Genomic DNA, 486,420 nt, shown 5'->3' with positions numbered 1-486,420 from the left:
ACTGCTCATCACAGTAATATCGAAAAACTGCCTGGTTACCTTATGCAATGCCTTTCTGATCCATTCTCAAAGGCAGTACCGCACATTTAAATACAATGTCCTCATTTTAACAGTTGATTAGTTTCACGCAAATAACCTAATTTTCAATGTCATTGTTAAACACAGTAGGTCAACTGATTTTCACAGATCAAGACATGAATCAGACAAGTAACCAGTGAATTTGTTTTTTGCGATTTTGATTGAGGGATAAATATTGGCCAGACCAGTGAGGAGAATTCCCAGACTCTCCCTTGAAATAGTCCCTTGGGATCATTTACATTCATCAGATGACAGATGTGTCGTATGCCTTGATTCAGCATACCATCTGACGGACAACATCTCAAACGATGCTGCAATCTAGATTATACCAAATCCCTGAAGTGGGGAATGAATGCACAACCTTCTATTTAAGAAGTGAATGCTGCCAATGGAATAAGGAGGAAAGGTGGCTCAAAACAGCCAATCGCTATTTTATGGTTTATAAACACAAACATTTCTAGGTTAGATACAGGGAAAGTACACTGAACAAATTACTTGACCACAGCATTTCTTTCCCTGCATGTGTCAAGAATAAAACTCAGAAGATTAAATTCTACTATTGGCTGAAGATTTTTTTTAGATTAGATTACATTAGTGTGGAAACAGGCCCTTCAGCCCAACAAGTCCACACCGACCCGCCGAAGCGCAACCCACCCATAACCCTATATTTACCCCTTACCTAACACTACGGGCAATTTAGCATGGTCAATTCACCTGACCTGCACATCTTTGGACTGTGGGAGGAAACCGGAGCACCCGGAGGAAACCCACGCAGACACAGGGAGAACATGCAAACTCCACACAGTCAGTCGCCTGAGGCGGGAATTGAACCCGGGTCTCTGGCGCTGAGGCAACAGTGCTAACTACTATGCCACCGTGCCGCCCACAAAATAAAAAACAGAAACTCAGGAAATTGTGGCTACTTCAAGCCAAGGCCATTCGTTACACTGTATACTGGGGACATTAGGGTTTAATCGAAATATCAGTGTCCAGACTGGCTGGTTATCAAAGATCATTCCCTGAAGATCCCTTCCCAATCTCTTCTCAAGAGGCAGCACCACACAATTAAATGCAATGTCCTCATTTCAACCCTTGACAAATATCATGCAAATAACCCAGTTTTCAATGTCATTGTTTATTTTTAAAAATCAGTGGGTCAACATACTGTACATGGAGTTAGATTAATGATTATAATAACCACAGGTAAATGTGCAATCTCATGCATTTACACACCCAAAATTACTTTGGAAAGGAAGTCACAACATTAAACCTTTATTAGTGTCCAAACAAAACGCAGGGTGGATTTCAGAACAGTACTTTGAAAGGAAAAAAGGAGATGGTTAATAAATTACTTGTTCAAGCTTGCATAGGACACTACCATGCAATGACTGTGCTAGAATGTAACACTAAGAATAGGGCTCATGAAATGGCAGTGGAAGAGAGTTATATATTTTAGCCTTAATTTCTATCAAATCAGTGCAATAGGATTATACATCATTGCTTTATATGCTTCTGATTTGCCGAACACTAATATTTGCAATATATACAAATTCAAATCAAATGTCATGTGAGTGACAGTTATTTAGCAAGTGTTCGGTACAGAATGAAAGGAATCATGGAGTTAGGGAGCACCACATGATGAATAATGTATGAATGAACACACAGGAAATAATAAACACTGCATGCATCCACATAAACAGAATCGCAGGAAGTGAAAGGAGTGGTGAAGGGGGTGGGGGAAGACATTCAAGCATCAATAAATAGCATATCAAGCGCCCAAAGTACACTATCAATTTGAAATAATCAGAAATAAGTTTGCAAAGCAATCTTCTTAATACTTTATTCTTCAGAAGAGATTGAATAAGGCAAAACATGCTTCACACAGCCATCTTATTCCTGCTGAGACAGCGGGAAGATCGAAACCCATCCATTCAGACCAACAATCTCCAGAGTCCTTGACTGACAGCCATGCTATTTGATAATGACCTTCAGAAATTCAAAGTTCTGTAAAAATGCATAAATAAACCAATTACTCCTTTGAATGCTCACCACACAATGACTTTATGCACAAAAACTTACTGGTTTAAGATATTTAAAACCTCAAAGTAATTGACAGCATAAGTAAGCAGTCTCATCAGGGCAAGACTGACCTTAAGCCATTAACTGCCTTGTCTGACCAGCAGCAATACTTTGTAAATTTAAGAACTGGCAGTGGTGGAGTAACAGCACAGTTTACAGGAAACACTACTGTAATAAGTAGCACTTAGGGCAGGTGATAAGGCTTGGTGCAAAAACTGATGACCTTACGTTTCAATTGTGACTGCTGATTCCTGAAGGGACTACTCAGATTTAATAATTAACTGTCCAAATAAGGTACAAACAGAGACGAACATTGCTGCAAGAACCGCTCTTCTGTTAATGTTGTATTGTATCACGAAGCAATGGTCTCAAGAATGCTGTATTTCAGAAAGAAATGTAAGCAGCGGGGCAGAAAGCACTCACCCCCAAGAGGCAAATACAGATTCCTTTTACCACCAGCCGTATTTAGCAATGCAATAAATATGGGCATTCACATTCATATTAACAGTCAAAAAACTAAAATAGGCACTGTTTTGATCAGTGATAAAAAAAAATCAGGGTTCAGATAACTACTGTAAAGTGATGCTTAGTAAAGGCATTGCCTCCAACACATATCTTGATAATTTCAATGTTCATAACCCACCAGTACCTTTGTACAGAAGTACAACTGGCAGTTGTGATCTCACTCCTTTTAATTCAATAAACTCTACTTTATAAACTTACAGAAAAGCCCCAAAACCAGAAAAGCATGGTTATTGATTAAATCAATGGTTTGGGTTATGCCTCTGTCCAAAGGGAGAGCAACAGAGGCTCAAAGAAATTAGACAGGTTATTCAGGAAGGATCATGATGCAGCGAGGAATCTTGCAGACAGGAATCAATATGAAGATATCAAAGAATAATACCCTGGAAATTAGAATTCAATAGACGACAGATTGGCAAACAGTTCTCATGGCAAAGGTACACACAGCAATCAGTCATCAAAATTGTTCACCCTTAAGTAATTTGATCTACTAAGTCCAACTGAATAACAGCTTTAAAAATTCACAATGATGCAATTCTGTGTCACAAACAAAACATTATCTGTGGATTTCAAGTGGCTACAGTAAAATTACGAAATGAGTTCATTATGAAATCAACCAATTCTGAAAGAGGTCAAGAGAAATTGAGGTTTAGAGTCTTGGACCTCATGATGTAATCAGAAGTACAAGAGAAATCTGTAGCTTGTGAAAACCTCTCACTGTCACTTTTCAATTAAGAGTCTGTTCTCATTCCATGCTTTCAAGTCCGGAATTCTGAAATATTGATTTGCCCCTTCTTTCATTTTCCATGTGCTCCCATGGTTGCCTCACCAGTCAAAACAGTTCTACACAGTGGAATGTAAAGATTTAAAATAGTCATGTAGTAAGCTGCAGAAATTGCTAAGGCAGCTCAGCAGGTCTCACAGCATCTATGAACAGATAACACACTGAGTCTAGTGACCTTTCTAGAAACATTAACTTCCTGCTCCAGAGAGAGTTAATCCTTTTTTTAAAAAAAGGTGACTGGAAAGCAAAGATAAAATGTACGATTTGCTCTCTGAAATATTAAACCCAACAAATGTCAAATAATGTCAGATACAACATCAAAGAAAAATTCACGTGACAGAAGCAGCATACCTGATAACCAAGGATTAGTTGGTGTTTCTCTGACGCAGGTTCTTGTCTTTATGATTGTTTGTAGAATTGGTTTTCCTGTTTGAAATTACATAAGAGTTAACAGCTATGTTCTGTACTCATTATATTTAGCACAGATTACAGTCTTTGCTGGAGATGATGCAATGTAGGGAGACGGCAAGTTAGTGGTAAAGTTGCTAATCCAGAATTCCAGGCAAATATTCTGGGGTGATAAGATTTTAATTCATTAAAAATTTAAAATAAACTAAAGCTGGCCTAATGACAACCATCTAGCCACTTTTGTTTTACGGCAATAAACAATCTGGTTTACTAATATCTGGCAACTGCTATCCTTACCTGGTCTGGCCTACATGGCACTTAAGATCCACAGCAATGTGGTTGACTCTAGCCCTCTGAATAATTAGGAATGGACAATAAATGATCATGAGTCAGTGACACCCACATCCATGAATGATATTTAAAAAGCTATTTTTAAATTCAAAGACTTGTTTACTTTCAGATCTTTAAGTCCGTTGTTCAAAACTCAAATGTTCTTGCACATTTTGAGGGGGGAAAAAAAAAAATCAGCTGCAAGTACAGATGGGAATGAAGATGAAGCAAGGACATTTTATTGTTACTGGATGATTGGATTTGGACAAGTCTGCATTCAACCACTCTTCCACACATCAGGAGGTCAGAGTTACAATAAGTTACTAGATGCACCAAACTTATGTTACCTGTAATCAAAATTTGCAATAGTGAAATTTTCTTTTTTAAAAGAAGTGCCAATCACTTGCCGTGTCCAGGTAATGCTTTCTTAAAACTAATAACAGTAACTTGTAAATCTGAAATTGGTTTAGATTTTGTGATGAAATTTAAAAATTGATTCAGTTTCACTTATTGCACTTGAACAAAGACAGTGTGTGAAGCGATTGTTTGTGGATTTGACAGCTCGGGTTTATTTTTAAAGAAGCTGAACAAAAGCTTGTGGCTTTAGCCTGGACTTCCTATGCTGTGCGTTTATGAAGGGACACATCGGCTGGTTGGACTGCTGGTTTTGCAATGCAGAGTGATGTCAGCAGCGTGGGTTCAGTTCCTATATGAGTTAAAGTCACCATGAAGGTGGCACCTTCTTGATCTCACCTACCACCTAGGTTGTGGAAACACACAGGGTTAACTGACACCAGTTCTCGCTGACGAGACAGCAGCTGGACTATGGTGACTTTCACCCTGCTATGTTTTGACCCACAAATGCCCAGTTGCTTCTCTCCTATCAACCCCTCAAAAAGAGAGGAGCACCTCATTTTTAGTCCAGAATAAAAAAAGTAGCCCCCCAATCAGCATTCTTGATTAGCAACTTCACCTCTTCCACAAGCATCGTGGATAGCAAAATATTTCATGATATAAGTTAGTAACCATTTAAAAATTAACAGCCTAAATTCCAACATTTTCATATTCAATAATTTCAGGTGATGGATGATCAAGTATTGCTGAACTTTGAACCGATCAGTTTATGCTATTGATCAGCATAAGATTTACTATTTTCCCTCCACACCTGAAGTAGTGGACAATCTGTGGCCAGGTTGTTATTGCTCGGATTGCTGCAGCCCAGGGAAAACCTGGGCTCAAATCTTCCACCTACCTTGTTCCACCATCAGTTTAATGCTTGGCCTCACTCCACATCTTACTAGTGCAGTTTCTTAAGATCTAGCCTACGTTTTTTTTAAAAATAATGAATTCAAGAACAGACTTTAAAGAACATTAGATTGGTTTCAACAACATAAAGCTAATCCAACAATCCTTCCCAATATAGAGTGACCAAAACTGCTTACTAACAACTTATCGTGTAAAAGTATGGTGGTTGACTGGAGTGACCAATAAGAAACAAAGAATTACAATGACGTACTGACTAGACTACAGCAGTGCTTCAAGTGCATTGTCAGGTTTTGATGAAGAGCTACTGAACGCAATGCTAACAGAGTTTATTTTTCAATTTATACACAAAGTGGAGAACAGACCAGGCTTGGAATGTGTTTTTATTGTTTAAGACATTTTAAAAAAAAAAATCACAATTCTAGTAAGAAACATTTGTTTGCCTATTTGCTGATTAGACATTCAGCAATTTTCTAGAAAAAGGAAGTCCTACGAACGTACAAGGCCAGTCATGTTAATAGAAAACTTTTATAGAATAATGCAAGACTGAACCAGCGTATACCATAAAGATAACATCTAAAGCATGCTGCAGAAAAACGTGAAGATTGAAAGAGCTTAGACAAAGATGCACATGACAAAAACAGTGACAGCAAATCATTTCTCAAACTATTTTTCAATAGCAGCAAATACAAAACTGAAGAAATATGGTATGCATGTTCTATTATAAAATCCGTAAAATCTGGGGATCATGTGAATGTTGATCAAAGTTTTGCGGAGGCCAGCACAAACAGTCAAGATGATAGGCTTACAAACTCCTGAACGAGTCCCCATTGTGCAAGTTACTTGGTAATCTGCATCGCATGCCTTGCATCTAAGTGGTTGGGTTTTTAAATATAATTGACATGAGAATGAGTTAGCCAGGCATCTTTAGCCTTTTTGTTTGATTTTGCTTGAGAGTTGGGGGTGGGGTTGGTTGGGGAGGATGTCTGTTACTTCAGTTGGCTGGTTTGCGATAGTGTGATCCAACAGGGTTGGTTCCAACTCCTGCACAGGCTCAGCTTATTTTGAAGCCCTCTTCTTCTCAATCTTTTCCCTCACTGGACAGGTGGTGACTCTCAGGTTAAACAACCAATCATCTCTCTACACCGAGAGGTCAGCCCTATGGTACGAAGGACCAGGATGACTTTACTAGAGTTAAAAAGAAAACGACAGTTTCACAAGTTCTCTTACTGATCATGTGAAAACGTGCAATAAACCAACTACAAAAGCAAGAAGTGTGATAAAAGCACAGCTCAAGCATAATCTTGGCCAGGCAGCTTGGGTTTAAATTCCAACTCAGACTGAAGTGAACAACGTAGCATCCTTTGGGAAAGAAAGGCAAGAAATCTCAACGAGGTGCCTAATGGGCACAATACAAGTGCTCCCAATAAAACCAGTGAGCTGGCATCCTCACTTGCTGAAAAGTGAGGTGCACTGATGAGACAAGATGGAGGAAGGTTTGTTCAACTTGTAACCCACATTGAACCTGACCCAAGCATGCCCATTGAAGCTGGTGCTTGACAGCAATGTCACTTTCTAAAAAATACCATATTTAAATAATTTAATAAATGTTATACTCACATTGGTCCAGAAACTGGCTCATCATCTGCCTCAGTCAGATAGTCAGGACACAGATGACGGGGAAGGTAAAGAAAAAGGAAAAAAAAAAAAAGAGCTATTAGAGATTAGCACAAAACCATCTGTAAACTGCTAGCACCAGTTGGCTTGACTTTGTCAGCTCAGATAAACTTCAACGATGTAATTGTTCATGGAGTTAGTCTCTAAATCATTACATTCAATGGCAAAAAAATGTTATTACATGGTTGGTTAACACTTTGAGGCTTGTCATGAAATACTGCAACTATAGTGGACAGATTGTGTAAGGTACATGTTCATCTTGTCCCCAAGTTCCAGTGGTTCACTCTCATAGACCAATGAGAAGACGTAAACCAACAACTGATTGTGAAATCCTGTTCAATACTTTTTTTTCCTCTAGGTTTTGTTGACCTGAACAAAAATGTGTTTTATTTATAGGGTGTAAAGATTGAGAGAGAGTACAAGGGCTTTGCAATGAGACCAAATCAAGACTCGGTACCTAGTTGCCACTAAACTAAAAATGACGTCAAATTTAAACAATGACTGGGTGGGGAAACTATTCGCATAGCTGAAGGAAGCTCAATGTTTTAAAAAGCAATGACAGAGTTTGCATCTGTGTGCATTACCACTCTACAAGGGCAAAAACGGAACGGGATGCATGGATCAAATACATCCTAGCTTGGAGCATGTTTTGATCACCAATTCTACTAAACTGTCCAAACAGATATAGGACAAAAAGCGGTTTGAAGTACAAGTACAGAATGGAGGATCAAAACATTTCAGATCATAAGATTACAATCTATCATTTTAAGGTAAGCTAAAAGGGTTTTAAATACATACTGCAGGATTGAGGGCTCACACTATTAAAGGTACTACAATCCTCTGGACAGTGTATGGCATTAGCAAAGATAGAGTTAAATAGTCTTCTCCAGAGCAAGGGACACATTAGTTAAGTGGGCCAAAAGATAAGTGTTTCCCCTTTAATAGAGGGCTGAAGAAACAAGAAATTTCAAGCTGCGTCTGTATTGAGCAGTAGTGCGTTAATTTGATCATTTGCATTTATGCTAATATAATAATGAATTTTGACAAGGCACTAGAACCAAATGACTGAGATGAGATTCCTTTGGCTCAGGTAATCCAAAGTTACTCAAATCTTTGATGCATTGATTTAATATACAATAAGTGTAGAAATCAAGGGTAGGATAAGACATACATGAGTGAACCATGAGATGTTATACTTGTACTGGAATCAGAATGATGCATTGCATTGGGACACATTCTGGATTGAAAAGGTATGATGTTGCAATAAAAACCTGAAAACACACACACACACACACACACACACACACACACACACACACACACACACACAGTGGATCATGTGGTACTGTATCGCAAAGATCTGATTCATACATGGTTACAACTGCATGCATGTGCTCCCTGATGTTTAAAAGTAATAAGGCAGGTTAGAAGAAAAAAAACAATTCAATATCCTAGAACTTGGTATTTGAATGCACCACAACACTTAGACAAGTTTTATTGATTATTTTTTTAAAAAGTGGCAGGTCGTGTAGTGTTAGCTATTTTGCTAAAATCAGAAAAATAAAAATGAAATTTGTTTATATCAGATGGGTAATGCAATAAGGTCTTTATTTTTCTTCCCAATCTCTTATCTAACCAACTTATGGGAGCAATTGTATTCTTTAAAAATATGATCTTGCATTTTTTTCAAACTTACTGAGGGAGGAGAAAGAATTTGATTTTATCCTTCAAAAATTCTGGCTTTAATAACTTCAAAGAAAATTTGAAATGGCAAAAAAAAAGGTTTTTGTTTTGGAAGGAAAGGTCGGACATTTAACAAAGGGCCTTTGACAATGGGTGTTTCAAGTTTCTTGGGTTCAAAGAAATTACGTGGCATAGACTTGGTTAGGCAACAAAGTCCTACAAAATGTTTTTTTGCTGGACAAGCCCTGTGTTATGTCCACTAGGTTAAGCAGGATTCCACAAGGTGTCTGGTATACATGAAGCAAGTATGGAAATTTATCGCAACGCAGCCACCTGACAGCACGCACCAGGAGTAATGGCAACATTTCCAGGGCTACGAAAGTGCCATTACTCCATCTGTACCTTGAGGCACGGAGAGAAGCCACCGCCAGCGCACAAGTGACTGGGAAGACCAAAAAAAGTCAAATCACAAACCAACAGCTCACAGCCGCGAAACACCAGCAACACACCAGTGACCACAGGTCTCAGTCACTGGCAAGGACGTATTTATAAAACAGTGTACAAAGAAAACTAAGACCAGTCAGACAACCAGACGTCAGTGCCGCAGAGAATACTGAAATTATATACACTGTTTATGTATATCAAGAGATGCATCAGGAATTGAAACAAGTACACAGACTATATAGTTAGTTTCTCCCCTCTACCACCTGTTTCTTAAACCCAGAGTTTATAAGTAGATTCTAAATTAACAAAGAACTGTATGACTTTTGATAGGACAAGGCAATTTTCTGTATCAGAAGATTTTCATAGCAAATTAAAAAGCTGCTTTATCACTCAGGAAAACCGACTTCATGATAGACTTCAACAATCAATCAGTGAAATTGTGAGAGATTTTAAGCTCTGAGGGAGGGAGTCAAGGTATATATATTACGATACTTAAGCAAAAAGTAGTAAGTGAGGTAATTATGTTTACAAATTTGGTTATTTCCAATCCAAGTTGAGGGCTTGTATAAGCATTGCCACCAATCTAAGCTCCCAATAAATGCACAGTTGCAATGTGGATCTTAAAAAGATAGCATATTTTTAAGGGAAACTACTAAATCACAAGTGCCCCCAATTCTTACAATGGGAAACCTCCAGCACTTTGCTTAGATGATCAGATTGTGCTGTGGCAGATCTAAGCTCATCCACTGAGACATTCCATTAAAATCAATTAAATGTTGGTAAGGATACTATTAATATGGGCAAATCTACATCTATCCAAATTAAACCAAAATATCATTTCCCATCTCAAGAAAGGGCAACTGTATTAATAAATAGAAAAACATACACACTCATTAATATACACTACATAAAAAATATCTGAACATTATACTTTCACTAAACCCCAACACCTTGCTTTGAACTAAGGGTTCCTGCTGTGGCCGACAAATAACTTTAGGACTTTTTGAATGAATCCACTTCAAGAATGGATGCTAATTTAACAGGCTTATATAGGGAGTTCCATTATGAGAGCTATTTTGAATGACATGCAACATAGTTTTTTTATACAAGGCAATTTGCACAAAAGGAACTTGTCACATTTGAGAGATCACCATCAGGCATTCCAATTTTCAAAATTGGAATGATAAGTAAACAGAATTGTATTCATTCTTTCTCTTCTCTCCTCGCCCCCCCCCCCCCCCCCCCCCCCCTCCCACAATAGAGGAAATAAACATGCATGCATGAAACATCAGGAAAAGATCATTTTGGGGTTTGAAGCAATTCTTAAAATTGGGATCTACGCTAATGAGAATTAAAAACTGTGGGAAGACCAGAGAAAAGAACATTCATTTCAATAATGCATCGATTAGAATGGTTTCCTCCATGTACCATTTCTGTTGACTTTGCTACTAGTTCAGTATTTACAACAGCCATCTGCCATGGGACATGAGATCCATCAATAACCCTGATACAGACTAACGTAGCAAGTGTCCTCATCATAAGTCATATAGTTGCAGAAAGGAGAACTAGTTCAAACCTAAAGAGAAATCAGTTTGCCGGCCGTGAGTTCTGGCCAACTCCTACAACAACCCAAGTAGAGAAACAGAACAGACTAAACCCAAAAAACGCAGATTTTGAAAACAAAACAACTACAAATCCAGAAACGGCAGCAGGAAAAACTGAATGGAAGATACGAAAAAAGTTGCGAACGTGGATGAGGACTTGGAAAAAAGTTTTAACATCATGAACTGATGCACTTCAGACTTGAAGCTGAGAAAAACAAACTCAAGCATGCAATTCTCTCACTTACCACCAGTTTTAGGGTATGATGCAATTGAGAGGGAAAGAAAAGAAGTCACAATAACCGACAAATATCAATATTAACCATAGTTCTAACCTAGCAAGTTAGTTTGAAGTGGGTCTATGTGGAGACCATCCAACCCTGTAGAAACAGTTACTGGGAAAATTGCCTGTACATCTGAATGAGATCACCATGTAATTTGGAGTAGAAGTGATTGGATATAGCCTGTATATAACAAGGCTTCTCTTCGAAAAGTGTATGCATAAAAGTTTAAAATCCTTGCTTTATTTCCTACAATACATAGAACTATGCAGGTTTATTTGAGAGAATATATTTTAAAAGCATACTTTTTGTGTTTCAACTTAATTGGTAAGCCTATGGCTTTGAACTTTGAATTAGAAATCAAAACAATCTGGTCAAAAAAAATTGTCTTCATAAGTGTGCCTGTCCTGCCCAAATAGAAGAATAAATATAAAATTGTGAATTCTTCTATAATGTATTAAGTGTAAATCCTAACCAAAGTGTGCATTTGCAACTCTTCACAGTTACAATCCACTCCCAAGAAATCCACCTCGATGCCAAAATATTATATACTGAAACTCGGGAAGTTAAAATGGTAATTTAATAGTCATCATTCACTTGGAATTTGATGAGCCTCAAACCAAGTCTGAAAAATATTAAACTATGCCATGTGGCTGCAGTGAAATAGAAAAAACTAGTAATACTTAGCAGGTCTAACAGTATCCATGGAAAGAGGAGGTAAAGTTAATAGTTCATCAGAAAGAATTCTGGAAGGGCAGAGACCTGAAATGTTTAACCTGTTTCTCTGTACACAGATACTGTCAGACCTTCCCACTATTTCCAGCATGTTCTGTTTTTATTACAGACTACCATCAGTCACAATATCTTGCTTTTGCTTCTTCTGCAATCTCCTTTGTAAAAGCAAAATAATGTGGATGCTGGGAACCTGAAATAAAAGTCAAAAATGCTGAAAAGTGCTCAACTGCTTAGAGAGCATCAGCGGAGAGAAACAGGTCATTGAGCCAAAAAGTGTTAATTTTTTTTTTAGATTAGATTAGAGAGTGTGGAAAACAGGCCCTTCGGCCCAACAAGTCCACACCGACCCGCCGAAGCGCAACCCACCCATACCCCTTACCTAACACTACAGGCAATTTAGCATGGCCAATTCACCTGACCTGCACATCTTTGGACTGTGGGAGGAAACCGGAGCACCCGGAGGAAACCCACGCAGACACAGGAAGAATGTGCAAACTCCACACAGTCAGTTGCCTGAGGCGGGAATTGAACCCAGGTCTCTGGCGCTGTGAGGCAGCAGTGCTAACCACTGTGTCACCATGCCGCCCCTAACAATTGTTAGTGTTACCACTCTGACCTTGAAGGAGTCATGAGTTAATAATTCAGCCACAGTTGCAAACACGAATGCACATATTTTAAACGTTCTGCTATTAGTGTGCTTTCAATCCCTCGAGATGTCCTGCATTAGTTCTGCCACAAAGCAGAAGGCCCTTAAATTAAATTTTACTGAATTATTGCAAATAAAGTTCTCCAGATTTTTCCATTTCAGCTTTAAATGCTTGGCATGAATTATTGGCTATTTTTAAAAACAATAGTCAATTCATATTTTATATATATTGTCAAAAAGGACATTTAATGCCCAGGATTGCAATCTGCTACTGCATGAAGAATAGCACAGAACTTTTAATAAATTGAATCAAGCAAGTGTAGATGAGTAACTCATTATATTCAAATCCAGAAAAACAGGATTTAAAAATTACTCTAAGTAATGTTTGAGAGCAAACCTGGATCTACAACTCCTAAATTAGTTACCTTGAAATAATGAAGTGGCAGGACAGAGGGGAAATGGTCTCGATGTTTCTGAAAATGGTTTATGGGAACACAGGACTCTGGAGTAGGTCAGTGTGCCCTTTCACTGCGCTCTGCCATTCACGAAGATCACAGCTGATTGGATTGCAATTTCAACTTCACTTTGCTGTCCTCTCCCCCTGCAGTTTTATATGACAATTATTCCCTTGCCCACTAACAATCGAAGCAACTCAGTTTTGAACAAATTCAATAACCCAGCTCCTGCTGCTTTCTCAAGACGACAATTTCACAGACTAAATGATTCTCAGAGAAAGGCAGCTTCTCATCTCATTCTTAAAAGGGTTTAATCTTGAGATCACCAAATTCCTTAATTCTAATCCCTTCCACAAAAATAAATATCCACCTGGTATTCCCCTGATCAAGTTCCCTCGGATATTATGTTTCAATAAGACTACCTTTCATTCTTCTATACTCCAATGGGTACAGGCTCAATCCTTTTCTTCATAAGAATTGCTTATCTAGGAGTTGAATGAACTACAGGAAACATTTCTCCCCCCCAAAAATAGATTAAATCTATACACAACATGCCAGATGACGTCTCATCAAATATCCTTTAAGGTGCAACAAAATTCCCTACTTTTACAACGCCTTCCTCTTGAAATGAGGAAGATTCTATTTGCCTTCCTAATCACTTGCTGTACCAGCATGCAAATATTTTGCATATACCAGAACACCCAGATGCCTTTGGAAAGCCAAGCTTGACAATCTCCTTTTGAATAACAAAGTGGCATTACATTCTTCCTCCCAAAGTGGACAAATGTGCATTTGCCCACATATAGCCTTTCATTGTTTTGCACACCCACTTAACCAAATCCCTTGTATACCCTCTTCCTCCTCTTACTTACTTTCATACCTATCATGAGATCATTAGCACCTTTAGCTATTACATTCATTTATATATCTCATTGATATAGATCGCAAACTGTTAAGGCCCAGTACCGACTCCTGTGGTGCTGCACTGGTTATAGTTTGCCAGTCCAAAAAATTCACTTATCCCTATTCTATTCCTCATTAGTTAATAATCCTTTATCCATGTGAATATGTTTCCTCTTGCACTATGTGATCTGATGTAGTACTAATTAAATGCCTTTTGGAAGTCCCAGCAAACATCTACAAGCTCCCACGATCCACCTTGCTTGTTACTTCATCAAACAAAATCTGAAATTAGTTAAACATAATTTCACTTGGAGTTTCCTTGATAACATCAGGATTTTTGAAGTGTCCATCCATAATGTCCTTAAATTATGAATCCTAGAAACTTTGTGATAAATATTACAAGGTGAAAAGATATCACATTGTGCAGTTCGCAAAGAAACCTCACTTTTAAGCAAGGTGACAGCATCCAGGCTCTATCCAGATTGGTTAAAGAAAATGCAGGCTTTACTGGGTCGGATGGGAAAACTGATGGCTTCAAGTTCAAGTGCTCTATCTGTATAATAGGCTGTGCTTTCTGTAATGATAAGTCTGGAGTCATTTTGATTACAGTGTTTGGATAATGGTACAAAATAAAAAAAGTATTTGGCTGTAGGATTTTGAAACATGAATTGATTCGCTCCAAAATAAAAAAGCTTTCCAGAAGATTAATAAAAAAATTGATGAGATTTTGTGAAATAATGCTAAAAATGGTCCTTCTTGCCCTAATTTCTTCAAGACTACTTTCCTGAATTTTGATAATTTAGAACTTTTAGTATAAATTTTAAATTTAATTTCAAAATTTATATTCTATAATTCCTTCAATAATTAAAATGACTTTTTCATTTATCTTGTTTTTTGGTGTTTGAAATTGATCTAGTTACAATATCTTTCAGTGTTGAGTGTATCCCAGAGAAGTCAACATCACTACCACAGTGTTCTTGCATAGTGGAATGTGACCTTTTCCACACTTGAACTTAAAAGTTACCAAGATGAGTATATTATTTTAATATCCTCTTAGTTCCCTTTAAATTCAGCTCCTCTGTAACCATTTTGATAGGGTCACTGTGAAAATTCTGAGGGAAAGGAATCAGTTTTCTGAATATAATCCAGTCTAGAATAACTAGATGAAACAACTCAAAAAAGATAACATTCTAGCTGAAGAAAATGAACAAGCTTTCAGATGAAAATAGAAATATTTCGTCACTATCAGATCATCATATTCCAAAACATAAAAATTCAAAGTAACAATATTAATAAGTGTTCAAAATATTCTATGAATGCACTATAATCTTTGGCCAAATCTCTTATTTATAAGCCAACCTATTTTGGTTTTGTTGCAATAATGTAAAATCCATCAAAATTGCACAACCTGGAACATAACATCAAGCCTATATTATCTCAATATAAAATTTTGTTCAAAGAGCAAATAAAGCAATTTGCACCCATTAAAAAGGGTATGAATTAAATTTCTTATTCCACATTCTCTTACGATGGCCATCCAAGATTTCTGAGAAATGGAAGCAGGAAGTCCAGAGATCTGTGCTGTTCACATAAAAGTTGGTTAATGCAATGTCAGGAAATATCAAGAGTACAAGCACGGAAGCTCACGTTTTTCCACACAAGATTTTAAACTAGAGAATAAACTAGCTTTAATAACATAGGGTGTGGAGTAGGCATTCAGCTGCTCAAGCTTGTGATGTCCTTCAGATGGATTAAGGCTGATTTATAACGGAGCCTCATTTACTTGCATTGGTTGTTAGACCATGGCCTAACAAAAAAAAAATGTAATTAATCTCAGTTTTAATTTTTCAATTAAGCCTGCCTCAACAGCTTGCTTTTTTGAGGAGAGAGATGTTTCAAGATTTACATTCCCTCTTATATGAAAAAGTGCTTCATGCTTTCACTTTTGAATTACCTAGTTTTAATCTTAAAATTATGTTCCCTTGCCCTGGACTTCAACACAGAAGTGCTTCCTGACCTTTTTCTCACTGACACTTCCATTCACTGCCTGAAAATTGTCACAACTCCTTGGAAAGCAGTTGGGTTAGGTTTTCGGTTTACTTCGGGGTGGCTGTGGCAGTGGAGGAGAGAGAAAGAGACAAAGAGAGACAAATATAGAGACAAACACACAGAGGGCTGAGAGGATTGAGGAGAGATTAGAGAAAAAGACAGTTTGGTGGTTGGGGGGGGGAGGGGGGGGGGCGGGGAAAGAGGCACTGCAGCCTCAGAACACATGATGCTATTTAGGGTCCCACATTGGTATCTTGTAAATCATAGATAGTGAATCATAGAATCCATACAGTGTGAAAACAGGCCCTATGGCCCAACAAGTCCACATGATGTTAGTTTTGCTGGTAGTACCTAATGGATCTATTAGGTTCATTAGTTGCTGTTTAAGTGTGTTGTATGTGGGCTACCATGATGCTAACGGGTCTGAGTAGTTTCTGATATGTCTTTGATGTAAGGTAATGTGACTATAGTTTTTGGTTGCATTGTCTGCTTGTTTGGGTTTGTTTCTGAGAAATCAGCAGATTGTGTTCATTGGGTACCTGTTTTTCTTGATATTTTTCTTCTGCTTCTAGTTCTTGGGTGCTGCAGTATGATGTAGCTCCTTCAAATGTCGTCTTGATACAGGTCAGTTTGAGGGTGTTGGGATGATTGCTTCTGAAGTTAAGTATTTGGTCGGTGTTTGTTGGTTTTTCTGTAGATGCTGGTTTGAAGCTCTCCATTAACTGTACATTCAAACAGTCACATAAGGAATGGAAGTCTGTTGTCATTCTTCTCCTCTTGTGTAAATTTTACGCCTGTCAGGATATTGTTATGGTATTGCATATTTCCTCTAATTTGTTCCATTTTGTGATGACAAAGGTGTCATCTACGTATGGACCCAAAGTTTGGGTTAGATAGATTGGAGGGCAGCTTGTTGAAGTCCCTGCATTACAGCTTCCATGAACAGCACTGCATCAATACATTATTTCAGTGAGTTACATCATGCTGCAGGACTCAAAAACTACAAAAAGCAAAAAGAAAAATATCTATACAGCATTTTCAAGAAAAACAGGTACCCAGTAAACACAATCCACCGATTTCTCAAACAAAATCAAGCAGACAATGCAACCAAAACCTATGGCCACATTACCTTACATCAAAAGACATATCAGAAATGACTTCCAGACTACTCAGACCCCTTGGCATCATGGTAGCCCACAAACCTACCGACACACTTATACAGTGACTAATGAACCTAATGGATCCATTAATACTACCAGCAAAACTAACGTCATTTACAAGATACCATGAAAGAACTGTAAAAAACACTAACATCGGACAAATTAGCAGGAAACTGGCCACGAGGATACATGAACACCAACTGGCCACCAAAAGACATGACGCACTAGTTTCCCTACATACAGACAAAGAAGGGCACCACTTTGACTGGGACAACACACATATCCTAGGACAGGTGAAACAAAGACATGCTTGAGAATTCTGAGAGACATGTCATTCTAACCAAAACTCCATCAATGAACACATTTAGATCCCATCTACGTTCCCTTGGAAAAAAAACAGAAATGACATCACCCACCTTAAGAAACCAAGACCTATAAATAGAGAGAGACATACCACCAGCGCTTCACCAGAGACTCTCAGTGACATTATCTAGTGGATGGAGGTCTGCTTACTGAGCTAATTTTCAGATGTTCATCACCATTCTAGGTAATATCAGTGAACCTCTGGATGAAGCACTGGTGGTATGGCTCACTTTGTGTTTGGATTTCCTTGGGTTGGTGATGTCATTTCCTGTTCTTTTTCTCAGGGGGTGGTAAATGGGATCCAAGTCAACGTATTTGTTGAGAGTGTCCCAGTTGGAATGCCATGCACCTAGGAATTCTCGTGTGTATCTCCATTTGGCTTGTCCTTTCTCATTGGTACATAAGGACACTAGCGATAGTGCATCATGTCGTTTTGTGGCTAGTTCACGTTCATGTAACCTGGTGGCTAGTTTTCTGCCTGTTTGTCCCATGTAGTATTTGTTACAGTTCTTGCAAGGTATTTTGTAAATGACATTAGTTTTGCTTGTTGTCTGTATAGGGTCTTTTAAGTTCATTAGCCGCTGTTTTAGTGGGTTTGTGGGTTACCACAATGCGAAGAGGTTAGAGTAGTCTGGCAATCACTTCTGAGATGCCTTTGACGTAGTGGAGTGTGGCTAGGATTTCTAGACGTATTTTGTCTGTTTGGGTTTGTTGCTGTGAAATCAGCGGACTGTGTTCATTGGGTACCCGTTCCTTTTGAATACGTTGTGTGGGTGATTTTCCTCTGCTCTTCATAGTTCCTCTGTGCTACAGTGTGTGATGGCCCGTTGAAATAATGTTCAAATGCAGCTTCATTTGTGGATGTTGGGCTGATTGCTTCTGTAGTTCAGTATATGGTTGGTATCTGTTGTTTTCCTGTAGATGCTGGTTTGAAGTTTCTTATTAGCTGTTTTCTCGACTGTGATGTCTAGGAATGGCAGTTTGTCATTGTTTTCCTCTTCAGTGAATTTTATGCCAGTAAAGGTATTATGAGACCATGAGACATAGGAGTGGAAGAAAGACCATTCAGCCCATCGAGTTCACTCTGCCATTCAATCATGGCTGATGGGCATTTCAACGTCACTTACCTGCACTCTCCCCATATCCCTCAATTCCTTGCGAGATTAAGAATTTATCAATCTCTGCCTTGAAGGCATTTAACATCCCAACCTCCACTGCACTCCATGCAGTGAATTCCACAGGCCTACCACACTGACTAAAGAAATGTCTCCTAATTTCCATTCTAAAGTGACCCCCTCTAATTCTAAGGCTGTGCCCACAGGTCCTAGTATCCCCACTTGACAGAAACAATTTCCCAGCATCCACTCTTTCTAGACCATGCATTATCTTGTAAGTTTCTATTAGATTCCCCCTCAACCTTCTGAACTCGAAACAATCCCAGGATCCTCAGCCATTCATATGTTAGACCTACCATTTCAGGGATCATCGTGAATCCCCACTGGACACACTCCAGGGCCAGTATGTCCTTCCTGAGGTATGGGGCCCAAAACTGGATACTATTCCAAATGGGGCCTAACTAGAGCTTCATAAAGTCTTAGAAGCACCTCACTGCTTTTATATTCCAATCCTCTTGAAATAAATGACAACATTAACCACAGACTCAACCTGTAAGCCAACCTTTCGAGAATCCCGTACTAGCACTCCCAGATCCCTTTGTACTTTGGTTTTATGAATTTTCTCACCGTTTAGAAAATAGTCCTTGCCTGTATTTTTTTTTCCCAAAGCGCAAGGCCTCGCATTTGCTCATATCGGATTTCCCCAGCCATTTCTTGGACTATTCTCCTAAACTGTCTAAATCTCATATATTGATGGCTTTGAAGGTATCATTGATGGTCTTGAAGGTTTCCTCTAATTTTTTTTAATTTTGTGATGACAAAAGGTGTCATCCACACAGCTGAACTAAAGTTTGGGTTGGATGGTTGGCAGAGCTTTTTGTTCAACTCTCTGCATTACTGCCTCTGCTAAGAACCCTGATATTGGAGATCCCATGTGTGTCCTATTGGTTTTTCCTGTAGATCTTGTTGTTGAAGGTGAAGTGGATGGTAAGGCTCCATTGGCTTGACGATATTGTCCTTGCTGATGAACTTGGTGGTATATTTGGTGTATCCTTACATTTAGATAAGGAAGGACACCACTTTGGCTGGGACAACACATCCATCCTAGGATGAGCCAAACAAAGACGAACACGAGAATTCCTAGAAGTATGGCATTCCACGTTAATATGTTTGTTGATGGCATTCCAACTGGAATGCCATCAACAAACATTAACATGGATCACATTTACTACCTCCTGAGAAAACGAAAAAGGATATCACCACAGGAAATGACATCACCAATCCAAGGAAACACAAACAAAACAGAAAGCGGGCCATACCACCAGCGCATCATCCGGAGGCTCACTGATGTTACCTAGTATGGTAATGAAAACGTCTGAAAATGAACCTTCCAGCTCAGTGAGCAAACCTGCATCCAGAACCTCAACCTGAGCTACAAATCTTCTCAAACATCGCTAGCTCAATAGTTTGCTACCTTCTGCAAACTGTATCGTTAACTCCTCTACAAAAACAATGCATCGTCCAAATTTTCCCCCACTAGCATTAAGTCCTGTACTTAGGAAATAAAAAATATTCTATCCAGTTGTGTGAACATGTTTCAGGATGCATGTGTTGGTTAATATGAAAATAAAGAATATGTACATTCTTTAAAAAACTCTGATCAGAACTAACAGATTTGTTCATGACAATGAAGAAGTTTCATGAATGAATTCATGGTGAAAGGAAAAAGGCAGATGTCATTTAGATATCCAATTACTGCATGTTATTTCAGTGACAATTTAGAAAAACAATGACCAACCAAATGGACAGCAACTAACAAACCACTGATCTTCATTTTCTTAGAAAAATAGAATAGATGATGAAAGCAGGGTTGAATATAAATTTGCTTTCATGAATTTGGTTAATAACTACAAAATATCTTTTTCTCCAAACCCATTTACATAAAATTGCAATGATCTATATTGGATGTTTAAAATTATTTCCCATCTATCTACTCCACACCCATGTCCGACCTATCACCTACTCCCTCACCATCTACCTAGCGCATGCTCAGCTACGCTCCCTACATGCAGGTCCTTGGCCTCCTCCATCGCCAGACCATGGCAACATGACGCCTGGAGGAAGAGCAATTCATCTTCCGCCTAGGAACCCTCCAACCACAAGGGATGAATGCAGATTTCTCCAGCTTCCTCATTTCCCCTCCCCCCACCTTATCTCAGTCCTAACTCTCAGACTCAGCACCGCCTTCTTGACCTGCGATCTTCTTCCCGACCTCTCCACCCCCACTCCGTCTCCGGCCTATCATCCTCACCTTAACCTCCTTCCACCTATCGCATTCCCAATGCTCTTCCCCCAAGTCCCTCCTCCCTACCTTTTATCTTAGCCTGCTTGGCACACCCTCCTCATTCCTGAGGAAGGGCTTTTGCCCGAAACGTCGATTCTCCTTCTCCTTTGATGCTGCCTGACCTGCTGCGCTTTTCCAGTGACACATTTTTAAACTCTGATCCCCAGCATCTGCAGTCCTCACTTTCTCCGACCTTCCCTGCAACCCCACATCCCTCCCATTTACCTCTCCAGGCCCACAAGCCTCATTCCTGATGAAGGGCTTAGGCCAGACAACCTCTATACTCCTTCTCATTGGATGCTGCCTGACCTGCTGTGCTTTTCCAGCACCACACTCTTGGCTCTCATCTCTAGCATCTGCAGTCCTCACTTTCTCCCTGTTTAAATTCTTGATACAATTTGCAAAGCAAATTTATACAAATGGTTCAGTTAAAGTGATCAAATACTGCATTTTATGGTCTGACAAAGTTAACATTACTATTGCGCCTGAACAACTTTTGATCAGTGTATTGTAACTATTGTAAACAGTTGTTAAGCATTTTCTCTCAGATGCAGAGACTTTAAGGGAGACATTCTAAAATGTAACAAATCAATCCACTCAAGGCTCTTAAATAACTAGGATGTGTAAATAGACAGAAACATAATAAAACCACGCAAGTTTCTCCAGTTGGCAAAAAGGTGTAAAGTGAACATTTAATCTCATAACCTTCAATCCAAGTGAATCACTATTTAACAGCTAGATTTCAAATGTGTTTTCTAAATTGAGGACTTTCCGAATAACATTAGACAATGGAATAAGACCAGTTTTGTTATCTGAATAATATTAATTTTTGTGCCTGATATATTTGGATCTTCAGAATGTAACATGATAAACCTTCCAATGTAATCATTAGTTTATCAAAGAAATTTGCTAGTATTTCTAATATTGTAGGAAGTTTCGGAGTTTGCCGATCATTCAACAAGCTTCACTTGAGCTTCCAATACCAAACTATGACTAATTACATCTGTAGATTTGCAAGGACTGTAACAGCTTTGCCCCAGTATTAAAATCTGAGTGAACGTCAGATTATACGAAAACTTTTCAATCAAACAAGTTACTTTAAAAATGAACTATGCAAAACTCAAAACCTGGAGTCAGGGAGGGTGCCAGAGGACTGGAAAATGGCTAACGTGACATGCTGTTTAAAAAGGAGGGAGTCAAAAGACAGGAAGCTATAGGCTGGTTAGCCTGACCTCAGCTCTTGGTAAGATTTGAGAGTCCATTTTTAAGGATGAGATTACAAGTACTTGGAAGAGCATGGTAAAACAGGGCTGAGTCAACACTGCTGCGCCAAGGGGAGGTCATGTCTGACAAAATCTGTTGGAATTTTTTGTGGTGGTGATAAGAAAGCTGGACAAAAAAGAGAGCTAGTGGATATAATCTATTTGGATTTTCAGAAGGCTTTTGAAAAGGTGCCACACAGGAGGCTGCTAAATAAGATAAATGCTCATGGTGTTAAACATCAAGGTACTGGCATGGATAGAGGATTGGATGACTGGCAGAAAACAGTGTAGGGATAAAGGTATCTTCAGGATGGCAGCCTATGACTAGTATGGTTCTGTAAGGGTCCATTAAATATGGATCAAGGAACTAAAGCCATCGTTGCCAAGTTTACAAATGATACAAAAATAGATGGAGGGACAAGCAGTGTTAAGGAAGTGGTAAGGCTGTAGAAGGGTATCCATTGGCTAGGAGAGTAGGCAAAGTAGTGACAGATGGAATACTATGTGGGAAAGAGAGATTATGCAGTTTGATAGGAATAGTATGTAGACTATTTTCTAAACAGGGAAAGGTTTCAGAATCAGAAGCACAAAGGGACTTGGGAGTCCTAATTCAGTATTCTCTTAATGTTAACACAGGTTCAGATGGCAGTTAGGAAGGCAAGTGCAATACTAGCATTCATTTTAGGACGGTGAGAATACAAGAGCAGAGATGTACTGCTGAGGCTGTAAAAGGCTCTGGTCAGAACACATTTGAAATATTGTGAACAGCTTTGGGTCCTGTATCAAAGGAAGGATGTTCTTGTATTGGAGGGGGTCCAGAGGAAGTTTACAAGAATGATCCTGAGGATGAAGAGTTTGTGATATGAGGAGTGGTTGAGGACTCTGTACTTGGAGTTTAGAAGGAATGGTGGGGGTGGGGGTGGGGGGGGGGGGGGCGCGAGTGTTCACATAGGAGAGATTAGAAACTAAGGGCACACTCAGAATGAAAGGACAACCTTTAGAACTGAGAGGAGGAGGAATTGCTTCAACCAGAGGGTGGTTAATCTGTGGAACACATTATGGCAGGGGGCTGAGGTGGCCAAGTTATTGACTGTATTTAAGACAGAGATAAAGAGGGTTCTTGATTGGCAAAGGGATCAAGGGTTATGGGCAGAAAGCAAGAGAATGGTTTGAGAAACAAATTAACAATGATTGAATGATAGAGTCTGCGCTATGAGCTGAATGGCCGAATTCGGCTTCTGTATCTTAGTCTTATTCAGTCCCAGAATAAATTATTCAATCCTAAATTTCACTTCTTTCATTCCCATCTTTCTATATTCAAAAGCTTGAACCAACTTGTCTCCTCCTGCCACATATTTTTACTGTACTTGATCCTCTTCCAAGTCTGCCACCAATTTCCTTTATTCACAAATTGTTAAACCTAAAGCTCTTAAAATGGACATCCAAAAAGGGTTCATTCATTTTTTAGTTCAATTAATACTAATTTGTTTTTCACAGTAATGCAGTTTGTTTTACCATAATCACAAAGCGACACAAAACAGTGAGACTGCACACAAACTTTTGTCCAATTTGTCTTTTGTCCAATTAACTGAACACTTCATTATTTTATCCAAACATTGCAAAATATCCCCAACTATAGATTTCTCTAAAATTGAAGAGATTATGCAAGTAAATTCTCAAGATGCAAAACTTTATATTACATTATTAAAGCAAAAAATGAACTGATATATAAAATAGGTCCGACAATGATTTGAAATGCTCTGTGAATTTAGACAGACCTCCTACACCTTTCAAATTAACCCACTTGTTTATACAAAGTCGAGATTCAAATTCTGTTGGATAGTATTTCCTTGAACAAAATTAAAATACTTTCCAAGGGATTAATATTTGATGCTACAAAGTATCAGCTTTAACCAAACACCGAGGAGGTATGGTTTGCAAGTGTGCAGATGACACCAAAATTGGAAATGTAGTAGACAGTGAAGGTCACCTCAGAGTATAAAAGGATCTTGATGAGATGGGCCAAGGATTGGCAGATAGAGTTCAGTTTAGATAAATGCAAAGTCCTGCATTTTGGAAAGACTACTGAGGTCAGGACTTATACACTTAAATGGTAAGGTCCTGTGGAATGCTGCTGAACAAAAAGACCTTGGAGTGCAGGTTCATAGTTCCTTGAAAGGGAGATACAGCTACATAGGATAGTGGAGGTGAAGTTTGGTATGCTTTCTTTTATTGGACAAAGCATTGAGTATAGAAGTTGGCTGGTCATATTGTGGCTGTATAGGACATTAGTTAGGTCCAATTGAACTTTTTGAGTTCAATTGGTATTCAGTTCTGGTTTCCCCGCTATAGATGTTGTGAAACTTGAGTGGGTTCAGAGAAGATTTACAAGGACGTTGCCAGGGTTGGAGCTGTCGGGAGAGGCTGAATAGGCTGGGGATATTTTCTCTGGAGCATTGGAGGCTGAGACTTGACCTTATAGAGGTTTATAAAATCTGAGGGGCATGGATAGGATGAATAGACAAGGTCTGTTCTGTGGGGTGGGGAAAACTAGGAGGGATTAAGTTTAAGGTGAGAGGGGAAAGATTTAAAAAGTGACTAAGTAGCAACTTTGTCACACAGAGGGAGGGGCGTGTATGGAATAAGCTGCCAGAGGAAGTGGTGGAAGCTGGTACAATTGAAAGGTACAAAATTTAAAAGGCAGCTGGATGGCTATATGAATAGGAAGTGTTTGGAGGAATATGGGAAAAAATGCTGACAAATGGGACTAGACTAACTTAGGACATCTGGTCAGCATGGACGAGTTGGACTGAAAGGTCCGTTTCCATGCCTTCTCTGTGATTCTATGACCTAACAAGAGAAAACAACCAACCCAAGTAGAGCACATAACTAAAATATCGTATGGTTTCGTTCATTAGCTGCACAAGTAATTTTTAAATCAAATCTTTTAATTTAATTGCCCCAAGGTAGATTTTCTATTTTTCTCCATGTCTTCACACTGCCTTTTTATAGCAGGTCTCTTCAACGATTTCACTAATTACTACATTTAGCCTTTACTTTTGAGATTGTACCTTCATGGAGACGCATCCAAATTGCAAGCCAGACCAATATCCTGTGTTGACAGGAACAAAATAACAACCCATAATGACAATATTCACTTCAATGTCATGTTTTGCATTATTCACACAGTTGAACGAGACAATGAGCAATGCTGCCTTCTATTCTGTATGTTTCGCTACTTAGCCATGCAAAGTATTATCAGACAGCATTCTTGGTGCAACAATACACCTGGTGCAATGCTCAAGAGTGTAATGTTCCAAGTGAGATTTACAGTATTAATTAGCAAAATAGTCTGAATATTCCATGAAACAAAGCAATCAAATGTATTTGCCTCAATGAAAGCTTCAATTTTTGCTATCTTAAGTACATTGCAATAATGACAGACACCTTAATAAAAAAAAGTGGTGAAAAGAGCTTTTAGAAGCATACAGGTGGATCAGCCACATAAGTCAAAGTATTTATATAGTGTCGATAACTTGGAAAAACATCCCAACATGCTTTACAAGATCAAACAGAGGGAGAAGGCATAACAGGCAGAAAAGGAAGTGGGTCTTAAATAACAAACCTAAACTCAGAAGCAAAACAAAAGCATCAAATTTCATCTAGTATGACCATATTTTCAAAACAACCTTGAAAACTGCCCTGTGAAATACTTGGATCAATTTTTCAAATTAGTCGAGACTGACTAGTGATCAGGTTGCTTCATTTGAAAATCCAGTATTCCAGACTGCAATACTTAATGGAATATAACTCTCAATCCATTCATATAAACAAATACATTGTGACAGTACATAGAATCTTCTTTGTACTAAAGACTCATTTCTGAAAAAGGTTCAGAAAACTTAGTGTCCATTTTGTTTCCTGTTGAAAATCTAAAAATTATTGGTTAGTGAAATGACCCAAATTTGAATAGACATTGGGTAAAATTCAAAAAGGTAAAGTTAACTATAGCATACTCACTAAATTGAAAATAAAATCTCAAGAAAGGAAGAACCTTTAAAAATTGTAAATGGATTATGTACTTTTGTCCTCTAATTAACCCATTTAATACTAGAGACAGCAATGAAAAGTATTTAAAGCACACTAGATTATGTTAGTATCAAATGGGTTAAGTGCGCAAAAATAAAGCAAAACCGTATTTGAAGAAAGGGACTTACCATCAGGGACTTCGTCTGGTCGCTTTCGTTTCTCATATATGACAATGATGATGACCAGAATTAAGATTTCTGCAACAACCCCTAGGAAGGGCCACAGTGGTGCCAGATGGCTACGAACTCGCAAAATAGTGACAACAAAAGAGTGTCCAATGTAATTAGAAGCGTTACACAAGTATTCGCCTGGATCATCCTGAATGTGCAGGTTCTCAATGATCAGCTCTGAGTAGTTGCCTTTGTTGGTGATGAAATAGCGACCAGTAGCATTATTCAATTCCTACAAGGGAGGATGAGAAATGAAATTAAAGTTGACTAAATCGCTCTGTTTTTTTTACTTGGAGTTTTGCATTTTAAAGAATATCAGTTTCAGTAAATTGCAGAAAGAATTGATTCTCATGTGCGTGGCTTGCAAACAATTCAGTACCACTGTGTGCTAGGAAAGCTCACCAACATTTATTACAATTAACTTATTGAAAAAGATGTGAAATGGAGGAGAAGAGTAGAAGAATAAAGGGAGGCCACATGTGTTTATCCAACAGGCAAAAAGGCCTCCTAGCCAATCACAATTGCTGGCTGCAGATCTTGAACCAATGCTTTCCAGCCTCTGCCATAAAGAACGTTTGCCTCTGTGAATCCTGAATTCTGGTTGGTTACGTGGCTGCACGCATCACCTATATACCATCACTGATAAATGCCCATGTATATAAACTCAAAGGGTTGAATGACTTCCTTCTGTGCCATAACACCTTCATGATTCTCTTAGAGATACCAAAGACCATTGGTCCCTTGTTTATCCCATCTTAAAATGTTTTCACGCTGGTTTTCTGTAAAATTAAAAATCATTTGCCTGTTTTCAATTATTTGCTTATCCCTACATTGAGGCATCATGGTGGCACAAGATTGCAATCTGCTGCCTCAGTGCCAGGGACCTGGATTCGATTCTAGCCTCAGGTGACCGTGTGTGGAGTTTGCAGGTTAGGTCGATTGGTCATGCTAAATTGCCCGTAGTGTCCAGACATGTGCAGGCTAGGTGTGGATTATCTATAGAAAAGACAGGTTATGGGGTAGGGTTGGAGCCTGGGTGCAATGGTCTTCAGAGAATCAATGTGGACTGGATGGGCCAAATGGCCTGCTTCCACACACTATGGATTCTATAATTCTATGATCTTTGTTATTGAGCTCACCATCTGAATGTTAAGTGGTATGCACACAAAATTAAAGCACATGTTCTGAGTCATCCAACTAAACCCAAAGAGGACCTGTGACTGTTTCTATCCTTAGTCTATGTACGACTTAACAAGATGCAGCAGTTTCTCCCCCACATACTGCAAAAAGCATTCACTTTTACACATGCAATTACTGCCTTCTCCCTCACTTTCTCAATACCTAACAGCACAGTATTCAACTTAAAAGTTTTATTATGACTTCTCTTAAAGAGAAATACAAGTAGTCTGATTACATTATCATTATCCAGTGAAGGCTTTGAATTCAAGAAAAAAAAACCCAGTAAAAACACTAACCTTAGTGAAATTCAACATAGTGAGCTTACCACAATTTCATTGTCCACTTTCTTGTGCCAGGTCCAGACAGGATATGGATATCCTACAGACTTGCAATACATGAGAGCACTTTGACCCTCATTCTTATTTTCACTCCTCTTATGACCAACAATTTCAGGAAGTGCTGGAACAGAAACCAGCAATAATTAGGACATTTTTAACGGAAGAGTTTAGCATTAAAGGGAAACTTAGAGAAGGGAAGGAAACCAAGTAGAAGAAAAACTTTGCACCAACTAATGGTGCAATTTCACTGCCAACTTCTCACCACTCCCCTTAAAAAACATCAGTTTGCAATCTTGTCACATTGTAAATTAAACATACATTTCAGTTGTTTATGTAACTCAATCTCAGAAATATGACTTTTGCCTCCCAACTGGCCATCAGACTATGCAAGTTAAGCCAAGAGGCAATAGAAAATGGTTGAACACAACTTCGAATATGCCACTCAGTAGGTAGCAAGAGAAATGTTATTTTCCATCTTTGGAAAACTGAATACAGCACCTTGTGAGCTTAACATCAGCTTACGTCTCCATCTTGATATACGGTACCTTTATTTCTCAGTTTTTCTAATGGTCCTCCATGGTCTGTTGCAGTGCTCCCTTCTACCCATCAGTAAAATTCCTTGTTACAAGAACAAAATTTCTGATCAATGAATGATGAGCATCTTCCAGGTCAAGCACAGATCTGAACAGGACAGAATCACTTGCGATGCCAAGACATACAAGGCTATGGGCCAAATGCAGGGATTAGAATAATTAGATGGTTGTTTTTGACCAGCACAAATGTGATGGACCAATGAGCCTTATCCTGTATAGATCTCCATGATTCTATGATTAATTTGAAGTGGCATAATTTAAATTATGTTAATTCAATTTGGTGTAGTTTTCCTTCAACTGCTTAATTTACCAATTGTTTTTCTTTCCTTCCCATAAGGGATAAGACAAGCATTAACAGTAGGACACTATTTTAAAAGTCAACAATTAAATGCTACTGTCATGGTTCAGCTTTCTTTCTTGCACTAAATGTTCTCAGAACCATTGTCAGCAACATTTAATTATGGTTTCTTCAATATTCCTCAAACAGCCAAGGGGATATCAATAGATTATGCGCTAAAATTCCTTGTGTGTTATTTACAACCTACAGCACAGCAAGACAGAATACAACATTGCTTGTTTCTTGGGAGAGCTTACAGTTGCAAGTTTGTAAATAAGACAAATCTCAACTGATATCAGATTTCCTGCCAGATTGTGAGAAATCCCTAATACCCAGTCTAAAAGCCTCAAATCATAGGTATGAAACATCCAAGCATAAAGACACATTCATGTGAACTGCAACATAATACAGAATTGTTTAGAGCATGGACTCCCACACAGTCTGGTTTCTGAGGACCTGTTACTACCATAACTATTGTTTAATTAGTACAGAGAACAACATACTGCTTAGTCTGCCTCAATACAATTTTACGTCAAGGTTGGAGACATACACTTGTCGGTCCTTCCCTCCCACCCCTTCAAAAATCATTCTTCATACTTCCATGACCTGACAAATTTCTCAAAGGTTGCAAAAGCTTTTTCTCTCCATCAGCTCATCAAAAGCTATCGACCCCATTTTCATTTACATAAACATTAAATAATCAGGCTGCATGCTGCATATTCTGTCACGTCCCACCTAGTACCCTTTTTTTAATTTCATATGTCTATTTGATTTCCTAATGAAATGTACTATTCTACCAGACATTCTGGCGATGAAATTACACCTGGAGGTCCATATTGGATTTATGAATGACTTTCATGTTTATGGCTCCTAGTTTCAGACTCCCGAGTACATACAAGGTTAATTGTGTCTTATTTGCATCTACCCTCTCAATACTGAATGCAATCTTTAAGATTCAACTCCCATATTGTTATCACCCAGTCCTCAAATACCTTGCAGACTAGCATGTTCTCTTCACCATTCTCCAAACTGGTTTTAAAATCTCTTTACGCCTTTTCCCCCACTCGACATTTGTGTCATCCTCCAGCCTTGCACCCCAGCCATCAATGACAAATCCAACTATTGATTTGTTATCGCTCATGACCTCTGTTCCTGGGATGGCAGCCACGTCAATCAACAATGAAATCCTGAGTTTTGCTACACACGTACTGCTTTCAGGACTTCAAATAATGTTTTCAAACTTTTAACAGAAAAACCAAACTGCAACATTTCATCATAATTTATTACTAGCACAAACATGCATGAAGTTCCCAATTTTAAATAAATGCTACTCAATTATCGTTACTAAAGTATCTTTGTGAATTTTATCTATTTTAGCAGTATTTGCACCACTGGGGGGAACAGCACCATATTGTATAAGCAATAAAGTGGATGGGCAACTGGAGAGAAAAAATGGAGAAGGAGGAACGAAAGCAAATAACGATATAGCTTGTAGTATAGAAGCCAGAAGAATAATAATGCAGCATTACTACAGAGAAAGGCCACATGATCCTTTGCTGCTTTAATGTAAAAATAATCTCACTGTCTCAACTTTCCCAGAGAGACCTACATCTGTGTCTGTCAATCATCTCGAAGATAAAACTATCTCTTGCCTCAAATCAAATCACTGTTGAAGACTAATATGCTCCATGAGCCACAAATAAAGAAATTTCTCTTAACATCTGAGGAACAATGTTTAACAAGTAACGTTGTCACTGACTCGCTAATTTACTGCAGCATTCAATGGCGGAGGTAAGCACAACTCCAGGTAACGATTTTTAAAATGACTGCTTTTGGGATGTGTATAACACTGGAATATAATGGTCATTAATCAGAGTTAATTTAATCAATGGAGTCGAACGTGACTAGTTATCTTCCCTGAAGAGCATTAGCAAACTTATCCAATAGCTTTCACAGCCTCTTTTCTCCCCCAGTATTGGCCCATATTCAATGAGCTGAGTTACGAACAGCTGTGATGGGATCTGAACACAATCACTGGATTACTCGCACAATAATGATTAGACTGCAGTTATATCAGTTAATACATGGTGACATTAAATCAATGTTTGAGGGTTACTACATTTATGGAGGAAGAGGATACCACTAAAATTATGAAGCAGTCATGAGCTAACATTTAACAAAAGCCACCAAATTAAAGATGCAATTTTTAAAGTGATATAATAATCACTAGATATGCAACTACAAACAGCAAAGTTAACGTAAACCAGCATGAAATATTCTTGAATTGATGGAACACCTCACATTTGTTAAGCTAAAATCACAAAAATCGCTAGTTTTTAAATATTAAAAATAACCAAGCAGTGAACATGTCCTGTTTATCTATACATTGGCCCCACTTACAGACAGCCCTTGTCCCAATTAATATTTTCTTACCCAGTGGTTTTGCTTGACAGAAAGGAGCATAGAAAATGTGCGTCTCCCATCCTCCAGTCAAGGAGGGAGTATTTCAGAATCTGCAAGCCAGATGCGGCCCTTGCAAGCCTCTATTGCAGCTTTTAAATGATTGAATACATTTTTGTGCTTTGCATTTCACTTTGCTTAAAAGACAAGAATAGAAACCTGTGTTTCACAATTTGACACAGTAGTGAATTACTTAAAGTAACACCAAAGGATTAAAATGGCATGTGCTATGTTCCTCATTCGTGCACGTCAGAAAGCGGATTCAACAGCTTAGCTATCCACATCATTATGCAATGGCCATCTGTCACTGAAGGCTTCCAAATACAAGCAACAAGCAAAGAATTCAAAGAGCATTCAAAAGTCGGTCTGGGCATGCTTGTTTCAAAGCTAAATTGCTGCAGTTTTTAAACCCATGCATAGAAGAGTATCAATTTCTTGCTATCAATGATGATGCCAATCAGTTTAGGTTTTATAAATTTTAAAAAATATTACTTCAATGATCTCTCTCCCCGCGCCCCCCTTACAGCAAGAACTGTCTCACAAAATACCTATCATTAAATGTGCAGAAGCAGGCCATTTGACCTTCCTGGTCAATGTCCGTATTTATGCTCCAAATGAGGCTACTTTCACATTAATAAGTTCAGGTGAAGTAATGTAATCTTCAAGTCTTTCCACTCAGATGGATCGAGCTTCCTTTGTAAATAGGAGGAAAATTCCAACTTACTTTGGAGGCACTGAATTAATGCAAGATTTAGATATATACGTTATTATAAATCATTAGTGATTGATTTGCCATCAATATCTTGCTTCATATTATTCATCTATTTCCTTGGCTCTCATCCATGTAAATGTAGATAGCTAAAGCAGAATTCACAGTAACTTGCCAAAAGCAAGCCCAGTCACACTGCAGTATGCAAATGACCAACCAAGCAGCATAAAGAAACCCGTTTGCTGAAAACCTGCGAGCTGTAAACATTTATTACACAAGATCACTTCCCAAAAATCACTAAATAATTATTTGAGTACACAAGTCAAGTTTTGGGGGGGGGGGGGGGGGAAATGAAATCCTTGAAATATTTTTGATAAAGTTCTTGCTTCACATTCAATTTCATAAAGTTAAAACATTGCTTCCAAATAGATGAAGGGATGAAAAAGGAAGGTGTGGAGGTAAGTTAAGCTTCACCCATAGATCAAATTTAAATTAGGTCCAACATTTACAGAAATTCCAAATGAGGGGTATAAACAGTGGAAATCAATCATGCATTTTAATATAGACAGATGCAACACGATCGACCTGGGTTTAATGTACAATATGTAAGATTCTGTTCTCAAGAAAGTTGAACAAAAGAAAAACAAAGAACTGCGGATGCTGTAAATCAAACAAAACATGAAGTTGTTGGAAAAGCTCAGCAGGTCTGGCAACATCGGTGAACAGGGATCAGAATTAAGGTTCTGGGTGCGATGACCCTTCCTCACTTCTCAGCTTTTCCAGCAACTTCTGTTTTTGTTTTGTGCATGGGAAATAATGTCTCACTAACTTGATTGAGGTTTTTGAAGTAGTAACAAAGAGGAATGAGAAGGGCAAAGCAGTGGATGTGATCTGTACGGACTTCAGTGATGCGTTCAACAAAGTTCCTCATGGTAAGTTGGTTAGCAAGGTTAGAGCACATGGAATACAGGGAGAACTAGCTCGAAGAGACATGACAGAGGGTGGTGATGGAGGGTTGCCTTTCAGACTGGAGGCCTGTGACCAGCGGTTTGCCACAATGATCGGTGCTGGGTCCACTGCTTTTCACCACTTATATAAAATGATTTGGATGTGAATATAGGAGGTATAGTAAGTTTGCAGATGACAAAAAAAAATTAGAGATGCATTGGACAGCGAAGAAGATTACCTCAGAGTACAATGGAATCTTGATCTGGCTGAGGAGTGGCAGATGGAATTTAATTTAGATAAATGTGAAGTGCACATTTTGGAAAGGCAAATCAGAGCAGGACTTGTACACTTAACATTAAAAGGTCCTAGGGAGTGTTGCTGAAAAATAAAAAGAGACCTTGGAGTACAGATTCATAGTTCCTGGAAAGTGGAGTCACAGGTACGTAAGATAGCGAATGCGGCATTTGGTACGGCTTTCTTTCATTGGTCAGAGAATAGAGTACAGGAGCTGAAAGATCATGTTGCAGCTGTACAGGACATTGGTTAGGATACTTTTGGAATACAGTGTGAAATTCTGGTCTCCCTCCTACTGGAAGGATGTTGTGAAACTTGAAAGGGTTCAGCAAAGATTTACAAAGATGTTGCCAGGTTGGAGGATTTGAGCTGTAGGGAGAGGGTGAATAGGCTGGGATTGTTTTCTGAGAAGTCAAGGGGTGACCTTATAGAGGTGTATAAGATCATGAGGGGCATGGATAGGGCAAATAAACAAGGTCTTTTCCCTGTGATGGGGGAGTCCAAAACTAGAGACCCTGGGTTTGGGGTGAAGGGGGAAAAATTTAAAAGGGACCTGAGGGGCAACTTTTTCATGCAGAAGGTGGTGTATGTATGGAAAGAGCTGCCAGAGGAAGTAGTGGTGGAGGCTAGTACAATTACAACATTTAAAAGGCACCTGTATGGGTATAGGAATAGAAAAGGTTTAAAGAGTACCGGCAAATGGAACTAGATTTAGGATATCTCGTCAGCATAGACGAGCTGGACCTAAGGGTCTGATCCCGAGCTGTACAGCTCTATGACTCTAGGAGTTGTAGGAGAGGGAGAGATCGGGGAGAACAAGGCCACAAAAGGAACTTGATAGCAAGGATGTGAATATACAACTAAGACATTGGTGGACTGGAAGCCAGTGGATTGTTAATTAGTGCAGAGATAATGTGAGAGCATGTAGTGTTTCCTACAAGATTACATGGCTTACCTTTGATTTCAATGGAGGCATTGGCTGAAGGCGAGTTTTCAAACATGAAGAGGCAGTGATACTCTCCAGAACTTTCAGTTTTAGGTTTGTTTATCCTGAATTTCAAAACCAAGAAAAAGATAAAAAGAAAGCTGAATTCTTTTTGTACAGATACTGTAATGGCATTCAAATTACATATTTCAATCATGGTAAACAAAACGCTGAAAATTTGCAAAATCTCGTAAAACATATTTAGCATGTGAATAAATATATCATAGTTATTAGCAATGCTATTTTATTTTAAAACTCTCAAATATAAGATTGTGCAAAATTATAAACCACATCAGAATATGGCTCATGTTGAAAAACATTAAGCGCTGTTCCTATTTTAAAATCAAAACTGTTAACGAGGCCACTCGTCTGCTCAGTAGTAGTCCCGAAATAGATGCACTGAAGACCCAACAAATTTCCAATTTTAGTTTAACCCATAAAGGATTTTTTTTTTGAGGTTTGATGAGCGTCACGTGAGATTTTCTAGATTTGAGCAGTTACAGGGTTGGATCTTTCGTCTTACAATGGAGTTGACAGTCAACTTTCAAGACCGCAAAAATTGTTCCGACTGCAAGAAAAAACCCACCAAATTATCTGCTACCTTCTTAAAACCTGCCCATTTTATGCAGTCTTTCCAGAGATTTTGAAGGTCTTAGCTGCAAACCACATCCACAGAGAAGTTCTGAAGTCAAGGATCATTGGAAAATTGTATTTCCTTCCGCACAATATGTATGGGGACACTTATGGAGTTTGGAAGCTCAAAAAAAATAAAAACATGTTCATTTATGAGAAGTCCATGAGCATTGTGCTGGGTCTATTGAGAAGTGAAGATCATTGCAACAGGGAGGTGCAAAATGGTTTGACACCTCCAAGCATCTTTACCAGATGCTGCACTCTAACACAGAGGAGCTTTTACTGCAATCATTCATAACAGGGTTCTGTTCTGCAAAGATAAGTTGATCACTGCATTGACCAGAATTGTCTAAATGGTGATGATGGATTACATTACCTTTTCCATTGGAGTAACTGCCATAATGCATTCCAAATGATCAAAAAAGTGTTGGGAAATCCTATATTTGGTACTGTGAATTAAATATGCAAAGTACTCTGACACTGGAAAGCAAATTACCCGATTGTTGGATTTTAAATTACCTGACCCCTATATTAACTGACGATCCGTTAAAAAATGGAAACCCAAGTTTTTGTTCATTCAGTTTCAGGTTCTTACTGTTGCAAACCAATATCTTGACCACCATGGATATTATAAGTGATTGCCAAAAACCATTTCAAGAGGTGGTCAATAAGTGTTCTATTGACACAGCTGCTCAAGGGAATGATAGACAGTTTTACAATGTTATAATAACAATCAGCCTTTGACATGATTTGATTAAATGGATATTTGTGTATACAACTTAAAAGCCACTTGTGGAATTAAATTTTATTTCTGTGGGCAAGCAGTATTTTTTTTAAATTGAACTAAAAAGTTATTTGATTGTCACAGGTTTACTTTTTCACTTGCATTAAAATAATTTCTATTATCATTGCACAATTCCAAAGGAAAGTACACTGTGCTGACTGGGCGAGCGACACGAGGTTATGTGGGCTATGGAGGGATTGTTAAGGGTTCAATGGTGTTCCGGGGTATACTTTTTAAAATTTCACCTGTGGGATATGGGCATCGCTGGTTGGCCAGCATTTATTGCCCATCCCTAGTTATCCTTGAACCACTGCAGTCCACATGCTGTAGGTTGACCCACAAAAGGTCTTCAGGAGGGAATTTTGACCATGAAGGAATGGCAAAACATTTCCAAGTCAAGATGTGGAGTTGCTTGGAGGGGAACGTATAGGTGGTCGTGTTCCTATGTAGCCGCTGCCCTTGTCCATCTAGATGGAAGTGGCCATGGGCTTGAAAGGAGCTGGCCAAGAATCTTTGATGAATTTCTGCAGTGCATTTTGTATATAGTACACACTGCTGGTGGAGGGAGTGAATGTTTGTGAATCCGGTGCCAATCAAAAGGGCTGCTTTGTCCTGAATGGTGTCAAGCTTCGAGGGCTGTTGGAGATGCATCCATCTTGGCAAGTAGGGAGTATTCCATCACACTGTTGACTTGTCCCTTGTAGACTGTGAACAGCTTTTGGGGAGTCAGGTGGTGAATTATTCACTGCAGTGTTCCCAGCCTCTGATTTGCTCTTATAGCTAGTGTGGTTATATTCAACTAAGAGAAAGTGAGGACTGCAGATCAGAGTCAAGAGTGGGGTGCTGGAAATACTCAGCAGGTCAGGCAGCATTCGAACAGGAGAATCGACGTTTTGGGCAAGAGCCCTTCATCATTCCTGACCTTTTTCAGCACCCCACTCTCAACTAGTATGGTTATATGGCAAGTCCAATAGAGTTTATGGTCAATGGTAACCCCTAGGATGTTAATAATGGGTGATTCAGTAATGGTAACACCAACGAATGTCAAGGGGTAGTGGTTAGGCATAGCAAAAACAATAGGAGCTAAGCTGCTGTCTAAGAACTGGGATGAATCTACTAGCCTCCACCCTCCCCTCTTGAACTCCTGAAATCTACTGCTGCTCCAAAATGCATCACAAATCTAAATCCTGTGTGGAAGAATAAAAATCCAGGCAAACTCAGTCATATGTGAGGTGAGTGTTTTGGAAGTTCGTAAAATGCCCAATTTACGTTGCATTCAATCGATACAAAACTCCAGCCCCGTGTATGAAAATACCAGAAATGATCCTAAATGATCAGACAGTAACAATTCTGTGGTAAAATGTCACATGCCCAAAAGGCCACATTTTACATCCTATCCTTGTTACTTCTGAGGAAAGGTCACCAGACCTGAAACGGTAACGAATTTCTCTTCACAAATGGTACCAGACTTGCCGAACTTTTCCAGCAATTTGTTTCTCTACCTTTGTAATAAAATGCTCAATGGCAGCGCAACCACTAAAACTGAACTACAGACTTTGGGGAGAGGATGTTGGACAGGTGGGGGCATCACTCCCTCTGAAGTATGCATGGCAGCAAGAACGACTTTGCTTTGGGGCTGTGCATGTGCGTGGGGTTTGGAAGAAGGCTACAAAAAGCTATTGGGTTTCAGAATCACGACTGTTAGGCATTGACCTTCAACTAGATAGCAAGGAAGCATGATTTAGCTATGGGAGCAATCATTTTAAACACCCCTATGTCCAGGGAAAAGAAAAGCATATATTCTCTCTCTCTGAATATTGAAATTCAGACACTGTAGAAAGGAATCAGAACAGAATATTTTCCAAACTGCAAACCTAAGAACATCAAAATTGACTATTTAACTACCAATTTCAAAACTACCAGTGCCAACTGTTTTTGGTGAATAGTTCAACAGACCAATTCACCTTTTGATAAACCTTTTATCTTGGACTCTCCTCATTTCTATTGTGTTGTTTTACTGTTACTGCTCCAGCTTAGTAATTAAACACACTTTTTGCTAATTTGAGAAATAGTGATTATATTAACTCCTTTAAAACAAATACATTTAGCTCATGGAGAAATGTAAGCAAAGGGAATGTTTAAAAATTAACTTGTGATCAAAGGGGGGCAGGTGAAAAACAAAGAGCCAGTTCATCCCTTCTCAGCCAGGAGCTTTACAATTTGGGGTATCCCGCCTGAATTATATCATTTTGGGGAACCTCTCGAGGTCTGGTCATAATACCAAACATGGTTGAAGAGTATTGTTGAAAGAACATTTAGTGGAAGCACTTATTAGGACAATTCACAATACCACCAATGAAAAGGGAAAAAAACCCCAATATTTATACCATACGAGAAAAGAACATGAATTGGTTGGACTCTGATCAGTAGACACATTAACTGCTACAGTCTCCATGGCAATGCTGATCAGCTGTAAACTGCCAAGCTTACACGTGACAACAAATCAAATCAAATCAATTCAGGAATGTTTCCATCGATTGGTCAGGTCATCACCCCGAGAAATAAAGCAGTCGATGACCATTACCTGCTTTGCTGAATTGAATCAGGCATTGTACAAGTTTATTCTGTCTGCAAAGAAAGCTTTTGTAACCTGAAGCAGTCCATGCACAATGCAGCAAGATCTGGAACACATTCAGGCTTGGCTCTTAGTTACATTTGTGTTAGGGAATGACTACTGTCAACAAGAGATACAGTAAAATAGTAAAATTATGTTGATATTCTAGGGCATGTCAATATCAAGGAAGAGATAGTGTTGGGTGTCTTGAACATTAAGGTAACTAGATTCCCGGATCCAATAAGATATGACCCAAAATTCTGAGGGAGGCAAGTGAGGACAGTGCTGGTGCCTTGACAGAGTTCTTTGTATCCACTTTAGCCTCAAGTGAGGTCCCAGAAGACTAGAGTGTAACCAATGATGTTCCTTTATTTAAGGAGGGCAACATGGATAATCCTGAAAATTAAAAATTGTTGAGCCTTATAGTAGTGGTAGGGAAATTATTGGAAACGATACTTAGAAATAGGGTTCTCACTTTTGAAAAGAATGGACTTATTAGGGACAGCCAGCATGGTTTTGTGCATGGGAGGTCTCACCTCACAAACTTGATTGAGTTTCTTAAGACAGACAAAGATGATTGAGAGGGTAGGTCAGTGGATGTTGTTTTCACAGATTTTACTAAAACATTTGATAAGGTACTACATGGTAAGCTGGTCATATATGACTAAGTCATTGAGATCCAGAGTGAGTTGGTAAATTGGCTACAAAGCTGCCTGGTCATAGAAGACAGCATAGTTTTGGATTGGAGGTCTGCGACCATTGTTGTCCTGCAAAGGATCAGTGCAGAGATATGTGTTTTCGGAGAAAATGATTTAGGGATGAATAAGTTGGTGAACTAAGTCTGCACACAACAAGAAAATTGATGGACTTGTTTATAGTGAGGAAGGTTGTCAAAGGATACAGCAGGATATACATCAGTTGGATAGAGAAATGGCAGATAGAATTTAATCTGACAGGTAAAGCATTTTAGGACATCAAATGCAAAAGGAAAGTATATAGTAAATGACTGGGCCCTTAGTTTTGATATTCAAAGGGATCTCAGGATTCATGTCCATAGCTCATTGAAAGTGGCAACACAACTGGATAAGGAGGCATACAGCATGCTCGTTTTGGTCAGAGCACTAAGTATAAAAAGTTGGCAAGTCATGTTGCAGCTTTAGAATGCTGAAGTTAGGATATATTTGGAGCACTGTGTACAATTCTGGTCACCACACTACAGGAAAGATATAGAGGCTTTGGAGAGGACGTTGCAGGATTGGAGTGTATTGATTACAAGGAAAGGTTGGACAAATTTGGACTGCATTTGTGAAAGTGTCAGAGGCTGAATGTGAGCTGGCAAAAGTATATGAAATTACCAGACATGGATGGGGTGCATAGTCGGAGTTTCTTTCCCAGGGTAGAAAGATCAACTACCAGGGGCCATCAATTTTTTTTGGGGCAGGGGACACGTTTAGAGATGTCCAAGGAAAGCTTTCTTTGAAAACCCACAGATGGCAGTGGGTGCATGGAATGTGCTGCCAGGGGAGATGGTAGAAGCAGAGATGATAGCAATGTTTCAGAGGCATTTACAGAGACACATGAACAGGCAGGGAATCAAGTGAAACAGACCATATGCCTGCAGATGGGTTCAATTTAGAATGGGGTAGTGGCGGGTGGAGACAGGCCAAGGGGCCTGTTCTTATGCTATACTGTTTTATGTTCTAATTTTCAACAGCATAGTCATCACTGAAGGTTCCATCTTTATGACCCTAGGGATTACCATTGTGACAAGTTGCTGCAATGCATCTTGTTGATGGAACAGGCTGTGCTGTTGTTGACTAAGTCAAAATTTAATGTAATGGAGGGTGCTAAATAAGTTGATTGCTTTGATCCACATGGTGTTGAATTTATTGAGTTGGATTTGCATCAGCCAAGCAAGACGAGTATTCCATAACGCTCCTGGCTTGTCTTCTAAATGTTGCACAGGCTTTGGGAAGTGGGAAGCAAAGGCCCTCACCACAGAGTTTGCAGTCGGAGTTGCTTTTGTAACCTCCTTATTCCTGAAGAAGGGCTCATGCCCGAAACGTAGATTTTCCTGCTTCTTGGATGCTGCCTGACCTGCTGCGCTTTTCCAGCAACACATTTTCAGCTCTGATCTCCAGCATCTGCAGTCCTCACTTTCTCCTAGCAGAAATTAAGTTGGCCTAACCATGTAAATACTGTGGTTACAAAAGCAACTCAGACTGCAAACTCTGTGGTGAGGGCCTTTGCTTCCCACTTCCCAAAGCCTGTGCAACATTTAGAAGACAAGCCAGGAGCGTTATGGAATACTCGTCTTGCTTGGCTGATGCAAATCCAACTCAATAAATTCAACACCATGTGGATCAAAGCAATCAACTTATTTAGCACCCTCCATTACATTAAATTTTGACTTAGTCAACAACAGCACAGCCTGTTCCATCAACAAGATGCATTGCAGCAACTTGTCAACCTCCTCTGACAACAACCTCCAAACCAAGGCCTTTTACCAGTTAGATGGGCAAGGAGATTGCCCTTGATGTAACACACCATCCACGGACAGATAACAATGCAGACCTAGCCAGTGATGCCCACATCCCTGGAACTTAAAAAAGCTCGCATTCAAGTCCATTCTCTCACAGACTCTACAAAACACATCCTTACCAAAGAATCTACTACATCTTTAGTTATTGCATCAGAATTTATCCCCAACTTCTCTTTGATTTAGAGATATGAAAAAATGTTTAGTTATTTATTCATGCCTTAGTTTCAAAATTCCAACACAACTGTTTACATAAACCTGAAGTCTTAATCCTCACTTGTACTCTGTGCTGTTTGCACCGGAAGAATTCCTGGTCCCAGCAATCTCTTCTCCATCTTTTATCCAATAACTGCCATTGCTGGGAATTGGTGCGAAGGTCAGGTTACAATATAGGATGATAGGTGAACTTGTGGGTTTTAAAACAACGTCTTCAGATGGTGTGATCTTTGGCTCTAAAATACAGAGCGAAATAAAAGCTGTTAGTGAACATAAAATTGGTGTCAGGCAGACAACAAATACAACCAACTCCAGCCACTTGAAAACACAACATTCTTTAAATGGACTGCATTATTTGTTTCTTACATAACCATTATGAAGGTTTTATCTGTCAGTCAGTCAATCAGTTGATAAATAACCATGACGAGAGTCGGAAATGTACAGCATGGAAACAGACCGTTCAGTCCAACTTGTCCATGCCAACCAGTTACCCTAAATTAATCTAGACCCATTTGCAATCATTTGGCCCATATCCCTCTAAATCCTTCTTGTTCATATTGCCAGCCAGATGACTTTTAAAATGTTCTAAGTGTACCAGACTCCAAGCTAAATTTTTTGCTGCATAAACGAACTATTCAATATTAAGTGCAGTGTTGGCTAGAGCTCAATGTAACGAAGTGTTTGCAAACAGTTAAGGTCAGGACAGATTTGCTGCTCGCAGTTAGGGTGAGACTGAGAAACCTGACACTTCAGGGCTACTTTCTATCTACGAAACTAGAAGAAAAATTGTTACCAAAAACAAACCATGGTGAAAACCAGAAACAGCACATCATTCATGTCACACTGGCTTTCCTGAAAGTAAAGTCTTCACTTACTAATAATGAAATGTGATTGCAAAAAACAACCAGATGGGAACAGACTATTGATGGATTTTAATACCACTCGGGCCAACAATGAATTAATCCCCGAGCGGAGAATGAGCAATTTCATAATGAAAAAAATATATATAAATAAGATTTGCAGTCTCTTTGTAGCATAGAGATTTTTTAAAAACTTTTAATTTGCCCATTCCAATATAGTTGCAAAGTCCCTCTGTTCCCAAAAGGGTTAAATGAAATTTTAAACAAAATTTGTCTGGTATTGATTGGGAACTTTGAAGTGGATTTCATAGAGTATTGTTCAAGGAACTGGCTTACAAAACAAAGTCGATGAAGTTTTAATTGTAATAGCAGTTACGATGCTAACAGTTTTAAAAAGAGGAATATGGATAGAATGTGCGTTCAAATGACCACTACCTCATCAGCAATTTGTATTCAACAAAGCAGGCAAATAGTATCAAAATCTTATTTATAAAATTAGGAATTGCCTGCAAACAATCTACAAGAATGGTCCTCAGCTCCAGCTGCAGTGCAATCAGGAAGGATAAGCAAGCAGATTCATCCAGCTTAAGTGTAAAAAAAGGGTTTTCCCAAGTCTGACCATCAGGGCTGCTCATGGGATGATCTGGGGTCTGCAGTAGATTTTTGTTGCTAAGCTGACATGCTCCTGCAGGTGTAGCTGTTAGAATATACCTTCCCTTTAAAGTCAAGTACTCATTGCAAATTAAATTCTTCAGGTGAAAGTTCCAAAAAGTAGTGAATTGGTCTTAAACTTTAGCTGTTCCCACCTTCAAAAGATACTGTCAGACCAGTTAAGCTTTCCTAACAAATTCTGTTTCCATTTCAGATTTTCAGCTTCCAGAGTTGTTTATTTTTATCTTCAGTTATGGGTTAGTCAATTTTACGATCTAGGTCAGTAACTAGCTTACCAAACTAAATTTATCTTTTAAGAAAAGTGATGGGAATGAACCAAGTTCTAGACATTTTACATATAATAGTGAAACTCCCATGCAATTTAAATAGTCAATGGCAAGACGCATAAACCATTAAATGTGCATTATTCTTCCGAATCGAGGCTGAGAGACTAAAATAAATTGTTACTAACAGTTACGATTGAAAGCTCAGCTGGAAACAAATAAGAGTGCAATCCTATACCCACTGTGGTGACCATCCACTTGTGCAAATTAGGAGTAGGAATAGATCATTCACCCCTCAAGCATATTCCACTATTTAGAAAGATCACAGTTGAATGAATTGCTGAACTGTTTCTCTTTACCCCCAAAACCTTTGACTGCCTTATCAATCAAGGATCTATTCATCTCTTCCTCATAGGACGATCTGGGGTTTGCTGTAGGTTTTAGTTGCTAACCTGACATGCTCCTGCAGGTATAGCTGTTAGAATATACCTCCCGTCACATAGTCTAACTTCCCCCACCATTTAAGTTAAAGCCCTTGTGTTATGACTGATCAGAACATAGTGCTATCACAGTTTAAGTGTAGATTGTCATAACAGTACAAATCCCACCTTTTCCCTGTACCAGTGTCAATGTTCCATGAATTGAAATCCATTTCTCATGCACCAAATTTTGAGACACATGTTCACCTCCACACCCATAAGAAATAGGAACAGGAGCAGGCAGTCCCCAACACTCCTCACACCCACTTTCCTATCCTTACACCCCACCCCCCCAAATTCATAGATTCTTCATCAGTCAGGAAATCAATTTCTGCATTAAATATACACAAGGACTTCGTCCCCACAGTTCTGAGGCAAGGTAATCCAAAGATTCTCAAGACTGAGAAATTTCAGAGGGTTAAGTTGGTGCCTTCCAAGACTGTATAATGATCAGACCTGCTGCGCCAAAACAGCTGCCTTTTTTTCATCCCAATCACCCTTCACTTGATTGATTGATATTGGCTCCTAATTTCCCCAATATGACATTTTTGAAGTTCTCACTATAAAGTTTAAATTACTCCTCTAACTTTTACAACACTATTAAACACTCCCAATCTCAACCTTTCTATGCCTACCCTCTGAAATCATAGTTCCTCCATCTCTGCCTCCTCTTGACCTTGCTCTCTGCAAGGGAGTCTTTCCTGCATAAATCTCTCTACCATCTTCTTTTTGTCCTTACTGCTCTTCACAGACCCATTTCCCTGCTCGAGCACAGTCAGTCTACAAATGTATTTCCTTTAAGTGCCCATCCAATTTCTTTTTCAAAAAAATTGCTTTCATTTCTGTCAACGTCATGGGCAGCGGGCTCCAAGTCATTACTTGTTGCATTTTAAAAAACATTCTTCTCACCCCATCCGCACAGTTTTTGACCAAAACCTTGCCTGAGAACCCACAGTTTTTGCACCATCACCTTTTATTGATGTTATTGAAACCAGTCACACTTTGTTATAAGTGGGTTTTCCCTTTAAATTGCCCAGAATCTTAAGTAACAGACTCCAGAAATAAATATGCTTTATGTCTCATTACCAAGAAAATTCAATTTATTCACACAAATACAAGTTCTGCACCCTGTTCTGTTGTCATGATCAATATTTGTTTCTAAACTTTTTTTATATTGGTTTCTGACATGATTAGCAATTTCTTATGATTGAATTGCATAATCAATAAAATATAGTTCATCATTATGCTAAGAAAATCACTCAGTTTATCAGTGGAAGTTATCCTTTTATATTAGCCATTTGTATACTTGATCTCTCAATATAGTTGCAACCTCAAGAGTTGCACTGTAGAGAGAGATCGCTGATGAACACGCTAAAAGGCAGAATCTCATCATAATTTCAGTAGCTAAACCCTGAGTACATTAGTTTTACGTTGGACCCAACTAATTTCAATCCAATTTCACTCTCTGCCCGACCCATCACGATTCTTGCCTTTTAAATTGAAGTGTATATCAAGTCTTCATCCAATTTCTTCCTAATATCAATAGTTTGTATTTTTAAATTCTCTTGTGCGAAGTGGGCATCACTGGTTGACCAGCATTTATCACTCGGCCCTAGCGATATTGGTAACGCATTTTAAATGTTCAGGAGCCTCTGAGAGAAAATATTTTGAAGTGCATTCCCATTTACTTCATAGAAAGTTTCTAATTGTTTTTCAGAAATATAAAACAAAGTGGTAGTCTTCTTTAAAAAAAAATCAGTAAATTAAACATTGAATTTGATGCATCTGGACAGAAGAAAATTGGATGGACAAAATTCTGAAAACACCAACAGCTCAAAACTTTGAGCAATGACATCACTACAGTTAACCAAATGATTTGGTTATTTCTTTCCTGAAAACCGACATGAAATGCTTAAAATTAAACATGTTTAAACTTATGCAAAATAATTTCCAAGTAATTTTAACAGCTTTATAATTTACTTCATTTTTTTTCATATATTGGATCACATGACAGGCATCATAACAGACTGCAAAGTAGAGGGAACCACACGTTCCAATTCTGACCATTTATTTTACAGACAAACAACATCTGTTTTTGATCTCAATAAGCTGAACTTTGAATGGATGGAAGGTAAACCACTTATTTATTTGTTTGGCCTTTACGGGGGTCTTCAAAAGTTAGGTCAACTTTGCAAACATCATAGTTCAAAATATTTTGCCTTTCCACTGAGCTTTTAAAAAGTTTCCAATGCAACCCAAAGTAGAATGGACAGTACAGGATCATAATCTCACTCATGCCCATATTATGTCAAGAAATGTCTTTATCAGTTGCAGAACTGTATGCTTTTTGATATTTGTCGACTTATTAAAAAAATGATTTAGCATTCTTTTAAAAACACAGGAGAAATGTCAATATTTGAACTGGAACCTCACACTGAATAATTCACATATTTGCCACTGTGGTATTTCTTAATTTAAAAAGCTTCAATTTCTGGCGGGTCAGCAGAAATTAACCTTTTCTGGATTTCTGAATCTCAGCCACAATGGAGTGAAAGGGGATACTGCATGCGTTTCAAGAACTATTTTTAAAAATCAAAAAAAAATTATGGACATTGTAAAGAAGTGATCCTTTAAAATTCAGGGGAGAAACACTGACACTAAACGTGATACTAGTGCAGAAAACAAATCTAAAAAGAGTGATTATTTGGAATACAAGAGATGAATGGATGTGGTCAGTACACATTCTAATCGTTAGGATAGGAAAGCAAGTGAAAACAGAGGTGGAGTTGTGGTGGTGTGTCCGTTATAGGAGAAACAAAAGAATGGGAAAAAGAGGACAGGAAGGAGAATTTTCAATTGGATCATTACTTTCAATGCCTACTCACCATTCCGAATGACTGTTTTCCTCACTATTTTTGAAAGCATTAATTTATCAATACTACTGAAAAATGAAAAATTAATGCAAGCTGCAAACATATAATGCAATTAATTTGAAATATATAACCTTTGCTTAAAGGTCCAAAATCATAATTGGCAATATTAGCAGATAAGTATTTAATGGATTTCTATGACATCTGTCTGTTCATCATTTTAAATGCAGGTATTAATCTGTAATTTTTCCATGTTGAAAAGTACAAAACGTGTAGTGAAACAGCCCAATTCTGTGCTTTTAAAGGCAAATTAAGCTCAATGGTCTACAGCACAGAAGTTTGACATTGCCTATAATTAAAACTCCAATAATTTTCTAAACTAGTATTCTTATCTACTTCCAAAATGCTCTGTTCAGAGAAGTGAATTTTTAAAGTCTTATTACAGTTAAAACTGTATGAGGAGTGAATGGAAACAGTTCAACTCTTAGATATCTCACTTTACAGTACCTAATCGCTTGGCTCAGGCTTGCACTTTTGCATTAGTGTGCATTCCAAAGAGCTGCATATCAACATGAAAGTGGTGAACAATTCGAAAAATGAAAAATTCTGAAAAGGGCTTCTTGGTCCAACTCCAATCATTTTCATGGAATTACTCAAGACATTTGAATGCTGAACCCAATCACTAATATAAATATGCTACCAGGTTATGAAGAGACCAGACTACAGCTGCTATAAGCTAAAGCAGAATACATATCAGCTCTCTTAGAAACCTCAGCACGATAAATAACGAGTAGCACTTTAGTTTTACAAATAAGTAATCAGCAGCCCTTATTTTTCCTTGAAGTACAAGAATATCTATACCCTTGGTTAACATCAACATGAAGTTTCATTGGTAATATTATGAGGAGTTACTGTGGCTATTAGCTTAAAAGGACTTATAAAGTTAGTTATCCCCAATGTTATTAATTCAGAAACAATGCATGTTGGCTTTTAATTCCTAGCCCCCTCCACCCCAGGAACCAGGATGAAGTCCTCTGCATTCACTTTAACAAAATGACATTAAATATAAAAAGGTGGGAGAACATGATTCTCCCTAAAATTTATTTCTGTAAGAAAGTCAAAAAGTCAAGTCAAAACAACAGCAATTTTAAAAGGGAGAAGAACACAAAGGAAGCACATGGTGTGGTCAGTGGAGGAAAAGGGGGGGTGGGGGGAGGAAGAGGGAGGAAGCGAGGGGGGGGGGGGGGGGGGAGGGGGGAAAAGAGGGGGTGGGGAGAACCTGCAGAGTTACTGCCTTTGCTGTTTGAATTCATATAAACGCTGGACATTGGAGTGCATCTGGGAAAATTAACAAACAGTGAAATTCACAACTGATCTTGGAGGAACTGTTTGGGCAAAGTTCACAGCACAGAAGCAGATAAGTGTATAGTTTTTAAGTGGGGCCTACAGAAAGTCTGCAGGAGTGAGTAGAGTGGGTGCTTTCTGAGATATGTCTCTTGATTAAACTTAAATATAAGCCATAATTATTTAACCTGGGACAGTGTTTTATAGAGGAGTAGGTGTTATTTTGCAGAGGTGTTACGTTCTGGGTCTGTAGATTGTGAAAGAGCAAAAATGGCCTTTAGTAGAATGAGATGTGCTTCTTGTCAGATGTGGGAGTTTAAAGAGAGTTTAAGGGTTACTGTGGATTATATCTGCCATAAATGCTGATGGTTGCGAATCTCATCAGATTGAGTGGATCGGTTGGAGAGACAGTTAGAAGCAATGAGGAATTTGCAACAACAATAGTATGTGATGGATGGCAGTTATAGGAAGGTGTTTTGTGGTGGTGGTGGGGGGAGGGGGATGGAGTCTCCAGGAAAGGCAAGAGGTAGGCAGCTAGTGCAGGAGCCTTCTGTGGCTATACCCATTTCAAACAGGTATGCTGTTTTGGAAAACGTAGGTGGTGATGGATTCTCAAGGGAACGTAGCACGGACAGCCAAGTTTCTAGTATTGAGACTGGCTCTAATGCAATGAGGAGTACGTTGAGATCAATTGTGTGAGGGGACTCTCTAGTCAGAGGTACAGACAGACATTTCTGAGGACAGCAGCAAAAAATCAGAATGGTGTATGCTTCCCTGGTGCCAGGATCAAGGATGTCTCAGCGGGTGAAGAATGTTCTCACGGGGCAAGAGGGGCCAGGAAGAGGTCATTGTCCAAACTGGAAACAAGATATAGGAAGGGAAAAAGTTGAGATTCTAGAGAGAGATTAGAGAGTGTGAGGCAGGAATTTAAAAAGGAGGTCCTCGAGAGTAGTAATATCTGGATTACTCCCAGAGCTGCAAGCTAGTGAGGACAGGAATAGAAGGATAGAGCAGATGAATGCATGGCTAAGGAGCTAGTGTATGGAAGAAGGATTCACATTTTTGGACCAATGGAATCTCTTCTGGGGTAGAAGAAACTTGTACAAGGAGGATGGTTTGCACCTAAATTGGAAGGGGAATAATATACTGGCAGGGAAATTTGCTAGAGCTGTTCGGGAGGATTTAAACTAGCAAGGTGGGGAGGGGTAGTATCCAGGGAGATAGTGAGGAAAGAGATCAATCCGAGACGGGTGACAGACAGACAAACCAAACAAACATCAAAGCAGGCAGGGACAAGGTAGGACTAATATATTAAACTGCATTTGTTTCAATGCAAGGGGCCTAACAGGGAAGGCAAATGAACTGAGGACATGGTTAGGAACATGGGACTGGGATATCATAGCAATTACGGAAACATGACCCAAGGATGGGCAGAACTGGCCGCTTAATGTTCCAGGATATACAAATGCTACAGGAAGGATAGAAAGGGAGGCAAGAGAGGAGGGGGAGTGACATTTTTGATAAGAGATAGCAGTACAGCTGTGCTGAGGGAGGATATTCCTGGAAATACATGCAGGCAAGTTATTTGGGTGAAATCGAGAAATAAGAAATGGATGATCACTTATTGGGATTGTACTGAAGACCAGCTAATAGTTAGCGGGAAATTAAGAAACAAACTTGTAAGGAGATCTCAGCTATCTGTAAAAATAATAAGGTGGTTATGGTAGGGGATTTTAACTTTCCGAACATCGACTGGGACTGCCATAGTGTTAAAGATTTAGATGGAGAGGAATTTCTTAAGTGTGTACAAGACAATTTCTGATTCAATATGTGGATGTACCTACTAGGGAAGGTGCAAAACTTGACCTACTCTTGGGAAATAAGGCAGGACAGGTGACTGAGGTGTCAGTGGGGGAGCACTTTGGGGCCAGAGACCATAATTATATTCATTTTAAAATAATGATGGAAAAGGATAGATCAGATCTAAAAGTTGAAGTTCTAAATTGGAAAAAGGCCAATTTTGACGGTAATAGGCAAGAAATTTCAAAAGCTGATTGGAGGCAGATGTTCGCAGGTAAAGGGACGGCTGGAAAATGGGAAGCCTTCAGAAATGCGATAATGAGAATCCAGAGAAATATTCCTGTGAAAGGAAAGACTGGTAGGTATACGGAATGCTGGATGACTAAAGAAATTGAGGGTTTGGTTAAGAAAAAGAGGGAAGCATGTGTCAGGTATAGACAGGATAGATCGAGTGAATCCTTAGAAGAGTATAAAGGAAGTAGGAATGTACTTAAGAGGGAAATCAGGAGGGCAAAAAGGGGACATGAAATAGCTTTGGCAAATAGAATTAAGGAGAATCCAAAGGGTTCTTACAAATACATTAAAAGCAAGTAGGTAACGCGGGAGAGAATAGGGCCCCTCAAAGGTCAGCAAGGCAGCCTTTGTGTGGCGCTGCAGAAAATGGGAGAGATACTAAACGAGTATTTTGAATCAGTATTTACTGTGGAAAAGGATATTGAAGATATAGAAAGTAGCGAAAAAGATGGTGGCACCTTGCAAAATGTCCATATTACAGAGGAGGAAGTGCTGGATGTCTTGAAACGCACAAAGGTGGATAAATCCCCAGGGCCTGATCAGGTGTACCTGAGAACTCTGTGGGAAGCTAAAGAAGCAATTGCTGGGCCTCTTGCTGAGATATTTGTACCATCAATAGTCACAGGTGAGGTCCAGAAGACTGGAGATTGGCCAACGTGGTGCCACTGTTTAAGAAGGGTAGTAAGGACAAGCCAACGAACTATAGGCCATGAGCCTGACGTCGGTGGTGGGCAAGTTGTTGGAGGGAATCCTGAGGGACAGGATGTACATGTATTTGGAAAGGCAAAGACTGATTAGGGATAGTCAACATGGCTTTGTGTGTGGGAAATCACGTCTCACAAACTTATTTGAGTTTTTTGAAGAAGTAACAGAGGATGGATGAGGGAAGAGCAGTGGATGTGATCTGTACGAACTTCAGTAAGGCTTTCGACAAGGTTCCCCATGGGAAACTGGTTAGCAAGGTTAGGTTTCACAGAATAAAGGAAGAACCAGCCATTTGGATACAGAACTGGCTCAAAGGTAGAAGACAGAGGGTGGTGGTGGAGGGTTGTTTTTCAGACTGGAGGCCTGTGACCAGTGGAGTGCCACAAGGATCGGTGCTGGGTCCTCTACTTTTTGTCATTTACATAAGTGATTTGGATGTGAGCATAAGAGGTACAGTTAGTAAGTTTGCAGACGACACCAAAATTGGAGGTGTAGTGGACAGCAAAGAAGGTTACCTCAGATTACAACAGGATCTGGACCAGATGGGCCAATGGGCTGAGAATTGGCAGATGGAATTTAATTCAGATAAATGTGAGGTGCTGCATTTTGGGAAAGCAAATCTTAGCAGGACTTGTACACTTAATGGTAAGGTCTGAGGGAGTGTTGCTGAACAGAGAGACCTTGGAGTGCAGGTTCATAGCTCCTTGAAAGTGGAGTCACAGGTAGATAGGATAGTGAAGATGGTGTTTGGTATGCTTTCCTTTATTGGTCAGAGTATTGAGTACAGGAGTTGGGAGGTCATGTTGTGGCTGTACAGGACATTGGTTAGGCCACTGTTGGAATACTGCGTGCAATTCTTGTCTCCTTCCTGCCGGAAAGATGTTGTGAATTTTGAAAGGGTTCAGAAAAGATTTACAAGGATGTTGTCAAGGTTCAAGGATCTGAGCTATAGGGAGAGGCTGAACAGGCAGGGGCTGTTTTCCCTGGAGTGTCGGAGGTTGAGGGGTGACCTTATAGAAGTCTACAAAAGTATGAGGGGCATGGATAGGATAAATAGGCAAAGTCATTTCCCTGGGGTCAGGGAGTCCAGAACTAGAGGGCATAGGTTTAGGGTGAGAGGGGAAAGATATAAGAGACCTAAGGGGCAACTTTTAACGCAGAGGGTGGTACGTGTATGGAATGAGCTGCCAGAAGATGTGGTGAAGGTTGGTACAATTGCAACATTTAAGAGGCATTTGGACGGGTATATGAATAGGTAAGGTTTGGAGGGATATGGGCCAGGTGCTGGCAGGTATGACTAGATCAGGTTGGGATATCTGGTCGGCATGGACGGGTTGGACCGAAGGGTCTGTTTCCATGCTTACGTCTCTATGACTCTATATTGAGATGCACCCTCGACAGGAAGCCAGCAGTTTTGAATCCATTCAGTTGTGCACAAATTGTCAGCCAGTTCAGCAAATATGCAAATTTACTTGTCCTTCTTTCCAAAAGCTATACTGACATGACATTAAAGCAGCACTTTACATGGCAGATTAGTTGGAAGCTTTCAACGAATAAATCAAAAGTAAACAACCTACTGCTTTTAGCACATTAAATATACACTAGCCAAAATACTACTTTCTATAATGTAGAATCAAACTTTTCAGCACAAACTCTTTTTAAATAGAGATATCAGAATTTGCTGGTTAGACCAGTCAGACATTAAAAATAGTTCAACCTCAAACACTTTCTGACGTCTTATGCATTCTGCCCTCAGAAGGTAGAAAAAAAAAGAGCAGATCAAATTTAAGAATTCATGAAGCTAATTTTATTGACAGTATCACTGTTGAGCCTATTAGAATATTAAATACTTTACATTTAGTTTATAACTTGGATTAAATATGAAAGGTCCGATAAGTTCAGTTCCTTAGTCACCTTTAGGATGGTTTTCAGGATTGTGTCACTGCATCATTTTTTCCTACCCATGCAGCCACAGAAACCATTTAGCATTCAGAGCACCTCCCTTTGCAGTTCGTTGTGTCGTCTGTCCCACATCCAACACATTATGTAAGAATAAAGCGCGCACACACACACACACACACACACACACACACACACACACTGTGTCTCATGGCTGGCCATGGCTGCTTTGAAAGAAAACCAATCTGATTAGGTTTGCATCTCAAGCACACTCAAAGACTCATTACAAAGACTGATGATAACAAAACTGCTCAAGCTATTGTTCATGGGCAAGTGGGAAGGTGGAATATTAAGCAGGTAAGGAATTTGTGGGACAAACACATTACAATGGTTAACGTAGGCAGAGTAAAGTGACTTGAATACTGGGATTTTTTGAACAGTAAAGTTACACAACTAGAGGCATCATGAGGAAAGGCAAGACAAAGTGCATTATCCAAGGCATTTCTAGACTACTAAAGGGGAGTGCAGGTCTACAACATCATAAATGGACAAGGTGGTGGGAAAAATCTTTTAAAAAAAAAACGACAACAGGAAAGGAGCAAGGTCTTGTTGACCAGCAGGAACTGCTATGGTACCACTATATGTAGTACTCACTTGGTAGGATGACAACAGTGGCCTGGGCTCGTATCCAGGTAATGGCTGGATTTTGTCGGAGATCGTTCCGCCTGGGGTCGTTGCTGGCCCTGCACTCGTAAGTCCCCGTATCTTCCAGGGCCAACCTAGTGACACGCAGGACACTCACTCCATTGCTGCCGTAAGCTGTGTTTATTGAAACCCTCCGTTTCCGAGCACCATCCCACAGTTGTATGAACGAGTCGCCCCTGTTGACCTCAGCATACCACCACTGGATCTCTGGTGTGGGGTTCCCTACCACATCACAGTACAGCTCAATGGTGTCGCCTGTCAGCTTAGTTTCTGACAAGGGTGACTTGACAAACCCAGCTGGAGGGATGGCAGTAGAAATGTAGTGATAGAGCAATCAAAGAAACCCTAAACTCTGAAAATATTCTTAACTCTAGACAACTTCAAACAAAAATTGTTTAATTCTAAATTAGCTTAGAGAACAAAAGAAGAAAACAGCATATAGTTTAACGAGAACAAGTCACAATGTTAGGTACAAAAATGGATAAAGGGTACATAAGAAATGTGGAGTATGAAAGTAGTAATTAGTTTTATAGTTAAGGCTTCCTTGGTGAAAGAATAATTGTTGGCACTCAGAAGGAAGAATATCCAACAGATTAAATAGGACAAAATATCACCAAACAGAAAAGAGGATAATACCTTTTTGGAAATTTGTGAAGTGCACAGGTTCAAGTATAAAAGAAACCAGGACAATGGTGCTTGTGGTTTTTGTAACTAGCCACATGAAGACATTTTGAATTTGTAGTTTAAATGACCAGCAGCTGACATGGTTCTTTACTAATCACTACATGTAAAGGTTAGCTTTTGAGGGTGAATTACCTTAAGTAGACTGGAAAAGTATCCCGAGCAGAAAAATTCAGCAACTTCCCCAACAGTGTTCTTTTTAACTCCACGAAATATACCCAACTCCATTATACCTCAACATCAAGAACAGACATAAATAAACCACTTGATTCATTTTATTGCACTGGGAAATCTAACTAGAGGTATCCCATCTCCTTCCTGAGTATCGAAGAAGAATTGGGAAACAACGAGGTAATGAAAGCTTTTTGGAGAAGCAAATTCAGATATTCTACACAATTGTTAATCTGACCAATTATATTTCTACACATACTGTATTGCTTGCAACATTCACTGTACTGGAGTGTGCAAAGCACAGTCACAAGTAAGTAAAGAGAAACCAAAGAAAGGTTTTACAAAATCAAAATTACTGATTACAAATAACTTTGTCAATAAATTATAGTATTGTGCATACAGTCTGACTATGCCCAGTTTCTGATCAGTTTTTGGTGCACATTCTAATGGAAATCTAAGCTACAATAAATAAAAATGATGTGTAGGCTCTGGCCAATAGATGGTAGAATAGAGTAAGTTCCTAAATTCTGGTCTGTGACCCTTGGTACCTACTCTTACACAGAAAAAAAAACTATGAACTGAAATTAATTTACTAGCCTGAAGATATTTTCAGAGTTATGGTGTAGATGGAGGCCATTTCACCTGTGCCTGTATCAGCTTTGTTTTTTAAAAAAAAAATTCCTGCCTTTCTCCCATAATCCTACATAGTTTAATAAATGATCCAAATATCCTCTTGAATGGCTACACTGAACCTGCCTCAATCATGCTCACAAGCAGAGTATTCTACACCTTAAGAGAAAATGTTTCTCAACTCAGATTTGCTGCTTTTGCAAAAAAAACAAAACTATGTTCAATAGTTCCCAATCCTTTTGAGTGAAGACAGTTTCTTTCCATCTATTTTGCTCAATTTTTAAAATGTCAATCAAATCTGCTTCTATTCTTCTCTCCAAGAGAAACAGTCCCAACTTCTCCAGTTTTTTTCATAATGGAAGTCCTTCATTCCTAGAACTATTCTCATAAAGCTCCTCTGTACTCTACCTAATGCATTCACATCTTTTGTAGATCATGATGATTATAATAGTATGCAGAACTCTAGCTGAGATCTAATCACTGTACTATAAAAATTTCAGCATAATCTTCTTGCTCTGGTCCTTTATGCCTCATTAATGAAATCTACAAAATTATATACTTTATTAATAGCTCTCTCTACGTATCCTGCCACCTTTAATGGCTTATCCACATTTACAACTAGGTCTTTCTGCTCCTGTACACAATTCAAAACAGTAAGGACAAAAAAGTTTCTCAAGGCTAAGATCACATTTTGAGGTGACACTAGTCAACACAATTGTCGTATTTCCATTCCTAATAAGTCACCAATTTTTGTACTACAAGCCTGGTTCTTGGTCATTTTCATAACATCTGAAAAGTTAAAACTAAAGAACTTCAGTGTTCAGCTACACTTGCATTTTCTACTTTAAAGTCTTTATATTCAAGTGCTCAAATGACAAGGGTTAGATTGGGGCTGAGTTCAGCAGCATTGGAATTTTAATTTTTTTTCTTCTCATGTTACTAGACAAGTTGATGAGGGTCAAGTGGTGGATGTTATGTATATGGACTTCAGTAAGGCATTTGATAAGGTTCCCCATAGTAGACTCGTTCAGAAGGTCAGGAGGATTGGGATACAGGGAAATTTAGCTGTCTGGATACAGAATTGGCGGGTTGATAGAAGACAGCGAGTGGTCGTGGTAGGAAAATATTCTGTCTGGAAGTTAGTGGTAAGTGGTGTTCCACAGGGCTCTGTTCTTGGGCCTTTACTCTTTGTAATTTTTATTAATGACTTGGATGAGGAGATTGAAGGATGGGTTAGCAAGTTTGTAGACGACATAAAGGTTGGAGGTGTCGTTGACAGTATAGAGGACTGTTGTAGGCTGCAGCGTGACTGACAGGATGCAGAGATGGGCTGAGAGGTGACAGATGGAGTTCGACCTGGATAAATGTGAGGTGATGCATTTTGGAAGGTCAAATTTGAAAGTGGAGTGCAGGATTAAAGACAGGATTCTTCGCAGTATGGAGGAACAGCAGGATCTTGGTGTGCAGGTACATAGATCCCTTAAAATGCCACGCAGGTGGCTAGGGTTGTTAAGAAAGCATATGGTGTTTTGGCTTTCATTAACGGGGGACCGAGTTTAAGAGCTGTGAGATCTTATTGCAGCTCTATAAAAACCTTTGGTTAGACCATACTTGGAATACTGCAACCAGTTCTGGTCACCCTATTATAGGAAAGATGTGGATGCTTTGGAGCGGGTTCAGAGGAGGTTTACCAGGATGCTGCCTGGAATAGAGGGCTTATCTTATGAAGAGAGGTTGACTGCGCTCAGACTTTTTCCATTGGAAAAAAAGGAGGAAGAGAGGGAACCTAATTGAGGTGTACAAGATAATGAGAGGCATAGATAGAGTTGATAGCCAGAAATTTTTTCCCAGGACAGAAATTTTTAACACGAGGGGGGGGGGTCATAGCTTTAAGCTGTTTGGCGGAAAGTATAAGGGGATGTCAGAGGCAGGTTCTTTACACAAAGTTGAGAGAGCATGGAATGTGTTGCCAGCAGCAGTTCTGGAAGAGAAGTCATTGGGGATATTTAAGAGACTGCTGGACATGCATATGGTCACAGAAATTTGAGAGTTCGTACATTAGGTTTACCTCACATGAGGATCAATGGTCGCCACAACATAGTCGGCTGAAGGGCCTGTTGTGTGCTGCACTGTTCTACGTTCAAATCTGTTCAAAGACTAATTTCTCCCATCTCTAACCTCCCCAGACCCACAATCTTCAGTGGTTTTAGTGCTCCTCCAACTCTGGGCATCTTTGCTTCTTTCATTTTAATTAATATCTGGATAACAACAACTAAACCAGCATTTTTAGTCAACAAAATATCTGGAAAACATCAAGATGAATAGTTATACACTCAAACCTGGTTGGATGTAAACTCAAGATTCAACCTCTGTTTAAACTTCCAATGCACCCGTGAAAAATTTGCTCTTTAACGTAATTACAAAGTCAGTCCGAAAAGGAGGGACTGTTTTGTCAAAATCTCAATATGAAGACAAAAACATAAGACGATGGCAAAGCATCACCTCAAATAACTGATTTACTAGGAGGGAATAAACAGGTGCCATTAATCTCCTTTATGCCTGTCATGCCCTATTGCTACAAATAGCTATGAAGGATAAGGTAGAGGTCATCCAATGGTAGTGTAGGCTTCACATTCAATTTGTTTCCCTTAATTGCTGATGCTAATACAGAAAAACTGCAAAAAATTGCAATAAAAAAGATACACAGGGTGACATTTTTGAAATCCTATTCTAACAAATGGATTTAATATTCCATTCCTTCGAATCCAGAATATAGGATCTAAGGATCCCATATCCAAATCCTGTAATTGCTTGGCATGAATCTGCAATACAATATTGTCCTCAACAAGGCATTAGTTAGCAAAGTAATTCCAACTATGGTGGCAACGGGTAGAAAGAAAACAGCACCTGAGTGCAATGCACTGAATGCTCATATGAGACTAGGCGGAATGGAGGACTTTCATCTGCAGTTTGATAGGTTTGGAGCTACTTTTAAAATAGCAATAAACTGAATTCCAGTTGGTTAACAAAATGAAAATGATGGGCTGGAGTAACAGATTCAAACTTCACAGAACACCAACTGGGCTTGCTTAGCTGGAAGATACTCATCTGCTCAGTCATGTAATTATTTATGGGAAGGAGCATGATGTTTGAAACTGAAAACATGGATAGAAAACAGAGACAGGTTCCTTCAAACAAGAATCCATCCAAGCAAGGGACCTATTTGGAGCGATCAATAGATTGTCCAGAGGGTATGTACCAACCATGGTCAACATGCAACTGAAGATACCTGGCCTCAGATCCGTTAGAAAAGTGCACATACCTTGTGACTGGCTATACTTCAGAAAACTGACTTCTTCAGAATGCTAGCTGGATTGAAAGGAACAACTTTGCAGTGAATAAATTCATTAAGCAATGGGCTGAAGGGGCTGCTTCCACACTGTAGGGAATTCTATAATTCTAATATATGGTCCAAAGTTCATTATGTTGCTTTAAACTGATCTTACTCGTACACTTTTCCTATCCATTATAACATTGCTTTCAACCCATTTCTTGGTTACTGTTTTATGGAAATCTGAAAACTTATCACTTCAAGTGCAAAACTTTGCTTTCTACACAACCCAGTGATGTCAGTGTCATTATGCAACAGCTAGAATGGAGCAGATTGAAACCACCATATTATATCTCTACAAAATAAATCAGTTGCCTTGTCTCTGCCTTTTCTTGTCAACTCTAACATCAGTGCATGGATTAAAAATTTAAAACAAACAAGTAAACCAAACAAACCAGGTCTATAAAACCTTTGCTGGGTTCAACACAAAGATGGGAGAAATACTAAATGAATACTTTGCATCAGTTTTTACTGCGGAGAAAGAAATGAAGACTGGAGAATAAACTTTGATGTTTTAAAAACAGTGCACATTCCAGATGTCACAGCTCAGAAGGTCTCAGAGAATATAAAAGGGTGGATAAATCTCCAGGACCTCATCTAAATGTATCTAATGGGTAGAGAAGGAAGGAAGAAGATTCCCCTTGCAGAAATATTTGCATCATCTATAACTATTGGTGAGTTGCTTGATGACTGGAGGATGTCTAATGCTGATTTTTTGTTTCAGAAAGGTTATAAAGGAGAAACCGGGGACCACAAAGTGGACAGTCTGACTTTGGTTGTGGGTAAATTGTTGCAGGTGATTATACAAGACAGGATTTATGATCATTTAGATAGGAAAAAATTAATTAGGGGTAGACAGCATGGTTTAGTGCAAGGAAAATCATGTCTCTCAAACTTGATTAAGTTTGAGGAAGTTATCAAAAATGTTGATGATGACAGAGCAGTAGGCATCGTTCGTTTGAATTTTATTAAAGTCTTTGACAAGATTCCTCATGATAGACTAATTACCAAAGTTAGGTCATATGGGATTCAGAGTCAGCTTGCCCATTAGATACATATTGGCTTACGTAGGAGACAGAGTAATGGTGGAGTATTGCTTTTCAGAATGGAGGCCTGTGACCAGCAGTGCTCCACAAGGATGGATTCTGGATCCTCTTTTGTTTGTCATTTATATAAATGATTTGAATGAGAATAGAAGGCATAGTTAGTAAGTTTGCAAACGACACCAAAATTGGTGGCATAGTATACAGCAAAGGTTTAAGATTACAAAGTGATCTTGATCAAATGGGTCAATGGGCTGAAAAAAATAGCAGATGGAGTTCAATCTGAATGAATACGAGGTATTGCATTTTGATGCAACAAACAAGGATAGGCCTTGTGCAATTAACAGTTGGGCCTTGGGTAGTGTTGTACATCAGAAAGTGGAGGTGCATAATTCTTTAAAGTTTGTGTCACATCTAGACAGGGTGGATAAAAAGGCATTTGGCACACTTGCCTTCATTGCTCAGTCCTTTGCGTATCAGAGTTGGGACATTATATTGAGGTTGTACAGGTCATTGGTGAGGCCTCTTCTGGAATACAGTATCCAGTTCTAGTGGCCCAGTTATAGGAAGGATAGTATCAAGTTGGAGAGGGTTCAGAAGAGATTTAGCAGGATCTTGCCAGGTATGGAAGGTTTGAGTTGTAAAGAAAGGCTGGGACATTTTTCCACTGGAGTGTAAGAGATTGACAGGTGACCTCAAAAGTTTATAAAATAATGAGAGGTATTGACAGTTGATGGTAGTTGTTTTTCCCTCAGATGGGGAATTTCAAGATGAGGGGGTACATTTTTAAGGTGAGAAAACAGATTTAGAAAAGGTATAAGAAGCTTTTTTCTAAAAAAAAGACGGTGATTTGAGTGTAGAATGAACCTCCTGAGGAAGTGGTAGAATTACAACATTTAAAAGACATTTGGATGAATACATGAATAGGAAAGCTTTGGAGGGAAATGGGCCTGGAGCAGGCAGGTGGGACTAGTTTAGTTTGGGATAACATTTGGCATGGACTGGTTGGACCGAACAGTCTGTTTCCATGCTGTATGACTCCATGATTCGATAACTATGACTCTACAACCTGATCGGTAACTATTCACACAGTAGGTGGTGCATGTATGGAACGAGCAGCCAGAGGAAGCGGTGAAGGTAGCTACAATTACATATTAAAAGCATCTGGATAGGTACATGCTGGCAAATGGAATTCGGTCAGGTTGGTATGTCTGGTCGCAAATGAACTGGACCAAAGGGCCTGTTTCTGTGCTGTATGACCCTATGACTCAAACTCTAGGGATGCAAGCAATTATGATGAGACTCAGAGGAGAAAAACTTCAGACAAGATGGAATGACAGAGTGATGAGAGACAATAATTAGATTCCCTGTTGGAGATAATCACTGCCTGTTAGTTGTGGTACAACTGTGACTTGCCACTTGGCAGCCAAACTCTGAATTATTGTTCAGGTGTTGCTGCAATTGAACATTGACTGCTTCAGTATTAGAATTGAAACTGATCTTCATCATAGTGGCCATGAAGCCATTGTCAAATTGTTGCAAAAGCCCATCTGATTCACTAATATCCTTTAGAAAAGAAAATCTGCCATCATTACTTGGTCTGGCCAACATGAGACTCCAGACTCTCAGCAATGCATCTGGCTCTCCACTTCCCTCTGAAGCCAATCATAATATTTTATTATTCCTTTTAAAAATGCATCCTCTCATGATCTGGACATTAGTTCTGAAGTCAATATTTATTACGCAGCCCTAATCATCAGTGGACCATGCAAAATAAAAAAACGTTAGTAAAGACAGCCAGTGAGAGTCATTGCCAGAGTAACTGAACAAGGACTGACTCTTCAATCAGATGCACATTTACTTCCTGATAAGAATTTGGTCCAAGTAAATATGCATTATAAAAATATACATTAAAAAAAACGACTTGGGTAACATGCCAAAAACTAAACTTCAGTAATGATACATCTTACCCAAAATTATACCAATTTGTACTGAATTTGCATTTTTATTCTGTTATTTCCTATCAATATTGTTACTTATTCTTCACAACTCTGTTGGTACTCTATCAGAGAGTAATGACAGCACACATGACACTGAGGTTCTTTCCAACTGTACGGAATAATCAATAGGCAAAAAAAAACTTTGTTTCTGCAAATCAGGTTTCAAGTGATCTGAAATTACAGCTCAAAACTCCTTTTAAATTTGACTCAAATGGAATGGAGGAAAAAATATTCCACAAGGTTTTTGTTCCCTCAATTTCTCTCCGATTCTTTCTAACAGGCTACAATTCCTCACAGATGCTGGTCTGTTTGTAGAACTTCTCTTGAAAGTATGTTGCATGCATGGACTTAGAGTGTGTGTTAGTAATATTAGTGATTCCACCTGCAGGAGTACAGAGGTACAATTTCAGAATGGATCACATTAGGATTTTGAAACTAAATCACAGGTCTCTCGCCACTAAATTACTTTGATTTCGGTCCTAATCGATGGCTTCCATGGAATGTTCAGAAATTGCTTCCATGGAAAAATTATTCACTAGTTTACACTCAAAGTATGTCGCAAATGAAGATTTAACCCCTACATTCCTGACTGTTCTGAGCAGAGAAGTGGCTAAACAATTCCCCTCCAATACACTAACCACCTTGACTTCGAAATGTTCCTTCAGTACTGCTGGGTCAGAATCCTGGATGCTCTTCCTGTCTGGATTGTGAATTTACTATAGCACATGGACTGCAGCAGTTCTAGGCGGTAGCTCACCACCTTCTCAATGGGAATTAGGGACAGGCAACAAATACTGATCCAGTCAGCAAACCCCATGTCCCATGAGTGAATTTTAAAAAGTCAATCTGTAATATTTCCAATCAGGCTAGGTGCAAATAAAGAAAGGACTACCCACATGAGCAGCCTTTAATAGCTCAAGATCAGATATAAAAGAACAAGGACAGGAAAAAGGGCTAGTCACAAAATCAGAAATTGCTGGAAAAACTCAGCAGATCTAGCAGCATCTGTGGAGAAAGCAGAGTTAATTCTTCAGTAAACGTGACCCTTCTTCAGAACTTCAGAAAGGGTTAGTCATCTCTGATCAAGGAAACCTAAATATTGCTGAGATAGTCACCCAAATCAGAGTTGCCCATATATAGTATGTTTCATGGTCTTAAAACATCAGTGTTCTTTGCAGCCAATTAAGTGTTTTTATTAAATGAAGTCTCCAGCGCAATTTAGGAGACATGACAGCTAATACGTGCACAACAAATTCCCACAAACAAATGTGAAACCGATCAGATAAAATGTTTCTGCTTACTGTTCCAAGTGAAAAATATTAGCTAGAACACAACTGGACTTGTGGCATATTATCTTACACATATCTGAGAGAACGGACAAGTTTGAGTTTGATGGCTCATCCAAAACGCAGCAACAATAACGCATACACTCTCAGCACTGCACTGAATTGTCAGTCTAGACTTGTGCGCTCAAATCTCTGCAAGGACATGAAACCACAAGCTTCTTGTAATGATATATGGTTAGAAATATAGGTTTGATAAAGAAGTGTAATTAATAAGGTATGGCACACATTAATGTTAACAATATTTAAAGATACAAAGACGTTAAACATTAAGAACCCCATCGCACTTAGCAGGAAAAGCATATAGTTAAAAAGTGGGCTTGGAGGCAAAAACATGTACTGGATGCTATTAATTAAATGTTCAGCACAGACAATAAAACAATACAAACAAACAATAGTCTAATCACTAAACTTGAAAATTGAAAAGACTTGGCAATATCACACCAGTGATAAAATAAAATGCTAATTTCAGAAGGAACACAGCAACCATTCAACTGATAAAATGATAAAAGGTTTCATCACATTACAATACCTTTCGGAAATGGATAGATTACACAGAAAAAAAAAATCCATACTGATAAATTAGATAAAATTTTGCTTTAAAGTAAAATTTTGCTTTAAATATGATGGGTATTCTATCCTTAAGTGTTGCTAGACTCTTATTGTTACTTATTCTTTGACACTCCCAGACATTTTCAGATATTCTTGAATAGTTATAAATAGGGAACGTTCAGGTGAATCTCACTTTTGTTCAGTATACTGTTCTTGAATTTTGATAATACTTCTGTGTAACATTTGTTACCTAGTACATTAACAAAATAGGATGCTAAGAAAGGCTCCTCAATCAATTAACACTCTCGAAATGCCATTCTTCCTCAAAAAAAAATCTTTGCAAATGAACTCCACTTAACCCCAGCTTTTGTTTTTGATTCCAAGATTGAAATAAGGGCAAGAGGAAAGGAATATACAGATACAAAAATGAAACATTTTTGCTGATAAACATTTAATGATGATTCTTCAAAAATTGAACGAATAAGAGAGATAAAGCAATATAAAAATGAAGTAGATGAATGCTCAAATTCATAAAGCAATCTTCACCAAATAATTAAGAAATAATACATCACATGAAAATGGCAGGATGCATTACAGAGCTGACATCCACATTTGAAAAGCAGGAGGAATAAAATTATTATAAAAACAAGTCTCTTCACTGAAATTTCAAAAGCATTAGCTTCTCAAAATAAATTTTCTCCCATTTTATTTAGAACTTTTAGATAAAATGTTGCTTGAACATAAAACTTTGCTTTAAACATTATTGGTATTCTATCCTTAAATATTGCTAGACTTTTATTGTCACTTATTCTTTGATATTCCCAGACGTTTTCAGATATTCTTGAATAGTTATAAATTAAACCAAACTAGAATCTATTATATTGTATTACAACTGAGTTTGACACAGCAGCTCACCTGTTCACTTAAAAATGGATCACTTGTCAAGTTCTGTAATAACTCAGACAATGCTAATTTTAATTTTTTCCTTTTACACACTTTTCTGCTTGAAGTGTATCTTCTGAAAAAATCTCATACCCTTAAAATATCTAGGGCATGCGTAGCACAGCTAAGGCTTCTTAAAATTAAACAGGCTATTGGAGGAGGATGATTATATTCTGCTGAAGCTTTTTCTCCTGAGGGATAATGGTGTTAACCTTGCAAGCCCGAAACTCTATACATTTGTGAAACTGACTAGTTTCAAACTCAGGAGACGTATGTTATCAAGGAAAAATGCCTAATTTAAGTTAGAAGTTAAAAACTATAACTCTGTACATCCTGATTCAAAAAGTGCTACCAGGGGATCCATAGCCACAATTAGCTGAGTCTGTTATTCAAAAAAAACACTGCCACAAAACGTTTGTTACCTAGTACAGTAACAAAACAGGAGCTGCGGGAGGCATCTCAATCAATTAACACACTCTAAGTGCTGTTCCTCCTCAAATAAAAATGAACTCCACTTAACCCCAGGTTTTGTTTTCAGCATATATTAAATATCACTGCCCATTTATGGTAGCTTGAGGTAGCAACACACTGCCTGAAGTTCTGAAGCATGAGGCAGATCTGAAGTGACAAATACCAGGTTTAGCACAGTAAAATTAGCTTAATATCAGTTTCAGCAACAAATGTACAAGTCTTCCAAGCATCTTTGATAGTTTTTTTAAAATCCAGATATATTTAACTATTCTCAAATTGTCGAAAAAAAAATCAAAGGTCTTTCCTTCCTATTGTACATTGATTCTTAAAGATTTTATAGTACTTTAACCAAAACTTGTGAAACGAGCACAGTTACAATTGCGAACTTTTGTGCTGAAATTAGTTTGAATATCCAGATACTGAATAATTTCTTCCTCCCAAACTATCAGTTCAAATAACTGCATTGATGTACATCATTATAGCACAGCTTGACTGAAGAGAAATCTGGATAAACACGAGAGAAAGAAAGAAAGGAAGTCATGATAGGATTAAAATAAAGATGGGAGGAGGGTCGACGTGCTGCATAAACACAGGTGTGGACTGAAAGCAAAATTTAAAGATTTAGGGGTCTGGACCAAGTAGTATTTCAAGAATTTCTACTTTTATTTCATGTTTCCAACAACTTCAGGTTTTCCTTTAGTTTTATGCCTATATTTAACAAATGAATCCCCTCCCATCTCTTAATTTAATCCTATTAACACAACTTATTGATTACGAGCATGGACTAGGTGGGATGAACGTCCTGTTTCTGCGTTATATACACACGTAGCTTCTTATTTAAGAGAAACTAAATTGGTACAATCAGCTATCTGAGTTCAAATATGTCGCTATCTGGCAAGGTGAAAATTTTGTGATCACTTACAATGGAAAAACATTAGGAAGATTTTAGGGTGATTAAGATGATCAGAAAACTAGCCCATTCAGCCCTCGTAGTATTTCAATCAATTTTTAAAATAAATTGCAGTCCAAAATCCCTTATTATGTGTCCAAAGTTTACTGCCTCTTGTTTATTGTTATCGTCAGAGTCATAGAGATGTACAGCATGGAAACAGACCCTTCAGTCCAACCCGTCCATACCGACCAGATATCCCAACCCAATCTAGTCCCACGTACCAGCACCCGACCCACATTCCTCCAAACCCTTCCTATTCATATACCCGTCCAAGTGCCTCTTAAATGTTGCAATTGTACCAACCTTCACCACATCTTCTGGCAGCTCATTCCACACACGTACCACCCTCTGCGTAAAAAGTTGCCCCTTAGGTCTCTTATATCTTTTCTCCTTTCACCCTAAACCTATGCCCTCTCGTTCTGGACTCCCTGACCCCAGGGAAATGACTTTGCCCATTTATCCTATCCATGCCCTTCATGATTTTGTAAACCTCTATGAGGTCGCCCCTCAGCCTCCGACACTCCAGGGAAAACAGCCCCAGCCTGTTCAGCCTCTCCCTGTAGCTCAGATCCTCCAACCCTGGCAGCATCCTTGTAAATCTTTTCTGAACCCTTTCAAGTTTCACAATGAGACCAGAATTGCATGCAATATCCCAACAGTGGCCTAACCAATGTCCCGTGCAGCCGCAAAATGACCTCCCAACTCCTGTACTCAATACTCTGACCAATAAAGGAAAGCATACCAAACACCACCTTCACTATCCTATCTACCTGCGACTCCACTTTCAAGGAGCTATGAACCTACACTCCAAGGTCTCTTTGTTCAGCAACACTCCCTCAGACCTTACCATTAAGTGTACAAGTCCTGCTAAGATTTGCTTTCCCAAAATGCAGCACCTCACATTTATCTGAATTAAATTCCATCTGCCAATTCTCAGCCCATTGGCCCACCTGATCAAGATCCTGTTGTAATCAGAGGTAACCCTCTTCACTGTCCACTACACCTCCAATTTTGGTGTCATCTGAAAACTTATTAATTGTACCTCTTGTGCTCGCATCCAAATCATATTTATAAATGACAAATAGTAGAGGACCCAGCACCTGGAGTCACAGGTAGATAGGATTGTGAAGGTGGTGTTTGGTATGCTTTCCTTGTGGGACTCCACTGGTCCCAGGCCTCCAGTCTGAAAAACAACCCTACACCACCCCCCTCTGTATTCTACCTTTGAGCCAGTTCTATATCTAAATGGCTCGTTCTCCCTGTATTCCGTGAGATCTAACCTTGCTAATCAGTTTCCCACAGGGAACCTTGTCGAACGCCTTACTGAAGTCTATATAGATCACATCTACTGCTCTCCCCTCAATCCTCTCTGTTACTTCAAAAAACTCAATCAAGTGTGCGAGACATTATTTCCCACACAAAGCCACGTTAACTATCCCTGATCAGTCCTTGCCTTTCCAAATACATGTACATCCTGTCCCTCAGGATTCCCGCCAACAAATTGCCCACCACCGAGGTCAGGCTCACCAGTCTATAGTTCCCTGGCTGGTCCTTACCACTCTTTTTAAACAGTGGCACAACATTAGCTAGCCTCCAGTCTACCGACACCTCACCTGTGACTATCGATGATACAAATATCTCAGCAAGAGGCCCAGCAATCTCTTCTCTAGCTTTCCAGAGTTCTAGGGTACACCTGATCAGGTCCTGGGGATTTATCCACTTTTAACCATTTCAAGACATCCAGCACTTCCTCCTCTGTAATCTGGACATTTTGCAATATGTCACCATCTATTTCCGTACAGTCTATATCTTCCATATTCTTTTCCACAGTAAGTACTGATGCAAAATACTCATTTAGTATCTCCCCACCCCATTTTCTGCAGCTCCACACAAAGGCCACCTTGCTGATCTTGGAGGGGCCCTTAATGTATTTGTAAAAACTCACTGGATTCTCCTTAATTCTATTTGCCAAAGCTATTTCATGCCCCCTTTTTGCCTTCTTAAGTATACTCCTACTGCCTTTCTACACTCAGAATTCACTCAATCTACTCTGTCTATAACCTTACATATGCTTCTGTCTTTTTCTTAACCAAACCCTCAACTTCTTTAACCATCCAGCATTCCCTATACCTACCAGCCTTCCCTTTCACCCTAACAGGAATATCCTATCTCTGGATTCTCATTATCTCATTCCTGAAGACTTCCCATTTTCCACCCATCCCTTCATTTGCGAATATCTGCCCCCAATCAGCTATCGAATGTTCTTGCCTAATACCATCAAAATTGGCCTTTCTACAATTTAGAACTTCAACTTTTAGATCTGGTCTAGCCTTTTCCATTATTATTTTAAATCTAATAGAATTATGTTCACTGGCCCCAAAGTGCTCCCTCACTGACACCTCAGTCACCTTCCCTGCCTTAGTTCCCAAGAGTAGGTCAGGTTTTGCACCTTCTCTAGTAAGTACATCCACATACTGAATCAGAAAAATTCTCTTGTACACACTTTAATTCCTCTCCATCTAAACCCTTAATATTATGGCAGTCCCAGTCTATGTTTGGAAAGTTAAAATCCCCTACCATAACTACCCTATTATTCATACAGATAGCCAAGATCTCCTTACAAATTTGTTTCTCAATTTCCCTCTGACTATTGGGGGGGGGGGGGGGGGGGGCGGTCTATAATACAATCCCAATAAGGTGATCACCCCTTTCTTATTTCTCAGTTCCACCCAAATAACTGCCTTGGATGTATTTCCAGGAATATCCTCCCTCAGCACAGCTGTAATGCTACCTCTTATCAAAATGCCACCCCCCTCCTCTCTTGCCTCCCATTCTATCCTCTCTGTAGTATTTGTATCCTGGAACATTAAGCTGCCAGTCCTGCCTATCCCTGATTATGGACCAGACCGAATGCCCTCAAAATATATTAAGATAGTCTCAACCCTAACTTTTTCTTATTTTAAAAGGTAAGCTAAGATAGTGTTCCAGGTGAAATTTGATTGATTAAACTACCCAGCATTAAGCAAAACATTATTTTTATACTTGTTAAAATACAGACAAAACGAAAATAAAAGAATTGGCTTAAATGGTAGCTCTATATATATATTAAAATGTTTCAATATAGTAGCACTCCATAAACACACTCTGGGCAAAGGTAAATTCAGAAAAAGAGGTTGTCTCACATGCAATTCTACGGTCCAGTATGGATTAAAAAAACAAAACAGTAGCAGGGAGAGGCCACTGCAGCTTCCAAACACAGCTTCAAGATCCCAACAACTGCTACTTAAAAACTAAAACTAAAACTAAAACTCCTGGTTCTATGGGAGCTTGACCCCACCCATGATTAAAAAATAAAGCAAAGGAGCAGCAATGTACTGCCAAGTAAGGATGGTGTATCACTTGGAGTGAAACTTACAGGTGGTGGTCTTTCCATCAGCTGCTGTCTTTGGCCTTTAGTTTCGGAGTCTTCGGGATAGGAAAGTGCCTTGGAGAGCCGTCATGCATTTTATAGATGATACGTATTGCTGTCATTGTGGTCAGTGGAGACAGTGAACATTAAAGGTGAGAGATGGGTTCATAAATAGAAGCATGGAACAAAAAAGCTGGGAAGAATGCTGATTTTTTAAAGCTGGTTAGATTCTAAACAGCTCCAGTTCTGGTTAAAATACGTTAAGGTCCTTAGAGAAACAGGAGATTTATCAGAAAGGCTCAGTGGAAAGAGATTTAGTTTTAAATTAAGTTGGAAAGTCTGAATTGTTCTCCTTGAAGGAAAGGATATTTGAGGGAAGATTTGACCAATGAACAAGATCATTTATGAACAGATTTGGCCAAGAAAATGAAGGAATGCTTACCATTAGTTAATACATCTGTGACATCTAGTACTTGCACTGAGGTTTTGGATAAGAAAGGCAGGAGTGAAAGGAATGTTTTTGCAGAGTTCAGTAATGATCTGAATCTCACTGTCTGAGAGATGGTGGAAGCAAAAGATCAATGACATGAAAATTACTTTAGATGGGTGCAAGAAAGAATAAATCATGAGGGCTAAGAATAAGCAGAAAAAGTGACTTGATCAGAGCACGCTGTGGAGAGCTGACATGAATCTGTTGGGCAAAGTAGCCTCCTCCTGCTGCCCATATCTGTCAAGGACAGAAACCCTCATTTCTACTATTCAGTTCAGTTCTTTTGATAACATTTAGACAATGGATGTAACAAGGTCAAGAGCCAGTTGGCCTGATGGAACCCAAACAGAGCATCAGTGAGTTGGCTATTGCTGAGTAATTGCTCTTGATTGCACCGTCAAGAAGACCTTCCATTATTTTGCAAATGATTAAGGGTAGACTGATGGGACAATAATTGGTCAGATTGGATTTGGATTTACAGAGGTTAAAGCATGGAGAAAAGAAAGTTAGAAGATGGTTTGTTCATAGTAGTAAAAGGTAAAACATTATTGGGGTTCACAACTCAGCCTCACACAGGGATTAGATTAGGTTCCCTATTGTACGGAAACAGGCCCTTCGGCCCAACAAGTCCACACCAACCCTCTGAAGAGTAACCCATCAAGACCCATTTCCCTCTGACTAATGCACCTAACACTATGGGCAATTTAGCATGACCAATTCACCTGACCTGCATATCTTTCGATTGTGGGAGGAGACCCACACAGACAAGGGGAGAATGTGCAAACTTCACACAGAAAGACAGTCACCCAGAGGCAGGAATTGAACCCAGGTCCCTGGCACTATGAGGTTTTCGGTTCTTAGCTAGATTGCTTATTAATGCTGAACTAATTCACTACTGTTTTAAGGCCAGGTGAAAAGATGAATGACATGCAGGACTAACATTAAACTGAGATATTCGTGTCAATAGCTGTTATAACAAAATCAACAGCATTCAATCCTGTATCACTTCAAATAATAACTGTGGGGGTGGTAATGATGACTTTCAAACAAATAAAGTATTATAAGTCTAAACAGTTGTGTATTTTTAAAAACCTGCACAGGATTAACCAAAAGCACGAAGCTGCCATAAAACAATACAAAAAAAGTCAAGCTCAACATTGCTATACAATTAATTTCCATTTAGCTGCTTACTTTGCTTGCTTGCTCAGAATCCTGCAGTTTCATGTTACTGAAAAGACATTTTCTAATCAGTCAGTAATTGCTTTGTGAGCACAGAAGGAAAACTAAGAAACTGAATAAATATTTCATGTGATATTGGAGCTCAGCAGAGGCTCTCTCCACATTTCTCCTCTGAATCATTTTATTTTGTTGGTGCTTTTCCCGATGGCTCGTGTAGCACTCAGTATAATTCAATTTGCTAAAATTACAAACTGCCAATAAACAGGCATTTATAAAAATTTCTCAGAGAAATATTTTCCACAGAAGATAGAAAGCCAGCATAATTTTTCAATACAGGATCAATGTTTTTAATTACTTGGAGTTAAAACCACTATGTGTTAATTGGTATTTTTAGAATTTCACTCAAGCTGTTCTCCCAGATGCTCAAATGCACCCTGGACAGAATCAAATGAATGGAGGACATGAAGATTTTTTTTGCATCAAAAGGATTTCTTTAAACTGCAAGGGGAAAATATTGGATGTGACATTGATTAATGAGGGTTAACCCCACAAAAATGAGGACGAATAATAAAAGCTTAAAGTGGGTTAAGTACATTAGAAAGCAATAGGGAATCTAGTTAATAAATAACATTTATGGAACCAATTCATTTATTCCGATTCAAGAAAGCTAGTTGGTTACAGGAAACTATTAACACAGAGGCAAGGTTGAAATGCTGGTGAGGTGAACTCAATCCTGCAAAAGGTGTGACACAATTAGACTAGCAATAACCTTTGAGTGTTTTTTCTAAAGCAGAAGTGTTAATGTCCTTGTATCATGTCAGGTAAAGTACCACCAGAGAAAGCTCTAGGGATCTCAAGGCTGTGAAATTAGTGCAGGCTCGAGAAAGGAGGTCAGTGAGTTTCTGTGAAGATGGACAAAGGGATAAGACAAGGGATGTTAGACACTTCTGCCATTTTGGAACATGTAAAACGATGTATTTGACTAAAAAGACCATTTTAGAAGTGGAGTAATGTACTGGCCATGCAGTGTACAATGGACCAATATCTGAGATTTCTTGCTGAGGACAAAGCTCTTTGAAGTCCTCTCTGGGGTGGCGGTCTTCCAAAGTATTGGCGAAATAAATGATCTTAAACTTGCGCCTGAGACTCCTGAGATCATAACGATCTACCTCAACAAAATCAATTCAATGAATTAAATATTTCAAATACCGCACCAGTATGTTCCCTAGCACCCAGCCTCTAGAATACTCTCTATTCCTTGCTGCTCCTTTAGACACTCTTTAAAATCTACCGCTTGACCAATAACTATGCTCATGTGAAGCATCCTATGCAATTTATTCCATTAAACCCATTACATAAAGTAAAATCAGAAATGAAAGCAGTATGAATAAATGAAATCATGCTAATACTTTCTCTGCTTGAAACCTCAGTAAAATGCAAGTTAACCCCTTACTAAAAAAGATTTTTTTGAAATAAAAATGACTAAATTGTATTGGGGCAGATAGAAAATGAAACTGCCTCCACTTGCAGGAGACATTTTACAGGAATTTACAGAATTAAGCAAGAAAGACAGATGAATACATGAATAAATTCCTCTCTGCAATGATCCAAGGCCTGGAGCATGGTTTCTGCCATTTACAGCACTGAATGGGAATCTATACTAAATGCAATCAATTAAAATGTTAAATGATTGTTCAATATAAACTTAGATAAATCCAGCACATTGAAAATCTACATTTTCAAACAAAGCAAACGCCAACCCGTGTAGATTATGTTTGCACACCGTATGTTACCTCAGACTTCAAACATGTAAAAAAAATGAAAGACAGAGGTCAAACACTTGCAAGATTTCAAAGCAGTCAAGATAATACAAAGGCAGACCTAAAATGCAAGTATATTTGCTCATTATGTGTCAGAATACTCTTGGCTGTTGGGGCTCAGAGGACAATATAGAATTTCCAATGTTTCTCCCACTCTGCAAACTGACATATCAAATTAAAGTTGAAGCTGCAATTTCTAAAGTAAACTAATTTCTAAACTATTTGCCTTATCCAGTTTAATCACAAAATTGAAGTTGAGGTTTATTCTTTAAGTAAACACTACTTTCTGTACCCCAAGAAGTGATTTAAAAGCCATTCTGAGCCATAAGAGATACATATTCTGTTTCAAAAATGTTATAGTTAAAGATAATACACAAAAAGGTCCTGATTTTTTGAAAACAATATTTTAAGAATGATAAGTTGCTAACTGAGCACAAAAGCAGCCAGAAGGTGGTAGAAGAAATACCTTGTGAATTACGAATCGCCACAAGCTGTGGCGATTTCAACGTCTCCGCCGATAACATCACAAAAAGACCATCTCTTTCTTAACCTCCCCTCGAGTTTCATTACATTGCTATTAAGTTTACCACAAAGTTAAGTCTAGTAATTATCAGTACATCACCGTTGTTAATAACTGGTAAACAACCTCTTGTCCAGTAAATAAGCAATAAGTGTATTTTATCCTTACAGGTTGCAAAATTGTTTTGTTTTGAAAAACTTTTTTTCCCCCAAATTCTTAGTTTTCCCACTCTCACTTTCCGCATGTGATGTGACATTAAATTAAAATTGGCAAATTCACCCTTCTCTTTAACCTTTTTGGTTAAGGTCATATACTGGTTGCCCCAATGTTCGCCTACATTGCCAACAATCTAGTAGCAGGCACTTGCAGAAATTCATGAACAAAAATTTTTGAAACCCGAATTTGCAATGGTCAGTCTAACAGGGAACATACCCATTCACCAATTAAAATCTAATCCTTGATGGCGAACTGTGCGCAGAACCATTCAGTATATAATACTTTAATCAAGTTTGGGTGTAAGAAATACTCGAGTCAAAAAAGTATCAACAATAGGCTTATTCGGCAATGTGGAAGCAATGGAAAGAAACAAAAGTGGCAATAAGTCAGTCAATCGCCAGAATATTACTCCTGTGGTTGGGAGTTCAAAACTTATGTTAGTCTACATTTGAGAACAAAAGCTAGAACTGCACTGCAAGGAGTTTCATTTTAGCTCAAATAGGAACAAGGCAAAACTTCACATCCACACTATTTCACTCTGCAGAAATGTTAATAAGACTATTACAGTATTTCATTACCTAGAAGTACAAACAACTATGCTGGAACTGTTGGTTGCAAAACATCAGTGTCAATGAATGCTTGTTCTTGGTCACTTCTGCAGAACTCGAGGACAACTAGATGAAACACTGCTTCAATACTTAAGGATTAGTGCTGTATTAAAACAAAACTCCATCACTTTTGGAATCTAATAGATTCCCCACTCCACCCACACACCTAAGAAACATTTTCAAATTTGATCAGTTATAGGTTGTTCCATCATTGGGGAAGAGATTGAATTTTGCCATAAAGTATAGTTGGTTACTCCTGAAGCATGCCAACTATAACTTTTATTAAAATCACCCACCAATTCTAGCCAGTGCTGTATTTTGCAAAATTAAAAAGGCAACATTTACTAAAAGCTGTAAATGAAAATAAACTAAATATAACTACAGTATGTGAAAGCCATAGCTATTACTAGGGAATAAGGCAAAATACTGCAATAAATTTAAAATGAATCAAGTTGCACTTTAGATAATACTGTACCTGTTTACTTATCCTCAAAATAGATTCACCACAAAATGCAAAGATTAAAACAAAAATCATTTTTATGAAACTATATAACTGTTACATAACAATGACCACAGTGGTTCGGAAACATTGCACTGATCGATTCTACAATATAACAAAGCACCAGTGAAATATTTCACAATATTGCTGGACAGATAGAATGTTAACATTTAAGTGCAAACATTTCACTGTTTCTTTTCAAAATAACTGCCATAGCATTGCGTGCTGTGTTTACATGGTACCCAATGCAATTTTACACTTCAAAATTACAAACTATGAATTAGTGACTCCACAAATTGGCATGCTCCAAACAGCCAGATTCAAACCCCTTGCTGTTTTTTGCTCTCACTGTATCACCCAGCTCCGACACTACACTATTTTGATTCATCAAAACACACAAAATCTAGTTCTGCTGCTTTGCTACCAGCACAACATACCTTTGGCTCATCAGCGAGACCAAATGGAGTGCAATCAAAACAAAAATACCTCCAATATATTAAATTAGCTTCCATCAGCATAAGTGCAATGAAACTTCAAGTCTGTACTACCAACAGCACAGTCAGCAATTATTTTTAATTATAAGTTACTGTTAAATTAAAGAGTCTTTTTTCTAAAAAAAATTTGGATGCTAAATGCACCATAATTTAGCTGGCACAAACACCGAATTAAACCAGCAGCGATTCTGGTTACAGGGAGAGAAGATGAAAGGACTATACGAAAATGGACATGTTACAGAAAATGTTGAATTGTGAAAATTCACTCATTCATCTTCCAATCTTTTGAAAACCACAGGCTCCAGCTGGCTTATCATTAGATGCAAAATCCACAACCATTTGTGGGATTCAACTGGCCATTTCTCTCACACCGGTCTGCCTAGCAAGAGTCTGGAATGCATAACTTTGAAACTTAATTTGGTTTTCAGTGTCTGTACACATAAATGATTCAAAAGTAAGGCAGCATATCCATCGTAAGCAAGATTTCTGGCTGATATTTTGCACCTGTCTGGCAGAAGACAGTGCTGCATTTAACTGCTCCCCCAGGTGAGGTTTACTGCTGGAGAATTTGAGCTTTGATGGACTGTATGGTTCAATACGTCAGATGCAATGAGAACAGAAAAGGAGCCATTCAGGACTTTTAGTTAAACATGTTCTCAAACCCCCTCCACCCCACTATCTCAAGTGATTGCCTACTTAGCAGCCACAAGCAGTGCTATTGTTACCCTGTCGTCCCTTTAAGGAGAGCAAAAAGCCTGAAGTGATTCAAATTGCCACTCTTAAACATAAACATAATTTTGCAGCTTTGATACAGTTTGTGCCAATTCTGATCAAAACCCCCTCTCTCGCAGGCTGTGCAGCCAACATTTGAAGGCCAAACTAGACTTTTTGAGAGAAGGTACCACATAAACAGAGCAAAAACATTCAGCCTTCATCTCAAAAATGCAAACTTCAAATGAGTCATGATCCCGTTGCTGGAAAGATAAGATATAAAACTAAGAAAGAAAACAAGCATTGTAAATCCTCCCCCAATGAGACAGACGAAAGGCCGGACCATTGGGTGCTGCAGTCCTGAATCATACATGCAAAGCAGTGACCAGGAGGACCAGAATTTTATTCAGGGAGGGAAATAGTTGGGTGCTCCAACTGCACAATGTCCAGCATTAGATGAAATTATTAGCAAGAGTCCATCTATATATGGACATAAGGGAAAGACAGACAAGGTTTGGTTTTAAAGTCTCTCATAACCACCTTGTAAACATTCTTCATTCAACACCATCCATCAATTGTAAGCTGCTGGAGAAATGTATTACATATGAAGGGATGCACACACATAAGCATTATTACAATTATGATAGAAAAGGCCAAAAGCAAAATAATTAGTGAAACAATACTTCTGTTGAAGTACCAGGAATTGTAGCAAATATATTTGTGCATTTTTCAAACCTCTAAATATGAACTAAAAACTGAATATGTGCAACTATTTGACGTGCAGTAAATTAGGTGAATGGTTAATGTTTGCCTGAAATGGCCAAATTACATTGGTATTATTATGGTAATAATACCAAAGAATTAGGGTGAGGGGTTTAGCGCCTTAAAGGAATTGCTGCATTGCTATGCAGGTGGTGAATATCTTTGAACCACAAGACTAGATTTCAAAGTCATCATTCCAGATAGAAATCATCACCAAAATAATTTTTAAAAAATGGCATTACAATGCCGATCAGTGTTCAGATGAACAACTTGGCTTGGAATGAGAGATGGAACGGATTAGTAAATCTGCTTTTAAAAAGTGTTTAAAAACTCTAAAAATTTCCTCGAGTGTTAACTGAATAACTATCCAGCATATTTTATACCAACATCCAATCACAGCTTCAAACATGAGCTATATACTTAGAGAATACCAAGCTTGTTTTTCCCTTTGTAGAAAATCTCATCCATGAAAAAATTAACTGGCTTGGAAAGTGAATAAAATACTTGTTCCTTTGGAAATAATTTGCCTCCGTTGAAGTAGCAAGTATGAACAGCTGTAGCTACCCAGACAACTTGACTGTCAGAATGGAGTATAATGACAGAGCTCTTCTGTGCAATTGGCCGAAATACTCTAAAATCCCAAACTTACAGAGGTATGCACAACTGTGTAGCAGCCCCACAAAGGAACAGAAATTTTTTTTAAAAAAGTGTATTCAAAGGACTGTGCACATTAATTGGTCTGACTATTTCAGCCTTTACAGCTATTGGCTGGGTTTTTAATTCACTCTTGGGACATGGATTTCACTGACTGAGTAAACATTTATTACCAGATCCTAGTTACCCTCAACATGGTGGTGGTGGTGGTGGTGAGCTGCCTTCTTGACGCTCTCCAGTCCAAGTGCTCTAAATTGACACAGGGAGGGAATATCAAGATATGGTGAGGTGACTGGATGTGGTGCTCAATGAGCTGATTTGACCTGGATGATGTCAAGCTTCAACTGCTGTGAACTACACCCATCCAGGCAACTGAGGATTATTCAGCACACTCCTGTCATGTGCTCTGGAGATGATGGGCAGGCTTTAGGAAGTCAGGAGGTGAGTTACTTGCTGCAGGATTGACCTGCTCTTGTAGCCACTGTCTTAATGATGTGGCGAATCCAATTCAGTTTCTGGTCAATGGTCACTCTCAGGATGTTGTTAGTAAGGAATTCAGTGACGATAACACTATTCAATGTCATGGGGCTCTGGTTAGATTCCCTCTTACTGGAGGTGGTCATTTCCAATGAAAAAACAATCTAACCATTTTAGCTCATTGAATATTTCTTCTGTTTTTTAAAATCTAATTTAGTTTGTGCTGTTTCCAGTACATTGGTTAAAAAAACCCACCAAATTCTACAAAAGAAACAATGGACATCACATTTCATAGAGAATCCCTAGTGTGGAAACAGGTCATTTGGCCCAACAAATCCACACTATCCCTGCAAAGAGTATCCTACCCAGACACTTTCCACTCCCCTATTACTCTACATTTACATTGACTAATGCATTTAGGCTACAGATCCCTGAACACTATGGGTAATTTAGCATGGCCAATTTACCTAAACTGCACATCTTTGGATTGTGGGAGGAAAGTGGAGAACCTGGAGAAAACCCATGCAGACATAGGGAGAATGTGCAAACCCCACACAGACAGACAGTTGCCAGAGGCTGGAATTGAACCTGGATCCCTGGTGCTGTGAGGCTGTAGTGCTAACCTAGCTGTCCTGTAAAATATCATTTACAATGACATTTTTAATTAACCAAAAATGGCAATAAATATTCTAAAGTTTGCAACATTATAGAGAACATTAAAAGTCTCATGGGTTAAAACATTGAGATTATTTCCTTAATCCTGTTGAAACTGACAAAATAAACTTATTTTTGTGAACCTTCCCTAACACAAACAATTCAGTCATGTAACAAAATGAAAAGTCGACAGTTTTCATGATATCCTCAAAATAGGTTTACATGGGAAATTAAGAATTAATTTTGCTAAGTTTAAAAGATTTGGCTTTTCAACTCAGATGATTTCCTTTCCATTCTAACAAATACGATGGGAAAAATATCATACTGAATTAGTATTTTCACATTTTTAAATTCATCTCTGCAATCTCTAGATCCAACCATAATTTTGCTGAAATGGTTATCATCAGACAACATTAACATGCTCTCATCTTTCTTTGTCATAAGCAAAGGAACAGGAGAAACAAAGTATGTGACCTTCTGCTTTTCAAAATCATGGTTTACCTTCTACCTAAAGTTCAGTTTCCCAACCTCTGACCGTATCCCGAAGTGCCTAAAAACCAATCTCAGCCTTGAATATACTCAAGGACTGAACATCCATCGTCCTCTTAAAATTGAAAATTCCTATAATTCTCAATTTCCCTTGAAGAACTCACCCCTCATCTCAATTCTAAATGATCAACCCTTAGCTTGTGCAAAGCTCATTGATTCAAATCAGAAAAGAGAGATCACACCCTGAGAGCGAGACAAGGCCCAAGTGAGTGTATAGTTTGGAGAATTTCAAAACAATGTGGGAATTCTGAGGGGAGGTGCTTGTTTTCTTTCCAGCTCATAGCTTTGTAAGTTTTTTTTTAAGAAAGAGCAGGACAAATTGAAGCCCAGGATCTGGAGCCCAGCACAAGAGCGACATCACAGGTAAAACATAAATTCACTGGCTGTTGAAGCTACTAATTTGACTATTACAGAGGCTACTTTCAGACTGAACATAAATAGGAAAAATATTTATAGTTTAGAAATGAAAAGACCAGTATGAAAAATCAAATCAAGAACTAGGTAATTAAAAGAGAGATGCCAGGTCAGGCGATGCATTGTAGCCTCACAATGTGGGAGTTAGTGGACCCCATTTTGATTCAGAGAGACCAAACCTGTCACAAGTGTTGGTTACTTGAGAAACCTTGGCGCAGAGTGGATGGAGTATAATCGTTGAATTGTACAACACATCAGGATGGGAGAGTTACCTGGATGCTGTATTTCACAAGGCAGTCATACCCCTTAGATTAACTACCTTGAAATCGGTCAGGGACTGGAGGGTGTGACTAGCAGCAAGGCAGGTAGATGATCCAGGAGTAAATGCTGAAGGGAATCTCAGCTTTTGAGCTTGTCTAACAGCTTTGAGATTCCTGCTCCCTGGTGAGAGTGGCACTGAAGGGAGGACAAGTTAACTGACCATAGCACCGTGGCATAGATAGCCATTAAGGGGGGGGTGAAAAAAAAAGAGAAATGTAGTTGTAATTAGGGATAGTTTAAATCGGTGAAATGGGCAGGACAGAGTCCTGAAGGCTGTATTACTTGTTTAGCTTCAGGATATGTCAATGGAGCTGCAGAGGCTCTTGAGAGTGGAAGGGATAAGAACTAGTTGTTGCAGTCCATGGAGGTACCAACATAGGTCGAAAGAGATACTGCTGAGCAGCTAGGGATTAAACTAAAAAGCAGAACCAAAAAGGATAATAATCCTGGATTACTACCAGAGTCATGAGCAAATTGGCGCACAGAGTCCGTAAGATGAAAGAGGTATACATGTGGCACAAAGATCGGAGTGGGACAAATAGGTTTGAGTTCAATGGACATTGCCAACAGGACAGTGGAAGGAGGGAGTTGGTCCTGGCGAATTGCATAACTCGGGTTGGAAGCAGTTTTCAGTTGCATGGAAAACTATGGAAACAGTTCCAGGATGGAGGGAGGGCTCAGAGGTTATTAAAGTTTCCAGAACAAATAATAGAACATAAAGTATAGAAAGGGTCAGAATTCTAATTTCAGACACAGCAGATAAAGGGACAAAGTTGAGGATGTTGTAATTAAAAGCATGTAGCATATGAAATGGGGGTTGGGGGTGTGTATGTGCGCGCATCTGTGTGCGCATGTGGGGGACGGGTCCACATGATGCAACCAAGGATGACAAGACAGGTCAAGGACAGCATAAAACCATACAATGTCGAGATGATGAGTGAGAAGCCAGAGGATTGGGACACCTTTAAAAACTAGCAGAGGATAACTAATAAAAGAATGGCAGGGTGGAGGGAGGAAAACAAAGAAGTAAGCCAGCTAGCAGTATGAAAGAAGAGTTTTTTTCTAAGCCAGCTAAAGTGTTAGAGCGAGGCAAGAGTTGAAGAGTGGACATTAGAATGCTAGAAAACGTGGCTGACGAAGTAGTAAAGGGAAAGAGAAATGGTAGAGGAATTGAACAGATACTTTGCATCAGTTTTCAATGGAAGACATCAGCAAGGTACCAAGACTTCAACAGGGTTGGGGTCAGAGGTGAGTGTAGTGGCAAACACTAAGTAGATGGTGCTGGGGAAGCCAAAAAGTCTGATGGTGGGTAATTTACCTGGATCAAATGGACTATACCCCAGTGTTCTGAAGGAGATAGCAGAGGAGTTTGGTGGAATTACTACAGTAAGGGAAGATGCCAGAGGACTGGAAAATGACTAATGTAACCCCCACTATTTAAGAAGGGAGACATGCAGAAAGCCAAAGGCTGGTTAGCCTAATCCTCAAATCATTGTTAAGGTTTAGAGTGAATTAATAAGGATAAGACTGCAGAAGTGCATGGAAAATAAGGCAAAGTCAGCACAACTTCTTCAAAAAGGAGATCACGCCTGACAAAACTAGTAAATTCTTCGGGGCTGTAACAAGCAAGTTGGACAAAGGAGAGCTACTGGACATTATCTATTTGGATTTCCAGATAACGTATTTAGTACCTTATCAAACGTTAAGAGCCCATGGTGTTAGGGGCAAGGTACTAGTATGGATAGAAGATTGGTTGACTGGCAAAAGGCAGATATTAGGGATAAAGGAGTCTTTTTCAGAATGGCAGCCAGTGACTAGTGGCATTCTACAAGGGTTCATGTTTGGACTACAACTGTTCACGATATGCATTAGTATCCGGACGAAGAAACTGTGGGAATTGTCGCTGTGTTTTGAGATGACACAAAGATAGGTGGAGGGCAGGCAATGTTGAAGTAGTGAGGAAGCTGCAGGATTGGGAGAGGCTAGGAGAAAGGCAAAAGAAGTGACAGATGTGGGACAAGTGAGGTCGTGCACTTTGGCAAGAAGAATAGAGTTGTAGACTATTTTCTAAATGGGTACGGTTTTGGAAATCTGAAGCACAGAGTTTGGAGTCCAGGATTCTCTTAAGGTTGTCATGCAGGTTCAGTTGGCAGTTAGGAAAGCAAATACAACATTAGTATTCATTTCAAGAGGGCTTGAGTACAAGGGCAGAGATATACTCTGAAGCTATGAGGGACTCTGCTCAAACTTGATTTGAAATATTGTGAGCAGTTTTGGATCTCTATCAAAGGAATGATGTGATGGCATTGAAGAGAGTCCAGAGGATATTTACTAGAATGATCCCAAGGATGAACATGAGAGCAGAGGACTTTCGGTCTGTTTTGGGAGTTCAGAAGGACGAGGGGGGAGATCTGATAGTATTCTGTAATTTTCAAAGAGACCTTGATGGAGTTGACATGGAGACGATGTTTCAACTCGCAGGAGAAAGCTAGAACCTGAGGACACAGTGGGAAGGATTGACCATTTAAAATGAGGAGGAATTTCTACCGCCAGAAGGTGGTTAATCTGTGAAACTCATTGCTGCAGAGTGGAGGCCAAGTCATTGAGTATTTAAGACAGATTGATAGGCTCTTGATTGGTAAGGGGATCAAGGATTATGGGAAAAGACAGGAAGATGGCATTGAGAAAAGCATCAGCCATGACAGAATGGCAGATCAGCGCCAATGGGCCAAACGACCTAATAATGCTTCTGCATCTTATGGTCTTAGCCTGCAAATATACCAGTCTAGAGAAACAGCCTCATGTACCCAATCGGGCCTCATGGAATCTCATTAATTTCAATTAGATTAATTTTCATTGTTCTATGTTAAGACTGGAAACCCCCAAATTGTGCTATGCTAATCTCTATGCCATATGCACAACAGGAGTTTAAAGGATCAGCTCACCACCACCTTGAGCAACAAATCTTTGCTGTGCAAGAATCTAGGCATTCCAAGAATTTACTTTTTAAAAAATTATATTAAAACATTACTACAAGGTGTTTCTTAATTTTAAAATAAAAATTTACTGCATAACTCCTTTAAATACAAAAAAAGTTTGCTATCAATTTATAACTAGGCATAATGATTCATGTGAACTGTCAAATTTTGTTTTTATTCCAGGAGATGAAATGATTTTCAATGTTCCACGATACCTTTCTTTTCACCCAGAAAGACTGTATATAAATAGCTTTGGTGACATCTCTAAGACATACAGGCTTAACATCCCCTGATCAAAACATCCTTGCTAGTTTTCAGGATCACTTTGACCTTGCAATGCCTCCACTGTCTTCCTGAAGAAGATGCTGAATTACATGAATTAACATCCCCTTCAAGCCCAAGAGACAATACTGACAAGATAGAGGAAGGTAGTGGAAACGAATGAATCCGTCGTGCTTCTTAAAAAAAAGCACTCAGTGTCAGCCTATAGAATTTCCTCAATTTACATACTACATTTGAGATGATTAAACTGGGAATCTGCACCATGATTTAAAGGATAATGTATTTGCAGGACAAATATCTAGTAAATCCTTTACAGTTAGTTTCTTATAATTTCTACTAGTACCATTCAATTACTTCCAGTGTATTTGCTACATTTCCTTAAGTTGCATAAAAAGCAGTAAATTGTTGACTTGATATAACTTTATTGGTATCTCAAGCATTTTAAAAAGAAATTTCCTTCATTCCATGTCCCCAAATTTTGTTCAATTGCGGCAATGAACAAATGTCAAAAGGGAAATTATGAGAGCCTTTGTTCCCTTTAGTAATGTAGTGCATTCACCACTTACAACTCAGGCACTGCATTCTGCAAGACAAGCTCAAAATGGAAAACAAACAGCAAAATAAAAAAAAAGTTAAAAAGAAACACCATGTTATTACAAACTGTCCCCTTCAGAAACACCTGGTACTGAAGCATAATTTAAAAATAAAACAGCTGGGTCATTAAAGATGGGGGTGGAAAGGAAGGATTTTAGAGCAAATACAGCACTGAGTTGGCATTTATTTGAGCTGGTAAACATAAATAATATTAAACATGTATTAACAGTTAACAGATAGTCACTGCAAAAATAAAGAGCAATTTGTAATAATTTAGAATGATTTGCAACGTAATTAACTTGAGCATTCCCAGTTAGAAAACTTAAGCAAAGCAGTTCAAAATGCAGTTGAATTGAATGTACTTAAACAGTGACCAACGGTATACCTTAATCCTTTGCTTCTATGACCACCCCTCATTTTCCCCCATGGAAACTGGCTTTGACTGTTAAAGTTGTTAGACTCTATTCTTCCTCTCCTCACTTCCTTCCTCCAAGGAAGGGAGAACAGATATTGCTCTTACCAACTCCATCCCCAGAAAAAAAACAAGTCAGGCCCAGCCCTTACAGCAGGGAGGAAGAGGGTCAGAGATTCTGCTCTTACACCCTTGGGAGCAGGGACACTGGAACTGTCCTCGCCCGAAGAACGCCATCTTTACTCCCATCCTGTGCTAGAGGGCATCTGCTCTTTCTTTACACCCACAGGAGAGGGGTACAAATCCCCCTCAAACATCCTGGGGAGAGGTAACACTAGCACAGTTCTATGAAGGGCAGCCACCCCATGTGTCAGGGCACTGGCCAACATATACCCTCGGAAAAAAAGGCAGACATGGGCCCCTACAATCTCCCCCACACCCTCAAATTCTGAGGATGGGGCACTGGATCTGCACTTATCCCTTGAAGAGATGGGGCACAGAATCTGTTATTACTTGCTGGGGGCAGCACAGTGACTCAGCAGTTAGCACTGTTGCCTCAGAATCAGGGACCCAGATTCAATTCTAACCCAATGCAACTGTCTTATGTAGAGTCTACACATTCTCCCTGTGTCTGGGTGGGTTTCCTCCAGGTGCCCCAACTTCCTCCCCAAGTCCAAAGATGTGCAGGTTAGGTGGTTTGGCCATGCTAAATTGCCCACAGTGTCCAGGGACATGTAGATGAGCCATGGGAAATGTGGGGATGGGGGATGCAGGTCTGGGTGGGATGCTAGGGTCAATGTGAACTCGATAGCCTGCTTCCACACAGTAGGGATTCTATAATTACTGTCCAGGGAAGGTCCTGCTCACATACCATGGGGATAGGGAACACTGGCCCTGCTCCTACCAGGGCAGAGGGGGCACAGGAGCCCCTTTTATTCCCCAGGAGGGGAGAGGAGAGGAGACAGGGTACAGTGCCCCCTCTTACCCCCAGGAGGGGAGGGGAGGGGAGACAGTGTACAGTGCACCCTCTTACCCCCAGGAGGGGAGGAGAGGGGAGACAGGGTACAGTGCCCCCTCTTACCCCCAGGAGGGGAGGAGAGGGGAGACAGGGTACAGTGCCCCCTCTTACCCCCAGGAGGGGAGGAGAGGGGAGAGAGGGTACAGTGCCCCCTCTTACCCCCAGGAGGGGAGGGGAGGGGAGGGGAGACAGGGTACAGTGCCCCCTCTTACCCCCAGGAGGGGAGGGGAGGGGAGACAGGGTACAGTGCCCCCTCTTACCCCCAGGAGGGGAGGGGAGGGGAGACAGGGTACAGTGCCCCCTCTTACCCCCAGGAGGGGAGGAGAGGGGAGACAGGGTACAGTGCCCCCTCTTACCCCCAGGAGGGGAGGAGAGGGGAGACAGGGTACAGTGCCCCCTCTTACCCCCAGGAGGGGAGGAGAGGGGAGACAGGGTACAGTGCCCCCTCTTACCCCCAGGAGGGGAGGAGAGGGGAGACAGGGTACAGTGCTCCCTCTTTCCCCCAGGAGGGGAGACAGGGTACAGTGCCCCCTCTTACCCCCAGGAGGGGAGGGGAGACAGGGTACAGTGCTCCCTCTTTCCCCCAGGAGGGGAGGGGAGACAGGGTACAGTGCCCCCTCTTACCCCCAGGAGGGGAGGGGAGGGGAGAGAGGGTACAGTGCCCCCTCTTACCCCCAGGAGGGGAGGGGAGGGGAGACAGGGTACAGTGCCCCCTCTTACCCCCAGGAGGGGAGGAGAGGGGAGACAGGGTACAGGGCCCCCTCTTACCCCCAGGAGGGGAGGGGAGGGGAGACAGGGTACAGGGCCCCCTCTTACCCCCAGGAGGGGAGGGGAGGGGAGACAGGGTACAGGGCCCCCTCTTACCCCCAGGAGGGGAGGGGAGAGGGTACAGTGCCCCCTCTTACCCCCAGGAGGAGAGGGGAGACAGGGTACAGTGCCCCCTCTTACCCCCAGGAGGGGAGGGGAGGGGAGGGGAGACAGGGTACAGTGCCCCCTCTTACCCCCAGGAGGGGAGGGGAGAGGAGACAGGGTACAGTGCCCCCTCTTACCCCCAGGAGGGGAGGGGAGAGGAGACAGGGTACAGTGCCCCCTCTTACCCCCAGGAGGGGAGAGGAGAGGAGACAGGGTACAGTGCACCCTCTTACCCCCAGGAGGGGAGGGGAGAGGAGACAGGGTACAGTGCACCCTCTTACCCCCAGGAGGGGAGGGGAGGGGAGACAGGGTACAGTGCCCCCTCTTACCCCCAGGAGGGGAGGGGAGGGGAGACAGGGTACAGTGCCCCCTCTTACCCCCAGGAGGGGAGGGGAGAGGAGACAGGGTACAGTGCCCCCTCTTACCCCCAGGAGGGGAGGGGAGGGGAGACAGGGTACAGTGCCCCCTCTTACCCCCAGGAGGGGAGAGGAGAGAGAGGGTACAGTGCCCCCTCTTACCCCCAGGAGGGGAGGGGAGGGGAGGGGAGACAGGGTACAGTGCCCCCTCTTACCCCCAGGAGGGGAGAGGAGACAGGGTACAGGGCCCCCTCTTACCCCCAGGAGGGGAGGGGAGGGGAGGGGAGACAGGGTACAGTGCCCCCTCTTACCCCCAGGAGGGGAGAGGAGACAGGGTACAGGGCCCCCTCTTACCCCCAGGAGGGGAGGGGAGGGGAGGGGAGACAGGGTACAGTGCACCCTCTTACCCCCAGGAGGGGAGGGGAGGGGAGACAGGGTACAGTGCTCCCTCTTACCCCCAGGAGGGGAGGGGAGGGGAGAGGAGACAGGGTACAGTGCCCCCTCTTACCCCCAGGAGGGGAGGGGAGGGGAGGGGAGACAGGGTACAGGGCCCCCTCTTACCCCCAGGAGGGGAGAGGAGACAGGGTACAGGGCCCCCTCTTACCCCCAGGAGGGGAGGGGAGGGGAGGGGAGACAGGGTACAGGGCCCCCTCTTACCCCCAGGAGGGGAGAGGAGACAGGGTACAGGGCCCCCTCTTACCCCCAGGAGGGGAGGGGAGGGGAGGGGAGACAGGGTACAGTGCCCCCTCTCACCCCCAGGAGGGGAGGGGAGGGGAGACAGGGTACAGTGCACCCTCTCACCCCCAGGAGGGGAGGGGAGAGGAGACAGGGTACAGTGCCCCCTCTTACCCCCAGGAGGGGAGGGGAGAGGAGACAGGGTACAGTGCCCCCTCTTACCCCCAGGAGGGGAGGGGAGGGGAGACAGGGTACAGTGCACCCTCTTACCCCCAGGAGGGGAGGGGAGGGGAGACAGGGTACAGTGCCCCCTCTCACCCCCAGGAGGGGAGGGGAGGGGAGACAGGGTACAGTGCACCCTCTTACCCCCAGGAGGGGAGGGGAGGGGAGACAGGGTACAGGACCCCCTCTTACCCCCAGGAGGGGAGGGGAGGGGAGGGGAGACAGGGTACAGTGCACCCTCTTACCCCCAGGAGGGGAGGGGAGGGGAGACAGGGTACAGTGCCCCCTCTCACCCCCAGGAGGGGAGGGGAGGGGAGACAGGGTACAGTGCCCCCTCTTACCCCCAGGAGGGGAGGGGAGGGGAGACAGGGTACAGTGCCCCCTCTTACCCCCAGGAGGGGAGGAGAGGGGAGACAGGGTACAGTGCCCCCTCTCACCCCCAGGAGGGGAGGGGAGGGGAGGGGAGACAGGGTACAGTGCACCCTCTTACCCCCAGGAGGGGAGGAGAGGGGAGAGGAGAGAGAGGGTACAGTGGCCTCCTTCCCCCCATCATTCCACCCCGGGCCCGGACACTCACCGTTCTGTCCGCGGGCGGGTGTCAAGCTGAGGCTAAGCCAGAGCAGGGCGGACACAGCGGCTCCGAGCCAGACTGGGCCCCGGGCCGTTGCCATGGTAATGCTGCTCGCCGTTCACTCCGCGGGCACCCTTCTCCCTACTCGGTCCGCACCGACTGCGTTTCCCCCTCCCCCACCCGCTGACTCTAGGTGAACCTGCTCTCGCGAGAGTCAGCGCGAGAGTGCGCGCGCAGCCAGCGAGCCACCGACTGCGACGTTTGAATGAGGAGCGGGTCTTAGACCCGGCCATTGGAGGCGCTGCGGAGCAGGTTTCCACACCCAGCCGCAAGAAGGTGCAGCGGAGCAGGTACCATTCACGGCCACAGGAGGCGCTGTAAAGCACATCCCAAACCCACCCACAAGAGGCGCAGTGGAGCTGCTTCCACACATGGCCATAGGAGGCGCAGTGGAGCTGCTTCCACACATGGCCATAGGAGGCTCAGTGGAGCAGGTCACAGGACCTAGCCTCAGGAGATACACTGGAGCACATCCCAGACTCAGCCACATGAGGCGCACTGTCGCCAGACCCAGAGACAAGAGACACTGTGGAGCAGGTTCCAGACCCTGCCACAGGAGGCACAGTGAGCAGAGCTATACCCAAGAGCTTTTGCCTGGAACATCGATTTTCCTGCTCATCGGATGCTGCCTGACCTGCTGTGCTTTTCCAGCACATTCTAATCTTGACTCTGATCTCCAGCATCTGCAGTCCTCACTTTCGCCTTATACCCGAAACGTTGACTTCTCCACCTCTTGATGCTGCCTGGCTTGCTGTGTTCTTCCAGCCTCCGGTTTTTCTGCTTTGGATTCCAGCATCTGTAGTTTGTTTTTGTCTCTAACTAGGTTCCAGATCCAGCCACAGGTCCCAGACCCAGCCACAGGTGGCGCTGCAGGCAGTTTTCAGACCCAGCCTCAGGAGGCACTGTGGACAACATCACATATCTAGCCACTTGAGGTGCTGTGGAGCAGTTTACAGACCTGCCATGGAACCAAGTAGAGCCGGTTCCACATGTGGGCAAAGGAGGTACAGTGGTGAGCATCACAGACACGGTCACAAGGAGGCGCCATGAAGAAGGATCCAGACATAGCCATAGCAGGCGCTGTAGTGTAAGTCCCAAATCCGCACTCAGCAGGCGTTGTTCCTCGACCCAGCCACTGCCACAGGAGACTTAGTGGAACAGGTTCCAGGCCTGGCCACTGGAGACACTATAGAGCAGGTTCTAGACCCTGTCACAGGAAGCACTGTAGAGCAGGTTCTAGATCCTGTCACAGGAGGCACTGTCAAGCAGTTCTGGATCCAGCCACAGGGGGCACTTTGGTAGAGCTGAAGATTTTGCCACATGGGGTGTTACTCACCATCCTGACTTGGAAACATATCGCTGTTACTTCACTGATACTGGGTCACAATCCTGGAATCCTGTAATGACATTGTGGGTGACCTACATCAATGGACTGCAGCAGTTGAAGAAAGCAGCTTATCTTCACCTTTTCAAGGGCAGTTCAGGATGGACAATAAACCCTTGTCCAGTCAACATCACCCACATCTTGTGAAATAATTTTTTAAAAATTGGTTTCCCCTTGGGGCGCCATTATTGTCCACATGATAGTGACTGCTTTTGATCTGAATATGATGTGTCGAATCACACTAACTGGAACACTTTCCTTGGGCAGCAATCTCCTGCCTTCACAGCTGATGGGATAGACAGTCTTTCTTTGCTTGTCCTGCTGTTTTGAGAACACACATTGTCACCTGAGGTGGTGTTACCAGGAACATAAAGCACCTGACAGCATTACAAGCAGCCCCTTTGTGGCAAATGGCTTAAAGTCAATTTGTACACAAGTTGGATCACAATGCAGGACAGGGTAAAATAGTGGTTTAAAAGTATAGGAAGTGTTCCTATGTGGTAGACCTTTTTAAAGACCTCCAGTATGGGATTGCGTTTTGAAATGCAAGAGTTCGTAACTCAGACATTCATAGATCGAGTTCCCCACAGTCAAGACTGTCAGAAAAGATAAACTTTGTACTACATTATGGTGATGAACTGCAATGAGATGGCCACCATTCCATGCCTGCTGCACGAGCCTCTGGTGCTGTTCCACATTCTACTACAGGATGTTCTATGGTACTGTTCCTTCCATCTGAGTTTTCCTCAATACCACTCATCAATACAGTTTTCACTGGACACTTGTTAAAAATATTTGAAACCATACCTGCCGTAGGAAATTAAGTCAAAACAGAAAATTCAGGCAAGACAATGAGTGGTGACAGACTGAAGCATTAACTTTGTTAGAGCAAACTATTGCTCTGCAAATAAAGCATGTTGGAAATCACAGCGGGTCAAAAAGCATCTGTGGAGAGTGGGCAAGCTAATGCTTCGAATCTCGCTGACTTATGTTTCAGGAATGAGATGAAGGGCTCCTGCCCAAAACATTGATTTTCCTGCTCCTTGGATGCTGCCTGACCTGCTGTGCTTTTCCAGCACCACTCTGATCTTGACTCTAATCTCCAGCATCTGCAGTCCTCACTTTCATCTAGCTACTTATGTCAGGTTGAATGTAGTCTTCAGGACTCAACATTAGCTTGCTCTCTCTCTCTACAGATGCTGCCTGACCTGCTGTGATTTCCAGCATTTTCTTTTTCAGCACATGAACTTTGTTTCTTCTTTTACTGTACTGCTCTGAACTAATGAGTGTTTCTAGCACTTCTTTTTATTTCAGATTCCCAGTATCAGAACTATTTTGCTTCTGGTAAGAAATTAAACTTCAGTGATTAAAAGATTAATCTACATATATATTGTGAAAATTTCATCTTATACACCTACTGTCATATTCCTAATTATAAATTCCCAGGTCTGTGTTCCAATAGAAACTGCCCTTGTAGCATGGTGGTTAATATACTCTTAGTGCCATGCATATCACTCCACTACTGATAGATGGATACAATTGTAGCAGCACCTGTTGAAAGGTGCAGTTATCCTTAAAATATAGAATTGAGAATTTGTAGTCAATGCATCAAAAATAAACTCAGGATAAATGACTTCAAAATTGAGATTGAATGCTGTCGCTCAGTGATTCTGCTGGTCTGTATTCTTGTGTTATTTTATGCTTAAATGAGTCCTGAAAACATGTATGGTGACATTACGAAAATTGGCTTATCTACGTATATACACTTTTCTGATGAACATATAACTTTACCCAACAGAGCAGCAGAAGAATCTTTGAAAGAAATTTCTTAATGGTGGTGGGGGGTGGTTTCTCACAGAGAGAGCTATTAAATTCTAACAGGACTAGACAAGGTAGATGCAGGGAGGATGTTCCCGAAGGTGGGTGCGTCTGAGGATTCGGGGGTGGACCATTTACGATGGAGATGAGGAGACATTTCTACACCCAAAGAGTGGTAAGCCTGTGTAATTCAGTTCCACAGCAAGCAGTTGATGCCAAAGCATTTAATGTATTCAAGAGGTGGCTAATTATAACACTAGGGGTGAATGGTATCAAAGATTATGGGGAGAAAGCAGGATTAGGCTATAGAGGTTGATGATCAGCCATGATGATGATGAATGGTGGAACAGCCTCGAAGGGGTGAATGGCCTCCTCCTACTCCTATCTTCCATGTTTCTATGTATAGACAGGGAATAATGATATTCCTGAGAAGCTAGTAGATGGAATGCAACTATCCTGCAATTTTATAAGTAATTTCCAAGTATTCCACATTGTAGCATGTAATTTATAATGTGACACATTCTATATGATAATATATAATCTCTATTTTATGATGAACACGTAAGCTAAATTTAACATGTATTCTGAAATGCAGTAACATATTTCTCCATCATGATAGACATCTTGTTGTTTAAAACCAAACTTTAAGTGATTCCTTTGTCTTCTATGAATCCTTTCAAGGAGTTTGATGTGATATCAGCATTGATGTCCACAGAACTGACAATTCATATCGTCATTGTTGGTACTTTAGGAATGAAGTGAAACAATTTTAACTATAATACACTAATAATGTTATCTCTAAGTTTCTAAGCTTGATAGGACATTAAACCAATTTTACGGGGAACTACCTAAGAATGAAAGTGAAAGTTTGTAAAACTGAAGAGCCTTCACAAGGCTGCATGATAATGCAAAGGCATTAAGGGAGCAGACTGTAATGATGATGTATGGGAGGAGGTGGTATTTAACGACAATTTTAAATGCTCAGATGGTAGTTGAGAGTCAACCACATTGCTGTGAGTCTGGAGGCACATATAGGCCAAATCAGGTAAGTTCAGATTTCCTTCCCTGAGGGACATTCGTGAGCAGAGATTGGTTTGACCAATAATCACAGAAGTTTCATGGTCATCATTAGACTCTTCACTGAAGTGTGCTATACGCACAGTATTTTCAGGCTATTTAGAAGTTGAAAAGGATATTTGCAGAGGTTTGTTGTCCTATTTGTGATGAGGATCTGCAATACAGGGACTGAAATAGTCAATGACAAGTGAACTGTAAAATCATTGTGATGAAATGTGGTAATTAAGCTTATAAGTTTTCATGCCAACTAATATCGGAGAGAGGCCATCGTAGACTTTCACCAAGTTTGCCTGCTAGTTAATGTTTGTAACATTAGGTCTGTAATTGTGGTACCTCAAAATGACTGTTTTATTTCCATGGTAGGGAGCTATAACAGCTGTTACTACTTGCTTTCCTCTGGGTAAGTTGGATTTTGTCAGATTCTTCTTGAAACGTGGCTGAACCAAGTTTCATTTCCTATCTCCATACGGACTGGAAACTGCAATGTTTCCCCCGAAGAGGTGGTCTGCACTCCAGAGATTTGTAAGGCTATTTTTCTAGGGAATCCCTGTATTGATTTGTCTTGATTTGGAGATGCCAGTGTTGGACTGGGATGTACAAAGTTAAAAATCACACAACACCAGATTATAGTCCAACAGGTTTAATTGGAAGCACACTAGCTTTCGGAGCGATGCTCCTTCATCAGGTGATTCATCAGGTAATCACCTGATGAAGGAGCATCGCTCCGAAAGCTAGTGTGCTTCCAATTAAACCTGTTGGATTATAACCGGGTGTTGTGTGATTTTTAACTTTGGTTAGTCCTGACTACCTCAACATTTTCTACCCTGAGAGAGTTCCTCACGGAGGCTTGTTTGGGAATTCTATAGTCATCCATGCAGAAGGTATAGACAGCCCATCAAAGCTGAATTTTCTAAAGGGTGGTTTCCAGCTTCTGAGATATAATGAAGGACCTGGTTATTTTGTCCTACTATCAAATTCTCATGATAGATCTTTGGTGTGTTTTGTGGAAGCATTCCATAGTATGAATTCTTTGACGTAACATGTATTCTCTAATGTGACATGTATATCGTAATGTTACATGTCTTCTATAATTAAAATGGATTTTAGAATATGGCAAATTCTACATGTGACATTTAGATTCGATTCCCTACAGTGTGGGAACAGGCCCTTCGGCCCAACAAATCCACACCGACCCTCCGAAGAGCATCGCACCCAGACCTGTTCCCCCACATTTACCCCTGACTAATGCACCTAACACTTTGGCAATTTAGCATGGCCAATTCACCTAACCTGCACATCTTTGGACTGTGGGAGGAAACTCACGCAGACACAGGGAGAATGTGCAAACTCCACACAGACAGTTGCCCAAGATGGGAATTGAACCTGGGTCTCTGGCACTGTGAGGCAGCAGTGCTAACCACCGAGATACCATGCCACCCCATTATTCCATGGCCGTTTGTAATCCATGATATATCATGTAATAAGCAATGCAACATATGCAGTCAGTTCTTCTATACATGATGGTTCCGTTCTTGTGCAACCTCACGTTGTACAAAAATTGCACTTTAGAAACAGTGTCTTCAATTCGTCAATCGCCTTACAGCAAATTCGCATAGACACAACACTTATTACAACAGAATGACCTGTATGCTGTAATGCAATCTGTAAGATATCATATAATGTGTAATACAAATGTAATCTGTAATGCAATAAAAATGCTGTAATGTCGTTTTAATCTGTAATGTAATGGGTAATCTATAATGCAACACCTATTTTATAATTTAGTGAATATTCTTTTATTTGCTTCTTCTATACTTTATCTTTACATTTAAGAATCATATTTTTGTATTTATTTTGAGTAGGAGCCCCAAACTCTTTGCAAAGCTAACCACTCATACAAGTAATCAATGGTATACAGTTGATGAATTTGTTCCTGTGGCTTGTGATTCTCTCTGTCTTGACATTCACCACTGTGCATTAAGGTTTCCTAAGAAAATGATCAATTTTGCAGGAAGCTGCTAAATGTACAGTAAACGTGTTAATGAAGTGGAATCTCTGAGTTTTGGCAGCTTGCAAATGATTTCCCTCAGCTTAATGTGCTGAGGCCTGCCAAGAGAGTGATGCCATGAGTAAATAATGCTGCTCTGGCAGAAGTCTGACCACAGACACCCTGCTCCGCCTAGTACTTAGCCCTCAGTCTGTTTATGATAGTCATTATCACATCTGCGAAATGAGTAAAAACATTCTAATGCAGCCTGACAGGGATTTTTGTTTAAATTCTGTTCAAAACTGTCTATAATGAGCTATTTTTATTTTATAAGCTGTTGATGCATGAGGAACATAAGCAATAACAGAGTACTACATTGCTGCCTTGCAACCCATGGGAGTCACATGTTTTCATTTACAGGTCTTTGCCATAATTTGTAAATCATCCAACATCAACTTACATTTGGAAAAGGGTCAATAGGGTGGAACCATAATAGTCGAGAGTGTGGTGCTGGAAAAGCACAGCAGGTCAGGTAGCATCCGATGAGCAGGAGGGTTGATGTTTCAGTCATTATCCCTTCATCAAAAAAGGGTGAATTGATGAAGGGATATCAGCCTTCATGGAGTCAATTCAAACAAAACTTGGGATTATCCCATATCTGTCATCATAACTGATGTTAGTGATCACTTTTATGATTTGTCAACAGATTTGTAACCTGCCTAGATATGAATGCTGGAAACATATGAACATACAAATTAATAGCAGGAATTGGCCATTCAGCCCCTTCAAACCTGCTCCACCATTCAACAAAATCATTGTTGATCTGATTCTAACCTCAGATCCAGATTCTTTCCTAGCTCTGATAATATTTAGCCTTAAATCTTTAATCCCTTGCTTAACAAAAATCATTTTCCCTGTGTGGGGGAGTCCAGAACTAGGGTTTAGGGTGAGAGGGGAAAGATATAAAAGGGACCTAAGGGGAAACCTTTTCATGCAAATGTAGTGCGTGTATGGAATGAGCTGCCAGAAGAGGCTGGTACGATTACAACATTTAACAGGCATCTGGATGGGTACATGAATAGGAAGGGTTTAGAGGGACATGGGCCAAGTGCTGGCAAATGGAATGAGATTAATTTAGGATATCTGGTCAGCATGAATGGGGTTGGACCATGAGAAGGGTCTGTTTCCATGCTGTACAGCTCTATGACTCTGTGACTCTGCCTTAATACTATTCAAGGACTCTGCTTCCACCACCTTATCTGGAAGAGCGCTTCTAAGACTCAGACCCTCTGAAAACAAGAAGAAATTTATCTGATCTCAGTCTTAAATGGGCAATCCCTGATGTTTAAACACTGTCACGTAGTTCTTGCTTCTAAAAGTGGAAGAATCATATCTACATTTACTCTGTCCTCAACCTTCATGATTTTATATGTTATAAGCTAGTCACCCTTTTTTTTAAAACTCCATCAAATACAAGCCTGACATTTCCTCATAAGACAACCTGTCCATTCCAGGTATTAATCTGGTATTTTATTATTCCTTAAATGAGATGATCTTTCCTCTGCACAATACTTCAGGTGAAGTCTCACTCATATTCTGTAGAAATAAAACACAACATCCCTACTTTTGACCTCAATATTCGTTGAAAAACAAATAGGGTTCACCCTGAACTGATTTAGAGATTTAATGACTCCGTGCCCTTGGTGCCTGGATGTTTATATTTATTTTATTCAGTTATCTCTTCTCCTCCATGGAACATTTCCTTACTTAGTCATTCGTGAAATGCAGGACTAACTTTTCAGAAACTATTAACTTTCGGCACCCGTTTATTTTTCCACACATATATGCTTATTTTGTCATCATTTCATTGTTTTCATGAAAAATGGTTGTGCATTATATAACAGTTTTACATTATTCTTTCATGGGACGTGGGCATCAATGATATGCCAGCATTAATTACCCATCCAAAGTTGTCCTTATGAAAGTTGTGGTAAGCTGCCTTCTTGAATTGCTGCAGTCCATGTATTGTAGGTAGCCCTACTATATGGTCAGGAAGGAAGTTCCAGGTCTGAGACCCAGTGATACTGAAGGAATGGCAATGTATTTCCAAGTCAAAAAGCGTGACACTGGAAAAGCACAGTAGGTCAGGCAGCATCTGAGGAGCAGGAGAGTAGATGTTTCAGGCATAAGCCCTTCATCAAGAATGTGAGGGTCAGGGAAGGAACCTGAGAGATAAATAGGGTGAGGCTGGGGAGAAGGTACCTGGTAGATGCAAGTGGGGGTGATGATGATAGGTCGGAACTGAGGGTGAATTTCTGCAGTACCTTGTAAGCTGTGTTTGCATGGCAGGCACAATAAGGTGATATCTTACTTGGTATCAAGATAACTTTGAAAGCACAAACCAACCCTGCAACCTCTACCAGCCAAAACGGTAAGAGCAGAAGGCAAGTAGGAACACCACTACCTCCAAGCTCCCCTCTACGTCACACTGCATCATGAACCTATATACCTCCCCCCCAGCCCCACCCCCTCCTATTTATCTCTCCACGTCCTTGGCTCACAAGCCTCTTTCCTGACAAAAGGCTTTTGCCCGAAACGTTGAGCCTCCTGCTCCTCAGATGCTGCCTGACTTGCTGGGTTTTCCCAGCACCACACTCTCGAATCTGATCTCCAGCATTTGCAGTCCTCACTTTCTCCTTATATCCTTCATTGTCAACTGGGTTCAAATCCTGGAATTCCTTCACTGACCATACTGTGGCAGCACCTTCACAACATTGAGTGCAGAGATTCAAGTTGACAGCTCATCACAATATTCCAATGGACAATCAAGAGGGTCCAACTAATTTTTAATGGTCCCAACATTCCAATAACAGCAGGTGTTTGTTAGCTGAGTCGTCTGTAAACTGGTTTTGTAATTTGGCATGATACTAACATATATACTTCTATGTTGATTGAGGTCACCGTAAAGACCTTGTTTTCTCAACCATATCTCTCTCTGAGGCATGATGGCTCTTAGATGACTCATTCCCAAGTCATGCACATTTTCAGTGTGTCTGCGTCGGTTTCCTCTGGGTGCTCTGGTTTCCTCCCACAGTCCAAAGATGTGCAGGTCAGGTGAATTGGCCACGCTAAATTGCCCATTGTGTTAGGTGCATTAGTCAGAGGGAAATGGGTCTGGGTGGGTTACAGAGACAGAGTTGGAGAGAGATAAATGAAGAAAGAGTAAGGAAGGCAGAAGAAAAGACAGTGAAGGAAAACTTTGAGGTAGAGAGAGAGAGAGAGACAAAAAGAGACACAACTAAAGGAATGAACTGGCTCAAAGGTAGAAGACAGGGATGATGGTGAAGTGTTGCTTTTCAGACTAGAGGCCTGTGACCAGTGGTGTGCCAGAAAGATCAGTGCTGGGTCCGCACTTTTTGTCATTTATATAAATGATTTGAATGTGAAGTTAAGAGATATGGTTAGTAAGTTTGCAGATGGCATCAACATTGGAGTGTAGAGGACAGTGAAGAAGGTTACTTCAGGTATAATTGGGCCTTGATCAGATGGGCCAATGGGCTGAGGAGTGGCAGATAGAGTTTAACTTAAATAAATGTGAGGTGCTGCATTTTGGAAAGGCAAATCAGGGCAGGACTTATACACTTAATGGTATTGTCCTGTGGAGTAATGCTGAACAAAAAGACCTTGGAGTGCAAGTTTATAGTTCCGTGAAAGTGGAGTCACAGGTAGATAAGATAGTGAAGACGGAATTTGGTTTAGAGTCATAGAGGCCTGTCACAAAGCTGGTTCATTTTTTCTAAAAGCTTTTCTCAAGATAATTGTGTCCTTGGTTTTTTTCAGAGGGGTAATACACTGCTCAGTTCCAATTAAACAGGTTTGGTACAGAGATTAAAGGGTATTGAGAGATCGTTTTGTTTATAGGTAAACAGATGAGACTTCAGGCCAAAGTGGTCATGTTTTAGAAGTGACCTGTATAATGAAGGGGGAGTGGTCAGCTCTAGCTGACTGAGCAGTTTATTTCAGTTCAGAACTAGTTGAGCGTTCAACAGTGAGCTGTGTGGAAGCTCTCTCTCTCTCCTTCTGCTCTTCTAACTTTAACCTGTTCCATTTTTTCATACTGTTTTTCAAGAGGATTTGTTTATTGGGACTGTTGTGAATATTTGGAACAGCATAATTAAGTCTAGTTTGGATAGACAGAGTTCTGGAGGGGTTCTTGTAATAAGTTTTTGTCTGTTTTAAAACCTGGTAGTCAACCTAGCTACCTCACTCTGTGTAATTTTCACTGTACACTTACCAAAACAAATTGCAAAGTTATGGTCTGGGCTGCCTGCTTAAAAGTGTTCTGAGTGACCTGGCCTAGTCTATTACAGATTGGAGGCTCTTTGCGTGATTTTAAACAGTGAGTGGTGGGTGTTAGTGTCTTTAGTTTGGGGTGTTGGTTTGGTTGGGCGGACAAAGCTTGGGATAGCAATGGCTCTTTCAGTCGCCAAAAGTTTTCTGGAAGTGGATGCAGTGACTTAAAAAGGAAAGTCAGCTTAAAAGGCTGGAGATAAAGGCTGAGGGTAGGCTCAGTGAGGAAGTAGTGCAAGCTCATGTGGAAGAGCAGAGAGGCAAAATGGCAAGGTTAGCACCTGAAGTGGCTGATGATTATGAGCTGGTCCATAACACTCAGTTTGGCTTCCAGAATCAATTTCAGTCCATGAAGGATAGAAATTGGGACGTAGAGAAATCCTCATGTAGAAAGGGAAAGGTAGATCTCTGTGAAGATCATAAGGATATCTTACCACAAGTCCCTTTGAGGGGGACAAAGAAGTTAAAAATCTCTAGTGTTTTCATTGTAACAAAGTGGGCCACATGAAATCACAGTATTGGGGGGTTAAGAGAAATCCAGATGTAGGAAAACCAGACAAGCCTGGAATTTCTGTTGGACTAGGAACAAAAAGCACAAGGGAAGTTAGACAACTGCCTCAGGGTCCACAAGATGATCAGAGGATTAAGGAGGAAATGTCAGATCTCATTAAAAAATATACATGCAATAATAAAGTTTATTCACACAGGCCGGGAGTAGCAGGTAAAGAGGATACAATATTAAGGGACACAGGATCCTCTCAGTCTGTAATACTGAAGGATGAGGAGATATGCACTCCTGAGAGACTATTGCCAGAAAAGGTGCTGGTAACAGGAATTCATGGTGAGACAAAAAGTGCTCAATTATGTAAAGTAAGGCTAGAGAGTCCAGAGAAGAGCGGAGAATTTGCTGTAGGAGTACTGGACAAACTCTCAGCTCCAGGAATACAATTTGTCCTTGTAAATGATATAACTGATTCATCAGCAGGCATGCTGCCCACGCTAGTTGAAAATCCAATGGAGCCGCAGGCAAGTGAAGACATGAAGGATGTTTCTCCAGAACTTTTCCCTGATTGTGTGTTCACAAGATCACAGAGGCACATGCTGAAGCGGGAGAGATCAAAAGGCACAGAGAAGGAAGCTGACGTAGCTTTATCAGAAACTTACTTTGATCAGATAAGTGGAACAGAGAAGGAGCACATAGGTAAACATGCAAGTATCTTTAGCTCTTCTAAGCTGATTGAATTACAGCAGAAAGATAAGAATTTAAAACAGTCATATCAAAAGACGTTTACAGAGAAGGAGCGTGAATGCCTTCCTGTGTGTTATTACTTTAAAAAATGATGTCTTAATGAGGAAATAGAGACCATCATGTATCAAGTAGATGAGAATTGGCAGAGATTCATCAAATTGCTTTGCCAGTAGGGTATAGAAAGGAGGTGCTGCGAGTGGCATATAAGCTATCATTTACAAGTTCATTTACAAATGAACTATATCAGTTCAAAGTCATGTTGTTTGATATGAAAAATTCTCCAGCCACATTTCAGAGACTGACTAATAAGGTCATTGCAGGATTTCCCAAATGCGTGGTATATATTAATGACCTGGTGACTTTTGATCATTCATGGAAGGAACATTTACAGCATTTATCGCACTTGTTCGATGGACTTCGGAAGGCAGGCTTGGTGGTAAACCTAGCTAAGAGTGAATTTGCCAAAGCCCAAGTCACTTTCCTGGTCTATGTTACTGGACATGGACAAATGGCCCCAAGGGACGCGAAAATGAAAGTAATTGGAGAATTTGCCACACCATCGATGAAAAGAGCAGTATTATGATTCCTGGGATTGAGTGGATTTTACTGAATGTTTGTGCTGAACTGTAGCAGTGAGGCTGCTCCACTCAGTTTCAGTGGACAGTGGACTGTCAAATGGCATTTGACAGCCTAAAAACTGTGTTAACCACTGCCTCAGCCACACTGGATTACACAAAGCCTTTCAAAGTGGCTATCGATGCCAATGATGTGGGTGTCAGTGCGGTGCTCCTGCAGGAGGATGACGAGGGAATAGAAAGATCTGTTGGGTATTTTTCCAGGAAGTGAACATTCATCAACAGAAATATTCAACGGTGGAGAAAGAGACTTTGAGCTTGGTGTTGGCATTACAACATTTCAGTGTTTACATTACCAGCAATACATCTGAGACAATTGTATACACTGATCAAAACTCATTGACATTTGTGGAAAAATTTAAGGACAAATATGCCTGACTGTTTCGATGGAGCTTGTTGTTGCATCCATTCAGTTTGACAATTGTGCATGGGTCAGGTCATGAAAACATGATTGCCGATGCGTTATCGAGACTCGAGTGGGATACAGAGGCATTCGGTGGCAGGTGTGCCACGGCCTGAATTCACATGTAGTTTAAATGTTTGCATATTTATATTAGTATAGTGGATATGTGTGTTTTGACTACTAACTGGGGTTTTGAAGTGTTTTAAAAATAAAGCTATCTTTTGGTAGTGATGATGCATTGTGTTTAAGGGGGGTGGTGTCACAAAGCTGGTTTATTTTTTCTAAAGGCTGTTCCTTTTCTGAAGGAAAGGCCACTTTTAGAATACTGCATGCAATTCTAGTCTGCTTGCTATAGGAAGGATTTGCCTGAGTTGGAGGGTTTGAGCTATAGGGAGAGGCTGAATAGACTGGGGCTATTTTCTCTGGAGTGTTGGAGGCTGAGGGGTGACCTCCAAAGAGGTTTATAAGATCATGCAAGGCATGGATAGGTGAACATCCAAGGTCTTTTCCCTGGGGTGGAGGAGTCCAAAACTACTGGGCATAGGTCTACGGTGAGAGGGGAATGTCTAAAAGGCCTAAGGGGCAACTTTTTCACACAGAAGGTAGTGCATGTATGGAATGAGCTGCCAGCGGGAGTGGTGGAAGCTGGTACAATTACAACATTTAAAAGGAAACATGGGTGTATGAATGGGAATGGTTGAAAGGGATATAGGCCAAATGCTGGCAAATGGGACTGGATTACTTTAACATATCTGATCGGCATAGGTGAGTTAGACTGAAGGTTCTGTTTCCTTGCTGTACATCTCTATGACTCTAATAAAGGGGCAGTGAGAAGGAAGCAGAAAGAGAGATAAGAAACATTGCTGATTATAAGCCAATAGAAGGAGCTGTTTCACAAAAAAGGTTAATGAAAATATTAATTTTCAAGAGGATATGTGTAGGTTGATCTGCAATGTAACTGCAATGGTTATTCTGGCACAGCTTTACAGAGTGAGTGGCCAACCCACAGCCTGACTCAGCTAACACGAAACAGACAGAGGTGGGAGTCAGTGAAAGGACATCCTGCCCTCAACCCGTCAAATTATGTTAACCAGGAAAGTGAGGACCTGGAGGAAATGAAGCAATCCCTCCAGCTCACTCAGTCAGCCATATCTGCAGTATCATGAGATCCATGCCAGTTGTGAAGATATAACTGATTACATGTCTCTGACATAAGTAAAAGATGATACCAGACACATGGAGAGGTCATAGATATTACACTAGAGAGCTGTGTTTGAGAACCTACTGCACACAGATGTCAATAAAGAGTGCTACAGTACATTAGGAGTTGGAGAGCCTCAACTAGTGATAAGGAGCCAGTAGCCTCAGGAACAGTGTATGAGCAGACATCTACAGCCTAGACCAGTACCTCAATAAGCAGATAGTGGTATTGGATTAAAGCACAAGATAAAGTAATTTAGTCACAGGTAATAATCAAGAACAGCAGCGTTCAGGCAGACCCTTTTAAAACAAATTCAAGGGTGCACATTTGCAAGGTGACCAGGCATAGGATTGGATGATTTCTTTTGTCTTCACCAATATTGTTGGTGTAAACCTAGTGCATAATGCATTCACTATTCTTAAACATGGAGACATTCATTTATGTCTGTACAAGCTTCGCAGTCCCACAGGATTGAGGCTGTCTGGCATCTTCTCCACTTTAATGTGTTCTGAGATGGCAGAGAAATCCAATGCATGATCCATAAATTCATCCTCAGGCGAGAAAGGGATAATTAGAGCATTGGGGTAAGTGTGAGGTCAGGAGGTTTGTGTAGTCTCTTGAATCCTTGACTCTCACTTCTGGGTGTCGTCAATGAAGTCTCTCAAAATGTTTGGGACCTTTCCAAACAAACGGTCTCCATTTTGGCCAACATGTACTGCTTTGTTGGGCAGGACATTTCATTTACTTTGACACTTCAAAGTGCTTCCAATCCAATGAGTTCTAATTTGAAGCAAGGCCAACATTACCCTGTAGGCCCGTGAACAAGGGCAAAGCCTTCCGTGGGTGTGTTTTTTTACAAAGACTGGAAAAAAAACGTGTGCTGTCATGAACTTAAGTTGGCGCACACATCTGGAGACAGAGCCAGGCAAATAGATAAAAAAAGTCTCCAGGTGTTTCCACAAGCCAAATGTTAATTGCAGTTATTTTGAAGTTATGGGGCTAGTCATCCTGTATGTGGGTGTGACAGGTCTTTGGGGAGGGATGCATCATTTTTTGGTAATGTGTCAGAATTGTACTTTCCATGGCGGATTAATTTTATAAGAGAAAGCGAGGACTGCAGATGCTGCATTAATTGTATACAGAGTAAAGAATAAATGGATGGAAGATACTCATTATTTGAGCATATGAAAGGGAAAATTTCATCCCTTAGAGACTCTAGCCCCACAATTTGAGCTGTCTGGTTGAAATTCTCTCTGAGCTATTCTAGTCCGTATGGAGGAGGTTACCATATGGACTGCTGCTGCTTCCTGTCTTCACCAACCATCTGGACACATCAGGGCAGTTCATCCTGCTGCCTGGAGGTGGCGTCGATCACCAATGGCAGGATCTCAATGTAGAAGACCGCCCTTGTGCCGTCAGAGGTTTGGCAAAGAAGGAACAAAATAGTAATCCAACAACCAAAAGATCAAGATGACTGACAGACTCACACAGCACTTGCATTTGCTGTAACCTTGAGGAGTCCATATCCCATTTTTTTGAAATTTATTCATGTGTAATGAGCATCACTGCTGGGTCAGCACACATAACCCATCTCTAATTGCCCAGAGGGAAGTTATGTGTTGACCACATTGCTATGAGTCTGGAGTCACATATACACCAGACCAGGTAAAGAAAGCAGAATTCCCTCCCGAATCATTGGTGGTCCCTTGCTGACAATGATGGCTCTCTTCCACTCTCAGGGCGAGTCGTAGGTGGCTGTACAGATTGAAGCAGCTACCTCATGCTCTGTTACACTTGGGCAGGTGGTGGTCATAGGATAGTATGGATGGGCATTGGTGTGGCAGCGCGCTCCTTACACTGATTCTCCCGGCTTCCGCTTTTTTCCCGATGGCAAGTCTCGAGGAGCTCAATGCCTTCCTGGATGCTTTTCCCCCACTTTGGATGGTCTTGGGCCAGTGATTCCCAAGTGTCTATGGGAATGCTGCACTTCCCCAGTGAGGCCCTGAGGCCCTTCCTCTGTCCCACCTGGGGCTGGCCTGCTTTTCCGGAGCTGGGAGGAGAGCAGCTACTCGGGGAGCCTCGTGTCGGTCATGGGGACGACGTGGCCAGCCCATCGCAGCTGATCGAGGGCGGGGGTCAGTGCCTCGATGGTGGGGATGTTGGCCTGGTCTAGGACGCTGGTATTGGTATGTCTGTCTTCCCAGTGGATTGGAAAGATCTTGCTCAGGCAGCATTGGTGGGACTGCTCCAGAACCTTGAGGTATCTGCTGTAGACAGTCCACGTCTCAGAGCCATACAGGAGGCTGGGAACAATGTGCAATGACAAAGCTAACTGTCACTCCCAGGCAGATTTTCCATGAATGCAAAAGCTCACCTCCTAACAATCAAATTAACTGATATTACCTTATATGTCGAAACAGATAGGGATAGAGGAAAATAGTTCTGCTGTATGGGGAATCTAGAATTGGAGGATGTAGTTGAAATACCCTTTCTGAAGTGAAATTTGGAGAAACATACAAAGGATGGTGAAAGATAAGACATTTCATGTCTTTTATTCTTGGAATGTAGGTGTTACTGATAAGGCCAACATTGATTTCCCATTCTTAGTTGCTCTTGAGAAGGTGGCAGTGATGCAGCAGCTGAAGATGGTTGGGCCTAGGATACTACACTGAGGAACTCCTCCAGAGATGTCCCAAGGCTAAGATGATTGACCTCCAACAATCACAAACTATCTTCCAATGTGCCATGTACATCTGCAACAAGTGTAACTTTCTCCCCTCCAATTCCCATTGCCTCCCGTTTTGCTCGGTTTCCTCGGTGTCACACTCAGTTGGAAGCAATCCTGATGTTAACGGCAGTTGCTCTCAACTCACCTCTGAATGGAGCTCTTTTGTTCACACTTGGAACAAGATGCATTGAGTTCAGGAGCTCAGTGCAGAGCCGAAACTAAGCGTTAGTGAGCTGTATGTGCCATTTGGTGGCACTAACAAACATCTTCCATTGCTTTCCTGATCGTCAAAAGTAAACTAATGGGATGCTAATTGACTAGATTAAGACCATAAGACATAGAAACAGGAGTAGGTCATTTGGCCCCTCGCCATTCAATAGGATCATGGCTGATCTGACATTCCTCATATTCATTTTGCTGCTCTTTCCCCATAAACCTCGAATCTCTGACTGATCAAGAATCTATCTATCTCAACCTTAAATATCCAGACTCTGCGACACTGGATTCTTCCGGAAGAGATGGAGACAGATGACCCCCTCATTTTTTTAGGAAGATCAATGCAAAATAACGAGAGCTCAGACTGTGGGCTCTAAATAATATTGTCCTGTTGGCATGTTCCTGATCGATAATGTTCTGCAAATAAAGACAATCGTGTCATAGAGTATAAGAGCAAGAAGGTAATGTTGAAGTTTTATGGACCATTGGTCTGCCCACAGCTCCAGGGAAGGATGTTATAGCACTGGAGTGGGTACAGAGGAGCTTCATCAGGATGTTGCCTAGGGGTGGAAAAATTGACCTCTCAGGAGAGACAAGATAGACTTTCTTTACAGCATAAATGATTGAGGTGTAGAAGATTATGAGGGCTATAGTTCTAGGGCAAGGAGCAGGAGATTCAGAGGGGATTTTGTGAAAAAAAACATTTTGCACTCAGTGGGTGGTGAGATTGGAATCACCTTCATCCCCACCTCCATCCACCTATTGCACTCTTAGCTACCTTCTCCCCGTCCCACCCCGCCCCCCCCGCCCTCACATTTATCTCTCCACCACCCCCCACTCCCCCCAGGCGCCAAGCCTCACTCCTGATGGCGATTCTCCTGCTCCTCGGATGCTGCCTGACCTACTGTGCTTTTCCAGCACCACTCTAATCTTGACTCTGATCTCCAGCATCTGCAGTCCTCACTTTCGCCTAGAATCTGGAATGCACTGCCTGGGAAGGTAGTGGATTCTGCAAACCTTACAACCTTCAAAAAATATTTGGATGAAGAATATCATTAAAATTCAGGGATGTGGGACAAATGCAGGAAATTGGGATTAGCGCATTTTCAATGGTAATTCTGCAGGTGAGGACTCGATGGGCCGAAGGACCATTTCTGCGCTGTATGAATCAATGTCCTGAGGGGGGTCAGCCACACAGGCGCCTGAAATAGGACTATTGAAGGCACGGGAGTGAGTGCTTATATTTAAAATGTAATCTTTCTGACAAGAAGCAGTCACTATGACCATCGCTGGCAAGTTCAGCTGGACGGCAGAATCTTTTTTAAAATTGTGAATTCATGCCCCGTACAGAATGAGAGAGGTGAATGATAGAACTCACATTCCCCCCCCCAATAATCCGGACGGAGTTTAGAATTGAAATCCCACCAGTTACAAAAACTAGGCTCCCACCCGCCTTCCTCTGCTGTAAACCAGCGTTCAGGACACAAGTTGTCTTTCTGGAAGAGGTATTCAGTTACATAAAGGAAGCTCAGATGAAATGTGTTGGCTCAAAGTGTAGGCGGAGTCAGAAAGAGGGAGTGTGACCCAGAGAATCCCACCCACTTCTGCAGGAGAGGGAAACTCCTTCAAGCTGTGATTTTTTTTTCAGCAACCAATGAAGGGCAACTCAGTCCAGTGTGGTGACATCACCGGGCTGAAGAGGGTCTATTCGACTTCCTGCAAGGCTGTGACTGGTTCAGGTCGATTGCAATAAATCTCAATTCCTTGTCCCTCACCCCCCCCTGTCTCCCCTTGTGGTCTGTCTGTCTGTGTGTCGACCGGAACATACGCCCGGGTGCAGCTGACCCCCGTGTGTTTCACAAGCTCTCAGTTTCGGCGAGTCAGCAGCTAACTCTTCTGCAAAAAGTTGGAAGTCTCGGTTTGCCTTTTCTCCCGAGCATAGCCAGGGGCTTGCAGGGTGAGTGAGACCCCTCCTTTCGCCTCAATGGAAAGAGACAAGGGCTGAAGATAATTGGGATGTGGTTCTGGGAGGGGAAATAGCGGCAAATACAATTGAACAGGCAGAGCAACTGCTGCATGGAAGTCGAGTCAAAAACATTCTTGTGTATATTTATGAAGTCTTAAAGCAACGTGACTTTTTCTTCCCCTGCAGTCGTGATTGTTAGCATCCTTTCTGTCAATTTGTTCTAACATTCCCCTCCCTCCTCTTCTTGCTAGATTTCAATAAATTCTAAATACATTTAGATATTACTTTTATATTTTATTCACGGCAGCATATGCCAGTTACCTAATAGGGGTTGGAATGTTTCATGAAGAGTGGGCAGTAGCCAAGTATTAACTTTGTTCTAATTCAACAGGTGTGAAACAAGAACAGAAATTGCTGGAGAAGCTCAGCAGGTCTGGCAGCATCTGTGGAGAGGATGAGTGACCCTTCCTCTGAACCTTTTTTTTCCCCCTAGATGCCATCAGTTCAACCTGAAACATTAACACTGCTTTCACTCCAAAGATGCTGCCAGACCTGCTGAGTCTTTCCAGCAATTTCAGTTCTTGTTTCACGTCTGCTGGATTAGAACAAAGTTAGTACTTAGGTCGGCTGTCTCTTCCTCAAGAAAAATTCCAACCCCCTATTAAATAGGTGACTGGCATATGCTGTCATGAATGAAAAATAAGTAATATCTAAATATATTTGGAATTATTGAAATCCAACAAGAACAGGAGAACTTTTCTTCTATCTGCCATCAGTTCTGAGGGTCATTTGCCCTGAAATGTAACTCTGATTTCATTCCAAAGATGCTGCAAGACCTGCTGAACATTTCCAGCAATTTCTGTTTTTGTTTCTGATTTACAGAATCTGCAATTCTTTTGGTTTCCTTTCTCAGCAAGTATGATACTGTTGCCACAATCATGCCAGGTTTTGTACAGATGCCCAGACTGATTGATCGCTTTTCTGAGTTCACTGGCTGGCTTTTCTTCAGTTGTTGCCTCGTGTAAGATTCACTGAGCAGACAGTGGGAATGACATTTATCTAATTGAGTCAAATACTCTTTCCAGCAATGGGACTGGAGATGTCCCTTGTGGTCCTTCACTGTCTCCCAGCCCCTACCTGTTAGTTATGAAGTACTTTCAGACAACCTGAGGTGATGAAATGAAACACCTGATTGAAGAACCATCACAGATAGACGGTGTTAGATTGCAGTTTAATCATTAGAATTAGGTTTTTTTGTCACATCTACTCAAGCACAGGAATACAGTGTATAGTTTACAATGTTGCTGTTCATAGCACCATCTTAGGTACAAGATACCTAGGTACAAAATAATAGGTAAAAGGTAGACAAGTAAAGAAATAAGTTAAAAGATTAGCATTTCAGATCTGATCAGTATAAAGTATTAAATAAGAAATAAAACGAGAAATTCCAAAATGCAGTCCTTCTTTGGATATGGGCCCGCAGTCACTCCATGCTGCATTTTCCCTATGAGGGCTTGGTCACTCTGTCACTCTGTCACTCTGTCACTCTGTCACTCTGTCACTCTGTCACTCTGTCACTCTGTCACTCTGTCACTCTCCAATCCCCACGCCTCCGTCTCGCCAACCATCTGAACCCCCAAATGTTTCCATGATTCTGCTGACTGCCAGAGTTCTGTCCGAGCACACCAGTCTCATGATCGAATGGAATGGTACGTCAGGTTTGAGGGGCAGAATGGCCTACAGTATCGAAAACAAAATCTTCCCTTTTTATATTTCTGATCACTTCCTCCTCCATGATTTTGACTTGTTTGTACTGTGTATACTCAAGTCTTGCTGGCAACTTGAGTCTAATTATGGATTGCCCCTGTTGTTGGATCCAAGAATATTGTTGCAAAGCTGGTATGTGCAGGCACCCCAAGACATTGCAGACCTATCTCTCAGCAACCGATGTGTACTGCTTATAATTGTATCATAGACATGGGGCATATAGTGATGGTACTACAAAGGGCAAAGATATTTGGGTTGCTGTTGTTAGTATTTTTGACACCCTGATATTATAAAATGGTCATTCTTATTAAGACAGAGGACTATCCAGGAACATCAATACCAGAATATACACCAGGTATGTGACTGTTACCATATTGCAAGACTAAATTTTTATGACCTTTTAACGAGTTGTTAAATACTGCAATGGAACAGACAAAGGTACTCAGAACATAGGTGAAACAGATTGCTAATATTGCTTGTCTTAATGGGAGAGCCCACAGATAAGGGAGCAGGGACGCCATGGAAAGATTGTTTACAAAGATTAAGGTAGTTAAATTCACTCAAACATTCCCCAAGACTGGTTATGATTTGATTCCTGAAAGAATTATTACACCATACCATATGATTTCTACCAAAGTCTTTGCCTGTTTAGTTTGTTTCTTCAAGTGGAATATCATTGTAAAACTTTTATTACAACTGTTCTTGTCAAGCTAACCAAGGGGGAAAAAGTTAAAATTCAGCAATCATTCTATTTTAAAACTATGATCCCTTGGTTTGGAATGTTGACTTTGTTGAGTCAGTGCAAGCCTGGGCGGACTGTGCACAAAACACGCCCACCATCTGTAGTTTTCTTGTATGGTCTTAGAACCCATGACTGCCTGGTTGGACAGTTCACTAGTATATAATGGGCACTGTCACTATTTGGATGCCAGATCTCAATCTTCAGTGTGACCAAACAATTGGTTCTTGGGATGGAAGATCCAAGTCCCTGCTGATTTTTGCCAGGTTGTGAGTGGCCAATGGCTTAATGTTGTGCCATCCCAATTACCTTTGCATAAGACACAAGCCACAATCTTTCACAAGACCTTTTCAATATTAATAAGACTAAATTTTTTAATGGCTTGGACTGGAATGTTCAAGGTACAGATAAACATGTCAAAGTTGGTATTTTGAATGTGCAATGGTTGTGGAGATTGGTCATCATAGTTGATATTTCTTTAACAAAAACAGAAATTGCTGGAAAAACCCCGTCAGTCTGGCAGCATCTGTGGAGAGAAATCGGAGTTAATTCGGGTCCAGTGACTCTTCCTTAGCATTTGCAGCAGTTTCTATTTTGGTTCTGATTTCCAACATCTGGAGCTCTTTTGTTTTTTATTTGTTCTTTCCAAACTCTGATTCATAAGTTGCTTCCGGGTCTTCAGTGTTGTTTAGACCCAATCCTGTTCCGGGATGATCAATTAGGCCAGTGGTTCATCTAGGAATGTAACATCGTGTTACAAAATGACCAACACCATATAAATGCAGGAGTTGTGTATAATGGGTGATTGTGAAGGTAGGTCAAGAGGTCTGCCTTTGAAACAAAGGCACCTGTAGAGTGTTTTGACCTTTACTGGAGTCCATACATAACTATTCACATGTACCTTTAGCTTTATCAGGAGACCGGAGTCTGTTATTGTCACTAATGCAGCAATCCCTCAGTTAGTTCACCCAGAATTAAAATGTGATAACTGACTCTGAACAACCAGCTTACATTTCAGTGATTGCCATGTTGTCTTGCAAAGATGATCAATTAGGCCAGTGGTTCATCTAGGAAAATTAAAACTGACTTCCAGATTAAGATTTTTTTTTCTAATCAACCTGTTCAATGATGTTATTATAGATCTCCGGAACAGGTGGAGATTTGAACTCTGGCCTTAAGTGGTGTCAATTTAAGAATTAATTTGTTTTAACTAATTCCAGTGTTTCACATGTCACTGTAAGGATAATGTTATGCATTTTTGGTGAGCATCTCGATATGATCCTTTTTTGCTTTCAAGAGTAAGAATATCTTGGCAGTGTGGAAAGTTATATCTAGTAAGTTAGCAAAATACTCATTTTCTGAAGGTAGTATCCCTTTGTAAGGTTGGGTGCTCAACTTAATTGGTGAGGGCTTTTGATATCTGAGGCAAAAGTGAGGACTGCAGATGCTGTAAATCAGAATCTAGATTAGAGTGGTGCTGGAAAACCACAGCGGTTAGGGGCTTTTGCCCAAAACGTCTTTTTTTTTCTTTTTCTTTCTATTCCTCAGATGCTGCCTGACCTGCTGTGCTTTTCCAGCACCACCCTAATCTAGACTCTGTTGATAGCCGAGCCATTGTCTACGAAAGAGTTTGACTTACAATTTGTACGGAGCGCTTTCGCCTCAGATGTGGAGTACTCAGCATGCTGAAGTTCAGGAGGGGAATATTGACAAACACTGAAAGTCTCTCCAAATCTCCCCATCAACTACTGATGGTAAATATGCAGGAAGGTAGAGTCTGGCTCAACTTGAAATGGTGATATTGAAGTGTTCTTTTATTTTTCTCCCCAAGCAAACACTTGAGGGCAAGAGCTTTTCGATGCCAATGATTGTCTTCAATGGCTGGGAACCTTTTGAGCAAGCAGCCTTCATCTTGGGGTACCTACAGCCAATGGGTGAGTCCCATTGGTGGCAGCTAGTCAGAAAATCAGCCCATCGCTGCTTGTTTTGATTTGTGATGAGTGTCTTACTTTGGGGCAGGATACTGGAGGATGCACGTTGAACTAAATCTACACTTGTCCCTGTCCGTGTGCTCTCAAATTCCATAAAAGATCCCAAAAGAAGAGAAACAGTGTTTTCCCTGGTATGATGGCCAATATTTATTTTTCAAATATAATCAAAATAGAAGATAGTTTGGGAATTTTTCTGGTTGCAAACTGGCTGAAGTATTTCCTACATTGCAACAATGACCAGGTTTCAAAAGTATTTTGATTTGCTCTAAAGTGTCCTGGGGCTTCCTGAGGCTATGAACATGAAAGAAAACCTGTCTCAATACAGCATTATCTCTGCATTGCCAGCTCTTAATGCCTTTCCTGTGTCAGGTAAACAGAGTTTTAACCTGAAGTAACTGCAGCAATTGCTTGCTGATAATCTGGGAGCTGTGTCTGTCTGATGTTGCTGTTTGGATGAACACTCATTCTGCAGTGTCTTTGCTGCAGCATTTCAGTTAACAATATGGCTTTCCACTTCTGATCATTATACAGTAACCTCCTTTCGAAAAGCATCATTGAAGATGTCAGCTAGCAACTTGTCCTTAATGAATTGCAGATAGTGGTCTGTACAATGACATTTGAAACCTCCAAAAGTAGTTGCCGACTTCTGCATTGAGTATAAGATGTGAACAACTGGTGTGGGTAGTTACTTTGAAACAAAAATGACCAGAATTTCACAATAACTTAATGTGGTACATGTTATTGCATACATTCATTATATTAAATACCTTCTAACCACAATTAAAGCATTTATGAAGTTATTAAATTATTTGGTATTTGATGCAAAGTATTAATCAAACTCATTTTTGAGTCAATTTGTCTATGACAATTGTAAGGTGTCGCTAGATCAGATTTGACACTTTAGCTTTCAGATTCGTCCCTCCAAATCAAATTATCTTCCTGTCCTTTGATTTGAATATTCTGCATGTTTTATGGACAAACTCTGGACAGCAGGTACATTTATACTCTCTTTTTAAAAGCATATTCTCTTTCAACCATCCACCCAGTCCATTTGATGCAAACAAGATTCCTGAATGACTTGGTGAGGAATTCATTCAAAGTATATCGGCAATGAACCTTCTGTTATTACAATAATGTGTGTATGTTTCTACATTGGTGCCTTTTGATCTCATCAGTTTTTTGAGATGTGAAAATGTTGACCTATATATTTTGAGTAGGCCACTATGACAACTATTCTACACACTTTTGATCTATAACTTCAATCACGTTTTTCTCATTCAAAAGATATACTTTAAAAAGCATCTCTTGGTGAACATTTGATTTTTTTAGGTTTATTGTTTGGAAAAATGCTATAGGCTCTAATTTCATTCAGTTGGACATGCAGGTTAGCTAAATGAGTGTTAAATGTTTGGGGTCTTCTCATTCTGTGGCTTTTACTGGGACTTTGTTTTGAGCCTGTCCATTCCACAGTTTGGTTGTTGGGCAAATTGAAATTAATGAATGCATGAGTGCTTCATCCATATTGTTGATGTGGTGTAATTGGTGCTTGTTTTTTTTCTGTTTGATAATGAATTGGTGGAAACTTGTTGTTTGGGCTCTGGATCTTTTGCTAATGTCAGAGAGATCTTCTGCTGCAACTTCAGGCAATTTTATTTCTTCAGTGGAACTTAGTTTCCCATATATTTAGTCTCCTCTGCAAATTTGGTTGTAGGACCTTTTATCTGTGTATCCAAGCCATTTACTATGGACTGTAGATAATGGGGCACAAGAACTGAATACTGTGCAACACAAATTATTACATTTTGTCGACCAGAAAAAATCCTCTACCCCGATCCTCTGCTTTTTATTGGTTAGCCAATCTTTCATCCGAGCTAACAAATTACTTCTAACCCCATGTGATCAAACCTTTTTGTGCTGCTCCTTATCAAATGCTGACTAGAAGTCTAGTTATACTGCATGCACAAGATCCCTGTTGTCTGCTTTGCTTGTCATCTCTTTTTAAAGAGTTCCAGTGAATTAGTTAAGATTAGATTACCTACACTATGGAAACAGGCCCTTCGGCCCACCAAGTCCATCTATTTCTTTCCCCTCCCCCGCCGACCCATTTCCCTCTTACTAATGCACCTAACACTATGGGCAATTTAGCACAGCCAATCCACCTTAACCTGCACATCTTTGGACTGTGGGAGGAAACCCACACAGACACAGTGAGAACATGCAAACTCCACACAGACAGTCACCCGAGGCTGGAATTGAACCAGGGGCCCTGGTGCTGTGAGGCAGCAGTGCTAACCATTGAGCCACTGTGCTGCCGAATCATGTTTTGCCTTGAGAGTTGTGGAGTCCTACAGAATGGAGACAGGCCCTTTGGCTCAAGCTGGTCCATGCTGACCAAAATGTCCATGCAAGCTAGTCCCATTTCCCTGCACTTGGCCTATATGCTTCTAAACCTTTCCTATCCATGTTTCACAAAGTGGCTCACCCACTAGTTGTTCCTTTGACCATCTTTGCTGTACTTGGGATTGATTTGCCTCACACAGTAAACCTACATTGCATTTCTGGTTACAACGGTCCATTGATGATTTTTAGGATCTGATACATGTTTCTCAAGGAGAGACCATTGGCCCTACTCATGTGATCGTAGAAGGCACACCTCTGTCTGCATCATTGGTGCTGAGGTGGGGAGATGGTCAATAGCATCAAGTTCCTGGGAGTGAGGCTCACCAACAATCTGTTGTGGTCCACCCACATCAACATGATGGTCGAGAAAGCACAATGATGCCTCTACTTGCTCTAAGAGGCTAATGACATTTGGCATGTTCATAAAACTCTTAATGATTCTTAGGTTGCTTTCTAGAACATGCATCTATATCTGGATGTGTTGCGGAAAGGTATGGCAACTAGTCTTCCCAAAGCCACCAGAAGCTGCAGAGAGTCGTGAACACAGCCCAGTCCGTCATGCAAGCCAACATGGGGACAGCAAACACGAGGGGACACAACTTTAAAGTGAGGGGAGATAGGTATAAGACAGATGTCAGAGGTAGTTTCTTTACTCGGAGTAGTAAGGGTATGGAATGCTTTGCCTGTAACGCTAGTAGATTTGCCAAGTTGAAGTGCATTTAAGTCGTCATTGGACAGGCATATGGATGTACATGGAATAGTGTAGGTGGGATGGGCTTCAGATTAGTATGACAGGGCGGTGCAACATCGAGGGCCAAAGAACATTACAGTGCAGTACAGGTCCTATGTTCTATTCCATCCATTGACTCCATCCATACTTCCTGCTGCCTCGGGAAAGCAACCAACATGATCAAAGACTCCTCCCACCCCAGTTATACTCTTTGTGCAGAAGATATAAAAGTTTGAATGCACATATGAACAGATTCGAGAACTGCTTCTTCCCTGCTGTTATCAGACCTTTTAACGGACCCCTCAAATGTTAATGTTGATCTCTGCCTCCTCACCTTCTCTGCAGCTGTAACATGGTATTCTGCACTGTAATCTGCTACCCTGATACACTTTGTGTGGAATGATCGGAAAAGCAACACTTGTTTCTGTGTCTCCGTATACATGACGACAATAAATCAAACTCAAAGGTTTGGTCTTGGGCACCTTTCTTCAAGTTGGTTCCTTCTTTAATATCACATTTCCTTGTAGCAAGGATATTTAACAAGTTGACCACTATTAAGGCTGTTAGTTTGAAACCAGTTTCACGCTTCATTTGTCTTGTTGGAGGACACCTTTCTGTGTGGGATTGGTATGTGGGATCTGTTCTGATTAAGGTGTACCTTTTTACACTTGCAGAAGGCTGTGTACCCTCTCAATACAGGAGAAAGTGAGGACTGCAGATCAGATTCAAATAGTGTGGTGCTGGAAAAGCACAGCAGGTCAGGCAGCATCCGAGGAGCAGGATGAAGGGCTTATGCCTGAAATGCTGACTCTCCTGCTTTTCAGATGCTGCCTGACCTGCTGTGCTTTTCCAGCACAACACGTTTTGACTGTTGTCTCATCACAGCCAGTGTTGCCTGCTTCATGCTGACTACCCAATTATAAGGTGTTTGTAAGTGAAATATCTGTTGAGGCTGATTACAGATACGAACGTAGAACTTCATGGCTGAAAAGTGGTTTGTCAAACTATATATCCGGTGTCTCCAAAATCAGATCTTGGAGGCTTGGAAAAATGAAGGCCTTTTATGCTTGATGTCTCAACTGTGCTGTATGAGTAAGATATTCGAGGGCACTTGCAGAAGCATTGTTCTTGAATTTTCAACACTAACCCCTATCCTAACCATTTTAAGGATGCACTGGGACCAAACATTTGTAATTTTGAAATACTGTCTTAAAGGTTGAAAAAACAAGAAGGAAAGCAGTTTAGAGATGACTTGGCAGAGTTTAATACTGAGGTAGCAAAAGATTTAGCCAATGATGGGGGCAAATGAAATTGGGAGTGCACAAGAGGCCAGAATTGAAGAAATACAGAGAGTTCTTGGTAGATTCCAGATTGGTTGAAACTACACAGAAAGGCAAAGATTTGAAATTAATTTGATTTTTATTTCATATGAGATATTGCATAAAAGTTAAGAGATAACTGGCATTCTAGTACTGTTGAACTATAGTGCAGTTTCAAAAGCAACAATCTAAGAGCTTCTCATTTCCACTGTGTGAAGTAGGCTTGAGCAGCTAATGTCCTGTTCATCGTTTCTGGATATGCTGAGCATCAATTATTGTGCAAAACTTCATTCCTGATGAAGGGCTTTTGCCCGAAACGTCGATTTCGCTGCTCCTTGGATGCTGCCTGAACTGCTGTGCTCTTCCAGCACCACTAATCCAGTATTTGGTTTTCAGCATCTGCAGTCATTGTTTTTACCACAATTCAATCATGTCTGGTCAGCTGGGGCTCAGCTGAAGGAAGTGACTTCAAGAGATTATTTAAAGATGGTATCTGAAAATGTGTATGACTCATTCTCAGCTGCAGGTGCCTGAAGATCCCATACATAAATGATCTAACTTTGCGCACTACACATTGAATGTGTTACCTTTAAGTCAGAGACCTACAGTTTTGTTTGGCTTATTGAGTCCATGCTGGTCAAAAACCACCAATTGTTATCCCATTTCTTGGCGCTTGGCCCAAGAGACACCTATGCATTTATAGGCCACATCAGCGACCTGTGGTAACTTTAGATCACCTAAAGATGCGCCCTGCCTTTTTGTTTTTGTCTTTTTTGATTTTGTGAATGTGTTTTGTCTTTAGCCTCCAGTGTGCAGCAGTCTTTATAATGAAACTTCATATTTTGCTAGGATTGGCAGAGAGAGAATAATTCTGTACCCAGAGATGAATGAATTGTTATGCAACAGCTGCGCTCTCTCTCAATTCATCCGACCTTAATTCTGCTCCATGTTTGGAACGAGAAACTAGACGAGGGTTTTCAAGCTATGAATCTTGACTTCCAGTGGAGTCACGATGAGATTTTAAGGCTATTATCTCTGAAACAGCAGTGGCTGCCGTGAAGTTAGGACTGATAGTTGAGCGACCTCTTTTAAATGTTTGTGTTTTTTATCAAAAAGGCAGTTATTGCCCTAATGGAGTGTTTTCTGAGTCCTGGGTGCTGCTGCCAAAAAATCTTGGAAAAAACCTGGCTGGCATGGTGGCTCAGTGGTTAGCACTGTTGCCTCACAGTGTGAGGGAACCAGGTTCGATTCCAGTCTCTGGTGACTGTGTGCAAACACTCCGCAGACATTCTTTTGTGTGTCTGTGTGGGTTTCTTAGGTTCTTTGGTTTTTTTTCCCCACAGTCCACAGATGTGCAGATTAGATTGATTGATTGAAAATGCTGAATTGCCCATAGTGTCCAGGTGGATTAGCCATGGTGGGGTTACAGAAAGCAGGTAGAGGGCTGGGTTTGTTTGGGATGCCTTGGGGAGGGTCAGTGCAAACTCAGTGGTCAGAATGGTGTCTCTGTTTTTTTTTTCCCCCACACCGAAGGGATTCTATGAAAAGGTAGGTGTCTTTCTTTAGGGCAAAACATTATCTTTTTCATCCAAGTCCAAATTTGACTGTTGGTTTCCTTTTCAACTCCAGTTGAAGAGCAAAACCTCTGAATATTCTGAATGATGTTTATGGTATATTTCATTGCAATTATTCATAAAGCAAATTTAAAAATTGTGTAGTTTTAAGGAAGAGGTAGATTGAGCAAGAGGTGAAAGGTTATTAGGAGTGGGCAAGAATGTGGTGGTGTTGAGGTTCCCATCAAATCAGCCATGATCTTACTGAATGGTGGAGCAGGTGCAAGGAGCTTCTTAAAAATGTAATCGTGGGATGTGAATATCATTGGCTGGACCTAGTTGTCCTTGAACTGAGTGACTTGCCTGGCCATTTTCAGAGGGGCATTGCATGTCCACCACTTTGCTGTGGGCTTCGAGTCACGTGTAAGCCAGACAATAAGAATGGCAAAGTTCCTTTCCTGAAGGACATTAATGAAGCAGTTTGAGATTTTATGACCGTTGACAATGGACATCATTGGACCTTTAGTTCCAGATTTTTATTGGACTCATGATGGGATTTGAACCCAAGTACCTCGAGCACTTTCTGCATTGCCACGTGAACGAATGTCTGAATTGATTGTTGTTGTTGATTATTATTATTATTATTATTAATTATTATTCCATCACCTCCCCTCGAATTGCCAACTGCTGCTCTTGATTCATAGGGTCTATTTCTTTGCTGTATGTCTCTTCGGTTCAACCAGTCCATGCCAACCAAATTTCCCAAACTAAACTAGTCCCACATGCCTGCACTTGGCCCATATTCCTCCCAACATTTCTTATTCCTGTACTTATCCAAATGTCTTTTAAATGTTGTTAGTGTACCTGCATCTGCCATTTCACCTGGCAGTTCTTTCCACATACTAAACACCCTCTGTGTGGAAAACGTTGACCCTCTGGTCCTTTTTTAAATAGACAATAGGTGCAGGAGTAGGCCATTCTGCCCTTCGAGCTTGCACCACCATTCAATATGATCATAGCTGATCATCCTTAACCAGTATCCTGTTCCTGCCTTATCTCCATAACCCTTGATTCCACTATCCTTGAGAGCTCTATCCAACTCTTTTTCTTAAATGAATCCAGAGACTGGGCCTCCACTGCCCTCTGGGGCAGAGCATTCCACACAGCCACCACTCTCTCTGGACGAAGAAGTTTCTCCTCATCTCTGTCCTAAATGGTCTATCCCGTATTTTTAAGCTGTGTCCTATGGTTCGGCACTCACCCTTCAGCGGAAACATGTTTCCTGCCTCCAGAGTGTCCAATCCTTTAATAATCTTATATGTCTCAATCAGATCCCCTCTCAGTCTTCTAAACTCAAGGGTATACAAGCCCAGACACTCCAGTCTTTCAGCGTAAGGTAATCCCGCCATTCCAGGAATTGACCTCGTGAACCTACGCTGTACTCCCTCAATAGCCAGAATGTCTTTCCTCAAATTTGGAGACCAGAACTGCACACAGTACTCCAGGTGTGGTCTCACCAGGGCCCTGTACAGCTGCAGAAGAACCTCTTTGCTTCTATACTCAATCCCTGTTGTTATGAAGGCCAGCATGCTATTAGCCTTCTTCACTACCTGCTGTACCTGCATGCTTACCTTCATTGACTGTACAAGAACTGCCCCTTTACCTAAATGGATTCCATTGAGGTAGTAATCTGCCTTCCTGTTCTTGCCACCAAAGTGGATAACTATACACTTATCCACATTAAACTGCAAATGCCATGCATCTGACCACTCATCTAACTTGCCCAAGTCACCCTGTAATCTCCTAACATCCTCATCACATTTCACCCTGCCACCCAGCTTTGTATCATCAGCAAATTTGCCAATGTTATTGCTAATACCATCTTCTATATCATTAACATATATTGTAAAATGCTGCGGTCCCAGTACTGATCCCTGAGGTACCCCACTGGTCACTGCCTGCCATTCCGAAATGGAGCCGTTTATCACTACTCTTTGTTTCCTATCAGCCAACCAACTTTCAATCCAAGTTAGTACTTTGCCCCCAATACCATGCGCCCTAATTTTGCTGACTAACCTCCTATGTGGGACTTCATCAAAAGCTTTCTTATGGTGGTTTATAAAATCATGAAGAGCATAGATAAGATGAATAGCAAAAGTCTTTTCTCTAAGGTGGGGGAAGTTCAAAACTAGGAGGCAAATTTTAAGGTGAGGGGAGAAAGAAGGAAATTTGAAGGGAAAGTTAGAACAAGAGAAGTCAAGAAAGACAACTGTATCAATGAGGCAGAAAACTCAGAAAGGGGTCATGCTGTAAGGTTGAGTGAAATAGGAGTTGATGGAAGGGTGAGGGCAGTAACAAATTAAAAATACTATAAATAAATGCACGAAGCATTAGAAATAAGATGGAGGAACTGGGGGCTACATCCACTGGATCTCCCTCGTCCATCTTCAGAGTTACATCCTCAAAAAATTCCAGAAGATTAGTCAAGCGTGATTTCCCCTTCATAAATCCATGCTGACTCTGACCTATCCTGTTACTACTATCCAGATGTGTCATAATTTTATCCTTTATAATAAACTCCAGTATCTTTCCCACCACTAAGGTCAGGCTAACTGGTTTATAACTTCCTGCTTTCTCTCTCCCACCTTTCTTAAAAAGTGGTACAACATTAGCCACCCTCCAATTTGCAGGAACTGATCACGAGTCTATCGAATTCTGGAAAACGATCACCAATGCATCCACGATTTCTCGAGCCACCTCCTTCAGTACCCTGGGATGTAGACCATCAGGCCCCGGGGACTTATCAATACCATCCTGATTCTCCCAGTCTACCTGCATGTTGAAATCCCCCATAACAACTGTAGTAACATCTTTGCAACAGGCCAATTTCAGCTCCTGATTCAACTTACATCTGACATCCAGACTACTGTTTGGGGGCTTGTAGATAACTCCCAAGAGGGTCTTTTTACCCTTAGTATTTCTCAGCTCTATCCACACTGACTCTACATCCCCTGATTCTAGGTCCCTGCACACAAGGGACTGAATATCATCCCTTACCAACATGGCCACCCCACTCCCTCTGCCTGTCAGTCTGTCCTTACGATAGCACGTGTAGCCTTGAATATTCATTTCCCAGGCCCTGTCCACTTGAAGCCACGTCTCAGTTATCCCCACAATATTGTATCTGCCAATTTCCAAAAGAGCCTCCAGCTCCTTCATCTTATTTCTAATGCTTTTTATCTTCACCTACACTTAACGCTAGAATTGGGAATAAACTTTGCATAAACGTTGCCTCTGATCTGGCACAATTTTCAGAGGCCAAGCAGAGATTGTGGACAACAGCTTAGAACACACCAAGCCAGTACACTGACAGGCTAGAAAACCTGGTCCATCAACACCACAATTAGTTGCTGTATTAGTTTTGACTATGTCTGACATGTGTTTAGGTTTGCTACACCACATTCTCAAATAGGTTTGCAGTGCACTGCGCACATGAATGTGGAATGTTAAGAATATTTGTGCACCTCACCCAAAATATAAACTATTGCAACAGTTAGTGTTCTGTTTTTGGGATGTTCAGGACTGCTTGAGATTTATAACTCAGTTTTGAGGGAAGGTCAGAACTGTTTTTACAGACTGGACCCACAAAAATCTGAGCGTTCACTTCCAGCTTTCATTCCAATGGTTCTCTTAATTTTCTCTTCATTTTAGAAGAGATATTTGTGAAGTTGGGTGTTCAGTTACGGTACCCATTTTCATTGGCGCTGTGTTTTATTCCGTTTTTCTTATTGTTGGTGAGAGTTGGCCAGGAAATCTTGCTGCTCTTCTTCAAATAATGCTGTGCGATCATTTTGGTTTTTTTTTTGAATGGCGAGTAGGAGACTAATGGCTCATCCAAAAGCCATGTAACAATCCCTGAGCCCTGTACTGTCACTTCAAATTGAGAAGTGATCATGTACCCGACTTAGATTTTGATGAGTAAATGTGCCATCAGCTACATTTTTCTTTTTGCCACACTTTCCGTGCGTTAAGAGAATAATTCCAATGTTGAATTCATAAAATAAGGATATGGAGGAGGATTGTTTATTGTGCACGTAGGATTCTTATGAATTGCAGCTAAAATTAAAATCAATTGAAATCTTTGTTCTCCCAGAAGCAACCAAATAACTTCTCTGCCAGCTTTGGAAAGGGTTCAGCAGAGGGTTACTAGGATATTGCCTGAGGAAAGGCTGAGGGACTTGAGGCTGTTTTCATTCGAGAGAAGAAGGTTGAGAGGTGACTTGAGAGGTGACATGGTTGATTTGTGAAGTATTATGTGCTTCTTGGAGTGCAACATCAAGTGCATGTTACATATACATGCAGGCGTCTTCAGTTTATGGGCTACTCACTTTTCTGAATGCCAATAGCCAAATATACACTTACATTCGAATAGTCTGCCCAACTGAGTTGGCTCATGAAAGACTTTGGGTTTTGTTTATTTGAGGTTTGAGTGGATACACAAACCACTTTTCAGTTGGGAAAAGAGCAGTTTGTGCCCAGAATGCTGATCCCACCACGAATAGAAGTTGTACCTCATTGTCATTAATACTGGCATTTCTTAAATAAGCTTAATGTCCATGAATTGCACTCAAACTTTAGTGTTGGCAGGATCTGGAACTGGGTGGAATGCATCAGAATGCAGTAACAGAGGCCCAGGGCTCGGTGGGGGGGATTGATTTGCTTAGTTCAGGCCAGGAGTAGCTCAAGGGCCTGAGAGTTTTGTTCTTGCCCTTGATTGCTGTGGCCTATGTTAGGAGTACACTTGTGAAAAATTGGATATAATTCTGCCATTTGTCTGTTTCGAAAAGGAAGAATCTTGGTCACATTCTATATTGATACTGTCTGTGCAAAGTTTAAAAAGTTGAAACTTGCTGAGTTCATCCTTTATTTTGTTTTGGAAGAATTTCCTCAACATGGAATTGTTACAACACCAGAGAAGGGTATTCAACCCATTGTATGTGCGCCAGCTTTTAGAATGAGAAATTAATTTTGTTCCACACACCTGCCTTGTCCCTGTAACCCTGCACATTGGTCTGTAACAGATGGCAATTGAATTACATTTTGAATGCTTCGGTGGAGTAAATCTCCATCACACACTCAGGGCTTTTCAACCTTGGACTACTTGCTTTGTGAGAGAATTTTTATCTCATAGTTTTTATTTTACTCACCAATAACTTGAAATCAATGCTATCACCTTCTTATTTTTGCTAATTTGTCTGAACAGTTCCTCCCTATCTGTGCGGTTCAGACCGCTAATAGAGACCCAGAAAAGAAGTGCAGGAGTAGGGCATTTGACCCTAAGACTATGCACTACCGTTCATGGCTGAACATGCAATCTCAGTATCCCACTCCCACCTTCTCTCCATATCCCTTGCTCCCTTTAGGCACAAGGTCCACATCCAACTCCCTCTTGAATATATCTCCGGTTATAGTCCAACACGTTTATTTGGAAGCATGAGCTTTCGGAGCGCCGCTCCTCCTTCACCACCTGATGAAGGAGCAGTGCTCCGAAAGCTAGTGCTTCCAAATAGACCTGTGAGACTATGATCTGGTGTTGTGTGATTTTTTTTTTTTAACTTTGTCCACCCCAGTCCAACACCGGCACCTCCAAGTCTTGCATATATCTAATGAACTGGCCCCAACAGCTTCCTGTGGTAGAAAATTCCACAGGCTCACAACTCTGAGTAAAGAAATTCTTCCTCCTCTCAGTCCCAAGTGGCTTACTACTACTTCTGAGACTATTGATTTTTGAACATCTCAATCAAAGTTTCTATCAGCCATTTTTACTGCATGAAACAGCCCTAACTTCTGTGCTCTATCTATGTCACTGATGTTTCCCCTCCTTGGTACAATTTTCACAAGCCTCGCTAAATACATCTGTTTTGCAGGCTTTTCTTTGTTTTGGGTTCACCTTTCCAAAAACTAAGCTTGGCCATTTTAAGATAATTGTCAGGAAACATCTTTTCACATAAGTAATGGTCAAATCCTGTAATTCGCCTTCTCATCAAAAAGCTGATAATGCTGTGCGACAATTGAAAGCCTCAAGCCTGTGTGTTGTAGTAATTGTGATAAGATCAGCCAGGTGGACTGAATATCGAATATGAGTCCCCTGATTGGACCAGATTAACAGCCTCCATAAGGGAGCCCTGGCTGACAGAGATAAACAGGAGTGACAGAGGTTCTGTTCACTCTGAGAGCTGGCTCTGAGGAAGCCAGACCAGTGTCAAGCACCGTGCACGTGTGAATAAAGAGTGACTTGGTGAGGGGATACCAGCCTCTCTGGAGTTATTTCATGCGAGACCAATTTTTGTTGGACATTTTGACAAAACCTGAGTCCATGAATGAAGTTACAGATAATTTACAGTCGAATTGAATGGTGGAATTGATTTGAAGGGGTTCAGTGGCGATTTTATCCTGTTGCTATGTCCTCAAAGGAACATGAGAACAGGAGTTGGCCATTCACCCTCTCGCGCCTGCTTTGCTGCCCAGTTGGAACACAGCTCATTACCTGTGGCAATCCCATTTACCTGCAATATCCCATCTTCCTTGATATGATTACTTTACAGAAATCTATTGTTTTCTGTCTTGAACCTGCTCAATGGTTCAGGTTCAGACTATTGGTGGCTCAGTGGTTAGCACTGCTGCCTCACAGTGCCAGGGACCCATGTTAGATTCCACCCTTGGGTGTCTGTCTGTGTGGGTTTCCTCTGGGTGCTCTGGTTTCCTCCCAAAATCCTAAAGTGTGATGGTTCGGTGGATTAACCATGCTAAATTGCTCCATAGTGTCCAGTTTGGTGGAGTTAGCTTTGGGTAAAATGATACGTGGAGTTATGGGGATAGGGTTTTTATATTCTTCGGCGGGTTGGTGCCGACTCGATGGGCTGAACGGCCTCTTTTTTGGGATTCTGTGATTCTCTTTCAGCCAAGAAGCAAAGGCAAGTGCAGTCTCTCGTGTACTACTGCTTATCTTGGAGTTTATTTCTGTTATGGAGATTTTGGTCCTTTTTCAGTATTTATACCCTGGCTGGCCTCAACTCTGACCACCATCCAGTCTCTGAGCTTGCAAGTGATCCGAACATTTTTCAATGAAAGCAAACAAGTTTGAGTGTCTTTTGGAAGTCTGTTTAACCTGGTGAAGTTGCAGAGCAGGAGTTTTATGTTAATAATTACCACAGAAAGAATTCAAAAAGGAACTCTCTATCAGAAAATCTATTTCCGTATCTCAAAGGAACATTGATTTGTGATCTAGCTTTGATGAGAAGATTAGCTGAGGCTTCTTGAAGAGTGGAAATTGCTGTTGTTGGGAAGTTGTTTATTCAATGAGCTTCAGTAAGCAAATTTATGTCTAAGGCTGCATTAATGCTGTGAATTGAAGCCTTATATTAGCAGTTCAATGACTGTACTTATTTGGGACACTGAAATGCTATTTGATGTTGAAAATTATTTTGAACCATGTATAAGGTAGCCATGTATCTATGCAGGTACACAGGAGATACATGAGCAGGAAAGGTTTAGAGGGGTATGGGCCAAACACGGACAAAAGGGACGAGTTCAGTTTAGAAAACTTGGTTGGAATGGACGAGTTGGGCCAAAGAGCTTATTTCGATGCTCTGACTCTATCCGTTCTATTTATGATAGTAAGTGAAGTTTCTACTTCAGTTCTGTCATGGAAAACCCTGTCAGGTTCAGTCATGACAGTGTAGCAAACATTGAACCTGAAGGAGTACAGTGAGAAATATTTTGATTTCTTTTGCACAAGTCTGTGAAATCTGCAGTTGTTTATAAAGATGTCTGAAAGGACTTTTAAAAATTTGGAGCAAGTTGAAGGGGATCGATCATAATTTTCATGGATAACAAAACTGGCATGTATGCTGGGCAGCACGGTAGCTCAGTGGTTAGCACTGCTGCCTCACAGCGCCAGAGACCCGGGTTCAATTCCCGCCTCAGGCACATGTTTGTGTGGAGTTTGCACATTCTCCCCGTGTCTGTGTGGGTTTCCTCTGGGTGCTCCAGTTTCCTCCCACAGTCCAAAAATGTGCAGGTTAGGTGAATTGGCCATGATAAATTGCCTGTACTGTTAGGTGAAGGGGTAAATGTAGGGGAATGGGTCTGGGTGGGTTGCTCTTTGGAGGATCGGTGTGGACTTGTTGGGCCAAAGGGCCTGTTTCCATACTAAGTAATCTAATCTAATATGTCCTGCTGAACTTTGACTGGAAACAATATCAATGGAAAAGAAATAGAAAAAGATGGTATGTGGCTGGCAAGTACAAAAGGAGAACGACAGACACAGAGGGGTGCTTCAAGCAGAAGAGTTGGAGGGTGAAGCTGATTAGTACAGACACAAATGTAAAGAGAAAGCAGGCAACAGAGTCCATTTCTGGTCACCCAATTATAGGAAGGGTATTATTAAGCTGGAGAGGGCTCAGAAGAGATTTACCAGAATGTTGCTGGAAGGTTTGAGGTATAAAGAAAGGCTGGGACTTATTTCCCTGGAGCATAGGAGGTTGAGGTTGAGGTTGAGAGGTGACCTTATGGAGGTTTATAAAATAATGACAGGTATAGATAGAGTTGGTGGTAGTTGTTTTCTCCCTAGGATTGGGAATCTCAAGACAAGTGGGCATTTCTCTAAGGTGAGAGGAGCAAGATTTTAAAAAAGGCAAGAGGGCCAAATTGTTTGCACGGAGGGTGGTTTGTGTGTGGAATGAACTTCCTGAGGAAGTGGTGGAGGTGGGTACAATTACAGTGTCTAAAAGACATTTGTATAGGTGCATGAGTAGGAAAGGCTTGGAGGGATGTGGGCCAGGATCAGGCAGGTGGGACTAGTTTAGTTTGGGATTATGCTTGGCATTGGCTGGTTGGACTGAAGGGTCTGTTTCCGTGCTGTTTAACATTGTAATACTGAGAAATATTGTGCGGCAGAAGGCAAATTGCTCTCAGGAGGTCAGATTTTCTGTTTGGCAGGAAGAGAATTAGGAGGGATTGGGGATTGAGGTATTACGCAAACTGGCTAAATAGGCCCAAATCTGGAAATCTGTGTGAACAGCTTGATGCTAAGTGGATGTTTCCTAGAAATGGCCAACCTGTGAACCAGTGTGTTATTTATTGGTTGGTTATAATGGAACCCTGGAGTGTTACACCATCAAAACTGACATGACCCAAACAGGCGAGGTTTCATAGAAGTCTGAAAATTGTACTTGTGAAACTCGATGTGAAAGCTGTTGGCCAGGCAGACTCTTGACCCTCTCTGAAAGGACAACACATTGTTGAACTGTGTACATGGAGCCACATCTGAGTGGATTGCTGACTCCTTGGAGTTGCGTAAGACCTGTATTGTGATGATGACTTCAAGTTAAATTTACCATTTTGTAATTTGAAATGTTGCTTGTTAGAATGTAATTTGCATTGAATTCATGCTAAATGTATGGGGTGGCACGGGTGGCTCAGTGGTTAGCGTTGCTGCCTCTCGGCGCCCGGGATCCAGGTTCAATTCCAACCTCCAGTGACTGTCTGTCTGTGTGGAGTTTGCATGTTCTCCCTGTGTCTGTGTGGGTTTTTGCCAGGTGCTCCAATTTCCTCCCACAATCCAAAGATGTGCAGGTTAGGGTGATTTGGCCATGCTAAATTGCTCAGAGTGTTCAGGGATGTGTAGGCTTGGTGCATTAGCCACAGGAAATGCAGGGAGAGGGGATGGGTGTGTGTGGTGTGCTCTTCAGAGGATTGGTGTGGACTTGTTGGGCTGAAAGGTCAGTTTCCACACTGTCGGGATTCTTTTCTATGAAATGTGGAATCATTGTTGATAATTACTTAATTGGAGGGCATAACCTTTATATTGGTTTGCAGTTCCTCTGTAGGTATTTAATGGATTTACAATCCATTAGTCAGTGCTTTCCAAATGATTTTGCAAATTAACCTCATTTTAAGATTTGAAAATTTATCTGACCCAAGATACCAACAGAAATGAACAGTAGTAAAGCTGTGTGAAATGATTAAATTTGATGTGTTGTAGATCCAGACACAATTGTGTGTAATAAAGTATATTGACAAAAACAACCTTTTTTATATACTTGTGTAGGTTTCAGTCATGCTCTCCATATTGCCCAGGGGCAGACAACTCAGGGAAGTTCCTCTCCCTACAGCAATCATACTCTCTTCCAGCCCTGCCCTGATGTCCCCTCTCTTGTCTCCTCCTTTACCTAACCTTCCATTTTGTTCATGAAGAAACATAGATCAAAGCTTTTCCATCACAGTTTGAGGGATTTACTAGCTGTTGAGCGAAGTTAACAAGTTGCTTAGTTATAGAGTCATAGAGATATACAGCATGGAAACAGATCCTTCGGTCCATCTCGTCCATGCCGACCAGATATCCTAACCTAATCTAGTCCCATTTGCCAGCACTTGGCCCATATCCTTCTAAACCCTTCATAATCATAAAATACCCATCCAAATGCCTTTTAAATGTAAGAATTGTACTTGCCTCCATCACTTCCTCTGGCAGCTCATTCCATACACTCACCACCCTCTGCATGAAAAAGTTGTCCCAGAGGTCCCTTTTATATCTTTCCCCTCTCACCCTGAACCTATTCCCTCTAGTTCTGGACTCCCCACCCCAGGGAAAAGACTTTGTCTGTTTATCCTATCCATGCCCCTCATGATTTTGTAAACCTCTATAAGGTCACCCCTTAGCCTCTGACACTCCAGGGAAAACAGCCCCAGCCCATCCAACCTCTCCCTGTAGCTCAAATCCTCCAACCCTGGCAACATCCTTGTAAATCTTTTCTGAACCCTTTCAAGTTTCATAACATCCTTCTGACAGGAAGGAGACCAGAATTGCATGCAATATTCCAAAAGTGGCCTAATCAATGTCCTGTACAGCCGCAACGTGACCTCTCAACTCCATGCTCTGACCAGTAAAGGAAAGCATACCAAATGCTGCCTTCACTATCCTATCTACCTTTCCAAGAAATATGAACCTGCACTCCAAGATCTCTTTGTTAAGCAGGACTTAAGTGTGTAAGTCCTGCTCTGATTTGATTTTCCAAAATACAGCACCTCACATTCCAAGATGGCAATTGGGGGAAAAAATGCGGCTGTGAAAGCAGCTCCTTTTTTTAATTATTATTGAGGTATTTTAGGTGTTGGACGTCAATTCCTTTAATTCCAGGAGGAGCAATTACATATTTTGTATGCTGTTGCATTGTTTTGGAACTTTGAGGGGGGGGGGGGGGAAAAGTCAGAAGAAAGGCACTTTTAAAAGGAAAAAAGACAAACAGACAAAAGGAAAAAAGGCAGAGAGCACTTGGTTAGTAAGGGGGGGAGAGAAAGTTTTTCACTTAACCACTGAGCCACCGTGCTACCCAGTCATCCCAAAAAGTTTTAGTAAAACTTTGAAAAGACCATAATCCTAAGTAACTGTGGAGCTTTATCAAATTTAAAACCCTCAAGTGTCAAAGAGAAAGACATTCTTATGCAAGCAGTGTCAGAAGGACATCACCACCTTGTTACTTCCTGTGGGGCATCGGAGTTTGGCTGCCTGACACCCTTTGTATTATGTTTTCAATGTGATCCACGCCGTCGAATGCTTTTGAAATATTTTAATGTGGTGAGGCAAGATGTAACTCTGCGTGTTGTTATTTGTCGTAACCATAACAACAGGAGGCTGGAGGAGCCAACTAGGTGCTATGATTCAGAACCAAATGAAATCCTTCTGTGCTGTAGACGTCAATGGTTAGAGGTGGTGGGATCACTTGATACTTTTTGACACTGTAAAGCACTGGTTTTTTAGGTGCAGTTTTTCTTGTTCATTTTTACCAATTTTGTGAAATAAACAAAGCAATATGTTCGTATATGAATAACCGCGAGGAAGTTTACAATTGGTCAGAGCGTGTACATTTGGTGTGCACACAAGTACAGATTCCGTTTTCACATGTAAGGTGGGTTGAAATCCCTCTCAATCTGTTTACTAATCAGAAACAAATGCCGGAAGTGGTTTTGATTTTTCTTTTAAAATCTTGATTGACTTCAAAGATATGCTGCTGGGTTTTACTGCAGTCCTCTTCTGTGATATTGCACTGTTCTGAATTTATGGTTTGCTATTAATCCTGAATCAATACTTGTACCTGTCCAGCTTCCCCCTTACTCAGCATGTTTTGTCAAGAGTGCAGTTCAAAAGTATTACATTTTCTAACTGCTGTTCAGGAAGCCAGCAGGAGGAGAGCATTAAATTGGATTGTTTGGTGTCGAGTGAGGTGCTCATTCACTCTGCCTTTACAGTGATCATTCCAATAGAAGTAGCCACTTTGGGAGCAATCGGGTATAATGTTTTGCCTCCAGCAAGGTGTTTTGCCTGATGTGGCAGTCTTGTGTTAGCTCCTGTAATATAAGCTTGGCATGGGTGTTGTGATATCCAAAAGCTGTTTTTTTTTTACGGTTGACTAATATACAAAAATTTACACTCATGGGCACGTAAATGTCCGGGCTAACGTTTAGCTTATTGATTACGATAAAGCAGCATTGAAGAGCTCACTTCCAATAGTGTGCCATGCTTCAAGTGATTCCTGAGCAAGATGGAATCTGACACCTTGATTTCCTCTGGTGACATATGGCGATAATATAATGAGCAAGTCTCTTGAAGGGACATTGACATACTGACCATGAGACCATAACACAAGACAACCCTGCTTAACATTTCACTGAGGATGCTAACTTCTTTATCTAAGCCAACTGAGATATTCTAATTCACCTAGCTGTTCCTGTCTTAAAGAAGGGTTGTGAGAGGAGTTTCTTGGAAGTGTTGCAGGAACAAGCCACTGTGCTAGTTGATGTTTGTTGCAAATTTTCTGAACACATCTATAACTCGTGGGCCACTTCTCATTTGGAACAATACAAAGGTTGATTTCAAGGTCTTCACAAATCACAGGGACCTGTTCAGTGAAAGGTAGGAAAAAGTACAAAAAAAAAATCAGCCTCGGTCTGTCTTCGAGCTAATAAAGCCAGAGAGAAAATTTTGAAAGAGAAAAGAATGATGTGCATTCATTCAAGACCTTGCATGATCGCAACATCTCAAAATTCCTCTGAAAAGCAACAACTTGTATTTAAATAGCACCTTTTTTTTAATGTAAGGACATGACTGGTGCTTCACAAGCATATCATAAAGCAAAAAGTATGACAGTAAGCCATACTTGAAATATGTGAGGCGCTGGAAAAGCACAGCCAGTCAGGCAGCATCTGAGGAGCAGGAGAGTTAATGTTTTGGGCATAAGCCCTCTGTCAAAGAGTGGTTTTACAGTGTGCCTTGTAAAGGAGGAAAGGGAAGCAGAGAAGCAGCTGAGATGCAGTGGTTATGGGAGTGTACATCAGGTCAGGGTTAGAAGAGGCCAAATATTTTGGAGGGTGGAAAGTCTGGTGGAGATTGCAGTGAAAACCTGGAGGCCAAGACAAAGTGGGTAGTTGTTGTGGTTCTGTTCGCTGAGCTGGGAATTTGTGTTGCAGACGTTTCTTCCCCTGTCTAGGTGACATCCTCAGTGCTTGGGAGCCTCCTGTGAAGCGCTTCTGTGATGTTTCCTCCTGCATTTGTAGTGATTTTTACCTGCCGCTTCTGGTTGTCAGTTCCAGCTGTCCGCTACAGTGACCGTTATATTGGGTCCAGTACAATGTGCTTATTGATTGAATCTGTGGATGAGTGCCATGCCTCTAGGAATTCCCTGGCTTGTCCTATAATAGTAGTGTTGTCCCAGTCGAACTCATGTTGCTTGTCATCTGAGTGTGTGGCTACTAAGGATAGCTGGTCATGTTGTTTCGTGGCTAGTTCGTGTTCATGGATGCGGATCATTAGCTGTCTTCCTGTTTGTCCTATGTCTTGTTTTGTGCAGTCCTTGCATGGGATTTTGTACACTACATTGGTTTTGCTCAAAACCACACCGGATCATCAACGCCACCCTCACAGGAATCTGATTCACGAGAGGGGGAAAAAAAGGACAACCAATCCCCATTCCTAGACGTGATGGTACAGACAACACCGAACGGAAAATTCACCACAATGGTATACAGGAAAGCAACACACACAGACCAAGTCCTGAACTACGAAAGCAACCACCCCAACACACACAAAAGAAGTTGCATCAAGACCCTGTTCAAAAGGGCCACAACACACTGCAGTACACCAGAACTGCAAAAAGAGGAAGAAGAATACCTATACAATGTATTCGCCAAAAACTGATACCCGCACAATTTCATCAACAGATGCCTAAGGGAAAGACAACGGAACAAGGACATGCTGCAACCCAAAGGACTAGCCACACTACCATACATCAAGAGCATTTCCGAACTGACAGCCAGACTACTGTGACCACTAGGACTCATAACCGCACACAAACCAACAGCCACTCTCAGACAACAACTCACCTGGATGAAGGACCCGATACCCAGCATGAGCCAAACCAAACTTTGAAAGTGGGTAGTCAGTAACTTAGTGGGAAGATGATCAAGAGACCATCAGATTGGCCTTGTAGACAATGAAGTCTGAGAAGACTTGACTGAGGACAGGAGCGAAACTGGAGAAAGATGGAAATTCCCAGCTAGTGAAGTTAAAGAACGTGATGTGGTGCTAACTCCACTGTACGATATTGATGCACAGACCTCAGCTAATGCTCTGGGGATATGGGTTCAAATCCTATCATTGTATCTATTGGAGGTTTAATTCAGCTAATTAATACATCTGAAATGTTGAGTAGTGTCAGTAATGGTAACCTAGAAATTAACATCAATGGTCATAAAACCCATCTAATTCACTAATGTCCTTTTGTAATTGGAGGAAATCAACTGTCCTTACCTGGTCTGGCCTGCATATGCTCCCAGACCCACAAGAATGGGGTTAACTCTCATATGCCATGGCCTAGTGGTATATTGCTGGACTGATGTCCCCAGAACTTTATCTGGATGTCTGGGTTCTGGGTCCAATTCCCCCCTTGGCAGTTGGTGCAATTTGAATTCAATAAATACCTGGAAGTAAAAATCTAATGATGCCAATTGTCATAAAAAAATCATCTGGTTCACTAATGTCCTTGAAGGAAAAAAATCTCCCATCCTTACCTGGTCTGGCCTACATATGACTCCAAACCCACACCAATGTGGTTGATTCTCAAATGCCCTTTGGGAGATTAGGAATGGGCAGCAAATGCTGCCTAGCCAGTGGTGCCCTCATCTTGTGACTGAATAAAGAAAAAAAAGGCCTTAACAAGCCACACAGTTCCATGGTAGCTAGGGATGTGCACAAACATGGACCTTGTTCATGACACCCATTTCCCAGTGGGAAGGGGGAGGTAGCAGATGATGTCACCTTGATTGTAGTGGCCAAGAGAGCCCATTGCCCTCCACCCTTTCCTCCACCAAGCAATGCGGTCATTGCCTTGTCTGCCTTGATTTTTATTTTGTTGCAATCTCTGGAGTGAGGGTTGAACCTCCAAGCTTCGGACTCTGAGACTGGAGACCTCCCATCGAGCCTGTGGTGTGCAGAACGGTCTTTTTTAACTTTTTTTTTCTTGCTCTGTGTGGCGGGAGCACTGTTATTCTGAAATTTTTATTTCCTTTTATTTTTCTAATTTATTGCTATGATTTTGTACTTTTGAATTTCTGAAATGCTGGACTTTTATTTTGCTAATTTTTCTTTCAGAATCTGTACCCTTTTTTTATACATAAAACGCCGCCATAAGTGGTGACTTGTAAAATTTTTACTATACTCATGTGAGCACATGTGACAGTAAAGCTAATTTAATTGAATTCAAGAATGTACAGAATCCTAAACAACAAGTCCAAGTATACAATCTACAGAATGAATGAATAAACATATTTTAAGAGCTAGGATGAAATGTGTAAAATATACTCTCAAAATCACAACCACAATGGAGACCACTATACACATAGAATAGTGTACATCATGGCACTGTTAGAATAAATTTTATTTCACATTATCTTTTCAGTGTTGCGCTCTGCTTTCAGTCATTCCATCTGTAGTTTAAGACATCTTTGATTTGAATTTCAAGATTGGAATTTTCCAGATTCAAGCCAGCGATTTGCTGCTCTTATATGGTGGGGAGCAGATTTGATCTAGATGTTTGTGGGGGGAATGCAAGTTTTTGGGTCTTTCAAGGGAGAAATGACCACATTATGTTAGTTTGCTGGAGACAAGTATGTACCATCGAGAAAAATCACTGCAGCAGCTTGACAACATTCCTATGACAACATTTTTCAAACGTATAATCTCTATCTTCCAGAACTGCATTCAATTGTGGGCTCTTTGCTATTGGACAGATGTTGTTAAACTTGAAAAAGTTCAGAAAAGGTTGACAGGAATGTTGCCAGCGTTGAAGGGTGTGAGCAATAGGGAGAACTGATTAACCTGGGACTATTTTCAGTGAACTTGAACCTTGCTATGAAGACGCCCATATCCTATCAGTGAATAATCCAGAATCTTCTCATCAGTTTGAACACCACTAAGCATCAGTCCCAGAAGGAAGCATATGCAACTGTATTGTATCAAATCCCAGGTACTGACTGCAGTGATTGTAATGAGGTCAGCCAGGTCGACATCATAGAATATGAGTTCCATGATTCCAGATTAACAGCCCCAATCAAGGGGCCCTGGCTGACAGATAAAAAACAGGGGTGTTCGACATCATGGCACTTTTGAGAGCTGACTCTGAGAAAGCTGACTCTTCATTTGTAAATAAAGGGTGATTCAAAGATGGGTTACCTCTGGAATTATTTCAAAATGCTGCTGAAGAAATTTGTTTGCAACAGTTTTCTTTGATTTGGGGTAAGTATATCTGGCATCATGCCATTATTTGGGAAGCTTAACCCATACGAACCTTCCATCAAAGATTGGGCCCAGAATGTGGAAAGGATGCATTACCTTGCTCTGGGTGGATGAAAAGCAATGAGTATTTCTCGTGACAGCTTGGGGACCTGCAACGTTTTTGGTCATTAGGAGACCCATTTACCCTGAGGCAAAACATACAAAAGCCTTTCAAGAGTTGACGGATTTAGTTAAGGAGTATTATGACTCCAAGCCTCCTCCAATCCTGAGATGCTATCGGTTTTACTCAGCAATTTGAGAACCAAAGGAATCTGCACCGGGATTTTTGATGTTAAGATAACTGCAGAGGGATGCGACTTTGGTTTAACCCTTAATGAGATGCTGAGAGACCGTTAATGATGTAACAAAACACAGAAGTGCCTGTTTGCTGAAGCCCAACTGGACTTCAAACAGCCACTGCAACTGGCTTTGTCGCTGGAAAATACAGCAAGTGGAGCATATGAGTTATGGGATGTTCCAATGGAAGTGGACACCCTCGCCAATCCGACTGAGCTTGAGGAATACCACTCAATTGAAGGCAATTGCATTGCCTCAGTCAGGACATATCCTGAACAGAAGGACTCTAGATCAGCCCACAGCAAAACCTTAAAACAAAGCCAGGGCTGGCAAGCCATTGCAATTGCTGCTGGTCGATGGACTTGAGACCGCGAAAGAGTCCCACTAGACCTAAATGGAATAAGAGAACTCATAGGCGAGTATATAACAGTCAAATTGCTCAGCAACATCCAAATCGGAACAAATGTTTGGTTCAATGGTCCCCTGGTTCTAATGGAGTTCAGTATTGGTGTGGCTGTTTCAGTGATCACAGAACCAGTCTTCAAAGTTCACTCTGGACTCCAATCGTTAAGTTTGCACACGACCTCAGTTAGACTGAGAACCTATACCAGGGAACCTTTACAGAATAAGGGTATAATTTTGGTTCCGGTCTTGTATGAGAAGCAGCTGTTTCAATTACCACTGATTCAAGCTTGATGAGGAAAAATTCATTTCAATTGGCTCAAAATTTTTTGATTGGAAAATGGCTGTCTGAGTGAACTCCAAATTAAACACTTCGTCCCTCGACCTCCCTGAAAAACTTCTATCAAGGAAGCCGTGGCCACGTTCCATGTTGACCAGGTAGCAATTCCGTTACTCTGCAAGGCCCGACCAATGCTGTTTGCATTGTGTGCAAAAGCAGAGGCAGAAATCAGGAGGCTGGATAGCAAAGGAGTCATGAAGCCAGTAAAGTTTGTGGAATAGGCAGCACTGGTCTTAACAGTTGTGAAGCCCGAGGGGTCAGTTTCTTTTATTGGGGACTTTAAACAAATGGTAAACAGCTTCTCACCGCTAGATAAATATTCAATCTATTATGCTGAGGATTGATGCGCACACACAAAGCTGAGGGGAGCTGTCCTTCATGAAGCTGGACATGAGTTATACTTACCTGAAATTATGGTTTGAGGATTCCCAGAAATTAATTACTGCAATTTAATACTCAAGGCTTTGCACCAATATATGAGACTGCCATTTTGGGTATTGTCAGCCTGCGCCATCTTTCAGCCTATGATGGCAAACATTTGACGAGGTCTACCTCGGGTCACCATTTATTTAGATGACATGTTAAAGCAGGGAAGATCAATAAGAAGTACTAAGAGAACATGGACATAGTCCTTAGATATTTCTCCCAGGTGGGCGTATACCATGGAAGGGAATAATGTGTGTTCCAACTGACCTACTTGGGCTACAGAGTCGACAAGACTGGGTCACAACTCGTTGGAAGACAAAGTGAGGTCGATCAGAGGTGCCCCGGTTCCCACATCTGTACCAAGCTCAGGTCTTTCCTTGGGCTGGTGAATTATTACGGAAAGCTCATACATAACCCTGGCCTCCATCCTTGCAGCTTTTGCATCAATTCCTCAAGAAGGGTCAGCCTTGGAATTGGTTGTGTCACCAAGCTATCACTTTCAGTGAAGTGAAGAAACAGCTATCATCCTCTAAGGTGTTGGCATACTGTTATCCCAAGTGAGATCTGATATTGTCATGCAATGCCTCTCCATAGGGCACTAGGATAATATTAGCTCAGGTGGCCCAGTGGAGAGGGACACCCCACAGTGAATGCATCCAGGACTTTGGCTAATGCACAGTGTAAATACACCCAGTTAGAGAAAGAAGGTTTGGTGGTCATATTTAGTGTCAGGAGGTTCCACCAATACTTTTGTATGGATGCAAATTTGTAACAATAATGGACCACAAACCCTGACTAGATCTTAAAGAGGACAAGTAGGAACATCGTCTGGGAGGCCGAATAGCAAACATGGCTGCGTTGAGCTGCCTCCCACTGGTAGATACACCACCAGTGGTACCGCCACTGGAAGAGTCTGTCTTGGTTTTAAGTATTCTGGATACACACTCCCAGTCACAGCTGACGATGTCAGATATTGGACACAGAAAAACTTTGGTCCTGGCAAACCTGAAATAACTGATGGTGATAGGGGAATCCCAAGGGCCATCACATCCAGAATTGGAACCTTTTTGGACCTGGACAGACAAGATCACAGTAGAGGATGGAATATTATTATGTGGGGCAAGAGTGATTGTCCTGAGCAAAGGTCACTGTCAGCTACTGGCTGAACTCCAGGGTCATCCAGGAGTTTTTAAAATGAAAGAGGTTACGTCTGGTGGCCAGGATTGGATGCAGACATAGCTGTGGAAATGGTGCCACTACCCAGAGGGCAAATAAGAAGAAAAATTACCATCAGTAGCTCCCCCCACATTCATGGAAATGGCTGGGTAAACCTTGGATTCGGTTTCATATTGACTCCGCAGGCCCTTTCAATGGGTTCAATGTTAATAGTCATTATGTCCAGTCAGAGTGGCTAGACGTACATAGTCAGTCCTGTATTTGATAAATGAACTCTATCAAAAAGCCGTGCACCTGCTTTGCAATACACAACTCCTGGAAGTGTGCTTCTCGCGCTCTGTGTTAAGCATTGAAGATACCTTTGGAGTCTGAGAATGTCGCTGTTTTGATGTCTTTGCAGTCTGAAGAGAATCAATTTCTTCCGAGATGCTCCGAGTGCAAGAAGTGAGCTACTGTGCTTTATCTGTTGTCTGTATCCAAGGCAGGTTTGGAGGAACCTGACCAGGTGCTAAAACATCTGAGAAAGAGCTTTTAAAAAAAAAAGTCTTGGTTCTTAGAGAAAGTGAGTTCCCTGGCTGGGGCTGTTTTTTCAGGCTGATAGATTAAAAAAGGAGTGTGTCAGAGGTTCTGTTCTCTCTGAGAGCTGGATCAGTGTTAAGGATTCACCACATGTGAAGGACCCATCATTTTGTGACGGGATACTTCCTCTGTGCAGTCATTTCATTGACCTTGTTCATATCCAACTTTTGTCTGTTTAAACACTGTTCCCTGGTAATGATGTGTCTGCAGAATGTTTTGATCAACAACCAACAAGCAACTAACTTGCAGGTTGGTCCTCTCAAATAAACTAAGCTTCTTTATTCCATTTTCCAACTGATCCCCACAGTCCAAAAGTCATCAATAGCTTATGGTTCCCAGTTCACAGCTTCAAACCAAAATTGATTTAAAAAAAAAGAATAAATTCCAGTGAGGGTTCTAACTTCAATTAGGATGGCCACATCTTACCAGAGCTTCCCTTGAGAGAGAGAGAGAGAGTGTGTGGACAAACTTCACAGAATAATATAACCGCAAAACAAAAAAGACCATTTAGCTCATCTTTGTTTGAGCTATTGTATCATTCCCTGCTCTTTTCTTTATAACCCTTCAAATTTCCATCCTTTTTTTTGTTGTTGTCATACTGCGTGCAGCTCTGATCACCCCACTACAGAAAGAATATAGTTAAACTGGAAAGAGTGCAGAAAAGATTCACCTGGACTGGAAGGTTCAATAAGGAGAGGCTAGATAGGCTGGCTGGGACTTTTTTTCCCTGGAGCATAGGAGACCTGAGGGGTGGCCTTATAGCGGTCTATAATATCATGAGAGATATAGTTAAGGAAGATAGCCAACAGCTTTTCCTTGGAGTAGGGGTGCCCAAAATTAGAGGGCATTGGTTTAAGGTGAGAGGGGAGAGACACAAGGGTCCTGTGGGACAGTTTTTTCAGAGGGTGGTGAAGTCTGGAACAGGCTGCTGGATGAAGTGGTGGAGGCAAGTACAATTTTGTTATTTAAGAAACATTTTGGTTAGGTACGTGGATGGGATAGGTATGGAGGGATATGGAGCAAATGCAGGCCGATGAGACAAGTTTAATTGTGAAAACCGAGCAATGTGGACAAGTTTGGGCTGAAGGCCTGTTTCCATGTTGTAAATCTGATTTTTTGACTTCAGTTAGTTTTGGATACAAAAAGAGGATAAGAAAAGATCAAACACTTTTTCTGAGAGAGATGCTGTCACTGTTTTGCCTGGACTTACTGTTTAAAATCTGAACAAGAAGGTGATATTTGAACAGGGCAGCTTGATCCTAGTCTAATAAGAATGTGAATTAACAAGAATGAGATGCCTGAAGTGTATTGTTCTTGACATAACTGGAATAACAATGGTCTTCGCTGTCAGTTCTGTATCTCTGAGTGCAGTGCCATAACACTGGAGTCTCTGCCAGGTCAGAGAACATCACTAAACACATGACACAGAATTGTTTATCATCAGAAGTGAATTTTTGATATATTACAACCGGATGAGGACTAATTTTATATTCAAAAACATTAAATGTTAACCTCATTGGAAGAGTTTTGTATAATTTCAGTCCTGCAATATAAATTAGTTCCAGCTGTGGCTAGATTAAACCTCCTTGGCTATCAGGCTATTGGGAAGAACACTTGGCGTTCCATCATAATAGCCCTATTATTCCATTATTTCACTCTCTTGGGTTGATGACAGCTGCTATTGTTTCATGAAGTGATGTCAATTTCAAATATAGTGCACAGCTTTGTTCACAGTGCAGGTTTTCGCATTGATTTTGATGACAAAGACCAGAATACAAGTGTTTTTTCAATTTCTTTTTGCTGTGAATTTGGCACTTTTCATTGTGAACGATGTCATTGATGTAGGAACTCTGGGTGATAAAATAGAGTTGGGTGTCAAGCTCCCTCCTAGCAGATACAGCAGTGGCTGGTTACAAGAGTGAATAATTGAATCATGGTGTTTGAGCAGGTTCCTGTTCTGTAATACTTAGTCATAGCGAGTTTTGAGAAAATTTGTAACTCAGGTTAAGGTTTTGAATGTCGGTTTGCTCACTGAGCTGAAAAGGTTCATTTCCAGACGTTTCGTTCTAGGTAACATCTTCAGTGGACCTCACGCGAAACAATGCTGAAAATTCCTGCTTTCATATTTATGTCTTTGGGTTTCTTTGGGTTGGTGATGTCATTTCCTGTGGTGATGTCACTTCCTCTTCCTTTTCTCAGGGGGTGGTAGATAGAGTCTAACTTGATGATGTGTTTGCGGCTAGAGTTCTGGTTGGAATGCCATGCTTCTAGGGATTCTCGTGCGTGTCTTTGTTTGTATTGTCCCAGTCGAAGTGGTATCTTTCCTTATCCATATGCAAGGACAATAGTGAGAGAGGGTCATGTCTTTTTGTGGTTAGTTGGTGTTCATGTATCCTGATGGCTATTTTTCTGCCTGTTTGTCCAATGTAGTGTTTGTTTCAGTCCTTGCATGGTATTTTGTAAATGACGTTAGTTTTGCTCATTTTTTGTATAGGGTCTTTCAAGTTCATTTAGCTGCTGTTTTAGTGTGTTGGTGGGTTTGTGGGCTACCATGATGCCAAGGGGTCTGAGTAGTCTGGCAGTCATTTCCGAGATATCTTTGATGTAGGGGAGAGTGGGTAGGGTCTCTGGATGTGTTTTGTCTGCTGGTTTGCAAAACCCAAGCATATAAATAGAAAGCAGGAATTTTCAGCATTGCTTTGCATGAGGTCCACCTAGATGTTACCTAGTAAGGGAACAAAATGTCTGGAAATGAACCTTTTCAGCTCAACGAGCAAACCTACATCCAATACTTAGTCATGTCAGCTTGGGTGACAATAGTAGCCTTTTGGTGACATAAGAGCATTAGAAATAGGAGCAGGAGTAGGCAATCTAGCCCTTTGAGCCCACTCAACTATTCAATAAGATCATGGTTGATCTTCTCTTGGCTTCAGTTCCACTTATCCACCCTCTCACCATAACCCTTAATTCCTTTACTGTCCAAAAAATTATAGTCTTAGCTTTAAAAACATTCAATGAGGTAGCCTCAACTACTTCACTGGGCAAGGGATTCCACAGATTCACAACCCTTTGCTCAATTCCATCTTATCTATTCCTTTCATAATTTTATATGTTTCCGTAAGATTCACCCCCCCCCCACCCCCCACCCCACCATTCTCCTAAATTCCAATGAATGTAATCCCAGTCTGCTCAGTCTGTCCTCATATGCCAACCCCCTCGACTCTGGAATCCATCTAGTGAACCACCTCTGTACCCCCGCATGTGCCAGTCCATCCTTTCTCAAGTAAGGAGACCTAAACTGTACGCTGTACTCCAAATGTGACTTCAGCAGCAGCCTATACAGCTGCAGCAAAAGCTCCCTGCTTTTAAACTGAATCCTTTAGCAATGAAGGTCAAAATTCTCTTTGCCTTTTTAATTACCTATTGCACCTGCAGACCAACCTTCTGTGATTCATGCAAAAGGTCACTCCGATCCCTCTGCATGCTGCAATCTTTTTTACCATTCAAATAATAGTCCTATTTTACTGTTCTTCCTTCCAAAATGAATGACTTCACATTTATTAATATTATACTCCATCTGTCAGACCTATGCCCACTCACTTGAAGTATCTATGTCCCTTGGCAAAGTTTCAGAGTTCTTTGTACACTTTGCTCTGTCAGTCATCTTAGTGTCATCCGTAAACTTTGGTAAATTACACATGGTCTCCAACTCCAAGTCCCCGGTGTAAATTATGATTAGTTACAGTCCCAACACTGGTCCCTGAGGCACACCACTAGTCATTGATTGCCAACCAGAAAAACACTCATTTATTCCCCCTCTTTGCTTTCTGTTATTTAACCAATCCTCTATCCATGCTAATACTTTGCCTACAACACCTTGCATTTTTATCTTATGCAGCAACCTTTTGTACAGCACTTTGTTGAATGCCTTTTGGAAATCTAGATGCACCACGTCTACTGGGTTCCCTTTGTCTACCATGCTCATAATATCTTTACAGAATTCCAGTAGATAAGCATGATTTGCCCATCATGAACGTATGCTGTGTCTGCCCAATGGGACAATTTCTATCTAGATGTCTTGATATTTCTTCCTTGATAACAGATTCAAGCAATTTCCCCACTACAGAAGTTAAGCTAACCAATGTATAATTCTCCATCTTTTGCCTACCTCCTTTTTTTTTAAACAGTAGCATCACATTTGCTGATTTCCAATCTGCTAATACCTGATTCCACAACCTTGGGAAAAAGACTGCGTGCATTCACCATATCCATGCCTCTCATGATCTTATAGAAGTGTATAAGATCCCTTTTTTTTTAAACAAGTGCTGATAATTTCTTGAATTTATTGTTTTTGAGGAGCTACAGTTAGGGAACCTGTAAATCACTTCAATCACTTTCTATTTTCGCTTAACTATCTCTTATCTTCACTCGGTGATTTCTACATTTTGATCTTCTGGACAAGAATAATTTCTCAGTACTATATTTCCTTTATCCTTTTTTAATAGAGCTACCCAGCAATCTCCTTTCTAGCCTTTTGAAAGTGTCAAATATCCTTGAATATTCAGTTGTTAGCTTTGGTCACCTTGTAACCATGTATCTGTATTGGTGATCATGTCTTCGCCATTTATTTCTATTTGTGCTATCAGTTTACTGACCTTGACATAAAGTGCTTTGTGCTTTAATTCTGGCCTCCTTACCACGTTTTGATTCTTTGAGTGCATTTGCTGGTGCACTCTTGTGTTTTTATGCGCTATCCTGCCATACTTGGATTATTATTAACTGGATTGGCACCCTGTACCATTGCCTTAGATTTGTCCTTTCTCTTTAACATGCCAAATCTTTGTGCACTATTTAAAGTCTTCTCTACAAACCTAGCTATTTGGTTTTCAGGTGCATTAGTCTCAGTGTGGTTCAAATGAGGGCAGTCCCAATGGAATAGATCCCTCTTTCCCAAGTACTGGTACCAATGCTCCATGATTTGAAATCCACTTCTCCCCACACCAACCTTTTGAGCCACGCATTCAAATGTCTCTGATTTTATTTACCTTCCGCCAATGTACTTGTGACTTGGGAGTAATGCAGAGATTTATACTTGCCGTGGTTCTGCCTTTTAATTCTGCTCTTCTCTGCTCTTGCTCTCAGTAGCTCCTTGTTCGTAGTTCTACTGATACTGTTAGTGTCTACATGGGCCATAACAATTGGATCCTTTCCTTCCCACTCCAAGTTGCTCCACAGTTCTGAGGATTTGTCCTTTAACCTTGGCATCGGGAGGCAACACAGAGCTCTGAAGCTGTGATCCATGATGTATATTGCTCTTTTATGCAACTACATTGCTTCCAAGCTCCCCACACTAAATAGCCCCATAATCCTGGTGCTGCGGTCCCTTTGTTCATCCTCCGTTCAGTCTCTGTTCCTGTCCACAGAGACCAGAAGAACCTTGAACCTGTTGGAGAACTGCAAAGGCTGAGACTCTCTTGGGGCTAAGCCCCAAGAATGAATGATTATTTGTTGTCACTTGGACTTTACAGTGACCAACACAGTGAAAACCTCCAACTGTTGCTACAAACTGACGCCATGTTGAATGGTTTAAGAATAAAAAGGTAAAGCTGAATGAGATTCCATCTTTGTTCTGCCGCCTCTGCCATATGTCCTGAGCAACGACACCCCTCTGCTGCCTGCACCAGACCCACCAATTTTGGAGTCGCTATTCTTCCATCTCTTTGGGCCCACCTTGCTGGTGGGTTGGTGATGCTCTGTTGAACCTAAACTCTCCCTGTAACCAGGAACCCCTGGCTCCACTGCCGCCACCTCAACAATAACGAGGAGTCCCAGGCTCCAGGCCTACCACAAGAAAGATCCACTTCCTCACTGATAATCAGGAGTCCCCACTCTGGACCTACCGTAAACAGGAGTCACCGCCTCACCATTAACCAGGTGTTCCAGACTCCAGGTCTACCACAACCAGGAGCCCCTGCTCCAGGTCAACCGGAATCAGGAGTTACCGCCTCACTGATCAGCAGAAATCTTCAGTTCCGGGCCTACTGCTACCAGGATCCACTTCCTCACCGATCACCAGGAGTCTCTGCTCCGGACCTGACGCAGCCAGGAGTCCTTGGCTTTCCTGATGCCACTGCCTTGACAATGCCTGGAGTCCCTCCTCTGGGCTGACTGCAACCAGGAGTCCCTGGCTTTGCTGCCAGGTCAGGCTGCAGCCTTGTCACGTGTGTCACTCTAGTTTGCCTCCTCTGCAATGTCACCTTCCTTCTCTGCCACCTTGAAGAAAAAAGGATCAGGAAAGAAGGGAGGAAGTAGCCATTCTGGAGTGGACGGGCTTAGGACCCCATAGGCTGCTAACTTTGCCGGTGCCGCCATCTTGGTCCCTGTACATAGACCAGATCTGAAGTACCTAACTGTGGGTGGTGTGACTGCCTCCTGTATCTGGGTAACTTTCTTCCTCCCTGATGTATCGGTGTCCAAAGTTCTGCAAGTGTTATGAATGCATGTTTTCTGCATTTAAGTGAAATTTGCTCCTGCCATATTTGAAGACGTCCACTATCTATTCAAATAATATGTTAAATAATGTCCATTAAAATCTGCAAATATGTTTCATACAAATGTGAAAAGTATGTATCTAACTAATTTCACACAACACTTCAAGGCTCTTGAGAGGAGTAATGTTCATGGGGTTTTGGATCAAAGCAAGTTTACTTGTTCTTTGTTGATGATTTTATTATAATTATAATAATAATAATAATAAGTATATGGGTGATTTCAGACACCAATATTTATAGAGTTAACTGTTAATGAATTGGGGATACAATAGTGTAAGTCAATGGGAAGCTGTCTCACCTTTGAATCAGAAAGTTCTGACTTCAAGTCCCACTCCAGGTAAGTCGAGAGTGACACTGAGGGGTGCTATACCCTTGGGGGGGGGGGAGGAGGTATCATCTTTCCAATGAGATGTTAAACTGAGGCTTGATCTGCGCTCTCAGGTGGACAAAAAGCTTTCTCTTGTGATAAAGGACAGTGGTGTTGTCCCTGCTGACTTGGTCAATATTTACCTCTCTATCCACGTTACTAAAGCAGACATTATGACATTTTCTGTTTATGGTAGCTTGCTATTCACACAGGCAGCTGTATTTCCTAATTACTGCAGTCATTGCATTTCATTGAACTGAATGTTGGGATACCCTTTAATTATGAAAGGTGCTTGGTAGGTGCAAGAACTTCCCCTCTATCCACCTGGGGCTATTAGTTTCAGCAAAGCGAACACACTGATTTTGCAGTTGATTCTTTAAAGAATGATCAAACTGCTGCACTTGTTTTCCAGTTTCATTCCTCACTGATTATCAGGAATTCCATTCTGTTGCATGTAATAAAATTCCACTGCTTTATATCTGCATTAGTTCAGTATTTTGTTTTCTCTGCACTCAGTCCTCCCACCATTCATGAACAGACAGAGGAGGAACTGCTGCATGAGGGGAAAGCCAACTGTAGAATTGCAAGAATAGTGGTTGGGTGAGTGTGGGGAAAGCGGAGGGTTGAGGTGGCTCCTTAGATTTTAGAAATGGAGCCCAAATGCTGATTTATTGCTGAGTGCATCAAACAGTTTCTGGTCTCTGACCAGGAGCTGAGGTGGTTTCAGGTCCGTTCAGAATCCTGGCAGAATTCCCATGTCTGGCGTGCTTAATGTTCCAGTGTTGACACTGGATTCAAGAAAGTGTGCAAAAACGATAAGTACTTGGGAAGTCACATGGACTATTATGTGTGATAGCTCCTGCCGACGTGGCTGGTATTCTTATTGGATAGATATGCAACTCTGGTCAAATACTTAGAGTTCTCATATCAAGGCTTTGTAAAGGTAATCAAAATAAGCGTTCATTCTGGGTGGAATTTCCGTACAATTTGAAACCACCTTCTCCAGTATACAGTCGCAGAATGTCACCAGAGACAGCATTCAGATTTTATGGTGGAATGGGCCTTTTGGAGGTGGTGTTACCAATTTGGTATCGGAGAAGCTGAAGAATTCAACCTCCACCCCAGACTGTCCTAGAGTGTAGGAATTTGAATAGGGTCTCCAAGTAGTCATTTAAAATTTTTAATGTCTGACATTTCTCTCTCGCTCTCCCTGTGTGTCGCTCTCCCTGTGTGTCGCTCCTTTTTTTTTCCCTCCCGTCTCATCCTTTCCCCTGGCCTCCAATCCATAGCAGACTGCCCTGCAGACCTTGCGATAACCCGCTGAGTATGCTGGGGTGTCGCACTGCTGAAGACTTCTCCTTACTTTTGTATTTTGCTTTGATTTTTTTTATCGCACCCATTAATGACTTATATTAAAGGAAATCAGTAACATGTGCTGATTTTAAGGGGAAGCTTTAAGTAATTGCTACGGAATTGGTGGATATTGGCATGTGAGCAACTATTTTCTTGAATCAAATGTTCCTAACTATAAAAGCAGGAATGAATATGGCACTAAACCGAGACTTTGTCTGCTACAGTAAATTAAAGAGCTTTGAAACTCTCCACAACACTATTTGGTAGCGAGCAGGAACAACATTCCTTGCCGTCAGTCTGTTTATCTGGTGCTAGTTGAGAAAGCAATATGGCTGCTCCCTGCTCCTACTTGGATAAATACTTTGCCATTGCTGTACTTCCTGAGTGGCGGCCCAGGCGATAGGGTTGTGCCTTCAATCTCGGCTCTGAGAGAACTAATCACTGAGGCAGGCTGAAATATTATCCTTACAAAGTCAGATGCACTGGTGGCTCAGTGGTTGGAACTGCTGCCTCACAGTGCCAGGGACCTGGGTTCAATTCCAGCCTCAGATGATCGTGTGGAGTTTGCATGTTCTCCCAGCGTCTGCATGGCTTTTCACTGAGTGCTCCGGTTTCCTCCCACAGTACAAAAATGTGCAGGTTAGGTGGACTGGCCATGGGAAGTGCAGGGTGACAGTGTTAGGTGGTGCAATGCTCTTTGGAGGGGTGGTGTGGACTCGATGGGCCGAATGGCCTCCCTCCACACTGTAGGGGTTACTAGATTCTCTGAAAGTCATTAATAAAGTTACTAGGTCCTAGCAATCCAGTGCCTGAAACTGAGGCAATTTCTTTGTAGTTGACATGTTGTTTTGTGGGTGGGGTGGTGGTGCAGTGGTCATGTCACTGCCTGGTATTCTAATGCTTTGAGGAGCATGAGTTCAGATCCCAACTTGAGAAGCTGGTGGGATTGAAGTTGAAACCCAAAGTTATGACGGCTGGTATTAGTGGTGACAATAAGGCTATGATTGAATGATGTGAAGACCCCATCTGGTTCATTGTTCTCCTTTTTCAGGATGGGAAAGGGCCATTGGTACCTGGCGTGGAGTCTTCAAACCTAAGATAGCTCCTCTTTGAAATGGTCCAGTGAGGGCAATTAAAGATGGCCAAGTAAGGTGGACTGCAACAGTTCAAGAAGGCAGCTCACCACCACCTTCTCAAGGGCAGCTAGGGACAGGCAATAAATTCTGATCAACCAGTGAGTGCCAACATCACAAAAATGAATTTTCAAAAACCGCTAACTTTGCGAGTGACACCTGTGAAAGAACAAAGGCAAAAATATTGGATAGTTACTTGAAAGTTCTGGTTTGAGATTGGGGAAGAAAAAAATGTCATAATTGCACGCTGCTTGGGGGAGGTGTGGGAAGAATCGTAGAATCAACGTGGAGGCAGGCCATTCAGCCCATCAAATCCACGGTCATCCTCCAAAGAGTGTGCCACCCAGGTCAACCCCACCAACCCTACCCTGAAACCCTCCATGTCCCATGGCTAATCCACCTAGCCTGCACACCCCTGGGCACTTATGGGGCAATTTAGCACAGCCAATCCACCTAACCCGCACATCTTTGGACTGAGAGGAAATCCATGCAGACACAGGGAAAATGTGCAAACTCCACACAGACAATAGCCCGAGGGTGGAATTGAACCCTGGTGCCGTGAGGCAGCAATGCTAACCATGAGGCACTGTGCTGTTGAAACAAAATTGCCATGGGTAACATCACTTCATAAAAGTTGAAATAAATGTGTTTTAAAAAATCTGCAAAAGCATACATGGTTTATAAAATTGCATTCTGTAAGCAAGGAGCTTTTTGCTAATAACATGTAGCAGGACAGGAAAAGCCCAATTAGAGTGTAATTTTGATCAAAATATAACTGATCAATTAATATTCCTATCTTGCTGGGCAGATGGAATGGAATTACTATATTCCTAAATTTACACAAACAATTAATATTGGTCTCAATGCTGACTTCCATGGAGAGTAAAATTGGCAGTACTTGTAAAATCAGTGTTCAGTCCAACCTCCCCTTCAACAGATAGGTAAGGCTAAAATTCCCACTGAAGCTATGCTGCGAAAATGGTTTAAAATTTGCACTCTCAATGTACCCTATTTTGATGTATCCATCTCAGAGAGCTGCACCATCTTCTTGGAAAGGCAAAACAGAATCTGTGGAAAACCCTTCTTGCCGATGACTTGGAAATTCTTTTCTGAACCCTGTGGGTGGCCATGTTTGCTGTCAATTGGAGAATGAGCATCAAGCACAGAGAATACTGGAGAAACTCCCTGTAGGTCTAGCAGTATCTGGAGGAAGGAACAGAGTTAATGTGTAGAGTCCAGTAACCCTTTAACAGAATTCAGTTAATATTGGTCTCGCTTGAATTTCAGTGGAGAGTGAAATGGATATAACCTGCGAAATCAGCATTCAGTCCAGTTTCTCCTTCAACAGATAGATTAGGCTCAGGTCTGAAGACATAATATCAGACTCTGTACTCCGTCTCTTCCTCTCTCTGTACAGATGCTGCCAGACTTGCTGAGTTTCTCCACCATTCTTTGTTTTGTTTCAGATTTCCAGCATCTGTGGTATTTTATTTTTTATTAGATTAGATTCCCTCCAGTGTAGAAACTAGCCCTTCGGCCCAACCAGTCCACACCGACCCTCCGAAGAGTAACTCTCTGACTAATGCACCTAACCCTACGGGTAATTTAGCATGGCCAATTCATCTGACCTGCACATCTTTTACTGTGGGAGGAAACCGGAGCACCCGGAGGAAACCCATGCAGACACGGGGAGAATGTGCTAACTCCACACAGACAGTCACCCAAGGCTGGAATTGAACCTGGGACCCTGAGGCTGATGTGCTAACCGCTGAGCCACTGTGCCATCCTATCTTTTATCTTTTATATGGGAGGCAATGGCGTAGTAGTATTATCACTGGACTGTTGATTCAAAGACCCAGATAACATTCTGAGGACCTGGGTTGACCACAGCAATGTCGTTGACTCTTAACTGCCCTCTGGGCAATTAGGGATGGGCAATAAATGCTGCCTAACCAGCGATACCCTCATCCCCTGAATATATACTTAAAAAAAAGAGAAAGCGCACTACTTGGTGACATACTCCACTTCTCCTTTTGTGTTTGGAGATCTGCTCACTCACAAGAACTTGACCAGCTTCTGTCAGTGAAGAAAATTCCTAACCCCTGCAGCTGTCAGTGACTTATCTCAAACGCTGAGAGCTAACTGAGGTAAGCATTCTTCCGAGGTTTAATCTTGTTTGGTGTGTCAAATGCCGTTCTGCCTCCTGGCCTTCCCTAGCCATCAACTGAAACCAATTGCTACCAAGTCCAATTCATTGACCTTTGAGCTGTCAGTGCTACTTTGTTTTGCTCTTTACTTTCTCCAAGTAACATGCCCTGGCTCCCCTATCCTGGTAAGCAAGGGCCCTGAAACTCCCCTGTTAGTTCAGTGACCCACTTCAGAACCTTTTCCAGAGCTGATATCTTCCTGATGAGATCAACCTCGACTTGGTCTGACAACGGCCTTGTACAAATAATTGCTTCATGTTTAATCATCCTGGCAATCAATCTGTTTACTTTTGCAACAGAACCGTGGCATTGAGGATGGACTTTCGATGACTCATACACGAGAATGCTGAGGCCCTTTTCTTGTCCTGTTGTGCATCGTATACACTTAACACTTGCTGTGTCATACTATACTTGAAGAGAAATGCAGCATTAATTTCCACCAATCGTGTCTTTTCCTGTAGATATTCTGTCAATGTTACAGTGAATGATTCAAAAGCTTTGTCCCATTAAGGTTGTATATTTTTTTAATGTAACTGAGTGAAATAGCCTCTTGTTCAAGATCTTAATAACAATGTGTTTCTTTAGCTGAATATTTCCAACCTTTTAGTGTGAAATCTGAACTGACACTCCAAATGCGGTAATGAGGGTCCACTGCAGAGTTTAAGATGCCATCTTTTCAGATAAGATATTAAGTTTTGACTCCACTTTCGGTGCCCAGAATTCAAAACCCACCTTGTTTCAGTAATGTCAATTCGGAGAGGCTGCCGTGTGGTTTGGCCTTAATGAGACTCAACTCTCAGCAATCTGGCTGGGTATTAGCTGCCCTCTGAGATGGCCTGGTCAGGCCAATCCATTGTATTCAAGGACAGGTTTGAATCCAGGTAATGGAAATCTTGGACAATTGGTTAGAGTCTTCTGTAGCCTCCTTTTTTGAAGAAGGCCTGCTGTATAAGATTCAAGTCAGGCACTAAAGCTAATGTGTGCCTTGTCCATGGTCGAGTACACCGGGGGGCAGAAAGTCCCATTCCCCCAATGACCTGCAATCCTGTCAGAGGATGGAAGTAAGTGATTGCTGTTAGCGCCCCCATTGGTGGTGACAGAGGCCTAGGTGGTGGCGTTGGTTGTTCTGGGAGGGGTGCAATGTTGGAAAGGCTGGAAGAAAGTGCTCTCTGCGAACTGAATCAACTGCTGAAGGATGGTGTGTCTTTCAGTGAGGGCTCCACCCCTAACCACTTGGAGCCCACAAACAAGCACGACAGGGTTTGCTTCCACAGCTTCCAGCAGGAGTGGAACGAGAACTTTTAAAGGTCCCCGACGGTGATGGTCAGGGAATATCCTCCATGAGTCTTCTTGCCAAACCTCATCACAGCAGAAGTAAGGTGGCATCGGATTCGCCTATGTACATCCTCCTCACCAAATAAATGTCCTCCACCTCCCAACTCGCTTTGGGAGAGAGAGAGTACTGAATTCTACCATACCACGGCAGCTTGCTGCTGTCTTCACAAAGGCAGCATGTCCTCAACGAAATCGGAAATATTGACGAGCGCTGAATGATTCTGTGTCCAGAACTTCAGTTCGCAGAATCATGGAATTGTTCGGTGGCAGAAGGAGGCTGTTGACCCATTGTACCTACACCAATTTTAATCCTGATCTCCTGCCTTTTCCTTGGGTCCTTGCACACCATTTCTATCCAAATAATCGTCCAGTGCCTCAATCGAACTTGCCTCAACCAACTTTCCAGGCAAGTGCATTCTATACCCTAACTACTTTCTATGAGAAAGAGATTTTTCTTTTTCCTCAGCTTTGCTTCTTTTTCATATCACTTTCAATCTGTGCCTTTTCAATCTTTTTCCTTATTTGACAAGTGAGAACAGCTTCTCCTTAGTTACTCCATCCAACCCACTAATGGTTTTGAAAATCACTCTCATTAGTTTGTCCAATGTGTGCAGGAGAGTTTCCTGACACAATATGTAGATAAGCCAACAAGAGGTGAGGCCATACTGGATTTGGTTCTGGGTAACGAACCAGGCCAGGTATTAGAACTAGAGGTAGGTGAGCACTTTGGGGACAGTGACCACAATTCGGTGATTTTTACTCTAGTGATGGAGAGGGATAAGTGTGTACTCCAGGGCAAGAGTTATAGCTGGGGGCAGGGAAATTATGATGCGGTGAGGCACAACTTAGGATGTGTGGATTGGAAAAGTAGATTCCAAGGCAAGAGCGTAATTGATATGTGGAACTTGTTCAAGGAGCAACTATTGAGTGCCCTTGATAAGTACGTACCTATCAGGCAAGGAGGAAAGGGTCGTGTGAGGGAGCCGTGGTTTAATAAGGAATTGGAATCCTTGTTAAATGGAAGAGGGCAGCCTTTGTAAAGATAAGGCGTGAAGGTTCATTAGGGGCGATTGAGAGTTATAAGGTAGCCCGGAAGGACCTGAAGAGAGAGCTAAGAGCAGCAAGGAGGGGACATGAAAGGTCCTTAGTTGGTAGGATTAGGGAAAACCCTAAGGCTTTCTATAGGTATGTTAGGAATAAAAGAATGACTAGGGTAGGAATAGGTCCAATCAAGGACAGTAATGGGAAGTTGCGTGTGGAGGCTGAAGAGATTGGGGAGGCACTGAATGAATACTTTTCGTCAGTATTCACTCAGGAACAGGACATTGTTGTCGATATGAATACTGAGGCACGAATAAGTAGAATGGATGGCTTTGAGATATGTAGGGAAGAGGTGTTGGAAATTCTGGCAAGGGTGAATATAGGTAAGTCCCCTGGGCCTGATGGCATTTATCCTAGGATTCTCTGGGAAGCAAGGGAGGAGATTGCAGAGCCATTGGCCTTGATTTTTGTGTCCTCTTTGTCTACAGGAGTAGTGCCGGAGGACTGGAGGCTAGCAAACGTGGTTCCCTTGTTCAAGAAAGGGAGTAGGGATAATCCTAGTAACTATAGGCCAGTGAGTCTCACTTCTGTTGTGGGCAAAGTCTTAGAGAGAATTGTAAGGGATAGGATTTATGCACATCTGGATAAGAATAATGTGATCAAGGATAGTCAGCATGGTTTTGTGAAGGGCAGGTCGTGCCTCACAAACCTTATTGAATTCTTTGAGAAGGTGACTAAGGAGGTAGATGAGGGGAAAGCGGTAGATGTGGTATATATGGATTTTAGTAAGGCGTTTGATAAGGTCCCCCATGGTAGGCTACTGCAGAAAATACAGAGATAGGGTGAGTTGGAGGTTTGGATTAGGAATTGGCTGGCTGGAAGAAGACAGAGGGTAGTAGTTGAGGGCAAAGGTTCATCTTGGAGTGCCGTCACTAGCGGTGTTCCGCAAGGAACTGTTGTGGGACCATTGCTGTTTGTCATTTTTATAAATGACCTGGAGGAAGGGTTAGAAGGTTGGGTGAGCAAGTTTGCGGATGATACGAAAGTCGGAGGAGTTGTAGACAGTGAGGAAGGGTGTGGCAGGTTACAGCGGGATATAGAGAAGCTGCAGAGCTGGGCAGAAAGGTGGCAAATGGAGTTCAATGTAGCTAAGTGTGAGGTGATTCACTTTGGTAAGAGTAACAAAAAGATGGGGTACTGGGCTAATGGTCGGATACTTGGTAGTGTGGAAGAGCAGAGGGATCTTGGTGTCCATGTACACAGATCTCTGAAAGTTGCCACCCAGGTAAATAGTGCAGTGAAGAAGGCATATGGCATACCGGCTTTTATTGGTAGAGATATTGAGTTCCGGAGTCCTGAGGTCATGCTGCAGTTGTATAAGACTCTGGTGCGGCCGCATCTGGAATATTGTGTGCAGTTTTGGTCGCCATACTATAGGAAGGATGTGGAGGCACTGGAACGGGTGCAGAGGAAGTTTACCAGGATGTTGCCTGGTATGGTAGGAAGATCCCATGAGGAAAGGCTGAGGCACTTGGGGTTGTTTTCATTGGAGAAAAGAAGGTTTAGGGGTGACTTGATAGAGGTGTACAAGATGATTAGGGGGTTAGATAGGGTTGACAGTGAGAACCTTTTTCCACGTATGGAGTCAGCTATTACGAGGGGGCATAGCTTTAAATTAAGGGGGGGTAGATATAGAACTGATGTTACGGGTAGGTTCTTCACTCAGCGAGTCGTAAGTTCATGGATTGCCCTGCCAGTAGCAGTGGTGGACTCTCCCTCTTTATGGGTATTTAAGCAGGCATTGGATAGGTATATGGAGGATAGTGGGTTAGTGTAGGTTAGGTGGGCTTTGATCGGCGCAACATCGAGGGCCGAAGGGCCTGTACTGCGCTGTATTCTTCTATGTTCTATGTATCTTCATGAGACCTGTTCACGATATCATCGCTATGACCTGAAAGTTTTAAAATAAAAGGTGTCCATCTCCATGTTAACTCGGGTCACTTGAAGCATGACATGTTGATGGAAGCCACTCTTGGTGCTACTCATTTGTAACTGAATAGCTAAATGCTAGCCTGGACATTGAAGTACCTGTCAATCTATGTTTAAATATAACAGCCAGCTGGAATAAATGTTCTTTTTGAATCTTTCAATACCATGTCACCCATGTCTATTTCACATGTTACGGGAGTGAACAGAAATATTGCATTAGGGTTAGGGATGATCCTAATCCAAACCTAACTCTGCTGGAGGCTAAGTACATATTTTGACAAAACTGACCCTGTAAAAAGGCTATTTTGTCCTGGGTTTTATTGAGAGAGGTCATAAAGGCAGAGGTGCTGAACTGGCTACTGAAAATGGCTTAAGTAAATAACTTAAGAGGTCTTTAGGTCTTTATAAAACAGTTGTAACAATGGAAAGGGCGTGGCCAGCTATCTCAGAACAGGCTTTCATTTTTTTAGTAAACTGCAACAGTAAGGAGCTGTTTGAGTCCCAGAAGAGGTGGAAGCTTCAGTAAATGAGTCCTATCTGCTACACTCTCTTGATGTTATTTCCTCCTGGATTGGAGAATGGCATGCAAGAATCAGTGTCTGAATTTGCGTTTTTGCCAAGGAGTGTGTTTTATGGGATGTTACTGGACTGGAACTGTTAATTAGTAATAGGTACTCTCTCTGTTATTCAGTTAAGTTTTCCAGTGGTTAAGTTATCCTAAATTCCTCTTTCTTTTGTTTTGTATTTTAACTGTAGTGTTTATATAAATTGTGTTTTGCTTAATGTCGAGTAATTTGACCAGTCACACCACATTTAGAACACAGCACTCCATATCTATCTTTGAAATAAGAAGAAGTTAGGGTCTTGGCTGCCTTAAAATATTTTGAGGGGGCCTGGTCTGGTTCATGACCGTATCAGTTGAAAACTGGCAAAGTAGCAGCAAGATTTAAGGCTGATATCTTTTATGGCTCTTTATAGATAGTTGGATCTCCTTTTGAAATTTAGCCATTTCGGGTCCAGTTCTAGACTTCTTGAGATGGGCTGAAATTCTGGAATATACTCCTCTTCAGATGCATCATGATAGAAGCACGAATGAAGAAGATTTGGCCATAACTCACTGTAAAACATGTTCCTATATAATCATTGTTTTCTACATGGTATGCGGTATTTACAGATCAACCACAGAAAAGTATTGTTCCACACAGTGGCTTTTATAGGATTCACCAGGCAACAGCTACTTTCCGGCGCAGTGGGTCTTTTTTTTTAACGAGTGATCGGTACGTTTTGAAGTTTTGTGCTGTGATTGTTCAGGAGTGCTTTTCCAGTTTGAGGATCTGGTTGTGATTCATTGAGTATAAATAGCCTTTGATTGAATGAGAACATCAGCCATTACAGTAACGCAGCAAGATGACGGGCAGGAAATGATTGATTCAGCTTGGTCCCCCACAGTTCTGGCATCCTCTGCATGAGATTTCTTGGCGCGACTCTTGGCAACTGGGTCTTTATCTTTCCGGACTTTGAAAATCTGTCCTTGCCTTTCTCCCCTCAGATCTCTCGTCAGGGGGCTTTATGCCGGATTATGTTTTGATGCTCCCTCTCTGAATCACCTTGTGATGCTTCACTGTGTTAATGGCGCTATGCAGAATCAAGTTGTTGCTCTTATGCCTCTCAGTGGGACAAGCTTGAACAGCCTACTCCTTCTCCTATATTCCTGTTGCTCCAGTCACTGCTGTTCTCTTTTAACTGAGTTGAATCAGTGTCTGTTTACAGCTAGACTCCGTGAACCTAAAGGCACAGGCCATGGATTAATCTGTCCGAGGTCACAGCATGACATGTTGTTCTCCGAAATGCATTGATCTTTTGTGCACTGGTTGAAGGATGCTGCAGGCATTATGCTTAGATGTCAGACAAGAAAGGCCATAAGAATGTGAAGGATAGAAGGAAGGGGTTTCTGTATTATTATTCCTGAAAGTCTGTGATATTATAGCCTATCTGAATCCTTTTGTTCAGTGTGTCTGTACTTGGTGTCTGAAGTCATCATACCGCATGAGCTTTATAAAGTAAAAGGCTCTGTATATTCATTCCTATCTGTGATGAGCCAACTACAGGGAGAGGGAAAAGAGAGGGTGGTGGGGGGGGGAAGGTTCTGTGCGCATAATGTGTGTGTGTGTATGTGTATCTCTATTTCAATGTGTTGTACCCACATTTATGCGGGATCTGTGGATCCCAATGGAATTCTTTGAGACCACACCTATAGCAAGCGTTGGTGGTTTGAGGAACTCTGAGTTGATGAGCTCAAAGCTGAGCTTCAAGCACTGCCACGATAGGGAAGCTAGAGTTACCTGATGCTGTGTTTCAGGAGGCAATTGCACCCCTTAGATCAACTAACTCTAAATTGATCAGTGGTCAGGGACTGGAGGGTATGACAACCAGTGAGGTACAGTGAGGAATCCAGGAGTAAGTGTCGAAGGAGCCTCAGCCATTGAGCTTTGAGATTCTTAGTTCCCAGTGTAGATGAGAGTGGGGGCTATAGGGAGGCTGAGCAAACTAACCATAGTACCATGGTATAGGGAACCTTCAAGAAGGGGAGGAAAAAAGGAATGTGGTAGTAATTGGGGATAGGTACTGTTCTCAGTGGATAGGATCATGAATGCTGAAGGCGGTGGTGCCTGCCTGGTTCCCAGGTTCACAATATCTCATCCAGGCTGCAGAGGAACTTGGAGTGAGAAGGGAAAAAGTCCAGTTGGTCATGGTCCACATAGATACCATCGATTATAGGTGGAAAGAGGTTCTGCTGAGGGAATGTGAGCAGCCAGGGCTAAATTTAAAAAGCAGAACCAAAAAGGTAATATCTCAGGCCTGCTACCTGAGACACAAGCAAATTGGCACAGGATTGACCGAATTAAAAAGGTTTGTGTGGGGGAAACTGGTTCAAGTTCATGAGACATTGGCATCAGTACTGGGGAGGGAGGGAGCTGTTCAGATGGGACAGGCTTCACCTGAATCATGCTGGGACCAGAGTCTTGGCAAATCGTATAACTAGGGCAATGGATAGGACTTTACAATTAATTTACAGGGTGGCTCAGTGGTTCATACTGCTGCCTCACAGCGCCAGAGACCCGGGTTCAATTCCCACCTCTGGCAACTGTCTGTGTGGAGTTTGCACATTCTCCCTGTGTTTGCATGAATTTCCTCTGGGTGGTCCAGTTTCCTCCCCCAAGTCCAAAGATGTGCAGGTTAGGTGAATTAGCAATGCTAAATTGCCCATAGTGTTAGGTGCATTAGTCGGGGGTAAATATAGGGGAATGGATCTGGGTGGGTTGCTCTTCGTAGGGTTGGTGCGGACCTGTTGGGCCGAAGGGCCTGTTTCCACACTGTAGGGAATCTAATCTAATTGGTGGGGTGGAGGGGGAATCAGTTACATGGCAAAAGATAAGAGGGTTGGGCTCAGTTTCCAGAACAAGTAATAGGGCAGAGAGAATGGCAAGGGTTGGGAATTAAACTTCAGGCAAGCAGATGAGGGGACATCTATGAGAAGGGGCACAGTCAATGCAGGACTGAGGGTGTCGTACCTTTATGCTCACAGTATACGAAACAATACATATAAATGAGCTTGTAGCTGAGATTGACATTGGCAGGTAGGATGTTGTGAGTGTCACAGAGACATGGCTGCAAAGGGGATCAGGGCTGTGAACTAAACATCCAAAGGATACACATCGTATCAAAAGGACAGCATGGTCGCTGAATGGTTAGCATTGTTTCCTCATGGTGCTGGGGACACAGGTTCAATTCCAGCCTCAGATGACTGTGTGCAGTTTGCATATTCTCCCCGTGTCTGCATGGGTTTCCTCCCACAGTCCAAAGATGTGCAGGTCAGGTGAATTGGCCATGGTAAATTGCCCATAGTGTCCAGGGATGTGTTGGTTAGGTGCATCAGTCATAGAAAATGTAGGATTGTAGGGCAGGGGAATGGGTCTGGGTGGGATACTCTTCAGAGAGTTGGTGTGGACTTGGTGGGCCAAATGTCCTGTTTTTGTACTGTAGGAATTCTGTGGTTCTGTGCTCAGGCAGATGGGACAGGGTTGCCTTGCTAGTAAGAACTGAAAGAGTCAGAAGTCATAGAATCTGTAGGGGATAGAGTTGAAGAACTGCAAAGGCAAAAATACCCTGATGGGAGTTAGTTCTCCTTGCAGTAGTAACGATGCGGGGAAGAAAATAAATCAGGACATAGAAAAGGCACTATTCTAATAATCAGGGGCACTTCAATATGCAGGTGGACTGGGAAAATCAGGTTGGCAGGAGGTCTCAACGAAAGGAATTTATGGAATACCTATAATGATATTTCGGAGCAGCAATTATGGTTTTGGTGATGTGTAATGAGGCAGACTTGACAAGGGACCTTAAAAGTGTAGGAGCCCTGAGGGAGCAGTGACCATAATAATATGTACAATTCACCCTGCAATTTGAAAGGGAGAAGTTTGGAATCAGATGTACAATTACTGCACTTGAGTAAGGGTAACTATAAAGACGTGAGGGAGGAGCTGGTCAGCATTGACCAGAAAAGGGAGCCTGGCAAGGAAGACAGTGAAGCAACAAAGGCAGGAGTTTCTGGGGGTAATTTGAGAGGCACAGAGAAATTCATCCCAGTGGAGAAGAATCTTACTCGGGAGGGCAAAGCTGCTCTGGCTGACAAAGGAAGTCTGGGACAGCATGAAAGTTAATGAAAAGGTATACAGTTTGGTGAAGATTAGTGGCAAACCAGAGAATTAGAAAGCCTTTAAAAACCAGCAGAGGATAAGTTTTTAAAAAAAATCAATAAGAGGGGAGAATTTGAAATATCAGGGTAAGTATTGGTAATTTAAAAGAAGATTGTAAAAGTATCTTTAGATGTATAAAAGCCAAGAGAAAGATTAGAGTGGATACTTGGAATGCTGGAAAATGAGGCTGGAGATGTAGTAATGGGGAACCAAGAAATTGTGGAGGAACGAAGTAGGTACTTGCACCAGTTTTCACCAGTAGACATTGGATATGATCTGCATAGATGGCTATAAGACTTTTTGACAAGCCTTCTGAGCAGCGTATGAGAAACTATGCCATGTTCTTTGTAGCCGGCAACACATTATCAATGAGAGTGAGCACCTTGCCAAGACCTACCCCGCGCTTCTACTTTTTGCCTTTCAATGACCACTAAACCTTTAAACAGACCATTGTTCGCAGCAAACTGCCCAGACTTCAGGAGAACATTGACCATGGCAACCACTGCAAGACATGTCAGAGTGCCGACATGCATACTGCCATTACACGTGAGGATACCACCCACCATCTAAGTGACAGGTAGACATGTGACTTGGCCAATGTTGTCTACCTTATACGCTGCAGGCAAGGATGCCCCAAGGCATGTACATTGGTGAGACCAAGCAGACGCTACAACAACGGATGAATGGACGTCGCACAACAATTGCCAGACACTGGTGTTCCCTCCCAGTCGGGGAACACTTTAGCGGTCAGGGACATTTGGCCTCGAATCTTCGGGTGACCATCCTCCAAGGCAGGCATAGGGATATGCAACAATGCAGAGTGGCCAATAAAGACAGATAACCAAGCTTGGTATGCATAACGAATCGCTCGCTCTCTCGCTCGCACTCTCAGACATGCACACATACATTCCTCACACTCACTCTCATTCACTCTCCCTCTCACAGGCTTATACACCGTCACATTCCTGCACACGTGCAAACACACACACACACTCATGTGCACGCACATACGTATTAGTCTATGGGATGTATTTGCAGATACATTCTATTTTGCTCAAAAAGCACACAATCTACAGGCAGTCAATCCATCTGACATTTTATAAATTCCTACTTTGGAAATAGAACCAGTCTGACTCAACCTCAGACAGACTCTAACCTCACACCTTTTAATACATTGTCTGAGCTGAGATGTCATGCTCCATGTATTAGAACCTTAAGTATCTTGAGAAGGTGACTAAAAGGAAGTTCTGGGATTTATATATTAATGAACTGAAACTGCAACCCCATTCTAAAAGATGAAAGACATGACCGCAATCTAGGCAGATGAAGGGCTTATCAATTTTCCTGCTTCTCGGATGCTGCCTGACCTGCTGTGCTTTTCCAGCACCACTCTAATCTTAACAGCAATCTAGGTTTGTTCAATATATCATTTGTTGCATGACACTGTAATCTTTTTACTATAAATTGTGTCTTATGATCTTGTACTCCACAACCACCTGATGAAGGAGCAGTGCGCTGAAAGCTAGTACTTCCAAATAAACCTTTTGGACTATAACCTCATTTTGTGATTTTTAACTTAATTAATCTTATGACTAATTAATTATCAAGTGTTCCAAAATGGTGGTAGCTTCATTAATATGCTGCACAGCCTCCTAGCTCATCCACCCGTTGAATTGTCTGACCTTTGTCTTCTGTCCTGATCCTTGTCTGAGTGGCTGTGGTCCAGGTGTCAGCTCCAGTGAAGATTTTGCCAACATTCGGTTGGGGCTGGGGGAACAGCACCAGAGCTAACTCAAATCCTGCCCTTGGCCAATCTTCACCTGCTTCCTTTCCTGCTGGGCCACTGGGATAGTAAACAGGTGTGAGGAACCTGGCTGAGAGTAGCTTCTCATAAAACTGCCTTCCTTCCTCCATCCCCAGCCACTAATAACTCATTTACTCTCCTTCCTCTCCCTTTCCCTGTTCAGTCAGTTGACCGATTACAGATGGAATTATGGCTTATAAAACTTGCAATGTAAAGACATCAGGAAACTGAAGACTGGACTTTGAAGAGTAAAACTGAGGTAGGCATCTGCTTTAATAAAATGAACTTAAAAGTGCAGATGTGACAAAATCTTCACATCCATTCCCTAAAATCCCATGTTATTCTCTTCTTCTGAATGCTTGCAGACTTGATGAATGTTTATATTTTAAAGACAAAATTTGCCACAAGTTGCAACAGTGAAGTATTGATATTTTTTCTGCATTTTAAACGTTGGCTTGAACCCAACACTGGATGTTCAAATGCCATTAAAGAGATGTAGTCTTCTGACTGGGGAATTACAGACTGGGTGTGGTTAACAGTTGACCACTTGACATCTCTGCTGGCTGACTACAGTGCTTTTGCAATTTGCTTTTTTCTTCTTACATATGAAGTTTTTAAATGCTATTTACAATGACACTGTCACTAATAGTTCTCCTCCTTCACACATGCTAAACCTTTTCAAACCCTCGACCAGAACTGGAGCACATATCTGTTATTTCTAATCTAATGGTCTCGATCTTTGCTTGCAATTTCAAAGGTTGCAGATGACACAACACTTGGAAGCATTGTAAACTGGGAGGATTAGATTCTCTACAGTGTGGAAACAGGCCATTTGGCACAACAAGTCCACACCGACCCTCTGAAGAGTAACCCGCACCCCTACATTTACCCCTGACGAATGCACCTCACATTATGGGGCAATTTAGCATGGCCACTTTACCTGACCTTAGGATTGTGGGAGGAAACCGGAGCACCCGGAGCAAACCCATGCTGACACAAGGAGAATGTGCAAACTTTACACGGATGGAGTCACCCGAGGCTGGGTCCCTGGTGCTGTGAGGCAGCAGTGCTAACCACTGAGCCACAGTGCAGCCCCAACATTGTGGAGTTCTGAAAGGACATTGACAACAGGCAGATTGGTGGTAGATGAAATTCAATGTGGAGAAGTGTAAAGTGATGCTTTTTTGTATGTAGAATGTTGAAAGACAATATAAAATATGGTGTGCAAGTCTAAAACTTTCGCATATATAGCTCCAGATTCCTCTGCCTATGCACAGATCATTGCAAGTGGCAGGACCAGTGGAGAGAGTTGTTAATAAAACATACAGTTTCCTAGATTTTATTAATAATTGTATAGCATATAATTGATGTATGAACTTGTGTCTGACGTTTGTTAGACCTCACCTGCACTATTTTGCACAGTTTTGAACACCACATTACGGGAAAGATCTCTGATAGTACAGAAGGGATTTGCAAGAATAGAGTTTCTCAATCCTGGAACCAGTGAGAGTTATGTGAAGAGATTGGGATTATTGTTTTGTTTTTTGGAGCTCTGGAGGTTTACATAGTTGTAAGTGGACTGGATAGAATAGATATGGAGAAACTGTTCCCGATCGTAAAAGGAACAAGAACAAGAGGATGTAGATTTGCAAAAGGAGGAAATGTGATGCGGAGGACTAAAACACTTCGCACAGTGAGTAGTTTGGGTCTGGAATGCAGTTCATATAAATGTGATGGGGGCAGGTTAATTTGAGACATTCAAGAGGGCATTGGTCAGAATTAATGTGTAAGGAAATGGGGGACAAAGCAGGAGATTAGCATGAGGCAATGATGTTCCTGTGAAGGGTCAGTGGGCTGAATGGTCTCCTTCTGCACCATAACATTTCTGTAATTCTGCACAATGAGCTTTCCAAAGTGGGGGGTCAGGGCACCATGTGGGGTCATGAGCGAAAATGTTGGTGTCACAAGATCCGAGACAGTGATGGCTACAGTGGGCCTCCAATGAAATCCCAACAGCTGTACTCCCTTTCCAATTGGCTGCTGTGATCTCAGGTCTTATTGAGGATTTGGGCCTATGATCAACTCTCTCAGGGTGGAGAAGATAGTTCGGGAAGTGCAGCTCTATCCAGCGAGTAAATTGGGATAACAAGCTCCCCCATGAAGGAAGTTATGCTGAACTTTGGAAGCACTTGTGAGGACTCACTTGGAATATTGGGTTTAATTCCAGAGCCACAATTTGGGGAGGAATTTTAAAGCCTTGGCGAGAGTGTGGAGGAGATTTATTTGGATAGTACCAGAGATGAAGGGCTCCAGCCACGCGGAGAGGCTAAGAGAAAAACTGAAATTGTTGGAGAGACTCAGCAGGTCTGGCAGAGTATGTCAAGACAGAAACCGAGTTAATGTTTTGAGCCAGGTGATTCTTCATCATGTGGAGAGGCTGGGATTCTTCTCCATCCGATTGGGCAAGTACTCGAAAGGAAATTCTTCACAATGAGAAAGGGAAATTAGCGAATTAAGTAGCTCAAGCAAACAGTCAAAAAACTGCATGGAGCCAAGTAGTCTCCATTTGTGCTGTATCTTTTATTCTGTTCTCAAAAAGGTACTTGCACTGTTCATTGCTCAGTGTAATTACCTGTAATGGACTTAGTTTGTATAGAATCCCTACAGCGTGGAAACAGGCCCTTTTGGCCCGACAATTCCACACTGACCCTCCGAAAAGTATCCCACCCAAACCCATTCCCCTACATTATCCCTAACCTACACATCCCTGAAAACTATGAGCAATTTAGCATAGCCAATTCAGCTAACCTGCACATCTTTGGATTGTGGGAGGAAACCCACGGAGACACAGGGAGAATGTGCAAACTTCACACACAGTCATCTGAGGCTGGAATTGAACCTGGGTCCCTGGCACTGAGGCAGCAGTGCTAGCCACTAAGCCACCTCATCACTATATCTACCATTTAAAGTCACAGCTTCATCGTGGATTGAGGCATGTGGGGAGATTCTAGTGTGCGGTGCTGGAAAAGTGCAGCAGGTCAGGCAGCATCCGAGGAGCAGGAGAATCAACGTTTCAGGCATAAGCCCTGAAACATTGACTCTCCTGCTCCTCAGATGCTGGCTGACCTGCTGTGCTTTTCCAATGCCATGCTCTTGACTCTGATCTCCAGCATCTGCAGTCCTCACTTTGTACTAGCAGATGGTGAGATTCCTCTTTGAGAAGCTAACCATGGGTTGGTCATCCTAACACAGCAACGTTGGGATAATCACCTTTAAAATGCCACTCTGTCTCTTGCCTGGAAAACCAGTACTTTGTTTTTGTACTAATAACAATTAGTGACATAACCCCTGTCCTCACATGCTTTTTAACAAAGGCAAGAGATGTACAAAAGTTCAATCTTTTTATATTCTTGAAAAAGTGTAGCTTGCATAAAATTACTGCAGAAATGCAAACCTTGTTTGCAAAGTTAAATAGATTTGGCAACTTGTGAAACCAGCAACACAGTGTATCTGGAAGTATATGCTATGTCCCAGTGTTATGATACCTGCTGTGAAAAGACTATGGTTCGGTTTAACTACTGTGGTGCTGTAGTGAAGGCAAGCATTATGTATTTATAGTACGCCAAGAATAACCAGAAAATGGTACCCTTGCAATATTTTTTGGGATGGATCATCAATTATGTTGTAATTCTGTAATGAGGAACAGTACTCAATTCTGCAAAACACGTGTGCTCCTTGGGTGGTTCAGCAAGCTTAGCCAGTGAGTTGCTCAGCCTTGTGGACCGATGTCTAGCCTGTATTGTACAGCTAATCACAACCCGATGACAATTTGAAGCACCAGAGTTGGCTTCAGGATTTAAGGTGAGGGAGGGAAACGTGGGGAAAATGTCAGCTGCTCACTCTCTCCTGATTGGAAGCCTTCATGTTAATGACAAGGAAAGGTGGTGCTGTGTGTTTATTCATTCCTTTCCTGAACCTACTTTCATCACTCTTTTTTGCCAGTCCCCTCTATTTTAATATACAGCATGGAAACAGACCCTATCATCCAACCAGTCCGTGTCAACCGTAATCCTGAACTGAACCTGCCTGCACTTGGCCCATATCCCTCCAAACCTTTCCTATTCATGAACTTGGAGAAAGTGAGGATTGCAGATGCTGGAGACCAGAGTTGAAAAATGTGGTGCTGGAAAAACACAGCAGGCCAGGCAGCATCCGAGGAGCAGGAGAATCGACGTTTTGGGCATAAGCCCTTCTTCAGGAATTCATGAACTTGCCTAAATGTCTTTTAAGCATTGTAACTGTGCTCACATGCACCACTTCCTTTGGAAGTACATTCCACACACTCTGTTTAAAAAAAAAACAAATTACCGTTCATGCCTTTTTTAAAATCTTTCTCTTGTCACCTTTAAAAAATGCCCCCTAGTCTTGAAATGCCTCCTCCTAGGGAAAAGACCTGCCATTCTGAGCAGTCTTTCCTCTCCAGCAAGACTTTTGGGGCCAGCTCGATGGTTGAGTATGTTCGAGACTGCAATTAATTAGGTTAAAACTTCAAGGGATGCTGGGATAGGTGGTGGTGAAGAAGAACAGCTTCCATGAGCACACTGAATGGTGGAATGGGCTCGAAAGGCTGAATGGCCTCCTTCCTGTTTCTGAGACTCGTGTGTGCGATGTTTTTCTCCATTTGAGACCGTAACCGCAAGTGAGTAAAGTAATTGAAAGCTGGATGTACTCAGCGGTTGCAGGAACATTTATGAAGACAGAAACAAGAGTTCATGTTTCAGGTCGGTGACCTGTTGTCCAACATGGAGTCTGGCCTCTTGTGGTGTGGTGGTAATGTCCCTACCTCAGGTCTTAGCTGTTCCAGAGATGGTCCCTGAATAGAAACGTTGAGAATTGTGATGTGTTTTAAGCAAGCCAGGGAAAGGCAAGGCTGAGAACAAAGGGAAAGCTGGGGATAGATGAAAAGCAAGAGAGATTAAATGTTGAAGAGATGACTTGTACAAGGCAGCTTGAGATTAGAAAAGTAAGAAAAGATATTCAGGAAGCAAAACAGGAAACATAGGATCTTACCAACAGCTGCATTGCAAAAAATAAACACCTGAGCTCATGGACTGAAGTTGTTGAACTCTATACTGAGATTGTAAAACTCTGAAAGGCTGAGATAACAGGTGAGATGTTCTTCCTTAACTTCCATTGAAACGGTGTGGGAGACTGAAGATGGAGGGATCTCAGAGCGAGCACAGCATTAAAATGCCTGATTTGGACCTTTGGGTCACTGATGTGGCTGATGAAGGTGTCTTTGTTTGGTGCCCATAATGCTTGATGGTTGGGGCAGCACGGTGGCTCAGTGGTTAGCACTGCTGCCTCACGGTGCCAGGTTCGATTCCAGCCTCGGGTGACTATCTGTGTGGAGTTTGCACATTCTCGCTGTGTCTGTGTGGGTTTCTTCCGGGTGCTCTGGTTTCTTCCCACAGTCGAAAGATTGCAGGTCAGGTGAATTGGCCTTGCTAATTTGCCCGTAGTGTTCAGTGGTGTGTAGGTTAGCTGCATTAGTCAGGAGTAAATGTACAGCAATACAGTCTGGGTGGATTACTCTTTGGAGGGTCGGTGTGGACTTGTTGGGCCGAAGGGCCTGTTTCCACAGTGGGAATTCTATAATGTAGATAAGACTGTACCACCAACAACTAAATGGAAAGGAGTGCAAGGGAAAACGGTGACTGCTGATGGGATAACTGTGAATTTTGAGAATGATATAAAACATGAGGATACAGAAAGTAGGGAGCAGGATAGTAGCAGACTTCATGGGGCCATTGACAGATAAATTGGGCAGTGGGTGTCCAGTGCCATGAAGTGATGTGCTTTGAGAGGTTTAACAGACCAATAGTGTCATCTAAATGATTGTGAAGAGGGTGCGAAAGTTTGGAGGAACCTTGGGATGAAGGGGGCTTTACGTTCTCCGGGATTCAGAAGAATTTGGCAGGTTATGAGGTAATATCTGGACTGCAGGACTGAATGGGGAATCTGTTTCCAAAAGCAGACACCGAGTGAGCCAGGCCATTACCCTCCTGTTCTGAATGGGTCGGTGTTAAACGAGACATAAAGCAGTCAGATTCAGAAGGCTGGATAAGAGTGAGAACAGAATGGCTGTTTGCTCTCTCCAACATGTGTTTTGAATCACCTTCCTGATAACAATCTGCTTCCTGCTGAATCCCACTCAGTTAGGTTGCTTTGCTTGACAGGTTAGCAATCTGCCCGGATGCAGTGCCAGAGGCTCCAGATGCAGTGTAGAGTTTACTATCTTGCTTCTATTGTCGGAGCTCTATCTGTTTTTCCCAGTTTTCTTTCCTGTGGTCCTGAATTGGCCCTCTGCCATTTTGGAATCTACACTGTTAGCTTGATTGCGACTCACCAACCTTGTACACCCTGTCTAATCTGGAGAGGCACAGTGCAGCCAACAGAGAGTGGGGTTTAGATCTGCTGGGCATAAACCACCCTGTGACTGTGTTTCTTCCCCCTCAGAGCTGTCAACAAATTGGGACAATATCTCACTTTTTATATGGGGTATGAGGTCCAGGATTTGCAGTGGGAAAGGCAACTAAGTTGTAGTGCACTCAAACTGGGTCTCTACCCACTGCGATAGTCACGATGAATTTCTGCTCCATTGAAGGTCACTTTTGGGAAGCATGGATTTTAGTCAAAGAGTTGTCTCGCTCCTGCTGACAGATAAAGGATGCACAGTGATGCAAAACCTACAGCACCATTCCTAATGAATCCCTTGTAGCAAAGGTTCCCATTTTATGAAGAGAACATTAGCTCCTGCCCTCTTCGGAGGGGGGGGGGGGGGTCCCGGTCCCGGTCCCTGTCCCTGTCCCTGTCCCTTGACATCTTCTCCATAATCACACAGTTTCTGAAGGTAGGAACATAGTCATACAGCACAGAAACAGGCTCTTCGGCCCAACTTGGTGAAAATGTGTACTCCAGGATGCTGGAGATCAGAGTCAAGATTAGTGATGCTGGAAAAGCACAGCAGGTCAGGCAGCATCTGAGGAGCAGGAAAATCAGGATTCCTGGTGAAGGGCTTTTGCCCGAAATGTCGTTTTTTTTTTTTTTTTTTTTTTTTCCTGCTCTTTGGCCCAACTTGTCCGTGCTATCTAGATTTCCTAAACTGAACTAAATCCCACTTGCCAGCATTTGGCCAATATCCCTCTGAACCCTTCCTGTACCTGTCCGAATTCCTTTTAAATGTTATAATTGTACGTACCTCTGCTAACTCCTCTGGCAGCTCATTCCATACACACACTACCCTCTGCGTGAAAAAATTGCCTCTTAGGTCTCTTTTAAATCTTTCCCTTCTTACCTTTAAACCTATGTGCTCTAGGTTTGGACTCCCTACTCTGGAGGGAAAAGTCCTTGTCTATTCAACCTATCCATGCCCCTCATGATTTTATAAAACCTCCATGAGGTCACTCCTTAGCCTCCAACGGTTCAGGGGAAACAGCCCCAGCCTATTCAGACTTTCCCTATGAGTCAAACCCTCCAATTCCAACAACATCCTTGTAAATCTTTTTCTGAACCCTTTCACAACATCCTTTCTCGAGGAGGGAGACCAGAATTGCACACAATATTCCAAAAGTGGCCTAACAATCAATGCACTGACCAACAAAGGCAAGCATACCAAATGCTTTCTTCACTACCCTGTCTACCTGTGACTCCACTTCCAAGGAACTATGATGCATAAGCTTCTTTGCCATTTGAAGTCAACGTGACCAGTTTCATCGTTGGTAGGATTCCAATGGGTGTGCAGTTGATCACTAAGACAGATTTGTGTCCAGGGGGTTCTGTAGTTGGATAATGGAGACACTTGAGTGGTTCTGTGGGGATGGTTCCTTGTTCTCATTTGGACTGAAAGAGTTCAATGACCAGGCATTGACCTCCAGCCTTAAAGACCCATGTGAAGATAGCATTTGCTCTTGGAGATGATGCATTATACAGAAAGGGTATGGAGAGAGTACACAGATGTGGAGGGATTGATGGATCTAGGAAAGCATGCAAATAGATTTCTGAAGGTTTCTGGGACTTATTGAGGGAATACAACAAATTTAAAGATGGGATCTTGGGCTTCTTTTTAAATTATTGAGTACTATAGAGTACTAAAGCAGGAAAGTCACCCTGAACCTTTATAAAGCTCTATGAGGCCACAACAATTTATATTGCATCCAGCTCTGGTCACCACGCTTTAAAAAGGATGGCCATAGTCTTCAGAATATTTCCACGGATGAGGGATTTTAGCTGCAAGGTTATGATGGAAAAGCTGGGGATTGTCTCCTTGGAGCAAGGCAAATGTTTGGGAAGAGCTTTACAATTTGAGAGATGGATAAGAAAGGCAAATAGAAACTGTTCTCTTTTAACTGACTGAACCATGGCTAGAAGTAAGGCAGAGATTTAATGCTTTGGTTAAGAAATGTAAGACCGATGTGACAAAGAACATTTTTACGTAGTGAGAGCTCAGAGCTAGAACCTGCTGCTTATCGGGGTGGTTGGAGCAGAAACGATTAGAAGGAAATTTGATCAGTCGTCAAGGAAAATAAAATTAGAGGGGTTAGAATAGGTGAATGGGATTGATTGGATTGCTCTGCAGTGAGGTTGAATGGGCCTAAAGGGCTGGATGGCCTCCTATTGCGCTGTAAAGATATTGATTCTTGGACTTTAGATCCTCCAACTGTGTGATGATATTTAAAATCCTGATCTCTGGATGATAAATCTGAATTTTTAAGCTTGCCGTATACACAGGCTCCAATATAGCTTCTCTCACAGCAGCAGCGCAGTTCCAATACCGTGTAATAGCTTAGATGGATGACTTTGTGGATTGCAATTGAGTCTGTGAGATCTGCTGCAGACACAGCCGCTTCATTTAGTGCACAATGTGATAATAAATCATATCACCAGACGACACTGCATTCTTTTATCACAACAGGAAATAAGTTGGATGGAAATTGATTTAAAAACTGATTAAGGTGAGCAAGAAAAACTATTCAGAATGGTTCCAAATGTTGATGCTGTTTCTGTCCCTAATGAATAAATTAATGTATTTGCTCTGCTTTAGGTATTGCTTTAAATTTATTACATGTGCTGTGTTTCTTGTGTTACGTTGCATAATAAAATGAAGCAAAACAAGTGGTGTCTTTCCCGTGTAGAGAGAGAGAGACTTTCCTATTGAAAAACAGCATTCACTTCAGTCCCCAGTCATTAAGAAAGTGAAAAATTATGGCGTAATTCTGTCTCCAATTTCCTCAAGCCATTTTCCCCACCCTGAACCTGTTCATGTATCTGTCGTAAAGATTGCAAATGCGCAGCAGCTCAGGCTGCCTTTGGGAGAGAGGAACTGAGTAAGTGTTTTGTGTCAATGAACTATCTGTTGCATCTGTATCCATCACATTCTGCATTCTAGTTTATTCTGTACTTTTCAAGTTAGTAATATAAAAAGCTGTTGCATCATTACTTTGATCAGCTTCAATGCACGTTTGGAATTGGATTTCTCTAGGTATGACTCCAATGTGGGCAACCCTGAGTTCAAGAACTGACATTGAGGTAACTTGCTGTTTCTCGTGTCATAGCTTCCATCTTGGATTTCTTTGGATTCCCCCAGCTGGTGTGGATCGAATCTGGACACTGAATAGAACTGAAGGGCTCACTGGGCAACGATTATCGTTGCAATCAACCCTAACTTGTACACAGTTATCCACAGTAGCCTATCAAGCCAGCCTGATCCTTGATAGATATTTGACTTGCCTGATGATAATGATACGAAGGCATCACAATTGGCATATAACTTTTGAAGTACCTAGGCTGAAACCCTCATTGCACGACTGAGGGAATGCTACCCTGTCAGAGGTGCCATTATTTAAAGGTTATATTACACCCTGTCGGCCACTTGGGGCAGATGTGAAATAAGATTCTAGATTAGTGTGGTGCTGGAAAAGCACAGCAGTTCAGGCAGCATCTGAGGAGCAGTAAAATCTATGTTTTGGGCAAACTCCCTTCATCAGGAATATCCCATGGGATTACATCAAAGCGAAGTCAGAGTGACTAGCTTCTTGGATATTTTGAGAGGAATTAACCATTGCATATGACTTAAAGAAGAGAGGGCCGGTTAGCTCAGTTGATTGGACAGGTATTTGCGATACATTGTAACACCAATAATAAGGGTTCAGTTCCTGAACTGGCTGAGGTTACCATGAAGGTCCAAGGCTTGGTAACCCTCAAGTCAAACTAGCACTAGCTGTCTCTCTCTCTCTTTCTCTAATGAGAGTAACCCAATGTTTAGCTACTTTAAGAAGTTTTTCACGGTCATGAGTTCAAATTGTTACATGAGGTTGTTAAATCTGCTTGATTTATTGCAAATGCCAAAATATAAAGTGGCATTGCTGCTAGTGCAAGTGTTATTCTTGCTCTCAACCTCCCACTACAGTATGTCAGTTGGACATTTAGCTCTATTGAGAAACTCGGAGATTTCTATTCATCATTTGGACTTCCCTGGACAATAATCAACTTGTGGAAGAGGTGGCTTGTGTTTCCCATCCTGCCTGTTCCTTCCTGACAGGATCTACCACAAGGGTGAGCAAGTAAAGAAGGATGCTGCTTTTAAATTCCGAAACTCTGGGTGGTCTAGAGGGGATTGTTAAGCTGCAGATAAGGTCACTGGAGTCGTGGCTTCTAATGTGTTTCTGGTCAGTATGCTGGCAAAACTTCCTGTCCTTATTGTCGTGATAGAGTATAAGCACTAACAGATGTTGCTTGATTTCAGCCTCTAGTGTAGCTTTAGCTTGACGGTGCCTTAATGGCCATTACCAGTGAATCTCTCCCTTGGAAATAACCATCACCAACTAAACTTGGAGAAGTCAGCAAATTTTAGCTTTTTAACGTAGATGAACCTCTGATTTGCAAATTAATAACCGGAAGAATCCTGAATACAGCCTGGAAGTGAAACAACTACTCTATCGTGTTCTCCCCCTTTCTCAATTGTGTTAACTAAACAACGTATGCCTTATTTTGTTTTAAATCTAAGATTACCGTGTTATGTGGCATATAGAACAATTGTTGCAAATCTAACCTCTGCATTTATTACAAAACCGTGGGAGACTGGTTAATGTTGGTCATAAAATGGTTTTTGATACTAATTAATTACCATATTTGGCCTGCAGCTGTGCTGATCCAGCAATACGTTGTTTCATTACAAACATCCATGTCTACAGGAGGCCTCGCTCTATCCCCAATGCTAATGCAAGATTCCTGATGGAGGGCTTTTGCCCGAAACGTTGATTTTCCTGCTCCTCGGATGCTGTCTGACCTGCTGTGCTTTTCCAGCACCACTTTAATCCAGACTCTGATCTCCAGCATCTGCAGTCCTCACTATTGTCCAATGCAAGTGTCAACCTGTTCATTATGAATAATTGCCTCCATCAAATTGTGGACAATTTAAACCATAGCAAAATACAAGGTCTTTGCTAGTAATTGCAATTAAATGCTACAATCTTTTGAATGCAACATTTGACAAAAGTAAATGATTAGATTAGATTAGATTAGATTACTTACAGTGTGGAAACAGGCCCTTTGGCCCAACAAGTCCACACCGACCCTCCGAAGAGCAACCCAACCAGACCTATTCCCCTGCATTTACCCCTTTCACCTAACACGGGTAATTTAGCATGGCCAATTCACCTAACCTGCACATCTTTGGACTGTGGGAGGAAAACCGGAGCACCCGGAGGGAACCCACGCAAACATGGGAAGAATGTGCAATCTCCACACAGTCATTTGCCCGAGACAGGAATTGAACCTGGGTCTCTGGCGCTGTTATTCAGAAGAACTAATGGAGTATTTGCATTTAACTACAAGTGCAGGGCCACTGAGTGGCAAAATCTGTGCAAGTCTATGAATCTAAATTAGAAGAAAAACGTTGCATTAATTACCACATTGTAATATCTTCAGGACGTCTCGAAGTGTTTTCCAATCAATTAAATACTCTCAAAGTGCAGTCACTGTTTCCCTCTAAACAAATGTTAATGGACAATGTATGCCTGAGGTCTGTCAGTGAGACGAATGATCAATTCTTGATGGCATCAATTAAAGTAAGGTTCTTGGCAAGTCATCAAAGACATTTCTTGCTCTTTCTACAGTGTCATGGGATGTTTTATGTATGAAATGAATAAGCCAGTGGGACCCGAGTTTTATCTGAATGCTCCAGTATTGCTGCAGTTCCTTTGTACTGAAATGAAGTCTTAATCGAGGTTGTCTGCTCAAGTCTTCAAGTCCACTCTATTTATGGGCCACTATCACCAATGCTTGATGTTTTATATCTTCAAGTCATTTCCGATTACCACTTTCTGGAAAACTATTAATGTTAGATTTACTTCCAAAATGTAGACTTATAGCTTGAGGGAGAATTGCTATATTTAAGGATTCAGATGCACACAACTTGACTGACTTAATTAAATCATTTGAACCTCTGACGATTGTCGTGGCTAGTGAATGCTACAGTCCAATGTATCGCAGTCAAAAGCAGATTAGATTAGATTACTTAGTGTGGAAACAGGCCCTTCGGCCCAACAAGTCCACACTGACCCTCCGAAGAGCAACCCAACCAGACCCATTCCCCTTCACTTAACACTACGGACAATTTAAGCATGGCCAATTTACCTGACCTGCACACTTTTGGACTGTGGGAGGAAACTGGAGCACCCGGAGGAAACCCACGCAGACATGGGGAGAATGTGCAAACTCCACACAGACCGTTGCCTGAGGCTGGAATTGAACCCAGGTCTCTGGCACTGTGAGGCAGCAACACTAACCACTGTGCCACCCAGATTAGGCATTGCTTTTAAATTTGATACTGGGAATTGTGTGCATCAAGTTGGCATCTGAACTTTGAGAGAAAATCGCAAACAGTTTGAGAAAAAGTGAGCTCAGTGCTGAAAATGTCTTTTAACCTTTTTCTGCCTATCGTTTTGATCAGCAATGTGGCTTATGTTTGCCATCCTTATAATTTGCGCTGTTAGTTTAAAAAGTATCATTGCGTCCAATTCTGGTCGCCACATTACAGGAAGGATGTCGAGGTTTTGGAGGTGGGCGCACAAGAGGTTTACCAGGATACTGTCTAGAGGGTATGAGGTGAGGCTCGAAAAACTCGGGTTGTTTACTCTGGAGCAGCGGAGGCTGAGGAGAGACTTGATAGAAATTTATAAAATTATGAGATGCATGGATAGGGTTGACGGTCAGAATGGTTTTTTTTCCCCCAGAATTGAAATGTCTAATATTCAGGGATGGGGTGGTTGGAGGTCATGCATTTAAGGTGAGGGGAGGAAAGCTCAAAGGTGATGTGAGGGGCAGAGAGTGGTAGGAGTCTGGAGTACACTGCTGGGGAGGTGGTGGAGGCAGATGTGATAGGGCTGTTTAAAGGATTTTTCGATAAGCACGTGAATATTGCAAGGAATGGTGGGATATTGACCAAGGGCAGGCAGGAGGGATTAGTTTAATTTGATGTCACGTTTGGAACGGCATTGTGGGCCGAACTGTTCTATGTTCTATGGCTTGCTTTTGTCTGTTTCCATTGCTCTTCAAAGCAGCATGTAGAAAGTGCAACGATATTCATCCAGGCCCTCGTTCTGCTGTTGAAATGATTTCTTCTGTATCCTTGTTACTAGCACACAATGTCACTTCAAGGCTTTGGCCACCTGTATAAAGAGGGGAAGATTTGCATTTCTAGAGCACTTCTCAAAGCCAACTGACACCTCAAATGTGCTTCATAATCGGTGAACTATGTTTGAAATGTAGTCAACGTCGTAAGATAGGAAAAAATTCAGCTGTCGACTGTAGAATTTAATCTATCACTGACTTTAAGAGGAGTCCCCTCTTTCTGTATGTGGTGATTAGATTAGATTGCCTACAGTGTGGAGACAGGCATGTCCTTACATTTTACCCCTGACTAATCCACCTAACACTATGGGTAATTTAGCATGGCCAATTTAGATTAGATTTTTGTTAGATTAGATTATATTACTTACAGTGTGGAAACAGGCCCTTCGGCCCAACAATATGTGAACCCACCCATACCCCTACATTTACCCCTTACCTTACACTACGGCAATTTAACATGGCCAATTCACCTGGCCTGCACATCTTTGGACTGTGGGAGGAAACCGGAGCACCCGGAGGAAACCCACACAGACACGGGGAGAACATGCAAACTCCACACAGTCGGTCACCTGAGGCGGGAATTGAACCCGGGTCTCTGGCGCTGCGAGGCAGCAGTGCTAACCACTGTGCCACCGTGCCGCCCACAAATTTACCTGACCTGCACATTTTTGGACTGTGGGAGGAAACCGGAGCACCCGGAGGAAACCCACGCAGACACAGGGAGAATGTGCAAACTCCATACAGACAGTTGCCTGAGGTTGGAATCGAATCCGGGTCCCTGGTGCTGTGAGGCAGCAGTGCTAAGCACTGAGCGACAGTGCGCCCGTGATGTAGGGAATGTGAAGCATGAGCCAAATATAAAAGTCCTTTGGAAAGAGTGGGTAGGTTTCTGAAAAGTCAGTGACCACACCGACAGAGACAAACTTTGACCCATTTTTTTTCCCATGACAAGAGCACGACAGACAAAGTTGTGAATAATGACACTCTGTGACAGTGATGCAGAAAGGAGCGCATGTGGAAGGTAACTGTGTGACTCATGATCAGCTTCCTGGACCCTTACAATTCCTTATGGACAGCTTTGCTGACTGGTATACCCAGTTATCCTGGTTCACTATGGTTTGATGGTACTCTCGTTCCATGGAGGAGTTTGATGGTGTTGAAGTGGAATTGTGGGAAGCAATGCCTTCACTTTGAGTTGAACAACAACAAAATAACAGTTGAGGTCAACAGCATAAGAAGTAGGTCTTAGTTTGATAATTACAATTTTGGAGGTTTTAATTCTACTAGATTAGACTGCACTCATTGATAATAATTATGTAAGCATTAATGCCATTTGTTGGACTTGACCTCCCACGTCAAGAAGGCACAACAATGCCTCTTCTTCCTCAGGCAGCTCAGGAAATTTGGCATTTCCATAAGGGCCCTCACCTTTTCCACTCTGTCCAGGTACCTAACAGCCTGGTATGGCAACTGCTTTGCCCAGTACTGTAAGAAACCACAGATGGCCGTGTGCACAGCCCAGACCATCACGGAAGCTTACCTTCCATCCTTGGACTCGAGTTGCAATTCTTTTTGCTGTGGAAAGGTTGCCGACGTCATCAAAGACCCCTCCCACCCCTGTAATGCTCTGTTCCAACCTCTTCAGTTAGGCAGAAAATTGAATAGATGCACTAACAGGTTAAAAACAGCTTCTTCACTGCTGTTATTAGACTACTGAATGGATCTCCCTAACTTCACATAATGTTGATCTTGCTAATGTTGACCTTCTGTACACCACCTGTGTAGCCGTAACCTTCTATGCCTCACTCGGTCTAAGCATCCTGTGATCTTTATATCCATGTTTGCTTTGATCTGCCTGTACTGTTTGAAAAACAAAACTTTTCACTGTAAAAGTCGAGTTGCAGGTAGATAGGATAGTGAAGAGGGTGTATGTTATGCTTGCCTTTATTGGTCAGTGCATTGAGTTGGGCGGTAATGTTGTGGCTGTATAGGACATTGGTTAGGCCACTTTTGGAATACTGCGTGCAATTCTGGCCTCCCTGCTATGGGAAGGATGTTATGAAACTTGAAAGGGTTCAAAAAAGATTTACATGGATGTTGCCAAGGTTGGAGGGGTTTGAGCTCCAGGGAGAGGACGAATAGGCTGGGGCTGTTTTCCCTGGAGTGTCAGAGGCTGAGGGGTGACCTTATAGAGGCTTATAAAATCATGATGGACATGGATAAGGTAAATAGATAAAGTCTTTTCCCAGGGTGGGAAAATTAGAGGGCATAGGTTTAGGGTGAGAGGGGAAAGATTTAAAAAAGGCCTTAAGGGACAGTGTTTTCATGCAGAGGGTGTTGTGTGTATGGAATGAGCTGCCAGAGGAAGTGGTGGAGGCTGGTACAATTACAGCATTTAAAAGACATTTGGATGGGTATATGAATAGCAAGGGTTTAGAGGGATATGGGCCAAAAGCTGGCAAATGAGACGAGATTAATTTAGGACATCTGGTCGGTATAGGTGAGTCGGACCAAAGGGTCTTGTTTCCATGCTGTACATCTCTATGACTTAGGTACATGTGATGACAATAAATCAGATCAAATCAAATAAGTAGACGTTTCTAAAATATTTGCAACTTTATTAACCCAGTCACTCTCTGCAGTTCACTGAAATGCTAATAGACAGAACGTATAGCATTTTACACCTAATGTTGGTAATGAACGGTCCCTTGGTTTGGTACAACCATACTTACAACACAGCTGCTTCTAAACTGCTTCAATAATGTGGTTTCACCGCAACTTCAGATGACCAGTTTCTGCCATTCCAGTGTCCTCTCCGGGCAAGGGTGACGAATGTATGTCAAACATTGACCACTTCTGTGTTTCAAGTCAGGCAGCTACAAAAAACTGGATTGAAGCTCTTCCGTTGTGACATATGTGTTCGGGTTCAAAATAGACTGGTCGAGGAGAAGGCAATGTCAAGAGTTGTCTTCCAACTTTGGCATCTTCAGAACTTTGTTTACTGCATGTTAACACTGAATACTACTTTACATGGTAACCTGAGATTTCCACGGCTCTAATCTTTATTCCAGTTATTGCTAGGAAGGACTGTAATGTTAACTTTTAACTTTATTTTTCTACTTATGTTAAGAATGATGGTAATGCTTTACTTTAAACTTTTTGTTTCTCTGTTACTACTTGCATTGAGGTACCTATGTTGGTGCCATATATGGTGGTATTGTACACTTTTCACTCTACTCCTATACTTGAGGACATGTGACAATGAAACTGAAATCAACTATTCTCTGAACTCCTCTATCTTCTGTCTTCTTTCTGTTTATTTGACTCTGTCCTCGCTGTACTATATTTAAGTCTAGGGGGTGCAGCTTTGTGATATCGCCATTGGGTCCTCACCAGACATTACTCATACATTTTCTTTGTCACCCTCCTATCTGATGTGAACAGGAAGTTTCCGCTTTGTCAGTCAATGATGGATTTAAGTCTCGGTTCCACGTACAAAGGAAGCATGTGATAACCTTCTGTAGTATTTCTAAGCAACAGTATTGTGAATGCACAGCTAATTAAGGTGTCATTAGGTGATAATGACATTATGCCTGAAGATTGTTTGTTTTTTTAGGATCGTTCTCCGTTCGTTGTCCCATTTCTTGTCAGCGGCTTCGTTTCTACTCTTGAGACAGAAAAGCACTTTCATTTATATAGCGCCTTAGAATGTCTCAAATTTCATCGCTAATTGAGTACTTTTTGAACTGTAGTCACCATCGCAAAATAGGGAAATACGGCAGCCAATTCTTGTGCAGTAAGCTGCCATAAACAGCCTGAAATTAAATGAACAGATGATCTGTTCTAGTGATGTGGATGAAGATTAATATTCTTAGGAAAATAGAAGAATTCCCTTCACTTTCTCAAATTGCCATATGATCTTTTTATGTCCTTGTCATCTGTCCAACCCTATTCTAAAAATGAAATTTGTTACCACTTATGCTAGTCAATATATCAAAGACTCACTACTGTAAGACCACATCACGCACTTGTAATTCCAACTGTTAAAATACTTACAGACAGCATCACTCTTTTTTGGATATAAGTGCCCAAGGTCTGTATGATTTTTAAAGCATTGCTTATTCACTGAAATATGTGCGTTAGCCCCAGTGGGAATGCAAGTGTTCTTTGAAACAAGATCCAGGCAGTCAGAGTTGAAAAACTATTATGGCTCAGAAGCAGAAGAGAAAGTAATAGTCTTTAATGCAGGGAGCCCATAAAACGGGTAAATCTTTGCCACGCTTGTTTTGAAGTCAAAGGCTTATCTTATTGTTCAGAAAAAGAATTGTGTCAGACTTGAAGAGCTAACTGTGTTCCAGTGTTAATTGTTTTCCCCATTCCCTGGATGCTGCCAGACCTGCTGAGTTCCCTTTTGCTTTTTTGCAATCCCAGATAAATTTATTTCGGTCTTTCAGCTCAGATTACCAGCCTTCATAGGGCTTTGCTTTTATTTATGACTCTATCTGTATTGCACTAGTTATATAAAGAAATGACCCCGGATGATCCATGGCGTATGATTCAAATTCTGGCTCATTTCCCAAGATGTGGGATGTGTTTCCATTGAGCATCTGGCTGACCAGCACTACATTTCTCTCCAGCTATGAGGGTGCTGTGCTGGAAATTCTCCCCTCCCCTGTTCCCTGTTTTTAGCAGAATGTGGATTGTCATATGTCACTTATTTGTCGAAAGGTTTAAATGGTGGCACGGTGTCTCAGTAGTTAGTGCTGCTGCCTCACGACACCAGGGACCTGGGTTCGATTCCAACCTCTGGCGCCTGTCTGTGTGGAGTACACCTGTTCTTCCTGAGTCTGTGTGAGTTTCCTCCCACAGCCCAAAGATGTGCAGGTTTGGTGGTTTGGCCATGATAAATTGCCCCATCGTGTCCAGGAATGTGCAGACTAGGTTGATTGGCCATTCTAAAGGTGGGATGATGGAGATAGGGTTAGGGTCTGCGTATTAGTGAGATGCCCTTTTGGATGGTCAGTGCCTACCCGATGGGCCAAATGGCCTTTTTCTACACTGTGTAGGGATTCTGTGATTCAGCTGATCTGGAAATGGGTGAGTAGGGCTCTCAATGATAGGCATCAGGGCAGGATTTTCTGATCCGATGCCTGAGTTTAATGATCAAGTTGGTGCCATGAGGTCAGGCTAGGAAGGTTATGATATTTTACAGGAGTTTGAAGGAGTTTCCTTTGCCCTGTGGATGAGGAATCTGTATATGGACTGTCTCCGGATGTTCTGCTATTCGCTGTGCCCATTTGGTTAATGTACCCACTGGGAGCAATGGGGATGTCCATCTTGCTTGCTTCTGAGCTATTCCAGTGTTGGACTGTGTTTCACGTTTTCAGTGTCTGTCTGAGTTGGCTACCATCAGGAATGGCAACTACAGTGCTGCTATGAGCCAGAGAACGAAAGAAAGAAAATCTTGCCTTTATATAGCACCTTCACAACCCAAGGTGATTCCAAAGCCAGTTGAGAACTTTGGAAGTGGGGTTGTTGTTAGAATGTATGAAATGCAGTTAGGGAGGCGATGGCCTAGTTGGTATTATTTTGGAATGTTAACCGAGAGATCCAGGTATTGTTCCTGGGGATGGATTAGTGGTGCTGGAAGAGCACAGCAGTTCAGGCAGCATCCAAGGAGCAGCGATATCGACGTTTCGGGCAAAAGCCCTTCATCAGGAATAAAGGCAGAGAGCCTGAAGCGTGGAGAGATAAGCTAGAGGAGGGTGGGGGTGGGGAGAAAGTAGCATAGAGTACAATAGGTGAGTGGGGGAGGGGATGAAGGTGATAGGTCAGGGAGGAGAGGGTGGAGTGGATAGGTGGAAAAGGAGATAGGCAGGTAGGACAAGTCCGGACAAGTCATGGGGACAGTGCTGAGCTGGAAGTTTGGAACTAGTTTGAGGTGGGGGAAGGGGAAATGAGGAAGCTGTTGAAGTCCACATTGATGCCCTGGGGTTGAAGTGTTCCGAGGCGGAAGATGAGGCGTTCTTCCTCCAGGCGTCTGGTGGTGAGGGAGCGGCGGTGAAGGAGGCCCAGGACCTCCATGTCCTTGGCAGAGTGGGGGGCGGAGTTGAAATGTTGGGCCACGGGGCAGTGTGGTTGATTGGTGCGGGTGTCCCAGAGATGTTCCCTAAAATGCTCTGCTAGGAGGCGCCCAGTCTCCCCAATGTAGAGGAGACCGCATCGGGAGTAACGGATACAATAAATGATATTAGTGGATGTGCAGGTAAAACTTTGGATGTGGAAGTCTCCTTTAGGGCCTTGGATAGAGGTGAGGGAGCAGGTGTGGGCGCAGGTTTTACAGTTCCTGCGGTAGCAGGGGAAGGTGCCAGGATGGGAGGGTGGGTTGTAGGGGGGCCTGGACCTGACCAGGTAGTCACGGAGGGAACGGTCTTTGCGGAAGTCAGAAAGGGGTGGGGAAGGAAATATATCCCTGGTGGTGGGGTCTGTTTGGAGGTGGCGGAAATGTCGTCGGATGATGCATAATAATGTAAAGATTAATATGAAATTGATTCACTCCAAATGATATTGAGAAATAGTGAAAGATATTGGATATTATAAAGGTTCCTGGGGACCTGGGTTCAAATCCTGCCACAGCAGGTGGTGGAATTTAAATTCAATTAAAAATCTAGAATTAGGAGTCTAATATTAACCATGAATCCATTGCCGATTGCTGGGAAAACCGTGTGTTTCGCTAATGCCCTTTTAGGGAAGGAAACTGCCATCCTTACCTCGTCTCCATGTGACAGCAATGTGGTTGACTCTTGACAGCATTCTGGGCAATTGGGGTTGGGCAATAGATGCTAGCCCAGCCAGCAATGCCCACTTCCCATGAATGGTAAAAAAAAGTGAATTTGTGTAGAGCTAACTGACACAAATAACTGTGCCCATAATAACATGATCTTGTTTTGATGGGATATTGGATAATCCCCTTGAATGGCAAAGCAAACTTGAGGGCTAAACAACATACTCCTATTCCTATTTCTTAAGTTCTTATGGATATATATTTGAGAATAATAAGTATTTCCTGAGAGAGAACTTCTATTCTCTTCTTTGCCATGAGATCTTTGATACTTACCTGAGAAAGCAGGTTTGGTTTAACGGAGACATTTTTTGCACATCTTTCTGCCCTAGGAATTATCCCCTTCTGATTTAGACACTGGAATTCTACCATCTCAGCCACTGCTGGCACAGAGTATTATCCTGTGTACAGCACTGGACTCAAGACTTTGACCCTTGCTTGTAAACTCCTGTATGAAGCACAACCTCATGTGACCAAATTGTCATGAGTGCTGTTCCTTGTAGAACCATACTCCAGTGCAACATGGAGAGCATCGGGTGAAAAGAGTTTTTGTTTGTTAAAAGGATAGGAAGAAAAAGGTGGATTAAGTTACAGGTCAGCCATGATCTTATTGAAAGTTGGAATAGTCTCAGTGGTCTTCGTGACTGACACAGGAATTAGAGTCAATCTTATTGTGAAATATTTCCACGGCCTAAATTCTGCCAACTTTGTAGTGTGGACATTGTTGCTACAACATCAGTTTATTTGTCTTGCCCACAGGCATGAAGCTGACTTTTATGGGAAGTTCCTGACTGCAGGACTGTGATTGAACAAAAGTGAATAATCTGAAGCCAGTCTCCTCGCTTTTTGTGTCTGATATAACACTTGACCCAAAGATGTACAATGCCATCTTGTCTGTGTGCCTCGTGATGTATTTGCTGCTGGGAAGCTGTAGAGGTAAGACCTTAATTTCACACTGTAGTAGCATGTTGACACTCTCGGACCCTGCTCCATACGCAGCGATGGTAAATGCAATGTAAGTACATTGAGATTTTGGGTGGATGCAACCGAACGACAAAGATTAAAAAGTTGGACCTTATAACCTGGCAAAGTGGATTACTCACATCTTAGAATGTTTCTATCGGTCTGAAACTGTGCAATATACATTAAATAAAAGTGTAATGCAGTTGCAAAAACATTGCCTTTGGTTGTTGCATCTGTTAGGAGAAAGTGAGGACTGCAGATGCTGGAGACGAGAGTTGAAAAGTGTGGTGCTGGAAAAGCGCAGCAGGCCAGGCAGCATTCGAGGAGCAGGAGAATCTACATTTTGGGCATAAGCCCTTCCTCCTGAAGAAGGGCTTATGCTTGAAACGTCGATTCTCCTGCTCCTCGGATGCTGCCTGGCCTGCTGCGCTTTTCCAGCACCACACTTTTTAACGTTGTTGCATCTGTACCATACTACAGGTGACAATCCTTTATCCGAAATGCTTGGGACCAGCTGGTTTTCGGAATTCAGAATTTTTCGAATTTCAGAGTAAGTGGCAGTTTGATGGTGGAATTTTAAGAAAACCTTTCCAAAGAATAGACTTACTGTGCATAAAACGGTCCCTGAAACCAAATTGAGGCTTGCCAGTGCTGCACCACACTTCTACCCCCGGCCAGGTCGCATCTGAGTGACACGCTTCGAGTGGGTGTCGACTTGGGTTAACTGTTTGCATGCCAAACAGCCTTGTTAATGAGAAGAAAACCTTCAGACTTTGGAGCTTTTCGGATAAAGGCTTGTCTATCTGTACAGCGCACATTAATGACCCTTTTGTATAAAGAAAGACTTGATGCATAATAATGTAAAGACTGATATGAATTTGATTCACTCCGAATGACATTGAGAAATAGTGAAAGATATTGGCTATTGTAAAGGGTCCAGGCCTGACAATACTCCAGAAACATCCATTAGCTCTACCTCCGACACTGTGTGTACCATTTGCAAAGTGCACTGCAGAATTTCATCAAGACTCCTGAAGACTGTACCATCTGGAAGGACAAGGGCAGCAAATAAATGGGAACAACTCCACATGCAAGTTACTTCCCATCCCAACTTGGAAATATAAAGCCGTTCTTCACTGTGGCTGGGTCAAAAATCCGGGAATTCACTCCTTAACAGCATTGCAGATCTACCCTCCCCAAACAGGCCACGGTTGTTCGAGCAGACAGCTCACCACCACCTAGGTCCAACTAGGAACAAGCAATAAATACTGGACCAGTGAGTGAAGCTCTTGAACATATGAGCAAAAACCAATGAATGTATTGACACAGACTTGGTATATGAGTACATTCATGTGGTGGTTATAGATGCATACAATACGACATTCAAGAAAAAGCTAAGTAAAACAGATAAGGAAACTGGGACCAGAAGGAGATGTTGATTGGAGTTATGTGAAAAATATGTGAAAAGTTTTGTGTGGAGTTTAAACACCAACATTGACTTGCTGGGTCAGGTTAACATACTTCAAAATATATAAAGTTGGATTAATGTATATTATCTAGACTCTTCCTATTTCCCAACTGATGTAGAGATTCACCAACAGGTTTGTTTTTTTAATGGTATGGCTTCCATCATGAACCTTAGAAAATCTTAATAAGGGAAAGTTGTCCATTTGTGCTGTCTCTTTTAGTTGTAATTTCTGATGCATCATAAACCAAGCATCCCTAGAAGCAGGTTATTCAGCCCGTCAAATCCACACTGACCGTCCAGAGAGCATTCTACTCAGACCCACCCCAACTCTATCCTTGCATTTCCTGTAACTAACCTACATAAATATGGGGGCGGCTCAGTGGTTAGCACTGTTGCCTTGCAGGGCCAGCCTTGGGCGACTGTCTGTGTGGAGTATGCACATTCTCCCTGTGTCTGTGTGGGTTTGCTCCGGTTTCCTCCCATAGTCCAAAGATGTGCAGGTTAGGTGAATTGCCCATAGTGATAGGTGCATTAGTAGGGAGTAGGTGAAAAGGTGGGTTACTCTTCAGAGGGTCGGTGTGGACTTGTTGGGCCGAAGGGCCTGTTTCCACACTACGAAATGCGATGTAAAAACTAACCTGCACATCCCTCCAAACTTTGGGCAATTTCCCATGGTCAATCCACCTAACCTACACATCTTTCGAATGTGGGGAAAAAACTGGAGCACCAGGTGGAAACCTCCCCAGGCACAGGGAGAATGTGCAAACTCCAAACGAGCAGTCATCTGAGGGTGGAATCGAACCTGGGTCCTTGGCGCTATGAGGCAGCAGTGCTAGCCACTGAACCACCCCTTAACTAAAAAAAGATCCTGGGAGAGGGGTACAAAGGACACTAAGTAAGTCTAAGGCTTATGAACTGGAAAATTCCTCTCTCTTCGCTCAGGGCACTTGAAGCCAAACCAGGAGATCACGAAGGCCATTAACTTCTCTAGATTGACCATTTACCAATCGCCTCTATGGAACGATTTTCTTCCCATTACAACATTGTTCAGCGCTCATTACAGTATTCCATGGATTTATATTCACCACACAAGCCAGCAATTTGATTAGTAGGCCTACTTTTCTTTGGGAAAAGACTTCTCTTAACATCCAATACATCAAATATAATTTATACACATCGCACTCTGGAAACCAATATTGCAGTTTCCTTGCTGTATAAGCCTTAGTCAAAATGCTCCTGTGTCTATGTTTTTAAAGTTGAGTGTCTTGCTGGACACCAATGGTCCAAACTTCCTCTGAACCTTATTTTCTAAAGCTTCATTATCATCCATTGCATGAATCTTTACAGGCAGCCAAGATAATTTGTGCTTTATTAGATTGGAATGTTCATTGCAAGTTTTCTTTCTGAAAATCCCCGAAGAGAATAAAGTTGGTTCGCATTCAGAAACTTGAAGTTGATAGGTGTCGTTTCTTCTCTGCTATGATTTAGTAAACAACGATCAGCTGTATAAGAGAGTTTCAGGGCTATACTGTTGAGAGAAGACTTTCAGTAAGCACAGTGTGTACAGTGATAGCCCTGGCTCCATAGCGTTCTCTTTGTTTCTGTCAATCTTGGGGAGGGTTGTGTAGAAATCCTATGCACTACACACAGTTGCAAATTCATACTTCCTATTGGTTAATCTCCGTATATGAGATTCCTCTTAAATGCAGGAGAGATAGCCACTTCTCATACTGAAGGAGCAACCTATTATCAGTTTTGGGAAGAGTTCATGGTTTTGGGTTGTATTACTCTACAAGAGAGTTTAAGGACTTATGATAATCTTTCTTTCAACTACCAAAGTTGTAATAACAACTTTAATTGTTATCGGACCTGATAAGTGCTGAGCCAGTTCCACTGAATTTCGCAAAAAGAAAGAGGTAAGGATTCAGATAAACAAGGCATTGAAGGAAAGGTTACAAGGAATGACCAGAGGTTTGCTGGATGAGTTTCTTTAATGAGAAGGGAGCGAATCACAGTGAGATGGTGTTAGAGGGAGTGGGTCCATAAAGTTGACATATCAAACACCATTGAAGGTTGTGGTGTTGAGAAACCTTTTCTTATTGAACTGAAGGATGATAAAATTGGCAATATCATTATCAGTTGCTCAAAGGAATACTGAAGGTATGAGTAAAGTTACCTCACTGCAGTTGTATAGAGCTTTGAGTGGTCTGTACAGTTTTGGTCCCTCTATCTAAAGATAGATAAATAGATAGATAGATGTATTTGCCACAAAGGAGCGTAATAGAGGTTGACCAGTCTAATCTCTTGGATAGCAGGGTTTGTCTGATGAGGAAAGATGGAGGAAACTGGTCCATATTCTTTTGAGTTTTGAAGAATGAAAGGTGATCTCATTGAAACTTATGAAGTTCTTCTATGATATGACAAAGTGACTATAAATAAGATGTTTCCCTTGGTCAGCATAGAACTAGGATGCATACTCTCAGGATTAGGGTAGCCAGTTTGAAAATAAGATGAAGACTAACTTCTTCACTGAGAGGGTCATGAATTTTTGGAATTCTCCACCGCAAGAGGCTGTGGAAACTTCATCGTTGAACACATTCAAAAGAGATCAGTTGATCCCTGGAGGCTGATAGCATGAAGGGATAGAGTACAGGAAAATGGCATTCAGGTAGATGATCAGCCATTGTTTAATTGATTACTGCAACAGGCCTGATGGGCTGAATGGTCTACTCCTATTCCAATGTTCTCATTCTACTCTGTTTATATTTTGCTGGTTTGAAATGATTTTTGGGAAAAATAGGCACTAGAGCTGCAGAGTCCGGTTCAGATCCGAATCTGAACACAATAAAATCAAGCGATGACTACACCCTTCGGACATCCATCTCACCATGTGGGGTGAGACTCACAAGTTTGGCATCCTGGGTGTGTTACTGGAGCAGGTGTGTTTCCGCTTTGGGAAAAGTGAACTGTCCCGCTTGCTTTCCCGTAACTAGTTCCAGAAATGTCGAGCTGTGTGCATGTGCTTATGTGTGACTTAATGTGGAGCATGCTCACTTCCAACTGAAAACAATTTGAAAGGCCCCATTAAAGGCATTTTCCAAACCTACAACAACTGCCATCTAGACAGACAATAGCACCTTCCCAATCCATCAGCTCGAAAGGACAAGGGTAGCAGATACATGGGAACACCACCCCTTGCAAGTTCCTCTCCAAGCCACTCATCATCCTGACTTGGAAATATATCATTGTTCCACCGCTGGGTCAAAATCCTGGAACTCCCGCCTGAAGGACATTGTGGGTCAACCCGCAGTGTGTGGACTGTAGCAGTTTAAAAATGCAGCTGAACGCCACCTTCACAAGGGCAATTAAAGAATCGGCAATAAATGCCGGTCTAGTCAGTGATGCTCACATCACATGAAGGAAAGTATAATATAATGCAGGTCTCGCTGATTTATCAGACAGCAATTTCATCTGTCCTCCTCTGTCATAGCCCAGCAGCTGCCAAAAGTAAGAATGATGCTGTAATCTCAATGGTTTTGTGATGTTTTTCAAATTTGAAATAATCCTTTTTGCTGTTATTACAGTTTGCTATAAATCATCAGATTGAACTATCAGCAGTTATCACATCTTACCAGTGTTGATTCTCAGCTTTCAACCCCTGGTGTCTTTGCTTTCCTGACCTTTAGAATATTTCCAGTTTTCTTTTAAAAGTATAGCGTGTGTTTATAAAATTAAACATAATGGAGGGTAAAGGCTGAGTGGAAGACTATAATTCCAATGGATTTACTCATAAATCAGTCAAACTTCTTTTCTGCGACTCTCAATTAAATAAACCCATTAATGTTTATGTTGGTTGTCTATAATCACAGTACTTATGCCAAGGGTATATTTTCTTCTGTATACTTAGGTTGGGCTTTTTAAAAAAAAGTGTTAGAGTTAGTTGACTTTCTTCATGCTTCATAGCAAATGGAGATGAATAATTTTCGAATAATTCCGCTCGCTTGATTTTCCCCACAATGGATTCAATGGCATTGTTTGAAGCTCTTTCTAAATGTGGCGATGGGGATCAGCTAAAGGACACAGATTGAAGACAATTAGTAGATATCCAGGGTTAAAAATGAGGACAACCTGTTTTAACTGGTGAGATATGCAGGAGGATGGCAGAACAAGATTCAACTGTAACATCTGAAAGAGAAATGAATAATAAGTTGGAAAGGAGAAATTTTCAAGGCTGTGGAGAAAATAGGGAACGGAGCTAATTAGATGAGTCTTTCACAGGACCAGCATGGACTCAATGGGATGAATGGCTTCACTGATTTATCTGAGGAAAGGGAAAGCGTCAACACACAACAAAAAAATACAGGGCTGGAATTTCTCCTCCTGTCTTTTAATTCCGGTTACCTAACTTGCCAATTCCAGATATCGGTTATAGAGTCAAGCAGCACGGAAACAGACCCTTTGGTCCAACATGTCCATGTCGACCACGTTCCCAACTAAACTAGTCTCACCTGCCTGCGCTTGGCCCATATGTCTCTCAACCTTTCCTATCCATGAAGTTATCAAAATGTCTTTTCAATGTTGTAATTGTACCTACATCCACCATTTCCTCTGGCAGTTCACTTCACACACGAACCATACTCTACAAAAGTTATCCATCATGTCCTTTTTAAATCTTTCGCCTCTTACCTTAAAAATATGCCCTCTAGCTTTGACCACCTCCTCCCTAGGGAAAAGACTCTGGTCATTCACCTTATCTCTGCCTTTCAAGATTTTATAAACCTCAACAAGGTCACCCCTCAACCTCCTATGCTCCAGTGAAAAATGTCCGAACCTTTCCAGTATAATCCTGGCAACAGCCTGGTAAATCTTCTCTGAACCCTTCCAGCTTAATAATATCCTTCCTATAACAGGACAATGAGAACTGCACACAGTACTCCAGAAGAGACCTCACCAACGTCCTGTACAACCTCAACATGACATTCCACCCCCTTGCCTACTGAGAAAAGGTTGCACAGATTGGGCTTGTACTTGGAATTTGGAAGAATGGGAGGTGATTTTAATTAAAACCAATAAGATCTTGAGGGGACTTGAGAGGTTGCATGCTGAGACAATCTTTCCTTTACAAGGTGTGGATCAGAAGTGGGGAGGGGGGGGCACAGATTAAAAAAAAAACTGTGCTTCCATTTAAGATAGGGGTGAGGCAGATTATTTTTCTTAGAGTTGGAAGTCTCTGTGGATCCCCTCTCTAGAAGGTGGTGAAGATGAAGTTGTGGAATATTTCTAAGTCAGAAGTAGAGAATAAGAGAGTCAATGGTCATTGGAGATCGACATGAATATGAATTTAAATATAGAACATAGAACGTTACAGCGTAGTACAGGCCCTTCGTCCCTTGATGTTGCACCGACCTGTGAAACCAATCTGAAGCCCATGTATCCTACACTATCCCATTATCATCCATATGGTTATCCAATGACCATTTAAATGCCTAAAGTTGTCGAGTCTACTATTGTTGCAGGCAGTTCGTTCCACACCCTTACGACTCTGAGTAAAGAATGTACCTCTGACATCTGCCCTATATCTATCACCCTTCAATTTATAGCTATGTCCCCTTGTGCTGGCCATCACCATCTGACAATAGAAGCTATTGCTGTCCACCCTATATAATCCTCTGATTATATGTGAGGACATGATAGGTTCTGCCCTGATCCTGTTTAATCGTACAGCAGTCTCAAGTGGCCAAATGGCTTACTCTGGCTTCTATTATGTATATTCCTATATTTTCTTTCAAAAGCAATAGAATTGAATAACTTGTAAATAACCCAGAAGACCATCTTTCAGTTTGCAAAAAGCAGTAAGAAATCAACCTTGGGAACTGTCTGTGTTCTCGGTTCTATCTGTCCGACTGCAATTATTGGTTGCAGAGGTGCATGGAGCTATCTTAGCAGAAGTTCAATCGCCTAATGAAGGCCAACAAACCTTTTTAATTTTCTGATTGCTCACTGCATCCGCATGCTAGCTACCAACAAATGACCTAATGACCTCTATTATGATAATACCTCTCTTGGAATATCTTTGCGACTGATGTGTTTCGGCAACGAATCTGTGCTTGTCCCAGGAGAACTGTGGCTGTCACTTGTCACAAATTCGTTCTTAATTCTTTGCTCTTTTTTCATATCATTGCTTATTTGAGTTAGATTATTCTCTCTCTTCCCCTTTCTGATGAAGAGCTTATGCTCAATGTTGACTCTCCTGCTCCTCGGATGCTGCCTGACCGGCTGTCCTTTTCCAGCACCACACTTTTTGACTCTGATCTCCAGCATCTGCAGCCCTCACTTTTTCCTTTCTACAAAAATCCCCACATTCCTGTGTCGAAGGTTGAATTGAGGGTGCAGGTCTATAGGCATTTTCTACTGTCTTACTGATATCCATTCCACATCTGAGAGTTGTCACATCAGTTTGCCACTTTATAATATGGGTATCACAATATAATGATACAATATTTCTTCTAAAGTGAGAGACATCGAGTGTCTTTGTCCAAAACATGTTGGTAGCTAGCATGCGGATGCAGAAAGTTAAAAGGTATGTTGGCCTTCATTGTTAGAGGATTTGTGTACTCCTGGAGTGTGTTTGCCTTATTGCGGTTGTATAGAGTTTTGAGTGAAATGCATACTTTTGAACTTTTTGTCTAAAGAAGCATATATTTGCCACAGAGTAGTGTAACAGGTTCACCACGTAAATCCCTCGGATGGTAGGGTTTGGCTTGTCAGGAAGAACTTTTCCAGGAGCGCATTATTTCTAGTTGTCCACGAGAAGATGGGGGTGAGCTGCCTTCTTGAAATCGTGCAGTCCCTTTGTGGTAGATACACCCATGATGCCATTGGAAGGGAATTCCAGGATCTGACCCAGCAACAGTAAAGAAACAGCGATATGTTTCCAAGTCAGGATGATGAGTGGCTTGGACGGCAACTTGCAGGTAGTGGTGTTCCCATGTATCTGTTGCCCTTGTCCTTTTAGGTGTTAGAGATCATGGGTTGGCAAGGTACTGTTGGAAGAGCATTGATGAGTCACTGCAGTGCATCTTGTAGATGGTACACGCTGCTGCCACTGTGTATCAGGGGAGGGGATGAAGGTTGAAGGTAGTGGATGGATGTCAATCAAATGAGTTGCTTTAACCTGGATGGTGTCAAACCACTTGGGTGTTGTTGAAGCTACATACATCCAGGCAATTGGGGAATATTCCTTTATATTCCCGACTTGTGACTTGTAAATGGTGGACAGGTTTTGGGAGACCAGAGGTGAATTACTCACTGAAGAATCTCTAGCATCTGGTCTTCTCTGGTAGTCACAGTATTTAAAGCTAGGCCAGTTCAGCTATTGAACCTCCCTATGGACTTGTAAACCACCGATCTCCCATTCTGCTTGTAAAATAAAAGTGACTACCAAAGGTGGTATTGGATCCAACACTTGTACAAATTCACCTCTAATTTTAAGTGGAGGCATTGACCAATTATCTAAGAATCTCATGCTCAAACTCCTGCATAGTCTTACTCCTACTTCTCTTTTTCTAACTTGCTGTAGCCCTACAAAACTCTGAGACCTTTGGGGTTCCAGAGTTCTGGCAGCTTGTCCATTTTCTACTTATCTGTTCCATTATATACTTGGTTTCAGCTGGCTAGGTTTGAACTTGGAATTTTCCTCTCCCTCTCTCTTCTTTAAGCCTCAAAGCCTGTTCCCCTTTACACTAAGATTTTGGTTATTACTAGTGCTCCGTTCTCAGACTCTTTTGGTGTCAGTTTTTGTCTGATTTGTGTTTCACTTTCTTGAAAACACTAATTGTAGCTGTCTCAAAATGGCAGAGCAAGGAATTTGATGGAGGTTTTTTTCCAGTTTTTATATTTTAGTATTGGCAGCAGTACTAGCTGTTCATTCAAGGCATCTAAATTTAAGCACAAGACACACTGCGCCCTTGTTTATGGTAAAATGGGTGATATGTAGTTTTACCTTAAACATGCTATGAGTTATCACGTTGCTTAGGCAATGCGGTGTTTCAGCTAAACTACTCCTTTTAAAACTGCAGTGTCTAATTTCGATAAATGAATGTGGTTGGAGTTCAGAATCTGCTGTGGGAGATGTGCAATTGGAATGTTCTCATGCTTTCCTGGGCTCTGAGTTGAACAGAGGGAACGCAGCAGGCAATAATCAGTGTTCTTTATCTTTGTAGCTTTTCCATTTGGCCCATCAATTCCACACTGACCCTCTGAACAGCATCCCACCCAAACCTGTCCCACCTTACCCTCTGAAAAAGAGTCATCTAGACTAGAAACGTTAGCTTGCTCTCTCTCCAGGAATACTGCATGATCTGCTGTGATCTCCAGCACTTTTTGTTTTCAGTACAGATTCCAGAATCTGCAGCAACTTGCTCCCACCTGATAACTAGGAGTTGTTTATTTACAAATGGCTACTGATGAACCCAGAATTGATCTGACCTCCTGATTTGTAGTAGACACTGTGGTGATTTTATTATTACCTTCTGCAGGGTATTTGTACCTGATGAATTGCCAATGTTATGGAAGCTAACAAAAATAAGAAAGACATGGCTAATGCAGCACTGAAGGATTTGATACAGGTTTCTTATAACTTCTAGTATCTACATGTATTGCAGTCACAGGCACTGCTGTGACTGGGCTAGGACTAAGCACTTGGGTTACAAAATGCACATGCTTCCCTTGGCGTGTCATGCTACACGTGGTCCCAGTAAGATGGAGACTGAGACCTTTATGCTCTCTGGTCACATGCCATGATACAGTGATAGTTTATGTTTAATGATACCATGTGTTACCTATTTCTATTCATCTCTATTTTGTAATAGTTCTAATGAAACAAAAATCAAATATGTCATCTCCACCAGGACTTTAGATCATTAAATGCAATGGAAATCTCATTTTGACCAACATGCAGCTTTGCTTTAGTCTGACTTGGCAGGGATTTCTACTGTTGGACTGAGTTGCATTTTGTTAAACTGTGTTGACATACATGCCTCTAGATACACAGCCAGTTGCTCCTGACACTGCAGGTAGCACCAGGGGAGTAGTTTGTTTTATCAGTGACCAGTGACAGCTTGGTATGCAATAACGACGGTCAACAAAGTCATACCACAGTGCTGCTTAAACTTGGAATATTTTAGTCACGATAGCTGCTGTATTAAATTTTCTGCAAAATAGTCCTCATGATGACCCACTTTAGCAGGTGCTGGGAGTGTTTCCTATTAGCTAATGGCCTGCTGTACAGCTGTTAATCAGTGGATTCCTATAATTTATTTAAAGACGTGTCAAATTTGAAGGATTGAAGGCATCAGTGACCCAGAGGGAGAAATGTTGACTGTCTTTCGTTGGACTTAATTGTAGCCCTTTGTGAAGAAGCAGGGAGTTAATTTTGTAGAGAAGATCCGAGTCACTTTACACTCTCCCTCCTCCGGAATGATTTATATTATAGATTGAATCTCCTCTTGTAAATTAGTTCTTAAGTTTTTTAGAATTGTTGGGAAAGGTCGGTCTATTTTGTTGACTTGGCAGCACAGAAATGTTATCTATTTATAACCTGGTCAGTCTCTGAGTAAGTTTTCTGTGAAAGTGGACAAGAAAGGAGTTCAGGCCGAAATGAGATCAGCCGTGATCGTGTGAAAGATCAGAGTTGAGGGGCTGAATGGCCGACTCCAGTGCTCTTGAGGCATTTTCCATGTGAAGCCAGATGTGAGTGCAAGCAGTTATTGATGTGAAAATTTTCCAGCAGCATCCCACCACATGTCATTTCCCAAGAAGCGAGATGAGGAGTGATAGGAAGGTCAACCCACATGGAGTCATTAAAGAAAATTACAGCTAATTAAAGGCCATGTTGGGCTGCTTGTCAAATATCGGGAATTTCCCACACAGACACTAGGCCAGTTGTCTGGAGAGGTGGCCTCCCAGTGGAAGCAGAAGGTCCCAGCACTCCAGGTTGGATTTGAAGCCCTCAGGAATCTCTCTCTCTCTCTCTCTCTCTCTCTCTCTCTCTCTCTCTCTCTCTCTCTCTCTCGGTCTTGGCTGACTCATGCCAGGGTAGCAGAGACATTACTGGACTGGTACACTGATTTAACGAGGCAACCAGAGCAACAGTTTAATAATCTGATGCAGTCATTGCAAGTAATAACCAGACATTAAGTACAAAAGCTGGGAGGCAGGTCAAAGGAGGTTTAATAGATTGATGGTGGACAGGAAGATTGATTCAATAGCTTGGAATGAGCGGGTTGTTAAGAGAGTGAATAACAGGCTGGGCTTGTTTTGCACTCAAGAGTTGGGGTGATGTGATAGAATTTTATGATACTGAGTGATCTCCACAGGATGGAAATGGATGTTTGCTCTTGTGGGTAAGTGCAGAATAAGGTTTAAAGTTAGGACAGACATAAGGGGAATATTGTTGTTCTCTCTAAGAGTATTACAACTTTGGAACTCTCTGCCTTAGAAAGGGACAGAGGCAGGGTTGTTGGATCCACCTAAAGCAGAGATGGATGGCTTGTTAGCCAGGGGAACTGAGGGTTATCGGTCCACATGGAAATGTGGAATTCAGAACACGTCCTGGTCAGCCATTATAGTATTGAATAGTGGAGCAGGCTTGATGGACTGAATGGCCTACTCCTGATCCTAATTCATATGTAAGATGGTTGTTACCTCCCCAGTCCATTGGTGAGTTGGTGGTCATAAGTGTATCGCCCTGTTTTGTAGCTATTCCCCTCTTCACTTCCTCTTAGAGTCAGACAGCACAGAAACAGGCCCTTTGGTCCAACCAGAGTCAAAAGGTGTGGTACTGGAAAAGCACAACCAGTCAGGCAGCTCTTCAAAGAGCTTATGCTTGAAATGTCGACTCTCCAGCTCCTCGGATGCTGCCTGACTGGCTGTACTTTTCCAGCACTACACTTTTTGACTCTGATCTCCAGAATCTGCAGTCCTCACTTCCTCCTTTTTGGTCCAAGCTGACCATGTTCCCAAACTAAACTAGTGCCACCTGTCTGTGCTTGGCCCATATCCCTCCAAACATTTCCGATTCATGAACTTATACAAATGTCTTTTTAACTTTGTAGATGTACCTGCATCCACCACTTCCACTGGCAGTTCATTCCACACGTGAACCACACATCATGTCAAAAGAAGTTGTCTCTTATGTGCTTTTTAAACCTTTCTCCCCTCACCTTAGGAATATGCCCCCTAGTTTTGAACTCCCCCATCCCTGGGGGGAAAACCCTTGTCATTCACCTTATCTACGTGCCTCGTGGTTTTATAAACCTCAATAAGGTCACCCCTCAACCTCCTACACTCTAGTGAAAAAAAAAGGTCCCATCCTATGCAGCCTAGTTTTATAAATCAAACCCTCAGCTCTGGGCAACATCCTGGTAAATCTCTTCTGAACCCTCTCTAGTTTCTTCTTCTTCTTCCTATAACAGGGCAACCAGAACTGTACAAGGTTGTAATTTATTACCTGTCCTTAATTTCCCTAGAGGTACAAGAATGTTGCCAGGACTCTAGTGCCTGAGTTATAGGGGAAGGTTAGACAAGCCAGGACTTCTTTCTTTCGAATATAGGGGGAATCTTATAGAAGTATATATGATCCTGAGAGGCATGGATAGGGTGAATGCACTGAGTCTTTTTCCCAGCATTGGGAAATCGAGAACTAGGAGGCATCAGTTTAAGGTGAGAGGGGAAAGAGTAAAGGGGAACCTGAGGGACAACCTTTTTTACACAGAAGGTGGTACACCTATGGAATAAGCTGCCTGCTGGAGTGATTGAGGCGGGTGCATTAACATCATTTAAAAGGCATTTGGACAAATAGACGGATAGGAAAGGTTTAGAAGGATATGGGCAAGTGTAGGGAAATGGAGTTGGCATGGATGGACGTTTTGGCCAGTATGACCATCTGGGTCATAGGGCCTGTCTCTGTGTTGTAGAATTCAACACAGTACTGAAGAAAAGGTCCCCCCAATGTCCTGTACAACTGCAACATGATGTCCGAACCCCGAGACTCGAAGGTCTGAGCAATGAAGGCAAGCATGCTGTCTTCCTTCTAAGACATTTCTTTACACACCTCTAATTCTACAAGGCTTGCATCTGACCATGACCTGATCTTGGGCGTGAGGTATCCCCTATTGCCCATGTTTCCATTTGGCTCCTCCATGATTTCTTTACAGCATTTTTCAGTAGATACGATTTCAGGCAATTTGGACTACACTTAATGGCAGAATACTATTTTTGGATGAATGATTAAGATGAGGTCCCATCATCTTGTTGGAAGGGTGTGATGGGGAAAATGGCATTCTGGATGGGAAGAATGAGACTCTGTTCACTCAAAGCCAACCGTTTTGGAAGGGAAGGAATTTTTAATCAACCGATACTTGCTTCAGACTTCAATGTGCCTTGAATTGATATTTGCCACTTTGTAAACTGTAGTGAGTTCTAGTGTTGACTAGTTAACCCACAGATTTGAACCATCACAGATTCTAGCGGGTCACTACTAGGGCAACAAGCAACATCTTTCTAACCAGTAGCCTATTTACTTTTCCCACTGCAGTTAACCACAGTTCTACGGCCAGCTGTTTGACTTGGTCTGGATAGATAACTTTAATAGGTCATTGACTGAATATCAAAAGAGTAAGGATGAGATGGGCTTATCTTAATGATGAAAAGCAGCAGGGTCAGTGCAGAAAGCTCAAATAGGTTTCACGGTCTATGTGGCTGGTGTGATACTGAATGAGTAAAATACAACTTTTTCAGTCAAATTAGGTCTTGATGGATGAAAGATGTTGTACGCCAACAGAGGCTGGAAACTGGGGAGAGGAACAAGTGAAGTGGGGGTTCAGGGAAATAAGAAATAGTGGGTGTTTGAATTTCCAGCTTTGCTCAAAATACTTTGCAACCCTTCTGCTTGTATGTCCCAGTGAGGAAGAAGGATTGTAGGAAGGCGATCAACTGATCACAGTTAACCAGGGAAGTTAAGGATAGAATCACACTGAAAGAAAAAATATAGAGTGTGACAAAGATTGTGGTAAAGTAAAGGAATGAGACCGCAAGCCCACAAAAAATGACATAAAAATAATGGAGGAAATAAACTGAGAGCGAGTAATGTAAAAACAGACAGTAAGAGCTTCTTTAAAATGTATAAAAAGGAAGAGAGGGACTACAGTGATCATAATCTCTTTAGACATTGAGGCTAGGCAAATGGTAGAGGAGTTTGCATCAGTCTTCGTGGTCCGAGTAGCATTCAGCAAAGTATTAATTAATGAAGGAGAAAAGTTGAGGAGGGAGTGTGTGGGGCAGGAAATGAATAGAATGACTATCACTGGAGAAAATGTAAAAGGCAGGGCAGTACACACCCTGTGAGTGTCACAGGGATCAGTGCTGGGGCCACAATTATTTACAACGGAAATTAGTGACTTGGATGAGGAAAGCAAATGTACTATTGCCACGTTTGCAGATAACAAGTAATGAGAATGCCAGAGAATCTACAGAGGGATAGGGACCAGTTACATGAGTGGGCAAGAACGTTGGCAGATTAAAATATATTGTGGGAAGATTAGATTACCTACAGTGTGGAAACAGGCCCTTCGGCCCAACAAGTCCACACCAACCCTCCGAAGAGTAACCCGCCCAGACCCATTCCCCCTGACTAACATACCTAACACTATGGGCAATTTAGCATGGCCAATTCACCTGACTATGGGAGGAAACCGGAGCACCCGGAGCACACCCACACAGACACGAAGAGAATGTGCAAACTCCACACAGACAGTCGCCTGAGGCTGGAATTGAACCTGGGACCCTGGTGCTGTGGGGCAGCAGTGCTAACCACTGAGCCACTGAGCAGAAAGCTGCTGCAAAGGTGGATGGTTTTTTTTTGATATTTTGGAAAGACAGCAAGAAAGGAAGAGGTGATGCAGTGGCTCTTTTAATAAGGAGTGGAATCAGCACAGTCATGAGAAATGATCTTGGATTGCGAGATAACACTGCAGAATCAGTCTGGGGGTTGGGGGGAGTGGTATGACATCGGAAAAGAAGGAAGTCTGTATTGGAGTGGTTACAGTCTCCCTGATATTAGAATTAATAATGAGGAAGAAGTGGAGTTTGACAATGGATGCATGGGAAATTTTTGAGTGCACCCTTGGGTACCTGTTACATGTAAGTTGGATATCCAAGGGCAGATTTTCCTTTTGTTGTTTAAATGCAGAAATGATGGCCAGGAAACGAGTCGACTGGACCTTTCCACGAAAACTGAACTTGGGCGTTGAACACCCAAGAAACTTAAGTAGGAAGAGGTATCTCTTCAATCTGGGGACGTGGGCATCACTGGCAAGATCGTAATTTATTAACTATCCTTACTTTTCCCTCAAGATACAAGGATGTTGCCAGGAGTCAAGGGTCTGAGTTACAGGGAGAGGTCAGACAAGCTAGGACTTTTTTCTTTAGAGTGTAGGTGGGATTTCAGAAGTGTATAAGATCATGAGAGGCATGGATAGGATGAATGCACTTAGTCTTTTTCCCCAGGGTTGGGCAATTGAGGACTCGAGGACATCAGCTTAAGGTTAGAGGGGAAAGAATAAAAGGGAATCTGAGGGGCAACCTTTTTCCACAGAGGGTGGTACGCATATGGAATGAGCTGCCAGCGGAAGTGGTTGAGACTGGTACGTTAATAACATTTAAAAGGCATTTGGACAAATACATGAATCAGAAAGGTTTAGAAGGATATGGGCCAAGTGCAAGGAAATGGGGTTGGCATGGATGGACATTTTGGTTGGTATGGACCAGTTTGGGCCATAGGACCTGATTTCGTGCTGTGACTGTAGGTGCTGGTAAGCTTTGTAAACAGTTGTAGTCTGTATGTAGCTTTGAGACCTTCTTTATTTATATTTTTCTCTTTTTTGGTTTGGAACTGAGAGCCGAGTTTGAGAGTTAAGCTTTAAATAGCATTTTGTTTTGATGGAGAAGAGACCAATGATAGATGTTTGCTGTTGGGAGCTGGGCTGGGAGATGCAAATTGATTATGATACTAAGGACACTGTAGACAATCCGGCACTGAGCTGTTGTCGTGTTCAGGGGTGACGGCTTGTTGGATTTTGAATTGGCCAATCATGGGAGGAGCGGCGCTAACAAGCCAATCACAGAATGTTGGTTGAAAAGAAAAAAGTAGAGAGAGAGAACTGGTTCTAACTCCGCTTTTAGCAGGAGGTAGTGAGGGTTTTGGAGACTTCCCGAAACTGTTGCTTAGTTTTACTCTCCCTGTAGTTTTCTATCCATTTATTGAATTGTTGAATGTTCTGGGTAAAGAATTCCACTCTAAGACATAAATAAATATTTCTAGAAGGCTGCTGAAAAGATTTGCATTGACCAGCAACTTTGCAAGTTATACCATCCTAGTTACCTGTGAATAACCCACTGTGTAAGGACTTCCTGAAGGCCTGACATTCATCTTTGAAAATTGCTTATTGAACTGGGAGTTTGCATTTCTTTTGTTTGCTTTTTAGTTTATCCCTTAATTCTGTGTGTGCGCAGAAATGACCAAGAAAGATTGGGTTGTAGGTTATAGATATTAATTAGATTACCTCGTTACTGATCTGTGTCCTGCCACAGTTACATTAAATTGTTAATATTTGTTTAAGTTGTAAACTTGGTATCTGTGATTTGTACCATCTGGTTAGGGAACAACTGGACAGTTTGGAAGGGTTATTGAATGTTTTATTTTCATTGTGTTGTGAACCCAGTGATAGTGTACCTGATTTGATTTGGCTGGCTATCCCTATGTTTAACAGTGTACACAGATAGGGCTTGTTAGAAAGGAGGTTTCAGGATTTCCAGGTACAGTGCAAATATCAAAATGACATTGCAAAGTCCTAAAGAAAATTAATGGGCAGCTGGGGAAAGAGTATTAATTGGCCAATTAAGATATTAAATCTGAAATCTCTTTTAATTCATCTGTTTTGTAGTTGTATGTTCAACGATCTCTTCAGAGATATTTTTCATTCTTTTAATATTGTTGAGTGTTATCTTCCAGGTTGTTGGTTGGAACTGCTAATTACGATCCTGTGGCTGGTTTAAGTTTAACAAATAACAATGAGCAGTTCATTACGGACAAATAAGATTCAGGATCTTTTCTCTAAAAAAATGAAGCGACCTTTAAAATTGTGAAAGAGTTTGACAAGGCAGATGTAGACAATTTCTTTTTGCCTATGTGGGAGACCAAAACATGCATGATTCTGTCAGATTTATAACCAGTCAGGAATACTTGAGAAACTTACTCAGAGGAATCAAAATTGTAAAACTTGCTACCTCACTGTGCCAGAGACCTGTGTTCGATTCAGCCCACAGGGGGCTGTCGGTTCTCCCCAAGGTCTGCATAGGTTTCCTTCAAGTGCTCTGATTTCCTCCCACACTCCAAAGATTAGGTTAGGTAATTGGCTATGCAGAATTGCCCCATAACGTCCAGGGTATGTAGGCTAGGTGGATTAGCCATGGGATAGGGTAGGGGTGTAGGTCTGGGTGGGATGTTCTTCGGCATGTTGGTGTGGACTCAATGGGCTGCTTCTGCACTGTAGGGATTGTATTATTGAATATGAGGAGCATTTGAGTGTAATAATGCTGACTTAATTAAGGGGCAGTTAGTTAAGTACATGAGGGATAAAGTAACAGAAAGCTGTGCTGACACGGTGAGATGAAGTAAGCTCAGAGGAGGCTAGATGCCTATTGACATCAACATCCAATGTACAGATTAAAAACAAGTGCTACAAATGTTTGGAACTGAAACTTTTCATGGAGTTTCTGATCAAAATTCATGGTCTTTGTAGATAGATTTCACTGGTTAGTTACCGACTTTTCAAGATAATGATTTTTTTTCCCCCAATCAGTATAGGAATGAGGGCATCACTGGCTAAACCAGCATTTATTGCCCGTCCCTAATTGCCCAGAGGGCAGTTGAGAGTCAACCACATTGCTGTGGGTCTGGATTTGTGTGTAGGCCAGAGCAGATAAGGATGGCAGTTTAGGATATTGGTGAACAAGATGGATTTTTCTGTCAATTGACAATGGATTCATCAGGAGACTCTTAATTCCAGATTTGTATTGAATTGAAATTGTTCCATTTTCCAAGGTACAATTGGAACCCAGGTCTCCAGACCATTCCCTGGGTCTTTGGATTAACAGGTCAGTGATAATAGCACTAAGCGGTCACCTCTCCTTTTAAAACCCCTTTCTCCTGAAGCCCAGCACTTTCGACATTCCTTATTGCAGTTCCTTACCCGCTGTCAGAGTACAAGCGATTCTGGAGGACCAATGGCTTCGCCTTTATGATGTCCCACATTCACTAACTACACTGAGCTTTCCAAATTGTCTGGAAAAATTGTTCACGTCGAAAATAATAGCCCAAATCATCTGGGCAGCAGCAATGTGGAAGTTGCCGTCAAGATGGTAAATTCATAAACTCTAGGCTGCTGCTCATTTAGTTTGTTCTCAGGTGAATTCAATCCTGGGTCTCTCAGAAATCCACAGTACAGCAGTCAGGTTGAGAGTGTACATGAGTGCTCAGGAGAGTCACTAGGTCTGTGGATAGTTGGACTGGAGCCTTAGTTAGGTCTAGGGTTTGGTGGGTGATTGGGTATGGCGGGAGCTATTTGTGAGCGGCACAGAAAGGTAGATTGGTGGCTGGCAGGAATAGGTCCAGGAAGGGGATATGAAATAACTGCACAAAGGCCACTATCCTGTCACCATTTCACCCTTTATTTACATGTGCAGTGTAGCCAGCCAGCTCAGTGCTAGTCCCTGAAGTCAGGAGACCCTCTGAACTCCTCGGTTTAAATAAAGAAATACTAGTTAATTTTTTTTTTTTTCTTTTTTTCTTCTGTGGAGGTCCTGGGGAGGGGCCCCAAGGCGAGTCCCAGGCAGCGAAGGCAGAGGCAGGCCTCTCCAAAGTCCCAGGCAGCAGCAGGGAGGCAGGCAGAGTCCCTTCTACAACAGAGTTCATCACAATAAACAGTTCTGTTCAAAATGTAGAGGCCATTCCCAGGAACAGAGTCCACTCCAGTTTATAAAGTGCATTGTTAGAAATAGTCCACTCCAAACTGCAGAGTCCATTGCTAAAAACAGAGTCTACAACCGAGGGCAGAGTCCACTCCTGAAGGCAGCAAATGCACACCTCACAGCTCACAGGTGTTCAGTCTCCATAGAGCCCAGGCCCATCCAGACAACCTGGCCCACTCACAGGAACACAGTACATTGTGAAAGTGCAGTTAACTGACAGGGGTTTGGTCCACTCCCAAAGGCAGGGTCTACTCCCAAACTCCAGGATGCAGCAAGTGCTCACCTCCTTGCGCACACACCAATGTTCAGTCTTTACAGAGGCCCAGTCCCAGGGTCAGGCCTACCCACAGGAACAGCTCATTTATTAGGATGTACTTTCTCACAAGGGCTCAGTCCAAACACTTTTAAAAAAAAGTGAAGACACATACAAAAAACAAACCAAAGAAAACTAGACTCCAAGGGCTAAGCCCTGCCACAAAATCAACATTGTCCTGGGTTCGATTCCCACCTGTCTGTGTGGAGTTTGCGTATTCTCCCTGTGTCTGTGTGGGTTTCCTCTCGGTGTTCCAGTTTCCTCCCACAATTCAAAGATGTGTAGGCCAGGTGAATTGGCTATGCAAAATTGCCCACAGTGTTAGGTGCATTAGTCAGGGGTAGATATAGGGTAGGGGAATGGGTTTGGGTGGGTTTCTCTTTGGAGGGACAGTGTGAACTAGTTGGGCCGAAGGGCCTGTTTCTCCACTGTGGAGAACCTAATCTAATCTAAACACACAGGCTGCAACCAGCCTCTGAAACGACAGTGTCCCCAATGAGAACTGAGTTACACCTGAAACACATTGACTGTGTAAATCAGGTAATTTAGAAAGCCATTACAAACTGGCTATATAATTCAGCCAGTTCAGGAATCCGGTTTCCCCCCCCAAAAAAAACAGAAACCTGCAGCAGTAACACACTGACTGTGGCCCAGCCAGCACAGAGTCAATCCCTTAAACTGAGGGGATTCTAAATCTCCTGGTTATATCTGTCAGCCAGATTGTCCCAGGTTAACAAACCCAATCAAGGATCTCATTGTCATTAGTGGTTCCAATCACTACAAGGTATAATTGAGTCAAGGATTCAGAGGTCAGAGTGTAACTGCGGGGCGGGGGAGTTGTTGATGGAGCAGTTGGGTGTTTGGGGGTGTTAGTTGAAGGGGTCACTTGTCAACTTTCCAAGTTCTAATCTGAAATTTCTTGGGTAACTATTGAGGATGTACGTCCAGAACCGAACTGACATCGAATGTCCAGGATGCAGGACATTTACCTATGGGAATTTCTTGGGCAATTCCCTTATAGGTCTGTGTGTCCGGACATCTAGTGGGCCCCAATGCCCACTGTCCGGCCTACAATGACCTGGTGTCCGGGCAATTTCCTCCAGTGTGTTTGACAAGTGTCAGAATTTAACTGGCCAAATTGTTGCTTCCCTCACCGCCCTCCCAGGCCCAGAGGTCTCTGTGCAGGCTCTTTCTGGTCAGAAATGTTGTCCTGTAAAATAGTCTGGTTTTTTTAAAAAAAAACAGATTTGAAACTACTTTGCTTTCAAGAGGAAGGGCTTGTATGATGAAATGTAAACACAGATATCATTCATTCCAAACACACAGAATGAAGAGTGCAGATCCTCTCTCAAGCACAGGGTGGCACTCCAATTAAAGGAATAGGGACATTTGCTCAAACCAGTTTTACCACAGCCTCCCCTTTGTTCCAAATTCAACCTCATTTAAACAATTGGAACTAATGTAACTAAGGGCATCAGCAAGAACAAAGCAGTGGTATTCATTATCTGACGTGCAAATGCAGCAAGGGTGATCTGAGAGAGAAAATAACTTCATCACACCGTGAGTAGTTAGGGTGTGGATTAAAATGAGGTGGAGAAGGTTCAATTGAGGCATTCAAGAGGGAATTGAATGATCGTCTCTGTTTAAAAGATATGTAAGGTCTTTCTGCCAAAGTTAAGTGGGGGTCCATTCAGTGATCGGAGCCCCTGATGCCCAAAACATATGTAAATAAAGTTTTGTACGAGTAAAAATTGCCTCTGGATAGAGTCAAACTCCAATAATTGTTTGTTTCTTCATATGTAACTGCACAGAACCAAACTGTGCTCGGACTGTGTGTGTGTGTGTGTGGAAAGATATTTTATGAATAAAGTATATTTTTGAAAATTGAAGAAAAAGTAGAAATATGGACGAAAAGCATGATATTAATCCGAGGTAGTAATGTTTGTTTGAAGAGGGAGTGCAAACACACTGGGCTGAATGTCCACATGCCACCTCTGTGAAAAAAGCTCATGTATTCGAGATCAGCCTGTAATATCAAATAAATGTGAGAATCACTGATTTTGACCCATTTAGTAAAATGTTGATTTATGTACTCTCTGGGCCTCAGCAATTCACCAAACATAGAACTGTACAACATGGGAACAGGCCCTTCAGCCCAACACTTCTATGTTGACCATAATGCTATTCAAAATTAATCAATCTGAATGAAACTGGCCTGTATCCTTCTATTCCCTGCATGTTCATGATTCCTGCCCTCTGGTCCTGCCTGTTATTCTGTCATTTTATTTTCATCCAGTTCCCCTTTGAATAGTCAATCATTGACCACTATTCTGCCAGACATTTGCAGTCAGAGGGATTTGGATGTCCTTGTGCAGGGTTGTGACAGAATATTGTACATTGTTATCAAACATTTAAAATGGCTGCCTTGGGCCCTGCGGCCTAGGCTTCATGGCTGTCTCAGTCCCAGTTTTCCATTGTGTACTCCACAACCACGCAGGCCCACTCCTGATGACCCAGCTGCTCAGGCCTTGTAAATGTTCTTAAAACGAAAACAGCACCAAACACATGCTTATAATCGAAACAAAGAATGGAAGCTGAGGGGTGACCTCATAGAGGTTTATAAAATCATGACGGACATGGATAGGGTAAGTAGTCAAGGTCTTTTCGCCAGGGTAGGAGAGTCCAAAACTAAGGGGGCATAGGTTTAGGGTGAGAAGGGGAAGATATGAAAGAGAGCTAAGGGGCAGCTTTTTCCATGCAGAGGGTGGTGTATGTATGGTGTGAGCTGCCAGAGGAAGTGATGGAGGCTGGTACAATTACAACATTTAAAAGGCACTTGTAGGGGTCTGTAAACAAAAAGTCCTGCTAAGATTTGCTTTCCCAAAATGCAGCACCTCGCATTTATCTGAATTAAACTCTATCTGCCACTTCTCAGCCCATTAGCCCATCTGGTCCAGATCCTGTTGTAATCTGAGTCAAACTCCAATAATTGTTTGTTTCTTCATATGCAACTGTACAGAACCGAACTGGATGGGTACATGAATAGGAAGGGTTTGGAGGGATATGGGCCAGGTGCTGGCAGCTGGGACTAGATTGCGTTGGGATATCTGGTCGGCATGGACGGGTTGGACCGAAGGGTCTGTTTCCATGCTGTATATCTCTATGACTCTATCCAAAGGCAATTCTTACCCGTACAAAACAAGAATATGGGCCAAATGCTAGCAAATAGGACTGGATTAATTTAGGATATCTGGTCAGCATGGATGAGTTGGAACAAAGAGTCTGTCTCCATTTTGTAAGACTCTGAGTCTGTAACTGCAGACGTGGGAAATCCCGAAACACACGGGAATAGAAATTGCTGCATCTGTGGAGAGAGAAAACAGAGTTAATATTTTGAGTCCAATGACCCTTCTATAAAATGGCAGAATATTTTCAATAGAAAGGGGCATTCAACAGCAAGTGGAATCCTCAGAGGAGCCTGACACTAAGGTGTGGGTTCCACAACAACAAACAATCTCTGATGTGACATCCTGAACTGATCGAAACTTGATGCAGGCCGAATCCTTCTTGCACATCGTACACCTTCCCTTGTGATTTGTTACTGTATTTTGATGATGGTGTGTTTGTTTTGATTTCTCACTCCCACACTCTGTGTCCGCAAGCCTTGAATGGTATGGTATGGAGGTGATAGTATAGTGGCAAAGTCACTGAACTAATAACCTAGCTAGTCAGGCTAATATTTTGGGGACAGGGGTTCTAATCCTGCCATGGCAGTTGGTGGAAGTTTGAATTCAATAAAAGTCTGGAATAGGAAAGGAATGCTAGTCTAATGGTAGCCATGCAACCACTGCTGATTGTCATTTAAAAAAAAAACTGGTTCATTTATGTCGTTTAGGGAAGGAAATCTGCCATCTTTGACCTGGTCTGGCCTATATGTGACTCCAGAACTACAGCAATGTGGTTGCCTCTGTTGCTTTGATTGAAAGAAGGGTTTCAGGTAAACAGTACGTGACGGTCTGATGACCCCAGGCAGTGTTCAAAGCCCTTCACACAGTCCCACAAGTGTTGCAATGCGGAAGGAGGCCATTTGGCCCATCGCGTCTCTACTGGCTCTTCAGATGAGCTTCATTAGCAAGTGCCAGTCTCATGCGATCCTTGCACATTGATCCAAGTAACCATCTAGTGTGTCATCTTGAATGCTGCATTTCAACCTGCCTCCATGAGTGTTCCAGGCAGTGCATTCAATATCCTCACAACTCACTGTGTTGCATTGCTCCTTCTGCACATTACTGTAAAGCTATGCTCTCTCGTTCCTTTTGCGAGTGGAGACAGTTTCCCCCTATCTGCTCTATCTAGCCCACTCATCAACCTCTGCCAGATCCCTCGTTGCTGACCTCTCTCTGATTAGTGTGGTCCCAAAGTCTTCAATCTATCCATTTACTCATTCCTGGAACCATTCCCATGGGTTGGGTGAACTCTTGGGGGGGGGGGGAATGCCCCAGCTCCAAACTGCCTAGCATTTTTCTTTCAATTGTAATACCCCAGAGAAACCGTCCTGCAATGTTGTCAGCATGCACTTTCATTTGTGCCACTTTGATCTGCTGCTGTCGAGAGTGTGGAGCTGGAAAACAGGTCAGGCAGCATCCGAGGAGCAGGAGAATCGACGTTTCAGGCATTAGTCCTTCATCAGGAATTCCACCATCACACTCTCGACCCTGATCTCCAGCATCTGCAGTCCTCACTTCCTCCTAAATGGATCTGCTGCTGTTCAGATTCTCTTAGTCTATGAATCTGTTCCATCCACTAGATGGCGCCAGTTGTCCACTTGAAGTGCCCTTTCTTTTGAGGACAAGGTAATGGAATCTTTCACCAAACATTGGTGCATTTTGAGTATTGAAGCAAGAGCTACTTGACAACTTAGTCTTGTGGACAGGGCAAATATGAAAGAATTGAAAAGCATTTTGAACAATTCATTCATGGGATGTGAGTGTCACGAGCGAGGCCAGTGTTTTTTCTCCAGTCCTAATTACCCTAAAAATGATCGTGAATTACCTTCCTCACCATTTGCAGTCCATGTGCTGATAGTTAGAGTGTTCTATGATTCTTTTCTTCCCTATTTTTCTCCCCTGCTTCCTGGTGCATGCTTTTAGACAAAACGTTCATGTGGGATTAGTAATGAAGTACTTGTGAATTCACTGACTCTCATTACCCTCAAGTTCTGTCTTCCAGCTGAATGGATGGAAATCATAGGTGTCAGACAGAAAGCTCCACGCTGCAGGAAACCTCCTTTAGACAGGACGAGGTGTTTGAGTGGGTGTTCATAATGTGCCCTTGTGATCCAGAGCCATTTGTAGTCGCACATCTCAGAGTTTTATTTAATATTCATTAGGCAACTTGCTTCAGAGCAGCTGTCATCACTAAAACTGAGATTTATAATTTGAATGTGTTTCTGAAGTGCTGTCTGAACTCATTTTAATTCATTCCAAATCTAAATTTTATTCTTTGAGAGCCCTGTCTCATCAGTGGTGAGTCTCCAGTGCCATTATGACATCCAATTTAATATTTGGAAAGAATGGATTCTTCATAATTTGATGCTTTAAGTGCGGCACTTCATAAATTGGTCATTTTCCTTGTGTTGTAGTGTATGTGCTTCTGTTTGAGCACTGCTTATTAGGTAATGTAATTGAGAAACTCAAGCAATACCTAATAAAAGTCATACATAGAACAGCCGTACATTGTCTTCCTCCCAACACCGCTTTCTTTACAGAGAGACGTTTCACGTATTTCCAACAAGGTCTCTGAACCGTCTATATCATTTGGTGACCCAACTTTCTACTTGCGCTGATGCTTGTCAGCTTGAACTCCTATCTGACCATCTCCTCTTGACATTCATTGTTGTATTGTGTCGCCACAGTCTTACCAGATCAGAGGGGCTGCTCTGTCATTAGAGAGAGAAGCAACTGGTGGTGATTTAACCTGAGGGTCACCAGACCTCCGGTGAGGGAAGAGATTGAGAACGAGAGTCCTCCATGGTAACCTCAAACCGATGATGGGAATTGAACACATGCTGTTGGCACTCCACTGCTCTGCAAACCAACAATCCCAGCCAACTGAGCTAAACTGATTCCCTTGGCATTGTAGTATTCCACGTCATCAACGTCTTATAGACAATAGACAATAGATGCAGGAGTAGGCCATTCAGCCCTTCGAGCCTGCACCGCCATTCAATATGATCATGGCTGATCATTCCCAATCAGTATCCTGTTCCAGCCTTATCTCCATAACCCTTGACTCCACTATCTTTAAGAGCTCTATCCAATTCTTTCTTAAATGAATCCAGAGACTGGGCCTCCACTGCCCTCTGGGGCAGAGCATTCCACACAGCCACCACTCTCTGGGTGAAGTAGTTTCTCCTCATCTCTGTCCTAAATGGTCTACCCCGTATTTAAGTTGTGTCCTCTGGTTCGGCACTCCCCCATCAGCGGAAATATGTATCCTCCTGCCAGAGTGTCCAATCCTTTCATAATCCTATACGTTTCAATCAGATCCCCTCTCAGTCTTCTAAACTCAAGGGTATACAAGTCCAGTCGCTCCAGTCTTTCAGCGTAAGGTAGTCCTGCCATTCCAGGAATTGACCTCGTGAACCTACGCTGCACTCCCTCAATAGCCAGAATGTCTTTCCTCAAATTTGGAGACCAGAACTGTACACAGTACTCCAGGTGTGGTCTCACCAGGGCCCTGTACAGCTGCAGAAGAACCTCTTTGCTTCTATACTCAATTCCTCTTGTTATGAAGGCCAGCATGCTATTAGCCTTCTTCACTACCTGCTGTACCTGCATGCTTACCTTCATTGAATGGTGGACAAGAACACCCAGATCTCTCTCAGCAGGTCTTGATCAGAACCTGCAATGGACTCGCTGCCTCATTACCTGGGCTACAGGAGCAGATCAAAAACTGGGAGCTCACATTCTGCCTCACAAAATATCCAAGTTTTAAAGAGAAGGTTGGATAGACTGGGACTTTTGTTCCTTGCAACGTAGGAGATTGAGGGGAGACCTTGCAGAGATCTAATAAAGTCATGAGAGGCATTGATAAAGGAAGATAGCCAACAGCTTTTCATTATGAATAAAAACCGAAAGAAATGTGGATGCTGGAAATCAGAAACCGAAACCCCCATTGCTGGAAAAGCTCAGCAGGTCCGGCAACATTTGTGGAGAGAAATCAGAGATAACAACATTTCGGGTCGAGTGACTCTTCCTTAAAGCAGGAATATTCTACGAGGAGAGATTGAGCAATCTGGAGTTCCAGAGAATGTGAGGTCATTGAAGCGCACAAAATACTTAAGGAGAAAGACAGGGCAGATGCAGGTAAGATATTCCCTCCTTTGTTGAAGTTTAGAAACGGGGGGCATAATTTAACAATAAGGGGTTTGCACTGAGGTCCTAGATGAGGAGAAACCTTTTTGCTGAAGGCACTGTGTGAACCTTTTGTAATTCTCTACCACAGAGGGTTGTGGAAGCTCAGCCTCTGAGCATGTTCAAGGTAAAGATGGATAGGTTTCTGATTGGCTGTGGTTTATAGGGCAATGGGCTGCGCTAAGTAAAAGGCATTGACATATTCAATCAGACATGATCGTATCAAGTGGTAGGGCAGGTTTAATGGGCCGAATGGCCAACTCTTTTCTTATATATATAGAATCACTACAGTGTGGAAACAGGGGCCCAACAAGTCAACACCAACTCTCCAAAGAGTAACCCACCCAGACCCATTCCCCTATCCTATTACTCTACTTTCCCCCTGACTAACGCACCTAACCAACACATCCCTGAACACTACGGGCAATTTAGCATGGCCAATTCACCTGACCTGTACATCTTTGGATTGTGGGAGGAAACCGGAGCACCCGGTGGAAACCCATGCAGACACTGGGAGAATGTGCAGACTCCACACTGACAGTCATCCGAGGCTGTAATCGAACCTGTGTTCCTCGCACTGTGAGGCAGCAGTGCTGACCACTGAGCCACCGTGGCACCCCATTCGCCTACGTTACTATCTTTGTTTGAGAACAGGGTGAGGGGGCCATAGCCAATACTGCTGGATGCCTCTATGTTGGAATGGGGAGGGCAGTAAAGAAGATTGGCTACTACCCAGCTTCATGTGTTTTAAACATTTAATTGTTAGAGGAAGAATCACAGAGATGTACAGCACGGAAACAGACCCTTTGGTCCAAAACGTCCATGCCAACCAGATATCCTAAGCTAATCCCATTTGCCAGCACTTGGCCCATATCCCTCTAAACCCTTCCTATTCATATACCCATCCAGATGCCTTTTAAATGTTGTCATTGTACCAGCCTCCACCACTTCCTCTGGCAGCTCATTCCATACACATACCACCCACTGTGTGAAAACGTTGCTGCTTGGTTCCTTTTTATATCTTTCCCCTCTCACCCTAAACCTATGCCCTCTAGTTCTGGATTCCCCCACCCCAGGGAGGAGACTTTGTCTATTTACCTTATCCATACCCCTCACAATTATATAAACCTCTACAAGTTTACCCCTCGGCCTCAGAAAGAGGAAGCTTGTTTTACCAAGGCCTGAGGCTTAATGAATGATGTGCCCTGAGTGGTTCAGCTTTCAGGGGTAAATTCATAGGCATGCTGGCCAAGGCTCTGTTAAAGGTGATGAGGCAAGGCTGCAACAGGGTAGGGTAGATTTAGAATGAAGTCAAGAGTGTGATGCTGGAAAAGCACAGCCGGTCAGGCAGCATCTGAGGAGCAGGGGAATTGACGTTTCGGGCAAAAGCCCTTCAGGAATGAGTCTTGGGAGCCTCAGGATGGAGAGATAAATGGGAGAGAGTGGGGCTGGGATAAGGTAGGTGAGAGTGTGATAGATGGATTTCACCAATTTCCTCATTTCCCCTCCCCCACCTTACCCCCAGTTCCAACCTTCCAGGTCTGCACCATCGTCATGACCAGTCCTGCCTGTCCATCTTCTTCCTCCCCACCAATCCGCTTCACCCTCCCCTCTGACCTATCACCTTTTACCCCCACTTCCATCCACCTGTCGCACTCTCAACTGCCCCACCCCAGCCCCATGCCCCCCCCCCCCCCCCCCATTTATCTCTCCACCCCCTGAGGATCCCACCCTCATTCCTGATGAATGTTGGTTCTCCTGCTCCTCAGATGCTGCCTGTCCTGCTGTGCTTTTCCAGCACCACACTCTCGACTCTGATCTCCAGCATCTGCAGTCCTCACTTTCGCCGAGAGTGGGGATGACCATGGAGGTCTGCGTCACTGAGCCGTCGGTGACTATTTTTCTCTGGCGTGTTTAAATTGGCAATGACTGGATGCGACCAGCGAGGTGAAGAAGGGATAGCAGAGAGAGAGAGAGAGAGGAAGATCTGAGCTAATGAGACGTGGAGGCAGCACCTGTGGAGTGAGATGCTGGACAGTGAAGACATTTGTGCCTGCTTCATTGCTGAGCAGGACAAAAAAACTAGGAACGTCACGTTTCGTTTCAGCCAGTGATGAAGTTCCGTTTTTGTTTGGAAGCTTTGAAATTTTTGTCTTTGGGTCCTTGTTAAATCCTTTTTGCAGTGCAGAAGACCACATTGGAAGTAAGCCCATGGCCATCCAGTTATTGGAGTCACGTAGTCTTACAGCACGGAAACAGTCTCTTCGTTCCACCTCACCCATGCTGACTAGATATCCTCAATTAATCTAGTTCCTCCCATTTCTGTTCGGAGGGATTTGGATATCCTTTTGTATAAATCACTATGGGATGCAGGGCTGTGACAGAATTTCTTAAAATCTGTCAAGAATCGTTGATATTGTGCATAGTTATCAAAAGTTTAAAATGGCTGCCCTGGGCCTTGCGGCCTAGGTTTCATGGCTGTCTCAGTCCCAGTTTTCCATTGTGTACTCCACAACCACGCAGGCCCACTCCTGATGACCCAGATGCTCAGACCGTTTAAATGTTCTTAAAACGAAAACCACACCGAATGTTAGAGTGAGGAATGGCCAATCTGTGTGTAAGCATCTCGGTTCTTCCCCTGTCCAATCTTGAAGTGTATATTTTGTTCAATCCCCCACCCTGACCAGCTCCCCCTTGCTGAGTTAGGACGGAATTCAATTCTCAGCAGAATGCGCTTATATTGCAGTGTTGCATAAATGGTTGTGACAATTTCAGAGAGTTGCTAATGATCTGTGTGCACCCAGCAACCCTATTAAACATTAAACATTTGGGTTCCTTTCCAAATATTTTTGCCTGAAAATTCATCACTGAATATTCTCTTTGTGATCAAACGAAGCCTGTGCGTGTGCTGCAGATGGTGTTGGGTTAGGGGTTTCAGTAAATTAGCAGGATTCAGTAAATTGGCTCATTGGCAGGAACCCAGTTATGTAAATTATAACAAAAGCGAAAGCAAGTCAAACCTAGACTACTTCAAAGAAAGCAGTTTTCCAGCTGAGTATACATAGAGAATAAAACCAAATCAGTGCTTGTTAGCGAGTTTTGAGGCAATTTGTAGCTCAGGTTGAAGTTCTGGATGTAGGTTTGCTCACTGAGCTGGAAGGTTCATTTTCAGACGTTTTGTCACCATACGAGGTAACATCTTCAGTGAGCCTCCGGCCGAAGCACTGCTGATGTTTCCTGCTTTCTATTGATATGTTTGGGTTTCCTTGGGTTGGTGATGTCATTTCCTGTGGTGACATCATTTCCTATGGTGATGCCATTTCCTGTTCTTTTTCTCAGGGGGTGGTAAATGGGATCCAAGTCCATGTGTTTGTTGATAGAGTTCCGGTTGGAATGCCATGCTTCCAGGAATTCTCGTGCATGTCCCTGTTTGGCTTGTCCTAGGAAGATGTGTTGTCCTAGTTTCCGCGCTTGTGGTCAGACCTAGGTTTCGCAATTAACAAGGTTGCACCATGGAATGGGTGCAATATTGTGCATTGAAGCTGTAATATTGGGAAAGACCTCATGAGATCTAAGCTGGAGGTATGGTGGCTGAAGAAAAGGATGGCAGTATAAATGTATTCTGGATGGGGATGTTGTTGACTCACTGGTGCCATGGGAATGTCGCTGCCCTGTAAGAAGATCAAAAGAAAGAGGAGCGGGCCATTCGGCCCCTCGAGCCTGCTCAGCCATTCAATAGGATCATGGCTGATCTGACATCCCAAGCGTCCGCTTTCCCTTGTGCCACGAGCCTTGATTTCCCGACTGATCAAGAATCTACCTATTATAGCCTTAAGCAAGGACTGTGCCCCCCATAGCTCTCTGTGACAAAGGGTTCCAAAGACTCCACTCTCTGAGAGAAGAAATTCTTCCTCATCTCAATCTTCAAGTGGGGCCTTTTCTTCATAGGAGGACTGCAGATAAGAGCTGAAAAATGTGTTCCTGGAAAAGTGCAGCAGGTCAGGCAGCATCAAAGGAGCAGGATATTCCTGAAGAAGGGCTTATGCCCGAAATGTCAATTCTCCTGCTCCTTTGATGCTGCCTGACCTGCTGCGCTTTTCCAGCAACACATTTTTTTTCAGCCCTTTTCTTCTGAGGCTATGCCCTGTGGTCCTAGACTGTCCCATGAGGAGAACATTCTCTCAGCATTTCCCCTGTCAAGCCCCTTAAGAGTCCAGAGGTCCAGACCTAATGCTTCACCGACATTGTTCCAATCCCAACGGGGCAGACGATGGAATGTAAATCTGGAATTCAAAGCTGGTCTTGGTAATGGCAACCATGAAACTGTCAGTAGTTGCCAAAAAGAGCCCCGTCTGGTTCATCAATGCCTTTCATGGAAGGAAATCCACCATCCTTACCTTGTCTGGCCTACCTGTGACTCCAGACCCACAGCAATGTTGTTGAGTCATAACTGCACTCTGGAGAGACAGTGACCCAGTGGTATTAGCACTGGACCGTTAATCCAGAAACCCAGGGAACGTTCTGGGGACCTAGCTTCGAATCCCGCCACGGGGCAGATGGTGGAATTTGAATTTAATAACTATCTGGAATTAAGAATCTCGTGGTGACTATCCTCAATTGTCGGAAAAACCCATCTGGTTCACTAATATCTTTCATCATTCGTACTGTTCTGGCTTACATGTGACTCCAGACTCTCAGCAATGTGGTTAACTCTTTAATGCCCTCTGTGCAATTAGGGATGGGTAATAAATTCTGGCCTAGTCAGGGATGCCGTCATTCTGTGAATGAATAAAGAAAATAAAAAATTGGCCTAGCAAGCCTGATCCAGGTCAGAGGCAACTGCAGTGGTCAGCTGTACGACAAATATGGACCTTATCAGCAACTCTCGCCTCTCTTGAAAGAGTAACTTTATAAAAAAAAACAGAATGCAACTCTGGTGTGGGTTTCCAGTTAGATTGGAAAGATATTACTCCATTGGCAATGACTGCACAAGCCTAGACACTGTATAATTGATGAGATGAGTAAGAGGTCTTCACTGCATTTTCATATAGGGAATACCTAGCACTTTATCTGGAGAACATTCAAAATGTAATCATTGAATCACTTCCCCGCTGAGTTGCGCATCGAGTGTAATTCTTGATTAATTACCAGGTAAATGAGATTTAAAATCAGAAATGAAAATACAAAATGCTGGAAAATATTCTGCAGACATGGCAGCTTCTGCTTAAAGAGAATGTTTCCTATTTAATTTTGGAGTTTTGAAGCCACAGTAAGATCAAGCTGTATGTGCTCAGTTGGAATTGTACCATAATCTATGTTGCCCTAAAGGTCCATGTTTAACAGCAGCCTGAGTGTGTCTCTTCATTTTGATTTCAATGAACTTTCAATCAGAGTGTAGATATTATGAAGCTATTGCAAAGCAAGAACAAGATGATTGAGACTTCATAATCACAAGATTGACATAAACTGTGTGGTTCAGGAAATCCTATCTATCCACTCATTCTCCAAAATCAGGTTGTAGGTTTGCTCGCTGAGCTGCTGAGTTTGTTCTCAGACGTTGTGTCACCATGCTGGGTAACATCATCAGTGAGCCTCCAGTGAAACACTGGTGTTCTGCCCCACTTGCTATTTAATGTGTCTCGGTTTGTTGTGGTGGATGATATCATTTCCGGTTCTGTTTCTGTGAGGTTGGTAAATGGGGTCCAAATCCATGTGTTTGTTAAAGGAGTTCTAGTGTGAATGCCAGGCCTCTAGGAATTCCTGCGTGTGTCTTTTTTTTTTAGCCTGTTCCAAGATGGATGCATTGTCCCAGTCGAACTGGTGTCCCTCTTCGTCTGTGTGTATGGATACCAGTGATAGTTGGTCACGTATTTTGGTGGCTAGTTGGTGCTCATGTATCCTGGTGACTAGTTTCCTACCTGTCTGTGCATTGTAATGTTTGTCGCAGTCCTTGCAGGGTACTTTGTACATAATGTTATATGCACACGGATAAAGAGGGACACCAGTTCGACTGGGACAATGCATGTGTCCTGGGACAGGCTAAACCAAGACACACACAGGAATTCCTAGAGGCCTGGTGTTTAAACCAGAACGCCATCAATAAACACATCGATTTGGACCCCATTTACCAACTTCTCAGAAAAAGAACCGGGAATTATATCACTCACCACAACCACCAAGACAGATAAATCGCAAATGGGACAGAACACCAGCACTTCACCGGAAGCTCACTGATGATGTTACCTAGCATGGTGACGAAATGTCTGAAAGTAAACACACCAGCTCAGTGAGAATTATTTAGCTCAGTGAGTTAACTAAAAATTAACTAGGTCAGGAGAACAAGTGGTCAGAGCAGAAGCCAGTTGAAAACAGACACCAAGAGAGTGATTTTATATGCAGGCATAATCATTTGCAACAGAATTGAAGTGGTTTCTCACATCAAACACCACGACTTGTGTGATTTGGATTGGGTACTGAATTAGCCCATGTCCATATACCACAAAGGTCAGGTATTTACAGAATCAGATACCTTGAAGTTTATTAACAACATTAACTATTCACATTGCTACACCAGGCCTACATATAGTTTGGGTTTTCTCTGCATCCATATCCTGATCCATATCCTGAACTAGAGATCTTCTCCAAAATCTCATTCTCCAGAATTTCTGGCTGTCATATTACAGCACCTTAACTGACTTAATCAGCTCTACTATTGTTCCTTATCTTGCTGTGTTATTGTATTGGTAGGTTTATAGAATAATGAGGGGTATGTATAAGGTGAGTGGCAGGTCCCTTTTGCCAATATGGCGGGTTTCAAGACTACGGGGTATATTTTTAAGGTGAGAGGAGGGAGATTTGGAAAAGGTATGAGGGGCATTTTTTTTACAGAGGGTAGTTCATGTGTGCAATGAACTTCCAGAAGAAGTGGTGGACAAGGTTTAAAAGACATTTAGGTAAGTACATGAACAGGAAATGTCTGGAGGGATATGGGCCAAGTGCAGGTAGGTGGGGCTAGTTTAGTTTGGGATTGTGTTCAGCATGGACTGGTTGGACCAAGTGGTTTGTTTCCGTGCTGTATGACTCTATGACTCCATTCCCGACCAGATAGGTAGTGTATCTAAAGACATTCGACATGTGACATTCTGGCTTAAACGTACCTGTCCTTTGACTTCAGTTACTCTCCTACTGCAATGGCCATCAATGTAGTGTGTTCATCAGTCAGTTATGTGCCTGTAACAAACGGTACATCAATATGCATAGAAAACCCAAACTATATGTAGGCCTGGTGTAGCAATGTGAATAATTAATGTTGTTAATAAACTTCAAGGTATCTGATTCTGTAAATACCTGACCTTTGTGGTATATGGACATGGGCTAATTCAGTACCCAATCCAAATCACACAAGTCGTGGTGTTTGATGTGAGAAACCACTTCAATTCTGTTGCAAACGATTATGCCTGCATATAAAATCACCCTCTTGCTGTCTGTTTTCAACTGGCTTCTGCTCTGACCACTTGTTCTCCTGACCTAGTTAATGTTTAGTTAGGGCTTCGTACCAATCTTACATTGTACTGAGTGAAATTGGAAACCACATCGCGGTGTATAGTGTTTTGACCTGATTAACTTCACATATTATGGATGCTGGGGAAAAATAGGCACGATAGTAGAGCTAGATTAAGTTAGTTAGGTGGTAGTATGGGGGTATTAAAAAAAAGGAGAGAGAGAAAGAGGGATAAAAATGAATAGGAGTGTCAAACAGTCTGCTAAGAAAAAAAATTGTGATAGACTGTCAAGTTTGGCAAATGTTGATCTATTTTGAGTCATCTTCTGGATTGCACAGTATGAACGATTGAACAAATGTTTGTCGATAGGTAACTCCTTCACATCAAGTGTCCCTTTCTAGTTAATAATTAGGTGTGAAAGATCAGCCATCTATAGCATTGTTACCCTTGTATTTATGTAAATACAGTAAAAGGGTGCATAAGTCCCCACAAACCAGAGCCGTTTAATTACATAAATTATGAAAAAGAGACGATATAAAACAAAAGTCATTTTCTGGTCACCCCGTGGCTCTTTGGTTTTTATGAATTGGCTTCCTCAGAAGCTACCTTGAAGTAAGGACTGGATCACAGCTGTTGAAGCCTCTGGCCACCACCTCAAGGATATCTGACTGGTTCCACAATGTCTCTGCCGCCAAAGTCCCCTCATTGTCGCCATGACGAACGAGAAGGTCTCACCAAGTCGGCAATGTACAGCCACGAAGCCGGTGAAATTCTAGCTGCCGTCAAAGCCCAGAGACTGTCCAAACCTCTGCGGACTGGCCCATGTCCCAACTCCCTAGGATCGTGAAGTCCAACTCACGACGCCACCACTGAGGAAATCGCCAAATCCCCCACAGCCATGAGGAATGACCTGCTGTTTCATTCCCCTGCAACCCCGCTCCTCCACCTCGGCTGCAGAAAGAAGAAAAGATGAATTTGATAAGAAAGGTAAAGTTAAATAGTAAAAGAAAAGGAAGGGTGTGGCCAGTTGGGTGAGAGGGATTGGACAAGCCAGGAGCCAGAACACGATCTAACATGTTGCCTCCGTCATCTTGTTTGGGAATCTCCGGACCATGTCGTAATGGAGATTTTCCTATCAGGGGCTGAGGCATACCCTCGATGTCTGTCCTTGTATTATGGGAGCACAGACTTGAAAAACAGTTGGATTACTGTTCCAAAAATCCTGACTAATCCACCCTTTGAACAAAGCTCGATCAAGTGGCAAATTTAAGGAGTCATAGAGTCATAGAGATGTACAGCATGGAAACAGACCCTTCGGTCCAACCCATCCATGCCAACCAGATATCCCACCCAATCTAGTCCCACCTGCCAGCACCCGGCCCATATCCCTCCAAACCCTTCCTATTCATATACCCAACCAAATGCCTCTTAAATGTTGCAATTGTACCAGCCCCCACCACTTCCTCTGGCAGCTCATTCCATACACGTACCACCCTCTGTGTGAAAACGTTGCCCCTTAGGTCTCTTTTGTATCTTTCCCCTCTCACCCTAAACCTATGCCCTCTAGTTCTGGACTCTCCGACCCCTGGGAAAAGACTTTGTCTATTTATCCTATCTATTGCCCTCGTAATTTTGTAAACCTCTGTAAGGTCACCCCTCAGCCTCTGACACTCCAGGGAAAACAGCCCCAGCCTGTTCAGCCTTTCCCTGTAGCTCAAATCCCCCAACCCTGGCAACATCCTTGTAAATCTTTTCTGAACCCTTTCAAGTTTCACAACATTTTTCCGATAGGAAGGAGACCAGAATTGCACGCAGTATTCCAACAGTGGCCTAACCAATGTCCTGTACAGCCACAACATGACCTCCCGACTCCTGTACTCAATACTCTGACCAATAAAGGAAAGCATACCAAGTGCTGCCTTCACTATCCTATCTACCTGCGACTCCACTTTCAAGGCGCTATGAACCTGCACTCCAAGATCTCTTTATTCAGCAACACTCCCCAAGACCTTACCATTAAGTATATACGTCATGCTAAGATTTGTTTTCCCAAATTTATACAGCACATTTAATAACTGCAGGTCATCACAAAGCATTTCACAATTAATTAAGCACTTGGCTGTTATGAAGTATGGTCACCGTTGTAAAGTCGGGAATACTGCATCCAGTTTGTGCTCAGTAAATTCTCTAAAACAGTAATGAGTTAAGTGATGAGATGGTCTGTTGTTGATGGGTGAAGTATTGATCTGGATAAGTGGAGCATTCCCCCTCTTTTTGGAGCGTGGCATGTGCTGGGATGTCAGAACTGGGCTGAGATTGTGGTGAGGACATTGGTGAGGCCTCTTCTGGATAAGTGTCCAGTTCAGGTCACCCTGTTACAGGCAGGATATTATTAAATTGGAAAAGGTTCAGGAGAGATTTACCAGAATGTTTCCAAGAAAGGAGGGGTTGAGTTATATAAATGGACCGGAAAAGCTGGGACATTTTTCCGCTGGAACATAAGAAGAGGTTGAAAGGGCGACCTTTATTGAGTTTTATAAATTCATGAGGTGCATAGATAATGTGAGTGACAAGGGTCTTTTCCCCAGGGTGAGGGACTTCAAAACTAGGAGGCATATTTTTAAGGCAGGTGGAGAAAGATTTTAAAAAAGATATGAGGGGCAATTTTTTTTAAATATACAGAATGTAGTTCGTGTGTGGAATGAACTGCCAGAGGAAATGTTAGATGTGGGTACAGTACAATGTTTAAAAGACATTTGGATAAATTTATGAATAAGAAATGTTTGGAGGGATATGGCCCAGTCGTAGCCAGGTGGGACTAGTTTAGTTTGGGATTATGGTCTGCGTAGACTGGTTGGATGGAAGATTAGGTTAGATTAGATTAAATTCCCTACAGTAGGGAACAGGCCCTACAGCCCAACAAGTCCACATGACCTTCCAAAGAGTAACCCACCCAGACCCATTCCCCTACCCAATATTTACCCCTGACTAATGCACCTAACACTATGGGCAATTTGTGTGGCCAATTCACCTGACCTGCACATTAGATTACTTACAGATTACTTACAGTGTGGAAACAGGCCCTTCGGCCCAACAAGTCCACACCGCCCCGCCGAAGCGTAACCCACCCATACCCCTACATCTACATCTACATCTACCCCTTACCTAACACTGTGGGCAATTTAGCATGGCTAATTCACCTGACCTGCACACCTTTGGACTGTGGGAGGAAACCGGAGCACCCGGAGGAAACCCACGCAGACACGGGGAGAACGTGCAAACTCCACACAGTCAGTCGCCTGAGGTGGGAATTGAACCCGGGTCTCCGGTGCTGTGAGACAGCAGTGCTAACCACTGTGCCACTGTGTCACCCACATCTTTGGATTGTGAGAGGAAACCGAAGCACCGAGAGGAAAAACTGGCAGACGTGGAGAATGTGCAGACTCCACACAGACAGACGCCTGAGGCTAGAATCCAATCTGGGTTTTGTTTCCGTGTTATATGACTCTATGATTCTAATTCACTGTAAAGCTTTATGTGAGGAGTGTAAAGTGAAAAAAATTGGTTTCTATTCCTTGCACACCATCCACCAAAGATGTTGTACAGCTTTTTTGTAAGAATTAGAATCCCTACAGTGTGGAAACCGACCTTCTGAAGAGTATCCCACCCAGACCTATTACCCTACCCTATTACTCTATATTTCCCCTGAGTAATGCTCCTAACCTACACATCCCTGAACACTACGGGCAATTTGGTATGACTAATCCACCTAACTTGCACATCTTTGGACTGTGGGAGGGAAGCAGACCACCCGGAGCAACCCCACGTAGACACTGGGAGAATGTGCAAACTCCACACTGACAGTCGCCTGAGGCTGGAATCAAATTGTTCTTGGGGAAGTGCTAATGTCCCTCCTCTGAACCAGTAGGTAAGCGTTCAAGTTCCACCTGTCCCAGACGTGTTGTAACGTGACTGAGCAAGTTGATTGAAATATCCACAATTTGTTGGTGTGGATTCTATTCAATGTACCAGTTTCTTGACAGAGATGAGCAACACTGACAGGTGAAGGAAAGCTGAATGAAATTTCCCTTTTGACCTGCAAAGGTCAGGTAACAACAATAACCTGTATTTCCTTATAGCATCTTTTAACTTACTAAATGTCCTGAGTTGCTTCATTTGAATGTTATAAAACAAAATAGGACTCAGAGTCTCTCTCTCAGTTATTAGGTCAGGTGACCAAAAGCGTGGTCAAAGAGAAATGTTATACGAAGTGTCATAAAGGATGGATTTCAGAGCTTGGGCCCTAAGCAACTGAAGGTGCAGCCACTGAAGATGGAGCATTTTCTAAAAGATCCCTCTCTGGATGTGGGCACCACCGCCTGGACCAGCATTTATCACATGTCCCTGGTTGCCCTGGAGATTGTGGTGAGCTGCCTTCTTGAATCACTACAGTAGATAGATCCACAATGCCCTTAGGGAGGCAATTGCAGGATTTTGACCCAGTGACAGTGAAGGAGTGGCAGCAGATTCCCAAGTCGGGATGGTGAGAAGCTTGGAGGGGGACGTTGCAATTGGTGGTGTTCCTACTTATCTGCTCTCCTTGTCATTCTGAGAGTTAAAATCACACAACACCAGGTTGAAAGTACCTAGTTAAAAAATAAACCTGTTGGACTATAACCTGGCGTTGTGTGATTTTAACTTTCCCACCCCAGTCTGACACTTCATCTTGTCCTTCACAATGTCATAGTTGTGAATTTCAGAATTGGTTTGGGAGCCTTTGTGACCTCCTTGTGTCTCTTCTGGATGGGACACACTGCTGCTACTGAGTATCGATGGTGGAGAGATTGAATGATTGTGGACTGCTTTGTCCTGGATGGTGTCAAGGTTTCCTTAGTGTTGTTGGAGCCGCACCATCCAGGCAAGTGGCAAGTATTCCATCACACTCCCAACTTCCCAAAGGTCGAACTCGAATGCTGAATATAGGATTAAAGACAGGATTTTTGGCAGTGTGGAGGGACAGAGGGATCTGGGTGTGCAGGTACATAGATCCCTCAAAGTTGCCACCCAAGTGGATAGGGTTGTTAAGAAAGCATATGGTGTTTTGGCTTTCATTAACCAGGGGATCGAGTTTAAGAGCCGCAAGGTTTTGCTGCAGCTCTACAAGTCCCAGGTGAGACCACACTTGGAATATTGTGTCCAGTTCTTGTCACCCTACTATAGGAAAGATACAGAGGCTTTGAAGAGGGTGCAAAGAAGGTTTACCAGGATGCTGCCTGGACTGGAGGGCTTGCCTTATGAAGAGAGGTTGAATAAGCTCTGACTTTTCTCTCTGGAGAGAAGGAGGAAGAGAGGAGACCTGATCGAGGTATACAAGATACTGAGAGGAATAGATAGGGTCAATAGCCAGAGACTTTTCCCCAGGGCAGGATTGGCTGGTACGAGTCATAGTTTGAAGATATTAGGAGGAAGGTGTGAAGGAGACATTAGAAGTAGGTTCTTTACACACAGAGTTGTGAATGCATTGCCAGTGGTGGTAGTGGAAGCAGAGTCATTGGGGACATTTCAGCGACTGCTGGACATGCACATGGATAGCAGTGAGTTGAGGGGTGCGTAGGTTAAGCCGCTATATTTTACATTAGGATTAAACCTCAGCACAACATCGTGGGCCAAAGGGCCTGTTCTGTGCTGTACTTTTCTATGTTCTATGTAACATGTGCCTCGTAGATGGTGGGCAGGTTTTGGGGAGTCAGGAGGTGAGAGTTACTCAGTTAAAATCAGGGACACTGGAGACCAGAGTCAGTGCAGGTATTCTCGGAGGATATTTTCCAGGATTGGAAAACCTGGATGGAAATTTGAACATGAAGTTGTTGCTCACCTGGGAGCCAGTGGCAGTTGGCGAACAGGGGCGATAAGGGAGTGTGATTATTTAATTGGAAGGGCCAAAGAAATCTTCGCTCTATTGATCCAATCAACACCTAAATCTCCAATCTTCCTGGTTGATGACAACCTTGAATTGCTTGTGAGCCTCCAGGGAATGTGTAGATGTGTACAGGGTCCCAGATTTAGATTTCCAGTCTGAGAGATTGGAGTGAGGTAGAGCTCCCATTGTGCTGTGCCTTGAGGCTATTTACTGCTTGGTTCAGCCACAGTTACGAAACTGTGCAAGGTTGGAAGTTGAAAGAGAAGTACTGAAAACAAAACAATGTTGGAGATCACAGCAGGTCAGGCAGCATCCATTGAGAGTGAGCAAGCTAACCTTTCCAGTCTAGATGAGATGTGTTGGACAGAAAAATGGGAAGGTACTCCTTCATGGGAATAGACTTCCCCTGATTGATATTTCTTTAGTCACTTAACTCTGCTAAATAAATAAATGCGTGAAAATTGGTCTGTGCTAAATGCTTACAAAGCAGCTGTTTGATCAGAAATATCATCTAAGGGTTAAACTCAATGAAAAGAATGGCAAATGAGGATTTTGGAAAATGAGACATGGCATGCTGTCGGCAATGGTGACACGGTGGCTCAGTGTTTAGCACTGTTGCTTCATAGCACTAGGGGCCCAGGTTCAATTCCAGCCTCTGGCGGCTGTCTGCGTGGAGTTTGCACATCCTCCCTGTTCCTGCGTGGATTTCCTCTGGGTGCTCCGTTTTCCTCCCACACTCCAGAGATGTGCAGGTTAAGTGAATTGGCTGTGATAAATTGCCCATAGTGTTCAGGGATGTGCAGGTTAGGTGCATTAGTCAGGGTTAGATATAGGATAACAAGGTAGGGAATGGGTCTGAGTGGGTTACTGTTCAGAGGGTTGGTATGGACTGGGCCGAAGGATCTTCTTCCACGCTGTAGTGATTCTATGGTTCAGAGGCTGTGGTTGGTGACCTTGGCTTATATGAATAAGGTTCTTCTTCATCATCATCATCATCATCGGTCCATTGTAAACGAGGATCATCATGACACTGCTTTGTCGAGTGTTCTCAATGAGGTTGTGTTTTTGTCATATGTGGTTATCAGTAGTTCATTAGGAAACACTCGTGCCTTTGAATCAGAAGATGCAGATCCCATTCTATAGAGCTGAGCACATATTCTGAGCTGACTCTGTCCAGTGCAATGATGAGGGGTTGATGTACTGTTGAAGGTGTTGTTTGGATGAGTTTTCATGCTAAGTTCCCATCACCCATCTTGGGTCACAGATCCCGTGGCATTGTTGAAATCGGTGCCTGGGGAGTCTTTCTCGCTGTTGTGGTCAATATTTGTCGCTTGATCAAACCTGGGCATTATCGCAATATTAGGAGAAAGTGAGGATTGCAGATGTTGGAGATCAAAGTTGAGAGAGTGGCACTGGAAAAGCACAGCAGGTCAGGCAGCATCCGAGGGGCATGACATTCGGGCATGTGCTCCTGCCCTTGAAGAGCTTATGCTCAAAAAGTCGACTCTCCTGCTGCTTGGATGCTGCCTGACCTGCTGTGCTTTTCCAGCACCGCACTCGTTATTACAGTATTGTCTGTAAGTAGATCGATGCATTTGGTACTTTTCAAGAGTGACTTTGGGAAGCAATACCCATCCTCTGGTTTGCTGGTGTCAAGATTCCATGAGGCCAGTGTCAATTCCAAAAGAATTCCTGCCCACTCTGTGTGGGCTCGACTAAATTAGTCTCAGTCAGATCAGCGGCTTCTGGGTTCAGAGGCCAAAACCAGATGATTTTGAACAGGCTGGCACGTATGGTGTGGCTGTAAGCAGGAAATGGAAGCAAGATAAAGCTCCGTGCTCCCTTGAGTCCCATGCAATGAACTTTGAACTCCAGACTCTCCTGTCCTGCCCTCTAGCTGTATTCCTGGATTTCCCTCCGGGTTCACGAGTTGACCAATTGCAGCCTTGTGGTATTCTGAGTGGTTCTCTATGGGGTAAAGGATGCCAATCTGTGACCACCTTTTGAGTGAAGAAATTTCTCTCCATCTCCATTTAAAATGATCCCCTCCTCCCAGACTCTTGTCAGGGGTTGACACTCTCTAAGCATTTACCCTGTTGAGCCTTCACAGAGGTTTATGCATTCGACTGAGCAGCTGTACAGATGCAACTCCTGAAGGGAAGTTCTGCCAGTATGCCTCCTGCACTCACCATCTCCGAACAAAGTGCATATTTGGCTGATTGATCCTCACTGTAGAAAATGTCTCTGATGCAGAATGCCTTGCAACAAAATTCATTGGACTACAAAAACTGTTTGTTTCAAAAACTATATTTTCCTACTGGAATATAATGTAAATATTTCTGTACCTAAAATTAAAGCCTCGTTCTGCTTCATGAAGCTATTCCGACTAAACAGTTAGTAAATTGAATCAATGAAATGCGTGGGCAAACATTCACTGCTAACTTGCCGTTCTCAATGTTAACTATTCCTTTGCACTTATGGTTTCCTGTAGCTGAGCATCAGAGCGCTCCAACAGGTTACAGGACACGTTAGGCTGTTTAATGCCTCATAACTCCAAGCTGAGCTGAATAAATCTGTCCTTCATGTGCAGCACATCTCATTTGTGGAGTATGATGCATGAGAGAGAATTTATCTCCAGGCAGATTCCAGCCGCTGAGTGCAAGAACGCTCCAGCCTCCTACAATGGCATTGATAGTATCATTTTGGTGCCATTAGGCTGCTCTGGTCATTACGTTCATTTCAGATGCTATGAAGGTATGAAAGATGTGCTGTGGCCAACATCAGAAAAGCTATTTCACTGGAAATGCCATGTTAGCTCATATGTAACGGGAAATCAGGTTATTCGGCTTATATCAAGTCTGTATTAATGCTCTTCACTACACTCCTCCTAATCTCCGAAACCATCTCAATGAACACTAACTGGGAATAGTATGCACTGTCGTGAGGCCCATCGGCCCACCCAGTCTGCACTAGTTGCTATTCTGATCCCCTTTTCCAGCGCCTAGTCCAAAGCCTTATATGCCCCTACCCCCACCCTCATCCCATTTATCTCTCAGCCCTCCCTCCACAATCCTGATGAAGTTCTAATGCGCGAAATGTCGACTCTCCTGCTCCTCGGATGCTGCCTGTTCGGCTGTGCTTTTCCAACACCACACTTTTTGACTCTGATCTCCAGCATCTGCAGTCCTCACTTTCCCCTTATATACCTCGATAAATACTACTTCAACGTTATGATGGTTTCCAGACTCCCACTTCCATCTGAGTGAAAAGGATATCCTCACAATCCTCTCTAAACCCCTTTACCTCTTGCCCCTTTACCTCGAGTCTAGGCTCCTCGGTCATTGATTCCTTCATCAAGTTTGAGTATCAGGTTGATATTCTGCTCCTTTTTTTAATCATCGTCATCGGAGAGTTATAGATTTTTGCTAGGGTTTTCCAATCCTAACTTCTTCAGAAAGGCAGAGTGTGTTTTAAATTGAACTGCTTTTTTATATCGTGTTGTTATGATGGGGAAAGAGGAGCCAGTTCCTTTTTCGATTTCTGATTGAATTTGATTTATTATTGTCACGTACTGTAATGCAGTGCAAAGTATTGTTTTGTGAGCTATCCAGACAAATCAGTTACATAAGTGCATCAAGGCAATAGCACAGAATGCAGAGTATATTATACTTGCAGCAAAGGTACAGAGCAAGATCAACTCTACTATATGAGAGGTCTGTTCATAAGTCTGATAACAGTAAGGAAGAAACTGTTCCTGAATCTGTTAGTACGTGTTTTCAAACTTCTGCCTGATGGAAGAGAGTATAACTGGAATGGGAGAGGCCTATGATTATGTAGGCTGTTTTCCCAAGACAGCGGGAATTGGAGTCAGTGGAAGGAAGGATGGTTTGCGTGATGGACTGGGCTGCGTTCACAACTCTCAGTAATTGATGTGTTTTTGCTAAGCATTCATTCACGAGCACACTGAAAAACTCCGGGGCAGTTAAGCAGCTTTTTACTGTGATCAATGTGTAGCTGGGTAACTGGCTGAGATAGGAGTGGAATTGATCTGGAGGGTGAGGGGAGGGGTGTAGGCTGCTGGGTTCTGGTCAGGTCAGGAGGGTGAGGGAAGGGGTGTAAGATGGTGGGTTCGAATCAGGTCAAGTGGGTGAGGTGGGAATGGGCTTTGTTTGGGGATATAGTCAGATTACTGTGGGATTGGGAGTTGAAGGGTTAGGGTTTGGATGGTGGTGTAACCGCGTGTTATTAAGTCAGAGAGTTATCCAGGAGTTAGACTAGGATGTTTCTGTCTAAAGTTTACAGGCAACTACCTAGCTTATTGAAAGTTGTTGGAGCTGCTCTGATCCCAGGCAAATGGGGATTGGCTTATCACATTCCTGAGTTGTGCCTTGTAGGTGATGGATAGCCAATTGGAAGTCAGGAAGTTAGAGATTTGCTGCAGAATTCCCAGCCTCTGTTGTAGCCACAGTATATATTGGCAGTTCAATTTGGTTTCTGGTCAATGGTGACCCACAGAGTGTTGACATTTGAAGATTTGGTGATAGTAATGCCATTGAATGTCAGGTAGAGATGGTTGATTCTCTGTTATTAGAGCTGGTCACTGTCACACCACTTGCCTGATGCAAATATTACTTTTGTTTCATCAACCCAAACATGAATGTTGTTTAGGTCTTGATGCATTTGGATAAAGATTTTTAGTATTTGAGGAAGTAGGAAAGGTGCCGAGCATTATGCAACCATTAGCAAATATCTCCACTCCTGACCTTATGATGACAAGAAGGTCATTGGTGAGGTAGTTGAAGGAGATTGGGCCTTGGATGCTGCTCTGATGAGTGCAGTGATATCCTGGAACTGAGATGATTGACCTCCAGCAATCGCAGCCACCTTCCACTGAGTTATTATCACTCCAACGTTTACCTTCTGATTACTATTGTTTAAGCTTCTTTACTCAAAGACAAAGCACCCATAACTCTCTGTGGAATGGAATTCTGCAGATTCACAATGCTCTGAGCAGAGAAATCTCTCAACTCTCTCTCAAATGATGCGCCCTTAGCGTAAAATTATGAATCGTAGATCTAGCTTCCCTAGTCATTAGAAGCTTCAGACTTGTCAAGTTCACTAGGAATTTTCTACTTCTTTATGTGGTCACATCTTGTTCTTCTCAACTCCAGCGAGGTTTCAAAAAGTGTAGTGCTGGAGAAGCACAGCCGGTAAAGCACAGCACAGCATCTGAGGAGCAGGAGAGTCGATGTTTCGAGCATGAACTCTTTATCAGGAATGACTCCAAGTATGAATTCAATTCATCTTTGGAGGATAATCCTTGCAAATCTGGCGAATTTAATAACTTGTTTAGCCAGTGTATTTAATTTTTGGCACAGGTCACAAATGTGTGGGTGATAGTCATCCATTTAGCATTCTGTAGGCTGTCAAACAATCTTTGATAAATTGATGCACAAAAGACAACTGAGCAATATTTTGACTTGATAGATTGGCAGAACGATGAGAATCAAGACCTATTGGTGTAGATAGCAGTTGTAAATAATTGCACAGGTCCAGTCAGTAGAGGAGTCCCTTAGGAATTGGTGTCAGTATTATCCTTCTTTACCTTCCTCATCAGTAATCTCGATGTATGTGAAACATTATCTTCTACAGCCAGACGTCTACCTTGCTCCCTCATTGGGTAAGACATGAATCAGAGAATAGTTGCAATGCAAATGGAGGTCTTTTGACCCACTGTCAGCATCGATCTCTAAATGAGCATCATGGGACTTGGCAACACTCTCTTCTGATCTTTCAGTGTAACCTTCCATGCCAGACCATGTGTGGAAGCCTCCTGAGCTGATCTACTGCAATATACTGTGATCTGTTTATCTAACTATAATAATTATCATTTTAACTTTTTTTTTCTAACTTATACTATGGATCATTGTATGATAATGTAACTTTTCTTCTTTTATTTCTCTATTTTGTATCTAAAATTTATACCAAGGTATTTTGTACCTAAGATGGTGCCATGTAAACATTGTAAACTTTTCACTGTAGTTCTGTACTTGAGTACACATGACAATAAACCTTAATCTAGAGTCATAGAGATGTACAGCATGGAAACAAACCCTTTGGTAAAACTTTTCCATGTCGACCAGATCTCCCAATCTAATCAAGTCGCACTTGCTCGCACCTGACCCATATCCCTCCAAACCTTCCTATTCATACACCCATCCAGATGCCTTTTGAATGTTGTAATTGTATTGGCCTCCACCACTTCCTCTGGCAGCTCATTCCATACATGCACCGCCCTCTGCATGAAAAAGCTGCCCCTTAGGTCTCTTTCATATCTTTCTCCTCTTACCCTAAACCTATGCCCTCTAGTTCTGGACTTCCCCAGCCCAGGGAAAAAGCTTTGTCTATTTATTCTATCCATGCCCCTCATGATTTTATAAATCTCTATAAGCTCACCCCTCAGCCTCCAATGCTCCACGGAAAACAGCCCCAGCCTATTCAGCCTCTCCCTATAGCTCAAATCCTCCAGTCCTGGCAACATCCTTGTAAATCTTTTCTGAACCCTTTCAAGTTTCACAACATCCTCCTGAGAGGAAGGAGACCAGAACTGCACGTGGTATTCCAACAGTGGCCTAACCAATGTCCTGTACAGCTGCAACATGACCTCTCAACTCCTGTACTCAATACTCTGGCCAATAAAGGAAAGCATTCCAAATGCTGCCTTCACTATGCTATCCACCTGCGACTCCACTTTCAAGGCGCTATGAACCTGCACTCCAAGGACTCTTTGTTCAGCAACACTCCCTCGGATATTACCATTAAGTGTATAAGTACTGCTAAGATCTGCTTTCCCCAAGTGCAACACCTTGCATTTATCTAAATTAAACTTCATCCGTCACTCCTCAGCCCATTGGCCCATCTGATCAAGATCCAATTGTAATCTGAGGTAACCCACTTCACTGTCTACTACACCTCCAATTTTGATGTCATCTGCAAACCTACTAACTATTTCTCCCAAGTTCACATCCAAATCATTTATGTAAATGAAGAAAAGTAATGAACTAGCACCAATCCTTGTGGCACTCCACTGGTCACAGGCCTCCAGTCTGAAAAACAACCCTCCAACACCAGCCTCTGTCTTCTACCTTTGAGCCAGTTCTGTATCCAAGTGGCTAGTTCTCCCTGTATTCCATGAGATCTAACCTTGCTAACCAGTCTCCCATGGGGAACCTTGTCGAATGCCTTACTGAAGTCCATATGGATCACACCCACCGCTCTGCCCTCATCAATCCCCTTTGTTACTTCTTCAAAAAACTCAAATCAAGTTCGTGAGACATGATTTCCCACTCACAAAGCCATGTTGACTATCCCTAATCAATTCTTGCCTTTCCAAATTCATGTAAATACATCTAAATCTAGCATTTTAATTTAAGTATTCACCTAATGCCCTCTTGAGTACCCTGATTGAATCTACCTACACCAGACTTTGAGGCAGTCTAGAACCAACTCACTTTCTGGATGTAAAAGCTTCTTTCCATATCACAATTGCTTCCTTTGCAAATCACTTTTAATTCTGTGCCATCTCATTCTTGATTCAGTTACTAGTGGGAACAGGTTTTTTTTCCATGTTTACTTTGTCCAGACTCCTCATAATTTTGAAAACCTTGACCAGATCTCCTCTTAGCCTACTGCTCTGCAAGGAAATTAGATCCAATTTCTCAAATCTGTCTCTGTGAGTGACATTCCACATCCCTGCGGCCATTCTTGTATATCTCTTCTGTGCTGCCTTCAAAGCATTCACATCCATTCTGAAGTGTGGAATACAGAATTGTACTCCATACTTCAGCTGAGGTACAATTAGTGTCATTTACTGATTCAGTATAACTCTTTGCTGTAAGCCCTATTAATAAAGCCGAGCCTAAGTTTTGAATATTTCAGTATATTCTGATTATAGGATAACTGCAGGTAGTGAATAGTTTAAACAGATCCCTCTGCACCTGACATTATTCATCCTTAGCTAGTTGTCTTCCTTGCTTCAGTATTTGCAATGCTCAGAGTTCAGAAATGTCTTAACTCCGCAGAGTATTCAATGCATGGAGAATACTTATTCGGAGAAGCTTCAATTCTTTTCCTTACCAGATGTTTCACCAGCTGCTTTCTTTGTGACTAATTAACATACCATTAAGTGAATTTGCTAGGTCTCTGTATCACAGATGCACTGTTGTGTGAAGAAATATTTATTCTCATCTTCAATTGTGCTTGATGCTTGTTAATTTTACACTTTTTGCTGTTCCATCCGTGCTCCATTGACTAACCTGCATCCAGTGCACATTGGTCTTTCCTCTCAGTACTTTGCACATCCTTTCAATCCACTTCACTCCCCTGAAGAAAGCGAATTAGTTTGTGTGAATCTCTCTGGACGATTTGTGTCCCTAAATTCAGGCACCATTTCCTTCATTTTAGAGCTCCTTCCTTACATCATTAACTTGGATTTCACAGTGAAAACAGACATTTACCTTTATTATCCCCACATCTCAAATGGATCTTTCGACATGATGGCCAACTTCAATTAGACTGCAAGGTCCAGGGCCAATTTTGACTCTTAAATCAAAATATTCTGCCAAGTAGCAATAAACTGCAATATCCTATTTACTTTGGAAGGGAGCAAATACCTCTGTGTGATCAGGCTAAAAGTAAAGTTGCATTTCTTTGCATTGAGGTAATTATACAGAAGCAATAGGTACACTTTAAGCAACTGCTAATATAGTTTGAGTACACACACTGTTTCAAACCTTTTTAAAGTCCTTTCCAAATTATTAAGCTGTGGCTCTGATCATTTTAACTGCTAGAAACTTCCATGGCAATAGACCCTTCAGTCCAACTCCTCCGTGCCGACCATGGTCCGGTATCAAACTAGTCCCACTTGCCTGTGTTTGGCCCACATGTTTGGACATTTTTTCTATCCATATACTTCTTTCAAATGTTGTAACTGTACCAGCTTCCACCACTTCCTCTGCCAGTTCATTCCACATACAAATTACTCTGTATTAAAAAGGTTGTCCTTTGTGTCATCTTGAGTCATTCTGCTCTCATCTTTACAATGTGCCCCCCCCTTATTTTGAACTGCCCGACTCTGGAGTTAAGGACCCTTGCTATTTATCTTTATAGTTTTTCGATTTTTTTTCTTTCAAAGTGATAGGGAAAGGCGAACCCTAGTGAGAAAACCCAGTATTACCCACCTATCAGCTCATTAATAGGTAAACAAGGGCAAATAGTTTGTCCTATTTAAGGCTTCAGAAGCTGCTGACCAATCAGAGGCTGGTAGCTTCTGAGTCTTAAAGTCTGCCATTCCAGGCCAATTCCCTGAGGGAATCACTGGAAAGAAGGTAAGTTCTTGTTTTCCCTTCTTGAAGTGTTGGGAGTGGGGTTGGGGGGCTCGGTTTTGAAAGCAAAGATAAAGAGTGTGACTTTCAGAAACCCCTTCTGTTGCCCCACAGGTGTACTCCAGATTGCCCCTAGCAGGGGCATTAAGCCCTGGACCCAAACCCATCAGGAAGGGGTCGCTATGGTTTCTCATCTGCTGGTGATTCAGGACATTGGAAAGGTGGCAACTTGATACCTCTGAACATGGCACTTAATTGAGCAATGGTGGTAATTGTGGGAGGTTCCAATGGACCCCTCAGGGGATGCTTAATTATGGAAGTGTTCAGAAGGGTGAGGTTGCCTTTTAATGTATCCTTCTTGGTACCCCACCCGAGGGAAGGAAAAACCACACCGAGTGTAGTTCAGCACAGAACGAGCTCCTTGTTCCCATTGATTATGCATTGACTCTTTTTGACTTTGGGCTGGTTCTTTCTTTTCCCCTGCCCTACAACCTCTCCATCAAATATATAGTACTTTTCAAAAAAAGTCAACATTGGAAGGTAATAGAAAAACTGCTGTCAAAGGATAATTAGAATCCCTGCAGTGTGGAAGCAGGCCATTCAGTCCATCGAGCCCAGTTCTGAAGAGCATTCCACCCAGATGCAATCCCTACCCCTAACCCTGTAACCCTGCATTTCCAGAGGCCAATCCACCCACCTGCACATCTTTGGACTGTGGAAGAAACTGGATGAAACCTACACAGATGGGGGAGGAATGTGTAAACTCCACACAGATTATGCCCGAGGGTATAATCGAACCTGGGTCCCTAGTACTGTGAGGCAGCTGTGCTAACCACTGAGCCACCGTGCAGTGCCCCCCTCTATGTCTTGAGTCAACTGGGGAAGCTTTGCTCTGAAGTGAACACTGGTTGGATTGAGGGGAGCAGCACATTGGAAGATGGGTAATTTGGAAACACTTCCACCTTCCTCGCTTAACAGACTACTTCATTGTCACTCATCTGTCTGAACATAAACTATTTCTACCATAAACTGTGACTGTTGGCAGTCTATTGACTCATTGGTTCATGTACTAGGTTGCCTCAGGATGGGTCCACTGTCTGATCAGACTGCATGTGGGGCACTCCTTACCGACTTGACCCCACACTATGTTTTCATTGCCTTCCCACACTGTGATAGTTTGCCACATCTCAGGAGCATAGTTATCCACAGACGGATGTTGCATCCCTTTGGCCTGTTTTGTATCACTGTTTGACCCATTACCAATTTCTGCATCATTTATCCATCCAGTTGCTTATGGTCTATAGAGAGCTAACTCTGTTTGGAAAGCCAGTTTGTTCAAAAGAAAACTTTCTTGAAAGGGGTGCAATCCGTTATCTAAGTTCTGAGTAAGGCAAAATGAGACATAAGGTTTGAAGCATAGGGTGTTGACCAAGCTGGCATTCACTGCTGGCACAAGGTGCCAGGTGTATGACAGATACCAGAATCCCCCTCCCCAGGGCTCAGCTAGGTGGCAAACGTTGCCTTGGAATGATCATGCCCCCTACACGCAGACACCGATACACATGACAGATGACACACAATACTGACCCACACATGTCACATGATATGTCTCACGAATACACACACAGATGGCACATGATATGTCACACACATGTCTGTCACATGGTGCATGCCACATTACATGACGTGTCACACAAGCACACCTCACACACAGCACATGACATGCCACATGACGTCACCCATTCACCTCCCTCTCATGGCATGTCACCTGCATGTCTCTCGTGCACACCTCTTTCACATGTGCTGCGCATGCATGCCACGCGCCTGTTGCACCTCAAACCTTCTCTGACCCTGTGGGTAGCTGCCTTGAATGTCCTCAGGAGATGTCCAAGCACATGGAGGTCTTCCATCATTCCCATTCTCGTCAGCCCCCAGTGGCCAAAGATGGTGTACGTGAACAACCAGATACTGAGGTCTACTACTTCCAAGTCGTGGACCAGAGGCTGTGCAAGACTAAGACAAGCTGTTTTGACTGAGACAAATGGCCTCCTGCTGTGCCTCAGTACATAATTAGCTTTATTGATGAAAGCCTCCCATCGACTATGTACTTTGGATGGTCAATAATTGCACTTCAGCTCCTTCATCAATGTCCAACTGCAATGAGGAAGGGAAATTTCTGTTGGCTTCTGATATTCTGTATTTGCATTTGTGGAAGATGAGGACAATGAGCATCCTTCAAAAAAAAGGCCAGAGAGTCTGCCATTTATATCCTGATGACTTGTAATCAATGGCTGTTTGAAAATAATCAATGTTGTATGAGATGTTTAAGAACGTACGCATGCTGTGTTTCTGCATTGGTACCAAAAAATTGTCAAAAATATGACAATTCTGCAACACAGGGATTTCCCATTTTAAATTCATAATAAGTAAAATTGGCACCTTTTCATGAGGATGTTCTATTTTGGTGAAGTGTCTCAATATTTCCAACAAGTGCACAAATACCGAATCTGACTTCCACTTGTGTCAAAGCACGGACATAATGGGCAGAATGGGTTTTATTCTGCTGTAGGTTTCCGTAATTGAAGGAGAGCAGTGATTTCTTGAGGCAAAAATGTTCTTAAAACCTGGTTTGCGTTTCTGAGCATTGGAATCAGAGACTATTGCATATCTTTGAAGAGATAGCACAGAAACAGACCTTTGGGTCCAACTTATCCATGCCGACCAAGTTTCCCAAACTAAACTAGTCCCATTTGCCTGCATTTGGCCCATACCAGTTTAAATCTTTCCTATTCATCAGTCTGTCCAAATGTCTTTTAAATAGTGTAATTGTACCTGAGACAGAGAAAGGCACTATTGAATTATTTGAAGAACCAGCATGGATAGGACAGCCCAAATGACAATGGAAAATGAGAGTTCAATGCAAGAGAAAGTAAACTATATTTAATCAATGTCTCCCTGAGAATGTAGTCACGTTTGTATTGGAAGATGCATAGTCCCATGTACTCCTTCAGCAGTATACCTGATCCGTGATATTTTAGCCACCTGGAGTCACAGTATCCATCTAAAATGTCAATAGCTTCATTCTCTACTTTGCTGACTCCTCTCTCTCAAATAGAATCCCTATAGTGTTGAAGCAGGCCCTTCAGCCCCTCAAGTCCACACCAACTCTCTGACGAGCACCCAACACGACCCCCTCCATTTCCATGGCTGACCTGAGCATCCCTAGACACTATAGCATAGCCAATCACCTAACCTGCACATCTTTGGACTGTGCAAGGAAACCCAAGCAGACACAGGGAGAAAGTGCCAACTCCACATGGTCACCCGTGGATGGAATCGAACCTGGGTTTTTGATGCAGTAAGGCAGCAGTGCTAACCACTGAGCCACCATGCTGCCCATGTAGGGCCATCTAGGAAATATCCATTTTACGTAACATCGAGACTGGATATGGCTGCACAGTTGGCTTTTAAACCTTCATGGTCGACATTCCAAACAGAGTTTGTGACTCTATTGTGAGAGTCCACTATGTCCCTGGACCTCCATCGATAGATGAAGTTAGAATTCAGATTACTGAACTCTCTATTCACTGCTCATGAGACTGTCTGTTTTGAATTAGAGTCATAGAGATGTACAGCATGGAAACAGATCCTTCGGTCCAACCCGTCCATGCCGACCAGATATCCCAACCGCAACTGCCAGCACCCGGCCCATATCCCTCCAAACCCTTCCTATTCGTATACCCATCCATATGCCTCTTAACTGTTGCAATTGTACCAGCCCCCACCACTTCCTCTGGCAGCTCATTCCATACACGTACCACCCTTTGTGTGAAAACGTTGCCCCTTGGCTCTCTTTTATATCTTTTCTCCTCTCACCCTAAACCTATGCCCTCTAGTTCTGGACTCCCTGACCCCAGGGAAAAGACTTTGTCTATTTATCCTATCCATGCCCCTCATAATTTTGTAAACCTCTATAAGGTCACCCCTCAACCTCCGACGTTCCAGGGAAAACAGCCCCAGCCTGTTCAGCCTCTCCCTGTAGCTCAGATCCTCCAACCCTGGCAACATCCTTGTAAATCTTTTCTGAACCCTTTCAAGTTTCACGACATCATTCCGATAGGAAGGAGACCAGAATTGCACGCAATATTCCAACAGTGGCCTAACCAATGTCCTGTAGAGCCGCAACATGACCTCCCAACTTCCTGTACTCAATACTCTGACCAATAAAGGAATGCATACCAAACGCCTTCTTCACTATCCTATCTACCTGCAACTCCACTTTCAAGGAGCTATGAACCTGCACTCCAAGGTCTCTTTGTTCAGCAACACTCCCTAGGACCTTACCATTAAGTGTATAAGTCCTGCTCAGATTTGCTTTCCCAAAATGCAGCACCTTGCATTTGTCTGAATTAAACTCTATCTGCCACTTCTCAGCCCATTGGCCCATCTGGTCCAGATCCTATTGTAATCTGAGGTAACCCTCTTCGCTGTCCACTACACCTCCAATTTTGGTGTCATCTGCAAACTTACTAACTTGTACCTCTTACGCTTCGCATTTATGTAAATGACAAAATGTAGAGTGCCCAGCACCGATCCTTCTGGCACTCCACTGGTCACAGGCCTCCAGTCTGAAAAACAACCCTCCACCACCACCCTCTGTCTTCTATCTTTGAGCCAGTTCTGTATCCAAATGGCTAGTTCTCCCTGTATTCCATGAGATCTAACCTTGCTAATCAGCCTCCCATGGGGAACCTTGTCGAACGCCTTCCTGAAGTCCATATAGATCACATCTACTGCTCTGCCCTCATCAATCTTCTTTGTTACTTCTTCAAAAAAACTCAATCAAGTTTGTGAGACATGATTTCCCACACACAAAGCCATGTTGACTATCCCGAATCAGTCCTTGCCTTTCCAAATACATGTAGATTCTGTCCCTCAGGATTCCCTCCAACAACTTGCCCACCACCGAGGTCAGGCTCATTGGTCTATAGTTCCCTAGCTTGTCTTTACCGCCCTTCTTAAACAGCGGCACCACGTTTGCCAACCTCCAGTCTTCCGGCACCTCACCTGTGACTATCGATATATAAATATCTCAGCAACTGGCCCAGCAATCACTTCTCTAGCTTCCCACAGAGTTCTCGGATACACCTGATCAGATCCTGGGGATTTATCCACTTTTAACCGTTTCAAGACATCCAGCACTTTCTCCTCTGTAATCTGGACATTTTGCAAGATGTCATTATCTATTTCCCTACAGTCTATATCTTCCATATCCTGGAGGGATCAAATTCAATTGGAGGGATCAAATGCACCTCGAGTGACGCATAGTGGAATACCTGCTGAATAGAGCTCTCTAAATTCAAATAATGTTGATCTTGCTAATATTGATCTTGCTTTATGCACCTCCTGTGCAGTGTAATCTGTCTGCTTTACTCTGTCTAAGCACCCTATGATCGGTATATCCTTGTTTGTTATGATCTGCCTGAACTGCTCGCAAAACAGAACGTTCCCCTGTACTTATGTACACGTGACCACAATAAATCAAATCAAAACAGAAATTGCCGGTGAAACTCAGCAGGTCTGGCGACAGCAGTGGGAATACCTGCATTCAGTTCGGAAGCCTGACTCTGAGCCTCCAGTTGGTGTTGTTTTAATTTTTTCCTGCTTCCACTTCTGCTCTGACTTTCCGGTCCTTAACCTCCTAGCAAGCCCAACACAAGTGTAAGAAGCAGTTCCTCATCTTTCAATATGGCACTTCACAATCTCCTTGCCTTCACAGCCAGGTCTGCTGAGTTTCTCCAGCATTCTCTGTTTGTTTCAGATTTCCAGCGACTGTGGTATTTGCTTTTATGTCAGCATCTATACTGAGGTCTGCAATTTCAGATCGGAACTTCAGTGGTCGTGCGTTTTGACTGCATCTGAGGTTGCTCTTTGTAGCTCCTCTAGGCCTTGTGTTTCTTCACTTGCCCTGCATTCATCTCCTTTAATTCATGGCAAAGTTGGATGGTTTGGAGAGTGGGATGGGGCCTCCTGCAAAATCTGCCCAGAGACAAGCACATGTGACCTGGTTGGCGTGGGGAAAGAGACTAAGTCAAAGGTCTTTGCAAGTAAAGTGCAAACTTTAATAATTGGACACAGCTTCCATGCATATAGACTCTGTGTTAATCCAAAGAGTAGGAAGAAGACCCGTGAAAGGTGGGTCTTTGCAGGTGGCATAGTGGCTCAGTGGTTAGCACTGCTGCCTTACACGCCAGGGACTCTGGTTCGATTCCAGCCTTGGGTGACTGTCTGTTTGGAGTTTGCATGTTCTCTCTGTGTCTGTGTGGGTTTCCTCTGGGTGCTCTTGTTCCTTCCCAGCATCCAAAGGTGTGCAGGTTAGATGGATTGGCCATGGGAAATGCAGCATTTATAGGGTAGGGAGGGATCCTCTTCAGTGGGCTGGTGTGGACATGATGGGCAGAACGACCTGTTTCCATACTGTAGGGATTCTATGATTCTAGGTGTTTCTCTGCCCGGTAGAAAAAAGACTATTTTTCAATTAACCACCAAGCAATGTGTTGGTGAGAGCAGGTTGCCCCTTCAAAGAAACATAGTTTTTGGAGCTTTAAAAGGAAGGGGTTTTGTAGAGAGTGCCTCACTATTAGGAGTCCATTTAACTATGCTCAGAAGATTGTGTACATGACTGTATTTCACACACTAGATGATTCACCCTAGTGTGCCAAGGTGAAGAGATCCTGTCAGGGTGGCATGGCGGCTCAGTGGTTAGCACTACTGCCTCATGGCGCCAGGGACCCAGGTTCGATTCTAGCCTCGGGTGATTGTGAGGAGTTTGCACGTTGTCTATGTGGGTTTCCTCCGGGTGCTCCAATTTCCTCCCACAGTCCAAAGATATGCAGGTTAGTTGAATTGGCCATGGGAAATTGCCCATAGTGTTCAGGGATGTGTAGGTTCGGTGCATTAGTCTGGGTAAAAGCAGTGTAGCAGAGTAGGGGAATGAGTCTGGGTGGTTTACTCTTCAGAGGGTAAGCATGGACTTGTTGGGCTGAATTGCCTGTTTCCACACTATAGGGATTCTATGTTATGGTATGTTGAACTCCCAAATCGCTTTCTACCGAGAGTATGGTGCAATGCATGAGTATACTATGGACATTTCAGTTCTGTTGAGAAATAAGTGGGGAAATACAGGTTCTGTAGTTAAACGTAGTTGCCTGTTAAGTAATGTTTCGTCGGTGTTCATGTTAATTTGTTACAGTGAAAACCTTAAAATGTGAAATTTTGTGTGTGGCCCTTTTGCTTTGGTCAGAAGAAAATTGATATTTAAACAACATTTTATTGGTCTCTCTGGGATTCATACCACCCACTGCTATCCTTTTTAAATTCCTTGTACCATTTGCGATAGAATCACTTACCTTCAAGCTATTCACAAGTGATCTCTTTTGTTCCATTTCACCTTATCGCCTTCCTTGCTTCTGTACTTGTTACATCTCTTTGCCTTCCAGTTCTGAATTGTTAACTCTGTATGGTTTTTTTTGTATTTATTGATGTTATTTCATTAAAATTGCAATGAAGAAAACGGAGTCTGCCTTAGAAGCACACATTAAAAAAAGGAGCCCTGACAGGATTACCTGTCTGTATTGGATGTAGAGTTCTGTGTGTTTGACTGATCTTTGCATCTGAATTAGTAATATGTGGACTCTTGGCAATGAAAGACCACTTGGGAATGGCAAGAAAATCTGTTGTTCTATGCTAATTGTATGGGTTTTATCCCCCTGTCCTAAATATTATATAACAACAAAAACAAACTGCAGATGCTGGAATCCAAAGTAGACAGGCAGGAGGCTGGAAGACCACACCAAGCCAGGCAGCATCAGGAGGTGGAGAAGTCGATGTTTTGGCTTGCTGAATATTGCATGGCATCTTTGCAAGGGGGAGAGGGGGTGGTGCTAGTGGTGTGTTGAGTGTGAAGTCTTGATTTTCTTTTATATAGTGTGGGAATCCTGGTGTTTTGAGATACGTTCTTTATCTTGGCTTGTAGTTCTTGTGAAAAAACTTCAGAGGTGGGGTGATGGTGCCCAAAAGAAAGGCAAGACCGATGTCAGGATGCCATCAAATGTTTGCTAGTCAATGATGCACTTCAAGTGTAAAAGTTGAAAAGTGTGGTGCTGGAAAAACGCAGCAGGCCAGGCAGCATCCAAGGAACAGGAGAATCGACGTTTCGGGCATTAAACCCTTCGGGAAACGAAACATCGATCTCCTGCTCTTTAGATGCTGCCTGGCCTGCTGTGTTTTTCCAGCACCACACTTTTCAACTCTGGTCTCCAGCATCTGCAGTCCTCACTTTCTCCTTTTTCAAGTGTAAAAGGTCAAGGTGAAGTCGCAATAATCCTATCAGACTATTAGCTGCTCTGTTATTAGAGAGAGAGAGGGAGGGAGGACTGGTGGTGGTTTAACCTGAGGGTCACCACACCTCGTGAGGGGAAATGTTGAAAAAGAGAGTCCTCAAGCGGTGTAGGAATTGAACCCACTCTGTTGGGCGTCACTCTGCACTGCAAACCTGCCATGCAGCCAACCATGTAATGTATGAATCAATGTTGTCCATTTGCACCCATGAATAATCTTGTGATGACCAGTTTCCTGTTCTGCTGATGGGGATTGATAGATACCTTCCGCTCCCATCACTCGAGGTGTTGTGACCCTCAGGTAAAACATCCACTAGTTCCTCTCTCTCCCTCCTTCCCTTACCCCTCTCTCTGTCTCTCTCTGTCTCTCTCTGTCTCTCTCTGTCTCTCTCTGTCTCTCTCTGTCTCTCTCTGTCTCTCTCATAGCAGAGCAGCCTAGTCTCTCATAGCAGAGCAGCCTATGGTCAGGTAGAACTAGATTGACTTGTCTTGACCTTGTAAACTTAAAATACTTCACTGACTGGCACACCCTTGATGGAATTATAGGCACGATTAGTCTGCGCTTATTAATCCCATGGGATCTGTTACACCTACATGAAAGAGTGGATGGTGTCTCAAAGTGTGAAGATAACACTTCCAAATATTGAGGGATTGGCACACTGTTACAATGGAGTATCAGCTGGGTTTTTCTGTTCTCCCAGATCCTGCGAGTGTGAAGTCCTTTCGACAGAGTTTCCGTATCTCTTTATATTGTTCAGCACTAGCTTCTTGAAAATGTTCCCACTTAGCACGCGAGTCTGCATTCTGGCTCCTCGCAGGGATCAGCCGTTGGGTCTTGTTGCCGGGTGAGTCATGAAAAATGTAGGGCATTGAGAGCTGTCTCCGTCAGGACATCGGAAGCTGGAATTAATTCGTGATGGGCTGAGAGCTTTTGGCTGCATTAATAATTAAGCTCATTCAGTCTCTTTCAAAAAGGAAGAAGGCCAAATGCAAAGGACTAAGGATTATTTGAATATCTGAGTCTGCTTTCTGCAGCTTGTCTATCTGTCAGTTAGCATTAATTTGTGCTGCATGCTTGTATACCATTTGAAGCAAAAATTTATTTGGCAATGACTGAGTATTTGCAAGTTTCAGTTTATAGCTTCTGCCTTGAGCATTCAGAAGATGATCAGAACTACAGTGACCTCCTTGGCGAACTCCTTGACGAACTCCTTGACTAATTTCAGTCCGAAAGGATTTCCTCAGGCTTTATTCCTTACCCACTCTCAAGTTAATTTTGACCTATTTTATCACTTTTTCCAGATTACTTGTTTTTGGGAAAAATGCTAATACCGTGATGCAGAAGGTTTTTTTTTGGGGACGGGGAGAAATGAACCAGAGCCTCTGTGTTTGCCCATCAATGTTCCCTCGATCTCAATTTCATACGTGGGTGGTGATTGTTCACTGCTGCCAACTCTCCTTTCTAACCAACTGTTCAGACACGCCATTATTCCCCTGCTCTGGAGCAGGATGGTAGTTGAACCCAGGCATTCTAGCCCAGAGGTGGGGACAAGATCAGTTCACCACAAGAATCCTTTAAACAGAGCAGTTAACAGATTATGGATAGGGATGGGATTCAAACTCACACATGCAGAGCTCATTAGTTGAGCAGTCCATCGCCTAAACCTCTCCGCTACCCTGTTGCAACTTTCTATTTTTTTCCGATGGTCTATCTAATTGTGATGGAGGATCGACCACTATAATGTCTTAAGTCATAAAGCTTTTACAGCATGGAAAGAAGCCCTTCAGCCCATTGTGTCTGCACTAGTCATCAAGCATCTATCTGTTTCTAATCCCAGTTTCCAGCTCTTGGTCCGTAGCCTTGTATGCGAGGGTGCTTCAAGTGCTCATGTCAATATCTTTAGGGTTTCCCCCATCCACCATTCTTTAGGTGGTGAGTTCCAGATCCACACAGTTCTTTGGGTAAAAGAAAATTTTCACGTTCCCTCTCAACCTTCTGATTCTGGCCGTGAAGCTGTGAGCCCTGGTTATTGATCCCTCTACTAAGGGGAAAGCTGTCTCTGCCCCTCAGCCTTCTGTGCACTGAGGAAAACATTCCCAGGATATCCAGACTGTAAAAAGATGAGGCAATAAATTATGTCTTGTGATAGCAGTCGGTACAATTATTATCACATGTTAGGCATATTTCTAACAATCAGAAGCCAGGTATGTCACAGCTGTCTCCATCAGGATCTTATGCAAGACTACTTTGTTTCCTAAGACTGTGTGCTGTCATTAGACTGGGTGGAGCTCAATACAGCTCAATATTAACTCTTGATTACCTTACACAGTGTTGAGCAGTAAAGTACTGCATGCTAAAAATACCTTCAGTATTTAGTATCTTTGCAAATTTTGGAATGTTCCAAAGCAGTTTACAGCCAATGATGGACTTTTTGAGATGTCAGAAATCAATGACACCAGGTTTTGTCCAACAGGTTGATTTGAAATCACTAGCTTTCAGAGCGCTGTTCCTTCGTCAGGTGAAGTGGAGGGAAGCGCACCTTTTTGAGATGTAGTGGTGACTGTCTGTGTGGAGTTTGCACATTCTCCCCATGTCAGTGTGGGTTTCCTCTGGATGCTTTGGTTCCCTCCCACAGTCCAAAGATGTGCCCGTTAGCTGGATTGGTCATGCTAAATTGCCTTGTAGTGTGCAGGCGAGGTAGGTTAACTATGGTAATCATATTCAGCCCATCACATCCAAACCAACCCTCCGAAGAGCATCCCACCCGCTACCCTATCCCTGTAATCCTGTATTTCTCATGGCTAATCCACCTAGCCAGCACTTTCCTGGACACGATGGGCAATTTTAGCATGGCCCATCTACTTAATCTATGGGAGGAAGCCAGAGCACTCAGAGGAAACCTGCGCAGATACGGGGAGAATGTGCAAACTCTGCACAGACAGTCGCCCGAGGCTGGAATCAAACCCAGGACCTTGGCACAGTGGGGCAGCAGTGTAAACCACTAAGTGTGGAGTTAAGGGGATAGGGTGAGTTGCTGTTTGGGAGGTCGGTGCAGACTCAACTGTCCAAATGGCCTCTATTTGCACTATTGAGGTTCTATGACTCTATGAAAGATTGTAATGAACTTGCACGCAGCAAGCTACCTCAAAAAGCAATGTAACCATGGTTGTCTAGTGGTGTTGGGCGATAAATATTAACCAGGATAGGGGGAAGAACATTCATTCTCCTTTTCAAAGTGGGATTGTTTTGAACCATTTGAGTGGCAAGGCCCCACAGATCACACCTGGACAATGGGATGTGTCAGAGGGAGGTGACTTCACCAGCGGATTTCTTTTGTCGTCTTTAAGTGCTATGCAAGGACCTGCCACCAGGGCAGTCACTGGTTAGCAGTCTGAAGTTCTGGGCTCGCACTGGAGTCAATCTATCACTGTCTCACTCCTATCAATCCAGTGAGGCAAGAGTTTCGAGAATGATTGATTGATTGCGTCCATACATTTGAGCAATTTCTCAGCCCTTGATGGACAAGAGATTTCCTTCTTAACAAATGAGAATGTCCACAGTGTTCAGGGTTGTGTAGTTTAGGTGCATTAGTCAGGGGCAATGTAAAGTAATAGGGTAGGGGAATGGGTCTGGGTGGGATACTCTTCGGAGGGTTGATGTGGACTTGTTGGGCCAAATGGCCTGTTTCCACACCGTAGGGATCCTACGATTCTATGAATGCAGTTGAAATGTGTTTTTCTTTTTATCAATGAGTGCTTTCTTTCCTGAGGATCATGGTTTGTTTTCTGGCAAGGTTGAAGATTGTGGTTCTGTGCATTTTGCAACCTAAACTCATTGTGAACAGCTTGGAGTGCATCTCTGCAGGGAATTAGCACTGGAGGAACAAGCTGTCATTGCACTGATATTATCCCAGAGCCTCCAGGTATTTGCCCCACATGGTCGCACTAAGGATTGCAAAACTGAAGTCCTAATCAAAGTAAAGAACTGTGAGAAACTGGAAGGGTTAAACGTTCCTTTTGAGTTTTCTCAAAAGTGTGCGGATGCACTTCATATGAGGTAACATGCCGCCACCCATCTCTCCCCCCCCCCCCCCCCACACTGACTGGAGAGATCATTCACCCAATCCGCTGTCAATAGCCATGTCTAAGAGCTAATGGGTGAGCAATGATGAGCATCTTGCCCTCTCACAGGCGTTAACACCATTCCGTGTAACGCTAACAGCTTCTAGGTCCTAAAGCCTACAGCTCAAGGCCTTCTCGGCACTGGATTCTGCTGTTCAGCGCCATCTCCTTACCAGCCATCTGTGCGTCTGATTGCCCCCAGATGAGGCAGTTGGAGGATACACTCCCACCATCCCCAACCCAGCAGGCAGGACACGATGGAGTCTGGTCGGGAAACTAGTTGATCTTTCTGCCTGACCGGTGAGCAGGGAGGTGGTGTGTCAAGGTCTTTATGTGGCTATTAATTGACCACTTAAGCACTTCTCTCATCCCTGACAATTTGGGAAAATTGCCCTTGACCCTCCTTGACCCACTTGATTGGTGAGGTGGCATGAAACAGGTGAGTTTCTCTCCCGTGCCAACTTACCCAAATATTGCCCCCCCTCTTGTCAACTCTCAAGAGGGAGCATTTACTCCCTCTGTTCCTATGTTCTCATAGAGCAAAACATTTTTACTGCTTGTAAAAACAGGAGGCCTTTTGTGTTACAGAAGTGGATCCTGTGGAAAATGTCCCTTCTCCAATACTGCTTTTAAATAGAAACCAGAACAGTGACCCAGTTTTTTTGCAGATCGCATGAGCTGTTGTTGCCGTCCTTGCTGATTAGAGACTGGGAGGGTAAAGTTGAGCCTGGGAACTCTTAAACAAGGTGAGATAGTCCAGAGGGACTGAAATGAAGTAAGGAGAGAGGGAGCTTTGTGTGTTTGTGCCAAGGCAGCGGCCAGCGTCGCAGAGTGGCAATCAGTAATCCCCCTTGCAATCTACTATCCAGCTGCTCTAGAAAGTAGCACAGTTCACTGTTGTCCATGGAAATGGAGAGGAGGAGGGGTAATGGGTGGATAAAAAGAAATGATTTGATTGAATTGTGTGGGAAATAAAAACCATTCACCCACTTTCACTCAGTATGGATAGCTGATTGACTGACTAAATTAATAATGAGCTATTTGTTTAATTATTCATATCTTCTTTTTGGAATTGCCAGCTGGGAGACACAGTGAGTAAACCACAGAAGCAGTTGTAATTAAGGCTAATGTGTAAACAACATAATAGTGGTCATTAAAAGAATTGACAGCATAGATGATGGCCACTCATGAGCTGTTTCTGCCCCAGATGAGCCTTCTCCCATCCTACCATTAACGATAATGAACCATTTCACTCTGCTTTCTCTCTGCACAGATGCTGCCAGGCACGCTGAGTTTCTCCAGCCATTTCTATTCTTTTGTTTCTGATTTCCAGCATCTGTAGTTCTTTGTTTTTATTTGGGATCAACCTGCTTGGTTGTGATTTTGTCTGCCTATTCTAATGGCTAGAGGGGGAGGTGGTGACCTAGTGGTATTATCACTGGTTAACCCATATACCCAGGTAATGTTCTCGGTTTGAATCCTGCCACGGTAAATGGTGGAATTTGAATTCAATGTTTAAAAAAAAATCTGGAATTACGAGTCTGATGATGACCATGAATCAATTGTTGAGAAAAGCCCATCTGGTGCCCTTTTGGGAGGGAAGCTGCCATCCTTACCTCGTCTGGCCTTCATGTAAATCCGGACCCATAGCAATGTGGTTGATTTTTAACTGCCCTCTGGGATGGGCCAATGCTGGTCTAGCCAATGGTGCCCCCATCCCGCAAGTGAATAAAACACAACAAATCTAACAGGGACTCTCAATATTTCCTTCCTTTCCCTTCTCCTACTAATCCTTAAATATGAGCGTGCATGCAGAGTCTGACAGAATTCTCACTCTGATATTTTTTTTACCATCCCAGGAGTCTTCAAGATCCAAGTACCCGAAGTCCCCGTGGTTGCCATCTTTGGAAAAGACATCACCCTGAACTGTTCCTTCACCACCAATGCCACTTTCTCCCTGGGCGACCTCAGTGTCATTTGGCAGCTCACGGAGACTCGGAAGATGGTGCAGAAGTACCCGCACCAGCCGGACCAACAGGCAGACAACTTTGTGAACAGGACAGCGCTGTTCACCGAGGAGCTGGAAAAGGGCAATGCATCTTTGCTGTTGAGGCATGTCCGGATTGAGGATGAGGGCAGCTTCACCTGCTTTGTGAGAATTAAAAGCCACCAGAGTGCTTCCATCATGCTCCGATTGGCGGGTACGAGAATGTGACTTTGTGCCCACAGCAATGGGTTGACCTACATCGGCTCCCAGTGTGATATTACCACCATTGAAGCATATCCTCCCTACTTTGTGCAGTTAATTCCCTCATGACAAATGATAACATCTTTCCTAATTACTTCTTGTACCTGCGTACTAACACTTTGTGATTCATGCACAAGGACACCCAGGTCCCTCCTGTATCTCAGAGCTCTGCAATCTCCCAAAATGATGATTTTTGCATTCTACACACCAAAATGAACATCCACATTTTTCCACATTATGCTTCATTTTCTAGTGCTTTATTCACTCACTTAGCTTTTTTCATCCTCCTTCTGTCCTCTTTGCTCTTGCTTTCCTGCATATTTTTGTCATCAGCAAAGTCAGCAACAGTACCTTCTAACTCGTCATCTAAGTCATTTGTATAAATTTGTGACTAGTTGAGGGCCCAGCTCTAATGTTCATGACACTTCCCCTGTGACATATTGTGAAACCTGTAAAAGACCCATTAATGCCTCTTCACTGCTTCTTGTTAGCCGGTTAACTTTCTCTCCATGGCAACATGCTACCCAGTCACACCATGAGCTTTCATTTCTTCAATATCCTTTGAGATAGCACCTTATCAAATGCCTTCTGAACATCTAAGTATAGTGCATCTCCCAGTTTCTCTTTATCCACATTATGTAATACCTTTCCAATAGATTCTGTAAACATGATTCCTCTTTCATGAAATCATGTTGACTCTGCCTGATTATCATGAACGTCTCCAAGTGTCCTGCTATAATGCCTTCGATAATAGCTTTGAACATTTTCTCTATGACAGTCATTAAGTAACCTGACTTGTAATTTCTTGCTTTCTGTTTCTCTCAATTTTTCTGAGCAAAGAAGCTACATCTTCCAATGTAACGGTGTCATCCCTGAATCAAGGAGGTTTTGAAAAATTAAAATCAATGCATCACTATTTCACGAACCAGGGGAGCTGCTCCTCACTGGGCATTGCTTGTCACAGGCAGAATTAGAGAGTGATAAAATAAGATAGAAAAAAAGAAACGTGAAGTAGACCAACTAATATGACATGATAGAATTTATAGAAATGTCTTCCAAGAAGGTAACAGAAAGAGTACAGTTTGATATATGTCTGATTACCAAATTTTGTTGTATTTAGTCTTGAACTATAATAAAGAGTGTTATAAATACTAGGCCTGAAAACATTCTCTGACTCATGGACCCTGACTTTCTTGAGCCAAACGCCTGAAAGTGGGCATAAAACCACATGAGAAATGTAAAGGCTGGCTGACAGGAAAGTGGAATTGAGACCACAACCAGGTCTCAACCAGGCTAAGCAGCCTTGAAGGTCCAAATGGCATAATCCAGCTCCTGTATCTCTGAAGCTATTTGTCTTTTGGAATTCTCGCTTTTGGCTCGATAAGTGAAATGTCAGAGTTCGGCCATTGAGCCCATCAAGTCTTCTCCGCCATTCAGTCATGACTGACCAGTTTGTCATCCCCATTTTTCTGCCTTCTCCTCATAACCCCTGATCCCCTTGACAATCAAGAACCTATCTATCTCAGTCTTAAATACACTCAATGACCTGGGCTCCACAGCCTTCTGTGGCAGTCAATACCATAGATACGCAGTTAGTAAAATTGAGATAAGGAATGAAATGAACATTAGATGGTGTTGATTGGACTGGTCAGGACCTGGGGAAATCCTAATAACCAAATGGCTGCAGAGAAGTCGTGAAGTACTTTTGGAATGAAACGTGTCGGACTGGTTGAGAGTATTTGCCTTACTTATCCTTCTGTTGTTTCAGCTTCTTACTCCAAACCCAGTCTGCACTTGGAACCCAACAAGAATCTCAAGCCTGGTGATGAGGTAGCCATTGCTTGTCACTCTTCTGGCGGTTACCCCCAAGCTACGGTGCAATGGCATGATGGGAAAGGGAGCAACATCACCGAGAATGTCACCACTTCGCAGGTAGCCAATGAGGACGGCCTATTTGACGTCCGCAGTGTGATCCGGGTGATACTGGAGCCCAACAGCACGTACAGTTGCCTGGTGAGGAACGAGCTGCTGAACGAGGAGACCCAAGCCTTGGCAACCATTACAGGTCAGTTGCACGTTGCTGTCGCCAACTTGGCGATCTGAGGTCTGCAAAATATAATAGGACATTGTAACAGCACAACTTTCACAGCATCCATTCCAATTACTGTGAGCTGCCTCAAAGGAGTTCTGAAGTGTTTGAAACATCTGTTCATCCATTCTGCTCTGCAGTGAACCAGCTGAAAATCACTCAACATCACAATAGGATATCGGCAAAACATGTTTAGAAATTTTGATGGGCAATTTTTTTTTTTCTTTTTAGAAGGGAGAGTGCGGGAAAATGCGCTGTTTCCAATTTTGTAACCATTTAAACCCATTATAAGTGTGGAAAATGATGGCAGTGTGGCAGAAGCCTTGCAGTATCTGGATGAGAGTGATTAGTAAATGTTATCTCTTCAAATGTTTTCATTTATAGCTGGTTACAACTTTTTTTTTAGACTTTTGTGAAGTCTAACATGGTAGATTTTCCGTAAAGGAGCTGGGTGTATTTATTGTAGATCAGGTAAGTGAACTGTTTCCACTGGCAGACAAGTCATAGAGTCATACAGCAAAGAAACAGACCATTTGGTCAAACCAGTCCATGTCAAACCAGTCCAAACATAATCCAATCCCACCTGCCTATTCCTGACCCATAACCCTCCAAATCTTTCCAATTATGTACTCCTCCAAATGTATTTTAAATGTTGTAATTGTGCCCACATTCATCACTTCCTCAGGAAGTTCATTCCAACTTGAGCCACCCTCTGAGTAAAACATTTGCATGTCATATCTTTTTTAAATTGGTCACCTCCCCCCCTTAAAAGTGTGCCCCTAGTCTTGAAATCCCCCATCCTAGGGAAAAAGGCAACTACCATTAACTCTAACTATACCTCTCATTATTTTATAAGCCCCAGCCTAGCCAACCTTTCTTTATAATTCAAACCTTCCGTACCTGACAACATCCTGGTAAATCTCTTCTAAACCCTCTCCAGCTTAATAATATCCTTCCAATAACTGGGCGACCAGAACTGGACGAGTTGGTAATGAGAACGCGCAAGTTTTTAGATCAATTTTTTATGGACTGAGTTGATACGCTCTGGAAATTCACTGCCTGGAAGCAGGGTGGGAGAGTGGATGCAGATTTAATGCAACTTCTAACATGGAACATTTGGAAAGGAAACATGGGAAAGTTTATGGTGTAATGACAAGGGAGTGGGACTAATTAGATAGCTGGACAGCCAACATAGGCACAGTGAGCTCAATGATCTCTAGTGCTGCATCAGTTTGTATTAAATGGTAGAGGTGGCTAGCTTTCCAATTCAGAATAAACCTCTCATTTCACAGGCCGTTCTCATTTGCTTGAGTCGACGGCCAATGAACTGAAGAGGTTTTGCAACTTAATACAGTTAAATCTACCTTAATTTAACAATTGGAAGCTTTTAACCAGAAATCTGCAACAAAAGGAATTGTATAAACAGCTCAATGTTTGCTGAGAACTGTGATTCTATTTAATTAATTGGATTCTGAAAATAGCATTTAACTTTGTCCAATCAAAGTAATTTCACAGTGTGTTAGATTAAAACTATAGAAGGAATGCAAAGCCTTCTTTAAAACACAATTAAATAGCAGGATTGCTTTGCAGTGTATTTGTACTGGCCTTGTCAGATTAATGTTAACTTGAAGGATTGACAGATTTAACCTTCAGGTTCATTCGTCCATCATTCATCTTGTCCTTAAGTTAGGAGGACAAGGCTATATGTGTGCCTATTATTGGTTAAGTGTATGACCTCTCTAACATGAAATGTCATTGACTTAGCAAATGTTAAATAAGCGAAGGTGACAGTGATATATTTGCGTGTGCCCTGTGCTAAACTTGAATTTGAATGAAGACTTACCGAACCTGTCCTGGAAATCACCTTTTAGTTGAAGGTAGAATTCCGTTTCTGTTGTTGTGAATAGCCATGGGGTTCAACAGCCAAAGAAATGGAGTTATGTGTTTTATTTCATGATATCACTGGCAAGATCAGCAGAGGTTGCCCTTTCCCTAACTGCCTTGCTGTGCATCTAGAGTCACATGTAGGCCAGGTGACATGAGGTTGGCAGATTTCCTTCTCGAAAGAACATGAATGAATCAGATGTGTTTTTGCAACAGTCAATATTGTCTTGGTCACCATTACTGAGACTAGCTGTTGCTTACAGATTTTTGATTTATCAACTTACTTTATGAATGAGTGGATTTCAGACTGATTCAAACTCTAGTCTCCACAGCCTCTGTCTGGACTACTGGTTCACTTTCATTCCCATTATAGCACAGTCTCCACACGTACATAATGGAATTTAAAGAAGGCAAGCATCTAACGAGCACTTCAGCATGGGGGTGAACACACTGTTTTTCTCTGGATCCCTTACATGGCAGAATGAAATAATGAATGATTCCACTCCTCCCCCCCCCCCCCCCCCCCACCACTTCCGAGTTCCACCTGTCAATCGGTGTAAAGCTGAGGACAGTGAGGATAGGATTTAAGACATGGAGGTCACACCAGCATTGTTGGAATCCAAGAGTGAAATGTTAAAGAGTGCTCAAGCTTAGTCCAATCCAAGCTTAGTCCTGCGGAAAACCACCTGGCACTAAGAAGAAGCTGTAGAACTCGAAGGTGACTTAACAGTCTTCAGTGTTTTCATACCATTTATCTTTCAGTCATGGAAGATCTTGCTTTAAAAGTGAGCATATAACCTTTCCTGCTACCATTGTTGATTGGCTTCCAATGTGGACGATTTTAGAGCTAAGCTGCGGGAACTGGTGGCATTCCCCCACGTCACTGGCCACTTGCACACTATTACAGTTGTAAGATTCAGTTGCAAAGATGCTATTCCTTCACCGTTCAGAATTGTTGTTGAGATACAAGTGATGGAGTTTAGGATGCAAAAATGAAAATGTAACTAAAACAAACAAGGGAGGCGTGGTGTGGCACGGTGCTTTAGTCGTTAGCACTGCTGCGTCACAGTGCCAGGAACCCAAGTTCGACTCCAGCCTTGGGTGACTGTCTGTGTGGAGTTTGCACATCCTCCCTGTGTCTGTGTGGGTTTCCTGCGGGAGCTCTGGTTTCCTCCCACAGTCCAAAGATGTGCAGGTTAGGGTGGATTGGCTATTCTAAATTGTCCGTAGCAGGGATGTGTAGGCTAGGTAGATGAGCCAGGGTAAATGTAGAGTTACGGGGATGGGATAGGTGGGATGGTCTTTGGAGGGTCAGTGCAGACTCGATGGGCTACATGTCCTTATTCTGAACTGTTGGGAGTTTGATTCTAAAAGCAGAAAATGCTGTGAATGCTCAGCAAGTCAGGCAGCAACTGAAATAAAACTTTTGTTAATGAGCTGCACAGTATTGAACTACTGCTGACTTTTTATTTTGCAATAAAGTTCATTGGTGTGCAAGTTCTTTTTTCAGTTCTGCTGTCAGATCAACTGTTTTGAACTGCAACATATCCATTTCTGTGACCCAGACTGTCATTTTGCTGTGCCTTGGATTTTTAAGGTTGCAGCCTAATATTTCAAAGTGACTGCCTTGAGGGTGACCAGAGAAGGTTATAGCTGCTCAACTCATTATCGCATGTTGGCAGTCACCTTAGAGATGAAGGGGAAGATTTCCAGCCTGATCATTGATACATGCAATTAGAGATACCATTGTCCTACATCTTTCCAGCAAGGTTGTCAGCCAGAACTGTATGCACTTCAACAGAGATTGAAATCATAGCTGTGTGGGAGTTAGTTATCATTGTAATGTACCATCACATGCTGACTGACTGAGGTTCTCCCTGAAGACGGGCGTCTTGCTGTTGTGCAAATGTTCAAAAGTCTATTTTTACAGAACTGTAGGAGTTCTTTGCTCGTTACCATGTGTTAGTGGTATTGTAAACACAGTGGGAAGATTTCCTCTGCCTGACCTGCTTTTGATTAGCAGTGGTCAACATGAAGAAGTCTTTTATTTTTCTTGTATGCTATCTTCATGATACCATTAACTTGCAGTGACCAAAGGGATCTTTCTCCTGCAGTGACAGATTGAACAGAAATTGTTCCCTTTTTTTTAATATGAGCAGATCTCTCAACATGAATGCGATGAATTGTGAGCTAGCTTTGCATATTGAGAAATTACAGATCTGGCAGGATTAAATTCAACCAGGTGTACTGGGAAAGTGATACACATCCCCATACCAGTTCCAAAAATTCAAATTTGCTCATGTCCAATATGCTAAACCAATATAAAAACTTGCAGGTGATCCAGTTCTGAGCACCTACTCTAGGAAAGCTTGAGAAATGAGTTCTTGTCTCTTCCACCCTTACGGACAAGCCCTTAACACTATGGTAGCCCCAGTCAATGTTTCGAAAGTTAAAATCTTCTACCATAACCACCGTATTATTCTTACAGATAACTGAGATCTCTTAACAAATTTGTTTCTCCATTTCCAGCTGACTACTGAGAGGTCTATAGTACAGTCCCAATAAGGTGATCATCCCTTTCTTATTTCTCAGTTCCACCCAATGAAGTTTCCTGGACATATTCTCAGAACAGGAGAAAGTGAGGATTGCAGATGCTGGAGTACCAGAGTTGAAAAATGTGGTGCTGGAAAAACACAGCAGGCCAGGCAGCATCCGAGGAGCAGGAGAATTGACATTTCGGGCATAAGCCCTTAATCACCGATTTTTTTTTTTTTTACCTGAAGGGCTTATGCCTGAAACGTCGATTCTCCTGCTCCTCAGATGCTGCCTGACCTGCTGTGTTTTTCCAGCACCACATTTTTCAACTCTCATAATCTCAGAACATCTTCCCTAAGTACAGCTGTAATGTTATTGCTAATCAAAAATGCCACTTCCCCTCCTCTCTTGTCCCCTTTCTCTCCTTCCTGTAGCATTTGTATCCTGGAATATTAAGCTGCCAGTCCCCTGTTTTTTAGTCATGCCATGAGTTCATCTGCCTTTCCTGCTGGGCCTCTTGCATTGAAATAAATGGAATTTCATTTATCAGTCCTGCCTCGTTCTCTGTTTTGTTCCTGCCTGCCCTGACTATTTGACTTGCTCCTTTTCCCAACTGTACCAGTCTCGGACTGATCTCTTTCCTCACTGTCTTCCTGGGTCCCTTCCCCCTCCCCCCCACCCCCCCAATCTTACTAGTTTAAATCCTCCCAAACAGCTCTAGCAAATCTCCCTGCCAGCATATTAAGCCCCCTTCCAATTCAGGTGCAATCTGTCCTCCTTATACAGGTCACTTCTAACCCAGAAGAGATTCCAATGATCCAGAAATGTGAATCCTTCTCCCCTGCATCAGCTCCTCAGCCACATATTCATCTGCTCTATCCTCCTATTCTTACCCACACTGGGTTATAATAATCCAGATTACTACCCTTGAGGACCTCCATTTTAAAGTCCTGCCTAACTTCCTATATCCTCTTTGTTTTCTCTTCCTGTGTCATTATTTCCAATGTGTACAAAGATCACTTGCTGGTCCCACTCCCTTTTTGAGAACATTCTGCACCCTCTCTGAGGTTTCTTTTGATTCTGATACCAATGAGGCAATTCTGACGTCTCTCTCTGTCAGCTTCAGAAATGTCTGATCTGGAGAAATGGGCAGCATTCCACTGTTCTCTCACCATATGTTTTATAGTTTGTGGAGAGCTTTTAGGGCATTGAGGGGGCAATCCACTTGCTGCAAAATGCACACAGAGTTCGTGTAGCTCCAGCAGTACTGCAGCAGTTCGTGGCATTTATGGTGAGTCAGTGAGGTTTTTCAATGCCTCCATATTATGAAGACACAATCGTCCTGTTTCTCTGGCATGTTTTATTGTGCCAAAGCTTCTGATTACACAGCCGAGCATAAGCGTGTGAGGAGGTGGTGAAGGAAATTGTCAAACAAGCCACCGTGAAGTTTAACACACAGGCTGTTCATAACTCCTACATTTGTGAAATAATGAGATGAGAACTTACAGACTGCTCTTGTTTATTGCCATTGTTATTTATCGTTGGAAAGATTAGATTTGAATGAAGGCTGCAATCTGGTGTATCATGTCAAACCAATTAGAAGCTGAAATTTGACTGTATTTGATGAGAGAAAAATGATCCTGTAGTGGTTACAATGAGGTCCGCCAACTGGACATCGTACAATATGAGTTCCCTGATTGGACCAGATTAGCAGCCCCAATCAGGGAGCCCTAGCTGACGTAAAAAGATTGTGTTAAAGTTTCGGGTCAAGTGACCCTTCCTCAGGTGTTCTGAGGAAGGGTCAGTTGATCCGAAATGTTATCTCTGATGTCTCTCCACAGATGCGGACCTGCTGAGCTTTTCCAGCAATTTCCATTTTGTTCTGATTTCCAGCATCTTTTAAAAAGGTTGGGTGTTAGAGATACTGCCACTCGGGTGCCTGCCTGTAGATGAGGCAGTACCATAGTCAGGGACTGTCCTTGTGTAAATAAGGGGTGATCGTGTGACAGGACTTCTGTCTCTGCGGAGTTATTTCTGATCCTTGGCCTAATGTTTACAGGGAGAAAGTGAGGTCTGCAGATGCTGGAGATCAGAGTTCAGAGTGTGGTGCTGGAAATGCACGGAAGGTCAGGCAGCAGGCGGAGCAGGGGAATTGACGTTTCGGACATAAGCCCTTCATCACCAATTTTTTTTTAACAGGATCCACTTCAATACTCTGTGCCCTTAGCCAGACATTTTGGCAAAAAAAAAGGGAGAAGGAGAATGAATTTGCTTAACTTTGAGATTTAATTTGGCTACTTTAGATGCAATGAGATTGCTGAGGTCTTCAATTGGCAAAGCAAACTTGAAAAAGTCTGTAAGTTGTTATTGCATGAGAGTTGTGCCCATTCTTTCCCACTCTCTCCTATGTTCCCTCACACTTTTTTTTAATCCAACGTCATGCTTGTTATCTTGATCCAGAAGTTCTATTGAGAGACCCGGGAAAGAAAGCCTGTCATGTTCCCCATGAGAATATAATGCCAGCCATAGCTCAAGTTGATAACACCCTCATTTCTGGCTCAAAAGTCTTGGGTTCCAGTGACTCGGGTGCAACATCTCGGCTGGTGCTGCAACTCACCGTGACGGGCATGCTGCACCGTCAGAGAGCTTTGCTTTCCAGGGACAGACATTCCAGCTGAGGTGTGTATGCAACACACCATATTGTTCCACTTCGAAGTGAAATGAGGATGTTTTCCCTGGGTGGTGCCTGTCTCTGTTCCTCACAAAATGACTGCAGGACCTGGCCATGATCACGTTGTTGTTTGCGGGACCTTGAAGAGCGGCAGCCCCATCTTCCGACATTACAGCAGTGACTGTGTGTCAAGAACGATTACCTGTAAAGGGCTGCCACGCACTGAGGTCACATATAAATGCGAATTCTTTCTTTTGAGTTAACAGTGACTTGACAGCTTTTTAGCGCGTCCTTTGAGGCTGTCCTGTATGAGTATATGTTGTGAGATATTAACATTGAAAGAAGTACGGTGGTATGAACAAGGTTCAGAATGTGGCATTGCTGAATTCACCTGGCTTTCCTTTTTCACTTTCTGCTATGGTGGTCTGGCAAATAAAAGACTACATCATCTATTTTTTTGACAATGAATACAGTCTTTGGGCTGATTTAAAACTGAAATGAGCTGCCTGGGAGTTGAGGGGGAATTTAAAAAAGAGTGAATGAGAATGATTTTGCAGGAAGTAAGGAAGGGGGGAAAAGTATAAGAAAGGCCTTTTTAATTTTCACGCATATTTCCGGGAAAGTAACCTTATGGTTTCTCCTATTTTCCCAGTACATTTAGTGCTTAAGATAAGGCACCAAATTCTTACAATTGCCTTTTAGATTAGATTACCTACAGTGTGGAAACAGGCCCTTCAGCCCAACAAGTCCACACTGACCCAACGAAGCGCAACCCACCCAGACCCCTAACACTACGGGCAATTTAGCATAGCCAATTCACCTGACCTGCACATCTTTGGACTGTGGGAGGAAACTGGAGCACCAGTTGCTGACTTTCCCCTCTGGTGCCTTAACCTAGAGTCAACATGTTGAATTGGATATCAGTCTTTGTAACGAGAAAGTGTGGACGGCAAGGTGGCACAGTGGTTAGCACTGCTGCCTCACAGCGCTAGGGACCCGGGTTCAATTCCCACCTCGGGCGACTGACTGTGTGGAGTTTGCACATTCTCCTCGTGTCTGTATGGGTTTCCTCCGGGTGCTCCAGTTTCCTCCCACAGTCCAAACATGTGCAGGTCAGGTGAATTGGCTATGCTAAATTGCCCGTAGTGTTAGGTGTAGGGGTCTGGGTGGGTTGCGCTTCGTTGGGTCGGTGTGGACTTGTTGGGCCGAAGGGCCTGTTTCTTTTAGATTAATCTAATCTAAAAGGCAATTGTAAGAACTTGGTGCCTTATCTTAAGCACTAAATGTACAAACATGAGGAGAATGAGATAGAGGGGGCATTATGGAGGACAGCTGATTTTCTCTTGTTTCCAGTTATTGTGTTTGTCCATTGGAAACTCATTTGGACAAATTTCTAAAAAAAACATGTGAAAAAACTAGATTCAGTCAGAATATGTGATGTGATTCTTTTTTTTATTGGAATGGATTGCTCATCACAGCTGATCCAGATCTTCAAGCATAAACTCATTTTTGTGTACCTTCAGTGCTTTAATACTTCACTTTCAAACAGGACAGTGATTTCAACAATGTAAATATAGAATAGCACAGTACAGGCCCTTCAGCCCTCAATGTTGTACAGGCTTTTTAATCCTACTCCAAGATCAAATGAACCTACATACCCTACATTTTACTATCATCCATGTGCCTAGCCAAGAGTTGCTTAAATGTCCCTAATGTATCTGACCCTATTACCACTGCTGGCAGTGCATTCCACTCACCTGTGTGAACTGTTCAAGGCTTTTGTTTGTACTCTGTTTCAGTCCAAGATGAATGCGATGCATATCAGCTTGTGTGGGTGCAAATGAAGAAATGCCTGAGTAACATTGCCCTTAGTCTTTTAAATAATATGTTAAAACAAGAGTGACGATATGTATGATTCTGTAAGCTGTCAACGGACATATGTGAATAGAGACAAAAAAAAAGAACTGTGGGTGCTGGAAATCAGAAACCAATGAAATTGCGGGATATTCTCAGCAGGTTTGGCAATGAATGTGGAGAGAAATCAGAGTTAATGTTTCAGGTCCAGTGAGCCTTCTTTGGAACTTTGTTGCAGCAGACCTGCTGAGATTTTCCAGCAATTTCGGTTTTTGTTTCAAATATGTGAAGGTGATTTGTTCCACAAACTACGAAAGTTTGCTTGAATAGTGCCTGTGCTCTGGGGACTCAGTGCAATTTTGACTTACCCTGGAAAATGGGGACAATAACGGTGTCCTGTAAATACAGTTAATGTTAATACCTTTAACTGTTCTGATTGCTGTGAAATCTGCCCTCTTGAAGTTCCTCGAACTGAATCACTCCACATTGCTAGCAGTGTCTTCAACTTCCTAGGCCCTGTACTCTGAAATTCTTTCTCTGAACATCTCCATTTGATTATGTAAGGTTTTCAAGATCCTGGAACAACCTTGTGATGATGTCTCAGAGCTGCACATCAATATACATAAGTAGCACTGTGTGAGTGGAGTTAAAACAGAAAACTTGATTAAAACTCTCTCTGGAAGACTCCTATAAGCACCAGAATAGATTAGTCTTGACCGCATGTAACTATAAATGAGAGATTGCGATATTAATGATTACCATGAATAGCAGTATTTGATATTAATAATAAATAGTTAGATGAATTTGTTACTGCCATAGAGAAGTATGAGTGGATAATTTGACTTGGCAATTATCTCCTATCAGGTGCTGTAGAATCCATATGGGTGTATAACAAGGGGACAATATACTGGTGAGCGCAGTCTACAAACTCCCCAACAGCTGTTTTATATGACAGAGAATAAATCAAGAAACAAATTGGGCATGTAAAAATGGCCAAGCATTAATCATAGGTGACTTTAATCTTCATATAGATTAGGAATATCAAATTAGCAGAAGTACTTGGAAGGATTCATAGAAAGTTTTTGTTCCAGGAAAGTATTCCAATGTGTCATGGATGCAACCAGGAAACATGCTATTCTAAATCCAGTATTGTCAAGCAATAAGGTTGGTTTAATAATGTTCTTAGAGTAAAGTATCCCTGGCTAGGACAGGAGCCCGTAGATTGGTATAATTCAGTATTAAGTTTGAGAGTGAGAAACATAGATTAGATACAACTGTGCCATACTTAAATAAGTACAGGAACAAAGTTTAGCAGAAACGACAGTGAGGAACAATAGCAGATGGTTAAGAAAACAGTTTATAACTTAGAACAAAATTATGATACATTAACGATCTGGATGAAGGAACTGAGGGCATTGTGGCTAAGTTTGCAGACGCTACAAAGATAGATTGAGGGACAGGTCGCTTTGAGGAGGTGGGAGGCTGCAGAACAATTTGAACAGGTTGGGAGAGTGGGCAAAGAAGTGGCAGATGGAGTACAATGTGGGAAATTGTGAGGTGATGCACTTTGATCGGAAGAATAGAGACATGGACTATTTTTTAAAAGAGGAGAAAATCCAGAAGTCTGAAGTGCAAAGAGACTTGGGAGTTCTAGTCCATGATTCTCTCAAGATAAACTTGTATGTTAAGTTATTAGTTAGAAAGAAAATACAATGATGGCATTTATTTTGAGAGGACTTGAATCTAAAAACAGGGATGTACTTCTGGGGCACTATGAGGCTCTGGTCAGACTACATTTGGAATATTGTGTGCAGTTTTGGGCCCCATATCTCAGGAAGGATGTACTGGCTCTGAAGCGTGCTTAGCAGAGGTTCATGAGAATGGTCCTAGGAACAAAAAGCTTAACGTATGAGGAACATTTGAGAACTCTGGGTTTATACTCAATGGAGTTTAGAGGGATGAGAGGGTATCTAACTGAAACATATAGAATGCTGAATGGCCTGGACAGAGTGGATGTTGGAAAGATGTTTCCGTTGGTAGGAGAGACTCGGACCTGAAGGCCATAGCCTTAGAGTAAAGGGAAGACCTTTTTTGAATGGAGATAAAAAGAAACGTCTTCAGCCAGAGAGTGGTGAATCTATGGAATTCTTTACCACCGAAGGCTGTGGAGGCCAGGTCATTGAGTATATTTAAGATGGCGATAAACAGGCTCTTGAGTATCAAGGGGATCAAGGGTTACAGGGAGAAAGCAGGAGAATGGGGTTGAGAAACTTCTCAGCCATGATTGAATGGCAAAGCAGACTTGATGGGCTAAATGGCTTCATTTCTGCTCCAATGTCTTCTGGTAGATTCTAATGAGAAAGAAGGATTTTAGAAAGGGGGAAGAAACCAACCTTGGTCAACTAAGGAATTTAAATATCGTTGGTAATCATTCACTAATGAGTAGGATTATCCATCTAGGAAATTCCGTGTCACTGGTCATGGGTTCTATGGGTTCTTGTGTCGCCATTGAGCTTGACCCTAGAGCCACACCTGCAACCACGCATTTGGCAAATGTTTCCAGGAGGGTGGAATTGATCGTTGGCCTTCGATGTTTGGATCGCTTTTAAGGACAATTTCTTATTGGAAGAGAAACATACAACATTGTCAAGATTAGTAACAAACCAGAAAGTTATAAAAGCCAACATAAGAAGTTAAAAAAATAAAGTTTAGTTCCTCCCTCTTTAATATTAGAGTAAACTAGACAGAAATCTTAAAAAAAAAAGATTGTTGCCCGCACTACCCTCTATGTGAAGAAGTTGCCCCTTAGGTCCTTTTTCTATCTTTCCCCTCTCACCCTAAACCTATGCCCTCTAGTTCTGGGCTCCCCCAACCCAGAGAAAAGACCTTGTCTATTGATCCTATCCATGCCCCTCATAATTTTTTAAATCTCTATAAGGTCACCCTTCAACCTCCGACGCTCCAGGGAAAACAATCCCAGCTTATTCAGCCTCTCCCCATAGCTCAAACCCTCCAACCCTGGCAACATCCTTGTAAATGACTCCATTCAAATATATAAAATTGGAAAGTCAGGTTAAAATTAACACAAACCCTCCAGAGAATGAGGCTGGGAAGTAATAATGTGAAGTCACAAAATGACAGGAATGAACACTTTGCATCAGTCTTCATGGTAGAAAGCACCAGTAGTAATTCAATGATATGTCATAATGAAGGGACTAAGTTGAAGAGGAGGATAGCAATAATTAGAGGAACATTTGCTAGGAGGAGGTACAAGGAAAGCTAATGGGGCTAAAGGGTGTGGACCAGATAGATTGCATCCTTTGATGTTAAGTGAAGTAGCTTCAGAGTTAGTGGATGTTCTGATTATATTCTTCCAAGAATCCTTAGATTCTGGAAGAGTCACAAAGGATTAAAAACTGCTCATGTAACACCCTTATTAAAAAGTGCAGGGAGATTAATAAACAGTAACCAGAGGCTACTTAATATCTATCATTGGGCAAATGTTAGAATCCAATATAGGTGATGCAATAACAGAGTGTTCATAACCGTATAACATAATCGAGCAGAGTTGGCATGGGTGCTTAAAGAAGTTAGCCTATGAAATTTATTAGAATTCTTTTGAGGAGGTAACAAGTGGGATGTATGAAAGTGGACCAGTTGACTACAATATGTTTGGATTTCAAGAAGTCGTTTGCTCAGATAACATACATAAGGCCACTTCATAAGAGCTGAAGGTGTGGTAGGTTGTGTTTTAGCATGGATAAGAGGACTGGTTAATAAAAAGAGACCGCGATGGGCTAGAGGGGGCTTTTCCAGAATGGCAAAGTGTAACCATTGGAGTTCCACAGGGATCAGTGCTGAGCCCATAATTGTTTGCAATATATATTAATAACTTGGATGAGGAAAATGGAGATGATGCAAAGAGTCTACAGAGGGATGCAGACAATTAAGTGAATAGGCAACAACTTGACAGCTGTATACAATGTTAGAAAGTGTGGGATTCTGCACTTTGGCAGAAAGAAGAATAGAGCTAAATGTTGTGAATGAAAAGAGGCTGCAGAAACCTGCAGCGCAGAGGGAATCGCATGATCATGTGCATGAATCACAAAAAGCTAGCATTCAAGTTCACTGGACAATAAGGAAGGCAAATTGGCTGTGACCATTATTTCATAGACAAGGAGGAAGTGTGGACTGCAGAATTGAAAAATGTGGTGCTGGAAAAGCACAGCAGATCAGGCAGGCTACAAGGAGTAGGAGAGTTAACGTTTCGGACATAAGCCCTTCATCAGGAATTATGGTGGGGAGGGCAGTGGGTATTGGGTGTGGGGGTGGAGGAAGGCAGCTGAGAGATATATAGGAGGGTGGGGTTGGGGCTGGGGCAAAGATAGTTGGGAAGGAGATAGGTAGATGCAGGTGGAGATTGATGGTGGTAGGTTGATTGGAAGGATGCAGCGGATAGGTGGGAAGGAAGATGGACAGGAGGACAGTTCAAGAGGGTGATGCCAAGTTGGACAGTTGGATCTGGAATGAGGTGATGAGGAGGGGAGGTTTGGAAACTAGTGAAGTCGATGTGGTTGGAAGGTTCTAAGGCGGAAGATGAGGTGTTCTTCCTTCGGTCATCAGGTGGCCTGGATTTGGCAGTGGAGGAGGCTCAGGACTTGTATATCCTTGGTGGTGCAGGAGGGGGGAGTTAAAGTGATCGGCCACAGGGCAATTTGGTGCATGTGTCCCAGAGATGTTACCTAACACGTTCCGCGAGTTGGCGTCCTGTCTCCCAAATATAGAGGAGACCACAGCGGGAGCAATGGACACAGTAGATGAGGTGGGTCGATGTGCAGGAAAATCTCTGCTGTATGTGGAAGAATCCTTTAGTGCCTTGTACAGAGGTGAGGGGGGAGGTCAGGGCACAAGTTTTACACATCTTGCAGTGGCAAGGGAAGGCGTCAGGTGTGGAGGGTGGGTTGGTGGGGAGTGAGGACCTAATGTGGGAATCATGGAGGGAATGCTGATAAGAGTGGGGAGGGAAATATGTCTCTGGTGGTGGAGGGGTCTGATTGTAGGTGGCGGAAATGGCAGAGGATAATACACTGTCTCCGGAAATTAGTGGGGTGGAAGGTGAGGCTCAGGGGAATTCTATCCTTGTTGCGGTTGGAGGGGTGGGGTTCAAGGGCAGAGGTGGGGTTCAAGGGCAGAGGTGAAGGAAGTGGATGAGATGCACTGAAGGACACTGTTGGATCACGTGGGAGGGGATTTTGTGGTCGTTGAAATAAGAAGCCATCTGGGATGTCCTGGAGTGGGATTGCTCCTCCTGGGAGCAGATGCGGTGGAATTGGGAGTAAGGTATCCTTTCTTTCAATTCCTTCCTCCTGGTTCTTTGCTTCCACCAAGGACATGCAAGTCCTGGGCCTCCTCTACTGCTAAATCCAAGCCGCCTGCAACTGGAGGAAGAATGCCTTATCTTCAACCAAACGGCATCAACACCGACTTCAACAGTTTCCAAATCCTTCCTCCCACCTCATCCCAGATCCAACGCTCCAACTCAGCACCGCCTTCTTGACCTGTCCCACCTGTCCATCTTTCTTCCCACCTATCTGCTCCAACCTCCCCTACCAACCCATCATCACACCCCACCTGCATCTATCTATTGCCTTCCCTGCCCAACCCTTCTCCACCCCCCCCACCCCCCACTCCTGATGAAGGGCTTATGCCCAAATGTTGAGTGCCCTGCACCTCGGATGCTGCCTGACCTGCTGTACTTTTCCAGCATCACAGTTATTTCATAAGGAATTTAGTAGATGATAAGGAAAATAAATGCTGCAGCTATGCAAGGTGTATTCAGACCCCAGCTGGAATACCGTGAACCACTTTTATCCCCTTATGTAATAGAATATATGCTGACATTAGAGGCAGTCCATATACGTTTCACGAGATTTCACTAGGCGTGGAAGGATTTTCTCAGGAGGGAAGTTGAGCTACTACTTATTAAGAAGATTGAGAGAAGACTTTCTTAAAACACCTGATTCTTAGATGGTTTGATAGGGTGGATGCTGCAAGGTTGTTTCCTAATGTGGGAGACTCTTGGACGAGAGGACGTAATCTCAGAGTGAGGGGTTGCACATTTTAAGACTGAGATGAGTGGGAATTTAGTCTCTCAGAGGGTAGTGAATCTGTGGAATCCTTTACTATGGAGGGCTGACATAGCTGGCTCACTAAGGACATTCAAGGTTGAAATAGACTGATTTGTAATCAGTAAGGGAATTGAGGGTATGGGGAAAGATTGAAAAGTGGAGTTGAGGGTTATCAGACCAGGAGAAAGTGAGGACTGCAGCTGCTGGAGATCTGAGCTGAAAATGTGTTGCTGGAAAAGTGCAGCAGGTCAGGCAGCATCCAGGGAGTAAGAGAATCGACGTTTTGGGCATGAGCCCTTCCTCAGGAATGAGGAAAGTGTGCCAAGCAGGCTAAGATAAAAGGTAGGGAGGAGGGACTTGGGGGGAGGGGTGTTGGAAATGCGATAGGTGGAAGGAGGTTAAGGTGAGGGTGATCAGGTGAGGGTGATAGGCCGGAGAGGTCAGGAAGAAGATTGCAGGTTAGGAAGGTGGTGCTGAGTTCGAGGGTTGGGACTGAGACAAGGTGGGGGGGAGGGGAAATGAGGAAACTGGAGAAATGAGTTCATCCCTTGTGGTTGGAGGGTTCCTAGGCGGAAGATGAGGCGCTCTTCCTCCAGCCGTCGTGTTGCTATCGTCTGGCAATGGAGGAGTCCAAGGACCTGCAAGGTGGAGTGGGAGGGGGAGTTGAAGTGTTGAGCCACGGGGTGGTTGGTCCGGGTGTCCCAGAGGTGTTCTCTGAAACGTTCCGCAAGTAGGCGGCCTGTCTCCCCAATATAGAGGAGGCCACATCAGGTGCAGCGGATGCAGTGTGTGGTGGTGCAGGTGAATTTGTGGCAGATATGGAAGGATCCCTTGGGGCCTTGGAGGGAGGTAAGGGGGGAGGTGTGGGCGCAAGTTTTGCATTGCAGCGGATGCAGTAAATGATGTGTCTGGAGGTGCAGGTGCAGCGGATGCAGTGGTTATCAGACCAGCCATGATTTCATTGACTGGCAGAATTAATTTGATGGGCTGAAAGGCCTACTTCTTGTCTTGAGGTTTATTATGTTCCAGACCTTGAATAGGAAGGGAATAGTGCTTGGACTCTGTTGACTTTGTAGACACGGGTAGAAATCTTCTAAGGAAGAAGACACCAAATTTTAATGAACACGTTGAGCAACATTAGTTTTTGTACGTTCATTAATGACGGCGCGTTAATGGGATTTTCACATCGTCGTTTACTCCTAGTCAGCATGAAAATCTTCCCATTGGGCTCTCTCTTAACGCAGTTCTGATTATCTTCCCCAAGATTCAATTAAGGTAATGATGATGAAGGATTTACTGGAGGAAATGATAAAATCTTTATTTGAATGTGACCTCTTTTCCCATCTTCAGGCTTTACCTTGGCGCCTCAATCAGCGAATTCTAGAATTTCACAGCAATGAAGGAGCCTAAGAAGAAGGGTATTGGACTTGAATAATTTCTGAAGAAGGGTTATTGGACCTGAAATGGTAACTCTGCTTTCTCGCCACAGATGCTGCTAGTTCTGCTGAGTTTTTCCAACAATTTCTGGTTTTGCTTCACTCAGAGATGTTCCCCGGGATGGACGGATTGTCTTAATGAGCCAAGGTTAAATGTGGGTTTCCTCCGGGTGCTCCAGTTTCCTCCCACAGTCCAAAGATGTGCAGGTTGGATGGATTGGCCAGGCTAAAATGCCCATAATATCTAGGGGTGTGCAGGCTAGGTGAATTAGAATTAAAATTAGAATTCCTAGTGTGGAAACAGGCCCTTTGGCCCAATAAGTCCACACCGACCCTCCGAAGAGGAACCTACCCAGATCCATTCCGCTACCCTATATTTACCCCTGACTAATGCACCCCAACCTACACATCCCAGAACACTATTGGCAATTTAGCATGGCTAATTCACCTAACATGCACATCCTTTGGATTGTGGGAGGAAACTGGAGCACCCGGAGAAAACCTACGCAGACAGTTGCCCGAGGCTGGAATTGAATCCGGGTCTCTGGCACTGTGAGGCAGCAGTGCTAACCACTGAGCCACTGTGCTGCCCAAAAAGCCCTGAGAAATGCAGGGTTAGGGTGGGGGTGGGTAGGCCTGGGTGGGATGCTCTTCGGAGTGTCAGTGTGGACTTGATGGGCTGAATGGCCTGCTTCCACACTGTAGGGCTTCTATGATTCGATGATAAACAGGTTGGGACTATACTCATTGTAATTTAAAAGAATGAATGAAAATCAATTGAAACATATTGGATGCTTAAGGGGCTTGACAGGTAAATGCTGAGAGGATGTTTCCCCCTCATGGGAGGGTCTGAGACCATAGTCTCAGAATACATGGGCACCGACTTAAGACACGATATGGAGGAATTTCTTCTCTCAGGATTGAGAGTCTGAGGAATGCCTTGCTATAGAGAATTGTGCTACAGAGTTCTTGTGAATATTTAAGGCTGAGATAGATTGTTGACCAGTACGGGAGTCGGGGTTATGAGGAAGGGACAGGAAAGTGCGTGTGAGGCATTCGTGGTCAATAAAATAGTGCTGGCCTATGTCAGCATTTCTTGAATGAATACAAAGTACTTGCAATTCGTGAACTGAGTAAGACTGCTGTTCTGTATTGTGTGTTATGATCTGTCATCTTCCTTGCAGAGTTCCTCTCTTGCGTCTACAGGCCAATGCGTCCATTCCTTTTCTATCCAAGGCCAGTAGGATTTATACCCTATTCCCTCTCTAGCGTCAGGATGTCCGCCCACCCCGACATACAAGTCAAGCGAGACTGTTTCTCAAGATAAGGCATGCATGATTATGTGCGAGCGATTGCATTCAGGTAGTGACATTGACATAGTGAGACATTGCAAGGAGCTTCACTAGCATTTTATCAGACAAAATTTCACATTGGACCACGTCAAGATGTCACAATCAATGGCAAAACATGTGGCCAAAGAGATGGATTGGTTTTCAGTCCTTGCACGCAATCTTAGAGCGTTTGCAAATTTTCCCAGTTGGCACTGCTAGGATATGTGGTGCTCTCACATTTGGGAACCATCCAGAGAACTGCAATGCATTCAGAATTAATTTCCATGATTCTGCATTGTTGACTAATGATGTGAGGTGAACCATGCATTGTTTGTTTTTTTGTCCATTTGATAAATAATTAGTTCAAAATTCATGATGGATATACCACTTAGTCAGCTCCTGTGATCTTCCATCAATTTTTATCTCTGGTCTGGAGAAATTACCATTCACGGTATGAAGCAACTAAAAGTGCAGGAGTGGGAAGCATTAAGTATCTAACATAAATATGGTGTTCTGCCTAACATAAAACATTTTAGCTCAAAGCTAAAAGGCTAGATTCAATTTTAATTCCAATAGAAATTTTAATGAACAGTAACCAAAGGCTGAAGTTAATAAAATGTATTATAGAACATTAGAACATTACAGCACAGTACAGGCCCTTCAGCCCTCGATGTTGCGCCGCCCTGTCATACTAATCTGAAGTCCATCCCACCTACATTATTCCATGTACGTCCATATGCCTGTCCAATGACGACTTAAATGCACTTACACTTGGCGATATGTCCTTCCCCAACATTATAGTAAGTCTGACTTGTTTTGATTTGAATTTAAAACCTCCAAACTGCTTGGTGTTATTGTCTACTTGTTGATCACCAACTGTTGTCATGGTGACCATAGGGTGATTCTAAATTAAAAACTAAACAATGTTTCAACCTTTCCACCCTTCCGAATCTCACTCCTTTTAAGATGCATTTTCAAACCTATCTCATTGACCAAACCTTGTGGTGACCTTTGACCCAGAAGCAGTCCAGTAAAGGAATATTTTTAATTTCTCTGAAATGCCTGTGGAATCTGAAAGCTTGCAAAGGAAAAGTCAAGAGTTTGCATCAGTTATAAAAGGATTAGTTGTAATTTTTCTTGGCTAATAAGAAATATTGGTCCATCTGTCCTGACAACACATAACCATAACCATGCAGTGTTGACCAGGACGAAGCTAAGCAAGAAATGTTGTAGTCTGACACAAAGCCAAGCTAGAGAGTGTGGCAGTGATCAGTGTGTGAGGAGACAAACTCACTGCCTTAAAGAACAAAGGAGAGCTGCAGAAGAGAGAACACAGCAGGCATATTTACAAGGAGTTGTCTGTAATATAGTTAAACAGGACAGAAGTTCTCCCATCCATCTTGGCATGAGGCAAGTTGAAGAGCTGAAGGGACCATCTGCGCTTGAGGGCACAGGAGATGTATGGCGTCAAGCTGATGTGAGCCTTTTATATAAAGGCTATATTTCTGATATTTTTGTTGCATTTCTGTTCCCAGTAATTCACTGGGAGTCTTTCTTTTCCACTATCACAGCTTTAAAATTCAGCAGTTTGAGGACAGGGTGAAGTTATCCATAGATTTATGCAGGTTCCGAGTTAGTACCCTTGCCTGTAATCTGACAATGAATAGGTTAACTTATTCCGGGTCAAATAACAGAACTGATAGCCACGATTAATTGCAAACAGTGGTACAGCGGTTTACTTGGATCTGTTATCAACCGTACTTCTTATTCATGGTTATCTTTATTTCCAGTAATCACTGCAAACATCTCCATATCATTCCACAAACAGGTGCCTTTATCGATGCATTTGTATGCCCTTGTGCGTTGTGCCTCTGACTGTTCTCACAATTCATTAATCTTTGCAACGTCTCCATCGTAAATTTTACACAGGTTCTGGATATCTGACGTACTGCTAATTTTGGAGAAGGCAATTTGAGTGATAAATTGGCTTATTCCAGGGCAGTGACAGTTAATGACTCTTCACCTGAAGAAGCCTTGCAGAGACTGTGGCTTTGAGATTTTCGCCTTTAATGGGACTCATGCATGTAGCACTGAACTGCTCAGAGCTCGAGCAGTTAATGTTCGGCTACTGATTTTTGGCTGCCCCTTTTAAAATATAGCCATCACTGTTGTAATCTTCAAAATACAAGATTCTAAAGAGATACTTCTGAGAGGTTAAGATAAAGATATTTCTTTGCTTTAGGAATAAAATGAGTTTAATGTCTCTTTCATTTTCCACATTGTTTTTTTCAGTCCTCCAATTGTGGGCTGGTATAGTATCCAGTGCCCATTTCCTTTACCCCAAAGTCAAGTGCAGTACGTAAGGGAAAGAGGTAATTCAGTGTGCAACTTTTGCGAAATCATTGCAGATCAGTGGCTGATCTCTGTCCGGGTTTAAATTCTCCCTCTACTCAAACTGCAGGAATGTTCCCTTCTGACCACTTCGGGATTATTTGGGTTGTAAGCATCAAACAAAAAAAGTGGTCGTTATCCAATACTTTTTTGGTAATTTAATATACATTTTGTCCCCTGTTTGAGGTGGCACACTTAAAATCCAAAATCTTGGAACTCCCTAAGGGCATCATGCTGGTTCAGTGGTCAGCACTGCGGCCTCAGGGACGCAGGTTTGATTCCCGTCTCGGGCAACTGTCTGTGTGGAGTTTGCACATTCTCTCCGCATCTGCGTGAGTTTCCTCCGGGTGCTCAGGTTTCCTCCCACAGTTCAAAGACGTGCAGGTTAAATGGATTGTCAATGTCAAATTGCCCCAAAGTGTCGAGAGATGTGCAGGTGCGTTAGCCATGGGAAATGCAGGATTAGATTAGACTAGATTAGATTAGATTAGATTACTTACAGTGTGGAAACAGGCCCTTCGGCCCAACAAGTCCACATTGACCTGCCGAAGCGCAACCCACCCAGACCCATTCCCCTCCACCTAACACAACAGGCACTTTAGCATGGCCAATTCACCTAACCTGCACATTTTTAGACTGTGGGAGGAAACCAGATAGGGCGTGGGTCTGGGTGAGATGGTTGGGCTGAATGGCTTGCTTCCACTCTGTAGGGATTCTATGATTCTCCCTTGCTAACAGCTCTGTGGGTGCAGCTGCACCACTTAGAATGCAGTCATCCAAGAAAGCAGCTCATCTCCAACTTATTGAGGACGCCAACATCTGAAAGTCAAATTAGAAGATCTGTAAATGATCAAATGTGCAGAATTACTGGCAGGAGGCGGGAGAATGGCACACGGAGCATTGTTCACTCGGAGAGCTGGTGCAGATATGGCTTCCTTCTGCAGTGCATCAGTTCTGTGATTTTGTTTTTGTGTGAAAATAATTAATCACAGTGCTTATAGGAACCCTCTACTGAAACCACCAACAGCAACTTCTGCTGAACTCCTGCACTGGAGAATCCATTCCCTCCATCAAAAGCCGGGTGAAACGAGGGAATATAGCCTTACATTTAGGGCTAAGCTGATGAGGGGTGATGTCAGGAAGCTTATCAACAGACAGAGGTTGATGGGAATCTGGAACTTTCTGTTTTCTCAAAATGCTGTTGAGGTGTCAATTGAAAATCTCCAACTTCTGATGGAGTTTTTGTTTGTCATGGGGATTATCCAACGAAGATATCTGGTGTTTTAAAAGGGATTAGAGTCCTAGAGCCCGACAGCACAGAGAAAGGGCCTTCAGCCTAAACTAGTCCATGCTGACCAAAATGTCCAACACGCTAACCCCATTTCCCTGGTCTTGGCCCATATCCTTCTCAACTTTTCCTATCCATGTATTTGTCCAAATGCCTTTGAAGTGTTGTTAATGTACCATTTTCACTGGCAGCTCATTCCATATGTGTACCACCCTCTTGTGTAAAAATGCTGCCCTTCAAGTTCCCTTTTATTCTTTCCCTCTCACCTTTTAACTGATGCCCTCTAGTCCTCAATTCCCCAACCTTGGGAAAAAGACTAAAGTGCATTCACCCTACATGCCTCTCATGATCTTCTACACCTCTATAAGATCCCCGTTTAGTCTCCTATGCTCTAAAGAAAACAGTCCTAGCTTGTCCAACCTTTCCCTATAACTCAGATTATATCATGTGATGTGGGTGTCATTGATGAGGCCAGAATTTGTGGCCCATCCCTAATTGCCCCTTGAACTGAGTGTTTTGCTTGACCATTTCAGCGGGAGGTTGAAAGTCAACCACGTTTCTACAAGTCAGTAGTTATATGTAGGCCAGGCCATGTAAGGAAGGGAGATTTCCTTCCCTAAATGGATGGAGATCTGTCATGACTTAATTGAATGGCAGCACAGGCTAAAGGACAAATGGCCTATCCCTAATCCTGTTCACTTTCATAGTTACATTTAACAATGACTATGACTCTGTGTGAATCTGTGAACAGAATGCCAACAATGCAGTTTTGTATTGGAAACGAATGCTGTGGGAACCATATTAAGACTTGTGTACTTGTGTACAAGTTGAATGTTGAAAAGGAGAGGAGAATGGACTTGCATCTTGATGTTCAGACATTTGCTTAACAGGCAGATAAATCACAGGGCCAGCTGATGTGGAAAAAAAGTTAAAGAACTCAGCTGTTTCTCATACCAAATTTTAACTAAGATACCTGAAGGATTAACGATGGAAACGCCTTGCAGAGGGAGAAAGAAACCAGAGAGAAGAGATTAGAATGAGGTTTTATTGCCACATGTACTCAAGTACAGGAGTACAGTTACATGCAATGCTGTCTTAGGTATAAATTAAAAATCGAAACTGTGGAAGCTATAAATCAGAAACAGAAACAGAAATTGCTGGAAAAGCTCAGCAGGGTCTGGCAGCATCTGTGCAGAGTAATCTGAGATAATGGGTTGAGTGACCCTTCCTCAGAACTGATGGGAGCTAGGAAAAAAGTTCAGAGAAGGGTTGCTGTGTAGGTTTAGGACTCGCTTACAGCAATTTCTGGTTTTGTCCGGAACAAAGTACCTAGTTACAAATCTTGGGTATTAAAATAGATTAGGTACAAAAATAGAGAAATAAAGAAAAAAGCTAAAAATGCTGCAGTACTGTTCTTAGTATAAATTAGGAAAATAAACAAATAAAATAAACATTACAGCCCTTCTGTAGCTTGCAGCCACTCCGTGTGGGGGGGGGGGCTTTCCACACAGGGTCTCGCTCTTGCCCCCTGCTGGGCCAAAGCCAACTGGGCTTGCAAGCCACTGACCACCACTTGTGACAGGCTGACCACACCGGGCTCCAGGCCACCCACTGACCGCCCCCTGTGACAGGCTGAACATACCGTGCTCCAGTCCACCCACTGACTGCCATTTCTGACAGGCTGACCACACCGTGCTCCAGTCCTCCCACTGACCGCCCCCTGTGACAGACTGACCACACCGTGCTCCAGTCCACCTACTGACCGTCATCTTTGACAGACTGACCACACCGGGCTCCAGTCCACCTACTGACTGTCATCTTTGACAGACTGACCACACCGTGCTCCAGTCCACCCACTGACCGTCATCTTTGACAGACTGACCACACCGGGCTCCAGTCCACCTACTGACTGTCATCTTTGACAGACTGACCACACCGGGCTCCAGTCCACCTACTGACTGTCATCTTTGACAGACTGACCACACCGGGCTCCAGTCCACCTACTGACCGCCCCCTGTGACAGGCTGACCACACCGGGCCCCAGTCCACCCACTGACCGCCCCCTGTGACAGGCTGACCACACCGTGCTCCAGTCCACCCACTGACCGCCCCCTGTGACAGGCTGACCACACCGGGCCCCAGTCCACCCACTGACCGCCCCCTGTGACAGACTGACCACACCGGGCTCCAGTCCACCTACTGACCGTCATCTTTGACAGGCTGACCACACCGTGCTCCAGTCCACCCACTGACCGTCATCTTTGACAGACTGACCACACCGGGCTCCAGTCCACCTACTGACCGTCATCTTTGACAGACTGACCACACCGGGCCCCAGTCCACCCACTGACTGCTCTCTTTGACAGGCTGACCACACCGGGCTCCAGTCCACCCACTGACCGCTCTCTTTGACAGGCTGATGACACCGAGCTCCAGTCCACCCACTGACTGCCATCTCTGACAAACTGACCACACCAGGCTCCAGTCCACCCACTGACTGCCATCTCTGACAAACTGACCACACCAGGCTCCAGTCCACCCACTGACTGCCATCTCTGACAGACTGACCACACTGGGCTCCAGTCCACCCATTGACCACCTTCTTTGACAGGATGAACACATCGGGCTCCAGTCCACCTACTGACCGTCATCTTTGACAGACTGACCACCCACTGACCATCCCCTGTGACAGGCTGACCGCACCGGGCCCCAGTCCACCCCCTGCCAACTGCCCCACTTTGGGCTCAGTAGCATCACATTCAAGTTCTTTTTGAGTCCATTCATAACACTGCTTTTCATTTTGATGATTTGTGGGTTTGACCATTATAAGAAACTGAACATTGAGTGTTGCTGAAAAGGACACATTTTGTTCAGTCAGCGCCCTCCTCATACGTAATGGAATATGGTTTTCTTTTTACATTGGTAGTTTCTGTAAAGTGTTCTGATGAACGCAAGGTTAAAACTTTGATGGAACATGTCTTTTAGCTTGTCCACTACAATAGCTTAACGGCATCTAAAAGGAGACATGAAGTTGATACGTATTCAAGCGTATACAACTTCAAAAAGAGACACTTATTTATACAGCATGATAAGAAGCTGTTGATTGATTTGAGCTGTGGTTGGCATGGCGATGCAGTGGAAACTATTAGTCGTCAGTCTTTACCCAGTTTGAGTTTAATCAGTTAACAGACCAACTTTGTTCACCCAGACATTGCAATATTCAGACTACATTGTCACTCTAGATCATGGGTGATCATCACCTCAATGCCATTTTCTAACATCATTTCATATTCCCTAATCTCTTTAGTCTCCAAGAAAGCTATGGATCTCTGCCTTGAACCTGCTCAATGAATGAGCTTTCAAGGCCTTTTTGGGTAGAGAATTCCAAAGATTCAATCACCCTCTGAATGAAGAACTTCCTCCTCAATCGCAGTCCTAAGGCAACCTCCTATTCTGAGACCGTGTATCCTCGTGCTAGAGTGAGTATCCAAACTGAATCACTCTGCACATTCTTCAAGAATGATTTAACTTTCAATGCAATCATGCCCCATTCTCAAAACTCTAGGGAATACAGTCCCACTTTCCTTAATCTCTTCCCATAGGGCAATACTTCCACTCCAGCGATTATTTATGGCACTGTCCCTACGTCAGCTATATCTTTCCTTGGATGAGGAGGCCAAAATTGTAAGCAATATTTCAGATAAATTCTTGCCAAAGTTGTATACAACTGTGGCATTACTTCTACAACTATACACAAATCCCTTTGAAACAGAAGGGTCTGTTTCCGTGCTGTACATCTCTATGACTCTAAATGCTGAAATACCGTATGCCTTCTAATTGCTTGCATATGTGTTTCTGCTAGCTTTTCATAAAATCCCCACAGATGTATTACTGTGCAGAAATGACATGTCTTGCTCAGATGGGCTGGTTTTGAGTGGTTAACGCCTTGATGCTGGGAATATTGGCTTGAGAAAGGACAGTGATGTTAGACAGTTGTCTCTTGTTACCTGAATTTGGAGAGTCTTGCAAAGGCATCACTGGTGGGTCTTTGAGATGCCTGCTGTAGGTTGTCCAAGGGTCTAATGCACATAACAGGGGGATCATTGCCGCCCAGTGTCTTGTTCTCTTCTGCACAGACCTGCAAAGTCCATGCGTGCTTGTGAACCAGACATTAGTGTACCAATCGCCATGCATGGATCCTCATCAGCTGTGCACAGAACTCAAAAGAAGTCTTACTGGCCATCAAAACAGAACAATAAGTCTTTGGTTTGACACCCTGGTCCTCAAATACTCTTTTTTTTCTCTCTCTTCTTTTGATTGAAGATAGCACATTGGAAGCAATGATGAATTTGGTTGTCTGCTTTCATTCATTAAAGCAAGTCTCCCAGATTATGGAAACGGCCTGTATTTTCCAGGATTGTATCATTGATCTGAATTGATGGGTACAGGTTCTTAGAGGACGAACTTCGGCTTTCTGCATTTTTTTCTGAAAGGCTTATTTTCTAAGCATTTCAGAGATGGGGTTGATGATGACCTGGAACTCTGTTTTCGAGTAAACACCCAGACGCGAGTCAACCGGGCACTGGGTGGCAGGGTGAAATGTGATGAGGATGTTAGGAGATTATAAGGTGACCTGGACAAGTTAGGTGAGTGGTCAGATGCATGGCAGATGCAGTTTAATGTGGATAAATGTATGGTTATTCACTTTGGTGGCAAGAACAGGAAGGCAGATTACTACCTAAATGGAATCAATTTAGGTAAAGGGGCAGTACAGAGAGATCTGGGTGTTCTTTTACACCAGTCAATGAAGGTAAGCATGCAGGTACAGCAGGTCGTGAAGAAGGCTAATAGCATGCTGGCCTTCATAACAAGAGGGATTGAGTATAGAAGCAAAGGAGGTTCTTCTGCAGCTGTACAGGACCCTGGTGAGACCACACCTGGAGTACTGTGTGCAGTTCTGGTCTCCAAATTTGAGGAAAGACATTCTGGTTATTGAGGGAGTGCAGCGTAGGTTCACAAGGTCAATTCCTGGAATGGTGGGATTACCTTACACTGAAAGACTGGAGCGACTGGGCTTGTATACCCTTGAGTTTGGAAGACTGAGAGGGGATCTGATTGAGACATATAAGATTATGAAAGGATTGGACACTCTGGAGGCAGGAAACATGTTTCCGCTGATAGGTCAGTGCCGAACCAGAGGACACAGCTTAAAAATACAGGGTAGACCATTTAGGACAGAAATGAGGAGAAACCTCTTCACCCAGAGAGTGGTGACTGTGTGGAATGCTCTGCCCCAGAGGGCAGTGGAAGCCCAGTCTCTGGAATCGTTTAAGAAAGAGTTGGATAGAGCTCTCAAGGATAGTGGAATCAAGGGTTATGGAGATAAGGCAGGAACAGGATACTGATTAAGGATGATCAGCCATGATCATCGTGAATGGTGGTGCAAGCTCGAAGGGCAGAATGGCCTACTCCTGCACCTATTGTCTATTGAAGCCCTGTGACTGAGGCTGGAGTGACTTCAGTCTTTGTCTAACCAACCCAATTTTCAGTCCAATGTGTAAGCTCTCTCCATGCCTTTTTGCTGGAGGTGAAACGCAGCAAAACAGATGGTTTTGGGGCATGGTCTTATTTGATCCCAGTCGGTGAGATGGACTCGGTGATATTATTCGTTGCCCACACAAAGTGAGCTTTGTTGTCTTAGCCGTCTTTTATTGCCCCATTCCTCATTGCTCAGAAAATAGTCAACCGCATTGATGTGGGTCTGGAGTCACATGTAGACCGAACCAGGTAAAGGCTGCAGTTTCATGAAGAAAGTAAGGTTTTTATGACAGTCAGCAATGATTCCATTCAATTTAGATTTTCCCACGTGGCGTGGAGAGATTCAAACCCATGCCCCCAGAACATGGGTTTGGGTTGCTACTCCAACAATATTGCCCCTACACCACGGCCTTTCTTGGTTCAGTTGTTGAAGATCTGAGCTTGCGTGTCATTATGGAGTAGGTGCAAAGCAGGGATGTGATGGAATGTTCTTCATTGACCTGGATGGGCACAAGACCAATGATGCTCATGAAGCTTGATGTCATCGATGACAAAGCAATCCATTTGATGATTATCCCATTCACCAACTGAAACCTTCTCTTCTCCTGCTGCTAATATGCAGTGCCAACAGCGCTGTGCCCGATCTATGAGATGCAATGCAGCAAGACACCGAGGTTCCTTCAGCTGCACCTTCCAACCTCTCAACCTCCACTAGCTGGGAGGATAAGGGCAGAAGCAACACTGGGACATTACTATCTAGAAGTTAACCTCCAGCTCATACATATCTTTATTCAAATTCCTGAGCTTTCCTTAGCTGCACTGTGGGTGTATGTGGACTGCAGTTGGCCAAGATGATGTCTAACCACCACCACCTTCTCAAGGGCAATTTGGAATGGGTATTAACTGCTGATCTTGCAAGAGGCACACTCATCCCAATAATGGGAAACCGAAGAGAACAGATCACTGACTTCATTGTGCTTATCTTCATGATATCTGCAAATACACTTCAGAAGCATTAATATTGGCTGAAAGGTGCTTTGGGACATTGTGATGTGAATGATGGTGTATAAATAGCATGTCCTTTTCTTTTTTCTTAAACTCTTTGGCAAATAATAATGCAACTCTGAAGGAACAAATTCACCGAGAAGCTATCTGACAAATTGATAAATGAATCGAAACCACAGTTGGAGGCGAATGTTGGCGTGTCACTGAAGTGTACAGCACAAAGACGAATTGCAGTCTATTGTTTCAGGCCAATGATGATTCAAGTTCAAAAATATTTTATCATTTGGCTTCGCTCTGTAAACCTGGTCAGGATGCAATCGTGTCAGTGGCGTGGCGAGTAATATTTACACCACATAAATGCCAGGCGATGTACATTTCTAGCAAGTGAATATTTGATCATTTTCCCCCCCTCATGTTTGTTGCCATAGCCATTGTCTGCTTCCTTACCATTGACATCTTGGGGGTCACCATTCATCAGGAACTCCTTCCCCAATAGCACTGTGGGAGTACCTACGCCACATAAACTTGCAGCAGGTCATCTGCATGGGTATATGAAAAGGAAGGTTTCAGAGGGATACCATGGGCTAAGTGCTGGCAAATGGTAGTAGATTAATTTAGGAAAGCTGTTCAACATGGACGAGTTGGACCAAAGGTCAGGCAGCATCAGAGCAGCAGGAAAATCGGCGTTTTGGGCAAAAGCCCTTCTGCTCGGATGCTGCCTGACCTGCTGTGCTTTTCCAGCCCCACTCTAATCTAGTCTCTGGTTTCCAGCAGCTGCAGTCCTCACTTTTGCCAAAGGACCAAAGGGTCAGTTTCTGTGCTGTACATCTCTGTAACTCCCCAACACGACTTACCGTCCTCATTTTGGAGGGCAGGTGGGAATGGGCAATAAATGCTGAGCTGGCTAACTTTACGTCAACAAACAAAGAAGAGTTTTGTTGCACGTCTAGTATAATTAAGTGTCACCTAGCTTTAGATTATAATTTTGTCTTTAAGTCCGATATGGTTGTGAGCTTTCTTTACTGAAGCAAAGCAATTATTAATGATGGGAGAGAATTTTGCTTTCAGTTTTGCAAAACAAACCGCACTAAAGAGGCGGGGTAACCATCGGGGAGTCATCGTAATTGCAGGATTTTTATCAGCCACAGAATCAGCAAAGCTAAACTGATCCATGAAAATAACATCTCTATAAAATTATTTAGCAGCTTTCCTACACAATAAACACGCTTGGTAAATTTGATGAGTTGTAGCGATGCCAGTTAGAGATGCCGTAATGGATGATTCTTCTTTAGTTCATACTGAAATGTTAGTCTCAGAACAAAGAGGCTTCAATTTAAACTGAGATAATGAGGAATTTCTTTCTTTTGTCTTTGTTCATGGGATGAGGGCATTTCAGGCTAATCCAGCATTTATTACCCATTCCTAATTGCCCATAGGGCAGTTCAGTCAACCACATTGCTGTGGGTCTGGAGTCACATGTCGCTCAGACCAGGAAAGGATGGCAGTTTTCTTCCCTAAAGGGCATTAGCGAACCAGGTGGATTTTTCCAAAAACCAGGTGATGGATTCACGGTCATCATTAGAGTCTTAATTCCAGATTTCTATTGAATTCAAATTATACCATCTGCCGTGGTGAGATTCAAACCCATGTTCCCAGAACATTAGGTTGGTCTCTAGATTAATAGTCCAATGGTAATACCACTGGCCTTCACCTCAACCCTTCTCTGAGTGTTGAGTGCCTTTGGAACTCCTTGTGAGAGAGAGCTATGTGAGCAGAGTCCTTGTGTATATTTAAATCTAAGTCTTGATCAGTGGGAAAATTGAGGGTTTTGGGGAAGAGGCCCAAAGGTGGACATGAAGAATGTCTGTCTGATCAGCCATGATCCTATTGAAAGGCAGAGTAGACTCAAGGGGCCAAATGGCCCATGTGTGTTCCTATTTCTTATGAAATTAATTTCTACTTTTTTTAAGATCTCTCAGGATGTAGGCATTGTTGGGGGATCCACCATTTGCTGTCCCACTCTGCAATGAAGGTGATGGTGGACATTTCATTGATGTTGCAGTTCATCGCGCCTTCAGCAAAGGCATTTCAGAAAGCAGAACCAACACGATTGTGTAGGCCACGTGTACAGCCACACTGTACACAGCAAAAATCACAAAGTCACCCGATAGAATGACCCATCCGTTAGAGTCTGGGTGGTGAGGCTTGCGAAAAGAACGTTATGTTGGAAAGAGAAAACTTGCTCCTTCTCCTCAAATAGTATCTGGTGTCTGGCATAATCATATATGCATTATTAGTGACTACGCTGTAGTAAATAATTCACAAATTGAGAAAAGGTTTGGGATGATCCCGGGATATAAAAGTTAAGTCTGAGTTCTTTTTTTCTCGTTTCACAGAGAAAGACAGGTCTCCGGGGAACAGCATATCCAAACATAGCCGCGCTTCTTACAATGTAGCAGTTCCTCAGTACTTCCTCAGTCTGGCCTACGTGTGACTCCAGACCCACAGCAATGTGGTTTACTCTGAACTGCCCTCTGGGCAATTAGGCATGGGTAATAAATGCTGGCCTAGGCAGGGATGCCCTCATCCCATGAACAAATGCAAAAGAAAGAAGAAATTCCTCCCTATCGCGGTCTTAAGTTGATGCCCCTTTGTTCCGAGACTGACATTTCAAGTTCAGTATGAACATAAGAAGCATTACGGCAGCTCTCACTGGCATCCCTACATCTCATCAAATTTACCAAGCATGTTTATTGTGTAGGAAAGCTGCTAAGTAATTTTATAGAGATGTTATTTTCATGGATCTGTTTAGCTTTGCTGATTCTGTGGATAAAAAATCCTGCAATTACGATGACCCCCAATGGTTACCCCGTTTCTTTGCTGCTGTTTGTTTTGCAAAACTGAAAGCAAAATCCTCTCCCATCATTAATAATTGCCTTGCTTCAGTAAAGAAACAAGTGCGGTCTTGCCATCAATTTTCACAGAAGACATAGCTAAATCAAAGTCTGTAAATGCAGAATGAGAAAGGATGATGTGCATTTAAACCAAACCTTCACAACTTCAGCATCTCGCAAGGCATTTAACAGGCAAAGATTACATACCTCACTGTTGTAATGTTAAAATTACAGGGACCCAGTTTGTATGCAGTAAGCTCCCACAAACAGCCAATATGTTCACGATCAAATAATTTGTCCTTGTGACATTGCTTAAGGGCTAAATATGGCTGAGGAAATGAGAGAGAACATACCTGCTCTTTTTAAATAGTGCCATGGGATCTTTTATACCACTGCCTAATAAATCAAAGTCCCGAACCAAAACCTGATATAGTTGGAAAAGCTCAACAGGTTGTGAAGAGCAATCGGAGTTAAAGTTTCGGGTCGAGTGACTCTTCCTCAGAGCTGATGGTGGCTATTTATACAAATGGGCATTTCCTAGCTCAGTTCTCAGGAAGGGGACAATTGACCCAAAAAGTTAACTGTGATTTCTCTCCACAGATGCTGCCAGACCTGCTGAGTTTTTCCAGCAATTTCTGTTTTTGTTTCTGATTTACAGCACTTTCAATTTTTAAATTGAAATCCTGCCTGCTTTAGCATCTCCGTTAGAGGGCTGCATTTGTAATTATGCTGCAGTACTCCATGCAGCTCTGGGCATTTCAATCTGAATTATGAGGTGGTCAATATTTATCTTTCATGACCAAGTAAACAAATTCTATGCTCACGATCACACTGCTGTTTGTGAGACCTGTGTTCGACTTGCCCACCACATTTCTTACATTAGAATTACGTTATTAGCTGCCAATCTCATTGAGTATTATTCTGGAAAGAAGATACGTTGCCAAAGTTTTACCTTTCACTTATCAGGACAAATGCAAGAATGTCAAAATTTCAAATGAACACAGCTCTGTGGTATTGCCTTGGAGGAGTTGGAGTTCAAATTTGGCATATTTGGGTTGGTCCTGATCAGTGAAAGAGGAAAAGTATTGGGAATGTGTATCTCTCTTTTCAGGACACCTTGAGCTGGGCTGTTTGGCAGAAAGTAGAGAGTGGGGATAAAAGGGTCCTTCTCAGGTTGGCAGCTGGTGACAACTGGTGTTCCGCAAGGCTCAGTGTTGGGACCACAACTTTTCACTTTATACATTAACAATCCAGATGAAGGAACTTGAGGGTACTCTGGCTCAGTTTGCAGATGATACAAAGATAGGCAGAGTGACTGATAGCATTGAGGAGACGGAGAGGTGCCGAAGGATTTGGACAGATTAGGAGAGTGGGCAAAGGAGTGGCAGATGGAGTACAACATGGGAAAGTGTGAGGTCATACACTTTGGTAAGAAGAATAGAGACATGGACTGTTTTCAAAATGGGGAGAAAATTCAGAAGTCTGAAGTGCAAAGAGATTTGGGAGTTCAATCCAGGATTTTCTCAAGGTAAACTTGAGTCAGTCGTTAGGAAGGCAAATGCAATGAAGGCTTTTATTTTGAGAGGACTTGAATATAAAAGCCAGGATGTACTTCTGAGGCTCTATAAGGCTCTGGACGACATTTGGAGTATTGCGTCCAGTTTTGGGCCACATATCTCAGGAAAGAGCTACTGGCCTCAGAGTGTGTTCAGAGGACATTCACGAGAATGGTCCCAGGAATGAAAAGCTTAACATATGAGGAATGTTTGAGGACGCTGGGTCTGTACTCAATGGATTTAGAAGGATGAGGGGGGAATCTAATTGAAACATACAGAATACTGAATGGCCTGGACAGAGTAGATGTTGGGAAGATGTTTCCATTGGTAGGAGAGACTAGGATCCGAGGGCGCAGCCTTAGAGTAAAAGGAAGACCTTTTAGAACGAATATAAGGAGAAACGTCTTCAGCCAGAGAGTGGCGAATCTATGGAATTCACTGCTGCAGAAGGCTGTGGAGGCCAGGTCATTGAGTATATTTAAGATTGAGAGAGATTCTCACATTACGGGGAGAAAGCGGGAGAATGGGGCTGAGAAACTTAACAGCCATGCTTGAATAGCAAACCAGACGCAATGGGCTGAATGGCCTCATTTCTGCTCCTATGTCATGTGGTCCTATGAATGCAAATCTTGGCTGTTTGTACTGTTTGACATTTGCAAATTGGATCGGATGGTCTGTCTTAACAGTTCTGATCTCTTGCATTTACAAGGTTCTCTGCATTCTGCAACTGCAGGTCAGGTTTGTGATCCTAATATGCGATCAGAAAATAAAGTTCCATCGTAAGGATAGGTCACTCACGCTGAACCTTCAGTCTGTCTGTGTTAGTTTGCCTGCTGCATCACTAATTCAACATGCAATTACATTCGCTTTCCTGTCCCAGCCTCAAATTTAAATCGCTGATTATTTGCGCAGAATGAATGCACTCTGATTCCTGATATGTTTTGGTAATTTACTTTTGATTTCCAACGACCCCATAAGACTTGCCATCTAATTCCAATGCAAATTCAGAAATATACAGGGTTTCTGATGTACTCTTCAATGAGAGCGATATTGAAACCGAGCAGGGAGATTTTCTGAACATCGCGTACTTATAGGAAATAGGAGAGTTGCATGGTCGGGGGAGCAATACGCCGATCATCCAGTGCTAAGGACTGAGTCCGCAGTCAGACTATTCACACTACGTGTTGATCGACCAAGACACTGGGATTTGAACCAGATGCTCTGCTCCATGTTAAGTGTTTGGTTTATGAGGCGAGGAATGATCGGATCATCCCCCAACTTGCTGATATCTATAAGCTGGGCTTTGGCATTGAGACCTGTTTGTTTGTTCAGTCCTGTAATGTTTTCGAATATCTCCAGCTGCTGTATTGGTTGTGCATGCCTGTATTTTAAAGGTGTGTGGCAAAATGAGCATTAATACTGTTGTGTTCTCATGCCTCTGGAGAGGCAAGTCAACAAGGGGTGGGAATGTGGGGCTGACAATTTTAGTGTTGTTTCGAACTTACTGTCTTGTGAGGACAAACAGAAAAATGGCAACACCCACCCATTCAACTTGCTGCATATTACAAATTGAAGGAATGTGGAAACGTCTGATGCTGATCGTGTCTCATTAGCAGATGGTTTGAAATGCCCTCGAAGAGGAATTTGTACCTTTTGCTAAGTTGTAGGGAAAAAATAGTCTTAAATTTTTACCAATGAGAAAGATACATTGTTGGCAAGAACAACTCATAAAAATGTTGCGTTGAAATTGTTCTTGGAAATAAAATTTGCATAATTTAGTGCATTTACAGACTGCTTCCATCCGCATAGTCATACAGACCCTTTGGTCCAACCAGTCCATGCTGGCCATCAACCCAGCCTAAACACGTCCAAACTGCCTGCGCTTGGCTCATATCCCTCAAACATTTCTTATTCATGTAGTTATCCAACTGTATCAGCACCAACCAAATCCGCTGGAAGTTCATTTCACACAGGAACGACTCTGTTATAAAACAAAAAGAGTTGTCTCTCGTGTCTTGTTTAAATTTTTCTCCTCTCACCTTAAAAGAAATATGATCCCAATCTTGAAATCTCCAACCCTAGGGACAAGACACCCTGCATTCACCATATCTATATTCCTCTATAAGGTCACCTCTCAATCTTCTCCACTCCAGTGGAAAGACTCAGCCTATCCAGCCTCTCCTTTTCCTTTCACACCCTCCATTCCTAGCAATATCCTGGTAAATCTCTTCTGAACTCTCTCTCGGGCTTAATAACATCCTTCCTATAACAAGGTGACCAGAAATGGACACACAACTCCAGAAGATGCCTCACCAATGTCGTGTGCAACTTGGTGCGAAGCTTCTCATCCCCTCTGTTTCTTAAAGCTGAACATGTAACTGTCTGGTTTTGAAAGTGTGGATTCACTGCACTGAGTACTTGTCTGTTGAAGCCAATCCATTCCTGCATTGCCAACTTGGCTGCCAATTCTTACCAAAGACGCATTTGTAACGTTACATTCAGCGATAGCCGACTCTAATGCTGCGTTTGTTGCACTAAATGGTACTGTGTCCTGGCTAAGTATTCATTTATTTAAAAAGTTGTTGTTCCCTGATGCTGAGCCAAGCCGATGGGGATGTGACCAGCCAGACTGGCATAAAAACTCTGTGTAGATCTGTCCTCCACAACTTTACTCATAAGACGTTTTACATCAGCTCGGAATTTAAAAGAGAGACTCTTTACTCTCCTCAAAACATACAAGGAGAACAACACTAACTTGTATTTATATAGCCCCCTCAATGCACTTAAACATTTAATACATTTCATGGAAGATTCATGAAACAAAATTTGACACTGAGCCCCTTAAGGAGTTAGTAGTATACTTGACCAAAGAGAGAAGTTTTGATCAATGTTTTACAGGAGTTGGAAGTGGAGAGATTCAGAATACAGGTAGCTGAAGGCATGGCCACCAATGGTGGATTAATTAAAATTAGTGACATGTCAAAGACCAAGATTAGTGAGGACAAATGTCTTGGATATGCATGATAAGGACATTGCATGGAATATATTATTCTATATCTTTGGTTGAAGACTTGAGAAATAAAGAATTGCATTAATGTAGAATCTATCCAAACCTCCTAAAGCACTTTACAGACATCTAGACATCTGGTGTAATGTAGGAAAAGCGACAGGCAGCTTACATGGCAGCAAACTCTGTTGTCATTTTTATTTATTCATTCATGGGATGAGGGCATCACCGGCTAGGCCAGCATTTATTGCCCATCCCTAATTGCCCAGAGGGCAGTTGACAATCAACCACATTGCTGTGGGATCTGGAGTGACAATGTAGGCCAAACCTGGTAAGCATGGCAGATTCCTTCCCTGGAGGGCAAGAGTGAACCAGGTGGGTTTTTCCTGACAATTCATAATGGTCGTTATTACGTTCTTAATTCCACTTTTTTTAAATTGAAGTTGAATTCCATCATTTGCTGTATGGGTGGAATTTGAACCCAGGACCCAGAACAATAACTAGGTCAATACTCTAGTGATAGTACTACCAGGCGAAAGTGAGGACTGCAGATGCTGGAGATTAGAGTCAAGGTTAGAGTGGTGCTGGAAAAGCACAGCAGGTCAGGCAACATCTGAAGAGCAGGAAAATCGACATTTTGGGCAGGAGCCCTTCATCAGGAATCCTCATGAAAGGCTCCTGCCCGAAATGTCGATTTTCCTGCTCCTCGGATGCTGCCTGACCTGCTGTGAAAATACTACTAGGCCATTGCTGCCTCCCAAAACATTATTGTTTCAGGGTTAAGCATCGAACAGGGCACCGAAGAGAAAGCCCCTGTCTTTAGTGTTTAGAATCTCTTCTGGCCACCTGACTTGGCAGGCTGAACATCTCGCTCATCCGCATTATTTGCAGCTGTTTGATTTTCTGAAAAAAGCTGGCGAAGGAAAGACTCATTCTTTTAAGATTAGACATGTCTGAGCTTTGTAATTACTTTCCATTTTCAAAGGAATTAGATTAAGGTTATTATCTCAGGTGTTGCTTCTTCTTGTCTCATGTAATTTACACTGCATCAATTTCACTAACTGCAGCAGACGCTTGATGCTAATCACAGCCCAGCTCCCTGGAATGAGTTTGTCCTCGACATGAATTGTTGCACATTTTGAACATCATTCTGGGCCCCAAGTTGCGGTGCTACCATTATCCTTGTGTTTATTCTTCGAGGTAAAGTGAAGCATGCCAGTTTGGCTGTGCTGATGGCACTCATTGCTAACATATGAACTAGAGGCCATTTAACCCCTCGCTCTGATTCTGCCATTCAATATGATCAGGTTGTGACCTTGACTCCACATTCCCATCGTGGCTTTGATTCCCTTGTTAGTCGAGCATCTCCTTTCCCTCTTGAAAATACTCAGTGCCCCCGCCCCCCACCTTCACCACTTCTAAGGCCCAGCAATTAACAAGGCAAAGCCTCATGAATCTTAAGAACTCTCTGGGACAGAGGGGAAGAAACATTCTCATCTTTCTTAAATGGGAAACCTCGTGTTGGTAAACAGTGTCCAAGCCTACCCCATAAGGAGAGCAACATTTTCAACTTGCACCCTGTCAAGACCCCTCATTTCTCAAAGCCTGAAGATTTATAGAGTCATGGAATCCCTACAGTGTGGAAGCGGGCTATTTGGCCCGTTGAGTCCATACCGACCCTCTGAAGAGCATCCCACACAGACCCACCCCCGACCATATTTCTGTAACCCTGCATTTCCCATGGCTAACCCGCCTGGTCTGCCCATCCCTGGACACATGGGTAATCTACCTAACCTGCACATCTTTGCCCCACTCCCAGAACTTGTTATCTAAGTTGACACCAGTGCTGTATTGCCCTTGATACTGCCTTTGTTACAAACTGTATGTCTGTTTGGAGGAATCTCATGACCTTATAAGGAGAATGGTGCTGAGTTTTCTTTGTCCAGAATTTCCCCTTCATCCATTAGAACCTTGTGGTATCTGGGATCTTGCTGCACACTAAGTGTCACATTTACCTACTTACCACAGTAATCCTGTGGCTACAAAGTGTTGACATGTGATTGTAAAAATGGCGGATTTTTCTTTATTGCATTGAAGTTCTTCTCTGTTCAATGGTGAGTGAATCCATAGTTGTCCATCCATAGTTGTACTGGAGAAGGTGTCACCACCTTGAAATGTCATAGTCCATGTGTTGAAGACTCTTCCACTACATACAGTTTTCTATCTTGGCTAACTGATTCCTTGTCACTAATGTGTTATATAGGAGGCATTGTTAGTAAGTTTGAGGATAACATCAAAATTGTTTGTGCAGTGGACAGTGAAGAAGGTTACCTAAAGAGTATAATAGGATCTTGATCAACTGGGCCAGTGGGCCAAGGAATGGCAAGTGGAGTTTAATTCAGATAAATGCAAGGTGTTGCATTTTGGGAAGACAAACCAGAGCCGGTCTTACACACTCAATAGTAAGGCCTTGGGGAGTATTGTCAAATAGACAGAACCAGGGCTGCAGGTACATAGTTCCTTGGCATCACAGGTAGACAGGGTGGTGAAGAAGACATTTGGCATGCTTGCCTTCATCAGTCAGAGCACTGCGTACAGGAGTTGGAACATAGTGTTACAGCTCTACAAGTCATTGGTAAGGCCACAAATACAGTACTGTGTATACTTCCTGTCTCCCTGCTATAGGAAGGGCATTATTCAACAGGAAAGGATGCAAAACTGATTTACAAGGATATTAATGAGACTGAAAACTTTGAGCAATAAGGAGGGTCTAAAAGGGCTGGGACCTTTGTCCATGGAGCATAGGAGGCTGAGGGGTGACCTTATAGAGGTTTATATAAAAAAAAGGGGCATAGGTAAGGTGAATAGCCAAGATCATTTCCCCAGAGTAGGGCAATCTAAAACTAGAGGGAATAGGTTTAAGGTGAGAGGATAAAGATTTAAAATGGACCAGATGGGCACCTTTTTGACACACAGGGTGGTGCATGTATGGAACGAGCTGCCAGAGAAAGTGGTAGATGTGGGTGCAATTAAAAGACATTTGGATAGGTAAATGAATAGGAAAGATTTAGAGAGATATGGGCCAAATGCAGGCTAATAGGACTAGTTCAGTTTAGGAAAGCTGGTCTATAACGGCGCGTTGTGTCGAGGGGTCTGTTTCTGTGCTTTATCACTCTATGACTCTCAGTCACATTCTCCAAAAGGAGGCACAACAAGACACACCAATAAGTTCTAGGTTCTCCGCCTTTTGGCTCTTTTGGCTTTGCCTTGTTACTTGCTGGGCCTTCAGGCTGTAATCTGATGTTGGTGTCAGGGTCTCATCTGCTGGTTGGAGAACCAATGGGAAGCAGGAATCTCCACTGGAATGAAGTGGTCAGCTGTTGGGCCTTACTCGGGATTTGGACCACCCAGACTTGGAGCTTGCTAGTCTGAGGCTAGCATCTCTCCATTGTCTATCGGTGCCTCACCTATAGGAAACCTTGAGATCGCTGAGCGACCCTGGCTCACAGGGGAATAAGGGCAGGATGAGGATTGATGAGAGAGAGAGGGTCTCTGACTGGGGTTGGGGAGGGGAAAGGAAGAAATGGCATGGTGGGGGTGGTTGCTCACTGTGGGTGCCTTTACTGGTGCCAGGTCCTTTCATAAGGGACTGAGCGCTTCAGAACCCATTTTGGGTTCCTTGGGCGATGACTGCTCTGAGTACTGCTGTTGAATGCCAGTGGATTATGGACCTTATAAGAAGTCTTAGAAAGCCTTTTCTACTGGGGCATAGAAGATTAAGTGACAACTTGTTTAGACTACCTGAGGGAAATTAAAAAGGTGGATGTACGGACAATATTTGCTTTCATGGGAGAATCTAGAACAAAGGGTCGCTGTTTAAAAATAAGGGGTCACCCACTTAAGACAGATATGCGAAGAAATGTTGTCTTTTCAAGGCTTGAGAGTCTTTGAAGTTTTGCTCCACAAGGAGCAGAGCTTTGAATATTTTAGAGGCAGGAATAGGTAGACCCTCAGTAAGCAGAGAAGTAGAAGTCTATATTGGGGTTTGATGGGAATTGTGTTTGATCATCTGTAACCTCCAAGCGAGATTCCCATCAAACCCCAATATAGACTTCTACTTCTCTGCTTACTGAGGGTCTACCTATTCCTGCCTCTAAAATATTCAAAGCTCTGCTCCTTGTGGAGCAAAACTTCAAAGACTCTCAAGCCTTGAAAAGACAACATTTCTTCGCATATCTGTCTTAAGTGGGTGACCCCTTATTTTTAAACAGCGGCCATGGTGTTCAGGGATGTGTGTGTTAGGTGCACTAATTAGGGTTAAATGTAAGGCAGAGGAATGGGTCTGGGTGGGTTACTCTTTGGAGGGACAGTGTGGACTTGTTGGGCCAAATAACCTGTTTCCACACTCTAGGGATTCTATGATTCTACTGTTTCCTGCACCACACTGACCAACGGCAGAGTTGGGTCTAAGCTAACATCATCAATGTCGTTGTGCTGACATTCCACCATCACTTCGCCAATCCTCAGGCACCATCTTTGGCAGCTGGGCCCAAGTCACCGACATCACCTCTGCCAACAAAGCAGCTGCCGATTCCAGGTTCTGTAGGGGTTCACTCCCCTCCGGGCTGGGCCCGGCTTGAGGTCTGTGTCCTGGGCTCGCAACGCTGATGCCATCCAAGCTCAGGACAAGGTAAGTAAACAAGGGAGAGACGGGGAAAACAAAGTGGTTGGAGCGGATGAACTCAGGCAAAGAAGCCCTACTCTACTACCATCGTAGATCTGATTTTCACTGTGAATATCAGTATTCGGGGCAGGGGTGTTGGATATGATGCCCACTCAATGACAGGGGGGGAGGTGGTTAGCTGTTGTGTCATCATAGTCTTACCAGACCATAGGGGCTGCTCTCTCAGTAGAGAGAAGCGATTGATCATGATTTAACCTAAGGGCCACCAGACCTCCGATAAGGGAAGAGGTTGAGAAGGAGAGTCCTTCATGGTAACCTCAAACCAGTGATTGAAATTGAACCCACACTGTTGGCATCACACTACTCTGCAAACCAACAATCCAGCCAACTGAGCTAAATCGATCCCCAGGGAAGGTTTAATAAGTAATAATTGAGGAAACCTGCCAATTTCCAGCTTCTACCCCAATGAACTCCAGGGTGGGAATGCTCACCGATGACCTTCCAACTGGACACCCACCGAATCACTTAAGTGAGCAGTTAACCGACATGGGCAATTTAGCATGGCCAATCCACCTAATCTGCACATCTTTGGACTGTGGGAGGAAACCAGAGCACCTGGAACAAACTCATGCAGGCACAAGGAGAACGTGCAAACTCCACACAGACAGTTGCCCAAGACTGGAATCGAACCCAGGGCTCCTGGCACTGAGGCAGTGTGCTAGCCACAGTGCCACCCACAAATTGGCAACTATAGATATCGAAGTGGTGGTGGAAGGGCATTGTGGCGACATCGATGAGGTTGGCCCAGATCCAATGTGCTGTTGGTTATCTGGTGCAGGAGGCAGTGGAGGAAGGGCGTCGGCCCAGCGGCAAAGATAGCCCCTGAGGATCAGCAGCTTCGAAGTTGATTGGGTCCAGTGTAGACAGCAGCAAAGTGCTGGTGGAGCTCTGACAACCCAGCATCGTTGGTGGTGATGGGCTGTCTCAGGACTGATGGTCTCTCTTCAAGCTATATCTATCGTCCTTTTCTTTTCCTAATTCCTAAACTATTCAAAATGATTCTGGTTCGTGATGACAAATGGAAGCTTTTCGCTGTATTGTATTATATTCATTCTGTAATATACACGTGACAACAAAATCAATTAACTTTGAGCAACTTCAAAACCCTTTGGAATGCAGTTCTCTTTTCACTATCCAAGTAACTAACATAGTCACTTGCCTGATATTTCTTCAAGCGATTGATCTGTGTAGGTGCTGGTAATTAGCAGTTCACTCAGTGACTATGCCAACATTTACATACACGCTGTCATCTGATGTAATTGATATTGATGGTGGGGGGGTGCCCATTTCTTAGCATTCAATGGCTGACCTGGCAACTCTCCCACTCTTGCATCTTTCATTAGTGTGTGTGTGTGTTGGAGAGATTGACTTATTGACCTGCAAGCTCTTTGGCTGCATTGTGAATGCACCTTCCTTGGCCATCGAATCCTGGAGTGAGGCTTGAACCTGGAGCTACTGGATCTGAGGCAGAGTTGCTCCCTGCTGCACAATAAGGGCACCTCGATTCAGAATGGCCGCTTTCCGGGTGGAAGTTTGTGTACATAATTGCCACATGTTTTAGACCAAGAATTATGAAGGCTTGCATGTTGAAAATCAATAATTTGTCAGAGATTTGATTATATTCAGACAGGTAACTGATTACTGAATCAGTGACGATGAGACACTCTCTCTTCATGACCTCCGTTCTTTACTTGGTGAGACTTGCAGGCTTACTGCTCGTGCAAGTGGTTCAGGAAGGCAGCTTACCTTCATTTCTTTCCTGGGCAATAAAGGCTGGTCCAGCCAGAGATGCCAGCATCCCTGGAGAGAATCCTAGGTTCTCAGTTCTGGTGGAAAAAGTGCATGTATACAAAAGATTTTACAAGATAATTCTGTTTTACCTCCATTCAGTAACTTGAGTACCTATTTAAATGCACTCAAATCTTCTCACAGAACTAAATAAGATATAAAGGCCACATTTAATGCCCTGAGACTCAGTCTGTGTTGCATTGTTGGTGATGGAGACCTTGAATCCGGTGGAAATCAGGTACAGACTCTGTCACCTTCCCACCTCTGCCCTGATTAATTACCTGATTTGATCCAGGTGACTCCAGGCCCACACAGTGTAGCTGACTCTCTGAAATGGCCTGGGAAACCACTTAGGGATGGGCAACGCATGAAGTGACAACTCCCATGCCATGAAAGAACTGAAGGAACTTGTCCAACCGGAGAGTTGATTTCCTGCTTACAGGAACAGGTGGATGGGCTATAGTCAGAATGGCACGAAGGTGAGCAGGCATGAGATCTCAGTGATCCACAGGCAAGGGCAAAATGTGACCAGGAACTGGTGAGCTCCTGCACTTGTGACAGCCAGCCACATCTGGAGATGACAGCTGACAATATCCTGGAGGTGCACTTGTTGAACTTCGATAGAAGTCAGAAAGCTTCCAGACTTGTCCTTTCTGGTGGATGTTCCACCGAGACTGGAAGTTGCTGCTAGCATCATGTGGGCAGTGATGACCAACAGCAGCTACACATTAAAATGCAATTGGCCGATTCCTCATTTTAATCAATAGGGAACAGAGTTACTTGAGACAGAGTGCTGGCACTGTGAGATAAGGGGTGTATCAGGCAGTGCAAGTAATTACTGAAGATGTCAGGACAGACTTATTATCATTTATTAAAATCCGATTGATAAACAATCTTCATTTGTTGATGTGTGAAACGGGATAGAGTGCCAATGAAGATAACAAAGTGTCGGTGGTAGTTTGATTGGTGTAATTGGTTATACCAGTGAGGAGTGTTGCTGCAGTGTGTATGTGGAACCATCTGTCCACATTACAGCACACACTTCAGCACAGTCCCCAACTGTCCCCATTTGCATATGAATTTCGGTGCTTTATTCATATTTGCACGTGATTGCTCTATCTTAAAATGTCCTGTAAGTCTATAATGGCTCATCCTAAATGTTTATGTCTCAAGATACTGCAGTCAGAGGAAGGTACTTAAGTTGCTTTGTTGTGTTTCTCTATCACAGGGTTTAAAGCCTCCTGTACTTTGCTATATGCTGATGTTGGCTCTTTGCAGGGTATAGCAATTGTCATTTATAGACAGAAAAGAGAGGCTTGCATTTATACAGCACTTTGCATGATGCCAGAAGATGATTTACACCTAACCTATTACTTTTGAAGTATTGTTATTTGTGGTAATGTAGGAAATGTGGCAATGTGCATTTAGCAAGATCCCACACACGGCAAAATTATACATATTTTCAAGGTGAGTGGAGAGAGATTTAAAAAGACCTGGAGGCAATTTTTTTTATGCAGAGCGTCACTCGTGTGGAATGAACTTCCTGAGGAAGTGGTGGATGTGGGCACAATTACAGCATGTAAAAGACATTTGGTTAGATGTTTGAATAGGATAGGTTTGGAGGGATATGGGGTAGAAGTAGGAAGGTAGGACTAGTTTAGTTTGGGATTATGTTTGGCATGGACTGGGTTGAATCGAAGGGTTTGCTGCCATGCTGTATGACTCCATGACACTCTGACCAGCTTATCTGTGTTTTACACTCGAATCTTGAGAGGAAGCCTTGAACGCTACTGTCTGGCGAAGAGGTTGAAAGTTCACTCAGGGAGCCAAAACTTCTATTGATGGTTTCTTTGTTCAGTGGGCTGAGTCCAAGTGGAAAAGTCCAGGTCAACTTCTAGCTAGGATTTCACTTTTTACTTGTAGGAATGTGCAGTGTACAACAGAAAATGCAAGTTCGGGGTATTTGATATACTGTTGAACAGTTAACTGCATAGCAGTAAAACATAAACATGCTCACTACAGTTTTCTTCCCTTGATTTATACATTTATGAAAACTGTAAAATAATGATAAATGTAAGTACTTGGTTGGTTGAGCATTCAAGATATATGAAGAAGTGAAATGAATGTTCTGGTGAGGTATCACATTTTCTTGATTGTAGTTGCTAAGTCAAAGTCTAATTGTTAGGAATTATATTCATTAGTTCTCGACAAACTCTGGTAAAATTATCCACTTCACGGTACACATTTCAACAGGGCTTGCTGCAATTTGTAAAATAGTGCTGATGCTCTGCTTCTGAATTGAAGATTCAGCCTAGGGCTTTTAGGAGGGGGTTGAGTCAATCAGCAGAATCTGTACAGAGCTGGTTTGGAGCTTTTGATCACTGTAACAGTCATGGCGGTTGGTACATTGATTAATTTTCAGAAACATTTCCAAGAGCACAGTGTAAGCAGAGAATGGTGAGTGAGCCAGTCTGAGTCTTATTTTCATATTTTCACACAATGAGATGTCTAAACGGTTAAGAGTACTCAGTCAAGAGGCCATTGGGTCATAATTTGGATAGATTGGATTCCCTATTGGCGGCACGGTGGCACAGTGGTTAGCACTGCTGCCTCACAGCGCCTGAGACCGGGTTCAATTCCCGCCTCAGGCGACTGACTGTGTGGAGTTTGCACATTCTCCCCGTGTCTGCGTGGGTTTCCTCCGGGTGCTCCGGTTTCCTCCCACAGTCCAAAGATGTGCAGGTCAGGTGAATTGGCCATGCTAAATTGCCCATAGTGTTAGGTAAGGGGTAAATGCAGATGTAGGGGTATGGGTGGGTTACGCTTCGGCGGGGCGGTGTGGACTTGTTGGGCCGAAGGGCCTGTTTCCACACTGTAAAGTAATCTAATCTAATCTATAGTATGGAAACAGGCCCTTCGGCCCAACATTTCCACACTGACCCACCCAGACCTATTCCTCTGACTAATGCACCTAACACTATGGGCAATTTAGCACAGCCAATTCACCTGACCTGCACAGTTTTGGATTGTGGGAGGAAACCTGCAGACACAGGGAGAATGTGAAAACTCCACACAGACAGTCGCCCAAGGCGGGAATCAAACCCGGGTCCCTGGCGCTGTGAGGCAGCAGTGCTAACCACTGAGCCACTGTGCTGCCCAATGACATGTACGGGTACAGGGGTACAGGGAAAGGCAGCAGAGAATAGGAGTGGGCATTATTGGATCAACGGCTTCCTTGTACACCATAACATTTCTGTGATTATGTCGCTGGAATCAAAGAGTGAGAGATGAACTGGACGATGCAGTGAGTTAGCAGATCGCCCGAATGTCTTTACAAGCGGATGGTAGAACCATCCCAAGCTGTCAGGTTAAATATAGGGTTTTGTATGCAAGCAATGATTAGGGATAGTCAGCATGGAGTTGTGCAAAGGAAATCGTGTCTCGATTGAATTTTTTTGCGCAAGTAACCAAAAGAATTGAGGGCAGAGCAGTAAACATTGTTTATAGGTTTATGATGAAGAGCTTATGCTCAATACATCGATTCTCCTGCTCCTCAGATTGCTGTCTGACCTGCTGTGCTTTTCCAGCACCACACTCTCGAATCTGATCTCCAGCGTCTGCAGTCCTCACTTTCTCCCCATTGTTTACTTGGACTTTAATAAAGCCTTTGACAAGGTTCCACCTGATAGACTAATCACTAAAGTCAGATCACATGGGACTCAAGGTGAGCTTACCTATTGGATGCAAAATTAGCTTAATGATAGGAGACAGATTGGTGGAGGAGGGTTGTTTTTCAGACCGGGCACCCGTGACCAGTGTTCCACAGGGATCGGTGCTGGGTCCACTTTTGTTTGTCATTTCTGTAGAAGATTTAGCTGAGAATATAGAAGGCATGGTTAGTAAGTTTGTGGATGACACCAAAATGGCTGGTGTAGTGGACAGTGAAGAAAGTGAGCTCAGACTACAGAGATCCTGATCAATTGAGCCAGTGGGCTAAAGAGTGGCAGATGGAGTTTAATTTGGATAAAGGTGAGGTTTTGCATTTTGGTAAAACAAACAAGGACAGGCCTTATGCGATTAAAAATAAGGCCTTGGGCAGTAGAACAGAGAGACCTAGGGGATCAGGTTCATAATTCTTTGAAGTTTGTGTCATGTGTGGACATGGTGGTTAAGAAGGCATTTAGCACGCTTGTTTTTGTTGCTCAGACCTTTGAGTATAGGAGTTGGGACATCATTTTGAAGTTAGACAGGATGTTGGTGAGGTATTTTCTGGAGTACTGTGCCCAGTTATAGGAAAGATATTATTAAGCTGGAGAGGCTTCAGAAAAGATTTACCAGATCCTGGGGCATCAGAGATTTGTCCATGATGACTGAGTCATGATTCGATGGGTGGCATTCTCACCTCCGCATCTGGAGTTTGTGGTTTGAGCTTCAACCCAGAGACTTGGTTGTAATCCAGAGCAGTACCCTGCTGCAGGGTTGAGGGAGTGCTGTACTGTCAGAAGTGCCATCTATTGAATGAAATTGAGCTCCTTTTCAATGGATGTAAAAGATTATGAGATGCTATTTGGGGAAAGAGTAAGAGGACTTCTCACCGAAGTCCTGGTCAAAACTTAGCCCTCAACTGACATTCCCTCAAACAAACAGCCCAGTCAGTGTCCCATTGCTGTTAGTGGAATCTTGCCTTGCATAGGTAAGGTGCTGCGCTTTCTACATTACAATGGTGACTACACTACAAAGGGTATATGTAATTGGTAATAAAGCACTCTGGGACATCTTCAAGTTGTGAAGGAATCTGTTTAGCTCAGTTGGCTGGATTGTTGGTTTGCAGTACAGTATGATGCCAACAGCACGGGTTCAGTTCCCATTGCTGTTTTGAAATTACCATAAAGGGCTCTCCTTCTCAACCTCTTCCCTCACCTGAGGTCTGGTGATCCTCTGGTTAAATCACCACCAGTTGCTTCACTCTCTAATGAGAGAGCAGTCCCTGTGGTCTGGTAAGACTATGGTGACACAATAACAACATAGTTGTGAAAGGTGCTATATGAATGAAGATCTGTCTTTATTCCTTCTCTTTTGAGCGTCAGATCATTAAATTTGCCTGGACAAAAGCACCGCTAGAAAGCACAAGAAATAATTGATGTGAAAATCCAAGAGCCATGTTGGTATGGGTAAAGCTGTTTTTTTCTTTGAAGAACTTTTTGACATCAGGAGTAACTTTTCTATTACTTCTGACTAGAGTAAATAGTTGGGCTGATACATCAAGGACATATCTGTTACATCCAGGATGTCGTTTTGAGGTTGCTCCATTTCTCACTCGGTTTCTCATTGGTGTCCATTATAGAGGAATGTATGTCAGAGCCCCTCTGTAGTGTGTGGTATGCAGAAATGTGCCCTGTGTTGCAAGGAGCTTGCTTAATGAAGCAGATTACATTGAACTAAATGATAAAAAAAAAACACATTCTTTGCAAAGGAAATAGAATTGAAAGTGATGAAGGAGATTTAATTAGCTGAGCGTGACCTAAGGGGAGCAAATTTCTCTTTTAGCTCCATTTTAGGTGCAACACTGCTGATGGGGTTGAAGCTAATTAAAGCGATGAGTAACATGTTAAGAGAAGGATTTTTTTTTTTGCTGAATTTCCAGCACTTACTGGCGTGATTCTCTTCATCAGCTGGGCTTGCCCCCAAAACCCAGCATGTCAGGAGTGTTCCACTTCAAGGCTGACGTGCAAGGAATCATTGCCTCTTGGTTCGATAGCTACTACTAATTTACGAATGATAATAGGGCTGTGTTTCCTTTTAAATCAAAACATATCTGTCACGGCAAGTAAGCGCAAAGCTTTATTCTGCACCTCAGACATCCTTTACCTATTAAAACAATGACAGGGTGAGCTTGTCCACAGGCTACACACCGTGAGCGAGTGAGAGAGAGAGAGACAGACAGGTGATGTTGCCTTGGCAGTGTATTAGAACAAAATAGCCTTTGAGAATGCTCAAGAAGTAATAACATGCCTGATTCTAACCACATAGTCATTAATCTAGAGAGCTTGATCTGTCATTCACTACTCCATCCTTCTTCTCTTTACCATTTCTTGCTTTGCATCTCTGCAACCTTCCCCTTGCTTCAGAAGTTTGTGCCTGCAGCATGGAGTTATTTTTGGTGGATTTCTTGAGCATATGTTAGGGACGGACAGTAAATGTTGGTATGGACAGTGACCACTTGCATTCTGTGAGTTAATGATAAATAAAAATGGAAGTGGGTTTGCACGCTGAGTTGGAAGGTTCACTTTCAGATGATTCGTCGCCATACTAGGTAACATCATCAGTGAGCCTCCGGTGAAGCACTGGTGTTATGCCCCGCTTTCTATTGTGTCTTTAGGTTTCCTTGGGTTATTGATGTCATTTCCTGTTCTTTTTCTCAGAAGATGTTAGATGGGGTCCAAATTGAAATGTTTGTTGATAGAGTTCCAGTTGGAACACCATGTTTCTAGGAATTCTCATGGGTATCTCTGTTTGGCTTGTCCTAGGATGGATGTATTGTCCCAGTCGAAGTGGTGTCTGTCCTCATCTGTATGTGAGGTTACTAGTGAGAATGGGTCATGACTTTTTATGGCTAGTTGATGTTCATGTATCCTGGTGGCTAGTTCTCTGCCTGTTTGTCCAATGTAGTGTTTGTTACAGTTCCTGCAAGATATTTTGTAAATGACATTCATTTTGCTTGTTGTCTGTATGGGGTCATTAGCTGCTGGTTTAGTGTACAGGTGAGTTTGTGGGTACCATGATGCCAAGAGATTTGATAGTCTGGCAGTCATTTCCGAGATACCTTTGATGTAGGGGAGAGTGGCCAGGGTTTCTGGGCGCGTTTCTTTCTGCTTGTCCCGGTTTGTTACTGAGAAACTGGTAGACTGTGTTCATTGGGTACCCATTCTTTTTGAAGTGATGAGTGATTTTCCTCTGTTCTTCGTAGTTCTTCTGTGCTGCAGTGTGTGGTGGCTAATTGAAATAATGCTCTAATGCAACTTCATTTGTGAGTGTTGGGATGATTGCTTCTGTAGTTCAGTGTTTGGTCCATATGTATGGTTTTCCTGTAGATGCTGGTTCCCCATTGACTGTTCACTCTAATGTGACATCTAGGAATGGCAGTTTGACATCACCCAACCCAAGGAAACCTAAACACATAAATAAAAAGCAATACGTAACACCAGCACTTCACCGGAGGCTCACTGATGAGGTTACCTGGTAAGGTGATGAAACGTCTGAAAATGAACCTTCCAGCTCATCGAGCGATCTTACATCCAGAACCTCAACCTGATCTACAAATCTTCTCAAAACTCGCTAGCAAATAAAAATCTATATCATTATCTAAAACAAATTACGGTACGTTTTTATTTGTTACATTCTTCTCATGTAAATCGTCTCGTGATGGACACTGATGGTGCCCAGCCCATTTGTACAAACACCGCTCCTGACCCACTCACACTGTGTTGTCAGGGCAAGTAGTTTGGCATCCATTACCAGAGGATCAGAAATGTCCTGGAATGGAACATTAGGAAGAGAGGGACCTTATCCCAATCCCCATTTCAGTTTCTTTCCACAGCCATTGAACTCATCCCTATCACTCATTTATCTCCTATTGAATGGGTGGCTCAGTGGTTAGCACTGCTGCCTCAGCGCCAGGGGGACCTGAGTTCAATTCCAGCCTCGGGTGACTGTCTGTGTGGAGTTTGCAATTTCTACTCTTATCTGTGTGGGCTCTGTCTGGGTGCTCTGGTAACCTCCCACAGTCCAACAATGTGCAGGTTAGGTGCTAAATTGCCCCGTAGTGTTCGTGGAAGTGCAGGCTAGGTGGGTTAACAATGGTAAATCTTGGGTTACGGGGATGCTGTTTGAAGGGTCAGTGCGACGCAATGTGGAAGGCTTCTCAGATAGCATCTTCCAAATCAACGACCGATGCCATCCAAATGAACAAGGGCTGCAGATAGGTGGGAACGCCACCTTGGATGCAAGTTCCCCTCCAACTCGTCCTGACTTGGAAATAGATGGCAGTTCCTTCAGTGTCGTTGGATTAAAATACTGGAATTCCCTCAGCTAACAGCATGTGGGCTGACCTAATCCAAACAGACAGCAGCGGTTCAACAAGGCAGCTGACCAACATCTTCTCAAGGACATCTCAGGACGGGTAATCAATGCCCGCTCAGCTGGTAATGCCCACATCCCATGAATGAGGGAAGAATCAAGCTCATTAACAAGCCTAATTGACACCTCATCGCTGTCAGACATATATCCTGTGTCAGTTCTTTCCAACTTAACTGGGGACTCGGGGGGTGGGGAGAGGTCACGGGGTGTGCAGTTTTGCTGCCATGCAGAGACAGGCGCAGAGTCTGCCCTGCGATTGGTAGGGGCCTGTCACTATGGTGACAAGCTGCATAAATTCTGTCCATTAGTGACCTAAAACTTTTACCTTAACCATCCAAGCAAACTCGGTGTGCAAAGAGATGGCGAAAATCGCAAGAGTTAAAACTTGACGGCTGTGCGAAAGATTGAAACAGAACAGAGACTGAAGTCACCAAACGTAATGTCAGTTTTCAAGCATTCAAGGCCAATGTATAATGGCATATTTGGCCTGAAGGTAGGTCGTTGGAATACATTTTAATTTAAAGCCATTTATTGCAAACTATCCGATAATTCAGGCAGCACATGGCCGTAACCACTTTTGTTTGGAGCACACACATTGAGAAGCAGGAGTAGGGCAGTCAGAACCTCGGGCCTGCTCTGCTATTCAATAAGATCATAGCTAAACCTCATCATTCTACATTCCTGAAGGAAAGCCTTTTAGCATCCCCTCACTTGTTCTTTATTAAAGCTCGTTCTTCGTTATGTTTTCAAATCAACTTTCTTCTCTTCTGACTCCTCCTGTTGTATCCTCACAGTTATAATTCAGACAGGAAAATTCCGGGAAGGCCAGGAAGAAAATGCTGACAATTTGGGGAGGCGCAGGACCCAAAACTCCCGGATCGTGTTCCAGATGCCTGGAGTCCAGGAAGCTACAGTGAGGGAATCTCATTTCTGTTGTAACTGAGCTGGAGTTCACGCCATTCTCCACCGAACAACTTTAGAGACAAGACCATTAAGGGCAGCACTTTGGCTCAGTGGTTGGCACTGCTTCCTTGCAATACCAGGGACCTGGGTTTGATTCCCCCCTTGGGCGACTGTCTGTGCGGAGTTTGCACATTCTCCCCGTGTCTGCGTGGGTTTCCTCCGGGTGCTCTGATCCCCTCCGAGAATCCAAAAATGTGCAGATTAGGGTGGATTGGCCATGCTAAATTGCCCCAAAGTGTCCAGTGACTTGTAGGCTAGGTGCATTAGTCAGGGGGAAGTGTAGGGGAATGCTTTGTGTGGGTTACTCTTCAGCGGGTTGGTGTGAACTTGTTGGGCCAGATGCCCTCTTTCAGCACTATAGGGATTCTATGATTCAACCATTGGGAGGAGAGTATATAGAGTTCTGAGGAAGGGTCACCGGAATCGAAACGTCAACTCTGATTTCTGATCACAGATGTTGCCAGACCTGCTGAGCTTTTCTAGCAATTTCTGTTTTTGTATCTGATCTGCAGTTCTTTTGGTTTTTATATCGTCCTTCTCACTTGATACTTTAGTCTGTGTTCCCATTCAGTTGGACTGCACTGAGAGCAAAGGTTTGCTGTCTTAGGGTCACACAGTTAACTGAATCCAGCTTGTTTGGGAAATGTGACACAATCCTCTGACAACTTCCTGCGGTTTAAGCCTGGAATGTACCCTGTATCTTTCCTTGCCCTTCTATCCCATTTTCCTCCTGTAAGACACCCCTTGAAGCCTGCCTTTTTGTTCAAGCTTTGGGCCATTTGACTTGATTATGTCATTGTGTCATATTATGTTTTATAAAGGTGGCATGGTGACAGCACAGTGGCGCAGTGATTAGCACAGCTTGCCTCACAGTGCCAGGGAGCCAGGTTCGATTCTGCCCTCGGGCGACTGGCTGTCTGTGTGGAGCTTGCACATTCTTCATGTCTCTGCGTGGGTTTCCTTTGTGTGCTCCAGTTACTTCCCAAAATCCAACGATGTGAAGGTTGGGCGGATGCGAATTAGGAAATGCAGGGTTACATGCACTTAGGGGGTGGGGTCAATGTGGATTCGATGGGCCGAATGGCCTGCTTACACACTGTAAGGATTCTATGAAAGCTCCTGTGAAGTGTCTTGCAATGTTTGTTACATTAAAGGCACCGTATGAATATAAACTGCAGCTTCTCTCGATGGCTGAGAGCATTAATGTAGCCCAGTGTTTGTCAACTGACAAAATCAGAGCATGGAGGAGAGAATCCTAATGGAAACCTGTTTCTGCAGCAATTTGGATTGTCATCAAGCCCCTGGCGAAGGGACTGATTTGCGAAACCAAAGATGGGATTACGTTATTGTCCCTTGTTCCCAGAAAATGTGTTCTTGCGGCTTGATCGGACAAATGACTGGTGCAATTAGATGTTATTGTGAGATGCTTACTCCCACTCCAGTTTGCAGATGCAGTTAAGTGCTAACAAGAGACCTGGCAGTGATGTGGTTCCGGTGCCAGGAAATGTCTGGCGTGGTCATTGTTTGCATATACAGGCTGCTCATTTCCGATGGCAGTGTCGGATTTGAGTGATTCAGTCGAGTAATTGCCACTATTTACAAATGTGTGCCACTCCTGTGCTTATCGCAGATCGTGCCCTTAGTGTCACAGTAGAAACATGTTGTGAGGAAAGTTTGCTGGGTCGTTCTCTGCCAGGTTTGAAGCCATTGGGCAAGGTTAACATAAAATTGCTGCCCTCGTTTGAAAAGAATACCCAGAATTGCCTGGAGAGGGACAATAACCTTTTCAATGCCATTTCTCCTCCCTTTTATTGTGAATTGGCACCAATGTGACCAAGACAATGGTGCATCTGGCACTTCCATGAGCAATGAGCAGGCAATCCATCTCCTGTAAGGATTGAAAGATGATAGAGGTGGCAATAGGGTTAATTGAAGTCAAACCAGAAAAATTAGATTGAGAACGAGAAAAAAAAGAAGAAAAATTATTTGACATTTGAAAGAAATATCACTGCAATTTACTACATGGAAATACCACAGTCTAAGTTGTTCCCTCTAGGTCAGAGTAGTTATTTAGGAACACAAGTCTCCTCATTAAACCGATACTTGCATTGTTGAGATGGGGGCACTAACTCAAGTGGTAAGTTGAGTGGGTGATTTTATGCATAGAGGTAGACTAACGGTGAACTGACACAAACTGTCAGTTACTTGAAGTTGTTTGTAAATCTGTCCCTTCACTTGAAGGTGATGGTCTCCATCAACTTTGCTGTTCCCATTGGCAGCATTCTCTGAGGTGATCTGTTGCCGCTGTGGAAGGAGGTAGGCCCAGGCAGCCAGCTAAAATGACAGTGTGGCAAGTGGTAGTCTGTCGTTTTATTGGTTTTATTGTGCATGTGCAGTGACCACAGTTCATATTGGATGCTTAAACTTGTTGAAACATGGTGACTATCAAAGAAAGAAATTCTGTCTCCAAATGGGGACTGGATGCAACTTGGAACTGTTGGTATTCCCCTGTGGTAGATGGTGAGGGTTGTGCATTAGCAAGGGGCAGATGAATGTCTTTGGTGAATAGCTGCAACATAGCTTGTGGATAGCATGGTGGCTCAGTAGTTAGCACTGCTGCCTTACAGCGCCAGGGACCCAGGTTCAATTCTGGCCTCAGGGACTGTCTTTGTGGAGTTTGCACATTCTCCCTGTGTCTGTGTGGGTGCTCTGGTTACCTCCCGCAATCCAAACATGTGCAGGTCAGGCGAATTGGCCATGCTAAATAGCCCATGGTGTTCGGTGTGTGTAGGTTTAGCCATGGGAAATGCAGAATTATGGGGATAGAGTAAAGGTGTGCGTTGTGGTGGGTTGCTCTTCGGAGGGTCAGTGTGAACTTGTTGGGCCGAATGGTCTGTTTCCACACTATGGGATTCTGTGCTTCTTGAGCATTTTTGGAGCTGTGCCAGTGAGACAGGAGAGTATTCCAGGACCCTCCTGAGTTGGAGGTGGTAGAACAAGTTGAGGAATCAGGAGGTAAACTCTATCCACAGAATTCCCAGCCACGAACTCTTTGATTTTACTGACGACAGAGTTCATTAGCCATTATCATGTTGAACGGTGGAGCAGGCTCGAAGGATTGGCTCGCCGATTCCTGCTCCTATTTTCAATGTTTCTAGGTGGCATGGCCTACTTTCTCCTTAATGGTGTGACCTCTATGGCGTTGGGAGATTTGTTGGTTTCTCCTGATCTACTCTATCCATCCCGCTTGTGATTTTGAAAACTTATTTTTTTTCTACCCAGCCTCCCAGTCCTGGCTCTCTCAGCCTCCACACTTTGGCCAGGCCTCCTCAGTGATCTGGACCTGGCTTCAGTTTGGCCTCAATGCTCTTCTTCTCTGGGGACTGCGAACATCTGGTGCTTCTAGATTGACAGCTTTGTAGGATGGGTCTGCCTTCCCAGATGGGTGAAGCTCTCGCTCCGAGCCAATGAACGGACTGCTGGGGGAAACAAAATGGTTGCCAGGCAGTCAACATTTTGCTTGCCAGGCTCCCGACCCCGACAGTTTAGTTGGGGCACACAGAGCCCTGTGAATCAAACTCAACAGGGTTTGGTGCTTGGGAAGAGCTTTCCTCTGACATTGATCATGAGATCTGTATACAGTCCATAAAGTTGGGGCTAGAATGTAATGATACAGTGTTAGTTTGTGGCTGTAAGCTAATTATCTTTGCATTGCCCCACAGAAACGTACTTTCTTTAAGCCTTCTACCATTGAAAGTTTCTCCAAGTGCGGCAGGAACTCTTATTATATGTAACCTTTCCTAGATATTTTTAATTGACTTGTTCAAACATGCTACAGCATAGCTTTGGAACAGCTGGGACTTGAACCTGGGCCTCCTGTCTTAAAGGTAGGGATGCTACCACTGCATGACAAAACCTTTGCAACACTGAGCTAAACTGACCTGCGTTATCATCTTATTCGGCAATGTCTCAATTTTAAAATGGTCAATCTGATTTACAAATTTCCTGAAGGTTTCACCACCACTCCTTCTATCGTGCTGTGCTACCCCACAACTCTGCAATGTCTGCATCCCTTCGATTCAGCCTCCTCCTGTTTTTGCCACTTCACTATTGCAGCTGTCCCTTTGGTTTCCTGGGCATGAAGCTTTTTAATTCCTTCAACATCCCCCCTGTGCTTTCAGATAGTTCTTAAAACTGACCTCTTTGACCAAGCCTTTGGTGATCTGACTTAATATTTCCTTATATGACTCTGCGCCAAACATTGTTGGATAACACTCTTGTGAACTGACCAGGGTATCAAAAGTGCCATATAAATGCAAGTTGTTTCTGTGTTATTGTAAATTGGATTTGAAACCCACCTTTCAGTGCACTTGCTGTGAGTACTACAGACTGTACCTCCCAAGTCAGGCAGCTTTATGCCCAGTCTTAAACCAGATCAGAGAGTTTGTCAGACAATCGACATTGATGCATAAACACTTTAACAGTAAAGACCTCACCTTGACTTGTATCAATCAGAGGCCTAATTGATAAATGATTTTCCACTTGCACACTGAAAACAGGATTCAATAGACAATATGTGACAAAAATCAATCCCAATAAAGATTGATGCAGAATGTCAGAAGCCTCTACAGTGAAGCCTGGAGGTACTACCAGATCAGAGGGTGCTGGATTTGGGAAGTATAACACATTGTAAGGCTGAATTCAGGGCTGTTATCCAGTTCACGCTCCCATTGTTAATTGGTGCAGTCATTTACAAATAATCATTCTGCAAATGATTAGAAGGTGCCTGGTTACTTCAGTAAACTCCCGAAGTGAATGTTTGCTAAATAGCTCCCTTTAGAAGCCGAACATTGGTGTGATCTCAAGTATTCTCATAATCCCTTTCTGAATGCTCCACAACACAGGATGGAAGAGCATCCATTAAAAGACGAGTTGGGAAGGGACGGCAGAAAAACATCAATTTATTCCAATGTAGTCATAATACTAAAATATTCATGAATACACATTCCTGTTTCTGTTATAATAATGGTTGATATCAGTAACAGAACAGCCACATCGCAGTTTATCTGGAACACATTTTCCCCAGAGCATGAATTTCAGTTAATTTTATTGCTGTTTAAGTAACATGGCTTTTTAATAATAGTGGATATTTGGTTTTTGCCTTTTGCTGCAATATTGCTATTTGCAATGATACAAAATGTATTCCAGAAGCGCTAACTATTTTTTGTTTAAGCTGCTTTTCAAGCGATAACATCTCATCATCACCCTCCTCAATTTCTTCACACACCCAAGGGATAATGAGTACATCGGCTAGTTTGTGAGTCAGCCATCAATTAGCCTTTAAGATGCCAGACCTATATTATGCTTACATGGAAATTCCAACCGATGTTCTAATCTTGAAGTACTGGGTCCAACATGAATTCATTAAAATGAGATAAGGGGAAAATTATTACTTCACCTGTTTGAATGGGGAGAGTATTTTCCCTTTCCCTTCATTGGGAAACTCTGTGCAGTTTGATTGTGGACTAATAATGCTTATTGTAAGAGATGTGAACCATTTTCTATTGGGTGCTTCAGGGCAGAAGCATGTTGTTGTTTATTAATGCGTACTTCGCAATGTGATATTTTTTTTCTTTTTCAGGCATTGCTGTTTATGAAGTTCTAATGTTCCCATTACTCATGGACTAGCCATAATATACCTCATGCCAAAAGAAATCTTGTTTGTACCTGCAAAGTACCTTCAAAAATTGAAATTGGGACTTATAGAATATCATTTTCACTCATTTTAGTTAGAAATAACTGAGCAAGTCAATATGGATCTTTCATACTCCCCACCCAGCTGTAAATTATTGGGGACAATTGAACTATGGGATCTAATGACTTGGAGTATGATATGTAGTTATAAGTATTGCTGCAACATGGTAATCCTGCAATAGTCCATTAATTCTGGATTCGATTGAAAAAGACGAGGATTGACTATAGCATGCTAATGCTGTTGAACCAAAAGCTAAGTGGTTTGAGCATCTTGCCTTCAAAGAAATGTCCTCCCGTTGCTCTATTTACACACGTATAACATAACTTATGAGCAGTAGCAAATTACAGTGCATGCAGGAATCTGTACTGAAAACAAAAAAGTGCTGGAGATCACAAGAGGTCAGGCAGCATCCATGGAGAGAAAACAAGCTTTTGAGTCTAGATAACTCTTCATCAGAACACTGATGGTGAATCAGCTAGACTCGAAACATTAGCTTGCTCACTCTGCATGGATGCTGCCTGATCTGTGATTTCCAGCATTTTTTGTTGCCATAAATTATGGGCATACTGATAGCATCCTCTCTGGATCAGATAACCATGAACAGACAATCAACCTGAGTTTATCCGAGCTCCAGCTGCTGTGCCCTAATTTGCACTAAGTCCTGTTCTCTCATCAACCCTGTGCTGCCTGATTCAATTGGCACTCAGTCAAGCAATATCTTGATTTTACAATTCTCACCCTTGTTTATAAATTCTCTCCCGATCGCTGTGATCTCCTTGAAAAACCAAAACCCACTGAGTTGTCTGTGTTTAGCAACCCCTCGTGAGAAACAGCAGAGTTGAGAGGGTTGGCTTATTAGGAGAGCTTGAGTAGACTGGGACAACACTCATTGGAATTTAGAAGAATAGCAGGTGATCTTACAGAAATGTATAAAATTATGAAGGTAATCGATAAGATAGATTCAGGGAAGCTGTTTCCACTGGCAGGTGAAACTAGAACTAAGGGGCATAGCCTCAAAAAAAGGGGGAGCAGATTTAGTGCTGAGTTGAGGAGGAATTTCTTCACCCAGAGGGTTGCGAATCTGTGGAATTCCCTGCCCGGGAAAGCAATTGAGGCTTCCTCATTGAATGTTTTTAAGGCAATGATAGATGGATCTTTGAACAGTAAAGGAATTAAGGATTATGGTGAGAGGGCGAGTAAGTCAAGCTGAGTCCACAAAAAGATCAGCCATGATCTAATTGAATGGCGGAGCAGGCTCAAGGGGCCATTCCTGCTCCTACTTCTTTCGTTCTTATGTTTAATCACTCCACCACTGGTGGTCTCCCCTTCAGTTGCCTTGACTCCAAACTCTACAATATCCTTTCCATCCCTCACTTCCTTTCTGCCTTGCTGGAGGCACACCTGGGAATTATCTCTTTGACCAAGCTTTTTGTACTCTGACCTAACAGCTCCCATTAAAGATGTGAAATAAACTCTGATTTATGTGTATTTTTGATAACATTTATTGGGCTTTTGGTTTCTGAGTTAGTAATATGGTAAGTTAGTTGTGTGTAATTAACGTAAGTGTTTTTGTAGCCATGATGATTTCTTTTGAAATAGTTTTGAGACTTAGCTTTAGAAGTAGCATTTGTGTGAACATTCATAAGGGTATATAACTGAACACAATAAACACTGTCCAGTTTAGAAGGTCTGGGCAGCTGTTTTAAACTTAAGAGAAATACACAGTCTAGAGAGAGTTTTTTTTTCTAGTTTTACTTTGAGATTTGGGTAGTCCTTTGAAACCCTTGGATGAAGGTGGCCGCGTTACCCAAAGCTTCTGAGAAGGAAAGGAAAAGATAAAACCAGATTAATTTACAGTAAATTGTTTGTGAAAGGCCCAGAACAAAAGCGCTAGGTTAAAACCCTGAAGAGGTTACTTAAAGGTAGTTACGTTTAATCTCACGTATATAGTCCCTCAGGGAAGAAGTTATCTGCAGTTGTGGTCTAGAAGTTAAAGTCACAAGTGACTTAAATCTATCCAGATGTGAGAAACAGACACTCTGGAGCAAATATATGAGTGTGTTTTTGGTTACTAAATAAAAGCTGTTGATGTTTCTCTTAAATTTGTTAAGGAGTGGTGTGGGATTATTGGGATCATACTTTTACAATGTTTGTCAAAATATTTGAGTTACAAGGAGCTATAGAACATGTTATGGTTCTGTTCGCCGAGCTGGGCATTTGTGTTGCAGACGTTTTGTCCCCTGTCTAGGTGACATCCTCAGTGCTTGGGAGCCTCCTGTGAAGCGCTTCTGTGATGTTTCCTCCGTCATTTATAGTGGTTTGTCTCTGCCGCTTCCGGTTGTCAGTTCCAGCTGTCCGCTGCAGTGGCCGGTATATTGGGTCCAGGTCGATGTGCTTATTGTTTGAATCTGTGGATGAGTGCCATACCTCTAGGAATTCCCTGGCTGTTCTCTGTTTGGCTTGTCCTATAATAGTAGTGTTGTCCCAGTCAAACTCATGTTGCTTGTCATCTGAGTGTGTGGCTACATTTAGCATGGCCAATTCATCTGATCTGCACATTTTTGGATTGTGGGAGGAAACCAGAGCACCCGGAGGAAACTCACGCAGACACGGGGAAAATATGCAAACTCCACACACGCAGTCACCCGAGGCTAGAATCGAATCCGGATCCCTGGTGCTGTGAGGCAGCAGTGCTAACCACTGAGCCTCCGTGCCACCCCAGTATGTACATGATATTGTCATGTCATAATCAAAAATAATAAGCTTCCCCATGTTAGTCACATTACATGACTTGAAGAATTTGCCATTTTAATATCCTCTAGCGCTTTCCATTTATCAGCAAAGTTAAAATTTCTTTTATACAAACTTGATAAATTCTGCAACATTTTCTATTGAATCCGTACATGACTGAAATAACTCTACAGACTCCAGATCACATCACCCAGTCACCCTTTATTTACACATGGACAGTCCTTGACACTGATCCAACTCCATCAGAGCCAGCTCTCAGAGCAAACAGACCCCCTGATGCTCCTGTTTCTATATGTTTTTCAGGGCTCCCTGATTGGGTCAGGTTAACAGCCCCAATCAAGGAACTCCTATTCTGAGGTCCAGCTGACTGACTTTGTTACAATCACGACATTGACTAATTCTGTATTTCAACTCTTCTTACTTTGTCTAGATTTCAGTGAGGTAAACAATGATAAAGAAAGCTATAAAAGTAGGACCAATAGGCATTGCAAATTATAGTTACCAGACACGGGTTAGCACTGCTGCCTCACAGCGCCTGAGACCTGGGTTCAATTCCCGCCTCAGGCGACTGACTGTGTGGAGTTTGCACGTTCTCCGGGTGCTCCGGTTTCCTCCCACAGTCCAAAGATGTGCAGGTCAGGTGAATTGGCCATGCTAAATGGCCCTTAGTGTTAGGTAAGGGGTAAATGTAGGGGTATGGGTGGGTTGCCCTTTGGCGGGTTGGTGTGGACTTGTTGGGCCGAAGAGCCTGTTTCCACACTGTAATGTAATGTAATCTAATCTAAATCATTGTTACATAAGCAATTCACATGGATTACTTCCCTGAAGTAAGTCCATGTGAAAAAGCAGTCGGTTATTCTTGATTTGTGTAAACATGAGGGCATGAGAAAAAAAAATGCTGTTGTTTTTGACTTACAGAAGAGTTTGATGATGATCCAAAGGCTTGTGCTTGAGGAACACTGTTGTTGTGTCTTCTCTTTGATCTTCTAGTTATAAATAACAGATTTTTTGAGATGCAGAATAGCTGTTGAATCAGTGAAGTTTGTTTTTAAAAAGGAAATTCAGCCTTAGTGGGTATTTATAGCTGATGTTGTTCCACACACACATATAGATAGATATCCACATGCAGCAATGGTTTAAGAGGAATGTCGACCATTACTTTATCAGGAAAGGGCAAGAAGCAAACCCCTGCAAGTATCAGCTGAAAATGAATTTTAACTGTAAACAAACCTTAACATTTCATAGTAGCCCAATCCTCATGGGACATGGATGTCATTGGCAAAGGCAGCATTCATTGTAGTCCTATTTGCCTTTGAACATATCGATCTGCTGGGCAGCTTCAGAAGGCAGCCAAGAGTCAATGACAAAAACCAAAATTGCTGAAAAAGCCCTGGCAGCATCTGTGGAGAGGAAGCCAAATTAACATTTCAGGTCAAGTCACCCTTCCTCAGAACTGATGTTAGCTTGGTAGATGTCAGTTTATGTGCAGAAAATAGGGTGGGGGGGAAGGGGTATGGAGTAAATGATAGGTGGGGAAAGAGCCCAAAGAGAGAGAAGAACAGTTGGACAGACAAAGGATTGGGTAATGATCTGGTGAGGAGGATGAATAGCTGTTAGTGGCTAACAATGGGTTGTGTGTAATTGCAGACTATGTGATAACATGGTCTGCTGTGAGGGGATTAGAATAAGGACATGGGAGAGCTCAAGCCCTACAGTGATTGAACTCGATACTGAATCCAGAAGGCTGCAGGGTCCCTAAGTGAAGAATGAGGTGCTGTTCTGGAGCTTTGCTGGGGCACTGCAGCAAGCCTGAGACAGAGATATTGGCCAAGGAACAGGATGGTGTGCTCTAGTGGCAGGCAACTGGAAGGTCAGTGTCTTTCTTGCAGGCAGAACGCTTCATTTCGCCAGTGTAGAGGGGACCACATTGTGAGCAGTGAATGCAGTAGACTACGTTGTGCGAAGTGCAAGCAAAGTGCTGCTTCAACTGGAAGTTTTGTTTTGGCCCAATGGGGTCAGTGACATTGCTGTAGGTTTGGAGTCACACACCAGCCAGCCCAGGTAAGGATGGCAGATTTCCTTCCATTAAGAGCTCATAGCATTAGCCTGGGCATCTGAATTTGAGGTGCAGTCACAATCCCATTACTGCATCATCTTCCTCCATGTCTTCCTTCTTTTCTACTCGAGGGTGACTCATGTCAACTTCCTCAGCAAGCCCAGAACTCAGTGGCTTGAACATGTGCTGGTTAATCTACTTCGAGAGACCCAAACATTGATGCATAGTTTCAACATAAGAGCTTGAGCAGGATTTGACAATTCAGCCCCTCAGGCCTGCTCTGCTGTTCAATATGATTAATTTGACTTTGATTTTATTGTCACGTTTACTCAAATACTAAAGTACAGGAGTCCAGTGAAAAGTGTATAACATCACCACGCAAGGTGCCATCTTAGGTACAGTTAAACATGGCAATTATTGTGGTACAGGGACACCCTTTAGTTTTAAGTAGAGAATAAAGAAATAAAATCGGAAGTTCAAGCATTACAGTCTTTCTTAATTGCTTAGCTATGGGGCACTTCACTTCAAGGAATAGCCAAGAGATCAGAGGTCCATACTGAGGGAATGCCAGGCCGCGAGACTGCCACATACAGCCGAGAGACTGTCACATACAGCCGAGACACCACCAGATACAGCCAAGGGACCACCATGCCGGGCCGAGAGACCACCATGCTGGGCCAAGAGACAACCACATACAGCTGAGACCACCATGCCGGGCCAAGGGACCACCACACCTGGCTGGAAAACTGACATATACAGCGGGGAGACCACCATGCCAGGCCGAGAGACCATCATGCCTGGCTGGGAGACCACCACATACAGCTGAGAGACCACCATGCCAGGCCAAGGGACCACCACACCTGGCTGGAAAACTGACATATACAGCGGGGAGACCACCATGCCAGGCCGAGAGACCATCATGCCTGGCTGGGAGACCACCACGTACAGCTGAGAGAAAACCATGCCAGGCCACTGAGTGATTACGGCTGATTTCAACTCCCATTTTCCTGCATGCATCGTATAATCTTTCAATCCATTAAAAGATGGATGATCTGCCAGTTGGGGATTGAAAAGGCAACAGATCATTCTGAGAAGTCGCGCTTCAGAGGATTATTTTTCTTTGAGTCTGCGCTAGTCATTGAGGAATCCGTGGGTATTGGCCAATTCAACAAAGACACTGACTAAAATCTGGTTGTGCCCTTCAACCGACTTCTCTACATTTAAGGTTAAAAATCACACCCCACTAGGTTATGGTCCAATGGAGCAGCACTCCGAAAGCTAGTGCTTCTAAATAAACCTGTTGGACTATAACCTGGTGGTGTGTGAGTTTTAACTTTGTCCACCCCAGTCCAACACTGGCTTCTTCACATCATGACTACATTTCAGGGGCGCTGAAACTGAACAATGGACTGCATAAATTTACTGGTGGGCCCAATTGAGCATAAAGGTTAATTAATTAATTGACACAATCTGTTAATCTTCCATTCTCTGGACATTGTCCTGGCTGTTAACTTGATAAATTTTGCAAAGTACTAATAGATTGACCACATTGGTCTTAATCTGGACACTGTTTGATACTTGCAAACATCAGAAAAGTATTGTACTGACACCCTTTGGCATGGAAGGAGGCCATTTGGCTTTCTGTCTTCAGCTGCTCTTCAAATTCTAATCTCCCGCTTTCTCTCCATACCCTTGCACATTATTTTTATCCAAATAATCTTTCAATGTCTTCTTGAATTCCTCAAATGAATCTGCTTTCACTATACTTCCAGGCTATCCTTTCAGTTACCTTATGAAAGAGCTTTTTCTTGTATCAGCCTCTCCATTCCTGATGAAGGGCTTTTGCCCGAAACGTCAATTTTCCTGCTACTCTGATGCTGCCTGATCTGCTGTGCTTTTCCAGCACCATTCTGATCTCTACCTTGATTTACTTTGCCGTGCTTACCCAATGCGTTTGACCCTTGGCTTCCCTCTGAAGCTGCCGAGCAGCTCGATGTGTTCTAAAGTAGATAGCACTACAACAAATAGGACTGCAGATGTGGACTGCAGATGCTGGAGAATCGAGTCGAGAGTGTGGTGCTGAAAAAGCATAGCAGGTCAGGCCGTTTCCGAGAAGCAGAAAAATCAACGTTTCTGAAATGAAGGGCTTTTGCCCGAAACGCTGATATTCTTGCTCCTCCGATGCTGCCTGACCTGCGTGCTTTACCTGTTCTGGAGCACTGCAACAAATGCTGACTTTCAATGCGATGTCAATATCCCTTGAAGAGTGGGCAATGATGAAGTATTAAGCTTGTTTTTTAAAAGTTACTATTCGTGTATTTGCTTTCATGTGATAAACAGGCAAGGGTTCGATTTCTTGCCCTTCCCAAGGTGTCCTGAAAAAATTGAAGGCAGACCGACTGCTGAAAACATTGCTGAAGTTGCAAATGTATTTGGATGAATATATCGGCTGTGATGACCCACTAATATTGGCCTTTTTCAAACCAAACCTCACTTGAAATTTAAGTTTACTATATTGCAGTTGAATTGAGTGGCTTTCTTGGCTATTTCAGTAAGCATTGTTAGTCCTGGAGTCACATGTAAGCCAGACCAGGTATGGATGGCAGATTTCCTTCCCGAATCAAACCAGATGGGTATTTAGTACAGTCAATCTTGGTTAGCTTTTTGTTAAATTCAAATTTCACCATGGGATTTGAACCATGTTCTTCGAAACAATGGCCCAAAGTTCTGGATTACTAGTTCAATGACATTACAACTACCCCACTGCTTTCCCCATCTGGTATCACTGCCGACTGTGCCGCAATGATTTTTTGTGTTGAGCAGCATGGTCTGTACAGGCTGGGCTCCAGACTGGGTGCTTGGCACTGGGAGGGTGTCTGCTGTGTGCCAAGGAGGGAAATGTGGGCTGCAGCCCCTATGTGAGGGAGAAGGCAGAGGTACTGTGGCTTTTCTGTCAGGTGTAAGATTGAGCCCAAGTTCATTAATGGGCAAGATCGAGGGGGTCAAAGGGCACACAGACCAGCCAAGCTTGTATTACCCACCTCCAAAAGTGTGGGGTGGATGCTCAAAAACAGAAAATGCTGGGAAAACTCAACAGGTCTGGCAGCGTCTGTGGAGAGAGAAACCAGGGCTAACATTTCAGGTTCAGTGACCCTTCTTCAGAACTTCAGGGAAAGGGTGGTATATCAGCTAAAGATGGGATGGGGGGAGGGGAGAGGAGTAAATAATAAGTGGCGATGAAGCAGAACACATGTACCAATCTTTCCCTAGCTACCATCCGTTCTGAAGAAGGATCACTGAATCCAAAACATTAACTCTGCTTTCTCTCCAATGATGCTGTCAGACCTGCTGAGTTTTCCCAGTGATTTCTGGTTTTGTTGCTGATTCCCAGCATCCACAGATGTTTGGTTTTTTTGGGGAGCACGTTTTAGGTGGCATTCCAGCAGTTGGACTAATGGACCCCTGATCATCACCCGTAGTTCACGAGACTGTGGCTTTTCCATCAGTTATAAGGCTGAGCCCAAGTTCATAATGGGTATGATTGAGGGGGTCAAAGGGCATGCGGACCAGACTGGCAGGTAGAGAAACCAGATGAGCTGCTGAACTGAGTTCTCCCTTTAAGATTTTGATTTTGATTTATTATTGTCACAGGTGCCGAGATGCTGTGAAAAGTATTGTTTTGCATACTAACCAGACAGACCATACCTTGCATAAATACATCAGGGTAATGGAACAGAATGCAGAATATAGTGTTACAGTTCCAGAGAAGGTGCAGAGAAAGATCAACTCCCATATACGCGAGGTCTGTTCAGAAGTCTGATGACTGCTGGGTCGAAGCTGTTCTTAAATCTGCTGGTACATGGTTTCAAACTTTTGTATCTTCTGCCTGATGGAAGAGGGTGAGAGTATAACCAGGGTGGGAGAGGCCTTTGATTAAGTTTTCCCATGGCAACAGGAAGCATAGACAGAGTCAGTGGACGGACTTATATAATAGACAAGAGAGAGCTAGCTTTTCATGCTAGAGTCTTGGCAGGGGAGGGAAGGCGTGGGAAAAGAACCAGGCTGAAGAGAGATTTGTTGGAAGCTCTTCACCATCTTGTACTTGGGCATTCAGCTGGGGAAAACGCCAGGCTGATGTTTCGGTGAAAGTTGCTTGCACCTCCCTGGGGAAAAGATGTTTTTCCTTTCTCTTTCTAAAGAATTGTAAGCCATGTCCCTTTACTGCTTCACTGTAAAAGCCATGGTTGAAGTCAGCCCAACATATTTAGAGTCATGGAGTCCTACAAGCTGGAGATGGGCCCTTTGGCCTAAACTGGACCATGCCAACCAAAACGCCTATCCACACTAACCCCATTCCCTGCACTCGGCCCATATCCTTCTAAACCTTTCCTCTCCATATATTTGTCCAAATGCCTTTTAAAGGTTGTTAATGTACCCACTATTTGGATCCGCTGCCTCACTATCTCTGGTGACATTTGGTGGTCTTGCTGAACTCGCTCCCACCTTGTGCTGAGTTAAAAGTGTGGAACTGGTATGTTGCTGAAATACTACGTTTGGGCGTGCAAGCCCACAAGAGAACTGGTTCCAGCAACACTTTCTCATGAGCACGGCTTACCCCTGAAATGGCCAGCAGAGCAGCACAGAATGTAACTATTTGCTTTCACATGACAATATAAATGTTGATGTCTGCAACCCCCTAAGGGAAGCTACTTACAACAGCAGCAGGGGCTGAAAGATTAAAAAGCAGGGTTATATAAATGTGACAGAGGATTAGCATACATTAACACCATCTAATTATACTTCTATCAGAAAGCTATTGAGATCAGGACATGTATATCTCAAAGCCGTTGGATTCTTTGGTTTTGCTCTGATTTCTTGTTGGCTTCAGTCAAGTTTTTCTTGACAATACTGAAAGTGCCTTCAGATCCCCGGAGTTTGAAGCCAGACAAAACTCCGCTCACAAGACCTTCCCTGTTTACACTTGTTTGATGAGTGAACAATGCCACAGTTGGTATCAGAAGGGGTTTTCTGCTGCTTATGAGGAAGGGCATTGTAAGACAATGTGAACTTCTGTAATCTAACTGTGCTACTTTGTACAGAATTATCGTTTGGGACTTGCATAAAGAGACGGTCAGAGTATATTGGCCTACCTATGCCCACACTTGTAAATTTAAATAAACCTGGTTAGATTAGATTAATTACAGTATGGAAACAGGCCTTTTGGCCCAACAAGTCCACACCGACCCTCTGAAGAGCAACTTACCCAGACCCATTCCCCTACACCTAACACTACGGGCAATTTAGCATGGCCAGTTCAGCTAACCTGCACATTTTCGGACCGTGGGAGGAAACCAGAGCACCCAGAGGAAACCCACGCAGAGAATGTGCAAACTCCACACAGACAGTTGCCTGAGGTGGGAATTGAACCCGGCTCTCTGGCACTGTGAGGCAGCAGTGCTAACCACTGTGCCACGGTGCCGTCCAACCTGTTGGATTATAATCTGGTGTTATGTGATGCCAAGTAGCACAGTGGTAGCAACCAATGTTTGTAATTATTTAAATGATTGGGGTGTGAATGTAAGAGTTATGGCTGACATGTTTGCAGATGGCACCAAAATAGGTGGCAAAGTGGACAGTGACGAAGATTGTCTCCGAGTACAATGGGTCCTTGGTCAGATGGGCCAAAGAGTGGCAGATGGAGTTTAATTTAGTTCATTGTGAGATGTCGCATTTTTGGTAAGGCAAACCAGGGCAGAATGTATCCAATTAATGGTAGGACCCTGGGGATTGTTGCCAAACAAAGGGACTTAGGGGTGCATAGTACCTGAAAAGTGGAGTCGCAAGTAGACAGGATGGTGAAGAAGGCATTTGGCACACTTACCTTCATTGATCGGAACATTGACTACAGGAGTTGGGACGACATGGCGCAACTGTACAGGTTATTGGTGAGGCCTCATTTTGAAAACTGCGTACAATTCTGGTCACCCTCCTATCGGAAGGATGTTGTTAAACTTGAAAGGGTGCAGAGAAGATTTACAAGGACATTGCCGGGACTGGAGGGTTTGAGTTATAGGGAGAGGCTGAACAGGCTGGGGCTGTTTTCCCTGGAGTGTCGGAGGTTGAGCGGTGACCTCATAGAGGTATATAAAATCATGAAGGGCATGGATAGGGTCAATAGCCAAAGATTTTTTTTGAGACTGGAGGAACCCAAAACTAGAGGGCATAGATTTAAGGTGAGTGGGGAAAGATTTAAAAGGGACCTGAGGGGTAACTTTTTTTAGGCAAGGTGGTGCGTGTATGGAACGAGCTGCCAGAGGGAAGTGGTGGAGGCTAGTACAATTACATCATTTAGAGTATATTACAGTGATTTGGGCCAAATGCTGGCAAATGGGACTAGGTCAGATTAGGATATCTAGGAGACAGTGAGGTCTACAGATGCTGGAGATCAGAGTTGAGAGTGTGTTGCTGGAAAAGCACGGCAGGTCAGGCAGCATCCGAGGAGCAGGAAAATTAACATTATGGGCTGGAGTCCTTCATCAGATGTCAATTTTCCTGCTCCTTGGATGCAGATTGGGATATCTGGTCAGCGTGGACGAGTTGGACAAAAGAGTCTGTTGCCTTGCTGTATAACTCTCTGACTGTATGTGGAGAGGAGGAAAAATAAATGGGACAAAAAAAAATGGGGAGTTGAGGCAAATGATACACCATAATCTAGTATGGTGGAACAGGCTTGAGGGGCTGAATGGCCTCCTCCTCTCCTGTGTTTATGAAAAGGGGAAGACTAATGGAACAATAGCCCTCACACAGCGCCTTTGCATTGCAAGTGAGGGAACTGCAGCATTTCTCCATTCACCTACTGCCTTCTCATGGGTCCAGGACCCAAACCACTCCTTCCAGGTGAAATAACCATTGTCTTGTATCTCTTTCGCTTTATTAGATTGTATTCACTGCCCACAATGCAGTCTCTTCTGTGTCAGGGAGATCAAAAGCAGATTTGGCAACCACTTTGCCGAGTGCCCTGTTTTGTTGTCCATAAGTAAGCTGAGACCTTCCAGGTGCCTATTATGTCAATTTTCGGTCCTGCTGCTGGCCATCTGCATGACCCCAATGACCCTCATTGTAAGCTTGAGGAACTGACATCTCCATTTGTTTTAAACAGGCTCAGTCTTCAGAACTCACATTGACTTTTGGAATTTCAGAATGTAAATTCTGCCTGTCTTTTTGGAAGGCTGCTCGTTATTGGTGATGATTCTCCTTTTCTGCATCTCTTCTGGACCTGTCTTTCATTTCTTTGATTTTTACTGTTATCTTTCCCTTTACACCACAGTCCCTCCTGCCTTCTACTTTATCCCAGACCTTCCCATGAGTCCTATTCCTCTCTTACCCTTTTCAATATCTCTGCACTTTCACAACAGACTGTAATGTGAGCCTTTTGCTGGGCAGTGTCAGAGGGGTGATTCAGAGTCAACCACTCTCTTGTGGATCTGGATGGGGTGTATTTCACATGTAGGCCACACCAGTGGTGCACCCGATAGTTTTGTTATGACAAAGGCTAATACATCATCACTGAGGCTACATCACCACTGAGGCTAGTTGTCAAAATATTAAGTGAAATTAAATTCCATTATCTGCCATGGCACACATTGTAACCATGTTCCCAGAGCATTCACCCAGGCCTCTGGGTAATTAGTCCAGTGACGATGTCACTATTTCCTTCTCCACAGACTCCTCATATTTTCCATGCAATGGGAAGCAGAGTGGGGTTTGTTGTGGAGACAGCTACAGTAGTCAATTTGCACACAGCTACGTCCATCTGGCTACATCGAGACAAGCAGGCAGCTCATATGGGCTGGTGAATGAGGGATAAATGTTGAGGTTTGCAACAGGAAAACCTCGCCTGTTTATGGAAAACTCTTCATTCACAAGTATGGACTTGGTAAGAGTTCTTTATTTAACAGGAAAGACTTGACCCTATTGACAATGCAGCATTCCCTCAGTACTGCACTGCAGTGTTAGCCTTGGTTGAATTTCAAATCAACTTTTTATTATCTGCATCAGGAGGGACAGGATAACCAACTTTATAAATGGTAGCGTGTTGTTTTTAAAAGCCTCCGACTATCATTGGTCCACCTTTATTGTCATCGCCAGAAAACACAATTACTGAAGCATATATCTTTGTCTTTGAAGATTGATTTAGGGCATAAATTTAAGATTTGTTGCTGGAAATCTAAATGGAGCAGTTTGAAAAATTGCTTTCACTCTCAGAGGCTCATTCACATATGAGCGGTATTTATCACAAATGGAACATTTGAAGCTGCATGAATCAGAAAATTGATGTGACAATTGGATAAGTATCTGAGAAGTGAAAGGTTTGGTGTCTCCACAAATGCAGAAGGCACAAGTCCCACTGCTTTTACTCAAGATGGGGCTGATCTAACGAAGATTGAAGGAAGGAAGGTGTCTCAGTTGAGCAATTTTCCTTCCCCAGCACGGTATCCGTTTGCAAAAGCTCTGATGTCAATCTGACTGAGTTTAACTTAGCACAGCTCCATCGTGCTATGTGCAGATACTCAGGATCTTGCAAGCTTTGGTCAAGTGTGTGTTGGGAAGGAGCTGCATTAGCAAAGTGCAACTGAATACAGGACAGTGAATAAACCATCTAATATTTCATCAGGAGAAACATGCATTAATTGTGTACCATAACACCTTGAGAATTGCTGCCTTTTAATGCACAAGTAAGGGGTGACATGCTTGCTCAGTAGTTAACGCTGCTGCCTCACAGCGCCAGGGACCTGGGTTTGATTCCAGCCTCAGATGACGGTGTGAAGTTTACACATTCTCCCCGTATCTGGGTGGGATTCCTCTGGGTGCTCTGGTTTCCTCCCACATGCTAAAGATATGCAGGTTAAGGGGATCAGCCATGCTAAATTGCCCATTGTGCCCCCGGATGTGCTGGCTGGGTGGATTAACTGTGGGATATGCAGGGTTTTGAGGATCGGATGGGATGCTGTTCATGGGGTCAATAGTGTGGGCCAGATAGCCTGCTTCCAGACGGTATGAAATAAGACACATTTTTAATGGTCATTTCTCCATTTGAGTAATCACCTCTCAATGCAGAAAAAGTGGTGTAACCAAATTATGGAAAGGCTTAGTTTTGGAACTAAGTAAGAAAACTTGGGATTCCACATTGCTAAAAGTCAGCAGCAGAGAAGATAGATTGGGCTGCATACATTTCTTATGTGCAAAATGACACTGTGAATGTGCTAGTGCAAGTGGTGAGAATTGAGTGTGGACAAGCATCAAGAGTCAGAGTGGAAAGAACGGGAGGGGAGGACAGAGTGAGATGGAGTAGCTCTGATGAGAGTAGTAGGGGCTGGAATTTAGGGGCCTAACTAATTCCCTGCCTCAGCCCATCTCTGCCATCATTTTACCCTAATACTGAAATCCGTGCCCAAGTGGGAAACCTAGTAACTTTTGCTGGCATGGGACAAAATGGAAGCTTGAAGGTACCCCTTCCCAGACCCCCACCCCACTCAAACCTGCTGTTACTGGGTCGACAGAGCTGCCAGCCATTCGGATCACTTGGCAGCTTTCTAAGCAGTGATGTTCTCCCCAGGTAACCATGGAAGCCTCTTATGGAGTCATACAGCATTGAAGCAGACCCTTCGGTCCAACCAATCCACACTGACCATACTCCCAAACTAAGCTAGTGTCACCTGCCTGCCCTTGGCTCATATCCCTCCCAACATTTCTTTTTCATGTACTTGATGCCAAGTTTGACCCTTGCTTACTTCTCTCTGAAGAATCCAAAATAATGATGGGTGGGTTGGGTGCAGGCTTTGTTCAATGGCAAAAAGGGTTGTGGTGGTATGTTCATTTTACTTAGGCCATAATTGTCTAGTTAGTGAAGTAGAGGTACTTCACTAACTGGACAAGTAGAGGTACTTCACTAACTCTCCTGCGGTAGTAGGTACTCGCTCACAGGAAAAGGACAAATTTTTAAAATCAAGGCGCTATCACAATGCAAGCCAAAAGCATCGAGGCCCCCTGAAAACTAAAACGTAGAAGTCATTAATTCCATAAAGGTGCTTTCACGGCAAGAAAATGTGAAGGCTCACCTGATGTTTCAGCACTAACTGCTTCACAAAAGGATTAAAGATCTGTTCTTTTCTAAGATTTTCCATTTGCAATTGTATCTTGAACGACATTTGACTGCTGGTTTTAAACTAATCCCGTTGTGTGTCCCAGTACACCAGTTCATGAGGCTCTCCACTATAATGTTTCCCTCATCACCCAATGCCTGCGTTGTGCTTATGTTTATGTGTTCATGCACCATACACTTCTTTCCTCTTTTTTTATTTAAACCAACACTGCTGATGGCTGTGGGAGAAATACCTCAGTGAGTGAGTTATCGCCAGGACTGTGATGCTCAGTCTTTGTGTCCTCTTCAGCATCAGGCACACTGGGATATTCAGTTCCATAGCAAGTTGAAAAAGCTGCTCCCCACACTGTACAGTAACTTACATTATAAATCTTCATCCCGAATGCCAAGATCAGCAGTGTTACTGATAGAACAGGCTCCAATGCCTAACTGCATTCAGAGTTTAGCTCAGTGGGTATCACTCTTCTCTGTGAGTGGGGAAGTTGGGTAATATATATGTGCATTGCCTTTTAGCGACTTTGCTTTTAAGGACTTGCAACTCTTTCTGGCTGTTCATCAGCCATGGGTCTTCAAGCTGCACAAACAGAGAGACCATATGTGTTGTCTGCTTGACAACTTATCTTGTGTTTTACTGTTTCAAGTAAACCAACCCACTGAGTTAAGCAATCCTTGATGATTATTTGATTTTCGACCATTGCCACACTGGGACATGAACATGTACGCCCCGACTGATCCTGGGTGCAGAACTCGGAATGCTGTCTTACCAAAAGTGGCATCTTTCAGCTGAAATTTTGAATGGATTTGGAGAAACTTCTCACTTTTTCACAGAAGCACAGGGGAATAGTCAGGTATTCACTTGTCATCTCGTCACCAACTACAGCAGCACAATCAAAAATCTAATTTCCTATTTGTAAAACTTTCCTGCTGTATGTTGACTGGATGGGCTCAATTTAGGAATAATTAGTTGGCTGTTCAGATGCTTTGGGTGACCTGAAGATGTGAAAGCTGATACTTACTTCTTTTACACAAGTTACCAAATGATTATTATTCTACAAGCTCAATTCACAATAGTTGTGCCTTCAAATCTCAGCTTGCGGGAGACTTTTTCTGAATAATACTTGGTTTTCCATTGAGAAATAATAAGTCTACCATCTCTCTCATTGCTCTTCTGTAGACAGGAGGCTGAGAATGTGACGTGCAATGTCAGCGAAAGCTTGAGGATTCAAACTGAGTCATCTGCAGATGCATAATTGAAGGCATTCAGGAATATTTATACATTTCAATGCTAATCAGCTGACGTGTTTTTTTTTGGAGCACAGGGGAAATTTAATGGAAGCAGTGATTAATTTTCCAATTTCACATCACTGGTATTGTTGATTGTTGTGTCTCTGCTGAATTTGTCTTCCTGTTTATTCTCTTGACTTGATTGGTGTGCTGCACACAGACAACAATACAAAAACAAATTGCTGCAGATGCTGGAGTTCTGAGACAAGTGCTGGAGAAACTCAGCAAGCCTCTGGGTATCTCTTCTCTACAACCATTACCACTCGCTTCGCCTTTTGTTCTGTGATGCCTGTGATCTCTCATCTTTTTTGCCCTTGCAACCTTCTCTTCTGATCCACATGCTCCTCCACACCTTTTATTTCATGTAAACCCGTCACTTTTACACCTCTGTCTCCAGTTCTGAAGACATGTATTTGACTCCAAACATCGTTACTCCAAGACCCACAGCAAAGTTCCTTAATGTGTTGTACTTCCTGATGGGACACCCCGGATCCTAGAGCTCCATGTTGAGGAAGGTGGAACTGAATCCCTTCTTAACTTCTCTCGTGCCCTCAGTTGGTCACTTCTAGATTAATTTAACAATGAATTCCTTCCCTAGTGAATACCGTTCTTCCAGATCCGTACGAACCTATGTCTTAAAGGAAGTAAACTCAACCGGGCTTTCTTGAGGTAATAAAGAGTGGTCTTATTACTCACTAAATGTGAGAAGAATTAGTGATGTTCAAAGAGTAGATAGTTGAACATTGCAGCTGTTCGAGTAGAAGTTACTGGTAACGTTAATGTTGGGTAATGTAACGTTAATGTCGAAAAGTGGGTTTCATGATCCTTGGTCTTGCAGATTGGTTGAGATTCTGTGGTTCTGATTAATTTTAGCTGTGATTGAATTCCAGCATTCATTTTGAGAGAAGTCCTTCTGTAGTCTGATTTCCTTTTGTTTAGCTGCTAGCTGGCTGACCTCTAACACTCAGAGTGAATGAACGTCTTTACCTGAAACACAGAGGTGGGTAGTTCTTCGACACTGACCTTCGTTGGCGTTTGAACTAATCAGGTGCCCTCCAAGAGTCAGTCTAGTAAAGTTGAAACTGACTTTTAACCCCTGTCCTTGTGTGGTCTTCAATGGAAATAAAAACATATTTTGAGACATAATCTGCAGGTGTTGTCAGCCTCTCAGTATCTGAAGTAAGTCTTACTTTGTGAAGTTTCTATGATATTGTGAGGTGTCACATCTCATCAGTCCCACCCAGAAATTTGCCAGCCAGTGACTGAATTTCCACCCGCAGCCGTGCTGCATAATATTTGACTTAAAACATGATGACTCCAACACCCAAGGCAAAAATTCCCTAATTTATTCCACTTCCTGATGGGATGCCCTAAATTCTAAGCTCTAAAGCTTCCTTGTGAGGAGGGTGGGACTGGTTTTCTTTTTTTACGTCACTCACCTGCACAGTTGGTTACTTGTAGGTTAGTTGTTCTGAGGAAGAGTCATGCAACCTGAAACGTTAATTCTGATTTCTCTCCACAGATGCTTCCAGACCTGCTGAGCTTTTCCAGCAATCTTTGTTTTTGTTTCTGATTTGCAGCATCTGCAGTTCTTTTGGTTTTCATTAAATTTCTTCCCTTGTGGTTACCAACCCCAGTGTCTTAAAAGGGGTACACTTGGGCTTTCTTGAGGTCACAAAAAGTGTGATTATTACAAATTAAATGTGAGAAGTGAAGGAGACATTTGGTATGCTTTTCTTCATTGGTCAGAGCATTGAGTATAGGAGTTGGGAGGTCATGTTGCGGCTGTGCAGGACATTGGTTAGGCCGCTTTTGGAATATTGCATGCAATTCTCGTCTCCCTGCTGTAGGAAGGATGTTGTGAAACTAGAAAGGGTTCAGAAAAGATTTACAAGGATGTTGCCAGAGTTGGAAGGTTTGAGCTACAGGGAGAAGCTGAATAGGCTGGGGCTGTTTTCCCTGGAGTGTCAGAGGCTGAGGTTTAGAGATTTATAAAATCATAAAATCTTTTCTCTGGGGTGGGACAGTCCAGAACTAGAGGGAATAGGCTTAGGGTGAGAAGAGAAAAATTTAAAAGGGACCTAAGGGTCAACATTTTCACGCCGAGTGTGGTGAGTGTATGGAATGAACTGCCAGAGGAAGTAGTGGAGACTGCTATAATTGCAGCATTTAAAAGGTATCTGGATGGGTATATGAATAAGAAGAGTTTAAAGGGATATGGGCCAAATGCTGGGAAATGGAATGAGATTAGGTTTGGATATCTGGTCAGCATGGATGAGTTGGACCAAAGGGTCTGTTTCCGTGCTGTACATTGCCATGACTGTTAAGAAGTAATAATCTGTCAAATGCAAATGGATTAGAAGAGAAAGGTGAGTCCCTAACCCTAACTTCCCCTTTTTAAAAGAAAGCATATTTTGGAATTCAGGACTAAAAATACATGTGTTTTGGGATTCAGACCTGCCATTGTGACATTCACTCTCATTCTCTCTCCACAGATGCTGCTGTTCAGTATGTTGAGTTAAACATTGTTTGTCACTGCGCATTAGTCACTCGAGTTATAAGGAAACTAGTTTTGCTCTCTTTGGAAATGTGAAGACATTGACAGGTTATCATTCAGGCAGCTCTCCATTGTTCATTGCAGCAAAGAGTTCAACTACCTGAGAGATAAAGGAGGTAATGAAGTCAGGTTAAATTTTTACAACTCAATGCACATATTTTTGAAACCACTTTTCACAATGTCTCAAAACATTTTACAGTCAATGAAGCTCTGGAGTGCAGTTACTGTTGTGCTACAGGAATTGCAGCAACCAATATTTACATAGTGTGAACAGCGAAGTGATAATAATCAAATCATTTGGTTTAGATGTTAGTTAAGGGCTAAAAATGGAACACACATCAAGGTGAACACCCTTCCCCTTCTTCAGAACTGAGTGCTAGGACTTTTACATCCACTTGAGAGAGTGGATAGAGCCACATTTGAAAGGCAGCAGATTGTACAGATCAACATTCTCTCAGTTCTGCAATTGAGTATCAGCCTTTATTATGTGCTCACGTCAGAGTCATACCGCAAATTACCAGACCCTTCGGTCCTACTCGTCCAGGTTTCCCAAACTAAACTAGCTCCATGTGAATGCATTTGGCCCATATCCCTCTAAACCTTTCCAATTCATGAACTTATCCAAATGTCTTTTAAATGTTGTAACTGTCCCTGCATTTACCACTTCATCTGGCAATTCATTCCAAATATAAACCACCCTGTATGTGAAAAGGTTGCCCCTCAGGTCCCTTTTAAATCTTTTTTTCTTTCACCTTAAAATTGTGTCCTCTGGTTTTGAACTCCTCTACCCTAGGGAAAAGACCTTTGCTATTCACCCTATCTGTGCTCCTCATGATTTTAAAAACTTCTATAAGATATCCCCTCAATCTCCTACGCTCCCAGTGGAAAAAAGTCCTGACCTATCCAGCCTTTCCTTATGACTCAAATGCTTCAGTCAGGTAACATAGTAAGTTTGTAGACGACACCAAAGTTAGAGGTGTAGTAGACAGCCAAGAGGGTTACATCAGATTACAACAGGATCTGGACCAGATGGGCCGATGGGCCAATGGGCTGAGAAGTGGCAGATGGAGTTTAATTCAGATAAATGTGAGGTGCTGCATTTTGGGAAAGCAAATCTTAGCAGGATTTATACACTTAATGGTAAGGTCCGAGGGAGTGTTGCTGAACAAAGAGACGTTGGAGTGCAGGTTCATAGCTCCTTGAAAGTGGAGTTGCAGGTAGATAGGATAGTGAAGAAGGCATTTGGTATGCTTTCCTTTATTGGTCAGAGTATTGAGTACAGGAGTTGGGAGGTCATGTTGCGGCTGTACAGGTCATTGGTTAGGCCACTGTTGGAATATTGCGTGCAATTCTGGTCTCCTTCCTATCGGAAAGATGTTGTGAAACTTGAAAGGGTTCAGAAAAGATTTACAAGGATGTTGCCAGGGTTGGAGGATCTGAGTTACAGGGAGAGGCTGAACAGGCTGGGGATGTTTTCCCTGGAATGTCGGAGGCTGAGGGGTGACCTTATAGAGGTTTACAAAATCATGAAGGGCATGGATAGGATAAATAGACAAAGTCTTTTCCCTGGGGTCAGGGAGTCCAGAACTAGAGGGCATAGGTTTAGGGTGAGAGGGGAAAGATATCAAAGAGATCTAAGGGGCAACGTTTTCACGCAGAGGGTGGTACGTGTGTGGAATGAGCTGCAAGAGGAAGTGGTGGAGGCTGGTACAATTGCAACATTTAAGAGACATTTGGATGGGTATATGAATAGGAAGGGTTTGGAGAGATATGGGCCGGGTGCTGGCAGGTGGGACTAGATTAAGTTGGGATATCTGGTCGGCATGGACGTGTTGGACCGAAGGGTCTGTTTCCATGCTGTACATCTCTATGACTATGACTCTAAAACATGCTTGTAAATCTTTTCTGCACCTTTTCCAATTTACTAATTTCCTTCCTGTAGCAGGACAACCAGAACTGAGTACATAGTACCCCAGAAGTGACCTCATCAACGTTCTGTCCAAATGCAACAGCTAAATCTCTTCTTGGACTGCCAAAAGCATTTGATAAAGGTGCCACATCAAAGATTATTGTGAAAAAGAAGAGTTTACAGTGTAAGAGGTAAACATAAAGGCATGGATAGAAGATTAGCTAGCTTACAGAAATTAGAGTCAGCATAAGTGGGTCATTTTCTGATTGGCAAGATGGTGTGCCATAGTGCTGAGATCTCAACTGTTTATGGTTTATGTAAGCGGTTTGGATGAAGCAACCAAAGTTATGGTAGCTAAATTTGCTGATGACACAAAGATAGGAAGGAAATAAGTTGTGAAGGGGTCATAGGAGGCTACAAAAAGACAAAAGTAGGTTAAGTGAGTAGGCAATGATTCTGCAAATAGAGTGTAATGTACAAAAATGTGGTATTTTTCATTTTGATCCTCTCAACATTTACCCTGTCGAGCCCCTTAAGAATTCTATACTTTTCAGTGTGATGACCTGTCATTCTTCTGAACTCCAGTGAGCAGAGTCCTAACCTGATTAGGCTGTGCTCATCTCTGACCCTTGAAATTAATAGTAACATAGCATCTCATTCGTAAGTCGACATTTGTAAATCGGGTACTGCCTGCAGATGTGCTGATCTTTTTGTTTAAGCAAATCTCAACTTTGTGAATGAACTCTATTTTGTATTTGCCATTTAAAACTGTCACAGGTAAATTTTTTTGCGTTATTGTCTTCCTGTTTATTGTAACTTAATTTGAACTACTTGATATCCCTTATGAGAAAACTGGCAATTTTAATCAGTAACTCAAAAATAAGATCAAAGCTGTAGGCAATGTACTGAAAATTGTAACCACAGGAGGGAATTGCATTTAACAAGCAGTGTCATGGGTTTTCCCTCTGAAAGGAGACATACTTTGAAAGAGAGAATATAGCACAATGTCTCAAAGCAATATTACACGGTGAAGTGTAATTCTTGTTGTTGTGTAGGAAGGCAATTTGCGCAGCAAACTCCCATAAGCATCAATGTGAGAATGACCAGACCATCTATTCCTGAGTTGATAGGCAGATCCTGGGAACAGGAACCACTGCTTTCCCAGTTTTCCATTCCCCCCCCACTCCTCTCAGATCTCATAACACCCATGTTTATTTTCCTGTCTCTCTCTACTGTGTGTGTGTGTGTGTCTCTGTGTGTAAAAGGAGGACTTCATAATGGGGTTAGAGTTGTAACTGGCAAGGTTATATGACAACAATTCATAATTATTTTTCTGTACTTAGAATCTGTTTACCTGTCACAAATAGTCATTTGTGTTAAGTGCCTAGTACATGCATTCAGTCAATTTTGGTTTAAAAACCGGGGTATTCTGCGAACTTCTGGAAAATCTTTAACTTGTGTGCCAACTCTGGCAATGGATGGGGCTTGATTTCCTGTGCACAATCTCGGTGCGGTGTAACAGTATGGAGCATCTTGAAATGTATTTCTATGTAAGAAATTTTCTTTTGCTTCTGGGTTCTAACTCAATATAGTCTGCCATGGAACTGTGGCTTAAGTTCGTCATGCTTTTAGCAAGAGTTGTTTGTGATTCACAGTTTGATTACACATGTTATCACAAGACTGTGAGAGCTCTGACTGCCTCAATTCTCAATTCTCTTGACATAGAATCATAGAAGGGCCTACGGTGTGGAAATAGACCATTGGACCCACCAAGACCACAGTGACCCTCCGAAGAGTGTCCCACCTGAGAACCAGACCCCTAACCCTATCTTCCTATCCCTGTGTTTCCCATGGCTAATGCACCTAGCCTGCACGTCTCTGGACACTATAGGGCAATTTAGCATGACCAAGCCACCTCACTTGCTCATCTTTGTGGGAGGGAACCAGAGCATCCAGAGGAAACCCACACTGAGATGGGGGGAATGTGGAAACTCCACACAGACAGTTGCCCAACTGTGGAATTGAAGTCAGGTTCTGATGCAGTGAGACAGGAGTACTAACCACTGACCCACTGTGTCATCCCAAATCACATGACACATCATCACATGACACTGGCAGCATTGTTATACTTCATTGTACGTGCTTCTGATGTTAATCCTATTACTCCACATTAAAGATGCAAGTTGTTGTTGCGTGTGTTTGTTGAGACAACATAGGCCAGCTTATGGTAACTTATAAGTGCAGGTTCTAAGAATTCAAACTGATTCTTGTCTGACCAGGGGCAGCTGATGCTTGTATATTGTGATGGTTTTCTTATCAAATGGTAGAGCACACACACACGATCGAATGGTCTTCCCTGCTTATGTTCACAATGAGCAGAGATCAGTCAGGCCAAACGGACTGCTCCTACAATGTAAAATGGAGCAGCCTAAAACAGGCTAAGGAGGAACATGTTGCCAAAGCATTTTGTCTTGCACTCATCAGGACAAATGCAAGAAAGCCAAATTTTGAACAATTACGCTAATGTATACTACGGGCGGGAAAGGGTGCAGTTTCATTGGCAAGGCCACACTGATTGATTGAGGTATTGACATGGAAGGAGCAATACGGAACCAAAAACTCTCCAAGAGCCAAAAGAGATCCAAGGTTTGAACCTTTGTTTGCAGGGAGGGGTTTATGAGTGAAAGGTTCCTGACATTTTGTCGGAGTGTTTGCTCAGTAGTGTGCTGGATGAATGCATGGGAGTGCAGGCAGCGTCAGGCTAAAACTCCACTCAAACTGGTTTGAAGTAAGACAGTATTTGCTGTTGCACATTTAGTCTGGGAAGGTGATTTGAAGCTAAGGCTGCCAAAAAAACATCCTGCACTGCCTTCAATGGTGAGGCCTTTAAAATCTAAGCCCTGAGCCCTGGAATTCCTCCCTGTAACCTCTCCATTTCTTAATGCCCTTAACACACAGTCTAACATCTATCTCTCATGTTGGCACGATGCTAATAGTTGTGCTGTTTTCCTGTACAGCACTTTGGAAATGTTTTACAGTGTTAAAGGTGCTAGGTGCTATATAATCGCTGGTTTTTGTTGATTGCAAGAATGATGACACATTCTCCAGATGAATTTTGATGGCACTGGCCACCTGAGAATTAACAATAAGGTAGCAGGCAAATTATTAAGGGTTATACGGTTCAGTGGTACAGTGTCCCAGCAAGAGGCAACCCCATCCCAGAGAATTAGGAGAAAATGGGAATTGGTGTGGGTGTAGATGGGAAGAACTCTTTATGTGCTTAATAGCCTGGTGGTATTATTACTAGGTTGTTCATCCAAAGATCCAGGTAATATCCTGGATACCTGGGTTCAAATCCTGCCACAGCAGATGGTGGAACTTGAATTCATTAAGTACCTGGAATTAGGAATTTAATGATGACCATCAATCGATTGTTGGAAAAACACATCTAGCTCACTAATATCCTTTAGAGAAGGAAACTGCCATCCTTACCTGGCCTGACCTACATAGTGATTTCAGCAATGTAATGGACTCTGAACTGCCGTCTGGGCAATTAGGGATGGGCCATAAGTGCTGGTCAGCCAGCGAAACCCTCATCCAGTGAATGAATCAAAGAAGTGACAGACTGCCTTTGGCACAGAGCACTCATTAAGACAAGGAAGGGAATTAGTGAACTGTTTATCCCTGTATAATATTAAGATGCAAAATTTGTAGTCAACCTTTTCAGAGATGTGGATGAAAGTTTGCTCGCTGAGCTGGAAAGTTTATTTTCAGACGTTTCGTCGGCATACTAGGTAACATTATCAGTGAGCCTCCGGTCAAGCACTGGTTTTATGGTTGCTTTCTATTTGTGTTTAGGTCTCCCGGGGTTGGTGATGTCATTTCTTGTGGTGATGTCATTTCCCATGTTGGTGAAGTCACTTCCTGTTCTTTTTCTCAGAGGGGAATAGATGGGATCCACATCAATGTGTTTGTTGATAGAGTTTTGGTTGGAATGCCATGCTTCTAGGAATTCTCATGCGTATCTCTGTTTAGTTTGTCCTAGGATGGAAGTGTTGTCCCAGTCGAAGTGGTGTCCTTCCTCATCTGTATGTGAGGAACTAGTGATAGTAGAATCATGTCTTTTTGTGGCTAGTTTTCTGCCTGTTTGTCCAATGTATTTATTACAGTTCAGTTTTCAGAGATGTTACGGCACACCTTTGAAACAGATAGGATTTGAACCCAGGCCTCCTGGTTCAAAGTTAGGGATGCTACAATTGTGCCACAAGACCCTTATTATTAAGGTGCAATTATCTTCCTGCTACAACATATATCTTGAGATCAATCAGAAGGTAGTTGCTGTTTTGGAATGTTTAGAGATTGACAACTACTTGGAAAAATCATTGATCTTGCTCATTAGGAAATGGTTCTTTTTATCTCATTTGTACATTTCATACAATGTCTTTAAATTCCCTACCTCCTAACTGGCCCTAGTTTTTGTGTCAACAATGGCTCACTTGATGATACTCACATGAATCTCAAGTCCCACTCTCAGTCTTGAGCTCTGAACTCAAGGCTAACACTTAATTGCAGTGAGGGAGTGCTGCACTGTCAGAGGAGCAATATTTCTGATGAGAGGTCAAGTTAAAGGCCCATCTGTCTACCCATGTAGATCAGAATCCCTGATATTGCTTCAAAGAAGAGCACAAGAGTTATTAATGGTGTCAGATGAATATTTATCCCTTGATAACATTTTAAGAAAAAAATTAATTATCATCACATTGTTGTTTGTGGGAGTTCCATGTGGACAATAGCTGCCATTTTTCCTACATTGCAATTGTGATTTTATTTCAAAGGTACTTCATTAGCTGAAAAGTCTTGACGTTATCTGGTGATCAAGAAAAGGTGCTATATAAACGCAATGCATGTATCTTTTTGCTCCATAACCAATGCAAGTGCAGTCAGGATTTTGCATTGTTTCAAAGGTGATGCTGCTTATTTGGAGCGTTAAAATAAAGCTCATTCCTTATGACGCACCAAAAGACGTTACTAAGATATAACTGACAGAATTTCACTCATTTGTCACACAATATTTACTCTGGAGCCCTTCCCTGTGACATTAAGTGCCATAATATCAAACTAGGTCTGCCAGATATCTGTAACCCCAAATGTTAGGCAAAGGTTAAAAGGCATTTTGGGAATTCTGTTATGCTTTCCAAAGACAGCTTGTTACCACTTTCTCAGGGGCAACTAGGGATGGACAGTAAATACCTGTCTTGCAATTGATGTCCCCCTCTCAAAGCAATTTAAGTGAAAGATTAGAAGTTGTTCCTTCTGCAGAGTCAGGTTCTATGTAATCATTCCATTAACTGCTGTTTTACAAGCCTTCAGACTTTGCAGTAACCATGGTAACACAAGTTAATTGTCACAGTCAAGAAACTGAGAGAATGTGTTCATTCCAGACTTGTTCAGTATTGGTATATACAATGCCGATCAATGTTATAACTGTAGTATTTTCAGACAAAGAATTCTGGTTCTGTGAAATTGATCTTCTTTTCTCGATTATTGATGAAATCCTCTTTATTTTATTTCATTGGTCTAATCGTGGAGTTCACTCATTTTAGAGAGGTATTGTTAGGTCCCTGGGCCTATAGGGTGCTGAGGGTTTTGTTTTGGAAATAGTGAAGGCAGTGGCTGCTTGTGTGCCTTTTCACCTCAATCTTCTTGTAGGCTTCCCAAAGACATCACCTTGAACAATCATGTCAGGCTCACTGAAGTTTAATTTCTTGGGTGGCACAGTGGCTCAGTGGTTAGCACTGCTGCCTCATAGCACCAGGGTCCTAGGTTCAATTCCAACCTTGGGTGACTGTGGGGAGTTTGTACATTCTTCCCATGTCTGTGCGGGTTTCCTCCCACAGTTGAAAGATGTGCAGGTTATGTGAATTGGCCATGTTAAATTACCCATAGTGTTAAGTGCATTGGTCAGGGGGAAATGGGTCTGGGTGGGTTACTCTTCAGAGGGTTGGTGTGGACTGGTTGGGCCGAAGGGCCTGTTTCCAGACTGTAGGGAATTTAATCTAATCTAATCATGTGCAGGACTGCAATGAAGGGTCAGCCTGGATAAAAGCTCTGCAAAGGGACTTGAACCCACAACCTGCTGATTCAGTGATGCAAATGTTGCCACTTCACCATATTCCTCCCTGACTGGGAAGTGCATGGTGACATTTTGCTACTTCGTTCTTTACTCAGAGTTGTGAAAATGTAGCACTTGCTGCAATGCGGAGTAGCTGAGCAGTAGATGAACTTCATGGGAAGCTTGAAAAGTACTTGAAGGAGAAATGATGTGGGCATGCCGGTGTTGGACTGGGGTGGACAAAGTTAAAAATCAAATTCTGGATTAGTGGTGTTGGAAGAGCACAGCAGTTCAGGCAGCATCCAACGAGCAGCGAAATCGACGTTTCGGGCAAGAGCCCTTCATCAGGAATAAAGGCAGTGAGCCTGAAGCGTGGAGAGATAAGCTAGAGGAGGGTGGGGGTGGGGAGAGGGTAGCATAGAGTACAATGGGTGAGTGGGGGAGGAGATGAAGGTGATAGGTCAGGGAGGGGAGGGTGGAGTGGATAGGTGGAAAAGGAGATAGGCAGGTAGGACAAGTCAGGACAAGTCATGGGGACAGTGCTGAGCTGGAAGTTTGAAACTAGGATGAGGTGGGGGAAGGGGAAATGAGGAAGCTGTTGAAGTCCACATTGATGCCCTGGGGTTGAAGTGTTCCGAGACGGAAGATGAGGCGTTCTTCCTCCAGGCATCTGGTGGTGAGGGAGCGGCGGTGAAGGAGGCCCAGGACCTCCATGTCCTCGGCAGAGTGGGAGGGGGAGTTGAAATGTTGGGCCACGGGGCGGTTTGGTTGATTGGTGCGGGTGTCTCGGAGATGTTCCCTAAAGCGCTCTGCTAGGAGGCGCCCAGTCTCCCCAATGTAGAGGAGACCGCATCGGGAACAACGGATACAATAAATGATATTAGTGGATGTGCAAGTAAAACTTTGATGGATGTGGAAGGCTCCTTTAGGGCCTTGGATAGAGGTGAGGGAGGAGGTGTGGGCACAGGTTTTACAGTTCCTGCGGTAGCAGGAGAAAGTGCCAGAATGGGAGGGTGGGTCGTAGAGGGGTGTGGACCTGACCAGGTAGTCACGGAGGGAACGGTCTTTGCGGAAGGCGGAAAGGGGTGGGGAGGGAAATATATCCCTGGTGGTGGGGTCTTTTTGGAGGTGGCGGAAATGTCAGCGGATGATTTGGTTGATGCGAAGGTTTGTAGGGTGGAAGGTGAGCACCAGGGGCGTTTTTGTCCTTGTTACGGTTGGAGGGGTGGGGTCTGAGGGCGGAGGTGCGGGTTTTGGACGAGATGCGTTGGAGGGCATTTTTAACCACGTGGGAAGGGAGATTGCGGTCTCTAAAGAAGGAGGCCATCTGGTGTGTTCTATGGTGGAACTGGTCCTCCTGGGAGCAGATACGGCAGAGGCGGAGAAATTGGGAATACGGGATGGCATTTTTGCAAGAGGTAGGATGGGAAGAAGTGTAATCCAGGTAACTGTGGGAGTCGGTGGGTTTGTAAAAAATGTCAGTGTCAAGTCGGTCGTCACTAATGGAGATGGAGAGGTCCAGGAAGGGGAGTGAGGTGTCAGAGATGTCCAGGTAAATTTAAGGTCAGGGTAGAATGTGTTGGTGAAGTTAATGAATTGCTCAACCTCCTCGCGGGAGCACGAGGTGGTGCCAATGCAGTCATCAATGTAGTGGAGGAAGACGTGGGGAGTGGTGCCGGTGTAATTATGAAAGATCAACTGTTCTACATAGCCAACAAAGAGACAGGCATAGCTGGGGCCCATACATGTGCCCATGGCTACCCCTTTGGTCTGGAGGAAGTGGGAGGATTCAAAGGAGAAATTGTTAAGGGTGAGGACCAGTTCAGCCAAACGAATGAGAGTGTCAGTGGAAGGGTACTGTTGGGGACGTCTGGAGAGGAAAAAACGGAGGGCTTGGAGGCCCTGGTCATGGCGGATGGAAGTGTAGAGGGATTGGATATCCATGGTGAAGATGAGGCGTTGGGGGTCGGGGAAATGGAAGTCTTGGAGGAGGTGGAGGGCGTGGTGGTGTCTCGAACATATGTGGGGAGTTCATGGATTAGGGGGGATAGGACAGTGTCGAGGTAGGTAGAGATGAGTTCAGTGGGGCAGGAGCATGCTGAGACAATGGGTCGGCCAGGGTGGTCAGGCTTGTGGATCTTGGGAAGGAGGTAGAACCGGGCAGTGCGGGGTTCCCGGACTATGAGGTTGGAAGCTGTGGGTGGGAGATCTCCTGAGGTGATGAGGTTCTGTATGGTCTGGGAGATGATGGTTTGGTGATGGGGGGTGGGGTCATGGTCGAGGGGGCAGTCGGAAAAGGTGTCCTCGAGTTGGCATTTGGCTTCAGCGGTGTAGAGGTCAGTGCGCCAGACTACCACTGCGCCCCCTTTATCCGCTCAAACAACACCAGGTTATAGTCCAACAGATTTAATTGGAAGCACTAGCTTGCGGACCGTCGCTCCTGATGAAGGAGCAGCGCTCCGAAAGCTAGTGCTTCCAATTAAATCTGTTGGACTATAACCTAGTGTTGTGTGATTTTTAACTTCGAAGGAGAAAGGAATACAAGGCTAACTCCTTCTCACATTTTGGGCAGGTTTAATTTCCTCCACAGGGAGAAAGTGAGGACTGCAGGTGCAGGAGATCAGAGTCGAAGAGTGTGGTGCTGGAAAAGCACAGCAGGTCGGGCAGCATCTGAGGTGCAGGAGAGTCGACGTTTCAAGCATGAGCTCTTCATCAGGAATATCCTCCACTTTGAGCAACTGAGCCATCAGCTTCCTGGTTCCTATATCTGCCTCTGTTCTCTCCTCTAAAGTACTCCCCAAGTCTTAACCTTTTGGTCTCCTATCATATTAGCTCCTTATCACATTAATTGTGTTTGATTATGCCCTGCGAAGTGCCTTGGATTCTTTTACTGTCCAAAAGGTGCTATATAAATGCCAGGTGCTTTTTGTTGAGTCAGAAGGAACAGACATAGAAGGTGTTGGGGGAAGTGCAATATAATATGGCTCCATGTTCGTTTATAATGGATTACAGCATAGCTCCCAAAAGACACAAATCTTTCCTGAAATGTTTATTTCGCTGGCCAAATTTTGGAGATTTCTAATTAGCATGGTCCAGCTATAATTGCATTTCTGGACACCATCATCTCTGTTTATAATTGTTTTCCACGGTGCAGAACATCCAAAGTTTTGCTTCAAGGATATTTGCAACTGGGACATGAAGATTATAAACCTTGGTTGTCACACCTAGAAGATAGTAACTAACATGAGGGGGAAATCATTGGTTCCCTACAGTTTGGAATCAGGCCATTTGGCCCATCGAGTTCACACTGACCCTCTGAAGAACATCCCAGCCTGACCCCCATGCTATCCTACACATCCGTGGATATTACAGGGCAATGTCGCATGGCTAATCCACCTGACCTGCACATCTTTGGACTGTGGGAGGAAACCGGAGCACCCGGAGGAAACCTACACACACAGGGAGAATGTGCAAACTCCACACCGACAGCCACCTGTCTGCTTGTAAGATAAGAAATTGGAATGGGTATCATTTTCCCTCCATTGTCATTGCTATAAATATCCTGGAATTCCTGACTCTAGACCATCATAGGAGCGCCACCAACCTGAATATTGGAATGTGTTCATCGAGGAGGCCTAAGCCCAACACTGCCTACTACAAGCAATAAATACGAACTCGACAGCCTAAAGAATACATGAGAAATATTCTCAGCTGCTTTGCTTTACAGAGAGCATTGCAATGTTCTGGAATGCTACAGGCTATAAAATGATGTAGCTTATTTTATAAAATCTCATTGCACTGTCAACGAACAGAAAGTTCACTGTTGATTGTTCCCTTTCTGTTATCTGAACATGTTGGAAAGTGTCAATATAAATCACCAGGTTTCTCCATCTTGTCAATACAGCAGTGTGCTGGAATGTAAATAAGTGATTAACTGGCTCACTGATATTCAAGGTTGCTTAGACATGAGTTGGGTTGACAATTTCTGTTTATTTTTTAAATTATTCATTCATGGGATGTGAGCTTTGCTGGAAATGCCTGCATTTGTTGTCCACCCTTAATTGCCCTTGAACGGAGTGGCTTCTTAAGCAGAATGTTCCAAAGTCGCAGAACCCTCAAGAGTCAAAAAAGTCCCCTCAACTCTATCCTAAATCGATCGAGCCCCAATTTTAAAACAGCATCCTCTGGGCAGGCTATTTCAGAGTCTCTTGTAGGCCAGACCAGGTAAGGACAACAGGGTCTATTAGTGAACTACAGGGGTTTTTTCTGGCATTTGTGGGCACAGAGGATAATGTACAGGCAGCTCTGGAGAGGTCCTGGTGTATACACTAGCTAATTAGATCTCTTGAAGTGATTCGGTTGCGTGCCTATTTTGTACTTGTGTGTGGTTTCTATGGAAATCAAGGTGGGGTGATGATGGGGTTGAAGGAGAGATCAGCACCCTGAGAGAGAATGGAGGAGTGTTGTGGTGGGAAAAGAAAGCCGACAGGAGAATGGGAGGAGCCGCTTTGATTTCCTAACCCCCTCGCCACCAACCGGCCTGATCCCACAGTCCAATCTTCTTCCTCCCACCCCTTCCCCGTTGCTCTTCAATGACCCCAACTCACTGATACTGGAGGTCTTTTCTGCTACTGAACCCTGTTTCGATGTCATTCCCATCCTATACACATGCACAATTTGCACAATGTCATAGGGGGTTTAGAACTGTACATGTGAACATTTGAGTGAGCACCAGACACAGCCCACCCAGCCCCACAGTTTCAGCGACAGCAAAGACTGCCTTTTCAAACAATTGAACTGACCCTCCAAAGTGCATCCCAAGTAGACCCACCACCCCATCCCCATAACCCCACATGGGGTTTTTCCCATGGCCAATCCACCTCACCTGCACTACTTTGGACTGTGGGAGGAAACCAGAGGAAACTTGGACAGACAGTCGCCCGAGGGTGGAATCGAACCCAGATCCCTGGCACTGTGCAGCAGCAGTGCTAACCACTGAGCCTTGGTGGTGCCAGTGGTCATCATGGTTACCATGTTGTTTTACTGATTTCGAATTCCACCATCTGCATCTCCCTGGAACATGAGTCTTGACTTCAAAATGACTATCATTGCCACTATACAGCCATATCCCCTTCTCCAGCTCAAACCTGTACACATTCATAGAATTACTTTGAAATTTGTGGCATAAAAACAGGCCCAAACATAAAATGGTGAAATATGCAACAAATTTGGTTCACTTTTATTGATAGTGTTTTAATAATGTGGTCTATGTGGACTTCAGCAAGGTCTCACATGGCAGACTGGTTAAGAAATGAATAGCCTATGGGATCCAGGACAGTTCGGATCAATAATGGGCTTAGTGGCCGGAAGCAGAGGCCGATGGTTGAAAGGTGTTTTTGTAACTGGTTCCTCGGTGCTAGGTTCCTTGCTGTTTATCGATTAATCAGCTAGATGTGAAGGTGGGAGGTATGGTCGGTAAGTTTGCAGATAACGTGAAAACTGTTGGGTGAGGTGGGAAAACGGGCTGAACAGCGGCTCTCCTGAAAAGTATAATGTGACGCCTTTTGGGAGGATTCACAAGGCAAGGGCGCACAAGTTGAATGGTAGGACCCCAGGAAGTATAAAGGATCAGAGGGACCTTGGTGCGTATGTCCATAGGTCCAAAAAGGCAGCAGGGCATCCAGATAAGAAGGCATATGGGATATGACTTGACTTTTTCCTCAAGGCATTGAACAGAGGAGCAAGGAGGTTGTGATGGAGCTGTATGGGATGTTAGGCCATAGCTGGAACACTGGCATTTCTAATCACCACACTATAGGAAGGATGTGACTGCACTTTAAAAAAGGGTGAAGAGGACATTCATCAGGATGTATCCTGATCTGGAACGCTTCAGCTATGAAGAGAAACTGAGGTTGCTTTCCGTAGAGTAGAGAAAGGTGAGGGAGGGGAATTTGTTTGAGTAGCTACACCAAGAGGAGCGTAGAAAGGGAGAAAATTTCCCTTTCGGAGCGGAACCAAAAACTCATGATGGCTTTAAAAATCCCCAGGTTCGGGCACAGGTCTGGCACAGGGCATAATGATCAAGCTTCATTGTTGCTTATTGTTTTTGATGGTAGTGAGCACAGTGTGCAGTTTTGAGCTCTCTGTAAATGTGTTGAAAGAGGAGGTTCACTAGACTGGTAGCTGGGTTGAAAACTGTGTGCTAGAAAAGCACAGCCAGTCAGGCAGCATCTGAGGAGCAGGAGAGTCAACATTTCGAGCATCAGCAATGATAAAGAGCTTATGCCCAAAACGTTGACTCTTCTGCTCCTCGGATGCTGCCTGATCTTCTGTGCTTTTCCAGCACCACACTTCTTGACTCTGATCTCCAACATCTGCAATCCTCACTTCCTCCTTCCTGATAGCTGGGTTGTTTGATGAACAATGGTTGGACTTGTTTTCACTGGAGTTTAGGAAAGCAAAGGTTGATTTAATGGAAGTATATAAGATCCTGAATGGTCTCAACAAGGTGGGTTTGGGAAGGATGTTTACTCCAGCTCTAGGGGGCACTGTTTTAAAACTTTGCGTTGCTCATTCGGATCGAGGGAAGGGGAAGTTCCTCTCACAGGGTTTCTGCCTCAAGAAGGTGGTGGAAGTGGGGCTTTAAATATTTTTAAGGCAGAGCTCAATAGATTCTTGTTCAACAAGGGAATTGAGTGTTATTGGCTGTTTATGGGATTGTGGAATTTGTAGCACAAACAGATCAGCTCTAATGAAGAGTCATCTCAACTCGAAACATTAGCTTGCTCTGTCTCCATTGGATGCTGCCTGACCTGCTACGATCTCCAGCATTTGTTGTTTTCAGTACAGATTCCAGCATTTGCAGTAATTTGCTCCTACGTTGTGTTTAATCGACTGCTACAACTCTTTCAGAAATGCCTACCCTAAAAATGTTTGGCTCTTCCCTTTGACAGAAATTCCAGTTGTCTCTTTGTTGCTTTCCATTTCACCGCTGGCATTCGACAAGGTGTTTGCCAAAATCCGCCTTCACAGCCATGTTTCCTTTCTCAGCGACAAGTACAGCATTTCACCTGTACCTCCTCCAGTCCGCTATATTGTACTCGCTGCACCCAATGTGGCCGACTCTACGTTGGAGAAACCAAATGCTGACTGGGCGATCGCTTTGTGGAACACCTCCGGTCTGTGTGCAAGCATGATCCTGACCTTCCCATAGCTGGTCATTGTAACACAGCGTCCTGCTCACATGCCCACATGTCTGTCCTCGCCATGCTGCAGTGTTCCAGTGAATCACAACGCAACCTGGAGGAACAGCATCTCCTCTTCAGACTGGGCACTTTACAGTCTTCTGGACTCAATATTGAGTTCAATACCTTCAGATTGTGAACCAACTCCCATTCCTTTCCTTTCCCTTTAGCATTATTTGTTACATTCTCTGTCCTCCTGTCCTCTCTCCTCTCCCTCTCCACCCCAATGGGACTGTCTGTTCTATCTAGTTTGTCAGGTAAACACGCCACTCTCTCTTATTCCGATCATTTAATCTAAACTATCGACCTCTTTTCTCCTCCAGTACCTACCACCCCAACCTCCCTCCCAACTATAGAATAAATGCTGTCCCCTCCACACTTCACGTCAGCTCTGATGAATCTGGACTTGAAACGTTAGTTTGCTCTCTCTCTCCATGGATGCTGCCTGACCCACTGTGATCTCCAGCATTTGTTGTTTTCAGCACAGATTCCAGCAGCCGCAGTAATTCGCTCTTACAGCTATAATCATGTTGGATGGCACAGTGGGCTTGAAGGGCTGAAAGACCTCCTCCTCCTAATTACTCTGAGCAGGATGTACTCTTTCACACCATTAGTAGCTGATCAGTTGGAATGGCCAACTTTGCACCTCCACTGACTGCCCCTCCACAATCATGGTAAGATGTCAGCCATCTTACATTTTCAAGGTCTTGAGGGGCTTGCAGATCGAGTGCCCCTTTCTCCGATGTAGCTGCAGTGGCAGATTTCTGCTGCTTTCTCAGCATGGGATGGGAGGGTCCTCCTGTAGATGCTGGTGTCTCTCCCATGTCCATGAGACAATGTGCTCATACACTCAGGCCATTAACTTGATTATTCCTTGGAAAGCCATGGGAATTGGCAGTTTCTGATATAACTTGAGATCGGGGCTCATTTGATCCCAACATCGACAAAAAGTCTACTGCTCCTATCTCCATTCAGGAACTCTCCCTAGACCTCACCGAATCACTGGATCATCAAACCATTAGGTTGCGGTAGGAGGCCATTTGGCCCATTGTGACTGCATCAGCTATCCCTTCTCTGTTCCTCTCTTGTAGCATCACCCCCCATCCTACGATATCCCAGTCCTTTACTCATTCTGCCAAGTCTTCTTGTACACCACGTTGCTCCACCAGCCCATAAGAAATAAGAACATAAGAAGCAGGAGCAGTTGTCAGGGCATTTGTCCCCTTGAGCCTGCTCCGCCATTCAATTGGATTGTGGATGGTTGTTTTTGTGGACTCAACTCCATTTACCTGCTTGGTCACTATACCCCTTAATTCTTTTATTGTCTATCCCTCCGACCTTCTATCCATCTCTCCCAGACGGGAGTGGGGCTATGGATGAGCATGTGTCTAAATGGAGCAGTACTAAGGGAGGGCTCGGGTACATCAGGGATTGAGTACTGGCTCTCTGTAGGAACAGTTCATCGAGTGCAATATACCCACCTTCTCCTCATGGCCCTGCACATTCTCCTTTTCCAGGTAATACTCCTATTTCCTCTGCAAAGTCTTGATTGAACCTCTCACATACTCATGCAATACATTCCAGCTCCTAACCGCTCGCTGTGTAGAAGAGTTTATCCATATGTCTCCATTGCAAGTTACTTTAAACCTATGTCCTCTTATTCTGGATCCTTCCATCAGTCAGAACAATTTCATAGAATCATAGATCACAGATTCCCTACAATGTCTTAACAGGCCATTTGACCCAACAAGTCCACACCGACCCTCTGAAGAGTAACCCATCCAGTCCCATTCCCCTACCCTGTTACTCTACATTTACCCTGACTAATCACCTATCCTACATAATTGAGAGAGTGGTGCTGGAAAAGCACAGCTGGTGAGGCAGCATCTGAGGAGCAGGAGAATTGACATTTCAGGCATAAGCCCTTCATCAGGGATTTGATTCTGATCTCCAGCATCTGCAGTCCTTCCTTTCACCTATCCTACACGCTATGGGGTAATTTAGAATTGTCAATTCATCTAACTGCACATCTTTGGAGGAAACCAGAGCACCTGGAGGAGACCCATATAGACACGAGGAGAATGTGCAAACTCCACACAGACAGTCTTCAAGGTTGGAATTGAACCTGGGACCCTGGTGCTATGAGGCAGCAGTGCTAACCACTGGGGCAAATGTAAGGGTATGGGTGGGTTGCGCTTCGGCGGGTCGGTGTGGACTTGTTGGGCCGAAGGGCCTGTTTCCACACTGTAATCTAATCTAATCTAAATGTAGGCTGGGACCTTTTTCACTGGAGCTTTGGAGACCAGAGGGGGTGACCTTATAGAGGTTGGGATGCGATCCAGTTGAGGTTTATAAAATAATGAGAGTTATAGCGGGAGTTAATGGGAGTTGTCTTGACCCTTACATGGTGGATTTCAAGATTACGGGGCACACTCTTGAAGTGAGAGGAGAGAGATTTACAAAAAAACGTAAGAGGCGATTTTTTTTTTTTACGCACAGGATGGTTCGCATTTGGAATGAACTTCCTGAGGAAGTGGTAAATGCAGGCACAGTTACAAGGTTTAAAAGACATGTAGATAGATGCATGAATAAGAAAGATTTGGAGGGATATGGGCCAGGAGCAGGCAGGTGAGACTAGTTTTATTTGGACATGAACTGGTTGGACCGAAGGGTCTGTTTCTGTGCTATGTGACTCTATATCAAGTAAAGACTCAGAGAGTAGCAGCCAGGAGACACTTAGTAAAGTTTCCAAACCTGTTGTCACTCCAACAGCAACTGCTTACAGCTAAAACAAACTAAAAGTTGGAAATCCCGATCTGTGAGAGCTGGCCACACCCACCCGGGCTGCTTCTATTACTCCAACTTAAAAAAAACCCCAAGGCCTCTCGAGCTCTTTACATTACCACAGACTGCTCGAAGTCTTTTGTTCAGTCTCTCCAAAGAAACCAGGGCAAAATACACCTCTTAAAGCCACAGCATCGCCACTGTCTGCTATAGGTTGAGGATTCCTTTCTATCCATCCTTTCCAGCCTCTCGCTGTATCATCTCTCTCCCTCATCTTCGGAAGTTATTTTACAAGGCCATGTTTTCAGATGCCCCGGCTCTGTTCACGTTTTGCCCAGTATTGTTTCTCCTGATTCTCCCACAAGCGTGTGAGCATCTCACTTTAAAATCTCCTTCATTCTATTAGACAGTGATGTTTGACCGTGGTCACTGCTTCTGTGAGAACAAGTAAGAAATCTTTGATGAAGTTTGAATGAGGTGATTGCTCCCTGTGACACACGCTGGCTCTCTGTCTGATTGTCCTCTGAAACGGCTTCCAACTCCTGATTAAGACATCCTGACATCTGTGCATAAGCAACACTTTTGTGCTGAGCGAGCACAGTTTTATCCATAAGGATGAAATAGTGCCGCCTTGACATTTAGAAAGACTCTGGGCATGATCATTGTGGAATATTGGCATCCAATCAGCATTATTACTCTTGCCAGGCATACATTATTTTGAAGACCGTGCTCCAAATAAACTCTTGTCTGCCCATTCCTAATGACCAGGAACCATGGCACACTTAATGGAGCATAAATAAAAGGCTTGCATTTATGTAGCACCTCTCATGTCCTGAGGCAAACCAAAGTCCTTTTGCCGCAGTACGATGACTGTTTGATGCACTGCACACTCCTACAAGCTTGTTTGATTTATTATTGTCACAGGTACCTAAGTACAGTGAAATGTTGTGTTTTATGTGCAGTACAGGTAGATGGTGCCATACAAAGATCATAGGGTGATTGTATTCTGCACTCTATTCAATGTTATGGTTGCAGAAAAGGCGCACAAAGAGCGAGATCAACATTAATTTTGAAATTTGTGAGGTCCGTTCAGAAGTCTAATAACAGCTGGGATGAAGCTGTTCTTGAATGTGTTATAGAACATAGAACATTACAGCGCAGTACAGGCCTTCGGTCCTTGGTGTTGTACCAGTCTGAAGCCTATCTATCCTACACTATACCATTTTCGTCCATATGCTTATCTAATGACCATTTAAATGTCCTTAAAGTTGGCAAGTCTACGACTGTTGCAGGCTGTTGGTATGTGTTCACGTTTTTGTATCTTCTGTCCTATGGAAGAGGTTGGAAGAGATTATAACTGGGGTGGGAGGGGTCCTTGAAGATATTGGCTGCCATTCCAGAAGTATAGGTGGAGCCAATGGATGGAAGTAGGCTCCTGTGATGGACTTGGCTGTAGTTCACAACTCTCTGTAGTTTCTTACGCTCCTGGGCAGAACAGTGGTCCTACCAAGCCGTGACACATCCAGATAGAATACTTTCTGTGGTGCATGTGTAAAGGTTAGTGAGAGTCCTTATGGACATGCTGAATTCCCTTAGCTTCCTGAGGAAGCAGAAGAAGATGATAATGGCCAGATACAAAATTCTAGTCGTGGTTGTTAAGATTTAATTATTGTCCAAGGCCAAGTTTCTCATTCTTCTTCAAAATGGTGCCAACATTGGTGCCCCACCAACAGGGTCTCAGTCTAACCTCCAATTTTGAAAGACAGCATCTGTATTAGTGCAGCACTGAAGGAGCAAGCAATACCAGTCCTCCTGTGCGATAGCATCTTAGGGCGAGAGAACTAAATAGAGATGGTGTCATTGCCTCATTGCCAGTCAGGATAGTGTTTTCTTTACCCAACATGGTCCCCTCAGATACTTAATAAACTATAATTTCTCAATGTCTGAATTGGACTCACCGTCAGCTGTATGGTAATTAGAGGGTAATGTTGTCTGTGTACCGTTGCGGTTCTGGGGGAATTTAATTAAAATATATGGTGTTTGAATGAGTGCCCAATAGATGTGCAGGGACCAGGCGAACTGCAGTTTGTTCGAACAGTACGCAGCATGCTACTGACTTGATGGGGTGTAATGATTAGAAAAAACAGCAATGCATTTTGCTAAAGTACCAATTAACTCCATTAGGATGTCACCTTTTATATAATGCTTCTTTTCCTGAAAGATGTCATCATGCAGTAATTAAGCTGTTGGCTAGCAAGGCTGGTGAAACTTCCTTTATGTGCAAGCTCATTCCATGAAGGGAGAGAGTGACCGAGGGGAAAAGAATATAGCTGGTCCTATGAAGTCCAAGGATCAATGGTCAATTAATTGCCCTCTCATATTTCTGAATTTGTATAATTAGCACAATTCAGCACTGGTTATAAAATAATAAAACGTATGAAGATTAGGGGGAGAAACATTGATTGGGAGAACTCATTTTGACCACTTATGTATCTGAGTCTCAGCTCAGAAAATCAAACGCTTGAAAGATAAACTATGATAGGAGTGAATTGTAATGGCATCCTGGCAGGCGAGACAGGTTGTCAGTCACGGGCAACAAATGTCGGTGACAGTGAGCGACACTCACATCCCAGGGAAAGTAAGTGTATGTTTCTGAAGTTTTTAAAAATTCATTTATAGAATGAGGACATTGCTAGCTAGGCAGCATTTATTGCCCTTCCCTAACTGCCCAGAGGGTAGTTAAGAGTCAACCACGTTGCTGTGGGTCTGGAGTCGCATGTAGGCCAGACCTGGTAAAGATGGCAAGTTTCTTTCCCCTAAAGGACAGTAGTGAACCAGATGGGTTTGTCTGGCAATCAGTCATCATTAGATTTTTGACTCCAGATATTTATTGAATTGAACCCATGTCCCTGGAACATTACTTGGGTCTCTGGGTTAATAGTCCAGTGATAATACCACTAGGTCGTCATCTCCCTGTAGTCATCCTGTACTTCTCTGAGTGATGCTGCTTGAGTGAGCTGCTCTTCATTGGGAATGGCTGACTGGGAATTTGTCCTCGCATCCAATGGGAAAGGCCAACAACAATATGAAATTTTGGCCAATTGATGGACAATGATCCCTTTAAAACTTTCTTTGCTGTGTAGAGCTCAGTTCAGTGATACTCAGTTAAAGTAGCTATGTACGGGAAGTAACTTGAAAGACTGAGTTTGAGGGCACCGAATATGGTACCTTTATGATTGCTGTACAATGTAGAGGGACTACAACCCGTAATCACCTTACTAATCAAGAACCTCTGACTCGAATAGATTCATTGGCCTGCGCAGTCCTCTGTAATTCCACAGACACAACAACACCCTCTGGCTGAAGAAGTTCCTCCTCATCTCAGTTCTAAAAGGTTGGCCCTTCATTCTGAGGCTGTGTCCTTGGGCCCTAGTCTCTCCTATTCACAGAACCATCTTCTCCATGTCCATTTTAATCAGGCCTCACAGGATTAGATTAGATTAGGTTCTATTCGATTCCCTACAGTGTGGAAAAAGGCCCTTTGATCCAACCAGTCCACACCGAGCCTCCGAAGAGTAACCCACCCAGACCCATTTCCCTCTGACTAATGCACCTAACACTACGGGCAATTTAGCATGGCCAATTCACCTGGTCTGCACATCTTTGGAGTCTGGGAGGAAACCGGAGCACCCGGAGGAAACCCACGCAGACATTGGGAGAATGTGCAAACGGCACAGACAGTTGCCCGGGGCTGAAATCGAACCTGGGACCCTGGTGCTGTGAGGCAGCTGCGCTAACCACTGAGCCACCATGCCGCCCCCTGTATTCTGTAAATTTTGTGTGTGTGTGTGTGTGTGGGGGGGGGGGGGGGGGGAAGGAAAGAGTGTGTGTGTTTGAATGTAGTGGAGGGAGGGGGGAAATAGTGTGAGTGTGTGTATGGGGGTGGGGGAAGGGCGGGTATGTGGGGGTGGGGGAAGGGCGGGTGTGTGGGTGTGTTTGTGTGCAGAGAGTGGGGGGAGGGCGGGTGTGTGGGTGTGTTTGTGTGCAGGGGGGGTAGGGCGGGTGTGTTTGTGTGGGGTGGGGGAGGACGGGTTGTGGGTGTGTTTGTGTGCGGGGGATGGGGTGAGGGCGGTTGTGTGGGTGTGCGGGGGGTAGGGGGAGGGTGGGTGTGTTTGTGTGCAGGGGTAGGGGAGGCGGGTGTATTTGTGTGGGGTGGGGAAGGACGGCTGTGTGAGTGTGTTTGTGTGCAGGGGGTAGGGGAAGGCGAGTGTGTGGGTGTGTTTGTGTGGGGTGGGGGGAGGACGGGTGTGTGGGTGTGTTTGTGTGGGGTGGGGGAGGACGGGTGTGTGGGTGCGTTTGTGTGGGTTGGGGGAGGACAGATGTGTGCAGGGGGTGGGGGGAGGATGGGTGTGTGGGTGTGTAAGAATGGGAGGAGGGTATGTTTGTATGTGGGTGGGTGGGTGGGTATGTGTGTGTGTGTCTGAGGATTCCACTGTTGCACATTCCATTGCAGTTTCACTTGAATAGGTTGTAACTGTGACAAATTTGAGCTATTTGTGTTATCTCGGCTATTCAGTGCTCTTGCCTTGTTATCTCCTTGGATATTCACAGCTTGTAAATTCATGCACCATTATCTGTACATTTTTCAGTTTAATACAAAGAAAAATGATTGATGCACCAGTACAAAATTAATATGCACCCCCTGAAAAGAGACTGGAGCTCAATATCTTAAAGGGCAAAACACTGACTTTGTTTGAAACCTGGTGCTTTTGAGTGATGACCCTTTCCCCTTTAAAGAACCCCACTTATGCCTGTGGGTTCTCACTCACATAGACTCCCACATGCTGCAAGCAAGAGTTCCACATAGAATGTGCCGACACCTATTCAACCACAGAAGATCTCATGACAGTGCCCAATTCTGTTTGTATCTGGCTCAGACCACGGGGAGGGCATTAGAATAGAAACCCTGGCACTTCTTACTTTTATTTTATCTACTGTAGCTTGGACCACTGAAACCGATTGCAAAGCCCAGGGCAGAGAGCTCTTGTGGCACAGTGATAGTGAACCTCTGAACCAGGAGGTCCCAGTTTGAGCCCCATCTGCTTCAAAGGTGTATCATATGTTTACTTCAACAGGTTCATCAGAAATATCTATAATTCAGGCCACCAAGACCAACTGTGGTAGTCTGAATGTGTGCCATCTCGGCTGAGATTAGCCAGCATGACCCAATTCGCATTTTGGACATTCAGGCAGTGACGTTGGCTGAGCTCTTCACTGTACTCATGAAGTTAACAATTTTAGCAACTTTCAGTACATTGACCAAGTTTTGCCAATACTTCACATCCAATCCCTACAGTGTGGGAACAGGCTATTCAGCCCACACTGACCATCCAAAGAGCATCCTGGTCAACCCACCCTATCCCTGCATTCCCCATGGCTAACCCATGTATTCCTGGGCACTATGGTCAGGTTATCCTGGCCAGTTCACCTATTTTGCACATCTTTGGATTGGGAGAGAAAACCAGAGCATACGGATGGAACCCATGCAGACACAGAGGGGGGCATGCAAACTCCACACAGACAGTTACTTGAGGATGGAATCGAACCCGGGTCCCTGGCATTGTGAGGCAGCAGTGCTAACCACCAAACCAGCCACTTGGTCCAGTTACGTCTAGAGCTGGGATTCAAACTCATGACCTTCAAAGGTGAGCAGCTTTGAAGTGTGAGGAGAACTGAGGCTGGGATTTTGAGGAGGCTCCTTTTGAAGTTGTGCAGTTGGTGGGGGGTGCGAAGGAGAGGAGTTGTTGGTGTGGAAACGAGGTGTAACAATGAAACTTGAACGTGGAAATGTATAACAAAATCTTTTTCGGCAGTAAGGTGGTGATGTAGTGTCTCTGGCTGAAGCAATCCACATAAATGAGCAGCTGATGACAAATTTACCAGAAGAGGTTGTGGTACAAGTCATGTTCAGGATGCTGAAGCTAAACACTTGACATGACAGAAGCAGAGGTCAGTCCAATCCACCTTTTCACGTGGATGCCTGCCTCTGACTTGAGATGTTATGGGCATTCTCTGTACAATTACTCACTTAAACCCCATCAATCTCTGATCTTGCATCAATTCTTAAATCGTGTGGAATTTTCAGCTCCCAGAAATTAACCTCAGCTTCTCAAGACTCTGCGCATATTTGAAATCTTTCATTCTTGGCACCAAACCAATAAAACTGCTTTGTATCCTCTGCCAAAGTCTTGTCACCCTTTGTAAGGTTCAGTGCTGAGAGCTGAACACAGTACTCCAGTTCAGGCCTAACCAGTGTTTTATGAATGTTTAACATCATTGCTCTTGTGTTCTATTCCTCTATAAATAAAAAATAAAGATTTTTTTAAATATCACCTTCTGTTATTGAAATCCTTGAGTCTTGCCTCTCCTTTTCTTCCTCCTAAAGTGCTGTACTGCCTATTCGCCAGTATTTTCATACCATCCTGAGCTCAGTATTTAATTAAGCTGGTCTGATCACACTTTCTTGTACAGTGCTTCGTTGCTTCACCTTGTGGGTGGGACTAGTACATCAAATGGGCGGCATGGTGGCACAGTGGTTAGCACTGCTGCCTCACAGCGCCAGAGATCCGGGTTCAATTCCCGCCTCAGGCGACTAACTGTGTGGAGTTTGCACGTTCTCCCCGTGTCTGTGTGGGTTTCCTCCGGGTGCTTCGGTTTCCTCCCACAGTCCAAAGATGTGCAGGTCAGGTGAATTGGCCATGCTAAATTGCCCGTAGTGTTAGGTAAGGGTAAATGTAGGGATATGGGTGGGTTGTGCTTCGGCGGGGCGGTGTGGACTTGTTGGGCCGAAGGGCCTGTTTCCACACTGTAAGTAATCTAATCTAAAAAAAATGACTGACTCCCACAGACAGGAAAGATTCCATATGAGCCTTGGGACTCTGGCCCTGTAAGCATGAATCTTCTCGAATAGAATATAAACTCTACAGTGTGGAAACAGGCCATTTGGCCCAACGAGTCCACACCAACCCTCCAAACATCCTACTTCGACCCATCCTCCCTACCTTGTAACCCTGCATTTCCCATGGCTAACCCACCCTGCCCTGCATATCCCTGGACTCTCTGGGACAATTTAGCATGGCCAAGCCACCTAACCTGCACATCTGTGGACTATGGGAGGCAACACACACAGACACTGGGAGAATATGCAAACTCCACCCAGACAGTCACCCGAGGCTGGAATTGAACCTGGGTTCGCTGCTGCACTGAGCCACCGTACCACACTGTAAGTTCAAAGTTCTGTAAATAAACCACTTGAACTTAGAATTAAAGCAATCTTTGAGAGAAATGAGATGGACAGGCATTAAAACCCAATATTACATGGAGGTATGTTTCTCTTCTCCTTATATTTGTTGACGAGCAAGATCGACAGTGTTGTACATCTCCGGTTTCTATCACTCCACCTGCTCCTGGACCCCGAAGTCTAGAATTCTGTCCCTGAGCCACCTTGCCTTTCCATTTCTTGCTCCATCTTTACACCCTTATTAAAATCAGCCTCTTCAATCAAGATATTAGCCATCTGCCTTGATATCTCTTTGTGTCCTAGTGGTTTAATACATTGGAGGTGTCGTATAAAAGTTCTTACTGTGGCTATCTTCCTGAGTATATGTTGAATAGTCTCTCTCTCTCTCTCTCTCTCATTTTTTTTCTCTCTCTCTCTCTCTCATTTTTTTCTCTCTCTCTCTCTCTCACTCATTTTTTTCTCTCTCTCTCTCATTTTATTTCTCTCTCTCTCACTCATTTTTTTCTCTCTCTCATTTTTTTCTCTCTCTCTCATTTTTTTTCTCTCATTTTTTTTTCTTTCATTTTTTTTCTCTCTTTCTCTCTCATTTTTTTCTCTCATTTTTTTCTCTCTCATTTTTTTCTCTCATTTTTTTCTCTCTCATTTTTTTTCTCTCATTTTTTTCTCTCTCATTTTTTCTCTCTCATTTTTTTTCTCTCTCATTTTTCTCTCTTTTTTTTCTCTCTCATTTTTTTCTCTCTCTCTCTCATTTTTTTTTCTCTCTCTCTCATTTTTTTTCTCTCTCTCTCTATCTCTCTCTCTCTCTCCTTGCTGACAAATTCTGTTTCTCTCTTCAAAATGTCTGTCTGCTTCCCTCCAGCTGTGGATTTCATCATCTTCATTTGGGTTATGTAAAAATACTATTCCAATAAATTTCAGGCATTTTAAACTCGGTCTCAGATAAATGAGAGTCTCCAGCACAATAAATACTGCCTCTAATTTGACTCTAATCTTGTAATCGTACCCTAAGGAGCAATAAGAGTGGCAGGACTGGGAATGGACTGCAAGCTATTCCACTGAGTCACAAAGGATGAATTGCATTTTAGTCAAAAAAAAAATTTAGATGTGTAACAAATTCACTCAGGGATATAATTAAATGTTCACTAATAATTTTATTTAATCTCTGTATCTGATGGTAACTAGCTGTCTTCATTAAAGTATAAATTGCCCACCCCGCCAACTAGTTATGACAAAGTTCTTTGCAGAAGCCAGCTATCTTAACTTGCGATCAAAATACCAGCAAAGTGAAAGAGAACAGTGGAGCTGCTGCTCCATAGAGTCACACAGTCAATTAGTAAGAATTTGGTCTTGAAAGCTCATCTCAATAATGGTGACCATGGCAGCCATCACTGATTGTCATGGAAACCCATCCGGTCCAGTAATTGAAGAAGAGCAAAGAACTGCAGACGTTGGAAATCAGAGACAAAAAGAGAAATTGCTGGAAAAGCTCAGCAGATCCAGCAGCATCTGTGGAGAGAAAGCAGATTTAACGCTTTGGGGCGAGTGACCCATCTTCAGAGCAGAAACATTAGGGAAGTAAATCAGCAGTCCTTACTTGCCTACCGATGTCATGCGACTTCAGACATCAAGTCTCAAAAAATGCATGACCTGTAAGCAGTCAATGCAGGCAGCCAATCCATGTAATATTTTGTAAGTTCCACTTTGGGAATAGAACCAGTCTGACTCAAGATTGGGATACAGACAGACTCGAACCTACACCTTTAATGCATTGTCTAAGCTGAGCTAGAGTCGTAGAGAGGTACAGCATGGAAACAGACCCTTCGGTCCAACTCGTCCATGCTGAGTAGATATGACACCTTTTGTTATAAAACCTTAAGTTATCTTGAGAATGTGACTTAAAAGAAGTTCTGGGATTTACCTAAACCATCAAACCCATCCTAAAAGATGAAAGACTTAACAATCTAGGTTTGTTCAATGTATCTTTTGTATTGCTGTAATCTTTTGCTATAAATTCTGTGTCGCATGGTCCTGCTTCACAACCACCTGATGAAGGAGCAGCGCTCAGAAAGCTAGTGCTTCCAAGTAAACCTGTTGGACTATAACCTGGTGTTGTGTGATTTTTAACTTTGTCCACCCCAGTCCAACACTGGCTCCTCCAAATCTTAATTTCTTTTGATATTTTTTGTAACTCAAAATGGTGCCAGACTGTGGCGACAGAACACTTTTCACTTTGTCTTCCTTGACGTATGTGACAGTAAAATTACTCATTACCACAGTCGAACAGCTTTAAAAAGCTTATGTATTCTGTGGGTCCACTGCCTCTCCTGACTGGGGAATCCTTCAGGAGGCATTGACTCCCAACATGGACTTCAAGTTGATTGCAATGTCAGCCGAAATCCCCTTTGCTGCAAGAGAACAATTGTCTCGTTGTTTGGGAAACTTCTAAAGGTGAAAGGTGCTGGATTGGAAATTGGAATCCTGTCCTGCAAGATTGATTTCCCATGGTTATCTGCAGTTTCAGCACAGTTTTGATGCAGGAGATGAGAAAGAATCCCAATTTACCGTACTGACTTCTTCTTTCACCATTAGAGGCACCAATGATTTTTAAAAGGTTTGACATTGAGTTTTGAAATGGACTGCTCGAGCAGTTGTACAGGATGGCATTGTGCTTGATTTGCTAAGGGAGAGCTTTGGCTTAATTAATACAAAACAGCAGACACCCACGCACAATCTGCTATTATTGATGTGCCCCTGTGTGGAAGCTGCAGTTTTAACACCCAGTGTCTCAGAGACCAGGGAAAGGCACAATTGCTACCAGATAAGCCAAATGTAGCAATGGAGGGATTGCCCTGTCTTGATGTGAGCCTTTAGGGGCAGAATGTAGCAGGTACGACCTATGATTTTCTTCCCGTACATTTTCATGATCACACATCGTTTTTTTTCAATAGTCCTGTCATCTCCAAAACAAAATGCTCGCGCGTGTCTCAGCTGTTTCAGTGTTTCATGCCTGCATTCTTGTACTTCAACAACAACTTGCATTCACATAGCAACTCCTAGGTGGGTAAGCATCCCCGGGCACTTGACAGCGAGGTTATCGACTCTTAGCCATGCACCAAATGCATGCTTGGGCAAATAAAAGAGAGGAGTAGATTTTACAGAGTATAATGAAGGAGAGAAAGACAGAGACACGCAAATATTTATGTAGGGATTTCCAGAACATTGAACCCCTTTTAGAAATATGGCTAGCAGTAATTGAGTAATGAAACGTGTGATTGGGAAGATTTTGTATCCTTAGAGGCAATGTTTACGTGAGGGGAAAAGGAATATATTGTTGGGAGGGTGTGCTATTTGCCTCTGAATTGAGGCTGGGCATATGAAAGTTTGTACAATGTTGAGGAAGTGCTGTCCTGTCATCCGTGTCATCTTTTGAACCAACTGTGAGACTTTAGCAATTGCTCCTGTAGCATTAGCAACTCTCATGACACCACTGGAAGAAAGCTCTATCCTTGCCATTTGTCCACTGTTCCCACTTTTCCCATTCATGTGATTCAAACTTTCATTTATATAACGTTAGGGTAAAAGCCACTGTAGCCTGACAAGACCATTAGAGAGAGAGAGATGACTGATTGTACTTTAACCTGAGGGTCACCACATCTCACATGGGGGACGAGGTTGAGAAGGAAATCCTTCAATGGTAACCTCAGCCAGTACAGGAATTGAACCTATGTTTACTCTGCGTTGAACACCAGCCATCCAGCGACCTGAACTGATTGACCTCTTTCATTTATGAGATGCCTGTGGGACAGGAACGTTTAACACGTGTTGCTAACTTCACGTGTCACACGGTCATGCTCTATGATAAGTTAGAACTGCACAGCAAGAGGCCATTCAGCTTATTTTGTCCATGCCAGATGAATAAATGAGCTGCCCTTCTAATCCAATACAGTAGCACCTGCGCTATAGCCTTTTTAAAAAAAAATAAATTCATGCAATGAGGGTGTCACTGGCTAGACCAGCATTTTTTGCACATCACTAATTCCTCAGAGGGTAGTTAAGAGCCAGCCATGTTGCTGTGCGTCTGGAGTCACAAGTAGGCCAGTAAGGATGGGAGTGTCCTTTCCTAAAGGACATGATTTGGAGATGCCAGTGTTGGAATGGGGTGTACAAAGTTAAAAATCACACAACATTAGGTTGTGAGACTTTTAACTTCCTGAAGGACATTAGTGAATGAGTTGTTTTTTTTTCCTGATAATTGGCTATGAATAGATCTTTTTAAAAACTGAATTCAAATTCCATCATCTGCCATGGCAGGTTTTGAACCCGGGTTCCCAGGACATGAGATAAGGTTCTGGATTAATACCACTAGGTCATTGCCTCCTTGTAGATCATGTGGTCGTTAAGGTCTCAACGCTTCAGGTGCTGATCCAGGTTTCTTTCACATGAATTGAGGGCTTCTGTCTCAACCACCAAACTGGGCCATGATTTCCAGGCACCCACAACCTTATAGAGGAAAGGATTTTCCTCATGTTCCCTCTAATCCTTCTACCAAACCAACTTTAACCTGTGCCCCGGTAAATTACCTCTCTGCCCAGACAAGCCCGAGTTCCCTGTCCCATCTTCTCTAACCCCCTTTGTTATTTTGTACATCTTGATTAGATCAACCCTCAGCCTCCTTGTTGTAACAAAAATAACCTTGCTCTGAACAATCTCCCCTCGTAGCTGTACACAAAACTACTTCTGTAGCCTAGCCAGTGAATGTATAGTTCCAGCACCACGTTCCTGCCTATGTTCAATACCTCACCCGGTGAAAGAAAGCATCCCATCTGCCTTCTCCAACTCTTTTTATTGACATGCAGTACCATCTTTAGGGATGTAAACTTCAAGGCCTCTCTACTTCCTCTACCCTCTCAATCTCCTCCAGTTTGTTGTGTGTTCACTTGCTTTGTTTGCCCTTCTGAAATCTACAATCCCTCACTTCTCTGAATCTTATTCATCATTTTTTCAGCCAAATCATTGATCCGTTCCTGCATTGATAGCCACCCACTTCAAAATCAATTGTGCAGCCATTAATGTGTGTCGTCTGCATACTTCTTGTCATAGACCTCAGTGGCCCTAATGTGGAATCGGCCATTTTGGTGAGATGCAGGAGGGCAATTGGTCCACCAGAGATCAGTGTGTCCGGTATTCAGGAGACTAGAGCAGAAGTTAGGGGGCAGCATGTTGGCTCAGTGGTTAGCACTGCTGCCTCACAGTGCCAGGGACCTGGGTTCGATTCCAGCCTCAGGCAACTGTCGGCGTGGAGTTTGCACATTCTCCCCGTGTCTGTGTGGGTTTCCTCTCTCAATCTAAAGATACGCAGGTTAGATGAATTGGCCAAGCTAAGTTGCCCATTGTGTTCAGGGATGTGTAGGCTAGGTGCATCATTCATGGGGATGTAGAGTAATAGGGTAGGGGAATGAGTTTGCGTGGGTTACTCTTTGGAGGGTTGGTGTGGACTTGGACCAAATGGCCTGTTTCCACACTGTAGGGACTCCATGATTCTATGAAAATGGAGGAGAGAGACAAATAAGCCAGAAGATTACTGGGGGAAGGAGTTCAGCTAACTCTACAGCACCGAGGAATGTTCACTGTGGCTGGTCCTTTTGTGCTTCAGATAGATTTCCTCCCACTTCTCTGAACCTAACAGTAACGGCATAACCTTCTGTTCAAGGTGTAGGAATACTTGGACGAGGAATCAAATGGGGGTTGTCAGCCACACCAGGAAAGCTGTCACTGAGCTCGTCCATCTCACCTCAGCTTCTGGTACTCACTGACTTCCTTTTCTCTGTCTTTCTTCCCCCCCCGCAGGGCAGCATCTGAAGTTCCCCGTGGTGGCCTTATGGTTGACGATCGGTCTCTCAATTTGTCTGCTGGGGCTGCTGGCCGCCCTGGGATACGTGTGCAGACGGAAGATCCGGCAAAACTGTGAGGAGAACAAAGCGGGTATGTTCAGTGCTCGGGCGCCCTGTCCCTCTAACCATTCCCCCCCCACCCCCCACCACCACCGAAAACATTGTAGCATTTCCCAGGATGTCCTGGGAAGCAGACTGACCTCTTGACCTCCTTTGCACCACTAGCGCCGACATTAGTCAGCTGAAAGGCCAAGACAAAGGTCACAGCATAAACCCCAGACTAGCTACATGTCTCTGCTCTTTCCCAGTGATCGGGAGCCACTCAAGTCTTGGAGAGTCTGTCTGTCAGAGAATTCATGTGACTCCTTCCTCTCTTTCTCTGATGAGAAGCCGCGTGCTTGAACAAGATTGAGTGCGTAATTGCACCTTCGATGGGGGAATGGGGGATATGTTCAGGAAATGGAACCTTTCTAGGTTTCGCCAGAGAGTCAAGGCTGCCCAAAATTTTGAGTTTAAACCGAGGGCCAGTTTCTGCAGCAAGTTCTTTCTGACTACGTTAAGATAAAGGCCGTGCTTGACCAATCTTGCAGTTGTTCACATCTGTGAATGTATTTAGAATTAGCTCCATAACAGCACCACAGAAAATGACAGCATCACAGATTGTAAATTGTAAGGGATGTGGCGAACCAGCCACGATGTGGTCAAAATGACAAAGTATTTGCAGCAGAGAAACCGGTCGTTCAGGAGGTCTTTTGGTGCAGTGGGCAGTGTTCCTGCCTCCGAGCTAGAAGCTCTGGCTTCAGGACCTACTTCTGGACTTGAAGGCCAAGGAGGGTGTGTTCATAACAAAACCTCAACAGATGGATTAACATGCTGGTGAATCCTTTCAGGGTGATAAGGCTGGGAGGGAGACTCCTAGTCAGCCATGTTCTGCTGATGGACTGGTGACCTGTTTCAGGAAAAAAGTAGCCACAGAAATGGACATTAGCTCATGCTAGCACCAGTACGTCATTTCTCAAGTAAGGAGACCAAAATGTCATGTAGTACTCTCGGTGTGACCTCACCAGCACCCGTTACAGCTGCAACCTAACCTCTCTGCTTTTAAACTTAATCCCTTTAGCAATGAAGGACAGAATTCCATTTGCCTTCCTAATTACCTGTTACACCTGCAGACCAACCGTCTGTGATCCATGCACAAGGACACCCAGGTCCCTCTGCACAGCAGCACGCTGCAACTTATTACCATACAAATGATAGTCCTTTTTACTGTTACTCCTCACCAAAATGGATGTCTTCACATTTATTAGCATTGTATTCCAGCTGCAAGATCTATGCCCACTCACTTAACTATCTATGTCCCTTTGCAAGGTTTCACTGTCCTCTGCACACTTTGCTCAGATTAGTCTCATGTGCAAACTTTGACACACCACACGTGGTCCCCAACTCCAAATCATCTGTGTAAATAGTGAACAATTGTGGCCCCAACACTGATCCCTGAGGCACTCCACTAGTCACTGATTGCCGACCAGAATAGCACTCATTAATGCCCACTCTTTGCTTCCTGTTCGTTAACAAATCCTCTACCCATGCTAATGCATTACCCATAATGCCTTGCATCTTTATCTTATATAGCAGCCTTTTGTGCGACACCTTGTTGAAGGCCTTTTGGAGGTTAGGTTGTAGCTGTAACGGGTGCTGGTGAGTACTGCATGAGTACACCACATCTACTGGATCCCCATTGTTCACCGTGCTCTTGATGTCTTCATAGAATGCCAAAAAATTTGTTAAGCATGATCTGCCCTTCACTAACCCATGCTGCATCTGCCCAGTGGGACAATTTCTATCTAAATATTTTGCTATTTCTTCCTTGATAACATTTTCCCCACGACAGAAGTTAAGTAAGCCTGTCTATAATTCCCCATCTTTTGTCTACCTCCCTTTTTAAACAGTGGCATGACACTTGCAGTTGTTTATCTTCTCATAGACTCTTCGCTACCTATCCCCCAATCTCTCTGAAAAACCCACGACAAAACACACCTCTTAAGACTACAGCATCGCACACTTCGCTCAAAGGGTAGTGACCCTGTGGAATTGTCTATCCACAGAAGGTTGTGGAGGCCAAGTCACTGAATATATTCAGGCAAGAGATACATTTTTAGGTTTTAAGTGCCATGAAGGGTTATGTGGAGAAAGCGGAAATGCAGTATTGAGGTAGAGAATCAGCCAGGATCATGTTGAATGACAGAACAGACATGAAGGGCCAAATGGCGTACTCCTGCTCCTAGTATCTGTGCTTTTCAGAGTGATGCAATGTGGGTCCATGTACTAAGAACTTATGGCAAATACAATTCAAGAATACTATTGATGATATTCCGGTGAAGATTGCAGAATCGGTGGGATAATTGGTCTGACTCTTCATTCCCTGACACTCCAGCTCAGAGTAGGTAAAATTTCCTGCAACAAATTAATCATTGTATCTGCTGTATCACACTCTAGAGTGAATCTGTACAGCAGAATCCTGCGTGATTAGCTTTTTAATTTGTGTTTTTTGCTGAATTAACTATGTTCCACCTTTTGACTAGTTTATACAGAGCGTTCTAATCAATTTTCTAACTGATCCAGAAAGACGACAATGGCATCAACAGATTTTCACAGTTGCCTTTATGTTGAAGAGACTCACTGGATAAATCTATTTGTGCGGGTGATGTTCAGGGGTGCATTAGTACAATTGCTGGAATACCAATTGAGATGTCCTCCCCACACTCCTGGAACCAGGTGGTATAAGCCTATTTGCTCTGCATGCCCTCTGACCTAGATTAAAGTGGTGCTGGAAAAGCACAGCAGGACTGGCAGCATCTGAGGAGTAGGAAAATTGACATTTTGGGCAAAAGCCCTTCATCAGGAATAGAGGCAGGGTGCCTGCAGAGTGGAGATATAAATGAGAGGGGGGCGTGGGGGTGAGGGTGGGGAGAAAGTAGCAGAGAGTACAATAGGTAAATGGGGGTGGGGATAAAGGTGATAGGTCAGAGAGGAGGGTGGGGGAAGGTAGCAAAGCGTACAATGGGTGAATGGGGGGGTGGGGATGAAGGTGATAGGTCAGAGAGGAGGGTGGGGGAAGGTAGCAAAGCGTACAATGGGTGAATGGGGGAGGGTGGGGATGTAGGTGATAGGTCAGAGAGGAGGGTGGAGTGGATAAGTGGGAAGGAAGAATTCTCCTTCCCCCACTTCACCCCAGCTCCAGCCTTCCAGCTCAGCACTGCCCTCATGACCTGTCCTACCTGCCTACCTTCCTTTCCACCTATCCACTCCACCCTCCCTCTCTGACCTATCATCTCCATCCCCAGCACCATTCACCTATTGTACTCTCTGCTACTTTCTCTCCACTCCCACCCCCCTCTCATCTATCTCTCCACTCTGCAGACACCCTGCCTGTATTCCTGATGAAGGGCTTTTGCCTGAAACATCGATTTTCCTGCTCCTCAGATGCTGCCTGAGCTGCTGTGCTTTTCCAGCACCACTTTAATCTAGACTCTGGTTTCCAGCATCTGCAGATCTTGTTTTTAACTATGCACTCTGACCTCTCAATCGTGCGCATTAAGAACTTGGGCTCAGCTTTACACCTGACAGATGGGTACCCCTGCCCTTTCCCTCATGGGGGGGGGGCACCCCACATTTCCCTTCTTGGCACACAGCAGGCACCCTCCCAGTGCCAAGTACCCAGTGTGAAGCCCAGCCTGTATAGGTCATGGTGCTCAACACAAGAAACCATTGCCACACAGTCGACAACGATACTAAACAGACCAAGCAGTGGCGCACTCGGGCTGTCACTGGGCTAGAAATCCGGAACCTCGGGTCTGTGTTCTGAAGAACAGGGTTCGAATCCCACCATGGTACGTGGTGAAATTTGAATTCAATAAAAATCAGGATTCAGTAGTTCATCACAATGGTGATGTTTGATTGTTATCTAAACAATTATCCAGTTCACTAATGTCCTTTAAGGAAGGAATTCTGTCATGCTGATTTGCTCTGGCATACATGTGAGTCCGGCCTCAGACCAATGTAGTTTACTCTCAACTGCTGTCTGGATGACTCGGGATGGGCAATAAATGCTGGTCCGTGAATGATGCCTACATTCAATGAATGAATCAAAATAAATAGTGGGAGTCCTGCTTCGATCCTTCAGACTGAGAAAAGAAATGCATGACGGTGAAAAGGAACAGCTAGATCCAACTCTAGCAGTAGCCCTACTTTCACATCCACCCACTATGATAGTATCTGCCGGTCACAGATAGACACTGATCAGTGACCAGGGGACCGCAACCTTCGTAATCTCTTTGTCCGTTAATAAATTCCAAGAGAGAGCATCCTTCTGACAGATAAGGGAGTTATAGGCTAGGGGAGCAGGCTGAAAAGTGGAGTTGAGTCTGTAACAAGATCAATCATGACAGCATCAGGGAATGAAGACCATTTATCCCACTGATTCTGAAATCTTCATCGGAATATCATCAATAGTACTCTTGAATTGTATTTGCCATAAGTTCTTAGCTCTTCCTTTATTGCTATAACAAATTTATTATAATATTTGATGCTTGGCTCCAACCTTTTGACAATCTAGGGTTTGCTGACATTGAATGTTTGCCTTTTCCTTGCTTCCAATCCTTGGGATATGTAATGACAGAAGCAAACATCCATGACTTACACAAAACCTCAGTAGTTAGCACAGGATCTACCGCTCTGAATGGAGAACCTGGAGCCGTCTCTACCAGGGAGGCAAAACTCAAGAAATCCACAAAACTCTGAAGAGTCATCAAGGCTGCTTTAATTTGGAAAAGAACTATAACGCATGCCTGCTGATTTCACAGATGCGCAGCCAGAGATATGTTTGTAAATCGAAAATGATGCTGATAAATGCACACTGAAGTAAATAGTCCTCATGATGAGTGTATGAGATTGGGATTTATAGCTTTTAGGAAAGTAAAAATATCCATAGGCAAACTAAACGATTGCATTTAGCAACTGCCTGCTGTGCAGTCAATACTTACTAACATATTGTCTTGACTAACATAAGCAAACCTTTAAGAAAGACATTAGATGTTTGTACTGAGTTGCTCCTTTTTCAGTTCCCTAACTCGTTATTCAAACAAGATACAGTTGTAGGAACAAGAAAACACTCCATTATCTTTCTCTCTGTAGATAAACAGGATTCAAGCAAAATTACCTTTACTTCCATTCTGCACGTTCACAGTGTGCCCAATCAACTTCATGTTACTGTTAACGGACCAGACCAAACCCTCAAAGTATATTAAGAAGATAGTCTAGAGCTGAACCTTTTCATGTTTTAAAGTTGAATGTAAGGTGTTGTACTCGAAATGCAATTCAATAGGTCAAGTGACCAGATTTGAAACAAAACACACTTTATTCATCCACTATAGTTCAAATACAACAAAAGAGAAACATACAGAAAAGAATTGGCTTAGCTGTAACTCTATCAAAATGCTAAACCAAATAAGCGATGCAGTAACTATTATTAATTAATTGTTCCAATATATTAACATCCTGTAAAAATGCCTTTGGCAAAAGGCAAATTTGGAAAAACAGATTATCTCACATGTAACTCCAGCAGCAGGAAGACAACGCCCAGCTTTTAGCTGTAACCGTGAGAGGGAAAAACCGCTTCCACGTCTAGCTTCAAGACCCCAGCAACTGCTCCTGAAAACCTAAAAAGCGAAAAATTGTGGTTCTGTGGGAGCTTAACCACACCCATTCAGGCTGCTTCTATTGTTCCAACTTTTAAAAAAACCTCAAGGTCTCATAGACTGTTTACTCTAGTGGCTCTGCGTAGACAGCTTTGTGTATCTGCCTTAAAACTTTTCTTCAAAGTAAAACAGGACAAAATATACCTCTTATAGTTATAGAATCATCACATTATATTCAGAGCATCTTAGGAATAACAGGACTTAAAGGTTTTAAGATCAGCAAGGAAGTGTGCAGTTTTTGTTTCCTCCTTTATACTTTCCGAATAAGAGGTATGTCTCTCTCAGGGTTTTTAGTCTGTGAATTTATCCGCCCTAATTTATTCCAGACAGTGTTAGATTCTTGACAGATAAGGGAGTTGTAGGCCAGAGGAGCAGGCTGAAAAGTGGGGTTGAGTCTGTAACTAGATCAACTGTGACTTTGTTAATTGGCCTAATGCTTTTCCTAAATCTGATTTTTAAGGATATGTGGCCAAGGGGAATGGAAGGGGCAGCAAATGTCTGCTCACAAGTCCCGACTGGGGAGTGGAGGGCAATTAATCGGGTATGGGATGGGGACCCGACAGTATTCTTTCATTCAGCTCAATTAAGTCCAAGATAGGACAGCTAGTGAACAGACCTTCTGCCCTGATGTCAATCGAGTGAAATTCTAATTGAATGTACAACCTGCCTACTCTGTACTTCCTGTTGTGCTCCCTAGGCATAGGCCAATATCTTCAGCAGAATGGCATCCCCAGTGGCCCACACTTGGAAGTGTGTGCCCACTCTGAAGTCCATTTTTGGGGTCATTGTCTCCACTCATAGCACCAATAAGCATCAAAACAGGTGGAGCTGGAACATAAGAACGGAAGAACTCTGAGCAAGAGTAGGCCATCTGGCCCCTCGAGCCTGCTCTGCCCATTCAATAAGATCATGGCTGATCTTTTTGTGGACTCAGGTCCACTGACCCGCCTGTTCACCATCACCCTTACTTCCTTCACTGTTTAAAAATCCATCTATCATTGCCTTAAAAACGGAGTAGCATCAACTGCTTGACTGGGAAGGAAAGCTCAGATCTTATAAATACAAACGCCTCGTCTTTCTGTGTCATTTGTGTGGTTCAATTTAACTAATTGAATAACTTTTTGCTGAGACCAATTTTTATTTATAGATTTGATATACAAGTGAATAATTTATTGCAGACACACATGCATAATGTATAGTTGAGAAGAAACCAATCCTTTGAAGAGCCCACAGAGTTTTTTTTATTTCCTCGGATTTTGGGGCTAAACCAAAAATAAAATGATCAAAAACTCCACATCAAAGAGCTTATCAAATAAAAGTGGAAGTGGAATTGGAACAGCTCCCAAGAATATACTCGTAAACTCTTGCGTACAAGAGATAATGCACTGATTGAAGCTGAGTAATGATTGTAAAGTCAGGAAGCTTTATATCTTTACTTCCTGAACTACCCACAGACCAATATAAACTTCAAACAAAAGATCTGAAACAAAAACAGAAATCGCTGAAGGAACTCAGCAGGTCTGGCAGCATCTGTGGGCAGAAAGCAGAGTTAACGTTTTGAGTCCAGGACTACTCTTCATCAGAGCTGTTAGTAACTGGAAAAATCTGGTGCTTATGTCAGGAGAGAGGGAGAGAGGTGGGTGGACAGGTGGACATAGATCCCAGAGCGACAGAGATATGAAAGGGATAGGTAACCAAGGAGATAAGGTCAGGACAGAAGGAAACAAAAACTGAAGAACAGGGGCTGCTGGAAATCAGAAATTGAAATAAAAACACAGCAGGTCTGGCAGCATCTATGTAGTAAAAGCAGAGTTAATGTTTCGGGTTCAGTGACTTTTCTTCAGAATTAAAAGTCAGAATTAAAAATTACAATCTTGGCATTTAGTGATTAAATAAGCTATTATTCTGTTAACATTTCCAATAGAGTTAAGTTGTTCCAATTTCTTTATTTTGTTATATTTTAACTGTAATGTATGAATAAAACACATTTTGCTGCAAATCTGGTAGTTTGACCAATTGAATTATATCTGGAATGCAACGCCTGGCATTAGCCATTAAAATAAGCAAAATGTAGAGACTAGGCTACCTAATATATTTTGAGGTGGTTTGGTCTGGTCCATAATGATAGGCTTGCTGGATTGTATTATTCCCTCCTATTCATAACACCTCATGCACACAGAAGGTATGATGTAACCTCGCTTCATGGCAAAGGTCCTATCTCAAGTCTCAGCCAAATTTGGTTAAAGTTGAAAGATCAATGTGCCACCTCCCAGTCTGTGGTGCTGTGTATCAACTCACTCTTTGCCTCCTCTCTCTCACCTAACTACACTGCTAATTTTCCACAAGGAACCTAATATTTATTTTACCAATCTTTTAATACACTTGTAACTTGGATAGAAATTGGAGTAACTGAGAGACAATGAATATACACAAATGTAAATCTAAGGAAATGTTACTTAAAGGTGGAAAACCCACTGAATAATTTAAAATATAAGCAATTAAAATATCACAAAAGAAAGAAGAAATTGGAATAACTTAACTCTATTGGAAACATTAACAGAATAATAGATTATTTAACCATTAAACACTAACTGTTCCAATATTGTAAACACCTCCTTGGCAAAAGACAAATTCAGTAAAATAGATTGCCTTACAGGAAATTCTCCAGTCCAAGAGGGAAAAAAAAGTGTGTGGTGCTGGAAAAGCACAGCAGGTCAGGCAGCATCCGAGGAGCAGAAGAATCAAAACGTTGATTCTCCTGCTCCATGGATGCTGCCTGACCTGTGCTTTTCCAACGCCACACTTTCAACTCTGATCTCCAGCATCTGCAGTCCTCACTTTCTCCAAGTGGTAAAACATCAATAGAAACGTGTGTGTGTGTGTGTGTGTGTGTGTGTGTGTGTGTGATTGAGAGAGAGACAGAAGAGTAGGGAGAGGTGCGCTGCAGCTTCCATCTAGCTTCAAGACTCCAGCAAATGCTACTAAAAGACTAAAACTAAAAATCCTGGTTCTGTGAGAGTTGGCCACACCCATTCAGGCTGCTTCTATTGATTCCACTGTAAAAAAGGTTAAGCCATTCAGCCCATCAAGTCTGCTCTGCCATTCAATCATGGCTGTTAAGAAGAGATTATAAAAGCAGATACAATAACAATGTTTAAGAGGCAACTTGACAGATACAGGAATGAACAGGGAATTGAGGGATACGGCTGCATAGAGTCAAAAGTTTTTAAGTTTCGAAAGGCACCAAGTGTCAGCGCAGGCTCGATGGGCTGAAGGACCTGTTCATTGCTGTTGTATTTTTTTTCCCTTCCTTGGGAGGGCGGAACCAGGACATGAGGGATTTGAGTATGAAGATGGGAACTTAAAGTTCATGCAGGCAGGTTACTGAGAGCTGGGCTGGTGGGTGAATAGGGTGCATGATCACAGCTTGACCTGCTGAAAAGTGAGAGGAATGGTGGAGCCAACCTGTGATACACAGGAAAAAGGTGTGGCATGGTGGCTCAGTGGTTAGCACTGCTGCCTCATACTGGTAGGGACCTGGGTTCGAATCCAGCCTCTGGCAGGTGTCTGTGTGGAGCTTGTACATTCTCCCCGTGTCGTGTGGGTTTCTTTCGGGTGCTCCGGTTTATCCCACAGTCCAAAAAAGATGTGCAGGTCAGGGTGAATTGACCATGCTAAATTGCCCATAGTGTTGAGCAATATGTAGGTTAGATGCATTAGTCAGGGGTTAGGGGAGAGGAATGGTTCTGGACGGGTTACTCTCCAGAGGGGCGCTGTGGGCTTGTTGGACCAAATGGCCAGTTTTCACACTGTAGGGTATTCTACATCGTCTAGGTGGGAAGGTGCGCTAGCATTTCTGAGATGGTCATTGACTCTCCATCAAGCTTCCTGCTCAGCAACCAAGATGCATCCTTGGCTATCCATTTCAGGAGTCGTGAGCCCTCAGCATGATGGTGGGAAAGAAAATGTTAAACTGATAGAAATGTCATTTGACTGGTGGATGACTAAATGAGATGTTAAAGTAGCTGTTCAGTTGGTTAATTAACAAGTCAGTATTTGCAAAGGTGTGAATGGAGGTCATCAATCTGCTGCCTAAGCATTTGTAATTAACTAATTGAATTAAAATTATGTTTATCAAATACATAGCAGCATGAGTGGAAATAGTGTTTTTTTAAAGCGGGGGGGGGGGGGGGGGAGCGTGGAATACGATCAATCTGAATGGATTAAACACAGTTAAGCTGACAGTGATGTGAAGCAGATGGCACATTGAAGGGCACTGACAAATTTCTGTACAATTCTGCTGAATAATTCAAAAGTGGAATTAGGGAAAACATGTAATTGCTGCTGAGCTGTCCTGCATTAGCAGCAGAACATTAAAACCTATTTGTTTAACATACGCAGCGTCAACTGTGTCTCAGTCAAGATCTGTGTATCAAGATCTCAGTCTTGTCTGAGTGGTAAGTCTGTGAGTTCAAGTCTCATTCCAAAAACCTAACAGATATTCTAACCTGACACTGCACTTCATTATAGAGTACGGAGTGCAGCACTCCAGGATGTTCGTCTTTTGGATAAGTCATTAAACCAACATCCTTGTTAATTACATTGTTAAAGGCTTGTTACTGTCATTGTTAAGATCAAGAGAAGCAGCTAGTGTGAATTAATTGCAAGTGAGGACATACAGAGACACATAGGGACCCCAGGGCTCCTTTGCTGCAGTGGTAGATCCCTACCTGTTGGCTTAGTTGTTAGCACTGCTACCACATGAGACCTGGGTTCGATTCCAGCCTTGGGCAACTATCTGTGTGGAGTTTGCACGCTCTCCCTGTGCCGGTGTGAGTTTCTTCCAGGTGCTCCAGTTTTCTCCCACAGTCCAAAGCTGTGCTGGTTAGGTGGATTGGCCATGCTCAGTTACCCCATAGTGTGCAGGCATGTGCAGGCTAAGTGGATGAACCATGGAAAATGCAGGGTTATAGAGTGGGGGCTGGTGTAGGTCTGGGCGGGCTGCGCTTCAGAGGGTTGATGTGGACTCAATGGGCCAAATGGCCTGCTTCCACATTGTAAGAATTCCATGATTCTACCTCTGGGCCAGGAGGCCTGGGTTCAAGTCTCATCTACTCTAGAGGTGTGTAATAACAGGTTAATTATGAAAATATCTAGTAAGCATTTTGGGGTATGTTGGATGAGAGCTGTGAGACTGAACAAGTCAGTAAACTCTCTTCGTTTCAAAAGTATCTGTGTTTTCTACCTCACTAGCTGATTTGTAGTCTATTAACAATCCTGCCTTCCCTCTTAACTGTAACCTAGACCAAACTTTTTGTTGCTAGTTTCAGTGTTGTGTAATTAAACTTGTATTTCAAAACAGCATGCATGGAACAACTTGTCGAGAGCACGGTGCTGGAAAAGAGCAGCAGGTCAGGCGGCACCCGAGGAGCAGGAGAATCAATGAGCTCATTCCTGATGAAGGGATCTTGCCTGAAACATCGATTCTCCTGCTCCGCAGATGCTGCCTGACCTGCTGTGTTTTCCCAGCACTACACTCTCGCCTCTGATCTCCAGCATCTGCAGTCCTCACTTTCACCAATGGAACAACTTGTGTCTGCATGTTGAGAATGTAACATTGCATTTTCATGTATAAACATGCAAATATCAATTTGAACTCTTAACACTAAATTTCAAGATGCTGAATGCCAAGTGTCATCTAATTGACAGAAGATTTTTCATTTGTAAGCTCCCCAAGCTTGTCTTGAATGCACCAATATATTAACTTCAACGTCAGGAAGTATTAAAGTTTGAACGTGGTTTGAATAGTTTGCTATGTAATGAACAGAACTGATCATGATGGGAAACCTTAATTTTGCAGAATTATTTGCTGTTTGCTTGCCGATTGCAGTGAGTGGACAGACAACCTTTAAAGTTTAAACGACAGGACCTTCAGCAACAATACTTCAAGATGATATGCAAAATGAGGACCTGAGATCCTGGCCGAACCAGTTTAGGAGAAAGTGAGGACTGCAGATGCTGGAGATCAGAGTCGAGAGTGTGGTGCTGGAGAAGCACAGCAGGACAGGCAGCATCCGAGGAGCAGGAGAGTCGACGTTTGGGCATAAGTCTGTTGAAGGGCTGATGACATTCCTAATGAAGGGCTTTTGCCTGAAATGCCGATTCTCCTGCTCCTTGGATGCTGCTTGACTTGCTGAGCTTTTCCAGCACCACACTCTTGACGCTGCATCAGTTTAGTAAAACATAACGAATGGAGTGACTTCTGTAATTTAGCTGTTACTGGACTGGTGGCTTTTGAAGAAAAACAATAATTTAATTGTTTAGCTTTGCATTTGATCCTCTCCTATTTGAGCTTTAATTGAACTTGTAGCTTAGCAAGAACATCAGTTGATCTTTGTTATTGGCAGATTTATACACAATAACTTAGTAATCCAGCTGAAATAGGCCATTTGTCCAATCTCATCTGTGTTTACACTGCAGACAACCTCTCTCTTCAGCTAACTCTAGCTGCATATCTTTCTTTCTTCTTCTTCTCCCTCCTGCACTTAAGAGGCATAGAGATGTACAGCAAGGAAACAGACCTTTTGGTCCACTTAGTCCATGCATGCATCCAGACATCCTAAATTCATCTAGTCCCGTTTGACAGCATTTGGCCCATATCCCTCTAAACCCTTCCTATTCATATACCCATCCAGATGCCTTTTAAATATTGCAATTGTACCAGCCTCCACCACTTCCTCTGGCAGCTCATTCCATACATGCACCATCCTCTGCGTGAAAAAGTTGCTCCTTAGGTCCCTTTTAAATCTTTCCCATCTCACCTTAAACCTATGCCATCTAATTCTGGATTCCCCTAACCTGGGGAAAAGATCCTGGCTATGCACCCTGTCCATGCCCCTCGTGATTTTATAAACCTCGATAAGGTCACCCCTCAGCCTCCGACCCTCCAGGGAAAACAGCCCCAGCCTATTCAGCCTCTCCCTGTAGCTCAAACCCTCCAACCCTGGCAACATGCTTGTAAATCTTTTCTACACCCTTTCATGTTTAACAACTTTTCCAAGTTGTTAACAATTTCAAAACTTCCAAGTTTAATGGGTGGCACGGTGGCTCAGTGATTAGCACTCCTGCCTCACATCGCCAGGGATGCGGGTTCAATTCTAGCCCCCGGCAATGTGTGGAGTTTGCACATTCTCCCTGCACCTGTATGGGTTTCCTCCGGGTGCTCCAGTTTCCTCCCACAATCCAAAGATGTGCAGTTCAGGTGAATTGGCCATGCTAAATTGCCTAAAGTGTTAAGGGAAGTGTAGGTTATGTGCATTTGTCAGGGATAAATGTAGAGTAATAGGTTCGGGGAATGGATCTGGATAGGTTACACTTCAGAGGGTTGGTGTGGATTTGTTGGGCCAAGTGGCCTGTTTCCACAATATAGGGAATCTATGAATATCCTTCCAGTAGCAGGGAGACTTCCTCAAAAATGTACCAACTACTCCAGCTGGGAATATGTGTCAAATTTAAGCTGATCTCTGGGTGAAGATTAGATTACTTGCAGTGTGGAAACAGGCCCTTCGGTCCAACAAGTCCGCACCGACCCTCTGAAGAGCAACCCACCCAGACCCATTCCCCTACGTTTACCACTTCACCTAACACTACGGTCAATTTAGCATGGCCAATTCACCTGGTCTGCACATTTTTGGAGTGTGGGAAGAAACCAGAGCACCCGGAGGAAACCCACGCAGACACGGGGAAAATGTGCAAACTCCACACAGACAGTTGCCTGAGGCGGGAATTGAACCCGGATCTTTGGTGCTGTGAGGCAGCAGTGTTAACCACTGTGCTGCCCACAAAATGTTGCTCTTAAATTCCTCTTGAGCTTAATAGTGCCTATCTTGGATTTACAGCTTTGAGTTTTGGTGTTGCCGTAAGTTTAGATATATCCTCTCTGCCAAAGACTCCACACGTCCCCACCCCACCCCGTCAGGTTACTTCTGATTCCCGAAGAAAATAGTCCCATCCTGCAGAATTTGATTGTGCTGATATCATTCTTCCGAACTTATTTTGCACCTTCCGCGTCAGTGAGTCTTTTTCCCTTTTTATTATATGGAGACCAGAACTATGCACCTTCATCCTATGTGTAATCTAAACAAAGCTCTGTGCAAGTTTAACATAACTTCTCTTGTTTATAGGCTTTTTCTTCGAGGAACGAACATGTAAACTGTGATGTATTATACACAGGCCTCTGAAGTATACAGCTTCATACTCCTTTAACTCAAGGCCTTTATATTGTTTTGACATATTCCCCTTTATACGATATCCTGACATTTTACTATGACTAATGTGACTGAATAGAGTGCTGCTCTGTGCAAGTGGTGAAATAGATGTGCCACTTCACTGACATAATTTGTAAGGCATCGTTCTTGGAAACAGTGGTATTCTGATTGCTTTCTGGAAAAGAAATTGTGTTTGCCCTTACGCACTGCAAGGAGATAAATAAATGTTAGCTCCACCTTCCAAATAAATTCATGCATGCAACACAGGATATCTCATTGGTTTACAAATACTTTTTGTAGCAACATGGAAAATATACACGTGCAAAATATGTGCATTTGTCAGGGATAAATGTAGAGTAATAGGTTCGGGGAATGGATCTGGATAGGTTACACTTCGGAGGGTTGGTGTGGACTTGTTGGGCCAAGTGGCCTGTTTCCACACTGTAGGGATTCTAGTCAAATTAGTTAAATTAATTTGTATTTTTGTTAATTACCTAGGCCAGTATTACTCACTACTAGTAGAGTCAGCTCAAGTTGCTATTTTCAAATTTGGGACTTTACTCCCATACTACTTCTGCATTTGAATAGTGGAATAGCTAATATCAGATTTATTTATTATTATTAATCTTGTTTGCTGTTCTGCTCCTCTGACCATAAATACAAAGCTCGTAATGCCATCTATTTGGAACACATTGCAAGGTGCAACTCCAGCAGCTGGCATTTTGATGCCAGTGAAGGCAGCAAGATGTGTTCAGAGAATGGCAATTACAACAGATCTACTGTTTCCAAGGTAATAAAGTGTCCCTCAGGGCTTCAAGGGAGCATTATCAGGCAAAAGTCAAAGAAGGAGAACTAAAGGCACCACCAGCTTGTCCAGCGTGGCAGCATCTATGGAGGATAGAGCGTTACAAAGACAATTGCATAGCGATGTCCAGAGCTTGAGACCCAGGCAGCTGAAGGCACAGCCACTGATGGTGGGGCAAAAGAAATCTAGGATGCACTAAGTGCCAGAGTTGGAGAAATATGGAGGAATGCAGAGTCCCTGGAAGCTTATTACATATTCATTCTTGGGATAGGGGTGTCGTTATGTGGGCCAGAATGCATTTGCCGTCCCTATTTGCTCTTGAGAATGTGGTGGTGAGCTTCCATCTTGAATGCTGCAATCCATCTGGTGTGGGTACACCCACAGTTTTGATAGGAAGGGAGACTTTTTGTAGGACCAGAGGAGGTAACGGGGGGGAGCTGAGATCTTGGAGGGATTTGAAAATGAGGCCTAGAGTCTTGTGCTAAATAATTTCCAAGCTTAATTTGATGTAAGGGTGACGTGCTTGAGCAACTAAATGCTTAAATATAACAACTTGGATTGCATTTGTACATGAGAATTTGTCTTCCTTCTTGGCTTATTTTGATATTTAATGCCACAAACATCTACTTTCTTTCAAGGCTTTTGAGAAAACTGGTTTTGTCCTTGGTTCCAGCCATGTAAAGGAATGGCATAGAGCATACAGTTTGAAAACAACAAGGCCTGAGCATTTTGTTATTGGCTTGTCTCACTGTCAATTGTAACAATTCCTTGTTCATTTCATTCCACCTACTGTAGAAAGGATATTATTAAAGTAGAACCAGTGCAGAAAAGATTTACTAGGACATTACCTGGTTTGGAAGGTTTGAGTTATAAGGAGAGGTTAGAGAAACCGGGACTTTTTTCCCTGGAGCGTAGGAGACTGAGGGTTGACCTTATAGGGATTTATGTAGTCATGCGGGGCATAGATAATGTAGATAGCCAACAGCTTTTCCCCACGGTGGGAGAGTCTAAAACTAGAGGGCATAAGTTTAAGGAGACGGATACAAAAGTGGTCAGAGGGGCAATATTTTTCACAAGAGGGTGGTGAGTGTCTAGAATGGGCTACTGGAAGTGAGTACAGTTTCATAATTTAGGAAACATTTAGACAGGTACACGGATGGAATAGGTGTGGAGGGTTATGGACCAAACAAATGGGACTATTCAATTGTGAACAACTGGGCTGCATGGACAAGTTGGACTGAAGGGCCTGTTTCCTCACTGTAGTACTGTATGACTCTATGTATAGATCAGGAAGTTAATAATAATAGATGTGTCAGGCGTTTGATGGATATATAAGTATCTTGAGCAGGTTTGGGATTTATTATAGATAACAACTGGAAACCATGTAATGCAAACTAATGAATATTTATTAACTGTTTAGAAAGTTAGTCCAGCATAACTCTATTAGTAGCAGCTTCAGAAATGACCCAGTACAGTGTCACTGATGATGTTTTCTCGCTATTAGCAACTATTAATCCCTTATACTGCAATGTATCTTTATCTTTGAAAGTTGCCACTCAGGTGGATAGAGCTTGTAAGAAGGCCTATGGTGTATTAGCGTTCATTAGCAGAGGGATTGAATTCAAGAGTCGTGAAGTGATGTTGCAGCTGTACAGGACCTTGGTTAGGCCATATTTGGAGTACTGTGTGCAGTTCTGGTCGCCTCACTTTAGGAAAGATGTGGAAGCTTTGGAGAGGGTGCAGAGAAGATTTACCAGGATGTTGCCTGGAATGGACAATAGGTCGTACGAGGATAGGTTGAGAGTGCTAGGCCTTTTCTCATTGAAACGGCGAAGGATGAGGGGTGACTTGATAGAGGTATATAAGATGATCAGAGGAATAGATAGAGTAGACAGTCAGAAACTTTTTCCCCGGATACAACAGAATGTTACAAGGGGACATAAATTTAAGGTGAAGGGTGGAAGGTATAGGGGGGATGTTAGGGGTAGGTCCTTTACCCAGAGAGTGGTGGGGGCATGGAATGCGCTGCCTGTGGGAGTGGCCGAGTCAGAATCATTGGCGACCTTTAAGCGGCAATTGGATAGGTATATGGATGGGTGCTTAAGCTAGGACAAATGTTCGGCACAACATCGTGGACCGAAGGGCCTGTTCTGTGCTGTATTGTTCTATGTTCTATGTATTAGCCAAAAAGATTGGTTAGATGGCTTCCCATCAAAAGTATGCTTCTAGCCATGAGTTAATTATTGCAAGTTAAATTTGATGGATTAGAGCCATAAATGACCTGATTACCAGGTAAGGTGGATGAGTCTGAAGTAACTATTCTGTTCGCTGTGAGTAACGGTGCTAAATAGCAAACTTGTTATTTGGAAATTGCATTGTTATCGCCACATAGAACATAGAACATAGAACAATACAGCACAGAACAGGCCCTTCGGCCCACGATGTTGTGCCGCACTTCTATCCTAGATTAAGCACCCATCCATGTACCTATCCAAATGCCACTTAAAGGTCGCCAATGAATCTGACTCTACCACTCCCTCGGGCAGCGCATTCCATGCCCCCACCACTCTCTGGGTAAAGAACCCACCCCTGACATCTCCCCTATACCTTCCACCCTTCACCTTAAATTTATGTCCCCTTGTAACACTCTGTTGTACCCACATTGCAGACAAACTCTCTTTCCTCCCACGCCATCAATATTTAAGTTTGTTGTTGAATCGCCATCCCTCGTTGTAAGAAAGTTTGAGGTCAATGTTTTTATATGGCCCTTCAGTGACTATTCTCAAAATGGGAAGGAGGTGATTGCACTGGAGGGGCTGCAGAGGAGATTCACCAGGATGCTGCCTGGGATGGAGCATTTCAGTGATGAAGAGAGGCTGGAAAAGCTCAGGTTGCTTTATTTAGAGCAGAGAAGGTTGAGGGCAGACCTAGATTAGTGTGGTGCTGGAAAAGCACAGCAGGTCAGGCAGCATCCGAGGAGCAGGAACATCGATGTTTCGGGCAAAAACCCTTCATCAGGGCTGAGAAAGGGCTTTTGCCCGAAAGGTTGATTTTCCTGCTCCTCGGATGCTGCCTGACCTGCTGTGCTTTTCCAGCACCACTCTGACCTAGACTCTGATTTCCAGCATCTGCAGTCCTCACTTTTGCCTGCCTAAGGGTGAACTAGTAGGGGCAAATAAGATCATCAGGGGAAGGGGAATAGAAAGCAGCTAATCCCTTTGGTTGACTGGTCAGTAACAAGAGGACACACTTTTCAAGTGAAGAGTAGGCAGTTTAGAGGGAAATTGAGGACAACCTTTTCCTCAAGGTTGGTGGTGGGGGATCTGGAATGCACTGTCTGGGAGGGTAGTTGAGGCAAGAAACCTCACAACCTTTTAAAAAGTACCTGAATGTGCACTTGAAGTGTCACAACGCTCAAGACCATTGGCATAGTGCAGGAAAGTGGGAGGAGAGCCGACAGGAGTGTATTTATTAAGAGTGCAGACTCTATGGGAATCTTCTCTTCTGTTTAATCCTGAGCGTGTAATCGTCTGAGAAAACATCACTGGCAGCAGTCTACTCCTGATAATGTAGCAAGCTAGTTGGCTCAGCTTGAGTCAAAGTGGGAAGTCTATTCATGGAGCAAAACAGGTTTCTTTCCCTTGTCAAGATATTTCTTAATCATCCTACTCAGAAGTATTATACAGCAGGACCTGAACCTAAGCCTTCTGGCCCAGAGGCAAGCACACTACCATGTGTCACAAGTGTCCTCTCTTCTGCCTATTGGCTCAAGTACCAATTGGTTGTTATCCTCATTCTCCACTTGTTCAAACACTTGTCACCTTGGAGTTTTCATATTAATTTGCCAAGTGCACATGGAATGGCAACAATAGACTGTGTCTGTCATATCAGAGCTGAACAGCAGCGTCTGGTTTGCCTCTTCTGTGTTAAATGACTCGTTAAAGTGAATGTGAGTTGCAGCATGATCATCTTCAACATCATCCCTGCAGGTCTCGCAGGGTCTGATTGTGGGGATTCTGATGCATCATCTCAGTTGTTTCAGTCACAGAGCCTCTTGCTGTGTAACAAGTGGAGAGTATTAACACACAGGTTACAGTGTTGTGCAACCATTTTAACGCACAGGTCAGAATTTTATTGCTGCACCCCCCGCCCCCAGCTAGGAGGTTTTAATTTGAAAGTGAGGCTCATAATTGCAACATGTGACCTCCAAAACCCCTGTCTGCACATCTTGACCTGTCTCCGATTTCATGGTGGGGAGGAGGGGAGCAGTGTTGGCGATCTACAGTCTGGGCACCTTATCTACCCTTGGCACCGTTGAGGTCTTTTAGTGGCCATTTAATGACCATTTCATTGTCCCATTCAGTCTCCAGCGCCACAGTGGATCAGCCCTCAAGATCAAAACACTGGGATAGATTGGAGAGTTGAGACTGTTCCCCTTGGAGAGAAGAAAGCTGAGAGGAGGTTTGATAGAGGTATTCAAAACCATGAATGGCAAGATTGTGTTGATAGGGAGAAGCTGTTCCTGCTTGTAAAAAGAAGAAGAATGAATGGTGATTGGCTTAAGCTCTGTGTGGGGTTTGCACATTCTCCCTGTGTCAACATGGGTTTCCTCCAGGTGCTCTGGTTCCGCCCACAGTCCAAAGACGTGCAGGTTAGATGAATTGTCCACGCTAAATTGCCAATAGTGTGTAGGTTAGGTGCATTAGCCAGGGGTAAATATAGAGTAATAGGGTAGGGGAATGGGTCTGGGTGGGATGCTCTTCAGAGGGCTGGTGTGGACTTGTTGGGCAAAGCGGTCTCCCGTTTCTGGCTGCCACATCTCGGAGCTGTGGTCTTGGCTTGGCGTGGCCATCATGGGTTTGGTGGTCTTGAGTGGAGGTCTCGTCAGTGTGGAGGTCTTCTTTGGGAGCAGCTTCCAGTTATTCTGGCATCCATTGTCTTAACTGACTTTCCTCGAACTGAGATCGATCTGAGGGGAACCCTGTCTTCATTTTTACCTTTTTTCTCCTTATCTATGACTTCTGTCACTAATACTGGCGCCGTACTATGGAGACTTATACTACTTCTCACTTTTCTTTGGTAAAAATACAATTGACAAATTGTTATTCTATTCTATTATCTTTTACACCATTTCTCCCCAATGATCTGAGGTTCATAAATACAGTGGCGAGTTTGGTAAACCATTCCACACTGCAGCTTGACTGCTAATTGCAGTATTAACAAGGTGGCAGAAGCTGATTCTTTTCAAACCAAATGATCATTTTTTTCTAATGGAAATATAAGAATAATAGACTTCCCACTGGAAGAAACACCTCATCATCTAGCCTTGCAAGCTTCCTCACAATCTTCCGATTTAAAATAAATCATTCACAGCACGTGGATACCTCTCACTAAGCCAGCATTTATTGCCCATCCCTAATTGTCCGAGGGCAGTAAAGAGTCAACCACATTGCTGTGGTTCTGGAGTCACACATGGACCAGACCCAGGTAAGGATGGCAGCTTCCTTCCCTAAAGAATATTAGTGAACCAGATAGGTTTTTCTAACAATCGGCAATGATTTCCTGGTCATCATTAGATTCTTAATTGAATTCAAATTCTGCTATCTGCCATGGTGGGAGTTGATCCCAGGTCCCCAGGGCATTACCTAGGTCTCTGAATTAAGAGTCTAGTGATAATGCCACTAGGCCATCTCAGCATAGACGTTGCAATCAGCTCACCTGTCATTCTTCTAAACTGCATTGAGGGTTGGTCCAACATGCTCAGGACAGCCCTTTCATCCCATAGTGTGTTAGTGTTGCCCCCTTGAAACATCTCAATCCTGTCATCTGGTGCCAATGCTAATTGGCCGATGCTATACTGTCAGGCTTTGCTGAGACTCCTGACCTCCAGTTTACACCCCAGCAGTAATCCTGTCAGGATTGTGGTTGGATTTTGATGCTGGTTGTTGGTATCAGAGCATTTCTCTGGCTTGCCGTCATGAGATCTTGGCTGGACATCCTGCGCTGAGAGAGGCACCATTTTGGTGGGAGTGCTGACTAAACAATATTACAATACTTGAAATCATTACAAGTAGCAGAATGTGCTGGAATGCAAAGTGAGCAAAGCGATCGTTACCATTTTTCTTGCCTTATCTTGCTGTTTGATGTCACTTTTTCCATTTTGGCCACATGCTTAAGATCTAAAATCTGGAATTTTGTAAACTCCTGAACCTCCTGGGAATGACATGACAATAGAAAACTCCTGATTTCTTTTTCAAAGAATCCCTACAGTGTGGAATCAGGCCCTTTGAATCAACAAGTCCACACCAACCCTCCGAAGAGTAACCCACCCAACCCATTTCCTGAAATTTACCCCTGACTAATGCACCTACCCTGAACACTATGGGCAGTTTAGCATGGCCAATTCACCTAACTTGCACATTTTTGGATTGTGGGGGGGAACCCATGCAAACAGGGGAAGAATATGCAAACTCCACACAGTCACCTGAGGCTGGAATCAAACCCGTTCCCTGCAGCGCTAACCACTGCAACACCCTGACACCCTATGATAATGGGTTTGATGAAGTCAGCTATTGTATGCATCACGCCTTGGTGCATGCATGTGTTAAAATCACCCACAGATTTGCCGAGGATTCAAAATATGAGTTTTTCGACAATTGGCCTTGTGTCAATGTCAGGGAGCAGTACACTTAAACAACTCCCCCTGCGATCCATCAGTGTTAAAAATGTCGTTGCTTTGCGACACCATTTCTCCCCAATGATCTGAGACTCATAAATACAGTGGTGAGTTTGGTAAACCATGCTACACTGCAGCTTGACTGCTAATTGCAGTACTAACAAGGTGGCAGAAGCTGATTCTTTTCAAACCAAATGATCATTTTTTTCTAATGGAAATATAAGAATAATCATAGACTGTCTGGTGTCAAGGTGTGAATTATGCCTTTCTGTCCCAATCCAATTATCCCAGCCTTTCAACCACACTTTATCTGAAAACTACACTTGGTCTGAACTCCTCCTGTGCAGTCCCTTGGACAAGCAAGTAACTAGTCCATGAAAAACAATCCAGTTGTTCCCTTGTGTTGTCCACCCTTTAAATTAAGCACGAGGTGCAACCCTCGAGTCTTATCTCAACAGACTCAGCAACACCACCATCCCAGCAGTGGGGAATGTTCTCTGTTTATTCGGTGTAAGGTGTAATTTGTTTGAGATGTAAAACTGAGTAAATCACAGTTCAATATTAGTCAGCCAAAGCAGGGGAACAGTGTGTCTTGGACGAATGGCAACATTCCTCGATTAAATTCTTCCAACACCCTCCGATAAATTGAAATGATGTTCCTGGTAGTGATGTGAGTGTTTGATTTTTATACCCGCTTAATTCTTTTGAGTTAAAACAGTCGCCGAAGGAGGGCAGTACATGAAACATAGAATGACATCAATGTGCCACAATCTGAAGAGGATCATTTTGCACCCACCACATGCCAATTTTGAAGAATCTGCTGGTTAAGGCCATAAGATGTCAAGAAATAGGAACAGGAGCAGGTCATTTGGCCCCTCGAGCCTGTTCCGCCATTCATTTAGATCTTGGTTGATCCAACATTCCCCACATTAACTTTCCTGCCTTTCCCTAACCCTTAATTCTCCTACCCATGAAGAAGCTATCTATCTCTGCCTTAAATGTACACCATAACTCTGCCACAGAGAGCTGTGGGAGCAAAGAGTTCCAAAGACTCTCAACCCTCCGGGAGAGATTGAGGACTCTGGGCCTGGACTCGATGGAGCTTAGACAGATGAGGGAGGAGTCTGATCGAAACTGACAGAATGCTGAGAGGCCTGGATACATCTTGAAATGTAGAAGATGTTTCCATGAGTAGAAGAGAGTAGGACCCATGGGGCATAGCCTCAGAGTGAAAGGATGATTCTTTAGAACTGAGATGAGGAGTAATTTCATCAACTCATATGTGGTTAATCGGTGGAACTTATTGTCGCACAGGGCTGTGAAGGCCAAGACATTGAGTATATTTAAGGGATACGTAGATTGGTAAGGAGATCACAGAGCCATAGAATCATACAACACGGAAACAGACCTTTCGGTCCAACTGGTCCAAGAGGACCAGATATTCTCACCTAATCTCGTCCCATTTGCCAGCACTAAGCCCATATCACTCGAAACCCTTCCTATTCATGTACCCAGCCAGATTCCTTTTAAATGTATTAATTGTACCAGCCTCCACCACTTCCTCTGGCAGCTCATTCCATGCACGCACCACCCTCTGCGTGAAAACGTTGCCCCTCAGGTCCCCTTTGTAATTTTTCCCCTCCAATCCTAAACCTATGCCCTCTAGTTCTGGACTTCTCCACCCCAGGGAAAAGACCTTGTCTATTTACCCTATCCGTGCCCCTCATGATTTTATAAACCTCTATAAGGTCACTCCTCAGCCTTCGACGCTCCAGGGAAAACAGCCCCAGCCTCTTCAGCCTCTCCCTGTAGCTCAAATCCTCCAACCCTGGCAACATCCTTGTCAATCTTTTCAGAACCCTTTCAAGTTTCACAGCATCCTTCCTACAGGAGGGAGACTAGAATTGCACATAATATTCCAAAGGTGGCCTAACTAATTTCCTGTATAGCTGTAATATGACCTCCCAACTCTTATACACAATGTTTTGTCCAATGAAGGAAAGCATACCAAACATTTTCTTCACTATCCTATCTACCTGCAACCCCACAGACCGAGGGTTAAAGAAAGAATGTAGGAGAATGGGTTCAAAAACATTACCATGATCGAATGGGCCAAATGGCCTCATTCTGCTCATATATCTTGTTGTCTTATGGTACAATCACTACATGAAACTTGTTTGCTGCTGACCTGCTTTGAAATTTTATGCTTTCAATTTAGCGAAATAAATGTAGTATTTGATAGCCTTTCCCAGAAGTAGGACGCAGCAATGATGTTGTAAAGGTTACTCACGGCAAAAAGGCAGCTGGGAAAGAAGACATTAGAGCTAAGTCACCAAACCAGTACCAAGCTGAATTTGTCATTATTTCCTATGCTAATCCATTAAATATAAGATGGTTTAAGTTATGTGCAGGAGTCAGATCATGGACAACAATGTGACTTCCATAACTTGAGAATACAAAATTGGACTTGAACTAAACCTATCCTGGTGGGGTTTCCATGGTTACAGTCTTTGGTCATGTACCTCAGAAGCTGTTCTTATGTAAAATGTTGAAGATGGGTTCTGTAGGTAAAATGTCACTATTTATGAGCCAGCTTATGATCAAAGTGGTCAGAGAGAGCATGAAAGTCTTCCTTATCCACTTCTGCTCTTCAGAACATAATCCATCTGTAAATCAATCCATCATAATTTCAAGGCATCATTATTTGGACCATCTTTTAATTCCAAATTTATCACTGGATTGAATGTAAATACTATCACTATATTTGAACCCCAGTCCCTAGGGAACAAATGGACTTGCATTTATATAGCACCTTTTATCACTTTGGAATGTCTCAGTGTATTTTACAGCCGATGAAGCACGGAATGAGCTACTGGAGAAATTGATGGAGGCTGGTACAATTACAACATCTAAAAAGCATCTGGATGGATATATAAATAGCAAGTTTTAGAGGGATATGAATCCAGTGCTGGCAAATGGGACTAGATTAGGTTCAGATAACTGGTTGGCATGGAGGAGTTAGACCGAAGGGTCTGTTTCCATGCTGTACATCTCTATGACTTTATATCTGTGTGGCAAACTAGTACCATCTGTACAGCTAAATATTCTGAATGTACAGGTAAACATTCCTGATGAAGGGCTTTTGCGCAAAACGTCAATTTTCTTGCTCCTCGGATGCTGCCTGATCTGCTGTGCTTTTCCAACACCACTCTATTCTTGACTCTAATCTCTGGCATCTGCAGTACCCACTTCTGCCTAGATAAATAAAGGTCCCTTCTGAGCAGAACAAAAACAGAAATTACTTAGCGGGTCTGGTAGCATCAGTGGAGAGAAAGCAGAGTTAACATTTCGAGTCCAATAACACATTATACAGCATGTAAACAGACTCTTCGGTGCAAATCGTCCATGCAGTTCAGATATTCTAAATGAATCTAGTCCCATTTGCCAGCACTTGGACCATATCCTTCTAAATCCTTCCAATTCATATACCCATCCAGATGCCTGGTAAATGATGCAATTGTACCAGCCTCTACCACTTCCTCCAGCAGTTCATTTCATACATGTACCACCCACTGCGTGAAAAGGTTGCCCCTTAGGTCCCTTTTATATCTTTTCCCTCTCACCTCAAACCTATGCCCTCTAGTTCTGGACTCTCCCACCCCAGGGAAAAGAACTTATCTATTTACCCTATCCATGCCCCTCACAATTTTATAAACCCCTGTAAGGTCACTCCTCAGCCTTCGATGCTCCAGGGAAAACAGCCCCAGCCTATTCAGCTTCTCACTATAGCTCAAACCTTCCAACTCTGGCAACATCCTTGTAAACCTTTTCTGAACCCTTTCAAGTTTTACAGCATCCTTCCGATAGGAGAGATCAGAATTGCACACGATATTCCACAAGTGGCCTAATCAAGTCCTGTACAGCTGTAATATGACCTCCCAACACCTATGCTCAATCTCTGACCAATAAAGGAAAGCATACCAAACACCTTCTTCACTATCCTATGTACTTGCGACTCAAGGAACTATGAACCTGCGCTCCAAGGTCTCTTTGTTCAGCAACACTCCTTAGGACCTTCCCATTAAGTGTATAAGTCCTGCCCTGATTTGCCTTTCCAAAATGCAGCATCTCACATTTATCTAAATTAAACTCCATCTGCCACTCTTCAACTCGTTGGCCTATCTGATCAAGATCCTGTTGTGCTGTGAGGTCACCTTCTTCACTGTCCAATACCCCTCCAATTTTGTTGTCAGCTGCAAACTTATTAACTATACCTCCTATGTTCACATCCAAATCATTTAGATAAATGACGAAAAGTAGTGGATCCAGCACTGATCCTTGTGGCACACACTGGTCACAGGCCTTCAGTCTGAAAAGCATCCCTCCACCACCACCTTCTGTCTTCTGCATTCAAGTCAGTTCTGTATCCAAATGGCTAGTTTTCCATGTGATCTAACCTTACTAACCAGCCTACCAAAAGGAACCTTGTTGAATGCCTTTCTGAAGTCCATCTAGATCATGTTCACTGCTCTGCGCTCATCAATCCCCTTCATTACGTCTTAAAAAATCTCAGTCAAGTCAGTGAGACATGATTTCCCACGCACAAAACCATGTTGAATTTCCCTAATCAGTCCTTGCTCTTACAAATACATGTAAATCCTGTCCATCAGGATTCCCTCCAACAACGTGCCCACCCTCGATGTCAGACTCACTGTTCTATAGTTCCCTGGCTTTTCCTTACCACCTTTCTTAAATAGTGGCACCACATTCGCCAACCTCTGGCACCGCATCTGTTACTATCGATGATGCAAATATCTCAGCAATCACTTCCCTAACTTCCCACAGAGTTCTATGGTACACCTGATGAGGTCCTGGGAATTTATCTACCTTTATGCATTTTAAGACATCCTCCTTTGTAATATGGACATACGTTTTCAAAACACTTGAAAGGAATACCATTGTAAAAGTACTTTCTGTTACATTATAATAAACTACAACAGAAAAGAAGCACGGTTATCATCAATCTGCGTGGTCCATTTCTTTAAATGGATTTGACGTTAATTTCCCAGAAACCGTAACAGAAAGAGATGAAACCAATAAAATAGTGCATTATGGAGAAAAGACTCGACATGTTTTCACACAAAGTGGTCTTTCTTCCTGAGCCTGCACATTGCCCTTAATTTGTCACTTGTCCATTTCTGCAGCTACTCTGAAATGTATTTTCCGGGGAACAATATTTTATGTTCTGCTTCCACGTTGAGTATAAACTGTTTGTACTGTGGCTTCTCAGCTCCTTACCTGCAGCAGGCGGCATTTTAACTGTTGTTTGAATTTCATGATTATCGCGCATATAATGCCACTGAACCGGAATGGCTGGTCATTATCAAGGTGCTGCTTCTGGGATCTTGCTGTGCACAGTTTGGAGGCCGCATTTCTTGCATTACAGCAGTGTTTACATTTCAAAAGCAATTGATTAGTTATAAACCATTTTGGGATACCAAAGACTTAAATAAAGCAACATCTTTTCCTCTAACAACACAAATTGACATAGCCGTCTTGTCCATTGATTTCAGAATGGCATTTCTGCTTTCAATCTCAACCCAGTCTCTCTATGAAGTGTTATTAGGCAACTGTCGATTCCCCCAAAAAATTATATTGTTGTGAAAACTGCAGTAACTTATTTTTAAATCGCCACATTTCTCTTTTCACCATCTGTGTCTAGTTATGTCTGAGATCAGGGTGGACAGAGACCGCAGGCTGTCAGTAAACTTCACCTTTTAATGAATATTATATTCTAACTGTAAACAGGACAAGACTTTACACAAGGCTTCTGCATAGAACCATCTCCCAGCAGTTCTGGTAGTCAGAAGCACATGTAGAAATTGCTGGCAAAATGCAGCAGGTCTGGGAGCATCTGTGGAGAGAAAGCAGAGTCAACTTTCAGAGTCCAGTGACATTTATTCAGAACACACTGGACATTTGTCACTGGACTTGAAATGTTAACTCTGCTTTCTCTCCACAGGCGCTGTCAGACCTGCAGATTTTCTCCAACAATTCCTGTTTGTGTTTCAAAGTTCCAGTATCTATTTTCACACTTTCCAGAATTGCGGACACCTGTTCCTTACAAGGATGATATTTCACTTGTTGCCATGAAATCTCAAATCGATGTTCTATGTTCTCATTTTGAAGGCTAACAGAGCATCTGCTTCCTGACTGGGTATGCTACACTGATGCCACCTCTGATGAGTTTGAGGGGTATAGCCAGGGATGGTGAAGGTAGTATGATTCAGTGAGGATAACTCTGTCAGGCTGTTGTCTGACTCAACTGTGAGTCAGCTCTTCCTATTTTAGCACAAACTCCCAGATGTTTAGAGGGTCAACAAAGTTGAGTCTGCTATTATAATTTCCAAAGACTAACGCAACATTAAGTGGTTCATTTGGTTTTGACCCTGCGCTTATATTTCATAGCAGTTTGATAAAACTGAGTGGCTTGCTCGGCCATTTCAGCGGTCAGCTAAAAGTGCAGGTTCATAGCTCCTTGAAAGTGGAGTCACAGGTAGATAGGATAATGGAGAAGGTGTTTGGTATGCTTTCCTTTATTGGTCAGAGTATTATGTTCAGGAGTTGAAAGGTGATTTTGAGGCTATACAGGACATTGGTTAGGCCAATGTTGGAATATTGCGTGCAATTCTGTTCTCCTTCCTATTGGAAAGATGTTGTGAAACTTGAAAGGGTTCAGAAAAGATTTACAAGGCTGTTGCCAGGGTTGGAGGATTTGAGCTATAGGGAGAGGCTGAATAGGCTGGGGCTGTTTTCCCTGGAGCGATGGAGGCTGAGGGGTGACTTTATAGAGGTTTACAAAATCATGAGGGGCATGGATAGGATAAATAGACAAAGTCTTTTCCCTGGAGTGGTGGAGTCCAGAATTTGAGGCATAGGTTTGAGGTGAGAGGGGAAAGATATAAAAGAGACCTAAGGGGCAACTTTGTTATGCAGTGGGTGGTGCATGTATGGAATGAGCTGCCAGAGGAAGTGGTACAATTGCAACATTTAAAAGGTATCTGGATGGGTATATGAAAAGGAAGGTGTTTGGAGGGATATGGGCCGGGTGCTGGCAGGTGGGACTAGATTGGGTTGGGTTATCTGGTCAGCATGGACAGGTTGGACTGAAAGGTCTGTTTCCGTGCTGTACATCTCTATGACTCTATCTGCAGGTCTTAGTTCTGGGAGTCGTGCCACTTTACATTATTGCTGAAGTAGTGATCTTATTTGCATATTAACATTGCACTATGAAAGCTGTAAACTCGCAAAGCAGCCCTTGCTTATAATTCGGATCTACTTTTCGTTGTTATATTTGATTTGAGGTGCCATATGGTTCTGTACAATATATGACCAGTAAACACTATGGATGCATCTGGAAGGTTTGTAATGGATTTTGGGAGGGGTCTGGTTTGTTCAACCTTCAACACTATTCTTCTTTTTCTGAAGGATTTAACTTTGAGCTTCACCTGCTCGGGAACAGTATTCAGAACCGAATCTCAGTAGTGTTTGCTGCCAAAGCCCACAAACATAAAACATTGCTGATTGTTTGTGGATGTGCATAAATGTCTGATTCCAGCAAGGGTAATGGCCTGTAGCAAGAGCATTGGCTGATGTTTAATCTCTACCATAGCTCCAGCTGAGCTTAGCTAACACTGTAGTTGAATTTGAGCTTGCTGGATCAGTGTGGCTAAGACGCTAACGTCTCAGGAGGAACTCAGTGGATCCACATGATCTGTGATTCAAGGGAAACACAGAAACACAGACGGCGTCATCCCTCCCACCCCAGTTACAATCTCTTATAGCCTCCTTTGTCGGGCAGAAGATACAAAAACACCCGTGCCAACAGGTTCAAGAACAGCCTCTTCCCCACTGTTATTAGACTTCTGAATGGACCTCTCAAACCTAATGTTGATCTTGCTCTTTGTACACCTTCTCTGCAGCCATAACTGTGTTCCTCGCTGTGTTCAATCACCCTGTGATCTTTGTATGTTATGGTCTGCCTGTACTGCACACAAAACACACCTTTTCACTGTACTTAGGGACATGTGACAATAATAAATCAAAGCTAAAAATCACACAACATCAGGTTATAGTCCAACAGGTTTAATTGGAAGCACACTAGCTTTCGGAGTGACACTCCTTCATCAGGTGATAATGGAGGGCTCAATCCTAACACAGAATTTATAGCAAAAATTTACATTGTGATGTAACTAAATTATACATTGAAAAATTGATTGTCTGTTAAGCCTTTCATCTGTTAGAATACAGTGATAGTTTCACTTCTTTATGTGTAAATCACAAAGCTTTTAAAAAAAAAGTTACATTCTCGGGTTAGCTGTTAACAATGGTGATAGCTAGACAATATGTTGAAGGTGTTGGCCCCCTGTGTTCTCTGTCTATGCCATGATGCTTAGATTGATTCGAATCTAAAAAGTGAGATAACAGAGTTTTACATAAATTCATGCAGTTTTTGAGCTCAGAGTTCTACATGAATGTATGCAGTTTTTGAGCAAAGTGCAATGTAACTCTGCAAGTACAAATTCACCACACAAAATATATGTGTGCATGTGGGTCTTTGTCTGTCTGTGTGTGTGTGTGTGTATGTGTATGTGTGTGTGTCTGTCTGGGTTGGGGATTGTGAGTGTGAGAAAGTGTATGTGTGTGTGTGTAGTGAGTGCAGAGTGTCTAAAGTCTGTGAGGGGGTGCGTGTGTGAGTGTGGGAATGTGTGTGTCTGTAAGGGTGTGTGTGAGTGTCTGTGTGCATGTGTGTATGTGTGTCCGTGTGTATGTGTGTATAGGAGTGCCTGTGTGTGTGTGTGTGTGTGAGAGTGTGTACGTGTGTAGGAGTATCTGTGTGTGTGTGTATAGTGCAATGGTGGTCACCTGTAATGTGACATGAACCCAAGGTCCCGGTTGAGGCCTCATTTCTCATTTCCCCTCCCCCCACCTTATCTCAGTCCCAACCCTCGGACTCAGCACTGCCTTCTTGACCTGCAATCTTCTACCCTACCTCGCCGCCCCCACCCCCTCTCCAGCCTATCACCCTCACCTTAACCTCCTTCCACCTATCGCATTCCCAATGCCCCTCCCCCAAGTCCCTCCTCCCTACCTTTTATCTTAGCCTGCTTGGCACACCTTCCTCATTCCTGAAGAAGGGCTTATGCCCGAAACGTCGATTCTCCTGCTCCTTGGATGCTGCCTGATCTGCTGCGTTTTTCCAGCAACACATTTTTCAACCCCCAACCCAGACAGACACTCACACACAGACAGACAAAGACCCACATGCACACATATATTTTATGGGGTGAATTTGTACTTGCAGGGTTACATTGTACTTTGCTCAATAACTGCATGCATTCATGTAGAACTCTAAGCTCAAAAACTGCATGCATTTATGTAAAATAGAAGCTTTTCCTGAATGGATTTTTTTTAAAAAGTGTTATCATTACAGAGCATCCATCAGGCAGGGAAAAGATATGAGTGAAGAGGTCACTGTTGAGATCAGCTTTGCCATGTAATTATAGTTATGTCTAATTGTTATTAGAGAGGTGACAGCCTAGATATTATTGCTGGACTGTTGCTCCCGATGCGGTCTCCTCTACATTGGGGAGACTGGGCGCCTCCGAGCAGAGCACTTTAGGGAACATGTCCAGGACACCCACACCAATCAACCACACAGCCCTGTGGCCCAACATTTCAACTCCCCCTCCCACTCTGCCGAGGACACCTGGGCCTCCTTCACCGTCGCTCCCTCGCCACCAGACGCCTGGAGGAAGAACGCCTCACCTTCCGCCTCGGAACACTTCAACCCCAGGGCATCAATGTAGACTTCAACAGTTTCCTCATTTCCCCTTCCCCCACCTCACCCTAGTTCCAAACTTCCAGCTCAGCACTGTCTCCATGACTTGTCCTACCTGTCTATCTTCTTTTCCACCTATCCACTCCATCCTCTTCCCTGACCTATCACCTTCATCCCCTCCCCCACTCACCTATTGTACTCTATGCTACTTTCTCCCCACCCCCACCCTCCTCTAGCTTATCTCTCCACCCTTCAGGCTCTCTGCCTTTATTCATGATGAAGGGCTTTTGCCCGAAACGTCGATTTTACTGCTCCTCGAAGGCTGCCTGAACTGCTGTGCTCTTCCAGCACCACTAATCCAGAATCTGGTTTCCAGCATCTGCAGTCATTGTTTTTCCCTTGTTAATCCAGAGACCCAGGTAAAGTTCCGGGAACTAAGTTTTGAATCCCACTGTGGCAGATGGTGGAATTTACATTTGATAAATATTTGGAATTAAGAGTGTAATGATGACCAGGAGTCCATTGTCAACTGTCGGGAAACCCAATCCGGTTCACTCATGTCCTTTAGGGAAGGAAACTGCCATCCTTACCTGGTCTGGCCTACATGTGACTCCAGACCCACAGCAATGCAGTTGACTCTTAACTACCCCCTGGGCAATTAGAGATGGGCAATAAATGTTGGCCCAGCCAGTGATGCCCTCATTCTGTGAATGAACTTTAAAAAAATATGTTGACTAAATATAGCGCTGTACAGGGTGACCTCTTCACTCGTTTGGTCTTGTGTTTCTTGTCCTATGCTGACATTCGTCCAAAGTGGTTTATGAATATTTTCATTTTCTTTACTGTTGATAGTCTATTTTTTTTCCCTACAAAATCCTGCTTCCACATCTCTTTTATTGGATGAAAAGTCTCGTTAATTATTGATAATCACGGGATATGGGGATAAGGCGATGATCAGATTGGCCATGATCTCATTGGATGGCAAAACGAACTTGATGGGCTGAATGGACCCCTGCTCCTATGTCTTACGGAATAGTCTGTTCACATAACAAAGATTGACAAAGATTGCATTTTTTGCTGACAATATGGGCATATTTTTGACAAATGTAGAAATTGTGCAATTCTCAATAGTCACCTTCTTGTAAAGTCCAAGAACATTAAAAAGGAAAAGGTTGCCTATGTCAGAAGATGCTAAATAAGTCCTTTACATTGATCAGAATTTTAAGCGACCAACAAGGTAAGAATAACAATCCACTCATCTTCAAATCAGTCCTTTTGATTCAGCGAATAAATATTTATGAAATTACTAAAAGGTCACTTGCTATGAGGGGAGTGCTCAAAACTGTATTATTGTGCAACCTTTGTCGTGCCATAGAGTTTTAAGCACAGGGCTGTCTCTATCCATATAATCCAAATGCCATGCTGTTTCCTCACAGCCTGCAATTTTCTCCCTCCTTCCTTTCAGACAGTGCATTCCAGGTTGTAACAAGATTGAATGCAAAGTGCTTCTCGACCCCCATCTGCCTCTCTTGCCAATTAATCTTAAATCCGGTTCCTATTCTGGAATCTATTTCTCCTCCTTTACTCGATCAAAGCTCTTCACAATCTTGTAAGGCACAATTTAATCTTCCTTCAATTCTTTTTAAAAATTATTTCACGGGCTCTGCCTTGTCAGTGTTATTGTCCATCCCTAATTGCTCTTGAGAAACTGGTGGTTGTCAGTTTGGGTCTGAAGCAGTTGGTGAGATAAAGTACCACCTTTGCATCTAGAGTTGATTGACAGTTCAATCTTATTGTTCCTCCCATTCCTCTCAAACCCTACATATTACATGTTATCATATTTTCAAATCAACCTTGTTCAGAGATGTTATGACACCCCTCTGGAGCAAGTGGGACTTGAGATTGGGACACTACCACAGCACCGTGAGATTTCTATGTAATATGTATATGTGCCGAGCCAATCAATAACCACCTCCTGTTAGGAACATGGAATAGACCATTCAACCACTCACGCCTGTTCCACCAATCAGTGAGATTGTGACAGATCTGTAGCCTAACTCTGTGCATCTGCTGTAGTGATTGTAACAAGGTCAACCAGGTGGATCTCATAGAATATCAGTACCCTGATTGGGACTATTAACCCAATCAGGGAGCCCTGGCTGACAGATATAAACAGGAGCGTCAGCGGTTCTGTTCACTCTGAGAGCTGGCTCGGAGGGAGCTGGCTCAATGTCAGGGACTCTCCACATTTAAATAAAGGGTGACTTGGTAACAGGATACCTGCCTCTGTGGAATTATTTCACCTGTCTTTGGCTAATATCCCTTAATACATTTGCCCACAAAAATCTTATCCATCTCCAATTTAAAATTGATACTTAGCTTGAAGTAAAGGCATGAACAAACTAACCAATGCGATTTAGCAGACATTAACATCTGAGTCAAAAACAGAAGTTGCTGAAAAAGCTCAACAGGTCTGGCAGGGTCTGTGAAGAGAAGTCAGAGTTAACATTTCAGCTCCAGTGACCCTTTATTAAACTCTGAGGAAGGACTCAAAACATTAATTCTGACTTCTCTTCACAGACCCTGTCAGGCCTGCTGAGCTTTTCCAGCAACTTCTGTTCTTCTTTCTGAATTGCAGTTCTTTTGGTTTTTATTTAATAACCGAATGGTGAGCTGCCATCTTTATCTGCTGCAGGCTCTGGGTGGGACTGTTGAATTGAGCAAGGGAGTTTAGTTCAAGGAAGCAGGCAATTTATTTCCCTCAACAAATATCACGTGCCATCGCCATGGTGTCGTCATCTGTTTGTTGGAGCTTGTAGTACTCAAATTCACTTTTGCATTTCCTGTATGAGAATGGTGATACTTGAAAATAATTTAATTGGCTGTAAAGTACTTTGGGATGTCCAGTACGACAGGGCCTATATGAATGTAGAATTTTGTAAATACTGTGATTAGATTGGGGATCGCATATCATATTCAGAGAAGAATTCCATGCTCTATTCCCAGTGTCATGTCAAGGTGATTGGCTTCTTAACATGGCTTCATGATATCTTCAGTTGTTGAAAAATGTGCTGGAAAAACACAGCAGGCCAGGCAGCATCCAAGGAGCAGGAGAATCGACGTTTCAGGCATAAGCCCTTCTTCAGGAATGATCTCCAGCATCTGCAGTCCTCACCTTCTCCTCCTTCATGATATCTTCAGTTAATTGATTGGTGCTTTCTGTTTTTGCTGCCAAATGTATTTGACATCAGGTTTGGGAGGACTCAAGTTTTAACAACTTACGTTTAACTAAGGAATGTGGGACTTAGCAAGAGAAGGCCACTTGGCTCACAGAACCCTGATCCTTGGCCAATTTGAGTGTGATCTCAACTTCAATGATACTTCAGAAAGATTGATGGGGTATAGTGGTAGATGTGTCTATATTGACTTGAGCAATGCCTTTGACAAGTTTCAGAAGGAACTTAATTTGGATAAATGTGAGATATTACATTTTGGTAAAAGATACAAGGCAGGCCTTATTCAGTTACATTCCTGATGAAGGGCTTTTGCTCGAAATGTCGATTCTCCTGCTCCTTGGATGCGGCCTGACCTGCTGTGCTTTTCCAGCACTACACTCTTGAAAGTTAATGGTAGGGACCTGGGTAGTGTTATCGAACAGACAGACCCAAGGGTTCAGGGACATATGTGCATCACAGGTAGACAGAGTGGTTAAGAAGGCATTTACCACACTTGCCTTCATTGTTCAGATCATTGAGTGTAAGAATTGGAATGTAATGTTAAAGTTGTACAGGACGTTGATGAGGTCTCACTTGGAGTACTGTGTACGGTTCTGGTCACCCTGCTGTTGGAAGGATATTATTAAATCAGAAAAGACTTAGCAGGATGTTACCAGGAATAGAAGGTTTGAGTTATAAGGAGAGGCTGGATAGTCTAGGACTTTTTTTTTCCCTGGAGCGTAGGAAGTTGAGGGATACCTTACAGAGGTTTAGAAAATCATGACAGGCATGAATAAGTTACTAGCAAAAGTCTTTCCCTAGGATGAAGAAAATTCAACACAAGGGGGCATATTTTTAAGGTGAGAGAAGCAACTTTTTCATACAGGGATTGGATCATATGTGGAATGAACTGCCAGAAGAAGTGGTAGATGCAGGAAGAGTTGCAATGTTTAAAAGATGTTTGGGTAGCACCATGAATAGGAAAGATTTAGATGGATATGGGCCAAACACAGGTAAGTGGAATTTGTTTAGTTTGTGAAACTTGGTCAGTATGGGCAAGTTGGATTGAAGGGTCTGTTTGCATGCTGTATGACTCTAATTGACTGCCTGCTACCCACAACCCATGACTCCTTTGTCTGATGAAAATCTGTCTAACTCTACCCTGACTATGTTCAATGAGCTGTCCTTAAACAGTGTCTGGGCGAGCGGAATTTCACACACTAACAGCCCCAAGAGAAAAACAATCTCCTCATTTCCATCTTAAAAGCAAGACCTCTTATTTGTGCAGTTCTCATCTCTCCCATAGGTGAAACATCCTCTCAGGTATCACCCTGTGATAAAACAGCAAAGGAACATTGCTTTTCCACTGACGTGAAGTTCAGAAATGTGAAGTGTAAAACAATGACAGCTTTTTAAGCAGTACTCTGGCGAATGCTGGAAAAGCAAAATCAAAAGCAAAGACTTTTCCTAGTATGTGTTACAACCGAAAAATTTGAATACTTAGCAGTTCAAATTGTAGACCATTGTATTCTGTTCATTGTAGCAAATGGTTTACAATCACAATGTTAGCTGACCTCTCTATTTACTGCAGAAGGACCTGCATTTTCTATTGTATTAAAATTGGCAACACATTTTTGTTCATTGCTGCTGAAAATCTGCTTGGAGAAACTGTACAAAAAGTGACTGGAAATGCAGAAATGAGATTTTTTTTCTCTTTCATTCATGGGGTGTGGATGTTGCTGACTGAGTCAGTATTGATTGTCCATCACCTAATTGTCCCTTCAGAAGGCAGTGGTGAGATGCCTTCATGGAATCATAGATCCCCTATAGTGTAGAAGCAGGCCATTTGGCCCATCACGTCCGTCTGAAGAGCATCCCTCTCCGACCATCCCCTCCCTATAAACCCTGCAATTCCCATGGCTAATCCTCCTAGACACTATAGGCAATTTAACATGGCCAATCCATCTAACCTGGACACCTTTGGATTGTGGTAGGAAATCCAAAGGTGGATAGATTTTGGAGTCCTTGCACATCGAGTCATATAGCACGGAAACAGACCCCTCACTCCAACCAGTCCATGCTCGGCATAATCCCAAACTAAGCTAGTCCCACTTGCCTGCTTCTGGCCCATATCCCTCCAAACCTTTCCTATTCTTGTGCTTATCCAAATGTCTTTTAGATGTTGTAACCAAACCTACATCTACCACTTCCTCTACCAGTTAATTCTGCACAGTGACCACTCTGTGTAAAAAAGTTGCCCCTCAGCTTCTTTTTAAATCTTTCTCCTCTCACCTCAAAAGTATGCCCCCTAAATCTTGAAATCTCCCAAACTAGGGAAAAGACAATTACAGTTATCTCTACCTGTACCCCTCATTGTTTTATAAACTTGTATAAAGTTGCCTCTTAATCTCCTATATTTTAGTGGAAAAAGTCCTAGCCTATCCAGCCTTTCTTCATAACTCAAACCTCCCATATCCGGCAATATCCTGGTAAGTCTGTTCTGAACCCTCGCCAGCTTAATGATATCCTTCCTATAACCGGGCGACCAGAACTGGACACATTATTCCAGAAGAAGCCTCACCTGTATACAAGATTAACAGGCAATAGGGAAGGCAAATGGACTGTTGGCCTTTATTTCAAAGGGAATGGAGTGTGAAAATAGTGAAGTCTTGGTCGAACTATACTTGTCAGGCCACACTTCAAATACTGTGAACATTTTTGGTCTCTTTATCTAATGAAAGGAATTGGAGGCCATCCAGAAAAGACTCAACATGTTGATCCTTAGGAATGGAGGATTTTCTTATGAGAAGATGTTAAATAGGTCAGGTCTGTACTCATTGGAGTTTAGGAGAATGACAAGAGACCATATTGAAACATACAAAATTCATCAGTGGCTTGGCAGGTCCTGACGAACCGATCCCAACAGTCACTACATCAGAGGTCAGATCAGTTTTCCTTCATGTGAATCCAAGGAAAACGATAGGACTAGATGGAGTACCAGGCCGTGCACTCAGGGCAGGCGCAGAACAACTGGCAGAGGTCTTCTCGGACATCTTCAACCTCTCCCTGCAGCAGGCCACTGTCCCTGCCTGTTACAAGAGGGCGAACATCATCCTCGTGCCTAAGAAGGCTCATGCACCCAGTGGCCCTAACTTCAGTACTCAAGAAGTGCTTTGAAAGGCTGCTCATGGCATTAATCAACTCCAGCCTCCCCCCTACTCTTGACCCACTCCAATTTGTCTATCGGACCAACAGATGCCGTATCGCTTGCCCTTCATTCCTCCCTAGAACATCTTGACACCAAGAACAGCTACATAAGAATCTTACTCATTGACTACAGTTAGCCTTCAACACTATTATCTCCTCGAGACTGATTATTAAACATAGTGATCTCAGACTAAGCCCAAATCTCTGCAACTGGATCCTCAGTTTCCTGACCCACAGACCACAATTAGTGAAGACTGTGGACAATATTTTATCCTCACTAACACACAACACTGGAGCCCCCCAGGAGTGCATACTCAGCCCCCTACTGTACCCACTGTATACCTATGACTGCATCGCCAAATACCAGATGAATGCCATTTACAAGTTCGCTGATGATGCCACCATAGTCGATCAAATCTCAGATGGCGACGAAATAGACTACAGATGGGAGGTGGAAGACCTGGAAAAATGGTGCACTGTGAACAATTTAACTCTCAATGCCAGCAAAACAAAGAAACTTATTGTTGACTTTGGCAGGATGTTACTCATGCCCCCCCCCCCCCCCCACACACACACACACACACACACACACATTAACAGCACAGAGGTGGAATGAGTGGGGAATGTCAAGCTCCTGAGAGTGGTTATCCACAACAATCTTTCTTGGACTCTTCATGTGGATGTACTGGTTACTAAGGTCTCTTCTTCCTCAGGCAGCTGAGGAAATTTGGCATGACGGCAAATGCCCTTGCCAATTTTTATACGTGTGCCATCGAGAGCATTCTGTCTGGATGTAACACTACCTGGTATGGCGATTGTACCTTCAAGATTGGAGACGGTTACAGAGAGTGGTGAACTCGGCCTGGACAACCACAAAGGCCAACCTCCCATCTATAGAATCCATCCACCAGTCCCACTGTCAAGGAAAGGCCACCAGCATTCTCAAAGATCCATCCCACCCTGGTAATGCTTTTCTACAACGTCTACCATTGGGGAGAAGGTACAGAATCGTGAACACATGCACCAGCCGGTTTTGAAACAGTTTCTACCCTGCTGTTGTTAGAATACTGAATGGAGTCACAAACTCTTAACACGTATGCCTATGATTTACTATCTATATTTAACTCTGAAATCTGCCTGTATTGCTTGCAAGACAAAGCTTTTCACTGTGCCCCAGTACACGTGACAATAAATTCCATTCAATTCGACAAGGTAGATGCCAAGAAGTTATTTCCCCTTTTGGGAGAATCTAGGACCAGTGGGTATAATCTCAGAAAAAGGAACTGCCCAAGTAAAACAGAAATGGGGAGGAATTACTTTGCAGAGGGTAGTGACGAGCTGGGTTATTCAGCATGTACAAGGTGGAGATAACCAGATTTTTAACCATTATGTGGATAGAGTAAGAAAGTGGATTTGAAGATTATCAGGTTGACCATGACCTCAATGAATGGCAGAGCAGACTTGCTGAGCCAAATGGCTAATTTCTACTCCAGTGGTATCAGAAAGAAGTTCCAGGTCAGAATCCAAAGTTTGACTTTCAGAATCCAACAGGCTTGTTTGGGGTATTCTGCATGAAACCAACTAGGTACACCATCACCCCTCAACCAACTCCACCCCACCGGCCCCCCGACTAATTCGACCACCCCCAACCCAACCCTACTAAACCCTCACCCGACCTGGGTCCCATACACTTATCCATTCACTTCACGGCTCCATTACTCCCTCCCACAATCCCTCCCTCCATCAGACGTCCTGGCTGAAAATTCGAATAGGGTCAGGTCGCCGAACTCTTTGTGAGCAGTGTAAGTGAGCTCTGAGTCAATGCTGTCCAAACGATCTGGATCATTAATTAGTCAGGAGACTGGTCAGGATGTTTCAGACTGTTACAGCTCCAAGCAGTTGTGATCATTTTTTTCACCGTGCTCCATATAACTTGAAAGGATATTTGACTGGAACAATACTTTCTGTTCCACCGTTTATAGAACAATCTATCAGTGACTGTATTTCAATAGAACTGCTCGTATAGCTCCTTGGCTACATTTACTGAAAATACACATGCAGTTTAAGCTTGGTAATAATGACGGTGTGCAGTCTAATCTTAAAGATATTTATAGCTGATCGTTGGATTTAATTGATTCTCTTATCTTTATTTTGCCAGGGTTTCCTATCAAGTGAGCATTTCTCTTCAAGTGCTACTTTATTTTCATTCTTGAGCTGATAAATATTCAAGTGGGAGAAACAATTAAACCAATCCAGGGTTACACCTGCCCTGTCCTGTGCACTTTTGTCCATGTGTGTCTGTATGCATTTACAGCCCTATGTAGATGTAGATGTATTTCCCATGATATGATTCATAATGGCAACAGACATAACAAGAGCATGATTAATCCAGACATGACGAGTTGAAGACTGTACTATGCCAAGCCTGCCGTCAACTCTCCAGCATCTGCAGTCCTCACTACCTCCCAGAATGTAGCTTACTCTGATTGGAGCTACCTGTGCCTTAAGACCATAAGAAATAGGAGCAGGAGGAAGCCGTTCAGTGCCTTGAGCCTGCTCCGCCATTCAACAGGATCAGGGCTGATCCAACACACTTCACATCCACTTTCCTGCCCTTTCCCTGTAACCCTTGATTCCCCAATTGATCAGTCAAGAATTTATCTCTCTCAGCCTTAAATATACATGAGGACTCTGCCCCCACAGCTCTCTGTGAAAAGGGGTTCCAAAGACCCACAACCCTCTGGGCGAAGAAATTCCTCCTCAGTCTTAAATTGGTGCCCCCTTATTCTGAGATGGTGTCCTGTGGTCCACAACTCTTCCATGAGGAGAAACATCCTCTCAGCATTTACCCTGTCAAGCTCCTTACGAATCCGATATGTTTCAGCGAGATCACCTCTCATTCTTCGAAAATCCAGTGATTAGAGTCCCAACCTGTTTAGCCTTTGCTCATCATAGTTCCAGTTCCCATCCCAGAGAGTTGAGACACAAAGATCCAAGTCAACGTTCCACTGCACTAGTGAAGGAAGGCTTCGCTTTAGGTGATGTCACCATTTGGGTAAGGAATTAAAGGGACTGCCCTTCCTGGCATTCCATCTGCTCACGCTGTGAATGTAGAAGATCCAGTGTCATTGCATCAAAGTAAAGCCCCTGTGTCCTGACCAATATTTATCCCTCCACTATAACAGTTGAACAGAATGATCATGTCCTGGTCAGGCTAGTGTTTGCAGGAACTTGCTGTGTGTGAATTGGCTGACATGTTTCATACATTGCAATAGTGAATGCATTTCACTTTCTTGTAAGGTGCCTTGAAGCATACAGATGCTGTACATTTTTTTAAGAATTCATTTACGGTGCGTGGGCTTGGCTGACTGGGTCAGCATTTATAGCCTGGCCAAATTGCCCTTAGAAAGGGGATGCTGCTGTCTTGAACCACTGCAGTCCACATGGTGTAGTCACACTCAGTGTTGTGAAGGAGCGAGCTCCAGTATTTTGACCCAGCGACCGAGACGAAATGTAATTTCAAATTGATGTGGCATGGAGGGCAACTTGCAGGTGATGGTGTACCCACCTTTCTAATTGAATCCTAAGACTGTAAAGATTTAACTAACTAGTTTGAATTATGGGTGTGGGAAATCCTTGATTTCAGCATAAAATAGGTGAAAGAAGCATCTGATTGAGATCTTCCTATGTGGCTGTGCTGGGATCTTTAAAGATCTTGACAGCAATGACTCAATAAGTAACTGTGTAAGTCACAATGGTGTAGACCTACGGTCATCAATGTTTGGAGCCCATTCTGTGTTTAGTTAGCTGAGCCAGAGAATTATGACATTGATCGTGACAATATTGAGATAGTGAGAGGAAATGAAACTGGAAACCATTGCCTCTTCTGGATGTCCTGTGATTCCAGTTGTAATTGAGTTTGAAGGCAGGTTCAGAGTTAACTATTAAAACTCTTCCTGGTTTGAAAAAAAGAGAATAAAAGAATGATCTGCACATCCACAATCCTATCCAAAATCCTAAAGTATTTTCAAGCCAATAAAACATTTGCTAAGATTTGTCACTGTAGTGCAAGAAAAATGGCAGTTAATTTTCACACAGCAGAATTCAACAAACAGTAGTAAGATAAGATAATTTGTTCTTGTCAGGTGAGTGTTGGCTTTGGTTTCTGTGCTCGAGTCCTAGGCTGAGACTTGAACCTCTGACTTCGAGGTCAGAGTGCCATATATTAACCAGGAACATGACATACCAGAAGGTGGAAGATTGCCTCCTACCCCTGGCTTGAGTCACCATGTTGAGGAGCTGAGGGGGAGAGAAGCTACAAAAATACTTTACAATCAAAGGAATAATGTCAATTTGTAGCAAATACATTTTACTAAGAGCTATCCTCCCAAATGTCCCTTCTATGAATTCATTGAGTACTTAATACAGTAAGTTAGGATTGATTTTGATACACTGGATTAGTACAGTCTTCAACTCGTCATGTCTGGATTAATCACGGATTTGTCATGTCTGTTGCCATTATGAATAAAGCCAAGCTGCCAGGTAAAGTAATGACCTAGTGGTATTATCACTGGACTATTAATCCGAGACACACTGGGGACTTGGGTTCAAAACACTCTGTAGTAGATAGTGGAATTTCCATGCCATAAATATCTGGAATTCAGAGTCTAATGACCATGAAACTGTTGCCACCTTTGTACACACCCATCTGGTTCACTAATGTCCTTGAGAGAAGGAAACTGCTGTCCTTACCTGGTCTGGGCTACATGTGACTCTTAACTGTCCTCTGGGTGATTAGCGATGGGCAGTATGCTGGCCAGGTTAGTGTCACCCACAGCCTGTGAAGAATTGAAAGAATTATAGAAGCTGAAAGACCAAGTGTTTCCTGTCTCATAAGGGAGAGTGAGGAAGGTGGCAGCCCAGCAAAAACCAAATGTGAAGAAATGTTTAACAGCTGAATTCTGTTGTTTTCCTGCCAATATTTTAGCCACTCTACCATGAGTGAGGTTCACACAAAAAAAAGTTCCAGAATTAGCCACAAGGTCCTAACCTATCAGTGAAAGGTCTTTGGAAGAGATTAGTATTAGAATGACGATTCTATTGCTAAACGTCACAAATGTGGCCATCGTTTGCATGTAGCATGTGTGGGTTTTAGTCCAACTAAAATGGACTATGCCTGCTTTTGTTAAGCTAAAACAGCTGTGAATGAGCAGCCCAAACATCCTTTTGATATTGCAAGAAGTTGATTCATCTTTTTGCAGCTGGACAAGGTGTCAGTAAGGCCATATTTGGAGTACCGCATGCAGTTCTGCTCTAGACAGGATGTTATTAAATTAGAAAAGTGCAGTAAAGATTTACGAGGATGCTACCGAGATTGGAAGTTTTGAGTTACATGGAGTGGCTGGATAGGCTGGGACTCTTTACCTTGGAGTGTGGGAGGACAAGGGGTGACCTTATCGAGGTCTATAAATTCATGAGAGACATAGATAAGGCAGATAGCCAACAGCTTTTCCCCATGGTAGGGGAGTCTAAAACTAGAGGGAGTAGGCTTAAGGTCAGAGGGGAGAGATACAAAAGGGTCCAGAGGGACAATTGCTTTTAACACAGAGGATGGTGAGGGTCTGGAACAGGCTGCCAGAGGTAGTGATGGAGGCGAGTACAATTTTGTCACTTAAGAAACACTTAGATAGGTACATGGATGGAATTGGTTTGGAGGGATATGGACCAAACACAGGCAAATGGGACTAGATTAATTGTGAAAAGTGGGCGGTATGGACCAGTTGGGCTGAAGGGCCTGTTTCCATTCTGTAACCTCTATGACTCTAAGGTCCAGAAGTAACAATAGAATATTTATCAATGCCAACAAGCCATGCTCCATGCTGTAATGCCTTTGCTCTTTGAACCTGTGAGGTACAACTCAGTGACTTTCACTTAGGGACCAAGCACTTGCAACTCAAGCATGATCTGGTAGGTCGGAACTAAGCTAGTTAGTTTTCAATCAGTATTCTCATCAATCCATGTTAATTTACATTAACTAAATAAATCTTATTGTTTACTTGCAGAAGACGATGCAGAAGAAGAGACAGAAGCAAGAACAGGTAGGTTAACGAGTAACTATATTAATTGTGGTACATACTATGTTAACATGTGTTATATCATCAGCCACAGCTCGATGCTGTTAGCATTCCTGAGGTAACTTGCCCAGATGACCACTGTTTACTTGTAATGATAGATGGTGGAGTGGATTTAGTGTGGCCTTGCTTAAATGAAGGGATAATAATGGCCCTAAAGGTGGTCAGTGCTTAATACCAGTGATGGAGCAGGTGGCTTTGTTTGAGTACCTCAGGCCTTTCCTGATTCAGGGAATAGGCCTCGCTGATGTAAGTAGAAACCTGATTGCTATTTTTGGGTCAAATGCAGGTTGAGTTCCCTGCAATTTGATTTGATTTATTTATTATCACGTGTACCGAGGCACAATGAAAAGCTTTGTTAAGGAGCAGGTCATAGTAAGCAAGGATGTACACAGCAAAAAGACAGCGACAGAAGCATGCAAGTTACATTGCACAGGGTGTGAGCTAGATGAGATCAACATTAGCAAGATCAGCATTATTTGAGGCTAGTGAGTCCATTCTAATTCCAGCCAAGAAGAAACTGTTCCTGAACCTGCTGGTGCATGTGTTCAGGCTTCTGTATCTTCTGCCTGGTGGAAGAGGTTATAGGAGATCAATACTGGGGTGGGAGGGGTCTTTGATGATGTTGGCAGCCTTTCCACAATAGTGTAAGTCCATGGATGGAAGGTTGGCTTTTGTGATGGTCTGGGCTGTGCACACAAATTCCTCTAGTTTCTTAGGGTCCTGGGCAGAGCATATGCTGTACCAGGCCGTTATGTATGACAGTATACTCTCACTGGTACACATGTAGAAGTTGATGAGGGTCGTTATGGACATGCCAAATTTCCTGAGCTGCCTGAGGAAGAAAAAGTGTTGTTGTGCCTTCTTGACCATCGCATCTACATGGGAAGTCTAGGACAAGCTGTCGGTTATCGTCACTCCGAGGAACTTGAAGAGAGAGCACCCAGCAATTGCAAAATCTTAAGTTATTTCCAGCTAATAACTTACTTTTTGAAAAGTGTAATCTCTGTTTAATATAGGAAATGCTGCAACAAAACTACACACACCAAGATGCTGTAAATGGCAATATGATTAGGACTAGATTTACAAAAAGCACCAGACATCCAGCTATAAAAGGTACAGTTCTAAAGGAGATGCAGCAGCCCGGGGAGCTCAGTATATATGTTCACAAGTCACTGAGGGTCGCAGGACACACTCAGAGAGTTACAATAAGACATATGGGAGCCAAGGCTTTAATAATAGCACTGTGGAGCTCATGAGCAAGAAGATTATGTTGATCTTGTGAAAGGCACTGGTTCATTCTCAGCTGCACTATTCCATCCAGCTCTGAATATCAGACTTTAGGAAGGATGTGAAGGCATTAGAAAAGATTTATGAGAATCCAGGGATGAGAAACTTCCATTATGGTGATAGGTTGGAGCGATTAAGAATTGTTTTCACAAGAGCTTAGTAGTTAGGAGCAGGATTAGACCATTTGGCCCAACAAGCCTAATCCTTCAATAACTGTGATCATGTTTGATCTTGGGCTTCACTCCATTTTCCTGCCCACTGCACCTTAACTTTTGATTCCTGAAGAGATCAACAATCCATTTTTTTAAACTCATTCATGAAATGTGGGCATCTATGGCGGCACGGGGGCTCAGTGGTTAGCACTGCTGCCTCACAGCGCCAGGGACTCGGGTTCGATTCCCGTCTCGGGCAACTGTCTATGTGGAGTTTGCACATTCTCCCCGTGTCTGCGTGGGTTTCCTCCGGGTGCTCCGGTTTCCTCCCACATTCCAAAGATGTGCAGGTCAGGTGAATTGGCCATGCTGAATTGTCCGTAGTATTAGGTACATTAGTCAGGGTTAAACGTAGGGAAATGGGTCGAGGTCTGTTGCTCTTCGGAGGGTCAGTGTGGTCTTGTTGGGCCGAAGGGCTTGTTTCCACACTGTAGGTAATCTAATCTAATCTATTGGTAGGCCCAACACTTATTTCCTACCCCTCATTTGCCCAGTGGGCAGGTAAGAGTCAACAACATTGCTGTGGGTCGAGATTCACATGTAGGCCAGACCAGTTAAGGTGGGCAGATTGTCTTCCCTGGAGGGCATTACTGAGACAGATGGAACAACACTCAGCAAGATGCCGGAATATCTTGCTGCCAAAATATTTTGGGTCCAAACTTGTTCTCATTATTTCCCTGCAATTGAAGAGAGAGCATTTAGCAATGGCAAGCCTTAAATCATTTCCGGCTAATAGTCGCCATTAGGCCAACTATTTTTTTTAATTTCACACTTCTATTGAATTCAAATTTCACCATCTGTCACAGTGAGATTCGAACGTATGTCTCTAGCACATTAGCCTGGAACTATGGATTACTAATCTAACAAAGATTGATGGGCGGCACGGTGGCACAGTGGTTAGCACTGCTGCCTCACAGCGCCAGAGACCCGGGTTCAATTCCCGCCTCAGGCGACTGACTGTGTGGAGTTTGCACGTTCTCCCCGTGTCTGCGTGGGTTTCCTCCGGGTGCTCCGGTTTCCTCCCACAGTCCAAAGTTGTGCAGGTTAGGTGAATTGGTCATGCTAAATTGCCCCTAGTGTTAGGTAAGGGGTAGATGTAGGGGTATGGATGGGTTGTGCTTCGGCGGGGCGGTGTAGACTTGTTGGGCTGAAGGGCCTGTTTCCACACTAATGTAATCTAATCTAATCTAATCTAAAAAGATGTGGAAGTGCCGGTGTTGGACTGGGGTGGACAAAGTTAAAAATCACACAACACCAGGTTATACTCCAACAGGTTTATTTAGAAGTACTAGCTTTCAGAGTGCTGCTTCTCGTCAGGTACCTGGACTATAACCTGGTGTATGATTTTTAATCTAACAATGTTACTATTACACTACTGATCCCAGTCTTAACTGTAAGGCTTTGGGATGGAGAATTCATAAGAGTCTCAACTCTTGAGTGAAAAGAAACCTCCTCAGCTCAGTCCCAGACAAGTAGTCTCTGATCCTGAGAGTGTGTTCCTGTGTTCTCCAGTTCAGGGGTAAATGTCTCAGCATTTGCCCTAATAGGATCAAATGACTGTTTGATTGTTTGTTTATGAAATTATTTGAATAATTTAAACAGAGCATACAAGAGTTGGCATTTTATAATCTACTTGTGGCATAATGCCAATGTTAAAAGACCTGTAATCCAGAGACGTGAGTTCAAATCCAGGATTCTAAATGAAATTCTTGAAATGAGGTTGGGCTGAAAGGTCTACGTTGCTCATGAAGATCCATCTGGATTTGTCATTAAGAAAAAAAAAATCTTGTTCCCAAATGTGTTTCAGGGAAGGCGAGTTGCTGTCGCTGCCTGGTTTGGCCTTTATGCACTTTAGTGCAGTTTATTCCTAACTGCCCTATGAAGAGGCCTAGTTGGCCATTGCCTTGCTTAGAGATAGGCAATGAAGGTTGGTGTTGCCAACAATGGCCGCATTCTCATGGAATGAAAAAGAAAGTGAGATGTTTTGTTCAGTTTTATGGAAAGAGCTGACACTGTTATTGAATGTTGACCTCTAGTAGATTAGTAGAAAATATCTTAGTCAATGCCTGCCATAAATCTGTAATCCCCAGTCGATTGTTGCCTCATAATGGCCTGCTGTGTTGCTCATTCAATTTTTATCTGGACTCAGTTTTGTAATGAAGGATCATGGGATCCAATGCGATGTTGTGTCGACTGAAATATGAGTCTTTTGTAAATGAAATGCTGACAGCTGCAGCACACATCATAGTCATTTAATGCCTTGGACCAGTTAATCAGCTTCACCTCCATGTGAGAGCAGGCAACTGACCTAAAACATAGTCGAAAGCTCCCAAGGCATGAGAGCGGCAAGTTCGGTTTTGTTTCCGGCAAAAAGCACTTAGTGCCAGCTTCCTTCGTTTTGGCAAAGTGCAAATAAACTGGATGTGGCCATCGTGATGTTGATAGGGATGCCATTAAGTGTGTCAGTGTTAGAAATTCACATCTCTCCATGGGAGATGATGTTTTCTAGTCGACCTGTTCAGGGATGTTATGACGCATCTCCAGTGTAGGTGGGGCTTGAACCCAGGTCTCCTGGCTCAGAGGCAGGGCACTACCACCTCACCAGCAAGAGAGAGAGGAAGTGGAGCCCACTTCATGGAATCATAGAATCCCTGCAGTGTGGATCGAGTCTCATTGGCAAATTGAGGTCCAATAAAGGACAGTTGAGTATGCTTTGAGGACCCTCTGAAGAGAACCCCTACCTGCTCCCTGTAACCCTGCATTTTCCATGGCCCACCAACCAAGGCTGCACAAAACTGGTCACTGCAGTGAATTTAGTGTTGCCAATCCACCTAACCTGCATTGGTTTATACTGTGGGAGGAAACTGGAGCACCCAGAGGAAACCCGTGCAAATACAGGGAGAATGTGCAAACTCCAAACAGGCAGTCACCTGAGGCTGGGATCGAACCTGGATTCCCGTTGCTGTGAGGCAGCAGTGCTAACCACTGAGCCACCCTACTTCCTGAGCTGCCACCAGAGGGCACGCCACAGTTAAAGCTACCCCCAATGGCACAGAGGCAGACCATTCAGCCTGACCAGTCCCTGCTGGACTCCATTTCTGCTTCCTTCAATCCTTCTTCATCACATTCAATGAGCACTAGCCTGTGGCTATGAAACATGACACAACCACCTCATCGCTAAACCAATCAAAACACAGCCAAGAGAAAGAAAACCTTGTACTTTTGTATTCCGCTTTTATGGAGTTGGTTCCAGATGTCGGCTGTTTGTTTGCACAACAACCCTCAACCCTATCGGTCTCTTCTCTAGCGTACTCAACTGTCCTTTATTGGACCTCAATTTGCCAATGAGATGTGACTGAGTAATCTATTTTAACCAGCACCAATTATATGTGTGCGCACCAAATTGGATCTTTTTGAAGGAATTATGACAATATCCTGAGAGGAGGAAAGGGAGAGCTCCAAGGTTAATTGGATAAGTCAGTTAGCTAGCGGTGAGTGGCAAATAACATTTTCACTGCCGCTTTCTCAGTGGTGAGTTTGAACTTGCTCGTGCATTTACTTTTATTCATCATTAAGTCAACTGCGCAAATCTGATTTAAATGTTTTCAAAAGCTTCACAGCAGAATTGAAATTCAGTTAATGGAAATCTTTGAACTCTGGAACGTGTATGTGAGTCAGTATAATTCTCAATGAGATGCTTTTCCAAATCAAAAGATGAACTTAATGCTGATAAGGCTCTCCCTGTTTACTGTCTACGTTATGAATAGTCCATTAGTTGGGAGAAGAGGGTGAATTGAATTGCAGGCAAAGTGACAGTCCGGCTGTAATGTGAACTGGTTTTGACTGATGTGGAACGCAGCCTGGTACCTCTGTTACTAACAACAGTGGACCAATGGTTTTCCTCAGCCCTGTAATCTCCAGACTTTCTTTTTTAACAAAGAGCAAGCAATAGTGCCATGATTTCTTGATTTAACTTTGACCCTGCTGTTTTCCTGAAATATAGACCTTTGTCTGGGTGTTAATGTACCATCGAGAGGGAGGTTGGATCAATTGGTTGGGTGGTTAGTTGGCAATGCAGGATGATGGCAACAGCATGGGTTCAATTCTCAGGACTCTCCTTCTCAACCTCTCCCCTTGGCTGAGGTGTGGTGACCCTAAGTTTAAGCCAGCACCACTCATCCCTCTCAAATGGGTGGCACGGTGGCTCAGAGGTTAGCACTACTGCCTCACAGTGCCAGGGTCCCAGGTTTGATTCCAGCCTTAGGTAACTGTCTGCGTAGAATTTGCACGTTCTCCCCGTGTCTGCATGGTTTTCCTCCAGGTGCTCCAGTTTCCTCCCACATTCTAAAGATCTGCAGGTTAAGTGAATTAGCCATGCCAAATTGTCCATAGTTAGGTGCATTAGTCAGAGGGGAGTGGGTTGCTCTTTGGAGGGATCGATGTGGACTTATTGGGCCGAAGGGCCCGTTTCCACATTGTAGGAAATCTAATCTAATCTAATCTAATGAAGTGAGAGAGCAGCCCCGTGATCTAGGTCAGATTATGGCTACTTTTAGTAAAAGCATTAGCAAATTTGCTGATGATACTAAGCTGGGTGGCAGGGTGAAATGTCAGGAGGATGTTAGGAGATTACAGGGTGACCTGGACAAGTTAGGTGAGTGGTCAGATGCAGTTTAATGTGGATAAATGTATGGTTATCCACTTTGGTGGCAAGAACAGGAAGGCAGATTATTACCTAAATGGAATCAATTTAGGTAAAGGGGCAGTACAGATCTGGGTGTTCTTGTACACCAGTCAATGAAGGTAAGCATGCAGGTACAGAAGGTAGTGAAGAAGGCTAATAGCATGCTGGCCTTCATAACAAGAGAGATTGAGTATAGAAGCAAAGAGGTTCTTCTGCAGCTGTATAGGGTTCTGGTGAGACCACACCTGGAGTATTGTGTGCAGTTCTGGTCTCCAAATTTGAGGAAAGACATTCTGGCTATTGAGAGAGTGCAGCATAGGTTCACGAGGTCAATTCCTGGAATTGCGGGACTTACGCTGAAAGACTGGAGCAACTGGGCTTGTGTACCCTTGAGTTTAGAAGACTGAGAGGGGATCTGATTGAGACATATAAGATTATTAAAGGATTGGACACTCTGGAGGCAGGAAACATGTTTCCACTGATGGGTGAGTGCCGAACCAGAGGACACAGCTTAAAAATACAGGGTAGACCATTTAGGACAGAGATGAGGAGAAACTTCTTCACCCAGAGAGTGGTGACTGTGTGGAATGCTCTGCCCCAGAGGGCAGTAGAGGCCCAGTCTCTGGATTCGTTTAAGAAAGAGTTGGATAGATCTCTCAAGGATAGTAGAGTTAAGGGTTATGGAGATAAGGCAGGAACAGGATACTGATTAAGGATGATCAGCCATGATCATATTGAATGGTGTGCAGGCTCGAAGGGCAGAATGGCCTCCTCCTGCACCTACTGTCTATTGTCTATTTTACCTTTACATTAATGTAGCGCCTACCACAAGGTAGGGGTGTAGAGTGGTGTGCTGTGCTTATCAAAGCCAGTGTAGTCAGCAGCTGAGTGCAATGGATAAATGGACCATACATGGCATCCAACTCCTCGAGTGAAGAATGCACCAGTTCGATGATGATTGACAGTTAATTGTTAAGCTTTGTTTAAACTTAATCCAGCCAATAAGGAAAGATGTTGTTAAACTTGAACGTGTTCAGAAAAGATTCACAAGGATGTTGCCAGGACTGGAGGATGTGAGCTATAGGGAGAGGCTGAATAAGCTGGGGCTTTTTCCTTGGAATGTGAGGATGCTGAGAGATGACTTTATAGAGGTTTATAAAATCGTGAGGGGCATGGATAGGGTGAATAGCCAAGGTATTTTCTCTAAAATAGAGGAGTCAAGAACTACAAAACATAGGTTTAAAGTGAGAGGGAAAAGATTTAAAAGGGGCTTGAGGGGCAACTTTTTCACACAGATGGCAGTGCGTGTATGGAATGAGCTGTTTGAAGAAGTGGTGGACGCTGGTACAATTACAGCATTTAAAAGGTGTCTGGATGGATATATGAATAGGAAGGATTTAGAGGGATATGGGCCAAATGCTGGCAAATGGGATGAGATTAATATAGGATATCTGGTCAATGCAGATGAGTTGGACTGAAGGGTCTGTTTCCATGCTGCATAACTCTGACTCTATGACTGACTTTGTTTGGTCAATGCGCCAGAGAAGAGACATCATCTATTCATTACAGTTAGGTCCATAATCTGGAATAACCTGTTTGGATGATCAGAGATGTGTTTGGAGTAGAGAGAAACTGTTTTTCTCTGATGTGAAACAAAGAAGTGCAACATTAAGATTAGAGGCTGGGTGCCGTGTGAGGGAGGGAGAAGCAGAAGAGAAAATCAATGGTGGATGTGAATTGATTGTATTCAGTTGACCAATCTGGAATCTGGAAGGGCAGCACGGGACAGACAGAGGCAGAGAATTGGGACAGGTGATGATGCAATGGATAAAGGAATCAATCAGGGATGACTTAAGGAAGCAGCAATCTGTAACTCTCACTCCTAAACAACTGTTGAGTCTGGAAGTCATTTCAGAAAATGAAAATTGAGGAGTGTTACCTTTGTGTGACATAGGCCGATGAATTTGGGGTTCACGTTAACCAGCATGCCTAGTTTCAACTTCAAGCTGCTGAAATCTGTCCTTATTGCTTGTCTACATCTGTTAACAGACCGAGAAACTTGCCAAAGCCGCCTCAGTTTTTGGGAGGTGCTTTCAAGTCCAAAGCAAAATCAATGAGATAAAATTACACAATGAAGAACAAGTATCACTTGTTCTCGGCACTTGGGCATTACACTGCTGGATTCCTATTAACTTCCTGCTGTATGTTGATAGGTGTCTGGCACCTACTGTGTTCAGGAGCAATTTGCTCCATTTCGTCTTTGGCAGCCAGCAATTGTTGAGGAATATACTGTCCAACGCAAACTGTATTGGACAATGTAATAATTATTAAATAAAGATCTTGTGTTTAAAGAGCAAAAGGTGTTTGCTAATTGGTCCCAACAGTCTTCATCTTGTACAAGAGTGAGCGATTCTTCATGTTTTGAGACATTGTTTTGCAGGACTGTCACCAAATCCGAACGAACTGGGCTTGCATTCTCAGCTATACTTACGAATAAACTGTCTGGCTTGCAATATTTCGCTCACAGTTGTAGCCAGAATGCCAGCGGGGTGAGTGAAATTAAGAGGATGGTTTGCAAAGAGGAAAGGAAGTGGTGCCTCATGCGCTCAGAGCGTAGGTCAGATGCTGACTGGACTAACTAAGAACATAAGGAGCAGGAACAGTCCCACAAGCCGTTCTGTCAGTGAATACGATCATGACAGATCTTCAACCTCAACTTCACATTCCTGCCCACTCCCCATATCGCTTAGGATTCACAAAATTACTGCTCTTACTCTGAACGTGTTTGTAGTGTTCCTTTCTGGACACTGTCAAGATGGCGGAATAAGCTGCTCAGGGCCCATCAATTCCGTCCATTTCCCCTTCTATGTCCTCTTCTTGTTTTCTTCTTTCTCTTCACTTTTGCTTACCTTCTGGGAGGAGCTCCGTCATAATGGCAGCATCGGCAGTGATGGCATCGACCGGGAAGATGGCTCCATCGGGGTCCGGAGCGTGGCGATGGTGGCGGGTGTTGAGGAGCTGGAGGGGCACCCGGCATCAACAGAGGCCCAACGGTGAAAGATGGCACCCAAGAAACAATGACTTTGACGTTGATTGGGTCTGGCGCTGGTGGTGGCAGAAAGGTTATGGACTCTCTTTAAGGTTATTCTTAAGCTATTCAAGATGACACCATATCATGGTGACAGCAAAAGCTTTTCACCATATTTTACGGTATTTTTCACTAACATAATAATTTATCCACTAAGGATATATTGCTGATAAAATACAATGCAACATGGATTCACCAGAATACCAAAGGATTTAGAATAATAATTCAGATTGTGTGAACTTGCTCGTGTTCTCTTTATTTATTGTGTTGCCAAATGATGAGGCAAACCTTTGTTTGTCTTCCCCAGGGGTTTGCCCGAAACGTCAACTTTCCTGCTCCTCGGATGCTGCCTGACCTGCTGTGCTTTTTCAGCACCACACTCTCGAGTTTGTTCACAATATCCAGCCTAGTGTAACTGTGGGTTACTCAGCCATGATTACTTTGAATCGTGGAGCAGGCTTGATGGGACGAATGGCCTACTCCTGTCCCTATTTTCTCTGTTTCGATGTTACTTTTCCCTTGCATGTACCACACCCTCCTGGATTTGAAACACCTATAGGGCAGCTGAGATTTGAACCCGGACCCTCCTGGCTCAGAGTCAGGGCTACTACTGTTGTGCAAGAAGATCCTTTTGGAGCTGATGGAACAATCCCCTGTTTCAACTCGCTGCTGCAGAAATCAGATTAAAATATTCTCCCTGGATAACGGATGTAAAATTGTTAAAAACTGGTGCAGTGTTTGATCTTATCTAAAAAAGCCAAGACGTGATCAAATTATTTTTATTCAGTCTGACATAAATCTGGGCCAGGTAGGACTTGAACCTGCACTTTCTGGCCCCGAAGTAAGGACGCTGTCACTGAGGCACTAATGTGCCCTAACCTTTGGCCAATTAGTATCAACTGCTCTTTATGACAGCTGGGACATGCACATGGACACACTCCAGTGACACAGAATTTGCAGCAATAGCCCTTTGGATTCCAACAATCTGAAGATTGATTTAGCTAAAGTATTTCCGAGAGGCAATGGAGGGAAACATGTCTTCTGGTTCAGGGATTCCAGAACAGGGGAGACATCTTAAAATTACAGGCCATGCCTCTCATTTCCGCCCAAAGATTAGTAGAATCCTGGGACTTTCTCCCCCAATAGGCTCTGAATCCTCAGCAGGGAATTGAAGCTTTCAAGCCTGAGAAAGATGTTTGGTTTGATCAGGTGATTAAGGACTCTGCAGCAAAGGTCGGAAAATGGAACTGAGGTACAGGTCAACCGTGATCTAATTGAATAGCAAAACAAGTCCTTGATATTGAGTGGTTTGTAGCTGTTCCAAAGACCAGCTCTTCCAAAAACATTGGAAGCTGATGACATGTGCCTTGCCACTACTGTCTGAAGTCTGCTGAAGAACTGTTTGCATTGTAAATCCATACTGGTTGAAGACTGATTATGGAACTAATTCTGGTCTCCCTACTTCTGGAAAGATGTTGTTACCCTCAATAGAGTGAAGAAAGGGCTTACAAGGATGTTGGGGGTCTAGAATAGAGTGGTGCTGGAAAAGCACAGCAGTTCAGGCTGCATCCGAGGAGCAGTAAAATCGATGTTTCGGGCAAAAGCCCTTCATCAGGAATACAGGCAGAGAGAAGGGTGGAGAGATAAGTGAGAGGAGGGTGGGGGTGGGGAGAAAATAGCATAGAGTACAATAGGTGAGTGGGGGAGGCGATGAAGGTGATAGGTCAGGGGGGAGGGGGGAGTGGATAGGTGGAAAAGAAGATAGGCAGGTAGGACAAGTCATGGGAACAGTGCTGAGCTGGAAGTTTGGAACTAGGGGGAAGGGGAAATGAGGAAACTGTTGAAGTCCACATTGATGCCCTGGGGTTGAAGTGTTTCGAGGTGGAAGATGAGGCGTTCTTCCTCCAGGCGTCTGGTGGTGAGGGAGCTGCGGTGAAGGAGGCCCAGGACCTCTATGTCCTCGGCAGGGTTGGAGGGGGAGTTGAAATGTTGGGCCACAAGGATGTTTTACAAGGACGTTGCCGAAGTTGGAGGTTTTGAGCTATACGGAGAGGTTGAATAGGCTGGGGCTAATTTCCCTGGAGTATTGAAGGCTGAGGGATGACCTTATTGAAGTTTATAAAATCATGAGGGGCATGGATAGGGTGATTAGGCAAGGTCTTTTCCCAAGAGTAGGGGAGTCCAAAACTAGAGGGCCTTGGTTAAGAGAGGCGAAAGATATCAAAGGGACCTAAGGGGCAACATTTTCACACTGAGGTGGTACATGTATGGAAAGAGCTACCAGAGGAAGTGGTGGAGGCTGGTACAATTACAACATTTAAAAAGTGTTTGGATGGGTATATGAATAGGAAGGGATCAGTAGGATATGGGCCAAGTGCTGGCAAATGGGACTAGATTAATTTAGGACATCTTGTCAACATGGACAAATTGGACCAAAATGTTTGTTTCAGTGCTGTACAATTCTATGACTCTATAACACCTCCATCTGAAAGATGAGAAATACTGTACTTTTTAAAATTCACTCATGGGACGTGGGCATCTCTGGCTGGGCTAGCATTTTATTGCCCATCGCTAGTTGACCCTGAGAAGGTGGTGGTGAGCTGCCTCCTTGAACCACTCCAGGGAGGTAGACCCACAATGTCCTTAAGGAGAGAACTCCAGGATTTTGACCCAGTGACACTAAAGGAATGGCAATATATTTCCAAGTCAGGATGGTGAGTAGTTTGGAGGGGAACTTGTAAGTGGTCATATCTGATTGTAAAAAGCATAGAAAAGCCATAGTCTCCTCTAATCTTTTGGCTTTTCAGGTTCAACAACGCAGTAATGGCAGAACATATCCAATTCTCACAGTCTATAAGTACATGTTTTTCCACCAACAGCGAATGGTTATGTTCTCGATGTGCGTCCTGAAAGGCCAGTGGCAGTAGATTCGATCATGGCTTTTAAAAAGGGGGTTGCTTAAGCACTAAAGGGAAACATGTTACAGAGAGATGGCAGAGCAGGGAAACTAGCAGAGGGCTAACATGGTCAAGGTAGACCAAATGGCCTCCTCAGAAATCTAACTATTCTGTGATAATACAGCAAGGTTGATGTTAAGAAGGAGGATGTGTTGGAAATTTTGAAAAACACGAGGATACGTAAGTCCCCTGAGCCAGACAGGATATACCCAAGGTTACCACTGGAAGTGAGGGAAGGGATTGCTGTGCCTTTGGCAATGATCTTTGTGTCCTCACTGCACCCTGGAGTTGTACCAGATGATTAGAGGGTGGCAAATGTTATTCCCTTGTTCAAGAAAGGGAATAGGGATAACCCTGGGAATTGCAGACCAGCCAGTCTTACGTCACTGGTGGGCAAATTATTGGAGAGGTTTCTGAGAGACAGGATTTATGATGATTTAAAAATGAATTGTTTGGTTAGAGATAGTCAGCATGGCTTTGTGAGGGGTGGGTCATGCCTCACAAGTCTTAATGAATTCTTTGAGAATGTGACAACACACATTGATGAAGGTCGATCAGGGGATGTGGTGTACATGGATTTTAACAACGTGATTGATAAGGTTCCCCATGGTAGTTCCATTCAAAAAGAAAGGATGTGTAGAATACAGGGACATTTGGCCTGTCTGGATACAGACTTGGCTGGTCCATGAAAGATGGAGGGTAGTAGGAGATAGAAAGTATTCAGCCTGGAGCTCAGTGACCAGTGGTCTTCCGCAGGGATCTATTCTGAGACCTCTGCTCTTTGTGATTTTTATAAATGACTTGGGTGAGGAAGTGAAAGGATGTTTTAGTAAGTTTGCCACTGACACAAAGGTTGGTGGAGTTGTGGGTAGTGTGTAGGATGCAACGACACATTGACAGGATGCAGAGCTGGGCGGATAAGGTATAGATGGAGTTCAAAATGGAAAAGTGTTGAGGTGATTCATTTTGGAAGGTCGAATTTGAATGCAGATTACAGTATTAAAGGCAGGATTATTGGCAGTGTGGAGGAACAGTGTGGTCTTGGGGTCCATGTCATTAGATCCCTCAAAGTTACCACCCAAGTTGATAGGGTTGTTAAGAAGGCATATGGTGTGTTGGCTTCCATTAGCAGGGCGATTGAGTTTAAGAGCCGTGAGGTTATGCTGCTGCTCTATAAAGACCTGGTTAGACCACACTTGGAATGTTGTGTTCAGTTCTGGTCATCTCATAGGAACGATATGGAAGCTTCATAGAGGGTGTAGAGGAGATTTACCAGGATACTGCCTGGACTAGAGGGCATGTCTTATGACGAAAGGTTGACGGAGCTAGGGGTTTTCTCATTGGAGCAAAAAAAGGATGCGAGGTGACTTGATAGAGATGTACAAGATGATGAGAGGCATAGAATGGATAGCCAGAGACTTTTTCCCAGGACAGAAATGGCTATCATGAGGGGCCATAATTATAAGGTGATTGGAGGAAGGCTTAGGGGAGATGTCGAGGTAGGTTCTTTGCACAGAGAGTGGTGGGTGTGTGCAATACACTGCCAGTGGTGATAGTAGAGTCAGATACATTAGGGACATCTTGGATAAGCATGTGGGTAATAGTAAAATGTATAGTATGTAGGTTAGTCTGATCTTAGAGTAGGATAAAAGGTCACCATAACATCAAAGTTCAAAGGGCCTGTACTTAACTGTTCCATGTCTTAACTAGAGAGCAGACAGCATTAAAGCAAAATTAATTGGAAGAGGGAGCCAAAAGACATATGTTAAACACAGGTAGAACATTAAAAATATTCTATGGAGTATATGGTGAGAGTAAAAAAACCGGGAGCAACAGAGATTGTTGTGGTTCGAGATGAGACCAGCCTTTAAGATAGCTACATGACATTCCAAAATTTCATGTTTTAATATAAAGCTATCAGCATCACCTTTATCATAGAACCCCTACAATGTGGAAACAGGCCATTTGGCCTATCAAGTCCACACTGACCCTCTGAAGAGCATCCCACTTACATCCAGTCAGCCCTACTCTATTTCTGTAACCCTGCATTTCCAATGGCTAATCCACCCAGCCTGCACAGCGTGGGGCAATTTGGCATGGCTCATCCACATAGCCTCTACGTCTTTGGACTGTGGGAGGGAACCAGTGCAAACACAGGGAGAATGTGTGAACTCCACACAGACAGTCACCCAAGGCTGGGATTGAATGCAGGTCCCTGGTGCTTTTAGGCAGCAATGCAAACCACTGAACCCCCATGCCATCTCTTTATTCACTGTCTTTGTCATAGAGATGTACAGCATGGAAACAGCATGGAAACAGATGTACAGCATGGTCCAACCCGTCCATGCCGACCAGATATCCCAACCCAATCTAGTCCCACCTGCCAGCACCCGGCCCATATCCCTCCAAACCCTTCCTATTCATATACCCATCCAAATGCCTCTTAAATATTGCAATTGTACCAGCCTCCACCACATCTTCTGGCAACTCATTCCATGCCCGTACCACCCTCTGTGTGAAAAAGCTACCCCTTAAGTCTCTTTTATATCTTTCCCCTCTCACCCTAAACCTATGCCCTCTAGTTCTGGACTCCCCGATCCCAGGGAAAAGACTTTGCCTATTTACCCTATCCATGCCCCTCATAATTTTGTAAACCTCTATAAGGTCACTCCTCAGCCTCCGACGCTCCAGAGAAAACTGTCCCAGCCTGTTCAGTATCTCCCTGTAGCTCAAACCCTCCAACCCTGGCAACGTGCTTGTAAATCTTTTCTGAACCCTTTCAAGTTTCACAACATCTTTCTGATAGGAAGGAGACCAAAATTGCACGCAATATTCCAACAGTGGCCTGACCAATGTCCTGTACAGCCGCAACATGTCCTCCCAAATCCTGTACTCATACTCTGACCAATAAAAGAAAGCATACCAAACACCTTCTTCACTATCCTATCTACCTGCTTTGTGTATAGGATCAATCAGATATATGGATGTGTTATGTAAACATTGAATCCAGGCTGGGTATAAAGCTGTGAGTCTGTAACCTTACTGTTATATAAAAACTTGATTATCTACGTGGACTGTATTACGTGGACTAATATATAGTAATCTCAGAAAAACACCCAAAATGATTATAGATTGAGGTAAATGCATGGATGCAGTTCAAGCATGAGACAACTTAAAGAACAAAAAATGTATCACCTTAAAATGTGAATTGATTTAATAGTCAATGGAGTAAGACTTTGTGAAATAATGTAATGATGCCCTTTGACAAAAAGGGTCCTTGAATAAACTGTCTTTTGACTTTTACAGTGATGAAGCCTTTGGAACATGCTAATGATAAAGAAGGTAGGACTGGCTCTTTTTATTCTTGCATCTTCGTTGAACATCATGGTTTTCTGAAAGCAAACAAAACCCTCTGACGAAGTTGCCAGAGTGGGACATCCAGTTCTGCTGAGATTGATGGCACCTTTGATTTTAATCTGTGGAATCTAGGGCCAGGCGATCAGAGCTATCCTGGCAAACAGTCAACGAGAGAAGGGAAAGGAGAACGAGCTGCCACGCTAACGCATGCACTGGCAGATTTCCCGTGGGATTGAGTTGAAATCCATGTTCCAATTCTCGGGGAGGTGGGACTGTTAGAAACTGGATGATCTACACCTGGGCCAGACTGGAGTCAATGTCCTTGGGGGTGCTCTTGATCATGCTGTTGGGGAGGGTTTAAGCTAATGTGGCAAGAGGATGGGAACCAAATGAGGTGGTTAGTGGACAGGAAAAAGGTAGTAACTAAAACCCGTTAAGAAATAGATAATGAAGTCAGCACGACTAAGAGGAAGAGTAGGCCGGGAGCAAATGATGAAAGCAGAGGGACTGTTGGTCTGAGATGCATTTCTTTTAATGCAAGAAGGATGGTAGGTAAGGCTGAAGAACTTAGGGCTTGGATTGGTACCTGGGAGTATGATGTTATTACTATTATTGAGACTTGGTTGAGGGAAGGGCATGATTGGCAACTAAATATTCCAGGATATCGATGCTTCAGGTGGGATAGAGAGGGAGGTAAAAAGGCGTGGAGGAGTTGCATTACTGGTCAGAGAGGATATCACAGCTGTGCTGAAGGAGGGCACTATGGAGGACTCGAGCAGTGAGGCAATATGGGCAGAGCTCAGAAACAGGAAGGGTACAGTAACAATGTTGAGACTATACTACAGGCCTCCCAACAGCAAGCGTGAGATAGAGGTACAAATTTGTAAACAGATTATAGAAAGATGCAGGAGCGACAGGATGGTGGTGATAGGAGATTTTAATTTTCCCAACATTGACTGGGATTCACTTAGGGTTAGAGGTCTAGATGGAGCAGAATTTGTAAGGTGCACCCAGGAGGGTTTTCTAGAACAGGATGTAAATAGTCCAACTCGGAAAGGGGCCATACTGGTCCTGGTGTTGGGGAATGAGCCCGGCCAGGTGGTTGAGGTTTTGGTGGGGGATTACTTTGGGAATAGTGATTATAATTCCATAAGTTTTAGAATACTCCTGGACAAAGATGAAAGTGGTCCTAAAGGAAGAGTGTGAAATTGGGGTAGGCCAACTGTACCAAAAGTCAGCAGGAGCCAGGGAATGTAGATTGGGAGCAGCTGTTTGAATCTGCATTTGATATGTGGGAGGCTTTTAAAGAGAGGTTGATGAGAGTTCAGAAGAGATATGTTCCTGTGAAAATGAGGGATAGAAATGGCAAGATTAGGGAACCATGGATGCCAGGTGAAATTGTGAGACGAGCTAAGAGTAAAAAGGAAGCATACATAAGGTTTGGGTGACTGAAGCCAGACGAAGCTTTGGAAGAATATCGGGAATAGAGGACCAATCTGAAAAGAGGAATTAAGAAGGCTAAAAGGGGTCATGAAATATCCTTAGTGAGCAGGGTTAAGTAAAATCCCAAAGCCTTTTATTCACATATAAGGAGCAAGAGAGGAACTAGGGAAAGGGTTGGCCCACTCAAGGATACGCGTGGAGGCAGAGAAAATGGGTGAGATTCTTAATGAGTACTTTGCATCGGTATTCACCAAGGAGAGGGACTTGGTGGATTGAGGTTAGGGATAGATCTTTGATAACTCTAGTCAGCATAAGGAGGGAGGAAGTGTTGTGTATTCTAAAAGGCATAAAGGTGAACAAGTCCCCAGGTCCAGATGGGATCTATCTCAGGTTACTGAGAGAAGCGAGAGAGGAAATAGCTGGGGCCTTAACAGATACCTTTGCAGCATCCTTAAACAGGGGGGAGGTCCCAGAGGACTGGAGAATTACTAATGTTATCCCCTTGTTTAAGAAGGGTAGCAGGGATAATCCAGGTAATATTAGACAGGTGAGCCTGATGTCAGTGTAGGGAAGCTGCTGGAGAAGCTACTGAGGGATAGGATATATACCTATTCTGAAGAAAATGGGCTTATCTGTGATAGGCAGCATGGTTTTGTGCAGGGAAGCTCATGTCTTAAAAACCTAATGGAATTCTTTGAAGAGGTGACAAAGTTGATTGGTGAGGGAAGGGATGTAGATGTCATATACATCGACTTTAGTAAGGCGTTTGATAAGGTTCCCCATGGTACGCTGATGGAGAAGGTGAAGTTGCATGGGGTCCAGAGTGTTCTAGCTAGATGGATAGAGAATGGTTGGGCAACAGGAGACAGAGACTAGTCGTGGAAGGGAGTTTCTCAAAATGGAGAAGTGTGGCCAGTGGTATCCCACAGGGATCCGTGCTGGCACCACTGCTGCTTGTGATATACATAAATGATTTGGAGAAAGATGTAGGTTGCCTCATTAGCAAGTTTGCAGGATGACACTAAGATTGGTGGAGTAGCAGATAGTGAAGAGGACTGTCAGAGAATGCAGCAGAATATGGATAGATTGGAGAGTTGTGCAGAGAAATGGCAGATGGAGTTCAATCCGGACAAATGTGTGGTGATGCATTTTGGAAGATCCAATTCAAGAGCGAACTATACAGTAAATGGAAAGGTCCTGGGGAAAATTGATATACAGAGAGATCTGGGTGCTCAGGTCCATTGTACCCTGAAGGTGGCAGTGCAGGTTAGTAGCGTGGTCAAGACGGCATGCTTTCCTTCATCGGACGGGGTATTGAGTACAAGGGTTAACAGGTCTTACAGATGTATAAGACTTTGGTTCAGCCACATTTGGAATACTGCGTACAGTTCTAGTCACCACATTACCAAAAGGATGTGGATGCTTTGGAGAGGGTGCAGAGGAGGTTCACCAAGATGTTGCTTGGTATGGAGGGCGCTAGCTATGAGGAGAGGTTGGGTAGATTAGGATTATTTTCATTGAAAGGAAGGAGGTTGAGGAGGGACCTGATTGAGGCCTACAAAATAATGAGAGCTATAGGCAGGGTGGATAGCAAGAAGTCTTTTCCCAGAGTGGAAATTATGAGAGGCCATGACTTCAAAGTGAGAGGGGAAAAGTTTAGGGGAGATATGCGTGGAAAGTTCTTCACTCAGAGGGTGGTGGAACGCGTTTCCAGAAGAGGTGGTAGGGCAGGAACGATATCATCATTTAAGATGTATCTAGACAGAAACATGAATGGGCAAAGAGCAAAAGGATACAGATCCTCAGAGAATAGGTGGCAGGTTTAATTAGAGGATCTGGATTGGCGCAGGCTTGGAGGGCTGAAGGGTGTGTTCCTGTGCTATAATATTCTTTGTTCTTTGTTCAAGTCATGTTGCAGCTGTACACAACATTGGTTGGGCCACTGTTGGAATATTGCATACAGTTCTGGTCTCCTTCCTATCGGAAAGATGTTGTGAAATTTTAAAGGGTTCAGCAAAGATTTACAAGGATGTTGCCAGGGTTGGAGGATTTGAGCTATATGGGGAGGCTGAAAAGGCTGGGGTTGTTTTCCCTGGAGCGTCAGAGGCTGAAGGGTGACCTTATAGACGTTTACACAATTATGATGGGCATGGATAGGATAAATAGACAAAGTCTTTTCCCTGGGTTGGGGGAGTCCAGAACTAGAGGGCATAGGTTTAGGGTGAGAGGGGAAAGATATAAAAGGGACCTAAGAGGCAACTTTTTCACCCAGAGGGTGGTATGGAATGAGTTGCCCGAGGAAGTGGTGGAGGCTGGTACAATTGTAACATTTAAGAGGCATTTGGATGGGTATATGAAAAGGAAGGATTTGGAGGGATATGAGCCGGATGCTGGCAGGTGGGACTAGATTGGGTTGGGATATCTGGTCGGCATGGATGGGTTGGACCAAAGGGTCTGTTTCCATGCTGTACACCTCTATAACTCAATGACTCTAAGTCGGGGGATATGGTGTTCAGGTGAGAGAGTTTTCCAAAAAACGACAGCACTGAAAGCAGCCTTTGCAAAACCTCCAGGTGCACAGGAGAAACCAGCGACTGAGATATGCACAAATAGACTTGTCTTCACTGAGAGATGGGTTAAACAAAATGATTGATCCAATTGTCTGGAGCCATTGTGCAGTAAAAGCTAGTGTTCCTTGTAGGTCATCATTTATTCATGATAAGATAAAGCCTTCCTGCGATGTATGGCCATGAGCAGAAATGAAGGTCTTGACTGTTGTTCGTGTTTTAATCGGTTCATTGTTCCTATTGATTGTTTATGACTGCAGTAACACCACTGTTCTTCCATTATGAGTCTGCAGAGTAAGTATTTGCCATTTCTTTTCCACCTTCAAGACAGGATGAAACCAACATAATTTCTATACTTGGAATTGATCAATTCAAAGGTGTCCAATCTCTGTCTTATTGGGTCAAAAAGATACTAATGAGGGTGGCATGATGGCTCAGTGGCTAGCACTGCTGCCTTACAGTTTGCGGGTCTGTGTCTGTGCGGGTTTCCTCCGGGTGCTCCGGTTTCCTCCTACAATGTTGTGGTTCTGTTCGCCGAGCTGGAAATTTGTGTTGCAGACATTTTGTCCCCTGTCTAGGTGACATCCTCAGTGCTTGGAAGCCTCCCGTGAAGCTTCTGTGATGTTTCCTCCAGCATTTCGTGATTTGTATCTGCCGCTTCCGGTTGTCAGTTCCAGCTGTCCGCTGCAGTGGCCAGGACGATGTGCTTATTGATAGAGAGCTTGTTGATAAAGTTGTGCTTATTGATAAAAAGTAGAGAACACACACCGGATCATCAACGCCACACTCACAGGAATCCGATTCACGAGAGAGGAAGAAAAGGACAACCAACTCCCATTCCTAGACGTGATGGTACAGAGAACACCGAACGGAGAATTCACCACAAAGGTATAGAGAAAAGTCACACACACAGACCAAGTCATAAACTATGAAAGCAACCACCCCAACACACACAAAAGAAGTTGCATCAAGACCCTGTTCAAAAGGGCCACAACACACTGCAGCACACCAGAACTGCAAAAAGAGGAAGAAGAACACCGATACAATGTATTCGCCAAAAACGGATACCCCTGCAATTCCATCATCAGACGCCTAAGGGAAAGACAACGGAACAAGGACATGCCACAACCCAAAGGACTAGCCACACTACCATACATCAAAAACATTTCTGAACTGACAGCCAGACCACTGTGACCACGAGGACTCATAACAGCATACAAACCAACAGCCACTCTAGGACACAACTCACCTGGATGAAGGACCCGATACCCAGCATAAGCAAAACCAATGTAGTGTACAAAATCCCATGCAAGGACTTCACAAAACACTACATAGGACAAACAGGAAGACAGCTAACGATCCGTATCCAGGAACACCAACGAGCCAGAAAACGACACGACCAGCTATCCTTAGTAGCCACACACGCAGATGACAAGCAACATGAGTTCGACTGGGACAACACTACTATTATAGGACAAGCCAAACAGAGAACAGCCAGGGAATTCCTAGAGGCATGGCATTCATCCACAGATTCAATCAATAAGCACATCGACCTGGACCCAATATACCAACCACTGCAACGGACAGCTGGAACTGACAACCGGAAGCGGCAGATTCAAACCACTACAAATGCCGGAGGAAAGATCACAGAAGCGCTTCACAGGAGGCTCCCAAGCACTGAGGATGTCACCTAGACAGGGGACGAAACGTCTGCAACACAAATTCCCAGCTCGGCGAACAGAACCACAACAACGAGCACCCGAGCTACAAATCTTCTCCCAAAATTTCCTCCTGCAATCCCCAAAGATGTGCAGGTCAGGTGAATTGGCCATGCTAAATTGTCCATAGTGTTAGGTGCCTTAGTCAGGGGTACATATAGGGCAGGGGAATGGGTCTGGGTGGGTTACTCTTTGGAGGGTCGGTGTGGACTTGGGCCAAATGTCCTGTTTCCAGACTGTAAGGAATCTAATCTAATCTTACTGTGAATCCTCAGGAGCAACGTACACCATCCACCACTGAAGTCCTCACGTTGCACACCATCCTCCTTCTCTTGCCAATCTTTAGTAGGTGTCTTCACACAACAACTAGGAACAGGAGTAGGCAATTCAATTCAGCCCCTCAAGCCTGCTCTGCCAATTAATACAATCATGGCTGATCTCAAAGTTACAGTTATGGAAGTGTTTGACGGCATAAAAATACATTGTTCCATTTATGATGAAGACCAAAATATCACAAGGAAATTCAGGACAAACAAGTGAGTAATGAAAATGTGGAACCCACTGCACCAGAGAATGGTTGAGGCGAATTGTATTTAAGGGAAAGTATGTACTAGAGAAAGGAATAGCAGGGATATGTTGATAGGATGAGGTGAAGTCAGATAGATGTGTAGGGAATGGGGGAGAGAAAGGATTGAAACTCAAGAAGCATCCATGATCCCACTGAATGGCAGGGCGGGCTCAATGACCTACTCCTGTTCCTGTTTCTGAGTCCTTGTGTTCAGAAATGATCAACAGTGTGCAATTGTATTCTCTGGAAATGAATGCCAAGATTTGCTTGCAAATTGTAAGTTGTATTTACAAAGCAACAATCAGCATCTATATCGATCTTTACTGCAGTAAAACATTCCAAGCTCCTTTACAGGAATGTCAGTATGCAAAATTTGAATCACGTCAGAGAGCTTTGAAAACAAAAGCTTGATCATAGAGTCATACAGCACGGACTCTTCGGTCCAACTCATCCCCGCTGACCAGACAATCCAATCTGACCCAGTCCCATTTGCCAGCATTTGGCCCATATCCCTCTAAACCCAAGCCTGTTAAATGTTATAATTGTACCAGCCTCCACTACCTACTCTGGCAGCTATTTCACACATGCACTACCCTCTGCATGAAAACATTACTCCTCAGGTCCTTTCTTAAATCTTTCCCCTCTCACATTGAACCAATGCCCTCCAGTTTTTGACTCCCCCTATCCATTCCCCTCATGATTTTATAAGCCTCTACAAGGTCACCCCTCAGCCTCTGACGCTCCAGGGAGAAAAGTCCCAGCCTATTCGGCCTCTCCCTATAGCTCAAACCTTCCAGTCCCACAACATCCTTGTAAACCTTCTCTGCATCCTCTCAGGTTTAACAACATTTTTCCTATAGCAGGGTGACTGGAATTGTACACAGCATTCTAAATGTGATCTCACTAATGTACAGCTGCAACATGACCTCCCAACTCCTATACTCACTGTTCTGACCAATGAAAGTAAGTGTGCCAAATGCCTTCTTCACCATCGTGTCTACAGTGGTCAAGGAGGTATATGTAAATGAATGCCTTAAAGAGGAGAGATTCATGAAGAGAACTCCAGGACTGAAAGTCTACGTGTTTAAAGACTTGATCATTTGAGGAATGAAACTTGTCAATGTGTAAGAAGCCAGAATCATTGGAGCATAAAGGCGTCTCAGAGAGTTGGAGGGCTGGAGGAGGTGGCATGAGACAGAGAATGATGAGGCCATGAAGGATTCAGAAATGGAGATGAAGCTATTACCAATTGGAAGCCAATGCAGGTCAGTGAGTACAGGACTGATGGGTGACTGATTTGTTGCACATTCAGACATGGGCAGCTGAGTTTCGGGTGAATTCAACTTGATGGAAAATGGAAAGCCAGCTGGCAGAACATTGGAATAGCCTGGCCTAGAGGAACAGCAACAGTCACAACTGTTTGGACACAGTGATATCACGGAGCTGCAGGTAGTGGTGTTGTGCATTTTAGATATCCGAACAATGCAAAACTGACACTAGTTTATTTATCAGAGTTTTAAAATGTCTCTGCAATCATGCTGACCCATCACCTTCTAGTGATCTCTGTGTTGCCTCTTTACTTTGCTCTGAGTCCATATCCAGGTTAACCAGTCAAGCACGGTGATAATCAAGCATAGATTGGTTACAAGATGCTCATAATCAAATCCAGAACTTGAATTGAATTGAATAAGTAGCATAGATAACAACTGAATACCAAGGTCAGATTAAAGGGTGGGGCCAATTTGTGGTTGCAAGCTCTTCTCAAATTAACCATGTCCCAAAGGGGTCTACCTCAGCTTCAGGTGGTGGTCAAGCAGAAACAAATTGGTGGCTAAGGCACAGGGTTGGTGCCAGGGATTGAAGCCAACAGCTTTTGGGTTCCTCAGTATTTAGTTGGGGGAGATTTCTACTCATCTGGAGATCGGATAAGCAGCATGAGAAATTGGAGACATCAACAGAAGTGACAGTGAGATGGGCTGGTTCTTGTATCCCTACATGTGGAAGCTGTTGTCAGGCACAGAATGTTGTGGCATGTGAATGGACCTACCTTGATCAATGAACAATAATCTGCTGATGGTTCAATGGAGTAATGACCCTGGGCATCGGGGGATATTTCAGATAAATATCTTCAATATTACACTTGAGGTTTTTTACAAAGAAGAGCAATAATATTTGTCCCTTTTTGAGTCAATTGATCCTGTGCAAAAATGATACATGATTTGAACTAAGCTGGGGATCTATGCTGTCAGAGGGGCTCTGATAAGAATGAAGCTTGACATTTTAGAACACCCTTGTCAAATGATCCTTGGCATTCGGATCAAGATAAGGCGCCATAGCAATTTTCAAAGTAGGGATATTTTGCAAGTAGCACAGAGTTATCAATTGGCAATTAAAGCCAAAAATGAAGGTAAACCTTCACAACCTTTTAAAAGAAGTTAGTTCCTGATGTATGGACATCTTTGACAAGGCCAGCAGTTGCTCCCGGTCCCTAATTGTGCAGGTTTCCTAATTTGGCTGTACCATTGAACTGCTGCAATGCTGGTGAAGTCACTGGGACCGTACACAATTTGATCCAGAGCAAGGACTGGAGACACGTGTCACACCATCCCCAGTCTGTAAATTTTTCTCGACACCATGGTACAATATTAATTTGACTGTCCGATCCCTTCTACACAATCCCCACACAAATATTCCTTTAGCCGAGTAGATAATTAGATAATTCTGCCCAACCTAAAATATGTACACAACAGGGAATATACACCTGTGCAACTGAGATTCATAAAAGTAGCACAAATATTATTTTTGCTTGGCTGAAGGAGGAGTAATTGGGTCATTACTGGCCCTTAGGGACTCATTAGTATCTCTCACTTCAGTTGTGCCAACTTTGATCATCTCAAGGGCAGTAATACTACCGTGCTGTCTTGAATAATTATTTTGTTTTTGAGTCAGTGTTTGTTATGAACTCAAGGCATTTGAACAACCTGTGTAGATTTTCGTCAGCACTTCCATCTTATTGAGCTTTCCTACTGATTAATGAGGATCTGAGCTCATGGTAACATTTGCAATGATAGCCTAGCGATAACAGATTGGTAATAATGAAGTTCTACTGAATTCCCCTCTTGTCAGGATTCCAGATTTATCGATCCAAAGTTCTAATTTTGTATTCTCTCCACTTAATGCTCAGTATCAGTTCTCCCCGTTATGGAGTCAACTTACAAAAGCAATTGAGATTCTATCAGGAACGTTGTGTCCAGAGATCCACCAGAATAAATCACCAGCAATGAAAGCTTCAAGCTATTCCTCAGCTTGTGTGATTGGCTATCATTTCTCACCCCTGCCTGCTGCACTCATGAGAAACGGGTCTTTCACAATTCCATTAGAATTCTTTTGACTCTCTGTCACAAATTGGATCTGTTGCGCTGTTGTTTCTGTTCAGAAATAAGCAGGTGCAGGAAGCAAAAAGGTAAAGTCCACCATCTCTTGTTAGAGAGAGGTAAGTCGTGGTAGTTTAACCTGAGGATCACCCCATCTCAGATGAGGGACAAGGTTGAGAATGTGGGACCTTTGTGTTGACCTCATCCAGTGTGGGAATTGAACCTGTTCTGTTAGTATCTCAAACCAGCTGTCCAGACCACTGAACTAACTGATCCACCTGTACATCTATCTTGTGCACAAGTTTTATATGGAAAAGGATCTTGGCTGGGGCTCTGTTTGGAATCTTGCTTTAATACATGGGAGGTCACTTACATTGAAGGCTCAAGTCGGTGCACTGTTGAAACTCGTGAGGAAATGTGATATGCAATGAGGAAACTGTATATATCTATATGTTGTATGTGTTTAAAATTGATAGTTACCAATTTTTAACATTTTAATGAAACAATGTTGTACAGAACATGGAGAGCATCAAATACAGATCTATCAATTTACTTGTTTATCTTTGGATCTCAAGCTTTTTTAAAACAGAATTATTGTAACATCTAACTCAATGTTAATTTCGTTCTTTTGACATCCCTGTATGCCCTTGAACTAAATGGCTTGCTTGGCCATTTCAAGAGGTCAATTCCAATGGGTCTGGAGTCACATGCAGGTGGGACCAGGTAAGGATGGCAGATTTTCTTCCCCAGAGGGCAATATTGTAGATACTTTTCACAACATTAGGTTACAGTTGCCATAGTCATAATCACGAATGTCTTGCTTTATATAGATTTGATTCCCTACAGTGTGGAAACAGGTCCTTCGGCCCAACCAGTCCACACTGACTCTCTGAAGAATAACCCACCCAGACACATTTCCCTTTGACTAATGCACCTCTCACTATGGACAATTTAGCATAGCCAATTTATCTAACCTGCACATCTTAGGACTGTGGGGAGGAAACTGGAGCACCTGGAGGAAACCCACGCAAACACAAGGAGACTGTGCAAACTCCACACAACACTCGCCCCAGGCTGGAATCGAACCTGGGACCCTGATGCAGTGAGGCAGCAGTGCTAACCACTGAGTCATCGTGCCGCTCTTAAGATTGAATTTAGATTCCCTACAGTATGGAAACAGGCCCTTTGGCCCAACAAGTTCACGCCAACCCTCCGAAGACTAACCCATCAAGACCCATTTCCCTCTGACTAATGCCCCTATCATTATGGGCAATTTAGCACGACCAATTCACCTGGCCTGCACATCTTTGGATTGTGGGAGGAAACCCACACAGACACTGGGAGAATCTGCAGACTCTACACAAGTCACCCAAGGCAGGAATTGAACCCAGGTCCCTGGCACTATGAGGCATATCCAGATTTATTGCCTGAACTCATTCCATTATCTGCTCTGGTAGGATTTGAACCCATGGCCACAGTGCAATAGCTTGAATCCCTTGTTATTATCACATGTACTGAAATACAGTGGAAAGTATTGTTTGCGGGCTATCCAGACAAATTATATCATATATAAGTACATCAGGGTAATAGAACAGAATATCGAATGCACTGTTACAGCTACAGAGAAGGTGCAGAGAAAAATCAACTTTAATATATGAAAGGTTTGTTCAAGTCTGATAACAGTTGGGAAGAAGCTATTCCTAAATCTGTTTAAACTTTTATATCTTCTGCCTGACTGAAGAGGGTATAACTGGGATGGGAGGGACCTTTGATTATACGGGACAAATTGAGAGTATGTGGCATTGAGATAGAGAATAGTCCATGAATGGCAGACCAGGCTTGAAGAGCCAAATGACCTACTCCTTGTTTCCAAGTTAACTAGCCCAGTGACATAACCACTGCACCACCATCTTTTGTTCAAGGTAGTACTTTCCTCATCCATTTCTTCTCCAGTGTTTATTTTTCATAGATATGTTTTCTCAAGCTTTTGCTCTTTTGTTTCCAGAACTATGTCTGCCAGCAGTGAGCTTCCTTATGAGCAGTCTGTCATCCTAGATGTTTGGGATAAGGGAGCCATTTTCCAAGGATGCCAGGCCATGAGTACAACTGAGTGCTGGTACAGATTAGCATATTTGGAGGCTTCCCATCTCACACCATCAGGACCAGGTCAAATGTAAACATCCAAGCCATCATCTGGCCTACTGTCAATATTATCACACAAAGGAAAGAGTTCTGGTTAACTCTGCCATATGCATTCCTTGAACATTGACATTCTAATATTTGCAATTTTAATTCAACTGTATATTTCCAACATGCATAACCATCCTGTCAAATTGGGCACCAGGTGTAAAGGCTTTCTTGGGAGTATAAATGGTGTGCAGGGCACAGTAACAAAGATATAATTAAGCTAGTACTCCATCCAAGCAATAGTGACTCGAAGTGAAGCTAATGTTGCATTTTAGTATCTTTAAGTTCTTCATTTCTAAGTCTTTGCACATTCCTTTATGTTCCAGTTAAAGTCCAGACATTAATCATCACCAAAACAACTATTCACCAAAGTGGGCTGAGTTGCAATAATCGTGTTGCATTCTCTCTGTGCTTCTGTGAGGCTTAACTAATTCAAAGGCTGTGCTAACGTTAAACTAGCCATATACTGGGCCATAATTTTCTCTCTCGCACTTCAACTTGGGAAGAAAGATCAATGGAGCCTGCAGTATTATCCTCCTTTTAAATGAAAAGGCTGAACTTCTAAACAATTGTTGGTACCTTGACTACCATCTAACCTGATGGGCTGAATGGTCTGCTTCTGCATCTACAACTTAATATGTGCCCTGCACTTTAGCTCCTGGGTGAGATGATCCACAAGATTAGGAAAGCCCAGGTCAAATTGGGCTGGGGATTATAGGCATGTGTGCCAGACGGGCTTTAGAAATTCCTTTCCATGTCTCTTACATGATGGAATGACTTTGACCTTGATAGTTGTATGCATTATCTACTGTTTTGAAGATTCATAACATACCATTATTATTGTGGCTATTATTATTTGAGAACGTGGTTTCTAACATGGAGGAAAGATGTTTAGTTTTTCAGTTTTGTGAAGAATAAACTTTTTTTAAAAAATAAAGTTTGAAGCAATTACACACATAAGACTGTAAATTGCCTCCCTTTCATTGGATGGGAAGCATTTTCATTTCATTCCCAGTTCAGATGAAAGGTCGCAGACCTATCACCTTCACTCCCTCCCTCCACAATGTTTGTGTAACCCAAGTTAAGGAACGAGTGGGCTAAGTTAATGGTTTGTTGTAAGAGTCTCTCATGAATTTGCAAGGGTTGTCTGATTGGAAACAGATTGCAGCCATGCCAGCTGAGTAGTGGCCTAGTGGTATCATCCTTACACTATTAATCCAGTGACCTAAGTAGCATCCTGGGGACTGGTGTTTGAATCCCACCATCGCAGATTGGAATCCGATTGTCAGGAAAAATTTATCTGGTTCACTAATGTCCTTTAGGGAAGGAAACTGCCATCCTTACCTAGTCTGGCTGACATGTGACTCCAGACCTACAACAATGTGGTTAACTCTTGACTGCCCTCTGGGCAATTAGGGATGGGCAATAAATACTGGCCTAGCCAGTGGTGGCCTCATCCCATGAATTATTTTTATTTTACAAAGAGCAAGAAGCTTTAATATGGAGATGGGTTGACTCCTCACTGAGGTTTGTGCATCCATAAAGGTTTTGCTGGGATAGATTAGATTTGGAAACTCCCTTCGGCGCAACAAGTCCACACCAACCCACCGAAGCGCAACCCACCCAGACCCATTCCCCTACATTTACCCCATTCACCTAACACTACGGATAATTTAGTGTGGCCAATTCACCTGACCTGCACATTTTTGGATTGTGGGAGGAAACCGGAGCACCCGGAGGAAACCCAAGCAGACACGGGGAGAATGTGCAAACTTCACACAGACAGTCGCCCGAGGCTGGGATCAAACCCTGATCCCTGGCGCTGTGAGGCAGCAGTGCTAACCACTGAGCCACCATGCCACCCATGTTTAGTGAGTAACTTCCACAGGAAAGAGAAATACAAATAAAACCTATGCTTTTGAAGCCAGGATTCACTAGGGGATTGAATTTATTAGTTGGGATCTTAACATTGTATCCCTGCTAGAGTTTGTTTCCCAGTCAAAGTTCAAGAGAGGATAATTCAGTAAATATTTCACAAACAGTAACTTTTGCAATCTGCCATACAAGAATGCTTGCTAAAGTGATTCTTGTGTATGTTGTTAACTGAGAGGTTTAAAAGACCATAAGATATAGGAGCAGATTTCGGGCATTTAGCCCATTGAATCAGCTCTACCATTTGATCATGGCTGATATGTTTCTCAACCGCATTCTCCTGCCTTCTCCCTGGAAGCTTTAATCCCTTTACTAATCAAGAACCTATCTATCTTTCTCTTAAATGCACTTATTGCCTTGGCCGTCACAGCAGTCTGCAGCAATGAGTTTTGCAGAATATCTGCTCTCATTGCTGAAGAAATTCCTCATCTCAGTTCTGAAGGCTGAAGTTTACACTGAGGCAGTGCCCTTGAGTCTTACTCTTATCAACTAGTGGAAACATCTTCTCCAATTCTATTCGATCCAGATCTCTTACTACTCTGTAAGTTTCAATCAGGTGCCCCCTCATCCTTCAAAACTCTAGACCCAGAGTCCTCAACTGCTCCTTACATGTCAGGCCCTTCATCCTGGGATCATTCTTCGGAACATCCTGCGGACAACCTCCAAGGCTAGCACGCACTTCCTTAAAGGCAGGACCCAAAATTGCTCACATTATTCCAAATGCGGTCTGACCGGAGCCTAGTACAGCCTTACAGACACGTCTCTACTGCCTTGAAGTACCTGTACCAAAGAAGTCTGTTCAGCTGACTTGACATATTATTGTTGAGTGATCGCCAGATATTATGTTAGATTTGCCTTGCATCTGTTGGGCAAGGGAATGAGACCATGCAAACTCATTTCATTTAGAACTCCGAGCAGCTGTTTGTAAAGGGAGCTTGGCTGAGATACCATCTGTCTCTACTGGATTCAAACCAAAGTCCTCTCATTATTGAGCACAGCAAGGAACAAAGAAATGACAGTCACAAGAACAAGCGTGGACCTGGAGCCAAAATTTCAAGCCTGCCCTCGTGTTGGAAAATGGGTGAAAGTGGAGTCAAACATCATCTTTCAAAATATCATTGCTTTGAAGCATGGCTTTGCATCAGCATTACAGCAAACGACCTGACCCACAGTGTTGCCATGAACATTGTGAAAGGATAATATTGGTGGTGCAACAGTAATAATAACATAGTGGCTCAGTGGCCAGCACTGCTGCCTCCCAGCACCAGGGACCTGTGTTCAATTCCTGCCTTGGGTGTTTGTCTGTGTGGCATTTACACATTCTCCCCGTGTCTGTGTGGGTTTCCTTTCGGTGCTCTGTTACCTTCCACAGTCCAAAGATTGCAGATTAGGTGAATTGGCCATGGTAAATTGTCCATAGTGTCAGGTGTAGATTAGATTAGATTAGATTAGATTACTTACAGTGTGGAAACAGGCCCTTCGGCCCAACAAGTCCACACCGCCCCGCCGAAGCATACCCACCCATACCCCTACATTTACCCCTTACCTAACACTACGGGCAATTTAGCATGGCCAATTCACCTGACCTGCACATCTTTGGACTGTGGGAGGAAACCGGAGCACCCGGAGGAAACCCACGCAGACATGGGGAGAACGTGCAAACTGTGTAAGTGTAGGGTGGGTTGCTCTTAGGAGGTTTGGTGTGGACTTGTTGGGCTGAAGGGCCTGTTTCCATACTGTCGGGATTCTAATCAACCTGGGTAGTGTGATGATACTGTCACTTTCAGATTATTTTTTCCCAGTTTCCTTCTTTGAAGAGAGGTCATGGGGCGGAGGGAACAAGCTGTCTCGAAGAAAGTAAACAATTTCTGAGGCCTTGGGTTTTTTTGAAAGTTGGAGTAGCCGGCTCTCGCAGGCCAAGCTTTCTAGTTTATTTTATTGTTTTTAGGTTTAGTCTTGAGCAGAAGCCTTTTGGGGGTCTCAAAAGAGCCGGAAGCTTCAGTGACTGTCTCCTTGCTGCTACTTTCTTTGAATTTTATCTCGATATTTCTTTTCCTCTGGGTTTGGAGAACTGCATGTGAGAATCTGTGGCTGAATTTGCCAGAGGGTGTGTTCATGAGATGTTACTATATTGGAGTTATTAATTAGTTCTAGGTACTCTATCTGTTGTTGTGTTAAGTTTTCCAATAGCTGTTATTCTAAATTCCTCTTTGTTTGAATTGTAACTGTCGTGTTTAAATAATTTTTTTTATGTCGAGTAGTTTGACCAGTTGCATCTCTCTGAAACATGCCACTTCATATTTACCTTCCTACTAAGAAAAAAATAGGGTCTAGGCTACCTTCTTAAACTATTTTGAGGGGGTCTGATCTGGTCCATAACAGGTAGCTTAAACTTTCTGTTTACAGAGAATGTTCAGTATTGTTCCAGAGAAGTTTGAGGATAAGGCTTTGACCACAATGTCTCTTCTTTGGAACTGAAACTGTTGGTAATTCAGTAGGTGCTGTTCTATCGATAGCATACACCCTCCTCTTCCTCAAAATACTAGTCATTATTCAGTAGTAACTGTGGTTGGGTATAACGTTTGAACCTTGTACAATCTCTGCTCCCCAAAGCTTTCCTAGATTTTCGTTGTACCAGACCTTACAAATTCAAAAATCTTTATGAATGCGCCAATTTTCAAACATCTTCGATCTGTCTCCAATGTTTTTAAATGCTGTATGCCAAAAGCTCATTGGAGCAATGTACAAGATCACCAGATCCTTGAGGAGCTCCTCAAGAGGCAGCACGATGGCTCAGTAGTTAGCACTATTGCCTCACAGCGCCAGGGACCCTAATTTGATTCCACCTTCAGTTAACTGTCAATGTGGAATTTGCACATTCTTCTCATGTCTGCATGGGTTTCTTTTCCTCCTACAGTCCAACGATGTGCAGGTTAGGTGGATTGGCCAGGATAAGTTGCCTACAGTTTCTAGGGATGTGCAGGTTGGGAGGATTAGCTATGGGAAATACAAAGGTGGGTGGGATGTACTTTGGAGGATTGATGTACACTCGATGGGCCAAATGACCAGCTTCCACAGTGTTGGGATTCTAAGACAGTCCCAGTAGGAGATGGGAAGAGGTGCAGAAATCACATGTCCCAGTGCTACAATTGGCCCAGGCTTGTGACCCCTGACATAAGGACTTTGGGGGCCCACTGGCGCACACTGGGCTGCACCTGACTGCACACTGGTGAAGCCTGGATAACAATGACTTGGCTATGATGAGAGAAAAACACTGTAAATCAAACCTCACTACACTACCAGTCACACCATTAGTAGAGATGTGTCAAGTTAATGACAAATGGCCAATTGCTTCTCTGTGCCAACAATAGATTTCTTCAAAGCCTTATTTAATGCAATAAAATAATATGTTTATTATCAACAAATGTATTCTGAAAGCAAGTGGCAAACTTTGGTTAATACCTGAACAAAATCGCTAATTAAGCTGTCCTGGAATGTGCTAACTCCATTAGCACACACTCTTTGCTAAGCCAATGGCATTCATGTTGGCTTGGCCATACATATTGAATGAATGTTGGCTGAATACCCAAAGACCTTCTGTATAGTGAGCCAGCATAACGTCCAGGGCATCTATACCTTTGCTCTAAGGACATTTTCAGCTAAGAGGTAAAGATGGCTGAATGACCAATGCAAGGCTATTGATGGCTATGACGACTGCTAGAGTTTGGAGCAGAGGGCTTTGGAAGATTCAGGAAGGAAGGAATCGTTTAGCTGGCTAACACAACCCAGAGAAAACTGAGGCCAGCGAATCACAGACAAACTCAGCCCGCTCTCTTACTCTGAGGGTCCTTACAGACATGTTGCCTGAGGAAGAAGCAGCGTTGTTGTGCTTTCTTGACCATCACATCAACGTGGGGCATCCAAGACAGGTTGTCAGTTATCAACACTTCTAGGAACATGACGCTCTCAAACCTCTCAACCTCAGCTCTGTTGATGTAGACAGGGCGTATTCTCCTCCTTTCTTCCTGAAGTCAATGATCAGCTCTTTTGTTTGGTTGAGAGGGAGGTTGTTATCATTGAACCACGACACCAAGGCTTCTATCTCCTTTCTGTATTCTAACTTATCATTGTTTGGTGTCTGTCCTACCATGGTGGTATTGTCAGCTCCTGAGCTGTACCACAGCTGCTGGATACAGAGTTTGCACCACTATGCAAACCATTGCCTTACAAGAAATAAAGGCTGTCACAATCTTTATACCTTTCATGAACAACCTTTTATCAAACATCAAAATTAAAATTAATCATTGATCGAGCATTGACTGTCATTGCCAGAAGGAGAGTTCCAAGTTTCTACGATCCCTGTTGCATATGAGGGTTTCCTAATCTCATTACAGAAATCTATTCCATATATTCTTCGACCTGACCCCAGGGTCTACAATGGTGTGACTCTCAAAATCTGGCAAGGATGCTGGGAAAAGTTGACTGGAAGTGTGTGGTTGTGGCAGCAACCCTTCTGGAAACATCTGGAAAGTTCTCTGGGCCTGCATTCCCCAAATACAAATAGGCTAGTTGGTGAGAAACTTAATAGCTGGAGAATTTTGATCAAATCATCTCTTAACCTTTTATGTTCTGTGGAGTAAACGTCATAGGGACTTGGCCAGCATTGTAAACATCAAAGCCTTTTAACACTTTTATTCATTGATGAGATGTGGCCATTATTGGCTGGACCAGCATTTAATACCCATCCCTTGAGCTGCTGACTTGAATAACAGCGGTCCTTCAGGAGTAGGGATGACCACATGCTATTAGAGAGAGAGTTTCAAGATTTTGAAACCGTAACATCGAAGTCATAGTGATGTAATTCCAAGTCAGGATGGTGTGTGCTGAAAGGGGAACTTGTTGAAGGGTGTAATTGTTTTTTCCTTCCTGTAAAGAAACATGTATTTCAAACAAAAGGAGTTCTCTCAAACTTTACATCCTCCTTAAGAATTGTTGAGATGTGTCATGACACCAGGTTATAATCCAACAGGTTTATTTGAAGTCGCAAGCTTTCCTAGTGCTGCTCCTATCTTCACCTGATGAAGTTGAAGCGCTCCGAAACTTGTGATTTCAAATAAACCTGTTGGACTATAACCCGGTGTTGTGTGACTTCTGACTTTGTCTACCCCAGTCCAACACCGGCACCTGCACACCAATAAACATTTAGATGGGCACTTGCAAAGTCAAGACATACAAGGCACTTGCAAAGTCAAGATAGACATGGGTCACGTGCTGAAAAATGGGATTTGCATAGTTAGCTGGTTGTTCTCTGACCAGTAGAAAGCGAGCTGATGACAAGCTAATGCTCAAAATGTCGATTCTTCTGCTCCTTGGATGCTGCCTGACTGGCTGTGCTTTTCCAACGATTCACTTCTTCTCTGCTGACCAGTGCAGACTCAATGGGCTGAAGAGCCTTTCTAGTGCTGTAGACGTCTATGCCATCTTTCTAAAAGAGAAGTTTTTCCATTCCTTTAAATGTGGTGATAGATGAGTAAATGTTGAAACCATTGGAACAATGATGAATGGGCTTGACACTTCATTTTGGCTACTCAGCGAAAAAGTCCACAAAGCAAATCCAGTTACAATAGAGGGCACTTCAACCTGCAAAGGTGATTGTTTTAACAAAAAGAAAAATGTATTCACGATGCCTTTGTTAAGTAGCTGTTGGCACAGTTTTGTTCAGGCTGCACAAAGTGGCAGTCCAAATTATAACTGCACACTGAGAGAAGGTGAATATCTCAATTTTACAGCATTTCCCTTGGCACGCATCCTTTATACCGGGAAGTGAATAAAGCTCTGATTTTAAATAACAATTTATTAAGAACCAATTTCTGCAGAGCTGCGGGGTGCAGATTAAGCAGAGAAATAGTTTTTAATACAATTCACGAGTTGGGTGGTAATTGTTGAATGTTATCTAACCCAATTTCATTTTTAAACTCGTCAATTTCGCACAACTTTCCACACTGGGGCTCTTGGCAAGCTAGAGTGAGGTTAAAGATTGTGAATTAATTCGATCGTTTTAAAGCTATTTTTTGGATTTCAGAGATAAATTCATCTCTTGATGTGTGTAATGAAGGAAGTGGACCTAAATTTGTCACACTGTAATTACACATTATCCCCAGTGCTGGAGCTGCAGCTTTATAAATGTGCGCATTGGAACTTACAATTTGAAAAAAAAATGTTGACTTGGAGTGAGTGCAGATTCAAGATTTTTAATATGCCTATTGTACATTTAGCTAGAGACCCGGGTTTGGTTCCAGCCTTGGATAACTGACTGTGTGGAGTTTGCACATTCTCCCCACGGGGTCCCTATGGGCTCCGGTTTCCTCCCACAGTTCAAAGATGTGCAGTTTAGGTGGATTGGCCAGGATAGATTGTCCAGAGATGTACAGGTGGGAAACACAGGGTTGCAGGGATAGGTTGGGTCTGGTTGGGATGCTCTTCAGAGGGTCGGTGTGGACTCAATGGGCCAAATGGCCTGCTTCCGCACTGTAGGCATTCTGTGGTTCTCTTCTACGATTCTATAGTTCAATGGGTCGCACTTGAGGGGAGTCAGGAGATTGTGCTGTTTGAAGTAAAGAGTCGAACATTCAAAGCAGCTGACAGATGCAGTGCTGATGAAATACTGCAGTGTCAGGGGTACTGACTTTCATGTAGGTGAGGCATTAAACCATTATCTGCCTTTTATAAAATAGCATGCAATGCTGTTGTGAGGTTCTGCACTTTGTCAGGAAGAATAGAAGAACTGAATACTATTTAACTGGAGAAAGAATGCACAGAGTGCTTTGGACATCCTCATGCATAAATCACAAAAAGCTAACAATCAAGGGTAAAGCAAGGGTATTGTAGGCTTTTATATAAAAGGGATTGGAGTATGAAATAGAGAAGTATTGCTAAAACTACGTAAGACACTCATTAGACCATGCCTAGAACACCGCAAACAGATTTGGTCCCGTTATCTAAGGAAAGACATACTGACCTTGGAGGCAGTCCAGAGAAGGTTCACAAAGTTGGTCATGGTGTAGGGGAACTGTCATATGAGGAGATGTTGACTAGGTTGGCTGTACTCATTGGAGTTCAGAGGAAAGAAAAGTGACCTTATTGAGACATACAAAATTATTGGGGAATGATTGGATAGATTTCCCTTGAAGGAAAATCTAGGACCTAATAATATCAGAGGCAGGGGTTGCTCATTTAAGAGAGAGATGATAAAGAATTTCTCCTGTCAGAGGGTAGTAAATCGATGGAATTTCGAACTACAGAGAGTTATGGAGGCTGGATTGCTAAGGACATTCAAGACCGAGAGAGAGAGATTTTTAATCAGTAAAGGAATCGAGAGTTCTGGGGGACAGGCAGGAAAGTGGAGTTGAGAATTATCAAAGCAGAGCAGACTCGATGGGCTGAATGGCCTACTTCTGCTCCTATATTCTCCGTCTGACGGCTTAACAGTGGAGTACTTCAAAGAACAACATTGCCTTAACTGAAATTATATCTTAACCATCATCATGGACACAAATTATCACATTACTGTTTGGTGAAACTTGCTGTTTGTATAACTGCTGCTGAGTTCCCAAATGCATCATTAAGTAGAGTTATCATAGAATCATACAGCACAGAAACAGACCCTTCGGTCCAACCAGTCCATGCTGAATATAATCCCAAACTAAACTAGTCCCACCTCCCTGCTCCTGCCCATATCCCTCCAAACATTTCTTTTTCCTGTACTTATCCAAGAGATACAGCATAGACTATAACGTACTTTGATTGTCTTGAGGTCATGAATGATGCTATATAAATGTGAATATCTAAAAACTATTCCCACATAATCATATGCATACTTTATTTTGACTTATTACTGTTTTGGCATCGCATAATAACATTCCTACAACATGCCTCTGGGTAGCATTGGTTAAACTTGCTTGGATGAATGTCCTGATGATGATATATTTTTAAAATGGAAGCAATCTAAAAATTGGTCTTGACATTTTCTCAAGATGGGACTGTGAGTATTTCCCTTTTGCACCTTGTTCCAATGTGGGATTGTCCTTGGGAAGAAAGACTGATGATACACCATCATGGGAATTGGGCCTGGAACAGGAGGTACATCAGATAATGGGGCCTAGCAATCTAGGGGTTAATTGTGCTTGGGTTTTGGGGGAATGGGGTGCAGGCGCCAAATAAGGGGCAGCAATTGATGTGATGGTTACCCAGATTGTTAGAGGGTTTGTTTCTGAGATTGCGTCTTCTATAAATTAGCGAAGAGAGAGAGCCAGAATATTTAAGGAATGCTATATCTGTCTCTGTCCCAGTTAGGGACTGCATTGTCCTTATAGTTTGTGTGGATGGCTAACTCACGTGTATTCTGTGCCAGAGAGCATCGAACACTTGTTTTGAGATTTTCTGACATGGTTGGTTAGCTTAGTTGGCTGGACAGCTGGTTCGCAATGAGTGACACCAACAGAATGGGTTCAGTTGCTGCCTGGTTGAGGTTACTATGAAGGACTTTCCTCAACCTCTCCCCAAGTCTAAGGCATAGCGACTCTCCGGTTAAACCACCACCAGTCATCTCTCTCTCTCTCTCTCTCTCTCTCTCAAATAAGACAGGTCTGGTAAGACTATGGTGACTTTTACCAAACTATTCCACCTTCTAAAGAGTATGGTCAGGCTGCTTTTCTCCCTCCTTAAAAAGGTATAAACATTCATAAGGTAAAAGACAAATTATCCAAATTTCTTTTGTCTATTTTGTTCCTTATTCTTCATGTTTGTTTCTGGGTATACAGCAGTATATTGCTCCGGGAATTGATCCTATGATATTGGTTGTCTTCCATTCCTCACGTACAAATCTGGACAATGAGTTTCAGACATCTGCTCAACCTAGTGGGTGTGCCATGAAGCTTCATCTTGACATTGTCAATTATTCATCTGTGGAAACTTGGCAGCACCAACCCTCTCTGTCATCCAGCCTTACTGTGACTACCTCAGTTCACTCCTTGCCAAGGTTAGATACAACACAAACTGAAGGTTTAACCTTGTATCCTTTCTTGTCTGGAAAGCTCCATATCTCACTGAACGAAAGGTCAACCAGGAGGCATTCAACATTAATATTTCATGATTTACAGGCAAGTGTTTGACTATCAATTTGAGCTGCACCATTAATCATGTTGAATTTGTAATGACTACTGAACAAATACTTAGATTACATTCTGTATACTGTATGATCTGATTTCATTCATGATGTGATGGTTACCCAGACTGTTCGAGGGTTTGATTCTGAGATTGCATCTTCTACCAAATAGCGAAGAGAGAGAGCCAGAGTATTTAAGGAAGGCTTTGTCTAGTGACGCTTGTAAGAAAGAGAGGGATCAGTAAAGATCTGGAATGGAAAGGCATAGCAATATGTACACACTGTTAGAAATTTCACAACCGTCGCAATGAGTTACACTGATGGTTTCGTTGTGGACAGTTTTGTGTGACATAGCTAGATTTTTGAGAAAATGGAATGAAGTTACTGAAATTAACTTCAGTTAATTAATTAAAATTAATGAAAAGTGAATTAGAAGCTTCTCCCATAAAACATTCACACTTGATCCCGCCCCAACTGCAGAAATAAAAGTTTAGTTTGGGTTCATTCTACGCAAGCTGGTCAGATATTCGACTGAATAATTGGACCTAGAATGGAGTAATGTCTCTCAAACTGTTGAAAAATGCCTTATTTTGCTTTTGTATGGAATATTTAGAAGATGTAAACACTTAAAATGATCATTCCAGACCCAATTAGTTCGGGGGACTTGGATTCTTTGTTGATGAAAGTCAAATTCAATTAATAAACGGGGTATTAAAGTTGTGACTGCGAAACTTTTATCAATTGTGTTGAAAAAACATCTGTTTACTAAGGGCCTTTAGGGAAGGACAATATGTCTTTCAGGGAATGATTCTAGTTTTACAGCAATATCATTGATTTTTAAATGCTGTCTGAAATTGCCTTGCGAGCTACTCATAGGAAAATCGCTGAGGTATATCCTCTCCTTAAAGAGAAGGACATATCTAATCTGGCCTATCAATCCACTCATGATTATCAGGCTGTAGGAAAGGGTAGTCAGCTGTGTTATCAAGTGACACTTGCTCAGCAATAACCATCTCACTCACATGTAGTTTGATTTCTGCCAGGGTTAGTCATCACCCACCTCGTTACAGACTTGGTCCAAACATGGATGAGAAAGCTGAACTCCAGACGTGCCCTCGACAACAAGGGCGTATATGACCACATGTGGTATCAAAGAGCCCGAGCAAAACTGGAGTCAATAGGAATCGGAGAAAAATATCTTCTGGGTTGAGTCACACTTAGTGCCAAGGAGGATGGTTGTGGTTGGTGTCAGTCCCAGAAGCATATCATCTAGACCTAGCCATCAACTATTTCATCAATGACCTCCATCAAAAAGTTGGAAGTTAGAATGCTTGCTGACGGTTACAGGATGTACAGCACCATTCAGAACTCTTCAGACACTGCAGTTCTGTCCTTCTCTGGCAAGATCTGGACACCAAGCTTGGCAGAACACGTGGCAAGTAACATTAGTGCCGCACAAATGCCAAACAATCTCAAACAAAACATCTCCCCATGACTTCTGAATGGCATTGCCATTGCTGATTTTTGCCACAATCAACACTGTGGGTAGGTTAGCATTGACCTGACACGAAAGGGGCTGGCCACATAAATGTTTTGGCAATAAGAGTAAATGGTAACTTGACTTAAATATATGTGATCCAGAGGGACCTTGACTTGGGGAGGATGTCTCCTGTTATGGGAGAGACTTGAACTTGGGGTCACTGTTTTTAAAAGAAAATTAAAGCAGATAATGTGAATTTTTTTCTCACAAGGATCTTGAATCTTTGTAACCTTCTTGCTCAAAAGGAAATGGAAAAAGTCTTTGAATATTTTTAAGACAGAGGTGGATAGCGTTGGAGATGAAAGATTATTGGGGGTAGACGAGAATGTGGATTGCTGCTTACAGTCAGATCAGTCATCATCCCATTAAATGGCAGAGCAGACTCAAGGAGGTTGAGTGGATGGTGTGGTGGCTCAGTGGTTAGCACTGCTGCCTCACAGTGCCAGGGACCCGGGTTCGATTCCAACCTTGGGTGACTGTCTGTGCGGAGTTTGCACATTATCCTCGTGTCTGCGTGGGTTTCCTCTGGGTGCTCCAGTTTCATCCCACAGTCCAAAGATGTGCAGGTCAGGTGAATTGGCCATGTTAAATTGCCCATAGTGTTAGGTACATTAGTCTGAGGGTAATGGATCAGGGTGGGTTACTCTTCAGTGTGTTGGTTCTGTCTCTGTCTGCACTGTTGGGATTGTATGATGGTATGGCTGCATTGTGTTCCTTATTTTATATAAGAACAGATCAGAGGCTAGGAATGCTGCAACACCTCATCTCCTGTCCACAAGGCACAAGTCAGGAATGATAGGAGTGTGTGATCTAATTGTCAAGTATATTTTACAATGAGAAAAAACTGTAAAATATAGCAAAACCTTTTTCCACTTTGGGGGGAAACCCACACAGACATGGAGAGAATATGCACACTCCACACAGACAGTTGCTCAAGGCTGGAATCGAACCAGTTGTCTCTGGAGCTGTGAGGCAGCAGTGCCACCCTTGAGAACCTTGACATAATTTGACACTGTCCAGGACAAAGGCAGTCTGTTAGATTGGTACCCCATCCACCACCGACGCACCATGGCAGCAGTATGACACCATCTCTTTGATGCACTGCAGTAACTCAACCAGGCTTCTGTCTCAGCGCTTTCAAAATCCCTGATATCTGCCACCTAAAAGGACAAGGATAGATACTTGGGAGCACCACCCTCTGCACATTCCCCTCCAAGCCACTCACCGTCCTGACTTGGAAATATATAGCCATCCCTTCACTGCCACGAGCTTGGAAGTCCTGAAACTCCCTTCATTGCGAGAAAAACAGTAAAATACAGCAAAAAGCTTTTCCACTGTCACTGTGGTCCAGTGCCATTTTGAATAGTGTTAAGAAGAAAAAAGAAAGTGGCAGGATATAGCTTAAAAAGAGTGCATCAGTCCTGAGCAATGCAGACCAATCCAGCCCAATGCAGACCTTGTGGTGGTGGTGAGTGAGCCCCTATCTACTTTTCTGGGGCGAGCACAGGACCTGGGGAGGCAATCAGTGGCTGCAACATTGGTGGAGGTGACATTTGTGAAGTAGGTCCAGTGGTGAAAGATGGGGCCTAAGGATTGTGAGTGGGTGGGCGATGGGTGGACATAGTGGCGAGAGATGCGACTCTGATGATGAGTCATTGATGAGCCAGCTCAGGACTGATGCACTCTTTTTAAGCGATATCTTGCCACTTTCTTTTTTCTTCTTAACACTATTCAAAATGGCACTGGACCACAGTGACAGTGGAAAAGCTTTTTGCTGTATTTTACTGTTTTTTCTCACTGTAAAATAGACCTGACAATTAAATCATTCATTCACTGCTTGGAAATCCTGGAACTCCTGTCATGATAAGATTGTGAGTGAATCCACAGCAATTCAAAAAATGTGACTCTCACCCAACTTTCTCAGTGGACGGTAAATGCTTGGCCCAGTCAGTCATGTTCGCATCCCATGAATGAGTTATAGAGTCATGCAGACGCACAACACGGGAAACCCTTTGATCCAACCAGTCCATGCCAAACATAATCCCAAGCTGAATAAAAACCGAAAGAACTGTGGACACTGTAAATCAAAAATAACAAGAGCAGTAGCTTGAAAAGCTTAGCAGGTCTAGCAGCACCTCTGAAGAGAAATCAAAGTTAACGTTTCAGGTCCAGTGACTCTTAGAACATAAAACATTACAACACAGTACAGGCCCTTCGGCCCTCGATGTTGCGCCAACCTGTGGAACCAATCTGAAGCCTATCTATCCTACATTATTCCATTATCATCCATATGTTTATCCAATGACCATTTAAATGCCTTTAAAGTTGGCAACTCTACTACTGTTTCAGGCAGCGTGTTCCATGCCCCTACTACTCATCGAGTAAAGAATCTACCTCTGACGTCTGTCCTATATCTATCGCCCCTCAATTTATAGCTATTTCCCCTTGTGCTAGCCATCACTATCTGGGGGAAAAGGCTCTCACTGTCCACCCTATCCAGCCCTATGATTATCTTATATGTCTCAATTAAGTCACCCTCTTAACGTTCTTCTCTCTAATGAAAACAGCCTCAAGTCCCTCAGCCTTTCCTCATAAGACCTTCCCTCCATACCAGGCAACATCCTGGTAAATCTCCTCTGAACCCTTTCCAAAGCTTCCAGATCCTTCCTATAATGTGGTGACCAGAAATGTACACAATACTCCAAGTGTGGCTGCACCAGAGTTTTGTACAGCTGCAGCATAACCTCGTGGCTGTGAAACTCAATCCTTCTCCCACTAAAAGCTAACACACCGTATGCCTTCTTAACGACATTATCAACCTGGGTGGCAACTTTCAGGAACCATTCTGAGGAAGCGTTACTGGACCTGAAATGTTAACTCTGATTTCTCTCCACAGATGCTGCCAGTCCTGCTGGGCTTTTCCAGCTGCTTCTGCTTTTGCTTAGAATCCCAAACTAAACTGATGCCACCTGCCTGCTCCTGGCCCATATGCCTCCAAACCTTTCCTATTCATGTACTAACATTTGCAGTCATACTTGAATCATTCAAGATAGAAGATCTTGCAGTTCGGTCAGTCATGCGCTTGAGGGCGTGTTGGCAATGGAAGGTCATGTTGTGGTTCAACAAGTTGATAATCAGCCTACAAACATTTCCCCAATGTTCCCAAAAGGAAATAAAATGTGTGCGAAAATGTGGAAGATTCAAAGTAGTCCCACCAGTGTATGTGAAACAGTTCCCAAATTATTTAAAGTAACTCTGTCATCAAGAATAGCATCAGTCACAATGTCAAACTTCAACTATACAAAACTTAAATACAGTTAACATGGAGGGAAAGATTGCGCCTCTTAATTAGGAATTTCAGAATGGTCAGTTTGGAAACTCTTGAAGTCAGAGCCATTTTCCAGTAGGTTTAGTTTGTTCAGTGCTTGGCTTGATTGCTTACAATACAAATTATATTGGTTTAAAAAAATAGATGAGAGGATATTAATTTCCCATGAGTGCATCTTTTCTACTGTGATAAATTATTCTCTTTTGTGTTCTTGTTATCATTCTGTTTTGAAGTACAGGGTTATTTTACTTAAAAAGGTTTGCTGGTAGGCAGTTTTTTTTTTGAATGAATTTGTGGAGTTTGGCCAGCATTTATAGACCATCCCTATTTAGTGTTGAGGAGATGGCAGTGAACTACCTGAATCTGGCCAGTCACAGCTGACTCAATGATGACCATATCTGTACAGGCAACAGAGTCTCATCATTGCAAAATCCTATAGGACTGAGGGAAAGAGAAATATCTAACTTGTGGGCTGGCCTTTGAATCTTGTTTCCCTTGTCTATATTATTTTTCTAGGCGAAAGTGAGGACTGCAGATGCTGGAGATCAGAGCTGAAAATGTGTTGCTGGAAAAGCGCAGCAGGTCAGGCAGCATCCAAGGAGCAGGAGAATCGACGTTTCGGGCATGAGCCGAAACGTCGATTCTCCTGCTCCTTGGATGCAGCCTGACCTGCTGCGCTTTTCCAGCAACACATTTTCAGCTCTATATTCTTCTTCTTCCTATAATAGTACTGTGTGTGTTCTGGACCAGACCAAACCCTCTCAAAATATATCTAGGCCCTAATTTTTATCTTATTTAGAGGCAAGTGTAAGGCACTGCATTCAAGATGTAATAAACTCATGCAACTCGTCAGGCAGAAGATACAGAAATTTGAACACACGCACTGACAAGTTCAAGAACAGCTTCTTCCCTGCCATTATTAAACTGACAAATGGACTCTCTAACTTCAAATAATGCTGATGTTGCTTTGTACACTTCCTGTGCAGTGTAACCTGTATGTCACTCTGTCTAAGCACCCTATGATTTGCATATCCATACTTACTATGATCTGCCTACACTGCTCGTAAACAAAGCTTTTCGCTGTACTTAGCTACAAGTGACTACAATAAATCAAGTCAAACTACTAGGCTTTAAGCAAAACACACTTTATTCTTACACCGCAATTTAAATACAAACAATCAAAAAGAATTGGCATAACTTTAACTCTATTGAACTACTTAACAAAACGATGTTATTTAACTACTGCACACCAACTATTCTAATATAGCTGCATCCCATAAACACATCCTTGGCAATGGCAAATTCAGTAAAAGAGATTTCCTCACATGCAATCTCCTCCAGGCCAGGAGCAGGATTGCCAACAAAATGAATCTAGCAGCAGAGGGAGAACTCAAGCTTTTTGCAGCAGCAGCAGCAGAGAGAGAGAGCTGCATCTAGCTGCTTTAACTCCGAAACTCCACCTTCAACAACTGAAAGCAAAACTAAACCATGGGTATGAGCCTGGCTCCACCCATTCATGCTTTTTTTTTCTAATTTTAAAAGAAGACAAAGCTCTTCACTCTGCTTTCCATGGAGCAGGCACCTCAACCCTGGGTTTACAACACCTTTCTTCAAACTAAAAGGACAGAACAAAGCCTTCTTAAAAGCACATATTGTCACAATGTGTCTGTGTTTGTATTTGGGGCTTTAGAGTGGAATTCTTTAAGTAGCACGGTCTTTTTAAAGTAAAGTATGTTACAGTTAATAAGGTTGGTTTTACTGCTGCTGAAGAAACCTAGACAGCTTTTGCCTTGTGTAGCAATCAGGTTTTGCTGGTCTCACAGAGATTTTAAAACATTTATACACTTTGTGATGACTTGGGGATACGATTATTGGTGCATTATTCCCCATTAAGTTGGAACAAAATTTTCAGTGCTCCCTGCTGACGTCTTTTGAGCTACAACGACATCCAGTTGAATGCGGAGTTAATGTAAATTGTGAAGAATAAAAGGACAACCATCAGGCTTCTCAGACAAAAATAAGATGGCATTTGAAGCAGCTAAAATCTTCTTGCAGTTTGAAGAGATGCCACTTGCAAGAGATAACAAAAGTTGCATTGCTTTCTATATTGCTACCCCTGCTTTATTCTGTGTCCTTTGTCTCTCACTTATAAATGTCCCTTCTTGTGATCTCTCTTTTGATTAACGAGCTTTCTTTAACCAAGATGCATGAATGTCCTCAAAGGTAAGGCCAGCAGACCAGAATTGTACTGATAGTTCTGTGTCTCTTTCTGATCAGAGATCAGCACATGTACATTCATATCCAAAAGTAATTTTAATGTTCAGGTGGATCCATTTTGGCACTGTGCTAATGTTACAAAGTTATAGTCTTATGATTCACCAGGATACTGGTCCATAAGGTTCAGATGAAGAGTCTTGAAGGTACAACTCTGTTTTCCCCAGTATTGGTGCAATTTCTGAATGAATCCAAACCCTTTTCTCCCATACTGCCGTATGTGCCACACATTTAACTCTCTGATCCTGTGTACCCGATGTCAGTTTGCTTGTGGGTCAGGTGATAATTCAGAGATTGTTGCCTCTGCAATTCTGCTTTATTAATCTGGTCCCCGGTTTCTCATAATCCCTGTGCAAATCCTCATGCCTCATCCTATCTGTGTTGTTGGCATCCTTATGGACTAACAACTAAAATGTGCAACAAGCTCCCAGAAACAGCAATGTGATAATATCAAGGTAATTTTTGTGTGTGTGTGTGTGTGTGTGTGTGTGTGTGTGTGTGTGTGTGTGTGTGTGTGTGTGTGTGTGTGTGTGTGTGTGTGATGTTGAGTGAGGGATAACACACTTCTTCTACTGGTGCCATGGAATCTTGTATATTTACCCGAGGTGATAGATGGGGCATGCTTTAGCAGCTCATCTGGCACCTCTGACCGCGCATTGCTCACTCAGCAATGCACAGGAGCATAAAAAGGTGATGAGTTCCAATCTCATTCTGGAATTAGAGTGCAAAGATTGAACCTGCACTGTAACGGGAGGGCAGCAATGTGTCAATGGTACTGAATTTTTGATGAGACTTCACCTAAGGATTATCAATTAGCTCAGAAAGCCAAAAGATCTTAAAAAATCTTTGAAGAATACTTTTTAATCTTTGTATTGTTAGCACAGTGGCAGAAATCCAAAACGATCCATTTGAACATTAAAATTACTTTTGGATATCAATGACCTCTGTTCAGAAAGAAACGGAACTTTCAGTACAATTCTGGTCTGCTGGCCTTGCCTTTGATGACATTCATACATTTTGGAAGATATTGGGCTGTACCAAGTACCACCCCCACATTGAGCATTATAGCTTTAGAGGCCAATTTCTTTTTATTCATTCATTTATATATGGGCATTCCTGGCCAGACCAGGATTTAATGTCCATTCGTAGTTCCCTAGAGGGCAGTTAGGATTTGAACACATTGCAGTGTGGCAGAAGTGGGTACTGCAGATTCTCGAAATTAAGAGTCAAGATTAGAGTGGTGCTGGAACAGGATGAAGGGCTTTTGCCCGAAACGTCGATTTTCCTGCTCCTCGGATGTTATGTGACCTGCTTTGCTTTTCCAGTATCACTCTAATCCTGACACGTTGCAATGTATCTGGAATCATACGTAGGCCAGACCCAGGTAAATTTCCTTTCCCTAAAGGGCATTAGTGAACCAGATGGGGTTTTCCCCTGATAAAAAGTTCCAAATGATCGTTCGACACTTAATTCCCGATTTTGTTACTCAGTTCCAATTCCACCATCAGATTTGAACCCAGGCTCCCAGAATATTACCTGGGGGTCTCTGGACTAATAGTCTAGTGATAATACCACTAGGCCATCACTTACCCTTGATGTGGCTGTCCCTTCCGCAGCTGGCCCAGATGATTAGTGTTGGCCAGAGGTTGACCGATAGTTTCTCCTTCTGGCAGACTGCATGTTCTGCCATCTGGTCATTTCTGTGTTTCTTCCAGGCCCCAGTCAGCAGTGAAGCATCAACTGTGCTCCCAGTGAAATCATGACTACAGATATCTTAACATGTGCCAAAATAACATCAGCAAATTCCTTTCTGTTAGCAATGTTAAGAGGAAAAATAGCTCTTTACTTATTTGGGGAAAAACATTGAAGTGACAATGGTGCGATTGTGAGGAAAACCATTGTACAAGACTTAGGAAATCATGGAATCCCTACAGTGTGGAAGCAGACATGGTGGCACAGTGGTTAGCACTGCGCCAGAGACCAGAGTTCATTCCTGCCTCATGCGACTGACTGTGTGGAGTTTGCACGTTTTCCCCATGTCCCCCGTGTCTGTGTGGGTTTCCTCCCGGAGCTCCGGTTTCCTCCCACAGTCCAAAGATGTGCAGATCAGGTGAATTGGCCATGCTAAATTGCCCGTAGTGTTAAGTAAATGTAGGGGTATGGGTGGGTTGCGCATCGGCGGAGCGGTGTGGACTTGTTGGGCCGAAGGGCCTGTTTCCACACTGTAAGTAATCTAATCTAAAACAGACCATTCAGCCCATCAAGTCCACACCGAGCCTCTGAAGATCAACCCACCCAGACCCACCTCTGCTGCACTATCCCTGTAACCCCACATTTCCCATGGCTATTCCACCTAGTCTGCACATCCCTGAACACTACAGAGCAATTCAGCATGGCCAATCCACCTAAGCTGTGCATCTTTGGGACTGGGTGGGAATCCCACAGAAACATGGGGAAAATGTGCAACACATACACTCTCTCTCTCTCTCTCTCTCTCTCTCTGTCTCTCACTCATCCAAGGGTGGAATCAAACCTGGCGCTTTGAGGAAGTTAACCACCGTGCTACTCCATGTAGTAAGATTTTTTAAATTGAAATGACTCAAAATTTAAGTCTCCTCATTCTGACTCATTTCCTTTGTTTTCAACCTTTAAAGAATTGTCATTTGGTGTGCGTGTTGTGGAAGTGATTTTAAGAGGATTTTCCTCCATTATGATTTCCATTTAGGCGTGCGCCAACCCTTTTTCATCAGAGGGAGGGCACAGTCAATCATGCCAGTCTCTGTGTAGCTGCTGCCACTCATCGTTGGCATTGACTAATTGAAGCAACCATACACGCTGTTGCCTCTGTGAGGTCTTTGCAGAGCTTGGCCAAAAAAAAGCAAGATTTCCCAAATCCGCTTGTGAGATTTAGGAGCTCAGTTTATGGAATCTCTAAGTGTGGAAGTAGGCCATTCAGCCCTTCCAGTCTGCACCAACCCTCTGAAGATAATCCACCTTGTAACCCTGTATTCCCCATTGCTAATCTGCCTGCGTATGCTAATATAGCCTGCATACTATGGTGAATTTAGAATGGCCAATTCACCTAACCTGCACATCTTCCAAATGTTGGAGAGGACCAGAGCACCTGGAGGAACCCCACACAACACAGGGAGAATGTGCAAACTCTACGTAGACAGTTGCCCAAGGATGGGATCGAACCAGGGTCCCTGGAGTTGTGAGGCAGTGGTACTAACGCTGAGCCATCGTGCCATCCCAGTTGTTCTGCTTCGCTGTCACAGCTCTTCAACCTCAATGCTTTTCAACCTTTGGTACTCCCAGCCTAGTTTCTGCTTCTTTACTGTTTCCCTGCAGGGAAGGAAATCTGCCATTGTTAGCCAGTCTGGCCTACATGTGACTCCAGATCATAAGCAATGTGGTTGACTCTTAATTGCTGTCTCCAATGTCCCAGAAGGTATTCAGTTGTGGCAAATAAGGATGGGCAATGAAAATTAATCTTGTCAACATTGCATTTACAAAAAAAAAATTCATTGAATGTAAGCAATTAAAAAAAATAATCTCTCTTGGCTGTATGGTTAGCACTGCTGCCTCGCAGCCCTAGTATCCCAAGTTCAATCTCACCCTTGGGCAACTGTGGAGTTCTCCTCTGCCTACGTGGGTTTCCTCCGGGTGCTTAGGTTTCCTCCCACAGTCCAAAGATGTGCAGGTTAAGGTGGATTGGCCATGCTAAATTGCCTGTAGTATCCAGGGGTGTGCAGGTTAAGGTGGATTGGCCATGCTAAATTGCCTGTAGTGTCCAGGGGTGTGTAGGTTAGGGTGGATTGGCCATGCTAAATAGAGTGGAGGGTGGTGGGTCTGGATGGGATGCTCTTCAGAGGGTCATTGTGAACTTGATGGGCCGAATGGCCTGCTTCCACACTGTAGGGATTCTATGATTCCATTCAGTTTTCTGAGCCAGCACAGAACACTTTCTGCCTTTCCCTCCTGCTTTCTGCTCTTTCTTCTTAATCTTAGGATTGGTTTCCAGGTTTTCTTTTCTCCACTATATCCATAGGAGTGACAGGATTGCACGTACGCTTTGACCAAGACAGACTTCACGACTTGTCATTCAATGTAAAGCTTGCAATGAGTGGACTTTTGCATCTGTGTAGCGCCTTTCACACCATCAAGCAATCCAGAGACACTATCTGGGCAATTAATTACTTCGAATATGCGGTCACCACTGTGATATGGCAAATTTGACAACCCAAATCTGCACAGCAAGATCCTACATGAAGCAGTCATCAAATAATTTGTTTTTCACAAAGACCTGAGGATAATACCCCTCCTCCCTCTTCAAAAAAGGTCTTTTATTTCCATTTGTGCGAATGGACATGGCCTTTGGAATCTCATCCAAAGGGTGGTGGCTCTGACATCCCTCGGTACTGTTCTGTGGAGTCAGCCAGGTTTATTGGTTCAAGGCATCAAAGTGGGATATGAACCCACAGCTTCCAGACCTTTTCAAAAAAAATGTCCAAGGCTCTACAAGCTGTTTACGTTACCACAGACAGTTCTGCGCCTCCCGTTCAATCTCTTTCTTAAAGGAATCCAGGACAAAGTACACCTCATAAAGCCACAACAGTCAGTAGTTCATTTTAGGTATAATTTAGAGGTAGTAAAGAATTGCTTCCTGGGTAACAACCTTGTTCCATTTTACTTTAATCATGCTTGGATTGCTTTTTACTTAGTACATGCCAGTTATACCCTATTCGTTGAAACCTTTGTTAAAGGATGTTTTAGCTTATTTTGAGACTCCAGACAAGTTCTCAGTTGAACTCTGATCAGATCCTCTCTTCATTCTTCAAGAGAACCTTCAACATAGCACATCGTGTTGAGGTGTTTCAACAGGAGTGCTAATAAACATAACTTGACACTCAAAGATGTTCCAAGAGTTGACCAAACAGGAAAGAACAGAGAAGTGAGGTTGAGGGAGAGAATTCCAGAGTTTAGGGACCCAGATAGCTACCACAGAGTGTGGAATAATTAAAACTGGGATGAGCAAAGTCCAGAAGTGGAGGATTGAAGAGATCTTGGAGGATTTCAGCTGGGTCCTTTTGCCATGACTTGGATAGGTGAGGAGTCTCGTAACAATTATGAGAGTTTTAAAACAGAAACATTGGTGGAACGGGAGCCATTGTGGGTCACTGGACACAGGTGAGGTGGATGGGATATGTTGAGATACGGGAAGCAGCATTTTAAATTAGCTCAAGTCCATGGAAGGTGGAAAATGGGAGATTGGAGAGATTTTTGCTGAGTAAATATGGGGAGAAAGTAAGAGGATTATCAGATCAGCCATGATCTCATTGAATAGCAGAGCAGACTCGATGGGCTGAATGGCCGACTTGTACTGCTACATCTTATGATCTTTTAAAGATGGATGTGTACACTGCTCTGTTGTTAAGGTGGGGCTCAGGACACATTCCTGAGGTCAAATAGGAATGGACAATGCATGTGTATTTCCCAAATCCCACAAATGAACAGAAAAAAATCCAGAGCTAACGGGTTGTCCTGGAGCTGCTGGACTGGGATTTGATCCAACCTACAGTAGCTGGGAGGTATGTTTCAAGTATTGGATCATTTTGTGTAAAGCAATACTTGTCGAATTTATCTGCTGTTTCATTTTTTTTTCCCATTGGACAATCTCCATCCTTCGATTTACATATTGGAAACTGGTGAATAATTCAGAAACTCTCTTCTGGTATTTCTCTGTGAATTAATTTCTTGATGTGACATTCCATTTTCTTCCCTGCATGCATTTCTGTTTATTCATTCATGGGATGAGGGTGTCACTGTCCAGGCTTTTATTGCCCAGAGGGTAGTTAAGTGTCAACCACATTGCTATGGGTCTGGAGTCACATGGAGGCCGGACCAGGTGAGGATGGCAGTTTCCTTCCCTAAAGGACATTAGTGAACCAGATATGTTTTCCCCCAATAATTGGCAGTGGACCATTGCTCATCGCTCATCATTAGACTCTTAACTCCAGTTTTGTTGAATTCAAATTCTACCATCGGATGTGGCAGGATTCAACCCCAGGTCATTATCTGGATTAACACTCCAGTGGTAATACCACTAGACCATCATTAACAGGTAGTGATGCCAAGGTACTATTACTGCTCTCGTAATCAAAGACCAAAGTTCTGGGTTCAAATCCTGTCATGGCATGTAACTTTTCAAAGTCCCAGTAGGGATTGTTCAGAACTGTTTAGAAAATAATGCACTGGAGGGGAGGGTGTTTTATCACCCCCTTGGGGTGGCATATTTTAATCTGTTGAGAAGTTTATGTGTGATACTCAGTGCATCCCTCCCCCCTTCCCCTCAAAATTCAATCTGAGGTTGAAGGCTTATCTGATCATCAAATGAGGTAGGCATGTGTCTTCATCCTGTCACCACTCCAACGTCCCCATGATAATTTATGGGAAGCAATGGCCTAGTGGTATTATCACTGGACAATTGACCCAGGTAATGTTCTGGGGATCTGGGTTCAAATCCTGCTGTGGGTAGATGGTAGAATTTGAATTCAATAAAAATCTGGGATTGAATATCACATGATGCCCATGAACCCTTTGTCAGGAAAACCCAACTGGTTCACTAATGTCCTTGAGGAAAGGAAACTGATATTCCCCTGAAACTGCCAAAAAATTAGCTCTACTAGGAAATTTTCCTACACTTGAAGACATTGGGCGGAATTTTCCCAAAGCCTAACAACATGGAGTACAATGAAAACATTGGGGGAATACTGTGAGAATAGAGAAAAAATTATTTTCTCGATATTGAGAGAGAAATAAAGTCCGAATTTCCCCTTAGTGTTTCAGCAGCTGGATAAAAATGTGGTGAATAAGCCAAAAGGATCCTATTTGCATGGATTAACATCTTATTACTAACTAATCTGGCCTTATTTTGATTCCTTATTTCCCCAAGTATTGGCGAGAAATGTAGATGCCAACAATTTCCGATTTGAATGACAGTTACCTGGCAGCTTGCTGGTGCCTACTCTAAGTCTGACTTTGCCAGTCTTCCCTAACCACTCAGGGCAAGCTCAGTGTATGACAATAGGCAATGTTCTCTGCCCATGGAGCTTAGCATCAGCACCAGCCTCAGCACACCGCAATTCTAACTAACTTATAATATAGTACTTTGGAGCTCATTAACACCGATGCTGCTACCGGATGACTGTGCACAAAGGGAAAAGTATCTGTCTCCTGATTCGATTCAGGATGCATCTCAGGGTTCTTAGATTCCTTCATGCTCATTTACATTGCACTTACTTGGTATCTCGCAGTGAGGATATGGTCCTGTGGGAGGTAGGACAAAATGGATAGGGGGCTGCACAAAATGGCTCCTGTCTTGGTATATTAAATTGCAAAGCAACAGTTATTTCTAAATTGCTGCTAGAGACAAAATAGTTCCCTATGCCTACGTGACTACCTGCAGCTAGTCCCTAAAGCAATATAAATAACTAACCACCAGCATGAAGAAGTAGGTGGATAAAATGAGAAAATACTAACTACATTTGCAAGCTGCGAGTCCTCGTAGACGAAATACTAAACAACATTTTGCAAGCTGAGAATCTTTGTAAAGGTGACTTAATCAATACCATTTGTTCAAGCTACTACCCATGAAGTGATTATAATTTATTGATTGATTGTGATCATGCTCCATGTCTGATGATGATTAATGTAAATAAAACTTATGCAAGCTCTGTAAGGTTGTTGGATTCTTTTGATAGCCAAGATGTTTTCCTACTTCTGGGTGAATCAGAGTCTGCCAACCCAGCGCTGGAACATACAATAAATGATTGTTTGCATGTTGCACAAGGAGTTGTTTACAGGTGCATTAATTGACCAATCGCGGAACTAAGTGACCCATCAGCAGCATCTCTGTCTTGCCTTTTAGCATGGGCACAACGTCGGGCAGCTTCTCACGTTTGACAGCACCGATCAGTCAAGGAAGCAGAGACATTGCTGGACAACACGGTGTTCCGTAATGTCACACTTTTCATAGAGTCATACTGCACGGACACAGACCCTTTGGTCCAACCAGTCCGTGCCAGCCAAAATCCCAAACTAGACTAATCCCACCTGCCTGCGCTTGGCCCATATCCCTCCAAACATTTTGTTTTCACGTACTTATCCAAATGTCTTTTAAACATTCTAACTGTACCCACATCCACCACTTCCTCTGGGAGTTCATTTCACATACAAACCACTCTCTGTGTGTATAAAAAAAATTGCCTCCATATCTTTTTTAAATCTATCACCTTAAAAATTTGCCCCTTAGTTTTGAAATCCCCCACCCTAGGGAAAAGACACCTGCCATTCACCTTATCTATACCCCTCATGATTTTATAAACCTTTATAAAGTCACCTCTCAACCTCTTATCCACCCATGAAAGAGGCCCCAGCCTATCCATCCACTCCTCATAACTCAAACCCTCCATTCCCAGCACAATTCCTGGTAAAGCTGTTCTGAACCCGCTCTAGTTTCTTCCTATAACAGCATGTGCCAGCAGCTTTATCCAAATGCCCGGGTCTGAAAGGCTTGATGTCTATTACTAAGGGGTATGCTTTTAAGGGGAGATGGAGAAAGTTCAAAAGAGACATGAAGGGCAAGTGTTTTACACAGAGAGTCATTGGAGTCTGGAACACCACTGCCAGGGGTGGTGGTGTTAGCAGATATGACAGGGGCTTTTAGATAAGCACATGAAATGCAAGAAATGGGATATGGACCAAGGGTAGGCAGAAGAGATTACTTTAATTTGGCATCATATTCAGCACAGCTTTGGCCCATTCCTGCACTGTACAGTTCTATGAGAGTAGTCCTTAATCCATTCAGGCAAGGAGCTTGTCCATACTTAGCCAGGAAAGATGGTGAGGTGAGTGGGAAATGCAGAGAGCAGGAAGGTTTGTAGTTTGGTGTGAGTGACTACCATTGAGGGAAGACGCTGCATGAGTATGATAGGTGGTAACATGGCAGAGACAGGGTAAGTATGAGGTATCAGAGAGAAGTTTCTATCATGTAGCTATGCGACACAGAGAACTTCCTTGTGATGTTGCTACACATTCCCCTGAGCTATAAATACCCCACGGATTGAGTTGGCTACTTCAACCAGGCCGGCAATGTTTGAAGTGGTGCACAGCTGGGATTGAATGGTGGGAGACAAAAGCTCCAGATGCTGGAATCCAAAGTAGACAGGCAGGAGGCTGGAAGAACACAGCAAGCCAGGCACATCGGCTGCGTCAATTTCTCCACTCACCCTCACCCACTCCAGCCTCACCCCCTCCGAAGATGCTGCTGGGATTGAGTGGTGGAGCAGGGCAGGCTCAGAGGGCAGAATTGGCTACTTCTGCACCTATCTTCCATGTTTCTATGGTTATCAACATCCTCTTTAGTCCCTACCACGCTCCTCCACCATGAATATTTAATTGGCTACCTGCTATGTGTTTGCGGTGTTAGGATCTCAGCTGATGTTATTAGTGTATGAATAAGAAATCTGGCTTGATTGAACATATCCTGATTTGTTTTGGTTTGAACAAAGTGGTCTCTTACTGAAACATACGCACACAATGTTGCAGACTGTGTTCTCATTAAACAAAGGTCTATGACAAAGAAATGATCAAATAGAATTAACCACACTACCTACTTATAATCCAACTTCAAAGATTTTAAACACACAGTAAAATTGTAATCCCATTAATCTGAAAATGGTCCTTTATAAATTGCATAGAAACTGAACAGCATATGTACAATATCCAAAACAGCACACACACAATACTCATACCAGCATCTATGTATTTAACGCCATGGTAGTTTTAAGTCACTTGTGACTTCAACTGCAGAATTAGAACTGCAGATATTTCTTCCAGAGCTATTGAACACCTGAAATGGACTCAGCTTTAAGTATCCTCTTCAGGGTTTTATGCCAACATTTCTGGTTAAAGACTAACATGAACTCCTCACTCTAAGATAATCTAGTTTACTATATATCTTTCCCTTCTAGGGAGCACAGTTCTACACAGCCATTCTTATCCAAGGACTTCACAGGATTTCTCTACTCAAAGTCAAAGTGAAACTAAAAGAGTGTCTCTCTCAGCTATTGGTGTTTCCCATTACCTGTAAAAAAAATTCCAGAACAACCTTGAATTCCCATTACTTCTAATAATAAGTCACAAAAATTTTAAATAAATAAAAGTAGTACACACAAAATCATTCACTCTAAGCCAAGCCACACAAACGGCTTTGAAAAAAAAAATCGCCATGGCTACAGAAATTTTTACAATTTAATATTAACTTCAGACACACAGGAAACTGACTTCACCTGACGAGGGAGCTGCACTCTGAAAGCTTGTGATTTCAAATAAATCTGTTGGACTGTAACCTGGTGATTTGTAACTTCTGATTTTGTCTACCCTAGTACAACACCGGCACCTCCATATCATGGCTTGTAAATTGAACAGAGAGCAGCATTTGCAGGGCGCACATAGAACATAGAACAATACAGCACAGAACAGGCCCTTCGGCCCTCGATGTTGCGCCGACCTGTGAACTATTCTAAGCTCATCCCCCTTCACTATCCCATCATTATCCATGTGCTTATCCAAGGATTGTTTAAATCTCTCTAATGTGGCTGAGTTAACTACATTGGCAAGCAGGGCATTCCACGCCCTTACCGCTCTCTGAGTAAAGAACCTGCCTCTGACATCTGTCTTGAATCTATCACCCCTCGATTTGTAGTTATGCCCCCTTGTACAAGCTGACGTTATTATCCTAGGAAAACGACTTTCACTATCTAATCATCTTGTATGTCTCTATCAAATCAACTCTTTGCCTTCTTGTTATTAGATTCCCTACAGTGTTGAAACAGGACCTTTGGCCCAACAAATCCACACCGACCCTCAGAAGAGTAACCCACCCAGACCCATTCCCCTACATTTACTAATGCACCTAACACTATGGGCAATTTCCCATGGCCAGTCTACCTAACCTGCACATCTTTGGATTGTGGGACAAAACCATAACACCTGGAGGAAACCCACACAGACGCGCAGTGAGAATGTGCAAACTCCACACAGACTGTCGCCCGAGGCAGGAATCGAACCTGGGTCCCTGGTGCTGTGAAGCAGCAGTGCTAGCCACTGAGCCACCATGCCACCCCTCCATATATAGAGAAATTGACGAATGGAAAGTCCCATGTTATCTACCCTTGGTCCCACCGCTCCCCAGATTTTGCTTAGTGGTATTTGTGCCTTAACTGCTTCTAGCTTGCATAGTAACTATACATCCCTGCTTGGATTTGTTCAAAATGAATCATCCTCTTTCTCTCTCTTTCTCCTTTCAGTGGAAGAGGAAGTACTTGAATGACAAGAAAGAAAATCCGAAGCAAGTCAAGAACCTTTCCACAAGTGCTTTGCCTTTGCTGCCTTACTTCACGGTTGTCATTGTTTAAGCATAACCCAACTGACCTAAGGCTGGGATTAACCGAGATCACAGCTGCCATTGAGCTAAATCCTTTGTCCGTCTAGTTGTTTGACCAGACTGTTTGCTCCAGTTGTCCTGGGATTTGCTGCAGATGCCACTATCTGAAAGCTAATATCATGTCAAAAATTAAGGATGTATCTAATTATGTTTTGTACACATTTAACCGATCTGCTGTCAGTTCAATGCCTGAAGAACCCAGATCCTTGTTCAGAATGTCAAACAGTCTGAAGTGGAATGATATTTTTCAGTGATATTTTTCATCTATAGAGTTGAATTGTTCTATTTTTGGCTTGTGATAGTGACTTTATTGCTGTTGAATACACATATAACTAGCTGCTGGCTTTGAAAGAACATTTGTGCTTTTTTTTTTCCAGTCATTCCAGTTGTTAAGTAACAGCTTTCATTTCTACCACAGTAAATCATTCTGAAGTCTTCACGTTTCTATTTCACGTGGGAACTCCTAAGAGCCACGGTACAGGTTTTACGGATGTAATGACAGTGAATCTGCCTGTGTTCACCCTCATTATTCTGCTGTGTAACACAATAATGGCTGGAGTCCACACACGCACAGAATAACACAGAATTCCAAAAGTTAATGTCAGTGATTCCAGGCTTGACTTGAGAGTCCGCTGTTGAGGACCACCTCTGTCCCCCAGACAGCAATTAATGAATTGACGTCTTATGTTGGTAGTCTTGCTGTGAAAACCGTTGATTCACGTTGTTGGATGAGGCATAACTGGGAATTTTTACTATGTACTAACTTCAGAATCATTGCCAAACACCTCAATGGTCCTAAGAAGCAAAGTTGATATTTGTGGGAATGTAAAACTTCTCCATTATGAATAAAAAGGAATTTGCATTTTTCATATTTTCTTCTTTCAAGTTTGTTTATATCAATCTGAATCCACTCAATAAGTTGTTTTCTGAAAATGTAAATTGCAAATGAAGGATCACATGCCTTTAATGGCCTACTCTGCTGTCTGTGGAGTTACATAAGTGTGATTGGCTGCTCACCTTGCTTGCTGATGTCACGGTTGCCTGGAGGTGCTCGTGACTCAATGTCAGACTTCAACACTGGCTGTCAAGGAAGGGGGGGGTTACCGCAACATAGAGATCATGGTTCCCACGGTGGCTTTGCTGCTGCATAATCAAGACAATTAAAAGTGAACAAAATCTAACAAAAAGTAGCATCTTCATGCCAATTCTTTCATCTTGATGGAACGGGCCATATTCAGGATATGAGAGACCCATAAAGGGTCCATCTATTAAGTGGACAGAAATCAAGGTTTCTATCACACCCTCCTTCATCTCCTGGCTAGCTTCCCCTGCAAGTTCTGAAATATTTTAATTATAGAGTCATACAGAAAGGAAATAGACCCCTTGGTCCAACCAGTCCATGCTGACCATGTTCCCCAACTAAACTAGTCTGCGTTTGGCCCACATCCCTCCAAACCTTTTCTATTCATGAACTTATCCAAATGTCTTTTCAACATTGTAACTGCACCCACATACATCACATTCCCTGGCAGTTTATTCTACACGTGAACCACCTTTGTGTAAAAAAAAAGTTCACCTTCATGTCCTTTTTAAATCTTCCTCCTCTCACATTAAAAAAATATGCTCCCTGATTTTGAACTCCCCCACCCTGGGGAAATGTCCCTTGTCATTCACCTTATCTCTGCCCCTCATGGTTTTATAAACCTTAGTCAGGTCACTCCTCAACTTCCGACGCTTCAGTGAAAATAAAATCCCAACCTTTCCAGTCTATTTTCATATCTCAAGCTCTCCATTCCCAGCAACATCCTGGTAAATGTTTTCTGAACCTTTTCTAGTTTATTGACATCCGTCCTATAACGGGGTCACCAGAATTGGACACAGTACTCCAGAAGACGCCTCACCAATGTCCTGTAGAACCTCAACATGACATCCCAATTCCTATACTCAAAAGTTCTGAGCAATGAAGGCAAGCGTGCTAAACACCTTCCTAACTACCCTGTCTACCAATGACACAAACTTTAACGAATTATGTACCTGAACCCTTAAATTCTTACAAATGGAAACCACTTATCAATGCACAATAAGCTGCAGGTGAATCTGCATGTCCTCATGTACAGAGGAACCCCGATTATCCGAACGCCTTGGGCGGGGAGTACTTTGTTTGGGTAATCGAATGCTGAATGACACAGTTTAGCCAAGCATCAGGACCTTGCAATCTCGTCCGGATAATCCGAAATTCGGATAATCGAATGCTGGATAATCGAGGTTCCTCTCTATCTGTTTGGTTGATTATCAAACAGAATGGGCAAAGGAATTGACCCAAGGTGCTAATCATCACAACGTATTCACACAAGGCTTAAGTCGAGCAAGGTGTTGCATTAAATAATTCCTGTGATTTGATTGTATCATTGTTATAAAAGTTCAATGTGTGCCATCTATTCATTAGATTCAGATGATATCTGAAACAGTGAGAGAAAAGCTGAAAACTATACTAACGAGGATCCTGCAGTTGAGGTAGTTTATATGGACTGAAAAAAGGCCCATGACCAAGTCCCACATGGAAGGTTGGTCGAGAAGGTAAGAGCCCATGGAATTCAAGGCAAGTTGGCAAGTTGGACCCAAGAGTGTACAACAGGATCAGTGTTTGCTGTTTGTCATGTAGTTAAGGACTTGAACATGAATATAGAACGTACAATTAGTAAGCTTGCAGAAAAATTGATGTTGGTGTTGATAGTGAGGAGGATGGCCTCAGGCTACAGTCTGATATTGATCAGCTGGTATATTGGCCAGAGCAATGGCAGAAGGAATTTAATCCTGATATGTATGAGGTGATGCATTTTGAGAGATCTAATAAGGGAAGGATATACATTATAAGTGGTAGATCCCTGGAGAGTACAAGAGGCAAAAAGGGATTTTGGTGTACAAGCCCATAGATTCCTGAAGGTTTCAGCACAAGTAGATAGGTTGGTGAAGGGGGCATATATGATGTTAGTCATCATCAACCATGACATAGGAAATAGGAGCAAGGAAGTCTTGTTGCAACTTTATAAAACATGGGTTAGACCACAGATGGAATACATATGCAGTTCTAGTCACCACACTATGAGAAGGACATGTTTGCACTGGAGAGGATGCAGAGGTAATTCACCAGGATATGCCTGGGATGGAAAGTCTCAGTTGTGAGGAGAGACGAGATAGGCTGAGTTTGTTTTCCTTGGAGTAGAGAAGGCTGAGGCAATTGACATATCCAAAATTATGAGAGACATAAACAGGATAGATAGTGAGAATCCTTTCCCAATGGCACATGTGTCTAAGACTGGAGGACATAAGCTTAAGGTAAGGAACAGGTGGTTAAGATAAGATCTGAGAAATTTTGTTTACCCAGTTTTGGTAGATACATGGAACATGCTGCCTGAGAGAATGATGGAGGTAGGTAATCATGATATTTAAAATGCATCTTAAAATGGCAGGGAATAATAAGGCATGCGCCAACTGTAGATAGATTAGTGTAATTGCTGTTCATTGATGGGCATAGGCATGATGGGCCGAAGGGCCTGTTTCTATCCTGAATGACACTATAACTCTTCATTGCACAGTTGCCTGAGCTCCGTTAAATCTGTAAACAAAAACAGAAATCGCTGGAGAATCTCAACAGGTCTGACAGTACCTGTGGAGAGAAAAACCGTTAGTGTTTCATGTCCTGCGACCCTTCTTCAGAACACCTGAAGTCTGCAGATGCTACTCTGTATGTCTTACTCAGACAGTATGTTCTGAAGGGCTGGTACTTAATATTCTTAAAGAATCAACAATGAAGTTGAGTTATAAAAATGGAGAAGAGAGACTTAGATCTGCTCCCATTATTATTGCAACAAAGACCTCGAATACTGTGCTATGATGCCACACAACCTGTGATATTACCATGTGTCTTGTATTGCTGTGCCATTGTACTGTATGACTCATTGTTTCACTATGAACTTTAATTTCACAAACGCTGTAATTAAATGATGACATAGTTAGATACCTGAAAGTGCAATTGAAAAATTATGAATGTTAATAAACAGTGCAATGTAGTAATCATCTCTGTAATGTCTGCATTTTTAATAGATTCTTTCTCGAGGTTAGACTTGAAGGACATCTGATATTTGGCTGTCCAACAGATCTGGTTGTATTGTCAAGGCGATATTGCATGCAGAATGATAACAGTCTTACAGAGCTGGCTCAAAGCCAAGTTATCTGACTGGAAATGGATCCTGGGGAAATTGGATTAAGTGAAACACTACTATGTTAAATCTGGGAGTTTAGTTCATACAGAGATTGGTTGATCGTTCTTTTATTCTGCTTGATACCAGACTAGTTTCCAACCAACATGGTCCCAGATGTGTGGCTGTGTCACCTAAACACCTCTCTGACTTCTTCTGCCTCTCTTTTAGAATCCTTCTTAACCCCAGTAAGTTGACCACATTCTTGGCCACTTTTCTCACTTTCTCAATTACATTTGTACCATAAATCATTCAGCATGGAAGAGGCCCTTCGGCCCCTCGAGTCCCTGCCGACGTATGTGCACGAATCCCACTTTCCAGCATTTGGCTCATTGGTATTCGTACTTGGTTGTGCCTCTGGGCACTGCTGAAGGCTGCTTTTTCAATGTTTGGGGCAGTATTTAACTCAACACCTTAACTGTTGAAGTCTGTCAGGACAGTGGTAGAGCAGAAACCTTCGCTCTGTGCATTTCCTCAGTCCCATGCAGAATTGTTGTTAATCTCCTGCCCCAGTTACAGCAATAGGGTGGGAGAAGTCTCAAAACCCTTTTGCAACTTCCATGCCTAACGCCTTAGCACTGGGCAGCCCTCATAATTTGCCTTTAAGCCGTCCCTTAACTGTCCCTAGGAAACTAACGTTCTCAGATTGTTCAAATGGAAATGTGTATGGTCTGCAAATGAGTCTCTTATTTAAGAATTCAATAAACAAGCACAGCAGCCATTAAAGGTACCAGCTAGTGAGGTCAGTACAGGGCTGGGAGTTCTGATTAAAATGGGCACGACAAAGCTACCAGGAAATGATTGAATTGTGCCTGATAAAAGTCAAGAATAGATCCAAGAATAGGATGGAAATTTGAGTGTCAGGTCATTTCTGATGCATCATAAATGAGTCTCTGAATGGGGCAGTGTTTGTAATACCACTCAAAGCATCTCTTTTGAAGCTGGATCCCAACACTTTGATCCACAAGTAAAAAGGGTGCCACTTTGTATCTAGCGGCCCTCTCTATTTGGCCCACAGAAGCTCTCAAAGCATTCCGTGAGAAAAGATGATGTGAATTACTGTGGTAGTGGAGCTAATGATTTCTGTGATGATGAGAGAAATGAAAGAATCTTCTAAATGCAGCCTCACAGAAAAAGTAGCCACTTTAGTGCCTGACTCAGTCAGATCCCACATCCCCCCACCCCACCCACTGACCCTTTCTGAGTCCTGTCTTTATGTCTTTTGTGCACTTTAGAATGTAGTACATTACAGCACAGTACAGGCCCTTCAGCCCTCGATGTTGCGCTGACCTGTGAAACCAATCTGAAGCCTATCTAACATACAATCTTCCACTATAATCCATATATTTATCCAATGACCATTTAAATACTGTTAAAGTTGGCGAGTCTACTACTGTTTCAGGCTGTTCCATGCCCCTACTACTCTCTAAGTAAAAAACCTACCTCTGACATCTGTCCTAAATCTATCACCCCTCAATTTAAAACTGTTTCCTTGTGCTAGCCAGCACCATAAGGAAAAAGGCTCTCACTGTCCACTCTATATAAGCCTCTGATCATCTTTATGCCTCTATTAAGTCACCTGTCAACCTTCTCTCTAATGAAAACAGCCTCAAGTCCCTTCACCTTTCTTCATAAGACCTTCCCTCCACACCAGGTGGCATCCTAGTAAATTTCCTCTGTACCCTTTCCAATGCTTCCACATCCTTTCTGTAATGCAGCAACCAGAACTATACACTATATTCCAAGTGCGGCCACACCAGAGTTTTGTACAGCTGCAACATGACCTCATGGCTCCAAAACTCAATCCCTCTACCAATAAAAGCTAACACACTGTACGCCTTCTTAACAACCCTATCAATCTGGGTGGCAACTTTCAGGGATGTATGCACATGGACACTGAGATCTCTGCTCATCCACACTACCTCAGAATCTTCATAAGACCTACCATTAGCCCAGTACTCTGTATTCCTGTTACTCCTTCCAAAGTGAATCACCTCACACTTTTCTGCATTAAACTCCATTTGCCACCTCTCAGCCCAGCTCTGCAGCTTAGCTATGTCCTTCTGGAACCTGCAACATCCTTCTGCACTGTCCACAACTCCACTGACCTTAGTGTCATCCGCAAATATACTAACCCATCCTTCTACGCACTCATCCAGGTCATTTACAAAAATGATAAATAGCAGTGGCCCCAAAACAGATTCTTACGGTACCCCACTAGTAACTGAACTCCAGGATGAACATTTCCTATCAACCACCACCCTCTGTCTTCTTTCAGCTACTCAATTACGAATCCAAACAGTTAAATCAGTCTCAATCCTATGCCTCCATATTTTCTGCAATAGGAAATCATAGGGAACCCTATCAAACGCTTTACTGAAATCGATATACACCACATCAATGGCTTTACCCTCATCCACCTGTTTGGTCACCTTCTCAAAGAACTCAATAAAGTTTGTGAGGCACAACCTACCCTTCACAAAACCATGTTGACTATCCCTTATCAAATTATTCCTTTCTAGATGATAATAAATTCTATCTCTCATAATCCTTTCCAACGCTTTCCCCAGTCGAAGTAAGGCTGACTGGTCTATAATTACCAGGGTTATCTCTACTCCCTTTTTGAACAAGGGGACAATATTTGCTATTCTCTAGTCTTCTGGCACTATTCCTGTCGACAGTGACGACATAAAGATCAAAGCTAAAGGTTCTGCAACCTCCTCACTAGCTTCCTAGAGAATCTGAGGATACATCCCATCTGGCGCTGGGGATTTATCTATTTTCACACTTTTCAGAATTGTTAACACCTCCTCCTTATGAACCTCAATCCCATCTAGTCTAATAGCCTGTATCGCAGTATTCTCCTCAGCAACATTGTCTTTTTCCAGTGTGAATACTGATGAAAAATATTCATTTACTGCCTCTCCTATCTCCTCCGACTCCACGCACATACTTCCTACTACTGTCCTTGACTGGCCCTAATCTTACCCTGGTCATTCTTTTATTGCTGACATACCTATAGAAAGCTTTAGGGTTTTCCTTGATCCTACCTGCCAAAGACTTCTTATGTCCCCTCCTGGCTGTTCTTAGCTCTCTCTTTAGGTCCTTCCTGACTAACTTGTCACTCTCAAGTGCCCTCACTGAGCCTTCACATCTCATCTTTACATAAGCCTCCTTCTTCCTCTTGAAAAGAGATTCAACTTCTTTAATAAACCACAGTTCCCTCGCTCAGCCACTTCCTCCTTGCCTGACAGGTACAAACTTATGAAGGACAGGCAGTAGCCGTTCCTTGAACAAGCTCCACATTTCAATTGTGCCCATCCCCTGCAGTTTCCTTCCCCATTCTGTGCATCCTAAACCTTGCCTAATTACATTATAATGCCTTTCCCTCAGCCATAACCCTTGCCTTGCAGTATAATACCTATCCCGTTCCATCGCTAAACTAAATGTAACTGAATTGTGGTCACTATCACCAAAGTGCTCACCTACCTCCAAATCTAACACCTGGCCTGGTTCACTACCCAGTACCAAATTCAATGTGGCCTCGCCCTTTGTTGGCCACATACTGTTTCAGGAAACCTTCCTGCACACATTGGACAAAAACTGACCCATCTAAAGTTCTTAAACAATAGCGTTTCCAGTCAATATTTGGAAAATTGAAGTCCCCCATAACAACTACCCTGCTACTTCCGCTCCTATTCAGAATCATCTTTGCAATCCTTTCCTTGACATCTCTGGAACTTTGTGGAGGCCTATAGAAAACTCCCAACAGGGTGACCTCTCCTTTCCCGTTTCTAACCTCAGCCCATACTACCTCAGTAGACGAGTCCTCATCAAACATCATTTCTGCCATTGAAATACTGTCCTTGACTAACAATGCCACACCTCCCCCTCTTTTACTACCATCCCTGTTTTTACAGAAACATCCAAACCCCAGAACCTACAGCAACCACGCCTGTCCTTGCTCTATCCATGTCTCTGAAATTGAAGTCCCAAGTACCAACCCATGCTGCAAGTTCACCCACTTTTTCCCAGATGCTCCTGGTGTTGAGGTAGACACCCTTCAAACCATCTTCTTGCCTGCTGGTACACTCTTGTGACCTTGAAACCTTATTTCTGACCTCACTACTTTCAACCTCCTGTATACCGGGGCAACAATTCAAGTTCCCACCACCTTGCTGAATTAGGTTAAACCCTCCCGAAGAGCATTAGCAAATTTTCCCCCCAAGGTATTGGTACCCCTCTGGTTCAGGTGTAGGCCATCCTGTCTGCAGAGATCCCACCTCCCCTAAAATGAGCCCCAATTATCAAGGTATCCGAATCCCTCCCTCCTGCACATAGCCAGATGTTCAACTCCTCTCTCTCCCTATTCCTCACCTCGTTAGCATATGGGTAACAAACCAGTGATAACAACTCCCAGCTCTCTAGCTCTAAGCTTCCACCCTAGCTCCCTCAATTTCTGCCTTACACCCCCATCCCTTTTCCTACCTATGTTGTTGGTGTCTATGTGGACCATGACTTGGGGCTGCTCCCCCTCCCCCTCAAGGATGCCGAAAACACAATCCGAGGCATCACAAACCCTGGCACCTGGGAGGCAACACACCAAATGTGAGTCTCTCTCATTCCCACAGAACCTCCTATCTGTCTCTCTAACTATGGAGTCCCCAATAACGAATGCTCTACTCATCTCCCCTCTTCCTTTCTGACCAACAGGGACAGACTCTGCCAGAGACCTGTAGCCCATGGTTACCCCTGGTAAGTCGTTCCCCCCCACAACAGTATTCAAAATGGTATACTTGTTATTGAGGGGAACGACCACAGGGGATCCCTGCACTGTCTGCATGTTCTCTTTCCATCCCCTGACTGTACCCCATCTGCCTTTTTCCTGTACCTGAACCAATTTTCATTGTGTTCTTTTTCAATGTAGTCAGTAAACTTTGAGACCTTACTCTGTGTTTACAAGGAAGGCCAACTTGCGTTGAAACTAACAAGCCAGCTCCCAAAAGTCATGAAGAGAATAGCTAAGCTATAAACAGGAAGGTTCTTGGAAAGTATGGTTCTCTGCATTAAGCTCCACACAATGTGGGTGGAGAAGCAGCAGTCCAGTGTGAGAGCCCAATGAAGACATATGTGCCATCTCTGGCTGTTGATTACCTTTGGTATTATGCCTAACTAGTCAAATATAACTTGCACCAAAGGAACTGCCGCTGTGGTGTGGTTTCAACCTCGGGTCAGGTGTTTGTGTCTGATGTGGCAACGCTTATGTTAGCTCCCAGAATATATGAACTAGACTTGGTAATGTGGTATTGAAAGATTCAACAGACATTTATTATAGCTCCTGAGATACATATATTATTGTAGCAGACGTTGGAGTACTGTGTATAGTTCTGGTCACCCTCTATGGGAAGGATATTATTACATTGGAGAGGATGCAGAAAAGATTTACGAGGACGTTACTGGGACTGGAGGGTTTGAATTATAAAGAGAGACTGGATAGGCTGGGATTTTTCTCACTGGAGCACAGGAAGTTGAGGGTGACCTTGTAAGGTTTAGAAGATCATGAGGGGCATGGATAGGTTGAATAGCAAAGGTCTTTTTCATAGGGCGGGGCAGTTCAAAACTGGGGGAGCACATTTCAAAGGTGAGAGGAGAAAGATTTAAAAGGGATCTGAGGGGCCACTTCTTCACACAGAGTGGTTCACAAGTGGAATGAATGGCCAGAGGAGTGGTAGATGCAGGTACAGTTATAACATTTAAAAGACATTTGGACAGGTACATGGATAGGAAAGGTTTAGAGGGATATGGACCAAAGGCAGAACAAATGTAGCTACAGTAAAACCTCGATTATCCAAACGGGTCAGGCAGGGAGTATTTTGTTCAGATAATTGATCGTTTGGCTAACTGATCTGATCATAAACAAGTGGTAATTTAGGGGTGCCGGTTATCCGAACATGCCTTGGTTATCCAGCAATGCATGCCATAATGCTATTTAACTGACAACTGAATGTTGAGTTGCCTAATGCTGTTTTATGGGACCTTGAGATCTTGTTCAGATAATCCGAAATTTGGATAATTGATGCTTGGATAATCAAGCTTGTACTGTAGTTTAGTTTGGGAAACCTGGTCAGCATGAATGAGTTGGACCAAAGAGTCTGTTTCTGTACTCTATGACTTTATGACAGAGGTGGTTCACTGTATGAACTAATAGTAAGTTATTTGGTTATCTTCAACCATTGTTATTTAGCTAGGCTCTGAGGAACAGATACCGGGTTCTAGTCCAAACACGTTGATCAATTTTTTTAGTTAGGAGACTTCCTGGCAGCACTCTAAGCCTTTGATTCTAAGCCGATTACAAATGGGACTAAGTCAAATGAAGATTTCAGAACAGAGGCAGATTAATTTTGTTTAAGTAAAGGTCTTAAGGCACTGGTACAACTACAGATAGAAATAGGTAAGATAAAGATCAGTCCTAATCATATCTGAATGACAGATGAGACTCTAGCAACTGGATGTTTTATTCTACTTCCAATATTCCTAAAAGAATATAAACAGTAGTGCTGGAAATACTTAAGCAGATCTGTCAGTGGACAAAAACAGTGGAGAGATAAACAGAGTTAATATTTCATTCCTATATTTTGTTCCTCACACAGAATTCCTGTGCTCTGACTGGATTGGTAAGTAGCAGTTCAATTTCCCTGAAAATCTCAACCAGACAACCTGCAGGTTTGGAGTTATAGAGAATACCTTTACTTGTTCTTCCTGTAGCATGCTGCTATTTGACCTCCTTGTGGCTGAAGGCCATGTGGTGGAATCCTGGTTATTTCAGTCTTAAAGCAGGAATGCAATAGATACTGTTATTATGACTTCTTCAAAATAAATTCTTTCTTGCTACTCTTTCTCCTGGTTTGATGGCAATATTAACCAGTCCATTACGGTTAGGGGTGGGTGGGGAGGTGGGGGACTCCTGAATAATGAACACTGTGTTCACAGATACTTACGAAAGCGATCCCACAATAGTGTGTAATTTTAACGATCTGACATGCGAACATTTTCTGAGCCGCTTTATGTTGTCCTGCATTGTGTTCCAACTTGCATTCAAACCGACTTGCGAATGGATTCCAGAATGGAGCCTTGTTCAATCCGGGAACTGTCTGTAGTTACCTAAGTTAGGAGGACTGAGCTGAGAAAATAAGCAGAATCTTACCAATTCAGCTGCTGCCCTTGGAGAGAAATGATATTTTTGTGTAATCTTATCCAATTTGGCAACAATGGTAAAATCTGGTAGTTTTTCTTTATTTATTCATGGGATGAGGGTGTTGCTGGCTAGGCCAGCACTTATTGCCCATCCCTGACTGGCCTAGAGGGCAGTTAAGAATCAACCACAGGTTTGGAGTCATGTGTAGGTCAGACCAGGTAAGGATGGCAGATTTCCTTCCCTAAAGGACATTAGTGAACCATATGGGGTTTTTTTCCCCCCAACAAATCACAATGGATTCATGGTCATCATTACTCTCTCAATTCCAGATATTTATTCAAGTCAAATTCCACCATCTGCCATGGCAGGATTTGAGCCCAGGTCCCCAGAACAATAACTGGATCTCTGGATTAATAGGCCACCAATAATATCACTAGGCCATCACCTCCCTATGTATCAGCATAGAGAGTGTTAGTACATGAAAGTACAGTAAAGCAAGAGCCTATGGTTTTGTGTTTATCAAGATGGGTGGAATTCAATCCCACCAACAATTTAGTGGGTCTCTGGCACATCACAAAGCACATATATTTTTGAAAATCTGCTAGCCTACACAGTACTTAATAACTATGGGCAGCCTACTGTCACCTCTTTGCTTCTGGTTCTGCTGAAAGGACATTGATCTGAAATGCTTGGTCTTTCTGTTTTCCAAATGAGATGTTAAACCAAGGTCTCACAAGCTGTGGGTGTGCAAGGTCCATGGCATTATGTTGAAAAGTAGCAGGGTAGTTATCTCCCAGGGTAATAGCTGATATGTATTCCTCAATCACCAAAGTTAAAACAGACTATCTGCTGACTGTCACATTGCTGTCACAGGAAGAAAGTATCATTAGAAATACACAACGGGTAAGTCTGCTTTTGTGGAAAGGTGAAGACGGACTTAAATTTCACTTAAAATCCCCACAGTGTGGAAGCAGGCCATTCAGCCCATCAAGTCCGCATTGACCCAGACCCACAGTATCCCTGCATTTCCCATGGGTAATCCACACATCCCTGGACACTGCAGGCAATTTAGCATGGCCAATCCACCTAACCTACACATCTTTGGACTGGGGGAGGAAGCCAGAACACCTGAAGGAGACCCACAGGGAGAATGTACAAACTCCACATGGACTGGAGTTCTGAGGCTGGAATTGAACCTGGGTCACTGTCATTGTCAGTCAGTAGTATTAACCACTGAGCCACCATACTGACTTATCTCAGGTCACAAAGTGCACCAGAGCTGATGCAGTTGAGCTGATTGTGGGATCTTGCTGTGCACAAATGGGCATCCATGCTTCCTCCAGTACAACAGTGATTATGTTTAACTGAACAACATTGACTCTACCAGTCTTATGTACATGCTTAGTATTGCTAGCATTTACCTCTTTTGCCTTGTTTCATTTTTATTCTGCATTTCACAACCCCCACATACTCAATTTCAGTTTTGTTGTTGATAGCTATTCAGGAAGTGTACGGTATGTGATCTCTTGGGCGTGATTCACTGATCGTTCTGTATATAAATCGCTCATCCACATCTCTACACTTGTACAGCCAAGGCCTCGTAGAGGTCAATTTTCAAAGCTGCCTCCAAAAAAAACATGATGAGTTTTGACAGTTTTCAGCTGGGTGGCTTGTATGTGGCACATCCTCAGGGGGAAATCAAAAGGACCTCATCCGTACTAATATCTCTGCCTGAGGAGACTGAAGTCTCACTTGTCTGTCTCCCAGTTCAATTATCTCCATGTGAAGAAATGAAAAAAAATTAACCAATTGGATACTGACATGCATTTTTCATAGTTTTATGAGAAGTTTTTTTTGACAAAATATTTATTTTCTACATGGTATTTATCAAAAATGCCATGTTAATCATTGAATAAGAAGGAGGCAAATGATGAGCCTGACATCTATACCTGTGATACAAGGCTTTGAACCAAAACCAATATTTCCTAAAATTAAAGTTAGATTTTTAATGATTTGGAGGAGCTGGTGTGGGACGGGGATGGTCAAAGTTAAAATCACACACCAGGTTATAGTCCAACAGGTTTATTTGGAAGCACTAGCTTTCAGAGCGCTGCTCCTTCATCAGGTGATTGTGGAGTATAAAATTGTAAGGCACAGAATTTAAGGATGTAGGTTTGCTCGCTGAGCTGGTAGTTCATTTTCAGACGTTTCGTTACCATACTTGGTAACATCTTCAGTGAGCCTCCGAATGAAGCACTGGTGGTGTAGCCTGCTTTCTATTTATATGTTTGAGCTTCCTAGGGTTGATGATGTCATTTCCTAGAAGCATGGCATTCTAACCGGAACTCTATCAACAAACACATTGACTTGGATCCCATCTACCACCCCCCCTGAGAAAAAGAACCGGAAATGACATCACTATAGGAAATGATGTCACCACGGGAAATTACATCACCAGCCCTAGGAAACTCAAATATATAAATGGAAAGCGGGCTACACCACCAGTGCTTCATCCGAAGGCACACTGATGATGTTATCTAGTATGGTGATGAAATGTCCGAAAACAAACCTTTCAGCTCAGCGAGCAAACCTACATCCAGAACCTCAACTTGAATTACAAATCTCAAACCTTGCTAATACAATTTATAGGAAAAGTTTACAGTGCGATGCAACTGAAATGATATGTTGAAATTAGGTTTTTAATGTTAGCCTTGCCTTTGGTCAGGATTCACTCATTCTATTGATCCTGAAAAGAGACTTTCCAATTCTTGTGCTTGTTGCTTTTTGAGATCTGTTGAATTATGGAACAGTATCTGTAAGGTCATTCTGCTATAACGCAACGATTCTCTGCAGCCTCATGTTAAAGAAAATCACACTGTGGAAAACTGCTCTAGAAAATTGTGCTGTACAAGATTTCTGTAGGAAATGGCTAGACCCATTCTGTAGAAAGTTTGTGTTATTCAAACAACATCCACAATTCGTCAATTGTGTTATAGCCAATTCATGCTGCCGAAACATGCCTTAAAGCAGAATGACGTGTAGAGAAGGACGCCATTTGGTCTGTCATACAGCACAGAAACAGACCCTTCCGTCCAACCAGCTCATGCCAACCATAATTCCAAACTAAACTAGTCCCACTTTCCTGCACTTGGTTCTTATCCCTCCAAACATTTCTTATTTGTGTGCTTATCTAAATATTTTTTAAACATTGCAACTGTACTTGCATTCATCACTTCCTCTGGAAGTTCATTCCACACACAAACCACTCTCTGTGTAAAAACATTGCTCCTCATATCTTTTGTAAATCTTTCTCTTCTCATCTTAAAAATATGACCCTAATCTTGAAATTGTCCACGCTTTGGGAAAGACACCTACTGTTCACCTTATCTCTACCTTTCATTATTTCATAAATCTCCATAAGGTCACCCCTCAACCTCATGTCCCTGCTCGCTCTCTGTAAGAGCAACTCACCCGATCTCACTCTCCCACCTTCTCCCTGATGTTATAAGACCACAAGACCATAAGATATAGGAGTGGAAGCAAGGCCATTCCGTTCATCAAATCCACTCCGCCATTTAATCATGGCTGATGGGCATTTCAATTCCACTTTCCCTGTAGCCCATAATTCCTTGTGAGATCAAGAATTTATCAATCTATGCCTTGAAGACAATTAATGTCCTGCCCTCCACTGCACTCTGGGGCAGTGAATTCCACAGGCCCACCACTCTCTGGCTGAAGAAATGTCTCCTCGTTTCTGTTCTAAATTGACTTGGTCTAATTTTAAAGCTGTGCCAATGGGTACAAGTCTCCCCGCCTAATGGAAACCACCTCTCAGCGTCCACCCTTTCAAAGCCATGCATTATCTTGTAAGTTTCTATTAGATCTCCCCTCAATCTTCTAAACTCTAATGAATACGATCCCAGTACCCTCAGCCGATCATCATATGTTAGGCCTAACATTCCAGGGATCATCCATGTGAATCTCTGCTGGACACGCTTCAGTCCTTCCTGAGGTGTGGGTCCCAAAATTGGACACAGTATTCGAAATGGGGCCTAACTAGAGCTTTATATTCCAACCCTCTTGAGATAAATGACAACATTACATTTGCTTTCTTAAGCATGGACTCAACCAGCAAATCAACCTTTCGAGAATCCTGGACTAGCACTCCCAGATCCCTTTGTACTTTGGCTTTAGAAATTTTCTCATTGTTTAAAAAATACTCCTGATCTGTATTCTTTTTTCCAAAGTGCAAGACCTCACATTTACTCACGTTGAATTTCATCTGCCATTTCCTGGACCACTCTCCTAAACTGTCTAAATCTTTCTGCAGCCTCCTCACCTCCTCAGAACTACCTGCCTGTCCACCTAACTTCGTATCATCGGTGAACTTCACCAGAACACCCCCAGTCCCCTCATCCAGATCATTAATATATAAAGTGAACAGCTGCGGCCCCAACACTGAATCCTGCGGGACCCCACTTGTCACCAGCTGCCATTCCAAGAAAGAACCTTTTATCCCAACTCTCTGCCTTCTGTCAGACAGCCAATCCCCAATCCATGCCAGTAGCTCACCTTGAACACTATAGGCCCTCACCTTACTCAGCAGCCTCCCGTGAGGCACCTTATCAAAGGCCTTTTGGAAGTAAGAATTGCCCTGCGATTCTTTTCAGAAAGTTGTGCAAGTCCCTATTGAAAGCCTCGATTGAATGTGCCTCTGAACAGCCAGCACATTCCAGAACCCTCAGCATAAGTGACACTAAACTGAGTGGGATTGAGAAGGATGCAGGGAGACCTGAAGCTGATCTAGACAAGTGAGGATTGTGAGCCGCATGGGCAGCAGGAGGCTTGGGGCAGATTTGAGGAAGATCTCTTTCATCCAGGGGGGTGGTGGGGGATTGGAAAGCACTACCTGGAAGGTATTGGATGGGAAACTGCAGAACTTTTCAAACACACTTGGATGAGCAGTTGAAGTATCATAACGTTCAAGGCTTATAGTCCTCGTGCAGGAGAGTGGGACTGTTGTAGGTGGTAGTATATTTTGGCAGTACAGACTCGATGGGCTGAAGGGTCTCTTCTATACTGTAATATTCTATGACTCTAAGTTGAGTGAGTAGGCAAACGTGTGACATAAGCCATCCAATGTGTCTAAATGTGATGTTATCCAATTCAGTGTGAGAAACAGAAAGGCAGAGGGTTGTATAGAACATAGAACATAGAAAAGTACAGCACAGAACAGCCCCTTTGGCCCACGATCTAGTGCCACGGTTTAATCCTAATGTAAAATATAATAACCCACGCACCCCTCAACTCACTGCTATCCATGTGCATGTCCAGCAGTCACTTAAATGTCCCCAATGACTCTGCTTCCACCACCACAACTGGCAACGCATTCCATGCATTCACAACTCTCTGCTTAAAGAACCTACCTCTGACGTCTCTTTTATACTTTCCTCCTAATATCTTCAAACTATGACTTCTCATTCCAGTCAACCCTGCCCTGGGGAAAAGTCTCTGGCTATTAACCCTATCTATTCCTCTAATTATTTTGTACACCTCGATCAGGTCTCCTCTCTCCCTCCTTCTCTCCAGAGAGAAAAGTCCGAGCTTATTCAACTTTTCTTCATAAGGCAAGCCCTCCAGTCCAGGCGCCATCCTGGTAAACCTTCTTTGCACCCTTTCCAAAGCCTCTGTATCTTTCCTATAGTAGAGCAACCAGAACTGGACACAATATTCCAAGTGTGGTCTCACCAGGGACTTGTAGAGCTGCAGCAAAACCTCGTGGCTCTTAAACTCGATCCCTCTGTTAATGAAAGCCAAAACACCATATGCTTTCTTAACAACCTTATCCACTTGTGTGGCAACTTTGAGGGATCTATGTACTTGCACACCCAGATCCCTCTGTTCCTCCACACTACCAAGAATCCTGTCTTTAATCCTATATTCAGCATTCGAGTTCAAACTTCCAAAATGCATCACTTCGCATTTATCCAGGTTGAACTCCATCTGCCATTTCTCAGCCCAGCTTTGCATCCTGTCTATATTGCACTGCAGCCTGCAGTAGCCCTCTATACTATCGATGACACCTCCAACCTTTGCGTCATCTGCAAATTTACTAACCCACCCCTCAACCTCCTCACCCAATCATTGATAAAAACTACAAAGAACAGAGGCTCAAGAACAGAGCCCTGCGGGAACCTACTCAATACTGTCCTCCAGGCAGAATACTTTCCATTTACAACCACTCTCTGCCTTCTGTCAGCCAGCCAATTTTGAATCCAGATAGCCAAATCTCCCTGTATTCCATACTTCCTGACCTTATGAATGAGTCTACCATGAGGAACCTTATCAAATGCCTTGCTGAAGTCATATACACCACATCCACTGCTCAACCTTCGTCAACCTGTCTTGACACCTCCTCAAAGAACTCAATAAGATTTGTGAGGCATGACCTGCCCTCACAAAGCCATGCTGACTGACTTTAATCACACTATGCTTTGCCAAATAGTCATCAATCCTATCCCTTAGAATTCTTTCCAAAACGTTGCTGACTATAGATGTAAGACTGACTCATCTGTAATTGCCAGGGATTTCCCTATTACCCTTCTTGAAAAGTGGAACAACATTTGCCTCCTTCCAATCCTCCGGTACGACTCCCGTGGAGAGTGAGGAGACAAATATCCTCGTCAGTGGCTCAGCAACCTCTTTTCTCGCTTCCCGGAGCAGCCTGGGATAAATCTGGTCTTGCCCTGAGGACTTATCAATCTTAATGATTTCCAAAATTTCCAAAACATCAACTTCATCAATCTTGATCCAGTCAAGACTATCCCAGCTCTTTAAAGTTTTCATTTACAAGCTTCCTTTTCTTGGTGAAAGCCAAAGCAAAAAACCCATTTCAGGCTTCCCCTATCTGTTCAGACTCCACGCACAAGTTTCCTACGCTATCCCTGATCAGCCCTACCTTCTCCCTGATCATTCTCTTATTCCTCACGTATGAGTAAAATGCCTTTGGCTTCTCCCTAATCCTTATTGCCAAGCCTTTTTTGTGCCTCCTCCTGACTTTCCTCAGTCCATTTCTGAGCTCCTTTCTAGCAAGCCTGTAATCCTCTAAAGCTGTGCTAGATCCTTGCTTCCTCTGCCTTATGTAAGCTGCCTTCTTCCTTTTGACAAGAAGCTCCTCTGTTCTCGTCATCCAAGGTTCCTTAATCTTACCCCTTCTTACCTGTCTCAGAGGAACAAATTTGTGCATCACTCGCAACAACTGCTCCTTATCTCTACATGTCTGCAGTGCCCTCTTTGTGGAACAATTGCTCCCAATCTGTACTTACCAACTCCTGTCTGATAGCGTCATAATTTCCATTTCCAATTAAATATCTTCCCTCGGTAATTGCTCCTTTCACTTTCCAAGGCTATGCTAAATGCGGGGCAGTTGTGATCACTGTCACCAAAGTGCTCTCCTATCGCGAGATCTGACATCTGCCCTGGCTCGTTGCCGAGCACCAAATCCAAAATGGCCTCTCCCCTCGTCGGCCTGTCGACATGCTGAGTAAGGAAACCCTTCTGAATGCACCTGACAAAAACGGCTCCATCCAAACCATCTGCACGTAGGAGGTTCCAGTCGATATTGGGAAAGTTTAAATCATCCACAACAACAACTCTGCTACTTCTGCCCACCTATGAGTTCTTCAATTTCTCTACTGCTATTATGTGGTCTGTAGAAACCCCCCAATGTGGTGGATGTTCCCTTGCTGTTTCTAACTTCCACCCATACTGACTCAGTAGACAAATCTATAAACGGTGATGCATTCAGAAATGTTGATGTACAAAGGAATATTGGTATCCTTAAAGTCAGTCAGTGAAGGAAGACAAAAAAAACATTGCAAAGAACTGCAGGCACTGAAAATCAGAAACAAAAACAGAAACTGCTGGGCAAACTCGGCAAGCCTGGCAGCATCTATAGAGAGAAAGCAGAGTTAACATTTCTGGTTTAATGACCCTTCTTCAGAACAGTGAAAGTAGACAGGAAGGTGAAGCAATCAGTTAGAAAGGCAAATGCTATATTGGCCTTCATTGCAAGAGGGTGTAAGTGCTGATACGAGGGATGGCCGGTGAAGAGAGACTGGTTCAAGTGGACGAGAGTTTAAAGGGATAGGCAGGGATCTGATTGAAATGTATAAAATGCAAAGGGGTCTGAACAGTCTAGATCCAAAGAAGATGTTTTCCCTAGTTGGGGCAGTCTAGATGATACAGTCTCAGGACACAGGGCAGCCCACTTAGGACTGAGATGAGAAAGCATTTCTTCACTCAAAGGGAAGTGAACCTGTGGAATTCTTTCCCACAGAAGGCTATGCAGAGCAAGTTACTAATATATTTAAGTCAGAAGTCACATGACACCAGGTTATAGTCCATCATGGTGAACCTGACAAGGGAACAGTGTGCGAAATCTTGAGATTTTAAATAAACTTGTTGGACCTGGTGTCACGTGACTTCTGACCTTGTCCACCCTGTCCAACACTGGCACCTCCACGTCATGAATATATTTAAGAAAGAGCTAATGTTCTAGATTTTAAAGGCACTAAGGGGTATGCAGAGAAGGCAAGAATATGGCACTTAGATGGGGGACCAGCCATGATCACACAGAATAGTAGAACAGGCTCAAAGGGCCAAATGGCCTACACCTACTCCTGGTTTCTGTGTTTCCATATAAAAATGTACTTTGGAGAGATGGGCGCCGCAGGGAGTGGAGTGCATTATTTCCCCCTCTAACTCTATTTTGATTTAACCCCTGCCCTCCCCTTCACTGTCTGATCACACAGCATTGCTCTTTGATGTGAAGGACACTGCTTGTCACTGGCCCCTCGGGTGTTTTCCTTTCTTCCTGGTGGTGGAAACTGAATAAAGATTCGTACACCTTGTGTCTCTCTCTGTGTCTCTCACCTGCACACACACACCATGGGTGCTGGGGGAAAAATAAGCACGACCGCGGTTAGGTGGTAGTGTGGGGATAATAGAGAAAGAAAAAAAAGAACAGGAGCATCAGACATCCTGTTCACTCTGAGAGCTGGCTCTGAGGGAACTGGATCAGTGTGTGCAAGGACTCTCCTCTTGATTGTGTCAGAGGGGAGGGGACTGACAAAAATAGAAAAGAAAAGTGCTTTGGAGAGGTGGGCGCTGCAGGGAGTGGAGTGTATTATTTCCCCCTCTCACTCTATTTTGATTTAATCCCTAGGTAAAAACAATGACTGCAGATGCTGGAAACCACATTCTGGATTAGAGTGGTGCTGGAAGAGCACAGCAGTTCAGGCAGCATCCAAGAAGCAGGAAAAAATCGACGTTTCGGGCAAAAGCCCTTCATCAGGAATAGAGGCAGAGTACCTGTATTCCTGATGAAGGGCTTTTGCCCGAAACCTCGATTTTCCTGCTTCTTTGATTTAATCCCTGCCCTCCCCTTCACTGTTTGATCACACAGCATTGCCCGTTGATGTGAAGGGCACTGCTTGTCACTGGCCACTCGGTTGTTTCCTTTCTTCCTGGTGGTGGAAATTTGAATAAAGAGTCATGCACCTTGTGTCTCTCACTGTGTCTCCCACCTGCACACACAGCATGGGTGCTGGGGGAGAAAATAAGCACTACTGCAATTAGGCGGTAGTGTGGGGGGAAAAAATGTGCTTCATTTTGCCGTTGATTATTTTTTGACTGTCATTTCAAATCCCTGATTCCCCATCCTTCTTCTGTTTCTCCCTGTATACTCCGTCCTCCTGCTATTCAACATCACGCACATCAAATCCCATTTTAACATTCTGCAGGGACAACAACCCCAGCCTCTCCATTGATACTTTCCATCCATGGAAATATTCTTGTGAATCTTTTCTAGACTCTCTCTAAAGTCTTCACAGCCTGGCGCTTTGGACAGGGCGTGATACTGCAGCTGAGAATGAACCAGTATTCATTCCTGATGAAGGGCTTTTGCCCGAAACGCTGGTTTTCCTGCTTCTCGGATGCTACCTGACCTGCTGTGCTTTTCCAGCACCACTCTAATCTAGACTCTGATCTCTAGCATCTGCAGTGCTCACTTTCCCCCAATGTTTTATACAGTTTAACTTTACTTCCTTGCTATGCCTCTACTTATAAAGCCAGGAGAACTTTATTAACCACTTTCTTAACAAGTGCTGTCACCCCCGTGATTTCTTTTAAAAACATTTTTCCACAGAATTTTGAGGGATGGAAAAAATGCAGGGAAGTAAGTCAGAAGGCATTTATTTTTACATGACCCACTGATGTGCAAAGTGCCAAGTTACTTTGTACTAATGACAAGTGGCAGAGATTGGAATATGATAATCCACGCAGAACTGTTGCTGTTTATATTCACTTGATGTTTGTGAAATGATGTCACTTAATGATATCTGCCTGACCTCAACTTGCTAAACATTTACTCTTTGAATAGATGTAAAGATGTAAACCCAGTCAGTGTGCAACTGGGAGCATTATTGGGTGAGCTGAATTAGATCATTGGGTAAGCGCAGAGTACGGCAGATGCTGGAAATCTGAAACATACACAGAGAACGCTGGAAGAGCTGAACTGGGATGGAACAGTGGTTCAGTGGTTAGCACTGCTGCCCTACAGCAGCAGGGACCTGGGTTCAATCCCTACCATGGGTGTCTGTTTGTGTGGAGTTTGCACATTCTCCCTGTGTCTGTGTGGGTTTCCTCCCATGGTCCAAAGATGTACAGCTTAGGTGTTAGGTGCATTAGTCAGGGGTAAATGTAGTGGAATGGGTCTGTGTGGGTTACTGTTCGGAGGCTTGGTGTGGACTTGTTGGGCTGAAGGGCCTGTTTCCACACTGTAGGGAATCTAATCAAGTCAGGCAGTATCTGAATGAGTGTTTTTTGTCACATGTATCTTGCAACGTGCAGAACAGTAAAATACAGTGAAAACTTATTCAATTTCGCCACAATTTGGCACCATTTTGAATTAGTTAAGGGAAGGGGAAAGGAAATAGAAAGATCTAGATTAACAAGAGTCCATCAGTCTTGAGCTGGCTCATCATCAACGATGCCTACGCTGCTGTCCCTCCTCCGCCACCGTCTACACCGGACCCAACCAACGTCGAAGGCACCAATCCTTAGGCACCATCTTTGCTGCTGGGCTGATTCTCCTCCACCATTGTCTTGTTGTCCCCTGCGCTGGACCTACCAACGTCAGAGTCGAGTCTCTTGTCACTACCCTAGTGTTAATGTGGTGCCCTTGCCCACTGCTTAGCTGCCGTCAGTGCCAGATCAACCAGCAATGAAGTCGCCGCTCCTCAGGAGAGAATAACAGCGTGAATCATTCGAATTTGGTTTGACTCTCCTTCATCGTGTATTTTTGGCACATCCCTGAAAGTGAAACTCTTGTGTCTCCCACTAGAGTGATACTATCTGTACATAGAGGATAAGGTGCGCAAAAATGCTGTTTAATCCAGCAGGTCTGCGCAGACAAAAACAAAGATTAACGGCAATGCTGCTCATGATGAACCTCGCTAAGACCATCCCCTCTTCCACTGTAGGAAACTTGTGGCTCAGTGGTTAGTGCTACTGCCTCACAGCGCCAGGGACCTCGGTTTGATTCCACCCTCAGGTGGGAGTTTGCCCATTCTCCATGTGTCTGAGTGGGTTTCCTCTCTTTGTTCAGGTTAGGTCGATTTGCTATGTTAAATTACCTATTGTGTCTAGGGATATGTGGGTTAGTCACGATAATGCAGGGATAGAGTAGGCCTGGATGGAATGCTCTTCAGAGGGTTGGTGTGGACTTGATGGGCTGAATGGCTGATGTGTTTGGTAGAAGAAATCTCCTTCCTGGTCTAGCTGGAAGAAAGAATTGCTTGTAGTGAATAAATTATGATTGAATGTATGTTGGCAACTAGTTATAGCTTGCCCTGATTTTATGGACATTGTTACATTTTGTGGATGACCTGATGTTAGGTGTCAGTCCTTCTATATGACTTGCATGGACTTTGATTCTCTCACGTCATTTGCTATCCTTTTGTTTAGCTTGTTGTAAGAGGCTCAGTTAGCTTGGGTGGCTGGCTAATACCAACAGTGGAGGTTCAACTCTTGCACTGGCTGAGATTACCATGAAGGACTTCTTTTCTGTACTTTTCCCCTTGCCTGAGACTTGGTGACCCTTGGGTTAAACCAACATTGTCTCTCTCTCTCTCTCTTTCTCGCTCTCTCTCTCGCTCTCTCTCTCTCTCGCTAATAAGAGAGTTCCCCTATGGTTTAGTTGGATTATGGTGACTATACCATTCACTTTGTAGTTAGTCACTCACTTTGGCCTGGTTTGACATGATTCATTTTCATATTTTATTCAGTATTCAAATTAAGGATTAATGCTACGTTTGAACCCCATTTTAAATATACTATACTTCAGTTGGTAAAGATGAAAACAAGATCATCACATTCACTCTGAGGTAATAGCATAGTGGTATTATCACTGGACTGTCACTCCAGAAACCCAGGTAATGTTCTGGGGACCTGAGTTCGAATCCTGCCACAGCAGATGGTAGTATTGGAAATCAATAAATATCTGGAACGAAGGAGTCTAATGATGACCACAAATCCATTGTTGGAAAAACCCTTCTGATTCACTAAGGTCCTCCAAGGAAGGAAACTGCTATCCTTACTTGGTCTGGCCTACATGTGACTCCAGACCCACAGCAATGTGGTTGACACTTAAATGTCTTCTGGGCAATAAAAACTACCCTCATCCTGTGAGTTAATTTTTAAAACTCTGATGGGTCAAAGCCTGTGCAATAACTATACATGAATGAAATAATGTCACCAGCAGTTGATGTGCTGTGAACTAATTCAGTTGGCTCGCCCTACCTCCCTTCAAGTGACTGAGCATTAAACCCCAACCTGCCTTTGAATAGAAAATAAAGTGAGATTGATTTTTTTTGACCAAGTTGAACTATTTTTACACCGTCCTTTGAGCTGAAAAAGAAAATATAGTATTGAGATTGCAACTGAACAAACAACATACTTTGTTGTCTTAGCCAGCAGCTGTAACAGGCTGTTTCAAGCTCTGTATTACCATAGTAAGGAGCTCATTTAACCTTGGTTAAATGAACGTGAAGTAATTTCTGAATCCTAATTCATCTTAATTGCTTTCATCCAATGCCTGCACAACATCATTCACTGCAAGTTATTGTAATCTGCCTGAAAGGGTGGTGGAAGCAGGTTCAATTTTAACTTTTGAAGTAGAAGTGGACTGATGTTGGAAATGATAAATTTTACATTTAATTCATTAATGGGACATGGACCTTGTTGGTTGGGCCAGCATTTTTTGCCCATCCCGAGTTGCCCGGGGGGCAATTAAGGATCAGTCACAGTCGCATTGCTGAGAGTCTGAGCTCACATGTAGGCCAGACTTGCTAAAAATGGCAGATTTTCTTCTCTGAACAGCACTGTAAATCAGATGAGTGTTTATGACAATGGTCAGCATTCGGTCACCTCTTTATTCCAGGTTTTATTAAACTCAGATTTCACCATCTGCCAGGTAGGACTTGAACACCTATCCCCACATCATTAGCCAGGATTTCTGATATTACTACTAAGCCACCACTTCCCCTTTCTGTGGGAAAGGAGTTGGGGAGTGGGGTCAAATGGATAGCCCAACCAAAGAACAAAAATAGGCACAGTGGACCAAATGTTCTCCTTCCACACTCCATTATTCTACAATTTTACACATACCCACCTTCTTATCCTCACTATCAAGATACTGGAACTCCCAACTTGTGCTGAACCTGAAAGAATGCTGTCCAGAAAGATTAGAACAATAGAAATAGACAATGGGCCAGATGGTCTTCTTCTGCTCTGTAACAATTCTTTGATTCATTCAGTTTGAGCTATAACGAGGGGCCGAATGCACTGGGATTATTTTCCCTGGAGCATCGGAGGCTGAGGGGTGACTTTATAGAGATTCATACAATCATGAGGGACAAGGATAGGGTGAATAGTCAACGTTTTATCCCCAGGATAGAGGGGTCCAAAACTAGAGGGCATAGGTTTAGGGTGAGAGGGAGAAGATTTAAGAGAGATGTAGGGCGAATGTCTTCATGCAGAAAAAGTGGTGCATGTGTGGAATGAGCTTCCAGAGGAAGTGGTGGAGGCTGGTACAATTATAACATTTAAAAGGCATCTGGATGGGTATATGAATAGGAAGGGTTTAGAAGGATAGGGGCCAAATGCTAGCAAATGGGACTAGATTACTTTGGGATATCTGGTTGGCATGGATGGTTGGGTTGAAGGATCTGTTTCTGTGCTGTACATCTCTATGACTCTATAAGAAGACATATAGCGTTTTCACCCTTCCAGCAAACAGGTCGATTTTGATGTCAGCTGTGCCTTAGTTGTCAGCTTGCCTCTCTGCCTGGTCCAAGTCCCACTTTGGGGTTTGAGTACCAAGTCAAGGCTGACACTGCCATGCAGTAATGAGGGAGTTGAGAGTATGGTGCTGGGAAAGGACAGCAGGTCAGTCAGCAACCGAGGAGCTGGAGAATCAACGTTTCAGGCATAAGCTCTTCATCAACATTGAGCCTCATTCCTGATGAAGAGCTTATGCCCGAGACTTCGATTTTCCTGCTTCTCGGATGCTGCCTGACCTGGTGTGCTTTTCCAGCACCACACTCTCGACTCTGATCTCCAGCATCTGCAGCCCTCACTTTTTCCCAGTATTGAGAGAGTGCTGCACTGTCAGAGGGGCTGGGAGTGCTGCACTGTCAGAGGGGCTGTCTTTCAGATGAGAGGTTAATAAATCCAATCTACCTTCTCTGGTGGAGGTAAATCCCATCGGATTATTTTGAAGAGGAGCTAGGGAGTGATGCAAAGTGTGGTAGCTGATATTTACCACAATCAGCGTTACATTAAAATATACACCACAATTATCTATTCATTCCCACAATCCTGTTTGATGTTTGCTGATTATCTGCCATTGCTCCTGCACATTGCAACAGTGGCTTTTATAATTCCTATACGATCTTTTAAAAGTCCTTCATTGGCTGTACAGTGCTTTGAGGTCTCTGATCGTCAGGAAACGATGCTATATAAATGCAAGATATTCTTTTTTTTAAAAAAAGCATCCCACTGAGTTATAACATGAATGTACACTACATATTTAATTTCATAAAGAAGAATTATGCATAAATTCTACCTAGTTCTCGAGAGTAAATGAGCAAACCATAGTAATATTTATTTGTTCCTTTGTCTCCGATATTGAACTCTTATTTCTATCCTGCATAAACATCAACATTCTCCCTCCTGGGTGAAATACCAGCCAGGGATTCCTTCTACCTATGGAATATTTGAGGACTTCATTCCTCCTGGATGATGAGAGCAGAGATAACATTTCTACAGCTTCATTTTCAAGGAGGAAGGAGGCAATAGCCTAATGGTGTTATCCCTTGATTGTTCATCCAAAGACCCAGTTAATGTTCTGCAGACTCGCGTTTGGTATGGACTCAATGGGCCAAATGACCTGCTGCCATAATGTTATAATTCTATGAATTTGCGCAGCAAGTTCCCAGAAAATGACCAGAACAGTTGCATTTGCATGAGGGAGAAATGGTGATCAGAGATGCTTTGAAGGGAATTGTGCACAAAACATAGAAAGCTAGCACACAGGAGCAGCACGTAACCAGGAAGGCAAATGGAATGCGAGGCCTTATTTCAAGGGGGTTGGAGTATGTAAGATTGAGAAGCTTTACTGAAATTGTACATGGTCCTGGTGAGACCACATCCGAATACGGTGAGCAGTTTTGGTTCCCTTACTGAAGGAAAGGTATAATTTCATTGGAGGCAGTTCAGAGAAAGTTCAATGGGACGTTCCATGGTCTGGAGGGACTGTCTTTTGAACAAAGGCTAAACAGTTTGGGACTATACTCATTTGAGTTCAGAGGAATGAGAGATGATCTCATTGAAATGTATAGGATTCTTAAGTGGCTTGATGACAAATGCCAAGATGCGGTTTCTCCTCATGGGAGAGTCTAGGACCTGAGGGCAGCGTCTCAGAATAAAGGAGTGCGAATTTCAGACTGAGATGAAGAGGAATTTCTTCTCTCGGAGTGTTGAGAGTCTTTGGAACCCTTGCCATGGAGAGCTGTGGGGCCAGAATCTTTGCCTATATTTAAGGTTGATGTGGATAGATTCTTGATCAATCGAGGAATCAGGGGTTATGGGAAAAGGGCAGGAAAGTGGACAAGAGGAGTGTTGGATCACTCATCCTTTTGAATGGCAGAGCAGACTCTAGGGGCTGAATGGTCTACTCCTGTTCCTATTTCTTGTGGCCTTTTGGTTGTGGTGATTGTAACAAGTCAGCCAGGTGGACCTCATGGTTCCTTGATTATGGTTGTTAGCCTGGTCCAATCAGGGAGTCCTGGCTGATAGCTATAAACTGGAGCATCAGAGGTTCTGCTCACTCTGGGAGCTGGTTCTGAGCTAGCTGGGTCAGTGTCTTGTACACTGTCATGCACGTGTACATAAATGGTGACTTAGTGATGGGATACTGACCTTCAGGGAGTTATTGCACTGGTCTTAAGCTCTTAATCATGGGATATTTTACTAAACAGGACATTAGTTTGGCTACTTTTGGAATACTGCTTGATTCTGGTCTCCCTGCTGTAGGAAGGATGTTGTGAAACTTGAAAGGGTTCAGAAAAGATGTACAATGATGTTGCCAGGGTTAGATGGTTTGAGCTATAGGGAGAGGCTGAATAGGCTGGGGTTAATTTCTCTATTGGAGGCTGAAGGGTGATCTTATAGAGATTCATAAAATCATGATGGGCATGGATAGGATGAACAGCCAAGGTCTTTTCCCTAGGGTAGGGGAGTCCAAAACTAGAGGGCATAGGTTTATGGTGAGATGGGAAAGATTTAAAAGCAATCTAAGGGCAACCTTTTCACACAGAGGGTGGTGCATGGATGGAATGAGCTGCCAGAGGATGTAATGGAGGCTGGTACAACTACAACATTTAAAAGGCATCTGAATGGATACATGAATAAGAAGGGTTTAGAGGGACATGGGCCAGAAGCAGGCAGTTGGGACTAATTTAATTTGGGATTATGGTCAGCATGGATGAATTGGACCAAATGGTCTATTTCAATGCTTTACACCTCTACGACTCTAACCACCAAAGGAAGTCTTGGAACAAGGCAAAGAGAGCACCGCTGACAATGCAGGAATCCCTGAGTAATGCAGTCAAAACTCTGCAAAGGGACTTGAGTCATAACCGTGTGACTCAGAGGTGAAAGTGTTACTAACAGAGTCATGGCTGACCCTTGCATCTTCTGAATGGAATGTTAACCCAAAGCCGCATCTTCACCCTCAGCTGGACATAGAAGACCCCTTAACATTACTTATAAAAGAGAGCAGGTATTATGGACCAGAGCACACCCTCTCATAATACCTTAAGAAGGTAGCCCAGACCCTCATGTTTTCTTATTTTAAAGGTACATATGAAATGCATGTTCCAGATATAGTGCAGCTGGTCAGACTAATCAACTGTAAGCAAAGCACAATTTATTTAAAACTGGTAGTTAAAATACAGAGAAAACAAAGAAGAACATAGAATAATTTAACTATTGGAAAACTTATCAGAATTATAGATACGATACCTTGAACTAATAAATTGTTCCAATACAGTAATGTCCCATAAACACACCCCTCGGCAAAAAAAGGCAAATTCAGACACAGGTTCTCAGATGCAGTTCTCCAATCCAGGAGGAAAGTAAAGCATCAAGACTGATTTCAGAGAGATGAGCAACCAGGAGACATTCAGTGAAGCTTCTAACTCTGTTGATACCCCAAACATTTCTCCTTAAAACTAAGTCTAAAAACTGAAAAAAAAAGAAAATGTCTGGTCTGTGAGAGCTGGCCACACCAGGCTGCTTCCATTGTTCCAGCTTCAATAAAAAAAGCTCAAAGTCTCACATATTGTTTACTAACCTCTGCTCTACAACCTCTCTTTAAAAAGAAGCAGGACAAAATAACTTCTTAAGGTCTCACCATTGTAATACAGGGGAGTCATTCCAGGTATCCTGAGCTGATCAACTAACCTCAGTCCACCTACCTTTGTAGTATATAAGCCTGCTACGTCTTCCATATTACAAATGAGTATGCCCTACTTTGAGGCTTCAAAATACATTCCTAAGGTTGTGAAATGCACAATATAAAGCAGTGTTCATCCTTTGTCCTGTTGCCAGTCTGGCTTTCCTTACACAATTGCCGAATAGCCCTAATTCATCTTTTAATGAGTGTGCTTCCTCACTGCCCTCTCCCGCACATTGTCTTCATTATCTCCAAGCTTTCCTTGCGCTCTCTCCTCAGTCTTCCCTTATCTTGACCATTATTCCCAATTTAAATCAAATGAGCCTCATCACTCATTTTTATCTCTGGGCTTCATCTGTTTTAATTCGTTGAAGTTCTAATTAGGTCATTTAGTGAAGGCTCAAAAACTGCCAACAATCCAAAGCTTCACCTTGCAATGTATATAATGGAAAGGCAGCATTTCATTGAAGGTTAATGTGAAACGTGTTCAGTTCCAGTGCAAGTGCAATATTGGTAGAGGGGAGGGAAAAAAACACATCATGGGCATTGCTTTAATTAAACAATCTTAATTTTAGCATCACTGGTGCATTATCTGTACTGGCAATCCATCTTATAGATTATTGATAAGTGGCGACCTTTGTTTTCTTCCATGAGACATAGGAAGAGAAGGAGGTCAATTGGCCCATCATGTCTGCTCCTTCGATGAGATCATGGCTGATTTGATTACCCTCACTTTTCCTGCCTTTTTACCATGGAGGGCTATTGGAGGATAGTCATTAAGTCTATTCAAGGCTGAGATAGACAGATTTTTAATCAATAAGAAAATCAAGGATGGTGGTGAAATGGCAGGAAAGTGGAGTGGAGGATTATCAGATCAGTCATGGTCTCATTGAATGATGAAGCAGACCTGATGGGCTGAATGGCCTACTTCTGCTCCTACTTAATAATTAAAGATTCAACTACCTGATGAAGGAGCAGCACTCCGAAAGCTAGTGTGCATCCAATTAAACCAGATGGACTATAACCTGGTGTTGTGTGATTTTCAACTCCTTACTGCTGTACTTTGTGATTCAGAAACACTGGCAGAATTCTCAAAGGGACAGCCAGAAGTGAGAGCAAGTGTGAAGAGAAAGCAGAGTTAACATCACTAATCCAATCACCCTCCTTCAGAACAGGGTCTCTCCACAGACCTGCTCAGTTTCTCCAGCAATTTCTGTTTTTGTTTCCGCTCTTCAGCATTGGCAGTTCTT

The 486,420-nt window shown here is 42.9% G+C and overlaps 2 protein-coding genes and 1 pseudogene across 10 annotated transcripts; 1 reads left to right on the top strand and 2 right to left on the bottom strand.

The window, feature by feature from the left end:
• Positions 1 to 1,197: 1,197 nt before the first annotated feature.
• Positions 1,198 to 87,122, bottom strand: LOC140458463 (neuroplastin-like). 2 transcript variants are annotated; one of them, XM_072553076.1, is made up of 9 exons: positions 86,941 to 87,122; positions 52,911 to 53,258; positions 41,132 to 41,306; positions 34,255 to 34,349; positions 27,946 to 28,079; positions 26,400 to 26,673; positions 7,085 to 7,109; positions 3,815 to 3,889; positions 1,198 to 2,082 (listed from the first exon to the last, which is right to left on the bottom strand). In XM_072553076.1, the coding sequence occupies exons 1-8, from the start codon at positions 87,032 to 87,034 to the stop codon at positions 3,829 to 3,831; spliced, it is 1,206 nt and encodes a 401-aa protein (XP_072409177.1). In that variant the 5' UTR covers positions 87,035 to 87,122; the 3' UTR covers positions 1,198 to 2,082; positions 3,815 to 3,828. The 2 variants fall into 2 exon arrangements, with proteins under 2 accessions (XP_072409177.1, XP_072409178.1); XM_072553077.1 differs by lacking the exon at positions 52,911 to 53,258 and having other exon boundaries at positions 86,941 to 87,119.
• An 18,719-nt stretch (positions 87,123 to 105,841) lies between these two features.
• Positions 105,842 to 456,504, top strand: cd276 (CD276 molecule). Of its 8 annotated transcripts, XM_072553069.1 has the most exons (11): positions 105,860 to 105,999; positions 110,346 to 110,448; positions 111,525 to 111,586; positions 180,445 to 180,621; positions 245,117 to 245,458; positions 247,274 to 247,570; positions 354,505 to 354,639; positions 398,378 to 398,413; positions 413,984 to 414,019; positions 424,384 to 424,427; positions 455,501 to 456,504. In XM_072553069.1, the coding sequence occupies exons 4-11, from the start codon at positions 180,561 to 180,563 to the stop codon at positions 455,606 to 455,608; spliced, it is 1,059 nt and encodes a 352-aa protein (XP_072409170.1). In that variant the 5' UTR covers positions 105,860 to 105,999; positions 110,346 to 110,448; positions 111,525 to 111,586; positions 180,445 to 180,560; the 3' UTR covers positions 455,609 to 456,504. The 8 variants fall into 8 exon arrangements, with proteins under 8 accessions (XP_072409169.1, XP_072409176.1, XP_072409175.1 ...); XM_072553071.1 differs by lacking the exon at positions 110,346 to 110,448 and having other exon boundaries at positions 105,852 to 105,999; XM_072553072.1 differs by lacking the exon at positions 111,525 to 111,586.
• On the bottom strand, positions 408,313 to 408,489 carry LOC140458627 (U2 spliceosomal RNA; annotated as a pseudogene).
• Positions 456,505 to 486,420: the final 29,916 nt, after the last annotated feature.

Source organism: Chiloscyllium punctatum, chromosome 33, assembly GCF_047496795.1.
Source record: "Chiloscyllium punctatum isolate Juve2018m chromosome 33, sChiPun1.3, whole genome shotgun sequence".
In the NCBI taxonomy this organism is placed as follows: Eukaryota; Metazoa; Chordata; class Chondrichthyes; order Orectolobiformes; family Hemiscylliidae; genus Chiloscyllium; species Chiloscyllium punctatum.
This window is presented reverse-complemented; position numbering and strand designations above follow the sequence as displayed.

Coding starts and splice junctions, on each gene's coding strand:
- cd276 (XM_072553068.1), top strand. CDS start 180,561: ATGTACAATGCCATCTTGTCTGTGTGCCTCGTGATGTATTTGCTGCTG. Junction 180,622..245,116: donor GCTGCTGGGAAGCTGTAGAG/GTAAGACCTTAA, acceptor TTACCATCCCAG/GAGTCTTCAAGATCCAAGTA. Junction 398,414..413,983: donor AGAGACAGAAGCAAGAACAG/GTAGGTTAACGA, acceptor TGACTTTTACAG/TGATGAAGCCTTTGGAACAT.
- LOC140458463 (XM_072553076.1), bottom strand. CDS start 87,034: ATGGCAACGGCCCGGGGCCCAGTCTGGCTCGGAGCCGCTGTGTCCGCC. Junction 28,080..34,254: donor TGCCTCCATTGAAATCAAAG/GTAAGCCATGTA, acceptor TTTCTGTTCCAG/CACTTCCTGAAATTGTTGGT. Junction 7,110..26,399: donor ACCAGACGAAGTCCCTGATG/GTAAGTCCCTTT, acceptor TGACTGAGGCAG/ATGATGAGCCAGTTTCTGGA.